The sequence below is a fragment of the Peromyscus californicus genome, unplaced genomic scaffold (assembly GCF_007827085.1).
Source record: "Peromyscus californicus insignis strain IS unplaced genomic scaffold, ASM782708v3 Scaffold_3__1_contigs__length_106647218, whole genome shotgun sequence".
Classification (NCBI taxonomy): domain Eukaryota; kingdom Metazoa; phylum Chordata; class Mammalia; order Rodentia; family Cricetidae; genus Peromyscus; species Peromyscus californicus.
In genome coordinates this window covers 61,939,812-62,507,787 of record NW_026294551.1, presented here as the reverse complement: position 1 = coordinate 62,507,787, position 567,976 = coordinate 61,939,812, and the positions used below count along the sequence as shown (strand labels likewise).

Here is a 567,976-nt window from a genome sequence, read left to right as displayed (position 1 = left end):
TTCAGGAAGCACTGCTGGAGCTCCTCCGGCAGCACCCAGGTTCCTCGGTTACTAGGGGGTGCCTCTTGGTACTGTTTTCCCAGAGTATGCTGTGTAGCTCCCATGTTTCAGCTCCAGAAAGGAAGCCTGTGACATTGCTCTTGTTCACTGTGAGTAAGTGAGGCTCCCTACTTAATCTGTTGTCCCGTTCAACACCCACAACTTCTACCACCATACTTAGAGTCAAATCCTAATTCTACAGCTGTGTGGTGGGCAAGAGGCAACCTCTCTGGCTTCAGTTTCTTCCTCTGTAAAATGAGTGTAGCCTTAGGCAAGGTGGTGATGGCACATGCCTTTAATCCCAGCACTTACACAGAGAAACTCTGTCTCAGAAAATGAAATTAAAAAATGAGTGTAGCCTTAAAGGAATAGTTGCCTGCACAGAGTAGGTGTTAAATGTTAAATGGGGGATACTACCCCCCCCCCATTTTGCAATAAGAAAATGAAGGTCTGAAGAGAGGAGATGGCAGAAACAGACCACGATTAGAACCTGGATCACAGAAATGAAACGAAACATACAGCCCATTTCCCAGCAGCCCTGTGATGGTATCTAATACCCAGGCCCGGCAGCCTCAAAAGCCTACCCTCCCTGGAAATACACCCCAGTGTGGGTCCTTAGTTCTTGCTCACAGCTTCAACCAAAGAAAGCCCAGCGCAGAGCAGGGAGCAGAGGCTAAGGTCACTTGCTGCCAAGCCTGATGATCTGAGTTTGATCTCCAGAACCCAAATAAAAGGCAGGAAAGACTCCACAGAGCTGTCTTCACATGCTCGACTCCTGCGTGGTAAGTATAAGCATACATACACATGTGCATATGGGCGCGTGCACTAATAAGTGGAATGTTTCTGAAAAGAAAAGGAGTTCAGTCAGCTTCCAGACTGGGGCCTGTGTCAAGCTGAATCCTACCTCAGAAAGATAACTGAATTATCTGCCTTTGACCTTTTCTTTGTAGAGGAGGGTGAAATTCAAGACGGGCTCAGGATCTATTCCAGTCTGGCCTGGAACTCACCATCCTTGGCAAGTTCCTTCTGAGAGCCTGTTTTCCACTCTGTAAAGTGAGGACAGAGAGGGCGCCCCACCCCAGCTTTTCTTTCCTATCCAGCCTCTGGCTGGAGTATGCCGAGCATCAGGTGTGCCCTCCTATCTGTATACCTGGGAAAATGACGTACTACTGCCCTGTGGCTGGCCAGCTGACGCCGGCCTGGCCTGGTATCCCTCTCATCCTCTCATCCCTTAGCTTCCTCTCACACGAAGCCCACCCCACCCTTCCCAGATCTCCTGCACGGATGCTAGGCCTGCCGGGACCCCAGACACCACCTAGAAGCAGCTGCCAGTGTGGTTTAGCCAGCCCCTGGAAGGTTATGCCAAATAAGTGTTAGACCTTTTCCCTGCCCTTCTCTGCTCCTTGGGACTTCCTTGTCATTCTTATGAACCACCCTCTCCTCTTCCCTTTGCAGGGATGTAGACCAAGGTGACCTTGGACCAAGTTATTTCTCTATCCTAGCTCAAGCTCGCTCGCTCTCTCTCTCTCTCTCTCTCTCTCTCTCTCTCTCTCTCTCTCTCTCTCTCTCTCTCTCTCCCTTGTTTTTTATTTTTTGGTTGTGAGCCTAGCCTTTAACGGCTGAGCTATCCCTCCAGCCCTGTTTTTTATTTTTTAAGACAAGGTTTCTCTGTGTATCTCTGGCTGTCCTGGAACTCACTCTGTAGACAAGGCTGGCCTCGAACTCAGAGATTCACCAGCCTCTGCCTCCCTGCTCCTGAGATTAAAGTCCTACACCACCACTGCCCAGCTCTCTCTAAAGTGGATTTACTCTCTCTAAAGTGGAGGGGTTTTAGTACTTACAGGGACTAAAGTTGAAGCATATTAAATTCCTAAGGTGCCATTCCCTGAGGACTCCCTTAGAGGGTGCTGGTTTAGGGAGGGAAATCCCTAGTCACCACGCCATGTCAGCTCTCACTTCTGTGGGATCAATTCCTAAACAGTAGATGGTGATTCTGTGTTATTTGTGTGTGTGTGTGTGTGTGTGTGTGTGTGTGTGTGTGTGTGTGTGTGTGTTCCCAGCTGAAACCTAGCACTTCATGTATAGTAAACATGTATTCTGACCTTAAACTTGCTATGTAGCCAAGTATGGCTTTGAATTTTTAAACTCACAGAGTGCTGAGATGACAAGCATTTAATACCACACCCAGTTTACTTAGTGCTGCAGACTGAATCCAGGGCCTCCTGCATGCTAGGAAAGCTTTCTACCAATTGAGCTGTGTACCCAGCCCTTCTCCCTCTTTTGTGTGACAGTTTTGCTCTATTGTCCAAACTGTCCTGGAACTCATTATGTAGCCCAGTTTGGCCTTGAACTTGCAGTAATCCTCTTGCCTCAGTTCCCAGGGACTCCCAGACTACATCACCTGGCTTGTAGGTTTTGTTGTTTGATTTAGTTTAGCTGTTATTAAGGAGGACTGGAGAGATGACTCATGGCGTAAGAATGCTTCATGCCTGGCGTGGGACTCACACCTTTTGTTCCCAGCACTCAGGAAGCAGAAGCTGACAGAATTCTGCTAGTTTGAGGCCAGCCAAAGCTACATAATGAAAACCTAGCTCAAAAAAAAAGGAAAGAAATATAGCCAGGTGTTGTTACTCACATCTACAATTCCAGCACTTAGGAGGAGGCAGAGGCAAAAAAATTACTGTTCTAGAAAAAGTTCTAAGGCTGTCAGGGCTAGGTGGCAAGGACCTATCTCAAAAAGAGAAACCATGCTGACCCAGAACATACAGAAATCCACCTGCCTTGGACCTGGAGATAGGTTCAACAGTTAAGAGCACTGGCTGCACTTCCAGAGGACCCAGGTTCAATTCCCAGCACCCACATTGGGAATCTAGTAACTGTCTGCAACTCTAGCTCCAGGAGATCTGAAGCCTCTGGCCTCTGCCATCATGTACACATACCCACTGTGACACACACACACACATACACACACACAATTTTAAAGATAAAATAGATCTTTAAAAATCTATTAAAAATATGCTGGCTAGTTTTATGTCAACTTGACATAAGCTTAAAGTTATCTGAAAGAAAGGAACCTTGGTTGAGAAAAATGCCTCCCTAAGATCCTGCTGTAGGGCGTTTTCTTTTCTTTTTTTCTTCGAGACAAGGTTTCTCTGTGTAGTTTTGGTTCCTGTCCTGGATCTCGGCTCTGTAGACCAGGCTGGCCTTGAACTCACAGAGATATGCCTGCCTCTGCCCCTGGAGTGCTGGGATTAAAGGCACTGATTAAAAGCAGTGCGCCGCTGCTGCCCGGCTGGGCATTTTCTTATTAGTGATTGATGAGGGAGGGCCCAGTGCCTTGTGAATGGTGCCAACTGATGGTCCTGGGTTCTATAAGCAAGCTGAGCAAGCCATGGGGGAGCAAGTGAGTAAGCAGCGCCCCTCCATGGCCTCTGCATCAGCTCCTGCCTCCAGGTTCCTGACCTGCTTGAGTTCCTGCCCTCACAGCTTTTGATGATGAACTGTTACACGGAACTGTGAGTGAAATAAACCCTTTCCTCCCCAAGTTGTTTTTGGTCATGGTGTTTCATCACAGCAATAGTGACCCTAAGATAGAGATATAGATCAGTTGGTAGAGTGCTTGCTTACCTAGCATGTGCCGAGTTCTGCATTTGATCCCTCGTATTGTATAAAATGGGGCTTGGTGGTACACACTTACAATCCTAGCAATATGGAGGTAGTAGAAAGCAGATCAGGAGGACAAGTCCAGGCAGGTTATATAGAGAAGCCTCTGTTAAAAGACTCTCTTAAAAAAAAAAAAAAAAAAAAAAAAAAAAAAAAAAAAAAAAAAAGACTATCTTTTAACATGAATGATGTAGCCCAGCAAGACAAATTTTTTCTGTAAAATGAGTGTACTATGGTGGCCTCTGGCTTTTATCCCTAAAGCAAGGGAGAATGTGGTACTTCCTACTCTTGACTGACTAATTTGGAAATCTGTGTGAGGAAATGAAGGAAATTGGGAAGGGGAGTCAACCTCTCAGGGCAACCTGCCTGTAGGAATGCAGCAATCCTTTATATAAACAAACGTTTTTGTGTTCTTAATTGTTGTTGTTGTTTCCTTCCTATTTTTTTTTTCAAGACAGGGTTTGTCTGTGAAACAGCCCTGGCTGTCCTAGAACTTGCTTTGTAGACCAGGCTAGCCTCAAACTCACAGAGATCAGCCTGCCTTTGCCTCCCAAGTGCTGGGATTAAAGGTGTGTGCCGCCACTGCCCGGCACGGATTTTTTTTTTCTTCCTAATTTTTATGTGCTTGGGTATTTTGTCTGTATGCTTGTCTTTGTACCATATTGTGCCCATGGAGGCCGAAAGAGGGTGTCAGATGCCCTGGAACTGGAGTTAGCACGTGTTGTGATTCACCATGTGAGTGCTGGGAATTCAATCCCATCTCTCCAGCCCCAGGATTTAAAATCTTTTCATCTCCTCCACCTGGTAAAATTTTTGCTTACACATGGCCTGAAGAGATGGTCCAGTGGTTAAGAGCACTGGCTGCTCTTCCAGAGGATCTGAGTTCAGTTCCCAGCACTCACTTCAGGCAGCAGACAACCACCTGTAACTCTTGTTCCAAAGGATCCCAGGCTGTTTTCTGGCTTTAATGGGCACCCATATATACATGACAGGCACATGCACATTCATGGATGCAGGCTACATACAGACATATAAACATACACAAAAATAAAAATAAATCTTAAATCTTGAATTTCTTTGCATGAAAGCTTTAATAAGTGGGGGGAGATTTATAGTATATTGGTCCTTGGCAGGCTAGCCAACTTTATTTTTATTTTTATTTTATTCATTTGTCTTGTGCTTGCCAAGGGGGTCAGAAGAGGGTGCTGGATCCCCTGAAATTGTAGTTACAGGTGGCTGTGAGTTTAGCAGGGTGCTAAAACTGAACCTGTTCCTACCTTGAGTCATTTCTCCAGCTGGCTTTGTCAAGAAAGGAAATCATTTCTCATACCTGGGTTACATGAGATGCTGTCTCATTTAAAAAAGAAAAAAAAAAAGAAGAAAGAAGAAAAGAAAAAGAAAAAGGGAAGCCAGGCAGTGGTGGTGCAAGCCCAGCACTCAGGAGGCAGAGGCAAGTGGTAAAGAACCTGAGTTTGAGTCCTGGGACCCACAGTGGAAGGAGAGGACTAACTCCCTAAAATTGTCCTCTGACCACACAATGTGCTGTGGAGTGTAGTCACCCTGGCACCCATGAGCTTGCACCCAAACACGTCTCTCACACACTTATAAACTTTAAATTAAAATTTTAAAAAAAAAAGGAAAAAAATGTTTAAGCTGGGCCTGGTGCTAAACACCTGTAACAGCAGCATATGAGGACGCTAAGGAAGGAAACCTATGAGATCAAGGATGACGTGGGATATGTAACGGGACCAGTCTCAAAAACAAAACCACAGGCCAGGTATGGTGCCAAGTGTGATGGCACACATCTTTAATCCCAGAGCTCTGGAGGCCACTCAGAGTTTAAGGCCAGGCTGCTCCAGGTAGTAAATTCCAGGTCAGTCAGGGCTACCCAGTGAGATCCTATCACAAATAAATAAGTAATGAATAGATAAATAGAACGTTAAAAAAAACATAAAATAAACATCATTGATGCCAGGAGGTGGTAGCGCACACCTTTAATTGCAGCACTCCGGAGGCAGAGCCAGGCGGATCTCTGTGAGTTCCAGGCCAGCCTGGTCTACAGAGCAAGATCCACGATAGGCACCAAAACTACACAGAGAAACCCTGTCTCGAAAAACCAAATTAAAAAAAAAAAAAGTCATTGTTATTGGCCATCAAACAACAGAAGTTATTAGGGTTTTGTTTCGGTGTGTGTGTGTGTGTGTGTGTGTGTGTGTGTGTGTGTGTGTGTGTGACTGCATGTCAAATTGTCAAATTCCTGGGGTTTGATTACCCAGGGATCCTGCTAAACTTTCACCTCAGCATTGAGGGCAGAGAGAGACAGACGATGCTGCTGGTGAGCATGGCTTGAGCAGCCGCAAGCTGGAAACATAACCTGGGGCATGACAAGGACTCCAGCCTAGGCCTCTGAGTTGCTTCTAATGATGCCTGGTGACCAGTGGGGTCTGGTCTTGGTCTGTGCTGGTTGTTCCAGTTTCATCCTCTGTGAACCTGGGGTGATATCGCTGTAAGACGGTGTGATATCTGTGCCTCTCTCAGGAAGCTCTTAAAACCATTAAGCCTGTTGAGACCAGGAGGGGCCCTTTGCTGTCAAGCCAACCACTTTAGCAATAGCACCGGAAAGATCTGTGAGTAGTGAGCCCCAACTCACAGGGCGGGCTGAGCAAAGCTGGTCGTGGGCAGTTTGGTGGTAGCCAAATCCCTGTTGTCGCTGAGCAGCTACCTCAGGGTTAGAGGTCAACTCCTCCTCTCTTGACACAGCTGGGGGGTCGGGAACGGGGCGGGGGTGGGGGAGGAGATCTCTCCCAGCATCGAGCCCCTCAGTTTGCAGGAAAAGGTTCAGCACAGAGGCCATTGTCCAGATGAGAAAAGTCTTGGGAGGTGGGTGGGACAGGAAGAAAGTGGGGGCGGGCGCAGCTTTGTTCTTGGTGTTCCCTGTCGGGATGGGAGGGGGCGGGGGAAAAGCCGGTATCCAGCTCTAGTTCAGCCCATATGCCACCTCCTGCAGCCCTCCGCCCCTTTTCTTTGCCTCACGTCCCTCTCAAGGATCTTCTGAGCCTGTGCTAACCGAACCCTTTGTGTTGAGTCATGAAGAATGTGTAAGAGTTCCCCAAGGGATGAGAGAATTCTTTCTTTTTCTTTTCTTTCTTTCTTTCTTTCTTTCTTTTTTCTTTTTTTTTTTTTTTTGAGACATAGTTTTACTATGTAGCTCTGGCTGGCCTGTAAGTCAGAGAGATCCGCCTGCCTCTGCCTGCCTCCCAAGCGTGGGAAAAAAAGGTGTGCAGCACTACACCCGGTTCCTGGAGAGGAATTCTTTACTAATCCACAGTTGAGACAAAAAGCATGGCGTGGGAGACACACCGTGGAGAATAGACAAAGTAGTGATCCGTGAAAACCGGCCACACAGATTTGGTAATCTCTGGACAAAGGCAAAGACAGTGGATGTGGGGCCCAGAGAGGATAGGGAATTGTCCTCGGCATTATGAGAATGTTCATGTAGCTCAGTCGTGAGTGGAAAACAGCCTTCTCCAAACCACAGCCCAGCTTCCCACGCTGGAGACCCACCTCCGGACTACAAGTCCCAGCAGGCCCCGCAGAGCTGCGCATGCGTCATTGGGGCCCCCTGGCGAGCCCGGCGAGCCCGGGGGCCCGGTCCTGGCCCATTGTCTGGCGAGCAAGGGGCGGCGCGGTACGGCGGGCACGCTCACGTCGTGGGTCGGGCGGGCGTCCGTGGCGTCCCGCGCCTCCGTGCAGGCCCCGCCCCGCGCCTCAGGACCGGCGGGGCCGGGCGCATCCCGCGGCGGTGGCGGCGGCGGGCACAAGATGATGAAGTTTCGGTTCCGGCGGCAGGGTGCCGACCCGCAGCGCGAGAAGCTCAAGCAGGAGCTCTTCGCTTTCCACAAGGTGCGGCGGCGGGGGCGGCGGCGGCCCGGGCGGGCCACGTCGGGCCGCCTCTGCCCTGTGAGCGCCGCGATGCTCGGGCGTGCCTGGCCGGGGTCTCGAGCTGTGCCCCGCGCCGCGCCGTGTTCTTTCTGGCTCCTCTTGTTTCTCTGCCCCTGGGTCTCTGAAGCCCTGGTGTCTCTCCCGGGTGTCCCTTGGGCTCAGTGGGGTCCCCCACCTATCTGCCTTTTACTCTTGGCCTCTTTTCTTTTATCTTTTGGTGTGTGGCCCGGCTCGGCCGAGGGGCACCCAGGGCCAGGTTTTGTTTTTCTTTAACTCCTGGGCGGGCGAGAGTAGGAGAAGTGGGGGGTGGGGCTGGGAAATCCCAGTGCGGAGCCTCCACCCCTCTCCCCACGCTCGACCCTGCCTTGGGGTCCTCAGTCTAGCGGCTGTGCTGGTCTATGTGCCCAGTTGCATTTCAAACCGTGGTTCCTCAGTTTCCCCCGCCATGAAATGAGGCCAGTTTCCTCTTTGTGAATTCTGGATCTCTCTGCAACCGGGCCGGCCTGACCTTACTAAAGTTGGAAAGACGTGAGGCAGAAAGGGGCCCCGGGAAAGGCCGCAGTCCCCACCTCCCCGGCACTGACCAGTATAGAGCCCTGCAAGATTAACTCTGATCTGGAGTGATGGGGCTCGGCTTGGATGTTACTTTTATCGCAGAGCTCGTGCGTACCCCTGCCATTGAGGATTTGATTTCTCATTTCCTTTACACACATGAAAAAATTGAGGTTCAGTAAGGAGTGGGCCGCTCATCTTTCTTGCCTTGCTGTGTGATCACAATGGAGTAGGAGCCTGGAGTTTGGAAGTAGCTACTACCGTCCTGAGCAGAGCTTAGGGACCTTGGACTTCCCTTACATAGGTTTCAGGGGAGTTCCTGCCATGGCTCAGTTTTTCCTGTTGAGGTCCCAGGCAGCAATGATGGGGCTGCCAGGATTCACAGACACAGTGACTGAAAGCCTGCCAAAGACCCGAGAGGAGAGGTTCCCGCAGCTGTGAGCCTCTGCCTTTCCTGGTGTGACCATGAGGGTGAGCCCCCGAAGGAAGAAGAAGGATGGGTCTTAGCTAGTGAATGGAGGTGTGTAGGGGACCTGCACAGATGGGGTGAGGCTCTGAATCAGCTTGGCTCACCCTGGCTGGCGCTACCGAGGCCGGAGTTGAGGGTGAGGCACAATTTGAGTGGGCAGCAGTGATGGGGGATAGGTCATCTTGGGCAAAGGGTTCGATTGCCACAGGGGCTGCTAGGAGATCCCTAGGAAATAGGCCCCAGATTCTTGAGTTTGGGGTTGTGGTCCAAGGGGGAAGACGGACTTTTATCTGGGTGTTGGGTTCAAATCCAGCTCAGACCACAAGTTGCCTGTAGGATGTGCATCTCATGCTAGTTTAATTTGGATTCCTGCCTCTTTGGTGCTATGGACACAGTGGAATCCAAAAGGGGTAACTCTTCATTGAGGGGGGTGTTTAGTCATTGGCAAGAGGATGAGAACAAAAAGCCAAAACAGAAAAGTAAAATACATATTAGTTCACGGGGTTGGCTAATGCTGTGGATAAAACGTGGTGTGATGAGGGTGTGGGAAAGTGGACTGGGATGATGATGTAGGCAGGACCAGCTAGGGAGGCCTTTTGGAGCTGGCCATTTGGGAGTGCCAGGTAAAGCACAGTGTGGCGGGGGAGGGGCAGAAGGAGTGTAGAGGGCGGCAAAGCCCTAGCAAGTGCTGCCTAGCAAAAGAGCAAAGAGCTTTGGGGTAGGAGGAGGCTGAACTGAGATGCCCAGAGAGGGGCCACATGGTGAGGACTTGGCTTTCTTTGGCTGTGGATCAGCAGGGAGCTCCTGGTGGAGGAGGTCGTGATGGCTGGCTGGTTTTCATAGGTGGCTTAGTAAGCACTGGTCCAGGCAAGCAGTGAGTAGGCCTGGAGCGGGGTGTGAGCAGGATGACTTCTTTGTGTCTTAGAGGTAAGACACTAGGGCTCCGGAACTGATCGGCTGTGAGGTGCAAAGGACAGACACTAGATAAGGGATCTAGACTCTCTTCCCTAAGATGATCCTGATGGTGCCCACTCAGGACCGTGGGCACTTGCCATACTGCCATGCTCTAGTGTCTCTGGACACTAGCCTGTGAGCCTGAGGCCAGCTAAAGGAGGTCAGATCCAGACAGGGCATGGCAGTGCTTGTAGGGAAGGGAATTCCCTGACCAACAGGGCTGGTTCATGGCCCTGCTCTCTTGGATGGACTCCACCATCACTGCCAAGTGGAAGCAGGGTGGATGGAGTACCGTGATCAGCCCAAGACTGCGCAGTTAGGCCCTGCCACACAGCTGTGCAGGTGGCTGTCCCATGTGGATGACCTCTTTTATTTACGTATTTATTTTTGCGATGGCATCTCACTGTGTGGCCCATGCTATCTTCTAGCTCAGGATCTTCCTGGCTCAGCCTTCCAAATGCTGAGATTATAGCTGTGTGCTCCCAGGCCATATTTGACATCTCTTGAGGGTATTCATGTCCCAGCCACACTTGGGCATGAGAGGAAGCTGCTTGATTGGTGGGCCAGTGGGAGGAAGCATACCAAAGGAAGGAATAGGTAGTGAAGCTTAGTGTTTAGGGAAGGGTACTGGACCTGGCCTCACAAAGATCAGAGAAGCAGGTAGGGAGCGTCAGCATCAACACCCAACAGTGCTCGGGACCCCAGACGCTATCCCCACTTCTGATGGCCCTGGGATTCTTGTTCTCTGGCTCTCTCCATGTCGGGAGGTGGACAGTCCCTTCAGGGCCAAGTGGAAGCAGAAGTCCCAGGGTGTTTTGCCCATGTAGCCCTCTCCTCCCTCACAGACCGTGGAGCATGGCTTCCCCAACCAGCCCAGCGCCTTGGCCTTCGACCCTGAGCTTCGCATCATGGCCATCGGCACCAGGTCTGGGGCTGTCAAGATGTATCCTTTGCCACTGTGGTGCTCGGGGATTGTGAGGACCTCTCATGTGCCACCCACTTCATGCTGGGATCCTGGCATGGCAGGTGGTTCCTGGAGACAACCTGAAGAGGTTGGCTGTGCCTGTGGTGACTCCTTTCAGAAATGATAGTCTTTCTGTTTGGAGATGGGTGATTGGAGGGGTCACTAGTGTCCACTGGTGTCCCTTGCTGTCTTAGGTGACTCTACCATCATCTTGGCAGCTGTGACTGGGGTAGTTAGGGGTGGCCTGTGGGCCTGATGAGAAGTGAGCATGTGCACACATACACAGATACACACAAATATGGAGATGCATGTGCTCAACCCAGGGGGTGAAGGCAGTGCCAGGCTCGGCGTGGTGAGTGCAACACTGCCCCCATCTGGACCCTGCTGCCAATCAATGGACTGAGTAAGCTGTACAAAGCAGGCATTTTCCTGCAGTCCGGGTGGGGGTGGGGCAACAGGCTGCTGAATGTCTCCTTACCCACCCTGGAAATACCACCCTAACCTGCCTTCAGGAAAACTGAGGTGCAGAGTCTGACTTAAAGAGTTGCTTGGTGAAGGTGCCTACCCTCCCTCTCCTTACCCAGAGCTTAGGGGCACTAGCCAGGTTGGGGTGGGAATATGGCCCAAGGTTTCTGAGGTTGTGTTAGGGAATGTGGCTGGTTGGGGATGTCCTTCCCTCTATTGGGGGCCATTGGGTGTGTGTTGGGACAGTGACCAGGCCTCCACCCAGCTTGCCGCTCCAAGCCCCTGTGGGTGCTGTGTCCCCACTACACTTGCGTGGCTGCAGCTTTGAACTGTGACCACTGGTGTTGGAGGTGTCCACCTCTGAGTCACCCACAGTCTTCACTGCTAGGTGCTTGGAGCTGTCCTGGTGGGAACTGGTTCCTCGAGCTAGTACCGATGACGGGGCCAAAGCCTAGATCCCCCCTTCTCTTCCTTCTTTCCTTTAAATTCCCACAGCCTTGAGCTCCTGAGGTTGGGAAACTGAGGCTGGAAAGTGCCACACTTGGTCTCCGAAGCCTCCCCTCCCCCTGCAGGGCAGGCCTCATCTCCTGGGAGACCCTGCTTCCCGCCAGCTGCCCCTGCCAGCCGCCCCTGCCCTCTCTTTGTCCTCTTTGCCAGGCTCTGCAGGGAGTCCCAGCTCGATATCCAGGCAACAGCTCCTGGCTTGTCACTAGGACAACGTCACTGACCCATCTCTTAGCCCTCTTGGGCCCCTTCAGGCTTTGTTGGCCACCATCAATCCTGGAGTTGTGGGTCTCGGGGCACTTGTTCAAGCAGGTCACCTGTCTTCTAGTCTGTGTTTATCTGTGAAGTGGGCAGTGGAAGCTATTGGCTGCCTGCTCTGGAGGGAGCTTGGGGTTCTTGCCCACAGCTGGAGTTGGCTTGATCTGGTGCTGCTGTGTTCTGGCTAGGCCTCTTGAACCTCTACTGCAAGACACTTGGTCTGTGCAGATGCGTCAGAGGCGTCATTTGTACCATGCTGGAGCCACGGTGCTGAGCAGGTTTTTATTCTTACTCCATCTGCACCAGCTTTGTGCATTTGAGTCATTAGCCTGCTGGATAGATGAGGGCTAGAATGATCTACAGTAGCACCCTACTTGCGGGGACTGTGTGGAGTCTGTGGTAACTTGAGGGTGCAGGAGCAGAATTATTCAGGAAGGGGTCTCATCAGGAGACCGCTGGACTCGTGGATGCAGAGGTCTGGGGAAAGGCCTGTCTGAACTGTCCTGGATTGGCCTGCGTGTGTTTGTCCTTGACAGTCATCTCAGCTATGGTGCACCTGGAGTGGAGTTTACAGGTCTGCATCGGGATGCAGCCACTGTCACCCAGATGCATTTCCTGCCTGGTCAGGTGAACATCTGCCTTCCTCCACCAGCACCAGGTGGTCCCCATCCCCGTGCCCTCCTCCCCTCCAGGCCAGCCCCAATTTGTTCTCTGTTCCCCCCTCCATCAGGGCCGCCTCCTGACCCTGCTAGATGACAGCAGCCTGCATCTGTGGGAGATCGTCCATCATAATGGCTGTGCCCACCTAGAGGAAGGGCTTAGCTTCCAGCCACCCAGCCGGCCCAGTTTTGACAATGCCAGGTACTGGAGGACCAGGCTGGGGCTAGTCACTGGGCAGGGGTATTGGAGAGGTCCTATGAGCCTGCTCTGCTGAGGCAGGGCAGAGACAGTCAGGTTATGGTTCAGGGTGGGGTGTGTGGAGCCCTGCCTGGGTAGAGCCTTACTTGGCAGCCATGTCCTTTAAAGTTAGGCCTAGAGGTATGACTAGCTGAGTTTGAGGCCAGTAGGCAGGGTCTGTGCTTCCTGCTGTGGGAACCTTTAGTTTGGGGGTCCCAGTGAATAAATATGTTATAACCCAACTCCTTAGACCTGCAGCCTGGCACTGTGCTCTCTAGGGGTTTGGGACAGTTCTGTGCCAAGGTGACATCAGCAGTCTCAGGCTAGCCCTGAATTTTCAGTGGTCCTCCAGCCTCGGTCTCCCAAGTGTGGTATTACAGGTGTGTGCCAGCATGCCTGGCCTTCTTCCTGGCTTCTTGAGTTGGGATGGGAGATAGGCTCCTGGTCCATTGGCACATAGCAGGTTGATCGTTGGAGGGTTCTCCAGGATGAGCTCGGTGAGGTGCTAGGAGAATGCTCTAGGTGTACACAGCAGGTCAGGCTTCCCAGGTAAAGGACCTTGCCCACAGGTTAGTTCCTGGGCCATCCCAGTCACAATAGGCAGGGACTGTTTGGGCGCCTGAAGTCTTGAGATGCTTGGAAGACTGGTGTTGGGTACCCTGACTGGGGTAGTGCTCTGATTCTGCCTGAGAGAGGCAGAGTGGTAAGAGGACCTGTGAGTCCTTTGAGACCCAGGGATCTTATTTTTATCCCTTCCTTTGCTGGCATGCTGGGGAATAATTGAGTGGGCTAATTACACTGCACATTGCCTTCCCAGGGTGCCAGCCTCTGCTGTGAACAGGCCCTGTGAGTGCAGAGGGGCACAAGAGAGGCCACAGCAAGCGCCCAGCCCATTCCGCCTTTCCCAGCGGTAGATGGGCTCGGCCTCACTCTGTCCCTCTTTCCTGCAGTGCCCCAGCCAGCCTTACCCGTGTCACTGTGGTCCTGCTGGTAGCTGGCAACACAGCGGCCCTGGGAACTGAGAGTGGCAACATTTTTTTCCTGGACGTTGCCACTCTGACACTGCTTGAGGGGCAGACTATCAGCCCAGATGAGGTCCTGCGCAGGTGAGCAGCAGGTGAGCAGCAGGCAGGAGGAACCTCCCGGTTCTGGGAAGTTCTCCTGACTCTCTGGGGCACTCTCTGCAGTGTGCCAGATGACTACCGGTGTGGGAAGGCTCTGGGCCCTGTGGAGTCACTCCAGGGACATCTGCAAGACCCCACCAAAATCCTCATAGGCTACAGTCGGGGCTTATTGGTCATCTGGAGCCAGGCCACACAGTGTGTGGACCACATTTTCCTGGGTAACCAGGTAAGCAAGGGAAGCCTGCATGCTCCTCATTCCGGGCCCTTCTACACACCTGTCGGCTCATGCCATCCTGTCCTCATCCGTAGCAGCTGGAGAGCCTGTGTTGGGGGCGTGGTGGCAGCACCGTTATCAGCTCACACAGCGATGGCAGCTATGCCATCTGGTCCACAGACACTGGCAGCCCCCCAGCACTGCAGCCCACTGTAGTGACCACACCCTATGGTGAGCACTGGGGAGGCATGAGCCGAGGGTGGGACTGAAGGGCTCCCTGGCCTTGATGAGGGTACTGCCTAGCCAATCCACAGGAGACGGGGGTATTGCTGGGTCTGGGCCACACCTTGGGGAGAGGCACATGGAAGAGGGATGGGAGGTCTGACGCTCTCCCCACCCCCAGGCCCCTTCCCCTGCAAGGCCATCAACAAGATTCTGTGGCGGAGCTGTGAGTCAGGGTAGGTAGAGGGGGCAGTATGGGAGGGGGCTTGTCTGGCTGGGGACTAGAGGATTAGGCTCTGGGTATATAGGGGTAAAGCCCTTACTGGGTTATCCAGCATGTGCCTGGTTCTCCAGGGGCTCCTGGTTCTCATGGCACCTTTCCATTTGCAGAGACCACTTTATCATCTTCAGTGGTGGCATGCCCCGAGCCAGCTATGGTGACCGCCACTGTGTGAGTGTACTGCGAGCAGAGACACTGGTGACCCTGGACTTCACCTCCCGTGTCATTGACTTCTTCACAGTGCACAGCACACAGCCAGAGGATGGTGCGTATTCCGCCTCCCTCATCCCAGCTGGCCCAGTGTGGCTTCAGGCTGAGCTCACTCGCCCAATCCCACAGAATTCGACAACCCTCAGGCCCTAGCTGTGCTTCTGGAGGAGGAGCTGGTGGTGCTGGACCTGCAGACACCAGGCTGGCCAGCTGTGCCTGCCCCTTACCTGGCCCCACTGCATTCATCCGCTATCACCTGCTCTGCCCATGTTGCCAACGTCCCCAGCAAGCTGTGGGCCCGCATTGTAAGTGCTGGTGAGCGGCAGAGCCCGCAGCCTGCCTCCAGTGCCTTGGTGAGTGGAGGTGTCTTGGGACTCGGGGCTAGGGTGGAGGGCGGGGTCCAGCCCACACGGGGGATGGGAATGTGGTAGGAGGAGGAGGAGGAGACGGAGACCTTCGTCTTAACTTGGAGCTCCCCTCTGCTGTCTCCCTTAGAGCTGGCCCATTACTGGGGGCCGGAACTTGGCCCAGGAACCCTCGCAGCATGGGCTGCTACTGACCGGGTAGGTATGGGGTGTGAGTGCAGACAAGGGCCTGCATCTGTGAGGCCTTATTTGCTTCTTGAATGTCTCAGGTTCCTTGGGTGCTGAAGTGCTTGGTGACTCAGGCCTAGTCCTAGCAAATCCAGGTTGTCCCTGAAAGGAAGCCTCCCTAGATTCTGGCTCATAGCCTTAGTTTGCACTTCCTCTTGGCCTGGGACTGAGTTCCAGCACAGCCCGGGCTCCACCCACCTGGCTTGCCACGGACTGGAAAATCTGGGTTGGCCTATGGTGACTCCTCCAGTCAGGTGCTGGAGAGCCAGGCTAGGTCTGGGCACGGGTGACTCAGGCCTGACTGAGTGCCTGCCCCTCCCTCCTGCCTGGGTTGGGACCCTCAGGCCTCTCAAGGCACTGCCCCTTTGGTGATGAGAGCCTGCTGTGGCCTCAGGGGTGAGGGAGAGTGAAGCCCCGGCCACTCTCTAGCTCCTCCTCAGCCGTCTAGGCGGCTCACTGTCTGGGGACCCCCTGGGGCTCTGCATCTGTGTCCCAAGGTTGTACTCTGGTTTGTCTGCTCCCCTCTCTCCCAGCTTCCCCCGCTTTTGACACCCAGCCTTCCTCCTTCGTCACCTGGAAGCCCCCTCGGGCTCATGCTCTTCTGGGTTTGTGGCACCTTTTGTGATCTCAGGGAACCCAGTGCTCCCCTCTGTCTTCTCCTGGTTATCCAGGTGGTCATTCCTGTACCCTCCAACCTATTCAGAGGGCTCAGGGCCTGTGGTGAGTGGCCTGCCGTGCAGTGGGCACTAAGTACCTGTGTATACCGTGGAGCAGGTGCTTGCTGCTGTGTGCAGTACCTTCCAGTTAGTGCTCGGCCTAGGCAGTAAATGCCTGTAGTGGCCGCTGGAAGAATAATTGAGGGGGTGTGGACCTCCCAGCGGGGGCTCTGACACCAACCCTCTCTACAGCCATGAGGATGGCACTGTGCGCTTCTGGGACGCCTCTGGTGTGGCACTCAGGCCACTCTACAAACTGAGCACAGCTGGCCTCTTCCAGACGGACTGTGAACACGCTGACAGCCTGGCCCAGGCTGTGGAGGACGACTGGCCGCCCTTCCGCAAGGTGCCTCTCCTCCCTCTCCCCCCAGGCTTGGCCTTTGAACCTGATATGGTTCTGCCTGGTGTCATCATTCCGTCTTGTCCCCTCAGGTGGGCTGTTTTGACCCCTACAGTGACGACCCCCGCCTGGGAATACAGAAGGTTGCACTTTGCAAGTACACAGCCCAGATGGTGGTGGCTGGCACCGCAGGCCAGGTGGGGTTGGTGTCCCCAGGTGTGACTTTGGGGAGGCTTTCTGCAGGAGGTGGCCCTGCAGGGTGTGGTGGTGAAGTAGAGAAGCCAGTGTGGGCTGTAGGTCAGAGTGAGAATGGAGCACCAGGTAAGGTTGGCCGGGGCGAGGACAAATGGAACTGGGGGGGGACTGCTGTGGCTTGAGTAAGGCTAGGGGAGCCACAGAGGCCAGAGGCTGGGAGCAGGAGTCTGCGTGTGAGATGTGCTCAGCAACAGCAGAGCCTAAGGGGCTTAGTCACAGATTCCCTTTAGTGCCTGACTGTGTGCGGAGGGCTTAGTGTTTGCTCAGGGCTCAGTGGGAGACAGACGCAGGAAAGAGTCAAGGGCTCCAGGAGGGCAGGGCCAGTAGATTAGGTCACCACGGTTTCTTGGCGCTCAGTGAAAGCTTTTGCATATAGTAGGTATTCAGAGGGTACTTGCTGGGTAGGTAAAGGGTACTTGCTCTGGCAGTGTCTGGAGAGGGTCCAGAATGCCCCTCTTCATCTGACTCCTCTGCCTGTTGTGGCCCAGGTGCTTGTGCTGGAGCTCAGTGACGAGCCAGCAGAGCAGGCTGTCAGTGTGGCCAGTGTGGATCTCCTTCAGGATCGTGAGGGCTTCACATGGAAAGGCCATGAGCGGCTGAGCCCACACACGGGGCTGTTGCCTTGGCCTGCGGGATTCCAGCCCCGAATGCTGGTGCAGTGCCTGCCACCAGCGGCTGTCACCGCTGTCACGCTTCATGCCGAGTGGAGCCTTGTGGCCTTTGGTACCAGTCATGGCTTTGGTCTTTTTGACTACCAGCGCAAGAGCCCTGTGCTGGCCAGGTATGTGGTATGAGGTGAGCAGTTAGGGAGCCAAGGCCCCGATAAGATGGTCTGGGGTTCAGTTCCTCTCAGAGGTTGGTGTGGCATAGGCAGGCTGGTTGGGAAAGCTCTTATAATCTCCTTTCATCTGCGAGACAACTGGTCAGCCCCTCCAGCTGCGGGGGCCGTAGGTCCTGGCACCAAGTTGCTCTGGTTCCCTGACCTGGGCTCTGGTAGCTGGCTTCAGGCTAGCAGGAGTGCAGTGTAGCTCCATAGCCCGCTGGCCCTGTCATCCCCAGGTGTACCCTTCACCCCAATGACTCTTTGGCCATGGAGGGGCCGCTGTCTCGGGTGAAATCCCTCAAGAAGTCACTGCGACAGTCATTCCGGCGTATCCGCAAGAGCCGTGTCTCAGGCAAAAAACGGGCTACTGCCGCCAGTAGCAAGGTGAGCTGGGACTGGCTGCCGTCCCCTGCCCTGGCCCAGAGCCCCCAGGTTTGCTCTGTTGCCATGCTCCCCGGTAGTTAACTGGGAAGCAGATGCTTGGACGCAATGCCTGCTGGGTACTGGGCGGAAAGGGCTCTTGAGAGAGCACATCTAAGATCCTCTGGCCCTTCCAGTTGCAGGAGGCCAACGCACAGCTGGCGGAGCAGCCCTGCCCCCACGACGTGGAGATGACACCCGTGCAGCGCCGCATCGAGCCTCGGTCTGCTGACGACTCCCTCTCTGGTGTTGTACGCTGCCTCTACTTTGCTGACACATTCCTTCGAGATGGTGAGACCAGGGTAGGGATGGGGATTGGAGAGGCTAGATAGCCTTTCATGGTGGGGAGTGGCGTTCTGAGCACCTACTTTGTGCTGAGCTATACTTTGGGATGCCTTGGCCACCCGTGTAGCCCAAAGGGGCATACTTTGAGGGTTTGCTGAGTGGGCTGCACAAACCTTGTAGAGTTGAACAGGAAGCAAGGGAGCTGTGGTGAGGTGGGCAGTGAGGGACGGGGTGGCTGAGGCCCTGTGGTGGGCAGGTAGTAGAGGTGTGGGGGCAGGTCAGGCAGGGACTCGTCATCGACTCTGGTAAAAAGTCCCCTCTGTGCCTTAGGTTTGTTGGTGGCTCTTTCGGTTTTTATGTTGTATAATGGTAGTTTGAAACACAGAAATAGTGTACATCACCTACATACTGCAGCTGCCACCCCCAGGTATCTGCTGCCATGTATGCCCTCTCTACACCACACTTTACTCTTTTTTTTTTTTTTTTTCTCCAAGACAGGGTCTCTCTGTTTAACAGTCTTGGCTGTCCTAGAACTCACTCTGTAAACCAGGCTGACCTTGAACTCATGGAGATTCATCTGCCTCTGCTTTCCTAGTGCAGGGATTAAAGATGTGTGCCACCATGCCCGGCTCACACTTTACTCTTTTTTTTTTAAAGATTTTATTTATTCATTTGTTATGTATACAGTGTTCTGCCTTGCATGTATGCCTGCATGCCAGAAGAGGGCACCAGATCTCATTGTTGTGAGCCGTGATGTGGTTGCTGGGAGTTGAACTCAGGACCTCTGGAAGAGCAGCCAGTACTCTAAACCTTTGAGGCATCTCTCCAGCCCCACATGTTACTTTTGTATCTTTGTTTTTGTTTGTTCCTTGCTTTTTAGACAGGGTCTCACCACATAGTCCTGGCTGCCTGGAACATGCTATGTAGATTATGCTGGCCTCAGCTCACAGAGCTCTGTCCCTGCCTCCTGAGTGCTGGGATTAAGGAGTGTGCTACCATGCCCAGCCTTGCAGGGGGAGCTACATTTACTGGGATGAGTTGAGGGTGCAGGTTGATGGGTTGGTGGTATCAGGGACCGGTTTGTGGCCTGATAGCCACCTTGCAGATGTCCTCAAGGTGGCTTATGCCTTTGCATCAGAGCTGTTCTGGTGTCTCAGACTAGCGGGTTGAGACCACACAGCAGGTGTGAGGTAGGAGTGAGCACGAATTCCTGAGATCTGATCCCTGCAAACCGGTTAGGAAATGAAGGGACAGGTGAGAGAAGGGTCTGTGAGGAATGGGGTTCCTCAGGAGGCCCTCCTCACTGTGCTTGTCTCCCACAGCAACCCACCATGGGCCCACCATGTGGGCAGGGACCAACTCGGGCTCTGTATTTGCCTACGCGCTGGAGGTTCCAGCAGCCGCAGCCGGTGGTGAAAAGCGGCCTGAGCAGGCAGTGGAGGCGGTGCTGGGCAAGGAGGTACAGCTCATGCACCGGGCACCTGTGGTGGCCATCGCTGTGTTGGACGGTCGTGGCCGTCCACTGCCTGAGCCCTATGAGGCTTCCCGGGACCTGGCACAGGCCCCTGACATGCAGGGTGGGCACGCTGTGCTCATAGCATCTGAGGAGCAGTTCAAGGTGAGCATCCGTGGGTGACGGAGATCCGTCCAGGCCCCGTCTTGGACCCTTTTGAACCTCTGCTTTGCCCATTTCCCTGCCTGCTGAGACTTAAATCCCTCCTATTCCATCAAAGCCTTCAGCCAGTAGAGGCCCTTGAAGGACCTGGGTGCACCCTAGGCCTGCCAGGACCCCCTAAGGCCTTCTCCCTCATAGCCTTCTCCAAGAGCCCCGTGCGAACCCCTTGAACCCAGTCCCCAGGGACTTAGGGCCTGAAGGGGTACCAGGCCTAGAACATAGGACTGTGTCTAGTTCATCGGCCGTGGGTAGAGATGAGGCACGGCATGAAGCCTGGGCTGAGGGGGATGACTGGTCCAGTGGATGTCATTTTGACATGCACAGTTGGGTTGAGGCCTGCAGGGCCAGGTGGGGGTCTGCAGCTGAGTGAGGCGTGGGTAGGACAAGGCTGCCTAACGCAGACTGCCTGTCACCAGGTGTTCACACTGCCCAAGGTGAGTGCCAAGACCAAGTTCAAACTGACGGCCCATGAAGGCTGCCGTGTGCGCAAGGTCGCCCTGGCCACGTTTGCCAGTGTGATGTCTGAGGACTACGCTGAGACCTGCCTCGCCTGCCTCACCAACTTGGGTGATGTCCACGTCTTCTCTGTGCCTGGCCTGAGGCCTCAGGTGCACTACTCCTGTATCCGGAAGGAGGACATTAGTGGCATCGCTTCCTGTGTCTTCACACGCCATGGTCAGGGTGAGGTGGGGCAGGTGGTTGGGAACAAATGCCGGGTAGAGCAGAAGGCGCAGGCTCTGCTTAGGAATGGAGGAGGTGGCAGCCGAGGGCTGGCAGGGATCAGTCTTCCTTACATGCTCCTTTTCTCCTGCTCACAGGCTTTTACTTGATCTCTCCATCGGAATTTGAGCGCTTCTCCCTCAGTGCTCGTAATATCACAGAGCCACTCTGCTCCCTGGATGTCAGCTGGCCCCGAAATGCCACCCAGCCCAGGTGTGGGAGGAGGGGGCCCCGTCCGCCGTGGGTTCTGCACTCCTGGTGTTAATGCCTGTTCCTGGTTTGGGGATGGGAGGTAGCACCTTTACTAGACCCCAAAACACGCCCATCTGTTTCTGTAGTCTTCAAGACTCACCCAAGCTGAGCCAGGCTAACGGGACCCGAAACATCACCCTGGCGCCAGAGAGCTGTGAAGGAAGCCCTAACTCTGCCCACAGCAAGCGAGCTGGTGAGAGGTCACAGGGATGGGGCAGACATTGGCTTGAGGGTACCTTGGGGAGAGGTCAAGATGTAAGCTCAGTGCTGCTGAGCCAGGCCTGGAAGCTGCCAGCCGAGAGGCCAGAGTGCCTGTGTGTGCACATGCATGTCCAGCTGTGGGCCAGTCTCTGGATGCAGAGATGGATACTGAGAAACACTTCTCCCAGCAGATACCACAGAGCCACCCGAGGCCACACTCTCACCTGTGTCCGTTGACTCGGCAACGAGTGGGGATACCACGCTGGACACGACAGGGGATGTCACAGTGGAATATGTGAAGGATTTCCTGGGGTGAGGCCAGCTGCTCTTTCCCAAGCCTCCATCCCCCAGGGCAACTAGGGGTCTTCCCACCCCAGCCCTTCTGATTACTGCCCCTCCCCAGCTCTCCTGAGGACTCGGAGAAGAACCTTCGGAACCTGGAAGCAGACGAGGCCCGGGCCTACACCCTTCTGGTTAAATGAGGTGCTGTGAGGCAGCCAAGCCTTACCACGCAGCAGCTGCTGTCCCTTGCCCCAGCTGGGACCCTGGCAGGCCTCTGTGATGGTGTCACTCCTGGAAGCCTAGCTGCCTTCCCCTATCTGTCAGAGGCTTAGGGGACCCACAGTCATGATCACCACAGTTCAGCGCTAGAAAGGGGATGTCCTGTCAGCCTTGAGGTCCTGGGCATTTAGAAGGCCACCTCTGACTGGGTGTAGGAACTGAGGCTCATCTGTTTAGTGAGCCCATTTCACAGGACAGTCACTGAGGCTGATAGGTCCTGCCTGTTGAGCCAGCACATGGAGCTTATGTGCCTACCATATCCTGCTATGGACCCAACCTAGCTGGAGCCTGGAGCTATCTGGACCTCGGTAGCTAGTGCCTCTGCACCCTACATTGAGCATAGATACTACCCATACTCTTCTACTTGGTACCCTCCTAGATCCCAAGCAAGCCCATCTCAGGCTATCACTGAAAGAGCCTGGGTTTGTTTCCCCTAGCCATCACCATCTGCTTATCCCAGCCCACTGTCTGCCTTGCCTAGCTCCTTAACATTGAACCCACACCTGTTAACCTGTGGGATCATCTTACTGATGCTGGGCCCTAAAGACGCCCCCAGCTTGAAAGGCAGGTGGAGGCGTGTGCTAGGATCCTGTGTCTTGCACTCCATACTGTCCTTTATTTCTCCTCAAGCAGAGTATTTTTCTAACGCCTGGACTGCGCTGGCCAGTCATTTCTAAAGCAGTTTTGGTACTTGCTCCTGGCCTGTGTGTATGCTCACGTGACTGGAAACTGCTAGGCACTGTAACTGGAGTCAGGCGGGTGTGTGCATGTGTGTGGGGCAGTGAGGATGGGCTTCCTGTAGACTCCACCTTGGGCTTTTCTGTCTTTTTTTAAAAACTAGTTTTAATATTAAAAGTACTGATTTTTTAATATTGAAAATAAAAGCATTTAATATCTTTTAAACTGCATCTGCTGCACACATGTGGACACACTGGTGGGGCTTGCAGGATGTGGGCAAGACTGGTGGGTAGCCGAAGCAGGTGCTGGGAGGCCTCTTCTTCCTCGCTGAGTCTGAGGTCAGGTGCCGCCTAGGCTGGGGCTTGGCGGAAGGCGCTCCAGGCGTGGAAGCAGCGGGTGAAAGGCCGCTGCTCATTGCCTTTGCGGACCAGGCGCAGGCGGCGTGGCCGCTCGTTTTCTTTAGAGCGTGTGTGCTGGATGTACACCTGGTAAGGAAGACAGTGGGCCTGGGTAGTCCTCCGAGTCCTGCTGGACTGCCCAGTGCCCCTTCCCATGCTTCTGCCCAGGATGACGGAGGGGGCGGGTGGTCCTGAAGTCATCAGGCTGGCCTTAGTATGTCCCTTTCTTACCTGGCAAGCCTTCAGACTCAGTTTGATCTCCACTTGACTTGTCTGGGTTCCAACCCACATGTAGACCTGAGGATAAGGTGGAGGAAATGGTCACATGGGTGTCTTGTCCTTTTTGGTGTTTTGTAGTGCTCGAAATTGAACCCAGGGCCTTTGTATATGCTACTCAAGTGCTCCACATGTGGCTGGTGGGAATGCTTACCTCTGGCCCCACTATTTCCATCTACAACTCTATCTAGCAGGCAGGGTCTGAGGTGGGGGACTGACTTACTTCCTGGCCATTGTCTAGCAACATGATGTCATCATCTGCCAGGTCATCTTGGCAGAAGTCAGAGCACTTCTCAGTCACTGCGAAGTAGCCCTTCTCATTGGAGCACCTGAAGGGCAACGGTCAAGGTGAAGGTGAGGGTCAGAACTAACACAGCCGGAGAAGGGCTCAGGGCACTCACCCGAAGAGCCCTGTGCGCTCCAGGTACTCTGCATCATCGTCACAGGGCTTGTGCCCCAGTGCCTACGCAGAAGCTAGAGGGCTCAGGGCACTCACCTGAAGAGCCTCGTGTGCTTCATGTACTCTGCGTCATCGTCATAGGGTTTCTGTGCACCAATGCCTACCCAGAAGAAGTTCTCTGGCTCCTCACCTTCGTTGATGACCTGTGGGGAGGAAGGGTCAGCCAGGGCCCTCACCGGCTCCCACCTTCCTGCCTGCCCCCACCCCTGTCACCTGTTTGCTGTAGGAAGTGTCAAACATGGTGTTGAGGATGTCTTCTGCCAGCTTGGCTTCATCAGGGTCTGAGGCCCGGCCCACCCAGGCATACACAATACCTTGGTTGTCCTCACTTTCAAAGGGGACCTGTGGTGTGCACAGGGGCTTGAGTCAGGTCTAGAGTCTTGCCCACCACCACCTGCTCTGCTATCCTGCCCACAGCCTCACCTTGAGGATGAAGCAGAACTCAGAGTTGAGAAGGCTGGAGTCAGTGTTGATCTGGATGCACCTAGGGGAAGGGGGGGGGCGGATCAGCAGTGATACCCCCACCATGGAATCCTGCCCTCTCCCAAGCCAGGTACCCACCGAGTGCAGAGGGCGCTACCATTGGTACGGATCTGATAGAGGCTCGGCTGAAGGGTGCCCTGAGCCACCTTCCTCTTGCCCCGGTGGATGATGAACTTCCTTTTGAAATGGGACAGGAACTTGGGGTTCTCCTGCTGCTGTGTCATACGTACTACCTGGGGGTCAGAAGGAAGTTCTCGGTAGTTCCTTAGACTCTACCTGCTCTTCAAGGGTCAAGACTCCTCAGGTCTGGCTTGCGCACGCTACCGTCCCAACCGTAGGCTACGGGGCGCACCTCCAGCTTGCCAGGGAACAGGCTCTCGAACTTCTTCTGCAGACTGAAGGTGAACGTGAGCCAGCCCATGTTGGAGGCCTCCCGGCCCTGCCAGAAGTACACGATGCACTGGAAATCCTCCTCCGGCTGCTTCTCCTCAGGCTCAGCCACTGCCTCCTCCCCTTCCGCGCCCTCGGCCTTCCCCTTGTCTTCCATCTTCTCTTCCTCCTCGTACTCCACAGGGACCCAGTACCTGTGGATTAGACAGTGGTGAGCAGGGGTTGCACAGGGCAGAGGACAGAGGGTGAAGTAGTTCTGTGCACCTGCAGAGGAAGACATAGCAGTCCTGTGTGTAGAAGTGGCCAAACTCCTCCTCCGGCAGTCGAGTGAACTTCCTGCCTTCCAGCACGAAGCCTTCCATGCCATCCAGGTCCTCATTCCATTCCTCCATCAGCTGCTCTGCCTGTCATCCCGTCCCCAAGTGAGGTCTGAGCACCATGCTGTGCAGCGCCCCCCACCTCTCACATCCCCCCCCGCCCCCCGCCCCCACCCCCACCCCCACCCCACCCCACCCCCCCCCCCCCCCCCCCCCCCGGCCCAGGCTTCACCCCACCTCAGCCAGTGCCATTGGTGGCTGCCGAGGTAGGAAGAGCGCAGTGAGGTCAGCCTTCATCTGGTCTTTCTTCTCAGTGTCACGCTTCACCTTCCCAGAGAGCCCCTGGCCCTGCAGCACGGCTTCTGCATTCCGAGTGTAGTCGACAGTCAACACGTCGTCCCAGTTTTTGAACTTGGCCTTGAACACCTGTGGAGAACAGTATAATACCGTAACTGGAGAGAGGTACACAGCACAGTTAAGGTGGGGGCTGAAGGATTCAATAGAGGTTTGGAAAAGCTGGTCAGAGCTCAAAGGTGGGGTCCAAACAGGAGCTGGAGATGACTTGGAAAGGTGGAGCTTAGCAAAAAGAAGTGGGGACAGGCGACAGAGTGGACGGTTCTGCAAAGATAAGGTGGACTTGGGCCCACCTCTGCAGCACAGCAGTGCCAGTAGAGGGGTGAGGGCACGGTGGGCAGTGGAAGGCAAGCCACTGGCTGTGGGCGTGGGGACATACCTGAGCCTCGGTGCCCTCCAGGCTGCGGCTGACCACTGCATGGCGCGGCCGGTGCAGCATCCCACACAGCTCCTGGCCCAGTTTCAGCGCAGCAGCACGCACTAGTCGTGGGGACTTGCGGCCAAGCCAGATGAATACATCAGACCAGCAGTCCAGGATGTACACGCACCGTGTGTCTAGTAGGCTCTGCAGCTGTAGACAGAGGTGAGAGGTCAGCACCCGGCCTACACACAGACTGGACCAGGCCCACCTCCTGCCTCCTCACCAGTCTCACTGACCCAGGCCCACCTCCTGCCTCCTCACCAGTCTCACTGACCCAGGCCCACCTCCTGCCTCCTCACCAGTCTCACTGACCCAGGCCCACCTCCTGCCTCCTCACCAGTCTCACTGACCCAGGCCCACCTCCTGCCTCCTCACCAATCTCATTCCTGGCATCAATTCCATCTTGGGCCGTTTCCTGTGTTCCACTGAGAGCTTGTAGTTGATCTGGGGAAGCTCCAGGTAGCCCAGGCCCAGGCCCACCTGGCAGGAGAAAGAGATGGCTATGGCAGACCCCACATTTGCCCTGACTTGGGGCCTGGCTCCCCACCTTGCTATTTGGACCTGTTTCCCTCCAAACTGAACCACATTTTTAAGGACTTCCTACCAGTGGAAGGATCTAGGGTTTGCTGGGCTTTTTTCTAGTAATAAGGAGCAGTACCAGGGGTTTGCCCACACAGGCAAATGCTCTACTGCAGAGTCCCACTGAGAACCAGTGGAAGGCTTTAACTTTTTAATTACTATATTTAACTAGGCATGTTTTGCCTGTTTATACATAATGTGCATCACATGTATCCTTGGTGCTTATGGAGGGAAGCCAGAAGGCAGTGTTGGATTCTGTAACCAGAGCAGCCATGTGGGTCCTGGGACTTGGATCCAGGTCCTTTGGAAGAAAAGTGCTCTTAACCACTAGGCCAGCTCTGCAGTCCTGGAATTGCTTGTTAGGTTTTTGTCTTTTCGAGACAGGGTTTCTCTGTGTAGCCCCGGCTGTCCTGGAACTGGATTTGCAGACCAGTCTGGCCTTGAACTCTGAGAGATCCGCCTGCCTCTGCCTCCCAAGAGCTGGGATTAAAGGTGTGCACCACCACTACCTAGCTGGAAGGGCTTTTAAATGCATGTTTTCCTTGCTTGCCCAATCTGGGTCCTTACTGTTGTTTCTGTTTTCTTTTCTTTTCTTTTTTTTTTTTTTTTTTGGTTTTTCAAGACAGGGTTTCTCTGTGTAGTTTTGGTGCCTGTCCTGGATCTCGCTCTGTAGACCAGGCTAGCCTCGAACTCACAGAGATCCACCTGCCTCTGCCTCCTGAGTGCTGGGATTAAAGGCGTGCGCCACCACCGCCCGGCTTGTTTCTGATTTCTTAACTTGTCTCTTTCCTGCTCATAAGAACCGTAGTCTCCTACCACTCACAAAACTAAGGCCAACTTCTCAGCTCTGGTACCCAGGAGCTTCTGGCCCACCTTCGAGAAGAGCGTGCCAGCTCCATCCTCAAAGCTGGCTTCCAGACTGAGCTCCTTGTCCAGAAGAATGCCCTCTTCTCCCAAAGCCCATAGCACAACCGACCGACTGCAGTCAGGCTTACTCTGTACGCCAGCACCGTGACTCACCTTGTATAGCTTGGGTTGGGGTGGCCAAAAGTCATCAGGCACATGCTTCTTGATCTCAGAGGGCTCCCCACCCAGCACCCCCCAGAACTCTGGGGGCTCTTGGCCCTGCATCAGGAGTGTGATCTCTGCTTTCCCTTTCCGTTCATTCTTGTTAATTTTCTCTGCAAAGAGCCTGAGGACAGATGCAAAGCCCTCAGCAAGGCCATGATGTTCTTAGGGATACCTTCCTTCGCCTAGAACATTCCATAAGACCCACCTACCTGGCCTTGGTGGTGTTGCTCAGTGTGGCCTGGGCCCCCCGCCACACATAGATGTCCAGTCCTCGGTCCAGGAGGAACACGTATCTGGATAGGACAGCAAGAGCTGTAATGTAACTCCCTGTGCCTGACCCGTAAGGTGGGGCTCTGGCCCTTTTTGGGTAGAGCCCAGGCTTTTCTTCCAAGCTCTGAGGGAAGTTAAGATTGCTTCCTCATAGGTGGGAAGGCAACTAAAGGCAAGTACCCCTACTTCCTCATAGGTGGGAAGGCAACTGAGGGCAAGTACCCCTACTTCCTCTCCTATCAGGGTGCTCGCCTTGGATCCAGTGAGGCCCCCTTGAGGGGCACAGGCTCCAACTTGATGTTCTTCTTCCCATATACACGGTACATCCTGGGGGACAGAGCAAGAAAGATTGGATGTGGGCGCCAAGGGCCCCCTGACCGTATCACCCTTGCCTGCACCCATTCCCAGCGGTCCAGGACAATGACACCCATCTCTACATGCTTACCTGGTGACATAGTGTGTATCTTCCACAGTATAGAAGCCACTGGCTGTTCCGCCTTCAATGTAGGAGATGTCATTGTCAAACACCTATTGTGCGAGTATGGTTCTTCATCACCGAGGTGTCCCCTTCCCCCACCAACTACCCCTGTCAGGCTTGGGAGAGTTCACACCGCTGGAGTCGGGGTACGGACCCACAGTGATTCTGAACAGGATGGAGTGCATGCACCGCAGCACAGGGCTGCACAAAACCGTGTGTACAGATGGTGGGCAGTCTGAGAAGTGTTTATGGAAGCTTGCAAACCCGGGTGGTCTGGGGTAAGCTCTCCAGCTGCATGCCATCTCCAAAGGTAACCCAGCTGGCAGCAGGGGGAAGGCCATTTTGTCAACTGGCTTTGCATTTCTTAGGCTGGGCCCTGACCTTAGCCCCAACAGCTATAGGTCCCAGCCCCGTCTCTCAGCTACTCTCCTTATCCTATCCACCAGTTCCCATGCTAATCTGCCAACCCCTCTCCCTCAGCCATGGATTTCAGGCTCTGACCACCTGAGGCCTCCCCAGACCTCACCTTGCTGTGTACGGTTTCTCGTTCCCACCTCTGCCTCTCAGCTCCCTGCCCACCTCTGTACATATGGCCCGCGTTCCCTCCCATCTGGGTCTGCTGGCCGCACCTGCAGGAACTCCTCGCTTTCATCGCCCATCTCCTCACGCACAGTACGGCACTCGGCACCCAGGTAGTTGCGCAGGTTGACTGCGTGGATGGCAGAACAGGCTTTCTTGTCAAGTGTGGCCTCCCCGCCAATCCAGTAGTAGATCTCCCAGTTCAGGGAGCCACTGTCATCCAGGAAGGTCTGAGGAGACCAAGGCATCAACCACGAGAGCCTTTGTGGGCTATTCATGGTTTCCCAGCCCCAGGAAAGGCGCATGCATGGTGTCCACTGCCTAACTACCAAACTCAGCCTGCCCACCTGCCCCTGGCCTCACTGAGCCACACCATGCAGAGCACTAGGAGCCGCCCCACCTTGAGCACGATGTAGCAGTCAGCCTCGTAGAACTTGCCATGGAAGGCTTCCTCCACCAGCACAGGCACAAAGTTCTCAATTTGCCAGATGGTCAACCCAGGCAGCTGGCCCACGTCCTCCGTGAAGAACTCTGAGTAGTCAAGGCGTGGCTTCTCCAGGCCCTGGTCCCAGCGCCTCACCTTGCCCCCAGGTGCTCGGGCATCTATGCTTTCCTGGGGACACAGGAGCAGTACTTGACACTACTGAGGCACTAAGGTTGGCCTCTGCCTGCCATCACCACAGGACCTTAGCATTAATTTGCCACTCTCTCTGCTCAGGGGCCCTCTTCCTCTTGGGCGGAGTCCAGACCTGCCCAGCCCCAGCCCTGAGCTGACTTACCTCTTGTTTTTTGTTTTTCTCCTGGGCAACGTCTGACATGCCCTTTAGCACTTGCTTGGCCTGGTCATCCTGGGCTGAGTCCTTACGCCTCCGTAGCCGCATCTTGCGAGCCAAGGGGTCCTTGGACCCGCTCCCTACTTATGGGAGGTGCAAGCATATGAGCCCTTGCAGATGGGTAAGCACAGGTCCAGAGGAGTGCCCTTGCTCCCAGGCCAGACCACATTCTACTCACCAGCCGCAGCAGCAGCCACCGTGGCAGGGGAGGCGCCTGCCAGCCTCAGCTGGTTCTGTAGTGAGAAGTCAATGTTGTACCACTCGGCAGTTCCGTCAGCAGGCTTGGGCGGCATGACCAGGCTGGGGTTTTCTCGAACATCCAGGACCTGTTAGGTGAGCAGAGATGGTGCTGGGCTGGGCGCTCAACTCCAAGCCACATATCTGGCCTCTAACTTTGGTCTATAGCTGGGACCAGGAACTAAGTTCTTATCCTGGCCACCCTGCAGCTGCCTGTGGGGCTTCAGTGACACTGCAGTGTGCTGAGAACTAAGTTCGTATCCTGGCCACCCTGCAGCTGCCTGTGGGGCTTCAGTGACACTGCAGTGTGCTGAGAGAAGATGCTCTCCCCAGTGGCACGTGGGCACTGCCCCTAGAAGGCTATGCTAGGTCTCACTCCAAAACACAGGCACACCCTCTGTTCCATCTCTCCCGATACCCTGTCCCCACTGCCTGACCTCGATCTCTGTCAGGAAGTGGATGGCCTCTGGGAGGGTCACCAGACGGTTCTTGTTCAGGACAAGTTTCTTCAGCTTTGGACACCTGTAAAGACAGGGCCAGACAGAGCCTTAGGTGATATGGTGTTGCAATCAGGGCCAGAGGAAAAGGGTCTTTGTCTCAGAGCAAGGCACCCACATGATCCTGTTGTTGTTTTCTGGCTCTTTTGGGGGGCCCACCACCCAGTTCCCAAATCAGTCAGCTTGGTTTAGTTTCTAGCCAGCTTTCCTTTACTTAATTTATCCCGTCTACCTTCTGCCTCTGGGCTTTTCCCGTTCTCTTACTTCTGTAAATCTTACTCTTACCCCACAGCTCGCTGTGTAGCTGGGTGGCTGGCCCCTGGAGTCCTCCTCTTTCTCTGGCTACTTCTTTTCTCCTCCCAGATTTCTCCTTCTATCTATTCTCTCTGCCTGCCAGCCCCGCCTGTCCTTTCTCTTGCCTCAGTATCGGCCGTTCAGATCTTCATTAGACCATCAGGTGTTTTAGACAGGTATAGTAACAGAGCTTCACAGAGTTAAACAAATGTGACATAAACAAAAGTAATAGACCTTAATATAATATTCTACAACATGATCCACATGAGGGTTAGTGATTTTCAGAAGAGAATAGGAACCACAAACTTTTATGGTGCTGGACCCCTCTGACCTAGACCCTAACATTATCTTCCTAAAAGGTGCTCTGGGAAACCCAAGTTGGGTGTGGGATGGGCGGGGGGCCTCATCCCTGAAGGCTAATCACTTATTAGCAGGATGTAGGCAGATCACCGAGCTGCAGCATCAGCTCCAGTTTGAGTTTCCACCCGGCCCAGGCTGCCCAGCACCTGCAGAGACTCTCAGGAATCAGCTCCAGGTTGTTGTTAGCAGCCATGAATTCCTCCAGGCTGCTGAGCTTGCCGATGCCAGAAGGCAGCCCGTCGAAGTCCAGCTTGTTGGAGTTCAGGTACAGCTTCTTCAGCTTGGTCAGCTTGCAAATGGCTGACTGGAGGAGCAGGACATCAGTTAGGGCAGAGCCCAGCACTCCTGCCCAGCCCACCCTAGGTCCCAGGCAAAGGCTCACAGGCAGGGAGGTGAGCTGGTTGCGGGACAGATTCAAGGTCTCCAGGTGCACCCACTGGTCAATGCACAGGGACAGCTCTGCAATCTGGTTGCTGCTGAGGTTGAGGCGGCGCAGGCTGGGGAGGGTGTACAGGCACTCCGGCACCCTTGTCAAGTCGTTGCATGACAGGTCCACATCTGGGGCATTGGAGGGGCCCATCAGTTAGGACCCACACAACAGCCACCAGAAGAAGCAAGCCTCATTGTGAATCCCTGTTATCTATTCTACCACCAGGTTGTGAGGTCTTAGGCAAACCTCTCAACCTTTAGTTTCTACGTTTGAGAAACTCCCTCACAGCAGGTGGTCTAGTGGCAGAAACCCAGTGTACACTGACCATGGGGTGCCGAACTGGAATGCCAGCACTTGAGAGGCTAAGAGAGGGGGCCTGCTATGAATCCAAGGCCAACCTGTCTGCACAGTGAGTACCAGCCGGGCCAGGCAGCCAGAGTCACACAGCAAGGCCCTATCGAAAAAGCTTTTAAACTTTTAAACCTGACGTATCTGTGAGATGTGATTGAAGAGACAGGAAGTGGACATTTTCAAAGGGGCTCCCCAGACAGTCCAGACCTGAAAGGTTGCTCAAGCCCTCCAGGCTGGTGGGGAGGTTGCTCTGGGTGCGCTGAGTGTTCCGAAGGTGCAGGGTCTGCAGGGCCATCATGGCTGGCAGCTGCCTGTGAGGAAAGGAGTGGTTACCCTAAGGCAAGTCCACTCAAGGGGTGCAGCTGGGGATGGCGTGGACAGGAGGGCAAGGTCAAAGAGTAGGGCATGATGTTCAGCCAGCACAAGCCAGTGCTGAGGCCCGGGCCTAGGGTTGGAAGGGCCAGGACCCCTGGGATGCAAGGAAAAGCATGGCACCTACCGGAGCTGTGCATGCAGCAGTGGGTTTCCATTCAGCACCAGGGTCTGAAGGTGCACGAGGCGGCGCATCTGAGGCGGAAGGCTCTCTAGGCGGTTCTCACTGAGGTCCAGGTACAGCAAGTCCGTAAGATTGATGAACAGCTGGTTGGGGATGGAGTCGATGCTGTGGTGCAGAGGGACAGACTGAAAGTCAGCACTCCATCCCACCTGGCTCCACTGCCCACCTGCTGTGCCCTCAATCTCCCCAGCACCTGTTATGGCTGAGGTTGAGCACCAGCATGTTCTTAGCATTCTCCAGCTCCCGTGGGCATTCTGTCAACTGGTTATGGCTCAAGTCCTAGGGAGCAGGGGCAAGGTCAGGCCAGGGTGGCCCCACCTCATGCCTCTGTCATACTCAAGGACCTGGCAGAACACTGCGCAGGGAGGGATAAGTATTCAAGGCCAGAGGGAAACAGATCCTGAGTGGAAGGGGGCGGGGTTAGGGAACTGATTCCATGAGTGATGTTGGCCTAGCACTGTCTATTTAAGGGAAGATGATGGCCCCAGAGACTGCTGTGATGAGTGAAGACTGAATGACTGGGCATCCTAGGGGCCAGATGGGCAGGTAACCACTGACCAGAACTGAGAGATCATCCAGCTTGAAGATATCATCGGGGACTCCAGAGTTCTTCAGGCTGTTGGCCCGAGCTACAATGGCCTAGGTGTACAAGGAAAAATTTGTGATCCTTACTTTCTGCCCTCAGGGAGAAACACAGGCCAGGTGGGGAGCTTCTTCAGAAGCTGGAGGCCAGGTCTGAGGACTCTCCCACCTCTGACCTTTGCTCACACAGTCCATCTGGTGGGCTCTTCCTATCCTTCTGGTGAATGTTGAACTTTAAAACCCAATGCCAGTGTGCCCCAGAGCCCAACAAGGGGCCTTCAGAGTTGTGGCACTGGGATGGAAGCCCAGGGCTTTGCAAGTGACAGGCATGCACACTGTCACTGGCCTGCATTCCCATCCACTTCTGTTTCTTTTTCCCTTTTAAGAGGTGGCATACCACGGCAAGAAGCACCACCTCCTTCGGGTCCTATAGCCCAGGGTCATAGGTGGAGCAAATACCACTACACTTATATATTTGAATGCTTAGTCCCCTGTTGGTGGAACTGTTTGGGAAGGGTTAGAAGGTGTGGCCTTGTTGGAGGAGGTGTGTCACTGGGGCAGGCTTTGAAAATTCAAAGGCCCACACCATTCCAGTTAGCTTTCTCTGCTTTGTGATTGTCTCAACGTGAGTTCCCACCTATTGCTCAGCACCATACCTGCCTGCTTGCTGTGTGCTCCTCACCACGATGGTCATGCACTCTAACCCTTGGAGCCATGAGCTCCCAAATGAAATGCTTTCATGTTTTGTCACAGCAACAGGAAAGTAACTAAGACAGCTAGTCAGTGGCAAGGCCCTAGTTTACAGTCAGGAAGCCCAGGTCCAGAGCCTAGCTCCTTGACATCTAGGGGTTCTGGCCCTGCAAAGACAGCCTTGGCTGAAGCCTGTAAGGCTGGCAGGGGCCTGATTTTCAGGCCACCTTCCAGATCCAGTCATACCAGCTACACCGCTGTCTGGAGGTGACTTCTGAAAAGTCACCTGCCTGTGTGGCCAGGGGTCTTTACCTGTGTGGGAGACGTTAGAGGCACATCACACACACACACACACACACACACACACACACACACACACACACACACACGGACTAGCCCCACGTTCCACCTGCACTGGCTGTGTTCACAACTCACCCGAAGTGAAGGCAGGCTGGACAGCTCCCCATGCAGGGTCGTCAGGTGGTTGTGGCTCACAGACAGGTGCTCCTGGACAGGGCAAGAGTCAGAGGCTCAGGTGGGGACCTAAGATGTACAGTCCCTGTCTGCGCTGCAACTGCACCACCCGGGAAGGCCATTCCAACAATCCCCTCTCCTTTACACACCCTCACCCTCCTTGTATACCTCCCAGGTCGGTGCCCACTCCCACTCCGCCAGCTTTGCCCACACTGATTCCTGTTTTCTGTGTGACTAATCTTTTTGGCAGGGGATGCCCACCTGGCCCAGCCCTGGCGACAGGGACCCTCCCTCTGCCCGCTGCCCTTACCAGCTTCTGGAGAGCCGCTAGTTCTTCAGGCAGGTAGCAGAGGCCTGTGCGGTTCAGCTTCAGCCACCGCAGACTGGTCATAGCCTTAACATTCTCAGGGAAGTAGCCACCCTGGTGGGAGCAAACGTGGTGAGGAACATCTGGGAGAGGGCTGCCCCTGCTCCCAACACCTCCTGTGGTCCCCATGGAGTCTAGAGGCCAGAGCCAACTCCTTAGCCGCTTCTCTCTCTCTCTCTCTCTTTTTTTTTTTTTTTGGTTTTTCGAGACAGGGTTTCTCTGTGTAGCTTTGCGCCTTTCCTGGGACTCACTTGGTAGCCCAGGCTGGCCTTGAACTCACAGAGATCCGCCTGGCTCTGCCTCCTGAGTGCTGGGATTAAAGGCGTGCGCCACCACCGCCCGGCGTTCACTTTCTATTTCCATTTGCTACTCACAAAATGGGACTAATGAGAGCCCCCAAAGGACAAACGAACCCAAACCTGTCTGTCCTGCTGGAGTCTATGTCCCAGGGAGGCCAGACAGACCTGGTGTGGTTAGTGGCACTCACATTGCTTTGCCTGGTGTTCCAGGCAGTTTGGGCTGTCTGCGGTGAGGTTCCCACTAATGCCCCCCAGACTGCACTAAGAGCCCAGCTCTCCATCATTCCTGGCACAGTCTCTTCATTCAGTTCTCATATGTAATGCCCACTTCAGCCCCTCCTTGGCCATTTTTTTCTTTTGGTTTTCTGAGACAAGGTTTCTCTGTGTAGCCCTGGCTGTTCTCGAAGTCAGAGATCCACCTGCCTCTGCCTCCTGAGTGCTGGGATTAAAGGCGTGCACCACCACCACCACCACCACCACCACCACCACCACCACCACCACCACCACCCAGCGGCTAACCCTGGCCATTTTGACATCTGAGCAGCTTTAATTGCCTTTTGTTATTGTTGCCTCCTCCAGCCACATTACCCAAGGTGACTCAGACGTTCCTAGTCCAGAGAGGACACACAGAGACCCCAGGTGAGGATGGTGGGAATGTGGACAGGGTAAAGCAGTGACAAATGTGTCCACGTGCAGGTGAACTCAGGAGGAGCCCACCTCCTCCTCCTTAGACCCCCAATCTGACATCTAAAGGGACGCCAGGCCTCTGAGCTGCCTGCCCCTCCTGTCCAGCTTTCCTCTCCCCTGGGCCTGAGATCAACCTGCCGTATTATCATCATCATTATTATCATCATCATCATCATCATTATCAATTTCAAGACAGGGTTTCTCTGTGTAGCTATGGCTGTCCTGGAACTCTCTTTGTAGACCAGACTGGCCTCAACTCAAAGATCCACCTGCCTCTGTCTCCCAAGTGCTGGGATTAAAAGCGTGCGCCACCACGCCCATAGCCTGCCTCTTTCTTGACTTTCAAGAACTTGGGATGTCGGGGGGGGGGGGGGGGGGGGGGGGGGGGCGGGGGCCGGTCCCCTGGCATGGCCATCAATCAGCCTCGCAGCTGCGCAGACCACACCGCGGAGGACCTCGCACACCTGTCAGACACTACATACTAACAGATCCCTTTCCATCCCACGCCTCCAAACAGGCTGATCCTAAGCCCCTGGGGCACATGAGAACCCGGGTGGTGCAAGAGGAGAAGTGACTGGCCGGAGACCACAGGGTGGGGCGGTAGCCGGCTAGGGCGTGTTCCCTCGGTGGCACGGGCTCTGGCGCGCGACCCGCGCGCGGGCCCCTCTCCCGTGCGGGCCCCGGTCCCCTGAGCCCCGGATCCGGCCTTCCGCCGCGGGCGGGGCCGGCCCGGGAAGACTCTCGGAGGCCCGCCCGCCCCGCCCGCCGGTCCCGGAAGCGCAGAGGGCGCGGCCCGGAGGGACGGCCGCGGGGGTCGCCCTCCCACTACCCCCCTGCTAACCTTGAAGTCGTTGCCGCTGAGGTCCACGCCGCGCACGAACGGCAGCACCCCGGTGGCCTCCATGGTGGCGCAGCTCTCCGGCGGGCAAGGAGGACGCTGGGCGGCCGGGAGCCGCGGGCTGGGTCAGCGCCGGCCCCGCCCCTTTAACCCGCGCGCGCCTCCTCCCGGCCGCGGCGGCTCCGGGAGCTGTAGGCCTCGCCGGGCCCAGACTTCTCGCGAGTTCGGGGACTGGAGAGGCCTGCAGGGGTCGGGGACTCCCGCTGGAGGCGTCCACTACCTCCAGTCTCCAGTCGCAGCGTCGAGGGTGGGGGGCCCAGGCACTGTCGCTTGGGCTGCTGTAGCCGCGGGAGCTGGCCGTGACCCCGGAGAGATTATGGTGCCAACGTCAGGGGCACAGGCGGCTTGTGGGTGACAGATCGGTGGTAGTGAGACTTCCGGGTCTTTGGGACCTAGCTCTTCTGTTTCTGGGCGACTCAACTTCGCTTTTGTGTAACATGCTTCCCAAAGTTGTCAGGAGCAAAGGGGTACTCAGCCTGTGGCAGCTTAGCGATCAGGGTGCACAGACACTTGAAAATAATAACGAAGCAATGTTATTGTTATCCCTTGGCATCAGGACTCCCGCCACTGTTCTCTATTGGCTTGTTTCGCGCTCTGGACGACCAGCGTGTCTCTTGGGCCAAGCTGTTAGTGGCTGGCTAGCCCACGACAGGTTGCCCACAAGCATGTACAGCTGTTCTATGGAAGTTCAAGGGTCTGTCATCCCGTGTTACAGGAGGGAAGACTGGTAGCGTTCGCACGACAGGTGGTTCAGCTCTTTGGCCATTGCGCGCCAGGCGGGCCAAAAGGAAACGAGACCACCGGGGCACTCTAGCAGGGGCGAACTTGAGAGACAGAATGTGGGCCTTTGGGCTAAGCGCAGTTCTGTCTGCCTGGCTCACCAGGGGAACGTGGGCCCAGGCAGCTTTCTCCACACCGCGGCTCCCGTTACAAGTACACACAAGGTCAGACGTGAGGCTTAGGCAGGACTGCCGAGAATCCCAGGCCAGCCTTGGCTTCAGTGGGAGGCCCTTTCTCAAAAGAACAGAAGTAAATAAACTCGATCAGGCCCTGAACAACTGTCACTCACTCGCCCCACCACCCCCCCACTTTGCGCAGACAACGTAGCCTTGCGCCTTTAAATCCGGAGTGCGTCCGTGGTTTCCGCCCCCGCCGGCCAAGGGGCGTGCCTGGCGCTCATTGGCTGAGCTGCGCAGTCTTGAGCACGTGTGCACAGGAGTTGTGTTCTCGGATTGGAGCGAGGGCGTGCTTATCCAGCGTGCCTTTCGGGTCACTTGCCGCTCCGGGCCTCGGCGTTCGGTTCCCGGGGCTTGCACGTTCCATTCCCAGGCGGGTCCTGGGGCTCCAGGGTCCTACTCGCTGCGTCCTCGGGTCGGTGCGCTGACGCCGGGACGCAGGTACGGCTGCAGCGCGCGGGGAGGCCCGGGGTCTCCCTGCCCTGGGCGGGGCACGCGTCCCTATGCAGGTGGAGGCGTGGCTTGTGGTCACACCGCCTTGGGAGGGAGGACTTGGGGACTGAAGACCTGAGTTCGAATCCTGGAGTTGGCCCTTCCCGACTTGGGTATTGCATGATTTTCATGGCCTCAATGACTTACTCCTTGTATAGAGTTTAAGAGCCGTTTGTATGTGGTTACACGTTTCTGCTCAGCCCTGATCCAGGGTAATCAGTTTTGGCCCAAGGGGAAGGACAGTTAACAACCAGGCTATGAAGAATCGGGTTATTTTGTTATTTTTGCTTGTTTGTTTTGAGCAAGGCCTTTATTATGTAGCTCTGGCTGTCCTCCAACTCACTGTATAGATCAGGCTTGCCTCGAACTCACGTTGATCTGTCAGCCTCTGCTTCTTGAGTCCTGTGATTGAAGGCCTGCACCACCCTGGGCCCGAGTTGTTTTTTGTTTGTTTGTTTGTTTGTTTGTTTTTGGAGACAGGGTTTCTCCGTGTAGTTTTAGTGCCTGTCCTGGATCTTGCCTCGAACTCACAGAGATCCGCCTGCCTCTGCTTCCCGAGTGCTGGGATTAAAGGTGTGAGTCACGGCCGCCCGCCCCTCGGGTGGTTATTTTCAACCACCTATTTTATTCCCTCCTGCCCGGAGTTTGAATACAGGACCCCTCCACATGCAGGGCTGAGTCCCACTCTATAGACAAGTGATGCTCCCTTCAGTTTGCAAAGTAGGTTCCTGGTCTGAGGGCAGTGGTAGAGAGTAATGAAGAAGCAGAAACCGCTTTGGGCTTGCGATGAGCCCCCTGGCTGGCCTTTGACCTTGCCAGGCCCCAGGACAGGGTCTTATTTTTAGTCTAGGAGAGGAGACAGGTGTCCCAGCTGAGTCACAACGTGGTTCAGGCTACAGCTACTCCAGGCATCTTGTCACTTGGCAACTGGATCCCAAAGCACCCATGGCCGGCCCTGAAGGGAGGGCTGAGGTCCTTGGTGCCCCAGCAGACAATGACCTTCTGGCTTAGTGGACTGGGCCCTGGAAGTTTCTGTTTCCTTTCCCAGGTTCCTGACCCTGTCCAGCTTTCCTTACCGGTGCCATCGTCGAGGAAAAACAAAAGCCCTTGGCTACAGGCCTTTCTGTTACCGTCTTCCCATGCCCACCGTTGTTCCAAGTCCAAAGGGCCTGGCCGACCTCTCCTGACTCAGTGGGCTATTTAGGGTTCCTTTACTCACCACTGGACCATGGGGCCTTTATCCTTGACTTGTCCATGCCCTCAGCCTGGCCTCCGATGGAGTTGCCCTGCCTCTGGAAGTTTTCCTGTTAAGATTTGGGGAGGGGCGCAGTAACTGGATCCCTGAATTTGCTGAGGGCCTCTCAAAGGCCTGACAGACCCCACCCAGGCAGGCAGGCTTGCTGGAAACGCACATTGCAAGTCTTTCTGAGGGCTCTGGGTTCCTCCTGACAGGCCATCACAGGGTGGCTGTTCTGGGTGGGTCCAGATTAGGAGTCTGAGAACCCGACCGACCGGGAGGCACGGGGGAAATAGAAGCGCTCAGGCTTTGGGGGTGGACGAGTCTGGAGGCTGTGCAGTGAGTCCCAGACTGTAGCACTCCTTTGCTGGCTTGGCAGCTTGTATCTGTGTAGAGTAAGGGTAGTGATGGTGAGCCCTGTTTCTCAAGGTCTTGGCAGATGTCAGAGTTACCTTGGAGGGTGAAGCCAGGAAAGAGGCTTGGAGCCTTCCTATGTGAGCTCCATAGGTGGGAAGCTTTCGGGTTTCAGGGAGGGGCCTGGCAGTTCCCATACTTCCCTCCAAGAAACCCTTTGAGCAGCCCCTTTTTCACAAGTCCTCAGGAAACTGCCCTCTTGATTATAGCTAAGCACCTGCGCACGTCGGCCCTACCAGTCTGGCTGCCCTCTCCCTCAGCAGCACACCCCTCCCTGCCTCTCTTGCAGGCAACCATGGCCGAGTTCTCCCAGAAGCAGAGGAAGCAGCATGGCGGAGAGGGCCTGGGCAGCGTGGTGGACTTCCTCCTGGCTAATGCTCGTTTGGTGCTAGGTGTGAGCGGGGCGGCAGTGCTGGGCATTGCCACCCTGGCTGTAAAGCGGGTAAGGCCCGGTGGGCATGGCCCGCCTGAGACCTCCACAAGAGGAGGCAGGACTAGGGAGCTGGAGGATGGTGGGACTTCTTTGTTGTTTAGTTTAGTTTTTGTTTTTCGAGGCAGAGTTTCTCTTTGTAGCCCTGGCTATCCTGGAACTCACTCCGTAGACCAGGCTGGCCTGGCACTCACGGAGATCCGCCTGGCTCTGCCTCCCAAGTGCTGGGATTAAAGGCGTGCGCCACCACTGCCCAGCCATGATGGGACATTTTGAGGCTGGACTGGAACAACAGGGGCCCCCCTGCTTTTCCACCCTAGCTTCTTGGTGTGCTCCCCCGCCCCCAGCTTTGCCCTGGCCCCCGATGCCCTGATCTGTGTCGCTTTGCCTGTAGCTCATCGACAGGGCCACTAGCCCTCGGGATGAGGATGACAGCAAGGGGGACGGCTGGAAGGAGCTGAGCCTGCTGAGAGCCACATCACACCAACAGCCCCAACCCCCCCCTGCCGCCCTCAGCCAGCCCATACCTCTCCTGTCCCCCTCACCCTCTGCCCCAGGTGAGCGGCACTTCCTCCTGTCTACTGTGGTGAGTCACGTGCAGGAGATGCAGTCTTCACAAGGGTTTGCTCCTCTTTGGGTGGTGGGCCCCTCAGATGATGAACAGGTGTCGTAGGCCCGGGTTTTTCTGTTGTCCAAAGGATCAAACCCAGAGCCTCACCTAGGCCAGGCAGGCTCCACCACGGAGTTCTTCCACGGCCCAGGGTTCCTTGATTTTTACCTGTCTGCTTTCTACTGTAGCAAAGGTTGCACCATATGATGGTGGAGAGCCTCAGATGGGGAAACTGAGACCTGGAGAGGGGCAGGATCCGTCTTCCCCATTCTCCGTGAAGTTGTTTTAGTTGTAGGAGCCAAAGTGTTGGGACTCTGGGCCAGTGAGACTTTCTTGGTCATCATGCCCTCACTGTCCTAAGGACCTGAATTCAGGGCTTTCTCAGTGGCCATCACAGGTGAGGATGAAGCCCAGTGTGGGCACACAGCTAGTAACCAGGTAGAGTCTTCCCAAGTTGTTGTGGGACTTTCTGATACATTCTCCTGGATGCTTCCCTCTGCAGTGGAGCCCACACCCACTTCTCAGAAGATGCCAACACCTCAGCTCAGCTCCCCAGCGCCCCTCTGCCTCACGTTCCAGGAGAAGCTGCTGGCATTTGAGCGCAGCCACGTGATTGTCCCGGAAGCCCACGTGACCTTGGTGAAACAGCTGACTGGAGACATTGCCTTGGAGCTGCAGGCCTACTTGAGGAGCAAGTTCCCAGAACTGCCCTTTGGGGCACTTGTACCAGGGGGGCCTCTCTACGAGGGGCTGCAGGCAGGGGCTGCCGAGCACGTGCGCCTGCTAGCGCCTCTGGAGTTAGAACCAGGTCTGTGGAGCCTGGTACCTGGTATGGACACTGTGGCCAGGGAACCTCGATGCTGGGCTGTGCGCAGGACCCAGCTGGAGTTCCATCCCCGTGGGCGCAGCCCATGGGACCGCTTCCTGGTGGGGGGTTATCTTTCTTCCCGTGTCTTGTTGGAGCTGCTACGGAAGGCCCTGGCAGCCTCTGTCAACTGGCCAGCCATTGGTAGCCTACTGGGATGTCTGATCCGGCCCAGTGTGGCTTCGGAAGAACTACTACTGGAGGTTCAACATGAGTGCCTGGAGTTCACGTTAGCCGTGCTCATGGTGGTCCCTGGGGCCAGTGCCGATGACCGTCTTCTGCTGGCTTGGCCCCTGGAGGGGCTGGCCGCCAATCTCTGGCTGCAGGATCTATATCCGGTAGAGGCTGCCTGTTTGCGGGCCCTGGATGACCGGGATGCTGGCACTCGCCGGAGGCTGTTGCTGCTGCTGTGTGGTGTGTGTCGTGGCCATCCGGCTCTGGTGCGGCTGGGCTGGAGTCACCTGACCCAGGTGGTTCTGCATCTGGGGGAAGAGGAAGTGGCCTGGACCGAGGAGGCCTTGGGGGATCGCTTTCTGCAAGCCCTGGAGTTTCTGGTGGGCAGTTTGGAGCAGGCCAGCCTGCCCTGTCACTTCAACCCCAGCGTGAACCTCTTGGGCAGTTTTCGGGAAGAGGAGATCGATGACATGGGCTCCGTACTGTACAGTGGTCTCCAGGTCCCTGAGAGCCTGCTCTAGGTGGATGACGACTGGGATTGGCTTGTTTTCTGATGCTGAAGAGCAGCAGCCACCTCCCTCCCAGGACATTGCAGAGTGGGGCTTGCTTTATTTTAGCCAGAGTGGAGGGGGAGGATCCATTACCTAGGCCCATGGGTGGGCATGTGCCTGGGTGATGGTGACCAGGATTCCCAAATCCAGAGAGTCTGGGTAGCTGTCACCTAACGTGGCTAACCTGGCCTGGCTTTCGGTGCCAGCCACGCTGATGCCCTCTGGCCCTCTAGGGCTCACTTAGGATCTTGGGCTCAGTCTATCATCACCAGCAGTGAACTCACCAAGAGTGAGACATGGCTTTGGATTTCCTAGGCTTCACCTAGGCAAAGGCTGGTTCCAACTTTTTGCCAAGAAGGAAACCTAATGTTCTTGGTTGGGTAACAGCCCCTGTATCCTGGAGGCACACACAGCTGGTCATTGAGTCTCTGGGGCTGGAATCACCTGGTTTCCTGGAGGATAGCTTCTTAGCTGTTGAAAGATGTTTTCCTGATGGTCATGCATTTGTTTTTCTGGTTGAGTCCTCAGGCCCCGAAGTGGAAGGTGTCTCCCTTGCTGCCTGCCTGCCTGCCTTATACCCCAGGGAAGGAAGGTCTTGTTTTCCTCCTGCTTGGTGGGTTTTCTCTGTAGGTCACAAATTACCTCTGGGAGAGCCCCTTCCTCACTGGGGAGCTGAGCTCTGCGCTGCCCACACAAGGCTGTTCCATAGTGGCTGCTCCTGGACCTCACTGCAGGGTAGAGGACACGCCCCTCCCAGAGGCCTGTGTGCAGCCCTGGCCTCTGCAGTGTGCCAAAATATTTGATAAATGTCTGACCTGGCACCCTGGTTAAGTGGCATGGCTGGAGGAGGGAGATGACCTTCCCCGCCAGGGGGCCTTTCTATTTTAAGTACCACTCCCCCTACACACACACACACACACACACACACACACACACACACACACACACACACACACACGGAAACAAAGCTATGCCTTGAAGAGTGTGAATAAAAGGAGAAAAATTGTATGCATGTGTGATTTTTTTTTTTTTTTTTTGGTTTTTCGAGACAGGGTTTCTCTGTGTAGCTTTGCGCCTTTCCTGGAACTCACTTGGTAGTCCAGGCTGGCCTCGAACTCACAGAGATCCGCCTGGCTCTGCCTCCCGAGTGCTGGGATTAAAGGCGTGCGCCACCACCGCCCGGCGCATGTGTGATTCCTACTGGCAGAAAATGGTCTTCATATCTTCGTAGGTGGCTGCTTGGAGCTTCACAAGTCTTGCAGCTGCCTTGATGTTGAGGCTTGAGGTCATCGTGGAGATGGCCAGATTTCTTTTTAAGAAGTCTTTTCAGGAGCCAGGCGGTGGTAGTGCATGCCCAGCACTCAGGAAGCAGAGTCAGGCGGATCTGTCTGAGTTTGAGGCCAGCCTGGTCTACAGAGCGAGTTCCAGGACAGCCAGGGCTACACAGAGAAACCCTGTCTCAAAAAAACAAAACAAAAACCCCCAACAACAACAGAAATCTTTTTAGGCTGAAGAGATGGCTCAGTGAGTGTCCCCTCATCCCCTACCACCTATAACCAGGGCTGCACTGTGGGGAAAGAGCTGTTGTGTCTCAGCCTGAGAGGCTCTCAGGTATGTGGCCTCAGTGACAACTGAGGATGCACTTCATATACAGCTGCCTTGGCTCAAGTACCGCCCACTCGAGGGATACTGTTCAGACCACCCCTGCCTCTCTACCTAGCCTTCAACCATGGTTTTATCTGGCCTTGAGCTCCTGCTACGTCCTGTTGCAGACTTCCAGGCCTGTGAGAGATCTGGGACATAAGTGTGCCCCAGTGTCCCCTTCTTTGGAGACAGGGTGGCCAAAGGGTGGATAGCCAGGGTGTGGGAAGAGCGCTACCTCACTCCTCAGGTCTCTAAGCCTTCAATTCCATGCATGGCCTTTGAAGACTGCACGTTTTTTTTTTTGTTTGTTTTGTTTTGTTTTGTTTTTCAAGACAGGGTTTCTCTGTGTAACAGCCCTGGCTGTCCTGGAACTCACTCTGTAGACCAGGCTGACCTTGAACTCAGAGATCCCCTGCCTCTCTCTGCCTCCTGAGTGCTGGGATGAAAGGTGTGTGCCACCACTGCCCAGTAACATTTGCACTTTTAATACTATAATTTTTTTTTTTGTAATCAGGTAAATGCCTTTTGTTTGTTTGTTTGTTTGTTTTGAGACAGGATTTCTCTGTGTAGTTTTGGTACCTGTCCTTGATCTTGCTCTGTAGACCAGGCTGGCCTCAAACTCAAGAGAGATCTGCCTGGCTCTACCTCCTGATTGCTGGGATTAAAGGCATGCGCCACCACTGCCGGGCTCAGCCTGCTTTCTTAACAACTCAGGAACCTGCCCTGAAGTGGCCCTGCCTGGAGCTGGCTAGAGCTGGCTGGTCCCTCCCACATTAATCACAGATCAAGACAACCTGATACAGACTTGCTTACAGGCCGATCTAATGGAAACATTTTTTTTATTGAAGTTCCCTCTTCACAGATGACTTTGGCTTTTGTCAAGCTGAAATAAAGCTAGCCAGCACACTGTCTAAAAAAGACCATCGCATCACAGATGAGGCAACTGATGCTCCATGGGCATGAAGTAGGGGAGTCAGGAACCAACCTGAGGTCACATTTGTCTAGCCCTGTCCTTAGTGCAGCCTGGCCCAGCAGGTCTTGGTCCCAGGAGTATTGCCTGTGTAGATTTAAAAATTAAAAAAAAAAAAATGCAGGGCGAAAGTGGCCCACACCTTTAATCTCAGCACTTGGGAGGCAGATGCAGGCAAATGTCTGAGTTCGAGGCCAGCCTGGTATACAACATGAGTTCCAGGACAGCCAGAGTTATTACACAGAGAAACCCTGTCTTGAAAAAACAAAAACAAAATAGAAAAAAAAAATCTTCAGGGCACCTTGGGGTTATGAACCTGTGAACTCTGTGGTATAAATCTAAAGCGTCCCTAAAAGGCTCTTGTGTTGAAGGTTTGGTCCACAGTGGCTGATGATTCTGTCAAGCTCAAAAGAAAGTATCCGTATTAACAGGAATGGGCAGGGGCTGGGGCACAGCTCTGGGGTAGAGCCCCCGTGCCTAGCATGAGGTCCTGGCTTTAAGTCAGCACAAATTAAAGGCAACTGAGCTCAGCAGTGGAGGGCCTGCCCACCATCACAAAAGGAACAAAGGACTTGCAGGCATTCAGCCTGACATGATTTGCCTGTCAGCCTGTCTCTGGGACAGGGACCTATTGGGCAGCTACCTTTGGTTGTTTTCAGAGAAGGGATTCATGGCTGTGATGGTTAGTTTTTTGCCAAGTTGGTACAGCTAGGGTTACCTGGGATGAAGGAACCTCCATTGAGAAAATGATCTCCATCAGATTGGCCTATAGGCAGGTTTGTGAGACAGTCTCTTGGTTAACAACTGACGTGGGAGGGCCCAGCTCGCTGTGGGCAGTGCCACCCCTGGGCAGGTGGTCCTGAGTTATACAAGAAAACAAAACTGAGCAAGCCATGGGGAGCAGGCAGTGTTCCTCCATGGCCTCTATGTCAGCTCCTGCTGACTTCCCTCCATGATACTCGAAGCTGTGAAGTGAAATGATCTCCTTCCTCCCCAAGCTGCTTTTGGTCATGGTGCTCATCACGGCGACAGAGAGCTAACTAGGACAGTGGCTGTGACAAAGAAATTGCTTTCAGGGAAAGCCAGGTATGAGTCAAAGTTGGATTATTTAAAAGCAGAAAGAGCCAGGCGGTGGTGGTACACACCTTTAATCCCAGCACTCGGGAGGCAGGGCCAGGCGGATCTCTGTGAGTTCGAGGCCAGCCTGGGCTACCAAGTGAGTTCCAGGAAAAGGCGCAAAGCTACACGGAGAAACCCTATCTTGAAAAACAAAACAAAACAAAAAACAATAAAAGCAGAAAGAAAGGTGCAGAGGGGGAGAAAGGGGGTGAGACCTCTGAGTGCACACAGGACAGGATGAGTGTGGGTGTACAGCTATAGGATCATGGCGGCTCTCAGGTTACAGCTCTAACCCTACTGAGAAATGTCCCTCCCCATCCTGGTACTGCTCTGTGTAGCCTAGGTGCTCATTTTAGCAACGCATACACTAAACAAAGATGAGCATGGCCCCTGTTCAAGGACAACATGCAAATTCACCAAGCGTTCCCTAGGTTTGTTTTTCTGTTTCAAGGCAAGGTTTCTCTGCGTAACAGTCCTGGCTGTCCTGGAATTCACTGTGTAGACCAGACTGGCCTTGAACTCAGAGATCTGCCTGCCTCTGCTGGGATTAAAGTCACGCGCCACCACCGCCTGGCTTTTGTCTCTTGGATTATACTCATGTCTGTAAATTAATTTGTGATAGAAGAAAAAGTAGAAAGTTTTAAGGAAGGTTTATGAGGGTGCTGTTGAGGTTTAGGGACCAGGTTGTGCTTGAGACTCAATGGGATACATTACCCTAAGTGAAGGCAAGCCTGCTTACTGCCCTGAGTGTCTTTGGAGTACACACCTTGTCTCCACAGGCAATTCTGGTTTTCTCAGTGCTGTCTGAAAAATTTCAACTCCACTAGCAGGGCCCACAAGCTCCTCTTCCCTCCCTCCCTCCCTCCCTCCCTCCCTCCCTCCCTCCCTCCAAGTAATGTAGCAGCACCCCAGACCCCACAGTTAGCAGAGCAGGTTTGAGTGGTGGTGCATGCCCGCAACTCTAGCACCTGGGAGGCTGAGGCAGAAGGATCAGGGGTTCAAGATCATGTCACTTCATACATACTAGCATAGCTAAAGACAAGGAAAGAAAGAACAAACAGGGGTGTAGAAGAATAGTAACTTCACATGTTGCTGTTGAGACTACAATGGTGCAGACACTATGAACATTGAAAGTTAGCTAAAGGTTTTAACATTTCATTGCCGTACATATATCCAAAATGACTGAGATGGCCATCTCAGTGAATGAATGTCACAGCGGCACCACTCACAAACGTGATACAGCACTCCCTCTCATTTGACTGAGTGCCCTGCAGTCTACTGTGGGCACAAAACGTCTCAGGGAGGTGAGGGAGCCATCGCTTTCTATTTCATCATCATCATCAGTTTCTCCTCTTTACTGTACCTGATGTAAATGCTATCAGTTTGCTACTGTGAAAAGCGTGTATAGTTTGCTACCATCTGAGGCTTCATGCTACTTCAGGATGTGGGAGAATATGGCCCCACATATAAGCAGGACTACTGTCATACCCATGGGAGTTTATGCAGACATACAGAAGGAGTGTGGGGGCTGGAAAGAGGAATTAGCAGTTAGGAGTACTTCTCATCCTAGAGGCCTAGATTTGGTTCCTAGCACCCATACTGGGTGGCTTACAACTACATGTAACTCCAGAGATTCGATGCCCTCTGTGCTGGCCTTGATGGGTACCTGCACACATGTGGGATACATCTCGACATACATAATAAAAATAAATCTTTCAAAAAAATGAGCCAGGTGTGGTGGCATATGCCTTTAATCCCAGCATTTGGGAGACAGAGGCAAATGGATCTCTGCGAGTTCAAGGGCAGCCTAGTCTACAGAGTGAGATCCAGAACAGCCAAAGATACACAGAGAAACCCTGTCTCAAAAAACAAACAAACAACAAAATATGGAGCAATGACTTAGAGTACAATCTCAACAAATCCTGTGAACATTATGCTAAGGGAAAGAAGCTAGGCACAGAAGGCATGAGGTTCTTTTTATACGAAATGATCAAACAGGTAAGCCCGGCAGGTGAGGGGTGGACCAGGGACAGGTCCTAAATGAGGCTGCAAACTGTCCCCACTGAGCAAGGGTAGGAACTCACTGCTGAAACCCTGCTGCCAGTCAGGCTGAGAGCTGCTGGACTAGCAAAGGCTGTTGTTCAGACCTGGGAACAACTCCAGGTGCTTCACAAACTAGCAACTCAAGGAGCAGTTCACACTTCACCTCTCACCTGTAGACAAAGCTGGAACGGACCTTCTAGAAGTTTATGAGGGAAAAAAAAGTGCATAGCCTCCTCTGGAAAGTATGAAGGAAGGTCAGAGCCCCAAATCTGCCAGCTTCGAGGGACAAGCCACAGCAGGGAGTAACTGGGATAAGAGGGTGCTGAGATGGGGCGGGGAAGAGTCCCAGGAAGAAGCCCCTTCGGCCTTGGCTGGCTCTTGCTGCACCCCCGCACCGCACACCATCAGAAAAAGGGGACAGATTTTTTATTAAGGCACATGAGCTGTGAGTGTCCTAGATGGAGCAGGAACGGAAGCTTCTGCACATCCATTAGGAGAACCACTTCTCAAACAGCTGTGCGGAGTCCCGCCGGGCTGCCCAGGGCCTGTGCTGGCTGGACGCACCACCAGATTCTCCCTTGGCAGCCAGCAGCCAGCAGGGCTTGGCGGTCCCCAAGCTCAGTTTCTGCTTGCACGCTGACTGATCATCTTCTCACTTTTCAGCAGTGCAGCAGCTAGAGTCCCTCCTGAGCCACAGACATAGGCACAGCATCCAGCAGAGCCAGCCAGATTCTCCAGAGGCATCCGATCTTTGTAGTCCTCAACAAAGGAAGGCCAGCTCCAAAACCCAGTACTTCCCTAGGTTTTCAGGACAGTGGATGGCCACCTGGTCCCAGTGAGCTCATTTCCTGGTCTAAGCACCTTCCTCCACCGTACCTGCCCTCATCTGTTCTGAGGACAAAAGGGGCGGGTGTGTCCAGGTTGGTGGCAAAGGCTACATTTCCGGGGCTTTTTTGTTGTAGATCCTGCATCTGAGGAACCAGCTCTTAGTCTTTTGCTTGCAGCCTCTGGTCTCTGGGCTCTTCCTCTGCCTCCTGGCCATGGTGGGGCTGCAAGACTCCCTGTGGGAGGAGACAGGAAAAAGCTGAATTCACAATTGGTATCCCTCAAGTAGCAAGGTGCAATGCCAGTTGTGGTGGTGTGCACCTGTAGTCCTAGTACCCGAGAGGTAGTGGTAGTTCAAGGACAGTGTGGGCTACATAAGACCCTGTCTCTGACAAAACCCAAGTCAAGGTACAATGTTGGGAAAGGTGGCATCTTTTACAAGTCAGGTGAACCCATGGGCTAGACTCGCTTTGCTCTGTGAAGGTCAGCTCCATGTCAAGAATATGGTACATCCTACCACCTGTTACCCGCTTTCTTTTTTCTTTTCAATTATTTTATTTTACACACTTTTAATCCCAGCACTCGGGAGGCAGAGGTAAGAGGATCTCTGTGAGTTCAAGACCAGCCTGGTCTACAAAGCAAGTTTCAGGACAGCCAAGGCTGTTACAGAGAGAAACCCGTCTCAAAGAAAAACCAAAACCAAAACCAAAAGATGACCCCCCCCAAATTTTTTATTTTTACCTATGTGTATATATGTAAGCTTATACAATTGCAGGTGCCTGCAGAAGAGGACACGGGACTCCCTGGAGCTGAAGTTACAGGTGGTTGGTTGTGAGCCACCTGATGGGGTGCTAGAACTGAACTCAGGACTTCTGGAAGAACAGCAAGTGTTCCTAACCACTGACCCTTCTCTCTAGCCCTGCTTTCTTATTCTAGAGACTGAAGTTAGAGACACTGTCCTGATGAGGAGGCAGCGGTGTACCTTTCTACATACCCTTACTGTGTAGCAAAAACCCAAGCACACAGAGGCAGGTGGAGAGTCTGTGGTCACCAGCCAGCTCCCCACTTTACCTTGCCTGCAAGAAACCCTCTAGCCAATAAATAGGCCTCAGTGCTGGCTGCCCTGTCATTGAAGACATCTAGTCGTCTGCTTGGAGGTCACACATCACTTCTGATGAGCCTAGAAAGTCTCCAGTGTGTAGAAGGCTAAGGGCTCTGCAGTTATTTCAAATACGGCATAGCAAAGGATTTTGTACTGACTGGGGGCCTGAGGTCCTATGCTCTTCACCAGGCCTTCTGGGTACTTCTTGCATCTGGTGGCCCAAATACAAGAACCATGGGAAGTCAGCTATGGTGGCACATGCTTGTTATTCTGGTACTCAGGAGGCTAAGGCAGGTTTGCAAGATCGAGACCAGCCTGGGCTACATACATACCCTGCCTCAAAATGTGCACCCCAGCCACAACTGGGATTGGAAAAATCTGTTCAATGCAAAGTTGCTGCTTAGCCTTGGGTTCACTGCTGTGCACTGCACTGGCAAGGACCCACCTGTTCCAGTGTCTGGGTGCCAGTCCTTGTGGCATTCTTTCCGGAGACACAGGCCAGGCTGTGTAGCTCTGGCAGGTTACATACCACCACAGTCAGTGTGCCATCAGATAAAATGAGGCTGACACCAGTGACCTAGCAAGGGTGACAGTCTGCAGGGGAGGAAGACACTTATTCCTACCTTGGGCCCTGTCACTGTGACACCAAATAAACTCCTTCACTGGCCTGCACCTCACCTCATTAGAAAACTGTGATCTAATTAATGCAGATGAAAGATGCCTGCTTAGGCAAGTGTATTTACCACAGCGCTGGGCACATAGCTACTCTTCAGTGTGAACCCAAGATCCTCTGGTTCCTACGTTGATGAACAATGAGGAAACAGAGGCAAAGCCATGGCCCTGCTGATCCTCCACTACATTCATCTGCCTTCCCTCTTCTCTGGTCTCCGCAGTGGTAGCCACTGTGAGAACCTCTGAAGGGACCTGCTGCCCTGCTCCCTCACCTGGGGCCACGTTCTCATCCACCCACTGAAAGAAGCCACACTGCTGCTCTCGTGGCTTGGCACAGGTGTGGAACTGGCGTCCTTTGTTGGGCCCATCCTTCTGCACCGTCCGTGTGACAGCAGGCTGCCCGCACAGGCAGGACGTAGTTCCATCACTGTCACTGCCAAGGCTGCCGAAGCCATCCACGCTGCTGCCTAAGGCCAACGGGTACCGCCCGGAGTTGCCCGAGGGTCCTGATGCAGAGGTGGGGGGCTGGCTGCTGTCAGCCCACAGGAAGAAGTTGCAGCCACCTCCACCACACTTATAGAAGTGCCGGCCCTGGTTGGGGCCGGGCTTGCGGACAGTGAGCAGCACAGCCTCCTGGCCACAATTGCAGGTCACAGAGTTGCTTTCAGCAGCAGCAGTGGATGGTGGGAAGGTTTGGGCCATTGCCTTGGAAGGTCCAGTATGTCTGCTGACCAGAGGTTGAGAGAGGCTATGCTGGCTGCTGTCCATCCTGTTGAGGGCCTGGCTGGCCTGCAGGTGGCCAGAGGGCTGGGAAGCTCTTGGGGGGCCCCGTGAAAATCGCAGGCCGAAGATTTCCTTCAGAGTCTCATCACATCCACCGATGCAGCCAACAAACTCCAGGGGCATGGTTGGGGGAAGGCTGCCACGCTTAAACTTCAGCTTCAACCTAGGGAGGCCAAGACAAGAAAGGATGTTCATCGTTGCCCTGATGCTCAGCGGGCACCAGTCACAGCCTCCCTGCACAGCCCAGGAAGTCCATTCCGAGTACAGAGCAGGAAGTGGACAGATGAACGCTCAGGCTCTAATAAACCACCCGAATACAGGCACCCTTGGAGAGTTCTGCTTCTCTACCCCACTGGCCCCCTCAGGGATCTGGGGCTCATTCAAGGGAAGGAAGTCAAGACAGTAAGAATGCATCTAGTCTACTTTCGTGTTTCCATGTGTGTACAATAGAGTTTTCCAGAAAGGATGAACTGTGACGGCTCCGTGGAGTACAGGGACAGAGATGGAGACTAATCCAGTCTTGCCTGGATGAAAAGCATTACCATTCTCTTCAGTGGGGTTGTGTATCTGCTCTGGAAAGTAAGTATTTTGTCCTAAAATCATTTAAAATATGTTAGTAAGAAATGCATGTGCCATGCTGGGCAGTGGCGGCACACGCCTTTAATCCCAGCACTTGGGAGGCAGAGGCAGGCGGATCTCTGTGAGTTTGAGGCCAGCCTGGTCTACAGAGCGAGTTCCAGGACAGGCTTCAAAGTTACACAGAGAAATCCTGTCTCGAAAAAACAAACAAAGAAACAAAAAAAGAAATGCATGTGCCAATGCATGGTGGCACATGTCATTTTTTTTTTAAAGATTTATTTATTATGTATACAGTGTTCTGTCTATATGCATGCCTACATGCCAGAAGAGGGCATCAGATCTCATTCTAGATAGTTGTGAGCCACCATGTGTCTGTTAGGAATTGAATTCCAACCTCTAGAAGAGCAACCTGTGCTCTTAACCTCTGAGCTATCTCTCCAGCCTGGTGGCACATGCCTTTGATGGCAGCACCCAGGAGGCAGAGGCAGGCAGGTCTCTGTGAGTTCCATAGAGCACAGCAGAACTAGACCAGTCAGCTGCTGGGGCTGCTGCTGAGACATGCTGAGAACAGCACTCCCTAGAGCAGTGATTCTCAACCTTCCTAATGCTGCGACCCTTTAATCCAGTTCCTCACGAGTTCCTCACGTTGTGCTGACCCCAACCATAAAATGATTTTCATTGCTACTTCAGAACTGTAATTTGCTGCTGTTATGAGTGGTAATGTAAATATGTTTGGTGACAGAGGTTTGACAAAGGGGATGGGACCACAGGTGAGAAGAACACTGCCCTAGACACTCCTGCCTGGGTTCCGGTGAGAGAACAGGAGAGAGTTCTGCAGTGCATGCCCCAGAGACACCCAGCTCACCGGTACACAGGGGGTGGCTGACAAATGGAACACACACTGCTGTCCCTGCTGGCCTCCAGCACCGAGTCAGGAAACCACACAGCTGACCGACATTCTGGGAACCCCGTGCAGCCAAGGTAGAACCTGGAGAGCAGAGTGGACAGATCAAATCCAGGAATTCAGAAGGCACACTGCTTACATCCTTCTGCCAGGAAGATCCTTCTTTTCTTTTTGTTTTTTGTTTGCTTGTTTTTCGAGATGTAGGGTTTCTCTACGTAGTTTTGGTGCCTGTCCTGGATCTCGCTCTGTAGACCAGGCTGGCCTGGAACGCACAGAGATCTGCCTGGCTCAATGAAATGTTCCATTTATAAGAGTTGCCGTGGTTATGGTGTCTCTTCACAGCAACAGAAAACCCTAAGACACTGGTCTACACAGCAAGTTCCAGGATAGCCTAGGTTACACAAAGAAACCTGGGTGTGTGGGGGGGGGTGTGTGTGGGGGTGTGATATGCAGCTATTGCTGAATCTGCTTAGACCTATACCACCAGTGACTAGGTGTGGTGTTTCTCCAGGAAATAAACCTGGGAAGCTGAGGAAGATTTAGCAAGTGTGAGGCAGGCCTAGGCTACATACTGAGTTTCAGGCTACCTTGTACTACCTAGTGAATGAGACCCTGTTTCAAAAACAAAAACAAAACCACCACTGACTAAGGTGAAGCCATGTACACAGTGCCCTGTGCATACACACAGTATTGTGTTTTTAGTCTTGTCTCTTTAAAAATTGTCACTCTTTTGAGCATCTCTGTGAGTTCGAGGCCAGCCTGGTCTGTTTTGTTGTTTTGTGGAATATATGCGTACTGGGCTCAGAGTAGGAAATTTGTTTGTTTGTTTGTTTTTTGAGACAGGATTTCTCTGTGTAGCCCTTACTGCCCAGGCACTTGGGGAGGTGAAGCAGGAGGATTTAGAGCTCAAGGTTAGCTTAGGCTATATAAACAAGACCCTGGCTCAAAGAAGAACAAACAAAACAGAAAGTCATCCTGGGTTGGGGTAGCTAGTAGGAAGCTGCCGAGTGTATGAGACCCTGGGTTCCACTGCTACACTTCAAATAACAAATGTGAAAACAGACAACAGCAGCCGCCCCTGGGGCTAGAGAGGTGGCTCCATGGCTAAGAACACTACCCATTCTTGCAGAGGACCCAGGTTCGGCTCCCAGCATTCAAACTGGACAGCTCACAACCACCTGTAACTCCAGTTCTAGGAGATCCAAACCCTCTTCTGGATCTGCAGGCATCTGCATGCTTGTGGTGCGCATACAGACAAGTGGGCACACACACATGCCACCCTTAGTGCAGCATTGTGAAGTAGACAGGACCCTTGCGCAGGGGGTGTGGGTGTCTGTGTGGGGCTGGCAGCAGTGGTGGATTATCTTATTGTATATGCCTGGTGCCCTCAGAGGTCAGAAGAAGGCATCAGATCCCTTGGAACTAGAGTCATAGATGGTTGTGAGATGCCTGTAGGTGCTAGGAACCAAAGCTGGGTCTTTTGCAAGAGCATCCAGTGCTCATAACTGCTGAGCCATCAACCCACCCTCCCTCCTTTTAATGGAATATAAATTTCTGTAGCACTTGGCACCCAGAAGGTATCTTCTACCCTCACAATTCAATCATCTTGCCCAGTGTCCCCCAACAACAGACCTGCCTCTAAATAATGATATAGACATGGACATGGACTGACAGGCTGTTGAGAGCTAGCCAGTCAGCCCAGCATATACTGGGTGAACAGAGGTAAGAGGGAACCAGGTACTAACCCACCACTCTTCTTGGTCTTAAGGACCATATCCTTGTTGCACTGCGGGCACTTTCGAACAGGCTCTGGCATGGCTGGGTAGATCTCTTCTTGCTGGGCCATCTCTGCTCCTTCTCCTAAATACTGAGATAAGGCCTCATCCAATCTGAAGAAGAAGCAGATACACAGACCAGTTTCATTAAAAGCCTTTATAGCATTCTAGGTATCTCTAATAGAGGAGACTAGAACCAGTTAGTCAGGGAGCCACAGGCCAATATAGAAACCAGAGAGCAGAGACGAGATGGAGCCCCTGGCTCCAGGCTCTAGCATGATGCTAGCTCTAGACAGACACAAACTGTACAAATTTAGCAATGTCCATCTATATTCCTGCCACAGGGTAGTCTCAAGGATCAAAAAAGAAAAAAAAAACACCAAACAAACTGAGGCTGGCACAGAGGTTCAGTGGGTAAACTTGCAAGCCTGGCAACCTGTTTGATTCCCAAAACACCCACAGTGTAAGAAGAGAACTGCCCTCTAAAATTTGTCCTCTGACCTGCTTACATTTGCCTTGGCATGTATACAATAACACTCACAGCACACACACACACCCCACATACACACACACACACACAGACACAGACACACACAGAGACACACACACACAAACACACACACACACACACACACACACACACACACACACACACACACACACACACACAGAAGAAAAAAGCCCAAACTTGTAGCTGAAAGTTTTCCTGTGTCCTGCCTGGTCCGCAACCACTCAGACCCAAGTAAACACTTATATTAATTAGAACTGCTCAGCCATTAGCTCAGGTTAACTACTGACTATCTCTTACACTTAAACTCACCCCATTTCTGTTCATCTGTATGTTGCCATGTGTTCCGTGGCTTTACCTGTGTGCCATTACATGCTGCTGCCTGGACAGCAGGCTGGTATCTCCTCCTGCCTTCTTCCTGTCTCTCTCTTTGAATTTCCTGCCTGCCTCTAGGCTGCCTTGCCATAGGCCAAATGGCTTTATTTATCAACCAATCAGAGCAACACATATTCGCAGTGTACAGAAACACATTCCCCCATCATTTCCCCTTTTCTGTCTAAACAAAAGGAAGGTCTTAACTTTAACCTAGTAAAATTACATATATCAAGCAAGGATTATAGTTATAATATCGAGTCTATTTGTATTTTGTAAAATTAAAGAAAATATTTTATCCTATATTTGTGAGTCTAAAGTTTTATATCTAATTTATTTATCATAACCAAGGAAAATTATACTTATAACTATCTAGTCTTCAACTACATCAAAGACCTCAGAAGGATATAATATTACCTAAGTAAACAGGAAGTGCATTGTAAGCAACTTCCAAAAATCTTGAATGATAGAGACAGCTGGCTGCCGGGACAGTCACCTAAAGTTCTTCTGTAATGTTGGGGCATCCATTTTTAGCCCATAAGACTAGAGTCTCTCAGTCATTTTTCTCTGTGTCCTTTAGAATGTCTAGCAGTATCTTCTGTGAAGCAGGAACTTGAAGGATCATTTTGCCTTGCAAAGTTTAGTGGTCACTTCCCTGTGGGTCCTGCATGTCCAGTTGATACAACATTTTGTCAAGCAGTCCAGGCAAGAACAGTTTCTTGCCCAAATAGCTATTTTTGCCAGGAAGAAGATAAACTCCATATGGAATGTCTTCGACGCCCATCTTTCTCTCTGAAGTAAATCAGTGCAGCCAGGAGCAGGTGTGTCTCATTGTCCAAGAAAGTCTAAGGTTTTTTTTGTTGTTGTTTTTTGTTTTTTTGTTTTTGGTTTTTTGAGACAGGGTTTTTCTGTGTAGCTTTGCACCTTTCCTGGAACTCACTCTGTAACCCAGGCTGGGCTCAAACTCACAGAGATCTGCCTGCCTCTGCCTCCCACATGTTGCGATTAAAGGCATGTGCCACCACTGACCCGCCCAAATCTAAGTTTTTAAAACATTTTAAATGCCATATTCTGTAGGTCTTTGAAGTGTCTGGAGATTATCTACCTAATTGAATTATATGTATCTATACCTAGAAAACTTAACATGACTATAAGTTTGACTATCATAGAAGACTAATTGTTAATCTGTATTTCTTAATTACCCATTACAATTTAAATGAGCTGCACAAACATAATACCTTAAATAAGAGTAGAAATATACATACAATATAACAAAATTAACTTTAAATTTGTATCAATAAACTAAATCCATAGCATTGTAAAACATTTCAAGCAAGTTGTTGCTCTTTAAAAGCAGATTCAATAATTTACCTTTTTATCCTATCATATCTATATCCTATATTTCCACATCATACAAACCGGTATTTCCTGCCATCCATATAATACCCATATAGAATATTGTCCCTACACACCAAGCAGTTACCCAGTGGATACTAGCTGGGTATCCTAATTCAAATCAGTCCTGCACTACCTGGAGTGAGTCAGACCCCAAAGAATGAGACCAACACGGTTCCTCTTTCAGATATTAGCTACAGATTTCAGGATGTGACCTGTGCCTCTGACTATAAATGGGGCTTTCCCATGGTCTGATTCACTGGGTGGCTTATATAACTCAGAACAGCCATACATGAGAGATGCAGAGGGCAAGGTGCACAAGCGAGGTGGTACTGCCATGCTTTCCCTGGGTTCACCATGCATTTTCCAGGTGCTACCTACCTGTACTAGAAATACTACTGTATTTGAAAGCATAGCACACAGTCTTTATGATGTCTTCCATACTTAAAGACAACTGGTAAACCCTGAGCCAGGGTGACCAACTTAACCTTCAGTACCATTCTAGAGTTGCTGAAAGTACTAACCTTCTAGCCTCACCAAAGTCTCCCCTGAGAACTGTTCCCAGCTTGTTGCTCAAAAGGTGCTTTCCATCAGCCAAGTGACTGGCAAATAAAGATATTATCATCCTAGAGTCCAAGTGTGCCAAGAAATTAAACTAAATATGTTTGTATGCTAATGATCATCATAGCATTGGGGATAGAAAATATTATTTCTTCCTTTTCCTTTTTTTTTTAAAGGATTTATTTATTATGTATACAGTGTTCTGCCTGCATGCCAGAAGAGGGTGCCAGATCTCATTACAGATGGTTGTGAGCCACCCTGTGGGTGCTAGGAATTGAACTCATGACCTCTGGAAGAAGAGGCAGTGCTCTTAACCGCTGAGCCATCTCTCCAGCCCCCTTTTCCTTTTTTTTTTTTGAGACCGGGTATCATTTTGTAATCCAGGTAATCTTCCTGCCTTAACCACTCAAGCGCTAAGATGACACGCAGAAGCCACCATCCTTAGCTCAAAAACATATTATTTCTAACAAAATATATACTCTGTTCACTAACTGACTACTCCAAATGCTCCAGAGAATGAATTGATTGATTCCACACTAGAACTCGGATTAGCTGATTTAAAGGACTGCTGCCTAATTCAAGGTGGAATCAAAAGCAGAGAATGGCTTGAACTATTAGAGACAGTTTCTCCAGAAAGGAATAAACTAAACTCAGAGGGAAATCCAAGGGACAGTGCTGTGTAGCTAGCCCCCCCTCCCACAGGGCAGCTGGTGAACATGAACCAGTGGGGCCTGTATCACCTCATTCTGCTGAACCTCCCCAAGGGCTCCCAGGCCTCTGTGGGAAGTGCTATGGCATGGCTGGGAGTTATAGGACCACTTGGATGGGGATCAGGGTCTGGCACTCACTTCTTTGCCTTAGCCACTGCTTCAATGAAAACCTGCTTGTATTTCTGCACTTGCTGCCTTAGAACCTGAAACTTATCCTTCTTGCCCTCACAGATCAGCTTGAGATCAGCTTCCAGCTCGGCACGGAGGTCAGGCTTGGACATCTCATAGCCCATGGAATCGTAACCTGCAGGGAAAGAGCAGAGCTGTGAGGTAAACAACACCACCAGGAACTTGGATACCTTGGCCTCCCCACTGTCTACCATAACCTCCCTCCTGTTTTACCTTCCACAAGTCCCATGCCCAGGTGCCCAGGGAGGAACCGCTTGTCTGAGGTGAGTCCCACATACATCCGGGCTTTGATGGTTTCAATGTGTTCTGCATGAGTTGCATCAGTACCTAGAAAACATTTCCTTATCATCATCATTGTTATCATCATTGACAGGGTCTAGTATAGTCCCAGCTGGCCTTGAACTTGCTATGCAGCCAAGGCTGTCTTTGAACTATGAATCCTCTTCTACATTCCAACTGCTAGAGTTGCAGGTGTTTGCCACCATGTCCATCTCAAGTCCGAATTGTTCTGAGTGATACGGACCGCAGCACCAGCACAGCCTGTGGGTACCTCGTTTACCTCTTTCGCCTGGGCAGATTTTGCAGGTAAGATCTCTTCTTCACATCTGACTTACACTAGTAATCCCACAGGCCACCTTGACTCTCCTCCCTCCTAACCCTCGAGGGCCTGTCAGAATTGTCAATCCCAGCCTCACAACTTCTCCTTTAAACCCTTCTCCCAAATGCTGGGATTACAGGCCCATGCTACTCCTCTTTAATTTTGAGGCAGGGACTTCCTAAATTGTCAGTCCAGTCCTGGAACTTGCAATCTTCTTGCCTCAGCACTTGAGTTACTTGTTCTTTTTTTTCTGAGACAGGGTTTCTCTGTGTAGCCCTGGCTATAACCCGGAATTCACTCTGTAGACCAGGGTGGCTTCGAGTGCTGGGATTAAAGGTGTGTGCCACCATCGCCCAGTTGAGTTCTTTGTTTTTAATCAAAATGAACAACCAATCCAAAGGACCTAAGATGCCCTCACCTGACTCTTGAGTTATAATGAACACTACATGATCACACACACATGGTGTGGTGTGGGGTTCAAGAGCACTGGGAGGACTGGGGTCCCCGGCTCAGTGTCACAGTGCTTGCCTAGCTTGCACAAGACTCTAGACTGCAAAAACAAATTAAAAAAAGCACATTAGCCATGGGGTTATTTGTACTAGATATTAACAATGTATGCATTTGCTGAGCTTAGGTAAGTTGTTAACCTTTGCCGGTTTGCTGTCAATGTTTTTTCTCTTTTTAAGTTGGGGTTTGGGACGGAATCAGGGCCTGGTGTATGGAAGCTAAGTGCTCTGCCACTTCACTACCCTCCAGCCCTTCACTTAAACTGTAGAATAGGGAGGGATAGGAATAGAATGCCTTCCCTGAGAGGAGGTCATGCCTGGACTACCACATGCCCAAGAGCCATGAGCTCCCCACACCAGATACTGACCGATACCATGCTTCTCCATGAGGGCAATGAGGTCAGCCTCGGTAAGCAGCTGGGGTGGGCTGGTCTCCCCATCCACCATTTCCACAGTGCTGGGCTGAAAGCGGAAGCCTTGCTCATAGATGGGGAGGAGCTATGGGAGGAGCAGGTGTGGAGTTCAGATGTTTGTCATCACTGAGTTCAGCCCTGCTTTACCAGGCAACACAAGGCTGGAGCACAACTCTGCCCCTCCCTGGGTGGGGTCCACCTCCTCATCACCTTGTCACTCCAGTGATCATAGGGATACACATCCAGGTAGTTACGGGCCAGAATTACAAGGCCATGGGCTACGAAGCGTTCCTGAGCAATGTCAATCTCTATGGTAGTCTCTTGCCCCTGGGCATCCTGGGAGCAGCAAGCCAGGAAATGGCGAACGATGAACTCATACAGTCGCCGTTCATCTCCCTGAGAAAAGAAAGAGAGTGAAACTCCTTTCAGAATAGGATGTCTCCAAGAGCACAGTACCACTGGAGTTTCAACTCGGTTTCTGCCACTGTGAGCCAGAAGTCGGCACAGACTGGAACACGGGGCTCCTCAAGCACAGCAACACTGACAGTCCTGGGAAGCTACAGTCTTTTAGGTTGCTTTATGTTTCTTTTTTTGTCTTTTCTTTTTTTGGTTTTTCGAGACAGGGTTTCTCTGTGTAGCTTTGCGCCTCTCCTGGAACTCACTTGGTAGCCCAGGCTGGCCTCGAACTCACAGAGATCCACCTGGCTCTGCCTCCCGAGTGCTGGGATTAAAGGCGTGCGCCACCACCGCCCGGCTTGTCTTTTTTTTTTAAAAATATTTTTTTAAAGTTTTATTTATTGTGTATACAGTGTTCTGTCTGCATGTATGACTGCAGGCTAGAAGAGGGAACCAGATCTCATTGTAGATGGTTGTGAGCCACCGTGTGGTTGCTGGGAATTGAACTCAGGACCTCTGGAAGAGCAGCCAGTGCTCTTAACCTCTGAGCCATCTTTCCAGGCCCTGTCTTTTGTTTTTTGTTTTTTGTTTTTGTTTTTGTTTTGTGAGATAGGGTCTCCTTACGGAACTCTGTCTGTCCTAGAACTCACAGAAATCTGCTTGCCTCTGCCTCCTGAGTATCAGAATTAAAGGTGTAACTCATAAGGAAAAATTCACAACCCTAAACAGGCAAAGGTAAGCAACAGCTTCTCTGATATGAGCCTCATATAAACAGAAACGAGGTAAAAGAACAAGAAATTAGCAAGATACTTTCTGAATAGAGACAGGCAGCACTGGACACAATAGCTTTGGACTACCTTCATGCATGCACTCAAGCAGTGATTTGTGGGGGGTAATATTCCATCAGTCAGGTAAGCAAGATTTAGTGAGGCTCACCTACTAAAAAAGCCCAGGAGACACTCATATATCTAAAACACATCCCCACCCCCTTTTGAGACAGAGTTTCTCTCTGTAGCCCTGGCTGTACTGGAACTTACTCTGTAGACCAGGTTGGCCTTGAACTCAGATCCACCTGCCTCTGCTAACTAAGAGCTGGGATTAAAAGTGAGCACCACCACCACCCAGCCACAATTCCTCTTTTAAGGATTCATTTACCCATTCCATCTCCCCAGCCCAAATGTTATCATTTTTAAACAGTAAACACATAACATGCATTTAAACACATGACTATCTGTGTAGAGCTCCTGTTACTTCCTTTGAATGAATTCTGACCTCCACACATAAGCTGTGGTATGTGTGCCCCTCCCCCACAATGAATAAAATATAATAAAAATAACTAAGACTAGGTATGGTGGCACATACTTTTTTTTTTTTAAATAAACTTTTTTTTTTTTAAAGATTTATTTATTATGTATACAGCATGTGTGCCTGCAGGCCAGAAGAGGGCACCAGATCTCGTTACAGATGGTTGTGAGCCACCATGTGGTTGCTGGGAATTGAACTCAGGACCTCTGGAAGAGCAGTCAGTGTTCTTAACCTCTGAGCCATCTCTCCAGCCCCCGGCACATACTTTTAATCCCAGCACTTGGAGAGTAGAGACAGTTGGATCTCTGAGCTTGAGGTCAGCCTGGTCTACATAGTGAGACTTGTCTTAACACAAAGGTTGGAAATTTAAAACAAAAACAGATTCACTGAAGGCTCCCTCTTGAAATGAAAGACATTTTGGTATCACTGTTTCCAGAACCCAAAGCCCACAGAGCAAAGTCCAGCCTTACTACCCACCCTGTACCTGCACTGTGCTCCAGCAGGATTCACACGCAGAGAAACTAACCTGCAAGCCACTGGTGTATTTGGTGGGGTGAATGGGAGGGTGAGCTTGATCAGATTTGCTCCCATTTCGTGGAGTGGGGCCACCTCGCTCTAGAATGTTCTGAGCAAATCCTCCCCAGTGTGGGTCCAGGGTTTGCTGTTCCACCAAGGCAAACAGGTTTAAGTCTTTGGGGAAGATGTTTGTTTCTGTTCGGGGGTAGCTGATGTACCTAAGAGAAAGGTACACCAAAGGACATGAGTAGGTCTTTTCATTGGTTTGTAATTGGAAGTTGTAGCCACCCACCTGACACTGCCAATGGAACCGTCAACTTCCTAACCTGGCAGTTGGAGATAAGGCCCCTTAAGGGGCGAAAAGCAGCGGGCTTTCCTGCTAGGTCACCCCGGAAACATACAGACAAGAAAGCAGAAGCATAAGGTAGGATGAAGGCCTAAGACTCTGCAGTTCCTTATGGCCTGGGCATACCACTGGTCCCTCTTAACAATCAGTCTGACAGAAGGACCCTGGATGGTGTGAGCCTCAATGGACTTCACTGTTCCAGTAGCACATTCTTCTATAATTTTTAAAAATTAACTTTATTATTTTATTATTTATGTGCTTTACTTATATGTACACCTGTGCACCATAACTGTGCCTGGTGCTTCCAGAAGTCAGCATTGGATCCCTTGGACTTGGAGTAAGAGATGATGGTTATGAGCCACCATGTAGGTGCTGGGAATTGAACCCAGGTTCTCTGCAAGAGCAGCAAATGCTCTTAACCACTGAGCGATCTCTCCAGCCTCTCTATAATTTTTCTTTCATTTTTTTTGTTTTTCCGAGACAGGGTTTCTCTGTGTAGTTTTGGTGCCTGTCCTGGATCTCGCTCTGTAGTCCAGGCTGGCCTCAAACTCACAGAGATCCACCTGGCTCTGCCTCCCGAGTGCTGGGATTAAAGGCCTGCGCCACCACTGCCCAGCTTAAAAGATTTTTTTAGGCTTATTTATGTTTTGTCTGTATGTATATATGTGCAACAGGTACATGTCTGGGGCCCTCGGAGGTCCGATGAGGAAGTCAGATCCTCCGGAACTGGAGTTACAGATGGTTTGAGCCATCTGGTACTGGGAATCAAACCTGGGTCTTCTGTAAGAGTAGCTAGTGTTCTTAACCACCAAGCCACCTGTCCAGCCCTCTACAACTTCTTAAAGCATATTAAGAATAATGTTGCCCAAGTGTTGGAAAGATGTCTCAGAGCACTGACTGTTCCTCCAGAAGACCTGGGTTCAATTCCCAGCACCCACAAGGAAACTCACATCTATCTGTAATTCCGATTCCAGGGGATCCAATTCCTTCTTTTGGCCTCTTCTGGCACCAGGCACAAATGTGGTGCACAGACATACATACAAGCAAAACATTCATATGCATAAAATAAAAACGAATAACCAAAAAACAAAACAAAAAAAACAAGAAACAATATAACCCACTAAACTGTTCGATAGAACTGTTGACATGTGGCAGTGTCTAGCATTCTAGCATGCGTGAGGGATGACCTAGATTTAATCCTTAGTGTTAAAAAAAGAAAGAAATTTGAATGTTTTGTGCTTTATTTTCACATACATCTTTAAAATCTACTATGCATTTTATACTTACAACACTCAATTTGGACAACCCACCTTTCATGTTCTCAAGCAGAGGTAAGTGGATAATAAGGACACTTCACTGCTAGGGCACTCACTGACCCCAGAGGTAGGAGGATTCTAACAGGCAAACAGCTCCTAAAGGTGCTGCCTGCTGGCTGACATTTGCCAGGACCCAGGAGAATGGCTGAGGGGCCAAGAGCAGGATTTAGCACAATGGCAGTATGCTTACCTACTGTGTGCAAGGCCTGGATAAATTCCCAGCATGAAAGGCAGGGAGGGTGGTTTCAGATTGCTCCGTGAGCTCTTATACTCACCCTTGTGTATAGAGCTTTTCTGCAACCCTCATGGTTTCTTTAGCATTTATCCTCAATTTCCGAGAAGCCAGCTTCTCCAGCTCCTGTCAAGAGATCGAAGGATGAAGCTTGTGAGCCAGAGCTCAACACAGCGCCTACTTCATCTTCAGGCAGGTCTGGCCCTGTCACTTCAGCTACAGCCATCATGCCAAGAGGGGAAGACTGCCCAAGGGAAGACTCCTGGGATTGGTCGGCCAGGCAGATCACGACTGGTAGGGGTTCTGTTTGTTTAAAATGTATTTTTAACAAGAACAACAACAAAACCAACCAATTAAACAAGAAAACACAAATAAGAGCGTGGTGGTGCTTGGAATGTAGAGATGGGCAGATCTCTGTGAGATTTAGGTTAGCCCAGTCTATTGAGTTCCAGACCAGCCACCTGGTCTATTGAGTTCCAGACCAGCCACGGCTACATAGTAAAACTTGTTTCAAAAAACTACAAAAACATAAATAAAAAAATATTTTTTTCTTTGGTTTGAAACAGTATCTCATATACTCCAAACTGTCCTTGAACTCCTGACTCTCCTGCCTCTACCTTGCAAATGCAATGATCACCACGGGCATCCATCACATCTTCCTAAGGAAGCCAGTGAGTGGTTCTTCACCATAATGTGCAACTGATACTTGCCCAAGGAGTTGGCAGGTTTATAGCACCATGCCTAGATAGTGTGTTGTTGTTGCTTTTTCTTTCTTTCCTTTTTTCTTTTTGAAACAGTTTCTCTGTGTAGCCCTGGCTGTCCTGGAACTCACTCTGTAGACCAGGCTGGCCTTGAACTCACAGAAATGTGCCTGCCTCTGCCTCTCGAGTGCTGGGATTAAAGGGATTCACCACCACTGCCTGGCCCCAGATGGTGTATTTTTTTTTTTAAAAAAACACAAGAGCTTTGTATGTAGCACAGGCTAGCCTTAGCTAGCATTGGCTTCCTTGATAGCTAGGCTCACAGACAAGTGCTACCACTCCTATTGAAATCTGTTTTTTTTTTTTGGTTTTTCGAGACAGGGTTTCTCTGTGTAGCTTTGCACCTGTCCTGGAACTCACTCTGTAGCCCAGGCTGGCCTCAAACTCACAGAGATCTGCCTGCCTCTGCCTCCCGAGTGCTGGGATCAAAGGCATGCACCACCACTGCCTGGAAAAATCTGTCTTCTTAATAAGTAATCTGACAAGAGAATGAAGCTAATAAAGGCAATGTGAGAACCACACTTAAGAAAACATGACTCAACTCTCAAAAATTTCCACTAGACACTGAAAAACATCCTTTGTTTTGAAGGGCCCCAGCATACTTGCTTAGCCTAACGCCATTTTTGAGCAGGGCCTGAAAAGTAACTAGAGGTCAGAAAAACAACTTGTACCCTGGATGAGAGCCAAGTCAGCAGGCGTGTCGAGCTCGGGGAAAAACCACGAGCTGTCCTGAGTTTGAACCTGGCCTCATACGAATCGTCCAATCAGAACCCTGTAAACTATGCTTCCTGCTTCTGTACCCGCCCTTCCGCTGCCCAACCCTATAAAAACCCTCCACTCCAGCCCGTGGGCGCGCCAGTCTCTTCAGCCTCTGGAGGGACTGTATCGCCCCGGGTACCCGTGTTCCTGAATAAAGCCTCTTGCTGTTTGCATCTGACTTGTGGTCTCGGTGTGATCTCTGGGCGAGGGTCTCTCCAGAGGGAAGACTCCAGTCGGGGGTCTTTCATTTGGGGGCTCGTCCGGGATTTGAGACCCCCGCCTCGGGACCACCGACCCACTGTCAGGAGGTAAGCTGGCCAGCCACTGTCTGTCTGTATTGTCTCAGTCTGTTTACTTGTCTTTCGTTTTCGTCGGACGTCCTAAGTCAGGTCTGAGTCGGTGGGGGCTGAAGGAGCTGACGAGCTCGGACTTCGCCCACCGAAACCCTGGAAGACGTTCCACGGGTATCTGAAGTCCCCTCTGGGGCACAGGAAGTCCCCTCTGGGGCACGGGAAGTCCCCTCTGGGGCACAGGAAGTCCCCTCTGGGGCACGGGAAGTCCCCTCTGGGGCACGGTTTTTCGGGGCCACCCACGCATCAGAAGGATACGTGGTACTGGCAGGGGACTGGTACTGGCAGGGGACGGAGAATTCAAACACTCCGCGTCCCCATCTGAGTTTTTGCTTTCGGTTTTACGCCGGAGCCGCGCAGCGAAAAATTCTGTGGTCTGTCTTGTCTGTTTGTTTCTCGTTGCGTGTTTAACCCTTCTTTATTTGGAGACCACCATGGGACAAGCTGTCGCCACCCCATTGAGCCTAACCAAGGACCACTGGTCCGATGTTAAGGCCCGAGGAAACAATGAAGGTGTCATTGTCAGGAAGAAGAAATGGATCACCTTCTGCGAGGCCGAATGGGTCATGATGAATGTCGGCTGGCCGCGAGAGGGATCTTTTAACCTCTCTCTTATTTCGCAGGTGGAGGGTAAGGTATTCGCCCCTAGCCCTTATGGGCATCCCGACCAGGTCCCATATATCACCATCTGGAGATCACTGGTCGAGAACCCATTTCCATGGGTTAAGCCTTTCCTTCCGCAGCCCCCTCCAGTCTCTAGGCCTTCTGCGCCCCCCAACCCAGACTCCTCCCTTTACCCCGTGCTCCCTCACAAGGAGACTCCTAAGCCTCCAGTCCTTCCCCCAGACCCCAATACTCCCCTTATAGATCTCCTGACGGAGGACCCACCACCATATCGAGCCGGACCACCTGGAGAGCCGGCCAAAGCGGCCCCAGCCGCCGCCCCGGTGGCGGCGTCCCCGGCCGTGCCCGTGGCAGATCCGGAAGTCACCTCGACTCGCAGGACCCACGGGACTGAAGAAGAGGACGCAGCCCCGTCCCCCATTGCCGGCCGCCTCCGCGGCCGCCGGGATGGCCCCCCTATTGAGTCCAGGGCCTTCCCGCTTAGAGAGGGGCCGAATCGCCAGTTGCAGTACTGGCCCTTTTCAGCCTCAGACCTCTATAATTGGAAACAACATAATCCCCCTTTCTCCAGGGATCCTGTTGCCTTAACTGGCCTAATTGAGTCCATCCTAGTGACTCACAGGCCGACTTGGGACGACTGTCAGCAGCTCCTGCAGACCCTCTTAACAGTAGAGGAGAAGCAGAGAGTTTTCCTGGAGGCCCGGAAGCAGGTTCTGGGCGACGATGGGAGGCCAACCCAACTCCCAAATATCATCGATGCAGTTTTTCCCTTGACCCGCCCAGACTGGGACTTCAATACACCTGAAGGTAGGGAGCATCTACGTCTCTATCGCCAGTTGCTCTTAGCGGGTATCCGAGCGGCCGCCAGAAGGCCTACCAATTTGGCCCAGGTAAGGAATGTGATACAGAGAAAGGAAGAAACACCCGCTGCATTTTTAGAGAGGCTGAAGGAGGCTTATAGGATGTACACTCCGTATGATCCAGAAGACCCAGGGCAAGCACCAGGTGTCATCCTATCATTTATCTATCAGTCTAGCTCAGATATCAGAACCAAATTGCAGCGGCTGGAAGGTTTACAGGCGCTAGGTTTGCCAGACTTATTGAAGGAAGCAGAGAAAGTGTTCAATAAGAGAGAAACTCCTGAGGAGCGTGAGGAAAGGAGATGGCAGAAACAAGAGGAAAGGGACAAGAAACAGCATAGGGAGATAAAAAAGGTTTTGGCCGCCGTTGTGTCTCAGGGACAGCGGAGAGAGGGAGATAGGTCGGGAGAGCGAAGGAGGCCACCCCTTGATAAAGATCAATGTGCTTACTGCAAGGAGAAGGGACACTGGGCCCGAGAGTGCCCCAAGAAGCCACAAGGACCCCGCCGGCCCAAGCCCAAGACTGTAGACCTCCTTAGTCTGGAAGACTAGGGGAGTCGAGGCCAGGAGCCCCCCCCTGAGCCTAGGATAACCCTCAAGATCGGGGGGCAGCCCGTGACCTTCCTGGTTGATACTGGTGCCGAACATTCAGTCCTAACCCATGCCGGAGTGCCTCTTAGCCGGCATTCTGCACTGGTGCAGGGGGCAACTGGAAACAAGAGGTATTATTGGACTGCCGAGAGAAAAGTCCAACTGGCATCAGGGCAAGTAACTCACTCTTTTCTGCACATACCTGAATGCCCCCATCCGCTGTTAGGACGGGACCTATTAACCAAATTGAAGGCACAAATCTATTTTGATGAGAAGGGACCGAGGGTCACGGGTCCTAAAGGAGACTCTCTACAAATCCTTGCCCTCAGTTTAGAAGAAGAATACCGTTTGTTTGAACCAGAACCCCCGGAGAAATCTCCTGAGGAACTACAGAACTGGCTGAGAGAGTTTCCTCAGGCCTGGGCAGAGACTGGGGGCTTGGGGCTGGCACACGATCAGCCACCGCTGGTGATCTCACTAAAGGCCTCCGCAACTCCCGTTTCAATTAGACAATACCCAATGTCACGGGAAGCTCATGAGGGGATCAAGCCCCATATTCGAAGGCTCCTAGACCAAGGGGTGCTAAAGCCCTGCCAGTCCCCTTGGAACACCCCTCTCTTGCCTGTTAAGAAACCGGGGACAGGGGACTACAGGCCGGTCCAGGACTTGAGAGAGGTCAATAAGCGGGTGGAGGACATACACCCCACGGTGCCCAACCCCTATAACCTTCTGAGCACCCTCCCACCGACCCACGTCTGGTACACTGTGCTAGACCTGAAGGATGCCTTCTTTTGTTTGAGACTGCACCCTCAAAGTCAAATGCTATTCGCTTTTGAATGGAGGGACCCAGAAAAAGGGCTTTCGGGACAGTTAACCTGGACCCGGCTCCCTCAAGGCTTCAAAAATAGCCCAACCCTCTTTGATGAAGCCCTACATGCAGATCTGGCCGGATTCCGGGTCGAACACCCAACCCTGACTCTGCTCCAGTACGTGGATGATCTACTCCTGGCGGCCAGGAGTCGAACCGAGTGCCTGGAGGGCACTCGAGCCTTATTGGCCAGACTTGTACAAAAGGGCTATAGAGCCTCAGCCAGAAAGGCTCAAATATGCCGAGACAAGGTTACCTACCTGGGCTACACCCTGAGCGGGGGGCAAAGATGGTTAACAAGAGCGAGGAAGGAGACGATAATCTCCATCCCCCCTCCTCGGAACCCCCGCCAAGTTCGAGAGCTCCTGGGTACGGCTGGGTACTGCCGCCTTTGGATTCCTGGCTTTGCCGAACTGGCAGCCCCATTGTACCCCCTCACTAAACCAGGGGCCATGTTCCAATGGGAGGAGAAGCATCAGAAAGCGTTCCAACGGATCAAGAAGGCCTTACTCGAGGCCCCGGCTCTGGGTCTGCCAGATCTAACCAAGCCCTTTGAGCTGTTTGTGGATGAGAACTCAGGTTTTGCCAAAGGGGTACTGGTGCAAAGACTGGGACCTTGGAGGAGACCTGTAGCGTACTTGTCCAAGAAATTGGACCCGGTGGCTACAGGATGGCCATCATGCCTCCGCATGGTGGCAGCCATCGCCGTATTACTTAAGGATGCCGGGAAGCTGACTCTGGGACAGCCGTTGACTGTGCTGGCCTCCCATGCAGTGGAGGCCTTGGTCCGACAACCACCGGACAGATGGCTTTCTAACGCCAGAATGACTTACTATCAGGCCTTACTGCTGGACTCAGACCGGGTAAATTTTGGGCCGACAGTTTCCCTTAACCCTGCTACCTTGCTGCCACTGCCTAGCCCCTCCGTGGAGCATGACTGCCTCCAGATTCTAGCCGAAGCACATGGCACCCGCCCTGATCTGACAGATCAGCCGCTTAAGAATCCAGACGCTGTCTGGTACACAGATGGGAGCAGTTTCCTGGAGGAGGGGAAACGCAGAGCCGGGGCAGCTATAACCACCGAATCGGAAGTAGTATGGGCATCGTCACTCCCGCCCGGGACATCGGCCCAGCGCGCAGAACTGATTGCGCTCACCCAAGCTCTCCAGATGGCAGAAGGTAAGAAGCTCACAGTTTATACTGACAGCAGATATGCCTTCGCCACTGCTCATGTCCACGGGGAAATCTACAGACGGAGAGGCCTGCTGACGTCCGCGGGTAAGGAAATCAAAAACAAAAAAGAGATCCTAGACCTCCTAAAGGCCCTGTTCCTCCCGCTCCAACTCAGTATTGTCCACTGCCCAGGGCATCAAAAGGATGACTCTGCGGTAGCCAGAGGGAATCGGCTGGCGGATCTGACTGCCTGAACTGTGGCTTCCCAGCCAGCAGGGAGCAGCCAGTTGATGGCCATACAAGAACCACAGCCTGAGAGAGACCCCGTGCCCTATAGCCCAGAAGACCATGAGCTAGCAAAGAAAATGGGGGCGGACTGGGAACAAGGAAGACAGGCATATATACTAGGGGACCGGATGGTCATGCCAACCTCCCATACCCGATACATGCTAAGATTCCTCCATGCTTTGACCCATTTGAGCAAAAACAAGATGAAGACCCTATTGGACAGAGAAAACACCTGGACAGTGCTGCTGAACCAGGATCAGGTACTTCAGCAGGTAACTTCTACCTGCCCAGCCTGTGCTCAAGTCAACGCAGGAAAGGTTCATCTAAACAAGGGGGCCCGCCAAAGAGGCCATCGTCCTGGTGTTCATTGGGAAATAGACTTTACAGAAGTAAAACCCGGACTCTATGGGTACCGGTACCTCCTGGTCTTCGTGGACACTTTTTCTGGATGGATCGAGGCATTTCCAACCAAGAATGAGACGGCTAACGTGGCAACAAAGAAACTGTTGGAAGAAATCTTCCCCAGGTATGGGATGCCTCAAATATTGGGGTCGGATAACGGGCCTGCCTTCGTCTCTCAGGTAAGTCAGAAGGTGGCCAAACTATTGGGGGTTGATTGGAAACTCCATTGTGCATACCTCCCCCAGAGCTCAGGACAGGTAGAACGAGCTAATAGAACAATCAAGGAGACTTTAACCAAATTAACGCTTGCAACTGGCACTAGAGATTGGGTGCTCCTTCTTCCCTTGGCTCTCTACCGAGCCCGAAATACTCCTGGCCCACACGGCCTAACCCCTTTTGAGATCATGTATGGGGCCCCACCTCCTGTTGTAGACTTTCTCCATCCTGATATTTCCTCCTTTGCTACCACCCCTACTTTAGAGGCACATCTTCAAGCCCTCCAACTGGTGCAGAGGGAGATCTGGAAGCCTCTGGCCAAGGCCTACCAGGAGCAGCTAGACAAGCCGGTGGTGCCCCACCCCTTCCAGATCGGGGACTCCGTTTGGGTCCGACGACACCAGACCAAGAATCTGGAACCACGGTGGAAGGGGCCCTACACTGTCTTGCTGACCACCCCCACTGCACTCAAGGTCGACGGGATTGCTGCATGGATCCACGCCTCGCATGCGAAGGCTGCCAGGGAACCCGACCCAGCAGGATCCAGAAAGTCAACATGGACAGTGCGCCGCACACGAAACCCCCTAAAATTAAGGTTGGCCCGCGGCTCCTCTTCCTCCCCCTCCTCTTAATCTCTGCCTACCCCCAGGGGACTAGGGCGGCAGAGAGCCCGCACCTAGTTAAGAGGCTCACTTGGCAGGTTATCTCACAAACTGGGGAGACGGTCTGGCAAACGACCGCCCTTCACACCCCCTTCACATGGTGGCCCAACTTGCATCCAGATCTCTGCCAACTAGTAGCAGGGTCAGGGGACTGGGACATCCCTACCACTGACCCCATGAACCCCAGAGCACCAGACGTCTGTCAGGATGGTAAGGGAACTTGCAAATGTAGTGACGGGAGATATGGATGTGGTCACCCTGAAACCAGAGCAGCCCTGTCACAACTATCCTTTTACGTCTGCCCCCGGGATGGTAGGGACAGAAAGATGATTAGACAATGTGGGGGTTATGAAAGTTACTTCTGTAAAGCATGGGGATGTGAAACAACTGGTAATACCTATTGGGAGCCTTCATCCACTTGGGACCTCATTAGGGTAAAAAGGGCTACCCAAAGAGAAAGCCACTCATGGCGTCCTCTTACTCAAGGACGTTGTTGGGGAACTGTCACGTCAGGAAGAGATAACACTTACTGGAAAGGGGGGGGGCCCTGTGTAAATTTCACCTGCAACCCCCTGAATATATCTTTTACTCAAAAGGGAAGGGAGATAACACAAGACTGGATTAAAGGTAGAACATGGGGACTTAGACTTTACATGACGGGATGGGACCAGGGAGTCGTGTTTACGATTAGGCTTAAAATCACAGAGCCCTCCGCCTCTATAGGTCCCAACCAGGTTCTCTCTGACCAAAAGCGCCCCTCTTTACCCACTCCGGCACCCCCGAGGGCTACCCCCCGACCCAATTCGGCCATTCGCCCAAGCACGGCTCCGAATGCCACTATAACCCCAGTCACCCTCCAGCCACCCAGGCCCGGTACGGGAGACCGGCTATTGAATCTTATAGAGGGCGCTTACTCAGCCCTCAATGTTACCAACCCAAATCAGACTCAGGAATGCTGGTTATGCCTAGTCTCCACACCCCCCTATTATGAGGGGGTGGCCGTAGTCGGAAGCTTCACCAATTCTTCTTCACCCCGTCAGGATGTGCCTCGACACCTCAGCATAAGCTCACAATCTCCGAGGTGTCAGGACAAGGACTATGTCTGGGGATAGTACCCTACACCCACCAACACCTGTGTAATCGCACCCAGGCACTTGTTCCAGGACCCCACTATCTCGTGGCTCCCAACGGGACTTATTGGGCCTGTAGCACTGGACTTACACCATGCCTCTCCTCCTCAATACTAGCCAACACGGCCGATTATTGTGTGCTCATAGAACTGTACCCCAAGATAGTCTACCGTGCACCTGAAGATATCTATGCCCGATATGAGACGGGTCCCCCGTATAAAAAGGGAGCCAGTCTCGCTAACCTTGGCCCTGATACTAGGTGGGTTAACTATGGGAGGAGTCGCTGCCGGAATAGGCACAGGTACCACTGCCCTCATGGAAACCAACCAGTTCAGACAACTCCAGGTTGCCATGCATACCGATATCCAGGCACTGGAGGAATCCGTGAGTGCCTTGGAAAAGTCACTCACCTCCCTGTCTGAAGTAGTTCTGCAGAACCGGAGGGGATTAGACCTCCTCTTCCTGCAGGAGGGGGGGTTATGTGCCGCCCTTAAAGAAGAATGTTGCTTCTATGTGGATCATACTGGGGTGGTGAGAGATAGCATGGCTAGATTAAGAAAAAGATTAGAGCAAAGACAAAAACTCTTTGAAGAACAGCAGGGATGGTTTGAAGGATGGTTCAGAAGGTCCCCCTGGCTCACCACCCTCATCTCCACCCTTATGGGACCCCTTCTGATTTTATTGCTCCTTCTGACGCTCGGGCCCTGTATCCTAAACAGACTTGTCCAATTTATCAGGGAACGCGTTTCTACTATTCAGACCTTGGTATTGACCCAACAATACCAACGACTCAACCAGGTGGAAATGGAGCCACATCCCTATTCTTCCCCATGAATGGAGGATTCCATTCCCTGAGATAAGAAAATGGGGGAATGAAGGGCCCCAGCATACTTGCTTAGCCTAACGCCATTTTTGAGCAGGGCCTGAAAAGTAACTAGAGGTCAGAAAAACAACTTGTACCCTGGATGAGAGCCAAGTCAGCAGGCGTGTCGAGCTCGGGGGAAAAACCACGAGCTGTCCTGAGTTTGAACCTGGCCTCATACGAATCGTCCAATCAGAACCCTGTAAACTATGCTTCCTGCTTCTGTACCCGCCCTTCCGCTGCCCAACCCTATAAAAACCCTCCACTCCAGCCCGTGGGCGCGCCAGTCTCTTCAGCCTCTGGAGGGACTGTATCGCCCCGGGTACCCGTGTTCCTGAATAAAGCCTCTTGCTGTTTGCATCTGACTTGTGGTCTCGGTGTGATCTCTGGGCGAGGGTCTCTCCAGAGGGAAGACTCCAGTCGGGGGTCTTTCAGTTTGAGGCTTTCTAATACCGTAAGCTGTTCTTTTCTATTGACAATCTGACAAAGGCAGGGAGGGCATGGTGGTGCATGACTTGAATTCCACACTCAGGAGGCAGAGGCAGGCAGATCTCTGAGTTCAAGACCAGCCTGGTCTACATAGTGAGCTGCAGGACAGTTAGGACCCCATTAGAGGCCTCATCTCAAAAAAATCAAAATAAATAAACAAAAATTTAAAAAAGGACCAATAAGACATCAAAATTATGTGATTATATAAAGATTGCATTATTGATTGCTTGTGTTCCTCTTTTGGTTTCAATACCTTATATAACAGTTGTATTAAGAGGCTGAGCTAACTCAGGTCTTCCGAGTGTTTTTCTGTGTGGCCTTGAGATTTGAATGATATTCCTTCCTTCCACTAGGCCATAGTCCATGCAAAACTGTAGCCCCAACAACAGAAAGTAACTGTTCCTTAGAGGCTGGAATAGCAGGAACAACCTATCTGGAACATACCACAGTGTCCAAAGCTTGAGGCCTCCACTTGCTCTTTGGCTTAGACCTGACCTCAACCACAGTTGCCACGGGATCCTAGAAAATGAAGCACACAAAGCCCACATTAGCCTGGAGTATACCACCTCAAGCCCCTGTGCTTGATCAGCCGGTGATCAGGGGAGCATCCCATATAATATCATGCATAGTTGAAACTGGGTGCCATTATTTCCTTCCTACTCAAGCCAAGACTTGAAAGACATTTTCACAAGTCTGTAGGTGGTCTAGAACTGATGAAATTCCATAGTTTGTGATCTGAGTCAAGTCTTCAACCTACACATGCTCCTGTTACATTTTTTTATTTTTTAAATTCAGGATAATAGGGTTGGAGTGTAAGTCAGGGGCAGAGCACTTGCCTAGCATGCATAAGGCCTAGGGTTCCAACCTTAGCATCACATACCTTCATACTTGAGATATAAACAGCGAAAGTTATACAATACAAACTGCAAAACTTTCAAAGACACTGTGAATGGACATAAACTTAAATGGTTTCCTAAAGAGATTTATATATCACAATCCAAATTTCTCTTTCACAAGAGTGGGAACCAGCTGCTCTTCCCAAAAAGCTCAAAGTCTGTCACTTGCCACTTAGTTGGCATAATAGCCAAGCAGAAGTGCAATAGATGTTTATGATTACACTAATTTATTATAGGCACGTGGGGGGCAACCTGTGCATGCCATAAGCATATGTGAAGGCCAGAGGACAACTTGCAGGAAGTGGTTTCTTCTTTCCACTATGTGGGTCCTAGGGATAGAGTTCAGTTGCTCAAATGTCACCCTCACATCATCTAGAATAAACAGTCCCCACACTACACCAGGTCACCTTCTATGACTTTCTCTATAAACAATTTCTGTCCTGGCAATATCGTTTTCCAAAATTCCCTCCTTCATGTGTGACTTGCACTTTCTCTGTGACCAATGGAAGGAGGTTGGGCCAAATGTTTAAATTCCTTCCAAGATCCAGGGGTCCAGCTATAAACGGGCTTAGAAGACTCATCCTAATCTCTGTTGAAAGTATGTATTTCAGCAATCTACTTCTAAAATTTCTGACTTTATCTAAAAGTTCTACTTAATTTTTTTTTTGAGACTTGGTTTCATGTAGCCCAGGTTAGACTCAAACTCAGCAGGAGTTGAGCTGATCCTCCTGCTTCTACCTTCTAAGTGAATGCACTGTTATACGCAGCTCTCTTTGCTGTTGATCAGGACCTACCACTGCCTCACAAATCAGGCATTCCCTACTGCAGGCCCTCCCTTAGGACAAAGATCTTACAAGTTCCTGCTGTGACTGTTAGAACACAGGCCTCAGCTGGGAGTCTATGGGGAGAAATCCCAGACTCCCCAGGAACCACCTTTGAATCATGACCCCACTTGTGCTGTGGAATACCTCCTCTGTCCAAAACAAAACAAAACAAAACACTAACCTGTAAGAATCAAAAACAGCCCTTTGTTTCCAGAATCCAAGGCTTTCCTTTAAGATTCTGTCATGCTGCTTACAGTCTGTTACTAAATCTCTTCTAATGCTGTCCCATTTTATGAGCATCATTAAGGCTGGCCATCGTCATAGCCTATAACTCTAATAAAGCTCATTCTAAGGTAATTTCATGTCAGTATCTGTCCATGAAGCACCATCAATTTCTAACACTTGCACAACACAGGGTCTCACTACATAGACAATGCTAGCCTTGAACCTGCCTCAGCCTCCTAAGGGCTGGGATTACAAGCATGCACCATCATAACTGACCACTTTACACATGTTTAGTGCTGTTTTCATGGTTTCTAATGATGCTGGTTCCTAAAAAAAGTGATGTGTGCATGTGCATGCATGCAAGCAAACAAGCAAGCAAGCAAGCAAGCACACACGCACACACGCATACAGGCTCACATGTGGAACACAGACAGCAGTCTTGAGGAGTTGGTTTTCTCCTTCCACCATCTGTTTCCCGAGGGTTTAATTCAGGTTTTCAGGCTCGGCAGCTGGCACTGAGCCATCTTGCAGGCCCTGGGGGTATAAACTCTAAGCCAACATGCAAGCACAGTCCAGCGGGAACCAGCAGGAAAGAGTTGCTGGGAGTGCATACAGCGCTTCTCAAAGAGCTCCTCACCTCCATACAGAGCTGATACAGGACAAGACAGGCTGTGTGGTTAAAGAGACGGTATCTTTTCCAGTTGAACTCCACGGTCCCGTCTTTGTGGTCATGAGTTACTGTATTGGAGAGACAAACAGAGCTGTCTCAGACAAGCCACCATATGACAGACAGAAAATGATACATTCCAGGGAAAATCAAAGCTCTTCATTCAGGGAGGAGTTCCGGACAGTAAGGGACTTTCAGTGGACTCTGACACTATGACAGGGCAGGGTGACGGGCAGCAAGGCCGAACAATAACCAAACCTTCACTAAGCTCTGCAGACCCCTTGTCTTCCCGGGGCCTGCAGACCCCAGAGCAAAGAACCTTGGAGCTTTACCTTTAATTCTGTGGAAGACTTCTGGCACAAAAGCCTGAATGGCTTTGAACCTCTCCACCACAAACCCTAGCGTTGGGAACTGGCAACTGCCATAGCTGATGAGCTGCTCTGCCAGAACCTCAGGGAAAATCCGCTGGAGCCGCAGGGTCTGGAACCGTGTGAAGGCAGCTCCTACAAAAGGAGGGAACAAGAGAGCATGAAGCATAACGTTACTTTTGGTCCCAGGACCTAACGCCAAGGTGCCACTCAGGCAACGGGCAGCCCCATCTAGCTCCTCACCAATCCTCAGGTCCAGCTCTTGCCTCACGTCCACGGCATCACTTACTCTCTGGTCAGGCTCAGTTAGGTTTTCACAGGCTGCCCTGACGGCACGGGGCGTGATCTCAGAGAAACGGGCTCTCAATACCTGTAGATTGGGCTTTACTGTAGGAGAGAAGGAAGCACAGACGCCAAACTTAATCTTAAGTGCAGCAGCACAAAAGCAACTGCTCTTCTCCTTCTTTCTCCAGACAGGGTTTCTCTGTGTCGCCCTGGGCCTCACTCGGTAGACCAGGCTGGCCTCGAACTCACAGAGATCAGCCTGCCTCTGCCTCCAGAGTGCTGGGATTAAAGAAGTGCACCAATACTACCTGGCTTTGCAACTGCTCTTCTTAAACCACCACGACATCTATCAGTTTAAATTAATGGAATACAAATAGCAAAGAGGGAAAAGGTATTATAATCCTTTTTAAAAATTTATTTCTTTCACATCCCCACACCACCACCCCTCCCTCCTCCCCTTCCACTCCCCCTCAACCTATCCATCCTTCATAAGCGCTCAGAAAGGCGCCAGCCTCCCACGGGCATCAGCAAGGCATGGCATATCAAACTGCCCTAAGACCAAGCACCTCCCCCTGTATTCAGGCTGGGCAAGGTTTTAGAATTTTATTTTTTTTGGTGTTTCGAGACAGGGTTTCTCTGTATAGTTTTGGTGCCTGTCCTGGATCTCGCTCTGTAGCCCAGGCTGGCCTGGAACTCACAGAGATCCTCCTGGCTCTGCCTCCCGGGTGCTGGGATTAAAGGCGTGTGTCACCACTGCCCAGCTAGAATTTAATTTAAGTGTTGTCAGAAATGACAATGGGGTCAATTTCAGCTGAACTAAGATACTTTTGGTGAACTTTTTGAGACTTAAATCTTACTTGGATCTTTTGGCTTAAATTTAGGAAAAAGAACAACTTGAACAGTTAAAAGATCTCTTAAAATTTTATTTTAGGAAGCCAGGCAGTGGTGGCACACACCTTTAATCCCAGCACTTGAGAGGCAGGGGCAGTTGGATCTCTGAGAGGCTAGCCTGGTTTACAGAGTGAGTTCCAGGACTGTTGCACCGAGAAACCCTGTCTCCAAAACCTATATATAATATATATATATATATAAAATTTTTAATGATATGTATGTGCATGTGCACGGTTCTGTGTATGACTGAGGAACTTGGCCAGAGCCCTCTTAACTAGCCCCAAGCAGAGACACTCAGCAGTAGACTCACCAGCCTTGCATACATGGATAATCTCAAACCCGATGTTTTCACCTTCTCTGTCACAGTCAGTCCAGATCACCAGTGCCTGACAATGCTGTGTCTCTCGTTCCAGAGTCTTCTGAAATTACAAGGGGAAAGTGCAGTCAGCAGGGAAATTACTTGGCTCCTTTCCACTAAAGAATCTGATTTAGGAGGCTGGAGAGATGGCTCCGTGGCTGTTCTTCCAGAGGAACACACAGCAGCTCACAGCCACCTGTTCCGGGGGCTCTGACCCTCCTCTAGCCTCGGGGGCACCAGACACGCATGTGGTGCACAGACAAGCATGCAGGAAAATACCTATACACATAAAACAAAACTAAGTTAAATTTAAAGAAAGAAACCTGACTTAGCTAGGCAACATAGCTCATGTCTGTAACCCCAGCACTGGATTACACTGAGGTAGACCACTATGAGTTTCTGGTTAGCCTGGGCTACAGAGTGAAACCATGCTTCAAAAGTAAACAACAAAATCCAACCAACCAACCAAACAAACAAAAAACTCAAACAGAAACAAAAACAAAGCAACACCAGAGTCCATCAAGAAATGGGACTGAGGGCCGGGTGGTGGTGGCGGCGGCGGCGGCGGCGGCGGCAGCGCACGCCTTTAATCCCAGCACTCGGGAGGCAGAGCCAGGCGGATCTCTGTGAGTTCAAGGCCAGCCTGGGCTACCAAGTGAGTTCCAGGAAAGGCGCAAAGCTACACAGAGAAACCCTGTCTCAAAAAACCAAAAAAAAAAAAAAAGAAATGGGACTGAGGATCAGCACTGGTCTTGGAGTATTCAAACTTTGCAGGGAGGTGGGGGCACAGAGCAGAGAAAATTGCTCATGATATGTATGGTTTCTGCTGCAATCCCAGACCTGGGTATATAGAGAAGACCGAGGGCTTCACACCACTTCATCAGTGTGATAAAATCAAAACTCGGCTGTGAAACACTTCTACCATCAGTTCTGGTCAAGGTTCAGTCACTGAGTAAGTTCCTTCCTAACCCCCTCCCCAGACAAGGCAGCTTAGGCTGGTCTAGCACTGCCTACATAGTTGAGGATAATCTTCAACTCTAGCTCCTTCTGTCTCCATCTCCCCCTTGCTGGGATTACAGGCGTGTGCTATCACACCTGCTTTATGGAGCATCTAGATTAACCCAGGGCTTCTTACATACTAGGAAAGCATTCTACAAAATGAGCTACATTCTCAGGCCTGTTCCCTGAGTTTCACAATAATAAAACTTTCCCAGTTAGAACTAAGTGCCTTGAACTGGTAATTTACCCTCCCACCCCTATTATTATTAGTAGTATTAGTAGTAGTAGTAGTAGTAGTAGTAGTATTGTGTGGGAGGGCATGTAGATGCCACACAACAACTTTGTGGAATCAGTTCTGTCCTTTCACCTTAAAAAATATTTAAAATTTTTTATTAATTTTAATTATGTGTATATGTGTGTGTTGGTGTGTGGATTATGTGTATTTGAAGGCAATGCCTGAAGGGGCTGGAAGTATTAGATCTCCTAGAACTGGAATTACAGGTGGTTGTGTGCTACCTGAAGTGTGAGTTGTGTGTACTCTTAACCACAGAGTCATCTCTCCAGCCTCGTATTTTTTTTAATATATTTTTTAATATATTTTTCATATGTGTATATGTGTATTTCTGTGTGAATATATATACAGGTGTGGGGGTGCCTTCAGAGTCTAGAAGAGGACATTTGATCCCTTGGAGCTGGAGTTACAAGCATTGGAGAGCAGCCCACCTGGATGCTGGGGACTGAACTTGGGTACTTTGGAAGAAGAGGAAACACTTTTCAGCACTGAGCCAAATCAAGCTCTCTTTCCATCTCTACATTGGTTCCCAGCAGTGAACACAGGCCACCAGACTTTTGCTGACCTGACAGTTTTCTTTTCTTTTCTTTTTTAAAGACAGGGTTTCTCTGTGTACTCCTAGCTGTCCTGGATCTCACTCTGTAGACCAGGCTGGCCTTGAACTCACAGAGATCTGCCTGTCTCTGCCTTCTGAGTGCTGGGATTAAAGGTGTGCACCACCACTGCCTGGCTGACAGTTTTCCTTTTTGAGACAGGGTCTCAGTATGGAGTCCTGGTTGACCTGGTACTTGCTATGTAGACCAGGCTGGTCTCAAACTGAGAGGTCTACCTGCCTCTGCTTCATAACAATTTACTTTTAAACAACCAATTATACTTTGTACTTTTTTTCAAGACAAGGTCTTGCTAAATATAAGTAGTCCTCACTGGCCTTGAACTGGCAATGATCTTCCTGGCTCTCCCTTGGAAGGAAGAGATGTGGGTCCATATTACTTCATCTTACTTTGAAGCTTTTAGAATTTACCTAAGGGTGAGATGGGGGCTAGAATTAATTATTTAGTAACATTTATTCCTTGAATTTCATTTTAAAAGTTCCTTGGGTTCTTACTTAGGTGGCTCATGCCTGTCATCCTAGCACTTTGCGAGAAGAGACAGGAGTATCTGTGCATGGTGAGGCCAACCTGGGCTACATGGCAAGACCATGTCTTCAAAACAAAATGAAACACTTCATTTATACAATGGGTGGAAAAAAACATTTTAAAGTCATGATACTGATTGGGCGTGGTAGTGCACACTTTAATCCCAGCAGAGGCAGGTGGATCTCTATGAGTTTGGGGCTAGTCTGGTCTACATACTGTATTCCAGGCCAGCCAAGGTTACATAGTGAGACTCTATCTCAAATAAATAAACAATCAATTATGATACTGAGGTTGGTGGGAAATTCCAATGCATTGAAAATGAAGAAATCATTCAGTTCAATGACTTGTAGTTGTTTTAATCTCAGTGTCACACATCTTCCAAAGATCTTACCTTGATGTCTATAAAATTTTCTGGGCAGTACTTTTCAATTTCTGCTTCAAAGAGGACTAGGGGATTGCAGCTGTGCCTAGAATAGAAACAAAAACACAAAGCCTTTACCAAGAAGGGACAGAGAACCCTACATTAGGAATGTCTAACTACAGCAGGCGCACAGGCTGCCCTCTCCTAGGAACGGGCCTAGAGAGCTGGAGACAGAGATGCTACTCAGAAGAATCACTATATCCCAGGGATTCAAAGCCAGCGTGAGCAGCACAGCAGACCATGACTCAAAACAAAAACAAAAACAAAAACAAAAAACAACCAAACCAGAACCAAACAAATAAGGCTAGGCAAGGTAGCATGTGCCACTTGGAAATATTAGTCAGAAAGACTGAGCCGGGCGGTGGTGGCGCACGCCTTTAATCCCAGCACTCGGGAGGCAGAGCCAGGCGGATCTCTGTGAGTTCGAGGCCAGCCTGGGCTACCAAGTGAGTTCCAGGAAAGGCGCAAAGCTACACAGAGAAACCCTGTCTCAAAAAACCAAAAAAAAAAAAAAAAAAAAAAAGAAAGACTGGAGATAGACCATGTCTCAAAAGAGAGGAAAGGGAAAGTGGTCAGAGGATTAAAAGTAAAGCTATGAGTTTCTGCATACCACACTGTCCACTCTCCCAAGCAGATCAACAGGAGATGCGGACAAGAAACTCGGGAGTCAGGCCAGGCGGATCTCTGTGAGTTTGAGGACAGCCTGGTCTACAGAGTGAGATCCAGGAAAGGCACCAAAACTACACAGAGAAACGCTGTCTCAAAAAACAAAAAAACGCCGGGCAGTGGTGGCGCACGCCTTGAATCCCAGCACTCGGGAGGCAGAGCCAGGCGGATCTCTGTGAGTTCGAGACCAGCCTGGGCTACAGAGTGAGTTCCAGGAAAGGCGCAAAGCTACACAGAGAAACCCTGTCTCGAAAAACCAAAAAAAAAAAAAAAAAAAAAAAAAAAAAACCAAGAAAAAAAAAAAAAAAAAAAAAAAGAAACTCAGGAGCCCATTCGTGCACATCTGCAATGGAATAAATGCAATCCAGACTTCACTGAAGAGTCTACTTAGGGAAACACATTAAAGTGGGTATTTATTCTAAAGGTATGATAAAAACTTACTAGCAGGTCATATAACCCTAGGTAATTTTAGAATTATAAATTAGTATTTGCAAATTATTATAAATGACATCGTAACATCAACATGCTTCAAAATCCCTGTAATTTTTCACAACTTACTTCCCATACTAATTTTACTGACCATTTCCGAAACTTCATCTGGAAATCATGAGCCAGCAAATGTCCAGAGACTGAAGTCATTATCATAGTAACATTCTGAGTAACAACAAAACGAAAGTTAGTCTTTCTGTAGTTACACGGTGCCAATCATTCAATAGAAAGGAGAAGAGACAATGAACAGACCTAAGGACAAACGCAGCTGACAGCTGGATGGAGAAGAAAGGACCATAAACGTAACTGCAAAGGCAAAATCACAATCATGGGGCACAACCACCATTCACATTCTCTCTCATTCATTCTCTCTCTCTCTCTGGTCCTCACTGTCCTGTACCTGCCTATGTAGAACAGGCTGGCCACAAACTTACAGAGATCCACCCACCCCTGTGTGGTGGTATTTTACTTGTACTGAAATGTGATTTTAATTGTATGTTAATAAATAAAGTTGTCTGGGGGTCAGAGGATTAGAGCCATAGCAAGTGCGTGGCGGCGGTGGCACACACCTTTAAGGACCTGGAGGGCGGTACATACAGGCAGTGACGAGGCAGTCACATGTTTGGGTTTACAACCAATGAGAAGGCAGAACAGTTAGAGTATATAAAGACATACACACAGGAAGTAGGTCCCTTTTCGGAGAGCTCTCTTGGCTGAAGAGGATCCCTGAATCAGGAAGGGTGAGGCTCTTAGTTCTGACCTCTTGGCTTTCTTCTCTGAATCGGCTCTGTGTTTCTTATTTAATAAGACCGTTGGTTACATCTACATTTGGCGCCCAACGTGACAAGAATCCATTAAAAACCGCTTAACTTGGCTTGGCGCCAGGTCCGGTTTCCCGCCAGGGCGGCCGGCTCCCTAGCCCGGGCCCAGGTCGGCTTGGCCTCAGGCCGGACTAACCTTGAGCTACTTGCTTAAAGCCGGTGCTACAGACAACTCAGGCCTGCCCTGCCGAACAGGGCCCCTGCCTGTAAAGCCAACACACGTGGTTGGAGCTTAAGGTAGCCAGAGCCAAGGCTTGACTAGGCTCAAGCTGGAACACGTGGCTGGATTCAAGTTCTTAGGCAGAACCCTGTCTCCCAATTGCTGAGATTAAAGGTGCGTGTCACAGTGCCCCACTACCATTGTTTATTTTTTAAAAATGTATTTTACTTTATGTGTATGGATTATTTTGCCTGTATGTATGCGCACCATGTGCATGTGTGGTGTTCATGGAGGTCAGAAGAGGGTACCAGATTCCCTAGAACTAGAGTTTAGGATGGTTATATGGGTGCTGGGAAGAGAACCTGGGTCCTCTGCAAGAGCACCAAGTGCTCTTAACTGCTGAGTCACCTCTCCAGCCCCAACAATTACCATTCTAATATCAGTTCCATGATGCCTTTTGGATCATTTAAGATTTCTTCAGGTGGCACATGCTGTTGATCCTAGCACTTGGGAGGTAGAGGAAGTTTTATCTCTGTGTGTTCCAAGCCACCCAGGACTACTTAGTGAGATTGAAAAAAAAAAAAATCTCAGGGACAAGAGTTGTAACTGTCACTGAGTGGTTAAGTACTCAGTTTGAGGCCCCATGTTCTTTTCCCAACACAACATTTTGGAATGTGTGTAGTAGACAGATGAGGTCTTCAAAGTACTGTATATTAGCTTCTTTCTTGTTAAACAGTGGAGACAGGACCAAATTCTATTGAAAAGATATCTCCTTATGTTATAAAATTATCAGAAATGGAGATATATAGCATAGTTGGTAGAGTGCTGGCCTAGCATGAGTGAAGCCCAGAGCATTGTATAAAGTCTCCAGCATTGTATAAACCAGACATGAAGGTGTATGTGTGTACTCTGAGCACTTAGGAGGCAGTGGCAGAATGATCAGTAATTCAAGGCAATCTTCAATTACATAGACTACATTATCACCTGTAACCACAGACCATATATAAATATATGGTTTTTCCAAGACAAAGTTTCTCTGTGCCTTGGAACTCACTTTGTAGACCAGGCTGGCCTCAAACTCACAGAGATCCCCCTGCCTCTGTCTCCCGAGTGCTGTGATTAAAGGCCTGAGCCACCAACACCACCTGCTGGACCTTTATAACTTAGGTAAAATACAAGCAATTTAGAGAGGATGTAGAGATCTTCAAGGACATGTCAGCTTCTTTTCCTTTACTTGTTCATATTTACTTATTTTAATTCACTTACTCATTTACTATGTGGAGGTGAAGACAAGGGTCAGCAATTGGTTCTCTCCCTCCACGATGTGGGTTCCACAAGACGAATTTAGGTCATCAGGCTTGGAAGCAAGAGTCTCTACCTGCTGAGTCATCTTACTAGCCCCTTTTATTTTTTTGAAACAGGGTCACACTACATAGCCCTGGTGTTCTGGCTAGTTTTATGTCAACTTGACACAAACTAGAGTCTTATTGAGAGAATACCTTCATAAGATCCGGCTATTGCCAGGCAGTGGTGGCGCACACCTTTAATCCTAGAACCTGGGATGTAGAGGCAGGCAGATCTCTAAGTTGAGGCCTAGCCTGGTCTACAGAGTGATTTCTAGAATAGCCAGGGCTACACAGAGAAACCCTGTCTCAAAAAAACAAAAGAAAAAAATGATAAGGGAGGGCCCAGCCCATTGTGGTGGGGTCACCCCTGGGCTAGTAGTCCTGGGTTGTATAAGAAAGCAGGCTGAGCATGTCATGGGGAGCAAGCCAATGAACAGCACCCCGCACCCCTTCATGGACACTGCATCAGTTTCCTCCTCCAGGTTCCTGCCCTGTTTGAGTTCCTGCTCTTACTTCTTTTGATGATAAACTGTGATAGAGATCCTGGAGATGGTGGCACACACCTTAAATCAGATCTCTGTGAGTTTAAGGCCAGCCTGGTCTACAAAGAGAGTTCCAGGACAGCCAAAATTGTTACACAGAGAAACCCTGTCTGGAAAAACCCAAACAACAACAACAAACCCAAACAAGAACAACAAACTGTGATGTGGAAGCAAAACCTGAATAAACCCTTTATCCTCAAGTTGCTTTGGTCATGGTGTTTCATCAGCAATAGTTACCCTAAGACTTGGTTGTAACTTAAAAATAACCCTCCTGCCTCAGCTTCCCAAATGCTAGGATTATATTACATGCCAGTCTTATAATGTCAGCTTTATGATGGAAACACGTTAGTACCTACCTGTCCATACAGATGATAGTCAAATTCATAAATCTTGTTGAATTTAGAAAGGCCTTCTTTCTGTAAAGCACAAGAAAAATATGTAAAAAATTTCAAATCATGTTAAAAAAACAAATGACTCCTCAACATAAAGAATGAGTAATACCCACAGAATGGGAGAAGAGGATACTAAAAAAAAAAGCAAATGCAACTTGACACACCAGCATTCAAGAGGCTATGAGTTAAATGAGTTTGAAGACTGCCTGGGCTACAGAGACCAAGTTTAAACAAACAAACAAACAAACAAACAAAAATACTATTTCCTAAACAACGATTAAGCAGGTTGGGCTGTAGCTCAATAGAAGACAGTTTGCCTCGAGTGCACAAAGCCATAGGTTCAATCACCAGTTGTGTGTGGTGGCACATGACTTCAATCCCAGCACTCAGGAGGCAGAGGCAGAGGCCAGCCTGGTCTACATAGTGAGTTCTAGGACACCAAGGGCTACATAGGGAGACTCTGTCTCAAATGAAAAAGAAAAAAGAAAAAGAAAACTAGGCTAAATAATTAAGATCATTTATTAATATAGCTACCAAGCATTAAATCTATGGAGTCTGCATGCTAGAAATTAAATTCTGAATCAAACCAACAATGCAGATGAGTAAGTAGACTCGTCCAAGGTCACGTGACAAATCAATGACAAATCTTGTCCATCTGTTCCTTCCTCTCTCTACATTTTTGCTATTTCAAGGTTATACAACCAATAAACCAAAAAACTTCTAACTAATGTTACTGACTTTTCTGACCCTTAATTTATTTACTAAATAAAGTCGTTTTTGAGGTTTCTTCCGATTCTGAAAACCCATTCTTCAGCTACACTTAGGGAGGAACAAGACCCTCTCAGTACCCAACTCCCTGCTCAGCCCTCAAACCAGTCAGTGCAGCAGCTTACAGCTGCGGTATGGACACAGAGTACAGCAGGAAGGCTGGCTGCCTGGAGACTGGGACACACTCAAGGCCCCAGAGGGAACACAACAGAAGACTGTCCTTCAGCCTCAAAAAGATACATTTTCTGCGTGGAACACTAGGTAAATTGGTCTTGGAGGCAAAATGGTACGTATTTTTTTTTTTTCTTTTTGGTGTGCTGGGAATGGAACCAGGGCTTGAAGCATACATGGCTATACTCTCAAACCTATAAGGGCTTTTTTTTTTTTTTTGGAGATAGGGTTTCTCTGTGCAGCTTTGGTGTCTGTCCTGGATCTCGCTCTGTAAACCAGGCTGGCCTCGAACTCACAGAGATCTGCCTGGCTCTGCCTCCTGAATGCTGGGATTAAAAATGTGTGCCACCGGGCTGGAGAGATGGCTCAGAGGTTAAGAGCACTGACTGTTCTTCCAAAGGTCCTGAGTTCAATTCCCAGCAACCACATGGTGGCTGAAAACCATCTATAATGAGATCTGGTTCCCTCTTTGGGCCTGCAGGGATACATGCAGGCAGAATACTGTATACATAATAAATAAAAGAGAGTAAAAAAATTTAAAAAAAAAAAAAATGTGTGCCACCACCGCCCAGCCAGGCCAGATTTTGAAAGGGAAATCACCACTATCTGATAACTAGGAGTACAATTTTGACTAACTCTAGGAAAAGGCTGGGTAGCCTAGGCTTATAATCCCAGATACTTCTAAAGCCTAGGTAGTAGGATTCAAAGTTTAAGGTGGTCCTGGGCAGCCAGTGAGCCTGTCTCAAGGTAAAAAGTTTAAAAGATACTGGGTTCGACTGGGCATAGTCAGTCAAGTGTTTGCCATACCAACCATGAGGAACTGAGTTTGGATCCCCAGCACCAGTGTCCCCAGCTGGGTGCTGGTGTCGTGCCCCTGTGCCCCTGACCCTGGGGACAGGGAAGCAGAGACAGGAGGATCCCTAGAATTTTCTGGCCAGCTAGCCTAGTCAAGGGTGGGTTCCAGGTTCAATGAGAGACATGTCAAAAAAAAAAAAACAAGGTGAAAAGCAATAAATGAAAACATCAGACATCATCCTCTAGTCTCCATGTGCACACACGTTTGCATATACAAAATGTAGTGGTTTGAGTGGGAATGGCCCCCACAGACACATATATTTTAATGATTAGTCACCAGGGAGTAGAACTCTTTGAAAAGATTAGGAAGTGTGTCACTGGGGGCTTAGAGGGTTTCCAAGGCCCAGTCTCTCTCTCTGTCTGCTGCCTATAGATAAGGATGTAAAGCTACTGCTTCATACATGCCTGCCTGTGCGCTATCATGCTCCCAACCATAATAATAGACTAACCCTCTGAAACTATAAGTAAGCTCCCAATTAAATGCTTTCTTTTATAAGAGTTGCCTTGGTCATGGTGTCTCTTCACAGCAACAGAACAGTGACTAAGACACATACACACACACACACACACACACACACACACACACACAGAGGCATGTAGGCATGCACTCATGCATGTACTCAAACCCCAAACACAATAAAAATGCTGGGTGGGATGATACACACCTTTAAACCCAAACCCTGAGATGTGAAGATGGAAGGATCATGAATTTAAGGTTATCTTTAACTATATAATGAGTGCAATGCCAACCTGGTTACGTGAAACCTGGGCTTAAAATAAAATAAAATAAAAGCTCAAACTAAGAAAACAACCAAAAAAGGAAATCATGTAATAGAATAGTTTCTGACTCCTCTATATTGTTTTTCTATAATAATTTGGTCTCATCCATTCGTTCTTTTCTTTCTTTTATGTATGTGAATGGAGGAGAAGGAAGAGGGCCGGGTGGTGGATCTCTGAGTTCAAGGCCAGCCTGAACTACAGAGTGAGTTCCGGGACAGCCAGAACTACACAGAGAAACCCTGTCTCCAAAAACCAGGGGGAAAAAAAAGAAAAGAAAAAGAAATAGTAGTAGTAGTAGTCGGAGGCTGGAGAGATGGCTCAGCAGTTAGGAGAACTGGCTGCTCTTCCAGAGGACCCGGGTTCAATTCCTAGCACCCACATTGTTGATTAAAACCATCTGTAACTCCAGTTCCAAGGGACCTGACACCCTTTTCTGACTTCTGTAGGCACCAAGCACGCATGTGGTACAGACATACATAAGAGCAAAACACACACACACATACAATTTAAAAATCAAAAGAGTAAACATCTTCTTTAATTAATGAGATCAAGAGCCCTCAAAAGGTAACCCTGATATTAATAGCTATCTAGTAAACTTTGTTTTAAAGACAAGAGACTCACTCCTATAGCCTAGGCTGGCCTCAAACTTCTGTAGTCAAGGATGACTTTGAACTTACCCTCCTGCTTCCACCTTGCTAGTGCTGGGGTAACAGGTGTGCATCACCATGCCTTGTCTACTCTAGTAAACTAGCATAAAGAATATACTTTATGGCCGGGAGGAGGTGGTGTATTCCTTTATTCCCAGCACTTGAAAAACAAGAACAAAAAGATATACTTTATGATTCCATTACCACGTTCCTTTTTTTGTTTGTTTGCTTTTTGGTTTTTCGAGACAGGGTTTCTCTGTGTAGCTTTGCGCCTTTCCTGGAATGCGCTTTGGAGAACCGGCTGGCCTTGAACTCACAGAGAGGAGAGAATGGGTGGGGAGGATGCCTGGGAAACACTCCACAAAAGAGACTACATTTAGGATGTCTTATTTTTTTCTTCTAAAAGATGAATTGGGTTGGAGAGATGGTTCAGTGGCTAAGAGCACTGGCAACTCTTCTGGAGAACCCAGGTTCAATTCCCAGCACCACACAGAGGCTCACATCTGCCTGCAGCTCCAGACCCAGAGGATTTGATGCCCTCTTCTGGCCTCCATGGGCACTAGGCACACACATGGTACACTTACATACATGCGGGCAGAACACCCACACACATCAAAATTTTAAATTAAAACCAGAAAAGATGAAAAGTAAAAGCCAGGTGTGGTGATGGCTTTAACCCCATCACTCGGGAGTAGAGCCAGGTGGGGCTCTGTGGGTTTTGAGGCCAGCCTGGTCTTCACAATGAATAAGTTCCAGGTCAGCCAGAGCTACATAGTGAGACTGTTTCAAGAAAAAAAAAAAAAAAAAATGAAAGAGAGAGATGATGTAACAGGATCAGTCGCCAGCACCTCCACTGGATGGCTTACAACAACCTGCATCTCCAGGGGAGCTGAACACTCTTCTGAACTCTTCCAAGACAGGGTTTCTCTGTGTAGCTTTGGAGCCTGTCCTGGAACTCCCTTTGTAGACCAGGCTGGCCTCAAACTCACAGAGATCCTCCTGGCTCTGCCTCCCGAGCGCTGGGATTAAAGGGAGCACCACCACCGCCTGGCTTTCTGAACTCTTCAGGCACTGCCACTCTAACATGCACAAGCTCACATGCAGACATACATATATACACACAAGTCAATCAGCAGATGGGAACAAATAGAAAACAACATTTGCTTAGCCACTAGACAAGGTACATGCACCTTCAAATATTCTTTTCTTTATGGTGCATGCTAAGCATGCTCAGAAGCATTTCTTTCCACCACTTTCATTATTTATATATGTTTTATGATTTTGAGCTAAATGCCCAAAAAGTGTCTATCTTTTCTTTTTAAAGTATGGCCTTAAATTGAGCATATGAAGTAATACACTCCCTAAGAGAACGTGGTTAAAAATGGGCTGACCCCTACATGAGGTTCCCTAAGTAAAACCCCACGCTTCCTTTGTTTAAGAAGAGCACTGTACTGTGCTCTTGTCTGCTGTAGGCAATAAATGTCTCCACCCCACCCCCACTCTGACTACACTTATTCTTGACTTTGTGTTCACCAAGATTTAAGATTTCAAACTTGTGTTCAGTTATAATTTTAAGAGGAACCCACATTTGCAAAATTATGGTCAACTTTTACTTTATTTAAAATTTCTTTATAGATTTATTTTTGTTCTATGCATATATATGTTTTGCCTACAGGTATGTCTGTGTACCATGTACACCCAGTGTCCATGGGAGCCAGAAGAGGACATCTGATTTCCCATTTGTTGTGAACTGTCATATGGGTACTGGGAGTCAAACCCAGGTCCTCTACAAGAGCGGCCAGTGTTCTCGAGTGCTGAGCATCCCTCCAGCCCCATCTCTCCAGCCCCACCTTACTTTAACCCCACCCCGCTTCCCCTCCATCACTACAAAACTACCCAGCGTTCAGAACTCTGGCTTCTCCCATGAGAGCTCTGTGCTGTCTTTCCATCTCCTGCCTCTTACTCTTCAAACACTCGGCTGCCAGTGACTTTATGAAACCCAAGAGTTTCAACACGCTTGCCACTCACTAATCTCCCTGGGGGTGGTGCAAGGTCTGAGCAGGTTAAAGTGCTCGCCATGGAAACCTCACAACCCAGACAGAGTTGGACACCTAGAACCAACCTAAGAATGGAAGGAGAACCCTGGCTCCAAGTCATCCCCGATCCCCACACCTGATGGGGCAAGCACTCCCCCTTCCTCATATACACACACACTAAGAAAAGCAAAACGACACAAAAACCTTACCAGATTTCTCTCAATTAGTGCAGAAAAAGCACCTTTCTAGAATTCAATACCCTTTCCCAATTCAACTAAGAGTAGAAATATCTTCAACATTAATAAAGCTAACACATGTCAGAGTGGAAGGATGAAAACTTTCCCGTTAAGATCAGTAACAGCTCCAAAGCGAGTTCCAGGAAAGGCACAAAGCTACACAGAGAAACCCTGTCTCGAAAAACCAAAAAAAAAAAAAAAAAAAAGATCAGTAACAGTTCCAGGACAGCTACACAGATAAACCCTGTCTCAAAAAAAGAAGGGAAAAGAAAAAAGAAATGAAAGAAAGAAAAAATCAGTAACAACACTAGTACCATTCTTGGTCCTGCTTTTCAACACTATCCTAGAATACTGGCAAGACAAAGAAATAGAGGACAACAAGATTGGAAAAGAAAAATTTACAGACAACACGACTGTTTTACTATGTAGCCTAGCTTGCCTGGAACTCAGAGCTCCCCTTTCCTCTGCCTCCTGAGTTCTGGAATTAAAGACATGCACCACTACTCCCTGGTTAACATGATCTCCATATAGTCCTGCCTGTCCTGGACCTCGCTCTGTAGACCAGGCTGGCCACAAACTCACAGAGATCCATCCACCTGCCTCTGCCTCCTTGAGAGCTGGGTTTAAAGGCGTGTGTCACCACTGCTCGACAACATGATCTTTTTCAAGACAGGGTTTCAGAGGCAGCATTGGCTGTCCTCAAACTCAAAGCTGATTAGTGGTAATAAACAAACCCAGCAAAGTTGCAGGATACATGCTCAACAGAAAAGTCATTACTGTGGACTGGCCATGGTACATACTCCAGCATTTAGAAGACTGAGACAGGAAGACTGCCACAACTTCAAATTCAAGGCCAGCTTACAGTTCCCTCTGTGCAAACTACAGGACCTTACCTATTTTTAGGTCACCACAGCTCAGGGTAGAGACAGGTGGATCTCTGAGAGTTCAAGGCTAGCCTGGTCTACAAAGTGAGTTCCAGGATAGTCAAGGCTGTTTCACAGAGAAACTCTGTCGTGAAAACAAAACAAATCAAACAAACAAGCCAGGAGGTGGTGGTGCACGCCTTTAAATGCAGAGGCAGAGGCCAGAGGCCAGAGGCCAGAGGCCAGAGGCCAGAGGCCAGAGGCAGAGGCAGAGGCAGGCGGATCTATGAGCTTTCAAGGCCAGCCTGGTCTACAAAGTGAGTTCCAGGACAGCTAGGGCTGTTACACAGACAAACCCTGTCTCAAAAAGCAAACAAACAAAAAAAGAGGGTGAGGTGGCTGACTGTGTTCATGTATGGACTTTGGGTGCCCCTACTACCATGTGGTAAGGCCAATACATTTCCTATATCAGACTAAGGAGGTATTCCAGACCTCCATGATGGGATCTTGGTTTTGGAACACTGTTTTACTTAATGTCCCAACTGGGTTCTAAAGAAAACTTAAAAGTTTTCCCTGTACCTCCAAAAGGTTGTGCCAAAATAGGCAGCTTTCCCCTGACCCCTGGTTGCTTCTTGATAAAGTTAACTTGGCAAAATACAGGAAGAATTCATCAAGGTCACAGGGTATTAAAGTAAGGTAGAATATGTTGGTGAAAGTGGCTAGTCAGATAGGCTTCCCTTCCTCATGGCCACTAGTGAGGGAGGATGGGATACAGGGAACTCAGGTATCACTGTTGAGTATGGTCTTTTTGCTTTCCTTGTGGTTGCTCATGGAAGGAGAAGGGAAAGTCACAGGAAAATCTGCAGAGGATGCTCTGAAGAAGACAAAGGAGCTATGGAAGACGTTTCAGTGTATCTTCTTGTCTTACAGAGGGTAACAAGGTTTTCTAAACTGTAGCAGTTTAATCCAGCCCTTCAAAGGAAGAAAGGCCTGCTACTTTTCTGCATTCCATCTTGGCCTAAACTTTGATAATAAAAATGGCTTGTAGAGAAAAATATCAATCACAATATTTCCTTATCCTACAAAGAACTTTGTAGAAAGGACACTCAGTTTCTTAGATTGCCCGTTCCCCCTTGCTGGTACATTCTGATAACAGATAAAAGCTTTCAAGGTCCGAAAGGATATCTAAAAGCTAGCACAGATAAAGGCAGACACCTCTGCCAGTTTGATCTGCCTTGATCAGGCATGCTGGCTGTCACATATATGTGACCTTACAAAATTTAAAGGTGTCTTTCTATTGCTGTGATAGAACACCATGACCAAGACAACTTATAGAAGAAAGCAAGCTTGGCTTATGGTTCCAGAGGGTTAGGATTCATAAAGGTGAACCTAGCGTGGTAGCAGCAGGCCTGATAGCTGGGGCAGCAAGCTGAGAGTACACACAAAGCAGAGATGGAGAGTGGCTTTTAAAACCTCAACATCCAGCCGGGCGATGGTGGTGCACGCCTTTAATCCCAGCACTCGGGAGGCAGAGGCAGGAGGATCTCTGTGAGTTCGAGGCCAGCCTGGTCTACAAAGTGAGTTCCAGGAAAGGCTCAAAACTACAGAGAAACCCTGTCTCGGGGGGAAAAAAAAAAACACACAAAACTCAACATCTGGGCTGGACAGATGGCTTAGTGGTTAAGAACACTGGCTGATCTTTCAGAGGTCCCGAGTTCAATTCCCAGCAACCACATGGTGACTCACAACCATCTATAATAGGATATGATGGCCTCTTCTGGATGCATGTCCATGCAGAGCACTCTTAAAATACAAATAAATAAAAAATTAATCAAACAAACAAACAAACAAAAAAACCTCAAAAGCTAGACGTGGTGATCCAAGCCTTTAATCTCAGCACTTGGGAGGCAAACACCAGCCTGCTCTACACAGGGAACTCCAGGACAACATAAAGAGATCTTGCCTTAAAAAAAAAAAAAAAAAAAAAAAAAAAATCCCCCCAAATAAACCCTCAACCCCAAAAAGCAAATAAACAAACAAAACCCCCAAACTGGCCCCCTCTAGCAAGGCTACACCTCCTAAACCTTCCTAAACAGTACCACCAACTAGGGACCTCAGATTCAAATATCTGAGCTCAGAGGGGACATTCTCATTCAAACCACCCCATTTTTGTTTTTGTTTTAAATTTAAGACACAAGCTTTATTAAAGATTTATTTTGCACTCAGGAGGCAGAGCCAGGCAGATCTCTGTGAGTTCGAGGACAGCCTGGTCTACAGAGAGATCCAGGACAGGCACCAAAGCTACACAGAGAAACCCTGTCTCGGAGAAAAAAAAAAAGATTTATTTCTATGTGTATGGGTACTTTGCTTGCATATATGTCTGTGTACCACATGTGTACAATGTGAGGCCAACAGAGGGTATTAGAACCCTTGGAACTGAAGTTACAGCTGGTTGTGAGCAGTCATATGGGTGCTGAGAATGACACCATGTCCTCCAGAAGAACAGCCAGTGAGTGCTCTTAACCACTGAGCATCTCTCCAGCCACTAAAGGTTACCATTTTTTATCCCATGATATATGGATAACTGGACATTCATCAGTGGAGAGGACAGAGAGAACCCTGCCTGAAATCCCCTACCTAACATGTTACTCCAGGATGAGCTTTAACAGGGCTTCCTCAGATGACCTCTGCTGAGTGCATAAACATTGGATTTGGTGATGTTTTGCTATACTGGCTGCTGCTCTATCTGCTACTTGCTGTTCATTCAAAAGCACCATTATAGGTGGATTTTCTGGACTGTAGAAAATAGAAAAAGGCTTTTGACTGGTGTGTGTTTTCTTTCTTTTCTCCCTACCCCGCAACCTTAGGAAAATCTGTTTACGGAGCACACTGAAAAAGGGTTACAGGCTGGAAACGATCTAGAATCCCACTGCAGGCTGGCTTGTGTTTTCTATGAGCTTCGCCTGGGTGCTTACAAAGCCTCAGAGTTTAACAATATTCATACAGGTGGTCTTAATCTATTGCATGCCTTATATATAGTTTGGACTTCATTGTTCTTTAATAAGACGGTACATTTATTTGCTAATATAACATGTCTCATGATATTAAGAAAAGAAATAAGCCGGGCAGTGGTGGCGCACGCCTTTAATCCCAGCACTCGGGAGGCAGAGCCAGGCGGATCTCTGTGAGTTCGAGGCCAGCCTGGTCTACCAAGTGAGTTCCAGGAAAGGCGCAAAGCTACACAGAGAAACCCTGTCTCGAAAAACCAAAAAAAAAAAAAAAAGAAAAGAAATAAAAGGGGGCTGTAAATAGAAAAAGCAAATGTTAGAAGGATGTAAGAAAAAGATTTTTAGCAGAAAAGGATTTCTGTATGGTGTATGATAAGACTTTGCCCTGGGTTAAGATAGCTATGTATTAGCTGGGCAGAAGTGGCACACGCCTTTAATCCCAGCACTTAGGAGGCAGAGGCAGGTGGATCTCTGTGAGTTCGAGCCCAGCCTGGTCTACAGAGCTAGTTCCAGGACAGCTAGGGCTGTTACACAGAGAAACCCTGTCTCAAAAAAAAAAAAAACAAAAAACAAACAAACAAAGCAAACCAAAAGATAGCTATGGACAGCTATGTATTTATAGAAGGAGAAAGATTGAGACAAAGTTTAGAAGCCTTAACAAGTCAGGAAAGCCTGAGTAAGCTATAGAAAGTATACAGAAGATTCAACTTAGGAATAATACACAATATTAAAATTTCTACAGTCAAAGTTCAATCAAACCTCTACTTAAACCAATAGAGCTCTCTTAAATATTGATTTCTCTTTGTAGCATTCACAAGGACTGGCTTCAAGAACAAAAATGTATGTTTAAACAGGATTTATTTAAAAGTGTTTAGTTTTCCCAACCTTTATCTAAATATTACACAAAAGTTAAACACACCAGACTGGTGTAACTGACCTCAGTGTTTAATAATGCTTAAAAGCCTATTCTCTCTCTCTCTCTCTCTCTCTCTCTCTCTCTCTCTCTCTTTCTCGGTTTTTCCGAGACAGGGTTTTTCTGTGTAGCTTTGGAGCCTATCCTGGAGCTCGCTCTGTAGACCAGGCTGGCCTCAAACTCACAGAGATCCTCCTGGCTCTGCCTCCTGAGTGCTGGGATTAAAGGCGTGCGCCACCACCGCCCGGTTGTAACATCTCTTAAAGGGTCCTGCAGCTCTGAGAGTCACCCACCCTCTTGATCAGAGAGGCCATGGAAACTTCACAGGACCTCTAAGGAAGGGACTCAGAGAGGAAAGCACCCTCAAGGCTTCCAAAGAGAAGTCATAGTCAGGAAGGGCCTTGATTCACCCCAACAGATGGCACAACTGGTGAAAAGTTAAAAACCAGATGGCACAACTGGTGAAAGGCTAAAAACCAGCAGCTCCTCCCAAGGCCAAGTAACCCCAAAGACTCAATAGGCCTTGACAGTAAGTAAAAAGGAAAATAGTTAATTTTTTTATTATTGTTGTTTTGAGACAGGGTCTCTCTATCTAGCCTTGGCTGGTCTGGAACTTGTTATGTAGACCAGGCTGGCCTCCAACTCATAGTGATCTGCCTGCATCTGCCTCCTGATTGCTATGATTAAAGACATGTGCCACCACACCTGGCTTAAAAACAGTTTTGGTCAACAGCATGGTCTTAAACACCTGTTTTAGTTTCCCTCCTGTTGCTGTGATAAAATGTTCTTACCAGGGCTGGAGAGATGGCTCAGAGGTTAAGAGCACTGGCTTCTCTTCCAGAGGTCCTGAGTTCAATTCTCAGCAACCGCATGGTGGCTCACAACCACCTATAATGAGATCGGGTGCCCTCTTCTGGCCTTCAGGCACACATGCAGGCAGAGCACAGTGTACATACTAAATAAAGAAATCTTAAAAAAAAAAAAAAAGTTCTTACCAAAAGAAACTTAAGGAAGGAAATGGTGGTACTTTACTGACAGTCTCCCCCACCCACTTCATGGTTTTCCCCTTAAATTAAAAACTGAAAGACAGTGTGTACCACATGTGTATGGGTACCCATGGAGTCTAGAAGAGAGTGCTGGATGCCCTGGAGCTGGAGTTACAGGTGGCTGTGAGCCATCTAACATGGGTGCTGTGAATGGAACAGTGGCTCTTACCCACTGAGTCGTCTCTCTAGCCCCTCATGTTGTGTTTTTTGAAATAGAGTCTTACTATACAGCCCAGGTTGGCCTCAAACTTGCTTTCCTGATTAGTTTCCTAAATCCTGGGATTAAGGCTTTTCCTTGTTAATTGATCTTTGACAAGGGTACCAAGTCCATTCAAAGGACAGACTTCAAACAATGCTGGGACAAATAGATCTCCATATACCAAAAGGATGAGGTGGGACATACAAAAATATGAACTGTTAATCCCAGCACTCGGGAGGCAGAGCCAGGCGGATCTCTGTGAGTTCGAGGCCAGTTCCAGGAAAGGCGCAAAGCTACACAGAGAAACCCTGTCTCGAAAAACCAAAAAAAAAAAAAAAAAAATGAACTGAAAAAGTGGATCAAAGACAACTAAAACTTAGGGCCAGCAAGATGGTTCAGAGGGTAAGGGTGATTGCTGCCAAGCTTGATGATCCAAGTTCCATTCCTGAAAACCACATGGTAAAAGAGAGAACTGACTCCCACAATGTTCTTCTGACCTCTGTACACATGCTGTGGCTCATGTGCACCTATACAGGCACAGACACAATACAGGAATGAATAAAAACTTACACTGTAAGACTTTCAAGAAAAAAAAAAAAATACGTACAGCCGGGTGGTGGCGGCACACGCCCAGCACTCGGGAGGCAGAGCCAGGCGGATCTCTGTGAGTGCGAGGCCAGTCTGGGCTACAGAGTGAGTTCCAGGACAGGCACCAAAACTACACAGAGAAAACCTGTCTCAAAAAAACCAAAAAGAAAAAAAAACCAAAAAGAAAAAACAAACAAACAAACAAACAAAAAAAAGGTACATGAAAAGTAACTTAGTATCACTGGTCAGTAAGCCCTTAGGAAAATGTACATTAAAAACACATTATCTTTCCACACCTGCTAGGATGGTGACAAAGTAAAAACAACAAGGAAAGCAAGCATTCCTAAAACACGTGGAAAAGTTTGGTGGTGCTTCCTGAAAAAGTTAAAGGTAGCTAGCTACCAAATATCTCAACAAACCCACTCGTAGGACTCCCAGAGTTCAAGAGAATAGCATTATTTGCTTGAGGCTGAGGTTTTTGTAGCTAAGGACAGGGAGAAGGGGAGAGAGAGAGATTTACTTGAAGACGAATGAGGAAGGTAGCTGTTTTCCTTAGATAAACGGTTTGTCTGTTGTCTTTTTTGCCATCACTGGGTGTCTGGAGTTGGGCCAGTGGCCCTCCTGCAATCCTCAAATACCTGCTTCCTGGAACTTTGAGCTCAGTTTCAGGACCTTACTTTTTTTGGGGGTGGGGTGGGGGTAGAGGGAATTCATGTTTCAATTTGAAGGAAATGTCTCACAGCAAGCTTAAGTGTGTTAAGTATGGGTAGTATAACCATTATACTATCTGGTTCCAGAGGTAAGTTTGTCTCTTTAAAGGTGTGACACTGTTTGCTCTGTCACACTCACCACCATTAAACCTGCTGCTGTTACTGAAAGGAAAAGTACTGGCTCAGGACCCCCAGGAGCCAGGCTCGCCATGCTCGCCAGGCTCGAGCTGACCAGAGTTCCTTCAGCTACTGTTATTGTTAGTGGGGGGTTGGATTTTTAAGTAAGGTTTCATTCAGGTAGCTGAGGTTGACCATAAAGTTGCTAGGTAGTGGAGGCTGGCCATAAATTCTTTTTTCTTTCTCTCCTTGAGTGCCTAGGTCCTATGCCCTGATCACGCATAATCAGAACTACAAACCCACCTCTTTGGCATTAAATAACAACTACTCTAGCTATTTGAGGTCACCAAGTTCTCATCTTTTATTTCTTCTTATAAACTTATAAAAATCCTCAAAATGTGGCTGACCAGGGAACAAGACTGAGCTCCATAATGACTGATCCCCTTTCTTTCTCTACCTACCCCCATTCTCCCTACATAATCTTCCATCTCATCAGATGGAAGACTGTCTTCTAAGATTGCCAGCTCTCTGAATAAAGCACTGTTTTAAAGATTCAGTTCCTATGTACACATTGGTATCTGCAAAGAAGCAACAAACTGTTATTCCAGCTTTGGCATTCTGGTTACAGTAGATGTTTTCTACATGCCATGATGTTACATTATTAAGAATCCCTGGCTCGCCGGGCGGTGGTGGCGCACGCCTTTAATCCCAGCACTCGGGAGGCAGAGCCAGGCGGATCTCTGTGAGTTCGAGGTCAGCCTGGACTACCAAGTGAGTTCCAGGAAAGGCGCAAAGCTACACAGAGAAACCCTGTCTCGAAAAACCAAAAAAAAAAAAAAAAAAAAAGAATCCCTGGCTCAAGCTGGGTGGTGGTGGCACAAGTCTTTAATCCCAGCACTTGGGAGGTAGAGGCAGGTGGATCTCGGTGAGTTCAAGGCCATCCTGGTCTACAAATCGAGTTCCAGGACAGTTAGGACTGTTACACAGAGAAACCCTGTCTTGAAAAATCAGAAAAAAAGAAAATCCCTGGCTCAGAGGTTAAGAGCACTCATTGCTCTTCCAGAGGTTCTGAGTTCAATTCCCAGCAACCACATGGTGGCTCACAATCATCTATAATGAGATCTGGCACCCTCTATACTGGCCTGCAGGCAGAACACTGAATATATAATAAATACATAAATCTTTTTTTTTTTTTTAAAAAAGAAAGAAAGAAAAAAAAATCCCTGGCTTGGTCTACATAGTGAGTTCCAGGACAGCCAGAACTACACCACAGAGACACCCGTCTTGAAAAAAACAAAACAAAACAAAAAAAACCCAAACAAACAAAAAATAAGGAAAAGGAAACAGAGACAGAGACAGGGAGAAGAGTATCCCAGGCCTAGTGGGGAGAAGTATGTGTGTGTGTGTGTGTGTGTGTGTGTGTGTGTGTGTGTGTGTGGCGGGGGAAGATTACTTAAAATAGACATTTAAGGGGCTGGAGAGATGGCTCAATGGTTAGGAGCACTTGTTGCTCTTCCAGAGGACCAGGGTTTGATTCCCAGCACCCACACGGTGGCTCACAACCGTTTGTACTTTCAGTTCTAGGGGATCTGATGCCTACTTCTGGCCTCCATGGGCATACAGGCAGGCAAAACACTCATAGAAACCCCGCCCCCAAAGACATTTAAGCAGTGGTTAGGCTGGATGTGAAACATAATAGCAGTACTTGGAAGGCAGAGGCAGAGCTCTTGTTTGTTCAAGGCCAGCCTGGTCTACCTAGCCAGAGCTACATAGTGAGACCCTGTCTCAAAAAGAGAAGAAATTACTATCAAGGATATTCCACACTTTAAAGAGGTAGAGTCGAGGGCCAGCGCCCACACAACCTTGGCTCCCCTCCCACTATTTCAGAACTGGAGGCAGAGGTCAAGAGAAAGAAACAGCTCATAGGAAGGCCCTCCAACTGAGTGATAATGCAACACTTCTTGGGGCTCTACCCTTTTTATTTCCCCTTTTTCCTCTGTCAAGAGACAGTCGTATCTCTTGTGCATCTTGGAATCAGTCTACAGGAGTCGAAAATGACTTTCCCTTAGTGTTACCCCTAGGGTGCCACGGAAACATAAAGTAAGGATCGATAAGCAAGGTTGGAACGCCAAGTTTAAGGAGTTTGGTACGGGTTTTCAACTCAACTGAACTTCAGATTCACCAAGAAAGAATGTTAAAATACATGTTTGCTCACAGTCGCTCCAGAACCAAAGAAGAGCCATCGCCCACAGGTATTTGAGACGATCAGACAGAGACGGTGGGCAAAGATCTATTAAATGCCCTTAAGGGCCTACATTTAAAGCGCCTGCAGTCCCGAGGAGAGGGCGGATGGGAGGGGGCCTCCGCCAGGCTGTAGGCGGAGTCGCTTTCGCCTCGGATTTGGGTACCCAACGACAAGGTGGGCGTTCCTCAAGGAAGCCGAACCGAAATGCTTCTTACCCGCCGCATACGACCATTGGACAGCAAGTCGGCGATCCCCTTGGCAGCGTCGTTTTTCTCCGCCACACAGAGAACTTTTCGTACTCCTCGGAAGGCCACTTCCATGGCAGCGCGGGACAAGGCACGGCCTCCAGGCCGTCGCTGCCACTGGAACGCTAAGAGAGTGACTGGGAAGATCATTACCTAGGCCCTGCGCCAGCAGCCACTCCACGGTGCCCCGTACATACTGGGCAACCCAGAGGAGAAGCCACGAGGCACCCCTCCGAAAGCCCCCTTAATAATGCACCTTTCCCAGGCCACTGCTGCCTCTGCGTGGAATCTGCACCCCAGAGTCCCGCTTAAACTCCCGCTCACAGGCAACTTCCGCTAACCGAGCAGTCTCAAACTACAACTCCCAGAATGCTTCCTGCCCCGGCACGCTCACCCAACACCGTTTCTCCTCCTCCCTTCCAACCTACGGTATCCTACTTTCCCTTTCTTTAGGACAGTGGTTGGTTAATGGGACTTGTCCTCAGGAAGGACTGATTGACAGCGCCTCTTAAAAAGAGCCACTTACTCGGAAGTCAGTGTGAGCGTTTCCGGGTCACGCAACGCTGACGCTTGGGAGTCATGTGATACCAAGATGGTGGTGCCGCGGTAGCTTCCCAGGGACAGTACAGTCCTAGGAGCCGCGACAGTTTCTGCCCTTAGGTCGTGGGGAGGACCATTTAACTGACTGTTCGGCCGCCCGTGACTAGGATTAAGGACCTGATCAGAGCTGGGGCTGTTGATGTCACTGGTAGGTTCCGGGGAGTGCTGGTGACCTCGGTTCAGAAGCCTTGCGCCGGCCGGGGAAACAGAGAGCGGCTCGCCTCCTCCGTCATCTGGGCTTGCAGCTTTGGAGTTCATGAGGCTTCCCAGGTCTTCCCAGGTCCCAAACCCTGCTAATCTTCTGGAATTTGAATTTTTGGGTGTGTGAGAGGCAGCTTAGGACCCTTGGAAGTGCAAAGAAGGCCGCAAGAGCTTCGCTTCCTCATCCAGAGGCCGGACTTCCCCGCCGACTAACTCCGCGTTATTTTCTGTTTCCTCTCAATGTTCTCTCCGTATTTCAGGAAATATGATCAGCGCCCCTGATGTGGTGGCCTTCACCAAGGAAGACGAGTACGAGGAGGAGCCGTATAATGAGCCCGCCTTGCCGGAGGAGTACTCAGTACCTCTCTTCCCCTATGCCAGCCAGGGGGCTAACCCCTGGTCTAAACTGTCCGGGGCCAAGTTCTCCAGGGACTTCATTCTTATTTCCGAGTTCTCTGAGCAGGTGGGACCCCAGCCCTTGCTGACCATCCCCAATGATACCAAAGTTTTCGGCACTTTTGATCTCAATTACTTCTCTTTGCGGATCATGTCAGTGGATTACCAGGCTTCATTCGTGGGTCATCCTCCGGGTTCTGCCTACCCCAAGTTGAACTTTGTGGAGGACTCCAAGGTGGTGCTGGGAGACTCTAAGGAAGGGGCCTTTGCATATGTGCACCACCTTACTTTGTATGACCTGGAGGCCCGTGGCTTTGTGAGGCCCTTTTGTATGGCTTATATCTCTGCAGACCAGCATAAAATCATGCAGCAATTCCAGGAGCTTTCAGCTGAATTTTCCAAAGCATCTGAGTGCTTAAAGATGGGTAACAGGAAGGCATTTGCTGGGGAACTTGAAAAAAAGCTGAAAGACTTGGATTACACAAGGACAGTGCTGCACACAGAAACTGAGATCCAGAAGAAAGCCAACGACAAAGGTTTTTATACATCTCAGGCAATTGAGAAAGCCAATGAACTGGCCAATGTGGAGAAGTCCATCATTGAGCATCAAGATTTGCTGAGGCAGATCCGCTCATACCCTCGTCAGAAGATGAAGATGCCTGATTTGCATCCTGGTGAGGTGGAGCATACCCAAGACCAGGCTGAGCAGGTATCTACTACCTCTAACCCTGAGGAGTCAGCTAATGCAGACCTTTATACCTGCAGACCGGCTTACACCCCCAAACTCATCAAAGCAAAATCCACCAAGTGTTTTGACAAGAAGTTGAAGACCTTAGAGGAACTCTGTGACACGGAGTATTTCACTCAAACCCTGGCCCAGCTTAGCCACATTGAACACATGTTCAGAGGAGACCTGTGCTACCTCCTGACCAGTCAGATTGACAGAGCACTTCGAAAACAACAGCACATCACGAATTTCCTCTTTGAAGACTTCATGGAGGTTGATGACAGGATGGAGAAACAAGAGAATGTGCCCTCTCAGCCCAGTCAGGACAGGCTGCCGTCCAGGCCTTTGGAAGAATGCCCCATTCCTAAAGTGTTGATTAGTGTTGGTTCTTACAAGTCCAGTGTGGAGTCTGTGTTGATCAAGATGGAGCAGGAACTTGGCGATGGAGAGTACAAGGAGGTGGAGGCACCAGAGTCAAGCAGTTTTGACCCCCAAGAAAACCTGGACTACCTGGATATGGATATGAAAGGGAGTGTCAGCAGTGGGGAGAGCATCGAGGTTCTGGGCACCGAGAAGTCATCTTCTGTGCTGTCTAAATCTGACAGCCAGGCCAGCCTCACGGTGCCATTGAGCCCCCATGTAGTCCGTAGCAAGGCAGTCAGCCACAGGACAATCAGTGAGGACAGTATTGAAGTCCTAAGCACCTGCCCATCTGAGGCCCTCATTCCTGATGACTTTAAGGCCAGCTACCCAAGTGCCATTAATGAGGAGGAAACCTATGCAGATAATGAGGGGGCCATCCATTTCGAGGCAAGTGTCGGCCCACCAGAACTGGGTGAGACTCAGGAGGGCAGCTTGGAAAATACCCCATCTCAAGTAGACTCCAGCTGCTGTATTGGAAAGGAGAGTGAAGGTCAGCTGGTTCCTCTGCCCACCCCAGCTTATACTCTCTCTGATGAGGATGGTGTGGTGAGCATCCCCCCACAGCGCTACGGGCAGAAGGACCCAGGGCTCCATGTGGACGCCACGATGGAAAACACTGACCCTTCTCTCCGAGACAACGGTTGTGAAATGTTCCCAGCTTATGAGCTGGATCCAAGCTGCCTTCTGGCTAGCCGAGATGTCAGTAAGACAAGCCTGGATAACTACTCGGATACCACTAGCTACATGAGCAGTGTGGCCTCTACCAGCTCGGACAGAACCCCCTCTGCTCACTCTGCTAGCCTGTCCTCTGACAGACACAAAAAGAGAGCTGGCCAGAATGCCTTAAAATTCATCCGCCAGTACCCTTTTGCCCACCCAGCCATCTACTCCCTGCTTAGTGGGAGGACACTTGTGGTCCTGGGCGAAGATGAAACCATAGTCAGGAAGCTTGTAACTGCACTGTCCATCTTTGTGCCCAGCTGTGGCTACTGTGCCAAGCCAGTGAAGCACTGGATTTCCTCCCCTTTGCATATTATGGATTTTCAGAAGTGGAAGCTTATTGGCCTACAGAGGTAACTGGTGCCAGGTGGTGGGGAAGAGCGCTAGACATTAAGAGATGAAGCAGGTTGTCCTGTGGACCCCAGGAAAGGGAAGCTTGCTTTCTGGACAATGGATAATCCAACTCACTGCTCTTACCTTTGGCAAATCCCTCTTGATTCCGTTGCCTTCTCTATCATGGGGAGGGGGTTCACAGTTGCTAAGTGACTGCCAATGCTGGCACCTTCCTGCTTCCATGTCAGAAGTGTTTGAGAGAATTATTCTTTGTGTATGTGTTTGGTGCTAGCAATAGAACCCAGGGCCTGCATAAGCTAGGCAGACGTACTTCTGAATTATATTCCCTTTCCCTGGGGGAATTTTTTAAATTGTGAATTCCCAGTCAGATTCTAAATCGGTTGGTCTGTCTGAGATAAGAACTGGAGTCTTGGTCCAGTGAAATCAGAGAATGATTCGACTTGGAGATCTTATGTTCATTCTGACTCCAGTTCACATTGGCATAAAGAATTGTGGCTGTCACTGTGAAAGATAGCCCCAGTAGCCTGTATCCTGCTACTGGATTTACTCTGGAAGTCGAGGGGTCCCAAGAGCTTGTGCTCCCCCATTTGAAGTTACGGTGTTTCCTTACCATGGCTCATTCACACAAGTATTTGGGCAGGTCACTCCTGTGTTCCAAGAAAATAGGAAAATAGAGTACACTTATTGGTCATTTGCTAAGTATTGTGAGGCTAGTGAAGTACCAGCCTCTGCCCAGCCCCTGAATTACAAGGTAATCCAGCCATGTGGACTCTGGCCCCCATCCTGTCACCATGCCACCAGCTTAAGCCCTCTGAGGCTAGTTCCTTCACTGTAGTCAGCTGGCAGGTCTCTTATGAGAGCAGATGCCTAATCACTGACTAGTCTCTACAAGTGTGCACTCTAAAAATGAAGGAGTCAGGCAGGGCACAGAATCTCAAGCAGGGAGGTATCCGGTAGCACGAGATACGAGGTGAGCATCCCACTGAGGGGCACAAATGGTGGCAATGCTCCTACACGAGTGTCAGTGCCTACACAGTGCCTCTGCTCCAAGGGATGATCTCCCTGGGCAGGAACCAGGAGTGGCATGGCAAATGGGTAGGTCACAGCTGACTCAGAGAAGCCCTGGGGGAAGTGAGCTGAAACCGTGACACTGGGACACCAGGAGGTGAGAACTGTGGGGGGGTGATGGTTGCAGAGAGAGCAGGAGTCTCGGTCACTGCTGACATTGCCCCTCACTGTGGTGGATCTGGACTCCTCAAACTGTGTTGTGTACCTCTGTGCAGAGAGCTCTCAGAAGGGCCCAGATGGGGACAGTGGTACTTCAGAACAGTACCTGGCCTTAGTGAGTAGCTGTGTGGAGGCCAGTCTAGGCTGTATTAGCAAGACATTGGCTTTAAAAAGAAAAAGAAAGAAAAAAAAAAATGATGCGGAAGACATTGGCTTTAAAAAGAAAAAAAAGTGATGCGGAAAGGTGCGTTTGTGTAGTGGCCGTCTTGTCCCCAGATGTGGAGTGAGAGGTGCGTTTGTGTAGTGGCCGTCTTGTCCCCAGATGTGGAGTGAGAGGTGCGTTTGTGTAGTGGCCGTCTTGTCCCCAGATGTGGAGTGAGAGGTGCGTTTGTGTAGTGGCCGTCTTGTCCCCAGATGTGGAGTGAGAGGTGCGTTTGTGTAGTGGCCCTCTTGTCCCCAGATGTGGAGTGAGAGGTGCGTTTGTGTAGTGGCCGTCTTGTCCCCAGATGTGGAGTGAGAGGTGCGTTTGTGTAGTGGCCGTCTTGTCCCCAGATGTGGAGTGAGAGGTGCGTTTGGGTAGTGGCCGTCTTGTCCCCAGATGTGGAGTGAGAGGTGCGTTTGGGTAGTGGCCCTCTTGTCCACAGAGCTGTGAGCAGCCGCAGGACTATTTCTATGAGCAGGGTTCATCTGGCTCCTCAAGTCCTGGCTTCTTCACATGGAACTGCTCAAATACAGTTTTTAAAGAATCTCACTTGAAGCCGGGCATGGTGGTACACACCTTTAGTCCCAGCACTTGGGAGGCAGAGGCAGGCGGATCTCTATGAGTTCGAGGCCAGCCTGGTCTACAGAGTGAGTTCCAGGAAAGGCTTAAAGCTACACAGAGAAACCCTGTCTCAGGAAAAACAAAAACAAAAAAACAACTAAGCATGCAGGTCAGCCACATGGTGGACAAGAAGCCAGCTGGCAGGGAGGGGGGCATTACAGAGCAAAGGTCAATATTAGGGAAAGCATGCTTAGAACAGAGGTGGGAAGAAAAGGAACAGGCTTTTCTGAGAAGCTGGTTTTTAGGAACAGCCTCAGAGCTGAACAGCACTTGGCCTGTTCCACTTCACCACTGAAACACATGCTGCTGGGCAGTAGGGACAGACCACCATGGAGATGCCGCCCGGGCTGCAGGATGGAGAATTCCTCAGCAGCACCCCTGAGAGCCAGACCCATCCTAATGTGGCTTAGTTTGTCACTCTGGTGACTCCATGAAGAATTAACAGTGAGGAGTATCTCCATCTCAGAGATGAGGCTCACAAAGTGTAAAGGAGATTGACTGAGCTAATAGTCCAGAGATGAGGGAGGCCTGAAAGTGCTTCAGTCTGGTGTGAGGAGTTTTCAGAGGCCATCAGGAAAGTGCCCAGGGCCTCAGAACCAAAGCATCTGAACTTCCTCTAGGGCCAGTGTATGCTAGTTGGGTGCGAGTTAGTTTGGTGACGGTGTGCCTCATCTCTTAACTATCTGCCTCCATTTTTCTAACCCTTGCCTTTTTTTCTGACCTTGGCCTATCTCTTTCAGGGTGGCCTCCCCTGCCAGTATGGGTACCCTCCATACCCTGAGCCGTTACAGCCGCTATACAAGCATCCTGGACCTGGACAGCAAGACCCTACGCTGTCCCCTGTACAGGGGTACACTGGTGCCCCGCCTGGCTGACCATCGCACTCAGATCAAGCGAGGCAGCACGTACTACCTGCACGTCCAGAGCATGCTCACCCAGCTCTGCTCCAAGGCATTCCTCTACACTTTCTGCCACCCCCTGCATCTGCCTGCCCACAGTGAGGAGACCCAGGAAGCAGTGGCCAGCAGACAAACCAGCTTCCTAAAGCTCAACCTGGGGCTAGTGAATGAGGACATCAGAGTGGTGCAGTACCTGGCTGAGCTGTTGAAACTGCACTACATGCAGGAGTCGCCTGGGACCACCCACCCCCTGCTCAGGTTTGACTATGTCCCCAGCTTTTTGTACAAAATCTAAGGGTTCCAGCCACTGTGACCAAGACCTGTGACTCAGTACGGGGAGGGAGAAGGGTTGGTGTGACTAAATACTTGCCTGAGCTGGAGTGTTGAGCTTTCTGGTGTCAGCAGAAGGAAACAGGTGGCAGTTGTGGTTCCCATCTAGTCCTGGGCAGTGTGTGAAGTGGGCCGAGCAGAGGTGGAGCCTGGCTCCCCAGAGGTGGCTGGAAGAACAGCAGCTGCTCTTGGTTCCATGGGGAAGTGGCCACCAAATAAGGGGGTGTCCTTAATTTCCCAAGGATCAGCAGTCTGGGCAGGAAGAGAAAGCTCCAGACCCTGTGGGGCTGGAGCAGATGAGGCTAAGTAGCCAAAGCCCAGATGACACCTGAGTGGCAGAATCAGCCTGGGAACTGGTGTATAGGACACAGGACAGCCATCGTCTCCATCTACCTCTACCAAGGCCCTGTACTTGGCTTCCTGGACCCCAGCAACTGAGGGGAGGCTCCTGAACAAGGACACGGAGGAACCAGTGCTCTGGTCAGTTGGAGAAAGACACACCTGGGCTGTGGGGGATGCAGACCACAAGTGGCCCCTTCCCCTATCTTCCCTGTCAAGGAAGTGCTCATTGAGTCCCCAGGGGTCATTCCTTACAGGGGTCCTGGATGTGAAGCAGATGTCACACGGCTACAGCCAGAACTACATTGGGAGCTGTAGATAAAGCAGGCCATAGGCCATTCCTCACTGTCTATGACAGGAGCTGCCTACGGGCTCTTCTCAGCCAGGACATTAACCCAGACACCCCTGGAAAGGTCTGCAGCACTGTTACCTCTCCTGGTGGCTGTGGGCTTGGTGACAACTGAGGTCTGGTTGGCTAGCTCATGTTCTGACCGGAACTTAGGAGCAAGGATATCCTGTACCAGCTCCTGAGTGGCTGTCATTAGACCTACATCTGGGAGGCACCTCCATCCTTACAATCATCCACATGTGAGTGGTCCCCACCTGACCCACAGGTGGCCATCGTCATGACCTCCCCAAGACCTCCATTGCAGCTGCTCCTCTTATGCTCCATGTGCTGCATGGAGTGAGTGCTCCTCACAATCCTGAAAATGTGAGACCTGTTGAAAACGTGTTCTCCCTAAATAGGAGCAGCTCTGGTCATAACTGCTTTTTAATTAGCTAAAGACAAAAACAAAACCCTGTAGTAAATGGGACCCAGGTCGGCCCCGTGCATGCATCTGTTAGGTGCTGTGTTCCCTGCACAGGTCTGTCAGCTGGTCACACCACTGAGGTCTCTCACGAGAAGGAACCCTGCAGAAGCCAAATAACCAAAGATGGCTTGCAGCATGCCACTCCTGTGTCACGTTTCTTGCCCAGGTCTTTGACACAAAGTTGCAACCTGTTGGTTCTGGTCCATGGCTTCAGGTCATGATCCCCACTTCACTCTAGACAGTAGTATGTGGTTTTGCTTCTGAGACTCTGACAGAGAACCAAGATTTTGTCACTGTCTCTTACAGGTATTTACAGACACCTTAGCAGCTGTGGTTTCCCCTCATGGGCTCCCCCATCTGCTATTGCTTCTTAGTGTTCTAGATGCCACTTTGACTGGTTGGCTAGTTTCCTCAGGAGCCAGGCTGGGAGGTGGTCAGTTGCTGTTGCTACTGCCTCAGCATGGGGACTCGAAGGTGAACACTGTGTTCCCTGCACTAAGAAAGGCGAATGAGCTGCAGCCACGCTTGGCCTTGTGGATACTAAAAGCACAGACTTGAGTTGTCTCAAGTGGAGCTCCTTGGATCTCGCTGGCATTCATCCACAGGTGACTCAGAAGACAAAGCCAAGCCTGGTGTGGAGTGGGCAGAACAGTCTTGTGGAGCAGCTGTGGAAATGGCAAACAGGTGCCTGGCTTCAATGGCTCCTCACTAAGTACACACTGACAAGGGGTCCAAGTCCAGGATTTACTTTTTTGTTTTGTTTTGGAGACAGGATCTCATGTAACTCAGGTTGGGTTCAAATTCAGTATGTACCAGGGATAACCCTGAACTCTTGATCCTTCTGCCTCTACATCCCGATGGCTGAGACTATAGGCATGCTACCAGACCTGATGTCTGCAATGAAACTTAGTTTTAAAACTTTGTTGTGGTGATTTGAAAGGATTGCTTACTGCTGAAAGCATGCTTCCTCTCAGAGGGTATTAGCCATTGGGACTGAGTTTGGACAGAGGAGAACTGGCATCTTCTATAAGTAGTGTATCTATACACCTTGATGCTATGGAGACCTATGCAGCAGGACTCAACTCCTGACATTTCCATTAGGTCGTTGGGTGTGATGGCACACACTAATCCCAGCATTCAAGAGGCAGAGGCAGGTGGATCTCTGTAAGCTAGAGGTCACCCTGATCTACATGAGTTCCAGGCCAGCCAGGGCTACATGATGACACCCTTTCTCAAAGAACAAAAGGTTTCACCACCCTTTCTCAAGTTCTAGGCTAGTAAGGCTTTTGTTTGTTTTGTTCTTTTGAGACAGTCTCATATAGCCCAGGCTAAGGATGACTTTGAACTTCTGATCCTCCTGCCTCCACATGCTGAGATTGCAGGACTGTCATGCCTAGATTGTACAGTTTTGGGGAATGAACCCAGGGCTTTATAAATACTAGGCAAGCACCCTACCAGCTGAGCTACATCCTAGCCTAGATAATTTAAATTATACTATGAAAAACACTTCACAGAAAGATAATAGACCTCCTTCTTTATTCCTATCATTTTGATTCCTAACACTAAAACTGCTAAGTCAGGTTTCTTTCAACTTGACTACCAAGCAATTACTTCCCTTCCTGTTTTTAAAGCTGTCTACTTTAAGAACCACCCAACTGAGCTGGTGTATTACACTTCTATCGTTGTACAAGTAATGCTTATACATTACTGAACATTCACATGCTCCATTGTTGAGGTCAGTCCATGGTCTTCTGTATGGGGGATATATGGAATATACTGGCTTGAGTTGCCACCTTCTGCCTCACCATTTCCCTTCAGTAGAACCTTGAATTAACAATGTTTTAACTCAGCCAGGTGGTGGTAGCACATGCCTTTAATCCCAGCACTTGGGAGGCAGAGGCAGGCGCATCTCTGGGTTCAAGACCAGACTGGTCTACATAAGAGCTTGTCTCAAAAACAAATACTTTAACCTCTCCATGATTTGCTACTGAAGTAGCTGAAGTTACTCTTAAACTTGGAACTGGACTTCATTTGTGACCTGTCATTCCTGATTTGATCTTTAACTCCTCTTTTACTTTAGGGTTTCAACCTTATCTGAATTAGTTCCCATCTCATAACCCTAGGAAAGCCAGGAGACCTCCCTTCGCCCTTGCCAAGTATCAAAGCCAACAGTGCTGTGTGGTACCAGGAGAGCTGCTATCTTGTGTGCATCTTGGCCACTGGCCTGTTTTGCTCAGTGCATGCCACTCCCCAGCCTGAGTGCTACATATTGGACCAATGTCCTGTGCTACAGCCACCATGGTTTATCTCCCAGATGGTTGGGTTGGGTAGCAGTAGCTCACCCAGTTGGGGATGACGCATCAAATCAGGTATGCAAGGCCTCTGGAAGTACCAAATCCTCATGGCAGTAGGCCATGCGAGATACTTTCTACTTCTCCCTAGAAAGCTCCTGAGAAAGTGCCTTGGCTTGTACTTTGAAACAAATTAGCCAGCTTTCTGGCTTTACCCTAATACTGTGATCAAATTGGAATTTTTAAGGGACACACTCATACTTAGGCTGCAGAAAGGAGAGATTAGATTTCTTTTGCTCTGAAAACAAAGCCTTGCTTGAGCTTAAACAGTTTCCCCGAGCCCTTGGCCCACTATGGTTTGGTTAAGTTAAAGCTTTGGGAAGGAACAGCAGGAAGAGATGAGCTGTAGCAGTGGGGGAAAAGCGTCCTGCAGAGGCCCTACTTGGAGCTGTCTTCACCTGGGCAGGAAGAATTAAGTTCCTGGAATCAAGATTGCTAAGGCAGTGCAGCAGCCCCACAATCGGAGATGAGGGGACCAGTATGCCACCACACCCCATGGAAATGGACCAGCTCCCAAGGAGCCTTGGCCAAACTATCTTCTGGACAGCTGGACTGCGGCATACAGCAGTTAGCAAGCGGCACGGTGTGCGATGAACTCTTGTTATTTTCTAAGACGCTATTTTATTACTGCATGTCCCGCCATGTCTGTGAGTATGTGTCCAAAGCTGCAAGCTGCAGTCACAGTACTGGAACAGGGCACTGCACTGCTGACGTGACTGTCCCACAGGCATTATGCACAAGTTTAACCAGAGTAAATGCCAAACAAATAGTATGAGGAGTGTACTTTTTAAGATATTAATTTATTTGAGTTCAAATATTTTTAAAATATAAAAACTGGTTGTATTTTTTAAAGCTATAATTCTTGTAGACATTCTGTGGGTAAAAATTGGATTGTGTGTATTAAGAAGTCACCAATGGTTTGCAATTCAGCTATGTAAAAATAAAGACTCTTTGGGAAGGTAGCATTTGGGCTCCTAATTATAAGAAGCTGGTTATCTCAGGAAGGTGGAACACAAAGAAAGCCTTTGGCCTCTGCTGATTCTGAAACCAGAATGGGATTTGCACATCATAGAAATAGCCAGTTCTACAAGGCTGTTTGTGTGGTAGGCATGAGCCCAGGACATCATATACACTGAATGTGCAATGCCTCTAAGTGACACCTCTAGCCTTCTGTAACATACCTCAAGCTGCTGACTGACAGTCATTTTTCCTTTTTTTCTTTTCTTTTGAGACAGGGTTTCTCTGTGTAGTTTTGTGCCTTTCCTGGATCTTGCTTTGTTGACCAGGCTGGCCTCAAACTCACAGAGATCCTCCTGCCTCTGCCTCCCAAGTGCTGGGATTAAAGGCGTGTACCACCACCACCTGGCATCTTATATATGTCTAGTTTATATATCAAACTCAGAGCAGAAAACTTAGTGCTCCTCTGGCATCCTACTGGGCAACAGAACAGGAATAATAGAAAACACAAGAGTGAACCTGGACATTTCCTTACCTGCCACAGGGCCCACTGAGAAAGGGGAAAGGAGAATTCTGGGATCTTTAATAGCTCTGCCTCATGCTGCAGTCAATAAGTGAGATCAAATGGCTACATAGTACTTTTTTCCCCAAATAATTCATTATATAAAGCTGCTGAGAAGTGAAGTTTCAAATTTATAGTCCTTATTAGCCTGTCCCAGAATCTGAAACGAGAACAGCCGGTCAGAAACCCTCCACAGCACAGTGCAGGCTCAGTTGTCCACTCGAGAGGGGACAGGGCTCACGGGGTCCTGGAGCAGTCCTCCCCTCATGGGAGATGCTGGCTGTGCTAGCTGTCAGTAGTCGGGCAGGCCAGGTATTGAGAAGTTGGAAGCAAAACTCTCCACATCTTCCCGGAGAGTCCTCACAGCACTCTGGTACTTCTCATCCCCTGCCAGCTTCTCCTTGAACTCCTTGAGTGTCGCCCTCACGGCCATGTCGTTCTGAATCTGCAGAGTAAGCTCTATCCCTGTGCAAAAGACAATGGTGCCATGTGTGGCTTCCTTCACTACATGTCCTGCTGTAACTCAGGTGTCAATGTTCTCCTCAGGTGATTCTAGAATGTGTCCCTTGGCAATAGACATCTACAAACCTCAGACAAGAGGGATTGTAGGTCAGCTTTCACCAATGGCTGGATTTTAGCTACTAAACACTCGAGAAACTCCATACTGGGTTGTAGACCAGCTTTCACCAGCGGCTGGGTCTTAGCTCCTAAACACTTGAGAAACTCCATACTGGGTTGTAGACCAGCTTTCACCAGCGGCTGGGTCTTAGCTACTAAACACTCCATACACACAAGGCATTCGAACTTCCAGCACCTTACCCCTTACCTCTGTGGATAAAGCGTGCGACTTTTCGGAAGTCTTCTTCCAAAAGTCCACGGGATGTCAATGCTGGGGTCCCCAGTCGCAGTCCACTGGGCCGTAAGGCGCTCCTGTCACCTTTAAGACAGACAAGGTCTTGAGCTGTGCCAAACACACCACTGTGCCCGCTGTATTTAAAAAAAAAAACGGATCCCAGCTTGATCTAGCAAGGAGGCAACTGATTTAAAAACGCGGGTCTGAAGATAAAGCGTATGGACCACTGTTTTAACCTATGAAAAGCAGTCCACGGTGTGGCTCTGGGTCCTTCAGAGGTTAACATCTGTCTGGGCCTGACAGGAGAAATGCTACTTGTTTAAAGAGTCCCTGCCTCTCTTACAGTCAATGCCCTTCCCCTACTGTGGTGTGTCTCCTAGGCTGAATACTTCAACTCCAACACTGACGGAAAGAAATGCAGATAGGAGGGCTGTGGAAGGAAGAACCACAGGTCTCACCTGGACAGGTGTTCTTGTTGCAGGCAATAGAACAGGCTTCTAGTACCTTCTCAGCCCTTCCGCCATCGGTGCCCATGGGACGGAGATCCACTAGGATCAGATGATTATCAGAACCACCTGGAAACAGTTGGATACAATGGACTAAAGAAGGTTGGCCACACAAGGGAAAGAACGTGCTGTTCTGGAGAGGTGGGCAGAGATGCTCCAAACCTAGGAACTGGGAAGAGGACATAACTGGCCACATAAAGGGGTGTGGAGCTTCTGGCTGAAATGTCCAGCAGCTTCTATAGCCCAGACTGCCTGGGCCATGGTAGAGACCCACACAGGCTGAAGAGCTCAGCTTTTCATATTCTGTGACATTTAAATGACTCTAGGTAAATGTTCTACCACTGAGTCACACTCCTAGCCTTTCTGAAGCCAGTTTTAAGAGGCTCCTCCTGGGACAGGTATAGTGTTATATGCTTTCAATCAATCCCAGCACTCGGGCAGAGGCATATGATCTCATGAGTTCAAGGCCAGCCAAGACGACATACTGAGACTTTTATCTCAAAAAATCAAAACCAAACCAAACCAATAACAAAAAGATCTCCTTTTAAGTAGCACCGGAGTAGTTAGTAGAGGTTCAATTACTCATGGAGATGAGGTAATGACTACATGTTCAGGAGGCTCTGTGCTTTTGTTCCAAACCCCATGAGGCTTGTAAAAGAGACTGACTACCCTTCATTCAAAATGCTCTAGACCAGAAGCAGTGTTTTGAAATTTGAGTGTTTTCCTATTTTAGAATATTTGCTAGGCCTTATTGGTTGAGCATCCCTAACACACAAATTCTAATCCAAAACTTTGTAGGCATCTGGTTTGTGTTCAGAGCCTTCAGATTTCAAAGGAGATATGTATTCGTGACATAGGTAAGGCTAAGATTCAGATCTCAAGGGTTCCTAAAAGTTCATGGTATTAAAGGCTTGCTCTCTATTCTAGCATTGTCAAAAGGTAACAGAACCTGAGAGATGGGACTGATGCTGGGCACTGTGGTTGGTGTATGCCTATATCATACCCAGCATTCTGGAACTGGAGGCAGGCGAGCCTGGGCTATATAATGAAACCCTGTTTCAAAAAGACACGCCCCCATCCCCCAAAAGACAGGCTTAGTAGGTCTTTAAGTCACTGGAGGACTGTGGGATCTTAGCCCCTTCTCTTTCTTGTTCCCTGGCTGTGAGCTAAATGGCTGTGCTCCACCACAAGCTCCTACCATGATGCACCTGCCCAAAAGTAAAGGAGCTAATTGGGTAATCTACTGTGGACTGGACCAGATACTCCAAAAGTGAGCTAGTGTGTCTTTGTGTTAAGCTGATTATCTCAGGCACTTGGTGGACACAGCTGGTAACAGAGGAGGATTGATGATAACAGAACTTTCTGGACCAAGCCCAAGGTCATGAAGATCCTGAGGCTCTAGGTCTCTCCACTTTGAACTTTGATTAAGCCATGCTGTGACCTTGGAAGACCACTGTTCTCACGTCAACCCCAGGCTGTTCTTCAGGGATGATTCCAAAGATGCAGCTTAATTAAGTCTACAGCTTAGTTTTGCAGATCCACAGCCAAGTCCAGTGTCTGCAGCCCCACGTCTGTCTGCAGCCCCGCTTCCATCAGCTAACATACTGGAACCCCAGGGGCCCGGATCAAAAAATGACAGGTATGTCACAAGGCTGTTATGAGAATCATATTTTATACTCAATACTTGACAGGAACCAGGGAGAGCCTAGTGTGCCCTGGCCTCATGGATGGTGTGAGCTATCACCAAATGGAAGGATGCTGGCTCTGCCCCCTGCAAATGGGTGACAGCTGTAACCTGACATCTCTCAGGTGAGTCTCAGCTATTCTCAGAATGTGCAGAGTCCCCATACTGGGTGTCGCGTGGCAGCTACAAAGGCACACAGAAGGATAGGACCTGCAGCTGAGGGTCTGCTCAGCCGCCTGAGGTGGCAGGAACCACTGCAGTGATGGCGACCACACCCTAACCAGATGAACCGGGAGAGGCAAGACTTCAACACCCCCCCAGGAGAGGAGGTCCGCCCAGCACTGTGTGCATTCCGGATACCTGTGACTATTTTGTAGCCCAGCTCAGTGAGGGCCTCGGACAGAGCCCTGCAGTTGGCCACCACCTGGAGCTGGTAGATTTTGAATTCTGTTGTCATGGCTTGCTTCAGGGCCACAGCAACACCTGGAGGAGAAGACAGATTTAAAGACGGTGGCTCAGGGGCAGGCCTTGCTTTCACGGAACCCAGTGTCTGAATTATTACACCCCTCCCCCACGCGCCCCATTATACATTTCTGTTCTTTTACAGTGGTAGGGATAGAACTCAGGACTACGGTTGTGCTGCACCCCCATAGTCATTGTTTTAGCCCTACAATTACCCTGCCACCCTCGCAGAAGTCACTGAAGCCACTCCCCAGGACTGCTTTAGAGGTGATCTTATCTCTCGGGATGAAAGCCTAGTGGTAATCTGATTACCACAAGGATGGCTTTTAGTCCTTTTTATGCTTGATATATGGAAATGAATCTCTGGATGAACAAAGTCAGTCAGTGCCTTGTGTGACGTAATGCAGCACTCTGAGCTGTACCCCCAGAAGGGATGGCCCGTTTGCCCCTCACCACTCAGGTGCACTGACACCTTGTAAATTCCTGAGGGCTGTTTGACTACAAGGGAGAAGAAGCAGAGCACCATGCAAAATGCACTTATGTCCTGCTATGGAGCCTCCTGTCTGCTTGTGGAGACACTTGGACCAGCAAGCCCAGCATCTTCGGTAGCAGGAACCATGAGAGCTAAGCATACAAGCACAGTGGGGAAACCTGAAAACCTGCCCAGGGCCCACTACATCCCATGCCCCACACCTCAGGCATCCTCTGTGCTCCACCGATGAGCTGTGTTAAGCTAAACTAGTTTCAAGCTCAGAGATCTGTCTTCTTCTTCCTCGCCAATGCTGGGATTAAAGGCATGTGTCACCGTGCCCCATTTATTTCTTTTAATTTTATGTGTATGGGTGTTTGGCTTGCATGTATGTGTGTGCGCGTGCATCACTTGCATGCCTGGTGCCTGCAGAGAGCAGAAGTGGGTATTGGAGTCCCTGGAACTGGAGTTACAGATGATTGTGAACCCCCTGTGGATGCTGGGAATGGAGGCAGGTCCTCTGGAAGAGCAGCCAGTGCTCCTAACTGCGAAGCCATCTCTCCAGCCCCCATGTGCTGTTCTTTCCAGTATCAGTGTACACACTGGTGTCTTGCCTGAGAAACCCCACCTTGTCCTGAGTGCCTCAATACCAGCAAGTGCCACAGTCACTGCCAAAATGACAGTGAGGTGATCGAGACTGTTACAGGTTATCTATAAGCCATGTGTCCAAATAGAGGGGAAAAGGAGAGGAGAGCCTGGAGGGTTCCCATGGGTGTGGGGTTAATGGCAGAGAAGCAGCCCATCGCGTAGAATTGGGCCGTACTTCGCTTCACTGCCAGCCATACTCATCTTTCAGATATCTGCCCTGCTGCAGAGTGCTAAGGATGGCCATCTGAGTGGAACAGACACTTCTCTCCTGTCCTCACCTGGTACCACTTTTAACTGCCCCCTTTTCCTGTACAGACATTTTCTCCCAAGTTCCTTCTCCAGTGTGCAAGTCCAGGAACATCCTTTGGAGGACAGGCAGGATGGGAATCATAGACTTCGTGGGGCTATGACGGCTAGGGTACAACCCAAGGGCTCTACAATAGACCTGGTGACATTACCCGCAATGGCATGGTTGTGGGGGCCCCCCTGGAGGCCTGGGAACACAGCAGAGTTGATGAGTGACTCCAGCTCATAATGAATCTCTTTGCCAGTCTTGGGATCCACGCTGCGCACACCTGGTAAAGAAATGAGACTGTTAACGAACAGACCAGTTCCTTTGACTCACAGCCAAATTGATGTGTGTAGGCAGTCCCACCTCAGCCTGGACTGGGGTGCAAGAAAGCTGTTTTACAACGCCAGAGCAAAAGGCCCCTGCGGATGGCTGGACTGCTGGTTTCCGTTGTACACCACCTCCCAACCCCCTTTTTGAGACAGTCTTGCTTTGCAGCTTTGGCTAGCCTAGAACTTACTGTGTAGACCAGGCTGTCCTGGAACTTAAGGGATCCGCCTGCCTCTGCCTCCCAAGTGCTGGGATTAAAGGAGTGTGCCACCATGCTTGGCCCCCTTTTTTCTTTTTTTACATTCTGGAAAACTAATGAGTTTATTACAAAGCAATCGGTGATGGTTTAGACAAGAGCACAGGTAATCTTAAGTCAGAAACACTGGAGTCTGCACTCAGTCTGGATGATGACTCTCCCATGGCTCCCTAGATAGATGCCCCTTCCCTATCCTTTACCAGCCTATAGTCTGGCCACATGCTATTAGGGCAGACTTGCATGCAACTGGTTAGATGAGTGGCTGGATACTCAGATGTGAGTTCCAGGACCCTCTCTCCCCCACCCCCTCCCTTTTTTCCTTAATTAAAAAAACAACTCTGCCGGGTGGTGGTGGCGCACGCCTTTAATCCCAGCACTCGGGAGGCAGAGCCAGGTGGATCTCTGTGAGTTCGAGGCCAGCCTGGTCTCCAAAGCGAGTTCCAGGAAAGGCGCAAAGCTACAAAGAGAAACCCTGTCTCGAAAAACCAAAAAAAAAAAAAAAAAACCAACTCTAGCAAGGGTGTGAGGTGCACACCTTTAATGCCAACACTCAAGAGGCAGAGGCAGAGGCAGAGGCAGGAGGATCTTGGAATTTGAGGTCAGTCTGTTATGCAGAGCAAGTTCCAGGACAGCTAGGGCTGTTACACAGAAACTGCATTTCAAAAATTAAAAAACAAAAAACAACCCACAAATCTATTACTGTGTATGGGCATGATATGTGTGTGAACGCACATGTACTATGTATGGCAAGTACCATGGAAAAGGTCAGAGGGCAAATTGTAGAGTTGGTTCTTTACTTCCGTTCTACCTTTATGTGGATTCTGGGCATCGAACTCAGTCACTGGGCTTGTGTGGAACATGACAGTGACAGTATGATGTAGTAATGCTCAGATGACTCTTTGTGAGGAAAAGCAGATAGTAAAGACAATTCCTACTGAATGGTAAGTATCAGTAACACCTACATATTCTTGTAAGGCAAGAACGGCTAGAGAAGCACTCTGGGTCAACTCACTGAATCCCCACAGTCTAGAGGCACAGGTGCTACTGTGGCACCCTCGGCTCTAGAGATAAGGAAGCAAGACTCAGAGAAGCTGATGGGGGCCCAAGATGACACAGCAGCAAGAGAGGCCAGATCCACTGACTGGCTGAGGACCAACAAGTCCCACTGCACACAGCAGACACACCAAAGGTCTCCTTGGCGAGTAAAGTAGCTACCAACTTGTGCCTCACCTATAATCTGATCCCTTGAGAGACTGAGACGGGAGGCTTGTGCTACAGAATGAGACCCTGTTTCCAAACAAACAAACAAACAACAACAAAAAAAACCCCAAACAAACCAACAACTCAACAACTCCATACCAAGCAAGCTGACAAAGGCCCTCAGAGGCTAGAGGACTTGGGAGACTGAGGAGGTACTTGACTAGGACTTGCCCTCAATAGGGTGGGCAATAAGAGCTAAGGCAATAAGAGCCTGCCAGGGTAAGACACACTGGAGGGCTAGTTCCTCACTTCTCCAAGGCTACCTAACTGTTGACAGGACTTTCACCACCGTGGCAACTCCAGAATAAGGGGGGCATGTACAGAGGGGGCGTGTAAGGTAGCAGGAAGAGAAACACCTTACTAAAATGATGAAACTCATAACGAGGTTATTTGTATGTTTTATGCATGAAACATGAGTATGGACTACCTAGCTCTGGCTGGCCTAGAACTTAACTACGACAACCAGGCTGCCCCTGAACTTTCAGCTGTCTCCTGCCTACACCTTCAAGGGCTGGGATTACAGATGTGCACCACCATGCCACTCCTGTATCCATGTTTTATAGCTTAATTATTGTTGCGTGTCAGTGGGATAGTCGCACTGTTGCCCACCCCACCCCCCTTCCGAGCAGAGTCTCAGGCTGGCCTCGAATGCCTGATCCCCCCGCTTCAGCTTAAGAGCTGGGATTATAGGTATGTACCACCACACCCAGGCCACATTAGTCTTTATGAGGGCCACTGAGACAGCTCAACAGGTAAAGGTGCTTGCTGTACAAACCTGTCAACCTGAGTTCAATCCCTGGATCCCACGATGGAAGGAGAGAACCAACTTCCAAAAGTTGCCCTCTGTCCCCGACTTGTGGTATGTGAGTACTCCACCAATAATGGTATTTAAAAAAAAAGAAAAAATCCTTCTCTGACCAATATACTAGACCATAACAAGTTCATCAAAACATTGCTGCATTCTGGAGCCCTTGGATACCCCAACCTTCCTCCTGTGGGGAGGGTCAGGTGAGCAGGACTCTGCCTAAGCCCCTTCCTGTCACACATACCCAGGCCAGAACTGTGGCTTGGGGCTTCCTTCAAAGCCCATTACTGCTCTTTCCTGAGGAGCTCTCAGAGTTTTCCCGGCTTCTTCCACACAGGAAATATTAACCCACCCTCTGCCTGTCCCAGCACGTGGGAACTTACCCTTTCTGTAGAATATCATACCAGCACGGCAGCCTCTCAGGGTTTTGTGGGTTGTGGTGGTCACCACATGGCAGTGTTCGAAAGGGGAGGGTACCACCCCAGCTGCTACCAGCCCACTAATGTGTGCCATGTCTGCCATGAGATACGCCCCGTTATCATCAGCGATCTTTCGCAGACGTGCGTAGTCCAGGTTCCGAGAGTAGCAGCTGGTACCTGAGTCACAGGAGGTGACAGAGGAGTGTCAAGGATGTCCAGAGCAGTGAGCCAACCTCTGATGGACAGATCTACAAGGAGACCCCCCCACCCCCGATCTTTAAGGACAGATGTGCAGTGTGTCCTCAAAACCATCCCTGAGCTGAGTGTGGCGGTACACACACACACACACACACACACACACACACACACACACACACACGGCACTTTAATCCTGGCACTTGGAAAGCCAGTAATCTCCGAGTTTGAGAGCAGCCAGGGCTACACAATAAGACTTGTTTCAAAACAGTCAAACAACATAAAACCACCCCTGTGTTTTTATACATGTTAGGCCTAAGGCGTCAACCACTGATCTACTAAGCACCAGTGATGGCAAGCTGTTAAAATTTGTCTGAGAGGGATACAGACAAGGTCTACTTTTCCCTCACATGATCCCAATAACAAACCAAAGTACAAGCTCACCGTGGGAAACCAGAGCTTGTTGGGCTTGCTTATGGGTGAGAGGTTAGTGACAGAAGTGTAGGTGGCCCAGATGCAGTTGTCCTGGAAAGCCCTCACCAGCATGGATGGCTTCTCCATAACAGTGTAAAGAAAGCTCCCTTCCCCGTCTTCCCCAGCAGACACTCCAGCCCCTCATGGAGGCCACGCGCACTTAGGGCAGGCAGAACGGCACAGATGGCCGGAAGACGTGGCCTGGCACTTGGGTGAGGGTTCAATAACTCTTCTAGCTCCCTCCTGTCAACCCTCCACAGACCCAGTCAAGATGGACCCTTGTCAGCCGGCACAGCTGACCTCATGAAGATGGCAGCAGTCTAGCTCAAAGAATAGCTTTTTGCAATCCGAGTCTTAAAAGGACAGAATAAGTCTCAAGTCACGAGCTCTGCACAGTGAGCTGGAGGATGGGATATCTTTCCATCCTTCCCTGGAGGCAGAGGCCCTGCCCAGGAACCAGACTGCACCCCACTTGCCGCTCACCTGCAATGATCAGCTTCGGGTGAAAGAGGCTGGCATTCTCCTCCAGCTGGTCATAGTTGATGTAGCCAGTGTCTGGGTACACCTGGTGGGAGCAGGAAGACACAGGCTTGGCTGCTTCCTCTGGCCACACAGTGCGCCCTGCACACCCACCTGAGCCCATTCAACCTGCCACAACACGGACCGGGACCCGAGGCAGGGCACTGGATTCAGCTTGCACAAGGGTATAAAAGGGTAAATATCACATAGGCTTGGGAATCCTCACAGGGGCCTCAGGATAAAGGGGAGTCTCAGCCCTGGGTACTACACCATGTTACAGAACAAAAAGCCCTGGAAATGAGAAAGGCACAGCCAAGCCTATAATCCCAGCTACTGGCTGAGGCAGAAGGATTGTCATGAGTTCAAAGTCAGCCTAGGTTACAGCGTAAGACACTGACTAATCAATAAAGACAAGAGATGGAGAAATGGCTCAGCAGTTAAGAGCATTTACTGTTCTTGCAGAGGACCCGTGTTCAATTCCCAGAACCCACCCAGATGCACACAACTGTCTGTAACTCCAGTTCCAGGAAATCTGACACCCTTTTTTGACCTCTTCAGGCACCAGATACACACACATTTTATATATGTATACATAGACAGACATACACACACACATGCACAAGCACACACACACACAGGCAAATACTCATACACGTACATTAAATCTTTAAACAAACACCCAACAACAACCAAGACACACACCTGGAAGCATCTGAGCACTCACAGGCTAGCAAGCTTCCTTCTGGCAGGGTAGCACAGAGGCTACCAAGTAGAAGGAGACCAGAGAGAGGGAGGGAGTCTGAGGTGTGAACTAGGAACAGTAATAGAAGGTCAGGGTTGCTGTCACTGCAGAGAAAGAAACCCCTGGCCCTGCACCAGATAGCTGATGAGAGTCCAGGAGAGATGGGCAGGGGCTGAAGTGAGAGACAAATGGTCTGAGGAAGGTGAACAGAAGAGAGCCCTGGGGAGCTGCTGGAAGAGGCAGCCTGGCCACAGAGCTGTGCCTCCTGGACTCTGCTGACCTTGGAGAAGGCAGACCTGTGCCAGCAGCTGTTGCTAGGGGTCTGGCTATCTGATCCTTTCTCAGTCACAGTTTCTATCATGTCATAGCCTGGACCCAAACCTTAACCCCCCTTCTAGTAGAAGGAGATGCGGCAGTGCTGTGTAAATGAAATTACTTCTCCCCGTGGGTGCCAACTCATAAGGAAAGCTCTGAGGACACACACACCCCTACCTTATAAGGCATAGATTCAAAGAAGATAGATGTAGCAGAGATTTTCTTCTTGTCTGTCATGAAGCCATGAGTCAAATGACCTCCATCTGGCAGGTCCAAGCCCATGATGCGCCCATGGGGCTCCACCAGGGCAGTATACACAGCGAGGTTTGCAGGGGAGCCTGAAACAGGGAGAACGGAGAGGCCATGAGTATTTCTACCCATGAGACACAAAGTGGCATCCGGGAGCTTGGCTACTAGGCAATCACTCAGCAGGCTATCACCATGATTTTCCTAGTCCCACTGATGGTAGTAAGTTCCAGGGCAGAATGCTACTCGGGAGGGGCGTGCAGAGCTAAGTAAGTCCAAAGGCAATGGAGATGGATGCACATATTCCCTGGCTTGTCTCTGTTATGTATGAGAAGCCTTTTGTAGGACTTGACTTGATGGCTGTAACACCATAGAGCCAGGCCTAAGGAGCTAGCTACCCAGGGTCTATGTGGATGCAACAATCACCTGAGTAAGGCTGGACATTGACTCCCCAGCACTGAGGATCCAGATGATAGGCCTGCAATGCACGCTTCTGACACAGTGTCTCCAACTCATCAATGAACTCATTCCCACCATAATACCTGTGAAGAGAAGCATGAGCCACATCCCCCTTGGGCCCAGTCTCTGTGCCTAGCAGAGGCCAAAGACGCCCAAGGGTGGGCAGAGCATGGTGGGGGGATCTGAGTCCTGCTCTAAGGCTGCTGTGAGGATCCAGTGAAATATTAGCAGCTAGGCCAGGTTTGGTGGTATACACCTTCAATCCCAGCACTTGGGAGGAAGAAGCAGGAGGGGTTCCAGGCCAGCTGGTGCTATATACAAAGATCCTGTCCCAAAAAGAAAAGAAAGGGAAGGAAACGAAACAAGGGTATCTCAGGACAGAATGCATTGTAGTCTTTGAAGGATGCTTTTTTTTTCCTTCCTGTTTCCATTGGAACAAACGCATACATGTGCAAAAAACACTGTCAACTTCTGTATTTCCTTTGCCTGATAATGATTGTAATAGATAGACAGACAGACAGACAGATAGTCTGATGATGGATGTGATATATAGATAGATAGATAGATAGATAGATAGACAGACAGACAGATAACCACTTGAACTTAGAAGCACAAGGCCAGCCTATGCTATGCAGTGAGATTCTGAGATTCTGTTTCAAAACAAACCGGTTTCAAGGTGGTGAGTGTCTAAGCCAGTGGCAGACTTGCCTGGTATGCATGAGGTCCTAAACTGAACTCCCAACAAGCACCACCAAACACAACAAAAAAGCTCAGGCACAGTGGCGCATGCTTGCAAGCCACCGCTTGAGAAAGAGGCAGGAGGATCAACACAAATTTGCAGCCAACCAGATCCACACACTAAGTTGTATGGCTGCGACACAGTAAGACTCACAAAACAAAACACCCAAAGCTCCAAGTTTTGAAACACTAGTTTCAGATACGGCAGGCTTAACCAAAGAATCAAGTAGATAGTTTAATGAAAAACACTTCTGATTGTAAGCATTTTAGAGAAGGGAGGCTGAGCCCGCAATACAGTTTTTACTTCCCAGACATAAAGATTCTCAGAGCAAATGCCACTCTGTAGCTTTCCCACAGGACAATGACCTTTCCTACATCTCTCATAGACAAGCCTGCTTATACCCACTTGAACTGGGAGGACAAGGCCAGCCTATCCTAGGCAGGTCTTATAAAGGGACTGTTGAGTATGACTGCTCTGAGAGAGATCACAGAATCCCACCCGAGCAGAGAACTGGAGGAGTTACGTCAGAGAGCAAGAAGGGAAGACAACCCGGCAGCTAGGAAGCTACAGGGTTTTGAAAGATGCACATTAGTTGGATGCCGGGCACTGTAAATTACAACTGCCATGGCACTTGGAAGGCTGAGGCAGCCTGGGCTAGACAGTGAGTTCAAGGTCAGCCTGAAACACATAACAAGAAATAAAAACAAAATGGTCAGAGCGGGACTTTAAGAACACTCAACTAGGCCGGGCGGTGGTCAGGTGCACGCCTTTAACCCCAGCACTCCGGAGGCAGAGGCAGGAGGATCTCTGTGAGTTTGAGGCCAGCCTGGTATACAATGTAAGATCCAGGACAGGCACCAAAACTACACAGAGAAACCCTGTCTCGAAAAACCAAAAAAAAAAAAAAACAAAACAAAAAAACCCCAAAAAAACAAAGAACACCCAACTCACCTCTGGCCTGGATACCCCTCGGAGTATTTGTTATTTAAGCAAGATCCCAGGGCCTCCAACACCGCTCTGCTGGCAAAATTCTCTGAGGCAATCAGCTCTAATCCAACCTTCTGCCAGTAGCTCTCTTTTTTAATGATGTTGTAAACCTTATCAGAAGAAAACAGACGTGGGGCTGGAGGGCAGCTCAGCTGCTAGAATGCTTATCTAGCATTCATAATCCCTTGCTTGGGTTTGATCCCCAGCACTGAATAGTTGGGGAGGGTGGCACATGCCTGAAATCTCAGTCCTCAGGATATGAAGTTTCAAGGTCACCCTTGGCCGTACAAGAGTTTAATTAGAAAAAAAATGCAACAAAAAATAAATTAACAAAATGAACAGGAACTGCTGGCACGTGTCTCTAGTCTCAACACCTGGGAGTGAAGGTGGGGTGACAGAGGCTCAGGGTCACCCTCGGATGGGGTGACCAGAGGCTCAGGGTCACCCTCGGATGGGATGACCAGAGGCTCAGGGTCACCCTCGGATGGGGTGACCAGAGGCTCAGGCTCAGGGTCACCCTTGGATGGGATGACCAGAGGCTCAGGGTCACCCTCGGATGGGGTGACCAGAGGCTCAGGCTCAGGGTCACCCTCGGATGGGATGACCAGAGGCTCAGGGTCACCCTCGGATGGGGTGACCAGAGGCTCAGGGTCACCCTCAGAAGGAATGACCAGAGGCTCAGGGTCACCCTCGGATGGGGTGACCAGAGGCTCAGGGTCACCCTCGGATGGGGTGACAGAAGCTCAGGGTCACCCTCGGATGGAATGACCAGAGGCTCTGGGTCACCCTTGGATGGGATGACCAGAGGCTCAGGGTCACCCTCAGATGGGGTGACCAGAGGCTCAGAGTCACCCTCAGAGAGCCAAAGATCAAACCAGCGTGATTTAGCATCATACCTAATTTCTATTGTTTTTGTTTGTTTTCCGAGACAGGGTCTCACTTTGTGTCTTGGCTGTCCTGGAATATAGTCCAGGCTGGCTTCTAATTCAGTGACCCACTTGCCCCTCTGCCAGCATTAAAGGCATGACCACCAGCCCCAGCTAATTTTTAATTGTATCCTAACATTTTACTAAGTTCTTCTTTCTAAGAACCTTATTCCAAAAACGTTTTAGCAAACACAGAGAAACAGAAACTTCACTAATGGTTGCCCAGGGTTGGGAAATTTAGGGAGAATGGGGTAGCTGCTCACAGATTCCTGGGTATAAGAACGTTCTTCACGCCGGGCGGTGGTGGCGCACGCCTTTAATCCCAGCACTCGGGAGGCAGAGCCAGGTGGATCTCTGTGAGTTCGAGGCCAGCCTGGTCTCCAAAGCGAGTTCCAGGAAAGGCGCAAAGCTACACAGAGAAACCCTCTCTCGAAAAACCAAAAAAAAAAAAAAAAAAAAAAAGAACGTTCTTCACTCCACTTTGAGTATAGATGCTGCGGGACATTCAATTTCTCCGCTTTAGAGGCAAAGCACTGAGTAGAAACCACTTCAAGTTTTGAACAGGTCTCTTTCCCAGGCTAGAGAGATTCTGATCTCCCCTCCTGATCCTGGGCAGTGGCAGCAAGCCACAGAGCCCAGTGAGCACATGATGGGAAACGCTCCTAACTATCATGCTCCACACTGCCAAGCCTGGATGTGACAGGTGAGAAGTAGATGCCGTGCAGCGTGGCCTATTATCAACTTACGTGGGTTTATTAGAGCATAACCACAGTGTGAACTGAGGACCATTGTGTACTAAAACCACTGAATTGTACAACTGAATAACAGATCAATGAAACTATTATACATCAAGTTGCTTTTAGGCATTATGAGCGTGTCTGTAACTGCAATGTAAAGGAAGAAGAGCCAACCTTCTTCCTATGTCCTAGAGCACCTAGCACTGACCTCAGAAATACCTACATTTGCCGGGCGGTGGTGGCGCACGCCTTTAATCCCAGCACTCGGGAGGCAGAGGCCGGCGGATCTCTGTGAGTTCGAGGCCAGCCTGGGCTACCAAGTGAGTTCCAGGAAAGGCGCAAAGCTACACAGAGAAACCCTGTCTCGAAAAACCAAAAAAAAAAAACAAAAAAAAAAAAAAAAAGAAATACCTACATTTATCCCCAAAGGGCTATCAGCCACAGCTTCTCCATCTGCCCCCTTTATTGGTGGTACCAGAGATGTAATTGAGAGATTAACTGCTCTGCTGCCGCACTACACACCAGCTTCCACCTGTCACTCTACAAAGCTGTCTGTATGTAGTCAACTCAGGATTTTAACGAGCAACTTAGAGGCCGGGAATGCAGTAGTGCGTAGTAGGACATCTGCCTAACAGGTGTGAGGCCCTGGGTTCCACCCCGAACAGCACAAGAATCAAAATGAAACAAAACAAAATCCCCACAAAACAACAACAGAAAACCCACAGTGATCCTAACAAGACCGCCAATGTAAAAGCCTATGAAGGAACCATCTCACCTCGGCGTCACTGTCCTTGAGGGGCTGTGTCAACATCTTCTCATGAGAGGACCACAGGCTGACATCCATTTTTGCCATTACACTGGTTCAGAGTTGCCTAAAACCAGGGGAAAGTACATGTGGATTCCAACATCAACCTCCAGCAAGTCGCCTCTGTGTGGCTGATACACTTTTTTTGGTAAACATGAGCATAAATAAACCCCTGGAAATCACTTAGGGCTCCTTTCTGGACTTCCGACCTGATTCTCCTCCTTCCAAAGCCCTCTTTCCTAAAGCTTCCTCTTTCCAAGGCTTTCTTAGAGGTTCTACACCCAGCCCTCCCAGCTAAACAGCGGTCTTCTCTAATCTCCCATGGTATCCAGCACAGCTACACTGGAAAAAGTAATCTGTCCAAATGATCAATCGGACCCTTTACTTAAACCAATCCCAACTGGCAGAGAACTGGCAAGTTCCTGTGAAACAGTACACATTCTAGACTTAGCAAATTCTCAGATTTTCCTGGGTAGACACACAAACTAACAGAGAACATAGGCAACTGGGATACTCCTTCCAAGATGCCCAGCAGCAGCACTTTATAGTTTTTTTACTCACATGGTCCAGGTTGGCCTTAGACTCGGCGTGTAGCTAGAAATGACTTTGAACTCCTTCTCTTTCTTCCAAGTGCTAGGATTATGGGCATGCTCCACTACATGCAACAAGCATTTTATAATTAAGTCCTGCAATCTCCACTCCATCTGGACACATTTCTCTCAGACTCCGTGGAATCACACATGGAGTTCTGCTGTAAGAAACTCTCTCTGACTTGTTGGGGTCCACAGAGAATTCCTAGTGAGATCTGAACTTGCTTTACCCAGCAGGGCTGCATAAGGGAATGTTTTGACCACATGCATGGTCACCAGATGTTTAGAAGGTTCTGCACTTGGCTGTGCTTCAGGGAGGTCTTTTGCTCTACCTCTTGGCATTTCTATAAACAGCCCTTTAGAAGAGACAGAAGGGGCTGGTGGGTTTTGACCCAGGCTTTCCTGAGGCTATCCTATGTTTCTGTCTTTCCTCTTGTCTTCTAAGTATCTCTTTCTATCTAAATATTCCTCACTTCTCCCTGCTCAAGAGTACCCTGGTCGTAAAAGTGGGGGGCTGGTCCCCCACACTGACTAGGCATCGAACAGCAAGGTGTGTTGTGCAAAACAGTTATGCACATAAAGTAAATTAATGCAAAACACTACATTCAGTCTGGACATGGTGGCACATGCCTTTAATTCCAGCACTTGGGAGGGAGGCAGAGGCAGGTGCTATCTTGGTCTACAAAGAGTTTCAAAACAGCTGAAGATATGCAGAAACCCTGCTGGGGCGGGGTGGGGGAGTGGGGGTGGAGTGGGGGTTGGGTGGGGGGGGGGGTGAGCAAACCAAACCCACTGCATTCACAGCTCTCCCTTTACACAGTGGCTGGCAGCCCGTCTGTCCTTTCCTGTTCATTTGTGTAAACTTTATTTACAGGACAAGTAGTTAAGAACCTTCCACCAACTACTTTTTAGGGCTGTGGTCAACAAATCCAACTGGGGGCCCTGCCTTTATGAGGCTTCCTCTGGTGGAGAAGGACCATAGACCAACACAAAAATACTGAATACAGAAGGCCAATTAGGTGAGGAATTGAGCCGTGGGGTGAGAGGTGCCTAGGACAGGAGGTCTCCTGATGGAAAGGACACCCCCACAGAAAGCGGCCAATCATGAGCAAAGAGCCTACTCTCCAAGAGGGCACACTCCCAGACAGACAAAACCAAGAGGCAAACTGCAGAAATAGTCCCAAACGCTAGAGCTCCTCCTCTCTCTGGAAAAGGTAGACAAAGGAAGTGTCAATCACCTTTAAACAGAAAACTCTTAGTTAGGACTTTCAGAGTAGGTATTTTAACACCAGCATGGAATCATTAGACATATATATGGCCACACACGAAAAGCACTTAAGAGTCAAATTTGGGCCGGGCGGTGGTGGTGCACGCCTTTAATCCCAGCACTCGGGAGGTAGAGGCAGGTGGATCTCTGTGAGTTCGAGGCCAGCCTGGACTACAGAGTGAGTTCCAGGAAAGGCGCAAAGCTACGCAGAGAAACCTTGTCTCGAAAAACAAACAAACAAACAAACAAAAAGAGTCAAATTTGCTTCTGCAGCTGCAGTAGCAGCACCCCGGGAAGAAGAGGTTTATAGTGACCTCAGCGACGCATGCAAAGCACCCCATGAGCTTCTTCCCTCAAGATCGGCACCAGGTAATCCAGGCACCTCTCCGGGCCCTTGGCAAATTGGAACCAGAGTCCACACCAGTCAGGTTGGGGCCTTTGCTCCTGGAATCCCAAAGGGCAGCATTTTTATTAAACATTAACTGCTGAAGGGTAGAAAGGGGTATCTCCTGACCATCAAGAGCGAAATCCACTTGGAGTCCTCCTCTTCTCTGGAGGGCCAGCCCTCCTGTCCTTGGGCAAGGAGCATTCAATAGTCCCTTTCTCCTCAGGAAGACCACATCACCACCCTTATCTAGGTACCATCAGCATCCCCATTCTGGTCCACAGATTCACTTGCTGCCCATTGACTGGCCCACATGCAGTGGCTTTTCTGGCCCCAGTCTTCATGAGTAGCACTTAACTGAGCCCTAGGTGGGAGCTGCAGGGGTGGCCTCCTTGCGTGCGCCGCCACCCTCGCCACCCTCACCCCCTCGCCACCCTCACCCCCTCACCCCCCCACCCCCCCACCCCCGTTCTTACTCCTACTCCTCTCTCTGGAATTTCCCACTTTGTGTGTTGTTGTTGTTGTTGTTGTTGTTTGTGGGTGGGTGTGGGTGGGTGTGTGTGGGTGTGTGTGTGTGTGTGTGTGTGTGTGTGTGTGTGTGTGTGTGGTTTTTCAAGACAGGGTTTCTCTGTGTAATAGTTCTGTCCTGGAACTCATTCTGTAGACCAGGCTGGCCTGGAACTCAGAGATGTGCCTGTCTTAAAGGCGGGTGCCACCATTCCTAGCCTATTTAGTGCATTCTTAATTAGACTACGAAGGATCTTTAGACTATACATTTTGTTTTTCTGTGTAGCCCTGGCTGTCCTGGATCTCACTCTGTACACCAGGCTGGCCTCAAATTCAGAGATCCACCTGCCTCTAACTGTCATTTTTTTAGCTAACTCTGGGGAAAGCAAGCAGCATTTTTTTTTATTGAGGTCTATAGGTTTGCCAAAGCCCATATTCATTTATTACTATTACTGCTTTTTTTTTTTTTTGGTTTTTCGAGACAGGGTTTCTCTGTGTAGCTTTGCGCCTTTCCTGGAACTCGCTTTGGAGACCAGGCTGGCCTCGAACTCACAGAGATCCGCCTGGCTCTGCCTCCCGAGTGCTGGGATTAAAGGCGTGCGCCACCACCGCCCGGCCACTATTACTACTTTTTTTTTTTTTAAATGATTTATTTATTTTTATTTTACGTGCAGTGGTGTTTCGTCTGCATGTGTGTCTGTGAGGGTGTAAGATGCCTTGGAACAGGAGTTACAGACAGTTGTGAGCTGCCATGTGGGTGGTGAGAATTGAACCCAGGTCTTCCGGAAGAGCAGCCAATGCTCTCTACCTCTGAGCCATCTCTCCAGCCCCACTATTACTACTTTTAAACTGTTATAGGAGTCAGGCATGGTGGCCTTCCTTGTCTCACACGTAGACTTTTGTGCTCTGCTTTACAGAGGACCCCAAAGGCCGTGAAACTGCTTTGTCTAACTAAGGTCATACAACAGAGCCAGAATCTGAGCTCCAGTTTACTTCCGGTTCTTCCCAGAACCCCAAGTAACACAATTATTCACCTCTCTTTGACATTCCCTCAAGGAAGAAATTTAAAATGGATTCCGTAGGGGAACTAAACTGGTGTTTCCAGTCCTGCGACTGCCTGAGTCAAGGAAACACGGGTGTGCTTGCTTCAGCTAACCAAGGGTTCTCTAACTTCCAGACCTTGAAATAGAGGTCCTGGGCTAAGAACGCTACAACCCAACCTATCTCCTAGATAAGGGTAGCACACTGCAGACAGGGAGGTGCTAGTGAATCAAAAGCAGTGATTACAGAACTAGACACAAACCTCAGGAGCTTCACTAACATGTATAAATCAAGGGGTTCCATCCCCAGCACCCCATAAACCAGGACTGGTAGCTCTCGCTGGTGAGATGAAGGACAATAAGAAGTTCAAGGTCATCCTTGGCTACACGGCAAGTTCGAAGCTAGCATGTGCTCCTTGAGACGCCCCACCTCAAAAAAACAAATAACCGCAAGGATCAGACATTACATACCTAGTATTAGGAGGGAGGTGTATTTTTGTGAGAAGGTCTCAATCTGCGGTCCAGGATGGCCTCCAATTCGCTTGGTAGCGGGATCTGGCCTTACACGCCTGGTCCTCCGGCCTTAACGAAAGGGGCTAGGGCCGGCGTTGCTGGCGGACGCCTTTAATCCCAGCACTCGGGAGGCAGAGGCAGGGGGATGGCTGAGTTCCTGGAGAGCGCGCGAAGAACGATCCGAGTCCCACCGCCTGCCGGAAAGCCACACCGCGCTGTCTGGGACAACCCGCCAAGTCCCAACAGCCCAGCACGTGCCCTGGGAACCAGCCCACGGACCACGTGACACGCCGCGTCCCGGGGAACCCAAACTTGGCGCGCAGAGGCCAGAGCGCCACTAGGCTCTCCCTAGCACAGCCCTGCCCCGCCCCGCCCCTTCGGCGGCCCAATCAAAGGGCGCAGTCAAGTAGAGCCCGCCCCCAGCCGCCCCGGCGTGATTCGCTGCGACAAAGAAGGGCAAACCGGAAGGAGGAAGAGAGCTGCAGCTGCTGGGGGCGGGAGGGAGGCGGGGACCGGGCGGTCCCTCACCTTGGGACCTAGGACTTTTGGGCTTTTTGGATTTGGCTGTGGAGTGAAGGCTTGTGTCATCCAGAAGACCTGGGTCGGGTTGGGGAATCAAGCCTAGCTCGGGTTCAATTCCCAGCAGCTTTACTACTGTCTGTAACTCCAGTCCCAGGGGATCTGCCTCCAGAGTTCTGGGGTTAAAGGAATGTGCCACCATGCCTGGCTTAAATAAATCTACTTTAAAAGGAAAGCATGATAGCTAGGGCCCTGGTTCCTGTCACAAAAACACAGCTGGAGTTAGACATGACGGCATTACCAGAACTCTATAGGGATCTTGAGACAAGGGAAAACCTGACTGAATACCAAGATTCAGGCCGGCTGGCTGTCTCAAAAATTAAAACAAGGCTGGACGTGTAGCTCAGTGGTAGAGAGCTTCGTTAGCATATACAAGTGTCTGGATTCAATCTGCATTACACACACACACACACACACACACACACACACACAAAAGTAAGTAATAACTAATGGAGCAAAATATAATGCCACTGGGCAGGAGAGATGGCTCAGTGGTTAAAAGCATTGGTTGCTCTTGCAGAGGACCTGAATTCAATTCCCAGCACTCACATGGACGGCTCACAACCATTTATTTATACCTTCAGTTCCAGGGGATCTGATACACATGGTGCACACATATACACACAGGCAAACACTTGTACACATAAATAAAATAAACAAATATTTAAATATATATACACATATATAATGCCACATATGCATAAAAGCTAAAAAATACTTTGGTAACAAAATAAGATTTAAAAACACTTTTTTAGCCGGACGGTGGTGGCACACGCCTTTAATCCCAGCACTTGGGAGGCAGAGGCAGGCAGATCTCTGTGAGTTCGAGGCCAGCCTGGTCTACAAAGCGAGTTCCAGGAAAGACTCAAAGCTACACAGAGAAACCCTGTCTTGGAAAAAAAAAAAAAAAAAACCAAAAAACAAAAAAACACTTTTTTAGAACTGGCAGTGGTGGTGGCACACTCCTTTAATCTCAGCACTCAGGAGGCAGAAACAGGCAGATCTCTGTGAGTTCGAGGTCAGATTGGTCTACAGAGTGAGTTCCAGGACAGCCAGGGCTACACAGAGAAACCCTGTCTCAATTATTTTTTATTTTATTTTCTGTGTATAAGTGTTTTGTCTCCATATATGTACGTGTACCATGTGCGTGCCTGGTGCCCGTGGACATCAAAAGAGGGAGTCGAATGCCCTAGAACTGAAGTTATGGATGGTTATGAGCCACCACGTGGTGCTGGGAACAGAACCTTGGTCCTTTGCAAGAGCAATAAGTGCTCTTAACCACTGAGCCATCTCTCCAGAACCTAACAAAAAGATTTTAAAAAATAATATTAAAAACAAAACCCCACAAGGGCTGAGAGTCACACCTCTGCTCTGTAACAGTCACCTCTCAGTCTCGTTATTACCCAGAAGTTCGATGTCTAGCCTTCTGATTCTTGGCATTTCACACCCCCTCATGATACCCAACAAATTCCAAAGTGTGTAAAATATGTCTAGTGTGACAGTTCAGAAGGCCGGACGTAGTGACTTAGTCCTTGAATCCCAGCATGCAGGAGGTAGAGACAAAGGGATTATTGCAGGTTCCAGGCCAACCTGGTCTACATAGCAGTTACAGACTACATAGTGAGACTTTGTCTCAAAAAACTGAAAAATAAAATCTGACTCAGAAAAGCTTGCAAAACAAAAAAACAAAACAAACAAACAAAAAACAGTAAGAATGGGGTGAGACTCACAGGCGGTCCCAGAAGACACTGTCACTTTCATTAGTTACACATACTTGGAATCAGAGGATTTTCCCAAATGCCTCTTTGGCTTACAAATAATTCATCCTGCCGCACCCTTCCCCAGAGTGGACACCATCACGTAGGGAGCTTGTTGGGACAAACAGAAGGTAAAGAGGTGTAATTACCAGTGGAAATCAGAGCTTCCCTCTGGTGTTTGTCACTGGAGGTTTACCTATGGGAAAACTTGCTACTGTATTCTCCCCATTCTTTGAAGTACACATAAACCCAGCTAGATAGGCTTTCTGTCAGTTTGATGGCATAGAAATATCTTTCCTAGGGCTGGTGGGGGCATGTCTGTAATCCCAGTCCTCAGGAGGCAGGAGCCGAAGGATGATAAATTGGAAGTCAGCCTGAGCCAGGTGGTAGTGGTAACCAGTGCTTGGGAGGCAGAGGCAGGAGGATCTCTGAGTTCCAGGGAGGACAGCCAGGGCTACACAGAAAAACTCTGTCTCAAAACAAAATAAAACAAAACCCTGGTGTTGTGATCCATGGCTATAATCCCAAAATTTGGGAGGCTAGGGCAGGATTGGAAGTTTGAGGCCAGTCTCTAAAGTGAGACCTAGGCTCAAAAAACAAACAGCAAAAACAAAAAAATCCCGGGCTGGAGAGATGGCCCAGCAGTCAAGAGCACTGGATGCTCTTGGAAAGGACCTGAAGAGTCCCCCAGTCTTCTGCTAGCTAAAGATAGCTTTCCCTACCCTGCAGCTGGAAGGTCCCTAACCACTATATCCTCCCACCAGTCACTCCCTAGAATAATCTTTCCTCCACCAATCAGCACCAGATTAATCCCTCCTCCCTGGAATTCCCCTAACTCTGCTTAAAAGGAGCTTGTGACCTCCTTTCGGGGGTCACTATTTGCCACCCCAACATGTTAAAAATAATAAATGCTCTTGTTGATTGCACACGTGGCTGGTGGTCTTTCTTGGGGGCTTCTCTCGGACCCTAACACCCAACACCTGCATAGTGGATTACAACCATCTGTAACTTCAGTCCTGGGGATCAGACACCCTGTCTGGCCTCCTCAGACACTGCATGCATGTGTACCATCCAGACACTAAATAAAGGAGAAAAAAAAAAAAACACTAACTAAAAAATCTGCCTCCTTGGACGTTTATTTTTCTTTTGGATAGAGGTAAAAATCGAGCACCGGTTGTTGTGACTGCAATACCCAAAGTGCTGAGAATAAAGTATTTATCAGGCCAGAAGTGATATTAACATTTTAAACATTATGTTAATATATGTTTTTGGGGGGGTGCTGCGTGGCAGGATGCATATGTAGAGGTCAGGAGACAACTTTGGGAACTGAATTCAGGTGGTCAGTCTTAGTGACAAGTGCCTTTACCTGTTAAGCCATCTCTGGCCATGATATAAAAGGTTAATAAAGATAGGCACTGTGGGTTGATAATTATAGCTCGGTTGATAAACTGCAAGCTTGCAAGAAGCCCTGGGTTCGATCCCCAACACTGCATAAACTGGCCATGGTGGTCCAGTCCTGTAATCCCAGTATTTGGGAGGTAGAGACAGGATCAGAAGAGAGTTCTGGTAAACTATCTGTCTGTTTGTTCTTTGTTTTTGGTTTTTTGTTTGTTTTGGTTTTGGTTTTCTTTTGTGTTTTTGTTGTTGTTGTTTTGATACAAGGTTTCTTTTTGTAACAGACCCCTGACTTGTCTTGGAACTCGATTTGTAGACCAGACTGGCCTTGAGCTCACAAAGATCTGCCTGCCTCTGCCTCTCCAGTGCTGGGATTAAAGGTGTGTGCCACCACCACCACTCGGCTTGTTTGTTTGTTTCTTTGGGGCACTGCGAACAGAGAAAAAATCACACTATTAGGAGTAAATGGGGTCCTTTATAGTAGTTAACAGAAGCTACCTGGCCTTACTTCCTGGGCCATTTTTGTGTTGTATTTGAATAGAATTCAACATAACTCACTAACTTGAGTCCTCCCTGAGACTGGCCGTTAAATGAGGTGACAGGGAAAATTAGACATTAGGTTTTAATTGTCTATTTAGGGCATTAGAAGTCACTATGACTGGATGTGGTGGCACACACCTTTAATCTCAGCACTCAAGAGGCAGAGGCAGGCAGATCTCTGAGTTTGAGGCCAGCCTGGTCTACATTAAAGGGTTCCAGGATAGATAGGGCTACACAGAGACTCTCTGTCTGGAAAAATAAAACAAAACACGTCACCATGGCTGGGCATGGTGACACACACCTTTAGTCCCGGCTCTCAGGAAGCAGAGGCAGGCAGATCTCTATGAGTTCAAGGCCAGCCTGGGCTACAGAGTGAGTTACAGAACATGGAGGCTACATAGTAGGACCTTGTTGTTGTTGTTTGTAATAATAATAATAATAATAATAATAATAATAATAAAAAAGACGTCACTATGTCCTCAGGCTCCAGATGGCTAGAATCCCATTGCTAGTGTATAGTACTTTGCTTTATATTTGGCCTTGTCTTTACACAGATGGGCACACCAATTGCTGGAAAAAGTAAGGAGCAAATATCTGACAGACAGAGCTGTCAAAGCAGTTTACTTCAGGACTAACTGTTTCTCTTGGATGTAATGGATGTGTTGGGCTGTGACAGATTGGCTATAGAAGGAGGTGAGATTTCTTTCTGTCTTTATAATCACGTGAAGGACTGCTTGGTGTACACCACTCTTTGGGCTTAATGCTTAATTATTAACAAAACTGTTTGTTTTCCACTGTTGACTAGGGTGAGAGTCCAGGGACTCTCCATTTCCTCCTTCTATGGTGGAGTGTCAACAGTCAGCAGTGCCCAGCTTTGGAGTAGTCACAGCTGTTGTGATGATGATACAGCTGTTATGCTCCGAGAATATCATTCTACAACAGTGTCCTCGAGTGCATCTGCTTTCAGTCATGTGGGTACCAGTTATGCATAGTCATAGAATGGTGAATAGGCGAGTTCCCCTAAAAGTTCACTTTGAGGACCCGATTTGCCTGCACACTCAAAACTAATTCAGGCTGGATTGGCCCTCCTCCTCCTCCACCTGAACATAAGTGGAGTAGAACTGAATAAAACCTGTCTAATGTTATGATCATTAAGGAAAGGAGAAATGTATTCTATTGTTTAGAATGAGATGTGCATGCAACCTGATGCAGGTGGATGCCCTAGGTTGCTACCAAGTTGCTAGGTACATTGTTTGGAGGGTGTGTGTGTGTGTGTGTGTGTGTGTGTGTGTGTGTGTGTGTGTGTAGTGCATGCAGCTAAGTACATTATTAGAAGAGGCATGTGTGCATAGGCCAAAACAGGTGAAGTCCCAGGTGGCTAAACTATTCCTTAAGCTTGTTTGTCTCAACTTTCCCAAGAGACTTTCCCCCTTGATTCCTTATGGTAGATGAAAGCAGTTTGGCCTTGCCGGAACTGCTTGGTCTAAGAATTTTCACTGTGGATTTTGTAGGAGGTGCTAAGCAACATTTAGCCCCCCTCAAGGTCCCAATGACAAACCAAAGCCTGATTCCACCAGAGTACACCCGGGGGAACCGATGAATAGGCTTACTCACAGAGCAATGGGTCAGGGATTCCAGGCAGGAGAGTTGGTAACTTTAAAACAGTCACATTGGAAAGCCTGTGCCCTGCAGGGACAATGGTTAACTTGTGGCCCCATAGAGGGAGCTCCCCTCTCCTGGTTTTTACATACCTATGTATTCCAGCCCCTCCTCTAACACAAAAAACAATAGGTCCAGCCTACATTGTTTGCTCCCAGGGTCCATGGAAGAGTTTAACAACCAGCTGAGGATTCTAATCTGAGGGATTAAGCACACTGAGTTCTTTAGTCCATTCACTTTATTCTTCTAAGTCAATTCTTTCTACACAGTTTCTTTCCTGTTCTCTTACTTAGCTCCTCTCAGTCCCTCCTGCTCTCGGTCCCTTCTGCTGCTCTCATGTCTTTCTAGTTCTTTCCAGCTCTGTCCTGATCTTTGTTCTTCTCCATCCATCCTCCCAGTGCTCTCAGAGAACCAGTATATATACACACAGTAATTCTTTGGCAAAGTAATGTGAGGCTTAAAGTTTTCAGGGTTGCAGAGAGAGGTGGTATGGATCCACACATAAAGCAATTAATTGTCAGCTTCCAATTACAACCCAAAAGGGGAGTGACTACAGGGGAGTTCTCTGTAGGGTCAACTAAAGGCTAAGACCAATTAGGGAATTTATGTGCTCAAACTATAATCTAGAAATGGCTAGGTAGAATGTTAGGGGTCAGTAAGTCACAGGAAAGTAAACTGTCTTTGGCGACACTTTTCCCACTCATCCCAGCTGCAGCTGCTTTCTGATAGGGAGGGGGACATATGCTAGGTGGCTAAGCAACCCATATCAGAGAGAGCATGTAGCATTCGGTTAGTAAAAGCACTTTCACTCAGAGTAATTGCTGAGGAGAAAATCTAGGAATAGCACCTGGCTGAGGGAGGAATAAAAACTTAATTTGCACAAGAAAGAAGTTTGGCACATACCGCTTGTCTGGCCTTGTAGGCAATCTCCTTGGGTCAGTGGGAAGTAACTGCCTTAACTCAGTAACTAGCAAATGGCTAAAATATCATCCCTGGAATGTGAGCAGTAAATCTCTTAAATTAGAGTCTTGTGTAAATAACCCGGGGGTGAATGTAAGGAGTTGAGGTTTTAATTGCTAGTGGTTATTTTTTCTTATCTGTAAGTGGGATGAGCTAATGTTTATCTGCACTTATCTTTGGAAAAAGGGTATCTCTTTTTTTTTTTTTTTTTTTCGAGACAGGGTTTCTCTGTGTAGCTTTGCGCCTTTTCCTGGAACTCACTTGGTAGCCCAGGCTGGCCTCGAACTCACAGAGATCCGCCTGGCTCTGCCTCCCGAGTGCTGGGATTAAAGGCGTGCGCCACCACCGCCCGGCGGAAAAAAGGTATCTTATCTGAAATACTTTTGTCCAGAGAATGGCTCTGGCCAGATTTATGTTAATGAAAAATAAACACAGCTGGGGCAGTTGTCCAACTACCCCAAATGTATAGGGAAAGTTGTGCCCAAGACTGAGATGCAATTATGATACTACATGTATATATAACATGGAGATGCATGTTAAATGTGAAATGGGGAGAATCATAGCTGTTATTGCACAAGAAGTTTACAACAAGAGGCAGCCAGTTCATTCAAAAGGCAGTAATTCCATAACGCCTTGCACGATGGTTTCCTCTAACAGAACCCTTAGTTCTGATAGGTTGACCTTCTGAACTCTAGTTGTCACTGCTGTATACGCTTATGGATTTTCACTACCAGCAGCTCTCAATACTTCTCCCAAGCCCCAAGGGCAGAATTGCATACAACTTATTGGGAAGGTGGCTGGATACTCAGATGAGGGTTCTGTGACCTTTCCCACCCCCTCCTTTTATGAGGGAGCATCAATAGTCAACAGTCTCAACTTTGGATGGATGATCATTTTCAAGCAGGCCCAGGTGAACTCCTGAAGATGGTAGCAGCTTGGCTCAGAGGATAGTCCTGTAAAACACTTCTTCATGCTGAATAGGAGCACAGAGCTAAATAGGGCAGAAATAATCTCTTATTCTGTCCCTAAAGCGGTTATATCTCCTGGGCCTCATTGGAGAGTGTGATGACTGATCTTGGTTATCAACTTGACTACATCTGCAATTAACTGGGACCCAAGCTGCTAGGCACTCTTGTGAGGGACCTTCCTTAATCAGTCATGTGAAGCAGGAAGACTCACCCTAAGTGAGGACCACCCCTTCTGATGGCAATCCAGACAGGACATGGAAGAGGAAGCTTTGCTTTTCTGCCTGCTCACCTCCACTCTTGCTGGCAAGTTCCTCTATCCTGTTGCTGTGGCAGGTTCTAAGTTCAGCTTCTTTAGGATATATCCCTGGCCTAAAGGAAGTGGTTTTTGACAGAAACCTGGCCTTCTGAGTTCCATAAAATTCTAAATCCTATTTCCATTTTGCATTTAAGCTGGCTTCGTTGGACATTACTTCGGCAGGGGAATTTTGTGCCTTTTTGCTATTGTTGGCAGATAAGAGTGGAAGTCTATATGTTCCATGTCTCTGATACCTAGAGAAACTCTTTGTTACTATTTTGTACAAATAGAAGTTTAAGCTCCCGATAAGCCTCCGCTGCCACCTCTTGGCTGAGAGGAGAAAGAGTATCTAGTTATTGCTTCCTGCACGGCCTCTTTCCACATGCGGGAAGTAGTCTTGTCGCCAGTAAGGAGTGGTGGAAGTCCTGACTCTCTACTTGGCTTCTGCTGATATCACACTGAGAGAAAGGGGAGGGGTGGGAGCCCAGGTTCCCCCACTGGCCCACTGACACCACTGGACAAGAGTCTCCTTACAGTCCACGGGAATGGAAGTCCCAGCCTTCCCTGAGACTGTACCAGCAGAAGACAAGGCAGTGGCGTGGCACTCTAGACTTTCTTGTGAGCAAGCATGGAGGAGGGCTGGATTTTTTTTCGTGGTTTTGGAAAGAGTTGAACTGTCATTGTCTGAAAGTTGTTTTCCTTTCTTTTTTTTTTTTTTTTTTTTTTTTTTTTGGTTTTTCGAGACAGGGTTTCTCTGTGTAGCTTTGCGCCTTTCCTGGAACTCGCTTTGGAGACCAGGCTGGCCTCGAACTCACAGAGATCCGCCTGGCTCTGCCTCCCGAGTGCTGGGATTAAAGGCGTGCGCCACCACCGCCCGGCACTTGTTTTCCTTTCTAAGCTGCTGCTTTCCTGGTCCTTTGCCAGAGGAACAGTTTTTCCTGGGACTTTGTGCTTCTTGGCCGCTCTAGGTGGCCTATTCCTCCAGTATCTCATCTGGGATACATGAAGCCACCAAGGTATTCCTTGGGGCCTGAGGTCCTAGCTGGTCTATCTTTTCCCTACGTTTCAGGCTTCTGGTGGTGTTCAGGGTGTGATTCATACCCAATGGGAGAAATAGGAAAAATGTATTTAGTTCATCTTCTTGGAAATAAACGTCCCCTGTCCTGTTTCTACAGAAGGTCATGATGCTTTCCTAATCAGTGGGGTCTATTTGTGTAATATCCTGGCTGGAAAGTTCAAGTTCTTGTACTTGCATGTGATAAATCCAATTCAAATGGGCTGCAAAGTACATTGGAATTTATTGTCTTGCTTCTAGAACAGTCTCTAAGCAGGAATGAAATGTGGGTTCACTAAGGTTTGGTAAATGGGATCAGTCTTTCAGGATGATTCAGAATCATTCTGAATTAGCAAACAGGAGTATAGAGTTTTCAAAACTGTGAAGAGAAGCCATGCTCTCACATAAACATCTGTGGCTATGTTAAAAGGAAAGATACAGAACATATTTGAAAATGTAGCTTACATATATTTAAAAATAAAATTTCTTCTAGGTGCTCATGGTGATATAAATATTGTTATAATATTATATATTTAATATATATATTCCCAGCTACTCAAAAGACTGAGGCAGGAGGATGGCTTGAGCTCATTGAGTCCAGCCTGGGCAACTTGGAAGATCCTGTCTCTCAAAATAAAAGCAATAAAACAAACAAGGACAAAATAATATTCCGCTATATTTCCAGATTTTGTGGATACTTATAAGGATTTTAATTTAAACATAATTGATTAATGAGGAATGATAACTGTGGAAAGACACACACAGTGTGATGGGGAGAGAAGAGAGGGAAGACAAAGAAGGCAGGGGAATATGACCTACGTACATCTGCGGGGGACAGGGAGAAGCACCTTGCCATAAGTACTGCCGCTTTGACTTCAGACTCCATTTTACCTGCAGGGGAAAATAAAGTTCAAGTTCCCAAGCCCTGGGGGAGCCAGGGACTTTCCAATAACTGACCCACTCCTCCTTAAACAATAGAAACAGCCTGTTGTACATCGTTAGTTCTCTAGAAACATGATGGCTGTTCCTAACAACAAAAAGAACCACTGAGTCTGATTAGCTGGTCTGAAAAGCTTGCATTGTATGTCGGGTGACATACAATGTCAGATGGAACAAATAGGGATAGCCTCTAATCTTTGAATTCTGATTGGTGGAAAATTGTAACTGTAGCTTGGCACTGATGTTCATGATTTTGTGTGTGTGTGTGTGTGTGTGTGTGTGTGTGTGTGTGTGTGTGTGTGTGTGTTAAATATTTGCTTTAGCTGGCATTCTGGGTCATAGTTCAGCTTCTGAGTCTGTTTTGTGGCCCTGATTGATCGGTTTTTTGTTTTGTTTTGTTTTGTGCTGCCCTGTATTAACTCTTGCTTTGCAAAAACCTCTTGTGCCTGCTTGGGTTGATTCAGAGCCTCGACCCACAACACGTTCTGAACTTGTATGAAAATATCTTTATGTAACCTTATCCCTTCTATAATGAATATACAACAATGAAAATAAAATAAATTTATTTGGAAGCTTTGGATCTTTCTAAATAAAATTAATTTCTAGATATATGTTACAAATCTTATTGCATTTCACTCTCTTAATTGTGTATTATTATTATTTTTAATTAATTTATTTTTATTTCATGTGTACTTGTTTGCTGCATGTATATCTGTGTGAAGGTGTCAGATCATCTGAAATTCCAGATGTTCAGTTATGAGCCACCATGCAGGGGCTGGGAATTGAACTCGGGTCCTCTAGAAGAGCAGCCTGTGCTCTTAACTGCTAAGCCATTTCTTCCAATTGTGTATTATTATTATTATTGTTATTGTTATTGTTATTATTATTATTATTATTATTATTATTATTATTATTATTATATCTTGAGACAGGGTGTCTCTGTAGCCCTGGCTGTTCTGAAATGCGCTATGTAGACCATACTAGTCTCAAACTTACAGGGATTTGCCTGCCTCTTCAGACTCCTGCTATGATAATTTTTATCAGCCTTTTCCTTTAGAGTTAGTATTTGTGTTCTGCCATGAACTATTTTTCCTTTCTATGGCCAAGTTAGTTTGCTATTAGAGTTGTGTTTTTTTGTTTGTTTTTGAAGAGTTGTATATTTTACATTTAGGTCAGCATTTGTCTAGAATTCTTTTGCATGAGGTAAAAGAGTCAAAGTCACTGTTCTTGCTACATGTAATGGGGTGAATCTTGTGACCCTGCAATTAGGTTGAGGCAGGAGGTTCAAGGAGGATCAGGACAGCCTGGGCTACACACGTAGTAAGAGCCTGTCTAAAAAGAAAGTTTCCACAAAAAAGCAAGCTGGTTGATGGTGGCACATGCCTTTAATCCCAGTACTTGGGAGGCAGAGGTAGGTGGATCTCTGAGTTCCAGGCCAGCTTGGTCTACAGAGTTCGTTCCCTGGACAGTGGACTGCCAGGGTTACACAGAGAAACCCAGGGCTACACAGAGAAACCACTGTGGAAATCAGTAGGGCAGTTTCTCAGAAAATTGGGAATCGAACTACCTTAAGACCCAGCCATACCACTCTTGGGCATATACCCAAGGAATGTTCAATCATACCACAAAGATACATACATGCTCAACTATGTTCATAGCAGCACTATTTCTAATAGCCAGAACCTGGAAACAACCTAGATGTCTGTCAACTGAAGAATGGATTAAGAAAATGTGGTACATATACACAATGGAGTACTACTCAGCAGAAAAAAACGACAGCATGAAATTTGCAGGCAAATGGATGGAACTAGAAAAAATTATTCTGAGTGAGGTAACCCAAACCCAGAAGGACAAACATGGTACGTACTCACTCATAAGTGGATTCTCGATATAAAGCAAAGAACAACCAGACTGCAACCCACAGAACCAGGGAGGCTACATAGCAGGGGGGACCCTAGGATGACTGTGGCTTATAATAAGTTTTGGTTGTACTCAATTACTGAGCAAGCCTCAATGAAACATTTCACTATTAAGATAAGAATTTATGGGTTGGGGATTTAGCTCAGTGGTAGAGCACTTGCCTAGCAAGCACAAGGCCCTGGGTTCGGTCCTCAGCTCAAAAAAAAAAAAAAAAAAAGATAAGAATTTATACTGTATCAAGCTGATAATAGAAAAATAAATTAATTAATTTAAAAAAAAAAAGAAAAACGAGGAAAAAAGTTCCATCCCCAGTCCCCTAGTCCCCAGTTGGCCGACCTAGCACTACTGGTAGAATAATAGGTTCCTAGTTGTATTAACCATGGCTACCTGTTAGAAGGAAAAGTGACTACTTATGTGTAGGTTTTTCTTTAAAAAACAAAAAAACCCAAAAAACTGTTAACCGCCCCCCTTCATCTTTGTACCAACATCACATCGCTCTTTATTATACAGCTGTAGTATTTATTTTTGCTTTTTGAGAAAGTTTCATGCAGCCTGGCCCGAAGGTGACCTTGAATTCCTGAACTTCCTCTCTCCACCTCCAAAGTGCTGGGATAACAGGCATAAGCCATGACACCCAGCTTTGCAGTGTAAATTGTTTTCTGAAAGCCAATGGAACTCAAGCCATTACTGAGAATTTCCCTCCGGAAGACTTTAGGGAAAGGACTTAAGCAGGATGGTTTCACTCAGACCTCAAAGGTGAAACCATACGCCGGGCGGGCGCCGCATCTCCAAAGCGCATGTGCTCTCCAAGCGTTGTGATTGGACCGAGCCTGCTGCATTACGTCAATTCCGAGGCGGGAGGATGAAGCCGATTGACCATGGTCTCTCCATCCACTAGGTAAAGACTAGGGATGTAGGCACCTCTTTGGTGAGGGAGAATGAGGAAGGCAGTGTCCAGTCTAGAGCTGAGGCGTGCGGTGCGGTGCATCCGATTCGAGTGACTCCTAGTCCGGGCGAGGCGGAGCACGCTGCGAGGAGGCCGTGGGCCCTGATGGCTTCCGGCTCCTTGCGGCGCCCCACTTTGAAGGAAGCTGGGTTCTGGCGCCCGGGCTGGAATGCTGGCCGGGCGTGCTCATCGCGGAGGTCGTGGGTCTGCGTGTGTGCGAGTCGGGGTCTGCGAAGGGCACCTGAACGCGCTAGGTCGCGTGCGCACAGCTCCTGCGGCGTGTGTGGATGCGTGACCAGGGCTGGAGCGCCCGGACCCGTGGCACCCCAGCCCGGGCATGGTTAGCACTAGCAAAGTAGATCTGGGTTTTCGGAAGGGCGGGCAAGATACTGACTCTGGCACATCCATGGGAATGGCTTTCTTAGATTAGACACTCTTTCAGCCCTAGCTCTGCCGCTTAGCGGGTGCAACTTTGGGCAAATGTCTTAAACATTCAGCGACCGTTTCTTCGGTTAAAACTTTAGGAAGATGGCAGTAGTGAAGTGTAAATGAGATTTTACTTTCAAGGGTTAGCTAGCTAGTGGCTGAGTTGAGTACGTAGTAGGTACTCAACACATGGTACACATAACATTCTCTTCAGTTCATATGCCTTCAATATAGTGATTTGAGAGTTGATACATATTCCTTTCCACACGAACACGACCTTGCACTGTCTCTCAGGTGGTTAATTTTGTTATTTTTGTCTTTGTTCAATATTTTATTAAATGCCTTTATAGGACAACATCCAACCTCTAGATGCTGCTTCCAAGACCCTATAGGCACTGGCTGGGGCATGGCAGATGACTCTGGCTTCCCACTCTTTTTTGTTGTTTGTTTTGTTTTTTGTTTTTGTTTTTCAAGACAGGATTTCTCTGTGTAGTTTTGGTGCCTGTCCTGGATCTCGCTCTGTAGACCAGGCTGGCCTCAAACTCACAGAGATCTGCCTGGCTCTGCCTCTGGAGCGCTGGGATTAAAGGCCTGTGCCACCATTGCCGGGTTCTTTTGTTTATTTGTTTTTTGAGACAGGGTTTCACTGTGTAACTCTGGCTGTCCTGGAACTCTCTTCGTAGTCCAGGCTAGCCTCGAACTCACAGAGGTCCATCTGTCTCTGCCTCCCGAGTGCTGTGTGCACCACCTGGCTTCCCACTCTTTTGTTCTGAGATGGGGTGGGGTGGAGTCGGCAGGATCTCATCTTTAGGTTCCAGGATGCTCTCATGGTCAGGCAGAGGCTTCTTATGGTGGATCTTACCACTTGGGTCCCAGGGCAGCGTGATCTTTTTCTTCGATGTCCAGCACATCCTGTCTGAACAACATATGGTGCAGGCGATGTAAATATAGTAGTTAACAGGGTGGGTCACCACTGTGGATATCCACAGACTTCATGGACTTGGCGCTCTCTCCTCAGAGCTTCCCAGACACCACAGCCTGGAAGCCCTTGGTCCCACTCTCCATAATGTACCCTAGCACACCATAGCAAGCCCTTGGAACAGCAAGCCCTCCTAGAAGTTTGTAACCTAGGGATTCTAGGTGAGTATCTTTGTGCCTCAAATGTAGTGGAATTGCCTGTAAGGGCTTTTCTATCTTTTAACTCTGTTGGGGTGGGGTACTTTAGAGAAGTAGCAGGTGGAAAGGGCATCCCTTAGTGATACAGTTTGAATTAGCCATCAGGATCTACTTGTTTTAAAAGAGAGGGGAGGGAAACTTATTGCAGCACCCATCATAGCAGCCGTTGTAGAGAGATACCCAGGGCCTTCATCAATACAGAGTAAAGTCAGTGGCATCGCCATGTTCCAGAAGTCACAGAAGCTAAGCTGCAGCACATTAGTGAGGGAGGCAGGCTCTTAGACACGTGCCTCTATGCAAAGCCTGTGCCCATTCAGGGAAGAAGATGGTCTCTGAGTTGGTCACTGTAAATGAAACTATATTGAAAGTTGTGAAAAGTGTGTATCACAGAGCTGTGCCCCAGCTTAGTGTGGAGGCCAGATTCCTCCTCACACCCAGTGCCGGGCACTTGGGAATTCCTGAAGTTCCAGTTACTCTGAGTTAGGAGATCACAAGGCCAAGACTGGAGGCCAGGCCCTGGTGGAGGTACTTTTTCTGGAGATACAAAAATGCCTATTCATTCCATGTAGAGAGCAATGACAGACTAGAAGAGTGATCCCACCCAAGTCAGGGGTGATAAACCAGTGAGATTACAGGAGACTGGGTGAGGGATTACTTACAGGAACATGAACTCTGCAAAGGCAGCTTTGTCATTGAAAGGCCCATCGAAAGACTCCCTATGGCTCTTTTCTGATTCATTTCTGTAACGTTTACTTTTTAAGAAAAAAAAAAGACAGTAGCTAAACTTGAGTCATATTCTGTCCTCACATTTTGAGACAGGATGGAAGGAAAGACCTTGTAAATCATTCTGCAGGAGAAGGACGGATCCACCAGTTGCTGCAGCTGTGCATGCTGCAGCTGTGCATGCCTCAGCTTAGGGCGAGTTCCATTCTGCACCAGATTAGGCTGCTCTGTCCATTCACTAGTCCAGTTCTCGTGCTCAGTTATCACAAGCATAGGAAGATACCTCTGAACCAAAACACCAAGCTGTATCCTCAGCACAGTTCATGTAGTGCCAAGTAGTTTATACAGGGCCAGCTTAAAATAGATATTCAATCTAAATCCACTGCAGTTGGAGCTATAAAGTATGAATAAATCCTGCAGAGTCCCCTATGAGAAAGCAACATCAGATAATTACAGCCAAAATCCTACAGTGGGGACTAAGGAATTCTAAACTGATGGTTTGATTGTAGCCACCAAAAAAATTGATGACTAAAAATTAAGCATTTGACTAGTGTAAGCGGCATTATCAATCAGTGGGTAACTGTGGCTGTTAATTAAAATTTTTTTTCTGTTGTCTTGTTTGTAAGTGAAATTTTAGTCCAGTTTTCTTGTGCAACAACAGCAGTAGGGTCTTCTTAGTGGGTGTCCCAGTGTCCTTATGTGTTTTCTAAGAGCAGGAATAGAAGCTGTGTCCAAATGGGTTCTAAATCCTACAGACTGGTCAGCTTGAGGTAGTGAATCATCACAGGTGACCTTGTCTCCTTCAGGAGAGTGGCATGTCTTCATTATTCTGTAGCATATTCTATCTACATATGCAAAGCTTTCCTTCACAGTAAAGGGCTCACATGCACAGTGGGAGGAGAGTGCTCCTTTACAGGGAGAGGAAAGCAACTTTGAAAATGAATTATTTTCTTTGCATTATTTTTTTTAAATATAGTGTATTTAAATACATATACAACATCTTTTTTTTTAAAGATTTATTTATTTATTATGTATACAGCATGTATGACCGCAGGCCAGAAGAAGGCACCAGATCTCATTACAGGTGGTTGTGAGCCACCATGTGGTTGCTGGGAATTGAACTCAGGACCTCTGGAAGAGCAGCCAGTGCTCTTAACCTCTGAGCCATCTCTCCAGCCCTACATTATTATTTTTACCAAGACAGAGAAGTATTGTATTGAGAGATACCTATTTTCATAATCAATATATATGTGCCTAAATTATATTTAACTCATTTCACTGCACTCTATTTTCAGTAATTATAGACTCTGCAGACAGACTTGAGACTGCAGAAGCAGCTGAAAGATGTAAACACAGTATGCATGGGAACTGCAGGGTTCAGATCTGATGTAAACCGCATTAATAAACGGTGTGGAACTCTGAAAAAAAAAAAAAATAAAGGCCCATCGCAGAGTGGGAGATCCATCATTGGCTTCTATTCACCCTGAGGCCAGCTACACCACTGAGCAGTCTCCCCTCCATCAGCCATCATTTGCTCTTGGACCTCTGGCCCCAGCCGTTGTTGGCTCAGAGCTTACAGGACAGGCATTGTTGAGTCTTGAAAGTTTCACAAACTTTCAGACTTAGAAGTTTTGCATTTCGTGAGCTGGGTAACCCCTCCTCGCTTGTTTAGTTTTTTTCCTTCCCAACGTTTAGAGTCTGTTTGGGCTCATTTATTCTAGTACATTGATTAATAGGATAGGTGGGAATTTGTTTTTGTTATAGAGAACAGGCTCTGAAAAACTACTTGCTATACTGGAAAGGATCTTTGCTCAGTTGTTTTTTCTGAGTTACAGGTTGACTAGGGATTTGGTAAGAGCAATGAAACAAAAATTAGCCTGTGCTAATAACACGTCATGTGCTCATCTGAGGGGAGACTAACTTAGTTCCTTTCTTTTTTCCTCCTTATTTGACAGTCTGATTATGGAGCAACCAGGTTTCTGAGAAATTCCTTTCCCTTCCTGTGTCTCCTTCCTGCCTGGTGCTGTCTTTCCTCTGTTGTTCATATCGTGTTAAATCTCGATATGACTCTGGTTTCTCATCCTTAGTTAACTGAAAGAAGAAATATGAAGAGCCTCATGTTTTGAATGGACAGAATAGAACTGGAAAAAGTATGGAATCCAATTTTGATCTATCAGCTGTCAATGCAGGAAACACAGTGGGAAGAAGAGAGAGTTTACTCTGGAGCCAAATACGATCCCACGTGCTAATAGCTGCATGAGTTACAGTAACAACAAAGGAAGCCATAATTCCAGTCCCTTTGCAACACATTGGTGGAAACATCTGGTAGTCGGTTATAGAAAAGTGGAAAAATCTCAATTCCAAGCCACAGATGCCTTCTGCAACATTTGTAGCCTTTTGGTTGGTGGAAGCTAGGAGTCTGTACATTCCAAAGCATTTATCTCATGTTCACAAAGATGTTTGGTCCCATACAGAGTTGGAGGATAAATGACTAGTAAGGGTCTAGAGATGGCCCAAGATAATTTGGGCTCTGGACTTGCAACGTTCCAACCTCTTCACATCATTGACATTCTAACAGTCGATCAGACAACTTTGTAGTCACAGCTTTGTTTCAGGAACTCTGGAATTACAGACACTTTAGGTTTTTAAGCAAATATCACTTCCTATTCCTCTGTTGGCTTTACTTTTACCCTTAGCAGCTCAGCGTGATACATGTATAAATAATACATGTTGTTTACCTTTGTTCATCTCTCCCACTGCTGTGACATTTCTGTAAGGACAGTTTGTTTCATTCTGACACCTGGCAGCACCAGGCAGCACACAGTAGTTCTTGATGAGTATTGAATGAATGTCTACTGCAGCAGCTCCATCTGGGACAGATACCCATCAGATACCTTGAGTTGCTTTGTTTCGTATCTATTTCTGAAACTGATGTCTCTGTTCAATTCCTGTCTGGATCTCTGACCTAACTCCTAATTAAAATGTCTGTCTTGTTTTTTGTTGTTGTTGTTGTTGTTTTTGGTTTTTTTGGAGATGAGTCTCTGTATTATACTCTTGGCTGTCCTGGGTCCTGGAACTCACTCTCTAGAGCAGGCTGTAATTCACAGAGATCCTCCTGCATCTGTTTCCTGAGTTCTGGGATCAAAGGTGTGCACCACCACTGCCTGGCTTGTGTCATTATTTTAAAGGTAACTAGCTTTCACGCGTCACAGAGCAGTGGCTGTTGGCGACTCTGAGCAGTCCTGCAGTCTGTCTTTGCCAGCCCACCCCTGTGGTTTTACACATGGCTTCTTTAGGCTCACCCTCACATGGGGGACGACTTCTGAAACTGCAGCCCGGAGCTCTCTGAGGAGCCTGCAGCTGGACACTTGGAACATCTTTCTTTCCACAGTTTGGCTGGTCAGAGTCTCAACCCCAGCAACTGTTTGTTTTTATACTGCTGGGCAGTGGCCTTTGAGAGTCATCCAAGTTTCTGTTCTCCTGTATGTGACGTTTTCTTCCTAATGCTCCCGAGTCTCCCGTTCCTTCCTGCGGGGAATGTTTTATTTAGAGGGAGTATTGTAATTTGGAGGGAAATGCCACACAACAACATTGAAATCCCAGTTTTCGCCCATGTCCAAGTGTGTAGGTAGGCATAGTCTGTCCTGGATTAAAGGTGAACAGCTGAGACTTTGTAATAAATGGTCAGCCTCCATATGGCGCTCTGCCACGACGTGGCGCTCGGCCTCCTCATGGCACTGCCTTGTGATCACTGCTTGATGGCTGCCTCCCAGTGGCAGGGGCTGGCACTGAACCCTCTTTGAACCCTGTATGCAGGGTTGCTGGGGGTGTGTGCCTACTGGAGACCAGAGATGCTCAGTGTACTTGCTCTTTCCAGGACTGGCATGAAGTACCCTCTAGCCTTGCTTCCCATTTTGTTACTGGTGCCGATCTGCATTCCTTCAGATGTGGTGCCCTAGACTGACAGCCCCAAATACAACATTGTAGCTTGTCCCAGCAAAGTCCTGCTGGCCTGAAGGTGTTCCCCAGCCCTTGATCTTAAGCACTGTCACTGGCGTGGGGACAGGAGATGTCTTGCTGGAAGGTGCTTATCAATCAGACACGAGCTAGGAAAGAGTAAAGTGCCTTTATTCCTTTTTAAAAAGGTTATGCTTTTGGGGGGCTGGAGAGGGGGCTCAGTGCCTAAGAGCACTGGCTGTTCTTCTGAGTTCAGCTCTTAGCACCTTCATTGGGAGGTCACAACTGCCTGTAACTCACTCCAGGGGATCTGATGTTTAGTTTTTAAGCTCTTTGATTTCTAGACACTAATCTTCTGTCAGATGGATAAATGGCAAAGATTTTCTCCCATTCTGTGGGCTGCCTCTTCACACAATTAGCAATTTCCTTTGTAGAGTAGCGGATTTTTCATTTTATTAGGTCTCACTTGCTCCTTGTTGACCTTATTGCCTGAGTGCCTAGTATCCAAGTAAGGAAGTCCTGTGTATGCCTCTATCTTTAAGTGTACACCCAGCTTTAAACTGAGGTCTCTGATCCATTTGGAATTGATCTTTGTGCAAGGTAAGAGACAAAGATGGAGTTTGATTTGTCTAAATGTAGACATACAGCTTTCCCAGCACCGTTTGTTGAAGATGCTTTCTTTTTCTTTTTCTTTTTTTTGGTGGGGGTGGGGGCAGGGTTTGAGACAGGGTTTCTCTGTGTAGCCCTGGATGTCCTGGAACTTGTTTTATAGACCAGGCTGGCCTCGAACCCAGAGATCCACTTGCCTCTGGCTCCTGAGTGCTGGGCTGAGAGAGTGGAGGTTTTGAAGTCACTGGTTAGTGTATTGAGATTAATCAGTCAGTTTATATATTTATAATATAATATATAGTTTATAATAATATAATTTCCTCTTGACATATTGCTCCCTTGAGCAGTATGAAGCAACTGTGTTTTCTATCTTCTGACTAGATATAATTTTTAGTCTATTTTGTCAGATACTAAAATAGTGACGCCTGCTTGGATTTGGGTTGCATTTGCTTGGAAGACCTCTTTCCATCTGTTCTTCTTGGCGTCAGATGTCAACTTGATACAACCTAGTCATCTGGGAGGGGGGATCTCAATTGAAGAGTTGCTTTGGTCAGGTTGGCCTGAGGGCATGCCTGTAGGGCATTGTCATGATTGGTGATTGATGTAGACACCCCCCCCCCCACACACACACCCACTGTGAGTGGCACCATCACTGTGGGTGGCCCCAGGTGGGCCTGGGATGTATGAGAAAGCTAGCTGAACAAGTATCCAAGAGAGACTCAGAGGGATTCAGTAAGCAGCCTTCCTGCATGGTTTCTGCTTCAGGTCCTACCTTGAGTTTCCTGCTGATTCCTTCAGTGATGGATGGACTGTTACTTGCACGTGTAAGCTGAAATAAACCCTTTCTTTTCCTCAGTTTCATGTGGTCGTGGTGTTTATTATAGCAACAGGAAAGCAACTAGAGCTCCATCTTTCACCCTAAGATACTGTCTATTCTCTGACAAGGTGTGTTTCTTAGAGGCAGCAAGAGGACGGATTATGTTTTCTAATTGACAGCTAACATTTAGTCATTCTTGAAAGGTGTATGCGGAGTCCTGTCATCCTGCTGCCTTTTGATGCTTTCTTAGTCCTCTTCTGTTTAACGACTGTCTTAGCCTTGGTAATTTCTTCTCTGTAGTCTCTTGGATATAATTGTCTTTCTCTTCCTTCTGATGTTTTCCTTCCAGTATCTTCTGTAAGGCTGGCTTGTGATCATAAGTTCCTTTAGCTTGCTTTTGTCATGGAGAGTTTTTTTCCTTCCCTTTCATTTATGATAAAGTTTTGCTGGGTATATTAGGGTGGTGTCTTAGTTACTTTTCTGTATCTGCGCTAAGATACCATGAATAACTAGTAGAAGAAGAAAGAGCTTATTGGGGGCTTGCAGTTTCAGAGGATGAGTCCGTGACGCCATGATGATGGCGGGAAGCATGGCAGCAGGCAGACATGGTGTTGGAGCTGGAGCTGAGAGCTAACATTCTGTACCACACACAGGAAGCAGAGAGATCTAACTGAGAATAGCTTTGGCTTTTGAAACCTGAACGCCCACCTCCAGTGACACATCTCCTCCAAGAAGGCCACTCCTAATCCTTCCCCAGCAGTTCCACCAACTGGGGACCAAGCATTCAAGTATATGAACCTATAGGGGTCATTCTCATTCAAACTACAACATTCTACCCCCTGGCCCATAGGCTTGTAGCCATAATATAAAATGCACTTAGTCTAACTTAAGAAGTCCTCATAGAGCTGGGTGGTGGTAAGCACACCTTTAATCCTAGCACTTGGGAGGCAGAGCCAGGCGGATCTCTGTGAGTTCGAGACCAGCCTGGTCTACAGAGTGAGATCAAGGACAGGTGCCAAAACAACACAGAGAAACCTTGTCTTGGAAAATCAAAAAAAAAAAAAAAAAAAAAAGTTCTCATAGACTTTCACTGTCTTAATACTGTTTAAAAGTCTAAAATCTCTTCTGAGACTCAAGGCAATCTCTCTCTCTCTCTCTCTCTCTCTCTCTCTCTCTCTCTCTCTCTCTCTCTCTCTCTCTCTCTCTCTCTCTCTGTGCTCTATCTGCATGTACACCTTTATGCCAGAAGAGGGCATCAGATCCCACTATAGATGGTTATGAGCCACCATGTGGTTGCAGGTAATTGAGCTCAGGACTTCTGGAAGAGCAGTCAGTGAGTGCTCTTAACAGCTGAGCCATCTCTCCAGCCCCTCAAAGGCAATCTCTTAATTGTAACCCCTTGTAAAATCAAAAAGCAAATTACATACTTTCAACATATAATGGCACAGAATATATGTTACCATTCCAAAAAGGAGGAATGGGAGCATAGTGAGGAAATTCTGGGCCAAAGCATGGAAATTCATCAAGGCAAACTCCAAATCCTATAGCTCTATGTGTGATGTCAAAGGACTTAGTGTCTTAGACAGTGTTCTAAGGCTGTGAAGAGACACCATGACTATGGCAACTCCTATAAAGGAAAGCATCTAACCGGGGCTTGCTTACACTTGGAGAGGTTTAGTCCATTGCCATCATGGCAAAGCAGCAGAGAGTTACACATCTGGATCCGCAGGCAGCAGGAAGAGAGAGACTCTGGGCTTGGAATGGTTTTTTTTTTGAAACTTCAAAGCCCACCCCCCTGTATCAGGCTTTCTTGGACTGCCAGCCCCCAAATCATGACACAGAGACTTATTATTAATTACGAAAACTTGGCCTATAGCTTAGGCTTGTCCCACTAGCTCTTACAACTTAAATTAACCCATTTTTTTTATTTATCTATGTTTTGTCTCATGGCTTTTTACCTCTCTTCTATCTTGCACCTCCTGTTTCTTTTCCATGTCTATGGTGTCTCTCTTGTGCCTAATTCACATCTCCCCTTCTTCTCTCTCTGCCCAGAAGTCCCGCCTAACCTCTTCCTGCCTACCTATTGGCCATTCATCTCTTATTAAACCAATCAGAAGGTGCCTTGGCAAAGACACATCTTCACAGTGTACAAAAGATTAAGCCGGGCGGTGGTGGCGCACGCCTTTAATCCCAGCACTCGGGAGGCAGAGCCAGGCGGATCTCTGTGAGTTTGAGGCCAGCCTGGGCTACCAAGTGAGTTCCAGGAAAGGCGCAAAGCTACACAGAGAAACCCTGTCTCGAAAAACCAAAAAAAAAAAAAAGATTATTCCACAGCACCCCCCAGTGACACAGTTCTTCCAACAAGGCCACACCTCCTAATACTTTCAAATAGTGCCACTTTCCGGTGACCAGGTACTCAAATCTATGAGCCGATGGGATCCATTCTCATAAAACCCACCAAAGATAGCTTTACCTTTCTGGGTATATTGCCTGCAGCATACTTCTCTCTCTCAGGCTAGTTCCACTCCTTAAGTGCAGTTCTTTATTTCAACTTGCCTTTCTACCTTACTGGGGGTATTTGCAGAGTTTAGGAAAGTCTGTTGTGGAGGCTGAGTTGATGCTTTTTTTTTTTTTTTTTTTTTTATATATATACTTGTGCAAGGCACCAGGCTCTCTCCTCAGTGGTAGTCTAGCAGTAAACTCATCATGAAAATGGAGTGCCAGTTGCCTATAGAACAGTCATTCTTTCCTTTAGCATTGTTTTGGAGAGAAAAGAGACACCAATACCAGTACTATGTGTCCTCGTGTGTGAGTTGTGGTTATGAGTGGAAAAAAATAAGAAGAAATAAATCACAGTGAGATCAGCACCAGGTTGCCATGTAGAGGAAGGGACATATACACGAGAGGAATGGTCGATGAAAAGAGAAAGGTTGGATGGAGATGGAGGAGTTTTGTTTAAAAGGAGACGAAGAAGAGAGAGTTTAAGATGTGCATGAAAGTAACGGAGCAGTCTTTTCTCGGGAGGTTCAGTCACAGGGACTCTAGGGCAGCCAGGACGCTAGGATACAGAGAGGAAAGAAAAATACTACAATGCTGAGAAAAGAAGCCGGCGTGGTGGTGGTGCATGCCTTTAATCCCCGCACTGGGGAAGCAGAGGCAGGCCTGGTCTACAGAGTGAGTTCCAGGACAGCCAGAACTGTTACACAGAGAAACCTGTCTCAAAAAACAAAACGAGGAATTCCAGGACAGCCAGGGCTGTTACACAGAGAAACCTGTCTCAAAAAACAAAACAAAACAAAGAATACTAAGAAAAGAAGAAAAAACCCAACAACATGGTGCATTTTATAAACAGAAAAGAACTGTAGAAGGAAACAGAGGTGGGAGGAGACTGGGTGTGAGGCCAGATTCTCTACTGACTCCCTGACCTAGTAGACGACTTGGGATTCAGGCCAAAGTCTTGGTGTATTCAACGTCAAAGGTGACTGGGAGCCGGGACCGGAGAGCAGTGGCTGTCTGGCTTCAGATGCTGAGGCAGAGCAGGTGGGCTCTAATTGCTAATGGTTAACACCAGAGTTGGGGCTGAGGAATGGGCAGGCTGTCTGGGTGTCTCTCGCTCCCCACTTCCTCTTCTCGGACTGAGGTCCTGTCTTGTCTCTTACTTAAATTTGTGGCTAATCCTCCCACTTTTGCCTTGAGTGCCAGAATTACAGGTGTGCACCATTATACCTGCCCCTCTCAGACTTTCGGAAAATAGATAGAAATTTCAAATTTCTTTAGATAAATTCTTGTCTTCCATTTGGAGCCCTGTCTGCCCTTTGACCCAGTTTGCTTGTAACGTGGCTTGGTATTGCATGGTTCCCTTCTTACAGAACTGGACTGATTCCTCTGTAAGCTCTGGAGCATTCTTAGGTCTTTGTTTTGTGATTTTCAGATTTACATGTTTAATTTCTGTGCGTAGTTTCTGACTAGATTACAATTGCCCATTTTTACTGATGATTTGGTTTTTAAAACATGAAAGGAGCCTGATTAAAACATAGCTTGAGTGAATAAAGGAGCCTTAGGAACAGATTCCATTGACTTAAAATGGTGAACTTTGACCAAAGTAATTGAAAAGAGCACTATCATCAGGGTGACATAGCTTTATATCTAAGTTGCTGTTCTAGAAGCCATTGCCAAAGAGAGAGCTCGTAGCTCTGGCCACCTGGCCCGAGAAACACCTTAAAGGGGTACCCGGGCACGCTCACTGTAGGTCTAGAATTCACTAACGTACAAGCATGGTAGGCGGCCCAGCCTCCCTCCCGGGTGGTCTGTGAGCACAGAGCATACTGTGCTTTCTGTTGAGGAAGCAAGCCTTCTCTCCCTGTTTCCTGCTCCGGTCAATAGCCCTGGGAAGACTATCCCTTTTTCCTACCAGTTGATATCTGGAAAACTTAAAGCAAAGTAAGTCTGTCCCTGCCCTCCTTTTGGCTTTTATTTTGTTTTGTTTTTCTTTTTGATTTTTCGAGACAAGGTTTCTTTGTATAGCCTTAGCTGTCCTGGAACTAGCTCTGTAGACCAGGCTGGCCTCAAATACCTAGAGATCCACCTGCCTCTGCCTCCTGAGTGCTGGGATTAAAGGTGTGCACCAGCACCACCCAGGAGGGGGGGGCTTATTTATTTATTATAATTTTAATTAATTTATTTTTATTTTATGTGCATTGGTGTTTTGCCTACATGTATGTCTGTGTGCGGGTGTCAGGTCCCCAGGAACTGGAGTTTCAGACAGTTGTGAGCTGCCATGTGGATGCTGGGAATTGAACCTGGGTCCTCTGGAAGAACAGTTAGTGCTCTTAACCGCTGAGCCATCTCTCCACCCTATCTATTTTTATTTGAGAGAGGGTCTCACTATGTAGACCAGGCTGGCCTCAAACTCACAGAGATCCCCCTGCCTCTGTTTCTGCCTCCTACTGGAATCCCACTCTTTTTTATACTGTCACTCTTGCCTTCCTGGTCCATAATTTAGCCAAAGCCTGAACTAGAAGTAAGTATGCATTTGGATGTAACATGTGTGTTTTTATAAATGCACTAAAGCCCTCTTGTGAGCTACTTTGAAAGGAACCAGGCTTGGTTTTGGCCTTGCTTTATAGAGAAGATTTATTTCCTAGTCTGGAAATATGACTGCCCAAGACAAATTCCTTCTACTTTTCAGTGAGATTACCCATATTCTTGGCTGTCTTCATCCAGCTATTTCAGAGAGGCCAGGAAGGGCCAAGCAGCCTGGAGGCTCATCGGGGGTCATGTGCAGTGCAGTGTAGAATAGGTTGGTGGGATTTAAGTATTTGAAAAATGGTTGTGTCTTAGGGTTATCACTGTGATGAAACACATGACCAAAGCAAGTTGGGGAGGAAAGGGTTTATTGGGCTTACACCTCCACGTTGTAGTCCATCATTGAAGGCAGTCTGGATAAACGCACATAGACATGGGATGCAAACTTTTTTTAAAAATTTTTTCGAGACAGGGTTTCTCTGTGTAGCTTTGGAGCCTGTCCTGGAACTTGCTTTGTAGACCAGGCTGACCTTGAACTCACAGAGATCCACCTGCCTCTGCCTCCCGAGTGCTGGGATTGAAGGTGTGCGCCGCCGCCGCCGCCGCCGCCGCCGCCGCCGCCGCCGCCGCCGCCGCCGCCGCCGCCGCCGCCGCCGCCGCCGCCGCCGCCGCCCTGGTGGGATGCAAACTTTTTAGTGTGCGTGTGACAAAATATGTTCTGTTCATTTAATTAAACTAATCTATGCCGGTACAAAAATTAAACTTCATTGAACCCTGCTCAGTAAGTCTCTTTATTTGGAAAGAACGAGTGTTTCCAAGGTCTCTCTTAGAATCTGTTTGCTGTGAAGCGAGTTTCTGAGGTCTGAGGTGGCTCTGCATTCCCATGCACGTGCCCCCAACCATGCACAAAGAGAGTTCATCATGCCCGTTAACAGGCTTGAGCGGGGAGGACAAAGGCCTAAGCTGGAAGCGTCAGTGGGATTGGATGCCCCCACCCCACCCCCCAGCTGGGTGGGAGCCGGTTCTTCAGGGCTCTGCGCTGCTGTTGCCACACCACTTCTGGCGTCTGTGAGTTCCTGGAGCCTCTGAGTAATTCTCGATACTCTGCCCTTGTGGCCTTCGGTGTAACTGTTGTTCACTTCCATGTTGTGCGTTTGAAAGGGGGCTGAGACTCTGCTGGTTGTGGTCTTGGGGGCCCATGAGAGGGTGTGCAGAGTGGGCTCCAGTTAATAAGCCTAGCAAAGCTCTGGTTCATGTCCCAGAGGTCTAAGCTCTGCTGTCCTTCCCTGAGCAGGGGCCCTATCCACCCCTCTTGCCATTATCTGGGAAATGACCAGCTCCTGGGCCATTTTGGACAAGGCAGGGTCGTTCCACACCCAGACTTACCTGGTACAAGGAGCTGAGATTGTAGTGAGAAAAAAATTTCCCCAAGTCCTCAACTCAGCCGGGCTGAGCCCTAGTCTCCTCCCATCCTAGTTATTACATGGAAAGGCTGGAGTGGGGTCTGCGTAGCTTTGACCAATCCCCGGTTCTCCTGCTTTGTCCCTGATCAATTTGTTTGGTTCTTCCAGGAAGAGTATGCTGAAGGAGAGGGTCATGGACTTGGTCACCCAGACGACCATCCTGCCCCTGCTCTTTGGCTGCCTGGGGATTTTCAGCCTCTTCCGGGTGCTACAGCGGATCCGCTCCAAGGCTTACCTGAGGAATGCTGTGGTGGTGGTTACAGGTGCCACCTCAGGGCTCGGCAGAGGTAAGTCATGGGTCTGTGATGCCAGGAGTGGAATCAGCAGGCTTCATGGGCCTCACAGGACATGTGGAAGGGACCCGCTGTCCATGGTCCAATTGGAAAGAAGGGTGTGTGAGCAGCGAGAAAGGCCTGAGCCTCAGTGTGCTTCCCACTGCTGCTGGGAAGCAGTGGCCTTCCTCAGCCTTGCTGCTTTTTGAGAGAGGGGTTTTCAGATACGGAGAACTAGGTGAATGGGTGTGTGCACCGTTTTCTGGGTTTAGGGCTTGGCGCTGGCTTCCACGATTTCTCCTTTTCCCCATCAGGGACTTGGCAGGATTAGAGGTCAGGTCCATGAGGCCCCTGCTTTCCACACCCAGGCCTTCCGCTCAGTGCCCTTGCCCTTCAGTGATACCTCTGAGTCTTGGGGAAAGTGTGCTCCATGAAGCTCAGCCCTTTCCTTCCCTGGAGCTCTGTCAATGACTCCAACAGCCTAGGCAGAGGCTTACGACAGACCTGCCATGTAGGGCACCCGCCCTCCTTCCTCAGCCTCTGCTCCCCAGTAGCAGCTCCCTGTGGCTCCAGTGCCATTCCGGGGAGGAAGGTGGAGGAGGCCTGGGATTGGGCTGCAACTCCCGCCTCAGCAGCGTGTTCCCAACAGGCGTGGTAGGGAGGGAGGGTTACCAGTGCTCTCACTGTGCCCTCACAGCTGAGAGTCCAGACGCCATGGCTAGGACTTGCAGCAGCAGCAGCTGCAGAGCCAGGAGCCAAACCCAGGTCTGGCTCCAGAGCTCAATCCTAAAGGATTGAGCAGCTGGGGAAGCGAGGAGCCCTGGAAGAATGTGTGAGTCCCAGGGATAGTCCAGATTCATCCACAGGTGGGAGCAGAAGGGTGGGAAAGGTGTGGAAGGTGGGTGTTAGAGGAACACAAAGGGGCAGACAGGCCTGCAGTGTACCAGGGGAGCTAGGGAAGGCCCTTAGGCTCACTTGTATGCCGATGCTATGACTGGTAGGCGAGGTCTCTGATGGTGACCCCAGGTTTGCCTTTTAGATCTTTAGACTCTTTTCCCCCCTGCCCCGTGAGACAGGGTTTCTCTGTGTAGCCCTGGCTGTCTTGGAATTCACTTAATAGACCAGGCTGGCCTTGAACTCAGAGGTCTGCATGCCTCTGCCTCCTGAGTGCTGGAAGTACAGCTGTGTTAGGCCCTATGCATTGGTCAGGCCTCTGACCTCACTTAGCTACTATAAATAGGGCAGTCAGCAGCTGCTTATTGGATCTCATTGAAGAGGAGCAATTTGAGTTTATTTTTACTTTTATGTTTTTTGAGACAGGGTCTTACTGTGAAGCCCTAACTGGCTAAGAACCCACTTATATAGACCAGGTTAACCTTGAACTTGTGATGGTCCTGTAGCCTCTGCTTCCCTGCTGCTGAGATTCCCATGCCTAGCTCGAGAAGAACAAATTTTAAAGTCCTTGAAGAGTGACAGCTGGCGAGATTGGAGTGGTGCAGTGTGGGTGCTGGACATGTGGATGTGTAGGACATCGTCTGTTATCTGCACTTTCTCTCCCAGTACCAGACTGAAGGAAACAGAAAATATGATTGAAGAAACTGCACCTGAGCATAGTGTACTCTTCTGTGCCCCCGGCAGTATGCTTACATTCTGCCCATGTAAGGCCTTAGCAGCAGGAGTCCATCCAGGTACAGTGGGACAGAGCCTTAGGTGGCCACCTAAGAGATTCTCCTGGTGCTGCCGGGGAAACGCTGCTGTCCTCTAGCATCTGCTAGGAGGAACATCCATATGGTCCTGCGTACCATGGCCGCTGCCCCGAGCGAGGGTCAGCATTATAGAATGCGTTTTCAGGTAGACTGGTTCTCAAAGTTTGTCTTCTGTTTTGTGCATTTAAGCTACATGAGCCTTGTCCTTGTAGAACACTGACTAAATGTCCAGAAGGATTTGGATGTTCTGGATGCCGACTGGTGCCAGCCTGAAGCACGGCTATGCACAGCTGTCTTGCTTTAGAGCCCAGGCATGCCAGCAGTGCTGGGGACTTATCTGCAGCTGTAGATAACCGCTGGCCTCTTCCCTTGGCCCTCCTACCTCCTATATCAGCTTATCTAGGAAGCCAAAGTGGAATCCTTCCAGGCTGTTCTCACCTCTGTCACGACATCGATTTTAATTTCCTCCCTTTTAGGCATCTCTAGGATGCAAAGCTCACATAAAATCTAGAAGATCATTTTCTAGAAGCTGTCTAGACACCAGTATGACTCCTCACTCTCGTTCCTATGCATCACTTCCTAAAATGTCCCATCTCTTGGTCAGGACAGGACAAGACAGGGTGAGGAAACCTGCAGGGCCCAAGCCTCCGACCTGTGGGATGCTGTAGTGAGCCAGGTGAGTAGGTCTGGCCTCAGGAGCTAGCCTTCCATCAGGATGGGCCTGTGAACAAAGTTGCTGGCGTCCTTCAGAAATGACAGGACCCTGTTGTGCAGTCTGCTTAGCACCTCCTTCCAGAAGGTGAGGGCTGCTGGCCTGACCTGCTGGGGAGTGCTGTGCAGGAGGCTGAAGGAACAGCCCCAGGGCACTGAAGTACCGCCCTGTCCCATGAGCAGCCGCTCAGTTGTCAAAGCACCTCTCTTTTTTGTGAAGGACATGAATTTCTTCTGCCCTCTTACCCAGCTCTTGTGTGAGGGAAGGGTTGTTCCCCTCTACGCACAGTGTACAGTAGACCTTTGACCCTGCCCCTTCTCAGATAAGCAAATGATAGCCCTGTTCCTTGCCAACACTTTGGTGATGGCTTTCAGAGGTTGAATTGCCCTGCAAGGCAGGCTTGTCCCATCCGTCTTAGCCATAGTGCCTAAGAAACCTCCGGACTGCCTGAGCCTCTAAGATGGGTTCAGAGACCTGTGGTCAGTGAGGGTCAGTGTCCTGAGAAGACAGATGCACGAGCACTCCTCGTAAGACAGGTTTCCAGTCCTGCCAGCTGCTTAGTTTGTGGGACACTTTGAGGGGCAGTTTGGAAACATTAAAGCATTAGCCAGGCAAGGTGGTGCGTGCCTGTGTCCTAACACTTGGGTGGTAGAAGCAAGAGGATCAAGAGTTCAAGGTCATCCTCAGCTTCTTGGTGAGTTTGAAGGCCAGACTAGGCTACATGAGGCCTTGTCTCCAGACAACAGAAAGGTTAAAGTATTAAAGACAGGTATTAAAAATACTTCATAATGCTTTACCTATGACGTAATTACCTACTTTACCTCATTCAACCTCAGTCTCCTCTGGATGAGATATTATTATTTATATCTTACGGAGGGGAAAGGGAGAAACAGATTGTAACGTAGGCAGATGTCATAGAACCTATAAGCAAAAGAAAGCTAGAGTTGTGCATAGACCTAGCTCAAGTCCATTCTCCAGAACACTGGGCTCCACTCTGTCCAAAAATGCAGATGTTAGGGTACTGAGAGTTAGCTAGGACATGTTTGGGGGAGTAAACAAGGAGGAAGAGGCATTCCCTATTTCCCCCTACTTAATTTTGCTGCCTGAATCTCTTCTCTAGCCCAGAAAGGCCTTAGGCCCAGCATCGCCTTCCATGGCTTAGTCCCCTGCCTCCAGCATTTCCTCTGCACCTACCCTTCAGGGTCAGGACCCCAATAGGCCCTGGCCTTTCTGCTTTGATTTTTCAAAGAACTGTGCATGTGTGTCTGCCAGCTGCATTAGTGGTCTGGGGAGCATTGTTGGTGCTGAACCGCAGCCTCCAGGGACCACAGCCACACGAGAGCTCACACCACTTGTGGAAGTGGGTTGAGTTTACTGAACAGGTTCTCTGCTTGTTGGTCTTGGACTCTGCTTAGCCTCGCTGGGCTTCATCAATAACAAGTAAGTTGATGCCCACAGGGTTGCTCAGGACCACATGAGAACACCATGGAAAGTTCTGAGCATTGTACTCACAGACCTGTCCACCTTCCTGGCTTTTCTCTGCCTCATAAATGTGTGTCATACCTCTGGATGGGAACCCTACACTAACCTTACCTCCCAGCTCCACACCGGTCTACATATACGTGTAAGGATGTGAGAAGCAGGCACTGTGCAGGGCTGGGTGACTTTAAACTGATCTGCTTGGAAGAAAAATGGCACTGGATAATTATAGCTGTCAGAGTTCTCTTCTTGTCCCTTAGAATGTGCCAGAGTCTTCCATGCTGCGGGGGCTAAGCTGGTGCTCTGTGGTCGAAATGTGGAAGCCCTTGAAGAGCTCACCAGGGAACTTGCTGGTTCCTCTACCTCCCAGGTGAGCCTACAGCAAGGGTTCTGTGGGGAAGGAAGAACTGTCATAGGCCACAGTAGCCTACTCTAGGACCGCTGAGCTACATGGCATCCATCCATCCATGTGATCACACTCTATTGGAAGGCAGCAGCCTCCAAGCAGTTTGAGAACCATCTACATTAACATGGCCATCGGCCACAGCCACCACTGCCTAGGCTAACAGCTAGGGAAGTCTTCATACTCATCTGGTGTTGGCTGGAGATTTTTTTTTTTTTAATTGTCTTACCAGCTGGGCTGTGGTGGCGCACGCCTTTAATTCCAGCACTTGGGAGGCAGAGGCAGGTGGATCTCTGTGAGTTCAAGCCCGATCTACAGAGTGAGTTCCAGGATAGCCAAGGCTATACAGAGAAACCCTGTCTTGAAAAACAAAACAAGCCAGGTGGTGGTGGCACACGCCTTTAATCCCAGAACTTGGGAGGCAGAGCCAGGCGGATCTCTGTGAGTTCAAGGCCAGCCTGGGCTACAGAGTGAGTTCCAGGACAGGCTCCAAAACTACACAGAGAAACCCTGTCTTGAAAAACCAAAAAAGAAAAACAAAACAAAAAAACAAACAAACAAAAAAGTTGTCTTACTAGCTGGAAGATGGATCAGAGGTTAAGAACACTGGTTGCTCTTCCAGAGGTCCTGAGTTCAATTCCCAGAAACCACATGGTGGCTCACAACCATCTGTAATGAGATCTGGTGCCCTCTTCTTGAGTAACAGCATACATGCAGGCAGAACACAATACATAATAAACAAATAAATAAATAACTCTTTAAAAAAAATTGTCTTACAACATTTATAGTGCTAATTTTCATATCTTCAGCCCTGTTTGAGTTAACTTCATATATAGTATTAGGAAAAGGTCCAATTTCATTCTGTAATTTTCTCTTTCTCTCTTTTTAATTTAATTTAATTTTTTTTGCTTTTCGAGACAGGGTCTCTCTTTGTAGCCCTAGCTGTCCTGGAACTCACTCTGTAGGACAGGATGGCTTTGAACTCACAGAGATCTGCCTACCTCTGTCTCCAAAATGCTGGAATTAAAGGCGAGTACCACTACGTCTGGCAGAATATGTTATTACATAAATGTTTATGATTTTATATTTTCTTATAATAAACTTCTAATATATAACATCCTTGTACTGTTTCTTTGGCACTTAGAGTCGATTTTATCTAATGGTAGTGTAGTTACTGTATCTCCCTCTTGGTTGCTTAGAGTCGATTTTATCTAATGGTAAGTGTAGTTACTGTATCTCCCTCTTGGTTGCTTAGAGTCATTTTATCTAATGGTAGTGTAGTTACGGTATCTCCCTCTTGGTTGCTGTTTGCATAAGGCATCTTTATGTCTAGATCTCAGGTGAGCCTTTCATATGTAACATATAGTTGGATTGTTTTTAAAAAATTCATTTTGTTGGGGGTTGGAAAGATGGTTCAGCGGTTAAGAGCACTGGCTGCTCTTCCAGAGGACCCAGGTTCAATTCCCAGGACCCAAATGGGAGCTCACAAGGCTTCTGACATCCTCACACAGACATACATTCAGGCAAAATGCCAATGAGCATAAAATAAAAACAAATTATGTATTTAAAAAATACATTTTGTCAGCCTCTATCTTTTGATTAGAGAGTTTATTCTAATTACTTTTTTTGTTTTGTTTTAGTTTTTTGAGACAGGGTTTCTCTGGGTAGCTTTGGCTGTTCTGGAACTCACTCTGTAGACCAGGCTGGCTGAAAACTCATAGATCCACTTGCCTCTGCCTCCTGAGTGCTGGGATTAAATGTTAGCATTTAGGCATCTGTACTGGCCTGCCCTTAGGGTCCTGACAGGATATGTCCTCAGATGCAGCCACTAAGAGCACCGCTGTGCACATTCGCTACAGTTCCTTATAAAAGGCAGATCTTGTACACCTCCTGTCTCTTTCTTTCCCTGAGCTTTAGTCCCCAGGACCAGCCTCTGCCCCTTCTCTGTCCCTTTTTCTCCTCTCCCCTCAATAAACCTCCCACGTGGGCCTGTTGTATGACTCCATCTCACCACTTTTTTTTTTTAATTTATTTATTATATGTACATGTTCTGCCTGCATGTATGCCTGCATTCCAGAAGAAGACACCAGATCTCATTATAGATGGTTGTGAGCCACCATGTGGTTGCTGGGAATTGAACTAAGAAGAAGAGTCCTTCATATTCAGTCCTAAGAAGAGTCAGTGCTCTTAACCTCTGCGCCATCTCTCCAGCCCATTCCCGACACTTTTTTTTTTTTTTTTTTTTTTTTTTTGGTTTTTCGAGACAGGGTTTCTCTGTGTAGCTTTGCGCTTTTCCTGGAACTCACTTGGTAGCCCAGGCTGGCCTCGAACTCACAGAGATCCGCCTGGCTCTGCCTCCCAAGTGCTGGGATTAAAGGCGTGCACCACTACCACCGCCCGGCTCCCATTCCCGCCACTTTTAAAATACAACATTAAAGGCTGGGCCAACACCATGGGGGCACTCTATTTACATTTAAAGTATTTTCTGACCAGGAGGGACCTTTTGCTATTTGCTATTCCATTGTCTATATGCTTCCTAGCTTTAATTTTAACCCCTCATTTCTTCTTTAATCATCTTTGTTAAAAAACTGATTTTTTTGTTTTGTTTTTTTGAGACAGATTTTCTCTGTATAGCGTTGGAGTCTGTCCTGGATCTCGCTCTGTAGACCAGGCTGGCCTCAAACTCACAGAGATCCACCTGCCTCTGCCTCCCGAGCGCTGGGATTAAAGGCGTACGCTGCCACCGCCCAGCTCTGATTTTCTTTTTTGATGGTAGAATATTGATTCCCATCTCATTTCCTTACATGCCTATTTCCTTTGTGGTCAGGGTGCTCACCCATAGGGTGAGAGTAAGACCACTACCACAATTTTGAGCCAAGTTTGAAGCAAGCTTGATTTTATTGGGGCGCACCCAAGAGCTGTCCAGTGACTGCCTCTAAGTGGGGTTAAAGAGAACAGCCCTGAGTCCATTTCTTAGGCCCCTTTTAAGGAGTAAACTCACTGGTAGTTGCAAAACAGGTTTACAGAAGAGAGACGTGGGGCACTAAGTACAGGAAGATCTCAGAAAACACCATGTGGTTGCTATGTGATTAGGGAGGGTTAAGGAGGGTCAAAGAGGGTCAGGGTGTTCTCAAAAAAACGAGTCAAGGTTATGGGTTGGGGCAAGACAGGCTCCAGGAGACAGCCTTAAAAACAGCAACTCAGCTCTTAACAGTAAATTGAAACTTTTGTTTGTTTTTTTGAGACAGGGTTTCACTTTGTAAAATTAATTATTAAATTTTTTTCTTTTTCTGTTTTTGGGACGGGGGTTCCATGCAGGGTTTCTCTGTAGACCAAGCTAGCCTTGAACTCAAGAGATCCACCTGGCTCTACCTACACAGTGCTGGGATTAAAGGTGTGCACCACCACCACTCAACTCAGAAACTTATTTTTAACAGTACAGCATAATGGCCCCTGTCTTCAAAATGGAGTCAGGCAGGTTCCTCGTTGGAGATTACACTTGACATCCTAAAGTTGTAACACTAACATTTTTGCCTGCTAACTTCAGGAGCCCATAAAACTGGTCCTGTCCATGTCTCTGTTTTCTGCCATTTATGCCACATACTACATCTTTCTGTAGTTTGCCTAGTAATGGATTAATGATCTTTTAAAATTCACTTGTTTTAATTATGTAGAAAGCACAAGACAGTTATACATCCAAATTCCAGTAACACTAGGTGTTAGAATTCTCCATGCATTACTTGGCTAGAGACCTTTCTTTCTTTTTTTTAATCTCGCTTGTTTTATTTTTTAGTCAGGTCTCACGGAGCAGGTACCAGTACAGCCAGTTTACATGTTGTTGACGATTGAACCCAGGCCTTCAAGCACACTGGGCACGCACTCTGTCTACCCAGCTATATTGAGCCTTTCTCAGTGGCTTTACTTACCATTTCAGCCCTAAGGGACCAATGCCCTTGAACATTCCTTGCAGGACAGATCTAACAGACCTGGGAATGCCTTCAACTCTCCCTCACTTTTGAAGAGCTGTTATGCTATATGCTGATGTTTTCTTACAACTTTGAATATATCGACCTGCTTCTTTAGCCCTCAAGGCTTCAGGTGAAGCATGGGCTGGTATTTTTATGGAGGGCCTTTATGTGAGGAGTTGCTTCTGTTCTCAAGACACCATTGGATTATAATTTGTCGCACTGTGGGTCACCAGTTCATCTAGTTGGTGTGGAACCTCTTAGATGGCGCTGATTCATGTCTTTGGTTGGCCATTTCAGATTTAAATACTCAGAGCTCCACATTTCCTATGTTGGCTTGCTTGACAGAATACTATAGATTTCTTAGGCTTTATCTTCCCTTTTTCTTTTCTTTTTTAGATTTGTTAATTTAAATGATTATGTTTTGGGTTCACAGAATTATTCTTCTCTTTCCTCACCTGCTTTTAAACTCTGGTGTCTTTACTACCACGTCACTTATTGTACTTAAGCTCTAGGATTTGAGTTCGTTTGCTTTTTGTTGTTTTGTTTTTCAAGACAGGGTTTCTCTGTGTTGCCCTGGCTGTCCTGGGACTCACTCTGTAGACCAGGTTGTCCTCAAACTCAGAGATCTATCTGATTCTGCCTCCCGAGTGCTGGGATCAAAGATGTACGCTACCACCGCCTGGCTAGAATTTCTTTTTGTAATTTTCCCCTTTATTGAAATACTCACTTTTTTTTTTTTTTTTTTTGGTTTTTCGAGACAGGGTTTCTCTGTGTAGCTTTGCGCCTTTCCTGGAACTCACTTGGTAGCCCAGGCTGGCCTCGAACTCACAGAGATCCGCCGGCCTCTGCCTCCCGAGTGCTGGGATTAAAGGCGTGCGCCACCACCGCCCAGCCTCACTTTTTTTTTTATTCATCTATTTCCTGTTGTTGCCAATGCCTTCCTTCATCCTTTCAGCGTGGTAGAGATAGTTGTTTTAATGTCTTTGTTATTAAATCTAGTATCTCATCCTCCTGGGGATTCTTTTTAGATTAATTTTGATGTTCCAAAGCAGTCTGCTGGCAGCTGTATTCAATGATGGCTGTTTCAACAGCCTCCATGCCCACCTCAGGCACGAGCACTGGGTCAGCAGTATGTGGCGGCTAAGTTCCTTCTCGCCCCCACTGGGTCCCCCGAGCTACACCAGAAATAGGGTCTGCCTTTTGCACTGTTGCCTGCCAGGCTTTGGCGGCAGCTGTGACTTGTCAGCAGAGCACTCCCTTGGAAGATACGTTCGGGTAACCTGGAACTTCAAGTCACGCCACAGGGTTTCATTTCCAGATGGAGATGGGTTCCCAACCTCCCATCCTGCCGTCCCCTCTGCCTCCCCCTCACTCCCTCCCTCCTCCCACTGAGCTGTGCAGCAGAACCGTGCTGGGCCCGTTCCTCAGGCACCTGGTACTTTGCAGCAGTTTTTATGATTATGGAGGTTAATGCCTCCCCTCCTGTCTGGGTCAGGAGCTATGCCTGGCCTCCTTTCTGCTGTGTCCCAGTGCCAGGCCTTCCGGGAATACATGAATAACATTTTGTAAACAGATGAGTAGAAGTAACCACCTGGGGTGGACGGCACCTGTGCCTTGATGACTGTTGAGTGGAATCAAGGCAGCTATTGTTAATAACTCATGTGGTCATATACACACCATACAAGTATGTTCACACCATACATGATCCTGACCTGTGGGTCAACAGTTTGGCTCATGAAAGTAAGAGGGGCCTGTGGTCACATCTTGTGGGGTATAGCAGTCAGCTTCAATCTAGGAGAAATTTGCCCAGATAGATGTGAACACCACAGACAGGAACTTCATAGGCTGCATCTTTGGAAGAGGGTTGCCACAACCTATTGCGTTTGTGCTGAGTGGGTCAGTCCCAAAACTCTGAAAAGGAGGAACATGGTTGTCACTCATGAGGTGCATTTTGGTTTTTTTAATTTGGCCAGGGACAGACACACAAACCTTACACGGTGACCTTCGACCTCGCGGATCCTGGTGCTGTTGCTGCAGGAGCAGCTGAGATCCTGCAGTGCTTTGGCTATGTGGACATCCTCATCAATAACGCTGGGGTCAGCTACCGTGGTGCCATTAGTGATACCATAGTGGACGTGGACAGGAGGGTAATGGAGATCAACTATTTTGGCCCCGTTGCTCTAACGAAAGGTAGGTGGCATCTTAGGGTAGGAGGTATGAGCACAGTCATTAGCATGCCAGTTAATCTTGGTTTCTTTTTAGTGAGACACTGTCTGTTCCTGTCCATTTTGCCCTTTGCAGTGGGTGTGGTCATTCAAGTCTGGGTGTCTTGCTTTTTCTGGGTTTATATCTGCATTGTATCTGTTTTGCGCCCTCACATCAGTGTTGGTCTCACTGATGCAGCTTTTGCATTTCTGCTCCATGCATCCCACCGAAGGCAATATTTTGATGTATAGACACAGACTTCAGCTCAGAGGTCCAGTTCCCAGTAGGACAAGGGCTGTGCTGTTTGTGTGTTCTGTTCTCTCCTCTCTCCTGCGGTTCTCTATGGAAAACGGTAGTGTCTCCTCCAGCATCACCAGGCACAGTGACTAGGAGACGCTGTCTAATTTTCCACCCTGTCCCCTCAGCGCTCCTACCCTCCATGGTCAAGAGGAAGCGAGGCCACATCGTCGCCATCAGCAGCATCCAGGGCAAGATCAGCATTCCTTTTCGATCAGCATGTAAGTACTTTACCTTCCTTTCCCAGAGCATTTTATTTTTTTCTGATTATAAAAAATGATGTGTCACTAGCTAGATTCATACACTGTAGAAATACCCTACAGATACATTAGTAACTTCATCAGAATAGTCTTTTTGGGTTTTTGTTTTGTTTTATGAGACATAGTCTTTCTACTTAGCCTTGGCTATCTTGGAACTCACTATGTAGATCAGGCTGTCCTTGAACTCAGAGATCTGCCTGCCTCTGCCTCCCAAGTGTTAGGGCTAAAGGTGTTCGCTACCATGCCCAGCAAGGATCAGAATGTTTTAAGCAATCATGTACCTTAGTTTAAATCCTAGCCTCTTCCCTATCCTCTAGGTGACCTTGGGCAGGTGTTCCTCTCTCTATGTGCTCATCTTCACTTGCACATGGAGACAGCTCAGTGTAGAAGACTGTTAGGAGGAAGGACCTGCAGTGGCCCTGGACCAAAATCCTTTCAGCACTTGGGGGCATATGGCTCCAGGTTTTTTCCTACATATAATCAAACATCCAAAATGGGATCACATTTTACATAGTGTTTCTGACTTGTTCAGTCCACTAGATAAGCATATAGGTTCTTTTAATTAGATATAATTCAGTAAATGGCTATGACATAATTAACTTAGCCATTTTCTTCATCTTTTTTTTTTCTTTTGTTTTTTTCGAGACAGTGTTTCTCTGTGTAGTTTTGGTGCCTGTCCTGGATCTTGCTCTGTAGCCCAGGCTGGCCTCGAACTCACAGAGATTCGCCTGGCTCTGCCTCCCGAGTGCTGGGATTGAAGGCGTGCAGCACTGCTGCCCGGCAGCCATTTTCATAGGCACTGGAGAATCCCCTATTCTCACCTCAAACTTTGACCTTTAGTAGTGATCTGTGACAGAGTATCCTTGAATATTGATATCTCTAGATTAAGATAAGCCTGAAGAAGTAGAAACATCAGGTAACACCCAAACCTTAAAAACACACAGTTGGCTTCTATTCACGTGCCCACTTCTACCTAAGAGAGCGGCTACGATCTCAGATGTCCTTCATTTGTCTGGCCTCCTGTTAACACATGCAAACAAGCACACAGAGTGTAGCTTCTAGTCTGCAGAGGGGGTTAAAAAGATTTGAAAGGTACGCCAGCAGTGGAGGCACACCTTCAATCCCAGCACCGGGAGGCAGAGGCAGGTGGATCTCTGTGAGTTCAAGGCCAGCCTGGTCTATAGGACAGCCAAGGCTACACAGAGACACCCTGTCTCGGGGAGAAAAAAAAAAAAAAGATTTGAAAGCGAGTATCACAAACTCCTTAGTTATCTTTTTCTCTGAAACGGAAGCGCTGACTTGGAAGCCTTTGCCCATCTGCCTCCAAGGACCAGTGCAATCTGGCTAGCCCAGCCGAGGAGGGCTGGACTGTTCCAGCATGGAGGGGCAGTGATACCACTCGGTTCAGTAAAGGGCCGCTGACCATTACACAGAAGCAGTTCCTTTCCCAGGCCTGGACCTCAGTTCTGCCTTTTGGCTCTCCACGTGTGTCCTGGGACCTTCACTTAACTTCAGACCCTAAGCTTTCCACTGCCACCGCAGCCATCTGCATGCCTCCCAGCGCTGGTTCAAAGGTGCAGTGAGCTGTGCTTTGTCACTGAACAGCAGGCCAGCCTGATGCTCTATGGGTATCTCTCTCTGGTCTCATCCTTGTTTTAATCCCGACAGCACTGGACAGTTACCTAAGGCTGCTCAGATGATTCTGCAGAAAAACAAAACCAAAACGCCGTCACCAGGATTGATTAAGCAACTAAGCCAGAGTGTTAATAGTGGTTAAACTGGAGTAGAGGTTTATAGAGTATGTCATGAATTCCTACATGCCACATTTCACTTTGACATATTCCTACTAGCTTTGTTCTTTAATGGCCCACTGACTGCAGCAGGTATGCACAGTGGTCTGGATACTAGATGGTTAACCAGACTGAGTGTGGCCAGCTTCCTAGGGAGGTGGAGTTAACCCATGGTGAACGGCCTTCTTAGCAGTGGAGTGGGAGAAATGGCCTATCCCCTTGTGCTGTTAGACACTGAGATGGTCACAGCACAGCACACACATTGGGGAGTGGCACTGTGTGTGCCCCGAGTGCCCCGAGGAGGGGCCAGCTTTCACTGGTGGAATCGTGGGCTTGGTGTGCACCTCTGAGAGCCCATGGCCTCGGAGTTCAGGAGTGACCCAGCTATCAATGTGGACTTCGGCTTTGAAGACCCAGAATGGCTGCTCTCCTCATCCCTTGGGCTGCCGCTCATCCAGGCCAGCATCTCTACTCACAAGCCCTGCTGCTTCCGGGTGCCTGCTCTGACCCCCTTGCTTTGCCTTCCCGGTATATTTAGCCGATGGGAGCCCCTTTTGACAAGTGCTAAAACATTAGGACTCGAAACTAGAGGAGACGGGTTACTGTGGAGGCGCTGGCTTGTTTCCTAAAAGCCTCACCAGGGTCTCCATGCCCCTGAGCATGACTGAGGAGCTGCTGCTGGGGGACACAGGGGCCTCTCTCACAGGCAGAACAGGCTTAACTTCCTCCTTATGGAAGCAGTCAGAAGGTTTGAATCTGCACAGCCTTGCATGAGGGAGGCTCTCTGAGGCCATGTTCAGCAGGGACAAGGACTGGAAACAACTTGTGAAGACTCCTGTGGGGTCCAGTTCTGTCACTGGGGGACTCCCTCCCCTGAGAGAACTAGACAGACCCACTTGGCAGGGCTGAATATATTTATAGGTGTGTGTATATGTGTGTGTGTATACACACATATACACACACCATGGATATCATTTCTTTTCTCAACCATTTGAGGACGTTGAAGGCACGGCAGTGCTTTATTCCTATGACCTCAGTATCTTCTAAGAACAAGGACTAAGTGCACTTGTCAGAACCAGGACTTGACACTGCTCTAGTGCTGTAATCTTAAATGGTGAACCCACACCGGCACCTTTTCTGCCTTTGTCCACACGTACAGATTCGGCCTCCAAGCATGCAACCCAGGCATTCTTTGACTGTCTGCGTGCTGAGATGGAGCAGGATGACATTGAAGTGACTGTGATAAGCCCTGGCTACATCTATACCAACCTCTCTGTAAATGCCGTCACTGCCGATGGCTCCAGATACGGAGGTAGGTCGGGTTTCTCTCCTTCATCACTAAAAGCTACAGATTGACTGTAATGCAGCACTCTGCTGCCCAAGCAATTCCTGAGCCTGAGTGTTGGCTGCGGATGTGAACTGCTGTGTACATGGCATTTCCCCACTGAGACCCCTTTGGCCTTATCACAAATTCAGCTTTTAGAACAAGATCCCCCATAGGTAGAGAACTGGGACAGAAAATCCCTCACCAAACTTCCCACTAACTCATCTGCAGATCCCAAGGCCCAAGGAATATTATAATTAGGACTAAGTAAATTGAACTCAGGGCTAATGGGGGGTCCAGGGGTAGGGGTGGGGTCAGTGGAAGAAGGGGGCACTTGGTATGATCGGTTCCTGCCCAGGGTGCTGGAGAAATGGCTGGTTTCAGGGAGAGTGTTCAGGTGAGGCTGGATGGGGTGCAGCAGTATCAGCCTCCAACCTACTCAGCCAGCAGCAGCACTGAGCTGACATGCAGGTCCTGCTCATGGGCTGAGAGGCCTGACTCCAGCTTATACATGTAGGAACATCCATCTTGGGTCAGCCGGTCCATGAGTGCTGGAACTGTCAGAGCCAGCCTTACCTGCCTGAGCTTGGAGCAGGCCTGCTGTCTAACACTAAGCCCTGCCCCCAGGATGCTTTCTGTGTCCTGTGCTGCTGCTGCTGCTGCTGCTGCTCAGGTCCTGCAGGTCTTGCACCCATCTGACCAGGTCTGAATCAAGACCACTCCAATCTGGGTAGCTGCCTTGCCACACCAAGTCTCTTCACAGAAAGCCACAGTGGTAGGAGCCAGACCGCTGCTAACCTGTTTATCCTAGAAAATTCAGTTCAAACGGTTCTCAATTTCTCCTGTGGTCAACACACAGTGAGGACAGATCCCCGTGGGAGCTCGGCTTCTGGGTGGTGTATGCTAATGGTCTCTTCTGAGTCTGCGTCTGGTTCTGTTAGCAAGATGGATGAGTCACCAGCAGAGAGGGAACATCAGATGCTGTTACCCTACACCCTCCTAACTGTCCCAGCTGTTCCTCATCCAGCTTTCGCATGCCGCTGGGAACTGGGACAGCTGTTTACTCCCAGCTCAGTGCACAGGGGTGCACATGGGGTCAAGATGGTCTCTACCATCTTCTGCTGACAGCCTTGGGAACCAGCCAGGACAGAGTAGATGATATACCATCCCCTAGTCACTGGTTGTTGCCCAGATGTAGAATATCTAAAGTCAAGAAGACTCTCAGGCCAGTGAAATGGCTCATGGTAAAACCTGCCACCAAGCCTGACAACCTAAGATTTATTTATTTAATGTGGTTTGTTTTTGTTTTTGTGACAGGGTTTCTCTTTGTGGCTTTGGAGCCTGTCCTGGAACTTGCTCTGTAGACCAGGCTGGCCTGCCTCTGCCTCCTGAGTGCTGGGATTAAAGGCATGGGCCACCACTGCCTGGCTTATTTATGTATTTTTATGTATGAGTGTTTTGTCTTCATGCAGGCCAGAAGAGGGCACCAGATCTCATCACAGATGGCTGTGAGCCACCATGTGGTTGTTGGAAATTGAACTCAGGACCTCTGGAAGAGCAACCAGTGCTCTTAACTGCCGAGCCATTTCTCCAGCCCTGGCAATCTTGAGATGTGGGGTGGGGTCCACTCTGAGACCTACCTGTGCTGGCTTTGGACATCTGTCACAGACAGATGAGCAGTCACACTCACTAGTTAGTTGGTTCCACACACTAACTGGTATCCCAAGTCCGTCATCCTGTCTATATATCTTTATCCCCATTTACCTGCTTTGAACCATAAAATAGTTCCTCATTTTCTCAGTGTAACCATCTACTTCCGGGAGGAGCTCTGGGAAAAGCTGGCCTCATGACTGCTCACTTGTCCTCATGTTCTTTTTCTTTTCTTTCCTGTAGCTCTAGACAAGAACACAGCCCAGGGCAGAAGCCCTGCAGAGGTGGCCCAGGATGTCCTTGCTGCTGTAGGGAAGAAGAAAAAGGATGTGATCTTGACCGACTTACTGCCATTCATGGCTGTCTATCTCAGAACTCTGGCTCCTGGGATTTTCTTCAGAATCATGGCCTCTAGGGCCAGAAAAGAACGAAAATTCAAGAACTCCTGATATCGGTCAGTGCTGCTAGCCTGGATCGACCTGGTCAGACTGAGTACCACACCTTTTGGGACTGGGATTGCTCTGCAAGGGATCCATGGCTGAGGGCTATCCTGCAGTGTAAGGTGGACAGAGCGCTTCTGTTTCCCTGGGGTGGGTTAGCCCTTAAGAAGTAAAATATGGAGTTGGGCTGGGACTCTAAAGATGTAAAATAAATGACTGAACAGTGATCAGAGTTCTCAGCAGAACCACATCCTCTGAGTCCTAGACCTGCCAGATTCTGGAAGTGGAGGTTTGGGAACTAGGTGTCCTGGTAGCACCAGCCCCGAGTCTTTTGTTGAGACAGGGTTTCTCTGTGTAGTCCTGGCTGGCCTGGAACTCAGAGGTCAGCCTGGCTCTGCCTCCAGAGTGCTGGGATTAAAGGCGTGCACCACCACCAGCCAGCCACCTCTAACTTATTAAAAAGGCATGATGGGTTCACTGAGCAGGTCAACTTCATTTTCCAAGTTTAGAAAGATATTTTTCCTGTTACAGAAACTGACAGCTGAAACCATAGGAGGTCCATTGGAAATTTCCCCAAATCAAAGTAAATCTCCCATATAAAGCTGTCCTCTTCATTTAGCTCTGGGCCTGCTGAACTGCCTTTTAAAATTATTTAACAGATCTATGTTGTGTGTTGAGCACACCCCCCTTCTCCCTGACTGCTCTTTTCTCACCCCCATTCTCACCCATCAGCCTCCTTCCATTCCCATCCCCTTTGCTTCTATTTTAATATATATCATTTGAAGTGACTATGAAATTTAGGAACCACAAACAAGAGAAAACATGCTATATGATCCTTGTCTTCTGAGACTGGTTCATTCACGGTATTGTCTCCAGTTGCATTCATTTTCCACAAATGTACCAAACTTCATTCTTTATGGCTGAAGAAAGCCCAGTGTGTGTGACCATTTCCTTACCTCTGTTTCATGTCTGATGTTGGACACCTAAGCTGGGTGCATAGCTTAGCTATTGAACAGCCCTGCAGTGCATGCTGATGAACTAGTGTCCCGGACGGTCTGACTGCCATCCTTTGGGTGAACATCAAGGGGTGGCAGATCAGTGTAGTGTTAGGAGACATTTCCACACTGATTTCTGTAGAGGTCACAGTCAGTAGTTTAGATTCGTATTGGCAGTGTATAAGGGTTCCCTTTTGTCCACATCCAGGCCAGCATTTGCTATTTTCTTTTTTCCTGGTTTTTCAAGACAAGGTTTCACTGTATAAGCCCTGGCTATCCTGGAACTCACTCTGTAGACCAGGTTTGCTTTGAACTCAGAGACCCACCTGCCTGTCTCCTGAGTGCTGGGATTACAAGTGTGTGCCACCAGCAGCCAGTGCATTTGCTGTTTTATTTTCCTTTCCTCATTTTCCCCCTTCTTTTTCTTAACAGTTTAAGTTTCACATCTTACATGGAGATATTGCTCTATTTGGAATTGACTTGTGCAGGGTGAGGTAAATATCTAGTTTCCTTCTTTTTTTTTTTTTGGTTTTTTTCGAGACAGGGTTTCTCTGTGTAGCTTTGTGCCTTTCTTGGATCTCACTTGGTAGTCCAGGCTGGCCTCGAACTCACAGAGATCCGCCTGGCTCTGCCTCCCGAGTGCTGGGATTAAAGGCGTGCGCCACCACCGCCCGGTCTAGTTTCCTTCTTAACCATGCAGACGCCCAGGCCTCACAGCACCATTTGTAAGCATTTTTGGCATCTTTGTTTAAAAAAAAAAAGAGGTGGCTCTAGCAGTGTGAGTTCTTATCTGTGTCTTTTATTTTGTGCCATTAATCTCTCTGTTCAATGCCAATCAATACCATGCTTTTTGTTTCTATGACTCTGTAATATAACATGAAGTCATTTATGGTGATAACTTCCCATATTTATTCTTTTTGCTTAAGATTACTTTGGTTAGCTGGGGTATTTGTGCTTCCAAGGTTGGTTTTTCTAGCTTTGAATATTTTTAGGAGTGCTTTTGAATTTTGGTGCAATTGCATTGAATCTGTAGATACCATTTGGTATGGTAGCCAGTTCCCTTCCTTCCTTCCCTCCCAGACGGTATCTCAGTCTGGCCTCAAACTCTGTGGCCAAGGATGACCTTCAACTCCTGATCCTGTCCCTCCCTCTCAAGTGCTGGGTTTCCATGCATGTGTCAGTCACCATGCTAATTTATACAGCGGTAAAGATCCGACTTAGGGCCTCATGCATGCCAGGCAGTCACTTATAAACTGAGCTACATCCGCAACCCCAAACAGCCATTTTCATAATATTAATTCTTCCAGCTCATAAGAATGGAGGTCTTTCCATCTCCTAGTGTCTTCAGTTTTTCCAAGACAGACTGTGTGTAACTGTCCTGAAACTCACCTTGTAGACCAGGCTGGCCTCCAACTCAAGAGATCTGCCTGCCTCTGCCTCCTGGGTGCTGGGATTAAAGGTGTACACCACCACCGCTTGACCAGTTTCTTGAATGTTTTCTTTTTGTAGAGGTCATTAACCTCTCATCATGAGGATACTTCTCAGTTCTACTTTTCTGGTGGAATCTTTAGTCATAATTTGCAAATACCTTTCCCCTTTCCTATTTGTGTTTGATTTCCTTCTCTTATTGTTGAGCCATATGGGTGTTCTGTCTGCATGTATGTCTATGTACCATATGCAATGTTTGCTGCCTGTGGAGGCCAGAGAGTACATATTTTCTGGGACTGGAGTTACTGCCAGGTTTTAAGCTGCCATTGTGGTTGCTGAGAATAGAATCTGGATGCTTTGGAAGAGCAGCCAGTACCCTTAACCACTGAGCCACCTCCCCAGTGCCTTATGCTTCTCTTTTGACCCTGATAGGTGATTAAAAATGGCTACGGATAGCCTAGGGTCAGTGTTGGGAGGCTTTCAAATTACCTGGGAGAAGGAAGGTGAGTGGGTGATCAGACCTGTGGCCTATTTACCCTGGCTCACACCTTGTCCTGAATGGCCCAAGAACTGTGGGTACAGGTCGTGGGTGGCCTTCTATCATCCACAGATGTCATCTACCCTCCTGCCAGGGAGGAATGAGTGCCAGCAACTGTATTGGGGCTGCTGCCTAGTCCCAAGTGCTATAAATCTACAAAGCACCCAGCATGTTCCCAGTGAACAGCAGCAAGGACCCTCCTCTACAGACATGAGAACACTTTCTCTAACACTTGTTGGCTGGCACTTTGAGAAGGGTCACATCTACTACTATTCTTTCCTCTTCATTAAATAGTGTTAAGCCATAGCAGCAGCATGTGGTGATATACTGTGTACCCTAATAAAATATGCTTGAAGATCAGAGAACAGAACAAGCCACTAGATTAAACATAGAGGCCAGGTAGTGGTGACATACACCTTTAATCCTAGCACTTGGGAGGCAGAGATCTGTCTGGATCTCTGAGTTCAAAGCCACCCTGGATTACATGAGATTGATCCAGTATAGGAGAGAAACAGAGCCAGGCAGTGGTGGCACACACCTTTAATCCCAATACTTGGGAATCACATGCCTTTAATCCCAGCACTTGAGATCTCATACCTTTGTTTGGGAAGCACCCAGGCCTTTAATCCCAGCACTTAGAAGGAAGTGAAATGGCTGGGCAGAGAAAGGTATATAAGGTGTGAGGAGACAGGAATTAAAGGCTTTTCAGGCTGAGAAGTCCTAGAGTAAGACGTGGCAGTGGCTTGTTCCTTTTGTCTCTCTATCTTCGGGCAAATTTTATTAGGAGCCTTTTGGGTGAGGACTCAGGATTTCAAACAGAAGATTGGGGAGTTAGCGAGGTGAGATGTGGCAGTGGCTTGTTCCTTTGTCTCTCAGATCTTTCAGCATTTACCCCAATATCTGGATCCAGGTTTTTATTAAAAGACCCATTAGAATTCGTGTTACAACAGCATACTCAGTCATCACAGTACAAAACATCAAACTGCTGAGGAGGTTGGTCTGGGAGACGCTGTGGTAGGCAGCTTGGAGCCACTAAGCCTCACAAGCGAGGGCACCAAGGATTCAAGTAACCTGCATATTCATGGACACTGTAGCCACGTCCTTTGCTTCCCATGCCAGGTGATGATCTAAGCCCTAGGGCTGAGGACAAGAGAACCACCAGCAAGGTTCTGTAATGTAGCTAGTCCAGCCAACCTGAGTGCCCTCTTCCTACCTACTCAGAAACTCCATGCTTGGAAGGCCCAGCCCCAGCCTCCTTCAACTCCTGCTCTCTTGAACTTTATCCTGACAGTTTCAGTCCAGGGCCTGAATGTGGGCAGCTGCCACTGAGGTTGTAGTGCCGCAGCTGTCCTGACTTTCTCTTCTCTGTAGGGGTGCTCCCCCATCCTAAAATTCCTTCGGGTAAGTAGGTGGTCAGAGTTCAGTCTCCATCTTGCTCTTTAAACCTTGTGGTGTCTGGCCACTAGTGCTTCTTGACCCAGATGCAGCCCACCCTACAAGGCAAGTGACAGGGTAAGTTCATGCCCCACGTGCTCAAGGGCACAGTCACTGAACCAGCTGTTATAAGGTGAGCTGGGTGAGACACACGTGGAAGGAGCTTCCTTGGGATCTGCTGGTCCGTTTCCTGTTAACTGCCCCTTTATAGAGCTCTTTGCTCCTGAAAGTGGATAAGTAGGTAGGCAGTTAAGACTAGATTGGCTTGTTAGATTCATTTCATGACCTATGCCTTAAAAGGGCCACACACAACCCTATCAGGTGGGTTTCCAACAGGAGGGTCCAAGCCATGTGGCTTGCTTTCTTCTCAACTGAGAGAGCTATTGTGAAAGCATTGTGGCTATCAACAGAATGTGAGGTTCACAGGCTGTCACTCTCAAGAGCCCAGCACACCCACACCCCTACCCTGCTGGCTAGGGGCCAAACCAAGATGGCATTTCAGAATCTGGGTTAGTCCACTCAACAAGAGTGACTTTGTTCAGTGCAGCTGGGGAAATAGGAAGAAGCTGTTTGTACCTGGTTTCTATTTTGGGCAAGGGCATATGCTCAGCTGAAATGAGGTCCCCAGCCCATAGTCGTCCCCCCCCCACCCCCATGTAATCTGATGTGTAGAAAGAACGCAGCCAGACCAGGTGACTGCCTGTTACAAAAACCCCTCCCATGCTGTGCTTGCCCATCAGGCTCAGAGCCAGCCTTCAGCCACTCCAGGGCTCTCATAGGTACTAATTCACCCTGCAGAGACCTGTTCATCTGGATTGCTTGTGGCTAAGGCAGATACCTCTTGTTCATCCCTTGACCCCACCACACTGCCACATAACAATACTGTTTGTGTAGCTAACATCATCTTACCACTGAGCAATCAAACTCAGCCATTAGTATTTCTACATAAGTCAAAGTTTCTTAGACTTTTATGGGCTTTTAAAAATCTCGCCCAAACTCTGGATCTCTTCTATTACAAATGTCCCAATAGCCCCTGGGAGTTCTCTAAAACCTTGCTTCCCTTATATCCAGGTTAGGACCCCTTCCTGATGCGTCAGCACTTCCTATGGAGAAGCTAGCTCGGCCATCTACTAAAGACCACAGAAGTACAATGCCCCAGCCTTTGTGCAGGGGATCATCTTCCACTTATTTAAAGCCTTAGGAGGGGAAAAAAGACAAAAGACACAAAGCTGGGCACGGTGGCACATGCCTTTAATCCCAGCACTCAGGAGGCAGAGACAAAGGATCTCTGAGTTCTAAGCCCAGCTGGTCTACACAGCAAGTTCTAGGACAGCAAGAAAGACTGTCTCAGAAAAGTAAGACTCACTTCCACAAGGCAGAGGCACCTCCCACAGCCTGGGGCACTAGGTTGAGCTCAGGGCTACATAGGAACAGCAGAGACTTGTTTCTCTGCTGTCCTTAGTCAGTCTTTGGAGAAGGGCTTCTGGGTTTGATGTCCCCAGGTGAACTAAAGGGAGACCAAAGCCACCTTACCCTACTATGTCTGGCACATGACAGCCAACAGGGGCCATGACTAGGCTAGAGTAGCAGTCCAGAAGCTCGGGTAGCTAGTCCTATTATGTTGTGCATTCTTTTTGGCAGGATGTCAGCTCTAGTGCCACTCTGCTGCAACAAGTTGCAGCAGGGTGTGTCTGCAGCACTTGCCTGGCTCACAAACAGCAGCAGCTGCAGACACAGGCATAGACAGAGAGAACAAGTTGAAATTCTCATAATTTTAATGGTCAATAGCTTCCGGTTGGCTTCTGAATGGTATAGTTAAACAATATACTTAAGACATCCCCACAGCAAGTTCACACCCCTCAGTAAGTAGCGTTGGCTCCATCCATATTCCATTGCCCAGCCAGACTTCCATAGCCTGGGACCCACACCTGGGTTATGGAAATAGACATCTTAGTGTAATGAGCTGAATAAACCCCTGGCATACCCATGATCTGTTATTTTTGTTGAAAAATAACAAGTATTAAACCAAACACTTTCCCAGGTGCTGTTGCCTCATGGAGAAAACCCAAGGTGTTGCTGTAGGGATCTGAGTCCTGTGGGCCCTGTGGTTTTGCTCGCGTCCCACTCTCCTGCAGTCATACGGCGTAGAGCTCATAAACCTTCTTTACACAGTACACCAGGGCAGCCAGTGCTATTGTGTTGTGCAATCTCTTTCTGTGCAGGTCATCCTTCCGAACCAGCACCACCGGTGTGGAGGAGGTGAGCGTGTGCAGAGGCAGGCGCGACAGTTTATAGGCATCATACTCCACCTGGTACTTGCAGCATGGGTCAAACTGCCAGGAGATCCCATAGAGGGTACAGCAGGCCAGGCTCAGCACACCAGCGGGCAGGGAGACGTAGTGGGAGTAATCCAGGGGCAGTGCCAACGGGGTGAAGAGGCAGGCAGTGCCAGCCAACACGGCCGTCTTGTGCAGGCAGTTGCCCACAGTGATCCAACGTGCTGTCTCATCTCCAATTCGGGTGGGCTCTATCACAATGTACTTGTACTGGGCTTCCAGCGCCTGCTCCAGCTCATACTCAAACTGGTCCTGGGCGTTCTCCCCACTGTAGATCTCATGCACTATGTAGCAGTCTGTGGCTGACAGGCTAACCCTTTAGTGGAGGGAAAAAGACAAGGTTAGGATGAACAGCCTAGCTCATCTGGATGTGTGGGGTTTGGACAAGTGTTTGCCTCAGCCTCAAGGATAGCCCACTTACAGGTTCATTTGCTTCAGAACCCAACCCACAAGACAACAATTTTTTTTCCCCTGAAAGAAATGGTGAAACAAAAAGGCCACAAAGGTGGCCTAGCATGGTAGCCCACACCTTTGACCCCAATACTTAGGAGGCAGAGGCAGGCAGATCTCAGGTCTGTGAGCTCAGGCCAGCCTGGTCAACATAGTGAGTCCCAGACAGCCAGAGCTACTCCCCCCAAAATCAGACTGTACTCCCAATACAAGGCACGGGGGTAGGGGAGGGGAAGAACACCCCATACCCAGACCAGCACCCCTTAATAAAAAAGGCCCTGGCTTGGAGCTTGGATTCAGGCAGTGCAAATGCTTTACCCCAAAACAGTGACTATAATTAAACTGGGCTCAGGTAAGGCTTAATTAAATCACATGCCCCAAGTCAACTGTGCACCAGGGAGAATACTATTCCCTCGGGTGGGACTAGAGGCCTCAGCATGGGGAACAGAGATGGCTCAGAGGCAGAGCTTGCCTAGCCTGCACAGGGCCCCTGGGCTCGCCCCTAACACCACAAAAATAAAAAGAAGCCACAGCATGGGGCATGGCCAAAGCAGCCTGTCCATTGGCATGCCATGTTGCAGGCTCCTGCGACCTCCCAGGAAGCTGAAGATCCCAACTGGAAAGAAAGCAGCATTCCCCCATTAAGGTCTTCTGTGGAATTCCTCCATCTAGAGTTCATTCCAAGGGTAGGAAGGTGAGCAGGACACCTACAGTTTGTTCACAACAGGACACACTTATTTTCAGACACTTTAGCCAATAAGTAAGAGCTTGAGGAAGGGGTCATCCCAGCTCAGAGTTGAGACACAAAAAGCCAAAGTGCCAATTTACACATCCATCTGTGAAACTGAGACTCATCACAAGTCCTGCCCACTTCCAAAGTGAACACAGGGCACTTCCCTATGCACAGAGACTGTGAGGCAAGCCCTCTCCCCTGTGGAACACTCAAGGCAAAATGTAGGTTCAAGCTGGGATTGCAGTGCCCTTACAATGCTGTGGCCATCTTGAACACAGAGCAAACAGTTTATCTCAGTAAGGCACGTCCAGCACCTCCGACAGACTGCCTGTCTTAAAAACTTATCACTAGGCAGATGACACTTTCTGCCTGGCCAGCACCTCCTGCACGCCAATCTACCCAGGCCATGCTGACTCTACCTCTATTTGTCAAGACAGATGAATAGGCATTTTCATGATTACAGACATGTCTGGAAATGGGAGGCCAGTGCTCCATAATATGGGGTGACATGAAGCAGACACAGCCAGGAAGAGCTCTGAGTCAGTGGGTCATGACTCTCACAGCTTGCAGCAGCTATAGACATAGCTGTGCCCACCCGATCCTCATATACTCTGAGCTGGTCCTGTAGATATGCTCACCAAAGCCCTTTCCCACCCATTCTGGACTTGGCCCAACTATACAGCATGAAACAAGCAAAGCAAGCCAACAACAGAGGAAGCAGGATACCACACAAGGAGTCTCTCAAGTTCACAAGTAGGCAGCACCTACACACCCATGGGTACCAGACACATCAATTCTATGGCGACAGCCAGTTAAGAAAAGTAGTACCACGTCTCCTTTGGGATGGTAGAATCTTTAGAAAAGTGTATTTCCAGAAAGAAAATGGTTAACACTCAAACCAAACATCATGAAGCACAAGTCCCCTATGTTGAAGTGCATGGGATCACACAAGATGCCAGCACCCTACTTTGTTATGCACTGGTAGGAAGGAGGGAGTCAGCCGGCGGTGGTGGCGCTTTAATCCCAGCACTCAGGAGGCAGAGGCAGGCGGATCTCTGTGAGTTCAAGGCCAGCCTGGGCTACAGAGTGAGTTCCAGGAAAGGCGCAAACCCTGTCTTGAAACCCCGCCCCCCAAAAAAAGGAAGGAGGGAGGGAGTCCTGCATGCCACAGCAGGTGTGGTTTGTTTTTGTTGAGATAAGATATCTTCTCTGTGTAGTCCTGGAACTCAGAGATCAGCCAGCTTCTGCCATAAGTGCTAGGATTAAAGGCATGCACCACCACCAGCTCCACCTTTTTTTTTTTAAACAGGGTCTCTCACTGACCCTGGAGTTTGCCAACTGGCTAGACTGGCAGGCCAGTGAGAGCTCCAGGGATCCACTTGTCTTCCCTCTCCCCAGCACTGGGGTTACAGGCTGACACATTTCATTTAGGTGCCCCTCCTGCAAGCAGAGTAAGCATTTTATCCACAGAACCATCTACCCAACCCCAGGAGGGTGTTATTTTAGTTATCTACCTGTTTACATAAAAGTACCTGCATATCCAGGAGACAAGGAGGTCTGAGAACAGGGCTATTTATCATTAGGAGGGAACTAAGTGGCCCAGGGAAGGAAAGGGAGCCCCCTTTCACTAAAGGACCTTTGATCCTACACTTGGTCCAACCTCTCTATGCACTTTGCTAACACTGGGTGAGGGGTCACTCTATCCTGAGCCGTCAGTGGAACAGGTGGCAGCCTTGCTCCAGCACCTCAGGTCATGGGCCTGCCCAGGTTAACCAGCTTTGGGTAGGGAGGGAGATAGGCAGCAAGAGTGACTTGGCAATGCGGCCAAAAGGCAGCTCTAAGTCCATACCTTGCCCTCTCTGGGATACAGCTGCCCTGAGAATATCTGGCAGGCTGTGCAGAGGGCTCTGTAATCCCTCTCACCCCGACCCAAGGCCAAATCTCAAATGTCAATCTTCCCAAAGTCTAAAAACACCCTTTCAAGAGCTGGTGAGAGCAGAATCTGCCTGTTAATCGAGAAAGAACTCAGCTGGGCTGCCCACTACTATGGTGATATTTTATTTGTATTAAAATGTTATTTGTATGTTAATAAATAAAGTTGCCCGGGGGTCAGAGCTATTAGCAAGCCATAGGAAAGCAGGGCAGTGGTGGCGTACGCTTGTAATTCCAGCACTTGGTAGGCAGAGCTGGGTAAGTCTCTGTGTGTTCAGGGATACAGCCATTATTGGATACACATGCCTTTAATTAATACCAATCGTGGAAAACCTGGAGGCCTATACAGACAGGCCGTGATGAGGCGGTCATGTGGTTGGGTTTACAACCAATGAGAAGGCAGGACAGGAACTCTATATAAAGACTTTAGCACAGGGGTAGCTCTGGTTCAGAGAGGTAGGACCACCGCAGGAGGAAGGGTAAGGTTTTAGCTCTTAGCTCTGACCTCTTGGCTTTCTTCTTTGCATTGGTTCTGTGTTTCTTATTTAATAAGAAGGTTGGATACATCTACATTTGGCGCCCAACTACCCGGGCAGTGGATGGCATGGCATCCTGTAATGGGGATGCATGCAGCAGCTCCTCTCATGCTTCACTGAGGTACAGAACTAATAAGGTCTGTCATTCAAGTCTGTCTTTGGGATTGTCAACTAGGAAGAGTAAGGAAATGAGGCTTCATAAGCAAGATGGTCTCTGCCAGAGGGAACTATGTGGGGTAAGGCAAGGCTAGCTTTCCACTTACAAAGTTAAGTGTAAGTACAAGTTTTGTTTTTTTTTGCAAACATGGTATCCCTGGCTAGTCTTGAACTCACAGGGATTGGCCTGCCTCTGCCTCCCGAGTCCTGGGTGCTGGGCTGCCTCTGCCTCCTGAGATTAAAGATGTGGGCCACCAGGCCTGCTTGGCTGAAGCACAAGTTTTATTATTATCTGTGATAAAACATACATAACAAAATTTAGCACCTTATTAAAATAGTTACACCACTATACAACTATCTCCGTAAGGTGTAAATCCAAAGTCAAACCCACTGAACACCCCCTTGTCCCCCCTATTCTATTTTCAACGTACTGAGTTCAACTATTCTAGGTAATACACATTCATAGAATCACATTATTTGTCCTTTGGTGGCTTGGCCATTTCACTTAAATGATGTTTTCTTTTAAAACAAAACAATTTTCCCCCTTAACATTTTTGTTTGTTTTTCTTCTTTTCGAGACAGGGTCTCACTCCATAACCCTAATTGTTCTGGAACTTGCTATATATACCAGGCTGGCCTTGAACTTGGAGATCAACCTACCTCTGAGTTCAAGGCCAGCCTGGTCTACAGAGCACTGAGTGCTGGGATTAAAGGTATACACCATCAAGCCTGTCCAATACTTGGTTGTATGTGTGCATGCATGGAAGTCACAGGACAATTTGCAGACGTCAGCTCTTTCCTACCCTATGTGAGTTCTAGGGAAAGAGCTCTCTCCAGGCAAATACTTTTTAGCCGCTGAGCCATCTCTCTATGCCCTGCCCCCTGTTTTCAATTCCTTTTAAAAAGTTTTTATTTTATGTGCATTGGTGTTTTGCATGTGTATGTGTATGTGTGTGTGTGTGTGTATCTGTGTGAGGTTGTCAAATCTTGAAGTTACAGACAATTGTGAGCTGCAATATGGGTGCTTAGAACCCAGGTTCTCTGGAAGAGCAGCCAGTGCTCTTAACCACCAAACCAGCTGTTCAGCCTTTTTTTTTTTTTTTTTTTGGAGACAGGGTTCCTCTGTTGTTTTGGTGCCTATCCTGGATCTTGCTCTGTAGACCAGGCTGGCCTCATAGAGATCTGCCTGGCTCTGCCTCCCGAGTGCCAGGATCAAAGGTGTGTGCCACCACCGCCTTGCCCTCTTTTTTTTTAACTTAAAATTTTCATTCAGGAGAAACATATACATGCCAGAGTACATATGAAGATCAGGGGACTGTAAGTTGGAGGTGGCTCTCACCAAGGGCGTCCCAGGTACTGAACTCAGGTCCTTACTCAATGAGCCTTACTAGCCCTGTTTCTTTTAAATAGTAGTCACTAGGGGGCTGGAGAGATGGCTCAGTTGTTAAGAGCACTGCTTGCTCTTCCAGAGGACCTGGGTTCAATTCCCAGTACCCACATGGCAGCTTACAACTGTAACTCCAGTTTCGGGGGAATCCAGCACACAGACATGCATGCAGGGAAAACACCAGTGTACCTAAAATACAAATATATTATTTAAAAAAATACAAATCAAGGGTTAAATTATCAGTCTATCAAAAACTACTGTCAGCCTGTTATTGTATGGTGGCACATGCCTGCAGCACAGGCACCGCTGCTCTCCCTTTGATTTGTATTTTTAATCACATTTTATCATGTTAAATATGGTGATGCATTCCCATGATCCCTGCACATGGAAGATAGTGGTAGAAGGATCAATCATGAGTTTAAAGGCCAGCCTCTGCTACACAGAAAATGAGTCTAGTCTAGACTATATGAGACCATGTTGCAAACAATACAAGGAAAAGAAGCCTATCAAGGGAGAATGCACAGACCATACAGCTCTGAATTTTAGTTGGCATAGCATCAATGCCACAATCTTAGGACACTTTCATCACCCTAGACACTCTGTACCCCTTAGGGCACTTTTCTTTCCCTTGATCCTTCTCAGTTGTTAGCAGCTACCCATCTGCTTCTTGACTCTGTGGATTTGCCAATTCTGGTTATTCCAGATAAACAGAACCACACACCACATGGGGCTTTGTGATGGGCTTCTTTCTTAAAAGCATTATGCTTTTAAGAGGCATCATGTACCAATGATATTTACTGTAATCCTTAAAAGTACATATTTAATATAATTTTTAAAAACCCAGGAGAACTATATGTTACATGTATCAAAGGCTCTGTGTACCAAAGATCAACAGCCACTTTCTTCCTGTGACATCTAGTAGTTGACTTTTACATGTTAAGTTCACTAAGACTTTCTCTTTTAAAAACAAAACAAGAAGCCAAGAGGTGGTGATACACCCCTTTAATCCCAGCACTTGAGAGGCAGAGTCAGATGAGTTCGAGGCCAGCCTGGTCTACAGAGTGAGTTCCAGAACAGCTAGGGTTTACACGGAGAAACCCTGTCTGGGAAAAACAACAAAACAAACCAACAACAAAAAACATAAAAAATGGGGTTGGGGATTTAGCTCAGTGGTAGAGCGGGTTCGGTCCTCAGCTGGGGTGGGGTGGGGATGGGACATAAAAACAAAACAAGAAGTCTGTGAGATGGCTCCATGGATCAAGGTTTTTTTTTTCCACAATGCCTGAAGATGAGTCTGGTCCCCGGGACCTCCATGTTTGAGGGAAGAGAACCAACTCCAACAAGTTGTCTTCTGACTTCCACATGCATACTGTGGCCTGACTGCACACAAATAAATGTAAAAGAAATTTTAAAATAAAATTTCAAAACAAGCATGTGTACGAGCTGCCAGAGCAGGATGTCAGGTATCTTCCTCTATTCCTGACCACCTTACTGCCTTGAGACAGGGCATTTGTGGAAATGTCAGTAAAATGTGCTATCTTTTCTGTCAAAGGAGTAAAGGAAACAAAGTTTCAACATTAGCTGAAACCAGCATCTCCTTTGTCCAGGGTTCCTTCAGCTTTGTTCTTCCCATCCACTGGGGCCTGCCTTCCTAGTTCTTGAGCTATGGTCTTAGGACAGGCCCATAACCTAACATTTGACTAAGATCAAAGCATGCGCTCAAGATTGTGCCTCCTGGTCTCAAAAATTGTACTTCCCTTACCAACAGTGCTACATTTACATCAGCAGATGCCATAAGAATTTGAAGCTCTGCTGGGTGTGCTTGCCTGTATAGCTGGCTCCATATGCAGCTGGACAGCCTTCTGCAAAAGTAAACTTTTTTTTGCATTATATGGTCATTTCCCTGAGACCCCAGACCCATTTCTAACATTTAGCTAGGCTGGCTGGCTAGCATGCCTTCAGGATCTCCCCGTCTCTCTGCCTATCCTTCCAAACGCTGGCTAACAGGTACACAGAGCCATGCCCAGCCTTTCATGTGAGTGCTAAGGATTTGAACGCAGGTCCTCATGCCTGCAGCACAAGCACTCTTACCCACTCGAGCTACCTACCCAGTCCTATGCTTCTTTTATAATACAAAAAAAAAATTTTTTTCTTAAAAAGAAAAATCTCGCTGGGTGGTGGTGGCGCATGCCTTTAATCCCAGCACTTTTGGGAGGCAGGGGCAGGTGGATCTCTGTGAGTTTGAGGCAGCCTGGTCTACAGAGTGAGTTCCAAGATAGCAAGGACTATTTATTTCAACGAGAAACTCTGTCTCAAAAAAAAAAGAAAAAGAAAAAAGAAAGAAAGAAAAATCTCAACTGGGCACAGTGGGACATAATTGTAGCACCAGTTACCCAGAAGGCTAACGCAAGAAGACTGAGCCAGGCGGTGGTGGCGGATGACTTTAATCCCAGCACTTAGGAGGCAGAGGCAACTGGATCTCTGAGTTTGAGGCCAGTCTAATCTACAAAGCAAGTTCCAGGACAGCCAAGGCTACACAGAGAAACCCTGCCTCAAAACTAAACAAACAAACAAAATACTATGAGTTCCAAGCCAGCCTGACTCCTTTCCCAAGGAGAATAAAAAAAAGCTGGGACTGTGGCTTGGTGGAGAGAGTGCTTGCACAAAGCCCTGGTTTGATCCCTAGCAACAGATCAGAAGCCTGTATGTTATCCTCTGCTACACATCAAGTTCAATGCAAGCCTGGTTATACTGGTTACCCTGTCTCAAAACAAAAACAAAAACAAAGCCGGTGGTGGGGGCACTCACTTTTAATCCCAGCACTTGGGAGGCAGAGGCAGGTGGATCTCTGTGACTGTGAGTTCAAGGCCATCCTGGTCTACAGAGTGAGTTCCAGGACAGCCAGGGCTGTTACACAGAGAAACCTTGTCTCAAAAAACAAAAACAAAAAAGCTCCAAATTCAACAATCTGTATGTACCCCTTATCACAGAGACCAGATACCAATGGGGCTCCCACTGCTAAGGCAAGCAGGAAGTGACTCACCTCCCACTCTGGTACCTGTTCTGTGCCTAAAGAGAAGTCGCAGAAGTAAGCTCCCAGGCCAACAGTTTCTGTGAGCAGGAAGGGTCTTCTAGCTATGCTGTACTGGCCTCATCCTATATTCCTGCTGGGAAGAGGACAATTCTGTATCGTGGGGGTGGAGTGGGAAGGGGGTATATCTCTCTAGACCCAGAACTCAATCTGATGGTCCACTTCCTAGGCCCCAGACTCTCAGGCAGGGTTCAAGTGGAAACTCACATCTAGGCTAGCAACTGGTGCTTGTTTCCTTTTTTAAACACCTGAAGGTATTTCCATCAAAGCATCCCTATGTAGCTCTGCCTGAACAAAACAGGTTCCCAAGAATGTTTGCAATGAGGGACAGGAACAGAAAAACTATTGTGGCAATTAAGACATCAGGGGCCTGAAAATGTAAAGTAGAGCCAGGGATCAAGCTGCCTTTTTGTTTTCAGACCTGGCCTCACTATGTAACAGCGGTTGGCCCAGAACTCAGAGATCTGCCTGCCTCTGTCTTCCAAATGCTGGGATAAAGGGTATGTGCCATCATAAATAACCATCAGATTACTCACTCTTAACCACTGAGCCATTTCTTCAAGACTGATTTTTTTTTAAAAATACACATATATAGGAATGCATTTTATTAGATAGATAGATAGACAGATAGATAGATAGATAGATAGATAGATGGATGGATGGATGGATGAGTGTTTTGCCTGCATGTATGTCTGTGCATCCTGTGTGCAGTGCCAAGGAGGACAGAGACCATGGATGCTCAGAATTAAACCCAGGTCCTCTGGAAGAGCGGCTAGCGCTTATAAATGTTGAGCCATCTCTCCACTTGGCATGTGTGTCCCCACTGCTGAGGCAGAAAAGCTTTTCAGTCACCAGACCACAGACACAACCTCTTACAGGAGCAAAGTGTCAGGTGCCCTTTGAAACAGCCTAGTCTAGGTCTCCCTGTTGCCTGCCACATAGGGTCAACTGTTTGATCTTTCTGCTTTCTTTCATTCCCAGGAAGTCTTGTTTGGTTAGCCAGAAGTGGGTTTCCTGGACCGGCAGGTGGGCGTGGGGGTGGAGGTGGAGTACAATATCTCCTATCACAAGAAGCTACACAAGTGACCATGTTCCCATAGAGCAAAAAGTAGCCCGGTCTACCTAGAGGGACCCCGTCTCCAAAAAAGCAAAACAAAAAAGCAACCTGACCACTGACAACTACATTTGTAGGCTTCAGATACCTTAAATGTCACAAGTATCCCTCTTCCTGTCTCTCATTACAAACATTCTTAGGAACCTGTTGCATTCAGGCAGTTAGATAGGGATGCCTTGATGAAGACAGCCTCACTTGTTTTATTAAAAAACAAAACAACCAGTTGCTAACTTAGATGTGAGTTCCCATCTGAACCCTGCCTTGGAATCCGGGGCCTAGGAAGCACACTGAGAGATTTCATTCTTCTGGGTCTGGAGACCCTCTCCCCGGCAAATAGTACAAAGCTTGCTTGAATGAAACAAGGAATAGAATTGTCCTCTTCTCAGCAGGACTGTAGGATGAGGCCAAACAGCTAGGAGACCCTTAATTGTCACAACAGTACTGCCCTTCCAGAGAACACCAGTTCCCAACACCCACGTGAGGCGGCTCAAAACCATTTGCAACTCTAGCTCCAGGAGATCAATGGTCTCTTCTGGACACTGCAGGGGCCCACTCAAACACACTATTAAACCAAATCTTGCCCAGTGGTGGTGGTGCACACCTTTGATCCCAGCACTCCAGTGGCCAGACTGGTCTACAGAATGAATTCCAGGATGGCCAGGACACAGAAAAACCCTGCCTTGAAAAACCAAACCAACTAACTAAACAAACCCAAGAACAAACACCCACAAATCTTGTGTTCTTACAAATATGTATTATGTGAGTTTTTTCCTGCCCCGCCACCTGCCCCACTTCCCCTACCCTCCCTCCCTTTCTGTTGCCCCTCCTCAAATTTACTCTCATTTGTTAAGTCCAAGGGCAAAATACTTTGCTACCTGAGCCAGTTTCCTGGTCCCTCAAAGTACTGTAGGAGTGTGAGGACCTGGCTGGGTGCAAAAATCAAAGAGAACAGCAGCAAAACATCTGTAGCTGTTTATATGTAAATTAATTACTCGATAAAGTAAAAACCTCAGCCCCTCTGGCACAATAACATTTCAAGTGCTGACAGACACAGGCAACTAGTGGTAACCCCAATGATCAGCAGAGATGTATAGCCTTCATCTGAAGAACTGTGGGGAGAAGTCAGTGGTTATTGCCTTTCTCCAGGAACTCTGTGCCCATTCAAGTTGCTGTTGGCACCAGGACCCAAACACAGAGGCAACAAGAAGGTTCCCTGTCTGTGTATGCTGGCTCGTAAACACACTTCCCATCCCACCCACAGCTCTTCCCACACTCAAGAAGCAAGCCATGGCCAACACAAACTAGGCAGAGCAGCCTTAGCCTTCCCCCATCCCTGGACACTATCAACCCTACCTTTCAGTGGGATCCACTGAAATTCAGAACCTGCAGAAATGGACCACTGTAGCAGAAATCAAAGCAAATGGAATCTAGACTGCTTGAGGAAAACAGAATACATCCCAAAGGCAGGACCATGGCAGAATGGACTTACACATTCAGATCTGGGAGCAGAACATGTGGCTCAGCCAAGGGTGCTGTCGTCTCTCACTAGCCAACAGGCAGAGAGCCCCGACCCTCACGTAGTGGCTATAGATCCAGAAACTTCGGTGTTTGTCCCTGGCCTGCTCACCTCAACCAGACCAGGAGGAAAACTACCACATACCCGAGCCAGCATGAGAACCTCTTGAAATATTAAATGCCTCAAATCCCTGTAGTCCCCAGCTCTAAAAGGGAAGCATCAGAACAGAAAGGGGGTCTATCACCCCAGAAATGTAAACCAGCCTGTCCACGTGGCTGTTCAAATGGAGTAGGCACTAACCCTACACCGGCCACTGGGATCTTATGTCCCTGTATTCACAAATATGACAGTCTTCCAAGAGGAGGTGGCAGGAAAGGCTGTGGAGGCAACCCCATAACTGACTGCCTGACAATAGCACAGAACAGGGGAAGGAAGCTATAATACCCCAGGCCGTCCTGTATCACCATCAGACACAGATCAAATATCTTCACAAGGTCATCAAAAAAAGGAATTCAGAGTACAGGGCTATACTCACATTCCAACAATCATGGAGATCTCAGGGATGCTCAGGGGCCCTGAGAGTAGCACCAAGTAGCCCAAGAAAGGATAGGCAAGGCTGTTTGAGAGCTGGTCCAGGCTGGCACACAGGTGGCAGAATACAGATCCCTGCTCTGCTTTCCTAGATGGGTAAGTGTGCCTCAAAGAGGCCAGCAGGACAAACGGCAATCTGTTTGCTGTGCTCGCTGTCAGTATGCTCAATTTTGGACAAGAATTCAGGTTACAGCTCAGAGTTTGATGTTCTTCATTACAAATACTGTTGTTTCCCTGGATTTAATGGAGTGGAGAGAAAAATCAACACATAAGCAGCTCTCAGTTTGCTCCTTTCCCCCTCCAATTTCAATCTAGATCAGCACTGTCCCTCGCTACCGCACTGATGGAAAAGCTCTCTCTATGCTTAGCCATTGGCCCAAAGTGAGTACCGGACACCCGAAACATGGTCTGTGATCTAAGAGCTAAACTTCTCATTGTATTTAATTTTAACTTCAATGTAATCGTCATACACGCCTAGCAGCTACTAAACTGCTACAATACTAGCTACAATACTAGCTCTAGTTCTAGCCTGTGTTTCTGGATGCAAGAAGCAGGCAAAGCAAGAATCACTGCAAACTAAGCTGACAATCAGCATCAAGCAAGGCATTAAAAACATATGCTCCAGAGTATGCAGCCACTGGCAAATAGGATGTCTGTTCAAAGCAATCCCACTCCAGCCCTTGCCACAAACCACACAGCATCTCCTTCAGTTTCAGCACAGGGCAGGCAGCAAGGTGTGAGCAACTCTGAAGTACTCGTAGCATGAAGCTGAAATTTGAGTCAGTCCAAATGTGACATGGAACAAAGTCACTTAGGAGCCATAAACAGCTTACTTGTGTCATGAGAGCCAATAATACACTCAGTCCTCACAATCTATGGTGCTGAGCATACAATTATTCTGGACTGCTCCACCCAGTCAGGCCACCAAGTGAGCAGGAATGGAGGTGTGCCCAGAAGTCAGCCTGCTAGCCAGGGGGGGGTTATGTTTCCATACACTGCTCTGAGTGGGAGGGCCTTAAGGAGATGGGATCCTAAGAATGAGTCCTTTGGCAAGGGCCTTCCCACAAAGGCAAACAGAGGGGTAGCCTCCAGTCCACCACACATATCGAGGAGGGCAGATGGCAACTCTCAAATCATAAACTCTGATGCACCATTCCTGGCAGACACACAACACCTGCATGCATGGGTAGAACCTGCAGTTTCTGGCCAAAGGTCACAACCTGAATACCTACAGGACCCATGCAGATAACCTCAATTAGTCAAGTTGTCAGGTGAGGAACCAAACAGAAGTTGCTCTGAAGAGTGTCAACTACTATCTAGTTTTACTATAAAATCTGTCTGTATTTGATTTAAATTCCCTTAAAAGCTGATGCTCAATCAAGGACTGGACCCCTACTATGGGTGGTTGGCTGACAAACCTTTTAATTAATATTTGTTTCAAGACAAAGGAAAAATAGTTCTCTGTATCTATTTTCTTAGGTAGGCTAGCAAGGCCCATGCTTGAAGCATGCAAATTTGACCCTTTCAGTCTGTATCCAAGAGTAAGAGTATCACAGGCTGTGGGTGCACACACCTTTAATCCCAGCACTTGGGAGGCAGAGGCAGATGAGTTTGAGGCCAGCCTGGTCTACAGAGTGAGTTCCAGAACAGCCAGAGCTACATAGTGAGACCTTGACTCTAAAAACAAACAAAACAAGTAGTAAAAGTATCTTTTTGTCTTCTAGGAAGGTTCTTTCCTGTTACTAAGGGGCTGAAATTGAAGATCCTGAAAGCATTCTTTTAAGGTTTTAGGACATGGAAAACAACAAAATAACCTCTTTTGATGTTCTTATCTAAAAAACATGCGAAAAGTTAGGAAAACCACTCTTTGCCACTGCTTTCCCATGAAACAGTAAATGCAGAATAGATTATTTTGCATAACGGAACTCAAGAATAAAACCAAGGCTAATTGCTACTGCCAAGCAAGAAGAATCGTGTGGGGTGGGAAAGCTCTCTGTAGGCAAAAGCAAGGAACACAGGATGCATCAGTCAAAAAAGAACAAGGCAGATTAGCTGAGACCGAACTTTTATGTTTGACAGTACTCACTGGAAAAGAAAAAAAAAAAAAGCCAAACTTTCTTTTCTACTGACATCCACAGTAAAATGCGGAGGCCCTTACAAAAATCTAGTAGTTCCACTGATACACACACCCTTCTCCCCAAACTTCTAGTGGCCGAACAGTTTCTAGTAACCTACTAGTGAAAAATACTTCCCAGAATGAAAAATCTACAAGTTCAACATGAACCAGGCCAACTACTCTCGCCTTCGGGAACTCACGGGAAGAGACAAACTCCGAGCGCCCCCAAACGCATTCGGTAGAAAAGGTCACTTTAAAGGACTAAGGGCAGAAGCGCTTGCAGAGAACCCTCAAAGAGTGGCGATAACTGCCCGCTCAGAAGGCATCCAAGCACAGGCCCTTGGAGGCGCGCCCGGCACGCTGCTGCTCTCAGCAAACGCCCCTAGAAAGCACACCGCCCGGCGAACCTCTGCCCTCCGCCTTCTCTTCCAGGAGCCCATCCACGCCACGTCGGGCGCCCAGGCCCAGGCAGCCACGTGCTCGAGCCAGCGGCCCGGAGCTCGCACGCCGCCCCGAAGAACAGCTTGGCGGCCCGCGCAAGGCGCTCACCCCGGCTCACGGACCGCCTAGTGCGGGCCGCCACCCCTTCTGGTCGTGCTCCCCGTGCTCCCCGGCCGTCGCGCCGGCCCGCTCCTCCCACACCAGGCCCCCGCGGACGGGGCCCCGCGCGCGGCAGGCACATGATCCGGAGTCACGCGTGGCACAGGGGCTTCGCCGACTCTGAGGTCGGCGGCCTCCCGCCGTCGCGAGCCCAACTCACCTCTCTCGGGAGCTACCGCCGCCCGGACCCAGACGCCTCCTTCCCCACGCGGCCATCTTGGAGACTCTCGGCTCGTCGGGGGCTGGCGCCGACGCGGCTCCGGGCGCGCGCAGGCCGAAGGGAAACGTAGTCCGGTGAGCCGCTGGTCCGCCGAGGGAGGCGGCGAGCGGACTACAACGCCCACAATGCCGCATGCCGGAAGGCGGCTGTAAACTGCCGCGCGCAAGAGGGCGAAAGGTGGGCTCCGCCTGAGGTAAGAGTCTCCCAGTCGCAGTGTGCGAATTACTGCGCCCACCGCCTGGACGTCCTTGGGCGCCCAGAGCGAGTGGCTGAAGGAGAGCGGAAAGAAAGCGCCTACCACTCCCAGAGCGCTTCGCGCGGCGACCCCGCCCTCACGGCCTGAGAGGCCCGCCCAAGCCTTGGCCTCAGCCCTCTTGCCCTTCACTGTGGCCTCGGCCGCTGGGGGCCTGCGTTTCCCCTGGCTCACACCTCACGACGACTGGAGCAGCTTAACCGCCCCCATTCCTCTCTTCTCATCCGCAGACTAGGACTCGTGCGCCCCCAGTTTGAAGGTTGCCTCTGCTTCCGTAGGGTCAACTGCTCCCCCCCTCCCCCGACCAGAACTTGCCAGGCTGGCAAATTCAGAGATTGTTTGAGGGGTCTGTGGATGCGCGTGACCCCAAAGGCCTGTTCCTCCCAGCCAGTTTTGATGCTTCCAAACCTTGCTTGGGTCTATCTGTGTGGTTTCTAGTAAGTTCCTGGTTTTCAAATTGAGTGCTGCACCCCTGCCTCCAAGTGCCAGACGCTAGCACAGTGAAAGTGTGGCAGAAGGTTAGGGATGTGGAGAGAGAGACAGAGACAGACAGAGAGAGAGAAGACTGAGGTCTGAGGGCCTGCAGAGATGGTTCAGTGGTTAAGGGCACTGACTGCTCTTGAGGGGACTCAGGATCAATTCCTGGCACATGGCGGCTAACAATAGTCAGCTACTCCAGTGACTTCTGAGGCCCTCTTCTGGCCTCGTGAGCACTGCACACATGTGGTGCACAAACACGGGCGAAGCACCCAGACACGTTAGAAAAAGAAAAAAAAAAAAAAAAAAAAGAAAGGTATGAAAAAGCCAGCTGAGCCAGGCGGTGGTGGCGCAGCACTCGGGAGGCAGAGGCAGGCAGATCTCTGTGAGTACGAGGCTAGCCTGGTCTACAGAGCTAGATCCAGGAAAGGCACAAAGCTACACAGAGAAACCCTGTCTCGAAAAACCAAAAAAAAAAAAGCCTGCCTATAGAGCCTGGAAACCCTCCCCTGCCTGGGCTACTCACAAAATACAGCATGCAGGAGAAAAACTTGGTCTAGAGAAGGCAAGTGATAAGGAAATGGCCTATAAAGGTTTGTGAGAATCATGGCTAAGGACTTGAGTTTATGCGTTTTTTCCAGATCACTAGCCTACTCCCAACCTCCCGAGTGTCTTTGTAAATTTTTTAATAAGTTGACTTTATTGTTAATTATGTATCTCTGATACAATTTGTCCTAGACACCGGAACCTAGAAACCTAAGCAGGTGGCCCTCTGTGATGCATCCAGGAGATAAAATCTCTGCTCTTTCTTATTCCCGTTTCTCCCTTCCTTATTTACACTATTCTTTCACTTTCCCAGAAGCATTTTAAAGTGGTGGGAAAGCTCAGCTCTCAAGGAACCCTGATAATAGGGCAGGGGCATGCTCCCTTTTCCATCATCCTTCACTTTCCTGTGTTTTTGTACCTATGGTGTCCTATACTCACAGCCTAGGGAAACCTGGACCCTCTTCTCTGCCCTACTGTAACAAGAGCCAAAAAAAAAAAAAAAAAAAAAAATGCATTGACCAGGGGCTTCTAAGCTCACATTTAAACTGGGAGGCAGCTGTCCAGGAGGGTCTGCCTTTTCTGGGATGCCTGTGAGGTTCTAGTGTTCCAGTACCAAGTCTGAGAAATGGTGGATCCCCCTGGGGATCCATGTCCCTGTCTTGGTTATATTTCCCGTTGCTGTGATAAAAATACCCTGACACAAGCCACTTAAGGGAGAAGAGGGTTTATTTGGCTCACACTTTAGGTTACAGTCTGTGGTGGTTTTAATGAGAATGGTCCCCAAAGGCTCATATATTTGAATGTTTGATTCCCAGTTGTACTGTTTAGGAAGAATTAGGAGGTGTGGCCTTATTGTAGGAGGTGAGTCACTGGGGGTAGGCTTTGAGATTTCCAAAGCCCAGGCCAGGCGCAGTCTCTCTCTTTCTCTGCCTGGTAGTTGTCTCAACATGTAGGATCTCAGCTACTGCTCCAGCACTATGCCTGCTTGCCAGCTGTCATGCTCACCACCGTGATGGTCATAGACTCAGCCTCTGAAAGTGTAAACAAGCCCCTAATTAAATGCTTTCTAAGTTGCCTTGGACATGGTGTCTCTTCACAACAATAGAACAGTAACTAAGACACAATCCATCACAGCAGGGAAACCATAGCAGCAGGAGCTTGAGAATACTTTTCACACGACATCCACAGAGCAGAGAATAGTATTCTTTCTCTCTGTTCTTTCTCTGCTTGTGTATAGTCCAGGATCTCTTGCCCCCAGTAGTGGGTAGTTCTTCCCATCTTAGTTAATCAAGATAATACCCCACAGACATGCCCACAGTCCACCTTAATGTGTCTAGGCAACCCTTCACTCAGACTCCTTTTCCAGGTGACTCCAGTTTGTGTAAAGTTGACAACACAAACTGACAACACTACCTCATCTAAATTTGACACACGAACACATCGCTTTAAACCATAACCTTAAGCTTTCATTCCTTCTTCCCAAAGTCTCATGTTTAGCTCATCATGTAAAATGACAACCCAGCTTTTAAAATCCCAACACTTTAAAAGTCCAAGGTCTTAACTGTGAGTTCCAGCAATAGTAATAATAAAATTTCCATCATATGCTGGTACAGAATAAACATTCCCATTTCAGAATGGAAGGATCAGGACATAGCAAGGGATGATCCAAACAAAACAAAAATCCAGCAGAGCAAACACCAAATCCTGAAGCTCCATATCTAGCATCTGGGACTTGTGATAAAATTGACTATGGTCCGAAAAGTTCAAGTCCTGCTACTTGTAGCTCACATAGCTTAACTTCCAGGCCAGCTCTACTCCACACCTGCAGCCATTCTTGGCAGATGTTCCATGGTCCTGGCAATTCCAAAATCCTAGGGTTTCCAATGCAGCTTAAGTTTCACCTTCATAGCTTCACAAAGTGGCCACTCAGTATCTGGCCTCAGTGGCTCCTCATGACCTCCTCAATCTTTGCTCTCTTTGTCTTTAAACCTAGAGGTCTAAATTTCCCCCATTTTACAACCGGGTTTAGGTTTCGGGTTTTTTTGTTTGTTTGTTTGTTTGTTTGTTTTTACAGCAAACAAGTTTTTTTCCAACAAAGGGCCATTAGTCAACACTGCCCCTGACAGCAGAGATGAGGAGGGAAGCATGTGTGAGGCCTGAGCCAGCCCCTACAGTTTCACAAGACAGTCACACACACAAAAAAAGACAGTTCCTGTAACCCCGTGAAACAGTATGCCCAAAGATGGAAAAACTGAAACCTCAGTCAATCAAAAATATACTAGTGTAAATGTACATTTCTTTCTCACACACCAGTTCCCAAATAACTGACTCAGAGGCTGAATATAAATTATAAATGCTCAGCCAATAGCTCAGGCTTGTTACTAACAGCTCTTACAACTTAAATTAACCCATTTCTATTAATCTATGTATTGCCATGTGGCTCATGGTTTTAGCTGTCCTCTAGTGTGTCTTGCTTCCTGGATGGCTGGTTGGAGTCTCCTGACTCTTCCTTGCTCCTTCCCAGCATTCTCAGTTTGGCTCTCCTGCCTAATCTTATTCTGTTCAGCTATTGGCCAGTCAGCTTCTTTATTAAACCAGTCACAGCAACAAATCTTCACAGTGTACAAAGGGGTTATTCCACAGCATACTAGTGTAACTGCTGCTTGTTTGACCAATTATGTTTGAGATGACTTAACTGTTCCTGAAATTCCCCTAGCTGTGCTTAAAAGGAGCCTGCCCACTCCTCTCAGGGCCCACACCATTTTGTACAGTGAACGACCCCACATATGCTGGGGTAAATACATGCTCTTTGCTCTTACATACTATTTGAGTCTGGGGTCTTCCTTCAGCATTTTCTCGGACCCCTACAAAACCACTATTACATAGATAGTATTGTCAAGCTATGCTGCCAGCTTGAGATATATCCCAACCTTCTTGGACCACAGTTGAATCCACTCTGTGTGCTGACCCTGAAGAAATAATAATCTGTTTACACAGGTGCAGAGTGCCAGGTTTCTCTTTAATGGCTCCATTCAGTCTTTTTAACTTTATGGCTGCTCTTCTCCTCTGAAACTTTAAGCCTGCCTACATACTTTTCCTCTGTCAAGGAAATTAGTCCATTATCTCTAAATTAAACTTCACTCAGGTTCTTGGAACATGAAGCCAGATGCTTGGCCAAAATACCCCAACAATGGCCCCTGGCATAGGTCTTGACACAGTCCTTCTTTGTTACCCTGTGAAATCTCATGAGCCAGGCCTCATCCATTGTGTTTCAGCATTACTATATTCCCAGCTCCCACCAGAATGACCCATGAGTCTCTACTTACAGCTTTCAGTGTTTTCTAGCCTAAAGTTCCAACTTCTTCCACACCTTCCCCACAAAACAGTTCCAAAGGCCCCAAAGCCCCATGTTCAGGTTTCTCACAGAAGCATCTCCACTTCTGGTCCCAATTCCTGTCTTAGTTCCCGTTCCTTGTTGCTGTGATCCACTGATAGAAGCATTTATTTGGTTCACAATTCCTGGTTATAGTCTATCATCATGGCAGGGAAGTCACAGTGGAAGGAGTTTGAGAGAACTGGTCACATGACATCCACAGTCAAGAAGCAGACAGCAATGAATGCATACTTCAACAGTCAAGAAGCAGACAGCAATGAATGCATACTTCTGCTCAGTTCCCTTTCTACATTTGTACAGTCCAGGATCCCATGAAGGGAATGGTGTCACCAACAGTGGGTAGGCCTTCCCACCCACCTGTGCTGGCTAGTTTTATGTCAACTTGACACAGGCTAGAGTCATCTGAAAGGAAAGAACCTGAATTGAGAAAATGCCTCCATGTGATACTGCTGTCGGGCATTTTGTTTTTTTCTTTTCTTTCTATTTTTTTTTTTTTTTTTTTGGTTTTTTGAGACAGGGTTTCTCTGTGTAGCTTTGCGCCTTTCCTGGGACTCACTTAGTATCCCAGGCTGGCCTCGAACTCACAGAGATCCGCCTGGCTCTGCCTCCCAAGTGCTGGGATTAAAGGCGTGCGCCACCACCGCCCGGCTTATTTTTTTTTTTTTTTTGAGACAGGGTTTCTCTGTATAGCTTTGGAGCCTTTCTTGGAACTCACTCTAGACCAGGCTGGCCTCGAACTTACAGAGATCTGCCTGCCTCTGCCTCCTGAGTGCTGGGATCAAAGGCGTGCACCACCACCACCCGGTATGGCATTTCCCTAATTAGTGATTGATGGAGGAGAGCCCAGCCAATTGTAGGTGCTGCTGTAAGAAAATAGGTTGAGCAAACCATGTGGAGCAAGCCAGTAAGCAGCACCCCTCTATGGACTCTGCTTCAGCTCCTGCCTCCAGGTTCCTACCCTCTTTGAGTTCCTATGCCAACTTCCTTAAATGATAGATCATGATGTGGAAGTGTAAGCCAATAAATCTGTTCCTCTTCTTGGTTTTTTTTTTTTTTTTGGTTTTTCGAGACAGGGTTTCTCTGTGTAGCTTTGCGCCTTTCCTGGAACTCACTTGGTAGCCCAGGCTGGCCTCGAACTCACAGAGATCCGCCTGACTCTGCCTCCCGAGTGCTGGGATTAAAGGCATGCGCCACCAACGCCCGGCCTCTTCTTGTTTTTGATAATAGTATTTCATCATAGCAACATTAACCTTAAAACATCACCCATCACATGCCCATAGGCCAAACTAGGGAATCCCTCATTAGGACTCCATTTCCAGCTGGGCGGTGTTGGCACACATCTTTAACCCCAGCACTCTAGAGACAGGGCAACTCTGGTACATTTCAAATGCTGACTGTTTCCTGCATGGTCCAATGCCTGTTGGCTTCATATGCTGACCCAGCCAGACTCTTTCTGGCTGACTATGCTCCCCTCTTTCCTAACACTATGATTTGTTTACTCCTGCATTATTATACTGTAAGTGCTAACTCCTCCCTGCCTAATTACAGTAGGTAGCGCTGCCCCGAGAGTATACAGATAATGACCCAGCTAACAAGACATCCCTTGAGCATTAGATCTAAAGGGAAAAAATCCTACCCATTTGGAATTTTAAACTGAATAATGATGTAAAACAAAATAATAAATGCTATTCATACAAACATGTCTTTTCTGAACTTAGCAGTTTAATAATTCAGGTTCCATTTTCTTTCTATCTATCTATCTATCTATCTATCTATCTATCTATCTATCTATCTATCTATCTTATCTATCTATCTATCTATCTTAGGAGCTTCTTAGGAGAGCAATATTATTCCACTGAGATAAAACCAGCTTCAGAGATGCTCATAGCAAGGAACAACATTCCAACTTTTGTGACTGAGTCCTGGAAGAGGGACAATATAGGCAATTGGTTTAAAGCCCATTTGGGTAAAGAGTAATCCCAGAAGCATTTGGGATACAAACTAGTGCTTCTGATTTTCCTATGACTATTCTCAGACATACCAGAGGTTGTTTAGGGGTCAGAAGACAGGATGGTTGATTTGGGGGCTGGAAAGATGGCTCTGTGGTAAAAGCACTTGTTGCTCTTGTAGAAGACCCAGGTTCAGTTTTCAGCACACACATGTATGGAGGATTTGACATTCTCTTCTGACCTCAGGCATATGTACATGCAAACAAAACACCAATACAAAAAATCTTTAAAAGATGGAGGAAGAGGAGGAGAAGACAATGACAGGATGGAGAACAGCCTTTGAAGGCTCAGCGTGGGCAAGAGAGATGCTCTCTCCACTGGAGAGCCCTTGGTGCATGTCTCTCCACTTAGCACCCTTTGAATTCCAGTGCATCCTCAGAAACTGGACTAATGTTGCTCTTTGAAAATTTTGTGTGTGTTTAGTGTAGGTGTTTATGCACATGAGCACGTAGAGGCCAGAGGTACATGTCAAGTAAGTTTTCTACGGTTGCTGCCATCCTATTTTTTGCAACAGTGTCACTCAGTGAATCAGGATGTCCCTAGACTGGCTGGTCAGCAAGCCCCAGTAATCTGCCTGTCTCTGTCAGAAGGGGGCATCGGATCCCCTGGAACTGGAGTTATAGATGGCTGTGAGCCACCTTGTGCTGGGAATCACACCCATTTGGTCACATTTTATAAGGAATATTAGAAAAATTCCCCGTTGCCTTGGAATACACCACCTACACCACACACACACACATACACACAAATATGTAGATAATTAATTATTGTCAGTGGAACAAGAGAATAAAATTATCAGTTCAACAGTTTAGCCCTGTTAAACTTCCTGGGGGACAGAGACTTGGAGTTTCTATTTATTTATTTATTTTTTTTTGTTTTTCGAGACAGGGTTTCTCTGTGTAGCTTTGCGCCTGTCCTGGAACTCACTTGGTAGCCCAGGCTGGCCTCGAACTCACAGAGATCCGCCTGGCTCTGCCTCCCGAGTGCTGGGATTAAAGGCGTGCGCCACCACCGCCCGGCGGCTTGGAGTTTCTAAAAAGAAGTCATGGGCTGGAGAGACGGCTCAGTGGTGCTCTTCTTGAGGACCTGAGTTCGATTCCCAGCACCTATATCCGGTGGCTTACAACTTCCTGTAACCCCAGCTCCAAGGGGATCTGACACCTTGGAACTCTGTGGGCACTTGCATTCATGTGCACATATACTCCCATATAATAGAAATAAATCTTTAAAAAGTTACAATTTGTAGAAACCAGGCCCCAAGCTTAAAGGTAGAGACTGAAGAGATGGTGTGATAAGCATAGTAAAAAATGCCCTTTAGATCTCTAGAAATAGCTTAGTCGGGAACCCCACTACACCCCAGGCTACAACTGACAACCAGAACCCAACGGCATCATTCACTCAGGATAAACAGACACGAGACTGTGTAAGCGGACGGCTCCATGACTCCCACCTTACAGTATATAAGCAGAGACCAAGAGCAATGCATCACTCTTCACTCTTTAGGACTGTCAAAGACATCGGAGAGACGCCACCTTGATCTATCCTGCTGCCTGCTGCTGGAGAGTCTCCCCTGAAATCCTGACCCTAGAATTGGAGACTGTGGTTAGAGACTGGATCCAACCTTCAGCTAAGATATGTGACAGGTGAGCAGCCTTGGGGAGAGAGCCTTAGGACTGTAGTTAGGAATTTAGAGTATGAGTCTTGTGTGATGACCTTCAGCATAATAAAATATAACTTCTGTTTTACTAACTATGCATACTTACCTTCTTGCTCCCTACAGATGGCCCAGCAGTTAAGAGCACTGGCTGCTCTTCCAGAGGACCCCAAGTTCCATTCCCAGCTTCCACACAGCAGCTCACAATCATTTGTAACTACAGTTCCAGGAGACCCGGTACCCTCCATCAGGTGTGCCCAGCCACTTTGGTTTTAGTTGATTCCAGCCATATAGTCAAGTTGACAACTAAGATTAGCCATCACATGGACTGTTACCTGGAAGTATAAGATGAATAAATTCTTTCCTCCCCAGGTTCGTTTTGGTGTAGTATTTATCACAGGAACAAAAAAGCAAGCTCAGATTCTGAGGTGCATAGATGGTAACATCTGCTAGTTGTTGAGGACCATCTTTCTAATTGGGTGGGAGCTTTCCCTCTCCTAATGCTACATACAACTAATCACATAACAAAAACAGTCCTAGAGCCAACAGTTCCAAGATCATGGAAGTCATTGTACTACCATTATTTCTTAAGAAACTTGTTAAAGCACTAAACACTAACTGGGACTATCATACTCATGGGCATTCTCCCTCCATGGGTAAAGTTGAAAGATTGAATCAAATCTTTAAATGACACATTACTAAGTTAATCCTGGACAAGTCTCAGTTGTCTTGGACTCAGTGTTTGCCTATAGCTTTGTTTAGAATCCATACAGCCCTCAGGACCTAGGACTACCTCCTGGGAAATGCTATATGGATTGCAATATCTGGGGAGGGCCACTGACTTTCCCACCATGGAAGCTAAAAGTTTCTCAGAAATGATGTGCTGGTCTCTCTTCCACCTTGGCTACAAGGCCCTCCTACCTGGACCCCTCCACAGGAATTTACAGCCCATTCTTTCCGGCCTGGAGACTGAATACAAATAAAAAGATGAAGAGACCAAGTTGGAACCAATCTGGGAGTGGCCATTTCTGGTGCTGTTAATTACCCAAACTGCAGTTCAGATGGCTGAGAGAGGTCGGATCCATTACACCTGAGTGAAGAAGGCTGCTGATAACAGTGCCCAGAGAAAATAGACAATCTTTTTCTGTTTGCTTGGTTTTTTTTTTTTTTGTTTGTTTGTTTGTTTTTTTCTAGACAGGGTTTCTCTGTGCAACAGCCCTGACTGTCCTGGAACTCACTCTATAGACCAGGCTGGCCTCAGACTCAGATGCCTGCCTCTGTCTCCTGAGTGCTGGGATTAAAGGTGTGCACCACCACCACCACCACCACCACCATCACCACCACCCAGCTTGAAAATAGACAAACTTACCACCAGGAGAATCTTTTGAAATTAAAGCTAAGAAAGAGCTGTCTTGACAAACAAAAACAAAACAACTAAAACAGAAAAGAACGAAAGAAATAATGAAATCAATCAATCAATCAATCAGACCAGGAACTATTTGTCACTTGGACACATGGGCTAGATGTATATAAATCATATCTGGGTAATAAGAGAGACCCAAGAGATGTTTTTCTATTAGTTCAATTACCTAACCTAGTCTCACCTCTAATCCAAAGATTTTTTTTTTTTTTTTTTTTTTTTTTTTTTTTTTTTTTTAGTTTTTCGAGATAGAGTTTATCTGTGCAGCTTTGCACCTTTCCTGGAACTCACTTGGTAGCCCAGGCTTAGTCCAAAGATTCTTAAAGATGACAAAAGGGTTCACACCATAGAAATTAAAGATTTAGCAAGCCCAGTGGTGATACACACCCTTAATCCCAGCACTTGGAATGCATAGACATGCAGTTCAAGGCTAGGCTGGTCTACAGAGAGAATCAGGACAGCCAGGACTACACAGAGAAACCCTGTCTAGAAAAACCAAAAAAGAAAAAGAAAGAAAAGAAATTATTAAAGATTTTTTTTTTTTTTGGTTTTTCGAGACAGGGTTTCTCTGTGTAGCTTTGCGCCTGTCCTGGAACTCACTTGGTATCCCAGGCTGGCCTCGAACTCACAGAGATCCGCCTGGCTCTGCCTCCTGAGTGCTGGGATTAAAGGCGTGCGCCACCACGGTCCGGCAATTATTAAAGATTTAAGACAGACTATAGAGGTTGGAATGGGGTATGAGGAAATGAATATATAGCTGGAATGGATCAATATTCCATCAATGAATTAAATAAGATTGTTATACTTGAGTATCAAGGAGGCCAGAAGCTCAAGTGGTCCCATTCTTGCTGGATGGACCTCAGACGCCCTAGGGAATCCTTGACTCCTCAGTTCCTGGCCATAAAGACAGAGGCAAAGACCTTTTCAAATTTTTTTTTTTTTTTTTTTTTTTATGGCTTTTCGAGACAGGGTTTCTCTGTGTAGCTTTGCGCCTTTCCTGGAACTCGCTCTGTAGACCAGTCTGGCCTCGAACTCACAGAGATCCGCCGATGCTGGGATTAAAGGCGTGCGCCACCAACACCCGGCGACCTTTTCAAACTTTTGACCGCTCTTGATCAGAACCAATTACATGCCCTGCCTCAAAAGGTGTGGAGAGGAATTTGAATTCTTGGGCAGTGTGTCTGGATGGAAAAGCCTCTGTGCCTTTGAGATGTGACATTACTATAGCCTGAACATTACCAGAGAAGGTGTCTGGTGGCATTGTGGTAGACCATTATCAAAATCTTTCCAGCCAATTGGAGTAGGACCTGTGCTATTCCTTTCATTATTATTTCATCAACACAACCAGGGTCAACTTCAATTGTCTTGTAGAACAAGAACAAGGGAGCTTCTGACTCCAAGAGCGCCATTTGGTCCCCGTGTTTATACAGAGTCCACCAGAGTGCCAGGGGGAAGCCTTGATGAATTTAAGTCAAGGAACCAAATAGCAGCGGCTTCGGGTCACGCTGTTGTTACCATATGATCTACCATAGATAAAATGTAGACCAGATAAATTATATACACCCAACAAAGCTTTGTGAATTGCACTAGGGATGCTACCAAGGGTATAGCAGGTCAACTGGGGGGCAGCAGTAGAATGGGGTGGGAAAATGAACTGGCCCTAGACGTGTTATTACCAGGAAAGGGTGGAGTCAGGTGTGTGGTGAAAGATGGCCAGCGTTGCACTTGCATTGCTAATAACATGGCTCCTGATGGCATCATTACAAGGGCTCTTCCAGAACTATTTGTCTAGTGAACTGAAAGTTCAGGAAAAAATGACCCTTTTTCTCCTTTTTCTAAACTTAAGGAACAGTGGTTTGAAATGAGGTAATGACCCCAGTCCTGACCTTCATTGTTATGGTACTAGGAGGAACAGTTGGAGGAGGATGTTGGACAATCCTGTGCATACAAGGTCTAGTTCAACAATCAACTGACATCAATAATTGACACAATTCCTACATCTTATCATATATGTTACTGATGAGTACCTCAGAGCAGGAAAGTCTGGCAAAATTAATTGAATTAGAAGAAAAGAATGAAATGATATTGTAAAAAGGGCGGGGGGGGGGGTGTTATGGGAGATACAAATAAAATACACTGTCTTTTCTACCAAAGGGTTGTATGAGGCCAAAAAAAATAATTTCAAAATAACACCATGCGGAAAAAAAAATCTCTCCCCAGGGAGCGCCTGTCTTAAGATAAGAGTATGCACCCAAGGCTACATCCTGTTCTCCCAAATTGTCCTTTAGTTACCAGCTGTGCCATTTTGAATTAGCCAACCATATAAGAGTGTTAGGCCAAGTTCTAACCACTCACAGAGGCAAAGGAATAAAAAACCCAGTGGGATTAAGGGTGTGGTAACCCACACCTCTAATCCCAGCATCTGGGAGGCAGAAGCAGGCGGATCTCTGTGAGTTTGAGGCCAGCCTGGGCTACAGAGTGAGTTCCAGGACAGCTAGGGCTACATAGTGAGACTGTCTCAAAAGGAAACAAAACAGCAACACCCCAGTGGGATGGCTCTGTGTGTGCTCCCTGGACTCAGAGCAGTTTTGCACCTTCCGCAGAAGTGAGCTTTTTGCCTTGAAGGAATACTTTGTATTGCGTGATCATTTCCTTGGAATCCCAGACCTATTCCTTTCTTTAAAAATAATTTTTTTACATGCATGTATTATTTTGTGCATGTGGGCACACATAGGCAGGTCGGAGGAATGCTAGCAGGGGTCAGTTCTCTTCTCTCCTTCCATCATGTGGCTTCCAGGGATCAACTCAAATCACCAGGCTTGGCACCAAACACTGTACCCTGTTGAGCCATCTTCCTGGCCCCAGACTCGTTTCTAACAACGGCTTGGCTATGCCCAGTCACAGGGACCCCCAGGGACCAGCTGGCCTAGGTAATTCTAATCTTGGGGCTCCAGGTTCAGAAAGCTCATGTCCTTGACATTTAAGATGAGCACCAGAAGTGTCTTGGTTAGTTTTTTGTCAACTTGATTCAAGCTGGAGCCATTGAGAAGAGGAACTTCAGTTGAGAACGTCCCCACTAGATTAGCCCGTGATCTATTTTCTTGGTTGATGTGGGCAGGGCCAGCTCATGTGGGTAATGCCACTCCTGGGCCAGTGGTCCTGGATTGTATAAGAAAGTAGGCCAAATCCCAGCACTCAGGAGGCAGAGACAGGTGGATCTCTGAGTTTGAGGCCAGCCTGGTCTTCAGAGTGAGTTCCAGGACAGCCAGAGATACACAGAGAAACCCTGTTTTGAAAAATCAAACCAAAGAAAAAGAAAAGAATAAATAAATAAATAAAGGTTGAGCAAGCCATGAGGAGGAAGCCAATAAGCAATGTTCCTGCATGGCTTCTGGTTCAGTTTCTGCCTAGAGTTCTGGCCCTGACTTGCCTTCAGTGATGGACTGTGACCTAGGATATGTAAGCAGAAATTAACCCTTTCCTCCCTGTCAGGTCCAAAAGAAACTGGGGACAAATGGTTAACTGTGGCACCTATTAGCATACCCAAGAGCATTCTGACATCTCTCAGCATCTCAAGTACTTGTTACAGAGTCTATGCTATCGCTGTCAGCTCTTCTCACCACGCGCCCTACCCTTCTCTTGGTCTCTTTTCTCCCTCTCTTGTTTTTCTCTCTCACTCCCCCACCCCCCACTTTCATGGCCCAGTTCAGTCTCCTGGTCATGTTTAATTACTACTTTCTCTCCCTGCTCTAGAATCTTCCAGATGCTTTTGGCTGTACTTCCTCATAGCTACAAGAAAACCCTTCCCCTCAGCCATACCTTGGAGTGGTCATGTCCTCATTTCATTCAGTTCCCAAGTTCATTTTGGCTATGGTGTTTCATCACAGTAACAGAAATCCTAAGACAAAAGATGAATGTACTATGGGGCTTCAGCCTCAGATAAGCGGCGAACTTGCAATGGCCGGAAGACCCAGGCACCATCACAGTTGAAAAATTAACTGAGTATAAACCTTTGTCCACTCATCATAGTGCTAGGGGCATTATTTCCCAGTGTTGGGGATGGAACCCAGGGCCTCACACTTTCTAGGTAAGGACTCTATCTTTGAGCCCAGCCCCTTGCTGCTGTGTCGGATTGGGTGCCATCTGACCGCTAACCTACACTTATTTATAAGGGAAAGTCAGGCCACCCACGTAGCACAGCTGTACAACAGGCTGCTGATACAGAGAGCAGCTGTAAGGAGAGCCAAGGCAATGCCTTAAGTCCTACCTCTAATGGCTCCTCCTTCTCTCGGGGCCTAGGCCTTTTGTGGCTGATGCGGAAGCGGGTCTGTGGTCTGAGGCCAACCCCCTGCACTCTGTGGCTGGACTGGTTGCTCCATAGAAGGCAGGCACTCCCAGTTAAGGAAGGCCTGTATTCTGGGCTTTACTCTGCTGAAGAATGTCAGCGTGAAGACAGATGGTTCTCACAGCTCACGGTGGATACAGGAAACAGTACAACACTGCAGTGGTATAGGCCTGCAGACCATGCATCCTCTTATGAAATGGAGACTTGCCTGGAACCCGAGATTTGGGGGCTGCTTACAAGTTCCTGGAATCTTTAGAGAGGGTCCAGGGAGTCAGTGATACACAGAGAAATGTCCAAGCTAAGAGTAGGGGAAGAAGGCCTGGACTTGAGTCTTCGGTTGAGCACTAACTAGGTAAATAACTAGGTTATTTATACATTAAAAAAATTTTACTTCTGGGCAGTGGTGGTCCATGCCTTTAATCCCAGCACTGGGGAAACAGAGGCAGACAGATCTCCAAGTTTGAGGCCAGCCTGGTCTACAGAGTGAGTTCCAGGACAGCCAGGGCTATTACACAGAGAAACCCTGTCTCAAAACAAAACAAAAAAATTAGCTCAGTATGAGAATACTTGTCTAGCATGTACAAGGCCCTGAGTTCATCCCTGCTAACACACACACACACACACACACACACACACACACACACACACACACTGCCAGGTATGGATGGTGCACATCTGTAAACCCAAAACTTGGGAGGTAGAGTTAGGAGGATTAGGAGTTTCAAGACCATCCTCAGCTACATAATAAGTTCTAGGCCAGCCTGGGCTACCTAAGATCTTGTCTCAAAAAACAAACCAAACAAAAAGGACCAAGACAGTGACTAAGTACTTCCTTTGCAAAGCACTGTGCCATGGAGTTTTAGCAATGACCAAGACAGCTGTGGCTCTACCCTGGAGGACTGAAGGTGTACTGACCAGTCAACAAACAAGAAAATTCCAAGTGGTGAAATGAGATAAAAAGACTACCCAGTCTTGGGATAAAAAAATACCAGGAGCCAGTGTTAGATCAAGGATGGCATCATGTAGAATACAAAGGTGACACTGTCAGTGTCCACAGGAGCAGGGACAGAGCTCCACACTGTCACTGCTGTGGCCTGAGGAGTCCTTTTCAGAGACTCCCACCAAAGCTGAACCGGGATTTGTGGTTTCTACTCAAAAATAATTTTAGGATGAACTAGTTTGTAGCAGGACTGGAGATATTTTAAACAGGGAGAAAGTCTCAGCAGTTATGAGCATTTGCTGTCTTCTAGAGGACCTAGATTCGGTTCTCATCACCCATGCTGGGCAGTTCATAACCACCTGTAACTCCAGCTCCAGGGTATCTGGTACTCTCTTGAGGCCTCCATGGGGCACCAGTACTCACACACATACACATACATGTACATGTAAGTAAATAATAAAATAACTTTTTTTTAAATGCCAAATGTCGTTTATTGAAGGAGGGAGGAGGTCTTGAATACAGGCTTACAGCGCAATGGGAGAACCCCAGAGGGCAGATGCAGAAGTTCACTGCAGATGTTTTACAATCTTGCATCTAAGCTGTTAACGCCCATTATGCAGGATACATAGACAAGCATTCAGGAGGTGAAACCCGGGAAGGAATTAGCATAGGGAGGATATCAAGGTCAAGGTCAGCAAGGAAGGCAACAGTTATCCAAAACGGGGGCCAGGGCCCTACAGGTCCCCCTTTTACTAAAAAATGAGCTTCTGACTTAGGTTGCGTGGGACGTCAGCAGGTCACCTTACCGTACGTCATGGAGACGCCTGCCCAGGCCACACAGGCACTGTGTCTTAGGTTGGTGAGCACCTCCCAGGCATTACCTGTCTCTGAATACTCATTATCATACAGGCTCAATCATGTGTGAGCTGCAGTGTTAACTGCTGCCAAAGATCTCAAAGTGGCGCTGGGCTTGCAATCTGTGTGTTTGACACAGAAAAGACCAACAGAGGTCCTATCCCACCCATAGTCAGTAGGCTAAAGGCAACTGAGCCATTCCCTTCCTTAATGAGCCTTACTGCAAATTGGAGTCCTTGTAAGATGGTATCCCAAAGGCAAATGGAACTTGAGTTTATAAATTTATAATTTTAAAAGCCAATCAAAATGTATATAACTATTGAATTAAATTTTTCATGCCCAATAAAGTGAAAGATTGATTAACTGTGGTAGCTACTTTTGCTGCCAGGGTCTCCACTGTGCTACCTGTAGTAAGCAATTATGAAATGGTAATCCCAGAAACAGTAGCAATGGTGGCCACATCTGCTATAACAGCAACAACAGCAGCAGCAATGTCAAATTCTCTTCTGGAGCATGTGGACATCCACTGACATGTATACAACTCCAGGAACATGAACCACCAAGGTCCATTTTTCTTGATCCCAGCATGACTTAATCAGGCAGCTCTGCAAAAGAACAACTAAGAACCATAAAGGAAAAACAGGCAGCTCACAAGGAGCATAACTAATGGTCTTATAATGGCTACATTTAGGCTGATAATTTTTTTTTTTTTTTGTTTTTCGAGACAGGGTTTCTCTGTGTAGCTTTGCGTTTTTCCTGGAGCTTACTTGGTAGCCCAGGCTGGCCTCGAACTCACAGAGATCTGCCTGGCTCTGCCTCCCAAGTGCTAGGATTAAAGGCGTGTGCCACCAACACCCGGCTAGGCTGATAAATTTTTTTTTCTGATTTGTACATAGAAATGTGGATACTAGGTCCATAGGCAGAGAAGAGAATAATGTTATTTTATTTTATTTATTTATTTTTTAATTATAAATTTTATTATTTTATATATATTTACTGTTTTGTGGTTGTTATCAAGTTCTTATTAACCTCCTGAGTCCAACTAGTGCTGCCCAAATGCACATGGGTGTGGAGTCATACTGAGGCAGGAGTAACCTATCACGGTCTCCCTCCTCAGTAGCCCTCAGCTGCCAATAGCTCCCTCTGTAAGGATGGGACTTCGGAGACACCTTCCCGAAAAGTCCGACTTTGTGGTTGGTGTGTATACGCCTGTAAATACGGCTTTCGCCCTGTCCCAGATGGTGGCCCAGCTCTAGCTAGCCCAGGGCCAAAGGCTGGGACTTTGGAAACCCGGCTTGTGACTCAACCTCTTTTACATACCCACAATGCATTGCACACAGACCCGCGCTTTCATTTAAAAGTGTAAACTCTTTTACTTCTTTTCTTTTTCATTTTGTTTTCTGAATAGTGATGTGGCTTCGAGAGACTTCCTGTGAGAGGAAAGCAGAAGTCATAGACCACTTATTTTGTGGCACTAGTTCCCATTGGTTATGTAGGAGTTGCAGGCGTCCGAGGATGGTAGGCATAAGTGTGAGGTTATACTCTGGTTTCTCTTCAGATCGTATAAATCTTTCGCCTTTTACTAAAGATTTCCGTGGAGAGGAACAACTCTGAGTCTTAAACTAATTTTTTGAGGTCCTGCTTGTGCAGGGCTACCATTGCTGGTTCAAAAATAGAGTTAATATTTCTGAGCACGGTGGACAGTTGGCAAAGAACTTCCCAGAAGGACAGTTTTTCTCCAGGAGTTTTGGCGACCTGATATTTTCAAAAGTTTGAAAAAGTTGAGACTTAGGCTCACACACCGCCTGGCTCCCATGGTGTTGCTCACAAGTCTACCCATTAGCCTTCTCAAAAGATTTTTTTTGGGGGGTAGGTTCAAGACAGGGTTTCTCTGTGTAGTTTTGGTGCCTGTCCTGGATCTTGCTCTGTAGACCAGGCTGGCCTCAACTCAAAGAGATCCTCCTGGCTCTGCCTCCCAAGTGCTGGGATTAAAGGCGTGTGCCACCACTGACCCGCTCAAAATATTTTTTAATCCACAGGCTTTTTGTTTGTTTGTTTGGTTTTTGTTTTTCAAGACGGGGTTTCTCTGTGTATCTTTGTGCCTTTCCTGGAACTCACTCTGTAGCCCAGGCTTAGGCTGATAAATTTTAAGGTATCTTCAAAGGGGGCTAAATGAATTTCAGGAGGCCAATAAATGTTGCACAGAGCCACTCCTGAAAAGTATGTATTACACCAGCTCGAAGAGGATTTTGAAAATGAAAAGGCTAAGCTGGCATGCAGCTGTTAACAAATAGAGGTCAGTGACCTTCAGGGTTATTCTTAATCTCCAAGGTGCCTGGGTGACACGTTCTCAAATATACTTGAAAAAGCAGTTACCATACATTACCTTCTGGAGAATCTAACCGCATGGTTACCGTTCCTAGGCTTATGTTAATGCTTGCCAAAGTTGGCCATATTGGGTTCTCAATCCCCATTGGCATCAGAAGGGGAGAGTTTTCCACGAAGGCCCTTTAGGTCTCTGCCATGTTGGAAAAATAACTATTTTTTAAATGGAAAAAGACAGGGAGGAGAAGATGGTTTGTTTGGTAAAGTGCTTGACACACAGCAGGAGGACCAGAGTTTAGATTTCCAGCATCCATGAGAAAAGCCAAGTGAAAGCTAGGCATGGTGTGGTGTTGCACACCTTTAATCCCAGCTCTCGGGAGGCAGAGGCAGAAGCAGGCAGATTTCTGTGAGTTTGAGGCCAGCTTGGTCTACATAGAGAATTCCAGGTCAGCCAGAGCTACGTAGTGAGACTGTTTCAAAAACTAAAAAAAAAAAAAAAAGCGCAACAGTGTGCCTGTAACCTCAGTGCTAGGAGGCAGAGATAGGGCCCCTGGGGATGGATGGCCAGATGGCCAGTCCAAACAAATCAGTTAGCTCTAGGTTCAGTGAGAGACCTTGGTTCAAAAAGCAGCTGAGAAAGAAACCTGATTTCATCTCTGGCCTCTGCACACACAATGCACACATCCGGACATATGCACTCACACAGATGCACACACATGTACACATATACATGCACACCTCCAGACAGATGTACACACATGGGCACATATGCATGCACAGATGTACACACATGGGCACATATGCATGCACACCTCCAGAGAGATGCACTCACACAGATGTACACATATGGGCACATATGCATGCACACCTCCAGACAGATGCACTCACTCAGATGGACACACATGTACACATATGCATGCACACCTCCAGACAGATGCACTCACACAGATGTACACACATGGTCACGAAAACATCCACCCACACACGCAAAGATGAAAGCCCACAAAATGAGTAAAGTACCTAAAGGTGTGGCTGCAGGCTTCCCAAAGAGCAGCTGCCTCCATGTCCTAAATGAGCCAAGGTAAGAACCCTGAGAATTCTGGGTTTGGGGCTTTGTTCTTAGAAGGTTGGCACAAGCAGGCAGGCAATCAGACTTTAATGACACCATTGTAAGCTGACAAGAACAGGCTAGAGAAAATCACATCAAGGCTAACGTAGAGAAGAAGCTGTGTCAGAAAAAGACTAGGATGCCCTCCTCATCCGCACTTCATGTAACAGAGGAGACTGGAGACGAGTCAGTGTTCCAGAGACTTGGGAGAGGCAGACTCTGTGTAAATAACCTATAAAGGGTCCTGGTCTCAGGGCCAGCGCTTTGGAGGCATTTGGAACCATGTGTTGGTGTAGTCCTTGGTTCTCAGACACGAGAATCTGGAATTCAGTGCCCTCCAAACTCAGATCCATGCTTGTAACAAAACTAAAATGTAAGATACTAGCTTTAAAAAAAAAGAGTTAATAACATAGGTCTCTGGTGAAATTACATGGAGTAAGCTTACCTATATTCTGCATGTGACTGCTTGTTGGAATTGCATCTCCTGTAATTTCCATTATGAAAAAAGAGTAGCCGGGCGGTGGTGGCACACGCCTTTAATCCCAGCACTCGGGAGGCAGAGGCAGGTGGATCTTTGTGAGTTCGAGGCCAGCCTGGTCTCCAAAGCGAGTTCCAGGGAGAGGTGCAAAGCTACACAGAGAAACCCTGGCAAACATTAAGATATACACACAGAGAGATTTTAAAATAGAATTTAATTAATTTACTTATTTTATGTATATGGGTATTTTTTTAGCATTTATTTATTTATTATTTATTTATTTAGTTTTTTTTGAGACAAGGTTTCTTTGTGTAGCCTTGGCTGTCATAAAACTAGCTCTGTAGACCAGACTATCCTTGAACTCACAGAGACCCGCTTGCCTCTGCCTCCTGAGTGCTGGAATTAAAGGTCTGTGCTAACCACGTCCAGCTATTGCTCTCTCCCTCTCTTTTTAAAAAGATTTAGTTATTATTTTTATTTTATGTGTATATAGGTGTCTTGCCTGCATACATGTCTGTATATCAGCGCATGCCTGGTGTCCTTGGAGGCCAGAAGAGGAGTTACTAGAGTTACCAACGTTAGGTGCCATATGGGTTCTGACAATAGAACCTGAGTCCTCTGCAACAGCAATAAGTGCTCTAAACTGCTGAGCCATCTCTCCAGCACCCACCCTAGCCCTTTATGAGACAGTGTCTCACTATGTAGTCCTGGTTGGTCTGGAGCTTCCTATGTAGACCAGGCTGGTCTTGAACTCATAGAGATCCTCTTGCCTCTGCCTCCAGAGTGCTGGGATCAAAGGTGTGTGACACCTCAAAGATCAGATATCACTTAATGTGGTATATAAGTCTTTATTTTATTTGTTTGTTTGTTTATTTCAGACAGGATTTCTCTGTGTAACCACCCTGGCTGTCCTGAAACTTTGCTTTGTAGACCAGGCTGGCCTCGAACTCACAGAAATCTGCCTACCTCTGCCTCCGGAGTGCTGGCATTAAAGGCAATGCACCACCACACGTGGCTAAGATTTTTAAAATGTAAAAATGAAATGGCTAGAGGTTTTGTTAACATGGTTATTATTACCATTTTTGAAATTCCATGTTGTTTCTAGACATAAAACAATGACCATGAATACACATGACTCAATTGCATGGAACCTGAGTGCCTGCAGTGAAAAAGAACAGATCAAGCCGGGCGGTGGTGGCGCACGCCTTTAATCCCAGCACTCGGGAGGCAGAGCCAGGTGGATCTCTGTGAGTTCGAGGCCAGCCTGGGCTACCAAGTGAGTTCCAGGAAAGGCGCAAAGCTACACAGAGAAACCCTGTCTCGAAAAACCAAAAAAAAAAAGAACAGATCAAACTATAAAGTCTTTGTTTCTGTCTCCTTGAGATGTAACACAGGTTCAGTGATATGAAAGATAAAGAGCGAAGCCTGACACGAAGAGTTGTTTGTTTTTGTTTTTCTAGACAGTCTGTGTAGCTCTGGCTGTCTTGGAACTCACTCTGTAGACCAGGCTGGCCTTGAACTCACAGAGATCCGCCTGCCTCTGCCTCTGAGTTCTGGGATTAAAGGCACAAACCACCACTGCCCAGATTAAGCCAAAGGTTTTAGTTAAAATTTTTTCTATTGATTTATTTTGTGTGTGGGGGTGTTTTGCCTGCATGCATGTCTGTGCACCATGAGCAAGCAGTGCTTCCAGGGACCAGAAGAGGGCATCAGATCCTCTGGAACTGGAGTTTCAGACAGGTGTGAGCCAACATGTGGGTGCTGGGATGGAATCTCTGAAGGAACAGTGCTCTGAACTGCTCAGCCACCATCACTCCATTCCTCCAATTGTTAAATCCATTTTTTTAGGGGGGGGGTTTCTTTTCTTTTCTTTTCTTTTCTTTTCTTTTCTTTTTTTTTTTTTGAGACAGGGTTTCTCTGTGTAGTTTTGGCTCCTGCCCTGGATCTCGCTCTGTAGACCAGGCTGGCCTCGAACTCACAGAGATCTGCCTTAATCTGCCTCCCAAGTGCTGGGATTAAAGGCATGTGCCACCACTGCCAGCTGGCAAATCAATTTTTTTTTTTTTGAGACAGAGTCTCACTGTAAAACTTTTTTGTTTGTTTGTTTTTAATTTGTAGTGAAACTAGATTGTATTTTCTGTGTTTGCTGGTCTATGTAAAAGAGAAAAAGGAAGCCGGGTGTGGTGGCACAGGCCTATAGTCCCAGCACTTGGAGCAGAGGTAGGAGGATCCCTGGTCTTCAGAGTGAGTTGCAGGAAAGTCAGGAGTACACAGAGAAAACCTATCTCAAAAAATAGAAAGAGAGACAGAGACAGAGAGACAGAGGGAGAAGAAAACAGCCAAGCAGATCATGCTTGCCCTGCTCAGCAATCCTTGGTGCACTCCCTCCTGCACGAGGGCTGAAAGTGAAGGAAGTCAGTGCGGTCCTTGCTCACCCATCTTCCCATGCACCAGCTGTTCCGTTCTTTGAATCGTGCCACTGTTGCTGTCTCGGGGCCTTTGCACTTCCTGTTCTACCTCGGGGCAGTGTTCCTTTCCTAGATCATCCCAGTTTACTCTTACTACATTGCAGACTGTGTTCTCCAGTAAAATCTAAGCTCTTTTCCCCAGTCCAAAAAAAGGATGGCGCATGGACGGAATGCTCACCACTAAGTTCATTTTAGGAGACAGGGAGGACATGCAACAGCTGAGGCCTCAGCGGTGACATAAGCCCAAGAGCATGCGATTCCAAGGCCCCTCCCCTGCCCCTTCCCAGTGGACCTGGATCTGCCTCCCAGGAGGATGCTCCCCATTCAGTTTTCCTCAGGATCAAATCTGCTGTGAGAGCACAAGTTTTTGGAGTTCTTCTGCCCAAACAGGTTTGGGACTTCGAAGCCATAGGCTCTCTGGAGTCCTTAGCAACAAAGTCCCCTCAGGAATTTGGGAAGTTTTCTTTCCAGTAAGTTCTGCGTGTGACCACACCTTTCCTAATATGGATTGTAGCAGCTTCACTGCTTTACTTCCTGTCTCTCATATTTCTGTCTCTGTCTCAATGTACTACATTAAGAGAGTGGCTGTGGAGTGCATCTGATCCCTGCTGGGGTGGGGGTGGCGTGGAGGCATCTGTCCACAGCATCTGGGAACTGTTTGGCCTTGGCAGCCAAATCCTTTGCAATCTTATTGAATGGTCTTCAAAGTTTGCTAAGGTTGGAATAAGGAGTACCTCCCAAAGGCTCTGGTATTTGAAGACATCCCCAGTCCATGGTGCTCTTGGGAGGTGGTAGGACCTTTAAGTGGTGGAGCCTAGTGGAAGTGAGGTCACTGATGATGTGACATTGAAAGCAATATTGGGACCCCAACCCTTCCATGTTGTTATTTCCTGGACATAAAGTAAGTGCTGTGTTAACACGCTTCCTGCCATTGCCATCCAAGACTCCAGCAGAGGCCTAGAAGCAATGAGTCTATGGCATCATGGTTTTGAACTTCTAAAACCATGAGCTAAAATAAGCCATCACTTACAATTATCTCCGTGGAAATCGAACACAGAGGGTGTTAGTAGTTCACTTTTCCAACATTGGTAGGCCAAACCCTCCTTACCCTCTTTCTTGTTTACACACTGTGACTTGCATGAGCCACACATTCATTCACTCATCCATCTACTCGTTTACCCACCTGTCCATCTATCCATCCTTTTGTCATTTATCTACCTGTCCATCCCCTCATCCACCCATTTAACTATTCCCTATCTATCCATCTACCTACATGTCCATCCATCCACTTATCTATCTGTCCAGCCATCTATCCATCACTCCATCCAATAGATAATTTGTACATTATGTATATGCTGGGCACTGATCTAGATGCTGTGCTATCTCAGTAAGAGAAAGAAAAGCGCCAGGCGGTGGTGGCGCATGCCTTTAATCCCAGCACTTGGGAGGCAGAGCCAGGTGGATCTCTGTGAGTTCGAGGCCAGCCTGGTCTACAGAGCAAAATCCAAAACAGGCACCAAAACTACACGGAGAAACCTTGTCTTGAAAAACTAAAAGAGAGAGAGAGAGAGAGAGAGAGAGAGAGAGAGAAAGAAACAGAGACAGAGACAGAGAAGCAATCTGTGAGCTGTGTAGTGCTTGCCTGCAATCAAAGCACTTGGGAGGCTGAGGCAGGAGGATTAGGAATCAAAAGGCCCCAACAACAAAGCAATTTTGAGCCCCCCTCCCAAAACTTGTAAGACTGTGTCACAAAACAACATGGAACAAAACGAAAGGAAAACCAAGTGCAGAAGACAGAAGACAGGCTCCCACTGCTGGGGCAGGACTGCATCCCAGCAGAAAGACAGTGGATTGGATGACAAAGCAGACGAAAGAAATGATGTAATGTGTAAGAAGAAATCAAGGCTTGGGAATGCAGAGCAGGGTGAGGGAGTCAGGAGAGGAGGCTGTAGCAATTTAAATGAGGGTGGAAGGATGGAAAGAAAGTCTCATTGAGAAGGAAACAGCTGGGTCCCGGCCTGAAGGTGTGGAAAGAACTATGACCATACATGGCTCTCTCTACACCATGGGCAGAGGAATCAGCATGAACCAAGACCCCAAGGCAGAACAGGAAGTTTCTGGAAAACTGAGATGGAACAGTAATGGAAGAGAAGGTCAGAGACCGTGGAAGGCCTCTAGGTTATTTAGGCACAAAGCATCCTTTAACCCCCCCCCCCCCCCTTAGACAGGGTCTCAGAGATCCACCTGTCTTGAGGGCTGGGACCAAAGGTGTGTGCCACCACGCCAGGCTCATGTCCTTTAAGAAAACCATCTAGGTCCTCAGGAGCTGTGCTCATGTGTAGACATGGGCAGTCCCTCTACAGTTTCAGTGTGTACCTTCTCAGGACTTTCCCAGGTGCTAGCAGATCCCAGGAAGATGGAGTCTCATCTGTCCTGGTTACCTGGTTACTCACTGATGCTGCCTTGTGGACAACCCTGGACCTCAGAGGGACAGCAACCAGTAAGCAATGAAGGATCCCCTTAGCTTGCAGGAGGCTGACACACGGTTCTGGGTTGAGTTTGAAATGTCTCTTTCAGGGTCCCGTTTTGAACACTTGGAACCCTGCTGATAGCACCATTTTTGCAGGCTGTGGGTGTGACCTGGCTAGTAGAACAGGGCACTGGGAGTAGGGACTCTAAAGGTCATCAGAGCACATGCAGGGCAGTAAACTTGGAGTTGGTGGGGGGTCAGGCTGGTGAGATTTGGTAAATTCCTGAAGTAGGGAGAAGGGCATGGGATCCCTGAGTGTTCAGCCCCTTACTGTGCAGGTGATGAGGGGCTCCCTGACATTCACACTGTGAGCTTCTCTATGACATCATGCTGCCATGAGCTGTCATGGTTTCCTCACTATGGTGGGCTGAACCCTATGAAACGGAGTCAAAAGAAGTTTTTCTTCTGTTGTTTCTATAAGATGTTTTGGTTATAGTGACAAAAAAAGGCTGATATACATGTGATGGCCTGCTTTCCCGAGTTCATCAGCAGATAAAACACCAAAACTCCGATTCCCAAAGAGGATCCCAAATTTGAGGCCAGTCTGGGCAACATGGTGCCATCCTATTTCAAAAAACCAAATTTGTGAGAGGCTCATTCCTACTCTCCTCAGTCCCACAGCATGCCTGGTTGGGATTCCCTCACCACGTTTCTCCAGAAGGAGATTGACCTTTAGGAACAAACCTTCCAGGCTCTTGGCCAGGCCTTGTGGATCCTACCTCTTAATCCATAAATTTACCAATCACTGGTCAGGTCTCTGCCTAGCTCCATGCTTCCTGGCTCAAGTGTGTTCCCTGGACCCTTGAGATAAACTGCTCCAAACAAGGAAGCTGTGACGTCACAGTGCCGGGGTCTGTGCCTGCTGGGTCTGCACTGACAGTGGGTGAGCTGATCCTCCTCTGGGGCCTGTCTTTGAGGCCCATTTTTCTCTGGTTTACTGTTAAGGAGGGAGGATGCTGGGGATAGAACCAAGAGTCTTATGCATGCTGAGCAAATGCTCTACCCACTAGGCTTTGCAGTCTCAGCAGACTGGCACCACTGCCTCACCCGACTGTCTGGGCTGCCAGCTCTCTTCTCTGTACATCAGAAGGGGCTGCTGGCCTGTAGCCCACTCCTGCCAGAGCCTTAGCTGACCAGTTCTGTTTCTGTTGGTGGGGCAGGGAGGCAACAGGAGCCGCCTTGCTCTGAGGGTGTCTATAATGTGGGGACAAGAGGAGTGCATTCCTGGAATTTTGTTCAGCAAGGAGAAACCTTGGCCACTGTGTGATTATGGCATTTGAGGACTCTGTCCCTCCAGCCTCAGAGTAACAACCTGAATAGTTCTGAGTTTTTTCCTTTTTCTTTTTTTTTTTTTTTTTGAGACAGGGTTTGTGTAGTACTGGCTGTCCTGAAACTCACTTTGTAGACCAGGCTAGCCTTGAACTCACAGAGATCTGCCTGACTCTGTTTCCCAAGTGCTGGGATTAAAGCCGTAGGCCACCACAGTTCAGCTGATAATTTTAAGGTTTTTATAAGTTCTCTGTCCTAAATCCTACATAATTCATTTTCCTCACTAGCTGATGTCATTGCTGGTAGCTGGAAACAGTTGCCTAAAGCTGTGAACAGGGATTGCTGATCTGTCCCCCCCCCCCCCCCCCCCAGCTGGATCTCAGGAACGATCCCATTGGTGGGAAAATGGTCCCCTGAAAACTCACATATGGTGCAACATATACCAGAAAGACCATGCACTGATGATCAACCCCCAACAGTGGAGAAAGGTGGAAACTTTATGAGGTTTCTAGGTCATGAGGGCTCAGCCCTTAGGCATGGGCTAAGCATTACTGTAAAGGGAGTCTGGACATGCTCCCTTGCTCTTCTGCTGACTGCCACAAACGGTGCAGCAAGAAGCCAGGTGTGGCCCTTGACCTTAGACTCTAGCCTGGGGAATCCTAGAACCAAACCTGTTCCTTACAGAATGTTCAATCCTGGTTCTGCTGTGACATCACACAGTAGACTAATGCACAAATGCTGCAGTGATCACCTGCTTTGAAAGCAAAGCCTGAAAGACCCAACGGCCACCACCTGTGGCTGTAGTCAGAGCCTCCCAGCTGGTCTGGGGCACAGTGACTGAAGGCAATACTGAAGATGACAGAAAGACCACCATCAACTGTTCATCCCAAGGCACCGAAAGAACCCGAGAGCAACTCTGACAACCAGAAAAGCATCTTTAATATCTTGAAGCCATAGGACACAGCTGAAACCCCTAAATGTGATCCTGGAGGTTGCAGTTAACAGCTCAACTGCCAGCCTTGCAGGATCTCGTGTATGAAACATAGGGCATTGAGCTGGAAGTAGGACCCTGAGTAAAAGGACTTGTGGGAGGTCTCGAACCAGCCCAAGTCCTGATCTGAGGAACAATAAGTGAGTGGCCTGGTGCTCCAGGGGAGTGTTCCTGTTCTCAAGCCAGACTTCTAGATGTTGGCCATGTACCTTATAATTCAAGACAGAGCCCTATTTCAGTCCTTCAAAGGAATAAGAGAATTGCTAAAAATTTTATCTATGTATTACTGATGTCATTTGTCTCCCAAAGTAGACATCTGACCATAATACATGAGCTGGGAACCATCTAGGGGACAGGGACTAGTTGTGGATCCTGGGCTGTCTAGCTGTGTGGGTTGCAGGCTGGTGACTCCTTCAATCTGTCCCTGTCCCTTCATCTGCAGAACACGCCTAATAACTGGTGTCTGGGGATTTCCATGAGAACTAAAGTGGGGTAAACCACAAGGAGCTGCGACTGCTGTGCCTCTTTCTCAGTACACTAGCTACCCAAGTCTTTGTGGGTTAGGTCCCACTAAGGAGGAGCTCACATGAGCAGATTCCCTCCGTTTACCAATGTTGGGCCAGGAATTGCCAAATGACCAACTTCAGGGCAAAGAGCAGCAGCTCATGTGGCAGAGGCTAGTGTGGCACCATGACCTCTTCTAGGAATCCCTGTAAAGCTGCTGCCCAGGCAAGAAGCAGGGACGAAGATGGCAGAGTTATCCAGACCTGGGCTGGGATCCTGATGCTATTACTACGACTGTGCTGGGAGACCTCAGTCAGGCCATGGCAGCCTCAGAGCCTCGACTCCCCTCAAGTGGGGCTGTCCCACTATGCAGGTAGTACTGAGGACCAAGAAATAGGCTGGATACCAGGAAGGACTGCCTCCTACACAATCTATCTCCCCTTATTCCTTCATTCTGGGGCTCCCTGACCTCTCTGTGCCTTAGTCTTTTATTAGTTACCAACAGGATCATGCAACGTGTTCAAAAGTCAGAAAAGTGAGGGGGATGTAGGTCCCAAGACCAGCCTTGGCCCAGGTACTACTGGTGGCAGGTTCAGAGTAGGAAAGGCACATGAGTTACTGCCTGTGTAGACTGGGCAAGGAAGAGAAACCCCAGGGTGAGATCTGACCGCAGCACAGATCTACTGAAGGAACACGAAACCTAGAGTGACCAGTGCCTAACCATGTGGCTCCTGGAGTGAGCTGGGACATGGAGCAGGTGTTGGGGGTGGGGCGGGAAGGCAGATGGGGTAGCACCAGAGTGGCCCAGTTGGGCAGTATTGGCCAAGAGGAAGAGGCAGAGATATGGTTATTGCTACACGGCAAGGCTGGGAAGCCTCTGGGCATGGGTAGTGGAACTTTAAAGTTGCCAAGGCAGTGAGAATGCCCAGGCCACCCTGCAGGGACTTGAAACAAGCCCACTGAGGAAGCCCAGCCACTCTTCTTGGGTCCAGGTGACTCAGGACCCTCATTCAAGTACTGTGTTGTAGACACACTGCCACCACAGCTGGCAGAGCACTGTCAGCAATGTCTCCCTAGAGGCTCAGGTTTGTCTGGACCCTGAAAAGAGTCCCTGGCAGACAGAGAAGGGAGGGCAGGGGAGGTATGCTGGGTCACCCTGGAATTCTAGCAGGGTGGAAAAGGAGCAACAAGAACAGGGTAAGAGCCAGGGGTGCAGGAGGTAGGGAGATGCTGAGGGTGGGGACCACAAGGATCCATGCCCATGACTGCAGTGGTGAGTGAGGCTCGAGGGTTCTGAGCTTAAGGATTCCCAGGCAGGATGTATGGCCCCCTGGTACAGATGTCGGCACTCCTGCAGAGTAGGAAGGTGTCTGCGCACAGATGTCTGGAGTGGCCTAAGCAGCTGTGGGGAGATAACCAGAAGCCAGGAGCACAAGAGAAGATATAAAATGGATTTTGTGTGCCACCCTCCCACGCTTCTCCAAGGTGACCCACAAGAAAGGCCTGGCAGTGCAGCTGGAAGGCCAGAGAGGGCCAAGGTACTGCACTGCTCAGCAGACCCAGACTATCCTCGGAACTGGCTCCAGCAGATGGCTCCACGGGAAGGCAGACCCTCAGACAGGGACCTTGTTTCCTTGGAGAACCCACACGAGAAGCCAAACAGTGTGGGTAACCAAAGAGAGGAAGGCGTTCACTGTCACTTGCCCTGTCTCTGTGCTCGTGTGTTGGTGTGCAGGCCCATGGAGGGGGCTGGGCCAGAGCTCTCTCACACACCAGCATCGGCTGCCCTCTGCTGCCATTCCACTGCCTGTGCCAGGGCACACAAGTCTGAGAAAGAGAAAGGGTTAGCACTGGCAGCGGCTAAGGCTTGGCACCCCCACCTTGGGAAGCTGGCACATAGGGTTCCTGTTGTTCTCCTTGGCTCAGGAACACCCTCCTCATTTGCAGAAAGGACACAGCTCCAGGAGGTGGTGCCAGGGGCTCGACCTCACCCTCTTGCTGATCTGAGCAGGGACCCAGTAGCCAGGCTACATGGGATGTGGATGTGCAGCTGGTGGGAGGGGGGCCTCGGCCACTTGGCCTGCCCTTCATCCCACTCTGGATATCCACACATCCTCAGCCAGCAGCTGGTCCCCAGAATCCTGGATGAGGGCTGCAGACGAGTGTCCTTGCAAAAATAACTCTGAGCCTGTCCCCATGGGAACAGGTTCCTGAGAGCACATGAGCTGGCTGAGGCCCACGTGGAAGGCCCACAGGGTGCACTCCTGCACACAGTGGCCAGGGTCATGGCTGTAGGCGCTCCAGGTACTGTGGCAGGGGGTTCTCCTTGACGTACTTCTGGATGTACCAGCAGGTGAGGTGGGCCTTCAGGTCTTCCTCCACCACGAAGTCCAGGGCAGCCTGGTTAGCAGAGAACAGTTGTTAAGAGTTACAGCTTACTTGGGGACTGTGGCCCATTGTGGTCTAAGACTGGTAGCCATCAGTTTTCTGTTATTTCCCCAGGTTCCCCAAGTGGCTATTCTCCCATTTTGCCTCGGTCAGTGTCTTGAGTTCCCTCCCTGGTAACTGGGTTAACTCACAGACCAGCTTGTGGCCAAGTCTTGTGTGTAAGGGCACGAGGCCCAGGAAGCCCCACAGGGAGGGACTGGGAAACCAGCAGGGGCTCCACTAGAAGCACAGGGTGGGGGCTGCACCCAGAAGTCATCCTTCGTTTTACCTGTACTTTGTCCTCAGGCAGTCTGGGAGAGGCAGGTGGAGGTGGAGGACCTGGGCATGAGCCCACTGACTTGTACACTCATTCACTTTGCATCATCAGGGGTTACTAAACAAGTACTGCATGCGAAGTCCTGGTCCCAAGATGGAGTCAGGCTGTGGGGACGCTATGCTCAAAATAGTGGACCTGCCACGGAAGGCCTAGGAGCATGATAAGCAATGTTCAAAGCTCTCCCATTGCCAACTACAAACTCTTGACCAGATGGACCTGTGAAGCTGTGGTCTAGACACAAACTAGAGTTAGCCACTAGTCAATCTTCCCTGCAAGGGGAGTGTGACAGCTGTGTCCTGGTCTGCTATCCATCCTACCTTGGCCAGGTGCTTGGCAATGCCACGCCCACGGTAAGCATCTGGGACCTCTGTGTGCTGCAGGTCTACGATCCGCTTGCCCACATACTCATAGAGCAGGACAGCCCGGTCATGACATCCTAGAGCAGGAGATACAAACAACTGAGGTGTGGACTTCAGGGGTCCTCGGAGCTTGGTTATTCCTGGCAATCCCAGGTGTGGAGGATAGGGTAAAGTACAGTATCTGGAGCCAGACTACCAGTGAGGTACAGGAGCTGAATTTTGAATAACCCCTGTACCTCAGTTTCCATATCCCCACAGTAGGGCATGATGGCATTCCTTAGAGGGCTGTGTGTAGGGTTCAATTGGGCATTCTCTGCAACAGGCTTAATGTGGTGCCAACAACACACAGCCACCCACAGCCCTTGCTACTGTCATTCCAGAGACCCCAACCCTGTGTTCTCAGCTAACCCTCCTCCCTAAGGTCCAGCACAGGCACAACAAAGCCCAACAAACCTAACGAGGGTTCTGCCCTCAGTGTACTCAAGCCTCCCCAAGTTCCAGGAGGGAGACTAGGATTCACTAGCTCATTTCCAGAGCTAACCTCCTGAGATTCGAGTTACGCAGTCGCACAGGTAGAGTGTAACTCAGTAACCCGCCCTCCAAGCTCCACTCTGGTCTTCTTTTCTTCTGAGACAGGGTCTCACTGTAGCCCAAGCTGGCCTAGAACCCAGAGTGCTGCAATTACGGACACGCATCACCTCAGCCATCCTCAAGTGCTTTGTTTCATGAAACTATGCCCTCTTCTTCCCACCTCCAGACTAGGATGCCCTTCTCAGCAGGTCTACAAATGCCATGGCCTTCCCCTGTGCTGAAACCTCCCTCCTTACATTGATCTGTTCTGGGGCTGTGCCCATTCCCCGACCAAGGCCCAGCTATGGCCACCACAGCCACCCCCTGTAGCTGTAAGACATGGACCCGGGTCTGATTCTGTACTTGCTGGGGTCAATCAAGCTCACCAGAGACGGGAGTGCAGAGGGAAGCTATGGTAGGACTGACCTGGTTACCGCATATCCGCCCAAGGTCAGGACCTTGCACTATGCTCTGGCTGGGTCTGCAGTGCTAGGTGGGAGGCAGGCAGAGAACAGAGCCGACACAGCACTCCTTCACATTTTAGTAGAGGAGACAACAAACGACAGACTTCTCAGGAGATGGGCACAGAGAGCAGAGAAGGGGTAGGGAGCAGGGGTGGGGACTGTCATCAGAAAGAGGATATCTGGCTTGCCTGGTGGTGGTGGTGGTGGTGGTGGTGGTGGTGGTGGTGGTGGTGGTGGCACACGCCTTTAATCCCAGCATTCAGGAGGCAGAGCCAGGCAGATCTCTGTGAGTTGGAGGCCAGCCTGGTCTACAGAGAGAGATCCAGGACAGGCACCAAAACTACACAGAGAAACCCTGTCTTGAAAAAAAAAAAAATCTGGCTGTTGTGCAAAAGACCTGAAGGAGTGAGGGACATAGGACCCTTTGGTGTGAGAAGTCCAGGTGGTGAGCGCAGCAGAAGCAAAGTCCTCATGATGCTCAGAATGACATGGAAGCCAGAGTGGCTGGCCTGAGTGCGTAAGGGACAGGCAGTGTAGGGAAGCAGGTGATGGAGATCCTAGAGCCACCAAAAGACCAGCTTATGCTCCCAGCAGTCTTGGGGGGCAGGGACTGAGCTCTTGCAAACTTGCTAGTGTCTTCAGTCTCTTCCTGCTCGCAATCCCATGGAGCCTACTTAGAGCCTATGAGCAACCCTGGGATAGCACAGTGATTCTCTCTCTGCCTAGGCCTTTGGTGTCTGGTGGTCAGGACAGTCACCACCTTGTCCTCATAATCCCCAGGGTAGACACCCAGGAAATATCTGTCAAAAACCTGCTTCTTCCTACCAGATGCATTCTGAGACTGGAGGCTGACGAGTGGCACATGGCAGCCCCAAGGGCTAGCCCCTATGCCTTTGGCGGGATCCCCAGAGAACAGGCCTGTAAGTCCCCAGCAGGTGTCTGCTTAAGGCCTGCAGAAGTACATGGGCTTGCTTTCAGATATGCCAGCAGGCTCCAGCCACACCCTAACTGCAGCCCCTCCCTACGACAGCCACTAAGTGTCTGGTTAGCTGCTTGCTGATCTCCCCCCTGCCACATCTACACCCACGGCCTCCCACCTTCTTCTTCTGGGTATTCTCTCACTAGGGGCTTCTCCTGTCTGCCCACCATCATGGGACAGAATGCTATACCAACTCCCAACACTCATGCAGTGGATGAGTGGTCCTGGATTAGTGGTGACACAGACTCAGTCTAGGCCAGGCTCCGAATGCCCTAGACCTCAGACAAGCATGTTGGGGACAGTCCTAGGCACCCAGGAACTGGAGGAACCAGCTGGGCTCAGTTCTAGGCCTCTCTTCCTACTTGCAAAGTAGGGGGTAGAGAGATTCTGGGGAGGATCTGAGTGAGCCTTCTTGCAAAAAGTAGCTGTCCCAGAGGCTGGAAAGCTGGCTCAGCTAACTAAGAGGGCTTTCTGCTCTTACAGAGGACTCTCAGTTCCTAGCACCCATGTCTGGCAGCTCACACCTGCCTGTAACTCCAGCTGCAGGATCTGACGCCCTCTTTTGACCTCTACAGGCACTGGAATACATGTCATGTGTACACACACACAAATAAAAACAATCTTTAAAACACATACACAAATCCGAGTGGCTGACCCTGGCTGAGGTAAGAAAGAGAAGGCAAGGAAGGGACTGGGGGCTGGGGCCTTAGCTAACCTCCTCCAGCCTTTAGATGACAACCCTCAGGAGACAATCTGAGGTTCCATTCTGGACCAGCTGTCCTCCAGTCTCGTGCCTTGGTCTCTCACCGATTAAACAGTGGCCACACAGCCAGCATTTCAGAACTTCAATCTAGGGGTTGCATATACCTGAGTTCTAGTCTCCTCTCACATGTCCTACCATCAGGCTCTCTCCATGTTCCCTGTCACATCTGCTCAGGACTTGGACATTTCTTCCCACCCCTGCTCACACTGCCTGGACTGGTGTAGTGGCCAGCTCCATGCTCCCACTACCATGCCCCATAGTATGCTCCCCACCAGCCCAGCCTTAGGGCTCCCGGTCCATGTCATCTGTCCTCTTTTCAGGAACCCACAGTGCTCAGGGTCCGAGTCACACAAGTTAACATTTCCAGTCCTCTACTGGCCATCCCCGTGAGCTCTCAGACTCACCGTACCTGCCAGGCTGCTCTATCCCCGCACTGCTCCTGGCTGCTCTGAGCACACAATGGGTACCACAGGGCCTTTGCTCTCAGCGGCTGCTTTCACACGCTGCCCTCTCCAGTGCTTCTTGCCCCTTTCAGGTCTTTCCTAAAAGACCCCTGCTTGGAACCTGATGTTAAAGGACAGCCCTGGCCAACGTCACTTCTCTCAGACCCCTTTGTTTTATAAGATATTATGTAATTTACTTGAGACCCATCTCCCCCTCTAGATTGTCAGCCCCACAAATCCTGGGCATCTTAAGAGTGCCGGTAAACAGCAGGTAGTGCAGGTAAACACTAGTGGAATGAATCCTACTTGGCCCAGGCTCTGCAGCAGGAGCGGAGGTGGGGCTGCCCGCCTCTAGCCACCCTGTCTCCCTAGGGCACCATTTGTGGTTAGCGACAGGGCAGCAGGTTCCAGAAGGGTTAAGTTTAAAACTATAGTCTGCTCACAGCCAGCACTGGAGTGCTGTCCTCTTGACCAGACCCATTTTGGAGAGAAAGGAAGAAAGAAGAAGCCTGAGGGTTCCCTGCTTTTCTCTTTGTGGATCTAATGGGCCTCCGGAGTCATCTGGAGAATCACAGCCCCCCTGGAACTCAGAAAACTTCAGAAAAGAGGTTCTGAAAAAAACCCTCAGATTAAAAAAAAAACCTCAAGTGACCAGGGCCAAGTGTCACCGCCAGCTGAGCCACCACCAGCATGACGACAGGACTTGTTTCTCTAGGAAAAAGGCATGGCGTAGGGGCAGCTGGGCCTAGATTTGAATATGACTCTGGTCTTGTTAAGACTGGGCAAGTCACTTCCTGAACTCCAGCCTCAGTTTACTCACGTGTAATGTGGGGCGGTATGTCACAACACAGGAAGTAACAGCTGCCTCCACTGTAGTTAGGTGGCACAAATGGGAGACCAGGCCTCTTCTGCTTGTGACCAAGTGCAAATGCGGTCACAGAAGGCTGGCTCAGTCAGTCAGGACGGGCCGCTCAGTACCTTCGCTGCTGTACAACCTAATGGCCGACTTCACACAAGTGCGTCCCTTCAAAACTGGCGCAGTGGCCTCTAAGTTAGGTCACGGACGAGCCCAGGGGGCCCAGCTGGGAGGGGTGGGCTACAAAGAACTCAAGGTCCCGTATTTCACAATCATTTCCAACCCCTACTATCAATGGGAAGAGTGTTGGTCTGCTGGTACAAGCGTTACAGAAGATGAGGCCTTGACCTAGCTGTCCGGTTTGAAAAGTAGCCATTTACCCATGTTTATCAGCGCTTGCTGTGCACCAAATGTGTCATTCTGAACCTTTACCGCCACAGTATCTCATCCTCACTGCCCAGCCAAAACGGTGTTCACTACAGCTATCCCCACTGCAGATTCCAGGAGACCGAGGCACACATCGACTGGGTAAGTTGGCTAACGTCTCAGAGCCACCTACCCGCCTCCTCCTCCAGGCCACAAGTTCCCTGGGTTATGCCCCCGGCCCGCGCAGGCTCCTCCAGGGCGGCAGGAAGCAACCGAACACCGGGGGGGGGGGGTGGCAGGCCACCAGCGACCTGCTCTCTGGGATCCAGGGTGGCAGCCCTCCGTCCGCGGTGCCGGAAGCCGGCAGCAGCGCTAGCAGGTGCGGGCTGCCCGGGCGGGCGCGCTCTGGCGGTGCCTGTCGGGGTTCGGGAACCCTCCCGCCCCGGGATCCGTCCGCCCGCAGGTCCCGCCCCGTCCCGCCCGCGCGCGCGCGCGCGCAAACAAAGGCAGCGCGGTACCGTTGAGGCGCACGGAGAACTGGCGGCGTTGGCGGTCGTGTTCCACGCGGATGGGGCCGCCCTGCTCCAGCGCGCTCGGCGGGGCCGCATGCGCCATCGCCCGCGCCGAGACTGGGGACCGCGGGCCGCAGCGAACTGACTCTCGGGCGGCGCGGGCCGGAGAAGGGGGCGGGGCCGGAAATCAGCTGTGAGTCACGTGCGCCGCGCGCACGGTCTGTTTGGATACATTCCTGGCGTCTCTTAAAGGGGCCGCGCGGCGCGTTTCTCTCGCGGCACCAACAATAATGTGCTGGCCGTTCAAGGGTGCCGATTGTCCTCGCGTTTACCCCAGATGCATCTGTAGGACCCACACGGACCCATCTGAAAAACACGTAACGACCTGTGTTACGTGGCAATTCTGATCCTCTCCAAGACAGCTATTGAATATTAGGTACTGGCTTCACTGGCAAGGCTGAGGCACAGATGCCCAGACCCCGTTTTGCTGGGACTGGGCATTGAAAGGCATACCTAATCTCAGCTGGAACCCAGCGGGGACTGGCGTTACACAGCCCATCCACCCGGGACAGTTGAAGCTGCTATTGAGAGATTACCCCAGGCGTGTTTGGGACTGGGTGAAAAGCCACCTCTCCCAAAGAAAGGCAGAAATTCGAAGTCCCTGAGGAGCTAGCTACCCAGGAACCGGTGTCTCCCTAGAAGCCATGGTATTTGGAACTACTCCTCAGCAAATAGTATTTGGAAAGCCTGCCATGGATGTTCACAAAATCACATTCTGTTAATTAAGGTGAAAATCTGATGTCCACATCTATGAGACCACCACACAGATGGGTGTACCTTAGTGGTAGAGTGCTTGAAGGTTGTGAGTTCAAAGCAGTACCAAGTGTGTGTGGGCAGTGGTGGGGAGACAAGGAAGCACTTAGTAGCCAAATGGAGATCTTCGTGGGTCCCCTGCCAACTGATGCCTTCCTTTTGAAGTATGCTCCCTGACTTTTAGCACTATTGACTAAACAGCTTTCCCCAAGAACATCCTATAAAATGGAACTACACAATATTGACTTTTTAGTATCTAGTTTCTTTTCTTTTTTCTTTTTTTTGGGGGGGTGGGGCGGGTGGTGTTGGAGACAGGGTTTCTCTGTGTAGCTTTGGAGACCATCCTGGACCTCGCGGTAAACCAGGCTGGCCTCGAACTCACAGAGATCCGCCTGGCTCTGCCTCCTAAGTTCTGGGTTAAAGGTGTGTGCCACCACTGCCTGGCTTTTTCTTTTGTTTTGAAACCGGATTTCTCTGAGTAGCCTTGGCTGTTCTGCCTGCCTCTGCCTCCCGAGTACTGGGATTAAAGGCGTGCGCCACCACCCCCTGGTTTAGTATTTCGTGTCTTTCTCGGCATCCACCTGTGATCAGCCACGTTGTGGCTGCTATCATATTCATCAGTGTGTCAGGTGTCCCACGGTGAGCAGGTACCAGTTTATCCATCACATGTTAATGGGTTGCTGTGTTGTTTTGGTTTGAGGTTGCTATGAGTAACATGTTGTGGATGTCCTCTGGCCAGCATTCCCCTGGGGTAGTTCCCAGGAATGTATTGCTGGGTTTTATGGCCGGTGTGTGTTTAGTTTTCTAAATGTACAACTTTACATTGCTACTGATAACTTTGGAAGTTGCAGTGGACATTTTGTCATTAGTGGCAGTAATTGGCTCTTGAACCTCTCCCCAGGCTTCCAGGCCGTTTGCACATCTATTTAATGAAAAATTTTGTCTGGTTTTGTGCCCACTAAATTTTCATTTTGATTTCTTCCCATTCTTTTTATTGTTTGGTTAGAGGTCATATATACTATAGAGAGTGTCTTTTTCTGAGCAAATAATTTCCTTTTCTTAACAAATGTGCGTTGTATCACAGCATTTGTAAACAAAAGAGGGCTGACTTGGGTCCTTATACTCAAAGTGACCGAAAGGGATCCTGTGATGGGAGAGGGCTGTGAACTTGGCTGAGTCAGGGCGTGGACGAGGAAGATAAGACAGACCTGGGAGTCTCAGGTGACTTCACTCCCCAAGAATGTAAGTGGAGATGGCCAGAGTGTGTTCCCGGACAGTGTCTGGACAGGCCACTCATCTGCACACCACTGTGCCTTTGCGTGACTGCCCGAGCGCCACTTCCTGGAGCAGCCTCCTCTGCATTCATACCTACTGAAAGGGTGTCTGACCTGCCAGTCTGGCCCAGGGGAGAGTCTGGCCTGATAAGGGATTAGCACATGACAAGCTCTCTTCTCGGAGACTCTTTCTTCCCTACCTTTGGTCTCTTTACATGCTGAAGTCTGGAAGCCCTGCAGAAATCCCTTTTAGAAGCTAGGCATAGTGTTGGCCTGTACTCCTAGCATCTGGGAGGTGGAGGTAGGAATTCAAGGCAATTCTCAGCTACACCCTCAGCGTGAGCCCACCCAAACCAAAGAAGTAAAGTCCTTTCTGGAAAATAAAAGAATAACATGGAGCAATGAATGTTTGCTGCAGTCACTGAATGACTCAGTGCTGGAAGCTTCCCATGGCCGTGCCTGCTTGGGTTTCATGGGGACCGGAGTAGGGGTGTGGATCTGATTTATTTGGGTGCTCTCTAATCTGCCAAGTATGTACTGAACATCTCCTGTGGAGCAGGCACTCTTGTGAGGACACAAATGAGCAAAGCAGACGAAGCCCCCATCCCTGCGGCACAGCTCCGCGGGAGTGCATTGAAATCAAAGAAGGAAGGAGTGGATTGATGGAGCAAATGCCCCCCTGCCAGCTGGTACTGGGTCAGTATGCTCCTGGAGGCAGTCTGCCTTCAGCTGAGATGGAGGCTTATAAAGAGAGACTTGAAGGAAGTAATGTAATGAGCTGGGTGGTAGAGGGAGAGGGGCGAGCAGCCCAGGCAGCTAGACGAGCTAAAGCAAAGGCCCTGGGTTAAAATAAAGAGCACTGGTGGGGCCGGGTGGGAGTGGTGCACACCGTTAATCCCAGCACTGGGGAGGCAGAGGCAGGCGATCTCTGAGTTCGAAGCCAGCCTGGTCTACAGAGTGAGTTCCAGGACAGCCAAGGCTACACAGAGAAACCTTGCCTTGAAAAACACCAAACCAAACCAAACCAAACCAAAAATACAGCACTGGTGGGAAGCCGCAGACTGCCTGCCATGGGGTCAGTACAGCAAGGGCCTCTGACATGGAGCTGGGAAAGAGCCCGGGGGTGGGAAAGGGCTTGGGCATGATTTTATTTGTTGTTTTGGAATTTTTTCCAAACACATTTGTAGATGGAATAGTAAAATACAGTCCTACGTGTCTGCCCAAACACTGTCCGTCTTCCTTTAACAAAATTTAAAGGAGTGTTTACATTCAGTAAGAACCCCTTCTTCTTTGAATAGGCATTGTACAAGCCACTGAGCCACCGCCACCAGTCAGTCCAAAACAATATCCAGCCCCGACACTTCTTTGATCCCCCACCCACCTGGCCAGTGTTTGGTCCCTGTCCTTTTGCCTTTGCTAGAGTATCACACACCAGGAACCTTGCAGCTTGTGACCTTTGGCTTGTCCCCTGTCATTCTCATGCCCCTGCAATTGACTGGTACACTGAGCCACTCAGCACCCCGTCCCTTCCCCGCTGTATAAGATCTGAGAGATGGTGTTAAGTACCCCTCTGCCAACTGCATGAGGGTGGCCCAGAAGTGAAACAGGGATTAGGGACTCCACACTGGTCCCAAGGACAGTGACAACCTAGCTGTTGTCCACAGTCCCAAGCGCTACCATCTTAGTGACAGGAAGCAAAGTTCCAGCCCCCACCCGTTCTGTCCCCATGACTAGGAGGTCTCCACGAGCTCCCTGAACATTATGGACACTGTGTCTCTCTGCTGTGCTACTGTAACCGGCCGGGGAAGAAATGAAGATATCCTGTGTCTCTCCATGTGACTATCAGACTGGTCAATGGATCCCAAGGAATTTCCCCAGGAATCTCCTGCTGGGAGAAGGAAAGACACTAGCTACAAGGGAACCTGTCACACAGGTAACAAGTTGTCAGAGCATCTTACAGGATGAGACAGGTCCTGAGAGCGATAGGTCAACGGTGAGCAGGACCACACCTTGACTGGCACTGCTCGGATGTACTCATTCTTGGCCTTCAATTTAAACTTTGGTCTCAGTTCAGGATTCCAAAGACTTGGGGATTTGCTGGAACTCTTTGTCTCTTTTCCCAATGTGACCACATTAGGGTTTTGTTTGTTTGTTTTTCAAGACAGGGTTTCTCTGTGTAACTGCCCTGGCTGTCCTGGAACTCTCTCTGTAGACCAGGCTGGCCTCGAACTCACAGAGATCTGTCTGCCTCTGCCTCCCAAGTGCTGGGATTAAAGGTGTGCACCATCACCAACAGGCCATGACCATATTGAATAAATATTTTTGTTCTTTTCTGATTTCTACTTTTAATTTGGCTTCTTTGGTTGACTTAATGAGGATGAGTGGCCAGACCTGCCTCGGAGCACAGGTTGTGACCCCCAAGTTTGATAACAGTAAACAGAGGACACAACCCCAGGGTGATAGACAGACCTGACCTTGGAATCTGAACAAGCTGGAAACCCCACCCCCTTGTCTTGCACAAGTCACTTGGCTTGATGTGGGGACCTTCACCCACTCCCAGAAGGGAGCTGACGTTCCACCAGGAGAGGTGCCCACTGGAGTTTAGTATCAGGTTTGGATGGACTCCTGGGTCGGTTTGTCTCTAATGTCTCCAGTTCTGTAATCCCAGGGCTTCAGTTTTCCTTCATTTGTGAAAAGGAGCTAGGGAACATAAACTTGTCTGGTGTCCAGGCATTCTGATGTTGGAGACCAAGACCTGACCAAGCCTGGCTCATCTGTCCCTGGCCTGCTGTGTGGTCTCAGGCCAGTCGCAGGCTGTATCTCTGGGTTTCATACCCCTCCCCCAGGCTCCTGAAACCTGGCTCTCTGTGTTCTCCAGCTCTTGCCCTGGAGCTCCTACCCTATCTCTCCTCCTAGAGCTCACACCTTTTCTGGGCCTAAGTGACATGGTCATGGGTGGAATGGCAGAGGCCTGTCTGTTCAGCAGCTCAATGTTTTTCCAGTGAGGCCCCCCCCATCCCGCGCACCCAACACCTCTCAATTCTACAACTATTTTCATTTTCCAATTAGAAGCACGGGGGATGCTCATTTTAACAGCTCAGAAAAAAAGCAGAAAAATATTAAGATAAAAGTCACTCTTAAATCTACTGGCAAGCCTGATGTAGCCACATGTCTACTTAGAAAGCAGCCCAGCCGGGCGGCGGCGCACGCCTTTAATCCCAGCACTCGGGAGGCAGAGGCAGGCGGATCTCTGTGAGTTCGAGGCCAGCCTGGGCTACAGAGTGAGTTCCAGGAAAGACGCAAAGCTGCACAGAGAAACCCTGTCTCAAACCCCCCCCCCCAAAAAAAAAAAGCAGCCTGACCTTGTAACCCATTGTTTCACTCACCCACCCACCCACTTGTGTTTTCTGAGCTGCAACTGTGTGTTCTGGACTAGGGACGCAGTAAAAAATGAGGCAAAGTGCCTGCTCACACAGAGACTTTGTCACAAACATATTTGTTCCAAAAATGAAATCGAGTTGTATTTGCTGAGTTTTCTGTTTTTGTTACTCTGGTTGGTTTTTTGAGATAGGGTCTCTATAAAACGCAGACTGGCCTGAAACTTGCAACCCTGCTTCAACCCTTGAGTGCTCATATCATAGGCATGAGCTACCATGCCTGGCTCATATTTGCCGTTTTATATCCTGCTTTTTTCCATTTAACAATATACTGTGAACATTTAACTTTTTATTTTATTTATTGATTTATCGATTGATTGATTGATTGGGCTTCTCTGTGTAGCCCTGGCTGTCCTGGAACTTGCTTTGTAGACCAGGCTAGCCTTGAGCGCACAGAGATCTGTTGTAGAATATTATTTTAAGGTGTGTTACTTTTGTTTATGTTGCATTTGTTTAACTCTGTGAAGCTGTGTTACTGTGCTTGTCTAAAACACCTGATTGTTTAATAAAGCACTGAATGGCCAATGGCAAGGCAGGAGAAAGGATAGACAGGGCTGGCAGGCAGAGAGTGTATATATAGGAGAACTCTGGGAGAAGGAACCAGGGAAGGAGGAAGTCTCCAAGACCAGTCACCCAGCAACACAGCAAGCCATGGGGTAAGAGTAAGATTTACAGAAGTAAGAGAACAGGAAAAGCCCAGAGGCAAAAGGTAGCCGGGCTAAGTTAAGGAAAGCTGGCAAGCAATAAGCCAAGATAAGGCTGGGAATTCATAATTAAGAATAAGCTTCCGTGTGTGATTTATTTGGGAGCTGTGTGGAGGGCCTCCCAAAAGAATAAAAAACAAACAACAGAGATCTGCCTGCTTCTGTCTTCCAGGTGCTGGGATCAAAGGCATGCACTACCACACCCAACTATCAATACCATTTAAATGAGGTCATTGATATAGTTTAGATGTGAAGTGTCCCCTCCAAGGCCCACAGGGACACTTCAAGTCAGTCACCAGCTTGACACCATGGAGTTGGTGGACCTTTAAGGAGGCAGGGCCTATTAAAAGAAGATGAAGTCACTGGGGTGTGCCCTGGAAGAGGGCTGTGAAACCCTGGCTCTTATCTATTACTTTTTGGCCATGAGATGAGTGACATATCGCCACAATATACTGCCACAGGCCCCCAATGAGGGGCCTCCAAAGCTGTGGCCCAAACGCAACCTGTTTTATTCATATGTTTATTATCCTGGGCATTCTGTTATACCAGCAGAAAGCTGGCTAGCAGACTAACAACGTCATATTTCTTTTTTTTTAAAGATTTATTGTTTTTATTTTATGTGTATGAGTGTTTTATCTGCACATATGTCTGTGCACCATGTTTGTGCCTAATGTTTGTGGAAGGTGGAAGAACACTTTGGATCCCTGTTGGAACATGGTCCAGGAATAGAGTCGTGTGGGGAGATTCCTGAATGCTGTGAAAAAACTCCAAGAAACCAGGGCAAGACTCTTGTGACTTCAGTTTCTCCAAAACCACAGAATTGTTATTGGATTATGCTTTCATGTCTGCCACGTGCAGCTTGCTCTTGTGACTGGACACTTTACTCATGTGACTTCTGTCTGATGCTCTGAATAAAGCTGGCTATTGTATGAGACTTTAGTCTGCCTCACTCATTGACACCATTCTCCTTGATCCCAGAGCCTCTAGAGCAGTAAACAGATCCCCTGGTCCTGGAGTTAGAATGGGTGTGAACCTCCATGTGGTGCTGGGGATCGAACCCAGGTCCTCTGCAAGAACAAGTGCTCTTAACCGCTGAGCCATCTCTCCATCACCGACAAAGTCATACTTCAAAAAATAAAACATTGCCATTCTTATCTGTGAGGCATTGGCACAAATACTCCCTTGCAGACACCATGCCCACAAAGCCAATCTGACTGAGGCAGTACCTCTCAGATGACTTTAGGCTTTGTCAAATCGACAGTCAAAGCTAACTGATAGACCTCATATTTGCATAAAAATCTGCCTTATAACAGAGATGACTTATAGTACCTGGCATAGTGTAAATGCTACAGAAATAGCTGCTATTTTGTCCTTTTAGGAAATAATACCAAGGAAAAAACTCTGTACATGCTCAGCACAGATGTAATATCTTTGTGATTTGTGTGTGTGTGTGTGTGTTGGGGCTAGAACCTAGGGTTGTGTGGGCACCAACTAGGGCTCTACTACTGAACTATAGCCAGTCCCTGAAAGTCTCTGGCCCATGGTTGGCGGGAAACACAGATCTGGAATTTGTGTGCATAAAGGCTCAGGTGTGCAGGTTCAGAACTGAAGAAAACCTGCCTCCCACTTTTCTGTCATCTGCTTAGCTCTCCCTAGTCACATGTAATGGATTTTTTTTAACCTGTTCCTTATGTATTCTTCCAGAATTTTACACCCATAAATACAAGTTAGTACAAATCTATATTTGTTCCCCATTTTTCAAGTTAACATTTAGCATGCAATCCTAAAGTGAAACCCATCACTTAGCAGTCTTTCCTGGAGACCTGCCTTTGTGTCCCCACTCTTCCATTGCTGTGAAGTGCTCCACAATGACAGAACTTGGCCATCAGAAGCCGGCAAAGCTCCAGTCATTCATTTTTATGGACTCCAGTGGATAGCACCTGGGTCCTGTCTAAATACAGCCTCTTGCTGGGCCTGGTGGGGCAGGCCTGTCATCCCAGCTGTTTGGAGGCTGAGGTAGGACAATCACAAGTTCTGGAGATGTAGTTCAGTTATAGAGCACTCGCATGCACACATGAAGCCCCAGGTTCAAATTGCCAGTATTACAAGAATACATACATAAATAAATACATTAAAAATTATAAATAGAACATCTTTGCCTCCGCTGTGGATCCTAGGTCACCTCCAAATTCTCACATCCCTGAGTGACTATGTTGCTGTATATATTTTTTCCCCCCTCTTCCTCAATAATCCTCTTTTGAGAAGGTAGTAGAAAGAGCACTGAGTTACACTTTTCAGGCTTAGCTTCCTGTGCGTTACTTGATCAGCTCTGTTTGCCTACCGGAGAGTCTGGGGCCACGAGATGAGGGTCACGGCCTGAGAGCAACTGAGGACTTTCCACAGGCCTCTTGGTGGCAGTTGGGACATGACCCCAGTGAGACCGAGTCCAGAATCTGATACCTTGAACTGCGGACAAGCATCGGCCTCAAGCAGCTGACCTGTCCCATATATTCCTTGGCAAGAGCAGCATCAAAAGAATATAGAAGAACCTGGGCCCTCGGGGTGTGGTAAAGGTGAGGTGCTGCTCCCACGAGGGAGACATCTGGGGGTCCAACAAGAAGAGCCACGTGGTCCCGTGGGTCCCTGGGATTTGGTCACTGCCGCTGACCGTCCCATGGCAGACTGTCCCACTGTCACACTGTCAACAGGAACTGGAAAGCAAGCTTTGGTATGTTTTTTTTTTTGTTTTGTTTTTGTTTTTGTTTTTTGTTTTTTTTTTTTGGTTTTTGGAGACAGGGTTTCTCTGTGTAGCCCTCACTGTCCTGGAACTCATTCTGTAGACCAGGCTGGCCTCAAACTCACCCGAGATCTGCCTGCTTCTGCCTCCCGAGTGCTACGATCAAAGGTGTGCGCCACCACCGCCTGGCTAAAATAATTTTTATTTTATGGGCACTGATGTTTTGCTTGCATGTATTCCAGATCTTGGAGTTTCAGACAATTGTGAATTGCCATGTGCATGCTGGGAATTGAACCCAGGTCCTCGGGAAGAGCAGTCAGTGCTCTTAACCCCTGAGTCATCTCTCCAGCCCCGGTGTTTCACATATTCTAATACAAGTTCTGCATCTGAAACACGTTTTGTGAAGATTTTTTTTTCTCAGCTTGCTTTGAACGTTAAACAAGGTCATTAGCACTTAGTAAGTGGGTGTTATCATCACTGTCAATATCGCCACAATTAGTTCATTGCTCCATTGTGACACTGTGGCCGGGGCCATGAACCCTCAGCTCAGAACGCTGCCTCAGCATCTGCCCACCAGTTCTTGGTACCCCCAAACCTGCCACTCAGGTCCCTCCAGCTAGACCTTCTTGAGGAAGCCAACAGCCTCCAGTGGAGCCTAAGGCCATGGTTGTTTATGATATTTATTTATCAAAACCCGTCAGCTGGCTCAGGCTGATTGCTGGAGCTGTTCATGGGAGGGAAGGGAGGTCCCGGAATATTGCCCTCACCCTCCCTGCCCTGCCCGAGACACACAGCCACAGTCTTCCCCAGCTTCTAGCCCACACCCGCAGCCTGCCTTTGCTGGCTACCTGCAGATAGCTCTTCTCATCAGAGCCCTGTCTTGCCTCATTTCCGACTCCTGCTTGCCACAAGAGACCACTGAGGCTCAAAGACGTGGCTATACAAATTCCTACAGCCCGGAGTTAAGGGACCAAGATCTGCCCCAGGCACTGGCACACCTCTGGCATCATTCTCATTGCCCCCCACTCCAGCCTAGCCATATGAGGACCCGCCGTGGGTGAACACAACTACAGAACACCTAGCAGGCACCGCACAGCGGACTCTTCCGGAATGGTCACGTATCAGGGAAGTGCATGTCCTGGTGTGATTCTGCTGTTTGACAAACTAAAAGTTGGAGGATTAGAGACGCAGAGCCTGACTACTGGTTCAGATGGGACCTTTCATGTACAGCCCACAGACTCAGAGGATCCAGGCATGTTGTGGGCACATCTTTGCTAGCCGTTACAACAGTCCCCAGAGTTCCACTTTACCCAAGTCCCCTTTCCTTCCCTCTTAGGGTTCATTCTGGGCCTCCATTTCTGCTCCCACCCTCAGAGTTGTATGCTGTCCTCCCCTCCCAAAGCTGGCCTCACTGTTATCTACCCAATCTCCTGGGAGAAACAGGATGAACGCTTGTGTGGAGGGCAGTTTGGCCTGATCTGTCTTTATTCCAATGCAAAGGAGCTTTGCCCTAACCAGCCCCTTTCCAGGGTTGTCTTCCTCAGATGCACTCACATGTGTGAGGAGGGAATCTCTGCATAAGGACAGTCACTGTCACTGCAAATTACTGGAGCCACCCAGATGCTGGCACCACAGAGAGCCATCCATTATAGTACTAATGGCGGGGCCCCTGAGATTCTTGCCTAGTTGCTGGATGCTCAGGCAATGGGGCCTATGGGTAAATCCCAGTGGGACTTTGGACCTTGGGGGACAGAGTAGACCCACCCTATTATACTAGCTGTTTTTGTTTTTGTTTTTTTGAGACAGGGTCTCCCCATGTAGATCAGGCTGGCCTCAAACTCAAAGTGGTCTGCCTGCCTCTATCTCCTCCATGCTGGCATTAAAAGTGTGCACAACCATGCCTGACTTCTACTAGCTGGTTTTTTTTTTTTTTTTTTTTTTTTTTTTTTTTTTTTTTGGTTTTTCGAGACAGGGTTTCTCTGTGTAGCTTTGCGCCTCTCCTGGAACTCACTTGGTAGCCCAGGCTGGCCTCGAACTCACAGAGATCCGCCTGGCTCTGCCTCCCGAGTGCTGGGATTAAAGGCGTGCGCCACCACTGCCTGGCTATACTACTAGCTGTTTTTATGTAGGCTGTTTTGTACCAGGAAAGACATAATCTTGGCAGTGACTTGAGAAATTCTCTCTTCTCATTATTATTCTTTCACGAACAGACAGACACCTGCTGTGACCTGCCAGAGATGGAAGCTGTTAAGGCAGCACTGGTTTGGAAACTGGTTTGGGTCAAGCCCTTGCCTACAGTTCACCCTGTGCAATAAAATAAGGCAACACTCAAATCAGGAACCATACGCTTTGATCCCATCTCCTTCCTCCATACCCAGCAGATACCATCTGAGTCTGAGGTTCTGAGTCATTAGAAGGTGTTGAGTCCCTTTTAGATCCAACCTGCCACTGAAGATCTTGGGTTGGTAATCCAGGAAGGCTATATGGAAGGGATAGGATTTGAGCTGTACAGAACAGGCAGATTTAAAGAATCCATATTTCATCTATTTATGTTAAAACACTATTAACATTAATTATATTAATCAGTTATGTTGATATTTAAATCCTAAATACTTAAAATATCCTGAAAATATATACTTCTTGCAGAAACATTTGGTGGATAAATCTTAAAGAGAAATCAGGGCTGGAGGGATGGCTCAGTGGTTAAGAGCACTGACTGTTCTTCCAGAGGTCCTGAGTTCAATTCCCAGCAATAGTGGCTCACAACCATCTGTAATGAGATCTGGTGCCCTCTTCTGGTCTGCAGACACACATACAGACAGAACATTGTATACATAATCAATAAATCTTAAAAAAAAAAAAGAGAAATCACCAGGATGGAGCTTAGGGCTGGTTGGTGCTACATAGTGAGACCTAGTCTGTAAATAAAAGGGGAAAAAAGGTAGAGAGCTCTTAAGGAAGCTACCCAATGCTGACCTCTGGCTTCCAGATGTGTGTGCACATGCATGCATGCACACATGTACACACACATACACAACTGTCACGGCCGAGCTGCAGCTTTTTCCTGTTTCTACCAGTCAGCCTCACCTGCCACTCACAGCCTGTGGCACACTCTCCTCTGGCTTTAGTGGAGAAGAGACTAGCTGGTGAAAGGGAGAGTCCGATCTTCCACCAAAGAACTAGTCGGTGAGGTGGCATACGCCTTTAATCCCAGCACTTGGGAGACAGAGTTCAAGGCCAGTCAGGTCTACATAGTGAGTTCCAGCACAGCCAGGGCTCTATAGAGAAGTGCCCCCCCCCCCCACACACAAAAGAACTTCATGGCTATAGCTTTGGTCGGCCATCAACCCCGCTGCCTCTGTAGGACCCCTCCCTGCCTCCCTGTTATCACACTGACCCTTCTGCTCCTCTGCTACCAGCCCCTCCCTTGAGGTGTGGCTCTACCCTGAGGGGTAGGGACAGCATTTGTTCCTAAAACCTGTCAGTTCTTAGCTCTCAAAACCCTCAAAATGACAAATAACCTCAGACTCATGACAGCCCTCAGTACAACAAATGAACAGGCCTCAGGCCAGTGTCAATCAGGAGGGCAAGGTAGACACTGCTCTCAGGGTACTGAAGTCCTCTTGGCTACTCAGCCGATAAATGTCTCAACCCATCTGAGCCCTGGGCCCCAGGAGAGGAAATTCATTTCCACAGGGACTCCCACCAGCCCCCGATCCAGAGGAGCTCTTCTCTCACAACCATATGCATCCAAAGGCCAAATATGTGAACACGCTTCCTTCCTGACACAAGGAAGACCAACTCCACACTGTAAATATGCAGTGGGTGTACAGGGTGTGGCCTGAGACCTGGATCCCAGGCAAGAGGAAGGCCCAGGGCTGGTGAACTGAGCCAACAGATGGAGGTTTCCAGGTCTCCTCTCTGCACGGGCAGTGGAAGATGCTTAGAGAAACCCTAGGACCTGATACCACTTCTCCATTAGTGTTTGCCTGGACCGCTCACTCCCAAGACAGATCTGTGACTTGACCTGGGGTGTGTGGCTAGTTAGCTCTCTGGCCTGATAGCCCTGTGAGAACCCACAAGACCTCTAAGGCCTGGCCAGCAAGGCTGACTCCCTATAATTCAGGTCCAAGGCCACACTTCCAGTTAAGGTTGACTGGTGTAACTGGGAACCCTTTGGGCAGCTCCTTCTGCCTGCCTGGGCCAGATTCCTCTTAGAGGGATGCTCCCCTGGGGAGTCTGGGTACCAGGGATACAGTGTTTCCTAGCCTACCTTGGTACTGGGATGCAGCCAAGGATATGCTTGGGGTGGCCACCTGGCTGGAAGTGTAACTAGGTGGTTACAGCTGGTCATTGTGGCTCAGGTGCAGAGGCCAAACCAGTGATGGCTGGCATCTTCACCCATGGGGCTCTGCCGAGAAGCTTGTGGTTCTTCTGTGAACATGAAGTTCATAGGTGGGGTTCCAGAAGGGCCCTAGATGCTCTAAAAGTTTTGTTTTCCCACCATCTACCCCTTGGCCTCCCTCCCTCCCACTCGCCTCTTTCTCCACATTCGTCCGGTGTCTTATGCACGGCGGCCCTTTCTTTCTCCCTGGAAGTATGTTTTTGTTTTCTTTTTTTATTTTTACCAAAGCATCGCAGGCACATGGTGTTCAATGTCAAGTAGCACTCTAACAACAACACAATACCCAGCAGCCACTGGCTCCCCAGCCTGCTCCTCATCAATCAGTGCCAGGCTTCCTACATGGGAGACGAAGCAGGGAGCCAAAGGGAACAAGTTCCTACCCTTGAACTCTTTGAACTCCTTCCTTCTCCACCGTCCGTGCAGACTGCCCTTGTTTCCCTTCCTTTTTTTTTTTTCCATTTTAGACAGCATCCAACGGCTTCCTGCCGTGGAAGGTAAAGACTAGCTCTCTTACAAAGGGACCTGTAGGTTAGACAGACCAGTGGACCCCTTGACCTCCTGGGCACCAAGCTGTTAAGCTATTCTGTTAATGACTTGTAAGACATTCCATTAAAGTTACTTCTTAGTGTTAATACACTCAAGGCTATATTTGTGCCAGCTAGTTTTTACGTCCACCTGATGAAAGCCGGAGTCATTCGAGAGAGAACCTTAGTTGAGAAAATGCCCCCATAAGATCAGGCTGTAGGCAGTTAAGTCTGTAGGGCATTTTATTTATTTATTTATTTATTTATTTCCAGACAGGATTTCTCTGTGTAACAGCCCTGGCTGTCCTGTAACTCACTCTGTAGCCCAGGCTGGTCTTGAACTCACAGAGATCTACCTGCCTCTGCCTTCCAAGTGCTGGGATTAAAGGTGAGTGCCATTACGCCCGGCTCCAGCTACTGTTTTTGTTTGTTTGTTTGTTTGTTTGTTTGAGATAGGGTTTCTCTGTGTAGCTTTGCAGCCCTTCCTGGAACTCACTCTGTAGCCCAGGCTGGCCTCGAACTCACAAAGATCCACCTGCCTCTGCCTCCCGAGTGCTGGGATTAAAGGCGTGTGCCACCACCGCCCAGTGGGCATTTTTTAAATTAGTGTTTGATGGGGAGGGCCCAGCTCACTGTGGGTGGTGCCATCCCTGCGCTGGTGGTCTTGGGTTCTCTATGAAAGCAGGCTGAACAAGTCACTCCTCCATGGCCTCTGCATCAGCTCCGGCCTCCAGTTTCCTGCCCTGACTTTCTTTAGTGATGAACTGAGATCCAGAAGTGTAAACAAAATAAACCCTTTCCTCCCAAACTTGGCTTTGGTCATGGTGTTTCATCATAGCAATAGTAACCTCAACTAAGACAATATTGTCAGCATTTTTTTCCGATGTTCATTTTTTTTTTTTAATCTAGACAGGGTTTCTCTGTGTAACCCTGACTGTCCTGGAACTCACTGTGTAGACCAGGCTGGCCTCTCAAATGCTGGGATTAAAGACGTGTTCCACCACTGCCTGGCCCAATGTTCATTGTTGGAAATGAACAAAAACCTGGGGTGGGCAATGAAGCTCCCTAAGTAGCAGAGGCTGAACTTTCCCTTGATGCCCTGAGCAAAGGGACTGCCAGTCTAACAGCCAGCGGGACTACCCCATCCCAGCACCAGCCATCTTGAATACTTACTTCACAGACACCCAGAGCAAACTATGGAGACAGCATGGGTGACTGTCTTGGCTCCTGAAGGTGCAGCCTCAGTCAGGGATGTTTGGAGCAGTTTGTATCAGATCTCCCCTTATTATATAATTAATCAATTAATATTTTATGTGCATTGGTGTGTTTGCCTTCATAGATGTCAGTGTGAGGGTGCCGGATCCCCTGGAACTGGGGTCACAGACAGTTGTGAACTGCCATGTGGGTACTTGGAATCGAATCCTGGTCCTCTGGAAGAGCAGTCAGTGCTCTTAAGCTTTGAGCCATCTCTCCAGCCCCATCCAGACCCTCTTTTCAGAGATAGGGTCTCTAGTTCAGGATGGCTTCCAAACTGCCTAAAGAGCAGAAGATGACCTTGGATTTCTAATCTTCCTTACCTCCATCTCCCAAGCACTGCGATTACAGGCATGTGCCACCATACCTTGTGCTGGGGACTGAACCTAGGGCGTCCTGAATGACAGGCAAGCATTCCACTGAACTACGGCTTGAACCATGGTACCAGACTCTGGGGGCCTTAGTGTTGCCGAGCGCTCTAGGACTCTGCAACTATTTTCACTCTGGCCAGAAGGGGCGCAATTCCCCCGGTTATTCTCCTGAGGGACTGCTGAGGCTGGTGCTGAGAGGAAAGGCTATGATTGGTCCAAACAAACGGCCCTGATTGGCTCAACTACCGGCAGCTTGCTCAGGCTCTCCAGTCTCCTGTGCTACCATCCCTGGTGCTAAAAAAAGGGCCGAAGCAAAGATTTCTTTCAGGTGATCTTTCTGCCCTTGCTTTCAGTAGTGTGGGCTGAGCTGCTAACACCTAAGAAAACAAGAAGCCGAGGCAGTAGCAAACGGCGATTATACACCAGAAGACAGCAGGAGAAGAGAGGCGCCAAGCGGCAGCAGATCAGCAGGGGCAGTGACAGCTGAGCAGGTGGCCAGCTAAGCTGTGAAAGCAGCAAGGCAGCTGACTATCACCGAAAAAACAGTGCTAGTCCCGATGATGGTCCCAGTGGAGGTGGCAGTGGCCCTGTGAGAAGGCCTGCTAGGTGTTCTGGCCTCCCCCTTGCTAGCTGCCACAACTTTCTAGCAGATGCTAAATTGTGGAAGGAATCAGGCAACTTGGGGGTGGCTGAGAGGGGGCAGAAGCGATGATGACTGTGGATGGGAAAGAAAGCCCCATCCAAGCACTAGGGAGGCTAGAGCATGAGGATCAAGAATTCAAGGCTAGCCGGGCGGTGGTGGTGCACACCTTTAATCCCAGCACTCGGGAGGCAGAGCCAGGCGGATCTCTGTGAGTTCGAAGCCAGCCTGGTCTACAGAGCGAGTTCCAGGAAAGGCGCAAAGCTACACAGAGAAACCCTGTCTCAAAAACCAAAAAAAAAAAAAAAAAAAAAAAAAAAGAATTCAAGGCTAGCTTGACTTACAAGACACAGACAGACAGACAGACACACACACACACACAAACACACACACGAACACACACATGAAACACAGAGACAAACGATTGGTTCAAGGTTACTCTGCTGCATTGTGGCTTAGGTTGGAGGACATCCCTGTGCAGGTGGCCCCTGAGATTGCCCATGTGGTAAAGTTGATGCAGGGCTAGTACACGTCTGCCTCTCTTTTCTTCGCTGTGTGACTGTGGGCAAGTCACTGGTCTCTGGTTTTTACACTTCTCACAAAATCGTGGCAATAAGAACATGCTGGTGGTCCTTCCGGCGTTCCAGACAGCAGGACAAACAAGCACTCTGACAAAAAGCCCCCCATGATCCTTTGAGTCATCCTTGATCGTTTGGGTTAGGATCTGGCCTCCCCCCTCCCAGCCATGAGAGGGTTGGGTCTTAGTTTCCTCATCTGGAAGAAGAATTTCCAACTATGCCAGCTTCACAACGTGTGAACTTGTGAGGCCTGGCATGTGATGAGTGACAATAAATGCCTGTGTTCTGTGTTCTAGGTAGGAAGGGCCGTGTTGGACACCTCTGAGCCTGGAACTCTTCCCTGCTGCAGCCAGAGGGCTCCACACAACCCTGTAAGGACCTGGGTAGTCCAGATCCAAGGGCAAAGAGCTACTTACTGTCTTTCTAGAAAGCCATAGAAGAAACTCAGGCAAACCTGTGTGACCCAGAAGAGCACTGTGAAGCATTTTAATGAAAGCATGAGCAGAAAAGGGCAGAGGAAAGTGTCCTGATCTGCCAGACTCGAGTCTGAACAGTCGTCTTGTGTATGTGCAGATCTTCACCCTCTGCTTCTGTTCTGCTTGGTGTCCATGAAAAGGCACTCCTCCCTGGGAAGTGTGTGCTCCAAGTGTTCAGGGAGGGCCTGCTGTGCACTGTGGGGGCCAGTAGCTCAGTATGGCACCTCCCCTCACAACCTGCCTCATAAGGAGTTCTCATGAGGGATAGGCACACCCTAGGGCTGGGAAAACAGCACTTGATGTTGTACCAGTAGCATCATGTCATGGGTATGAATTCAATATTTCAAAATGTTGGCCATTTAAATACAGCAGGTGAAAAATAAAAAAATTTAGCAGGTAAGTCTTGTTGGGATATTGGCACACTTCGTGAAGCTATATTGATTAGTGTAATAAAGAACTGAATGGCTAATAGCTAGGCAGGAGAGGATACGTAGGATTTCCAGGGAGAGAGAGGAAGAGGAGGAATCTAGGCACGTGGATTTTGCCAGCAGAATTGGAGAAGTCAGACGTGCTGTACTGAAGAAAGGTAAAAGCCATGTAACAAAATGTAGATTAATAGGAGCAGGTTAGTTTGAGTTATAAGAGCCTAAGCTAAAGGCCAAGCTTTCATAATTAATAATAAGTCTCCATATCATTATTTGCATGCTGACAGTCCTGACGGGAAAGTGCTACTACAAAGTCTCCCCTGTGGCTCTTCACACGGCAGAAGGAGAAGGGTGGAATGCATCAGATGAAGGCAGAGGGAGCATTCCCAACGGAGGGAACAGCCTTGGCAAAGGCAGAATCAAGAAGGAAAGCTTGGTTTGGAAGTATCTAGAGCCAGAGAGTTGGAAATTCCCTACCTAAGGAACCAGGAAATGTCTGGAGCCTGGCCAGCCCTGTTTCAGAAAGCTTCCTCTGAAGCACTGTGGAGAATCGGCAGCGACTTGCACAGATGTGAGACAGCTGGACAGCAGACAAAGTACAAGGGTGGTTTATCCTGTGCAGGGCACTGACAGAGCACAGCCATACCAGGTCTGGTCACCAGAAGGAACCCACCCCAGGTCAGCAAGCCCTGGAGGCTCTGCAGACGGCAGGGCACTGAACATACAAACAGAGCTGTGCATGACTGCTGCTCCTGTGCAGTCATACTGCATGCAAACAAACACGTGTGCACCTCGTGGGTATCCAGGTGTGCTTGGGGGGGGGTATGGTCAGCACATGGGGATGACACTGTCGCAGCATGTGGAAGGGCCGCATCTAAGGGAGAAGAGGGCCTCTCACCCTGACTACCCCAGTGACACAGCTACCTTGGGGCTTTTGCACTTCCTCTGTTGGGAATGCTTACCCTTTCTCTTGCCTCCTCAAGTCTCTGTTTCCGTATCACCTTTATGGAGGCTTTTTCTGACTGCCCTCATTAAAATAACACCCCAACCTCTAGACACACTGTCTCTCTTCTGCTTTTTCCCCGACAGCATTTGCCAATGTGAGACATCCTATCATTTAACACAGGCCAAAAGTCCATTTCTTCCTGAGAGCAGAGTTGTACCTGTTTCGTTGAACGTTGACCCCACAATGTTAGGCACACAGCATGTGTTTAATGAATGAGGTGTCCCCCCCCACCCCCTCCCACTCCCCGCCGTTGGGTTTGAACCACCCCCTTTCTCCAGCTGTCACTCCAGGGCCTGCCTACCTCAAACATCCACATGCTGACACAGGCTGAAACCCTTCCCATCCTAAACCTGAGTTTCCCTTAGTTTGCAGAGGGGTCTGCTCTCCTGGGAGCCAGAGTAAGAGGCAGCCCATTGGGAGCTGGAGCCAGCGCTCTGGTCAGTTTCTGAGCGGTCAGGTGCTCCCCCAGCTTAAGCTCCACTTAGAGACATCAGGGCAATAGATTCTGTTGCCAGAGGTGGCCAGAGAGGAAAAAAGGAAAAAGCCCTAGTGGCCTCCTTCCGTCCTGCCCCAGCATGCTGACTGACGTGCAGGTGCAGCCTAGCCTGGCTTCATAGACAGCTCTCCACTCCCTGGGCTGCCTTCTCTGTTCTTCCAAGGATGGTCTCTTACCTCTCTGCCTGGCTACTAATCCATGAAGGTCACCTTCCTTGACCCCACCCAGGTGAGGCAGGGCCTCCTCTTGGGACTCTTGCATCTATTTTTAGCACCCCGCATGGAGTTTGTGATTCCCGGGCTGTTTGTCAAGGTCTCTGACTAACCCATTAAAACTCCTCCTGTTTGAGGACCTTGTCTGAGTCACCCTGGTGCCTGGGAGGCTGGCACGGGACTGGAATCGCTTTACCCATGTCTGTGGCATGCTTTCCTACTTCCTCTGGTCATTCCTCAAATAGTTCTTAGGCACCTACTATGTGCGTGGCTCTGGGCTGAGCCTCGGGATACAGCAGGGGATGAGACAATCAGGATTCCTAATGGGGAGGGCCGGGTGGCACGGGAGGAGGGGTGCGGTAGAAACCAAGCATTGCTGGCCTGAGTGCTGGCCAGAGAGGTAAGACTCACTCGGGCTTTGACTCCCCGACCTTGTGTTTCTTGCCCTCACTACGCCTGGCTTTCCATCCGATCCCAGAGACTCCTGGTTAGTGTGAGGACAGAGGCTCAGCGACCGACGGATGGAACCCCACTCAAGGCTGCCCAAAGGTATTTCAATGCTAGGAATGACACCTAGTTATCTCAGACTACCCCCAGCCTTCGGAGTAGAGAGGCTATAATGTTACAACCCAAACAGTTACTTGGTCACTAGGCACCAACCAGGTTGGCCACTGAATCCAGGCGCGCTCCCGAAGTGCCGGCGTATCAGGTGCTCGTGGCTGCTGCCGCCACAAGGACTTAAACGCGTGCGCGCTCAGCAAGGCGCAGTAAACTCTTTCCCACAGTCGGTCAACACTCACCTGGCACGCGCCGTCGCGGGATCTCGTTTTTCCCTGCTGCCCTAGGAGGCAGGTCCGAGGTCGCTGCTCTCTACAGGCGAGCACATGGAAGCTCACCCTCGGAAAGGCGCAGCCACTTAGGAGTCCAATCTCCCTCAAGGAGCAGCACTTTTAACCCCACCAGCCGCATCGGCCAGGCCGGGCCACCCTAGGGATCTTGAGATATTTTTTCCAGATTACGACCTGCACAGGCTGCACCGCAGGGGGGCACAGGCTGGGGCACCCAGGACCACGCCAGCACAATCCGGCGAGTGGGTAGGGCTGTCATCTTGATGGGCAAGAGGGCGGAGCCGGGTTGGACTAGGGGAAAGCAGGGTTGGATTCCGGCTCCTGGAGGGTGGGGCTTGTGCGTGACAGTCCGGTCGGTGTCTGATAGGCAAGGGCCTTTTCAGGCGGGCCAATCAGCGCGAGGGGCGGGGTCTGCGTGGCGCCGTCGACCGGCGTCCGGCGCTGCCCAGTGTGGCTGTGGCGCCGCCCGCCTCGGACCCTCGCTACCGTCGCCTCTCCGCTCCCCATCGCCGGTCGTCCGCCGCCCGCCGCCAGCAGCCATGAGCGCGCCCGGCTCCGGTGTAGTCTGCTGTCCTCTAGATTAGTGCTCTCCGCCGCGACCGTCCACAGCATGGAGGCGCCCGCCGCGAGCCCGCCGGCCAACTTGCCTCAGACCAAAGGTAGGCTCTCCCGCCCTACCGCGCGGCCCGAACCACACTAAGTTCGATCCCGTCCGGGACACTGGACTCCCTTCCGGGCCGGGTATGGGCAGCGGCACTCCAGCTCAGGACTGGGTCCAGCCCAAGCCCGGGACCTCACCGGACCTCATTGGAATCCGGATCTTAGGCCGTGGGACTGCACCCAGGCAGGACTCGTTCTCCTAACCCGGCTCCCAAGTCTGGAGCCTCATCGTGAGCTCCTCGTTTAGGCTTCTGGGCTGCATCCTGGACTCAGCCGGGATTTCACTGATCCCTGCTAGAGGGTCCTTGGGCTGCACCAGCCCCCTCAGGCCAGGTTGCTGGATTGTGTCCAGGCTGGAATTTATTCTCCTCTGGGCCCCAGGGCTGTGTTTCCAATGCCGGAACCCTGCCTAGTCTTGAACTCAGAACTCCTCCTCTCCTCCAGCTCCCTCCATCCTTGTGAGTCCTCCTTAGCCCATACCTTGCTGGCCTGCACGCTGGCCGCCTGCACTCCGGCCTCCTGCACTCCTCCCTGGGGCTGTCTCTGTAGAACTTCCTGGCGGCTCCACTTCATAGCTCAGCCCGTGCTGCCTACTTCTGTCTGACTCAGTGGCAGTTTTCTCACTGCACATTAGGAGCTGACCTCTTCCTGCACTTGGTGTTTCTTGGACTGCTGCTTTCAGACCTGTTGTTTGCTACTCGGGCTAGCTGCTGGGCTAGGGGCTAACCGTACAAGGCTTGGGCTTGTCTTCTCCAAGTAACTAGCTGGCTTTCCTGGAAATTTCTGTGAGGTGGCAGTGCTGCTGCGTGGGCTGCAGCGGCAGCAGCATTTGTCATGGGAAGTGAGGGGGACAAGACTTGGATGGCAAAGAGAGTTTTTTTTTTTTTTTTTTTTTCCCCAGGAAGAGAGAAAGACGTTTTTGACATGTCAGAGACTAAGTAGGTTGGTCTGCAGAAAAGAGAATTCCAAACTAGACCTAGAGCTGTGAATGGGTTGACCCTCAGCATGCTGTATCTGCCGCTGCCTCACCTGGTCAGTCTCTTGACATGTCCAGGCCTTATTAATGAAACAGATACCAGGGGTGTGATGTGAGATTGAATGTAGAATGGTTTGAAGGCAGCATGAGTGAGATGATCAAGAACCTAGCTTAGCATCTGGCACGTAGTTGGTACACAGGGGGAAAAATGTTGCTGCATGACCTTGGCTGTTTGCAGCTTTTCTTACTGGAAAGGCTCAGCCCTAGGGGGTCAGGGCCCAGCTTTGGATTGCAGCTAACTGCAGAGTACAGATGGCCAGAATGGCAGGCACTTAGAGAGTGCTTGGGCAGTGGGTAGCCTTCTCTCTCCTGACCTAGGAAGCCTCGACCTCAGGAGTCCTGGTCCTGGGCAGGCTGTCCTGGGCAGGCGGGGGCCTTTTCAGTCCCCTGCAGCTGGCTTCCATGGCTGTGCAGGAGCCCAGTAGGCGGGGTAATTGCATCTTATGTAAGTGGGAGGCCAGATCCCTGACCATTGCCCAACTTTTGTGAGTAACTAGGGAGGCACTTGTTGGGGGAGGTGGTTGGGGAGGGACTTGCCGTGCAGACCTCGTGGAACTTGAGAACCAGGAAATTAGATGCTGCTCCACTCAGGAAGGGTTTGGAAGCAGTGTTTGCTTTGGAGGCATTTCAGCTCTTCCAGGCGAGAGATGCAGCATCAAAATAAAAGTTGCAGTTGTAGATTACAAGGGAGAGAGATTGTGGGTGATGTAGCAAAGCGCTGACTGGGGATACTGTTGACCCTCATGTGCTGGTTGTCTTGAGGCCTGGCACTGGACTGTCTGGGTCTGTCTTCTGAGAGAGCCAGTATAAATGTGCAGATTGTAGGTTAGGTGACATGATATTGGGTGGGTTGGGTGGAGGTCAGAGTCTCTCCAAGACCCAGGATCCCTGTAGCCTTTTAGGGGGTCTGGAGACATCTGTGGTGGTGGAATAACAATATCCATCCACCAAAAAACGCTTGAGTTGTTGGGCCAGATGGTGGTGGTGCACGCCTTTAATACCAGTACTCGGGAGGCAGAGACAGGTGGGTCTCTGTGAGTTTGAGGCTAGCCTGGTCTACAGAGTGAGTTCCAGGACAGGCTCCAAAGATACAGAGGACACCCTATCTCGAAAAGCTAAAAATAAACAAACAAACAGAAAACGCTTGAGTTGTCACTTACGGAGGTTTTTGCCACGTGCTGTACGTTGCCTTGTTTATTCCCCGTCACCCCATTTGCTCATTAACAGAGGCTCAGGGACACTAACCATTTACCGAGGCTATATAGCTGTGATAGCCAGAGCAGGACTACAAGATGATCTCTCCTGTGCTCCCTGCGTCCCGTTCCTATATGAGTTGCTTAGGGGAACAGTGGGACCCTGGCATTCTGGCCATCACCCCCGTGTCCACCGGACCTGGGGGCCTGCTGAAACACTTACTGTGCATGCAGTCTTTAACAGTGGATGCTTCCCCCATTGGGGCCCTGCAACAGATGCAAAGGTGTCGGTGGAGGCCCTGGTGAGTCTGCACCAGTGTGGACCCTGCAGGAACTCTTTTCCACCTTTGCAGAAGACTTAAAAGAAATTACACTTCCATATGCATATATAGATACACACATGCCGCAGCATAGCACATGTATGGACGTCTCTGTGGAAGTCAGAATACACTTAGTCAGTTCTCTTGTTCAACCTCTACCACGTGGGTTTCGGGCATAGAACTTGGGTCATCAGGCTTGATAGTAAGTCCCCTTACCCGCTGAGCCATCTTGCCAGCCTGTTTGCGGAGAACTTTGGACAGAGCAGGGGGTGGTAGCACCTGACCTTTGGTGGGGAATTTTATCTGTGAACTTCCCACTGGACAGCTGACGGCCTGTCCTTTGTGCCCAAGCCTGGGAAGTTCTCCCCAAATGTGAGAGGCCCATAGGTCCCTCAGCTTTGCTCGCTAGTGGGCCACTGGCTGCGGTCAGAGGCCAAGGGCAGCTGGTACAGGGACACGTGTGCTCAGGGTGGTCTGGGGAACCCTGTGCATATTGTTAGGGGTGGCCTTTGTCGCTCTGTTGGGGGTATTCTCACTGGAGCTCCTTGGTGGCTGGTGCCTCTGGCAGCCCAGTGAGGCTGCAGGAGCACTGAATGTCTTGTCCTGGTCCTGCCTGCTGTGGTTATAGCTTTCCTCCTGTCCCGGGAGTTGGAAAGACTAGAGGGTGGCACCTTGGGGACTTCCCCCCGTCCGAGTGTGACGCACAGGAAACTCTCTATCAGCCAGCCTGTGGCTCAGGGCCTGAAGGCAGTAAAGTTCCCAGTCAGCCTGTGTGGGGAGAGGCAGCCAGGCTTCCGGTGGGTGAATCAGCAGGCGCTGGGTGCTGACTCACCATGGGCATGCCAGTCACTGCCTATAGCTTAAAGGGGCAATGTCTGGCAGACTGTGGTAGGGGGTTACGTACCTGGCCCTGTAGGCTGCCCCTGGCTCTGAGCTGGACACCACAGGTTGTCTGTTCTTGAGCTGGACCTGGCTTCTGGGCAGGCCCTCCTATCCTGTCCAGGAACTTCCTCTGTTAGGTAAACGACTCTTGCTTCCTCTTGCTCACTATTTAGGAGTAGGTGGCAGCTGTTGTTGACTGCCCCTGGCCCAGAGAACAGGGCCTGAGGAAAGCCAGGAGCAGCTTGCAGGGTCAGCTAGGTTGAACTACTTGGGTTCAGATCCCTATTCTGCTCATTTTGCAACATGACATTTTGAACAAATTGCATCTGGTGCGTTCTCGACACTTTGTGTAGGTTTCAGTCCCGTGGGTAGGGCCCATCTTTTGGAGAAGCCCAAGGTTTTGTTTTGTTTTTTTCCTCCAGCAAAATGAGCTAGCGAGCCCTGCCTTTATGGATGCAGATGGCCTTATCCAGTGGCCAGGTGTCGGGTTCTGGTCGTTACAGCTATAATGGGTCTAGGATCTGGTCCTGACTCCATTGCTTCCTCACCTGGGTAAATGGCATGTCCTCTTTGACTCAGCCCTCTTCTCCGAAGTGGGAGGAAGCATCTTTCCCCTGCAGGGTGGTAGTAAAGATGGGAGATAGTGTTTCCCAAACAAATGGCATCTGTTATTATTTAATTGGTGGGATTGTGGCTACTTTTCATTGGGAGGTGGATAAATAGACTTTGATGATGTACTCATAAGATCTGTGACACAGGCTTCGCTGGTCGGAGAGCCAGAACTCACTATGCTCTAGGACAGCGCTTCTCAACCTTCCTCATGCTTTGGCCCTTTAATATAGCTCCTCATGATGTGGTGACCCCCCACCCATAAAATGATTTTCATTGCTATTTCGTAACCATAATTTGCTACTGTTAAGAATCATAATGTATAGATCTGTGTGTTCTGATGGTCTTAGGCGACCACGTGAAAGGGTCATTTGACCCCCGAAGGGATCTGGACCTGCAGGTTGAGAACCGCTGCTCTAGGATCTCTTTCTCCTCTGCTTCCTAAACTGCGGCTGTAGACTACTATGACTGCCTGGGCAGCCTGAGGGAATTAAGAGGGGATTACAGAACTGAGGTGCTCGGGCCTTTCTGCAGACCTGTCCCTGTCACTCAGCTTTGTTGTTCAGTGGCATTGAAAACATCAGTGAGGGAAGCCTTGAAGGTGTGGGGCTGACCTAAGGGTAGAATCTCCTGGACTAGTTTCTTAGGTAGTAGGATTTCATCGATGTCACATCTGGTGCTAGCCTGGGGAGTGCAGGGCTCATTCTGAATTCTCTTGAGCCTCCCCTTGATTGGTTTTCCATGTCGCACATATCTGTCAGGCCTGTGTGCCCAGCAGCCCCTATAGATTTTTCTTTGCCATTTCACATAAAGAGCAGAGACAATGCTCTATCTTACTAGGCCACATAGACAACAAGCCTAGCCATACTTGGCCTTGGGAGAGTCAGCAGCTTCCTGCCCTGACCCTTCTCCCTGCCTGCTGGATTGCGGTAGTGCCTTGGCCGAGCTGGAGTTCTGGGGCTGCCCTGACTTCTCAGGGATGCTGTGTCCAACAGCACCCACAGCTAGTCCCTGACCCTGAGCGGCTCAGCTGAACCTTCCTCCCATGTATGGGCGCCTGGTGAAGCCTCCTCTGTGACCCCCTCCTGGTTAGGCTTCCTTTTCCTTCTCTCCCTCTTCCTCATATTCCCTTTACTCCCCATCTCCCCAGTACCACACCTCATATTTCTTTTCTTTCTTTTTTCTTTTTTTGAGACTTAATGACAGATGTGCCCTACCACTCCTGGTTTTATGTGGTGTTGTGGATCAAACTCAGGGTCTCTGGGGATTCAGTCCAGGGCCCCATGCATGCTAGGTAGGCACTCTACCAACTGAGCCACACCCCAGCCCCTTCAGTTCTTTTTAAAATTTGAGCTTACTAGCATTCACTTGGTGGAGACAAGAGGATCAGAAGTTCAATGTTGCAGATAGGCATGGTGGTGCATACCTTTAATCTCAGCCCGTAGGAGTCAGAGGCTGTAGGACCCTGTCTCAAAAAGAAAATTTCAATGTCATCCTCAGCTGTATACCATACAGTGAGTTCTTACATGAGACTGTCTCAAAATACATAGGTAAAAATTGAACTTTGGTATGCCCAACGTGTGTTTAGCCCTCTGTTCTACCGAGGCCCAGGCTGCATCCACATGGTGGACGACAGGGCAGCCCTGAGATGAGAATGGAAGGAAACTGGAGTCAGCTGTCTGGGACCACAGTGCCTCTTCACTCTTGGCTTTGGCTTCATTTGTGCTGGGACCTCGGTGGAAGGGAGGTTCTGTGTGCTGGTTGATGGAGGTGCTGGTTTAGGACAGCTTGGAGTCTATGTGGGTGAGTGTTTTTCTGGCTGCCGCAACTTGTGTGGTGCCTACCTGTGTGGCTGCAGGAACAATCTTGGCCTTGGTCCCTTGTATCACTGCAAATGTCACCAAGTTCAGAAGCTTGTCTTGAGTCAGCAAGTGTGCAGTGACAGGCCAGGTTCCTTGGGGACAGGGCTGCAAAGGGCCCTGGATATTAGCAGCAGGATTGGGCATAATCAAGAGGCAGGTTGTGTCAGGGGGAGCCAAGGGCCAGTACTTCGGCCTGGCACATGGTAACTCACTGAGTGGCTGTGGGAGTGGGTGGTCTGTCAGAGACGTCATTTCTAACGGAAGGGAAGTGGGCAGTTTTGACAGCCTGCAGGATGAAGGGTCCCACCTAGTGAGGTGTGGCCAGAGGAGAAGGATTCTTGCTCCCGTTGACCTGTGAAGCCAGTCCTGGGCCCTGGGATTGGTAGGGGCCGTGCCCTTGGCAGCCATAGTTTCCTTCCTTTCCTGTCTGGGCTTGGCCCGGCTGCCATGCCCAGAGGTTCTGGCTCAGTGATTCTGTGACTACCCCAGCCAGTATCAGGTTCTCAGCTGACCTCCAGGCACTTGAACCTGGCACATTTTAGCTACCAAGGGAAAGCTGCTCACCAAAAAAGCCCTCCCTTCTTTTTGGACCTCAGTTTTCCCTGTTCAGTTGTGGGTGGTCTCATTTATTCTCTAAAAGACTGCTGGATGGAGATGGCCAGCTGAGTGGGAAGATGGGACATCTTGCCTCTGACACTTAAGCAGCAACATTAGCTCCCAGTTTGGTTGGCTTAGTTCCCGGGGCCCAGGACTTCTCCTGGAAACCAGATGCCATATTAAGCACTGGTGGTAGGGGTGGGGAAAGTAAACAAGGCATAAGTGTCACTTTTATCATTGGAAACCATGGGATGGGACTTACTGTCTTATGATGCAGGGCTCTCACCAAGGGGCGTGCTCTCAGTCTATCCCTGCTGATGGTTGGATGTTAGAGCAAGCCGGCCTGTTCAGGATCCTATCCATACTCCAGCATATGCTCACAATGCCCTTTGTCAAGCCAGCTCTCCCCTTGGCCTGACTTGTACAGTGGATCAGTGAAAAACTTTTCCTCATGGAGCCATGGAGAAGAGGGTGTAACATGGGTGGTGGCCTCAGATAGCTCCCCCTTATCCTCTGTTGGGCACTGCTGGGTCCTGGGAGGTCTGCCAGACCTTTCCGCATCATACTGAGGCTCTGGTGCCCAGAGAGGCATAATCATTTGCCTAAGAGTGCATAGCAAAGAAGTGGCAGAGTGACAGCTGAACCCGACCACTTGGCTCCAGAGTGGTTCGTCTGGGAAAGTAACCGTGAGGAGTGGCAGTAGAGGCCAGGAGGACTCAGGGACGGCACGGGGACTAAGTTGCAACTGTCAGCTGGCAGGATCAGGTACCAGACTGGATGGGGTCGAAAGGCCGAGAGAATAGTATATGCAAAGGGAATAAGTTGGAAAGCTGGGTGTGAGGGGGGGCAGTGGTACAGGTGGGAGGAGATGGGGCCAGAAGTTCGCCCTCATCTGTGGGTGCTTTGATGTCAGTGGTAGATTCTTAGGTAGGTGGTTCAATCCCTATCAGCCTCAGTTTCTTCACTTCTTCCCTGAGGAGCTTCTGTGAGGCTGGAGTGAGCTATGTAGATGCCTGGCGCTAGGCTGGCCTGCACCAAGGACCCTGCGATCCTGGCAGGCTTGTGGTTTGCTCACGGTGGCCAAGAGCCTCTGTTTGTTGTGGTGACAGTCACCACCTTGGGCCACACCTGGTGGGTAGCCCCAGGCTGCCTGACCATCTGGGCCCAGCCCTGACATTGGCATTGGCTAGTGCCAGCGGTGTCTGGTGGCTTGAGGCCTTTTTCTGGGCTGTCTCCATGGTGGCCTTGCCCATTCCCTATGACAGCTGGCGTGGCTGCACCAGTAGCTCGGGTCGCTCCTAACATAGGCTGCTGGCCCTGTTAGGGTAGCTGACTGTGTGCTGCCCAGCCTGGGAAGATAAGAGAAGCTCACCACCATACGCAACTGCAGGTGTGGGCATGACCTTGACAGATGGGGCAATTGAGGCCTGGCAGAGGGCATATCTTATACTACCTCCCAGTCCACTGCAAGAGACACAGGAGAGCAGAAAGTGGCAGTGATGTGGATGGGTGGCACTATGATCTCCCCTTAGGCAGGTTTGCCAGGGCTGGGGGTCGGGCTGTGGCTCTAGAAGTTGCAAGCAGAGCTGTGCATTTTATTATGGAACACTTTATATTTTGTTTGCAAAGAGCCTCCTATCAGTAATGAAGACTAGATAGTCCAGGCCGAAGTGCAGAGAGAGAACTTGCGCATAAGCCAATCTGGGTACATACTGAGTTTTCGCAGCTGCCCAACTCTACCCCTAGCACATGTAGCCAGAGGTCACATCTGGCAAAGACTTGGACCCACGGGTGCATGAGACCCAGGGCCTGTCCCCTCAGCACAGGGAGAACCCCGCACCTCACCCAAAGGGGTCTGCCGTGAACCCAGCTACTCATCTTGGTCTCCCAGTCAGTACTTTTGAGAGCCACTTTGGGCTGGTCTGGACACACAGGCCTTACTACCTGAGTCACATCCCAAGCTCTGGATTGTGTGAGGCTACGGCCAGATCTGCCAGAATCTGGTTTAGCCATGGCTTCACGGACTGGGGTCTCCTGGCAGGTGGTGGCAGGTATGGTGGACAGTTCTGACTATAGGGCTAGGTAGCCAGAGTGAGCTGGCGGTAGTTTGCAGGAAGTTTCTGAGAGGGGCCGGCATTTGGTCTGCTTTTCTGTCCTGTGTGACAGGGAGGAGACTTGTTGTATCTTTCTTACCCTGATTTTCCCTGGAGTTTTCTCCCCACTTGGGGGTCAGTGCCTCGACTGCCTGGAGAAGCTGAGGCTGAGAGAGTTAGTGCCTGCTGCCAGCGGTGGGTGCCGAGCCCTGGGGCCCTAGAAGTGGGAGATGGAGATCCTGGGGTACCACCCCATTCAGGTCATGCGCCAGGCCAAGCCTCTGTTGCCCCAGTGGATGTCTGTGTTCTGGTGTGACCAATGAGGGAACTGAGACTCAGAGAGTGGAAGTACAGTGAGCAGGGGCCTGAATGGAGCCCAGGCTCAGCCACTCCCTCCCCAAGGTTGACCCTGGTGGCAGAAGGACATGGTGAGGCAGGGGTTGCTGTTACAGAGACCACCGAGTAGGCAGCTTCCACAGCAGGAACTTGAGAGGAGGGTAGGCAGTTCCCAGAGGCCATGCAGGAAGGCTCTCTTTCAAGCCTCTCTTTGGCTTAGAGGTGGCATTTGGCTTCCTCTTTTGTACCCCAATTTCCTCTATTATAAGGATACCAGTTGTGTTGGAAGAGCACTTACTTACCTGGCAGGCAAAAAGCTCTAGGTTTTGTCTCCATGTACATATGTGTGTGCACAGGTACACACACACAAACACACTCACCAGTCCTGTCACACTGGATTAGGGCCAACTCTAATGACTTCATTTTGATTTAATTAACTCTGCCAAAAAAAAAAAAAAAAAAAAAAAGCAAAAAAACCCCCTATTCTCCAAATAAGGTTACATTCTGGGGGTCAAGACTTCAGCATATAAGTTTTGAAAGACACAGCTCAGCTCAGAACAGAGACCTAGGACATGAGCTTTTGTGTGGTTGGGAACATTGGTACTGGGCAGACTGCATTCCATTCCTGGTGGTAAGAGGCCTGGAAACTCATGCATAGCTGAGCATTCGAGTGTGTGTATGTGTGTGTGTGTGTGTGTGTGTGTGTGTGTGTGTGTGTGTGTGTGTGTGTGTGTCTTATAGGCACAGCTGTCTGGTGCCTCCCAGCTGCTGCAGGGCAGCTTCTAGGAGGGTGGAGCTTGGCTTTGCCATTGTGCTGGGGAGAAGGCCTGCGCCTGGCCCCCCGCCTGAGGGGGACCATGCTCTGAATACCTCAAGGCTCTGAGGGTCCTCTTGACACTGCTCGCACTGTCCCTTGGGTGTCTATGTCTGGAGGGGCAGGTAGTGAGGAGCAGGGGCCTGAGTCACCTCTCTCCCCACCTCTGCCCAGCCCAGGACTAAGAGTTGATCCTTGTCTTCTCTCCACTTCAGGAAAGTCCAAAAGGAAAAAGGATTTGCGGATAGCCTGTGTGTCCAGGCCCCCTGTGCCCAGCCCCACGTGAGTCCGCCTTAAGTTCCTCACTCTGTTCAGACTTGGAGAAACTTCTTGAAGGAGGTCAGGAGTGTGAGTAAGAAGTAGGGACATGGGGGTCAGAGGTGGTTGAGAGAGCTGTTTCTTCTCATCCTGTCCTGGTGGCTGTAGTGGAGACTCAGGAGCACTGGCCGTTTGCTCCATGCCTTCCCAATCCTTGTCTTGGGGGCTCTGTCAGGGCCGCCTGGCCACACTGTTACACGGAGACCTAGTAGACAATCATTGAAATGGGGTGGCTGTGTAAGCTGCCCCCAGGACCAGGATACATCTCACCCTCATACCCCCGTTGTTTCTTCTCCCAGAGAAGCTTATGGCTCTGCTTTCTCCACAGACCTCCTCGGAACCTCGACTCCCGGACCTTCATCACTATAGGAGACAGAGTAGGTGGTGACTGGACCCTGGGAGGCTTCCTGCCTCATCCCATAGGGCCATTGAGAGGTGGCCATGGGTGGTAGGCAGAGCTTGGCTCTGGGGAAGAACTTCTTTCCTGTCTTGCTGGTTGTGGCCCTGGGCCACGTGGCCTTGAACCTATCTGGAAGAAGTACATTCCACCTGCCGTATAGGGCTGTGGGAAGCCCAGAACTGCCTATCTCAGAGGGTGGGCTATGACTCTCCCACTTCTGTATCACCTGGAAACAGCATGTTGGACATGCAGGCTCCTGGGCCCCAGACCTCAGGTCAGACCCTAGACTCTATATCGTACATACCTGAGTGCCTCGAAAGACTGCCTGCCGTTGAGAAGCCCGACTTGGGGATATGCACCAGGGCAAAGCATGCTGGGAGCCTCTGGCAGCGCCTACCTACCCAGCTCCTGTCATTGCCTGGTGTCCTGTTAGTCTGATTGCATAATCCCGTATATCTCCTTCAGGGGAGGGAACTCCCATAAAGACTCAGTAGATGATCGACTAGTGTCTCCCTCTGCTGAGATGTATGTGAAAGAGGGAAGAGATCTTCTCAAAGTCTCCAGGTATTCGGTTTTGAACCCATTTTATAGAGATCTGTGGCAGGCTCAGGTTGGCTAAGTGATTTCCACAGGGTCACCCAGCATGGCATACCGCCTCTTCAAACTCGAATCTGATTCGCTTGTCCTCTGCTCTTTTTTCCTGGGGGAGGGATAAGAGCCGGTCTCTGACTTGATGATGATCACAAATCACCTCTCCTTTTTTGCCTCTTAAGAACTTTGAGGTGGAGGCTGATGACTTGGTGACCATCTCAGAGCTGGGCCGAGGAGCCTATGGGGTGGTGGAGAAGGTGCGACATGCCCAGAGTGGTACCATCATGGCTGTAAAGGTAAGCAGGGCTCACCCTGCCGGAGGAGCACTTGAGGAGGCATGGACTGAGCTGCAGGTTGACTACCTGCCTGTGGCCCTGTCCCTCGCTGTCATCACCCGCATTGAGGCAGAACTTCTCAGACCAGGCCAGGCCATGGATTCCCCAAGGCTCCTGGCCCTCATGGACTAGGCAAGGGGTGCGGCCTACACATGGCCCTGACATGCATCTCTCCTGCAGCGCATCCGGGCCACTGTGAACTCACAGGAGCAGAAACGCCTGCTTATGGACCTAGACATCAACATGCGCACGGTTGACTGTTTCTACACTGTCACCTTCTACGGTGCCCTCTTCAGAGAGGTAGGCTCTGTCTCTGCCCACCTCTTGCCAACCGCTACTGCCATGCCACTGCTACTGTGTGTAGTTGCTGGGACCTTGGATACAGGGGAGCCACACTGAGCTCTCTGTCACCTAAGGCAGCTTAGATGGGATCTGGAGAGGCAAGCTTGGAAGCCTGGCTTCCTTGTTCCTGGGCAACTCTGTGCCTCGGTTTCCTTGTCTGAAGATGAAGCAGGTGTCTGAGCAGGTCTCTTTAGGTTGTGGTCAGGGGCCTGATCTGGGGCCCAGCACTCAGCAGCTGAGATTTATATTTGTGGCTATTTGCTTTCTGCTAGCACCTGAGGGCATGCAGGGTGAGCCCCAAGGGGGAAGCACTGTGGAGGGGTAACGATCTGGGCTAGATTCTAGATGCAGAGGACTGGAGGGTGAGGCAAGGTATAAGGTCTAGGATCAAGAGTATAGAGCTGCCCCCTGAGCCAGCTGGAGGCATATAGTGTTGGGAACAGCATGAGGTGAGCCCCAGAGTCAGCATGGAGCAGGGACTTCCCTTGGTGACCTACCATCTCGGAGCTCTTGAGTGGTTCATGGTGGTTCTCTGCCCTGGCTTTCCTTTTGGACCTCTCTCAAGTCCCAGTGGTGGCTCAGACCCCACCTTATACATTTCATGTGGTGGGCTGATACCCTATATAAGTGTCAGCTGACTCTGTGCTCAGGAAGTTCTGGGCTGAGCCACCTCTATTGGAGGCCATCTCAAGGCTGTGCAGGTTTGCTGGGGAGAGGAGAGGTCATTTCCAGTGAAAGGAATTTGGTTCTTGTCCCTTTGTGTCCTGAAAGTCCCAGGACACACTAGGCTCCTGCTTCCCTGGGAACACTATGGCGCTAGGGCACAGGTGGAGGAGACTGGGGCTAGGTGGCGTGGACTGCATGGTGAGGGCCAGAAAGGCAAATCTGAAAGGCAGGCAGCGGTGGTGAGGGGTTCAGGAACATCTGAGGTGTGTATGGGAGTGGGGAGTGGTTCATAATGTCCCTTCCTTGGTGGAGGCTGCACCTAGTGCTCAAGGCCAGGCTGTTCAGGGCTGGGGAGGCCACTGGGAGCCTATAGGTTGTCCAGGGCTGGGTAGCATTAGTGGACCAGCTAAGCACTGGGTGTTCTCTTAGGGAGATGTATGGATCTGCATGGAGCTCATGGACACTTCGCTGGACAAGTTCTACCGGAAGGTGCTGGACAAGAACATGACAATTCCGGAGGATATCCTGGGCGAGATCGCTGTGTCTGTGAGTGGCCTGTTCTACCCAGCATGCACAGAACCTGCTGTGTGACTGAATCTTGGCGTAGCAGCTGTCCCCTGGAGGCTCAGTACTTCTGAAACCTTGGAGCATTACCTTCCTGGAGAGGCCCCAGGCTGGAGCTCCTTAGGCTTGGCCACTACCTGCCTCCAGGCCTGTGAATGCATCTCTCAGGTTCCTGCCCATTTTGAAGAAAAGAGCTTAGTACTGCCTCATACTAAGATACCCCATGGTAGCTCCCAGAGGTCCGGGCTGTGATAGGGCAATGTTTGCTTTCTGAGTCTACTGTTTCTAGAGGAGGGTAACAACTCTGGTTTGCGTGTTGCTACAGCTGAGCAGGGGGTAGAATCAAGGATGCCCTTTAATCCTGTTTGCACCTGGAAGCATTTAAACCATCCCATGCCTCCAGCCTCTCTCTTTCCTAGTCCCCGGAGGTAACTCTACTAGCGGGGTGATAGAAACCTGGGGGCCTGGTAGGTCTTAGTGATGGCCCTTGGGCAGCACCGCTTGGGATTTGTGGAGTGAGAGGAAAGGCAGGAAGCTGTCAAGTCTGTCCTAGGACAGCCAGGATGACGGGCACATCTGGGGCCTGGGCAGGAGCTGGGTGACAGGGCTAGGGTGTGTTTAGAGGGGATGAGGTTGGCTGCTTTGTTATCGTTGGTGTTACCTGGAATAACAGCAGTCCTGCCTCCCCCACCCCTATGCAGATCGTGCGGGCCCTGGAGCACCTGCACAGCAAGCTGTCTGTGATCCACAGAGGTCAGTGTCCTCCACCAGCCACTGAGGCTCAGGGAGGGACAGACTGTGATACACCTGGTGGGCAGTGTGGGTCACTTTCTGCGTTTGTACCTTCGGGTCTGCTGTGCTCAGAACAGGAGGAACTAACTGGATGCTTGCTTTTCCTGAGCTCCATTGTCCACTTCTCATTCATATGCTGTGAAACACCTAGGTCGTGGCATGTCACTCTGGGAATCGGATACAAACTTCCTCTCACCTCCCACACAACCATCCTGAGCTTTTCTGGGCTCCTTTTGCCCTTGTGGCCACTAGTCTGGTTTTTCCCCTCCAGGGTTATTAGTTATTAAGAATCAGCCTCCCGGGGCTGGAGAGATGGCTCAGAGGTTAAGAGCCCTGGCTGTTCTTCCAGAGGTCCTGAGTTCAAATCCCAGCAACCACATGGTGGCTCACAACCATCTGTAATGGGATCTGGTGTCCTCTTCTGGCCTGCAGGCAGAACACTGTCTGCATAATAAAGAAATAAATCTTTAAAAAAAAAAAAAAAAAAAAAAAAAAAGAATCAGCCTCCCGCCAGGTCGTGGTGGCACACGCCTTTAATCTCAGCACTCGGGAGGCAGAGGCAGGCAGGTCTCTGTGAGTTCGAGGTCAGAGCTAGTTCCAGGACAGCCAGGAACTACACAAAGAAACTCTGTCTCAAAAAACAAAAGCTAAATAAAACAAAATAAAGACAAAGACAACCTCCCACTAACTTGGTTGCGCTGCGCTTAGAAAATGGAGGAGGCCATATCGACTTGGATGCTCAGTACTTACCCCAGTTCCATCCTCGGGTCATCATTGTTGGCCCGTTGCTATGGAATCTTCCTGTCCTTCTCTGTGCATCTTTGCCTTTACATATCCACATGGACCTTTGCTTGGAAGTTCCTGCCTCCTATGAGGCACATTTGCACGTACAGACCCATCCTCACACCGTCACCCACCCTATTATTCACCCACTTCCTAGATTTGTGTCTCTAGCAGGTGGTATGCATGCATAGCCAGCCCCTAGGTAGTGTCTCCAGGGCTCTGATGTCTCTTTGGTAGGGATAGGTTGAAGTGCATTCTGACTCATTGTCCAGCTATGGGATGGGGCCTGCTGCTGCACATCTCACTGCTTCTCTTTCGTTGTCCTAACCTTGGAGCATTGGGTAACCTGCTGCTGGACCACAGGGCACTAGAGGAGACAGCATCTCATTTGGCACAGGCTGAGAAAGGTATGCTCTCCTTGTAGATGTGAAGCCATCCAATGTCCTTATCAACAAGGAGGGGCATGTGAAAATGTGTGACTTCGGCATCAGTGGCTACCTGGTGGACTCCGTGGCAAAGACAATGGATGCTGGCTGCAAGCCTTATATGGCTGTAAGTGGGGGCATCCTGGCTAGGTGGAGGACAGGACAAGATTCTGCTGCTATGTAGTGGGCTGGATTTTTCCAGCTGTACCTCCTGCCACAATTTACCTGTGCTGCAAGATTCCTGTTCGGATGAACTTGTAGTCTGTAGAACCTGTGATCCCTGTTATTAGGAAGGCAGAGTTCCTTAGGACTGGGGGCCCGGTGGGAAGGCAAGGATTGGCTCTGGCTCTTGCTGGCCTATCTCATGTGAGCAGGGGAACCTGGTGGCACTCTGCTATGGAGTAGAAGAGGAAGGGTCTAATGGAGGGAGCCTTGGCTGGCTGTTCAAGTCCTCTGGTCTCTCTTGCAGCCTGAAAGGATCAACCCTGAGCTGAATCAGAAGGGCTACAATGTCAAGTCTGATGTCTGGAGCCTCGGCATCACCATGGTACTGTCTGGGCTGGGTGCAGCACTTGCTGGTCCAGTGGGGTGGGGTGTGTCTGTGTTGGGGTCCATGAACTCCAGGTAGTTTAAATCCCAGAAGAAAGAGTTGGTTTCAGTGTCCAAGAAAACAAATGCACCATCAAACATTCCTCTTGGGTAAGAGGATATTTGGGAGGTAGAGAACCTCTTTCTTGAGGGCTCAGTTGAACCATCATGGATGTTCCCTGGATTCTGTGATGTCAACCTTTTCCCTAGAGTCATGGGTAGATAAGAAATCCCAGCTGATGCTAAGTTTATTTCTTGCCATGCAAGCCATTTCCAAATCAAGAAGGTAAACTCTTAGCTGGGCACGATGGCACCCTCCTGTGATGTGATTCCTGTGGTAGCACCCTTTTGTGATGTGATGCTTTGGAAGGCAGAGGCAGAAGGATCAGGAGTTCAAGGTTATCCTCAACTTCATAGTGAATTTGAGGGACTCTGTCTCAATACCTTTCCCAACCCTCAAAAAAAAAAAGTAATTGAGCTTTTCCACACCAGGAGCCTGTTACTATAGGTTCCTGTTGTATTTCTGCCGGCTCAGCAGGGTGAGGCTCTGGATCTTGGCCTTGTGGAGGCTGAGAGGATCCTTGGCTTGGCGGGAGGGGCAGGGGCTAGCCCATTAGGATTGAGTTGGACCAGGTGTAGGGATGCACGTCTGCCTTCTTGAACTGCCTGGCAGAGAGCTCCAGTTCACCTATTGATGTGATAAAACATGATAACCAAAAGCAGTTTGGGAAGGAAAGGGTTTATTTTGGCTTACAGCTCTCAGGTCACACCCCTTCACTGAGGGAAGTCAGGGCAGGAACCTGAAGGCAGGACCTGAATGAAACAGAAGCCATGGGGGAGTGCTGCTCCTGGCTGGCTGCTCCTGGCTGGCTGAGCCTGCTTTGTTACATCACCTGGACCACCAGCCTAGAGGTTGAGTCGAATACCTACAGTGAGCTGGGGCCTCCCACATCAGTTACCAATCAAGAAAATGCACAGGCTTGCTCATAGGCCAGTCTGGTGGGGACCATTTCTCAATTGAGGTTCCCTCTTCCCAGATGACTCTAGCTTGTGTCAAATTAACATTAAACTAGCCAGCACAATGTTGCAATGGAGTTGAATTCTTTGAAGGTGGGGGCACTTCTCTACTACACATGGGTGGGAAAATGTCCTGGTACCTTAGTTCTTGATATAGCAAGAACAATCTGTCTGCAGTTGCAATGACCTTTAACAAAAAGCGACGTTCTGGCCATCTGGAGTCACCGTTACCAATACACACTGCCCATTTTCTTGGTTACCTCGTGTCTAATTGTTCTGAGACTCTTCCCATGGTTGATCTCATGACTTTTAGGTAAGACATTTTTGTTGTTGTTAAAGAGGCTTAATCTTGAAGGCTGGGGTCAAAGTTTTACAATAGCTTTTCAGGCTGTGGAAATAGGAGCAAGACTTGGGATACCTTCCAGATTTTCTAGAACCTCTTCCTCCAGGTCCACCCCTCACGTTTATCCTTGGCCCAACATTTCCACTTAAAATGCTGTCATCTAGGGAGCAGTTACACAGTTCAACGCATCCCCCTCAGGGTGGCCCCAGGAGCTCTGTTCACACACATTTTCTATGTCTCAGAACACAAGGGGGTTCCCCCCACAGACACAGGTCACACTCAGGAACGTTCTCAGCCAGGAAGGAGTGTTGACGAAGTGCTGACCTGAGTGGACTTGGAGGAAGAGGGTCCCCATGTCCACTGCTCTCCCTGATGTTCAGCTGTTAGAGGGGGCTGCCTCCTGGGGGTGGTCAGTCTTTCCGTAAATAATTCCTTGTGATAGGTGACTGCCTTATGCCTACGCCGAGGTAGCTTTTCTTTATCATTTTCTAAGCTCTTCAGAAAAAAAGATCATCAGACAAGATGGTTGAGGCCCGGGGTCTGGTGCTTTTGGTTAGGTATATGGTGCCGCTGAGCTTTCTCTTATGGTCTGCAGAAAGGCCCCACCGTAGAGTCTGGCAATGCTGAATCTGCACGGTTCTGTCCTGTGGACAGACACACAGGGTGGCACACATTCCCCTCCCGCCCATGCTGCTCTCATGTGGGCTGGAAAGGCCTGGAGACTGATGGGGAAGCCCCTTTAGTGCTCTGTTTGTCCAGTTGCATTTGTTTGAGTGGTATCTCTTCCATTCCTTATGGTGGCTACAGCCTGCTCTCCCAGTCAGGAGGTGTCCATGCAGGAGAGTCCGCCATGCCCTGTTGTCCTCACTAGTAAAAGCAACAGCTGGATAGGTGGCCCTGAATATTGAAGTCTGTGCTGGGGAGGTATTGGAGAGGGAGTAGCTGGGGCCAACAGGGACTAGGACTTGATGCAGTGAGGTACTCTGCTGACTGCTGCCTTGTGGGAAGGTGTCTGTGGCTGCCACTCCCCCAGGGCTAGACTTAGTCTGAGCTAGTTCTGCTAACCCGGTCAGAGATGCTTAGTACTGGCATCCCAGTACTTGACCTACTGCTGGATGTGAGGGCAGTCAGTGAGAGCACCACTGGCCTGGCGTGGGGTACTGGGGAAGGATGGCCAGGTCCCTTCCACTTTGTGCTTCTGGGTACAAAGTTCGGGTCATCTGATGTCTGGAGCCTGCTGACTCTGCTGCTGTTCCTACTGCAGATCGAGATGGCCATACTGCGATTCCCTTATGAGTCCTGGGGGACACCGTTCCAGCAGCTGAAGCAGGTGGTGGAGGAGCCATCCCCACAGCTCCCAGCTGACCAGTTCTCGCCCGAGTTTGTGGACTTCACTAGCCAGTGGTGAGTGTCTGGGCTGCGTCCTCTCCTCCTGCATCCAGGAAACCCTTTGAGCCACACGGTAGCAAGAGGCAGGAAGCAGTGACAGCTGCAGCGGGAGCAAAACCCGAGTCCCAGTGGGAGGGTTTCGTTTAGACTTCCCCGAACAGGGTGAATCAGGTAGACTCAAGGAGGGGAGGAGTAGTGTGTGTGTGAGACTGTGTATATTACCCAAGATTAAAATGCATAGCCAAGTGTGCTTTTATTGGTGCCTAGAAGTTTTTATCAAATTACAGAAAGCTCAAGGAAGCTTTATAAAAATCATGTTTAGAGTTATAAAAGAATAAAAAAGGCAATTATACAGACCATGTTCTCTAACCATAATTAAATAACCACACAGAAAGTAAAAGTGGCTTCTTGTAAATAACTCTGGGGTTATAAAAGAGATTTAGAAAATCCCTTTTTAAGAAGAAACTAGTGAGAGCAAACCAGCGTTTGTGTGTTGTGGGCCAAGAGGTGCTCGGAGAACAAGACAAAGCCTCTCAATAGAAAACAAGAAAAACTGAAAGCAGATGAGCCCAGCAGCGAGGCTCATTGATTAGTCTGACCCTTTCTGATTGGACCTTCATGCTCCAGAACCATTGATTGAAGCCTTCCCTTCTGATAAAGGATAATTTAGTATGTGGTCATTAGGCAGAACACTTCAGGGTTGGTGTCATGGAGACAGCTGGACTCCAAGAGGCAAGGAAAGTTGCTACAAGACTGTAGTTTGTACCCATGGACCCCAAGCCACTTTGCGAGACCCCCAGACAGTCTCGCTCCTTCTCTGGGCCCCAGGAGTATGCTGCTTAATGGGGGCAAGCCCAGCCTGTCTAGATTCGCTTCCTCCGTGTGAACCTGGCTTCACTGCCCTCTTTCCTAGCCTAAGGAAGAACCCCGCCGAGCGCATGAGCTACCTGGAGCTAATGGTGAGTGTGCATGGGAAGTGCCTGCCCCTGTGCTGTGTAGTGGCTGGGTGGGGCTACCTGGAAGAGGGTTGCATCCGAGGGTTTACATGCACAACCCAGGCCTTGTGGAAGGGTGCACAATGCTGTGACAGTAGGGCAGAGAGGTCAGTGTGGCATCAGAGAATGCTTCCTAGATGAGATGCCATTTGAACTGAGCTGGAAGGATGGATATGGGCTTTTTGCTGATGAAAGAAGGGTAGAGGGTCTAGTAGAGCAGAGGCCTGGTACCCTTGAGGAAGGAGATGTTTGTATAGTGGGAGCATTACTGCGGGAGACTGAGGCAGAGCCACAAGCTCTGATGGTTTTGGAGGGCTTCTGGGGTAGTAGACAGCAGGAGTTGGCCAGGCGGGAGGAGCATGCTGGGGTGGATCAGGCCTGGGGGGGCCTCCCCTTTATACTTCCTCCTGTACCCCTTCACCCTCAGAAATTGTGCCTCTGTTTCCTACCAGGAACACCCTTTCTTCACCTTGCACAAAACTAAGAAGACGGACATTGCTGCCTTTGTGAAGGAGATCCTGGGAGAGGATTCATAGGCCTGGGACCCCACTGGTCTGCCAGCATCCCATACCCCTCCGCTGGGCCAGCACTTACCTACAGCCATAAGCTACTGCCATTCTGGTCCTGGGCATTCCAGGAGGAATTGAGGGGGTTGTTCCTGTCTGGCTTGGCAACTAGCTCTCCCAAGTGCCAAAGAATCGGACCTCAGGGGGCTCCTAGCCAGGCCCATATGGGCCCCACAGTGCCTCTGCTGTTGCTGCTCCCAGGGTCTCAGGCTTCCACCCAAGATATGAATTTGGAGGGGCCTTTGTACCCCCCGCAGATGCTGTTGCCTCTTGAAGAGGAGGCAGCCGGTGCTTCTGTGGACAGGCCATAGCCTTGGTACTGTCCTGGATGCTACCCAGGTTGTATATATATTTTAAATCACAACTGAATGGACTTTGTACACTGGCCTGGATCACGGACATCTCTATCCTGTCTCGGGTGCTGAGGACACACTATGGGGATGAGTCATGGGAATCCCCTAAGACTTTCCTGGGAGGTGTGTTGAGTTGCCCAAGGCCATCCCCCAGCACTGGCCAGTGGTCTCTTGGGGGCACACTGACCTAGCCCCTAGCCTCCACCTCTAGTGATATTTGCCTTTATTTTTAAACTATTATCCTTGTTGCCTTTTGCTTTGTGGGTGTCGCTGGTTTTTCTTGCATGGTTTGAAGCTGGTCACTTAACCCTACGTGCCAGCAGGATCACAGCTACCCCTGTGCTCAGGCTGGAGTCTACAGAATGGCTCAAGCTCTTTGCACAAGGCCACCAGGGGAGCCATACCAACTCTCCAAGTGTGACCAGCTCATGGGAGCTAATAGGTTTACTTTGGTGGTGTTTTTAAAAAAAAAAAAAAAGAAAGAAAGAAAATATATTTTTGTGAAGAAAGGCCTGCCTTTCCCAGCCTTTCCCTGGGCAGGAACCTATTGCTGTTTTAATTAAAAAACAAACCAAAAAAACTGTGTGTGGCTGACTTTGGCAAGCCTACTATTTCTTGGGGAGTTGTGGAACCCTAGGTGGAATCCTTACTTTGGGACTATACCAGAACGACATGACTAGGGCCTGGAGGCTGCCTACCCACCAGGGCCTTTTACTTGCCTGGCCACGATTCACAGGAGGACACAGGTTCTTGGGGTGCTGTGGTGAGGTGTTTCATTCCATGGCCACCCAGGCTAGATCCTTGTAAGGCCACCTGAAGTCTGCTGATAGCCAGAGGTAGAGAGATGACTGGGTAGGAAGTGGCAGGTTCCACATTGATTGCATTATGTTGTCTGAGGTTACAGATGAGAAAATGTTCTCAGAGAGTTCCCAACACTTACTCAAAGCCAGCGGAGGCCCAGGGCAGGGAGTGGTGCCTAGAAGAAGGCTTGGAGGGTGCTGCTCGGTAGAAAGCCCTAGTCCTGTGCTTCTTGACATGTGGACTAGGACAGAGACCCCCACAGGCCTTATCTCCTGTTAGGAGGAATGTGTGTGGTCTTAGGTACTGGTGTATTCAGGTGCTTGGTTAACATCCTAAAGGACTTGTGTCCATACCCTTCGGGGTCATCAGAACCTGTTGGCTTCTCCCAGCTTAAACGTAGGTCCAGAGCTATAGTCCTCTGGAGGGAGGGTTATTACTGGCTAGGTCGGAGTCGTGTGCTCATGCCCAAGCCAGAAGACTGGAGTGTGACTTCAGGCACAGGTGGACCACGGGGGAGAGTCAGCACATCACAAAGGTGATGTTGCCTTGGTGTGCCTGGGAGAGCACAGCATCGCATGGGAGCTCCTACCACCATTCCTCACTGGCCTCTGCTGCAACTTCCCTGGTTCAGCTTTCATAGCTTCACAGAGCCTCTCGCCTTTAGACCTAAAGTTGGTTCTCATCCCAGAGGCCTGTATGGGCCAGCCCCGTCCCATTTTCCTGTCACTACCTGAGGGAGGCCTAACAGGAAGGCCATGACTTAAAAGAATGGTCCACCAAGCTCAGTGTCATCAGGGGAGATGATTGACCCGCCACAGTATCTCTGTGAGAGGGAACCGCCAATCCCTAAGGGGACTTGGTCAACTTTTGTTGAATAAATAACGCAAGAGAGAATCTGAAGCCGGGTGGAGAGTAGTGAGCGCCCACAGGATAAAGCAGGAGTGTTTTGGGGCTCGCGCATGCGCAGGTCCTTCCTTGCGGCAGTCCTTAGTCTAGGGCGCGGCCGGATCGCATTTCCCTGACCGCCAGGAGGCGGCAGAGTCTCGACTTAGTCCAGCCCCTCTAGGCTCTGTAGGTTCTGCAACGGTGCTCGCCAAACTCAGCGCTGCAGGGCAATCTGAGGGCGCCGGCTCTGCAGCTGGCAAACCATTCGGCTTCTAGAGGGCAGCACGCTTTGCAGAGTGCCCAGCGGCCGACCAAACAGGCTCTGCAAAGTAGATAGAAATTTGCAACCCGCTGTGGGCCTCCAAGAAACTCAATAGTTTACCAAGCACTTTACAGTTTGCTTGCTGGAATCTGGCTAGCACCTCACAGCGTATTCCTCTACGGCATATAATACTGCAAATAGCGGTTTCAGTCCCTTTACCATTTGGACACCTTTAGCCCGCCATCCAGTATGCAAATCACATTGACATTTCAAAGCACAGCCCCATGGCTGCAGTGAAGGTCCCGCATTGGGCTTCTTGCTTAGTGCAGGCTCCTCTTGTCCCTATTCCCACTTCTTGAGTCAGGGTCAGGGGACTAGGAACCTATCAGAGTCCTACAGAGACCCATTGTCTCTGTTTGCCGTCAGGCAGCTGGTGGAACCAGTGGGCATTTCTAGGTCTGGGGTTCATATCTCTGGACTGATGGACATAGAGGCTTTTCTGTTTCAGTCACACCACGAAGGCCACCAAACAATTCGAACACTACAGCAGTTAGGGGTGTTCTAGAACTGCTTCTGAAGACACGTGTCGCTTACTGGACACTCCTTCCCAGAGGCCAGGGCAGGCAGCCATTGTTAAACATCAGCTATGTCTCCTCCCTCGGAACTGTACTGCAGCTCCTGCTCAAATCTTCCCCGGAATAGTTACTACTGACTGTTGGCTTCTTGAGTTACCCAGGAGACAAGCCAATGGGCATGCCGGAGACAGTTTCTAGATCAGGTTAACTGAGGTGGGGAGACCCCGCCCTAAATGTGACGCCATTCTGTGGCATAGCCTCCTGGACTGAATGAAAAGGAGAAAGCAAGAGGACAGCATCCGTCTCCCTCTGCCTCTTGACTATGGATGATGCACTGTGGGCAACTGCCTCCAGCTCTGGCCACCATGGCTTCCCCACCACGATGGATGGACTGTGCCCTCCAACTGAGCCAAAGGTCAAACCTTCCTCCCTGTGTTGGTCAGGCATTTTGTCACAGTAACAAGAAGATTAGCTAGTATCTTCCAGGAGTCCTGCAGTGCCCCGGAGTAGCTGGCCCTGCTCCTTACCCCTCGCTTTATTTCCATACACACACACACACTGTCTTCTCCTTTCCCCAGTACTTTCCCTTGAGATCTGCTCAGAGACGCCCTCCCCAGAAAGTCTGCCCGACTACCCGTGGCTTGCCTCGTTTCCTTAATGTCTATTTGTCGGCATCCTTGCCCCTTCTCTGCCTCCGGGACTGACCAGGAGAGTCTGATTGCTCAGAGCCTGCCTCAGTGCATGTGTGAGCTGGAAGGTGGGATGGGAGATACAAGACCTTGATGAAGGTCCCACAGCTATGTGAAGTCTGGACAGCCCTTGTATGGAGCCAGCCCCACCATGGCTGACTTCCTGTGGGGTCTCCCTGCACGCCCAGGATGATCCAATTCTCTGCTGGAGGCTGGGCCGGGAGAAGCCTTTTGCTCACCTGGTTACGTGAGTGGGTGTCAGTACCACAGGCCCAGAACCTGCCACCTCCTCTCCCTTCCAGTTGTGAAAACCTGCACAATCTGCCAGAAGCTCTCTCCTCTATCTCAAGCTTTTTCCTGCTTTGTTTTGTGGGTAGGGACATACTTGGACAGCAGGATCCAAGTTACCCCATCTCCCAGCAGGAAGGTAGGAGTGGGTGCCTAAGGCTTTCCCCATCTCTCTCATATCCATGGAGACTTGAGCATCGGTTTTTACCTCTATGCTCCCCAACCCTGCCAGGGAGGTCACTCCACAAAGACAAGCTTTCTGGAGGGTCCTGGTCTGTCATCTGGCCCTGTTCTGCTTCCTGAAGCCGGCAACATGGGGCTGTGTGCACACTCTGGCATGTGAAGTGATTGCTTCTCTAACCCCCCTCCCCAAGCACATGGGAGGGTTTACATAGACACTAGCTGCCTTACACTCAGCAGAGCCCCCTTTATCTTCACGCCCTGGGCAGCTGGTAGTAGGGCTCTCCAGGAGCTCACAGAGGCTCAAACAGGTTCTGGCCACTCAGAGAGAGCAGAGCCACAGAGGGCACAGAAACCAGATGTCCTCACGACCCAAACTCTGCACCGTTGCACCTGGGCTACCTACCAAGCCAGGTTTAGCCAGCCACAGTCACCTGTGGTACAGCAGGTGCTCTGTTGCTTTTGAATACCAGAAGGGACATGGGGGACTTGACTTGGGGAGGGAGCAGTAGCTGCTATGTCTGGTTGGGGATGGAGCAGATGCTCTGTTCATGAATCTCCCAGACGTTCCTTCCGGGGTGCACTACTGAATGGCACCTCAAGAAAGTGAGGTGCCAGAGGTGCCATGCAGCAGGGGTGTTTGGGTTCTCTGTGGGGCTTGGCACGTGGCAGATGCTGAGCACCTACTGTGTAACAGGCAGCGTTCTAGCCCTGGAGAGCCAAGCAAGGGTACCAGCCCTGAGCCCATTCTCAGCCAACTCAGCTGGCATCTCAGATGTTACTATTCCACCTTCCCTGTCCTCGCTCCCCAGGGAGAAACATCTGGTTACATTCAATTAATTATCACGATCATCACAACTGATGAAGCTCAGTTAACATTCAGTCATTCCATTTGATTCATTGAATTATTTCAATTGAATTTAAACGCTCCCAGGTGGGAGAGCACTCACTGGCACTGAGAGGACGTGGGTTTGAAGGACAGGTGGCATTGGCCCCTGTGGGCTATGCAGGGAATAGACTTGATTTCCAAGGAAGGGTTGTGGAGCAAGAGACATGTGCCAGGATTGCTTTGTGCTGTGCCCCTGTCTCAGCCCGGCGACACTGCTTTGCCTTCAGAACTCTACTCTGTGTCCTCATTCTCCATTCCCAGTGCAGATAGCCCTGAGTCCCACTCTGACCTTGAAGATGTCCTAGCATCTTTCTGAAATTTCACTTCCTCTGCTACAAACCGACCTCTCCTCCAAATATTGATCCTCTAGGACCATGGTAGCTTCAGCAACACCCTGCAAAGTGCAAAGACCCACTAAAGGCAGCCACTGGGCACTACATTCCTGTGCTTGTCCCTCTGGTCCATGTTCAGACCCCAGTCCACTATCCTTTCCATAGCTGCTGCTGGCTGAAGCCTTCTGTGTGGAGCCAGGCTTGCCCTCTGAGCCTTACTCTCAATGTCTGTCCCATAGACCACTGGGGTAAGAGACAGGCCTTCAGCATATGGGAACAAGGACAGAAGCTCGACCAGGTCCCCAAACTCTGCTGGGGCTCACTGAGTGCAGTGACCGTTGGGAAACTTTAGTGAGTTGCCATGCCTCTCAGGGCTCAGTTTTGCCAGCAGAGGGGCCGTGCGCAGCTCGCCTTAAAGGTGGCCTCAGTCTGAGGAAGCGTCTTCACAGGATGCAGGCCCAGGATCACGTGTGCCATCACTCCCCTCAGCACCTTTTGTCTAGTTTTCCTGTCAAGAATAGCTGTCAGAGTTTCTATCCAGCCTAAGACAAAAAGGCTGTCTTGGCTTTCAGGGGCTCAAGAGTCTGTGCTGGCCTGTGCCCCAGACCTGAAGCATCAGAATCCCAGACACGAGTCTGGTCCTGTCAGTTCTTGCAGTGGGAAACAGGACATTGCCCACCCAGGACCACACACAGGATGGCTCTTTCCCCAAGCAAGCTTTGGATGCTGGGCAGCCAGCCTACCCAACATGGATTCACCTGCCTCTTCCTGCCAGTGAAACCCACTCATCCTTCCCTTCCGATGGCTCTGCTGTCCCCTTACAGGAGCAGCTACCCGCATCAGGCACTGCGGTGCCTAACCTGCCCTAGAGCCTGGGTCTCTTGAAGATGTGGCTGTTTAGCTTCCTAGCCACTCTGCCCAGAGCTGTCTCCAGGCCAGCGCTGCTTTGTGAGAGTGGGAAGCAGGTCAGCCAGGAATTGATGTTTCTCAGAAGCATCCGCAGGCAACGAGAAAGGTCTTGGTAGCTGTGTTCCGTGCTGTCCCATCTGTTTTCTGAGCTGCAGGAGCTCCATTCATCACAAGAATGACTGTGCTGGTCATGTGCCTCTGACCAGCTTCTCACCTCCTGGTCCAGATACTCTATGTCCTCTTATTGAAGGATTCACAGCCAAATCCTCTCAGTGTCCTAATGTAGTGGGGACCACGTAAGACAGAACCTCTAAGGACTGGCATGGCAACCACTGAGGCCATGACCTACACACCAGTCCTGCGGAGTTTGGGGTCTTTCCTCCTGGGGTTTCCTCACAGCTTTTACAAAGCTTTATTTCTTTTTTTTTTTTTTTTTGGTTTTTCGAGACAGGGTTTCTCTGTGTAGCTTTGCGCCTTTCCTGGGACTCACTTGGTAGCCCAGGCTGGCCTCGAACTCACAGAGATCCGCCTGGCTCTGCCTCCCGAGTGCTGGGATTAAAGGCGTGCGCCACCACCGCCCGGCTACAAAGCTTTATTTCATCCTCTTCCTGCCCACCCAGCTCCTCCACACTAACTGACTTGGGGAAGTTCTTGCACACCTATGGTTCTGTGCTGGAATGTACTGCCAGCACGGGCTACTTGGCAGCTGAATCACAGGCCTCGTGGTGTCCTCCTACCCATGGAGGCAGGTAACGAAGGTGAAGGGGCCGGCTGAGGATTCCAGTGGAATGTTCATCTTTTGGGGCTAAGGTGGACAGGGATCACAAAGGACCCAACTATGAGGCTTCTGGGTTCCTTATGTGCAGCACCCCATTGATACCTTGTTTCTGGGATCCCACACCTAATCCCAAACCCTCAATCTCAAGTCAGCTTTAAAGGGGTGGCTCACAACAGGATGAGCCCCAAGATCCTTTAAGGTACAGCGTTAGCTGGCTAGAGGTGTTCCTCACTCCAAGTGGCCTGACTCCTTCCTTGATTCCCACTGGGATAAGGTCCTTAGTGAAGTTCCTCTGTGCCTGAAGGAACTGTGTGCCCCAGGCTCTGCTTCTGGGAGAACCCAGTCGAAGATAACCTGTGGGCCTGGGTACCACGGTGGCTCAGTAAAGCCAGAAAACCGGGTATGGTGTAGGCTTGGCTGCTTACTGGAAAACAAAGCAAACCCCTACGAATGGTGGTTTAAACAAAAGGCAGTCATGCTGTCTCACTAGTTGCAGGGTCAGTGGTTTGTGGCAGTGGGAGCTGTCCAGGGCCCTTGTCTACATCCCTTCTTTGGGTTTCTGCCTTTCCCTGAGCGTTTGATTCCCGAATCCACACATCCCAGGTGACTACAGGACCAAGCCTCCCTTGTGTGTGGGAGGATGGGAGAGATGGAAATCAGGGTTCCCTTCTCTTAGAAGTGGGACATGCCAGGAGGCTCACAGCCCCTTGACATCTTCTAGTCACATGGCTGAGGAGGCTAGGAAGTGAAGTCTTTCTGTTTGTAGCTGTCCCCTGGCTATACTCCTGGGGCTCTGTGGCCACAAGAGAGGGGCCCAGAAATAGGAGCTACCTTTTCATACCTCCCATTGGGAGGACACAAGAACCTTACTTTAAAGCAGGAAGATTTTTTTTTCCCCACAGAGAGACTATCTTTGTTTAAGGAAACATGCTGAGGCCTCTGTGGGTGGTCCTGCAGGAAGTGTTTCGAAGGGGGCATTCTGGGAGGTGTTTGGTGTCTCATGTCCCAGTCAACGGCTGGAGGAGGAAGCATAAGGCATGACCAGGGAGGAGTTCCTGGGCAGAGAGCCCCTCACTAGCCTTGTGAGTTTAGATCCTCAGCAGTCATGTAAAAAGCCAGGCATAGTAGTGTGTTCCTCCAGTCCCAGCGCTGACGAGGCAAAAGTTGGCGGATCCTTGGAGTCCACTGGTCAGCCAATCTAGCCCATTTTCAGGGGATGTCTAACATACAGTGGCTTGTGAGGGGAGAGGAGACCCCAGAAAAGGAGCAGGAGAGAAGGCTTTATGGACCAAGGCAGCTTGAGGATGTAATGTGGATGAATCGTGGATGGTGGTGGAGGCTAGGGAGTCTGAGGGCCTTCTTTGTGTGTGGGTGTGGCAGTGCATGCGGGGGTAGAGGCTCGAGGCCAACACCGAGTGTCTTCCTCAATCACTCCCCACTTTATTTTTTGAGACAGAGTCCCTCACTGAATCTGGAATGCAGCAATTGCCTTAGATTGGTTGACCAATTAATTGGCTTAGATTGGTTGACCAGTTGACTTAGATTGGCTGACCAGTTGACTTAGACTGGCTGACCCATTGGCTTAGATTGGCTGACCAGTTGACTTAGATTGGTTGACCAGTTGACTTAGATTGGCTGACCCGTTGGCTTAGATTGGCTGACCAGTTGACTTAGATTGGTTGACCAGTTGACTTAGATTGGCTGACCAGTTGACTTAGATTGGTTGACCCGTTGACTTAGATTGGCTGACCTGTTGGCTTAGATTGGCTGACCAGTGAGCTCCACGGATCCCCCAGTTTTGCCTTGTCAGCACCAGGGCTGCAGGAACATGCTGCCATGCCTGGCTTTTTACGTGGGTGTTGATGATCCAAACTCAGCAAGCACTTTATCAACCACGCCATCTTTTTAGCTCCCCAGAAGTCTTCTGAGAACAGAGGAGGCACAGTGAGCATGCATCAGTTTCCCTAACTGCTCAGCTTCCGTCTGAGCCATGAGTTCTGTCCTGGGAGGCTGGGACTAGCCTCCACTCACTCACTGGGGTTGAAAGAACTGGAGTCATGTGGGGCTCGCAGCCATGTCTCCTCACCTCACAGGAAGTCTGAAACACTCTATTAACTAATTATTGTCTTGGGTGGCTCCTCATCATCCCATTGTATGGCATACCTGTGCTGGTTGTGTTCCCTGCCTCCAGGCTTCCCAGCACGGACATCCTGTGCATGCAGGACTCTGACGTTTCGGAATCTGTGTGATTCTTTGGGAATGTGCCACAGAAAAGATGCATGTGAGAGGAATGGCGTCTGCCTGGGAGGGCTACAGTTTGTGCAAGCACATGGCGTCAGGGCCTGGTTCAGCCAATTCTGCCACCTCCTGCAGGGTCGGAGAAGTGTGGGTCTGGCTGAAAAGTGGATTTTTAAAGAACTGTAGACCATACTAAGTAATTTGAAAAGAAAAACTTTATGTGTAATAATTTACACACAAAAATTGACATGCAAAAATTTTGTTAGGAAAGAATCCAACATAGCCAACAGTAGAGGCATAGAGTGAACTTTCTGGAGCCCACCAGCTTTGGCTCCATCACACCCTGTCCTGGCTCCATCACACCCTGTCCTGGCTCCATCACACCCTCTTCTGGCTCCATCACACCTTGTCCTGACTCCATCACACATTGTCCTGACTCCATCACACATTGTCCTGGTTCCATTACACCCTGTCCTGGCTCCATCACACCTTGTCCTGGCTCCATGACTCGGTCATACCTTGTCCTGACTCCATTATACCTTGTCCTGACTCCATCACACCCTGTCCTGGATCTTTTGGCCTCATCCACTTCCCCTCAAATTACCTGGACATTCATGCCACTCATCTCAGACATGATAATTTAATCTTCAAATATTCCAGTGTATTTCTGAAAGATTAAGTTTTTTAAATGACAATAGCATTATTTAGTATTCATACATGTAGCAACAATCCCTCACTATTGGCAAATACCTAGTTTCTATTCAAATTTCTAATTGTTTCATAAATGTCAAAATTGTAAAAGAAGTGAAATAAGGCCCCTGATGTGGCTCACAGTGCAGCTGGCCGGCACATCTGCTCGGTGTTTTCCAGACACATCTCTGAGTGTTCTTCCTGAGAATTTTTCTGTTGACGAAACCAGGGTGTTAGATACCCATACCCTGTGTTTTCTGTAAATTGTCAGCAGGGTCTACAGAGTGACCAGATTCAGAGCCAGATGTGATGTCACATGCCTGTAATTGCAGAGCCTGGGACACAGATGCAGGAAGATTAGGAGTTCAAGGTCATCCTCAGCTATATAGCTAGTTTGAGGCCAGCCTGGGATACATGAAACTGCTTTAAAGAACAAAAACAACAACTAAGATTCTTAACCACACTGGGCTGTGCTTCATTATAACATGATATAAAAATGTAACAAAGTAATTATTTTACCATTAAGCAAATGGCTAAGGGCTGTTTCATTAAACACGTCCTTATTTGACACATTGTGCACACATCTGTGGGTGTGGTTTTTTAACTGGGTGCATGCATACAGTGTGCAGTGTGAACATCTCCATCTCCCCACCTGGCTTCTATGGGTGAGAGCCTGCAAGCTCTCCTCCAGTCCTGCTTGCTCCACAGGATCTGACACTTCCTCCAACTGTGTTTTAATGTTCATTGTCTATTCCATTTCCCTCATCCCATCTTGCAGAGCCTCCAGGGATCTGTGTTTTGTTCTCTACTATGTGGTCAACTCTCCTAGCTTCCTTATGCAAATGAAGGGAATGTACAGTTTGTCTTTCTATGTCTGGGTTATTTTAGTAACCTAATAATACCCAATTCCATCCATGTTGCTGGCTGCATTTGACAGAATTTCATCTCTTCAGTGGTTGATGCTATTCCACTGGGTTCAACGACCACATTATTTATTTTTAAAATAAGTTTCGAAGACCTCTTTTCTTTTAACTCTCTGTGTGTACATACACATGTTGAGCACAGATACCCATGGGAGCTAGAAGAGGTCATTGGGTCCCCTGGAACTGGAATCACAAGTGTTTGTGAGCTGCCGGATGCTGGTGCTGGAAACTGGATGGGGTCCTCTGCAAGAGCAGCACACGCTCTTGCCTGCTGAGCTGTCCCTCCAGCCCCTCACCCCAGACCGTACCTTTTAAACCGTTCATCCACCGATGTACATCTCAGTAGATCTCATCCCCGGGCCATTGTGAATAATACTGCAATTGTAATGGGTGTCTAGGTCCTTCTTTCATGGTGTGACCTATCTCCTTTGGCTTATGTACTCAGAGGTGGGACTGCTGGGCCACAGGGTAGTTGTCTTTTCAGGGTTTTGAGAAGCCTCCATGCTGTTCTCCTCGGTGGCTACTAACACCATCCCGCCGGCATCCTTGTCCCCATTTATTATTTTCTTTCGTTTTTTTCAGTAATACCTGTTCTACCTGGGATGAGATGACGTCTCACTGTAACTTCGGTTTATGTTTCCCTGGTGGTCAGCCAGGCTGAACATTTCTTAAATAGTTGTTGATCATTTGTTTTTATCTTTATTTGAGGTCAGTTTTTTTTTTTTTTTTTTTTGTTTTTTTTTTTTTTTTTTTTTTTTTTTTTTTTTTTTGCTATTAGTTCTTTTCCAGATGAATAGTCTGAAGCTATGTTCTGTCATTTTGCGGGCTCCCTCTTCACTCAGCTGATTGTTTCCTTTGCCATTCACAGCTTCGTAGTATGACACAATCCCATCTGTCTATTTTTGCTGCTGTTGTCTGTGCATTGGAGGTTTTCTCCAAAACACTGTCTCTGCCAGTGTCTCCCAGTGTTCCCACTCTGCCTTCCTCTGCTCTCCCTCTGGCGCCTTCTGCTTCTGTCCTCACTTGGTTTGGATTCATGACCTGTTGGAGTTGACGTCTGTGGGTTTCACACTGTCTGTCTGTCTGTCTGTCTCTGTATCCCATTTTTCCAGCACCGTTTATGGAAGAGCATATTCTTCCTCCACTGTGTATTCATGGCTCCTTTGCTGAAAAGCAGTTGGCTGCAAATGCCTGAATTCGTCTCTGGATTTTAGACTCTTCCCATGGGTCTGTCTGCCCCTTTATTCTGGCCGGCATCACGCTGTTTTGCTTTCTACAGCTTTGTATTGTATTCTGACGTGAGCTAGCGTGATGCCTCCGGTTTTACCTTCCTGCTTCCATTTGGGTTGGTTGTGTATGTACAAAAGGTGATCCCTTATTTAGTCTTAAAACTTGTAGGTCTAACGCTGCTTGCAGTAGCCTTTAAGGATCAGTCTTTTGTGTTCCTGTGGTATTTGTTGACTCATTTTTCATCTCTGATTTTATTTATATGGCTGTTCCCTCCCTCTTCTGCTCTTGTGAGCCTGGCTAATGTTATTCAATTTTATTCATCTTTCCAAAAAACATGTTATTGATCTTTTGTATTTATTTTAATCTCTATTTTATTTATTCCTCTTTGATATTTTTTCCTCTATTAAATTTGGGTTTGATTATTTTTTCCTTTGAGACAGGGTCCCCTCCTGCAGCTCAGGCTTAGGCTTTTCTTCTGCGGCCCAGGCAGGCCTTAGGTTTTATGCCGTAGCTGAGGCTGATCTTAAATACACAGTAGAGCTCCTGCCTCAGTTTCCCAAATTGTTCTCTCTCTCTCTCTCTCTCTCTCTCTCTCTCTCTCTCTCTCTCTCTCTCTTCGGTTCTCAGTGTAGTTTTGGTGCCTGTCCTGGATCTCTCCCTGTAGACCAGGCTGGCCTCGAACTCACAGAGATTCACCTGGCTCTGCCTCCCAAGTGCTGGGATTAAAGGCATGTGCCACCACCGCCTGGCTCTTATTCTCTCTTTTAAAATTTATTATTATTATTTTTGTTGTTATTTGTTATTATTATTATTATTAACTATTTTAGGCAGGCTCTTACTATATAACCCTGGCTGACCTAGAACTCACTCTGTAGCCCAGGCTAGCCTCAAGTTCACAGAGATTCACCTGCCTCTGCCTTCTGAGTGCTAGGATTAAAGGTGTGCACTACCATACCCCTCTCTTTAAAAACAATTATTCTATTAAGTAATTGTGTGTGAGAGACCATGTGTGTGGAAGTGCAATAGCACATGTGTACAGGTGTCAGTCCTTTTTTCTACCATGGGTTCTGGGAATTTAACTCAGGTCACCAAGCTTGCGTGGCAAGGGCTTTTACATCTTATTAGCCCTGTGAATTGTTTTGTGGCCCAATGCATACATTGTCCATGTGCTAATAAAGACAATGTGAATCCTGACCATTGGATGACACACTCTGCTTGAGTGTTGGGGGTCACTTGGTCTACAGTATACTTTAAATCTGATGAAAGTGGGGTGTGGAGGTCTCCAGCTATTAACCATATTGGCATCCACCTTTGAATTTACTGTGGTATTTGCCCTATCTGTTGTTGTTGCAAACGTGTTTGTAATTCATTCTCTCCTGTTGAGCTTATCCACTTGTCTTTATATAGTTGCCCTTCTGTCTTAGTTACTTTTCTCTTGCTGTGATAAGACACTATGACCAAGGCAACTTATAAAAGAAAGAGTTTATTTGGGGCTTACAATTTCAGGGGGTAAGTCCATGATCATCATGGTAGGAGCATGGCAGCAGGCAGGCGGGCATGGGTGCTGGAGCAGTAGCTGAGAGATTGCATCTTGAGACACAAGCCAGAGGAAGAGAGAGCTAACTGGGAATGGCAGGGGCTTTTGAAACTCCAAAGCCCACCTCCAGTAACATACCTCCTCCAACAAGGCCACACCTCCTAATCCTTCCCAAACAGTTCCACCAACTGGGAATCAATTATTTAAACATATCAGCCTATGGGGGCGGTTCTTGTTCAAACCATCACACTCTCTTTGTCTCCTTTTAAGTTAAAAAAATGCTTTATTTATTTACTTTACTTTTTGTGTATGATTGTTTTGCCCACATATATGTATGTTTACCATGTGCATGCCTGATGCCTGAGGAGGTCAGAAGAGGGTGTCAGATCCCCTGGAACCAGAGTTACAAATGTTTGGGAGCTACCATGTGAGACCTGGGTCCTCTGCAAGTGCAACAAACGCTCTAAACTGCTGAGCTGTCTCTCCAACCCCCTCTTTTGGTTTTTGACTTAAGAGTTCTTTTATGTGGTATAAGCATAGCTTCTCTTGTGGTTTCCATTTGCATGGAATATCCTTCCCTGCACTTCACGTTCAACTTATGTGTCTTTAGTAATAGAATGTGTCTCATAGTATATAATCAGATTGCTTTGAGGTTTTTTTAAAAAATCTTAAATTCATTCAATCTCTCTCTCTCTCTTTCTCTCTCCCCTCCCCCCAACCACTTACTCTTAGTGATCCTCCTTGTCTTTGCCTCCCCAGTGTCTTGGATCAGTGCCACTCAGTATTTTTGGGGATTTAAGCTACTTATTATTTTTATTTATTTATTTATTTATTTTAATAAATTTTTAATTTTTTGTTGTTTTTTTTAAAAGATTTATTTATTTATTATGTATACAGAATGGGGTGCCAGATCTCATTACAGATGGTTGTGAGCCACCATGTGGGTGCTGGGAATTGAACTCAGGACCTCTGGAAGAGCAGTCAGTGCTCTTAACCTCTAAGCCATCTCTCCAGCCCGATTTAAGCTACTTATATTCAATGTTGTTATTGTTAAGTATGAATCTATTCCCATCATTTTCTTTCTTTTCTTTTTTTTTAATTTCTTTTTTAGTATTTTCTGTTTGTTAGAATAGCAATAGAAAACGTAAGGAGATTATACCCAAAAATCTTCCCTAGTCTTGGGAAAGATACAGACATCCAGGCACAGGAAACTCACAGAACCCTAAGAGGAGTGACCAGAAGGGTCCTCTTCAGGCTGGAGCTGGAGCTCAAGTGCTTGGTGTGTACAAGGCCCTGGCTTAAATCTCCAGCCCCTACCCTCCAACCTCACCAAAAACGTCTTCTTAGTCACAAAGTTCAAAGTCTCAAACAAAGAGCTTTCTAAAAGCAAATCACACATGAGAGACTAGACTAGATGATAACAGATTCCTTATCTTTTGTTGGGTTTTTTTTTTTTTGGTTCCTTTCTTTCTTTTTTTTTAAACAGAGTCTCTCTCTGTGTAGCCCTGGCTGTCCTGTAACTCACTCTGTAGACCAGGTTGGTCTTGAACTCAGAGATATGACTGCCTCTGTCTCTCAAGTGCTGGGATTAAAGGCGTGCGCCCCCACTGCCAGGCACCTGGCTTCTTTCTTTCTTTTTAAAAAGGCGTGTGTGTGTGTGTGTGTGTGTGTGTGTGTGTGTGTGTGTGTGTGTGCGTGCACGCACACGTGCATGCCACCATGCATGCACTTGCAGAGGAGAGGAGTTGAGTCTCCCCACCACTTCGGTCTTGGGGATCAAACTCAGGTCATCAGGCTTAGCGGGCAAGTACCTTTATCCTGGTAGCAGCCTTTACCCACTGAGCCATCTCAGTGGTCCCAGATCCCTCATCTTTTATGTGTTCTGTGTCCTGTTGGTCTTCTAATGGTCAAGTCTACTTGGTTTTCTTCTTCATGTGTATCTGTTGTCCCAATGAGTTTTATTATTTTGCCTTGACTGTTTTGGGCATTATTGTCCTTGGACTCCAGGACTCCCTTAAGTATTTGTGTGTGTGTGTGTGTGTGTGTGTGTGTGTGTGTGTGTGTGTGCTAGTGTAGTGGTAATGAACTCCTTCATCTTTACTTACCTAAGACAATCTTTCCCTCCCCTTCGTTTCTGAAGAGCAGCTGTGCAGGTTATAGAATACACTGTAGACAGCTTTTTCTTACATGATTTTGAACATGTTATCCCATTCCCTCTTGGTCTGTACAGTTTCTACTGGGAAATCTGCTGTTTGTATAAAGGGATTCCTTGACTGTGACTTGCAACTTCTGTATCTGTGTGCTTGCACGTGCATGTGTTTGCAAGTGTGACCAAACTGACACGTGTACAAGCCTGTGGTACATTCATTCATTCATTCTTCTTCTTCTTCTTCTTCTTCTTCTTCTTCTTCTTCTTCTTCTTCTTCTTCTTCTTCTTCTTCTTCTTCTCTCTCTCTCTCTCTCTCTCTCTCTCTCTCCCTTCCTTCCTTCATTCCTTCCTTCCCTCTTCCTTCTCCTCCTCCTCCTTCTTCTGGTTTTTCAAGACAGGGCTTCTCTGTATTGTCCCTGACTGTCCTGGAACTCACTCTGAAGACAAGGCTGGCCTTGAATCCTCATAGATCCATCTGCCTCAGCCTCATAAGTGCTAGAATTAAAGGCGTGTACCACCAGCCTGGCTATGATACATTTTTTTTGACTGATGATTGATGTGGGAGGGTCCAGTTCACTGTTGGTGGTGCCATCCCTGAGCTGGTGGTCCTGAATGTATGAGAAAGCAGGCTGAGAAACCATGAGATGCAAGAACTCCTCTATGGCCTCTGCATCAGTTCCTGCCTCCAGGTTCCTGATCTGGGTTCCCTGAATGGTGGACTGTGCTGTGTAAGTGGAAGTCAAATGAACCATTTCTTCTCCAAGTTACATTTGCTCATGATGCTCGTCACAGGAATAGAAAGGAAACTAACACACTGTGGCTGGTCTGGACCAGGGTGGCCTTAGACTTGAAGCACTCCCCTGCCTCTGCCTCCTGGGTGCCATTGTTACAGGCTGACAGCACCTCCTCTTGCTTTGGATTCTCTTATTAGTCTTGGACTTTTGACATTTGGACTCTACCGTACTATGCAGAGGAGCTGGTTTGGGATAAGTTCTCCTTGGAATCCTTTGAGCCTGCTGGTCTTGGCTGTTTACACCTTTCCAAAGGTTGGGAAAGCATTTAGCTATTAGCTCTCGGAATAGCGTCCCCATGTTTTCTTCTTCTCATGTAACACCCATAAAGTGAATATTTGTTTGTTTAATGGTGTTCCACAAGTCTCATAGGCTTTTTTCGTTCTTTTTATTCTTTATTACTATTTTTTTTTGGTTTGAGTTATTTCAAAAGTCCTCTCTTCAGGTACAGAAATTATTTTTTTTCTGTTTGGTCTACCCTCTTGTTGAGATTCTCCATTGTATTTTTTATTTCATTGATTGAATCCTTCAGTTCTAGATTTCTGTTTGGCTCTTACAATGTCTGTCCTGCTCTTGAGTTGTTTTGTTTTTGTTTTTTTCCAGGTCTTCATTTGCTTTCTTCGGTTTCTTGAATTCTCCATCTGCTCTCTCTTGAATTTCCCCCAAACCTCCCAGGGTCAGTATTTCGAACTCGCTTTTAGAAATGTCATGGGTTTTCTTTCCTCTGTTTCTGGGAGTCTCTCTGTGCCTTGCCTGTTGCTTTCTTGACTCTGTCCTCAGCTTGTCTGTGCATCTTGTGTCGCAGTCACCTCGTCTGGTTTGCGGAGTAGCTCTGTGCTGACTCACAGGTTGATGTCCGACGTGGCACTTTGGTTTGGAGAGGGGCATGAAGGTCGGGGTTTGGAGAAGGGCATGAAGGTCGGGGTTTGGAGAAGGGCATGAAGGTCAGGCTTCTTTCTGCACGAATTCCTTAGCTGCAGTTGACATCAGTGGTGTTCGTGAGCGTCTTGTTGGCTTAGATTGCAAGTGTCTGTGGAGGAGGCAGTGTGACTGGGCAGGGCATGGGGCTGCCAGGACTGTGTGACCTTAGGACTTGGTGGAGCAAGCACCTATCACTGGGCATGGCTGGATCACCCTGGCAGTGGGGAGCATATACTCAGGCCCTGAAGAAGCGAGTACTACTGCCAGTAGGGACACCCCGAAGTGGGGGTGATGGCACCAGGAGTATGGGAGCAGTGTGTGTGCCCTGCAGTCCTGGGAAAGCCTCATCTGATTCTCTTCCTTTCTAGGAACTTAATCTTGATAGCTGGAGTTGAAAACTAGGCTTCTTTGTGATACTTTCATACATATAGTTTCTGCCCCATCTCCCTTCCCACTCCCCCTGGTTCCCTCCCCACTCTGCTCCCATGTCACATATATTTAAATCTGCCTTCCATTTTGACAAAAACATACAGTATTTGTCCTTATGCATCCAGTTTACTTCTTGTTACATAATGGCCCCCAGTGCCCTTTATTGTCCTACGAATATCATGATTTCATTTTTCTTTACCACTAAAGAACTCCCCTATTTCTACATGTACATGGACCACATTTTCACATTATCCTTGCATGTGCTGGTGAGCTGTCTGTCTGGAATAGTGTTACAAGTGTCTGTGGCTTGCTGACTTCGATTCTTTCTAGTGTCCACCCAGGATCGCTACAGCTGGGGCCTAGGGGTTCTATTGCCAGTGTTTTAAAAGAACATCTACACTGATTTCCAGTGTCAGCACCTACCAGTCTACACTCCCACAAGCAGTACACAAGAACTCCTCTTTAACCACGCCCTGACCAGCACTTTTTATTTACTTGTTTCGTGTGTGTGTGTGTGTGTGTGTGTGTGTGTGTGTGTGTGTGTGTGTGTTGTTTTTGGTGATGGGGTCTCTCTGTGTAACAGTCTTGGCTGTCCTGGAACCAGGCTGGCCCTGAACTCCTAGAGATCTTCCTGCTTCTGCCTCCTGAGTGCTGGGATTAAAGTCATGTGCCACCAACGCCCGGCTGTTTGTTTCTTTTTTTGTTTGTTTGTTTTGAGACAGGGTTTCTCTGCGTAGTTTTGGTGCCTGTCCTGGATCTCTCGCTCTGTAGACCAGACTGGCCTCGAACTCACAGAGATTCGCCTGGCTCTGTCTCCCGAGTGCTGAGATTAAAGGCGTGCGCCACCACTGCCCGGCTGTTTCTTGATAAGAGCCATTTTGTCTGGGAATCTCATTGTGGTTTGGCATTTGTCTGATGGCTGAGGATGTTGACCCTTTTTATGGGCTTATTAACCAGTTGCATTTATTCTTTTGAGAACTGTAAATAAAGAGTTTGCCCATTTATTGGCTGGGTGGTCGGGGTTATTTGATTTTTGGAGTACTTTGTAAATTCTGGACATTAACCTCTGTCTGATCTAGAGCTGCCAGGGACTTTCCCAAGCTTGGAGTTGTGTCTCTCTACAAGCCCCACTTTAGATGTGTCAAGTCCTGGAGCATGGTGGATATGTCTGGGGGCCCCTCAGGAATGAGCCTCACTCTTGTGGAGCGATGGCAGTGTCAGGAATGTGGCACATGTCCCCAGCATCTGCCATGGTGAACATTACTGGTGATGGCACCTTCTGGCAGCAGCAGTGGTGCTGAGGGCCTGGACCAATGGAGGTGTGTCTTCAGGCTGCACACTGGCCAAAACTCACGGCAATTCTAGGGGACCAGAGCCCTGGGTCCCAGGGAGCAAGTGTTTTAACCAAGTCTGGAGAGGGACATCTTCGTTGTCCCCCGTTACTAGGACTCTGTTGTGCAGAGGTGCCAGGATGTCGGGGCATGGGCTGGTCTTGTTCGAAGGCTGCAGCCTTTGTGTGGGTGTGAGGAACTTTGGACTTTTTTTTTCTCCCTAGAACTCTTCATGTTCTGATGGTCATAACTTGGCTTCATTAATTCATTAGCGGCTTGCAAATAAATCTCACAGCAATTAGTAGATGCACAATGATGGTTCAGACCCTATTATTCCCTTTGTATTTGTGGTTGAAATAGTTCAATAGGGAGCAGCCGCCCCTCAGTCAAATTTGCACTCCTTGGCTACCTAATTATGTGGCTGGTAAAGGAAAGACAGAATCCATGTTTTCCTGGCTCACCCCATAGTTCTCTAAATAAAACCACTCTCCCAGTGGCCCCAAAAGGTTAAGAAATAACTGAACTCCTGAATTCAAAGATAGTTGTGTGTTTTAATTGGCTAAAATAATTACTGTTATTGCAGCTGGAATTATCCTATTTTTCTAAGCAGTCCTCGAGCCCTTGGCCTTCCCTCTGGTGTTCTTTCAGAGCATGCCTGCTATCCGGTTTGGAAAAGGGCTGAAGCAGGTTCATCTAGAATCCTTCCTATTGACTGGACTCGGCCGTCTGTCCGTGGAGCCCAGGGTCTTGATAGTGGGAATTTGTGCTTGGAAACCACAGTTTGGGCATTAGCAGTACAGAAAGCTACTGCATTGGTCAGGGATTTTAGGCCATTAGTTCAACTTTGGATCCACATTCAGCACCACTGGGTTTTTATTTAACCCCTGGGATCTTCCTGACACTGGGACAACAATCAGAAAACTGTCTTCTTGAGCCCAAGGCACACGAATAACAACAGGGAGATGTGATGGAGAACCTGTAGATGATTTTTTTCCATTTCTTTTTATTTATTTTATTTTATTTTATTTTTTTAAGATTTATTTATTATGTACACAGAAGAGGGCGCCAGATCTCATTACAGATGGTTGTGAGCCACCATGTGGGTGCTGGGAATTGAACTCAGGACCTCTGGAAGAGCAGTTGGTGCTCTTAACCTCTGAGCCATCTCTCCAGCCCCATTTCTTTTTATTAACTAATTCAGTTAGTTAATTATGGAGGGGCAGTGACTGGGCACATGTGGGTGGAGCTCAGAGGACCACTTATGTGGGTTGTTTTTTCCTTCCGTGTGGGTCCTGTGGACTGGACTCAGGTCTCGGCAGCAAGCACCTTTACTCACTGAGCCATCTTGCTGAACATCTGAATTTTTTTCAATGTTAGGGTGTATGACAGCAGAGATGTATGGTCATGCTAGGGCTCACAGAAGTCCCTTGGAATGGTTCTTTGTGCTGGCAAAACTGGGATGCACAGGCCCATTTGTTTTTTTTTTTTGTTTTGTTTTGTTTTCAGCGTTTACATTTTATAAATATGAGGCCTGCTCTTTTCTGAAGGGAAGCAGGAGCAGTGGACCTGGGGAAGAAGGGAGGTGTGTATTAGGAGCTGGGAGAGTGGAGGGTGGGGAGGCTGCGAGCCTGATGTACTGTAAATTATACAATTAAAAGAAAAAAATAAATTACTCAGAGCTAAAAAAATAAATATGTATTATTGTAGAATATTATTTTAAGGTGTGTTACTTTTGTTCATGTTGCATTTGTTTAACTCTGTGAAACTGTGTTACTGTGCCTGTGTCAAATGCCTGATGGTCTAATAAAGAGCTGAACAGCCAATAACAAGTCAGAAGAAAGAATAGGTGGGGCTGGCAGGCAGAGAGAATAAATAGGAGGAGAAATCTAGGAGGAAAAGAAGAAAGAGCAAGAGCAAAGGAGGAGGATATCAGGAGCCAGCCACCCAGCTACACAGCCAGCCATGGAGTTAAAAGGACCAAATAGATGCCATAACAGGCTGCTCAGTCTTCTCTCAGAGATCAGACCTTAATTTCAGTTTCCTGAGACTTGAACAAGCAGTTTCTGGGAAGGCCATAAACAAAAGACATAGTCCTTGCAGTAGCTCCCTTTCTGCATATACTCTGACTGTTCAAGGTTTAGCCAGTTGTTTACTCTCTGGGACCCCTACCCACTTAGAGCTACGTGCATGGGTCAATATGAACATGCAAGGCCAGCCAGCTTCCATGGCAGCTCAAGGATAGAGCTTGGGCCACTGAGTCAGCCCCCACAGCCAGTTCATGCAAGGCCAGCCAGCCTCCATGGCAGCTCAAGGACAAAGTCTGGGACTTGTCCAGGCCTGCCCCAAAATGGTAATTGTAACCCCCAACCAGTAAATTCAAAGGTTACACACTCTCACCCAATCATATGACACCAAGGCTTGTATCACCCTGTTTGCAGTTTTTCCCTTTAAAAACTCCTCACCCTGAGAGCTCAGGACCATCCTCCTCCACCCACTATTGGACGCTGACCAAGCCTGAGCCTGCTTGTTATCAATAAACCCCTTTGTGCTTTGCATCGGATATCGGCTCTGTGGTGGTCTTGCTTAGGGGTCTTGCAGAGTAAGGGTGAAAGTAATATTACAGAAGCAAGAAAAGGAAAAAGCCCAGAGGCAAAAGGTAGACAGGATAATTTAAAGTTAGGAAAAGCTGGCAAGAAACAAGCCAAGCTAAGGCCGGTATTTATAATTAAGAATAAGTCTCCATGTGTGGTTTATTTGGAAGCTGGGTGGTGAGCCCCCCCAAAGAGCCCAAAGAGTAAAGACAAACAACAACATATTGTAATTACATTGTTTTGAAATCAAATCTGGAAAATGAAGCAATGAGTTTACAATAAAAACTACCCAGTGTTCTTACTTTCTCAGATGTCCACTGAAGTGCTCAAGGGATGAGGGGCCTGGAGTTCCCATGAGGCTCTGCACACAGCCTTTCCACTTGGCGTTTTGGCTGGATGATAGCCTCCCTGCCTCCCACTTGGTCCCTTTACGGAAGATGATGCCCCCTACCCGGATTTCTGCTGTGGGGTGGGGGTGAGCCTGATGGGCTGCTCTTCCTGCTTCATGATGTGGTCTTTCCCTGACTCAGTGGATCACTGAATGTCTCCTTGGCTATTGTCCTTCTGTGGGATGGTCTGCATCAGTTTTCCCTTTTCTTTTTCTCTGTTTCCTTCTTTGTTTGTTTCTTCCCTCCCTCCGTCCCTCCCTTCTTTTTCTCTTTTTCTTTCTTTCTTTCCTTCCTTTCTTCCTTCCTTCCTTTCTTTCTTTCTCTCTCTCTCTCTCTTTCTTTCTTTCTTTCTTTCTTTCTTTCTTTCTTTCTTTCTTTCTTTCTTTCCTTCCTTCCTTCCTTCCTTCCTTCCTTCCTTCTTTCTTTCTTTCTTTCTTTCTTTCTTTCTTTCTTTCTTTCTTTCGGACAGAGTGTCTTAGTTAGTGTTGGATTTGCTGTGATGAAACACTGTGACCAAAGTGACTTGGGGAGGAAATGGTTTGTTCAGCTTATGCTTCCGCATCACAGTTCATCATTAAGAAGTTAGGGCAGAGCCAGGCAGATCTCTGTGAGTTCGAGGCCAGTCTGGTCTACAAAGCGAGTTCCAGGACAGGCTCCAAAGCTACACAGAGAAACCCTGTCTTGAAAAAACAGTTAGGGCAGTACCTCAAGCAGAGCAGGAACCTGGATGCAGGAATTGATGCAGAGGCCATGAAGGAATACTGCTTACTGGCTTGCTCCTCATGCCTTTCTCAGCCTGCTTTCTTATAGATCCCAGAACCACCAGCCCAGGATGGTTACAATGGGCTGGGACCTTCCACATCAATAACTAATTAAGAAAATGCTCTATAGGCTTGCCTGCAGCCTGATCTTATGGAGGCATGTAGCTAGAGTTTTCCTGCCTGGCCCACAGTCAGGACAAATCTCTCTCACCTGCCAGTCCCACAGCCGCTCAGACCCAACCAAGTAAACACAGAGACTTATATTGGTTACAAACTGTATGGCCGTGGCAGGCTTCTTGCTAACTGTTCTTACAGCTTAAATTAATCCATTTCCATTAATCTATACCTTGCCACGTGGCTTGTGGCTTACCGGCATCTTCACATGCTGTTTGTCATCTTGGCAGCTGGCAGTGTCTCTCTGACTCAGCCTTCCACTTCCCAGCTTTATTCTCCTCCTTGTCCCGCCTACACTTCCTGCCTAGCCAATGGCCAATCAGTGTTTTATTTATTGACCAATCAGCAACACATTTGCCATACAGAACATCCCACAGCAGAGGCATTTTCTTTTTTTGGTTTTTCAAGAGAGGGTTTCTCTGTGTAACAGTCCTAAGATGTCCTGGAACTCAATTTGTAGACCAGGCTGGCCTCGAACTCACAGAGATCCATCTACCTCTGCCTCCCAAGGGCTGGGATTAAAGGTGTGCACCACCACCACCCAGCTATAGGCATCTTCTTAATTGAGGTTCCCTCCTTGCAAATGACTTTAGCTTGTATCAAGTTGACATAAAACTATCTAGTACACAGGGTCTCCCTATACAGCTTTGGATAGCTTTGAACTCTATATGTAGGTCAGGATGACCTAATTTTACAGAGATCTGCCTATCTCTGTCTCCTGAGTGCTGGTTGAAATTTTTTTTGATAGGAGGTGATTAAACGTCTTTATGATGATAGCATTGTTATTGAGAGATTATGTTACCTGAAGCTGAGCATTTTTTGACTAATAAACTATGAAACAGCTGACAAATCCTAGAGTAATTTGTAGTAGTTTGAATGTAATTGGCCCCTATAAGCTCACAGGGAGTGGCATTATTAGGAGGTGTGGTTTTGTTGAAGTAGATGTGGCCGTGGTGTTGGAAGTGTGTCACTGTGGAGGCAGGCTTTGACGTCTCATACATGCTCAAGCCATGCCCAGTGTTTCAGTTCACTTCCTGTTGCCTGAGGATCAAAGATGTAGAATTCTCAACTCTTTCTCCAGAACCCTGTCTGCTTGTACACTGCCATATTCCACCATGATGATAATAGACTAAACCTCTCAAACTGTAAGCCAGCCCCAATTAAATGTTTTCCTTTATAAGAGTTGCCATGGTCATGGTGTCTCTTCACAGCAATAGAAACCCTAACTAAGACAAATGTAAGTATCTATTTTCCAATGCTACAGCACAACATGTTGGTGATATATACAGGAAAGGTTATTTAGTTAACAGCTTTGGAAGTTCAAGAGCATGGCACCAATATCTGCTTGAGCCTGGTAGAAGGCCCCCTCAGCTGTCATATGGCAGATGGCTAGAAGCCAGAGTGGGAAGGGTCAGTCTGACCCTTTATTCCCACCCTCTCACAAAGCTACGCAGGTCTCACGAGAACTACATGGCTTCACAGCTCCCTCAACAATCAACAGCCCATCGTTTCAAGGTCCAGTCTCCTAACATAACCACACTGAGGACCAAGCCTCTACTAGATAAAGCCTAGTGGGTGGGTGGGGATAAATACCATCCAAATCATAGTGGTGCCTGTTCCCTCTCAGTGCTCCCACTCAGTGCTCCCACTCTCCATGCCCAGGTTCTATGCTCATTAGGTCTCAGAAAAAAAGCACACCCCAGACGGCTGGAGTGGTGATTCCCTCCTTTGGCACACAGTTTTCCCTGTCTCCCTGGCCCTGGCACCAGTCCCTGGAAGAATAAGAAGGGTCCTTATCTCTACTTTGTAGAGCTGCACCTAAGTCCTAGAGATGTGCCAGGCAGGTAGCCATTACTCAATTAATGTTTGGAAATAAAGCACATATTATTTTAGCACCCCTGCCATGCCCTACCCAATATAGGTTTTTAAAAAAACAAAACAAAACATTTATTTATTTTTATTTTATGTTCATTGGTGTTTTGCCTGCATGTATGTCTGTGTGAGGGTGTCAGATCTTTGAGTTATAGACAGTTGTTAGCTGCCATGTGGGTGCTAGGAAGTGAACCTAAGTCTTCTGGAAGAGCAGTCAGTGTTCTTAACTGCTGAGCCATCTCTCCAGCACCCCCAATATAGGTTTAAAGAAAAAAGAAAAAAAAAACCCTTCTACAATGGATTAAAGGTCTCACAACACTCAGAGTGGAGAAATTCAAAGTAGATTGCTAACCCCTGCCGCACACCACATGCCATATTTACCTTCCTGGCACATTAAGGAGTCATATGGGGAAGCAAGAAGCTAATTTTTATAATTTCTCTAAAATTATAATGGATTTATTATTGACCAATAGAAAGATAAAGTACGATTTATACAGCCAATGAGATGTTAGCCTTTAAAAGAATGGAAATTCTGACAGAGGCCCACTGTGAAAACATAAACAACCCGATTCCACTCATAGAGACCGATAGAGGTATCAAACTTGTGGAGACAGAAAGAAGGGTGGAACTGGGGCTGGAGGAACCATTGGAGATGTGTTTAACAAGTCCAGAGCAGAGAGTTCTAGAGATGAAGGTAGGGATGGCTACACAGCATTGTGAATATATCCAACACCACAGAACCACACACTTGAAACAGTTAAGATGACAGGTCGACTTCATGGATATTTTATCATAACTCAAACTTTAGTGCCACACACAACATGCCAATCCTAAGAGTGTAGGAAGTGAATATCTGGTTTAAACCAGCCTCCACGATGAACCCCACAGGGTCCACCCCTCTCTAAAATAATAGTGTCACAGTTGTCCCTTAGAAGACCTAAGTCCACCCTCAACTTCCTCCCCACCCTACCCTCAAAAGGTCCCCCTTCGAAGATCAGGTGCCTCAGTTCCGCTCTCTTCCACGTTCTTCAGGCAGAGAACAGTGCGACTCCCATGTCCCCTGTGGCTCCTTTCCTCCATGAATATTTTGGGAATGTTTTCCTTCCTTTCTTTTTTCTTGCTATTATCTGTGAAACTTGTGTACATGCCATATTCTCTTTGCTGTGTCTCATGTATTTTACAGTTAGATATAAATATGTAAAGTGCTAAATATGAAAGCTGACACCTTGGAAAAAAAACCCAACGAACTGTTTTCATAGCCTCTGGGTGGAGAAGCATAACATCAAAGACAGAAGTCACAGTGCACAGGTTGACGTGTCGGATGGTAAAACAGCCGAATATGCTTGTGGATAAAATGTACCCGAAGCAGAGCAGGGCATGTGACACACAAACCAGAAAGCGAGCGAGAGAGCATGCGTGTCCTACAAATCAGATGATGGACACCTCCCCGTCACCATTCTCATGTACTCGGGCACACTTGAGGAGGCGTGCAAACAAACAAATCATTCTTTCACCAAGGAATCCCACGTTAAGGAAACAGCCAGAGATGTGCACTAAAACTCATATACAGGACATCTTCCTCAGTCCCATCTGTAATCAGAGAAAAATGGAAGTGACCCAAATGTTAAGCAGCAGGGGACAGCTCTAAACATCAAAGTCCCCCGAAATGCTCTCCAGAGACCTGTCTGTGTGCGCAGGGAACGGGTTAGAGTTTAGTTCCGTGAAAAAGGCAGACAATACTCAGGTAGTTAGCTGTCTGGAGCGCAGAATGATGTGGTTGCTTTGAAGGGCATTCTGACGCTCTCTTTTCAAGGTAAACACACATAGATCGCACAACTAGAAAACTTAATCTCAGCCCCTAGTCCCATAGAAACACAAGTGTGTGGCTGCATGAAGCTGAGACCAAGGGTTCATGGAGCTTTATTTATGGTAAACCAAAGGGAACAGCCTAGGTATCAGCAGCCGAGTGAGTGAGGATCACACTGTGGTATGCCATGCTGTGGAATAGGACTCAGCACTGAAAAGGGGGGAGCTTCCGGATCTGTCTCCAAAGTGTTGAGACTCTTCACGGAAGAGCGTTCCCATTATGGAATCTACCACACATGCCATTTTGAAAACGGCAGACCAGAGTGACAGGAAAGAGTTTGCCAGGGTTAGGGATCATCTGCAAACAGGCAGAAGGAGCCTCTGGGGTGAAGGAAGTGCTCTGTATTGTGATGCGGTGATGGCCCCAAGGCTGCCTTGCAAGTGTTGCTTCAAACTGCCTAGTCTTCCCAATAAGGGGAGTGTGAAGGCCTAGACTTGACTTTACAGGACATCCTGTCTACAGTTTAGGCCCTTGAAGATATCTAGATAATCCTGCTGAGCAGTCCAGATAATCCTGTTCAGTGGGTTGTGGTTCTCCACCAAAAGTCTAACCCAATGGTTTCAAATGTGGTTTTGCACCCAAAGTCTAGACCAATAGTTTCAAAAAAATCACCTTGCCCCTTCAACCCAATCCCAAGTTGCCAATTCCTGGCTTGTGGTTTTTCCCTATAAAAACTCTCTACACCTGGGCTCATGGCTACCGCCACATTTCCTTCCATCTGCTGTGCGGTGGCCCGGGTTGAACCTGAATAAAAGGGCCCTTATGTGCTTACATCGGAAACTGGCTCCTTGGTGGTCTCGGGGGGTTTCGAGAAATGGGTACAACAGGAGCAGGTAGAGTACTTGACTCATGGGCAAGAGTCTGTGGGCTTAATTCCCACCACTGCTCCCCACCCCCAAAAAACCACAACTAAGCTAAATTTTAAAACAGTTTTTTAATATTGTTCGATTTATCCAATTATGATATTCAGAATAAGTTTTTTTTAATTTAAAGTCAGCTATAAAATAACATAGTTAATGAGCTTCAATGTTTTTGGTGCACATTTGTGCAGAGACTGTGATAGCGAAGCCCACAGTTTTGACGACTGAACTAAACTAAGTTTTGCTTTCCAGTCTTATCCTGATGTAACTGACTGTCGGAGGCCTTTTCCACCTGGTGACACCGCCTTCCCTCCTGTGACTCAACAAAGGCTTTCCACAGTGGCCATCAACAAGGAGACAATAATGGAGGCAGCAGTCTGGCCCCTCAACTCTCCCATCCTGGAGTGTTCACTATGAATTGAGTCACATGACCCCACCTCAACAGCAAGGAGGCTGGGAGGTGGCGGGTGAGAAAGATGACCAGCTAATGCAGGCTCTTCCCTCTCTCATTCCCTCCACATCACTTGTTTAGCTCACACATAGGACCTAGCTCTTACTCTTAAAACCTGTCCCTGCCAGCCTTTAGCAACAGCCTGGCTCACACCCGGGCTCCTCGGGTGACGTGCATCGTCAGTCAGTTCTTAGGCTCCTCTGCCCACAGCCTTCTGGGCTAAGTAAACAGGTTCTCAAATCGGAGGTGGGCCCACGCCTTTAGTCCCAGCACTCAGGAGGCAGAGGCAGGGGGATCTCTATGAGTTCGAGGCCAGCCTGGTCTACAGAGTTCTAGGACAGCCAAAGCCACACAGAGAAACCTGATCTCTGAAACAAACAAAAACAAACAAAAAACTCAAAGGAAAACAGGTTCTCTATCCTCTCCACATAGCCCAGGGACCAGAGGGGGAGAATCATTCCCATCAGAAACTGTCTAGACATTCCAAATCCTGAGCCATTTTGGGACCCCCCTCCAGGCAGCCTGGCCACCCAGGGAGTCTCCCCTGAGGCCTATTGTCACTGGGGAGGAGGCCACCTGCCCTGGGTCTTTCAGAGCCTCACCGTGGAATGACTCCTTTCTTGTTTTGTTTTTGCATCTTGGCCCCACCGGGAGAAAGATTTCCCACCTTCCCCATCTGTTCTCTTGTCTTCTGGAAGAGTGATGGTCTATTTAGTCCCATTTTAAATTTCAAGTCATCAAAGGCTTTGATAAACCTGGGCATGGTAGCTACACTTCCCTTAGAGCCCAAGGCCTCTCCTCCGGGGCCTGCATACTATTCTATACTATTCTACGTCTAACTGATAACCTGCTGCGATAAATCCATCTCCTACACTGCCCTGGCTTCTGCCTCTCTGTGGTCTCAGTAATGCCAAGGGCAGTCTGTGTGGAGAGGGCAAGCAGGAGGCCAGGCCCTTAGTCCAACCTTTAGCCTGAGACAGCTTCACCACTGAGAGGGTTTGCAGGGTTTAAGATTCCAAGTGCTTGACTTGCTGAACTGTCTCTCCCTGGGAGGAATCTAGAAGCTGCAGGAATGCTCTCTCTACCCACCCCCATCTTTTTTTTTTTAGATAATAACTTAGAATGTACAGACCATGCAGTGAGAAGAATATATTGTTATTAGCATAAACAATATAAATATTTTAACTTTTAAAACCTGTACTACAGAAGATCAAGCAGTAACTACTGACCTATAAAAAGTCATTATTAGCATATAGAAATAATATTTAATTAGAAGCTACAGGTGATTGTGAGTCACTCCACATGGATGCTGGGAACCAAACTCAGGTCCTCTGCAAGAGAGCCACACAGACATCACTCCAGCTCCATAAATGACATTTCTTTGCTAATGTTACATAACTACCCAACAATGACCATACAGTGGTTGAGATATAACTTAATAGTGTCATACCAATTTTGCTAACTATAAAGATTTTTCTTCCAATACAGGGTCTCAATACACATAGTCCTGCTGCCTCAGCCTCTGGAGTGCTGAGGTTACAGGGACTCATAGCTATTTGGAGCTAGAAAATATTAACACAAATACTGACAATTTGTCAACCCATAAATCTAGATGACCATTTGTTTTTTTTTTGTTTTTTTGTTTTTTTTTGGTTTTTCGAGACAGGGTTTCTCTGTGTAGCTTTGCGCCTTTCCTGGAACTCACTTGGTAGTCCAGGCTGGCCTCGAACTCACAGAGATCCACCTGGCTCTGCCTCCCGAGTGCTGGGATTAAAGGCGTGCGCCACCACCGCCCGGCTAGATGACCATTTGTTTACTAGTAAATTGAATTGTTTTCGTCGATGTAAAATAATTTTGCTTCAATTCTTCTTCTTTTTTTTTTTTTTTCCGAGACAGGGGATCTCACTCTGTAGACCAGGCTGGCCTCGAACTCACAGAGATCCACCTGGCTCTGCCTTCTGAGTGCTGGGATTAAAGACATGCGCCACCACCACCCGACTGAATTCTTTCCTTTTTAAGTCAGCTTGCTTTAAAGATATCCACATGTTCAATATGCTCGCTTGAAGTTCAGCCTACACCAAATAGTTTTTTAACCTAAATATGGACCGGTCCTTCTGGAGAAAGTAGGAATGTACAGCCAAGACCACTGGGCTACTGAAGAGATGGCCACACACCCTGAGCACCCCCGTCTGGTGTGATGCAGGGGGGGGCAGCTAATAACTGGATATGCAATGTTACCAGACATCACCAGGTCCCAAACCATTGCTTCTGCCTGCCACTGTGGCAGATACAGTAGGTGTGGCATCCCCTCCATACTCTGTTTTAGTCCTCTGTTTTCATCCAGTTCTTTATGGGCAGATGTTACTCGAAGTTCACACGGAATCCCAGAGTTTCCACAAGCCTTCTTAATTTTCTCGCAGTGACCAAGGTCAGAAGCTGAACCCGCCAGCACTAAAGCCCTGCACTGACAGTCTGCCTTCAGAAGCAACTGCATTCGATCTGCAAGTCACTCAAAGCTTTTCTTTACCATCTGGAGTCCTTCCGGACTTTCTTCTTCTTCTTCTTCTTCTTCTTCTTCTTCTTCTTCTTCTTCTTCTTCTTCTTCTCCTCCTCCTCCTCCTCCTCCTCCTCCTCCTCCTCCTTCTCCTCCTCCTCCTCCTTCTTTTAAATAATTTATTTTTATTTTATGTACATTGGTGTTTTGCCCACATGTAGGTGTTTTGCCTACATGTATGTCTGTTTAAGAGTGCCAGATCCACTGGAACTGGAGTTATAGACAGTTGTGAACTGCCCTCTGGGTGCTGGGAATTGAACCTGGGTCCTCTGTAGGAGCAGCCAGTGCTCTTAACCTCTGCACCATCTCTCCATCCCGGACTTACTTCTTTGAGGCCACGGTAAGACTGTCTTTCCTTTGACTCCAATCTCCCCATGGCCAGAGTCTCCAGGAATCATTATCAATAGCATCAGCAAGAACAATCTCTTTCTCACCCCGGTCTTTGTGGATTTCTGACTTACCCGGTCCCTTTTTGATTCCTTTCAAATTCTCATCTTCCTTACGAGTCTCACGAAATGTACCTGAGAGCTAGCTGTGGGCACTTTCACTCAGCTCTCCGCACGACAGCGAGGAACTCAAGGACTAACTTGGTTGCCTTCTAGATAATCCCTGGACGTAGCGTCACTGTGGGATGGGCCTCAGCCATGCTGGGCTATTGTCCTGGCCATCACCACCAGAGCCAGGCCGAGGCTGCTCTTGTGAGAGTCTTGATGACAGCATTGCTCTTTTAAAGTCAGCTTCCCTCACCCGCTTGCCTCTGTTGGCTTGTTTTGTGCTGTCTTTTGTAGTGCTGGAGTGGTGCCCCAGAGCCTTGCCACCGAAGGCAGGCTCTCCGCCACTGAGCCACACCCCCAGCGGCTCTGTGTCAGCAACACTAGCAGAGGCTGCATTAACCAAGTACCCTCATGGCTCATGCTAGAGAAGTTCATTCTGCCTCCCCACAGTCCCCTGCGGCAGGATGGGGGTCTGGGACCGAGGATCTGGCTCCCTCCTCTTATACTGATATGTCTCCCAAGATACCCAGAGCAGTGGAAGAAAGAAATAGAGGAGGGGTGTCAGGTCAGAGGTGCCCCAGGAGGGCTGGAGAGATGGCTCAGAGGTTAGGAGCACTGACTACTCTTCCAGAGGTCCTGAGTTCAATTCCCAGCACCTACCTGGTGGCTCACGACCATCTGTAATGAGATCTGGCACCCTCTTCTGTATATATAATAAATAAATAAATCTTTAAAAAAAAGTGCTTCAGGTTAGTGGCATACACAGCTGACATTAGGGGAAACAGCATGTGTGGTCATCAGAGTCCACTCAAGGCTGGGAGGGCTGGGTCAGTGCAGGCCTCAGGCACTCAGTGATACTGTAGCAAAAGCCCCCAGGGCAGGCCCACACAGTGACAGAAAGTGAGATTCTAACTGAACACAGTGGAGCCAAGGAGAGCTAAACTAGAAAGGAAAAGACGGGAGACATGGTTGGGAAAGCGGGAAGAAGAGAGAGAGAAGAAAGTATGCGCGAAAGGGGAGATGGGGATAAAAACGGCAAAATGACAGAAAACTGGAGCGCGGTGATTCCAACTTCCCCGAGAGTCCAGAAAACCCATTTCCATAAAGATGATCGGCCACGCTCTTGGCTCAACCCCCACGCAAAATGAAAATAGTGGGATGTGGGGGTGCACACCTGTAATCCCAGCGCTTGAGGGGGTTGTTGAGGCAGGAGGATGGAGTTGGAAGCCAGCCTGAGTCCTTCTAGAAGGAGGGAGGGACAGAGAAGGTGTTGTAACAACACATGCTGCAGTACTCAAAAAACCATTTAAAAGGAGTCAACCAAAGCTCAGGAATCCGTTCCAGAAAGAAGAGAATAATGGACACAAGTGAGAAGAACAGAAAAGATGTGCTAGAAATCAAGAAAGGACAGCAATCAAAGAGCATCTCAAATAAAGAGAAGCATGGAGGCAGCACCTGCACGCACCCAGGGTGAGGCCCCCGGCCGAGAACCTGGCAGGCAGAGTGCAGTAAGATGGGAGAGGAGAGACTGTAAGACAGAAGGGAAAGCCTTCATGTAGGAACCAAGTAAAGAGCTCCCAATTGGAGTAAATGTCAGCGCCACGGGCGTAGTCCTGAACTACGTGAAAACTTGAAATAACATTGGATAAGCAAAAACCTGAACTGAGCGTTGAGATTAAAGGTGTGTGCCACCCAATAGTTCTTGTTGGCTCCACTGTGTCCAGTTAGGACCCCACTTTCATCTGTCTCTGTGTGGGTCTGCCCTGGGGCTCGCCTGAATTAATAGAGAGTTAGTTCTAAGCCAGCCAGAGCTACATAGTGAGACTGTCTCAAGAGAAAGAAAAGAAGGAAGGATGGCTAATTTTAGAGATGGTTACACAGCTTAAGGGAGAATCAGGTTGTTTCTATCTTCTGTGTAATGACATTTTTTGCCTTATAGTTACAAATTGGTTACCTCAGTTCCAGCCATCATGTCCTTCCACAGACTTCAGTCTCCCTTTCTTATTTCTCTGGCTTGGAGGACCATCCTTACCAGCTCCCCCATGTGCCCGAAGGTAGCCATACACTAGCCACTGGCCATGGAGGATGTGATTCCTCGAGTATGGAGGTTCTAGCAGGGGTGAAGATGCTCAGGTATCTTTGATGGAAGGACAGTCCTCTTCTGTTGGGGATGATTGTTCTCTCTGACCAGGTAGGCAAGTTCTAGAGAGGAGACATGGAGGGGACCAGAGGGGAGGGACACTCTCTGAGCCAGTCAGGTTGGCAGTATCATCCAGTCAATGGGGTAAGAAATGCTCACCAACCTAAGACAGAGCGCCTGTGTGGCCTGGGCAGGCGTCGGTAAGGTGACCTGCTGACGTCTCATGCAACCTAAGTCAGAAGCTCATTTGTTAGTAAAAGGGGGACCTGTAGGGCCCTGGCCCCCATTTTGGGTGACTGTTGCCTTGCTTGCTGACCGTGACCTTGATATCCTCCCTATGGTAATTCCCTCCCGGGTTTCAACCTCCTGAATGCTTAAGGGAAGTTCCTTGTCTGTGTATCCTACATAATGGGTGTTAACAACTTAGATGCAAGATTGCAAAACATCAATAGTGAACTTCTGCCCTCCGGGGTTCTCCCATTGTGCTGTAAGCCTGTATTTAAGACCTCCTCCCAGCTGGGCGGTGGTGGCGCACGCCTTTAATCTCAGCACTTGGGAGGCAGAGGCAGGCGGATCTCTGTGAGTTCGAGGCCAGCGTGGGCTACAGAGTGAGTTCCAGGAAAGGCGCAAAGCTACACAGAGAAACCCTGTCTCGAAAAAAGCCAAAAGAAAAAAAAGAAAGAAATGCTGCAGCCAGATTACCCTCACGTCTGAGAGTGCAATCCTCTAATGCCTTGGATTAGTCAGGATTCACCCTTCAGATCTGTCGAAAATAACTCTCTGTGGTGATGGAGATGTTCTCAGTCTCCTCCCCGTGGCATTTATCAGACCCATAGCTGTTGTGCAGTGAAGCGTAACGTGGGCACCCGAGGCAGTGACTCTGCTGAGGGAGCGTGGCTTAATGTGAGTTTGAGCAGCTGCGTGTGGCTGTGTGAGGACAACACGGCCTGGAGGCTGGACGCTTGGAGTGAATCTGGATGTGTGAGCAGCAAGGGCTATGGCAGTGGAGGGAAGCTCTCAGACCCAGGGCAGGATCTCCTGGGGAAGAGCAGGGGAGGATGCTGGAGGCCTAGTGCACCCTCCTTGCAGTAGAAAGTTGAGAGAGTGGGCCTGTAGGCACTGGTGGACCTTGTTGGACCAGGCTACAGCTCCTGAGGGCCTTGGTGAGGAGGACCCTGATGCTCAGGGTCCCCTGCTGAAGAGTTAGTCGCCGGAGAGCTCCCTAAATGTCCTTCTCTGCGACAAGTTCCCAGCCTGCCATCACCAGCCCCACCTTGGGAGGGTGACTCTAACCACCAGAGAGGGAGATTGACTGCAAATTTCAGGTGGGGTCACTCCATACCCCGAAAGCCACAGGCTTCCTCTGGTGCTCCAAGTGGAGGGGCTGTTTCTGGGCCATGACTCAGGAGGGTCAGTGTGAGCCTGTGACTGTCCTTTTGTCTCAGACACAGTGATGCCCTGGGAGGGAATCAGTCACGAGCTAGGACCTCAGCATGAGAAACCAAAGCTCAGGGGTGGTAATGTGAGCAAGGATGTGAGCTAAGGTTGTCCCGTGAGTTGAGCACCACAGCCTGTGGCACCACAGTGTCCCTCTTGCTGGGTGGGGCAAACCTCAGGCTTTGGAACATGACACCATTCCAGCCTTCTTGCCTCTTACCAGCTAGGTTCTGTTTAACCAGTTACTTTATGTCTTATGTCTCAGTTTCTCCATCTACAAAGTGGGTGTCTCACACTATCTCATGGGATGATGGAGCCAGCTGTTTTGCCCTGGGCTTCTAGCCCTGAGGGGTATGGCCCTGGGAGCCTCTCGTGGGAGATGATTCGGCCTGGGGCTAAAGAACGAAGAGCAGGAATAGAAAGACTGTTCCTTGGCTAGGCTTGGAGGGTTGTCTGTGAGCTTGTCATGGGTTATCAGGGTGGGTCACCTGACTGAAGGCTTAGCTACTGCAGAGGTGTGTCATACGATGACAGCAACCACTGGCCATCCAGACAACTGGAACTGCAGGTGCACTAGGGGGCCAGATGCTGGTGCTGAGCTCTCTGTTGCCAACCCCCTTCCACCATTGGAGTAGGAACACAGCTGCCTTCCTGAGCAGCTGGACCAAGAGAGGGAAGTTGGTGCCTTTTCCTTCCTTTTTCTGGGGCCAAGGGGCTGGTTTGACCCATGAGCAGCTATTGCAGAATGACAGGAGCAATTAAAGGTGCTTTGCCCTGAGCATCTCTACAGCAAAATGTCTTCATTAGTGGTGGTTTAATACATACATACATATATATATATATATATATATATATATATATATATATATATATATATATATATATATATATATATATGTGTGTGTGTGCGCCCCTGAGTGTATGCATGTGCACCACATGTGTACAGATGCCTGTGGAGGTCAGAAGAGCATAGGATCTCCTGTAACAGTAGCTAAGGGTGGTTGTAAGTGCTGGAACCAAACCCTAGTCCTCTGCAAGAGCAGCAAGCGGTCTCAACTGCTGAGCTGTCTCTCCAGCCCCTCCCTGGTGTTTCCGATGGTGTAACCCAGTGCTGGAGATTGTGTAGCTTACTCCCAGTCCGGGGTGTGTGCTTCTTCACACTCCAGATGGAGAGGAAACCTAGGGTTTTCCCCCCATTAAAATGTCGACTTACTAACTTATAATGGACATGGTGGTGTCAATTAGACAATCACATGATCACTAACATTCTTTAAACTTACCTGCATCAGGTTGGCATAGGCTAGCTCATGAGATGGCAGAAGAGGTTCCTGTGCCAGGGTAGAAGATGTCAGGCATCTTGAGACCCTGGTCTTAAAACATGCAGAGCCTCACCTTTACACACACACACACACACACACACACACACACACACACACACACACCCTCTGTGCTGCATGCTCAGCATCTAGGAAGACAGAGCCTTCACTTAATGCAAACACTGCCTTTGCAGCCGTATTGCAGTTTCCCATGGTGAATGCTATCATTCATCCCACTGATATGCATGTTCTGAGCTCTGCTGGCACGCCAGGCCTTCTGCTCATCCCATTGGCATCACAGACAAAAACAGAGCCACAGCTTCTGCTCCCGAGAAGTCTCTGGTTTGATGGAAGAGACAGACAGACACAGACCATCCAAAGTGCCCAAAGTCAGTGGAAGGTTTTCTCCATCAGAAATAAGGTTCATAAGGTGGGATATGGGTGGGGAGCAAATTCCAACAGGCCTTGTAAATGCCAGTGGCTGGGAGTGACTGGCGCTCTCTCTCTCAGTGAGCACTTGTCATTCCCCAGAGTGGCCAGTCAACTCTGTTCCTAACAGCTGTGTCACAGAGTGGGTGCAATTGTGTTTCTGATGTGGGTTTGGGATTGGAACCCAGCCATGTTTGGCTTTTTGCACCTGTCCCAGGCCAGCTGGTCTTGATTCCTGAGGGTGAGACATTCCCAGGTGAACTGTGACCTCAGGTTCCCGCACCTAGACGTGTGTGCATGTAGGCTTGGGAGGCAGGTGCTGTGCAAAGGAAAGGACTGAAGGCTGAGGTGGACCTGATCTAAACCTTCAACACACAGAAAGAAAAAGTTCTCTAGACAGCACATCTGAAACTTCAGCCCAGACTTAGGTGCTGGAGCAGGACCTTGCTGCCCAGCCTCTCCTGTCTTCTCTGTGGCAGAGCTCTCGGGTGTGGTCTCTGAGCCTCGCTTGCCTTCCTGATGTACCTGCTGTGTGTCAGTCGCAGTGGGATGACGGGCACCTCCCTGAGCTGCTCCTTGTCAGCTCATGTGGTACCTTGAATGAGAAATGTCCCCCCAGGCTCAGGGATTTGAGTGCTTGGTTTCCGCTTGGTGGTGCTGTTTGAGGAGTTATGGAAGGTGCAGCCTTGCTGGAGGGGGTATGCCAATGGGAACGGGCTTTGGGGGTCCCTAGCATTGCCCGATTCCAGTTCACTCTTCCCACTCTGTGTTTGTGGTCGAAGATGTGATCTCTCAGTGTCCTGTTCATTCTGCCATGCCTGCCACTTGGTGCCATGCCGCTCTGCCATTCCGGACCGTTATCTCTCTGGAACCCGAAGCCCAAATGAGCTCTTCCTTCCGTAAGTTGCCTTGGTCACAGCAACAGAGAAGTATTTAATAGGCCTGGAGAGGAATGTTTCCACCTGAGCTGAGCGGCTGGGGCCTGCCCTTGAGGGAGGCACAGGGGTGGGGAGTAATGGTGGTGTCCCCAACCATAGGACTCCGCTTGTCTGTTGAGAGCTCTTCTCACTTTATATCCTTTAGTTTTCATGATGAGATTCCAGGGTTAGATCTGCATTGCGATGGTCTTGAAGGTAAGGGAACGGGGGCAGAGAAAGGAGGTGGCCTGGTCAAGCTCACACAACGAGTCAAGGTGCAAGCCTGGGATTCAAGTGTGGTAGCACACAAGTGAAGTCCCAGCATTGTAGACTGAGGCAGAAGTGACAGTTCCTGGGCAGCCTAGGCTAGATAACGGGACTCTGTCTCAAAGAAAAAAGTAAAAAAGTATGTGGCTTTGGAAGGGCCTTAACACCAGCAAACCTGCACACACCCACCAAGTTGACCAGATTCGGGGACTGGGCCATGCGGCCAGGGGCACCAGGCCAGCTGCTCTGTCCGTGACCCTGCTGTTGTCTGCTGTCTTGGAACTGGGGAAACGGAAACAGCGAGTCTAAGCTGTGGATGGACCCGGAGTCACACAGCTTGTGAGGTTCAGGGCTAGGAAGAGGTTGTCGCAGAACTCTGAAGACAAACAGGCCATGAACGTCCCGAGCACCAGGGCCAGCTTGGGACATGGGCCTTGAGTGACAGTGCAGCCACCTTTAACAGCCCATCTCTGAAACATGCGTCTCTGAAGGTCCCTCTGATCTGGCCAGAGGGAGAAGAGAAGGCATCTGGGGAGGTAGGCCTATCTCGCCTGCCCTTGGGAAGATGTGAATACATGTGCGCTCACCACACACAGGGCACCAACCACAGACTAAAGAGTGATGTCACTCAAGTCCCACTTGGTGAAGCAGGCGTTTACTGGGGTCACTTTCAGGAGCAGGGATGACCCTAAGACAACCGCATCACTGAAGAGCCCACCCCAGCATGGCTGACATCTCGCAAAAGCTGTACCCCCGAATCCCTCCTAAGGACTTGCAGGCAGCTTGACAGGCTGGCCAGAGTCTACCCGGCAGCTAGCTCTGTGGGCGAGGGAGTCTGCTTGCCCAGCAGCTGTTTTCTGTGTTCAGAACCTTCTGGGGCTTTGTGACTCTGTAAGGCCAGCTTTCCTGGACTTGTTTGCCTGTTTTCTTAGTCTCATGAGCCTCTTCCCCTCAGGGAGGGCATGTCTCATTTTGGAGGAAGTTCCTAGGTGGAGCCCCTAGGAGACCAGGAAAGAGTGGCAGGAGGGTGATCACTGGTCCCTTGGAGGGGCTGGGTTCTTCATCTGCCCTCATCTGGGTCCCAGAGCACCAAGGGTAACTTGGTTGTAGGGAGCCTGCCCTGGAGGTGTATTACGGTGGCAGCAGACGGAAATAACTTACATCCCAAGCACTTACTGAGTGCTACGCTCAGCTCTCAGGGTCCAGGTCTAGGAGGTAGAACTAGCCACCCTAGGAAGATGAGTGCACGCTGGGCCAGGCACTCATCTCTCCAGCCAGCAAGCAGAAGGCTGGGGTTGGACTCTGGGCCTTGCTCCCTGCACTCCAGGTCTGATCTTGCTTAGGAAACTCAGGTCCAGGGGGCAGAAGGAACTTGCCCATCTTCTCAGCACTTGCATGGAAGAGCTCTAATGAAAAATACCAGGCACATGGTGAGGCCCAGCTTTGCCCACCTTCCTTCAGCCCACGGGAGGAGCAGGGATAGCAATGGCCTTTCCCTCAGAGGATCTGTTTAGCGAGCAGATGAAGTGGAGCAGCTCCTAGTGTGGGCAGGTGCTTAGACACAATAAAGGTGTCGCCAGCTCAGGTTGCTGGGAACGTTTATGCTTACGACAGTCCAGTGAGGAAGATGGAGGGTGGAGAGTGGTCTGAGACCCTAATCTGGTGACATGAGAAAGTGACCCTAATGAGAAAGTGATGTAGGTGGTGACCTGGCAGAGGCAGGCCATAAGCTCCAAAAAACTGGGTGCCCCTTGGGTGGGGAGGGCTGTTCAGCAGTGGCTTCCTCAGTTCTCCCTGGCAGGCCACAGCACTGGTGACAAGTGATGACTTGCTCATGTGGCCTGGTACAGGACCAGCTTGTTTCTAGTGTTTTATGCCGGTTCCTCTCAGGTAGGGTGACAAAGTGGGCTGGCGTGCAGATGCCTCAGGGAGACATCAGCAGGGGCCAGGAACTTCACTGGACCACCACCCAGCTCGGGCGCTTTTGTGACTTTCTTCTAAGCGAATGTTGGGGAAACTGAGGTACAGAGAGGTCATGCATTTTGCCAAAAGTCAGACAATTGGGACAGGCCAGAGCTAGGATTTGAACCCAGGCTCCCCAGGCACAGATGCGATGAAAGTGACTATGAAATCATCAGCCTTGCCAGGGCCTTCCTAACCCCTGGCCTGTACCTCACTGGATCACAACTTCCTGTTACACCTTCCTATCGGCTCACCTGCGCCCCATCATGCATTACGGTTGACTGGCCAAGGAGCTCATGGTGCTCATTCTAAAACAGCCTCTATTTGGCTGGAGGTCTGGGTCTCAGGTCAGCTCAAGTGCTACTCCAGGCTCCCTGTAGCATGATCTTGGAAACACACGGGTTCGCCAGGTCCCTGCTGGAGACTCCTGTGAAGCTTTACCTATTGGCTTTGGGAGCGCACCTTGTGGGGTGGGAAGGGATACCTTCCCCCTCCTCCAACATCATCTCGCCACACTGCCTTCCCTCAGGCTCCAAAACCTTCTGTAGGGATTCAGTGTGCATCTTGACCCTCCCCCAGCTTTCCTCGGGCCCTTCTCCTCCCTTTGATCTGTCTGCCTTGCTGCAGAAGGAGCTATTCATAGCCAAGATGATGCAAAATTTATAAAGTGTGGCTGGCAAGGCTGAAACCGCCCCCAGCACATGGCACACTGCCCCCACCCCCACCCTGGAGGTTCTTTCTCCATGTGAGGGTGTATGTGAGAGTGAATGAGCGTGTGAAAGTGAGTGGGTGTGTGAGGGGGTTGGGTTGCCTCACTATTAAGCTGCGGTTGCTGCCACGGTCCTGGTGGGTCATCTTTCTCTTCCTTGTCCTTCTCTCCTCCAGTCTGCACAGGCCTGGAGTTGGGACTCAGGGTCTCTCACATGCTGGGCATGTCACTTGGTGCTCTGCCTATTCTGTTCCAGTCTTCACCACTTTTAAATTAAGATTAATTTTGTTGTCAGTGGTCTCTGTTTTGAGACAGGGTCTCGAGTAGCCCAGGCTAGCCTCAGACTTGTTGTATGGCAGGGATTGGCCTGGAACTCAATTCCCTCCTGCCTCTACCTCCTGAGTGCTGGGACTGTAGGCGTGTGCCACCACACCCAGCTTCAGGGTGCTGGAATGTATGCCTCGTGGAATGTCTGCTTCCAGCTGAGTAACACAGCGTGACCACATATACTTGTCATCTTTTGTGGTGAGCACACTGCTCACTCCTTTCCAAGACTGAATGATCCTGTCCTGCAGACAGACATGATATTCTCCCTGTGCCTCATCATGGATAGACGGAGCTTGTTTTACCTTCTGGCTGCTGTGCATGTCTCTGTCGCCAAAGCCGGGGCCCACATTTTCTCTGAATATGTGCTTCAGTTCTCCTAAACAGAGACCTGCAAATCCAGGCGTGGGTCGTCATAGTCTCGATGTTATGAGGGCGTGTTTTCTTTCTGGTTGAAGCCTTGCAACAACCCTCAGGAGCCCCCCTACCCCCACCCCCAGCTCCCTCCTTGGGCCCTGTTGAGCCAGAAAGCTCTACCCTGCTCCCTAGCACTGAATATGTCTGTCCCAGGGCTGCATTCACTGTACACTTCTCCCCATCTGTTAGTGGCCCCCATATTACCTAGAGTTCCAGCCAAGGCCTGGAGCCCACTGGGACAAGATCCAAATGAGGAAGCCAAGATCCTAGGGGAGTGGGCCTGGCCTGGTGAGTGACAGTCAGTAGAAGCTGAGCCCCGGTTCCATCAGGCCTCTCAGTCCTGGATTTTTGACTGAAGTTGTATATCTTCAATGGGGACCCCACTCCTCCAGGAAGGCCACGCCACAGATGACACACAATTCATCTTTCTGGAGACTCATTTTCCTAGAGGATCTGGGCAGGACCTGTGGGAACAATCCTAGGTAGTATAGAGACTATATATACATTGTCTCCCTTAGTGGGGTGTGTTCAACATGTGAGACCTTCCCCTCACCTACCAACTCCCGGCTGCTCAGGGACACAACGTTGTCACAGCTCCCTGTCAGCTTCTGCAGTGGATATCTAGGTGGGTGTCTTAGCTAAGTTTTCTACTGCTGTGATAACCACCATGACCAAAAGCAACTTGGGGAGGAAAAGATTTATTTCATCTTACAACTCTTAGGTCACACTGCATTACTGTAGGAAATCAGGGCAGGAACTCAAGGCAGGAACCTGGAGGCAGGAGCTGATACAGAGGCCATGGAGGGGTGCTGCTTGCTGGCTTGCTCCCCATGACTTGCTCAGCCTCCTTTCTTATAGAACCCAGGGCCATCTGCCCTGGTCTGGGCCCTCCCACATCAGTTGTTACTGAGAAATTGCCATCAAGTTTGTCCAGAGGCCAGTCTGGTGGGGGCATTCTCCACTGTAGTTCCCTTTTCCCAAATGACTCTAGCTTGTGTGAACTTGATGTATAAACACATCACTATTAAACTATAAATTTCCCTTTCTTGTTTGACCCAAAGATCTTATGTATTAATATCACTAGCACAAAATAAAACATCTCAACTTCAAAAAGCCCTACAGTCTTTAAAAATTCAAATATTTTAAAAGTTCAGTCTCTTTAAAACATCCAAAGTCTTTCTAAAATCCCAGCGTCTCTCTGAAACTCCCCAGTTTCTTTAAAAGTTCAAAGTCTCTCAGCTGTGGGTTTCTGTAAAATCAAAATAAATCACATACTTTCTACTCCAGGAGGGAAGAACCAGGGCACAGTTATAACCAAAGTCCCACAGTGTAAAGTTCAGCATCTGGGACCCACGTATGATCCTCTGGGTTCCAAAGGCCTTCGACAGCTCCAGCTCTGCAGCTTTGCCATCCACAGCACAACACAGTCCGCTTCGGGATCAGGCTGGCTCCACTCCACAGTCACTGTTATCCTTGGCCGTCCTCTCATAGTGCTGGCATCTCCGAAATGATGGGGTCTCTGCTGCAACTGGGCTGCACCTTCCCAGACAGCCTCCTCTGGGATCTCTGCAGGGACTCCAACTCTGCCACATGGTGCCAAGCTTCAACTTCTCTCCAAGACTCCTTCAATCCTGGAGCTTCTACTGAAGTGCAGACGTACTTCCACCAAGGCCTCTCCTGGTTTCTCACAGTGCCGAGCTTCCGATGCTCTCCATGACCCCTCATGTCTTCAGAACCAGTACTATGGGGCACTGTTACACATTACAGTTTGGCTGCTAACATGTGGTATACCCTCTGGACCATAGCTTCTGTGTGCTGACCCTGAGGAAATAGTTACCAGAAAAACTGTGTCTCAATGATGCTGGTCTCTTATTAATAACAGATCACAACCCTAGTTGGCCAGAGTCAATTGTCCCAGCAAGACAAAGGTTTTTCCTTGGTGATTTTTTTTTTTCCGAGACAGGGTTTCTCTGTGTAGTTTTGGTGCCTGTCCTGGATCTCGCTCTGTAGACCAGGCTGGCCTCGAACTCACAGAGATACACCTGGCTCTGCCTCCCGAGTGCTGGGATTAAAGGCGAGTGCCACCACTGCCCGGCTCTTGGTGATTCTTTTTTTTTTTTTTTTTCGTTTTTCGAGACAGGGTTTCTCTGTGTAGCTTTGCGCCTTTCCTGGGACTCACTTGGTAGCCCAGGCTGGCCTCGAACTCACAGAGATCCGCCGGCCTCTGCCTCCCGAGTGCTGGGATTAAAGGCGTGCGCCACCACCGCCCGGCTCTTGGTGATTCTTAATGCAAAATATCATGTAAGTGGTTCCGGTAGAGTCCTTGCTTCCCTGTGAGACTTTCAAGGTCGACTTCCATTGTCTGCACTGCTCAGTATTATCTTCTAAGTTTCCACAAGGGCTCATGAAGCATGAGAATTCAATGGCTTTTCTAGACCAAGTTCCAAAGTCCTACCACAATCCTCTCAAAAACATGGCCAAGTCTGTCATAGCAATACTCCATTCCTAGTACCAATTTCTATCTGAGTTTCTATTGCTGTGATAAAACACCATGACCAAAAGAAAGGATTTATTTCATCTTAGAACTCTCAGGTCACACTCATCATTGAGAGAAATCAGGACAGGAACTCAAGACAGGAGCCTGGAGGCAGGAATGGAAACAGAGGCCATAGAAGGATGTTTCTTATTGGCTTGCTACTCATGACTTGCTCGGTTGGTTTTCTTATACAACTCATGATCTCCTGTCCAAGGTTGGCACAACCCACAGTGGTCTGGGCCCTCCCACATAAATCATTAGTCAAGAAAAAGTACCCCCAGGCCAATCTAGTAGAAAAATGTTATCAATTACAGCTCCCACTTTCTAAACGAGTCTAGCTTGTGTCAATTTGACATAAAACTAGTCAACTCAGTGGGCTTGCCCCACTCCTCCTGAACCTCTGAACCCCAGAGGAAATCCAACAGGAGAGAGACCACTGGTCCACGTTACCTGGGTAGCTAAGCAGCCCTTTGCCGTTGCTGTAGACATGAAGCAGGCCTGTGACTTTGCTTCTCCACCTCCCAGCAGCCATGATTCTCAGTGGTTACCTCTCTATTGCTTTCTGAACAGCCATATGCACACAAAAACACTCAGCTGACTGACTGGTATGTCCTCTGGATGCCACACAAAAAGGCAGGAAAAATCTGGAGTGTGTGAGACAGAGAGGAACTCCTCAGGCTGGAACTGATTCAAGCCTTCTCAGTACTAGGAAGCAAACATTCCATCACAATTATCATCAACTGCTTAAGTTCTTCCTCCCCTCCAAGCCAGGAAGCAGCATTTCCCCCTAGGAATCTTATAGAAAACCTGTTTGTAGGAAAGGGCATATACTAAACCCCTGTGCGGCTCTCATAGCCTCTGGTTTAATCTTTTCAGATTAGATCTACTTCCACCCAAGGCATCTCCAACCCTCCCTGTAATTCCATTTACAAAAAGAGAGAAAAGAAAGAAGAAAGATCTCTTAGAACTTTTGAGATTTAAATTGAGAGCCTCCAAAAGAGTATATGCAGGTAATGCTAAGGCAGCTAGCTGCAACTCTCTTGAGGAGCCGGTACCCCTATCGGACAAGCCTGTCCTTCTGAGATCCTTCCTTGAGGAGCCAAGTCTATATTTCTGTGTGTTTCACTTTCTCTTACTGTCCCATGAGAAGACATCTCCACACCCAAGTGTATCCTTCTGAGAACCTTGCTTTCTCCTAACCCTCATGCTTATGCCTTGTGGTGGACTGAATGAGAATGACCCCCTCGGTTCATATAGTGAATGCTTAGTCCTCAGTTGGTGGAATGATTTGGGAAGGATTAGGAGTTGTGGCCTTGTTGGAGGAGGTGTGTCGTCGGGGATAAGCTTTGAAGTTTCAGAACGTCCTTGTCATTCCCATTAGCTCTGTCTGCTTTGTACTTTGTGTCTCAAGATGTGATCCCTAAGCTACCATTCCAGTCCATGCCTGCCTGCTGCCGTGCTCCCTGCCACAATGGTCATGAACTCTAACCCTCTGAAACTGTAAGCCACAAATAATCTTTCTTCTGTAAGTTGCCTTGGTCATGGTGTCTTATCAGAGCAATAGAAAAGTAGCTAAGACAGAAGTTGGTACCAGGGAGGGGGCTGTCGCTGTGACAGGCCTGACCACATTAGGTTTTTTGTTTGTTTGTTTTTTGTTTTTTGGATGAATGTGGAAGTCTTCAGGACTTTGGATTAGGAAAACTGCTGAACTCAGTCAATAGTGCTGATAATAGTACTGAGAACAATGTGGATTATGAAGGCCCAGTTCAAAATGTTTCAGAAGATATCAAGCTGGACTAGAGACCATTCTTGTATTATTCTGACAAATAACAGACTGCCTTTTGCCCATGTCCTAAGAATCTGTCTGAGGGTAAATTGAAAAATATTGGATTACTTTTCTTGACAGAGGCGATTTCAAGATAGTTTAATATTGACCCTGTCTTGGGTTATTAGTAATCTTTCTTACATAGGTCTATAATGAAAAAAAGCAGGTAGCTACAGACAGGGAGTAGATTCAGCCCAAGAGAGAGAAGTATGTCGCAATCAGCACAGCTGGAAGCTGGAGCCATCTAAATCCTTTTACATCACACGTGGAGTTATAGGATTTGGAGTTTTCTCTGCTGAGTCATGATCGTTCTTTGGTCCAATGTAATGGCAGTATATATTTTGTACCATTATATGCTGGAAGTATGCAATTTATTTTTTAATTTTTATTTTGTAGGAATTTACAGTTAAGAGATTACCTGGAGTCTCAGAAGAGACTTTGCGGGAGGCGGTGGCGCACGCCTTTAATCCCAGCACTCGGGAGGCAGAGCCAGGTGGATCTTTGTGAGTTCGAGGCCAGCCTGGTCTACAGAGCGAGATCCAGGAAAGGCACAGAGCTACACAAAGAAACCCTGTCTCTCGAAAAACCAAAAAAAAAAAAAAAAAAAAAAAGGGGGGGGGGCTGGAGAGGTGGCTCAGAGGTTGGGAACACTGGCTGTTCTTCCAGAGGTCCTGAGTTCAATTCCCAGCACCCACATGGTGGCTCACAACCATCTGTAATGAGATCTGGCTCCCTCTTCTGGCCTGCAGGGACACATGCAGGCAGAACACTGTATACATAATAAATAAATAAATAAATAAATAAATAAATAAATAAATAAATACATCTTTTTTAAAAAAAAGAAAGAAAAAAGAAAAAAAAAGAAAAATCAGAAGAGACTTTGGACTTTTTGATTAAAGAGTGTTAAGACTATGAAAGACTATGGGGAACTTTGAAGTCGCACTAAATGTATTTTGCATTATGATATGGCCATAGGCCTTTGGGAAAAAAGGAGTGGAATGTGGTGGTTTGAATGAGAGTGGCCTCCATAGACTCATATGTTTGAATACTTGGTTCCCAGTTGGTGGAACTGTTTCGGAAGGATTAAGGGGTGTGGCCTTGTTGGAGGAGATAATCATTGGAGGTGGGCTTTGAAGTTTCAAAAACTCATGTCATTCCTAGTTAGCTGTCTCTGCTCCGTGCTTGTGTCTCAAGATGTAAGGTCTCACCTACTGCTCCAGTCCATGCCTGCCTGCTGAATTGTTCCCCACCATGATGGTCATGGATTCTAACTCTCTGAAACCATAAACCCCAAATAAACTCATCCTTCTGGAAGTTGCTTTGGTCATGCTGTTTTATCACAGCAATGGAAAATTAATAAAGACATGCTTTTATTAAAATATCTTTAATAAAATCCCCAACTCTGCTTCATCATACTGGCTAGCCCCCAAATTCTTTTTTGGTATCCAAGCCCTGAGTCCTGGTTTGGTCTCTAAGAGATTAGTGGACCTCGTTGGGGAGCTGAGCTTGGCGGTGTGGTATTGTGCCTCTGGGCAGGCAGTGGTAGGCCTCTTGGGAAATCTTAAGAACCCTTATCTGTGGTGTTTGCAGTCAGTCACTGCACAGGTGAGGAGACTGAGTCCCTGGTGGGGTGACGGTTCCAGGAGCTGTCCACCCAGTTTGTGTGATAGGGGGGAGTTGGCCAGCCCACTCAACTCCTTCTGTCAGATCTCAAGCGGCCTCCCTGGAACAGGCCCTGGATCCAATGCCATTGCATTCTGTAGTCCTAGATTATTGCTCTCCCCAGGGACGTATCCTAGGATCCCAAAGTACTGAGTGACCCAGTCAACAAATGTAAATCATCATGTGTACTCCAGACAGCCCAAGATAACCTCATGATGGGCTGATGTTTTCAGTAGCAGGACAGATGATACTAAAATGGAGAGCATTTAGAGGTAAGTGATACAGAGAAGTACAAAGAAGGAGAAGCAGAAGGATGTGAGGGAAGGCCTCAGAGAAGATCAGTTTGACCAGATACCTAGAGAAAGTAAGCAAGTGGGATTCTGGGGGACTAGCTTTCCAGGAGAGATCAGCAATGCTCAGCTCCTCTGAGGGAATTTAGGACTTGGGCCAGTCAACTTGCCTTTGGTGACCTAGCTGCCGGGAGAGTCTTACAATTCCAGCTAGCAGACAGTATTTTGGGGGGTAGGTGATGGCACCAGTGTAGGAGAAGCCACCAGGCAGCAGCTCACCTGGCCTGGCCTGGCCACTGGTGCCTAGTTAAAACAAGATGCTGCTGTTAGAGCTCAGAAGGCTGCAGGAGGAGTGGGTTGTGGGCATCGAGGAGGATGTGACCTGAATATCCCCAGGCCCCCAACACTTGCTACATAAGACAATTGCTTCAAGGTTCTCCTTGTTACCCATCAACCACCCCTAATCTCAACTAGCCTTTCAGATCCTGACCAAGACAGGGCATCTGAACATCTATAAGATGGGGACCTATGCTTCCCCATCCTCCATTTCTAGCTAATGACCCCCAGAGAGCATAGCTGCCCTCAGAGTGATAGAATAGCATGCAGAGCTGGGTGGTTGCGGCACACGCCTTTCATCGCAGCACTCAGGAGGCAGAGGCAGGTGGATCTCTGAGTTCGAAGCCAGCCTGGTCTACAGAGCATGTTCCAGGACAGCCGGGGCCGCACAGAGAAACCTTGTCTTGAAGAGCAAAACAAACAACAAAAAAGAACACCATGCAGAATTGTTGTGAACATGATCCCATTACTCAACAACTCAGCCCCTCATGACCAGCATGGGTGTGAACACGGGAAGGATGCCATCTGGAAAAAGCGGATTTGGGGCTGCAAGGCCTTCTTGGGCAATGTGACCTCTGAAATCATGCCATGCCAGCTGAAGGGCCCCCTAAGGTGGTCTGAGTGCAAGAACCACAACTTTGGATCTGTAGCTGACACTCGGTGGCCTGGCTTGAGAGTGGCTATGCTGTGGCTTCGTCACTGCTTTGGTTTATGTGAAATCCAAGTAAAACTGCTTTAGGAGAAAAAAAATCCAGCTATGACAACTGCGGGCTGTCTATCATGGAGCTGGACCCTCTTCCTATACTCCCAGCCGGAGGCCAGAGGGAAAGGGATGCTGGGAGTTAAATGGGAGGCCTGAATACCTGCGTGGAGGCTGAGTCCATAAGGAACATAAGGAGGCGTCTATCAGTGCTTTGTTCCTGCTAGAACCTGCCTATGGTTCATCCTCCCAGGAACCTTATGGACAGTAGATTAAACAAACAAACAAACAAACAGGCTTATCTTGTCTTCAGGGCAAACATCAGCCCTCTTGACCTTCGATGCCATTGTCTTAGTGACTTTAATTCATCCCTTCCCTCCTCACCCTTTCTTGAATGTCTAGCATCCTTTCTCATTTTCATCCAGTTTCAGCGTTTCCTGAAGTCCTAGTGTACCATTTGGCCCTTAAACTTGGGCAGTCCACAAGAACACCTGACATGGAATACGTTTACATAGATGCCTAAATGCCTCCTGAACCAGGCATCTGACCTACGGCAGGTGAGTGCTGAGGGACTGAGTGAAATCTGCTAGGCACTAGAAGTTGGTTCCTTAACGAACTCCACTCTCAGCAAAACAGCCCAGTCTCCTAAATGTGAGAAAGCAGGGAAGGAGCAATGTGCCAGGGTGGCAGGCGACCATATAACCCTGACATCACATGTAGCTACCGGTGTGTTTGGTCATCCTTCCAGGACTGGGGAGCTGGGTTTTCTTTCTGACAGACCAGAGCTCATCCGATGGTAGGGAAGGTGTCAGGACCAAGGCTGGCTTACCCTAATATCCTGCCTACTTCAGGGTAGTGCCTCTTTGTGGAGAGAAAAGGGATGGGAGAAGACCTATGAATCTTCCAGGCCCCACAGGCCCATAAGGAGTGGCACTATTGGGAGGTGTGGCCTTGTTGGAGTAAGTGTGGCCTTGTTGGAGGAAGTGTGTCACTGTCTTCCTTTCTGCTGCCGTTGGATCTGGATGCAGAACTCTCAGCTACCTCTCTAGTACCATGTCTGCCTGCACGCCACTGTGCTTCCTGCCATGACAATAATGGACTAACCCTTTGAACTGTAAGCCAGCCTCAGTTAAATGCTTTCCTTTATAAGAGTTGCCGTGTTCATGGTGTCTCTTCACAGCAATAGAAACCCTAACTAGGACAGACATCATCACCAGTACCAGCAAACATAGTCTGCTCTAACTGTGGTCCAAGGAGCAGTTTCTACCCCAATTGACAGCAGAATTTGGAGGCTTCATCACTGTGGTACTGGTTTGGGAGGCTTTAAAGATGCAAGAATGAAGGCATAATGGATTCTTCCTCTGCTGTTTCAGAGAGCCACCATGGCCAGACGTGTGGCAAGGTCAGAGTCTTTGTGAGGAGGCCCTGGGAGGCCATGCTGTGAAGCTGTGAAGGTAAGGCGTTGCTTCTAACAGAGAGCCCAAGGCATTGGAGATGCCAGAATTGTGGGATGTGTGCCAAGTAGGGCTGCATACAGGGATTGGAAACAGCCCAGTTCAGAGGCTTTGCTACAGGATTTGGTGTTTGCCGTGTGTCTCAATCAGGGTTCTGTTGCTGTGATCAGACACCATAAGCAAGGCAGCTTATAAAAGAAAGCATTTAATGGAGGGATTGCTTACGGTTTCAGGGGGGATGCTTATCATCATGGTGGGCACACAGATGGAAACGGTGCTGGAGAAGTAGCAAAGAGCTACATCCTCATCTGCTGGCCCAGAGAGAGACTCCGGGCTTGGCATGGGCTTTTGAAACTTCCAACTTACCCCCAGTGACACACTTTCTCCAACAAGGTCATATTTCCTAATCCTTTCAAATAATGCCATTCCCTCGTGAGCAAGTATTAAATCTATGAGCCTATGGGGGCCATTTTTATTCAAACCACCAAACAATGCTGTTTCAGTTTTGATATAGTTCAATCTTCTTTTGGCTATGTCTCTCTTCTTCCCCTTTAGAAAGGAAAGCTGAGCCAGGCGGTGGTGGCAAACACCTTTAATCCCGGCACTTGGGAAGCAGAACCAGGCAGATCTCTGTGAGTTCAAGGCCAGCCTGATCTACAGAGTGAGATCCAGGACAGACACCAAAACTACACAGAGAAACCCTGTCTCGAAAAAAAACAAAACAAACCCTGTCTTGAAAAAACAAAACAAAACAAAAAAAAAAAAAAAAAAAAAAAAGGAAAGCTGTATTTTGTGTCTTTGTATGTTGGAAGTAGGTAATTTGTTTATATGATTTTATAGGTGGCTACAGTTAAGAGACTGCCTTGAGTCACAGAAGAGACTTTGGTTTTTTTGAGCAGTGTTGGGACTGTTATAGACTGTGGACTTTTGAAGTTGGGCTGAGTGCATTTTTGCATCTCGAGAGGACCACAAGCCCAAGAGGGCCAGGGACAGAGCATTGTGGTTTGAATGTGAAGTGTCCCCCACAGGCTCATGTGTTTGAACACTCGGTCCCTAGATGGTGGTGCTTTGCGGGGAGGTTATGAGAACTTTAGGAGGTGGAACTTTGCTAGAGGAAGCACATCACCAGGGATGGACTTCTTATTATTATTGGCTTACAATAGCTAATGAAGCTTTTATGACCAAGGTTCATAATAGCACTGACTTAGGAGAATAAACCTAAATAGTTATGACAGTTTGACAGTGTGTCAAATTAGCAAAACAACAGTGACGGCTTCCCTCCTAGGGTCTAGGACATCTTCAGCTATGAGCTTTGTCCTGGATTACAGTACCAGGCATGAATTCCCTCCTGCAGAGCTGCAGAGGAGGCTTCCAATCCAATCAGAAAGTAATTAGTTACTCCCATAACGGTCATGACAGTATTTTACCAGTGGGACATGTTGCCTGGCAGGTTGATACTGTAGCGTACAGGGTCCACCTCTGGATTAATCCATTGATGAGTTTTCTCCTCCAGAGGCCTACAGAGTCCTTCCTTTCACAGAATGATGAAAACCAGCCATCAGGGACAGAGTTTCTTGGTCAATTTGAGAATGATTTCTCTATGTCTTGCACCCAAAGAGTGTGTGTCTTCAGTCAAAAGGTCTTACCCCCTAGTTATGATGGGAAACCAAAGGGCAGTAGGGATAGCCTGTGGTGTTTGGGAGGCCTCTGGTGCCTCCTTGACCAATAATAACTCCTAGGGAGGTGCCCACAACTGGCACTGGGCTTACATTTAATAACCCAGGTCTTCTGGGGGGAGCATTGTCCATACATGCAGGACACCTCCATTCAAATAAGTTTACAAAAATTAGTTTACAAAGCAATCATTTTCAGCAGGATCCTTCATGCTTCCTGACATTTACCTTTCTGGTTAATCCCATTTAGTATTATGTTTTCTAGTTCCATCTATTTTCCTATAAATTTGGTACTTTTCTTTTCTTTTTTTTTTTTTTTTGGGTTTTTCGAGACAGGGTTTCTCTGTGTAGCTTTGCGCCTTTCCTGGAACTCACTTGGTAGCCCAGGCTGGCCTCGAACTCACAGAGATCTGCCTGGCTCTGCCTCCCGAGTGCTGGGATTAAAGGCGTGAGCCACCACCGCCCGGCTTATTTTTTTTTTAATAGCTGAACAAAATTCCATTTTATGTACCACATTTTCATTATCCATTCACCTGTTATTGGGCATCTAGACTGATTCCATTTCTTAACTATTATGAATAGGGTGACAATGAGCATGGATGGTCAGGTATCTCTGTTGTGGAATGTATTCCTTTGGGTGTATGCCTGGGAGTGGTATAGCTGGGTCATATAATAGTTCTATTTCAAGTCTGTTTGTTTTTTTTAAACTCACACTGCGGTAGTTTAAATGTAGCTCGTAGGGAGTAGCATTATTAGGAGGTGTAGCTTTGTTGGAGTAGGTGTGGCCTTGTTGGAAAAAGTGTCACTCTGAGGGTGGGCTTTGAGGGCTCATATATGCTCAAGCCACACCCAGTATCTCACATCACTTCCTATTGCCTGTGGGTCAAGATGTGGGAATCTCAGCTCCTTGTCCAGCACCATGTCTGCCTGCACACCACCATGTTGCACCATGATGATAATGGACTGAACCTCTGAAAATGTAAATCACCCCAATTAAATGTGTTTCCTTTATAAGAGTTGCCATGGTCCTGGTGTCTCTTCATAGCAATAGAAACCCTAACTATGACACACACTAACGACTTTAGTGGCTATACCAATTTTTGTTTAATTTATTTATTTTGGCGTTTTTAGACAGGGTTTCTTTGTGTAGCCTTGGTTGTCCTGGAATTAGCTCTGTAGACCAGGCTGACCTTGAACTCACAGAGATCCGCCTACCTCTGTCTCATGAGTGCTGAGATTAAAGGCCTGTACCACCACTGCCTGGCTCAATTTTGTCTTTTGTTTTGTTTTGTTTTTTTTTTTTTTTTGGTTTTTCGAGACAGGGTTTCTCTGTGTAGCTTAGCGCCTTTTCCTGGAACTCACTTGGTAGCCCAGGCTGGCCTCGAACTCACAGAGATCCGCCTGGCTCTGCCTCCCGAGTGCTGGGATTAAAGGGGTGTGCCACCACCGCCCAGCTTCAATTTTGTTTTTATTCACATGGATAAGTCTCCCTTTCCCCACATTCTCACCAGCATCTGTTGCTATTTGTTTTCTTTTTCTTTTTTTTCTTTTTTTTTTTTTTTTGGTTTTTCGAGAGACAGGGTTTCTCTGTGTAGCTTTGCGCCTTTCCTGGAACTCGCTTTGTAGACCAGGCTGGCCTCGAACTCACAGAGATCCGCCTGCCTCTGCCTCCCAAGTGCTGGGATTAAAGGCGTGCGCCACCACCGCCTGGCTGCTATTTGTTTTCTTGATGGTGACCGTTCTGAGTGGGGTGAAATTGGATCTCAAAGTAATTTTAATTTGCATTTTCCTTATGACTAGTAATGTTAAACACACTTTAAAATATAAGGCTGGGTGTGGAGGCACATGCCTTTAATCTCAACATTGGGAGGCAGACAGGTGGGTCTCTATGAGTTCAAGGCCATCCTAGTCTACATAGTGAGTTCCAGGACAGTCAGAGCTACATAGTAAGACCCTGTCTTAAAAAATATATATATACACACTGTGGTGGTTTGAATGTGGCCCCCATAGGCTCATAGATTGAATACTTGATCACCAGGAAGTGGCACTATTTGAAAAGATTAGGAGGTGTGGCCTTGTTGGGGTAGGTGTGGCCTTGTTGGAGGAAGTATGTCACTGGGGGTGGGCTTTGAGGTTTCAAGGGCCCAAGCCAGGCCCGGAGGCTCTCTCTCTTCTGGCTGCCTGTGAACACGGATGTAGAATTCCCAGCTACCATGTCTGCTTGTGTGCTGCCATGCTCCCTGCCGTGATGATCATGGACTAAACCTCCGAAACTGTAAGCAAGCCCCAGTTAAATACTTTCTTTTGTAAGAGTTGCATTGGTCATGGTGTCTTCACAGCGACAGAACACTGACTAAGACACACATTTATATAATATATATGTATTACACACATACACACACACATGTACATAATATATATGCCATTTTTTTTTTTTTTTTTTTTGGTTTTTCGAGACAGGGTTTCTCTGTGTAGCTTTGCGCCTTTCCTGGTACTCGCTTTGGAGACCAGGCTGGCCTCGAACTCACAGAGATCCGCCTGCCTCTGCCTCCCGAGTGCTGGGATTAAAGGCGTGTGCCACCACCGCCCGGCTATATATGCCATTTTTATCTCTTCTCTTGAGAACTCTGTTCAGTTCATAGTCCATGTTTTGAATAGGTTGTTTATTTTATTGACAGTCTCTTGAATTCTTAGATACCAGTTCTGCTGGCTGTATAGTGGTAAAGATTTTCTGTCGTTCTGTAGGCTGCCTCTTTACTTGATGGACAGCTTTCACTGCTGACAGATGCTTTCTAATTTCACAAGATCTCATTTGTCGATTATTGGTCTTATTTTCTGAGTGATTAGAGCTGGACTGTTTTTGTTTGTCTGTTTTTAAAGACAGAATTGCTATGTAGCTCAGGCTGGCCTCAAATGTGTCATTCTCTAGTTTCCGTTTTGGAGCATGAGGATTACAGGCATGTGTCCCTGGCTGGGACTCTATTTCATGTTTACAAAGCATGAGAGCCCTCCTGGTTCTTCTGCCTATGTGTCTCTAAGTCCATCCCTTCTGAGGGAACGCTGTTTGGGGACGAAAGGACCTCTTCTGAGTCTATGTCTCAGGGCTTATGACTGACTCACAGCTTGCTTCTTTCTAGTCCCCGACTTCTTTCCTGGTGGTTCCAAGAGTCCCGGAAGTGCCCAGCCTATGGGATCATAGGTCCTGCCTGCTCCTTATTGTAGAAGTAGAACCACTTATTTGCCCTTTCTCCTTATCTTCAGACCCTGCCATGCCCTTGTTCCTCTGTCTACCCTTATTTTCCTAGAAGCTTGGAATAGAGGAGCTGCATGGGCCCTTCAGGCTCAAATTGAATGTGCCCCTTCTGCCTGTGGGGAAGCACGATTTTTCCAGATCACATGGTGATCAACTCTGTCTGCATGTGCTGGTCTTCAGGGTGCTGCGAGCAGTCTGCCCATGGAAAGAGGGACGTGTGCAGTGGTCTCCCCATGTGATGTAAAAGTGGTGCAGTGGGAGTGGGGGACAGGAGACAGGGTTCACCATGCCTGAACCCTGAACCCAGGGAGGCGGCAGCTAATATGAGTCAAAGGGCTATTCCAGGGAAAGCAGAGCTAACTGAGGATCTAAGCTGCTTTCTTCCTAAGGCCAATGCTGTGTGTGTGTGTGAAGGACAGACACCACCAGACGTGGCCTTGACCTGTGGGGATCCGACAAGGAACACACACACAGCACACAAACTGATACACAAGGATAGAGATATGCAGTTGCAAAGACCCTTTGGGGCACAGTCATACCATGCAGTTGCAAAGACCCTTGGGGGCACAGTCATACCATGCAGTTGCAAAGACCCTTGGGGGCACAGTCATACCATGCAGTTGCAAAGACCCTTGGGGGCACAGTCATATCAACACAGATAGACAGAGACATACGTGTCTACACTTGCATGGACACACAGAGATATACTAGCAGAGGAGCATTTTGAGACACATAGAATCATCCTTTCATATCTGGAGGGAACTGGCTCAGATATCCCCAGGTACCCAAAGCCATGGTTGCTTAAGTCCTTTGTGTAAAATGATGTATTTGCATCCAGGCTGCACAATCCTCCTGTATTCCTTATGCTACCTTTTGGCTACTTAATATCTGCCCCAATGCAAATCCCGTATAAATAGTCTGTAGCATTGTTTAAGGAATAAAGATGAGAAAATGCTGTGTGTTCCATAGGGAGACAGCAGCACAGGCTGGCTACACAGCACACAAAGACCCAGGGCTGGCAATGCCCAACTATGGCGTGCTAGAGAAGTGAGGCCGAGCGCTTTCAGGATGTCGGGAGCTGGCACAGGCTATGCCCACATCTTGTGTGTGTGAATTCATTGCAGCCTTATTTTCTGTTGTTTATTCATTTGTTGTTTTTTGAGACAAGGTCTCATTCTGTTGTTTAGGCTGACCTTGAACTGTCTATGTGGTGAGGCTGGCTTCGAACTTACGATCTCGCCCCACTTTAGCCTCTACTGGGTAGGGGATTACAAGTGTGAGCTACCATGTTTAGCTTTCTGACTTTTTATTTATTTAGAAATGTTTATATATTCTAATTTTATGTATGTGGGTGTTACACCTGTATGTATGTCTGTGAACCGCAGGCATGCATTGCTCTCAGAGGTGAGAAGAGGGTGTTGGATCCTCTGGAACTGGAGTTACAGACAGTTGTCAGCAGCCAAGTGGGTACTGGGAATAGAACCTGGGTCCTCTGTAAGAGCAACAAGGTATTTTAACCGCTGGGCCACTTCTCCAAATTCCTTGACTAATTTTAATTTGTGTCAGTTATACTTCATAGATACAAATGCGCACACACACACACACACACACACACACACACACACACACACACACACCACTACATACCCATGCAGCCCAGTCTATGACAAAGTGCAGGTATGTACCGCAGGGTTCCCATCTAGCCTGAGTCAGGCAGCAGGCCTGAAGGTAAGGACTTTTACCCTACAAGCAATGCACATTCTCAAAAACCCTGTGGAAGCAGCAGGAAGAGAAGGGCACCCTCCCTGAGTACTGACCGCCCCTGCTGCTGGCTTCCATCTGCCAGCTCTCCCAGCTCTTGCCTGTACCTTCTATCCCACAGTGCCTTCTTCATGGTCAGCCGTGGCGGCTGCTGCAGGTGGACAAGCTGGGCAGGGCTGCTGAGCTCATCGTCACTACTCAGCCCTGTGCTATAAGCTTTCCCATCCTAACCATTTTCATGAAATACCATGGTGGAGAGGGGGACCCCAAACCCGGATGCCTGCTGGCTTTGGAGTGCGCAGGATCGCCTACCCTGCTTACCCTTAGTCCTACAGCTCTTTTCTCTAGGGACAAGAACTGGATTTCCATGCACACTTCTAGAGATTTACACACTCTGATACTTAGGTTTTTTTGTTTGTTGTTGTTGTTTGTCAAGATGACTAAGGTCATCTTGGAAGAGGGAACCTAAACTGAGAAAATGCCTCCATCAGATTAGCCTGTAGGCATTTTCTTGATTGATGATTGACCACGGAGGGCCAGAGCCACCCCTGAGCTGGTGATCCTGGGTGTATCAAACAAAACAAAACAAAAAACAAAAATAGGCTGAGAAAACCACGAGGAGCAAGTATTCTTCTGTGGCCTCTGCATCAGTTCCTGCCTCAGGTTCCTGTCCTCAGTTCCTTGAACGATGGACTGTGATGTAGCCATATAAGCCAAATAAACCCTTCCCTCTCCAAGTTGTGTTTGGCATGGGTATTCATCCCAATAATAGAAGAAGAAAAACAACAACCCTGGAATGTGCATAACTGGTTGCAGATCTTTTCTGTGGCCCTTGGTCTGAACGGAAGAGGTAGCAGTATGAATGCTGTCCCACTCCTTGTTGTTTTAACTGGGTGAATCAGGTCACCCCATGTGGGTGTCCTGTTTGTGCAAATACACTGCCGTTAGCTTTCTTGCTCAGCTGTCAGAAGTTTGTCATTATTGGGCTTGTAGGCCTGTCATTTATGACAATCTTGATCCCCAGGGTGACCAGCCAGGCCTGTGTGACCCTCACTCATGTATATCTGCTCACCCATGTGACATGAGCTCCTTCATAGCAAGATGGGTGAAGAATGGTGGACCCAGGAAGATGAAATCAGGTTTGCACTGGAGCTGGGTGCGGGATTCTGAGCAAGGAGGAAGCCCCTGGGGCCAGGCAGTGGGGTGTCTGTGGTGGGAGGGCACTACAATGCTCAAAGTGGGTATGACCATATCTTCTAAGTTCTTGCTTAGGGGCAGCTAGAGCTTCCTGAACAGTCTCCTTTCCTGAGCCTGGCGTGAGTGGCAGGTATTATTACATCAGGAAGAGGAAGAGAGAAGTATAGTTAGCATGCAGGCAAGGTCCTGGGTATGTGAACACCAGACTGTGTGTAGGAAGTAGAGTGGGGCTGTGGGCTGGGCAGGAGGGGATGCAGACAGGCCATCTTGCTCAGAGTCTCCATGTTTCCTCTAGGCACCAAGGAGTCAAGTCAGTAAGCGAGGAGAAGGGTCAGGGTCTTCTCTGTCTTGAGAAGGAGTGAGTGGAGGTGACCTTACAAATGAGGCCTGTCCCCCTTAGCAAATAATGAACCCAGGATAGAGCGGAGGCCGATATTTTATTCATGGCTGGTGCAGAGTAATCAATTACAGGCTCCTGCCATCCAGCTGGGCACGGCCTCCATCATCCTGCCATCCCAGGCTATTTTCGGTTGGGTTTGGCCTCACCTCCCCCACCATCAAGGTCTCTCCCTGTCTAGGGTAGGGGGCACTCATTGTGGATCAGTGAAGGAGTACAAAGGTGTGTTCCCACCGAGTGCTGGGGAAGCAGGCTCAGAGAGGTGTGATGACATGGCCAGACTCCCACAGTCATGGAGGGTCAGAATTCACGTCCTCCCATGCAGCCCCAAGGCCCATGGGCAGGGGCTTGCAAATCCAGTCACTCTCCGGCCCTTGCTTCCTACTTGGACCCTCACTGCTGTAAGTAATCATCTTACCACCCACTAACTGGGCGCCTGGGGTTGGGAGAAGCACACGGGCAAGTAGATCCATGCTGCTGACTGAGGAAGTAACATGTGGGTCCTGTAGATGGACCAGGATGCACAGAGGGAGGGGTTAGAGCCAGGATGATGAGGTAGGGGCTCAGCAGGAAACAGTAGACTCGGCTCGGGGGTTCTCCAGAGCCTGCCTGTGAAAGCATCTCAGGCTCGGAGCTGGAGTAAAGAGTGGACCTTGACCACTAGTCACCCAGGCCACATTCTGGCCTAGCCAGGGAGCTGCCTGAGTCCTCTGGTTTCCCGTGGATGTCACTTGTCTCCACGTCAGTCACTTGTCTCCACTAGTGACTGGCTGTCCACTTACCCACCTGGGGCCCACCCAGTGTCTGGATGGTTCTATTCAGCATGTGCTCAGTGACTTCAGTGAGGGAAAGAATGGGATGAATCCCACCAGCTCCCCAGGGACATGGTGGCGTTTGCCTGGAGCTTGCTCCTCGTGAGTTCTCATTATTTGATGACACTTATAAGGACTGTGTGCCAATCCCTGTGCAATGTGATGGAGTTGTGGAGCTGATATTCAAGCTAAGGAGACTGGTAAATATTAAGCAGGGGAAGGGCTCATGCTGCTCTGTAAGCCTTCCTTGAGCAGGAGACGGCTGGACAGATACAGAGCAGGCGAAGATGAGGTGGGATCCATCGGGAACAGTTCATGAAAAGGCCCTGAGTTGGACCATTCCTAGCAGCAGCAGCAGCAGCAGCAGCAGCAGCAGCAGCAGCATCGCAGAAAACAGCAAATCCTCCCAAGTCCAGGCACTCCCACACTTCCACAGCACTCTCTGACAGGTGAAGGCAACCCTAAGTTGTAATGTCCATCAACACACAAATACATAAACAAGACGCTGTCAAATCCACAGACCTGCCCAGGGAGCAGGTTCCAGTCTGTGAATCCATGTGACAGACCATGGAGACAGGGTGCCAAGGGAAGACAGCCAGACACAAGGCCACTTGTGGGTGGCTCCACTCTCATGAAGTGCCCACGAAGACCCACGGGGCGGAAAGCAGGTTAGTGGCCTCTCTAGGGCAGGAGGAGCAGGGGGCACAGGTATAAGCTTTCCTTTGGGGTAGACTAAGCATTTTGGAACTAGGCAACGCATAATACTGCATGTATACCCAAATACCACTATGTTGTATTTTACTTTCTTGTCAATTCTTAAAAAGACGGGGTTTCCCTGTGTAGCCCAGGCTGGCTTCGAACTCATGGTGATCCCTCCTGCCTCAGCCTCTTGTGTATTGGATTATAGACGACAACCACCTTGCCTGGACCTGTTAACAATTTAAAATTTTTATGTCATGTAAAGAATACCTTAATTCAAATAAAACCAGGTAGACTCTCCTATCCCTGGTTCAAATCTTCCAAACACTTCCCATGACACAAAACAAAATCCAGCAGGGCCTGCAGTCTGGCAAAGCCAAACTCTCCCCTGAAGCCCACATAGCTCCCACTTCTGTCTGGGAACTGCAGGCTCCACCTTTACCAGTGCTGACCCCTCTCCCAGAGTAGCTGCTTCTTGTCTGCTTAGCTGTCCTCCAAACCCAGGGCATTGGGGTTTGTCTGGCCTGCTTCCTGCTGTAGAACCCATGCTCTATGGTCCCCAGCTGCCTCGGGCTTCTCCGGCCTTCTGTGAACTACTGGTAGAAGATGGAACCTTCAGGAAGTTATCCAGGGTCAGACAGAGTAGGGAAGGGACAGAATGGCCATAGCTGACAGAGTTGTATGTTTGTTTATGATGGAGTTGCTATAGTGGCTGAAGTCCCTGGCTCTGTCTTCAGGAATCTTTGCCCTCAACATTCCTACCCTAAAGATCTTCTGGGCAACCTGAGTGGCATGGTGCTCACTTGTAACCCCAGCACATGAGAGGCAGAAGCAGGAGGATTACTGTGAGTCTGAAGCTAGATTGGGTTACACAGTTACACCCTGTCTCTAACCCAAACACCCAAACAAAATAACCCCAAACCCCAAACACCCAAACAAAACACCCCAAACCCCAAACACTCCCACAAAATAACCCCAAACCCCAAATACCCAAAACCCACCCCCAAAACACCCAAACAAAATAACCCCAAACCCCAAATACTCAAACAAAATAACCCCAAACACCCAACCCCCACCCCAAAACACCCAAACAAAACAAACCCAAACCCCTAAACAAAATAATCCAACCCCAAAACATCCAAACAAAATAACCCCAAACCCCAAACCCAACCAAAGCTTTTGGACAAGGATCCACTTAGTGAGCTAGAGGTGGTTACCAGCTGTCCCTCGGCCCCACTCAAAAACTGGGTGTTGAGAGGCTGAATGAAGGCTGGCACTTGGTCAAGGTCTGGGAACATCAGAATAATGGGCTGCTATTTCTTGTTCCCAGGGCTCTGTGTCCTTGTGGATAGATTATGGGCCCCAGATTCACTGGGTATAAACCAAGGGCTTGCAGGAGCCCCGACAGCCCTGAGCCAGTCTAGAGGGCCTTGTAGGAGGAAGCAAGTAGTAGTGTAGACTCAAGAGAACATCCAAGCAGAGGAAATAACCCGAGCAAAGTCTGTGTGGGAAAACAGACCTTGCAAAGGCTGACTCTGACCGGAAGGAGTGAGATAAAACAGCAACAAGCTGGATGGTGATGGAGCACACCTTTAATCCCAGCACTTGGGAGGCAGAGCCAGGTGGCTCTCTGTGAGTTCAAGGCCAGCCCGGTCTACAGAGCGAGATCCAGGACAGGCACCAAAACTACACAGAGAAACCCTGTCTTGAACTCACCCCCGCCCAAACAACAACAACAACAACAAAAACCAGGACCCTAGCAGGCCAGGAGGGGCTGTCAGGCACCCGAAAGATCCATTGTGATCTCCAATCTTCCAGAAAGGTACCATGGGAAAATCCTAACCATTATGCTCTATGGTGGCACTTAAATCAGCAGACCGGTAGAATCAGTCGGTTGGCTGCTCACACATCATCCACCTGTCCATTCAGGTATCCCCTCTGAGTCCAGTTTGCTCACTCATCTGTTTTTCCACCTACTTGCTCATGCAGTCACCCATCTATCTATCCATGTGCCTGTCTACCCACTCACCTAACAACCCGCCATCTTCCCACAACCCTCTCACTGGCACACCGCTCCCCCACGTATCTACCTTCCATCCATCTACCTATCCAGCCTACATCTCTGGCTCTGCGTGCATTTCCTACAGCCCGAGACTTCCCAGCACCAGGCATCATCCTTATGATAAGCCCATTCTTCGTCTCTTATGGCCTAAGAGCTCCAAACACAAATTTCACACTCAGCTGGACTTTCAAGGCTGTGTCATGCTGTCTCATCTCGCTTTGCACTGCTGTTACTGTGGCTCTGAGTAGATGTGTGGCTAGACACTAGGTCTGCTGTGCCAGAGGGATGACTGCCATAGCCTTCTTTCTCTGGCCAGGGTTGGAAGCAGGGGTCTGTGACTGGGAGCCTAAACCCAGAGAGAAGGGAGCCATGAGCATCAAATGAGCGGGGAAGGTGTGAGTGAGACCAGATTTCTGTATTAAGTCTCGGTTTTACAACATGTAATATGAGATGGAGCGACACTGTTCCCTTGATCACTACAAGCTGAATGCCTGGCTCCTTGAGTGCCCTGAAGTACGAGGGAGGGGAGTAGAGATTGTGGAGTGGAGGAGGGGCTGGGCCTTCCTGCCACTTACCCACTGGGCTCTGATGACCTTGGGCCCCCGAAGAAGGACCTACCATGGGAGGGGGGCCCATTCATTAGCAGAGTTAGCAGAGCCTAGGGAGCCAGGGGCCACCAGGGCCCAGCTGCAAGGCCATTAGCGGTCCATTAGCCCCAGCCCCCACTGGGCCTTTGTTCCTATCCTCCACTTCCTGGCAGAGTGCCCACTCCCTAGCCCCAACCCCTCAGGTTTCAGAGGTCCTCAGATGTTGAGGGATGCGCACCTGTCTCAGCCTGTGTGGGTCTGGGGCAAACCCTGTTAGAACCGTTGAGAAAAGGTGTCAAGCTGTGGGAAGGGCCGCCTGACTGGTAGCAGCAAGCGGCTGGACCCTACGGTGGGGTTGCAGTAATTTCAGAAGCTGCAGGAGGTGGCAAGTCTGGAGGAGTGGGCCTTGGGGCCAGCTGGTCAACCGGTTACAGAGGGATGGGTAGAGGACGTAGGCTGGCCTCTCAGCTTTCCACCCTTGGCATATGTGAAGTGCCTCTCAACCCAGAGGAGCTCTTCCGCTCTGTGGGCCAATCAAAGAACATTCTTTGAGCTTCAGGTCTCAGGCAGGAGAGTGACTATCTTAGACTGTCATAATGACAGGATCCACTCATTGCTATTTATCCACTGAGTGCACATTCTGTGCCCTTCCCTGGAATGGGCAGTAAGAAGCTGGGCGGGGGAGGGAGACAGCCTCTTACTGCTAAGCAGAGGGCAGTCCTTAACGGTGTGGAGCCCCAGGAGCAAAAGCTGGTTCAGGGTTCCTGGGATCCTTGGCTGGGACTGGGTGTAGAATGTGGCAGGTGCTGGGGCTCCAGTCGGGTGGTAGCCTAGAAAAGAGGGTGGACTTGAATCCACTGGAGTCATCGGGAATTAGAGTCCTCATGATTCTTAGAATTAGATTTTCCTAATTAGAATGGGAATTGAATTACGTGCCTCCCAGAATTCAAGGGTGGAGGTTGGCTGGCAGCTCAGCAGAGCCTGGCCTCTTCCTGGGCCAACTGCTGTGACACAGAGCTGTCTCTCTTGTCTCCCACCCTAGATAACTTACGGAGGCTGGGTGCTCACCACCCCCCGCCCCCCCACACAGAGGATCCTCCATGCTGGTGTTCCTCATTGTTAAAGGCCTGGATCTGAGTCACAGGGCTCACTCACTGGAGTTGTGAGGCTCCTGTGTGCCAAAGCATAGCAATGGATGAAGGACATGGGGTTAGACATAGAGAAAGCTTGTTAAGAAAGGAAAAGCGGCCGGGCGTTGGTGGCGCACGCCTTTAATCCCAGCACTCGGGAGGCAGAGCCTGGCGGATCTCTGTGAGTTCAAGGCCAGCCTAGGCTACCAAGTGAGTTCCAGGAAAAGGCGCAAAGCTACACGGAGAAACCCTGTCTCGAAAAACAAAACAAAAAAAAAAAAAAAAGAAAGGAAATGCATTCTGAGAATGGGGGTGGACTAGTGAGCTGAGGGAAAGCTCTGGGTCACAAGGCTCGTGACCCTTTATAGGTCATTTACATAGCACCTGTCTCTCCCATGCTGTACAGTGCAGGCTCTTCTTGGGCATGCTCCATTTGCCCTTTGCAGCCGACGGAGGGAAGGGTTTCCAGTCTTCCCTTGACTGGCTTCTCTGGCTTTCTTCCTGCTTGTCTTTATGCACCTTCCTTCTCAACACCGCTGCTCCCTGTCTGGCTCCTCATGGGACCAGACGATGAAGGAACAGAATCATCGGCTCTCTTGTTCCAGTCTGTCAGAGAGGTGCCAGAGTCTTCTCTGACTCCAGGGAAGGAGGACGCAAGGCAGGGTGGGCCCTGCCAAGTGGGAAGGGCGGGCATGGTATTTTCAGGACTGCCTGATGGGACTGAGCAGGGAGGACCAAAGACCTGCTTACAGGGGAAGAGTTGAAAGTACTGTCTTGGGATCCTTCTAGAGAAAACCTGTTACAAATGCTTGTTTTCATGATGAGTCCACCAGTGTGTAGAGAGCTACAAGCATTTTCTAAGTTGAAGTGTGTGTGTCTGAGTGTATTTCTGTGTGTATGTGTGTGACTGTGACTGTGTATGTGTCTGTATGTGTGTATATATATGCATAACTATGTGCCTGTGTCTATATATGTATGTATGTATGTATGTCTATATATGTAACTATGTATCTGTCTATGTATGTGTATGTATGACTATGTCTATAAAGTACATTATATTGGTAAATTGTCATGTGCTGCTTAAACTTATTCAAAATAGACTTATTCAAAATAAACTTATTCAAATGGGCGGGAGGAGACCCTCTGTTGTTGCTTCCAGAATTTGTTGTCCTGAATCAGGCTCTGTAACAAGAAGAAAGGAAAAAGTAAGCCACTACCTAAGGGTGTTAACATTGTGTCCTTGAGAACAGCTACAAGGTAGCTATTTCCGGTGCAGGTTGTTACTGTGTATCCCAGGACAGCCAATGCCTGGTGAGGATGGGAAGCAGGCGACTCTGCCATGGCAAGGACAGGGAGGACCCTCCACCAAGGACTCTCTCAGTTGGGAACTCAAGCTGACTGGAAACTCCATGGAGAACTCCAGCTGGCTTGCCCTGTCCATCTGCTGGTGTTACGTCTCTCAATCTGGCTGTTCTTGTCACCTCGGCTGGATGCCGTGACCGTTGACAATGTGCCGTGACCGTTGATGATGGTTTCCTAAGTATCAGCTGCTTCTCTCTTTAGGCTACTCGCTACCTAGTCTTTACTTTTGCTTGCTATAAACTTAATAGACTCACTCATTTGAAACTGAAACCAGGCTTATCATAGTTCATTCTCTGGACCAGACAGGACAGTTGTACGTGTTTATGCCTGTGTTAATTTCTATGTGTTTTGTGTTTCCTTCTACATATATATGTCTCTGTGTGTATTTGTATGTCTATGTTTTTATTTGTGTCTGCATGTTTCTGTGTGTCTCTGTGTATCTGTATTTATCATATGTCTTGTCTCTGTGTGTTTCATTGTATGTTGCTGTTTGTGTCTGTGTATGTGTCTTTCCATGTGTTTGTGTATTTGTATGCACCACCCTGTGTTTCTCTTTGTGTGTGTGTGTGTTTGTTTGTGTGTGTGTGTGTGTGCGCTGATGGAGGGGCTGCAGAATGGAAGGAAAGCCCCTTTTCTTGCTTGTAAGGAAGAATCAGTCACTAGTCTGAACAGGGAGGTCCTCTTGCCCTCTTAACCATTCCCCTAATGTGTCATTAATGGAGGGATTGCAGGCCTTGACAGGAGAGGACATTTTTGTGAAGATCCCTGATCTTAGGAAATCCTCTCTACCTGTGGTGGGTCAGAAAGGGTGGGGAAGCCAGTTTCCAGGACAGAGATCGAGAGCACCTTGGGAGGAAAGGCCCACAATTAACTGTGTGCTGGTTGTCACCAAGCTGAACCCTTCCTGTAGGTCCCCATGAGTCACTGGCCTCAGTGGTCTCCTCTACCCACTCTGTCACCCCCACGTCATCCCCTCCCCATGCCTACTCTGGGTCACTCTGGTTTTCAGCAGGCTGGCTGGGTCTGGTGCCAGGACTCCCACCATGACTTTCTCCACCACGCAGTGACCGAGTTCTGTGTTTCTCAAAAAGCTCTCTCGTTTGTCTCAGCAGCCAGTGGGATATTCCCACTTGCCTGTATCTAACCCAGAGATAAGACTGTGGAATTCTGGAGTGGTCTAGGCAGGGCTCTGTACCCCCCGAGAACCCGCTCTTGGGTAGAGCAATGTAGAAAATGATATTGCTGTAGTAGAGTTGTTCGGGGCCCCGCAGCCCTAACAAGCTAGGCTTGGCCAGCATCTTTAAAAAGACAAGTGAAAATCAGAGAAAAGAGATTTATCCCGTTGCTATAGAGGGAGAAGCAAATAAAGAGGTCCAGTGGCCCCTGAGTCTATATTTTGGGTCATGTCATAAGGTTTAGGTTTAAATAGAAAGCAAGAAGTGTGCATTACTAAGGTACAGTCCCACCCACACTTCCCATTACTCATTACTGCCTCGGCTCAAATCTCCTCTGTAAGGCTGATAAGTTGTATGACATCTCTTTTCACAAGATGATTCCTTTCTGGTTGCCCCAGACTTCAGCCTTTTCCTTCTCCCAACATGTCGCTCTTAGAGAGATTTCAGCTGGGGGCTGGGGGGCCTCCATTATCTCCACAGTTTGATGGCTGAAAGGAGGGGACAAATATTTATCCTTAGAATATCTTTGTTTTAACCAAGACAGGTTACATTGCTATTTCCGTTTGTCATAGAAACATTTTGAGTTTTGAACTAATTTGGTGGCATGGTTATGTCTGGTGCTTGAACAGCAGCTGGGAAAGGGGTGCGTGGTGGAGACTGGTGCTAGGGGTGGGGATGGGTCCCCAGAGCAGCAAGAGGCTCCACTTTCTCCTCCATTAAGTTGAGTTGCTAATCTCCTGAGGTCCTGGGCAGAGGGAGGTCTCCAAGGGGAGTTGAGCTTACTTAGAGCCTCCATTGATGCTGAGAGATGCACTAATGGCTGGAGGCACAGAGATGGGAGACAGGAATAGCCTAGCACCTGGGAGCAGCATGGGGGGGTCCTCGGAGACCTCCCCACTTCTTTCCCTTGCCTCTACCAGAGGCTCTGAAGCTCAGGAAAGACTCTCATCCAGGACAGGAAGATTTTGGAGTGGGCCGGAGTGCTGGCTGTACCCAGAGGCAGAAGAGCAGCGAGTCGCCACTCGAGGCCTCTCTTAAGTCCTTCCCACAGGAGCCACAGCACCCATTTCACAGGTGGGGCAGGCACCGAGGTCAAGCCTGGAGACTCTTCTTGCCCCCTTCTCCCTTGCCTTGGCCACTTATTCTAGTTTCTACAGCAACCCCCCCCCCCATTCCTTCTTCTTTTCTCAGCAAAAATGTCCCCACCACAGGCTCTGCCCTTAGCACTTCTGTGGCAGGAGACATCAAGATTGACATATGAAAGACAACAGTTGGTAAAGAAAGCCTGGAAACCCTTCCCATCCTTGGGCTGCAAACAGCAAGGCCTGCACTGGACAGACTCGGGAGAGACCGGTTCATAAATAACCTAAACAAGTAAGGGTCGTGAACTTAGTGGCCCAGTGCTTTTTCAGCTCACTAGTCCACTCCCATCCTCAGGATGCGTTCCTTTTCTCTTCTTTCCTTCCTTCCCTTCCTTTCCTTTCCCTTTCTTCCTTTTTTCCTTCTCTTCCTCTTTCTTTTTCTCCTTTCTTTCTTTCTTTCTTTCTTTCTTTCTTTTTCTCTGAGATAAGGTTTCTCCGTGTAGCCCTGGCTGTCCTGGAACTCACTCTGTAGATCCAGTGGCTGGCCTTGAACTCAGATCCGTCTGCCTCTGCCTCCAGAGTGCTGGGATTAAAGGCACGTGTCCCACCACCCGGCACTTTTCCTTTCTTTCTTTCTTTCTTTTCTTTTTTTTTTTTTTTTTTGGTTTTTTGAGACAGGGTTTCTCTGTGTAGCTTTGCGCCTTTCCTGGGACTCACTTGGTAGCCCAGGCTGGCCTTGAACTCACAGAGATCCGCCTGGCTCTGCCTCCTGAGTGCTGGGATTAAAGGCGTATGCCACCACCGCCCGGCTCCTTTCTTAATAAGCTTTCCCTGTGTCTACCATGTGTCCTTCATCCAGTTCTTTGCCCTGAGACACAAGAACTTGGAAATCATCAGTGAGTGACCCTGGGACTCAGATGCCTCAGGTGCCTATCCCACCTCTAGCCACCACTTCTGTGGGGTTGGGGCACTAGAGCACCCACGGGGGCAGGATATTTCTTGCCTCCCATTTAAACCTGTGAGGTCATATCACTTTTTAAAGCCTTCCAGTGAGCCAAGAGTGGTGGTACATATCTTTAATACCAGCATTCAGGAGGCAAGGTGGAGGCAGGAGAATCTCCGTGAGTTTGAGGCCATCTAGCTAGGGCTACATAGTGAGACCCTGTTGGAAAAACCAAACACCAAAAACCAAACCAAACCAACCAACCAAACAAACAACCCTTTCCTCACCCCATTTGTATAACATCTGATAGTTTGAGTATAATATCCCACTCCGCTATCTGCTGCGAGCACTAAGTCTGCAGTTTCATGGGACAGGGGCTTTGTCTGTTCTAGAACAGTGGTTCTCAGCCTTCCTATTGCTGGGACCCTTTAACACAGTTCCTCAAGTTGTGGTGACCCCCTCGTTGCTACTTCACAACTGTTATTTGCTACTGTTATGAAACATAATGTAAATATCTACAGGATATCTGATATGCGGCCCCCCCAAAGGGGTCATGACCCACAGGCTGAGAACCACTGAGCTACTGCCTAACAAACATTACTTTTAGTAACTGAGTGATTGGTTCCTTGCAGGACACCGTACTTACTCCCAAGGACTAGCCTGTTTCAGCTAGCGAGGAATGAGAGGCCAAGGGTGTGTGGTATTTCCCATCCCTCTGCTCTTTCTTCTGCTCTGTGAACTGGAGGTGTCTGATGGGGCCAGTGTAGAAGGTGAAGACCCGGTTAAATGTGAAGGTTGCATCTGCTCTGCCAGCAGCAGGAGGCAGAGGGGATTTATATAGAGACAGTTGGGATTAGAGCTGGAAAAGTCCCTGGAAGTAAGAGATTGGAGGGTGAGAAAGCCGGTGCTGGAAGTGGCAAGGAAGGGAAGCAGATGGGTGGGCAGACGTGTGGATGTGAGGTCAGGGCACTGGGAAGGGACACATGAAGAGAGTCTGCGTCCTAACGATGAGTGGGTCAGTGAGGATGGATTCATGGACAGATAGGTGGGTGGGTGGGTGGATAGACGGATTCATGGACAGATAAGATAGGTGTGTGGGTGGGTGGGTGGATAGACGGATTCATGGATAGATGGGTGGGTGGGTGGGTGGATAGATGGACTCATGGATAGATAGGTGGGTGGGTAGGTGGATAGATGGATTCATGGACAGATAGGTGGGTGGGTGGGTGGGTGGGTGGATAGACGGATTCATGGATAGATAGGTGGGTGGGTGGGTGGATAGATGGATTCATGGATAGATAGGTGGGTAGGTGGATAGATGGATTCATGGACAGATAGGTGGGTGGGTGGGTGGATAGATGGATTCATGGATAGATAGGTGGGTGGGTGGGTGGATAGATGGATTCATGGATAGATAGGTGGGTGGGTGGGTGGATAGATGGATTCATGGACAGATGGGTGGGTGGATAGATGGATTCATGGACAGATAGGTGGGTGGGTGAGTAGGAGGACAGGTGGAGAGGCAGTTGGTGAATCGAGGATAGATGAGAATGGATAGGTAAACAGGTAATGAGCAGGACAATACAATGCTTGCTCTGTGCTTTCTGTATGCCCTACTGCAATTTTCATAATCCACCTTATTTAAAGTTATTACACTCTTAGAAGAGGCCATATCTGTATCCATCTGCAGATGGAGAAATAGCATCTGGAGACTCTGCTCCTGCCCCCCTCTCCTGCCTTGGCCACTTACTCTTCAGTTTCTACAGCTCCCCTCCAACCCCCCCCCCCCCATTCCTTCTTCTTTTCTCAGTAAAAATAGTGTCCAGGAGGGAGGAAGGAATCTCCTTTTGAGGCCTCACACTTTAAGAGTAGGTGAGATCAGGTTTGAATCCTGATGTACCAGATAAGGTGGTCTGTCCTGAGAGGCTCTGCCAGGCCTGGAATCCAAGGTGACGGCAGGCTTAGGACATAACTTATCTCTATGCCTTCAGCCTGGGAGGAGAAAGAGACAGACTAGAGAGACAGCCCTTAGTGATGGACTGCTCAGAATCAAGTGGAAGTCTGAGCCAAAGTCAAGGGAAGAAATGAGAAAGAAAGCAGAGACCCTGGCTTTACTCCTGGGTAGAGCTGTCCTGTGGACCAAGCGATAGTCCGAGGCGTTGTAGCAAATCAGTTTGGGGTGCTGCTTACATTCCTTCCTTTTAAAATGGGGAAACAAGAAGGGCATAGTGGATTAGGATGACTTTAACCCCAACACTGGGGAAGCAGAGGCAGGTGGATCACTGTGAGTTCAGGGCCAGCTTAGTCTATAGAGCAAGTTCCAGGACAGTCAGGAGGTTCATAGTGAAACCCTGTCTCAAAAATAACCCAACCAAACAACCAACCAACAAAAAGGCAGAGTAGTCAGGTGTGCTGGCACACACCTTTAATCCCAGCACTCTGGTGGCAGAGGCAGGAGGATCTTAGAAGTCAGTCTGATCTACACAGTGAGTTCCAGGCCAGCCAGAGCTACAAAATGAAACCCTGACCAAAAGAGAGAGAGAGAGAAAAAAAAAAAGACAGTAAATAGGGAAACAGGTCTTCCCTTGAGGCTTCTTTGTGATGATTCTATTCAGTTACCAGTCATCTTGGTACTGTTTTAGGTACCAGGGACACAGCCGTCAATACAACAAATATTCCCGACTTCCTAAAGAAAACTGGCAATTACCACAACAAATCAGTAAATTAGACACCGTGTCAGGTTTGGATTAGTGAGCTAGAGAAAAACAAAGCCTTGGAAGGAACCCAGGGCGGCAATGGTACAATTTACAATTTTGTATAAAGGATCCAAAAGGAGCCTCCCCCTTGGGAGGGGATGCGCGAGCAGTGACCCGAAGTAAGTCATTCAGAAGTCTGGAGTGCGTGGTGTATGGGGCTGCTGTAAATGCAAGGGCCCTGGAGTAAGGCTCCATGTTCAGAAATAACTAGGAAGGTGAGAAGGAGGGGATGGGAGATAAGAGCTGAGGGGATGAGGTCCTCCAGGCTGTGGCTGGCGTTTGAGCTGAGGATTTTTTTTTTTTTTTGCTGGGGATGAACCCAAGGTTAGCTAGGTCTGGGCTGCATCTCCAGACACACGGAATTGAAGATTCAGTGGGCTCCCCTAGCCTGCCACGTTCCAGGAGAGGCTGTTTGTCCTGGCGCTTGGAGCATTCCCTTCTCATGGTACTCGGACTCAGCCTGCCCCTCCCCCTCAACAGTCTCACCCCTTCATGGCTGTTCACCAGGCCTTCACTCAGACCCTGAGCCCCCGACTCCCATCCCCCAGGCAAGTTCCTGGGCTTAGATGGCCTTGCGTACTAAAGTAGGATTCCAGCTCTAAAATGAAAGGAGACTGCAAGATGGGCATAAAGGCTGCATTGTGGGGTGTGATCAGGGTCCATGCTGCCTTCTGAAGCCCGCTTTTCCATTGGCAAAGTCTGTGGTCAGTGTTTTCCCACAACAGGAATCCCCAAGGACCGGCACAGCACAGCCGGGCATAAACTGAAATTGTTCAAAAGCAAATTGACCAAATATCTCCCTCAGCCTCCTGCTGCCCTCTCCAACCATGGAGACAGGAGCTGAGGGGCACTGGGGAGGCCAGAGGGGGCGGCCTGCACAGTGGGGCTATGTGCTGACACAGCCCTGAATTCCTCATCTGGCTTCGCTCACTGCACTCATTTTGCGCCTAAGCCCTGGTGTGGCCGAAGGCCCAGGAGGAAGCCTGGGACAATGGTGCTCAGTTGGTCTCTGACCCCATGGCCCTACCCTGCCTGCCTGATCTCACCATCACCTCACCCCACATGCCTTGACAAGCTGCCTGGAGGCCCCCACTCAGACCCTCAGGCCCCCACTCCCACCCCCCCAGACAGAGTCCTGGCTATGGGCACCCTCTCATAAAGTAGCACTCACTAGCTCCCAGAGCAGCTATGCCTGGCTCTCTGTTTCTATGCCCATAGGGAGACTGTCTCAAAATAAAATGATTTTTTTTTTTTAATTAAAAAGGGTTGGGGTGTAGCTCATGGGTAGAACACTTGCTTGGCCTGTGCCAGACCTTGGGTTCCATTCCCACACAGCTGCAGCAATAAGGACCATAGACTTTGTCTGAGCATGTACAAGCTTATTTCTTGTTCCCCAGACAGTATAGTTACGGCCGCGATTCACACAGCATTCACGCTGTATTCAGTATTGTGTTCTTATTGATGATGAAGTACATGGATGGGTGAGCACAGATTTTGTGCAAATTCTGCCCTCTCTTCTCTCAGGCAGCTGACACCTGAGGGCTTGGGAGCCCTTGAACAGATCCCCACCGGGCTCAGGGCACTGCACAGCGGAGGGCTTTCTGAGCATCCTCTCTGGATGGTTCCATGACTGTGTGACTCTAGGCTCAATATCTCTGGGCCTCAGTTTCCACATCTTTAAAATGCCATGTCAGGAATGGTCTGGCGACCTGGAGACAATCAGCATGCTGGCAGCAGGGGTGATCAGAACTCCATAGGATTTGGGGGTCACCAAAAGGAGGAATGAGGGACCAGGTTCAGTTCAGTCATACCAGCTGTTGGCCTCATGCTGGAGCCCCTTCCCAGTGGGTGACCTTGCTGAAGAACCCGATGGGAAGGCCCTCACTGACCCCACTCTTCCCTATGAGTACCCATTCTGAGCACATGATGGGGGACATGGTCAGAGGGGACTCTGGAGTGGCCAGAGGCATAAGAAGCCTGGCCAAGATGCTGGGGTGGGAGGGCCTTGTGGGTAGACTAGGCACTGAAGTTCTGGGATCAAGCATCTGCAGCTTCCCTGGGCACAAGGTAGGCAGGAGCTGCCTGGCCGCAGCGTGCCCGTCTGGTCCCGGGGTTAGATACACCCCTCACCTAAGTTCCCTGATGGTTATAGAGACTTGAGGGCTTATGCAGGTGGACCTCAAGATGCATAAGAAGATAGGCTGGCTTGGGCCTTGAAGCACACAGTGACAAGGTCAGGACCAGAATGGTGGAGTCTGGGTTGAGAGCCTCATGGTCAGGGGGTCCAGGACCCTGATGCCATTGCTTGAGGCATTTTGTCCTTTCTCTGTGCTGTTGGCCTTTCCTGAGAATCCTAATTTATCAAACAGTACTTGGGACTCCAGAGGAAGCTAGGTGACCACAGGGTTTAGAAATGTTTCTGTAGCTGGTGTGGTGGCACTGGCTATGATCCCAGTTGCCCCAGAGGCTAAGACAGAAGATCTGAAGGTCCAGGCTAGCCTAGGCAACTTTGTGAGACTCTGTCTCGAAATAACAAGTAGCTGAGTGGTGAGCACTTGCCTGACATGTAGGAAGCTTTGGACTCTGTCTTAAGTAACACTCATGTGCGCGCACACACACACACACACACACACTGACTCACACGCACACAAGAAAGAAAGAGAAAGAGAGAAAAAACAAAATAAAGACCATGAGTGATGTGAGGAATGTCACCTTCACCCGGACATGCTTGAAGATTGGCCACCATGAACTGGAAAGGAATGTGAAGGACATTTGGAATCTGCCAGCCCTGGATGGGTCATGACTTTAGTAGGTGGCAGTACCAGGTGCTGCTGACCCCTGGGGCTTGCCGCTTTGGTTTGTGGTTGGATTTCAACCCAAGATTAGTAGAAATAGTGTTATGTACCTGTTCTAGTGCAGGCTCCTGAGCTCTACCCTGCACCCCTCTCCAGAGCGTCCTGACAGGAAAGGCCAGCAGCACCAGCAATTCCACGGTGTGGGGAATGACGGTGACAGAATAGCAGTTTCTAGAATCTATGGAGGCTTGCTATGTGCCAGCTGCTGGACCACCTGCTTCCTCCTCATGTGTGGCCCTCACCATGGCTCTGGGAGGCAGGCACTAGTACAGTGTGGTCTGTCTGGCAGAGGAAGACACTGGGAGAGAGAGGCTCAGTGAGTTGTCATGGAGTGGTCACACAGCTTGTGACTGATGGGGCTAAGATTTGAACTCAGTCTCCCAGATCCCAGAGCCCGAGCTACACCTTCCTAGTGGAATGGCCCAGAAGTGGAGTATAAGAGAGGAGTATGATGACACATGTCTGCCTAATCCTAGCACTTGGGAGATGGAGGCACAAGAATCATGAATTCAAGGTTGTGTGTCTACCCAGCATGTTCGAGGCTAGCCTGGGCTCTATGAGGCCATCTCAAAAGACAAACAAAAATAATAATAATAAAAAAAGATGTATTTGGCCTACTTACTTGTCCCTGCTGAGTCCTTCATGTTCAACAAGGGATATTTCATCTCTAGGTCCCATGACACCGTATTCACATCTTTATCTCTAGCCAGGTTAGTGGGTTTCAGGTTCCCCCCACGCTGTGGCTGGGCCAGCTTGAGGGAGGGCTTCCTCCATTTCAGGAATCCTCGGTAGTCCTATGATTAAGAAAAAAAAAAAAAAGGGGGTCAAGATGCCACCAGGAAGAGAGGTCGCAACCTGGGCAAAAGGGTGGTGGGACCTCGGGTATCTCTGAGGTCAGCCAGCCTTCTGGTCCAGGGGTGTGTGACAAGGGCATGCTTGAGAGAAGTCATGGACTCCCTGGAGTTCCTGTAAGATCCAGGCCATTGTTGTATTTATTAATCACCACAGACAGGATGGGGCCACACAGTTAGCCGCTCCAGGACTTGGGGAGTAGGAAGCATCCAGTTTATGGGGCTGGAGTTTGAGATGAATCTGGGAGGTGAGGCTAAGTGTTTGCCAGAGGAGAGACTTGCTAGGTAGGGAGGACAGCGGTGACAAGCAGAATTGTAGAGGAGTGTTTCCCAGAGCTCTGTGATGATGGGGGCCTGCAGAGGGACATGGTGGGACCTGAGGGTGTGTGGGCCCACTAGAGACCACCAGGTGAGGTTCTTCAGCAGGCCCTGAAGCTACCCACTGCTCACTCAGCTGGGGCTTTCTCTGTGATGCCTTTGTGCTGTCTAGTCACTTACCCAGTGAGTGGTCAGAGCACTGACTGGCACACCGAGGTCTAGAAAACAGAGGCTCTGAGCTGACTGTCCTCCCTGAAGCCCGAGTCCGTCTCTCACATAGAGAGAATCAGCCTCAGAGAGGGTCCCTGCAGGAGTGGCCTCAGCCTCCAATTAAAGCAGAGGTTAAGCTGGTAGCCAGCTAGCCTGCTTCCTCCCCAAAGACTGCCAAGGTCCTGAGAAGCCTGACCAGCCATCCCAACATGCGCAGCTAGACAGTACTTCCAATGCTTAGTCCGCATCAACTGCTGTGTGCTGGTTCCTGGAGAGATATGAACAAAGGGTTCTACTCACAATGGATCGGACTCCTGAATGAAAGAAAGAAGAATCATTCCCCCAGATCCATCTTGGCGAATCGGTTTATTGGGGTCACCTTCAGGAGCCGGGATGATTCAAAGGTGGCTGTATCATTAAAAGGTCCACCCCAGCATGGATGCTAGATGCATGAAAACTGCATCCCATCCTAGCTGAAGGCAGCTTCACTTAAAGAAATCTCCCACTCTAGCAGTTGCTCCCCACTTACACAGGCTTTGGGAAGAGCCCTCGAGGAGGACCTTATGAGCTTGTAGCTTTCTAAGAACACCACAAACTCCTTCCACTTAGCTAGTCTGAGGAGCCTTTCTTCCCTCTCCTAGAGGGAATGTTTCAAAAGCAGGCAGGAGAACTAGACCATAGGGCAAGGGCACAGGACCGGCTTTGGGTCTTCCTGGCTCCCCAGAAAGACTGGTCTCTCCCCATCCCTGTACCATTGGCCTTTATTCCACTAGCATAGTCATTTGAATGATAAAAAATTGCTCAAGCAATCAGTGCTTTCAATATCGAATTCAAACCAACCGGCTCTGGAGCTACAGGATGCACCGATATGCCTTAAACCTGCTCCCCACCTCCCCAGCTGAATGGAACCCATGGGAGGAGACCTCATCGGGCAACCCTATCAGTACAATAGGTTCCCACCAGGCAGGCCAAAGTCCAGAGCCCTTGGGAAGCAGGTCAAGACACAGAAGTGAACGGAGTCAAGGTCCCCTCCCAGGACAAAGTCACAACCACTTGTGCCTATGAATTCCTAGATTTTCAGTTTGCTAATGCAGATGGACTTCTAGCTTTTCTTATCATAAACAGGACCCCCAGCAGCCCCAAATCGGCCTCTCATCTTCTTTCTTAGGGAGGCAGAGTATTTTGCACAATCCTCTCTTCGTGTCAGGATGAACACAGACCTCTATTGGTCTGTGTAGACCTACCAGAATGACTTCCATCCTCCTTGAACCCATGCTGAGGAAGGAGGGCCAGGGTCCAGCTGTGGGGGTAGGGGGGCACATTGGGGCAGAGGCCTACGTCCTGGGAATGATGGCCCCATGTGGGGACCACCTGGAGGATAGCAAGGAGGAGGCAGTGCCCATGGGGTGGAGAGGGGCTGGATAATTGGCCAGATTAACCCGCAGGAGGCCTCCTCGGGAAGCTATTTTTAACTCTGAGAGACTGAAGCCACTTCCCTCCCTCCCTCCCTTTATTGCCCTTTACTTCTGTCCTCCTGGGGCCTGAAGGCCTGGAAGCTCGTCCCTTTAGAGGAAGAGAGGAAAGGGAGAGGAGAGTCAGCTCTCTACTGTAGCCCATGTGACTTCACCGGGGCTGCAGGCAGACTCCTCATGCGAGGCTGAGGAGGGAAAGGAAGGAGAGAGAGAGAGAGAGTGGGAGGGGCCTTTTGGAAGCCTTGATGCTCTTTTGAAATCCACGGCTTCCACAGTCTCTTGAGAATACGGAAACATTTCCTAAATTAAAGCAGGGTTTTGGCTCACACTCAAAAGCCCAAGGGTAGATCTGTGGAGCTCAAAAGGCCTATCTGGAATACAGTTCCTCTCAGAATCTCAGCTCTGCAACTTTCTTCAAGGTGCGTGCCACTTCAGGTGGTAGAAGTGTCCACTGGAGCTCCCTGCTACCAGCAAGCAGCCCAGGGACACTGGGTCCCTGCCTTCCCGCACCTGCCACCTATCAGCAAAAGTCCTGGGGTAGGTTTCCTTTTGTTGGCTTTGATCATATCAGCCACATCACTGTAGTGCTCACTGCTGGCCTTGGGAATGGTACCACATACCGCAGGTAGTGGGATATGAGGTAGGACTAGATGAGAACATGAAGACTCTCAGAAAGAGGGGCCTAAATCAAGGCAGTATGTAGGTTGGTTGACGTGCCTTAGAAGTTTCACAGCCTGGACAAGAAGAGCCTTGAATCCCCTTCCTCTTGATGCCTATGAGTTTTCCTCAAGCATGGTAGAAAGTCCTTGGCCATCAGCCCGCCCCCTGGCTGCTGTGTCCTGGACACTAACAGCTGCTCCTCACAGCCACAGCTCCAGGGAAGCAAGAGTAGGGCCTAGCCCTGCCCAGGGAAGCAGTCAGCTGCCAGCTCTGCCAGCCGATCAATGTTTGCTCCCGGACAGGTGGGAGGGGCCGTGAACTCAGTGTCCTATTCTCAGCATGGGAATGGTTCCTGGAGTCCTGTGCCTCAAATCGATGCTTTTGGCTCAGCCAGAAGTCCACGGGTACCTGGGCAGGGGAAGGGCAGATGTGTGTGTGTGTGATGGCATGTAAGGTTCCAGCCTTTCCCCGTAGCTCTCCTGGAGACAAGGTCCCTGTCCTTGCTGAGCTTCTTCCTGTCTGATTGGGGTGATATCCGCCGTCTATCACCTCCAGGGCAGGTGGGTGTTTACCTCTACTGTGTGATACCTGGCAGACATGCAGCTGGCACTGGCCATTATAACCATCGCTATTATAGTTGTCAGCAATGTGTATCTTGGGACAAATGGTGCTGAAGAGAGAGGCCAGTTTAAGGGCACAGCTCTTGGGCCTGGGCTCTACTCTGTGGCTCATAGCCTGAGTGATAGGCCTCTTTCCAATTGACTGATTGCCTAGACTGTGGACAGGGCTCAGGCAGAATGCCCCCCTGTGCCTTTTGACTTCCTGCCCATGGCTGCTACCACAAATGCTTATCCTGATACCCATGGGCACAGTTCTTTCTGACTCCTTAGAAAGGGCATCAATCAGAGGCAGGATGAACATTGGAGTAGAAGGCCAGGCTTATTCCCCAGATAGCGACACACACATCATCATCATCATCATCATCATCATCATCATCATCATCATCATCCTATGACCATGCAGGTGATTTAGATGTGTCTATGAGCACTGGGCAGAGCAGAACTGTTCATGAGTGGGATCCTCCACTGTTTTCCTCATTCTTGTTCTGAAGACATAGCCACATGCCCACGGCACCTGCCCTGGTCTGCATACAAGGACCTGTCTTTGATCTCCTGGAACTGGTACGACAGTCAGGGAGGTGAACAAGAAGCCAGACACCTGGGGACAGGGCAAAGCAAGCCAGGGGAAGTAGAGATGTCCCAGTGGTGATCTTTCCCAGGGGAGTCGGTCCTGAGATGCCCTGAAGGAAAGCCATGGGAGAAACAGCATTCCTGCCTGGAAGGTGAGCAGGTGGCCAGGACAGGTTAGGGCTGGTGGTTGGCCAGTGTGCCCCGAAGGGAGGGCATGGAGGGCGGGAGGGCAGAGGTTGGGCCAACATCTAGGACGAGCAGAAGAAATCCTAAGTGGGCCCCTTGGAGAAGGTGTTCCCAGGGAGTGCCAGGTGCTGCCAGGCCAGCACAGACACTGAGGATCCACCACGAGGACAGACCATTTGATTTCTGTAGGAGCTGGTTATTAGAATTGCTGGCAGCTGCTGGGCAGAGAGGCCAACAATCCAGACTGTTATCTATGGGGACAGCATACCCAAGCCTTTGGGGCATTTTTTCCGGATGGCTTTGCTGTTTTTGCTGTCCTCATGACAAGGAAGGGGTTTCCAAAGGAGAGGATGGCTTCCTTTGACTGCCTCCGCCCGAGGCTCTAATGGCACAGGGCTTGTGGCTGAGAGAATGGACAGCTATATGCTTGTCTGAGAGGATTCACTCAGATTATTGAGAGCCAGACAGGCCCGTGGGAATGCATGCATGTTGCAGGACAATTCATTCCCATGCCATGCAAGGCAGGAATTGTTTTTCAGTGCTTATGGCCACCCATGTTTTACAGAGGAGGAAGTAGGAAATGTGTCCCTGGGCCCTGAGCTGGGAGCAGCTTTACTGGGGCTGGGCACATCATTCTCGAACACTCCTTCCCTCTATTCTGGAGGGAGGCAGGATGCCTTGTGTGTGTGTGTGTGTGTGTGTGTGTGTGTGTGTGTGTGTGTGTGTGTGTGTGCATGTGTGTGTGGGGCCAGGGATGACATGACCCACTCTGTCCACACTTGGAACCCTGGTGAGAAACAGCCTTCCTGTATGGCTGCCCTCTGTCCTTGTGTCTTGAACGTGGACATGCTCTTTACAGAGAGTCATGAACATGAGTCTGGGAGAAGACTCATACTGTCCTGGAAAGAGATGTGATTTTGATTAAGAAATGAAGTTGGTCCCAGAGTGTAAGCTGGAGGGTGGGATGTGAGGTCTACAGGGCAGTAGCTATGGAAATCAGGGCCCCTTCTCTGGCAGGTGTTTTTTGTCAGATGATCTTCTGCAAGACACTTGTCCTATCTGTGAAATGCATCTGATAATAGGTCCTGGGGGGGGGGAAAGACCCCCAGCCCTGGCTTTACACAGGCCTCTGAGGCCTTTGTCCAGATAAACAGCTGAAAGTGACTGTGTATGTGCCCGTGTGCCACACCCTAAGGCCCCCCTGAACTCATTAGAGGAGCTTAAGATCCTAGACCTGAAGCTGGGCGTGGCGGCACATGCCTTTAATCCCAGCACTTAGGAGGCAGAGGCAGGCAGATCTCTGTGGGTTCAGGGCCAGCCTGGTCTACAAAAAGTTCTAGGACAGTCAGGGCTGTTACACAGAGAAACCCTGTCTCAAAAAACAAACACAGATCCTAGACCCAATGGAGCCCCATAGTGTTCTGTCCATTTTTCTGTCTACCAGCATGCTGTGAGTTCTTTGGGGGTGTCTATGGTAGAATCCCCTGAGTGTGACGTGGATCTGCTCTCCCTGAAAGGGTAGAGAAGCATGTAGGCAGGGGAAGTCTCCCCCCTTACTCCTTCCTGCCTTTGGCTTCTGTTTTCTGGGCACCAGGGCTGGGTAAAATGGAGCAGGAGCATCTGAGCCATTTTCCTCCTTGGTCACTCAGGAGAAGGTGGAAAACAGGACATCATGTGCCTGTCCAAGATAGGCTGGGGACCTGGGGGTAGAGTCCCTGGGGATACCCATTTTCTCCCCATTGTGGTCCTGAACAGTGGCTAGACAGGCAGGCATGACCATTTTAAGGATACATTTGGTTTGAGACCCCCTCCACCAGTCAGTAGCTCTGTGACTAGATAAGCAACTATTCCTCTGTGCCTCAGTTTCTTTGTCTGTAAAGTGGGTCAATGGTTGTACCCCTCAGAGCGTCATAATGACAGCAAAATAACTCCAGCTAAGGCCTTAGCACAGAGGCCAGCATAGATTGAGCACCCAAGATCCACCAGCTGTTTCACTCAGGCCCCCTCTCAGGTTAAGAACTGTACATACACTTACGTCATTTAACCTTCACAGCAGTCCTGTAATGCAGTGAGCCCCACAATGTCCATGTCACCACAGGGGATCCAGACACTGAGTGTTGAAGTACCTTGTGTGCAGGATTGCTCACTCAAAGGAGGTGGAGTAAGCACAGTCTGAGGCAGGAGAGTTTTCTGGGGACTCTGGATGACGAGTTGGCTCCCTGGAGTTAGGCTGGTGGGTTCTGCCGAGCTCTGGATAAGCTGCCAGAGCCTGGGCATCTGGGTGACCAGAAAGCCATGCCTCTTGGCTAGGATCCTGCATCTAGTGTCTCTGCTATTCAGATGCATAATTATATTTCACATTAGAGGGGAGCTGGAGACCAAGGGGCTGGGGAGTTTTGTGAAGCTTGTGTTCTGGCTGTAGACCTGCCTTCTTGGCCCGATTTTTCAGCCTTAGGGTTGAGCTGGGGGTCAGCCCTGTGATAAAATGGGATTTCCCTGAGGCCAGCTAGGGTGATCTGTTTGCCAGGCTGAAAGGTCCAGGCCCTGCAGGAGGCAGAGATGTAAGGCTCAGACAATAGGCTTCCGGAGACTGGGAGAGCAGAGTACCAGGGGTGCCTTCCAGACAAGAGTGGGCAAGGGGAGGGGAGTCACATGGAATCAAATCAGCAGAGAGGCCTGGAGGAGGAGCATGGAGGAGAAAGCAAGAGATGAGAGCTAAATACAACCCAAGATGGAAAGAAGAGATATGATATTAAAGAGGGAGGGGTGTGCATATGACCCTGTGCTTGATGTGCAAGGGGAATGCATGAGCTCAGAAGCCAGACTGTGTGGATGTGCCGACTGATCCCACTCCACATGTGCATATGTAACTGAGTGCACCTGTGCACCTTAGCCGCCGTGCTCCTCATCACATGGATTTTGTGCAGGTGACGCCTGAGCTTGGCATCCTGCTGTGTGCAGCCGGTCCAGATTCCCTTGCTTGTGTGTGTAGTCTGAGTATATGCGCGCCATGCACCTGTGTGTGCGCGTGTCCCCGAAAAGATGTGTGTGTGTGTGTGTGTGTGTGTGTGTGTGTGTGTGTGCCACGCGCGTGCGCGCGTTTGTGTTCGCGCGCGCGCCCCAGTGCGCAAGTGGCTGGTGCGTGTGGGGGGCAGCTGGGGCCAGGAGGGGCCATCGGGCCAGACCAGGGCGGTGGTGGGCGGGATCAGCGGCGCCGCGGCGCAGGGCGGGCGTGCTTTTGGCGGAGAGTTGGAGGAGTTGCCGAGCTGGGCTACTGTGGCAGCGGGGCGCGGAGCTGGGTGCGCGCAGAGCTTCTGCCTCCCGCCGCCTCCTCGCCCTCCATTCCTCGTTCCCCGTCTTCCCCCGGCCACGCCGCGACTGCGCTGCCACCGCCTCCCTGGGAACGGTCGCCGGGGGAGGGGGCCCTGTGCGGTCGAAGCCCGCTGGGAGGTGCAGGACACCCACACCCGGTGCAGGGGAGCGCGCCCGGCCCTGCCCGGGGATCAGATAACTGCGGCGGGGGAGGGGGTGGGTCGGCAGTGCTTGTCGCGGGACTGAGCGACAGAAGCCAGTGGCGAGCCCGGAGCGAGCGCCGAGGGGCTGGGGGCGCCGTCTGGGCGTGCGCCCCCGACCCATGGCTGGCTGGTGGCGCCCGGCGTCCGGGAGCGACGCGCCCCTCGGCGTGGAGAGCTCCCAGGGGCTGCGCTGAGGCGGCGGCGGCAACGGTGGCAATGCAGCCAGCGCAGCGGCGGCCGGGACCGGGAACGGCCGCGCGGAGCTTGGAGGACGCGGGACGCGCCGCGCCCCGGCCACTGACCGAGGTAAGAAGGCTGCCGCGGGCGCACACGGCCCACCCGCCCGGCCCCAGCTCCCAGCAGGCAGCTTCCCGCCCCGGGTGAGCGCGGGGTGGTGCAGCAACAGGAAAGGTGAGGCAGAAGGGCTCCTTCCGTTCCTTTTCTTTTTTTCCTCTCCGGTCCGTGGTGAACCACCAGATGAAATGCTGACAGCGAGCTTTTCTTCCACTGCCATGTTTCGGGCTATAGCCACCAGGGAACTTTGCTCCGGGCTAACCTCTGCCCCGGGTGTGTGTGTTGCGGGGTGATGGGGGGGACACTCTCAGAAACTTTGAGGAGCTCTCGATCCCCCTCCTCGGCCGGCTTGATTGAGGGGGCTTGCAAGGCAGAGGGCGGAGCCACTTTTGCGCGCGGCATCGGTCCTAGGCGTGACCTTACCCGAGAGACCTGTGATCAAGATGGGGTATGGAGTGAGTTCACAGGCTCGACCGGAGAATGCTCCCTGCTAAGACCTGGATCCTTGGAGTCATTTCTTTCCTACCGCCTGTGCTGTCATGGAGTGAAAATACTCTGGATGTGGTTCTTCACCATCCAGTCAGCCTGCGAGTCCAGGGGCATCTTTTGCTTCTTAATGTCGGTCTTGAGAAACCGACAGGGGCTCAGGGCAGAGGTGTCTCTCCTGGACGCACAGGTCTGTTCTGGTGTCCTGTAGGGAACTAGACCCTTTGAAGGAGGCAGCTGGAGTTGGAGAGCCCTAGAGAGCTTCTAGGAGAGCCGAGGCCCTTAAGAGTGGCCCTGCCTTAGTTTGTGCACATGTCGTCTGAATACCTTAGAACTGGTGCTGGGAATGGAGCTCCGAGGAAAGTGTCTCTTCGGTGAAGGCCTCTAGTTCTGGGAGGTTCCGCCTCCCTGCTGCGTGGACCTGGTGGGATTTGAGGCTGCCATTCGGTCAATTCCCAGAGTGTGGTACTGTCTTTGGCCTTTTCTCGTTCTTCCTCACTACCTGTACCCAAGCCTGAAGCCGGCAGTAAAGATCTGGGGACTTTCTGGCCCTCGCATCCGCCTCCTGAGCCCTGGTTAGGCGACTTCAGCTCTCCGGCTTGCCTAGGCGCCCACATACCACTGAAATCAGCTGCCGCCTCCTCCAAGGTGGGAACCCAGAAGGCTTAGCCTCCCGGCCTTTACACCTTCTTTGAGAGATGAACAAAAGCCTGCCCTGGCTGCTGTCCCTCCTGACAAGACTCCAGCCTGGCGCTGCACCAGGTGGCTGATTTGAGACCCCCCTCACCAAAATCTGCCCATGTGACAGGAGAGAGTCAGGTTGGGGAGGCAGATCTGAGTACCAGGCTCCTCCTTGAAGACCCATTCCTCTGTATTCCCACAAGAGTCCCGCCAGGGCCTGTAGGGGGGACCCCAAAGAGACTTCTCAGTAAAATCATCCACTGTGTTCAAGAGGTATCTCCAACTAGCCAGGGGACACAAAGTTCGCTATCATAGCAGGTGACCCTGGATAGGCGGAGTCACGTGTGAGAATAAATGCCTGGCTGTGTGCGTATGGCCCACTGGACCAGCCTCAGCATAGTGGGAATGGGGAGAGTCTCAGACATCCTTGGGGACAAGGTGGGTGGTTCTGATGTGTTAGACATCAGAGCAGGACCATCTTCCTCACTGGGACACTGCTCTGTGCGTGCAGAAAGCCCTTGTAAATGTAATGTTGGCACAGGCCTGGCATGTGTGAACTTCAAGCCCTTGATTACCTATCTAGTCTCCTCTCTCCTGGGTTGGGTGGGCACCGTGGAGTGGTAGATGAGTCCTCTGCCACCATGCTCCCTAGGCAGGGTCCCCTGTAGGTGTGTGTCTGGGGAGAGGAGAGGTTCAGGAGACTGTGCTGAACTGGGAGAGGTATTTACAGCGGGTGCTTCCAGAGCCATGCAACACGTTAGGCCGAAGCAGAAGCTTGTTTTGTTTTTCTCAAATCAGAAGGCGTTTCTGCCAGGACTACCCTGGCAAGGCTCTGCCCCAGGAAGGACCAGGTAGCACTAAGTGGCCCTCTAGTAGTGAACTAACAATGGCAGCGATAATAATAACAACACTGGTCATGGTGGCCCCTCTAGGCTCTGCGACACAGGCCAGTGCAGCCTGCAGACAGTTTCCTCTGGCTCAGCCAGGCCTCCAGTGCTTGGGGCCATAGTTGGCATGACCAGTCATGGCACCCAAAGGCCTTGGCACATAGCTAGGGTGGAAGTGACTGCGTCATCACTCCCAGCAATCTCTGTGGTCCTTGCCAGCCCCCAGGCAGGGTCTGCTGGTATACTGCAAGGCTTGAGAAATAGTTCTTTTCAGTCCTCTGCTCCTAACTCCTGCTCTAGGCAAGACCCTTCCTGCAACAGATGCAGCTGGTCCCTGTGGCTGGGCCTTGGCCAGGGCTTTGCTGGGAGTGAAACATGGGCACATTTGCCCCTCCCCTCTGGTCTGGCATTGGAGCCCTGCCAGAGACTGACACAGAGGAGAGGCAGACAAGGGGCAGCTCCCAGACAGCAGGAGGGGCAGGCTGAGCCCACCCCTCGGGAGGGTTGCTGGGGAGCAGTGGGTGAGGGGGACAGGCAACAAGGGAAGGCAGTGGAGAAAGCAAGAATGAAGGGAACTACCTGGAACTGGGCTTCAGACAGGGCCGCTGATGCTTCAGAGGAGTGGTGATGATGAGGCTTTTCCAGAGGAACTGGCCCCAGGAAGGAACTGAGGGCCCAGAGCTGGACCAGCTGATTTAATTTGTTAATGGCCTGCCAGTGCGGAGGGCTGTATTGGCTCCATTATATGGATGGGAGTGGAGGCCAGGAGGCTGTGGAGCTTCTGGGCAGCCTGTGTGCTTCTGACCCAGAGCCTCGGGCTCTCCTAGGGACAGGCTGCACTTCCTGCCGCTTGCAGACACGTCTTTCTGGGGGCATTTGTGTGCTGGCCTGGCCTCCACCCCCAGGCAGTTTCCACTAAGCTCTAGGGCCTGCCTGCCTTCCAGGCTCCCAGGAGGCCGCTTCTTTGGGACCCAGTGAAGGCCTGGCGTAAAGTTAGCATTCCGTAAATGAGCCTTCTTGTGACGTGGCGTGAGCCCGAGTGGGTGTGAGGTCTGGAGTGTCTAGCATACAGAGACAGTAAGTGACTGTTCAATAAGAAAGTTTGTGTAGGGAAGATTTGGTTTGAGGGCAAATGGGGGTGCTAGGGAGGTTGGTGGAGCAAGAAACACACAGGCTTCTCCTGGCCTCAGTTTTGCATCCATGAAGTGAGACTGAAGACTAGAAGCCCTGGGTTACCCAGAATGGAGGAGGGAAGAGAGCCTTTGAACGTGCCTCTAAGAGCAGGGCAGGCTCAGCAAAACCGGGAGTCTTCAGAGGGGACCCCATGAAGGAGAGCTGTGAACATTTGGTGCCTAAGCCTTGGAAATCTCACTGCAGCCCAGCCTTCCTTCGGCCACATGGGAAACTGGATAGAGAGAAGTGGGTTTCCATGGACATGGCCTCAGAGGCTGGCCTCCTCCTCTGGCCTGGTCTTTATGCCCATTCTCACCCACCGTGATATCCTAAAGCTCAAGTTGTCCTGCTTGGCTACCGAGGTGACTACAGAGGCAAGATGAGGCTCTGGGGACCTAGGAGACCCTGGCCCTGCACCCCCATTAACCTTTAGGTCTATAATACCAGACACAAGCCTGGCTGGCAGACGTAGGAATGCCTGTTTCGGGTGCCCCAGGAGCGGTTTTACTCTTGCTGAGTATCGGCTGCTTCTTGAGTTGGTGGGGGTAGCCTTGTGGGTTTGGCTTGGAAGCTCCCTAATATCCCCTCCGGGCTTTGGGCAGCTGAAGGGTCCTCTCTACTCCCTACCTGAGGCCTGATCTCCTTGAAGAACTCAGACTTGGAGATGGCTAGAGGGTAAACAGTAAAAGGTATGAGTGGCAGGCCGTGTTGCTTGAGTACCTACTGTGTGCTTGACCTGCTGTGGGTGGCAGCCCTTCAGTGGTTCCAATCTGGCCTCGCTCACGGCACGCTCATGCTTCTGCTTCTCTCCCTGCCTTCCTTGCCATGCTTTCAACGGGCCAGGCCTGTCCTACCTCCACCAGGGCCCACGCATGTGCCATTCCCTGTCTGGACCACTCCTTCCCAGATCTGTACATGACTCTTTCCTTTCCACATTCATGTGCTGCCCCAAATGCCACTTCTTCCCTGCAGCCCGCCCCCCATCGCAGCCACAAAGCCATGCTGCCCCCCCCCCCCCCCCCCCCGCCTCCACTGCTTTCTCTCTATAGAACTCAGAGCCATCTGCCTCGAGTGTTTTATTTTTCTGTTTTCTCTATTGTCTCGGGCTATAAACGAGTTCAGGGGTTTGGTCCTGTTGTCCCACAGCTGTGCCTCTGGGGCCCGTGGCAATAGCCAGTGGGCAGCAGGTGTTCAGTCCGTACAGGGGGTGGCTGTGTGGTCTCAGCTGTGCGCTGCATGACATGCTGTGTTTGTCTTGTAGTGGCAACTGTGGTCCATCTGTCTGCAGGTGAGCACACAGAACCGAGGGAGGCGCCAGCATAATCCCGAGCTTGTTGTGGAGTTCGAGGCTGAGCTGGGGTCCGGAGCTTTGCTCTGAGCCCCTGCCCTGGCATCCTGTGGTTGAGCAAGAGGAGTGGAGTTTGGGCCTGTCTGGCTGGAGCCTTTCTGCTTACAGTCTCCTGTCTGAGCCTGGCTGCCCCTAGCTAGGAATATCCCGACCCCAGCTGCATGGGTATAGTTAGCCTCATCCTAAGTGTGAGCACCCTGAGGCCAGGAGAGGTAGTTTTGGGCTCCTGGCTGGTCTCTTAGATGGTGGGTCTTGCTACCTGCCTTCCTGTCCAGCCCGGCCTTGACCAGTGGCATGAGACACGTTGACTCCCATTGGCCACTGGTATTTGGGCAGTCTGTCTTGCTTTACCATTCCAGTCTCTTGAACATGGCCTCCATGTTTTATATATGTTTAGCTTCTCAAGTTTGCAGTGATCAACTTTAGGTGTGTCTGTTGGAAGAAAACCTGATGTTTTCTTGTGGTCAGCATGTGGCCTTTCCTTTCTCTCCTGGATGTCCCTATGGCTTCTGAAAAGGCCGAACTCGCAGCCTCTTTGGTGACGGAGTGAGTGGGGTTTGGGGTCCTGTCTTTTGAGGCTCACCTGGAGACAAAGGGACCAAGTTAAGGTTGAACTGGAGCCCTGGTCAGCTCTTCCTGCTTCCTTCCGGCGGGGGCGTATTCTGGTAGGGGTAACATGGCATCCCCATTGTGGGAGTGGGTCCCCTGAGGCCAGAGAAGAGTCTCATAGCCCTTTAGAAGTGAGTTGGGTATCTCTGCCCTCCATGGCCTCTTTTTAGCTGTATGGAGACTTGGTGATGGGGTGGGGGTGGGGGTGAAGGGAAGCTGGGGTGCTGGGTTATATGAGCTGGTAAGTCTGAGAGGACAGTGAAGAGGTCTAGAGGAGCTATGGGGCCCAGGCCAGAGGCATGCCCGTACCCCTGCTTACCTCCTCCTCCTTCCAGCTGCAGCTCAGGCCCCCCTAAGCTGGCTGCTCCAGCCCTGCAATTCTTCAGCACTTAAAGCAAAAATAAATCACTGCCAGCAGCTGGCGTTCTGGGTGGCGGCAGCCGCACCACCCCCCTGCCCCGACCTCTGCCTCTGGGCTTCTGGTTCCAGGCCAAGGCCAGCCTTCCACTCAGGCCTGTGAGAGGATGTGGAAGCCTGTGGGGGCTTGGCATGGCCTGGCGAGGTCACATGGAAGGCACAGGCATTGTTGGCCCCTGAGGCTCTGGAGTCTCTAGCAGGAGGGGGAGGTTCCATTTCAACTTGGTAGCAATTGACCTGGGAGGGCTAGGGCAAGCTCAGGGTGACCTGGCCACCTGCTGTCATAGAGGCGACCCTTTCTCATTGTCATTCCTTCTGGTCCAGCTCTGGGCATCTCTTTTCTTTCTCTTCCATCCCTTCCCTTCTCAGAGAATCCTAGAGGTCTTGACTTGTCAAGTGCTATGACGCAGGCCCTGAGGATGTCAAATTTTAGCATCATTTATACTTTCAACAAATAGCTTTGGGCGCACGCACGTGCTATGCCCTGTGCTGGGAGGCTGGGGCCGTGGATGTACACAAGTCCTCCCTTTGCGGGGGCACCCACGGGGCTGATATCTCTGAAGGTGGGGGAGTATAAAACAGACAAGCAAGGAAGAAATCATGGACTTGGTCATATTCCTTTGTTAATTATTACAGTCTTTAATTACGGGGCTGTTGCATGACACAATTAAATAGTAAGAGTAGAAAATGAATCCCTTCTCGGTCCTGCCTTCTCTCCCCCCAAAATGCTTCGTGTTTTCTGGTGACTGTCTTTCTCAGTGCTTCTGTAAATGTAGCTGTTTCTCCCTTCCTCTCCCCAACCCCCACCCATGTATCCCCTGGCTCCCTGCATCAGGATCCTGGCCATGTGGTGCCCAGTGCCCACTGGGCCCAGGGTTCCATTCCTGTCTCCAAGATGAGGGCTGAGTCACCGAGTCTGTGGATCCTGGTTGTGGAGCCTTTGAACTCACAGAGCCATTGAGTTCACACATCACGGGTTCTTTGTGAAGTTTTACCGGTCTGAGGCAGAGAACCTGGAATTGCAGAATTGGAGCAGCTTAACCCCCAGAGAGGCTCTCGGTCCTTGCTGGAGACCTCCTTCCTGGGATCCCAGGGAGTTTAGACCATCTAGATCCCCAGAATTCTGGTTCAAAGAGTGTGAGGTCTGTGTGTTTTAATCCCCCAACAGCTCAGCTCCGCTCTAGCTGTCCGGTGCCCTAAGCCTCTGTGAGATCTAATCTATCAGTGCCCTGGGTCTTAGGGCTGGCCAGCTCCCTCAGGACAGAGCAAACCTTGCTTGGACCTGAAGGGAGGAAGTGCCCAACACTTTTCCTTGAAGGGGGGATGTCCCTGCTTCCCTGTCTGCCCTTTTCTTGAACTTCCAGAGAAAGGGCCACCGTGGTCTTCAGGCGGGGGGTCAGCCTTCTGCCTGGGGGAGGACCATCTCTGCTGTGAACTCTGCCTCTGGGTGCCCACAACTTGCTTGGTCCTCTGCCATTCTTGAATCTTGGTTTGAGGTGAAGGAAGGCCATACTTAGCAATTGTATGCTTCCCTGGTTCCGGGAGAGATGATAATGACCGTGGACGCTCTCTGCTCTAAGCCTCAGTTTTCCCTCTTGTGAAATGGGCACTAGAGTTTCCCTTCTCTCAAGACATCATCCTCTCCTGCCCTTTGTACTTGGCTCTGTGGTCAGGGCAGGGCAGGGCGGCTTCCTCTCCTCGTTACCCCCTCCACTGTGCAGCCGGAGGTTTGGCTATGCCAACAAGTTACCTGCTGGGTCTCAAGCTGTCGGCAACACCTGTTTGGTCGAAGCAGCCAGGCCCTTCCCTGAGCCCTAGGAAACCTGAGAGCCACTAGGAGTGTCCCCAGAGCTCCTGTGGTAGTCCTAGAGTGGCCCAGGCCCCCAGGCCTATGTGACAGAACATACCCACATCCCTTCTCTTGGCTTTACTAAATGTGAGCTGAACTGGGCCTGGCCAGTATAGCCATAACCAGTAGGGGTCCAGGGCTTAACCTTGTAGCAAATGCCCAGACCCACAGTACCAGGCTCTGTCCTCTCCTGACCCAGATGCCTCCTGCTGGCCTTCAGCTCAGCTGTAGCTGGGCAAAAACACCCTAAATAGGTACAGGTTGATAGGGAATGGATTTGGGGGACAGGGGTGTGATAGTGATCAGGAGTTCTGGGAGCCTTTGCGTGAACCCATGCCTCAGACTCTGCCTCTGTAAAATGGGAACACTGGAGCCAGGAAGGCAGTTGTTTCCACATACCTGGTGTTCTGTCTGGGGCAGGGATGAGTCTGGGGGAAGGCAGAAGTGGTAGCAATAGGGAGCACAAGACCCCGAAATGGTTCAGTGCTTCTGTGTTGGGAGTTGAAACAATATGGCGTGAGTCTCTTATCCAGAATGCTGGGATTCAACCTGCGTTGAATTTCAGAATTGTTTTTCAGGTTTTAGAATATATGTGATGAGATATCTTGGGGAGGCAACCCAAGCCTGTACACGAAATCTGTGTGTTTGTTTCATCTATAACTTATATACAGAATCTGAATCTGAATACATTATATTTAATAATTTTGTGCAAGCTAAGTTTTTGTGATACAGAATTTTCTTTGTCATTCAGATCCCTCTCTCTCTCTCTCTCTCTCTCTCTCTCTCTCTCTCCCTCTCCCTCTTCCTCTCCCTCTCCCCCACCCCCTCTTCAACTGGGAACAGAACCTAGGGCCTCAAACATGGCAGGCAAATCCTCCTCCAGCACCAGAAAAATAAAATCTTAAAAAAACAAAATCCAGGGGTTGGGGATTTAGCTCAGTAGTAGAGTGCTTGCCTGGCAAGCACAAGGCCCTGGGTTCGGTCATCAGCTCCGGAAAAAAACAAAACAAAACTTTTTTTCCAGGCAGTGGTGGCTCACGCCTTTAATCCCAGCACTCGGGAGGCAGAGGGAGGCGGATCTTTGTGAGTTTGAGGCCAGCCTGGTGCCTGGTCTACAGAGTGAGATCCAGGAAAGGCACAAAGCTACACAGAGAAACCCTGTCTCAAAAAACCAGAAAAACCAAAAAAACAAAAAAAAAAAAAACAAAATCCAGGCCAACAAGATGGATCAGCCCATAAGGCACTTGCCATGCAAGCCTAATGACCTGAGCTCAACCCCCAGAACCATATAAAGGTGGAAGAACAGAAATGATGACTGAAATTTGTTCTTTGACCTCCACATGTGTGACGTAGTATACATGTGCACACACATGCATGCACCACAACCACCACCACCACCACCATTTAAAAAGAAAGACAAGATGTACTTTTGGGGCCATATCCTTCGGAAACACGTAGTATTAGGGTTCTGTTTTAGTTTCTGTTATTTCCCAAGTGTGAGCCTCTGGCAGATGGCCCTGCTACTGTGTCCAGTCTCCCCTCTGGGGCACAGAGATGGTAGTGGTCCTTTCTTTCTGGAGGGGTTTTGAGCAATCTGAGTTCGCATATAGCCCGGGCACATGGAAGGGTGTGGGAGATGTTACTTTCTATGGCAAGATGGTTTTGAGATTTGCCTGGGCTTTCAGGCTAGAGACTGCATTTCTGCTTCGCTGACTTGCTTATTCTGATGTATTAACTTCCTAGCTCTCTCTGTCCAACCCTCGCTGTCACTGTGCCTGGGCCCTCTAAATAGATTCTGGACACGGCTCGGCTAGGTTGAAGGGGACATGTCTTTGTGATTTTGAGAGCCCTCCAAGGTGTCACACTAGTTTAGGGCCACCTCAGCAGAGCTTGTGTGTGTGTGTGTGTGTGTGTGTGTGTGTGTGTGTGCCATAGCCACCTGATGCCCCTGTTTGACAATACAACTTTTGACAGCAGAGACTTTCCTTTCCCTTGGTTTAAATGTGTGACGTTGTCCAGGCTGGCATCTTCCTGTAGCTCATGCCCAGAGTCCAGCTCCTTTGGGGAGAGTGTTCTCAGATCTCCATCCTACCCCACTGGTTGGTCAGTGAGTCAGATAGTTAGCGTCTACCACAGTGTATCTCTTCTGGTTCTTCTGGGCCTTCACAGCTGACCCAAAGTACAGGGCACTGCTGTTCCTCTGCAGACTCCAAAACCAAGGTTCCATGACCAGCCTATCTCCATCATTCTGTGTGACCAGAGCTTAAGGGTGGCATCCAAAGCACCTGGGTTTCTCCAAACGCTCATTGTCATTGGACCTGTGGCCCAAACTATTCCCTTGTCTGCTACCAGGCATGTCTCTGTGGAGATGTGCTAAATTGATGATACCGGTGTCCATGGCCCTTCCCCGTGCTCCAGGCTATTACCAGAATATTTGAGGGGGCGGCTCTGGCATGACACATGATGCCAGTGTTTCTTGAGAAGTGGTATGAGATTTGGCATCTACAGATAACAATGAAATGACTGTTACCAGATCTTTTGGTGCTGGGCACTGTGCTCAGTGCCTTCCAGAAATTATCCCATTTAATTCTCAAAGTGTCCTGGACAATTGAGGGATGAGGTTAGGGAGGCAGATGGCCATCCCAGATGTCAGCCAACACCCCAAAGCCACGAAGAGACGCCTCAGTGTCCTAAGAGTGCTGTGGGCTGGTGGGAGATGCCTGGCCTGAGATCTTCTCTCAGGAGATGTCTAAGGATCATGCTTGGCTGGGAGCAGCAGTGCTGGCCATAAGCACCATAAGCTGTATTGGCCCAGATTTAAGTGGGGGCTGTCCCTTTTCTGTGTGGCTTGAAGCTAGCGCCATCTCTCTAAACATCACTTCTGTACTCCAAAAAATAGGGCAAAATCTCCCTTTCACACTGATTGTTCCAGATGAGTGGTTGGCCACATCTTATAGCTGCTTTAAAATTCCAGATGGCAGAGGGTAGAGGACCATTTCACAGGTAGAGAAACTGAGGCTTCAAGGAGAGGAGACACTGTCAGGACTCATACTCAGCTTGAGTGATCTGAAGATTTCTATAGCCGGGTGATTTCAACTTCTGAATGTGGGCTGGTCCAGTCAGCTTCATTCTTGCTCTGGACCTGGTTGGAGGACAGCCAGACCATTTCTCGGGCCCTTTTGAGCGGGGATCCTGCAGCAGGGCCATGCAGGTTTTCAGGGTGTCTCCTATATCTACTTTCACATGGTCGAACCGGCACCGACTTCTCCGTTTGCTCCATGTCCTGGGAACCATTTGGCCTTCACAGCTGTGCTCCCAGACTAAGTGGGTGCAGAAGATGGGCACAGCAAACTTTTCAAAAATTTGTTCACAAATGTGATATGTTGCTCTGGAATGCCATGGGGTGGAAGCTGCACTGCTTATGGACAGAGTTCCTTCAAGCTTTCCTTCCCACTCATGATCACTTTTACCCAAGACATTTTAATGTGACCCTGGGTATAGGGGTATATAAGATAGGTTAATCAAACATTTACTGGTAGTAAATCATAAATTTATTTATTTATTTATTATAATTTTTGTTTGTTGGTTTGTTTGTTTTTCAAAACAGGGTTTCTTTGTGTAGCTCTGGCTGTCCTGGAACTCACTATGTAGACCAGGCTGGTCTTGAACTCACAGAGATCCACCTGCCTCTGCCTCCCAAGTGCTGGGATTAAAGACGTGTGCCACCACTGCCCGGCTAAGAAATTTATTTTAAAGCAACTTTTTGATATTTCTGTAATTTCTTCATTTAATAAAGATTAAAACAAATTTGCACACTAATGAGCTGGACATATTCGTTTTTACATAAATAATTAAATCTTAGCTGAATATTGGATACTCTAGGACATAGAGTATCTTCAACATTTTTCAGAATTGATAGATGTTTTGATTTTATAACTGTCAATGGGGTGAGGATGACTTTTTGCATAACTACATGGTGCAAAATGGCCCAAGTATGACCCTAAAGGGTCATTTCAGGAATGGCTGAAAATTCTACTCTGATCTCAAACTAAAATTCATTGAACTTTTTTTAAAAAAATGAAATTCAAACAGCATTTTATTTGAAACAGGGTCTCATTATGCAGCCCTGACTGGCCTGGAACTCATGATAGACCAGGGTAGCCTCCAACCCACAGAGATCTATCTGTCTCTACCTCCTGAGCACAGGGATTAAAGGTGTGCTTGACCACACCTGGCAACAATTAAAAAAAAAAAGATTTACTTATTTTTATTGCATGTCTATGAGTGTTTTGCCTATATGTATGTATGTGCACCGCATGTATACCTGATACCCTGGGAGGCCAGAAAAGGGCTTCAAACCCTTGAAACTGTAGTTATAGACAGTCATAAGCCACCATTTGGGGGGGTGGGAATGGAACCCAGGTTCTCTGTGAAAGCAGCAAGTGCTCTTTAACTGCTGAACCATCTCTACAGCCCTGCCTGGTGACAGCTTTTAAAAATCAAACATTATTGACCTTATATAACATATAGCACATGCACACACATATATGTTATATATGTGAAACACATGTGATATATATTATAAATATAAAACATATAGCACAGTATAATTTATGTTAGTCACTTCTCTGTTGCTATGATAAAATACCATGACCAAAGCAACTTAAGGAAGAAAGAGTTTGTTTGGCTTACATTTTTAGAGAGCTCAAGTCCACAGTGATGGGAAAGGCACAGCATGGCAGCAGAACAGGAAGGAGAGAGAGAGAGAGAGAGAGAGAGAGAGAGAGAGAGAGAGAGAGAGAGACAGGGAGAGACAGAGAGAGCAGGGAGTAGGGTGAGGTTGTAAACCCTACAGGCCCACTCCCAATATTGTATGTCCTCCAGCAAGGCTCTGCCTACTAAAATTTCCGTAACCTATCCAAACATCACCACCAAGAGGGACCACGTGTTCAAACATGAACCTAAGAGAGACATTTCTCATTCAAGTCACTATACAATCCAAAATTCTATGCTGAGAAATATAGTGAGAAAACATAAAAGTGTTTTTTCCTTTATGTGTCTGTAAGATTAGAACACTGTGTGCACACTAAAAACACTGCACTTCCCAACATACATTTGAGCCAAAGTGTTTCAGGCAGTGTTTTTGGTGTTGTGTGGCTCAGTGCAGAGTGGGCATGAGGTGTTCAGAATCAAGGCTGCAGTGATGTTGTGCAAGGCAACATGGGAAAGCACTGCCTAAAACACATGGGATTCATGACATGCTGACTTGGAATTGAGTTTTGATCATTGCATGTTCCAAATATTTATTGTTGCCAAATTTTTTTGTGACCCACATTGAGTTACCATATGGAGTCACGTATATACTCTATACCATATATAAATCTGTAGTTTAAAAATCTGGTACTTAGGAGGCATCCACTTACCCATCTACCCATCTACCCATCCATCCATCCATCCATCCATCCATCCATCCATCCATCCATCCATCCATTTGGCTTTAGAGATCCTAGGTCCTGTGGAGAAGCAGCTGTATCCACAGACTCCTGTGGCCACTGAGAGGCTCCCAGGTGAGTGTCTCTGGCTCCTGGCTTCATAAGGGTTGTGGTGGCACCTGTGTTCCCAGGGGAGCGTTTAGCCCAGGAAGGCCCTTAGCATACTCTTGAGAGCCATCTCTGGGCTGTAGGCAAAGGAATTCTTAGTTGACTGCCGCCCACGTCCCCTGGGACTTGCAGAGAATAAGAGTCTACAAGGCCCCTAAGCACAGCTACAGTCTGGGCCCATTTTCTGTTCCCAGCCTTTTCCTATAGATGGATCATCACCCTCTTGTCCGCAGGGCCTAGTCCCCTCTGGCTATCTAAATCCATTGCTATATCCAAGGTTCTCTTTTACCACTGGACTCCCTCTAGACTTGTTAGTAAGGAGTCTTTCCAGAGGCGGCCCAGAGTCTATGGCCCTAGGACCCTGGATGACAAAGCAGTCCTGCTCCATGGAGCTTGTGTGTCGAGGGGAGAATGACCACGGCCTCTGTGTGAGCAGAGACTGTGAAGTCAAGGAGTGAGCTGAAGGGTGTCTGAGAGAAGAGGGCGGGGGGAGGCCAGAGGGGTTGACCCTGGAGCAGTAAGGGCAGAGCAGGGACAGAGGAGGAGGGCCGTTCTCTGTTGGGTCTGCAGACTGGGTCATCCTCTTTGCATGTGTACCAGCATGTGTGCCCTGGGTCGTACCAGCTCCAGCGGCCTGGGCTCTCCAGGGAAGGCTGGTCTGGCTGCTGTAATGGGATGCCAAGGAAATGACAGATGGACAGATGCCCCACAGGGCTTTTCTCTCTGGGCTCCACCTTCGACTGCAGCTGTTTGGCGGGGGGCGTACCTCCTAGCTGGTCCCCACCCTCTTTCAGCCCATTTGGCATGAGGACTGGCAGGAGCCTCCTCCCCCAGGGCAGTGCCATAGGCTGGATTTGGAGGGACTCCAAGCCACCTGTCTCCCCTCAGCCTGGGGGTGCTGATGTGGGTTGGAAGGACGGCCACTGAACTAACTATGCCTTCTCCACAATCCGGCAGCCTCAAGCAGGGGACCCCAGATCAGTGAACTTAGACGGCGGTGGCCTTGGATAGGCAGCGCTAATCGGGTCAGGCTCCCTCCATGGCTGACACTGTGGTGTGCATAGATGTAGATGGACACAAGTGGAGGACTTGACGGTGGTGTGAGCTGTGGGTGCTGTGACTAGGGTGGGGGCTGGGACTACACATCAATGCATCTGAACTTAGGAGGCTGGGCGGGTAGGGTGCTGTATGCACAGACAGCTGTAGGAGGAGAAGGTGGCGTGGCCAGTGCTTATGAGTCCAAGGCACCACTCCCCTGGCTTTCTGACCCTATGTAACTTCTGCCCTGCCGCGGTAGCCCCGTTTGGACAGAGCTGTTCCTCTGAGACCAGGCCTATAACCCCAAGTCCATGTGTCTCTGGAGCCTTGTGTGTCTTCTCTGCAAGTCTGCACCCGCTCTCTCCAGTGTCCAGGCTTTCCGGCTCATTTCTACCCCAGCTATACCCCGGTCTTCTGGTCTCAGAAACCTGAAGAGTGGAAGCCTGCACTGTCTAGAAGTTGGTGTGCTGACACCTTGCGCCTGCGTGACAACCCTGAAGGATGCTGGGACTCTCTTCCTATCCCTAGGAGGACACAGGCTCCCAGAAGCTTAAAGGAGTTTCTGGGGCCTCTGATGCTCTCTTGAGCCAGGGTTGAAGGGTCCATCCCTCAGAGCCCAGGTTCAGGGCCCACAAATTGCTCCCATGGTTGGTTATACCCCAGGACTAGTGTTGTTTATCTCCATCCATCCTCAGCACCCTCCCTGACTGTGGTCTCTCCCTGAACATGGCCTTTCCTGTCACACACCTCTCCTGGAACTCAGGTTCCCCTGAATGGGAACCTCTTCCTTCATGGGCCCTTCCTCCTTTCATAGCCCCAGCAGCTCCTTCTTTGTTCAAGTTCTTTCCTTTGCTCCAGTGTTTTTCTTGTGGACCCAGCACTGTCCACTGGTCGTTAATCTAGCCCCAGGACTATAGTGCCCCCGTGGGGTTCAATGGGATCTGGTGGACATGGGCTCTGAGGGGCCTCTACCTTGTCATTTCACAACTGATGGCTGAGTATTGTTCTGTTTAAGGCACTGGGCCTGAACAACCACATCCTTCAGAACTCACCTCACAGATGAGGCCACAGTGGCCGGGGGTATACAGTTTAGTTTCTGGATCTGTCTCTACTCCCACACTGAACAATGGGCCTTAGTCAGAGGACGGTCTCCCAGGGCTTCACTGAAGCCCTTGATCCCTGGAATGTGGTTTCTCCATGCTCAGGGTTACCATCCTCAGTGTGGGCACTGTTAGTGACCAGTGATGACCTTTGCTGCCCTGCTTACCGTGCTGGGGTGGAGAAGCGGTTGAGGACGGGGCTGTAGTCTATTCCAGCTCTCCAGTATCTGCAGGCGTTTCCTCATAACCAGTTTTCTTGTTTGTAAAAGTATGATGTCTGTCTCATCCTGCTCTTTTTTTTTGTTTGGTTTTTCAAGACAGGGTTTCTCTGTGCAGCCCTGGCTGTCCTGGAACTCGCTCTGTAAACCAGACGGGCCTCCAACTCACAGAGATCGGCCTGTCTCTGCCTCACCTCCGGGATCACACTGCTCGTTAAGGCTTTGGTGGGGGAATTGGCACAATCTCTAGATTATTGTTTTGCAAACCTTCAGGGAGCCCCTGCTGTGCCTTCACTGTGCTGGTGACTAACGAGTCAGTTCCAGAGGCTCAGCTGGAGGCTGAATGGTGGGAAGGGTGAAGACTGTGGGCTGGCTGTGGACATTCTGGGAGGGATGGCCCAGCAAGAGCCAGGAGGTGTGTGCTGTGGGAGCTTGTGTTGTCAAGGGGGAGCCGCCAGCAAACGTCCATCTGTTTCTCCAGAAACTTTTTACACTGTTAGGCCTGCAGCAAAGTGTGTGTCCCCAGTGTGCAGACAGAAATGATGGTAACTGGGGTAAAGATGGAGATATTTCTCTACGCCAAGCTCAACACTAAACTTAGGAACCTGGCGGTCCTCACTACAGTCATGGCCAATTGCCGCTTGTTACAAGTGGGGAAGCAGAGGCAGGAAAGTGCAGTGACCTGCCCAAGATCTTACCCTGACCAAAAGGCAGAGCTTGGAGCAAAAGCTGGGAACTAGCCCAAAGAGGAAGAGAGCATTCGGGGTCTGGTGGAGGCTGGGGAGTGGTTGAAATCATTCAATGGAGTGTGGTCTGCCTTCTCTTGCTGTGTGGCCCAGGAACAGCTAGGCTGTGGGCCTAAGTAGCCAGCCCCAGATGCCTACTGTTGTACCCAGGTCTATGCCAAGCCTGGCTTGTAGCTGCTCTAGAGCCCTGAGAGACAGAGCCCTCAGAGGTGCCCACTGCCCTAACGTGGGCTGTAAAACCCAGACTTCTGTCTGTCAGGTCCCTGGGAGAAATTTTCAGCAGACACCAGGAACCCAGGCTCAGAGAAGGCGTCTGGGGACCTAAGACTACACAGTCAGGGAGTTCCAGGGTTGATCTTCAAAGCCTGCCTCCTGCTCTGTGAACAGTGTACATGGTGGTTAGTTCTCATGGCTGCCTCAGCCCTCACAGGGGAGTGAGTCCTCACAGGCAAGGCCATTCTAGCCCTGTGAGAGTGGCCAGGCATTCCCACTGGTCTCCAGAAAAGCCAGCAGGATGCCCTAGGGAACATGTGGGGGGCGGGGCGCTCAGAATGCCCCTAAGCTAACGTTCATGTGCAGAGAGCCTGTGCCGGCCTGAGTGAGGGGCCCTGCTTTTGAGGATGGTCACTGTGATTTCCATCTGAGGTTGCTGCTCTGATTCATGGGTCCTTCCCACTTGTCCTCCATGGCTGGTGGATACACTGTACATAGGGGCTGGTGACTTCACAGGGGAGGCCACCGTCCCGGGTTGTGGCTCAGGCAGCAGTGGAGACTGACTCTCCTGAGTCATTCTCAATTCCTCTGGAGCAGCTCCCTAGATTCTGCAGGCAGGTGTTTTGGAGACTCTAGTCCTGGGGTCACAGTTCAGGGGGTTACCCAGGGCCTGAATGGGAGCACATTGTCCATCAAAATCACATGTCTACTTCCTTTCCTATCTGTGTGATCCCAAGTAAAGTCTCTAGTTCTCTGAGCTTCCGTTTCCCCATCTTTAAAGTATTATAATGGTGCCAACCCCACAGGACTACTCAGAACTGAGCTAGGGAGGCTGAATGATGGGGTCTTCAGGACCCTGACTCTAAGGCCACTGGCTCTGTCTCTTTGGGGCTCTCTAGCCCCGGGTGAGTCCTTTGACGTCTCTGAACACCAGTTTCCTCTTTATCAGGTGAGGTTAACAGCAGACTCTCCCCTGCGGGCCATGCTCTGCACAGAGGGTAGCAGCCTGGGGAAATTTCTGTTATTGTGTTGAAGATTCCAACCATGGGCTCTTGGGCAGGGACCACCTCTGAACCTCAGTTCCCTCAGACACAAGAAGAGGCATTTCCCAGCTGTCGCTGCAAGACTGGAGGTTACAGCTGCTGCTGTCAGCGGGGAGTGGCTGTCGGTGGCGGGTCTCATCCTGAGCACTCTTATCTGATGGAACATAAACAGCATGCAGGGTTTTAAAGCAAGGCCAGGGAAGTGTCTGCCTCTGTCCCAGCCTCCTCACTCAGAAGAGGCAGCTGAGGCTACGAGCGAGCGGGGGACAGACAGGAGATGGAAGCTCGTGAATAAATCACCACATGATCTGGGCTAATGCACTGGCTGTGGACAGCATGCGCAATTAGTGCGTTAATTGTCGGAGCTGGTGACTTTTGTGTGGGCATGGCCCAGCATGCCTGTTTACAGAGTGCCAACTGCCTTCAGAGGCTCAATAACCCTGGGAGCATGTCCCCCCCTCACCTCCAGCAGCGTTACCCTAGGGCACTTTCCTCTGTTGGCTATCCCCTGAGTGGGCTTCCCAAGCCTCTGACAGGACTCTATACCCAGGGACTTGGTGAGGCCCACTTGGCCTGGGGCTGCCGGGAGGACACCCCTACCCCCAATTCCTTTCCTTCATGCTGCCTCATTTTGTGTTCAATGCTTGGATTTTTTTTCTTTTTTCTTTTGAACCAAAGCTGTCCCAGACTAGCTAGATACTGCCCGTTGCCATGGTGACCAGACCATCTCTCCCACCCTGCAGCATTGCTCAGGTTGGGTGTGTGCATCTGCCCTACTGCCTAACCCTGAACAAGGGGTGTGTGTGTCCATGCCTGTGTATACGCATGTGCAAGTGTGACCAGATCTGCTCTCCGGGTAAGGCACGCACACAGGAACACAGACACTGCACACAGTGTGTGACAGCCGCCCACAGACATGTTGACCTCTGTATGAGGTAAGAACTGTTGGCCAACTGTGCCAAATATTTCCCAGGCTCCACCCTGTGCCCCTTCCAGCACCATAGCTGCCTGCCTGCACAGCTGTGGGCTGAGTGTGCTGGCTTGTGGCAGCTCACTTGGAATTAAGCCGGGTCACAGCCCCTGACACCTACAGCACCCTGGAGGTCCTCCGAGGGTCTTCCTAGGCCTGGTGTCTGGTGCCCCCTTGGGGCCACGGACCATGCTGCCATCCTCTCCTGGCTCAAATTCCCTGTGTGTGCTTCCCAACCAACTCCTGAATAAACTTCTTGCACTCAAGCCCTTATCCTGATCTTGGGGAATGTTCTAGAAGAACGTGCACCATGCCTCAGGCTACATGTCAGTAAAGATGCCACGTATAGCCGGGCGGTGGTGAGGCACGCCTTTAATCCCAGCACTCGAGAGGCAGAGGCAGGTGGATCTCTGTGAGTTCGAGGCCAGCCTGGGCTACAGAGTGAGATCCAGGAAAGGCGCAAAGCTACACAGAGAAACCCTGTCTGGGGGGGGGGTGGGGAAGATGCCACATATATCAGCGGTGGTGTGAGCCCTCTGTGTATGCTGCCTACTGAGCTCTCAAATCTGCTCTAGGCACTGAGCACAGAGCAATGCCATTAATCCTCCAACTGCTGTGGTAAGGGGACAATATGCCCATTTTAAAGTTGTGAACACTGAGGTGGCAAAGGTTAATCACATATATCATGCCTTTGGGGTGGAAGTGAGCAGGCTACAGCAGGCTACAGGAGGGTGCAACCAGGAGCAAATATAGAAAGAGTACCCCCCAGCCCCCAAGCCTAGCATCTTCCCAGTAGGTGGAGCTGGTAGGAAGGCAGACTTACTCATGTGTGAGCCTCACTAGCCGCTCCAGCATTGTGCCTTGGTGACTTCACCCAGATGCCTGGCCCGGGTATGAAATGACTAGCCTGCTTAGTGCCCGGGTGCCTCTCTCCGGATGGAGCTTTCCCTTTTGGAGTGGCTCTCAAGGCTGCTGGGAGGCCCAGGCAGTCATGAAGAGTGAAGCTCTCACTCTCCTGAGCCAAGCAGGAGCAGGCTTTTCCTGGGGGCTCTCACGACTGAGACCTGCTGGTGAAACCCCTGCTCCCCACAGATTGACCACTTTCTTGAACTCTGTGCTTATGGGCTGGGGCAGAAGCGGGTGGACACCAGGTCCCGAGGCACCAACTCAAGTGCTTGGCAACCTCTGCCTCCTCATGGCATCAGTTAGCTACCTAAGCCCTTGCTGAGAGGCACACAGTCCGAGAAGGCTTCCTGTAGGATGTGGTACTAAGCCATGCCTGTGGCCAGGATTTCTGCCAGTGACTCTGCACCTCTGTACTTGCAGCTCTGGAGCCCCAAATCCCTACCCTTGCCATGCCAAGGACTGACCAGCTGGCTGGCTGTGGGCATGGTGCTTGCTCTCTCTGAGCTGCAGGTTCCCATCTCTGTAAAAGGGTGGTGGCATGCACTCTGATGCACAGAATCCCTTCATTGGGGCTAGAAAGCACAGTAGTGTCAAGAATCTGGGTGACAGGTAGATGTGAAGTTAGAACATCATGGGGGGACCCCCTTTTCACCTGGGAGGGGTGAGGTCCCTGAGTCTCATTTTTAACTCAGCCATCAAGAGCAGCCCCATACCGCGACTAGACAAAGTGCTGTTGACACCCCTTCCTTGCCTCCTGGAAGACTCCTCAGTTTCGTGTTCTTTCTTGGGCCCCTGGCCTGGGAAGGACTCTGAGGCGGAGGTGAGCAAGCTGGACCCCAACTGTGGATTTGATCTGGGAGACTGAGGATGGTTCGTGTGTCCAAAGGCAGGGCACCCAGCTGCCCTCCCAAGGGGCCCCTAACCCCTGTCCCACCCTCGCTCTTCCTCATACTGTATAGCCCACCTTCGCCCCAGAGCCTTTGTCCGCTTTACCGTCTGCCTGGAGCCCCACTTCCTGTCTCATAATCCCGGCTCTCTCCACCCTGGGTGGCCATCTAGCAACTCCTGAAGCCTTGTGCACTGATGGTTTTATTCTGGGACACCCCCCCGCCCAAACATCAAGAGGACTGAACCTTTCACTCCATTCTTGGTACACCCTGTGTAGGTCTAGCACTCAAAAACATGTCTTCAGAGTCAACAGGTGACGAGATGAACCAACGGGACAGACGTGGGTCCCAGCCTGCTCTGTGGGCTCATGGATTGGCTTTGGTCCCAACCCTTTGGTCCCACTGCCCTCTAGCAGTGTGGGGCATTGTTCACCAGCTGGGTGCATTTGCCCTCCACTTATTCAGGATGCTTTTGCTACAAAGGTAACCAGAAGCAGTGAGATCCTTATTGAAATGGTATCTGTAGATGGGGATAGGAACTGCCTGGCCCTGCCTCAGCTGTCAGTGCTGGGGCCAGGAGGGAGCTATGGGAAGGGCTACCCCATCCACCACAGATGGGGCCACACACTTTTCTGTCCTTTGTTCTCAGAGCTTGGAGGCAGAGCAATAGAGAGATCCTGACTGGGTGTAGGCAGGTGAATTAGTTACTTTTCTTGGTGCCATGATGCATTGCCTGTCAAGGGCAACTTGGAGGAGGAAATGTTCACAGTGGGAGAATACAGTCCATCATGACAGGAGGGGATGGTGGTGGCAGGAGTGTGAGATGGTCACGTTGGGTCGTCAGGAAGCAGAGAGGTGTATGCTGGTCCGCTGCTTGCTTTCTCCTCTTGCCTAGTCTAGGACCCAGCCAGTGGGATGATGCTGCATTCATTCAGTGTGGGTCTTCCCTCTTCAACCAAATGTTTCTAGAAACATCTGGACACACCCAGAGGTGTGTTTCCATGGTGATTCTAAAACCAGTGAAGTTGACAAGATTAACCACCACACCAGGTAGCTCTGTGTGTGTGTGTGTGTGTAAGGATTAAAGTGGAGGGAAACTTGGTGCTAGGCATGCTTAAATTGACCTTGGGGGACATTTCTCCTTACTCTTGGTTCCTCAGGAGGTCAGCTAACGGTATGGAAGAAGAATCTGAGTAATTCCAGGCATGGGTGAGGGTGTTCTAGAGACCAGGCAGACATGTCTGAAGATGAGAGTGTGGGAAGAGAGTATCTGTGGAAGTGGACAGCCAGCCAGCCAGATGCCCCGAGTCTGGACAGTGGTCATGGAAAGAATGTGGCATGAGAAGAATTCTGCTGCTGTGTTAAATGTAACCCTCAGCAGCCTTATTGGCATAGGACAGAGTCCACCTTCCTAACCCCACCTTTTGCCTCCCAGGCCTTATGTTGGGGCCCCTCAGGGGAGTCAGGCTCAGGCCTCATCCCCAGGGGAGGCCCTGGCCTGGTATAGTAGCTTCAGAAACTTAGGCTGGCCTGGTCCTGGTGATGGAGCCCTAGTGACGGGGCTGGGTGTTGAGGGACCTGTGGGAGTGAGGAACAGAGACAAAAGGGCCTTGGATAGGGAAGTGAGTACATGACAAGGGAGGAGCAGGAAGCAGCCATCTCAAGTGTCACTCTGGGACAGGGAGTATTAATTGCTTTTGGACGTGAGGACGGGGAAGCCAGCAAGCTCTGTCCCTGGGCGAGACTGCCCCACCTGAACCACGGCCTCCTCACCCTGTTGTCCTTTGTGCTGTCAGCTTCTCTCCTGACTCTCCAGCGTGCTCAACTTTGGCTACTACCCTTCAGATGCCTGGGACACACCAGGCCACCGCTTAGCCTTGGGGCCTCTGTCTGGTCTGCCCACTTCTCATGTGTCTCTGCCTTATTTCTTCCTCTCTCAAGCCTGCTTGGCCACCCACCTGGAACTTTCTGATATACTGAGCAGAAGCAAGGCCCAGGGTACAAGGCCTGAGAGATGTGCAGGGTGCTTTGGAAGGGTAGCAGGTGAGCTGGGAAACCTTGGGAGACTACAAGGAGGAGGCATCTCTGAGTCTGAAGGATTCACTGAGCTCTGACCAGCAGAGAAGGGCATTGTGCTGTGAAGGGCCTCTTGGAGACGGTGTCATGTGGGTTTTGAGACACTGCAAATCATGTGAGCCTCACTGGTATCTGGGCCCCAACTCTGTGCACTCTATCTACTGAGCAAAATCATTTCTTAAAAAGGAATATTTAGCATTCATGCTTTGAAGACTTTGTGCATGTATATGATGTACTTTGATTGTATTTATCCCCTCCCTCCCAACTTCTTGTCTTCTATTCATCATCGTCGTCGTCATCATCATCATCATCATCATCATCATCATCATTATTATCATCCTTGTTATTAACCATCCCTCTAGTCCAGTTAGTGTTGCCCATGTGCACACTGGAGATGGACAACCTACTAGCAGACATATCTCCACCAAGTGACTCTCGACCCCTCAGCAGCTGTGAGCAACAGCCATGTCATGTCATAAAAACAGCATTTTACAGCTCTCCTCTCCATCCTTTGGCTCTTACATGCTTTCTGCCTACTCTTGGACAAAGTTTCCTGAGCCTTGGATGAGAGAGGTTGACACAGACATCCCATCCACAGCTGAGCAATCACAATTACTTATTGTCTTAGTTACTTTTCTGTTGCTGGGAAGAGACTCCATGACCAAGGCAACTGAGAGAAGTTTATTGGGCTTACAGTTTCAGAGGGTGAGTCTATAACCATCAAGGTGGGGAGCATGGTAGCAGGCCTGGCATGGTGCTGGAGCAGTAACTGAGAGCTTGTATCTTGAGATACAACCAGAGGACAGAGGAGGGGAGGTAGGGAGGGAAGGAGGGAGGGAGGGAGGGAGGGAGGGAGAGAGAGAGAGAGAGAGAGAGAGAGAGAGAGAGAGAGAGAGAGCACAGTGGGAGTCATTGGAAACCTCAAAGCCTGTCCCCAGTGATGCACCTCCTCGAACAGGGCCACACCTCCCAAGAGTTCTAATCCTTCCCAAAGAGTTCCATCAACTGGAGAAGAAGTATTCAAACATGAGCTTATAGAGGCCTTTATCATTCAAACCATTATATTCTACTCCTTGGTTCTCATAGTCTTTTGGACATACCATAATGCAAAATGCATTTAGTCCAACTTCAAAAGTCCCCATAGTCTTAAACAGTGTAAAAGCACAAAGTATAAAGTTTCTTCTGAGACTCAAGGCAATCTCTTAATTGTAAACCTGTAAAATAAAAAAATAAAAAAAGCACATGATATACTTGCAACATACAATGGCACAGAATATACATTACCATTCCCAAAGGGAGGGGCAGGGATACAGTGAGGAAATACTGGACCATTTCTTCTGGGAGCAGAATCGTTCAGCTAACCAGTATACCTCTGATTAAACTCTTTTAAAAATATTATCTATTTTTACTAAGCTTACAAACTCATGGATTTTTTTTTTTTTTTAGTTTTTTTCAAACTCATGCATCTTTGGTCTCGACTCACCCACTCCCTGTCTTCTCCCGTCACCAACCCCACTTCCACCTGGAGGACTTTCTCCTCTGATTTCTTGTCACCCATGTTTTATCTCCTTCAGGTGTGTTGGGTTGGTAGCAGGGTGTCCTCTGGCATTCCCCATGTACTGACTCACTAAGAGCTCATTGAAACCTTGCGAGGTAGGTACTGTTACTGCTTCTCCTCACTTGAGTGGCGAGATCATGTGCATCTCGACAGCTTTTTCATGTACATGGGAGTGATGGAGGTGTCCTGCTTAGGGTTGAACACTCTGTCTTTTATTCTTGACACTGTGACCAGTTACTGATCTCTGCAGTGACTTCTGCCCACTGCATAATGAAGCTTCCCTGATCAAGACTGAGAGAAGTGCAGGTCCATATGTAGAAACATAAATAGAAAGCAATTTGACAGCATGGCCATTTAGCAAAATAGCAATAGCAGGTTCTCCCCTAGGTTCCATGACCTTCTGAGCTATGGACTTTTGAGCAGGATTTCAGTTCCAGGCTTGAAATCCCTTCCTGTGGAGCAGGCCTCAAATCCCATCAGAAAATGATTAGTTACCCCGTAACAGTTGAACCATTACTGCGGCAGTAGGTACATCTTGCTGGGAAGGTTGGTATTGCATCACACAAGGTAAGACCTGGTAAGACCATCGATATCTTTTATGGTGATATTTTATTTTGTACTAAAATGTTATTTGTATGTTAATAAATAAAGTTGCCCGGGGGTCAGAGCTATTAGCAAGCCATAGGAAAGCTGGGCGGTAGTGGCGCACGCCTTTAATCCCAGCACTTGGTAGGCGGAGCTAGGTAGATCTCTGTTTGTTCAGGGATACAGTCAGCATTGGAGACACACGCCTTTAATCTCAATACCAACCATAGAAGACTTGGAGGTCTGTACAGACAGGCAGTGACGAGGCGGTCATGTAGTTGGGTTTACAACCAATGAGAAGGCAGAACCGAAAGTCTTTATAAAGACTTTAATACAGGAAGTAGGTCTCTTTCAGACAGGTAGGACCACCGCAGGAGGAAGAGTAAGGTTTTAGCTCTTAGCTCTGACCTCTTGGCTTTCTTCTTTGCATTGGTTCTGTGTTTCTTATTTAATAAGACGGTTGGTTACATCTACAATCTTTCCCTCTCCCACACCTGCATAGTACCTTATAGCCCTGTGAAAGCTGGCCAGCAGGGAGGAAGTTTCCAGGTCAGTTTAAGGTTGGTTTCTCTATGCCCTGCAGCCAAAGTATGTGGTTTCTTACCATGTAGTTATGGAGATAACCAAGAGCCATGGCAATAGCTTGTGGGTTGGTTGGTTTGTTTGTTTTGAAATAGGGTCCCACAGTAGTCTTTAGGGTTTTGTGCTTCTATGCAGATTTTTGAGTTGTGTTTTTTATGTCTGTGAAGAATGGCATTAGAATTTTTATTTGCATCATGTTGAATCTGTAGAGTGCTTTTGGCGGGTGGTCATTTTACATTTCTTCCAACCCATACGCATGGCATGGGTGCTCTGTTGTCTTTCTTAATTTCTTCCTTCAGTGTTTTCGTCATAGAGCTCTTTCATGTCCTTGGTTAGATTTATTCTCAGGTCATTTGTTTATCTATTTGTTTGTTTTTGTGACTATTGAGAGTGGGATTTTTCTCTGATTTCCTTTTTAGCCTATTATTGGCATGTAGGATCTTTTTGTGCTGATTTTGTATCCTGCTTCTTCGCTGAACATGTTTATTAGCTTTCAGAGTTTTTTTTTCTTATGTACATAATATATCTGCAGACAGGGAGAGTTTTGCTTCTTCCTTCCTGTTTATATATCTTATATTTCCATTTCTTGCTGTTGCTCTAGCTGAGACTCAAACACTCTATTGAAGAACAGTGGACATCTTGTCTCGCTCCTGGTCTTAGTGGGGATGCATTGTATTTTTCTCCACTTACTGTGATGTTGGCATGGGTTTGGCATGTGTCTCTTATTATATTGAGGTGTGTTTCTTCCGCTTCTAGCCTCTCTGTGGCTTTTGTCACGAAGGGATGTTGGATTTTTCCAGAGGCCTTTTTTTCCTGTCTATTGAGATGATTGTATGATTTCTGTCATTTAATCCATTTATGCAATGAATCACATTTATTGATTTTCTTATGTTGAACCGTTCCTGCATCACTGGGGTAAGACCAACTTGCTCATGCTGTTGTTTTTAAAATTAAAGTTATTTTATGTGTGTGGATGTTTGCCTGCATGTATATTTGTACACTGCATTTGTGCCCAGTACCCACAGAGTCCCAAATTGGTCATTGGATCCCCTGGAACTGGAGTTACAGAGGTGAGCTGCCATGTCGGTGCTGGGAATCTAATCCCAGTCCTCTGGAAGAGCAGCCAGGGCTCTTAGCTGGAGAGCCATCTCTCCAGCCCCAGGAATGATCTTTTTTATGTGATTTTGAATGGTTTATGGGTTTTTTATTTAGGATTTTTGCATCTATGTTCACTAGGGAGATTTTTCTATAATTTTCATTTTGTCTTTATCTGGTTTTGGCATCAGAGTAATACTGGCTTCATAAAGAGTCTGGAAGCTTCTTTCCTTCTCTATTGTATGAAATAATTTGAGCAGGATTGATATTAGTTCTTATTGAAGTTCTGGTGGTGTTCGGCAGTGGCTCCATCTGTTCCTGGGTTTCTTTTTTCTTTTCTTTTTCTTTTGGTGGGGGTGTTTCGAGACAGGGTTTCTCTGGGTAGTTTTGGTGCCTGTCCTGGATCTCACTCTATGGACCAGGCTGGACTTGAACTCACAGAGATCCACCTGGCTCTGCCTCCCAAGTGCTGGGATTAAAGGTGTGGGCCATTGCCGCCCAATGTTTCTTTTAGTCGGGAGGTCTTCTATTACTGCTCCAATCTCATTGGTGGTTATAGGTCTGCTTGGATTATTTATTTCCTCTTGGTCTTATTTTGGTATGTCAGAAATTAACCCATTCTTAAAAGTTTTCTAACTTGGCAGAGTATATATTTTTAAGTATATCCTCATGATTCTCTGAATTTCGTTGATGTCTGTTGTAATTAATATCTCCCTTTTAATCTTTAACGTTATTAATTTGGGTCTTTTACTCCTGATAGTTAATTTGGCTAAGGATTTGTCAATTTTGTTTATTTTCTCAAAGAACCAGCTATTTGCTTCATTAACTCTTTTTTAAAAAATGTATTCTTATTATTTATTTACATGTACGTGTCTGTGTGCATGTCTGTGCACATCTGTGTGGGTGCCTGTGGAGGCCAGTAGAGGGCTCAGATCTTCCTGCGGTAGAGGTACAGGCAGTGGGCAGCTGTCTGATATGGGTGCTGGGATTTGAACTGTGAGCAGCAGGTGTCCCCAAACACAGCTATTCTTTAGCCCTCATCTTGCTAATTCTTCGTGTTGTTTTCTGGGTATAGTTGTCTGGATTGGCAGTCGTGGTCTTTTAAGGTGTCTAATCCACCTTTCCAGGCTCCTCTGGCTTTACTGTTTCCACGCTAATAATCGGGCTTTATTCTGATGGGCCTGCCTTCACAAATGACTCGATCCTTCTCTCTTGCAGCTTCCAATACCTTTCATTTGTCTTAATTTCAGTGTGCTAGTCGCGGGAGTTTCTTCTCTCACCCTGTCTCTTCGTTGCTCTGGGAACGGGGCTGGCACCCCCCTCTCTCTCTCTATCTGGCAACTTTTCTTCTTTGGTTTTACTGAAAATATTTTCTGTGCCGTTAGTGCGGTATTCTTCTCCTTCTTCTGTGCTCTTACTTCGAAGATTCGGTCTTTCCCGGGTTCTTCTCCAGGGGCCTCTCGTGTTCTGTTTGTGGTGTCTTTCCTTATTACTGTTCTTTGCTGGATGGCTCAGGTCTAACCCCTTCCCTTCCAGCCTCAATGCCCTCTTTCCCATGATGCATTCTGTTGCTGAGGCTGTCTGCTGAGCTTTTATTTTGGCTTATTGAGTTTTTAATTTTCAACATAATTTCAGCTTGGTTTTTCTTCAGCAATTCTATCTTTCTCTTGAATTCAATTTCTACATCTTGGATTGACTTCCTCATTTCATCCAGCTCTTGGTATTTGTTCTCTTGGAATACATCCATGCCTTCCTTAGGTTGTTTGAATGTAATTATAATTATTCTTTAAAATTATTTGTCTGGAAGTTCTTTCAAATTGTTCTTATTGGGGACCTTTGCTATGGGTTTAGTGATCTTTGAGAAAGATGTGTCATCTCTGTTTTTGTGTCGTTTGAGTTTCTACGCTGGAACTTGCCCATCCATCTGAAGCTAGTTTATTGGTTGAGTTCTTTTTTTTTCTTGTATTTTGTATAAATTCAAGTCTCCCTTTTTCTTCAGTGGTGGCATTTGCAATGTTCGGGAGAGAACTAAGTCATAGTAGGATTGAGGTGCTGTTTCCCTCTGTGGGTCTGGTGTTCAGGGCCAGAGATCCTGTCACTAGTCCCTCTGGGGGTCAGGTCTTGTCCTGTGTCAGCTCAGGACTTCTGCCTGGGTCTGCAGCTTTCACTGAGTGGTGGAACTCCCCACGTATCTGTGGACCTGGTCCTCAGTCAGATCTGGACCCCTCCTGGGCCTGAACTATTTCTCCCACATGTGGAACTTCCTGTGGGTCCCTTGTTTTTCTTTACAGCTGAGTGATAGTCCGTTGTGTGTTTACACCACATTTTCCTTACCATTCACCAGTTAGTGGAGATTTATCACTTGCATTTTGTCTTACTATGATAGGTTTGATAAGCAACACATAAATGTTCTTGAAGATTTATTCATGTGTGTGTGTGTGTGTGTGTGTGTGTGTGTGTGTGTGTGTGTATACTGGTGCCCAAAAAAGCCAGAAAAGGGTGTTGGATTCCCTGGCTCTAGGGGTACAGGCAGTTGTGAACCACCCAACATGGATGCTGGGAATTGAACTTGAATCATGTGCAAGACCGTAGACTCTTAACCGCTGAGCCATCTCTCCAGCTCTGATACGTTTTTATGTTTTCAAATTCTCCAGGCTTCTCCTTGGTCTGTCTGGTTGCTTCTTCTTTCTTTAAAGTTTTCGCTCCTTTGTGCAAGCCCCAACCAGGTGCTCAGGAAATGTCTGAGACTTAGATTAGTTGAAGTTTGAAAAGAGACACCAAGGAAACTAGACATTGGCAGGTCTTTGTCCCCTGGGCCTCTCTCTTGGGGTTCATACCCATCCGGCCATCTGATCCTCCTTCCTGTGACGGGGGTTGGTCCATGCCCTACAGGGCCCTGGGAGCTTCCTGGGCTGTGATGGGCAGAGTGATTGGGCAGGAGGTTTTCCTGTGGGCAATCCCCATGGGCTGACTCACTGAGAGCCCATCCCAGCCCCATGAGGCAGGCGCTATTATTAGTCCTGTACCGGAGGTACAGAAACTGAGTTCAGAGAAGTGATGCAGCTTGCCCAAGGCTATACTGGAAGGGGCAGGAATCCAGTCCATACTGCTGAAACTGTTAAAATGTTCAGGTTCTATCATGAGATCTGTGTAACTCTTGGGATCAAGTCTAAGCTTGTCGGTGTGGCATGCAGGCTTCTCTGGCCTCTGTTTCGTTGATCTGTTAGTGTAACCTTGGATCAGGGCCTATTTCCTTTGGAACTCTCAATACATATTCACCTTCCCTGTAATTAGGATGGCAGCAGTGTGCTCCATCAGACTTTCTCAGCCCCAGGTTCTGGAGGATGCTGGGATGCTGGGTTGGAAGGCCCCTGGGTTTCCTGGCAGGCTCAGGGAAGTCCAGAAGTGGAAGAGCTTGCCAAGGCCCAGTGTGAGCGTAACAGAGCAGGAGTCTGCTTCCAGATCTGGAGGACTCAGAGGCTCACACACATCTCCGGCTCCCTCCCACCCCTGCTGCCATTTTGCCATCTCAGTCTGGATAGTCCCTGTGCCCGTGCACTTCTCCTAGGTTTAATGACACGCCTTTGGAAGCTCCTGAGTTCTCCACCATGGACCAGACCCTCCCCAGGCTCCCAGGGCTCTGGCATGGCTCTTATCTAGCTGCCTGGCTTCATCCCTTGCTGGTAAAGCATCCAGTGAAGTCAGAGGTCCACTCTGTCTTCTTCAAGTTCCCAGTTCTGAGCTGGCATTGAACAGGCCCAGAAAAGGTGGGAAACTAATGGGCGTGAGAGAGGAGTAGAGCCCTGCCTCCTTGGGACACACAGCAAGCTGGAACAGAACCCAGAGACCCATGAAACCCGAATACTGGCCAGGTGCTCCTTACCCCAGGATAGAGCCTTGCAATTGTTGCTGTCCTGTCAGAGGGTAACCAGAGGTCCCTGTCCTTTGCTGCTCCCAGGGGCCTGGAGCCAAGGACACTCTGTCTCCCAACTCCCAAAGGATGTTCTCAAGCTAAAAATATCATAGAAACATTCCCTGGCATCTGGTGCCCGTTGTCTACCATGGTGGGGCCACAACCTCTAGTCCTGGCCTCAACTTCAGGCTCACGGGGTGCTGTCCACTCCCCCTGGCCATCCAGCACAGCCTGATTGGGGTTAGTGTGTCTCACTCATCCCCAGGCTCCCTCAGTCAGAGCTGGCTGAATACTATCTGAGGTTCAGATGCCCCTGTAATGAGGAGCAAGGGGGCTGAGTCTACCCTGGAGATGCTGGATGTGTCCTAAGCGATGTCCAGACACACACCTGGAACTTCTCTGTTCTCGGCTGTCCAGGTAGAGTGTCACATCCTGAACCAACACTCTTGAACCCTGGCGAGGACCCGTACTTGCTTTGTGGCTGCCACATGCCAGGAGGAAGAGCTAGGATTCTGTTCATCCCGTGACCCCTGCTGAGGTGTGTGGAGTCTGGAGCCAGGAAAGGGCCCCTCAAGAAATTGGCACTGGCCGGGTGGTGGTGGCGCACACCTTTAATCCCAGCACTCAGGAAGCAGAGCCAGACGGATCTCTGTGAGTTCGAGGCCAGCCTGGGCTACAGAGCGAGATCCAGGAAAGGCACCAGAACTACACAGAGAAACCCTGTCTCAAAAAAACCAAAAACAAAACAAAAAAAAAATTAGGGGTTGGGGATTTAGCTCAGTGGTAGAGTGCTTGCCTAGCAAGCGCAAGGCCCTGGGTTTGATCCTCAGCTCTGAGAAAGAAAGAAAGAAAGAAAGAAAGAAAGAAAGAAAGAAAGAAAGAAAGAAAGAAAGAAAGAAAGAAAGAAAGAAAGAAAGAAATTGGCACCGTTGCTGACATGCTGCCTTTTCTGGCCCACACTTCCTGGTGCCATGCTCAGTTTCATGGGAATATTGGCTGGAGACTGGCATGACACCTGAGCCTCAGGAAGTGCCTGCCTGCTCTGGAGCCTTGCTTTTTAGGTTGAGCATGAGAAGAGGCCTGGGCCAGCTGAGCCTTTCCCTCACTGGCTGGCGACTGCTTGGGGCCCAACCCTCAGATCTAGAGAGGCCTGGCCCTGTACTTCCAGCCTTCTCATCTGGGAGTGATGGTGGCTGGTGACTGCTCCTGGGAAGGGGCTCCTGGTGAGCCGAGGGGTCAGCTTATCGGTGGGCTGCTGTAGCTGCTGCAGGGTAGGGCAAGGTAGGGGCCCTGGACCGTGTATCCATAAAGCTGAGCCCCCCCGCCCCCCCCCCCTGTGACCTTGGGCGAGTCACCTCTCTGTAATAAGCCCCAGCTTCCTCATTAAAGAGGAACAATCGTGAGAGCTTTAGGGCTGGAGTTGTGGGTCTGGGGGAAGCCCCAGTAAGGAGTCAGATCGAGAGAGCCTGGGACCAGCCAGGTGGCCCACAGGAAGTGGGGAGAACAAACTATTCGCAGCTCTCACCCCTGACTCTTCTCCAGAACCTTCTTTAGCTTCTCGTTGCCCTGTGGTAGTCACCTCCTCTGCATAGAGCTCTGATCCGAATAACTGGGATATGGCCTGACCTCTTGGTCTCGGTTTCCTGATATGTGGGGTGGGAGGAACCGTCCTTCAAGGCTGGCATGTAATGGGTAGAGCACATAGGTCCAAGCACAGTGTGGACTCATTCACAGTTCACAGGCAGGATGTCCCTGTCGTGGACCTTCCCAGTTGTGTGACATTTGATTCCTGGTTTCTTAGAGGAAAAGGGCCGAGAGGCAAACAGTGGGTGCAAAGCGTCACTTAAGATGGTAATGAGGGGTGGAAGAGACTTCCGGAAAGGGGAAGTGACTCCCGAGGGCCACACAACTTGTAAGTGGAAGAGCCCCGATTTGAATATAACTCTGCATCTCCAAACCTGCCATCATCGGTCGCCTGCCCCAGAGGCTTAGAATGTGGGGGTGACTCACCAACCATTTCTTTAATCCCAGCCAGAAAAGCCAGTGTGACAAAGCCGACTGGGCGTCCCCATGAACTCTGCCTGGGAGGTGGGGGAGGTGACAACATCTCATGGTCCTGGCCTCCAGAAGCCCTGAGAGCCCTCCCATCATCCTCTCCCCAGATCCACTTGGCAGATAGGTTGGGAGGAAGGGGCCCCTTTGACAGATGGAAAACTGATTCTGGACACTGTAGGGTGTGTGTGTGTGCGCGCGCGCGCACGCAGGAAAGTTCCTGTCTGCCCCTTTGAAATGTTATCGTTCTCCCATTCACTTTCCTATCTGCTCAGCGATGCCGCTCACCCAACCTTACCCCCGTACTCATTCATTCATTCGCTCACCCACGCACCATCCATGGAAATACTGTCTATCACGCTATCCACAGCTGCCTGGGGGTGGCCTTGGGGAAGCCTGGCAGGAGTAGCTTGAACACAGGTGTAACACCCCAAGCTTCTCCATGACCCTGGAGACATTGCTGCTTCTCTCTAGAGAGGGGAGGGTAGTCGTTCCAGCCCTGTGGCCCCATGTGGGTTCTGTAAGATGGCGTGTGTGAGAGCACCACAACACTCACCATCATCAGCGGTGGCTTTCTTGTTCTGCCCTGGTCCAGTCCGAGTGGTTTCCTGGTTGGAGCTGTGGTGCAGTGAAGGCATATGGGGTGGCAGCGAGCAGGTTCAGTGACGGCCTCTGAGCCTCCTGAGGAGAGCTGCAGCACCTACCGCGGCTCTGCTGTGCTCACTGTTGGGTCTGGGAGTCACTGGAGGCCCCACCCCTCTCAGCTGGCATTGAGTGATGGCAGCAGCTGCTTGGTTACTTCTAATGACAGTGGCCTCCGCTTGGCAATGAACTTCGAGGCAACTCCAGGTGAGGGTGAGGTCCCGATGTGTGCTTGTGTAGCTCCATCATGCACTGACGGGTTTGCTCACTGGTGCCTCCACTTACCCCTCCTTGGTCTCTTCTGCCCACTTAGCCAGCTGTTGCTATCCATCCAGTAGCTCCAGACACCCCTATGTCTATCTGACCTGCGCCCTCTCTCCCCCCCCCCCGCCGCTCCCCCGCCTTCCGCTCTCACCTGATTCCTACCCCTCACCTCACCGATCCTCCCCGCCCTATCCTGTCCACACACCCACCTGACCACCAAAACACCCATCTATCAGTCATCCACTCTAATTTGTCAATTGTCCATCCCATCCATTCATTACTCATTTCCTATTCATCTGCTCAACCATCCATCCACCCACCAAACCACCCATTATCTGGTCACTCCTCTCCAGACACCCACACATCTGTCAGCCCAGTCTGTCGGTCCATCCGCTTGACCACCCGCCTGTGCATGTGTCTGTCTGCTCATTCACGGCGCGGTCACCTCCTCACCTGCCCCTTCGGTCTTTGCTCTTGCCTTTGCGGTTTCCTCTGTGCGGGAACACTTCTCACTTCCTCTGTGTCAGGGCCTCTGAGGCTAGTCCCAGGTGGGGCTAGGACAAGGGCAGCTTTCAAACAGTGTAGAAGGAGCTTCTGGCCCTGATGGGTAGAAACCAGGACAGGAGAATCCAGAGGTCGCTGGTCGTAGTGGCGCACACCTTTAATCCCAGCACTCGGGAGGCAGAGGCAGGCAGATCTCTGAGTTTGAGGCCAGCCTGGGCTGCAAAGCAAGTTCCAGGATGGCCAGGGCTACACAGAGAAACCTTGTTTTGAAACACCCTCTCTAAAAAAAAAAGAAAAGAATCCTGAGGTCTTTATAGAGCAGGTGGGAGAGGGGAGAGGGTGGAGGGCGTTGTGGAGAAGAGGTGCTATACTGTCTACTTGCTGGTGGGATCATCTTGGAGGGGATATTGGGGCTCAAGGAGGCTTTGCGGGTGTGAGACACTAGAGGCCCCATGAGGAGAGTCCAAGGGACAAAGTTACCAGTGTAGTAGCTTCGTGGTAGACAAGCTGAGGAAATCCCAGCGGGGAGTGAGCACGGAGACAAGGCTGAGAGGGAAGAGATAAAGGGTGGTAAAGGATGTGTTGTTGATAGGGTTACTGCTGGGGGCGGGGGAGCAGGCGAGTGGAGCTAAAACAAGCTGGGGATCTAACCAGTTGGGGGCTCCCAGCCAAGGTGGCACTTGGAACATGTACTTCAGAGCCTACTCATGCCAGGGGCAGGGAGTGGAGCTGCTTACTCACCTACTCCCGGTGGTTTTGGTTCCCAGCCTGCCCTGCTCATGGGCAGAGTGTGCTCTGATAGCTGGAGAGCTCTCAGGCAGAGATATTGATGTGGCTGCTAGAATCAGGGCAAGGGCTGTGAAGCAGTGAGGGATGGGGGATGGGGGAGCAGCCCTGACCTACCCACCCCAGCATGAACTGGCCATTACTTCCCTCAAGCCTAGCATAGGCTTGGAGCAGGAGTCCAGAGTATGCACTGACCATGAATGTCTGCTGGGGATGAGGGCAAAGGTTGTCTGAGGATTTAACCAGGGAGTCTGACTTGAGAGTGGCCAGGGAATCATCTTCCCAGATTTAGAGAAAGAAATGTCAGCCCTCTCAACTTTCCATCCCCTGAACACCCATACTTAATTTGACTCTTACTAAGGAGACCAGCTTCCTTACTGGTCATGTGCCCCTAGTCTCTGGCTGGGCCGTCTCTGCAAGAAGGGGTTCCTATTGCCTGCTACCACAGGTTTGCTCTCTGGGCAGGGCCTGGCACAAGGGAGACCTCTGTGCCTCCTGCCTGCCTGGTCTCCCATTTCCATTGTGACTGAGGCAGGGAGTCCTCTGGAAGCTCTCATGCTAAGACTGATGGGTGGTGACTACATTAGCTGCTCCTGGATACAGTGGGCAGAAGCTCTGTGGCTGATTATGGAAGTCTGTCCCAGGCACAGGTGAAGGGAAAGGGCTCTGGCAGGCTACCTGCTTGCCTTCCCGGCACAGATGACCTCCAAGGAGTCTTCTGATGTGGAAGCTTCCAGAGTACCCTGTCCCTTAAAAGTCTGCTACTGAGTGCCAACTTGGGGACAGTTTGTATTGTATGTTTTATTACCAAATGGGATTGTGGGGTCTGGAGAACTGGGGGTGGCATAAGATGCCATCCCATCTGCTCTCGGGGGCTGGGGTGATGGATGTTTTCATCTCACCTCGCCAGGGCAGAAACTCCACTCCTTAGTGGCTGTGTGTCCCTTTACAAGTGACTCAATCTCTCTGAGCTTTAGTTTCCTCTCTGGAAAATGGATTACTCGTCACGGTCATTATAGGGATTAAATGGATGAGCATGTTAGAGTTTCAGGAGAGTATCTGGAAGGTAGAGCAATTGATAACTTTTGACCCCTTTATTCCTCATTCTGGAGGAGCCCAAGGGAGGGGGCTCACCTGATGTTCCTTTCCCAGGGTCCGTGTCTTTGCAGTCAGTATCGTGCTGACATCTGGGAATATGGGCCCAAGCCTTGTCCCAGTTTCTTCCGGACGTTAGCGAAACCTGAGGTGCCCAGAGCCTTGGAGATTGGCATGGGATGTCCTGCTCCATCCGGAGGTACCTCCCAGGCCCCACCCTAGGTTAGGTGGCAGCTCTTTTTGCTCAAAGCTCCAGTCTTGGCCCTGACCAGTGCTCCAAGCTTACTGGATGCTGAGAGGCTGTGCCTGCAGATGCCTGGGCAAGAAGCTGGTCTTAGGCCTGTAGGTCCAGGACAGGTCATTTCTTCCTGCAGGTCCTGTGCCCTCTGCTGCCCACTGTGCCCGGTCTCGTTTTGAGCACTGTCAAGTTTCAACTCTCCTTGTCTAGATCAGGTACTGTACTCCATTGAGTCTCCTTATTTCCTCCTGGCCATGCCCAGGACCCTCACTGGCCAGCCTGGGCTTTGCTAACATGGTTTTCACTTTTGGCTTGAGCATTGTTTTCTCCTTTGGCCTCAGTTTCCCCACCTACGAAGTGGAGTGCTGGCCTCTTTTCTTGCTTAGACCTCTTCAAGTGAGACAAATCTCATTGCTTTTCTTTCCTAGTCTCATTTCTGCCCATTGAGCGACAGCCTGCCAGCCTGCACGTCCCCCCTGAAACTCTGCCCCATGTTTCTTAGAGGTCTTCAGTACCTTCTTGCTGCACAGGCCTTTGTGTGGGGGTCTCTTCTTGACACTCGGCCGTCTGTGGTGCTAGTCTCTGCTTCCTTTTGAGTCTGTTCTCACCATCCCCCCAGTGAGGGGCTTCCACCCCCTAGGGCTCTGTTTGCGTCTGTTGCTTGTGTACATTCTCTGGGTGTTTGGGGACAAGGGACTTCGCTCCATCAGTTCTGGCTCAAGGTACGGAACAGGCATAAACCTGACGAAGCTGCTTTTCTCTGTGGTTTGGGTGGAATATCCACAGAAGTGGGAGTTCCCAGGTCTGTGACGCTGCCTACGTGGTTCCAGGAGTGGCTGCAGCACTCTCAGCCACTACGTGGGGGTTGGCCAGATGTAAGGCTGCCTTCCTGGAGCAGGCTTCTGGATGGGGCTCCCCTCCCAGTCGTTGATTCCTGTGATTCTGTTCCCTGCAGGCCGGCTGCTGCTCATAGTGGGAGCCAGAGCCACCATGACCCGCTGGACGTCCCTCAAGGCCTCTAGGCCACACAAGCCTGGCTCCTGGGATCTGGCAGCCTCTCCCCGGCGTCTGAGTACCCCAACCTTGGCTACCTTCCCCTGGAAGGCTCAGAAATCTGGGACTGAGCTGTCTTCTCAGAATGGTCCCCGGGTTCCCCAGCCCCGCCAACTCTCTGCCTCCTGGCCCAGACAGAAACAGCATCCACCATTACAGCCCCGAGCCTCAGCTACACAGACCCATGGTGAGGTGGCCGACTGAAACAGCTGTAGGGGAGGATGTCAGAGTGAGGACTGGTGGCCCTATAGAGCCTAAGGTCACGTGGTAGGAAACTGTGCGTTAGACACGAGGTTTGGATCTCAGCTCTCCTGGTTGATGCCCGTATGTCTTGGTTAGGAGTTCTTTCACCTCTTTGAAACCCTCTATGGCTGTTAAAGCATGACTTGAGGGTCTTGGATATGTTTCGCCCCATGCCCAGTAGGCTTTCTGTGGTTCTCAGGCTTCATGGCTGTGTCTTGTGTCTGCCAGGCTTCAGGACTCAGCAGCACTGTGGCTTATGGCGTAGACCCTGGGAGTGCCTCCTGATCTGGCCCCTCTAATGCTCTCCACCCAATCCTCTATGTTGGTAGCAGAGTCTGCAGGCCGTGTCCTTCTGAGCCTCTGATGTAGATGTGGCCAGGGGTTGTGCTGTCTGGATGAGGTCGAATTCCAGCATTTCTACCTCTGCCTACAGGCACTGGGCAAGTGTCTTCCTGTTCTAAGCCTCCTTGTCTGAAAAATGGGTAGATCCACCCTCAAGGGTCTAAGGGTGGGAAGCTCTGATAGCATCTAGCCTGCCCTAGCTGTCCAGCTCCCTGGGATCTTCTTCTGGGATCTCTGTCTTCCTAGAGACGTCAGGTGATTGAGGGCTCCAAAGCTTTGTTGGGCTCTAAACTGTGGTGTGATTGGGTAGGTCTTGGGTGCATGGTATCCCTGTGATGGGGAGATACAGCATGTCCGCTCATCAATGTTCTGCTAAACCAGAGGACACCCACTTTCTGCCATGCCCAGCTGAGACAGGCTGGAGTCTCCAGGGGCAGGCAGTGCTGTGACCCCTGGCTTACTTAACCTGGTACTGGCCCTTGTGGATCAATGGGAGGTGTGCAAAGCCTGAGCCTGAGAAATGGGTTTGCTTTGATGGCTATGGTGCCATTCTTCGGGCCTTCTCTGGGAGGAGTGTGTGCTGGCTGGCTTGGAGACACAGAATTCCCTACAGGAGGCCAAAGCTGGCCATGGAAGCAAGTAACACTTGTGATGTCTGTGCACCTGTAGTCCTCAGCAGAGATGTGGGAAGTTGCCTGTTCTGAAGTTAGGGCAACTCAATCTGGATGTCTACTCCTTATGCATATGACCCCATGACAGAAAAGTCATGGATGTAGCTTATGAGTGCTTAGTGGATGCTGAGGACTTCACGAAGATGGGCGAGTGAACATGGGATGTCAGACATGATGAGGCCTGGGCCTTGGCAGACCTGTTCTAGACCTGGGGTAAGACAGTGAGGGATATACATGGCCTGCTGTGAGGGAGCTGATGGTCTTGGTGGGAAAAACAGGCCAGTGTCACAGCTATTATGACTGTTGCTATTGATATTCTACATGAGGGACTGTGCTGGGGTGTGCAATGTGTGGGTCAGAACCATGTGGGCATTACTTCTAGGGCATGAGAAGGCCGGTCATGACAGCATGGGAGCAGTCTGATGTACAGCTGCACTGCTGTGTATGTGTGTGTGTGTGGGATGTTTGTGTGTCGGAGGGGGAGCTTAGGGGAGCATGGTGGGGAGTGTGTGTGTGTGAGTTGGGGGCATGGGGGGGGATAGCATACACACGCACATGTGTGTATGGGCGGGATATGTGTTTGTGTTCAACTGGGCAACAAGGCCGTGGGACTGCCTGTACAGGCTTTGTAGCTCCCAGGGTTTGCTGGCTGTGAGTAGAGGAAGGATGGGATTCATCTTGGTGCCTTTCAGGCTCCTGGTGCTCACCATGGGAACTGGGATGAAGTGAGGTTGGTGAGGTGGCCCCTGCCTTGGTCCAGGCTGGAGGTGACCAGGACTTGGGTTATGAGAGTGGGAGAAATTTAAATATATTTGGAAACAGAGCCCTTGGTATAGGGGTAAAAAGAGATGCGAGGAAGCCAAGGCTTCTGGCGGGAGCTGCTGGGAGCCCGGGAAGGCTGTTTTCCAAGCTGAGAAGGTAGACTGAGAGGCAGGCTTTAAGTGGGAGGGAAGACAGGGGATCTGTGGAGACTAAATGGGGGCTGTGTCTGCCAGTTACTGTCATGGGCCCTGGCTGCCTGCCCAGACAGACCTACTGTCCTCTCTTTTGCAGAAGTGCCCCTGCCCGGAGTCAGCCTGGGGGCAGGCCAGGGTCCCCCAGACCCCGGGATGACCGCAGCCAGCCGGGCCAACCCCTACAGCATCGTATCATCAGAGGAGGACGGGCTGCACCTGGTTACCATGTCAGGCGCCAACGGTTTTGGCAATGGCAAGGTGCATACACGGCGCCGGTGCCGCAACCGCTTTGTCAAGAAGAACGGCCAATGCAACATTGAATTTGCCAACATGGATGAGAAGTCCCAGCGCTACCTGGCTGACATGTTTACCACGTGTGTGGATATCCGCTGGCGCTACATGCTGCTCATCTTCTCTCTGGCCTTCCTTGCCTCCTGGTTGCTGTTTGGCATTATCTTCTGGGTCATTGCTGTCGCCCACGGAGACCTGGAGCCCACCGAGGGCCGTGGCCGTACACCCTGTGTGCTGCAGGTCCACGGCTTTATGGCAGCCTTTCTTTTCTCCATTGAGACGCAGACCACCATTGGCTACGGGCTCCGCTGTGTGACTGAGGAGTGCCCGGTGGCTGTCTTCATGGTGGTGGCACAGTCCATTGTAGGCTGTATCATTGACTCCTTCATGATTGGTGCCATCATGGCCAAGATGGCACGGCCCAAGAAGCGGGCTCAGACTCTGCTTTTCAGCCATAATGCTGTGGTGGCTCTGCGGGATGGGAAGCTCTGTCTGATGTGGCGTGTGGGCAACCTTCGCAAGAGCCACATTGTGGAGGCCCATGTGCGGGCCCAGCTCATCAAGCCCAGGGTCACAGAGGAGGGTGAGTACATCCCACTAGACCAGATTGACATTGATGTGGGCTTTGACAAGGGCCTGGACCGCATCTTCCTGGTGTCACCCATCACCATCTTGCACGAGATTGATGAGGCCAGCCCACTGTTCGGCATTAGCCGTCAGGACCTCGAGACAGATGACTTTGAGATTGTGGTCATCCTAGAAGGCATGGTGGAGGCCACAGCCATGACCACACAGGCTCGCAGTTCCTACCTGGCTAACGAGATCCTGTGGGGCCACCGCTTTGAGCCAGTGCTCTTCGAGGAGAAGAACCAGTACAAGATTGACTACTCGCACTTCCACAAGACCTATGAGGTGCCCTCTACGCCCCGCTGCAGCGCTAAGGACCTGGTGGAGAACAAGTTCCTCCTGCCCAGTGCCAACTCTTTCTGCTATGAGAATGAGCTGGCCTTCCTGAGCCGAGATGAGGAGGACGAGGTGGTTACAGACCGGGATGGCCGCAGCCCTCAGCCGGAGCATGACTTTGACAGACTGCAGGCCAGCAGTGGTGCCCTTGAGCAGCGGCCCTACAGGCGGGAGTCAGAGATTTGAGTGCTCTTGACTTTGGTGCAGCACCATCCTGACCACGATAGGTCCCATGTCCCTTGGGGGCCTGGGTTGGAGCAGAGCAAGCCAAATGCCTCGGGTCACAGACTCAGTAGCATCTTAGTCTTCTCATGTTTTTTCGCAATAGCTTGGGGAGGTTGGAGGGAGAGAGGGTGACCAGAATGAACAGCCCATGGCCTCAGATGTACACGCATGGGCAAGGGGGTGACCTCTTGGGGTAAGGTGAACCACAGGAATGGGGGACTCTGCTGGAGGCCTCGGAAGCAGCTCAGGAGAGGTCCCAGCCCTGTGGGGAAAGCAGTGTATGCACACTTCATTGGTTTCTAACTTGGATGAGACTGTTTACAAACACAACAACAACAACAACAAACACAAGAAAACACTAACATGTGGTTGAATTTTTAAAATTCGTGGTGTGGGGACAGTTAGAATTCTACTCAGTGCTGCCAGGCAAAGCAGCTGGATGGGGTGCCCCGAAGGTTCTGGGAGGTCTGGTGTCTCCCTCACGTGTGCCAGGGCCCTGCAAGTTGTCATGCTTAAGGATGAATCAGGCTTGTGACCATGTTGATGATCCTAATAAAGTGTCTGGATGTCTCTGGGGGTGGGGGCCACTAGGATGAGTCTGGCTTGATCTTTTGTGATTGACTTTGCACCTCAGCTGCATCAGGGCTGGCTTTAGGACCCAGGGGAGGCCCCCTTCCGTGCTCCCCTGTGCTCTGCTCCCTCTCTGTCCCAGGTCTCCACCCCTTGCAGTGAGGGGCAGTAGGAAACACCAGAGTGGGTGCTTCTTAGGAAAGGACACTCAGGAAATTAGCATGGGGTCCGGTTCCCACATTCCCAGGAAGTGGGTCAGCCCACACCTGCTGGATTCACAGCTCGAGTTGTGCCTTAGACACTCTGGTTGTCTGGCTTCAGTCATTTTTGGTTTATCAGACTTGTCTAATCCTTCCCTGCTGCCCCTAACTCCACTCCTGAAGCCCCCACAAGCCCCTCCCAGGATGCAGAGGCTGTGCTACACCTGTCTCACGGTTCCCATGTCCCTACCTCCTTTTCTCCCACACTCCTGGGGCGGAATGAGGTAGCCCAGCCGGCCCCAGCCAGTTATCTGCTGCCGGAAAGAGAGGAACACCCCCCTCCCTCCCCCAGCCTCCACCTGACCCCGGCCACCATAGAGATGACCAGAGAAATGTCATGAAACAAAGAATTTCTGTTTAGCTTTTAGGGGCCTGTGATGGAGCTGCTCCTCCTCCCCTAGGTCCCAAGCCATGGAGTCTTCCCGATAGTGCCCAGTCAGGGAGACCTGAGGTGGCCTTGCTTCCAGACATCGAGCTTAAGATTTCATGCTAATTTCTAGGCTGGAAGATTCTGCCTAGATTGCCGCAGAGGCCTCGGCTCCTTTGTGTTCTTAGCCTGGCCTCTGCCCTCAAATCTCACTGACTTTTCTAGCCTTGGCCCTAAGGCCTGAGGGTGCGTTCAGCATGGGGGTGCTTGGCTCTCACCCACCTCTGTCCAATTGGTCAGGCTGAAGGTTGGGGAGGGAAGAAGGGCAGGTCCTGGCCACTGGCTACCACTGTGGGAGCCGAGGCACCTTTTGCTATTCCTGAGTAGATGGGCCTGCATCCAGAGTAGGGTCTGAGGGGCTCCTGGTCCCACAAGGCCTGCTCCTAGCTCATTTCAGTGGCCTGAAGCATTCATCATTCTGGCCCATCCTCCTCCCAGGTCCAGGCCTGCCAGAATGGTCCAGTCCCTGGGCCCTGCTGGAGAGCAGCTCAAGCTGCCTTTCATCTCTGCCAAAGGCAGGCAGATGCTGCATTTTCCAATTCTCCTGCCCTCTTTTTTCTCTTTCCCTGTATTTATTTATTGCTTGTGCTAAAGACCAAACTAGCCACTCCCTTCAGTGCACCTAGTGGGGGAGGCCACTGAGAGGGGAGCCATGTGCCTGTGCCGAGCAGGAAAGCTTGGCCCCTGGGGAGTGCATGAGGAGGGAAGCCAGGGTGTGTGTGCATGCATGTACAGATGTGCTCACATGATTGTCTCCTTGTGTGTGAGTCTTGGTATACAGATATATGGTATACACGGGTGTTTGTATACAGGTAGTCTGTGTGTGTCTGCCCACAGGTATGTGTGTGCTTGTTTTTTTATTGGGGTGAGGTGGGTTTGGTGCTCACTCACCTGAACGACTCAGGTTGGGTGCTGGCCACAGACATAACCACAATCCGACGTGAGTCCCTGCCCTGCCCTGGATCTGCAGGCTGTACACAGTGTGTGCAATCGTTTGAGGAGTCTGATGGTAAGCCTCTGCACCAGGTCCTGATGGAGGCCCTGGGTGCATCTGTGCATGTGAACCTGTGTGAGTGCGTGGAGGTCCCACGGTGCGTGTCTGTGAATGTCAGTGGGGTGGGTGCTGTGTGCAGCATGTGAGAGCTGCACAGGATGAAGCGGCTGCCCTGAGCCCATGCTGGTGCTGTGCCACCTGGTCCTTGCCAGCTGAGGGCCTGGGGGCAGAAGGACATACCATAGGGAGGCCCCTGTATGGGTGTCTGCCCTGTGTGAGGTCACAGAATGTTAAATCTATTTTAAATGGTGAAACCGGAGAATTTTCATGTTATTTTCAATACATGGTGGTATCTAAAGATGTAGGCAATGAGACTAGACCACATTAAATGCATTTTGATCTCTTTGAATGCTACTGTGTTGAGATGTGTGTCTCATTGTCCTCTGCCTGCCTCTGCCACATGCCAAGCCTTCACACATCTTCTGGCCCCTGCAGGCTGGACCATAGCACTCCCTGGGGCGGGAGCTCGTCTTCAGGGACAGAGTAGGACATGGCAGCAATGTTGCTGAGAAGAGACAGCGTGGCCTCCTCTCAGACCCCAGGATAGGATCCCCTCCACACACTGCCTCTGCCTCATTCTGTGGCTCTTACTGCCCTGCCCTCCATCCCTACAGGTGTGTCCAGAACCCTCCCAGAGCTCCTTTGGATAGAGGAAGCCTGGCCCTGAGATGGGCAACCACCCTGTTTCCTCTGCAGGAAGGGAGAGGGGGTGGGGACTAAAAGGAGCCCTTCCCCATCACAAGTGAGGCCTGGGAGCTGAGAGCAGAGTGCAGACAAACGCTGTTGGTGGGACCCCTGACGGTTTGTTTTCTGGAAAGTGCCAAGGGCTCAGACTCTGGGATCTCCATGGCCAAAGCCTGTGCCGAGGGGATCCTTTCTTTTGCCCAAACTGCTTCCATGAGTGGCTAGATCTCTAACCCCCTGCCCCAGTGCAGACCCAGGGGCTCTTCATCCTGCAGGTGTAGTTGGTACCAGGTGAGCAGAGAAGCGATGCATTCTCTAGCCCCTGGTTCAGTGGTCACGGGGAGGGAATTCCAGCAGCGTTTCCCTATGGTGCAGTCTGCAGGAGTGGGGTGGAGGGCAGGGCTCTAGAGCTGTTGGCTTGGTCTGGTAAGGCACATAGCCCTGGAGCTCTGCTAGGACTCTTCCACCAGGATCTAAGCCAGCTGGGGCCAGAGTTTGTGACCTCAGTCTCTACACAAGCAGTACTGACCAGCAAGTCTAGGCCCTGCCTGTGGGTATGCTTCACAATTGGTCCTGGCTGCTACATACCACTTGAATTTTGTGTCCTCTGAGTTTGCAGTTTCTTGGCATCCTCTCTCCTGGCTGTGCCGACATCCTGGAGGGCCTTAGGTCAGATTTCAGGCCACTTGACTGCCAGGGCACTCATGTACCTTCAGTCTCACTGTCGGTTAAGAAGGCACTGCTAATGGCCAGCTTGCGGACATACTAAAAGAGTGGGAGGTGGGAAGAAACATTGCTTCACATTAAGGGCTTTGGTTTATGCTGGGGCTCTGGGCCCTATGCTCAGAGCAGGTAGGTACAACAGTTGTACCCAAATGGTGTGGTCAAGGGACAACTCACTTTCCTGCCCTATCAGGGATGAAATGGGTCACCTTGGGATTTGTATTCAGACAAGTGGGACTGCAGTAGCTGGCACTTGGTCATGAGTGGGGACAGAGTACCTACCAAATTCAAGTGTAGTGTCTGGAAGTCTCTGTTGATACCAGCCATGCTCTGGCAGGCCAAGCAAGAAGCATCATTTCTCTGAGTTAGAGGAAGTTTGTCAAGAGGATTAGGACTTGACCAAGGTCATTGGCGGGCTGTTATTTTGAGATGGGATCCAGCTAAGCCTCAAGCCCAAGCTGTCTTCATGTTGGGTCAATCAGCCCAGACACTCCACACTTGGTCTGCTGGCAGCCAGGGAAGTAAAGTCTGTCATCCGATGAACAGCCTGGTGAGTAGTCTGCCCTAAGTCACCTGTCTTCTCTGGTGGAGGCCTCTGGGACTTGAGGGATCTGTGCATGGGTGCTTCCTCGACAGGAGGGACCACGTCAGAGTCTCTCACTTATTCCTTAACAACAAGGGGCCTCTGAGAACACATCCCATTCCACTGCAATACACCCTCCACCCATCCCACCGTGGTCTCCTCCCAGCTTCCTGCCACACTGAATGTAAAGTCTCAATTGGTCCCCTCTGCCTTGTCCTGCATGGCCCCTGCTTCCTGTTCCCGTTCAGCTCTCCCTCCTTCTCCTGCCCATCTGCCCCAGACTTCTCACCTCTCTGTCGTTCATTAGACCTTTGCATGAACTGCTTCCTTTTCAGATTTCTTTTTAAAGCACTTCAAAATTACATTTATTTGTGTATGTGTGTGTGCTGTGCATGCACTTGCCATTGTGTGTGTGTTGAGGTCAAAGGACAGCTTGAGAGGTCTGTTCTCTCCTTCCATCATGACCGTTCACGAGATAAAGCCCAGGTTGTCAGGGTTGGTGGGCAGTGTCTTGGCTGGTACCTCTTTCTCATCTTGGCAAGTCAGTGAAGTTCCTCCTCTTTTTTCCCCAAGCAGTGATGATAGACAGCAGAGCCTCCCTCTCTAGCAGCCCTGTTCAGCCATCTTTCCCTGTGTTACTGGAGAGATTGGGGTTCCTGCCTTCAAGTTCTTAGACTAGAAACGGATTCAGAAGGAACTTGAGGATTATTTTAAGAACATTTGAGAGAATAGCAACAGGGTGTGCAAGGCCAGAAGCCTCCAGGAGAAGGGAGAAGGAGAAGAAGCCATGCTGTGTAAATGAGGGTCGCATGTTCAGTGGTAGAGATCAGGGAGCAGTCACATGGTGGATAATCAGATGCATGATGGGAACGAGGTTGGGGAAGAGCGCCCCAGAATGAGTGAGAAGGCCCAGAGTGTCAGAAAAAGCACACCCAGGCTTTGGCCATTATCTGAAAGAAAGAGAAAAGAAGGAAAAAGAAAAGGTACACTTTCCCGAACAACCCTCAAAAGTTGGTGGGCTCCATGGTGCTACAGGGTGGAAGCTCTGTGAGTTTGCACTAAGGGAGGGGTTTCTGGGAGGGACGAATACATGATCTCATCAAGGGGATCATTAGTCTTTCCCTTCTCTTAGGTGTCTCCAGGTGAATCAGATTTCCTGGGGTGGGGCTGGGTGGACTCCTGCCCAGGTGATTGACAAGCTCAGCTGGATTGACTCCTAAGGGAGAAAACCATAGTATATGATGTTTAGGGAGGCTTAGATTGCCAGGTCTCCACACTAGGCCGAGGCAGAATTTAGATTCTATTCTTCTGATCAGGAGGAAAGAGTTTCACCTTAATGGGCCTCAACAAAAACCAAATCTGTCCACCTTTTCATATGGCAATCTAAATCCTAAAAGGTGGCAAAGCTGATGTTCATCTTTCTAGAGTTCCCAGGGAAATGGGATGTGAGTCCTAAAGTAGACCAGGAGGTGGGGTTCATCCTCAATGGCCTCTGAGCATGTTAATCCCTATGATACCTGGGCTTGTTCACTGTCCTTCCTGGGGCTGTTAAGTTGGTCAGGGTGCAGATTGTTTGTCTCTTGGTCTTCCTGGGTCCCTGGGGCTAGGGGTGGGTACAGTACACCTCTACTGTATGTGAATGGATGGAGCATAGGGCTAGGGGTGGGTACAGTACGCCTCTACTGTATGTGAATGGATGGAGCATAGGGCTAGGGGTGGGTACAGTACGCCTCTACTGTATGTGAATGGATGGAGCATAGGGCTAGGGGTGGGTACAGTATGCCTCTACTGTATGTGAATGGATGGAGCATAGGTCTAGGGGTGGGTACAGTACACCTCTACTGTATGTGAATGGATGGAGCATAGGGCTAGGGGTGGGTATAGTACGCCTCTACTGTATGTGAATGGATGGAGCATAGGGCTAGGGGTGGGTACAGTATGCCTCTACTGTATGTGAATGGATGGATCATAGGGCTAGGGGTGGGTACAGTACGCCTCTACTGTATGTGAATGGATGGAGCATAGGTCTAGGGGTGGGTACAGTACACCTCTACTGTATGTGAATGGATGGAGCATAGGGCTAGGGGTGGGTACAGTACGCCTCTACTGTATGTGAATGGATGGAGCATAGGGCTAGGGGTGGGTACAGTATGCCTCTACTGTATGTGAATGGATGGATCATAGGGCTAGGGGTGGGTACAGTACACCTCTACTGTATGTGAATGGATGGAGCATGAGGTCTGCATGCTTCCCATCTACAGAGAGGGCTCTGCAGCCCCTCTTGTGACCCAGCCTGGACCAAGCTTGCCCACCAGCCACCTAGAGAAGGGAATGGCCTTGCCTGAGGCCAGAGGTGGCTGAAATCTGGAGCCAGAACCAGAGGGTAGGTTTGGGGTGGGATGGGTAGGCGTTGTGCTAGGTGGAGTTTGGATTTAGGAAGCCTCTGGACTCTTGATCTATTCTCTTCCTCAGGAAATGCAGAAGGGGCTCATTGTAGGCTGATGAGGACTCAGAAGCCCAGATTCTGGGCTCTGTCCTGTAGTCTACCTGCCACTCTGCCCATCGCTCTCTCTATACAAGTAGTGAAGAGTCCCGGTCATCCTTCCCACAAGTGTTTGTAAGCTGTCACGCTCTGTGAGGAAACCAGCCAGGTCCAGCTCCTGCTGTCCAGAGCATCCATTCATGGGATCTAGGAGATAGATGCTGAGTTAGCGTCCTGGTCCAGGTCCCCTAGCAGTGAGGATTCTGATTCAGGGAAAGAGGTACACAGTATTGGTAGGAAGGCACTAGGAGAGCAGTGTGTGGCCAGCAGCAGCCAGAGAAGTCCAGCTTGACAACTCCTCCCTAGAGTATGAAGATCACCAGGAACCATCCCACCTTCAAGGGCACTGGGGTTTGTAACCCTCATAGTCAGCCCTTGGCTATAGCTACCTCAAGAGTTCTGTTTCTGAGCATGGTGGTTCCTGTCCACTTAGGGTAGGTTTCCTGAGAAGGGCGGCTGGGGCGGGTGTTCTTAGTGCAGGGTATATGGGCAGAGCAGTGCAGTATAATGTGATGCAAGGTTAGGGTGTTGGGGCATAAACTGGGAGGCCTAGCTAGCTAGAGGAACCAAGATAGACCTCTCCAGGGAAGTGACACTTCCTCTGAGGGCTGAGGGCTGAGCTGCATGGGGGTGGGGGTTCCCAGGAGGATCTCTGGCACAACCCAGAGCCTATAGGAGAGAGTAAAAGGAAGCAGGATTGCTGGGCTGGGTTAGGGCAGGTGACCAGGGGCCCACAGGGCCCCAGGTGGATCCCGTGGATACCGCACAAGGTATCCCACAGGGCCCCATGCATATCACCCAGGTTCCTGAGGGCACTCCATGAGCCTCCATCAATACTATGTAGGACACAGGATGCCGAGGGTGAGGGTGCCATGCTGGGCCCAACCTTCATTCCCGGCACTCAGTCTCTTTCAGCTCTCCACATACCACGGTTGCTTTGACCTCTCTAGAATGCCGTTGCTCTTGAGAGCAGGAGCTTCTCTTCTCCCTATTCGTGGCTGTGCCTCAGCACTCAGAAAAGCAAACCTTTTACCTAGAAGGTGCCCGATAAGAGATATAAAAGAACCCCAGGAAGAAGAGGTGGTTTGTTGTTCCTAGCTGGGTGGGAGGGGAGCACCCGTGGTGGGGGCAGGGAGGATGAGACCCTTGGAGAGCCAAGAGGCTTTTGTGGAGCTGCCCCGGAGGTACAGGGGAGGGGAGCAGGCTGCATGGTAATCACTAGACCCAGTTTAGGAGCTCACTGCTGAATGCTTTAAAAATGTCCTGTGTCCTGTGTCATCCTTTTAGAATAACACTTTGAAGGACATTACGTCAAAAAGAGTACCCAGGCTTTCAAGGGAAACCCGCGTTACTGGAACACGGTTTCAGCATCTGATGAATCCATTTGTGGTGAGCTGCACCTCTTCACTAACTGTTGGCCAGTGGGGCCTGCCACACTGGCCTTTGCCTTCCTCAGCAAACACAGCCACTCTTCTGTAGCATCCCAAGAAGGCCCAGGGCATCGGTGTGCTCTCTGCTCTGTGGATGACAGAATTGTAGGTACCACTGCCGTCAGTGCCTCTGCCTGGTGCCCCAGGCCAGGGAGTGAGCTTCTCTCTACCTCAGTCTTCTTCTCTGTGAAATGGAGCTGATGATCAGAACATGAAGATCTCTCCAGTGACCTGTCCTGACTCAGAGATACTGCTGGTAACAGTGCCCAGCACCCTCAGGACTTCGTTAAGCACAGGCTCCAATGTCCCTGGCAGGGTGGCCTTGAGCTGGTGTTCAGTGAGTTTGAGGAGCAGAAAGAAGGCCAATTGAGCTGAACTACTGAGAGCCAGCAACAAGGCCCAGACAGGAGGCAGTAGACAAGGGCTGGCGCTGGGATTTTAAGGAGCTGGGTCCATGGGTCCTGAGGGGTCTGGCTGCCTGCCGAATGGCGTGAGAGCCAGTGGATGAGGACTAGGCTTGGCCAGAATGATGGCATCTGATGGACATTTTAAGGCATTCAAAAATGGCACAGCCACCTTGGAAGTCAATTTGACAGCCCCCTCCCCTTCCCTCCCTTCCCCCCTTCTCTCTCCCATTCTTTTTTCTCTCCTCCCTTCCCTTCCCTTTCTGGGGTGCAACCCACAGCCTGCTCGTATTAAACACATGCCCTATCACTGAACCACACCCACATCTGGCTTGACCTACCTTCCTTCCTTCCTTCCTTCCTTCCTTCCTTTCTTCTGCTTTTTTCTATATCATTTTGTTTCTTTGTTTGCCTATAGTTGAACTACTTTACTGTCCAATAATAATTCCATCTTAAAATTAACACTAGACTTACATATATGAACATTTTGCTCAAAAAGAAATCCTGAGGTATAAAAATTTCAATTTCAATGTTATAACAAAAATCTTCACAAATTAAATTTAAGGCTGGATGTGGTAACACGTGGCCGTAATCCAGTCAGTCAAGAGGATGAAGGAAGATGGGGATAACAGCAGCCAGGGCAGCAGTGTGAGTTCAAAGACTATACGTTACCCATCAGCACTTCGTTTCTTAGCAAAGTTTTTTTTTTTTTTCTTTTTAATTCTCCATGATCGAGCAAATGTCCTTGCCCAAGGAGAATTCTAAATTGGCTGCGGTTTCTCCGTGACTGATTATATTTACAAACAATCACCCATGGGTATGTACCCTCAAGAGAAAGATAACATGAAGAATTTATAAATGTAGACACACGACACAAATATTGAAAGCACACTGCCACTGTGCCACATCCTGAGCCCGATTTATTTTTAAACTTCAAGTGAGCTCCCACTGCCGTAAGTGATTTGAGGCCTGCTGATGTGGGTCTGTGGGATTTCTTGGTGGATCTTGGCACAGAGTTGGGAGAGCGATGGCCGTCTGTTTTACTACAGTGTGCTCCGCAGCCTGACGACCGTTATTGGCTTTTGGTGCCGTGTCAGGCTCAGCTGGGAGGGGGGGGGCTCGTAGGGTTCTGCCCTGATGTGGGTTTGGATGTCACATAAGGCACACTTCAAGTAGAATGCTTGCCCCCCCCCCCCCCCCGCTTTTTTTAATGTGACGTCTTGTTGAGTTTCTCAGGCTAGCTCTTGACCTTGGGGGTCTTGTCAACCTCAGAGGCTCTACACTGAAGCTTCTGCTGCACTCCATGGTTCAAATCCACGCTCCTACCTGAAGACCACCTCAGGTTTGCCTGTGCGGTGCTCCAAGAGCACCAGGCTGCTGTAGGTGTCCAGCATCACATCCTTGCAGAGGTTCCTCTGAGGTCCTGCCACTCTTGACAGGTGATGTCCACGGCTGTGTCCTCAGATGATGCTGACCCCATTTCCAGCTTCAGGGGCATCCAGCATCACGACCTGACAGCAGCCGCGACAGAGCCTCCTGCTTGCTCAGGAGAGAACGAACGTGGCAAAAATGTCCCAAATCCAGCAGTTTCTTAATAAACCCAGACATGGGCTGACTTTTCAGATCGTCTCAGCCTTTCCATGAGCCGTGGCTACTGAAGAGAGACGACGCTATGCCCGTACACAAGCTTGAGCTGGTGTTTAGGGTAGCTCTGTTTTGACTAGGAGGCACCGTGAGCCCCTCAGCTGATGAGCAGGCACAGGGGATACTAACAATGACCCTTACACGTCTGTGACCCGAAGTGGCGTCTCTGGTTCTAGAAACCAAATATACAAAAGACAGATTTACAAGAGAAAAGCATCAGCGTTTTAAATTCATTTGGATAATTCCGTAGAGCTAGGGATGGACCCCAGGCTGACTAAGATACCCCCTGTCTAGACAGACAGTGATGGATTATCTAAAATGATGGAACTTGCACTGCGGGTGTGGATCAGTGGGTTCCAGGACAGCCGATCACCGGAGGCGTGTGGGCAGAGGCCGAGGAATGTTTCTATAGGCCCAACACAACCCCAGGGCCCAGACTTGGGACCTAAGATTGCTTCTCTCCCCTGGTAGGAGGAAGGCACCATCTTCCTCAAAGTTAAGGGAGTCTGCGGCCTGCGTATAGGGATAGGTAAGGCACAAGATCATCTTCCACAATTACAGCTTCTTGATGTTTTTTAGCATATCAGGTTGATGTATGTATTTTACACTGGCATGTCCCTAACTCCTTCCTGGCTAACTAGACCATGGCCCACTGCACGATGGGATCTTATTGAGTAACAATAAAAAATGGGCACAACGGGATGTTCTTGACACCATAAAGTGGAATGAAAGGAGCCAGACCCAATGGGTTTCCTGCTGTGTCCCATCATATGACCATCAGGTGACATTCGGAAGAATACAAAGCCCCAGGCTCAGGGCACAGGTGTAGGGAAGGGGCTGGGGTATGGAGGCTATGTTTGTGTGCAGGAGGAGGTGTGGAGGTGCAGGAGGTGTCTGTAGATGCTTTGAAGCTCACAAGACTGGGCGTATGCAAATTGCACCTGATTTTTTTAAAAGGGGAAAGAAAAAAAAGTAACCAATGGAACTGGCACATAGAGACACCAGGGTGTGGATTTCAGATGGGAGAGCAGGTGTGAGGGTGGAGACTAGAGAGACAAAGGTGTGGATGAGCTGAATGACCAGCGAGCAGTGTTAAAGGCCCCATTGAGATGCTGAGTGTAGTGACTTACGCTGGTAACATCAGAGCTTCGAAGGCTAAGGCAGGAGGATTTTCTGTGAGTTCCAGACCATCTGGACTACATAGTGAGGTCCTGTCTTTAAAAGAAGAAATAAATAAATAAATAAATAAATATAGAAAAAAGAAGAGATAAAAAGCACAGCGGGGGGGGGGGGGGGGGGTCAGTAAGGAGGCTGATGAGGAGCAGTGAACAGAGTGTGTGAGGGTCTGCCTGCCGCTCAATGGCAGGGAGCCAGTGGAGCATTTGGGGGAGGTAGTTTTGGGTCATAGCAGCTACCTGTCTGGAGCCTTCACCTCATGCCCGCCTTATACATACATCTACCAGTAGTATGAAAACCATAGCCCTTACCGTGTCTGGAGGCTGGGTAGGGTGGTGTTACGGTTGTAGGGGTGGTTATGAGTTAGGCCGAGACAGGTAAGGAGAGACAACTGGAAAGGACAGGTAGATATATGGATGTCCTTGAGAGAATAAAAACCATGTCCTGATGTTTTCCTCAGTGTTCTTGGGTCTGTGTTGTCTGATGCAGACTGATTTCCTCTTCAGAGCTGCAGTGTGTTCCTCATAGGGCTCCCTGGACCAAACACCTGTCTCTCCCTTTCCCTTCACCGGTCCCAGTCCCAGAGTGGACCCAGGAGGTCAGTGGGCAAGTATCCTCTACCCTCCAGAGCTAGACACACCATCCCCCTCAGGTGGTGTGTGTGCAAATCAAATCAGCAGTGTCTGGAGCTGGTCGTACTTGTTTGGAGTGGGAAGTGTGTGTGTGTAGCCGGGGTAGTGTCACATCTCACTGGGGAAGACCTACAAGTGTGTTCCCACAAAGATGAACAAAATGCTTCCCCCGGCCCCCAACAGTGACTCTTCTCTTTAAGACTCTGTTGATTTCTAAGTGTTGAACTTTGCCATGGAGAAAGACTGACACTCTTATCCCCGGCAGCTGTGGAAAAGCCCTTGGCTGAAATGCCATGGCTCTCTACACTATGCTACTGTGCAGGGACATTAACTAGTGAGGGGCTGGGCACCTGCCATTTACAAGAAGAAGCATTTAGAATAGACTCCTAGATCCCGAGCCCCATCCTTCTTGGATCACTCCCCTAGGGAGGTTACACAGTGCAGACGTCATGGGTGGGCCTGACTAGCGACAATGACGTCACCTGCACATTAACAGAGAGCAGCAGTGTCTCAGCAGAAAGGTCTCGAAAAGTCAGAGCTGGCAGGTGATGGTACGTTATCGTTCAAGGATGACAGATGACATCAGTTCAGAAGAGTACAGGGTAACTGGTCCTGAAGCTGTGCAATGTCATCCACACATGTGTGTTTCTGTGTGCACGTGTGTGTGTGTGTGTGTGCGTGTGTGTGTGTGTGTGTGTGCGTGTGTGTGTGTGTGTGTGTGTGTGTGTGTGTGTGTGTGTGTGTGTGTGTTCTTTTGCTTCTCCACTTGTGCATCTGTGTGTTTGTTTCTCTGGATGTTCATATGTCTGTGTTTTCCAGTTTGAAAGCTTCCTGGCCTCAGCAGGGGAAATCCTGGAGCCTACTGGGATCACACACCAAATGAAAGGCATGGGAAGGCTGACTTTGTTGGGTTGACTTATGTTTGGTGCACAGTGTTCTTGGCCTTCACAGAGCGTTCTCTGCAAGGGCTAGCAGATGAGGCCCTCTGTTTAGAAAATGGCGTGGCGGACAACTTTCCCAAGTGTCGTCATTATTGCACTCTACTGAGAATCTAAATTCTGGGCAAAGCTTTACAATTTCAATGGCCTTCAGTGACGTCTGATGTGGAGTCAGGATGTGGGTTCTTCGGCTGAGAGCCCACATCAGCTTTTCATACTCTTCCTTGCTTTATTTTTGCTTATTTTGTTTTTAAGGGGAAATGCGTGGAAATTCTACCCATCAGGGGTATAGTTGTTGGGCAGGAAAAATGGCCCAGTCAGTAAAGTGTTGGCCAAATAAGCATGCAGACCAGAGTTTGGATCCCCAGAGCCCATGTAAAAGCTGGGCATAGCAGCAGGCACCTGGAATTCCCATGCCGGGGAGTTGGAGACAGGATACCTGGGGCAGTTTAGATGAGTCAGTGAGCTCTGGGTTCACCAACAGACCCTCTCTCTAAAGAGGTGAGGGGAGATTGAGGAAGACTTCCAGTATTGACCTCTGACCTTGTATATGTGCACTTTCAACCCCCCAACTTGTTCTCTCTCTCACACACACACACACACACACACACACACACACACACACACACACACATATTATATATACCCCTAAATAAATAAATATTCCACTTGGAACCATCGGAACCAGTAGAGGGCAGAAACCCCCTAGTTGTCGGAATGTGTACAAGACTATGTACAGGTCACATTCTGGTGTCTTTGGTTCCTGGCACCTGGGCCAATAAACACACTTAAAGAGAACAGCTAAGTCTTCTACCTTGACCAGCATGCACAAGTCCAAATAGCTTTTCTGCAATAAGGTAGCAAAGGACACAGGATGGTTACTCAAGTTACAGTGGAAAAATACAAAAACCAACTTTGATTTCTGTAGAAGGACCCAATAAAAAATGGAATACTCTATCAGGATTGCCAGTTTTGTTCGCCTTTTCCTCCTTTGTATGCATTACCTGCTGGGGTAGAGTTCACAAAAATACATTTGCCGATCAAAGAGAAGGGAGTTGGAATGCAAGTGATGAAGCTGTCTCGACTAGTCACAACCATTGGCGACGTCACCAGCAACACGGCAACACGGCTCCTTCAACTGCTGGTGTCAATTCATTAACATCCAACATAGAAAATTGAAACTGCCATGAGTCGTGTGTGTGTGTGTGTGTGTGTGTGTGTGTGTGTGTGTGTGTGTGTGTGTCTGTGTGTGTCTGTGTGTGTGTAAACACAGCCCTGGTTTTTTAAGTATCTAAATTAAATGGGAATAGATTGGTACCAGAGGAGTCAGATCCACCATATTTTTTTTCCAAGCAAGAGAAAACACAAGGCACATTTATACTGAGATGAAGCAATACCTTTATTTCGTGTGCTGAAACTCTACTGAAGGCAAAGAGCTCAGGGAAAAAGAGATGGAATCAAAGCATTTGTGATGTGTAGATAACATGGTTCCTTGGGGTAGAACAGCCACTTTTTCTGTTGTTTTAATAAAACATAATCATGGTGTATAAAAATAATACAAAATCTCAATGCTAATGTCCTTTGGAATAGAATCATGCTCATTCATCCATGGGTAGATGACTGCCTTTACACAGCTATGGCAGAATTCAGTATTTGTGAGAGACCATATGGGCTGCAAACCCTAAAATATTTAATATCTCATTGTTTATAGAAAACATTTACATAGCCTTTGATGTGAGCTCCGAGAAGCAGCCAGCTTCATCTATTTTGTACACTGATGCATTCTGACTAATGTGGAAGGCACTTACTAAACTTATATGTAATTAATGAGTGGCCATCCATGGCTAAATGGTTAGATGGATGGATAGGGTGGGTGGATGGGATAGATGGATGTGTGGGTAGATGGGGTAGATGGATGTGTGGGTGGATGGGATAGATGGATGTGTGGGTGGGTGGATAGGATAGATGATGTGTGGGTGGGTGGATGAGATAGATGGATATGTGGGTGATGAGATAGATGGATATGTGGGTGGGTGGATGGGGATAGATATGTGGGTGGGTGGATTGGATAGATGGATGAGTGGGTGGATGGGATAGACGGATGTGTGGCTGGGTGAATGGGATAGATGGATGTGTGGGTGGATGAGACAGATGACATGTGTGTGTGGGTGGGTGGATGGGATAGATGGATGTGTGGGTGGGTGGGTGGATTAGATAGATGGATGAGTGGGTGGATGGGATAGATGGATGTGTGGCTGGGTGGATGGGATAGATGGATGTGTGGGTGGATGAGATAAATGATGTGTGTGTGTGGGGGTGGATGGGATAGATGGATGTGTGGCTGGGTGGATGGGATAGATGGATGTGTGGGTGGATGAGATAAATGATGTGTGTGTGTGGGGGTGGATGGGATAGATGGATGTGTGGCTGGGTGGATGGGATAGATGGATGTGTGGGTGATGAGATAGATGGATATGTGGGTGGGTGGATAGGGATAGATGGATATGTGGGTGGGTGGATAGGATAGATGTGTGGCTGGGTGGATAGGGATAGATAGATGTGTGGCTGGGTGGATGGGATAGATGGATGAGTGGGTGGATGGGATAGATGGATGTGTGGCTGGGTGGATGGATAGGCCAATGAGTACATGGATGAATGATCAATATGTGATGTTGGGACTGACCAGGAACTTTAAGTCTGGCAGCAGTCTCCATTCCTGTGGGAGTTTATTCAGCAAGTCCCAACCTCCTGCTAATAAAGGCTCATCGGACAGAAACTGGAGCTTTCATCAGGAGAGGCTGCTGGAGGAAGAATGGACTGGGGTTCTAATGATGGTGGCTGAATAATGGGCTGCAAGTCTACCATGGAGCAGAAGATGTGGGGACCAGAGGTCGTTGACAGATAAGGAGAGAGTGTGGGGGAGCAGAAGATAGTGACCGGGGATTGCCACTTGGAGGTCCTGAGTAAGAAGGACAGACGTTGAGGTCACAGACTCGGGTGCCAGACTGTCATTTCCCAGAACATCTAGATCGAAGGACTGTGTCTGAACCTGACTTCTGGCACTGTGTTTTCTGTTCTCGTCATCCAAATTATCACCTATATAACCAAGGACTTTTCCACCCAGCTTTTCCTGGGCTGGCCCATCAGAGCTTCAAGATGGAGGCTGAACTGTATCCTCCAAGTTCATGACCTCCTGTTATTGCAGAGTGTTAACTCAGTATTTGGAGTATTTAAAGAGATGATTAAGGTGAAGTGAGATCAGATGAGATTGGGACGATGACAGACAGAGGGATGACCATGGGATGACAGACAGAGGGATGACCAAGTGTAGACAGAAGAAGATGCCACAGATACCATCTGTAAGCTAATGAAATGCCATTTCCTGGAGGCCCAGCCGGGGTCCCTGGGGGGAAATTAATCATGTTCATATCACTTCCGGGATAGAGAGGAAAGATGTTCCCACTGGGAGAGACACCACTCTGTATTCCCTACTCATAATGTGTCCATGAATTAGCAGCTTTGATCTGCCGATGAACCTTGCCCCTCCCAGCACTGCGGACAGGGAGCCGCTGTCTGGGGGTGGGGATGGGGGTGGGGAAGGGGCAGCACAAATGGAATGTGCTGGTAGTGCCAGGCCCCAGGTTCTCAAAGAAGCCACCTGAGAGAAGGGGGTGGAGAGTTTCCTCTATTTGCAAAGAAAACAGAAGCCATGCTGCCATTTCTCGATTGCGACTTTCTCAGGATGGCCATATTGGCACTTGAGCATTGGCACGTGTCTGATAAGCGAAGAGGCCTCACCATCACCGTCAAGTAAGGTCAGAGAAGACGTGTTGTGGTCGGCTGTGGAACTGCTGCCCAAGTCTACGGGCCCTCCTCCCTGTGGGTGTCCCGCCGTGGAAAAGGGGCTTGGTGGGTGTGACCAAATGCTAATGGTCTTCGGAGGAGGGTGAGTGAGTTCCTGGGTCAGCCAACTACCCTCAAAGGTGTTTTTCTAAGATGGAGGCAGACAGAGAAGGAGGTGAGTGAAGTGAGGAAAGACAGCAGCCGCCAGCAGTGGAGAGAGCAAGGACCAAGTTCTACACAGTCTCTACGGAGAGACGTGCTTCTAACGTGTGGATTTCAGCCAACAGACTTTGGACTAAGGCCTCTGGTACTTAAGACAGGATGTTTGTGTGTGTGTGTTAAAAAAAAAAGATTATAAGTTGGGTAGGCGTGACTCTTGCCTATAATCTTATCACTTGAGGGCCTGCAACAGGAGGATTGCCATGAGTTCAAGGCTAGCATGGGCTACCTAGTGAGTTTCAGACCAGCCTGGGCTTCAGAGTAAGACCCAGGCTCTCTTTTTTTTAAACTAGCATACTTTCCTCCTGTAATATGATGGGTTTTACAACGGCAATTCCACTCAGGCACATGGTGTGCTGTACGCGCCCTCCCTGTCGTCCCGCTAGGCCCACATGGAAGAGAAGATACAACTAACTTGTCTTTTGGTTTCACTCACTATGATGTTGTCCAGTCCCCTTCTCTTTTCCTGAATGTTTTCTTTTTCTTTTGAAACAAACTCCACTGAAATAGACACTCCATTTTCTTTTCCCCACTTGCCTGTTGGTGGGGACGTCACTGTTTTCATAACTCAGCTGTCGTGAAGACCGTGGCAATAAGTAGCTTCCTCTGTGGCTGACTAGATTCCACCAGGCTTCCCAGTGTCCATCTCTCCCTACCCACCTCGCACCAGAGTTGTGACTACTCAAAGATATTCTGATGACCACCGTACTCACTTTTTATATTTTCTGTCTGTTTTAGGAGCTTTTAAAATATTACATGGCTTACCCTCTACTTCCATATTGTAAATATTCTCTCTCAGTTTCTTTCCACCTTTTATTTTGAGATAGAGTCTCAGCAAGTAGCCCAGGCTAGCCTTGAGCTCTCCACAACTCAGGTTGGCCTCAAATCCGTAGCCTCTTGCCTCAGCTTCCTAAGTAGCTGGGATCATAAATATGTGTCACTCTGGATGTGGTGAGACACTCTTTTAATCCCAACACTCGGGAAGCATAGGCAGGTGGATCTCCGTGAGTTAGAAGCCAGTCTGGTCTATATAGCCAGTTCTAGGGCAGCCAGAGCTACACAGTATGAACCTGCTAAAAACAAAACGAAACAAACAAAACAAGACAAAACAAACCAACAAAATCCCTGTGGCTCCAGGCCCTGTAGGATAGTTTATCTTAATTGCCATCTGGAATCAACTGAGAGGCGTGACCCTGGGCTTCCAGGAAAGATTACCTTGGGGAGCCTGGGGATCCTTCCATAGAGTGGACAGCATCTTCTGGCAGTGGTCCAGATCTGCAGAGGTCGGGAAAGCAATGGGGCCCGCTTATTGACCTTTCCTTCTTGCAAATGAAGCCATCTATCCTATTACTGATGCCTCCATCAACTTCTTTGGCCTTCCAAGGTGGACTGAAGAGCAGTGACTCTCTGGAATCCTCCAGGCCTTTACTGGTACTACTGAAGCATCCAGCCTTGGGACTGAGTATCTACTGGGCTCTCAGCCTCTCTAGCATGTAGATAGCCATTGTTGGACTACCCAGCCCATATCATGTAGGCCACCTAATAAATTCTCGGAGCGCTCTTAGGGAAGGCATGTACACCTGTGTGACAAATCCGACCACTCTGAGGCTGCCAGGTAACGTGGGCTCTGATCACAGCCTTTCCAAGCCATAAGTGTAGGCACCTGGGTCCTGTGAACCAGCCAAACTCCAGAGGCCACTTTTTGTCCCCAGTAGGACAGGAGAGTTTCCTAGAAGGGACTTGGGATTCCCAGAGTATCCATGGCATAGCAAGCCACTCAGGTCTACAGAGAGATGCTCAGGTATTGTCATGGCTGACTTGATCCTCAAACATTGGCATTAAGTATGAAGTCCAGTAAAGGCCATGGGAGAGAGCTGTGTAGCAACCCTCATATTCTCCAGCTGTATATCCAGGGGTGGCACTGCTCTGGTAATCTGTCATCAGCTTCTTCCACAGTGGCCGAGCCAGCACTGCGCTCTGTTCCTCCCAGCAATGTGTAAGCATTCCTCGTCCTATGTCCTTACTAGAGTTTGCTGCTTGTTTTCCAGATGATAGCCATACTGATTGGGGTGCAATGAAACCTCAGTGTAATTTTGACTTGCATTTTCCTAATGGATGCAGGGATAAAATGAACATCTTTTTATATATCCATTGGCCAATTTTATTACTTCTGAGAACTGTCTGATTCATTTACCCATTTATCGATTAGGTGATGTATGGGCTTGTTTTTGGTGTTTTAATTTTTTAGTTCTTTATAGATTCTAGATATTAAACTCCAGTCAGGTGTATCACTGGCAAAGAAGGACCCCTCTTGTTCCGTAGGATCTCTCCACTCTGCCGATTGCTTCTTTCGTAGACTTTTAATCTCATGCAGTCCCACCGGCCAGCTCTTGCTCTCCTCTCCTGGGCCATGGGATGGCAAGGCACATTGTGAGTAGATGTCCTGATCCTGCTCACCAGGCCTGTGTTTGCTTGGTGTTCTTGTTCGTGGTTCCTTTATGGATCTCACTCTCATTTTGTAGCTCAGTGTGCCATTCTCATGGGATGCAGGTGACGTGTGAAGATTCACAGGTAAATATCTCATTTATTAGGAGGCAGCAAGCGGCAATCCTTCTCAGGACTCCATAATTAAGCAAGGTGAGACGGCTAATTCTGTGATCACCAGTGGCTTTAGAAACCATCCCAGCCAGATATGAAATGCTTTACAACTCATTAATGACTCGCAAAAGTAAGGGCTTGGAAAGTCAATGAGTTGGTGAATGTGGCCATTTGCTCATTGTGAAGTCAACCGCTCAGCTCGGCACACTTCTCCCCAGAACCCAGCCGAGATGATAGCTCATTTGCTCTTGCTATCAAAGTCACCACCAGAAAAAAAAAAAAAAAAAAAAAAAAGATGCAAATTGCCATGAATTTAGAGATGATTTGATCTCTTTGTGCTCCGGTCTTCTGTCTCACATAGGGTCCCGAAGTATTCCAAAAGCAATGAAACGTGTGCTGTCATGTGACCTTTCTTCAAGGCGATATTGTTCCATTTGTCATTTTTTCCTTCTGAAGAGTCTTATGACATGGGGGGAAACTGTGATTTTCTAGCGTGACTAGATCAATGCGAGTGGACTGTCTGGATCTGATACAGTAGAGCAGTCAGCCCTGGGGCCGGAGTTCACAGGCCCCGTCTGTACTTCTGCTTCTACTACTAACAAAGATGGACAGACGTGACACTACCAGTTTCAGCTTCTGCCTCAGGAAGGGGCACTTCAGGGTGTCCTGGGATGGAGACAGACTACGGCTTCCTAGCTAGGCCTTGAGTGGAGGTGCTGTTCCAGGATCCTCTGCTGTGGCTGCTGCTCTTTGCCAGCTTCTGTCTCTTTTGTATTTGGTGCCCTTGGCTGTGGTTTGGGTATGCTGGGAACTTGGTGCCCAACACAACAGCACTGAGTTTTCATTCACAGACTTTTCATACTATGTGAGTTCACCCTGGGTATGTCTTAGGATTTGGGGGAAGACTGAGGCATGGCAGACAACCCCCTGAATGCTCATTTCTGACAAGCTGACAAAACTCTGCATGACTCAGTGACACCTTCTACAGCACAAAGGAAACTCCATCAGTTTATAGGACCTTCATAGAAAACCTGGACCGTGAGTCCCACAGATGCCGGCGTCTGTCCCAGCATGCCCTACTGCAGGGCACCAACACAGTTAGAGTAGCTGAGGAGGGGCCGGGAACAGTGAGACAAGGGAGCTACTTCGCATCTCATACAGCTGAATAAATTGGACAGACTATCCATCTTAGATGTGTTTTCAGGTTGGTAGACGTAAGGTTGCCAGAAGTCAGGCTGTGTTCTGGTAAGATGAATGCACCCCAAACTACTGGTAACCAAGAGATTTTTAGTACTCTATAAAAACTGCATTGAAATTTGAAATTTAACTTAAACTAGCCTTTCCTTTTGCAGTTAAAATACAGTTCAGACTCTCCTCCATTCTGGCTGCATGAAATCAGCACAGCCTTGTGCATCTTGCCCCCTGCTGGCAGTGTTCATTCCCCTCAAGGAACTGATCTGGAAGAGTGATTGGAAAGTGACTTTAAATACTTTTTTCCCCTCCAGTGACTGTATTCATAAGTAAATCATTTCATGTGATTAACTCTCTTTCTCTTCCTGGGGGTGAGGTGGGGGTGGGGGATTGGGAATGGGGGGGTGTTATGGTAGGCTACAGGAGCAGAGTGTGAGGTGTGACTAAGGTGTCTGCCAGGCCAGGCCCTGAAGGAGCAGTCAGACTGGGCCCTGCTGGGCTCCTGCTGTGAAGGTTCAGTTCGAGGTCTCCATCTTAGATCCATTCCTGAAGTTCTTCTTCTTTTTTTTTTTTTTTTTAAGCTTTTTTGTTTGTTTGTTTGTTTTTCGAGACAGGGTTTCTCTGTGTAGCTTTGTGCCTTTCCTGGGACTCACTTGGTAGCCCAGGCTGGCCTCGAACTCACAGAGATCCGCCTGCCTCTGCCTCCCGAGTGCTGGGATTAAAGGCGTGCGCCACCACCGCCCGGCTCCTGAAGTTCTTACATAGCTCACTTCCAGCTGTGGCTGCCATATGAATTTCCCATGGGATAAAGTTTCCAGAACAGCTCTGAGAAGCATTCCTGAGCTGAAGAGGAGACTGTACTGAATCTGCACCCATTCCACTATATTTGAAGGAATGAATAGGTCTGGAGATTTTATATTTTAAAAACTTCCCATTTTCCCAAAGAACAATGTAGGAGGGTGAAGAGAGCCCAAGTGTTTGAGACCAGCCTGGGCAACATAGTGAGACCTTATTTTGTTTGTTTTTTATTTTGGGAGAAGATCTCACTATGTCGCTAGCTCTGGCTGGTCTGGAACTATGTGGACCAGTTTGGCCTTGAACTCACAGAGATCCACCTGTTTGTACCTCCCGAGTGCTAGGATCAAAGACATGAGCCTCCACACCCAGTATCAAAACCAAAACAGCACTCACAACAAAATTTTTTTAAAAGTTTTGATTTTATGTATGTATGTATGTATGTATGTTTGTTTGTTTGTTTGTGTTTTGTTTTTTTTCCGATATAGGGTTTCCCTGTGTAGCTTTTGGAGCCTATTCTGGAACTCCCTCTGTAGACCAGGCTGGCCTCGAACTCACAGAGATCCACCTGCCTCTGCCTCCTGAGTGCTAGGATTAAAGGTGTGCACCCCCCCCAGCTAAAAGAATCTTTCAACTAAAGCATTTTAAATAAAACATGACTGAGATAAAGATCCCATTACATGTCTTCTAGCGGCACCCAGCCCAGGAGACTGCTCAGGGGTTAGAACAGAAGACTCAGCGAGAGGTTGATTATGATCATACCCCAAATTCAGAACAGCAAGGAGACGATTTGGGCAGAACTGACAGGTGCTAAAGTCATGTAATATTCAAACGGAAGTGTGAGATTGGAGAGCTGGCTCAGTGGTTTAGAGCACTTGTTGCTCTGTAGAGGGCCTGAGTCTAATTCTCAGCACTCACATGGCAGCTCACAACCACTCAAAACTCCAATTCCAGGGCATTCAACACCCTCTTCTGGCCTCTGTGGGTGCTAGGCATGGATGTGGTGCCTAGATATACATGCAGGAAAAACACTAATGCACATAATAAATATAAAATAATTTTAGAAATCATAACGCTAAATGATCATCACACAGAGTTATAATGATAGTTAAGGATGTGCTATTAGTGTTGAACTATGTGTATATGAAAAGTATAAATTAAAATCTCACAAACTTTATTTGTATTTTCTGTACTTTCATTAACACTAAGCTATGAAACAATTATTAAAATATACAAGTTCTATTTTGCTAAGGTAAAAATTATGAATTGTTTTTTAACACCTTAAGTAGAAATTTAAATTCCAATAAGAGAATTTTACATTCTTACTAACATGTTAGCATGTGATAAACTATTATATTTAAATAACGTGTTGATGGAGCTGGAAAGATGGATCAGTACTGACTGCAGAGGACCCAGGTTCTGTTCTCAGCACTCACATGGTGTCTTGGCAACTACCTCTAATTTCAGCTCCAGGAGATCTGATGACGTGGCCTCCAAGAGCGCCCGCATGCACGTGCTGTACGTACAATCAGGCGCATACCTACACACAAATACAAAATTTTAAAACATGCTAATGGTGCCCTTTCTAAGTTCCTCATCATGTTTATATAAATTGATGTGAGACACTGGTTTTTAAAGTGTTACCACAGTCTGATTAATAGAAAATTAAAAGACCGTTTGCAAAAGAGGAGTTTTTTTTTTCAAGTTGCGTTTTAGTATCTTGTCATTTCCACAGAATAAAATCATCACTCAGTACCTTTAAGAGCTGGGTCTGTTAGCACAGGCTGAGACGGGGGAGCTGGGCGTTTGGCTCGGTGCTGGAGTGCTTGGTTCATTCCCAGGACTGCAGTTTTTCTTGAAGGAGTTCTCAGTGTGAGTTTGTACCATTGACATTTCGGCCATTCACAGGATGTCCTGCCGTAAGTGCATCATTTATAGGTTAAAAGATTTCCTTGTCTTGTTTGTTACCTGTCCACAATGGATTTTAAGTTTTACGATCATGTGCATTTCAATGCACACATTTCATTTTACCTAATTTTGTCACTTTCCTTTAGGAGTATTACCCACACAGTCATTACTCTGGAGTGTCTGAGTGAGCACAGCTTGAAACACTGCCGGATGTGTTAGCTCTTTGTTCTGAGATAAACCATTATCTATTCACTTTTATACCTCTATTTGTTTTTAAAAATTATTTCTTTTATTTTTTGAGAGTATAATATAGCTAAATAATTTCCTTTCCCTTCCTCCCTCTAAGCCCTCCCATATACCCCTTCTTGCTTTCTTTCAAATTCATGACCTCTTTTCCCACTAATTGTTGTAATATGCATATATGTATATGTATATACAAATGTATTTCTGATTCTAGCCGTCGCTATAATGTTACTTGTATGCATGTGTTCTCAGGGCTGATCACTTGGTATCGGATAAGCAACGGTTGTGCTGGTCCCTGAGGAAGACTCTCTCTCAGCATTCCTTTCGTTGCTTGTAGCTCTTTGTGCAGAGTCGAAGCCTCCTGGACATTTCCCCATCCTCGTTAGCACGTCTGCATTGGCTGCTGCTCCAAAGACTCAGGTTCAACTCCCAACATCCACATGGCGGTTTACAACCGTCTAGAACTCCAGTTTTATGAGATCCAATGCCTCCTCTGGCTTCCACAGGCACTAGGCATGCATGTGGCAGACAAACATCCATTCAGCAAAACAACCATTACATTAAATACATTTATTATTATTTTTATTATTATTATTATTATTATTATTATTTTGGTTTTTCAAGACAGGGTTTCTCTGTGTAGCCCTGACTGTCCTGGAATTAGCTCTGTAGACCAGGCTGGCCTCAAACTCAGAGATCTGCCTGGCTCTGCCTCCTAAGTGCTGGGATTAAAGGCGTGCGCCACCACCACTGCCCCGCTACATTTATTAATTTTTAAAGAAGTTTTTTTCTATGATCTTGCTGAAAATTTGGTCTATGCCATTGACTTGGGGCTCTTCTCCCTCGTCTATGCCTATAATCAAAGGTTGAGTCTGTTCATGGTGTCCCACATTTCCAGGGTGTACCTTTTAATTTTTTTTGCTGTTCCTTGCTTATTTGGTCTAGATCCTCTGCTTTACCGTCGGGTCCTAATCTTCTGTCTCCTACTTTTTCATTCTACTGAGTTTTCTAGTTGGGCTATTGGGTTCCCGCTCTTGAGTCTTCTCCCGCGTTTCTCTCTCCTTACTGAATTCTGGCCTCACGTTGTTCCGTCTGCCTCATTTCCACCAGCCGTATGCTTTTGTTTTCTTGGGCACTGGTCAGGCATTTATTCTCCTTATGTTCTTTCTCCATAATTTCATGGAGCTGTTTGTGCCCTTTTTAAACTGTTTGAATTCTTTGATGAAGCTGATGGTTGTCCTCTTAAAACCCTCTGTCCTGGGTTCAGCTAGGTCATTCTCATTGCAAACATGGCTGCAGGACTGATAGGTTTTGGGGAAGAGATGCTGGCTTGATCTTTCACCGTGTTCCCCAAACCCCAAGTGAGGGAGTCCAAAGCTGAGGAGCGAAACTCAGATGATCTCAGGCAGGTTTGCTGCCGGAAGTAAGGGGACACTTCTCAAAGCACTGCTGTCTGCAACCAAAGAAGGACATTGGTGACACTCACATAGTCTGGTAGAGAAGACTCCTCACAAGCCGAGGCGGGCACATTCCCGAGCATGCTCAGTTCAAGGTCACGTGCAGCATGTTAAAAAGTGGCAATCAGCAATGCCTTCCAAAGAGCAAGGTGTAGGTCACCTAAGAAGAGCCAGTACAGAGAGGGTGTGTTTGCTTGTGAGTTTCTCTGGCAGGCCTACAGTCTGTGAAGGAAAACTGAGAAGAAGCTGTGTCTGTGGAGACTCACTGACTGATTAGAACTTCAGTCCTGTGGGGAGATTGGAATGTTGCAGGTCCAGAGACTAGTTACCTTGTCTAATTCTAGCCCTTCAAGACAGCCATTTCTTGCTCACTGTGTTTGAACTAAATCTTGTGAGTAATAGATAAAAACCTTTGAAACTTAGTGGACCACTAGCTTTCACCAACCCCAAAGCTAAGAATGCCGTTAGATAGCATCTTGGACCAATAGAAATGCCTCTCCCTTCTCGCGATAGCCACCTTACTGGTGTTCCCATCCATGTATTTTAAACTTACCTTGATTTATGACTTTATTCTGTAAAACTATAAACATACCTATGAATATGGAATTTGGGGTGACCTAAATCTGTGTTCCTGGGCCATGGTAACTCAAAACGGCTCCAGAATGAACTCTTATTCCATTTGAGACGAGAGCTGTGGGGCTCTTGTGTTGATGTACACTAACAGTCATGTTAAAAAAAAAAAAAAGTATCAATGCTCAGGAGGCAGAGGCAGGCAGATCTCTGTGAGTTCAAGGCCAGCCTGGTCTACAAAGTGAGTTTCAGAACAGCCAGGGTTACACAGAGAAACCCTGTCTTGAAAAACCACAACCACCAAAAAAAAAAAAAAAAAAAAAAAAAAAAAAAAAAAAAAAAGGCAGCAGCAGCAGCAGAGGAAATGCTGTGGGAGCCCCTGACCTGCAGCACCTGAGAGGCCCTGGCTGACTACCAGGGTCCCAGAGAAAAATAGCCTGGAGCCTCCCTTCACCACACCAGAGCCCCAAGAACACCTAGACTGCAACATAGAGCCAGAGGGATCCTGACCTTAACCTTTCACTTTTGGACAGCAATGCTGGCAATTTTCTCCGTCAGTATTATTTTTATTTCTTATTTCCTATTATCTAACCTCCACTCTTTATGTATGTCTCACAGTGGTTTTACTTTCTTTCTTTTTTTGCTTGTTTGTTTTGTTTTTCAAGACAGGGTTTCTCTGTGTAGCCCTGGCTGCCCTGGAGCTCACTCTGTGGGTCAGGCTGGTTGTGAACTCATGTAGATCTGCCTCTGCCTCCTCAGTGCTGGGACTGAAGGAGTGCACTACCACGCCCGGCTTTGATGGTTTACTCTCACTGCACACTGCTCAGGCAGGTTTAAGACCCTAGCTTATGTTTCTTCACCCAGTTTACCATGAAGCATTCTTTACTGTACACCAACCATAGCTCGCTCATGTGCTCCCCTCTGATTTCTGTTTTTTCTTAGCTCTCTTATACTTATCCCCTCTTCATTTTACTTTTTAATTAACAATTCCTAAACTTTGTGAACCCTCACTGTATCCCAGTTTTCCCCTTCAAGCTCTTTTATTATCTACTAGATTTTTCCCCTCAACTCAATCTAATAATTAATCCTTATCTTTATCCACCACATTTTCCTCCTTTCTTTCTTTCTTTCTTTTTTCTGAGACAGAGTTTCTCTGTGAAACAGTCCTGGCTGTCCTGGAACTCACTCTGTGGACCAGGCTGGCCTTGAACTCACAGTCATAGAGATCCACCTGCTTCTGCCTCCCAAGTGCTGGGACTAAAGGCGTTCACCTAATTTCACAAAACAAATACTATGAAATGTAAAACCACAAATTAACTCCAACACAACGGTAGCGGATGACTTCCAAACCCTCTCACCAACTGACAGGTCATTCCAATGAAAACCAAATGGGAAATATTAGAATTGAATGACATCGTGGATGAAATGGACTTAACAACCATCAATAGAGTATTCCATCCAATTCCTGCAGAATACACATTTTTCTTAGCAATCTGTGGAACTTTCTCCAAACTAGATCATATATTAGGATACAAAGCAAGTCTTAGCATTAATGTAAAATTGACATAATTCCTTGTTTCCTACTTAGTCACAATGGAGTATGACTATAATTCAGCAGCAAGAAAAACCCTAGAGCACACACAAACTCATGGAGATTAAACAGCACACTACTGAATAATGAAAGAAGCCTTGAAGAAATCAAGAACGAAAGGAAAAAAAATCACTAAATAAAATAAAAATGAATATACGATATACCCAGATCTACAGGATAGAATGAAAACAGTCTCAGAGGTAAGTTTATAGCTCTAAGTACTTACATTAGGAAATCAGAGAGGTCTCAAAAAACAAAACAAAACAAAACCCAAAACTTATTGATATGCCTGAAGACCTCAGTAAAAAGAATAAGACAAACCCAAATAAGTAGATGGGAAAAATCTTTAATATAGGGAATAAATTAATGAAATGGAACCAAAACAATACAAAGACTCAATGAAACAAAAAGGTAAACAATATTAACAAAATCACCAAAATAAAGAGAGAGAAGACCCAAATTAGGAAAATAAGAAATGAAATGGAGTCATTACAGCAGATGCCAATGAAATTCAGAAACCGATTAGGTGTTACTGGAAAACCCATCCCACCAAATTGAAAAATCTAAAAGAAATGGATGGATTTCTGGCCACATATGACCTATGGAAACTAAATCAAGAGGACATGAACAATTTATACAGAACTATAGCAAGCAGTATGACTAATGTAGTCATTAAAAATCTCCCAATTTAAAAAGTTCAGGTTCTCAGGGACTTGATGGTGATTTTTTTTGGTATGGAAATTCAAAGAAGAAGTAAACCAGTGCTTCTCAAACTTTTCCATAAAATAGGAAGAGGAACGTTGCCAAATTCTTCATGATGCTAGTGTACCCTGATATCAAAAACAGATGAAAATGAAACAACAAAAAAATGAAAATTACGACCAGTTTCCCTGATGAATTAGACTAAAAAATTCTGAACAACTGTTTGCAAACAATTTTTGCAAACTGAATTTAATAATACATAAAAAGGACTATCATGATCAAGTTAGATTTATGCCAGAGGTTCAGGGATGGTTCAATACATGTAAATGAATAAATATTATATATTACATAAATGAACTCAAGGACATAAGTCATGTCACATGGTCATTCCAATAGCTGCAGAAAAGTCTTTTTACAAAATCCAATATCCCTTCATGATAAAAGGCCTGAAGAAACACAGATGAGGAATAATATATTTCAACATAATAAAAGCTATATATGACCAGTCCACAGACTACAATATATTAAATGGGAAAATAAACCCTCAAATCACTTGCACTAAAATCAGGAGCAAGACATGGTGTCCATTATCCCCACTTTTAATCAGTATAGAACTGAAATTCTTGCTCTTAGCTAGAGCAATAAGACAAGAGACGTAAATAAAACATAGGAAAAGAGGGAACTGAACCATCTCTACTTGCAGATGATGGAAGAGACTCTGAAGATTCCATAAGGGGACTCTTGGAGCTTCATCAAAGTGTCAGGATATAAAATTAACACAAAAATTTAAACACATCAATGATAAACTGAAAAAGAAACCAGGGGAACAACCCCACTCACAATAACTTCAAAAAACATGCTGGAATAACCTTATCCAGGACGTGAAGACTTCTATAATGAAAACTTTAAAACCCTGAAGACAGAAAACGAGGGGTACACCAAAAGATGGAGAGACCTCCCATGGTCATGGATTAAAAGAATCAATAGTTTGAAAATGGCTACTTTATTAAATGCAATCCCAATCTAAATACCAGTGACATTCCTCACAGAAATAGAAAAACAACCTTAAAATTCATATGGAAGCACAAAATCGTGAGGATCCTGAGCAAAAAGAACACATTCTGGAGGTATCGGCTTATCTGATTTCACATTATACCATGGTGCCATAGTTATACAAATAGCATGGTATTGGTACAGAAAGAAACTCACAGATCAAGGGAATAGAGTAGAGGACCCAGATATGAGGATGGACAGGCTCCAGACACCTTGTTTATAGTCATAACTCATTAAAGAATAAGTAAAAGATATTCAAAATAAAAAAGGCAGCAACTCCATCTCCATACATAGAGAAGCTTGTTCCTAAAAACGCCTGCCTGCTGGTTAGCCTTCCCTGGTGATTTTTCTCATTAATTGAGGAGCTAGAGATGAAAGTCTGGGGACAGGAAGAGGCTGTGCCTTCCCAGGGGAGCAAAGTGCCTAGGAGCCTCTAAAGGCAAGCACAGAAATCACCTGTGATGATGCACCGCCAGCTCTGAGACATCTCTTTTGCACAGCAGGGCAGCGGAATGTGTGGTCAGCCTGGCAGTGGATTGTTCGCCATAAGTACTCACATGCACACACCGGTCACTGCTGTGAGCCATATGGGCATGTGTCTTAGTTTGGTTTCCTATTGCTGTGTCAAAATGCTATGACCAAAGGCAACTTAGAGAGGAAAGGGTTTATTTCACTCACATTATCTTACATCATCAAGAGAAGGCAGGCAGGAACTCAAGGTGGGAACATGGAGACAGATACAGAAGCAGAAGCCATGGGAAAACGCTGCATACTGGCTTGTTCAGTCTGATTTCTTACACACCTAGAATCATGAGCCTAGGCGAGAGACAGCTCACCATGGGCAGGGCCCTCCCACATCAATCATTAATCAAGAAAATGCTCCACAGGCCTGTCTGCATGCCAATGTGGTGGGAGACATTTTCTCAGTTGAGGTTCCCTCTTCCCACATGTCTTCAGCATGTGTCAAGAACCAAACCAAAGCACAAACAAACAAACAAACCCCACAAAACCTAACCCACAAAGTGTGTGTGTGTGGCACCATCCCACAGCCATACTGAGCAGAGCTGTCTACAGGTTGAGTTCAGGGTTGTGGATGAGACAGCATTTCACAGATTGCATCATGAGTGGTAATTAGATCATGAGGTCTCCTCCCGTGAGAACAGCTTTAGTGGCCTTAGTGAAGGGCTTGAATGTGGGGGTGCAACTGTCGTGGTCTTCTTTAACCATATGGAGACATACAACATTTCAACTGCCAAAGAAAGCAGCCCACACCAGACCTGCCAGAGCCTTGATCTTGGACTGTCCACACTTGAGAGCTGTGAGAACTATGTTTCTGTTGGGTATAAATTACCCAATCTCAAAGACTTTGTTGCAGCAGCATTAAATGGGCCAAGACAAGCATTTATCTTCAGAGCGTTGCTCCGCCATTTCAGGTAGTTAGAATGCCATGAGGGTTCCGTGCAGAATGCTGCTGGAGGTGGACATGCAGACATCACGTCAGTGTCATTCATGATTTGGACCCTCCTCCAATGAATGGGCCCTGGGGTGGCCACCGTGGCTCTGGACCCAAGGAGCCCCACTCAGCTGCTCTTTCTTCCCTACCTTCTCCGTGACAGCATCTGCCGAGGATGGATCTGCACTTTCCACCGGAGCCTGGAGCTGATCTCTATGAGGTTTTAGGGACTGGTGAGGGTGTGGCAGAGAGCAGTTGGCAGAGGATGAGGGAGGGAGGGTGAGAGCGGCAGGCACTGGAGGTCAGGCTCAGACACTAGCAGAATAGAGAGGGAACAGTCCTTCGAGACAGATCTTGATCTAAAACTGCATGGACGGTGGATTTTCTTTGCTTGAATCCTGGGTGCTGCAACCCATCTATCATCCCCACCACTCTGGTTACATTGTAGCTCGGTTGTTTCCCCGACAGATTTTTCTTTCCTGTCTCTTTTAGACCCCTGAACCAAGTTCAAGCATAATGAACGCTCCAGTGTGTGGGGTGTGACCGCTCTAGCTCATCTGCTACCACATTTCATATCATTAAGCTTCTAAGAAGGCAGAGGGTGCCTGAGTTGCCCAGGAGGTGGCCTGACATCTTAGGGACACCACAGTTCTCCCAATGACAACACACACACACACACACACACACACACACACACACACACACACACACACATACACACACACATACCTCCATACATCAGCATATGACAAGACAGCAGGGGATAAAAACAAGCCCCTTCCAAAATCAAAGCCAGCCACAGCCAGACATGAGCTTCTTCCAAGTCACACTGTGCCAGCTGCCCCATCAGCAGGCTACCCTGACAGGCAGCTGTCCATCATTGCGGCCTGTCTCCAGTCAACTCTTTTTGGTGCCCTCAAGTCAAATTTGTCCACTCTAATTTCATTAAGAGTCTGAGTTTGTCTCATTCACTAGTTTTGAACCTACAGTGCCAGGTTGGTGGTGTCCTCCAGACAACTTGCTAAGATTACAAGGGGAAGTCATTCTTAACTCCCTGAGGACACACTGTCCAGAGCCAAGTGAGCTCATCCAGGGTACAGCCTGGGTACTGGGTACAGGGTATAAGGCTTTGGTAGCCATCGTGGTGGATTGCCACTTGGTGAATGCAAAGCCAGTGAGAGGTATAAAAAGTTGAAAACATTCTTCAGGTAAGGACAGTGCTGGAGTAATTCCCAAGGCAGCCATCCCCTGGGCACAGGGCTCTAGGGATCATCCTGGGTGACTGGGGCTTGCACTCCAGTGTGTCAAGCTGGGCACGGTCCTCACTGTGCTTCAGAGCACACACTCATACACTGTGTGCTCAAAACTAGGGGATGAGACAAACTTGGGAGGAGAGCTCGGCTTTATCATGAGATTGTGATGGACAGATTTCACTCTAGGGCACTTAGAAGAGTGACTCTGATTTTGACTGGTTTAAGCTGGTTCCTTTTAATATTCTTCTAGCAAACCTTACCTGAAACACACAAGTGACTTGAAGGAGGGTTAGGAACCCTGTAAAGTCACAGCTTCTTCCCCCTGCAAGCGTCGATAACTGAAACCATGCACCTTCCACCTGACGCCTCTGACCAGACCCCTACGATAGCCTTGTTCACGGTGCACTCTCCACTGCACCAGGAGGCCCCAGGTGATAAACGAAACTGACATGAAGTGCGCATTTTCCACCCTCAGAAGCATTCTGCAGGAGACATTCGTGGCGCCCTAAGAACCTGAAATCACAGCAGCAGTGAACTGAAGATAAATACTTGTCTTGGTCCATTTGTGCTGCTACAACAAAATTTATGAGACTGGGTAATTTATTTATATTCAACAGAAATGTAGTCTTTACAGCTCTTGAGTATGGGCAGTCCAGGACCAAGGTGTCTGGCGCAGGCTTGGCTGTCTGGCACAGGCTCTCTCTGGAGGGGAGAAAGGCTGGCAGATCCCAATTTTCTCAGACATGTCTACATGTCTACAGACGTGTCTACAGTGGCCTTTGGCTGGCACTCACTAACTTTAAATATAAAACAGAAAGTGTGCATCATATGAAGCCGTAGATGTCATGTTTGACCAATAAAGTAAATCTGTGTTCTCTTAACTGCGTTTTCAATAAGCAAGATCACTAAGTCTGAACTGATGGGTTGTGGGTGAGGTATACCCCAAAGGTTGGCAGGCAGAGAACCCTGCTAGGCTACGAGGAGGATGCTGGAGAGGTGAATCGGAGTGACCCCCTGGTCAGCTCAAAGGCCTGGAGACAATTTGGAGAGAACAAATGGAAGAAGAAGATGTGGGTTCTACTGGGTTGGGGATGTCTGCCTCAGAGGTGGTTCCTCAGCCTCTCTTAGTAGCAGCATGAGTCAAGAAGACCGAGGAACAGTTTGTCTCATCTGTTTCTCCTTCTCCTGGCCTGTATTTTCACGACTCTCTTCACACAGGTGACCGTTGCCTTTGCTGTGTGGGAGCTTTCTAATTCATGTATCCTATTTGTCAGTTCTTAGTTCTTCTGTGCTTTACTGTACGTTACAAGAAGTTTGGACCAGTGCTGACATCTAGAAGTGATTTCCCAATATTTTCATCTGTTTCAAAATTTCAGATCTTACATTAAGGTCTTTGATTGATTTTGAATTGATCTGCTTGCAGTGCAGGGTGGGAGATATGGAACTACTTTTTAAAAAACATTTATTTATTTACTTAATTGATTCTTCAATAATGTCATACATATATACAATGAAATTTTCTCCTATCCACTCCCCATTTTATCCCTCCAACTCTAAGATCCCCACCAACACATTCCCCTCTCAAATTCATGTCCTCCCTTTATTCTTCTGATCACCCACAAAGTCCAATTAGTGCTGCCCACATGTGCATGAATATGGCCCCACCCACTAAAGCCTGGATAGCCTACCAGTGACCACACCATCCAGAATGATTCTCTTGCCGGGTATGGTGACCGACACCTTTAATCCCAGTATCTGGAAGGCAGAGGCAGGTAGACCTCTGTGAGTTCCAGGCCAGTCTGGTTGGTCTACAGAGTGAGTTACAAGTCAGCCAGGGATACACAGTAAAAAAAAAAAAAAAAAAAAAAAAAAAATTCTGTTTCCCCCAGAGGCTATTAATTTCCGGTAACTCCTCAGGAAGGTGTAAGACATTGAGAGCTCCTCCTGCATCTATGCTGGAATTTTAGTGGCTTGATCTGTGCAGGTCTTAAGAAGGTAACCGTGGCTGTGGGTTCATGACCGCCACAGCCATACAGCCATGCCATGTCCAGGAGTCATGACAGTGTTTCACAGCACCCCTTCCTACACCCTCCCACTCTCACATGCTTTCCTCCTCTTTAGATGATCCCTGAGCCTTGGAAGGGGTGTGTGTGTGTGTGTGTGTGTGTGTGTGTGTGTGTGTGTACGCACACACGAGTATTGAGGGGGTGGTATAGATATCCAGTTTAGGACTGAGCACACACACTTATTGTTAGCACTTTGTTATAATTCTCTGCATTGACTTCAGCCCACTGCAAAAACAAGCAAACAAACCAATAAACGAACAAAAAACTTCTCTTACCAAAGATGAGAGTGTTCCAGGTATATGGATATCAACATAAATATTTAGAAGACAATTTGACAACGTAACCGCTTCGCAAAACAACAATAGTAAAAACAGCAGAACGTTCCACCCTAGTCCCTGTGACCTCCCCAGACACAGGCTTTTGGTCAGGTTTACACTAGCCGGCTTGAGAGCCCCTCCTGTGCGTCAGGCCTCAACTCCAATCAGGATGTGTCGTTAGCCCATGACAGTTGTGCTGCTAGTTCACACGTGGAGAAATCTTGCCCAGCTGCCCAGTATTAGAGCGTGCAGTGTCCAGTGCTGGGTGTGACCACTGATATCTTTGCTCTCTAGTAGCTCACAGAGTATCTTCCAGCACCACAAAACCTGTCAACAGTGAGGAACTCTCCTGGTTAGTTTGAGACTGACTTCTCTGTGTTCTGCAGCCAAAGAGCATGTGGTATCTCCAGCAAAAGGCCTTGCCATGGAGTTTCATGGAAAACGGAGGGCAATGGTACTAGCCTGTGTTGTTGTGGAGACCTCTGAGGCCCCCCTGGCCAGTGATTCCTAGAGAGGTATCCGATGCCTGGCACTGTGATTTTTGTTTAATAAACCATGTCTTCTGGAAGCAGCACCATCTGCCTTCAAGGGTTAATTCCCTTCAAACTTTTTTCAAAGTTATGTTTTGGAATGGGCTGACTAACTAGTGGGTTTCTATAAGATATTTTCATACACCCTTAGTTTGGGTTAATCTGCTGTCACAGCTTCAGCTGTCAATTGGACACAAACCTAGAGACACCTGGGAAGCAGGAACCTCAATTGAGAAGTTCACTAGATCGCATTGGCCCATGGCAATATCTGTGGGGCTTTTTTTTTTTTTTTCAAATTGAAAATTGACTAGGAGGCTCCAGCCCACTGTCGGTGGTCCGTACTTGGTAGGCGAGTGTGGGCTGTAGAAGGAAGTTAGCTGACTGTGAGCTTGGAAACAAGCCAGTGAGCAGTGTTCCTCTATTGTTTCTGCTTCAAGCTCCTGCCTTGGGTTCCTGTCCTGACTTTTCTTTATGCTGTACTGTAACTTGTAAGCCAAATAAGCCTTTTCCTCCTTGTATTTGTTCCCCTTCTCACACCTCCGAGACAGGGTCTCTCTGTGTAGTTCTGGCTGGCTTGGAACACTCTGTAGACCAGGTTGGGCTTGAACTCACAGAGATCAGCCTGCCTCTGCCTCCTGAGTGCTAGGATTAAAGGTGTGTGCAAATACCACTCTTCCTGGTTATTAGTTACTATCCGATTTACAGAAGGAAAGGATTATTTGGGCTTACAGCTCCAGAGGGGGAAGAGTCTATCCATCCCTATCACTGTGGGGAGGCATGGCCGCAGGCAGACACCGTGGCTGGAACAGCAAGATGAGACCTCGCATCTTAAACCAAAAGCACAAAGCGAGAGCATCTGGAAATGGCAAAGGTCTTTCAACTCCCGGAGCCTGCCTCCAGTGACACACTTCGTCTGCAAGGTCACATGGCTGAAACCTCTCCAAACAGTGTCATCAACTAAGGACCAAGTATTCAAACACATGAACATGTGGGGGACATTCTCACTCAAGCCATCACACCCCATTCTCTGGTTCTCGTAGGGTCATGAACATATCATACTGTAAAATGCATTTCGCTCCATTGCATACATAGTCTTACAGTCTCAACAGTGTTTGAAAGTCCAAAACCTGATCAGAAACTCCAGGTAATCTTGTTTATTTGTAACCCTCTGTAAAATCAAAAGGCAAGTTACACACTTCCACCTCACAATTGCACAGGGTATACTTGCCATTCTAAAAGGGAGGAATGGGGGTGTAGTGAGGAAATACTACACCAAAGCAAGACCAGAACCCAGCAGGACAAAACTCAAATCCTATGGCTCTGCCCATCCAACTTTACTGCCTGAAGCGTAGTCCTCTCTCTTGGGCTGGCTCTGCTCTATGTATGCAGGTTTCCTTAACAGATAGCTTATAGTTTTGGCATCCTCAACATCTTGGGGTCTCCAATGCAACCCAGGCTTCACTTTCACGGGGGAAAGGGCTGGAATTTCACCATAGGGCCTTAGTTAGGGTCTGGCAGAGTTGTTCAAGATTTATTTTAACATGAGGTCCTGGACAAAAAGTTAGCCTTCCCTCGGGAACAAGAGAAGAGTGTTTTTCCCATATAGGGAACCCATTTTGCTGAGTAGAAATGGCCCCAGAGTAGTGTTATAACCCGTTGGCTTTGGGCACTTAAAAGCTGAGATATTGCCGGGCGGTGGTGGCGCACGCCTTTAATCCCAGCACTCGGGAGGCAGAGCCAGGCAGATCTCTGTGAGTTCGAGGCCAGCCTGGTCTCCAAAGCGAGTACCAGGAAAGGCGCAAAGCTACACAGAGAAACCCTGTCTCGAAAAACCAAAAAAAAAAAAAAAAAGCTGAGATATCCTGGCTGACAGCAATCACAGCAGCAAAGCCCTTCAAACCTGAGGCCGGATTTGTTTCCTCTAAGCATGTCTGACCTTTAGACATTACAGCATGAAGTTGTCACCTAAAAGTTCACCCTTGAGAGCTGTGCGGTTGTGCTACAAGATCCTCCTTCAAAATGCCCGAACAAACAAAAGTCCAATCTCATAACATTGCAGGTAAAGTTAGGATTTCATGCTGGTCACATTCATGGTTAATGCTTCACCGCACGCAGACCGCCTCCCTTGAAAACGCTTGTACATTTAGACTAAACCATAACGCCACTAGATGGCGCTGGAGGATTTCCTGGGCTAGTCAGGGATTGGCTGGTTGTTACAACCACGCACGGAACTTGCCAGTCCATCAACCTTGTTCCAGTGTGACGCATCTGGCTCTCATTTTCTGAAGACCTTGGAGGGTGTGTGTGCAGTGAAGCTGGCAAAAGATTCTGGGGACCTTGGTCTACTTTTCCAAGCGTTTGTCTAATGTCAGTGCTGGGAATGGCAGTTGTGTAATCCAGTCAGAGTGGCTTGGCCTTCCTGACTCCCAGGGTCGCCATCAGGATACTTGAGCATGCTTTCAGCTGCCCTAGATTGCAACACAAGAGGGCCAGGTTCTCAGGCTCCCGTGTTATCTCTGATAAAGTAGTTAACGGTTTGGCTTCAGCCTCCTTTCCTTCCCCTGAGCAGACAATCATACAGTCTTGGCAGAACTCCTCCCATTGTTTTCTATATTAGTGCGGCCTGTTGCAACCACTGGGGCTCTGTACTGGCATCACCATGGACCCTGGCCTGCCAGTTAACTAGGTCATGAGTATGGGCTGCATCAGCCCAGTTGTGTGCTAAAGACCGGATTGGGACCTCTCATGCGTGCAGCAGGTGGTTAGGACGATACAGATGTTTTCCATGTTGGGTCATAAGCCACAGTGGGCCTTTTGACGTCCTTAGTGAAGGTGGAAAATACTGACTAAATAATTTACTTTGGGTTATATTTGAGGCAGGTCAGACATGAGGAAGGGGCAGGTACTTGGTGGTGCCGAGGTCCCCATTAGCCTCCTTATGAAGGAGAAGAATGTTCTCTGAGGGAGAGGGCACGAGACTGTTTATCATTCCAAGTTCCTGAGTGAGTGTATTAGGAAGAATGCAGCTCTCAGGGAGAGTGGGGGGCGGGGGAGCTCTGCAGGCGGAGAAGAACAAGGAGCCGAGGGAGTCGCCATGGGCGCTGGTGTCCGAGAAGCCAGTGGTTGAGCAGAGGCTGGGGTGCACACAAAGGAAGGCCATCAAGGTGTCATCTGAAGCTGAATTCAAAGATGAGCTTGTGTAGGAGACTCCAGTAAGCCACACGCAGAATTCCTGTCACAGCTGAAAATTCCATGGAAAAGCCATGGAGTATATAGACCACGAAGGCATTTCAATGGCCTCTCTGAGTTACCCGCAAAGGTTTTAATCAGTCTGATGACAGCTCAGTGTGCCGTGAGGTTGCCAGAATTCTTGATCTGTTTTGTTGCAAAGTAAAACAAAATGGTTCCCCCACACACACACTTTGTAAGTGTGAGGATCAAATTTAGTCCAATTTTTGAGACTATGTTCCAGGGACCAGTCATAGGAAAGATGGTCAGAGTCCCGTCATTTGGGTCCTCCTGAAGGCCGATGCCCCTTGAAGACAGTTGGCCTCCCTTATTGTCTCACCATACTTACACAGCTGAGGTGTGCTCTAAGCTGGGCTATCCCTTGCCCTCCTGCGTTATAATGCGGGCTAGCTGAAACCATGTGCAATGTACTAATGAAGACTCCGGGAGTTGGGAAGGCCAGGCCACCCTGACTAAATACACCCTCCTGGTCATAGTTTGACTTCAGAGCCCGGTCACCTTTGTTGGCTAGGGTAGACTGAACTTAAAGGGAAAATATCACAAACCAAAGTCGGTTAGGACTCAGTCATGCTGGAAAGTGAGGGGCTTCCTACCCACATGTTTTTTTGGATCAGAAATTCTGGCCAGGATGGAGAAAGAGTGGCTATAAATAGTCAGCCACATGCTCCCCTCTGGCCTGCTCCAGAGAGTAGCAGCAAATGCCAGGACCAGCACGGTGGGTGAGAGGGGAAATGGAAGAAGTCCTCACAATCTGCAGGGACTCATCCTGGACAAGTTGCTACTGCCAGCCACGTCCCATGTTGGAGGGGGGCGGTGTGTGGCTCCTAGAAGGATGGCAAGGTGACTCCATATGGACTTAGAGCTGGCCATCTTCCTCTTCTGGAGCTACCCAAGCCCTGGCCAGTGTCCCCCAGTCGCAAATGAGAAGTAAAGCCTTCTGCAAAGGCTGACAGGCATGCCTTAGCTTGTAGGTCTTTGGTCTCACTGGAGTGCAACCCTACCATGAAGCCTTCCTGTCCACGATTGGCAGTAAACTGTCTAGTGTGGAGAGATCACGGGAGTCGAGGAGAGAGTTCCCTGTGGGGCACCAAGATGTGCTGGGAACATGCGACAAGCCAAAGGTGTGAGAGTGGAAGCATTTGCCAGACGAGAATATATCTATTATATATACATATGTATTCATTAAATAAAGTATGCTGCAAGGAAAGATAGGGAGATGAAGGGGGCGAATTCTCAGAGAATCCCTCCTTAAAAGAGAATGGGAATTTTTTATACAGTTAAGAACAAACAGTTTGTCTTATGGGGTCCATATCTGGAAAGATAACTGGGCAACTCACTATCTTGTTAAGCAGTTGTTTGTTTGTTTATTTATTTATTTATTTATTTATCTATCTATCTATCTATCTATCTATCTATCTATCTATTTATTTATTTATTTATTTATTTATTTATTTATTTATTTATTTTTCCCCCAAGACAGAGTTTCTCTGTGTAACAGCCCTGGATGTCCTGGAACTAACTCTGTAGACCAGGCTGACCTCAAACTCATAGAAATCCACCTGCCTCTGCCTCCTGAGTGCTGGGACTAAGGGTGTGAGCCACCACACCTGGAATTAAGCTGTGAATTTTGTAGCATCACTTGTCTTCTTGATTTTGGCTATTTGGGACAAGGTGTCAAGGGTCATTAGGTGTTGGATTAATAAGTGACAATCTTACCCAGCTGTGAACCCTGTAAGCATCAATAATGACTGTCCTGGCAAGAAGTGCCCATTGGTGCCATCACAGCACAAATGTTAGGGAAGTAACCACCCACTTTGTGATTGAATTTAAGGCCTGCTCCATAAGACTGAACTCACACGAGGTACTGCTGTTAACTGAACCAAAAACCATGTAGGGAGAACCCAATACTATGATTCTGCTAAATGAACAAAGTCATGTTATCCCCTAACTTTTTCTTCATCCTGTAGATTAGTGCATGTTTCATCCTTCATCAGAGGAGCATTTATTGATTTATTATTTACTTTTCTTAACAGTAGATAGTGATTAATACAGAGACCCACAACTGGTCAGTGTGTGGAGAATAAGAGACTAGGGGGGCTCAACTCTAAATCTATATCACATCCCTCCCTGCAAGGCCCGGGGATCATCTCAGAGTTCGGAGCAGAAAGATTCTACGAGTCAGAGGGAGTGGGTGTCTGCAGTATTTTCTGGACATGACCATGCAGTTACACACGTGGATGGACAGATGCCGGGGCTGTGTGTAGAAGACTTGAACAAGATGAAGTCAGTCAAAACCCCAGCCTGAATGGGGAGGGGCTCATGAACTCTCACCCCTGTCTGAGGAGCTATTGGTCACTGATGACTGATGGATGATGGTGGTGGTGGTGGTGACTTTTCTGTGGGGCTGTGGCTCCTGAGAGGCTTGCCCTGCTCTAGTACCTGGTCCAACACCCAGGTACAAACAGGCAGTACTGAGTGGACTCGGTGACTTAAAACAAAACGTGAAGTAGGGAGAGGAAAGTCAGGAGCGGGCAGAGGGTTTGACTAAAACACATTTTACACATATGTAAAATTCTCAAACAATAAAAAAAATTAAAATAACAACAGCAGTAAAAAGAAAGACGCCCCAAGTTAGGGAGCCCAGAATCTGCGCAGCCACAGTCTGATTGGTAGAGTGAGTTAATTTCGACATTAATTTTTGATCTTTTGGTCCCTATGGAAACCTTAGCCAAAGAGCATCCACGATGGTTCAGGTGGTTTCGGGTGGTTTTCACAAATGCAGACTGCATTTGTGGGCTTAGTCCCCAGAAAAGTGATAGAAGAAAAAGTAAAAGTCAAAATTCCTGGGCACAAAGGCGCACACCTGCAGTCCCAACACTTGGAAATTACGGCAGGAACAGTCAGCAGTTCAGAGTCATCCTTGGCTACTTAGTGAATTTGAGGCCAGCCTGGGCTATATGAGACTCTAACTTAAAAACCAAATCAAGGCCGGGCGGTGGTGGCGCACGCCTTTAATCCCAGCACTCGGGAGGCAGAGCCAGGTGGATCTCTGTGAGTTCGAGGCCAGCCTGGGCTACCAAGCGAGTCCCAGGAAAGGTGCAAAGCTACACAGAGAAACCCCGTCTCGAAAAACGGAAAAAAAAAAAAAAAAAACAAAAAAAAAAACAAAAAACCAAATCAAGCCAAACTGGCCAAAATAAGAGCCCGGGAGTGTTGTAGGATATTTTCTTGAATGCTCAAGACAGGCTCCTTCAATCTGCCCTGTGATGCATGGGCAGTGCATGTGTTTACCAGAGGTAAGAAAGAGGGAATTGTCAGAGGATTAGTAAAAGTGTAGGAATTCATCATTTTATTTGGGGCCTTTTTGTCTACAGTGGTATGTCTCTGCCTGGGTTCAAATGCACATGGTTTGGCGCTTGCCTCAGATTCCATGAAACGGAATCCAGTCCTCGGAATGCCGATAAAACAATGGCTGTAAATGGCATGGGGAAGTCCTGTCTCCTGTGAAAATGATCTATTTTGGAGTCACTCCAGTGCTCGGTATTTATGTGTCACATGTGCTGTTCATGATGACACTGACTTGCTTGTAACCCTGACTCACACAAGACAGGAATGCCTTGTAGCATGGAAGGTTCGGTCACTGGGTCCCACAGGGTCTCAGCACCTGGCATTCATACATGTGGTACATTCTCAAGAGTGATTCTGCCTGTGCATGCAAATAGATACTGAATTTTTTTCCACAGACAGAAGATACTCTTCATGATAACACGTGGCTGACGCATTTGGAACACAGAGATTCTGACGTTGTGTTCACTAAGCGCTTCCTTGGAGGCTTTCGGAAGAAAATGGTTTGCTCGGGTCTAAAACTAGTCAAACCATTTATAATGCTGCCTGTGGTTGGTGTGGCTACCCGAAATGCTTCTCCTGATGCAACGGGAATTTGGGGGAAAGCACGTTTCAGCAGCTGCAACTGCTCTGCTTAGTCATCCATCTTAAAACGCCAACTAAAGAGACAAGCAATAGTGTGTAAAGCAGAGAAAAATCAATGCTGGGGGAAGAGGAGCAGATAAATGGGTCCGGTCACCCCAAATTTGTCTTCCAAGTACTGACATGAGATTTAAGCTTAAACAGAGGAGGAATTGGAATAGGATTAAAAGTTATGCATAATTAGGGGCTGGAGAGATGACTCAATGGTTAAGAGCACTGGCTACTCTAATTAGGGGACTTGGATTCCATTCCCAGCACTCCCATGGTGGCTCACAGCTCTTTGTAACTCTAGTTCCAAGGGACCTAAGGGCACCAGGTACACATGTGTACACATACATACGTGCAGAAAAATAGCCATATACATTTAAAAGTTATGCATAATTAGTCTTGGTCAAGGTGCAGTTTGGTTGATAATTTGTCTCAGTCTTTGTCCGACAAGGCAGTTCTGAAGCAGTTGTCATCTCCGTCACTTGAGGAGAGCAAGCTTGCTCCTAGGAGATGACCACCCCTCCAGCTGCACCTCAGCACAGTGGAAAACTACCTTCATCTTGGAGGTGGGGTGTCTGTCTGAGGCATTGTTGTTACTGGAATCCAAGCTGACACTGGTCTAGAGCAATGACTTCCCGTTGTGCCTTCAGCTGGGACGGAGATTGAGACGGCATAGGCAGGCAGATACACCATCGTAATCAACGCACCAATGTAGAGTCAGGCAGAAATCTAACCCAAGGTCACGGAAATGAACCCAGAATGAAGGCAGAGATGCCAGGCCTTCATCCTGTGTTTAGCTGCTTTCTGTGCCCAAGTGATGAGTTGATGCTTTTTAGTAAAAGAAATTCCTAAATGCCTGCTATTCAGAGCAAGACACAGGTGGGCCTTGGCCCTGTGTCTGGCAGGGGACGCTTCAGTGACAGAGGACATCTGTGGACACTCAGAAGACCTGCAGGCCTCAGCTCATTCAAACAGCAGAGACGAGAACTCAAGAATGACTTAACACGATGGACTTGTTTTCTTTCTTCCTAGATACGTCAGCCCAAGCACAAGGCCATGGAGGAGGACAGCGTCTCTAAGGGGGACTGGATTCAGTAGAGACGATTATCAACTCTAAACTGCCTCCACGGATGGAGGATTGTAAGATGCAAGCAGGGGTAAACTGCTTCCTTTCAGCAACAACATGCCACTCTTACTTTACCAGCATTATCCTGTGACGTTCCAAATATATGTGAGAGCGGAAAAGATCCTTGTAACTTTTCCTTCAGGCTGAACACCCTGCTAAAAGTAGCAGCTACTTCTACAGTAGCCTCAGGAGATGAGTGACTTGACCTCAGTTTCCCATGGTGGGGCTGGCTAGTCTGCAACTTTAAGTAAACCACATGAGATTTTAAAGGACCCATAGAATCAAGTAAATAGTATCAGTTTCTGAGACCTGGGAATCTTATCCTCAACACTGGGGACTACGGGAGAATTTAAACTGCCTCAGAATGTATGATAAGGTAACATCCCTACATACTTACAGTCTTCTGATATGATTTGATTTCCCCCAAGCAATATGGTGTAACAAGCTGGGCAGAAACAGACTAGCACAGGTCACTCAGGTTTCGGGGAACTTCCCTGACATACCGTGTCCCCTGTGGTGGTTCACGGGGATGATGTACTGTAGAGAATTCCGTGGGGCAGCTGCCTCCCTGGCCAGCTAAGCCTTTGTCTCCCATAGGAGGACGAGGTGGGAACCAGGACAGCAAGCCTCTGGGGAGGCATCACTGCAAAAGAGGCCCTTTCCACCCAGGGGAAGCGGCCGCTTCTCTCACTTCCTTTCTGACACCAGCAAGTGGCCGCATGCTATTTTGGGGTCCTAGTTGCAGTATGTGAAACCCAAGCCACTCTCGAGAAGAAGGGGCGGTAGAGAGGGGACACCAGGTGACACTGTCCTGGCCTGGTGGTCACCCCAGGTGCAGCGTAGCAGCATCAGAGTGAAACGCCCAGGAGGCAGTAGACCCAGGGCTTGTCTTATCAGTGTCAACATCCAATGCCCCTGATTGGATGGGAAGCAAGACTGAGGTTCAGACCGGCTGAGTGAGGACACACTGCCTGGGGCTCTCATCCCCTTCCCCTCCTCCTCTCCTTCCCTATTCTGTGTAGTTGTTGGACCACACAATAGTGCAGTTAGTTTACCCCAGTAGACATCCAGGCAAAGCAGTCCAGACCCAGGGAACAGCATGTGTAAAGGCCCTGAGGCAGAAGTGTGATAGACATGCTTGAGGTACGGAAGAGAAGTCCTGCATCTACAGTTGGGGGAAGAGGCGGGGAGCAGATATCAGCTTGGGAAGGAGCTGGGCTTTCAGAGCACCTGGAGAGCCAGCAGAGAATCCTGCAAAAGAGGAATAAGCTGTTTGGTGTTAACAGGTCACATGTGTCTGGACAGGAATAACAGTGAGGGGTATAGATGGCAGCAGGAGGGGCCTTGAGGGGGACTCTGGATGATTCAGGTGAGAAGAAGCTAGCTATTAGGGCAGGCAGGGAGGGAGGAGTGACTAGCCCAGAATCATTTTGAAAGTGACTCCTTCATGATTTGCACCTGGGCTGAGTGAGAGTGGGGTTCGGAGGAGGACTTGCTGGGGTCAGCATCCATGCTTCTCCGGTGCAGCTCAGGAAACAGGTATTCTGGGTTCTGATTTCAGCACGGCTAGCCATTGGTTGTGTGCTGTGGAGGACTGATGGCTCACCCATCCTGTGTCCAGGGTCAGCTCCGCACTGACACACTGTGAGGGTTTGGGAAATGCCAACGAAAGTCCCTCTGAGGCCAATAGTCACCATTTGTGTGACCTCAGCAGGTCTCTTGTAACCTCCAAACTTGTCTTCCCCCTTGAAAAGTGCTCACAGCCCCCTGATCAATCATGCCAGGGACACATTCACAGTCACAACTTCTCCTTTCCCAGAAGACAGACGAGCAGCAAGCCAGAGGCTAAAACATGAGGTCATCGTAAGTTGCAAAGGAGACAGACAGGGTCTGGGTGTGTATGTGTGTGTGACACATTGGGGATGCCATTAGTGCAGTGGCTGGCAGAGGTGTCCCAGAAGTGTCACATGCCAGCTGGGATGGAGGAGGATGAAAAGAGGAGGGATGGAAGCTTCTGGAAATAGGGGGACACTGATGTGGGCGCAGGGCCTGTGAAGGATGATGGGAGGGCTCTGTGTGTATCAGGAGAAACTTGGAGGGGATGGCAGGTGGAGAAGTATGAGGTGTGGGGGTGGTTGTGATGGACTGAGATCTACCTGGTGTGTAGAAGTAGTGATTGCTTGTTACTGAAGGGGATGGCTGCCATCACACGTAAGTGGGCAACATGTGTGCCTTGTCTCTAGAGAGATTTACAACGGGGTGCCCACTTCTGGGAAGAGGGGAGAACCACATGCTGTCCTCAGCCCCTCAGCTCGGAGTTACAGGTTTTTGCTGAGATGGGATGCCGTAAATGACCAGGGGGTGGGGCCAAGGCCAGTGCTTCAGAGGGAGCCCAGCTGGGCTCTAAGCCGGATGGGCAGATGAAGACCTTCCCCACTGCTGGAAAAGCCCGCTGATTGATAGGGCATAAATCTTGGAGAGTTAAGAGCCATCTTGACCTCGGGTGGATGCTCCTGGAGACAATGGCCCAGGGTAGTCCAGAATGTGCTCGTCTATTTTTTGCTGCTATCGCTAAATACGGAAGACCAAGAAACTTATAAAGAAGAGATGTTATTTGGATCTTGGTTCTGGAGGTTTAGAAGTCCAAGCAAATGGCATCAGAGTCATGCGAGCACCTAGTTAGGGCTTCCTGCTGCATCCTGGCACGACAAGAGGCCTCAGGCCAGGCACAGCAGGCACGCTAGCTCTTCTCAGGAAACAGAACGGTGACACAGGCCTGTCACTGCAGCACCCAGTTGACTCAGAGGGATCACAAATTGCAGGTCAGCTAGGATACAGCAAGATTCTGTTAACAAACAAACAAATAAATAAACTCAATAATGCCATAGCAGAGCCCTACCCTCATGACCCCATCAAATCTTGTCACCTCCCAAGGACCCAATTTCCCAATACCATTGCCACTCACACTCACTATATAGCTTGAGAACGATGACTCAAGCACATGCGCCTTTGGGGAGTGGGGCAGCACTTCACACACAGCACAGGGCCTTTCCTTCTCAGACAGGTGAAGACCTGACTCTGGTGACTTTCCCAGGCCTCCGTGTGAGTCCATGGAGGTATCTTCCTCCAAGGCAGGGAAGAGTCGTCACTCAAGACGAGAGCTCTCATCTCTTACTCCTCACTGTGGCCCTATGAGGCAGGGTGACCACCACTCACAGACGGGACACTGTGGCTCACACCACTCACAGATGGGACACTGCAGATCACCCACTCACAGACAGGACACTGTGGCTCACTCCACTTATAGACGGGACACTGCAGATCACCCACTCACAGACAGGACACTGTGGCTCACTCCACTCACAGATGGGACACTGCAGATCACCCACTCACAGACAGGACACTGTGGCTCACTCCACTCACAGATGGGACACCAAATCTTAGAGAAGTCATATGGTTTGCCCAAGCATCACAACTCCTAAGTGGCAGAGGGACATGAACACGGGTCTTTCTAAGGGCCCCAGGATGTGACAGGGTAGAGGGCACTGGCCTGTAGAAAGTATTCAAATGATGTGGCAATCATCACTTGAGCCAAATACATACCTCCTCTCAGGAGTCACCTTACTCCTGGGTATGTGTTCAACTCAGCTATGTTAACATATACTCAGCTATGTTAACATTTCCACTATAACTCGTATTTTTAAAAACTCTCATGCCAGCCCTGTTTGTAGCAGTTCCAAACAGTAATTACTCCAACTCTCCGTGAACAGGATAATGGACAGGACTGTGGAAGTTCATAGAATGGAACAACATGAATGAAGGATAGCTACACACAGCAACCAAATCCACACATAATGCTGGGGTGGGCTTGGGTACCACAAACAGATGCTATGTTATTTCTGCATGTGACAGTCACTGTTAGACAAGGCTAACCTCACAGGCAGTAGTAACCCTTTTTTGGGTGGGATGGGGGCAGAGAGTGAGCCTTCTTCGGACTGGGGTATGGGCCCTGGTTGTGTGGATACAACCAAAGAAATCTGCTGGGGCTGGAAGAGGGAGAGACCAGACATCCTCCCTACCGTCAGTGTCCCAGTGGGTCTTGGTTAAGGGACCACAGGGCTGGAGATGAGGCTGCCAGAGGGGAGATCAGCCACATGAGACTTCAGTGTTGTCTTCTCTTTCCTGGCTGCCTGTAGTGGATGAATACTTTCCCCGTCCCCTGCGGAGACCCGGCCAGTCTGTAGCTCTTCTGGGTCTTTGCTGCAATAAAAAGCCACCATACTGAGGATCAGGAAAGTCTGCATCTAGGGTCACAGGATAGCAGTGTGAGGTGGTCGTCTCTTTTGTCCTGTCTCCGCCTCTTCACACTGCAAAGTGTGGAGAACACTGGGGTCTTGGGCTCTTTGCTTTCTCCCCATCCAGCCCTGTCTTAGACTGCACAGTAGGAGGGAAGGCAGTGTACCCCCACACCCTGTCAGCGAGAAACCACAAGACCTGGTGTTTGCCGGTGCAAGGCACTGGGTGTGTTCTCAAAGGCAAAGCTCCCTGCAGCCCTGGAAGTGGAGGTCGCCATGGTTCACTTCCACAGAGGGGCAAACAGGCTCCAAAAGGGCACAGGAAGGAAGGGAGCAGGGCCATGCGACCTGCCCTAGGACCCAAGTTCTGACAGAGGACCACGCCTTTGTGTCCTCAGCATTCAACGGCAGCTACCTGTCCGGATGGCACCTGCCAGACCCTGCCTTGACCCCCAATCTGACTGTGTAATCCAGTCATCCGTGGCACTCGGGCGCTGGCTCGTGAGCCAAAGCTGTCTGCGAACACGAGACTGCAGAAGTTCTCACTCTGGCCTCGGTGCCTCCATAATCAGACTTCCCAGTTTGGTGTGTGTGCTGACAAGTTGGGGACTTTATCACGGTTATTTTAAAATAAATAAACCAGGAAATCTGTCTTCCCACTTTATTTAACTGGCAGCATGGCCACCGTCGAGGGACGAAACCCACAGGACAGCAGCTATCTGGGCTCTTCCACTCTGGTGGGGACACCGCATACTATCCTGCAAGGGTCCCTGGGGGACAAGTCAGCAGGCCAGACAGAGGTTCTGCTACTTCTGTCCGGTGCTGGGACCTAAGTCCAGATTCTCCTCCCCTGGGAGTCTCCTGCTAGGCGAGGTAAGGCTGCCCCTGGAGTGCCAGGGAGCCCTCAGCCGGACAGTCGGGGCCTGGCAGGGAGGAACTGGGGCAGCCACACTGCTGCTCCTCACTTGAGTCCAGAGTCAGAGGCCAACTTATAGTGCACAGTGAAGGATGCAAACCTGGGACTCTGAGGCGTAATGACCAGGCAGTGTGGATCTCCTGACTGCAACAGATACACCTCTACGTGATGCTTCATCTTGATGGACAACTTGGTTGGACTTTGGATCACCTAAGAGACAAGCCTCTGGGCGTGTCTTTGAAGGATTACGTAATTAGGTTAACCGGTGTTGGAAGACCTACCCCAATGTGGGCAGTGCTGTTCCGTGAGCTGGGGCCCTGGACTGAATAGAAAGCAGAAAGTGAGTTGAGCACATCGTTCATCACTCGTTGCTTCCTGACTGCGAAGGAGGTGTGAATGTGACCAGCTGCTTTCTGAGCCTGTGCCTTGCCTTTCATACCATGATGCACTGTATCTTCTTGAACTAGAAGCCAAGATATGCTCTTCCTGAAGCTGCTGCTTGTCAGGTGTTCTGTCCCAGCTATGAGAAAAATACAGCACCTTCTGTGCAGGACATGGATGGTGAGAAGCCGCTGCTGAGTTGTCCAAGGATATACAAGAGCTCTGCATCTTCCACACACATTTTTGTTTTTTGTTTTTTTTTTGTGAAACTAAGTCTTCACTAAAAGTATCTACTATTTAAGAAAAAAGAAAGTAGAGAGAAAAGCACTGGAAAGAAATAAAAATTGAAAAAGGATTAGTTACACATTAGAAAATGTGGAGCTAAAAAATTCAGGAACTAAAATTTTAAAAACTTAAAAGATAAGTTTGATAACAGATTAGATACAGCTGGAGAGGGTTGTAAGGAACTGAAAGATAAGTCAGGAGAAAATATCCAGACTGAAGAATAAAACTAAATAGAGCGTAAATAAGCCAGGCATGGTGGCACACACCTTTCATTCCAGCACTCTGGAGGCAGAGACAGGTGGATCTCTGTGAGTTCTAGGCCACCTTGGTCTACAGAGTGAGTTCCAGGACAGGCACGAGTATGTAGAGAGACCCTGTCTCAAAAATCAAAATAAATAAATAATAATAACAAAAACATAAATAACATTTGAAACCTAATATTAAAAAATATATAAGATGCCAGGTGGTGGTAGTACACGCCTTTAATCCCAGCACTTGGGAAGCAGAGACAGGCGGATCTCTGTGAGTTTGAGGCCAACCTGGTCTACAGAGCGAGATCCAGGACAGGCACCAAAACTACACAGAGAAACCCTGTCTTAAAACAAACAAACAAACAAACAAACAACATATACATATGATGTATGTAACCAGAGTCCTAAAGGAGGAAAAGGCACTGGGTAGTGGTAATAGTACAGGAAATGGCAACAGAAGAAAATAGTAAGTGCGTGTGGTGGGAGGGAGGGTGGTGGAGACAGAACCTAGGGCCTTGCAGTCCACTAATGAGCTGCATCCCCACTCCTAGCAGGGTCTTTTAAGTAGCCATGGATTTGAGATGAGCCTCTTGCAGGGTAAAGCTAAAGCCTTACATGGAACTATTAGATCTCATGGCTCTGGGGAAACGTCTGATAGAACAGTTTAAAGGAGGAAGGGCTTACTTTGGCTGAGGGCTTCTGAGGTTCTAGCGGATATAGAAGATGGTGGCATTCATAGTGTGGATCTGAGATGAGGTGCAGATTTCTGAGATGAATGTGTGCTGGGGCAGGGCACAGGGAGCAGAAAGGAGTGCAGGAAGAAGGGACAGAAGACAAGATGTCCTTCAAAGGCTTGCCTCCAGCCAGGCCCTACTTTCTACAGTTCTACCACCTCTTAAGAGTTGCTTCCTTGAGGCTCTTCTGCTCAACAGAAGTCAGCACTCGGGACCAAGCTTGTAACACATGAACCTTCTGGGTTTATCCAAACCACAGCAGAATTGCACAATAACATTACTGGAAACAGGCCACTGGCCCACCGCATCCCACTTTCAGTGGACTATGGGCTCTACCAGCACAGAATCTTTGCCTCAAGCTTGCTGTTGCCAACAGCTCCATACCTGGCGCCTGGTTGCTTGTGGACCGTGTCGGTGACCTCTCTGTCTCTTACCTGTCCATCCTCTCAGAGGCTGGGGCCACTGGCTGGAAGAGCTTGGGGATCGGCAGGAATGTGGCTCTCACAGGCCAGGGACTCTAGCCCTGGTAGGAGGAGCGCGTGATCTGAGGGTTGAGATTTGTGGGAGCAAATCCCCTCTCCAGCACACCACGAGTTGTATACAAAATGCCCAGTCTCTCTAACCTCACTGTGCAAAGGGATCAGCTATCTTGCCTGAGGATGAAAAATCAAGTTTGTGCCTTGTCCCCGGCACATGACAGGTGGTTCACAAACTTTGATCACTTACTCTTAGCCTACCCTCTCCAACTCACCAAACGGGCAACTTCACTGAAACCATGGGCCTCAGCCCCCTTCTGTGCGGATGCCTGAGGCCCCGGCACAGCAGTCAGCCCTACCTCCTTTCTCTCTTCTTCCTCACTTGTCATCTGTTGGGTACCATTCGCATGCCAGGCACAGCTCTGGATGCCAAGTTCTCTGCAAGGTGAAGAAAAAGCCCCCAGGGTCCTGGAGTTCACTTTCTTTCTCGTTTGTCTGGTTTTGCTGAGCCAGGTCTCACGGGGCAGCCCAAGCTGTGCTGGAGCTCACTCTATGACCCACCATGGCTGGCCTCAGACTTGTGACTTTCCTCCTTCTTCAGTCTCCTGAGAACTAGGATTAGAGGTGTGCACCACCACACCCGGCCTGGAGCTCCCATGCTAGCTGAGAAAGCAGGTGGCCCCTGATGAGCACAGAAATGTATGTAGAGAAAATACAAGCGCATGGCAGAGGGATGTGGCTCAGGTGGCGGGCTGGCTAGTTTTATGTCAATTTATACAAGCTAGAGTCACTGGAGAAAAAGGAGTCTCAATTGAGAAAATGCCTCCATAAGATCTGGCTAGAGGCAGGCCTGTAGGGCATTTTCTTAATTAATGATTGATGGAGTGGAGATCAGGCAATTTTGGTTAGGGCCACTCCTTGGCTTGTGGTCATGGGTTTCATAAGAAAGCAGACTGAGCAAGTCATGGAGAGCAAGCCAGTAAGCAGCACCCCTCCATGGCCTCTGCATCAGCTCCAGGTTCCTGTCCTGTTTAGTTCCTGCCCTCACTGCTTTTGATGATGAACTGTTATATGGAACTGTGAGTGAAATAAACCCTTTCCTCCCCAAGCTGCTTTTGGTCATGGTGTTTCATCACAGCAATAGTGACCCTGACTAAGTCAAGTTGGTACCAGGAGTGAGATATTGCTGTGACAGGCCTGACCATGTGGTTTGGGGGAGGATTGTGGAAGGACTTCGGAACTTTGGGCTAGAAAAGCCATTGAGTGTTCAAAGCTTGGTAGGCTGCTCTATGGGAGCTTGGAAAGTAAGAATGTTGAGAGCAGTACAGAGATGAAGGCCTGGCTTGTGAGGTTCTAAAGGGAAGCACAAACTCTCCCGGGCCTTTGGTGTGTGTGAAGAATGCGGTGTCTGCTCAGCTGGGGCTGAAGAACCAGCTGTGATTAAGCAGAGGCCAGCATCACTAAGGTGAAGTCTTCTGGGATGTGTTTCCTCAGGGTCAGGAACACAGAAGCTGTGTGCCAGGAGTTGTGTGTCAAGGTTGTACAATGTGCTGGCAGCCAAACTTGGTAGTGTAAGAGTCACCCAGGTGGTACTGGTTTGATGGCATGAAGGGGCCATGGAGAGCAGCTGAGGCTTGGCACTGTGTGGCAGGGCTGGAATCCCTGAAGAGAGCCCAGGAGAGGCCATTGGTACAAGTGCTGCCCAGTAGAATCAAGGAACCCTAGCAGTTTTGGAGATGCCAATACCATGGGAAGACCACCAAGAACAGCAGCAGCAGTGGAGAGGAGCCAGCCGGAGCCTAAGACAAACTGTGTGTGCTGCAGAGGGCAGAGCTGGAGAAGTGACCCAACCCTCAGAGGAGTCCAGAAGACCCTGTGTGAATCCCAGGTATTGGACATTGAGATACTGGAGTTTGGTTTTGCTTTGTTCAGATTGTGACTGTGCCCTGGTTCTTCCCTCTTGAAGTAAGAAAGTATTTAATTTATTTTTTATTTTACAGGAACCCACAGTTGAGAGACTTTAAACTTCTAAACAGACTTTGGAATTTTACAAAGACTTTGGATTTTAAGAGAAAGTTTGGATATTTTTAAAGAGACTTTGAACTTTTAGGTATTTGAATTTTTTTTCCGAGACAGAGCTTCTCTGAGTAGCCTTGGATGTCCTGGAACTTGCTCTGTAAACCAGACTGAGATCTTGGGGATGAGTATGAAAGTAAAGGTTATGGCTTAATAATGATAGATTTGTGTGTCAAGCTGACAAGGGTCAGTTGTGCTGGCTATTTTTATGTCAACTTGACACAAGCTAGAGTCACTGGGGAGGAGGGAGCCCCAATTGAGAAAGTGCTTCCATAAGATCCAGGTGTAAGCCGAGCGGTGGTGGCGCACTCGGGAGGCAGAGCCAGGTAGATCTCCGTGAGTTTGAGGCCAGCCTGGTCTACAGAAGTGAGTTCCAAGACAGTGGCAGCCAGGGATACACAAAGAAACCCTGTCTCAAAAAACCAAAACAAAAACCAAACCAAAACAAAAAAATCCAACTATAGGCAGGCCTGTATGGCATTTTCTTAATTAGTGAATGATGTGGAGGAGGCATTCCTGGGCTCATGGTCCTGGGTTCTATAAGGAAGTAGACTGAGCAAGCCATAGAGAACAAGCCACTAAGCAGCGCCCCTCCACGGCCTCTGCATCAGCTCCTGCCTTCAGGTTCCTGCCCTGCTTGAGTTCCTGCCCTCACTGCTCTTGATGATGAACTGTAATAATAAACGCTTCCTCCCCTAGTTGCTTTTGGCCATGGTGTTTTATCACAGCAATAGTGACCCTCACTAAGACAGATGGGGACTCTGGCCAGTACTTGAACAGACTCTCAAAGAAGATGGCTGGAGACAAGACTTTCTAGTGCAGAGCACAGGAGGCCAGGTGTTGCCAGGGCAGGGAAGTAGGGCAAAGGGATGTCCCTGGCTCACCCCAGGGATGGCTGCAGTGGAGCAGACCTGGGGATGTGGGAGAGAAGAGCCCTCGATGGATCCAGGTTACTCTTGGCTCGTGTGCTCCCTCCCTGCTGGTCTGTGAGTCACAGGCTGTGCACAGAAGGCTCTCTGAGTCATTGGCCCCCTTCATCTTCCCTCAGGCTGTGGCCTTTTCTCTTCACAAAGAACCTGGTTCACTGATTCTCCTTCCATGAATTGGTCACCTCTACTAGGAACCAGAACTTGGGGTTTTGTTCACTTGCTTGTAATTTCCATTCACTTACTCATTCAAAAACTATTGGATGGATGGACGGTGTGGGCTGGGTCCTTTGCTGGAGTCCGAGGACAAGTCAGATGTTCAAGTAGTCCAGAGCCCAGAAGTTTCGTGACCTCAATGTTCCCGTCTGTAAAATAGGTGGTCCCCTGAAGGGCCATCCACTTGTGAGTCCCTCCCTTTCTAGAGCACTGAAGATCCTGGAGGAGGCAGCTTTCCCAACCCCTTTTGTACAATAGAGGACTTCAACTAGAGAGACAAGGGACCAATGGGGAGAGAAATAGATTTTCTCCTGTCTTAAGATCTAAAAGTTTCTAGAAGCCCAATCAGGGGGCTGGCCGCCAAGCCTGACTTAAACCTACGTCCGATTCCCCAGAACCCACATGGTGGAAGGGAAGACCTGGTTCCCACAATGTGTGCTCTTATCCCTACTCGTGCCATTATCTCCCTCCAGCACCACAGGCCAAGCCTAAGTCTTTAACGCACGATTGCAGGACACATCTCTGTGACAGCAAGAAGCGAGAGCCCTTCCTCACAGACACTAAAAATATAAAAATGACGGCAGGGTTAGAAAGCCACCAGCTTGCAAGGGGGACATTTGTTTTTGCCAAGGATCATCAATTTAAGTTGTCAACAGAAAGGTCATCCTTGTTATGCTGGGCTTGAGCTATGTAAGCCAGTGCCGTGCAAACAAGGGCGGCCGTGGGAGAAACAGCAGCGCACAGCCCACAGGTGCCAGTGCTTACACAGGGGCCGTTACCTCCCATGGAGACGCCTGGTACTTAGTTTCTTTTCTCATCCTTGTGAAGAACCAGATAGAAGCAACGTGTAGGAGAGAGGAAGGATTTAGCTGGTGGTTTCCCTGAGTTTAGCTCCTGATGGTAGCTCTGCTGCTTCGCGGTAGGGTGGGCAGAGTGGGGAGCAAAGAGACAGGGAGGGCCAGACTCCCAATGGCCCAGCTTCCTCCATAGACCCCATTCCCTATGGGGTCCATCACCTCCCAGCAGCTCCTCAGGCCCCAGACCATGCTTCCAGCACATGGACCTTTAAGGAACATCGAGATAAACTACAATACAGGTCAAAGAAGAAATGGAAGATTGGAAATCACAGAGAACACTCTAGACCAGTGGTTCTCCATCTTCCTTCAATACAGTTCCTCATGTTGTGGTGACCCCTCACCAAAAAAATTATTTCGTTGCTACTTCATAACTGTAATTTTGCTACTGTTATGAATCATAATGTAAATATCTGATATGCAGGATGTCTGATTATGCAACTCCTGTGAAAGGGTCATTCAATCCCTCCCAAGCGGGGGTTAAGACCCACAGGTTGAGAACCACTGCTTTAGACAAGCAAGACTAGGAGACAGAGGTGGCGTTCAGCAGGAAGGCAGACGCAGATGGGCATAGCCGAAGAGACTCCGTGAGCAGGCAGAGGCCCCCGTGACTGACTGTGCTCCTGTCCACACCTTGCTCTTTGTTTTGAAATGTTCACAATAAAAAGGAAAAAGGAAAAAAAAGTTAAAGTAAAAAAGAGTGCCCAGCGCCTCCCATAAGAAGCTGGGGACTCCTATAACAAAGAGCCGACTGTCTGCTTCTTCAAATTGGGATCTGCCCAAGCGCAGCAGCTAGCACTTCTGAGAAGTGCTCATGGATGTCTCATGGGTAGATTGCAGTCTTCACAAGGGCTCCAGCTATCAGTCTAAAAATGTCCCTTTCTGGACACTTGCTTATCCAATAACAGCACCTACTCAGAGGATATTACTGAGTGGCGTGCCTCAATACCAGGACTTGAGGGGAGGTAGGTCAGAGCTAGCTGCCGCCATGAGTCTGTAGGTTGAAACCCCACCATGTGCACAAGCAATGTTGGACAATGATAATGGGCAGCGTTCCCTTCGATTAGGTAATTGCGCTGAGGCACCTCAAGGCCTTCAGCGAGACCGTGTGCAACACAATAGACCGGAGCATTGGAGCAGAGCTGGGGCCGCAGCAAACGTCGTCGTCCCTGTGAGACTTGCTGGAGGATGTACCTCAGAGACTGAGTCACATGGAAAACACCAAGTCTGAGCTGTCCCAGCCAGCATGATGTAAGCAAAGGGGGGCACGGGAGTGGTCCCATCCCCCAGCTGCTCTGCTGTGGGGCTGGGTTCAGCTAAAAGGTTGGAAATGACGCACCCAGGTGTTTAGATGGTCCGGGGTTTGCTCTCTGGACCTATCCCAACTGCCTACGCAGTTTAATTGTTGGAGCCCACTTGGGTAAAGGAACCAGCTCTCAAGCCTTGTAGCGTGCAAAGTGTCTTTATTCCGGGTTCTAAAACTTTGGCCATGTGACTCACAGCGAGAAGCCGGTGGTGCCCCTGGAGACAGCACAGAAAAGTCTGGTTTCAGAATGAGGTTTGGAAACTGCCAGCTCTATTCTGAGAGAGCACATGTGCACTGGAGCGTCAGCCAGTGGTGGCTGGATGTGACCAGAGGGACCCTCCCCTTCTATCCCACCCCACCTCCCATCTCCCCAGAGCAACCTGGGCTTTGTTCGGCTCGCTTTTATGCTCAGAACATTCTAAGTATCTGCCCAGATGGCGTGTGAGATCAGGACCGGTCAGTCTAACATATCCCACTCCAGCTGTGGGAGGTACAGGGGGCTAAGCAGCCCCAGAGAGCTTTCGAAACCACACAGGCCTGAGCCCCAGGCAGCCCTCAGTGAGGCAGCAGAGTCCAGCTCCAACAGGTCCATCCAGACAGGCGAGGAGGGGCCACAACCCAAGGCATTCCACCAACCCCGAGCTTGCCCTGTTCCCATATGGAGGCAGAATGTTCCTGGCAATGGGTTCTACCCGTCACTTCCTCTGCCCAGCCTTGGTTATGCTACTGTTCATTAACACTAGCGATGAAAACCTCCCACGTAGGGCTGGGGTTCCCTCAAACATCACTCTTTTGTCCCATCTGTCATATAGCACATCCCCAGGCACACCATTCTGCAAAAAACAGCACATATGTGTGTGTATATATGTGTATGTGTATATATGTACATGTATGTATATGTGCACATGTATATGTGTGCATATATGTGTATATATGTGCATGTGTATATGTTTATATGTACATGTGATTGTAGATATGTATGTGTTATGTGTGTATGAATGTGTATGTATGTATGAGTGCCTCTGTGTGTGTGTGTGTGTGTGTGTGTGTGTGTGTGTGTGTGTGTGTGTGTGTGTGTGTGTGCAGACTACTGTCAGCATCCTGCTCCTCCACTTTTCCTCTTAGTGGCCTGCCCTGTCGAGCCCAGCCTCTCCCACACTCCCACAGCTGCTGGGGCTTCTCCTTTGACCTCTGCACCCTGGCTATGCAGCCATCCTCCAGTGGATGGGCAATTGCCTCACTGTCAGCCTCCTGTTGCCGTGAATGAGCTGCCAGCGATGGACTTTCCAGTTTCGGGGGTCAGTACTGGGTAGAGAGTCCCCTAAAATGGCTCTGGGCAGCCCCAAGCTCCAGCTGAAGGATGTTCATATTTCCTTAGATCATCTGCAGCTGCCTCTGGATCACACTCAGAGATTCGACCCGATGGGTGACATTGGTTTGTCATTGATTAGCTTCCTTCCTTCCTTCCTTCCTTCCTTCCTTCCTTCCTTCCTTCCTTCTTCCTTCTTCCTCCCTTCTTTCTTTCCTTCCTTCATTCTTCCCTCTCTCTTTCTTCCCTTTCTCCCTTCTTCTCTGTCTTCCTCTCTTCTTCTGCCCTTCTGTCCTGGATATTGAACCCAGGGCCTTGTGAGTGCTAAGCACCACCACTCATCCCCCACTCCACCCCGCAGCTCCTGAGATGTATTTCTCTCCCCCACCCATACTCTCCAGGGTCGCACTATGTAGCCCAGGCTGGCCTGGAGCTCATGACCTCCTACTTCATCCTCTTCAGCACTGGGATTAAGGTATGTGCCGGTTTGCTTTGCAGAGCTGAGGATGAACCCCTGACCCACGCTTGACCACTGAGCCGCACTGCAGCTCCTCTCTAGCTGTCTTGAGCTACGTAACGTGTTACTGTGAACCACATTAGCCTGCTATACAACAGAACCACAGAGCTACCCAGCCGAAGCTGGGACCTTCTGCCCAGCTTGTCCCTGTCCTCTTGCCCTTCACCCTCCACAGCCTTGGATGACTCGGTTGTCTTTCCAGCTGTAAGATCTCTGTGCTCTGTATTCTGTACAGGAGTGAGAACACATGGCTTTGGCTTTCCATGACTGACTTCTTTCTCTTTCTATTTAAATAATTTCAATTTTTACAATTTTATGTAGATGGGTGTCTTGCCTGTATATGTGTCTGTGCATCACATGTGTATCTGGGGTCCATGGAGGCCAGAAGAGGGCATTAGATCCCCTGGAACTGGAGTTACAGATGTTTGTGATCCATCATGTAGGTGCTGGGAGTTGAACCTGGGCCTTCTGAACAGCAGCCAGTGCTCTTAACTACTGGGCCTTCACTTCAGGCCATGACTTCCTTTTCTTTTTGTTTTATTTTATTTTATTTTTTGAGGCAATGTTTCTCTGTGTAGCCCAGGCTGTCCTGGAACTTACTCTGTAGATCTGGCTGACCTTGAACTCAGAGATCCACCTGCCTCTGCCTCTCAAGTGCTGGGATTAAAGGTATATGCCACCACCACATCCTGCCTGACCTTTTTTCTTTAACATGGGGGCCTCCAGTCCCATTCATGTTGGTTGATATAAATGGCAGGAGTCCCTTCTCTTTTGAGGATGAATAGAATCCTGATGTTTACACACACCACAGTTTTCTTATCCAGTCACCCACTGACGACATGCAGGTTGACTCCCTATCTGGGCTACAGTGGACAGTACTGCAATAAACTTTCAATTGTTGGGCTTTCTATCCCTGCAGGATTCTGAAGACCTGGGAATATGTAGAAATGGAGTTAAAGCCCGGGGTAATCAGGGCTGTAGCACGGATTTTTCCATGTTGCTTATTGGAGGATTCATTGTGTGCTGCGAACTTGCTGTAAGAATGGGCCTGTGGTGGCCGGGTATGGTGGAGCACACCTAAAATCCCAACACTCTAGAATCTGAGACGGGAGAATTTTGAGTTCAAGTTAGCCCTGGGCAACTTCGTGGCACCTGTCTCAAGGGAACTAAAAACCAAACAAACAATGATCAAGTGACTGTGTGAACACATGCCATTCTCACGATGACTCAAAGACCCATTTTTCAGATAAGAACATGAAGGTACAAGGTCACTGCGTATGTAAGCCCCTACCAAGGCCTTGGACCCTGAAGCAAAGTCCAGATCTGCAGGGTCTGCCCCAAACATAGGCACCTAATGACCTGGGGCGATCACAGATGGCTTCTTGGGAGAGGTGATACTTCAATGGAGAATTGTAGAAGGGACAGCAGGAACTGACCAGGCAGCAACACAGGATGAGGCAGTTCAATAGGAGGGAAGGACTGAGGGAGGGAAGGCTCTTTTGGGAAGACAAGAGCTGTTTGGGCGGCCCAGCCTGGAGAATGGACAGCAGACAGGAACCAGGCCCCTGAAATGGGCCAGGGAAGAGCTAGACGTGCCCAAGCCTTGTCATCTCACAGCCAGGTCAAGCTAAGCCCCTACTGCTGAGCCAACAGGGTCAGATCACCCACCTGTACTCCCTGGACTGAGGCGCAGGCGCAGGTCAGCAGGCTGGCTTATTTACATGCCCAGGTCGAGGGGAAAACCCAGGAAGTGTGGCCTAGGCCTAACAAAATCTCAGGCTAATAATAAACGCCCTGAGTAATGAGTGGTGTGGGCCAGGGCAGGCAGGAGGCTGAAGCCAGTGGCACAGGAGCGTGGTGAGTAGCCAGCTGTGGTGGGTGAGGGCTAGGAAGGTGCTCTGGGGGCTGGGGATCCAGCAGTGCCACCACAGGTACAAGCTAGGGCTACTCTGCTTTGGGACAGCCCCAGTCCTGTACATGGGAGAGGGCTCCGGGTTCGGGTCTTGCCTGCCAGGGGTCGTGGGGTCAGCCAAACAGGTAGGGGCTTCTTTTTGTGTCCACACACTCCAGCTGTTCTCTTTGTGCCCCTGGATGGTTTTTAAGTGAATCTGATAGATTTTAGATACCTTAGCATTTAGAACTCTGTCCCCACTTAACTGTCATGAATTTCTAAGAACTCTTAAAGAACACCTAAGGTGTTGAGCCTGAAGTGTCTATGGTGTCCTCGGTGGCTAAGTTCAGCCCAGGTCCTTCATGGCCCACAGGAGAAACTGGGTTCCATGTCTCAACCTCTCTCTGTCCCCATTCTGTCTCCTTCAGGGCTGTTTACATGTAGTGCTGATGGGGTTTTAGGGTTACCTCTAAGGCTCGCCATCAGGACTCAGGGCTCACAGTGGCTCCACCTGTTCCCACACCCAGACTTGGCTCAGGTAGGCCCTTGCTAGAATTTTCGTCTCTGTCCAGCAACCATGTCCACCAAGGATGCCAATACGTAAGTTTCACAGAGAATCCCATGGGGCAGTGACCAGGGCCACCTTGACCCAAGAGGAAATGTCAAAGGACCTGGGACCAGGAGTGAGGAATCAGCCAGAGTGTTCTGGAAGCCACAGCAGCTTCTTGATGCTGCAGTGAGGGTTGAGACAGGTGGAGAGTTGACGCTACCACTGTTAGCACACTTGCCCTGGGCCTCGGGTGAGCTGCCTCTCTTCACCTACAAAACGGCTCTCGAAGCCACAAACCTGCTCTCAACCCTTCAGACCCTCCTGAAGAGTCACAAACAAAGGCTCTGGGAAGTTAAACATAACAAAAATCCTCTGGCTTAGAAAATATTTTAGCATTTCTTACATTTGTACCACTATGAAATAGGTACATATTCTTTCTGCTCATAGTTCCTCTATAACAATAAACGTTAAAACAGTTACACATGAAATTAAAAATAGAAAACTATTGGCCAGGTGTAGTGGCGCACACCTTTAATCCCAGCACTCGGGAGGCAGAAGCAAGTGGATCTCTGTGAATTCGAGGCCAGTCTGGCCTACATAGTGAGTTTCAGGACAGCCAGGGCTACATAGTGAGACCTTATCTCAAAAAAAATAATGATAATAATTAATAATAATAATAGGAAGCCATTAAAATGAAAGTAACTACCTTAATATAGTTCACATAACAAATGATTTTGTTTTGCTCAAGTGGAAAACTGTTTTGTATGAAAATGAAATAAACCACAAGCATTTGGTTTAATAGCAAAAAGCTGTAGTTTGGCCCTCACTGTGTTCTTGAAACCGTCTGAGTGTTTCGTTCTAACGGCAGCGTGGGACTGCTTGCTCACATTGGCATCTGACTAGTATTCAAAGACTCCAGGAGTCTTTCCTTCCTCTTTCAAGGTATTCACAACAGGAGCCAAACACGCCGTGTGTCCAGCTTTCAAAAGGTGGGAACTGACAAATCCCACGGTTCAAAGTTGCCTTCCTTAACGCCTGCGGCAAGGGGTGAGGAATGCCATCAGCGTGGAGCTTGGGACAGAAGTCCCTGTAACCGCACCCCCCCCCACCCCCGCCCCGCTTTGACCTCACGTTCCTCTGTAAAGGAGCCCTGCAGCACCACACTGCCGACATGCTAGGTCTTTCTGGGTGATGCAAGCCGCTGTCTTAAGTTTCTTTCGCAGGTTTCAAACAAATCTGCCACAGCGGTCTTCCATGGCACAGCAGCTGCCATCATGTCAGGAGGCCTTTAGGAAGTGGAGGTCCTGCTGACCGGACTTCAGGGTCCAGGGGTGTCTCCGTGTTGACCTGAGCCCCCTGCACGAATCTAGTTTATGAGAACGATTCCTCTTTCCCTGCTGTTCACCAACAGAGCTGTCTTCTCAAACCTGCCTCTGCTGCCGTCATCCTTGGGGGGGCGGGGGTCTTCTGCCCATCCTAGGGGCTGGGTGGTGCTTCTGGGCTTTACACGGATCTGGGTGGTGGATGAGAAAGAAGGGTGGACACAGCTCCTTCCCATCGATCAGCTGGCATTTGCCCTCTGTCAACCTGCGTCTCCCTGTCAGACCCAGTGGCTGTGGTGGCTACAGACCTCCAGTGCGTCCTGGAGCCCCTCACGCTGGCCTGCTCATCTAACTCGCTCCACAAGGGGATCAGTAGCTCCACTTAAAGCAAATGATTTTGTGTCACAATTGTATAGCTATCGGCACAATCTAATTTTAGGCTGTTTCCAAAACCCCAAAAGGAACCCTGTCAATTTTCTTTCCCCCACCTCCAGCCTCAGACTACAGCTAATCCATCTCCCATTTCTAGAGGTTTGCTTGTTTGGAATATTTTGTAGCAGCAGCGTCACTTGGTGTATGCTGTAACATATAATTAAGTCAGTTTGTTTGTTTGTTTGTTTCGAGACAGGGTTTCTCTGTGTAGTTTTGGTGCCTGTCCTGGATCTTGCTCTGTAGACTCGAACTCGCAGAGATTGCCTGCCTCTGCCTCCCAAGTGATGGAATCAAGGGCGTGCGCCACCATCACCTGGCCCATTCTTTAAAGTTTTAAAGGTGTAACCCTTAGTCTTTGATCAATTTTGAGTTATTTTATAACGGTATTGGGTAAGTACTTAACTTGATTCTTTTGCATGTGTCTGTCCAGCTTTCTCTCCAAGATTGCTATAACATCTTAACCGTATGACATCCTAATTTGAATGATAGCCCCATTACTCATTGAAAAGACTGGGTCTTGCTCTTTTGAATGCTCATGCTATTCCTGTAAAGAAGCTATCTGCTCATCCCTGCAAAGGCTTCTTTGTGCTCCCCATCCGGCTGCACTGGACCCCTGTCTGCCCTGGTACCACACACTGCTGGCTGTGGCAGCTCTGCGCCGTCTCATCACCAGGAAGTGTGACTCTTCCCGATTCTCCTTTCCTTTTAGGATTATTTTGACTGCTCAGTTCCTTGCAATTCCATTCGAATTTTTGGAATATCCTTTTCTATTTATGTTTTAAAAAACTTGTTAGGATTCTGTTATAGATTATACTATTGGTAGATTGTTTTGGGCCATATTGACTTCTTAAGTCTTCCAGTCTACGAACACAGGTGTCTTTTGACTTGTTTGGGTAATTTCTTTCTACAATATTCTATAGTTTTTGGCATATACTTCATCTCCTTGGTTAAATTTATCAAGTATTTTATTTCTTTTTGTGTCATTATAAGTTAAATTGTTCCTTAATTTCCTTTAGTGTTGTTCTTTGCAAGCCTATGAAAATTCAATGGCTTTTGATGGTTGATCTTTTTTTTTAAATCTTGTAACTATGTTTTTTTATCAACTCCAACAGTTTTGTAGTCCATTTTACTATAAGATCATGTCATCTGTGGATAGAGGTGGTCTTAACCTTGCTTCATTCCAATTTGGATAACTTTATTTAGTATTATCATTATTATTTTGCCCAAGTGCCAGGGATAGGGCAGACTTCTACTCTAATTTTATCTGTATCCAGCAACCATGTCCACAGATACACGTTCACCAAGGACACCAATACCTAAAGTTTCCTGGAGAATTGCATGCGGCATTGACCAGAGGCCACCTTGACACAAAAGAAAATGCCACAGGACCTGGGACAGGGGAGGGGAGGTCAGGAATCAGCCAGAGTGTGTAGTCACCCCAGTACCAGGCTGAGCAGAAGAGAGTGAGGGATACAGTCTTGCCTTGTACCTGGTCTTACCTAAAAACTTTTCAGTTTTCCCCATAAGTACATTAATGTCTGCAAAATCTTTCATATATGGCCTTTCTTATGTAAAAGGTTGTTTTTAATCCTAGTTTATTACTTCTGGCGTTTTCTTGTTTTCATTTTGTTTAATTAGAAAAGATGTTGGGTTTTTGTCAAATGCCTTTTCTGCACCCATTGGGATGACTGTGTGGTTTCCTTCTTAATTCTTTCAAAGTTGGACATTCAGTTTTGTAGAACTGAATACTTGCGGCAGTCTAGGAACAATTCTCTTTGACTCGATACGCTGACGTTTTGTTGAGGAACTTGCACCTGTATTCATGGACATATTGGTCTGGGGTTTTCTTTTCTTTTAATGTCTTTTTGGGGCTTGACATAAGACATATTCTGTCTGATAATAATTGTAAATTTGCATCTGCTCTCTGAGCACTATGTGCATCAAGTGTCTGGCTCTATGCTTTTACTTTAAGTCTTCTGTGTCCTTTGATCTAAATGCTGGGGTTGGGTGTGGCTAAAGGGGGGAGACCGCCTAGTGCTCTAGTCGGAAACACCACCACAAACAAAAACAAATCTTCTATAAATAGCATGTAGATGAATCGTGTGGGTTTTTGCAAATCTGTCTGCCCGTTTCTGCCTTTAAGTAAGAGAGTTCAAATCATTGACATTTAATATTTTTTTCTGATGAAGATTTATTTCTGCTGTTTATATAGTGCTTCCATTTTATTTATTTTGTGCATGAATGTGTGTATGTGTGGGGGCTTCAGTGCCACGGAGAGTGAGTGGGGGTCAGAAGACAACTTGTGGGAGCCGAGTTTCCCTTTCTAATTTAAGGGTTCAGGTGATTGAACTCGGGTCATCAGGATTGGTAGTGGGCACCTATACCCTCTGAGTCATGGCACTGGCCCACCTTCTTTTATGTAGATTTCTAATTTATTTTCTTAGTGGTTATCTTAAAGATTACAATTAACAAATTGATCTTGTGATGTCTTAATTTGAATATCTACTTAGTTTCATTAATATGCAAAACTCTGTTCCTAAAAATCTCTGCCCCTTTCCTTTGATGTTGTTATGTTACATATTTTCTCTTTGAACACCAAATGACTATTAATATAGGGTTTTAATAATTGTTTTATGTAGTGTCTATTAAATTATGTAGAGAAATAGGAGTTTCAACTCATAAGAAGTATGCAGTAATTCTTGCCTTTATGAAAGCTTATCTTGGCGGGCCTGGTGGTGCAGGCCCATGATCTCAGGTCCTCGAGAAACTGAGGCAACAAGCTCACAAGTACAAGGCTCTCTCTTGGCTAGAGAGGGGGTTCAAAGCCACCCTGGACCAATTTAACAAGGCCTTGTCTCAAAATAAAACAAAGAAAAGAGCTGGAGATGTCACTCACTGGAAGGGTGCTTATCCAGGATTTGTGAAGCCCTAGGTTCAGTCCTCAGTACCACACACAATTGAGTGCACACACACACATACACACACACACACACACACACACACACACACACACACACACACACACACACCTTAATTGACTACCCAGACATGGTGGCTGGTGCATTCCTTTAATCCTAGCACTCAGGAGGCAGAGACAGTGAGTTTGAGGTCAGCCTGGCCTACATAGAGAGTTCCAGGCCAGCTAGGGCTACATAAGGAGACCTTGTTTCAAAAAATAAAGTAAAACAGAGATTGGAGACACGGTTCAGCAGTTAAGAGCACTAGCTGCTCTTCCAGAAGACCTGGGTTCAGTTCTCACTTGGCAACTCACAGTTTTTGGTACCTTCAGTTCCAGGGTCTCTGCAGGCACCAGGCATGCACGCAGTACATAGACGTACACACAGGCAAAACGCCCATATACATAAAAAGAAAACAAAACAAAAACTAATGTTTTCTTGTGCCGGGACCTTTAGTAGTGTTTCTCATCCTTTCTTGGGCTCCAAGGCACAGTCCAGCCACTTTCATTATAGCATGAAGGACTCTTGGTAGTCTTTGGTGCCAGAAATGTGATCTCTCAAATTTTGTTTTCCCAGAAATGTCTTAATTTCTCCTTTATTATTATTATTATTATTATTATTATTATTATTATTGGTTTTTCGAGACAGTGTTTCTCTGTGTAGCTTTGCACCTGTCCTGGAACTCACTTGGTAGTCCAGGCTGGCCTCGAACTCACAGAGATCCGCCTGGCTCTGCCTCCCGAGTGCTGGGATTAAAGGCGTGCGCCACCACCGCCGGCCTCCTTCCTTACTGATAGGCAGTTTTGCTCAAGACAACTCGTGGCTGGCAGCTCTTTTCTTCCGGGCCTTTAGATCTCTCATCCCATTCTTTCTCATCTCCATTAGTTTTCCAGAGGGTCCCTTGTACATAATGAGTTGTCATGTTGAGTGTATACTAGGATCGGGGAGAGAGGGGAGAGGGGGGGGGATGTACAAATGTATGGAGGCCCGTGTGTCCTAGCGCACGTGTGGAGGTCAGAGGAAACTTTGCCAGAGTCAGTCGTCTTCTTTAACCCTATGGGGGCCCCAGGGGTCAAACTGAGCTCCTCAGGGCTTGTGCAGCAAAGGCATTTACCTGCTGGTCCATCTCCCTGGCAACGGGTTGCTTTTGTCTTGAACTTTCAGAGTTCTCTTTATCCCCAGGGTTCTGTAATTTCATCATAAGGTTTCATGGCACCGGTTTGAGGTTTTTCTTTCCCCCTCCCTCCCTCCCTCCCTCCCTCCCTCCCTCCCTCCTTCACTCCTTTCCTCTCCTCTTCCTCTCTCCTCCTCTCATCATCTCCCCCTCCTCTTTCCTCCTTTCCTGGCTTTCTCTCTATGGTCCTAGGGACTGAACCTTGGGTCTCACATATATTAGGCAAGTGCTCTAGCACTGAGCTGGATTCCAGCCTTTTAAATTTGTATTTATTTTATTTACTACTTTTAGTTTGGAGACAGTCTTGCTAAGTTGGGGAGCCTGCCCCAGCCTCCCCGATGGCTGGAGTCATAGGCCTGCGGTAAGACCGATGAGCTCTGATGCTGAGTGTCTTTGCCGGTGCCTGTGGGAGATTCTGGGTCTTCTTTTGGGAAGTGTCTGCTCGAATCTTTTACATGCTCTTAATAAGACTGAGGGTTTTTGTTTGTTTAATAGCGAGACACTTCAGGTCACTGCCGTCTGGATGCTGCCTCTTGTCGGTCCTTCCGGGCTCCATGTGAGCCAGCGTCCTCTGCTCCAGTTTTGCAGCCAGTGTCGGGGTGGCTCTCTGCACCGACTGTGTGCAGAGTCTTGGCATTTTATTCAAGAATGAAGCAAAAGCTCACACAGAGTGCAAAGCAGCAAGAAAACTCTACAAAAGCAATAGAAAGGAAAGCTCACACAGATGGCCAAGTAGCGAGAAAACTGCAAAAGCAGTAGGCGTGACCAGAATACGCTGCAAAAGAGCAGGGGCCACAAGAGTGAAGAAGGTACTCGAGAGCCCCAGCACTATTTGGGGCTTTCTTTCACAGGGTTCAAGAGAAGGAGGAGTCTGGTGTCTAAGGGTGTAATATGGGCACTTCTCTGTTGTGATTGCTAGATTAGGTCATATAACCTTTTTTTTTCTGTTGCACATGTCTCTTCCCATGCATCTGATTGTAGTCATATGTGTAACCAATTACGCATATGCATAGGCTGGTAAACAGGGGATGCTCCCGAAAAGTTCCTGGCCTGAGGAAGCAGTTTTGTCTTACCAGATATGCTCCCAAAACCAGTTCAAGTTGGATTGGCCTTGCTAGTCTTCCTACTGCTACATTAGGAATATGTTTGAATAGAAACTACATTTGATGGCTGTTAGGGGCAGAACAACTTAAGTTGTTCAGAGAGAGGTGTAGTTCCAGGCAGGTGGGGCTCTGAGGTTGGCAGTACATTGTTTGAAGAGGGCTGGGTATGTAGTATGTACAGGCGAGGGGGCTGGGCAACCAGGAGACAGGCTCGCATAACCAAAACCAAGTACCCTAGGCCACCAAACTATCCCTGTGTTTGCCTGCCTTAGTGACACCAGCTCTGGGACTAAGGTCATCTTGCTCCAGTGTGACTGGGTGTCACTCTGCCCACTGTGACCTGGCGTTGCTCTGCCCCACTGTGGCCCAGTGCTCCTTTGGTCCTGTGTGATTGGTCATGATCCTGGCCACTGTTGGAGAGACTTTCCCACAGAGGGTACCTTTCGGCGTCTCCCCACAGTCCATTTCCCAATCCACGTTTGCTAACCTCTACCAGCCCCAGGGTGGAGGGAAGAATTTTACATGCCTGACGCGTGCTGCTTAGGTGCAGGCTGGAGGAGGGGAGGGAGGAAGGCCCATATCAGGAGGCAGAGTCTCCTCACTCCCAATGCCAGGAACACCCAGTGCTGCCCCTGGGCCTGCCGACTTCCGGAGTCGCTCCCACCTGCTGCTGCTCACTACCCTCTGTCTCTGAGGACTTCTGATGGAGCTACATGCTGCCTGATGGTGGCACAGGAGGCCCAGGCCTCTGCTCAGCTCTCTTTCATTGAAGAATAAACAGACACCTTGAAAAGTGTCATGTGGGTAACTTGCCAGACAGGGTCTTCCACCCACAATGACAAGTCAAAGTAGTTACTCTTCTCCTGGGAGGTAGCCGCAGAAGTCACTAGGTACAGGAAGTGCGTTCAGTCTTGGTGTGGGCTGTCACTAGGTACAGGAAGTGCGTTCAGTCTTGGTGTGGGCTGTAATGATGTCTTTTACACCTGTGAAAGACGTGGGCTTTATACAAAGTGTCATTGCGATGTTTCATATATCAGTAAAAAAAGGAAAGGGGAAGCTGGGCGGTGGTGGCGCACGCCTTTAATCCCAGCGCTTGGGAGGCAGAGGCAGGCGGATCTCTGTGGGTTCGAGGCCAGCCTGGTCTACAGAGTGAGTTCCAGGACGGGCTCTTGAAAAAAACAAAACAAAACAACAACAACAAAACAAACAAACAAAAAAGAAAGAAAAGGGGAAGAACTCTACACTGAGTGCCTTCTGTAGGCGTGGCACTGGCCAGGCCTGCTTTTAAAAGCTTTGCTCATTTAGTGGACACCTTCTAAATCCTGAGGACCCTCCACTGGACAGAAGGGTAGGACCAGGCCTTGCCAAATGATGCCCATGGTGAATCCAAACAATGGTGGGAAGCAGCCACACACTCATGAATGCCAAGGCCACAGTGAGGAGCAAGAAGGGGTGTGTGGTAGTGGGAGGCAGTAGGGTCCCCTGAGGTCCATGCTCTGATGCTCAGAAAGGAGGAGGATCACGGGAGGCAAGCAGATTGAAGAGATGAAGAAGCCTTGGCTGGATGAGCATACTGTCCTGGGGCTGGAGGGATGGCTCAGTGGTCCGGAGCACTTGCTGCTTTTGCAGAGGACCCAGGTTTGGTTTCAAGCGCACACATAAAGTAGCATACAACTACCTATGACTCCAGTTCTAGGGGATCCAATGCTCTCTCCTCACCTCTACAGACACCAGGAGTATATATGGTGTATATACATACATATATACATATATGCATAAAATTAAAATAAAGCAATCTTTATTTTTTAATAATAAAGATACTTTATTCACTGTGCATGAAGGCCTCCACATAGACCACTAGGCAGACAATGGTAGTGCCGGGTTGTCTAAACATAAATTGGTCCTTACAGCCCTCTGTTTCCCACAGTCCCCTGGGGGTGACGAGGTTTCGAGAGATGTCAAGGATGATGGGGAAATAAGCAGAGACCCTGGGGAGGAGGCCTGGTACACATGGAGGGCAATGTGGGGACAGACAGGGTGCAATTGTATCAGGGAGGGACCCTCAGAGAAACCAGTTTACAAACGGGAAACAGGATAAAAAAGTGAGGAACCCACCCCGGATCGCAGCTGAGGTTGGAAGCCGATTTTGTCTGGCTGTTCTCTGCCTGCTGAGACAGAGACTGTCTCAGAATGTGGCAGGAGAGGCCGCCTGGTTCTGTTTGGCCATCTGCTCTCCTAATGCTCCATCTCTCCTTCCACAGGACTGGTGGCTAGGGGTGACTATGGCATCCTGCCCCAAAGAGCAGCACTGGGACGCCTTGACCAAAACCTGTGTCTCCTGTGTCTCCTGCAGCCAGAGGAGCCAGCGCACCTGTACAGACTTTTGCAGTGAGTTCTGGAGTCTGAGCACGGGGGCCAACCGAGCCATTCCTTTGCCTGCCCCAGAACCTCTCTGGTCCATTTGCAGCCAGGTGGAGGCGCAGGGATGGAGGAATGATATGTCACATGTTCTCTTTCTCCTCAGCCTTTCAGCTATTTGTACATGGCCATTCTTTTCTGCCTCGTGCCCTTGGAAATTGCCTACTCCCCTGCCTGGAATGTATTTCTCTAATCTTTGCTTCATTTCACTCAGCCTTCAGTGCCTCTTATCGATATCCTGGAGGATTTCTCTGACTACATGAGGAAGGAATTAGTCCTTCATCTCTATCTCTTCCTTAAAAAATGTTTTTAAGTTTATTCTTTGGTAATTTAAGACATAAATACATCCTCTCTCTCTCTCTCTCTCTCTCTCTCTCTCTCTCTCTCTCTCCCCCTTTTTGACTGGTCTTACTATGTGACTCAGGCTAGTCTTGAACTTGAGATCCTCCTGCCTCAGCTTCCTTTGTGTTGGGATTACAGGCATGTACCACCTCCCCATTTCTACTATTGCTTTGCTTTGAAATATTTTACTATGGAAATCATCAAACACATAAACATGGGATAGGAGAGCACAGCACACCCACATGCACATCTTCAGAAATTGTTAAAACTTGGCCTTTTCATTTATAATCCCGTTTTTTTCACTCATGTGTTTTTCAAACATTTACTGATTATCTCTCAGTTTTAAAACTTAGTTTGTGTGTGTGTGTGTGTGTGTGTGTGTGTGTGTGTGTGTGTGTGTGTGTGTGAAGATACTTTTGGTAGTCAGTTCTCTCCTTTCACCGTGTGGGTCCTAGGGATCAAACTAGGTAAACTAGGTAGTCAGTCTTGGTGGCAAACACCTATCCCGTTGAGCCATCTGGTCTACCCTTGTATAGTTTAAAGACATTTAAGACTCCTTTAGTCTTAAAGCGGGAAAGCTCATGGCTTCAGGGGGTCTCAATCCATGTCACTTGGCTCTCTATTTCTGGGCATGTGCTGGAGGTAGCTTAGTGGGAAATAAGTGGGTAGTGCCCCCCTTCCCAGATGCACTTCCTCCAAGTAGGCATATGTCCTGCCTTTCCGGCTGTGAAGCTGTGGATGGATTCACTCTCCTGGGAGATTAGCTTCCCATGATCTCTTCACCAGAGGGGCCCCTGGGGTCATCGCTACCTGTGTAGGTTGCTGTGGTTCCCACGTGTTACCAAATATATCACCACGGACTTTCCCAGCTCCCTCCCCAACTCTCCAAGGAGGGTTCTGGCATTTTCTCTTCTATTCCTTCCACTAACTTGAAGTGCATTTCTCCTTCAGGAGATTTGAAAATTCAAATAAACAATTTATATGACAATATAATCACCTAGATATTAATTTTAAGATATGTAGAGGGGGCTGGAGAGATGGCTCAGCAGTTAAGAGCACTTGCTAATTTGCAGAGGACTCAGTCTGATCCTGGCACCCACACCATGGCTCACAACCATTCCGAGGAGTCTCATACTCTCTTCTGAACTCCACAGGCACCAGGCACACATTCGCTGCACATACATACATGCAGGCAAAGCACTCATGCACTTAAAAGAAATCTAAAAAATTTAAATATATGTAGAAACCCACCATGTTTGGAAACTAAGAAGTATGAAGAATTTATGGGTCAAAGAAGAAACAACAATAACAACAACAAACAGAAGCTGTAGCCGCAAGTTTGGGGCTCTTGTTACAAGAAACATCTGGAAACAGGAAGACACGTATAAATATAGATACAAATATCAGAATGTGAATCTTACAGCTAGAGAGCACCCAGAGGGCACAACTGTCCTGGACTTGCTGTTTTCACATTGAACTATGTAGGGTTGGTTTGTTTTTGTTTCTTTACTTCGACAGAGTTTATTGTCAGACCCCAAGCGCCTAACAGCCTGTAACAAACACCCAGTAGCATTTTTCTTTCTGTCTCACAGAGTTCCTCGGTTGCCGCAGAGAGCAAGGCAAGTACTATGACCACCTCTTGGGGGTCTGTGTCAGCTGTGACTCCACCTGCACACAGCACCCCCAGCAATGTGCACAATTCTGTGAGAAAAAGGCCAGAAGCCAGGTGAACTTCCAGTCCGAGCTCAGGAGACCACAGGCCAGGGAGGTGGAAGCCAGGCCAGGCAACTCAGGAAGGCACCAGGGATCTGAGCTGGGAGGCTTGCAGGCAGTCCCAGGTAAGTGACTAGAGGTCAATGCCTATGGTATCTGAGGATCAGGATGGGTAGGAGACCAGGAAGCTGGCTGAAATAACAAGTGTCTTTGATTCAAGAGGCCCAGACTCTAGGCAAATAGCCAGAAGCCCGGGAGGTTACTCCAGGGTAGAAAAATTATTGAGACAAAAATTTCAGAAGTCTATGGGTCACTTTAATACACATGCATGGTGTATACTGCTCAAATCTGATGCTTCAAACATGAAACCAAATCTTTGTAGCGAAATTATTCCAAATCTGTCTAAGTTTTCCCTTGATACTGTGCAGTGCTGGCACTAGACCCTGATCCTCCTGGTGCTAGTCAAGTGGCCAGCTGCTGAGCCATGCACACATTCCTCTAGCTTCTGAGACACCCAATGCATTGGCATGGTCTACCCAGCCTCCCAGGGTTGTCCCTTTTTACATAGCCTCTCTGAGCGTCTCATTCTATGGGAGCAAACAGGGCCCAGCCCAGAACAGAGTTGAAGAGAATGATTCCACAGTGCCTGGTGGAGGTGGCAATTTTTTTTGGTAAATGAAAGAATTAAATAATGAGAGGGAAATGAAAGAATAAAAACTCAGGTCAACCGTGATGGTGAAAGTTAACATTTATTGGTCTGAGAGGTGGTAGCCCAAGACGACATCTGAACCTGCAGAGGAATGCAGATTACATGGTGTGTGTGTGTGGGGGGGGGTGATATTCTAAGGGTACAGAAGGAAGAGGGAAGGGTCTTGCCGGGGCCAGAATGAGGAAGTGAGCTGCTCTTCTACACGAACTGTTTCTTGGAAGGGCAGGATGGAAGATCGGTCAGTTGCTTTCCTCTGACCCTCCAGGGGATTAGCTGCTTTCTGAGAATCCCATGGTGGCAGATTTCCTGGGAACTTGGGCTTGTTTTAGGGTGTCGGTTTTGCGTGAGGGGCAAGGGGTGAAATTTCCTTTAATCCCAGATCCTATACATATAAGGGATGGGGGTGCTGTTTTCTGTCTGTCTACTTTCTGATGGGGGGAGCATCACCTCGGGGTTCTCACGTCTAGAGTGACTCTAGAGGGGGTGTTGTCCTCATCTCGTGTGGGGGACCAGGGGAAGGCAGTGATACAGTCTAGGAGAAACTGGAGAAAGTGTTGAAAAGATGGTAAACTGTAAGTGTGAGGCTGTTAAGGAGGAAGGGAGTGAGAGGGGAGGAGCCAGGATGGGCAGGAACCAGGAGTCCATCCAGAGGAGGCTTGTTGCTGAGTTTTCTGTGCTGGGTCTGGAACCAGTTTTGATCTGTTGGCGTAGAAGGAGCATTGTTCCCGGAGGAGGGCCTGGTGTGTGTGGAGCTGATCTGGAATTGTAGGCTGTCTGAGACAGGGAGGCTGACTGATGTAAAGAAACCCCTGTTCCTGCTCTTCTCCTTTATTGTCCTGGGAGAATGCCCAGAGTGGCGAGAAGAGGGCCAAGTTGGACGGCCTGCTTTGCTCTTACTGAGGCAGGTGTTATTGATGTAGGGATTAGGGTTCCGTGGGGGACGAGGGAAATGGTGGAAACCGATGGGTAAGTATAGGTACCTGTCCAGCTACTGGGCAAGCACACATATGAGACACTTGCCCGGCAACCCCCAAAGAGCTGCGCTTTATAGGAAAGACAGGGAATGGTGTCCCAGTGCTTGTCTGGTGTACGATGATTCCCTCTGCAGGGTGCTTTAGGGAGGAGTGTCCCAGGGACGCGGCAGTGAAAGGCTGCAAGCTGACTGGGGAAGACAGGTCTATTTCAATGAATTAATTAGTTCATTTTGAGCTGGAAAAAGGTCGAGGGAACATTGGGGGTTCTAGGAGCCCACAGGCCGTGGCAGGGCTAGGTTTGAATGGGGATGGGTGATTACAGATTGGAAAGGATGTTCCTAGAATGGGGAAGGCAGGTCTTCCTCCCTGTCCCCAGCAGTATTTGGAACCGGAAGAGAATTCAGACAGATGGAAAACCGTGGACAGTGCCAGGGGGGCCATCGGTAAGGCCGTGGTTCAGATAGTCCTGTGAGCAAAGGTGGTGATGGTGAGGATGGTGATGGTGAGGATAGTGATGGTGATGGTGGTGATGGTGGTGAGGATGGTGATGTGGTGATGGTGAGGATGGTGATGGTGATGGTGGTGAGGATGGTGATGTGGTGATGGTGAGGATGGTGATGGTGGTGATGGTGGTAATGGTGAGGATGGTGGTGGTGGTGATGGTGGTGATGGTGAGGATGGTGATGGTGGTGATGGTGGTGGTGGTGATGGTGATGGTGATGGTGGTGATGGTGGAGAGAGTGAGGATGGTGATGGTGGTGATGGTGGTGATGGTGATGGTGGAGATGGTGGTGATGGTGATGGTGATGGTGGAGATGGTGGTGATGGTGAGGATGGTGATGGTGGAGATGGTGAGGATGCACTGGTGAGGCTGGAGGAAACTAGCAGGAGTGGACGCAGGGTAGTGGGGTCTGCCAACACGTACAGGGGCCTGTGATGCTGGCTTATTTCTGACTGGTGAGACGCCCTGAGCAGATGTTGGGGAGGAGCGAGTTTCCCAAGGTCTTGATGAGGATGAGCGGCCGACCCATTTAGGAAGTCCCTCCTTACTGTTTCAAGGGTCCTCCCGGGAGCTTTCTGGGTGAGTGAAGGCCTGGGTGTGAGGCAAGCTGTCTGGGAGTGGGGCAGGGAATGCTTGATTAGCAGTTCGAGACCAATGAGACACCCGAAAGTGGGACAGAGGGGGAACCCTCTACAGAACAGAGGGGGACTTGGGAGCCCAGATCCAGTTTCTCCTCAAGAGCCAGGCTTTGATTTTTAAGTCTCGGGAGGGTCTTCTCCTCCTAATTCAGGGTTGGTCAGCTTTGTTTCTTGTTGGTTTTTTTGTTGTTGTTTGTTTTGTTGGGGCAGTGTTCTTCTATGTAGTCCCGGCTGTCCTAGAACTTGCTGTGTAGACAGGCACACCTCAAACTCGCAGAGATCCACCTGCCTCCACTTCCCAAGTGCTGGGATTGAAGGTGTATGCCACCAGCAAGGGTTGGTTGGGACAGATTTGAACAAGGACAGGGTAGCTGACTGGCTCATAACTGTGGCCTCCCAATCCGGCTTTGAATTCATATCATAGGGCCAGTCCATCAGCAGGGTCCCCACTGAGAAACACCAGTAGGTCTTTGTTTAAGCTGCCGGTCTTTTGCCTCAGCTCAGGTAAGAAAGAAGCTGGCTGTCTTGGAAGGTCGCCATTTTTACTACCTCGGCATGGCCCCTCTCCCTGTCTGTCTGCCTACCAGAGTCTGTCTAACTAGTTCCTCATCCTCCCTTCTCAGACATCACCCTAACTGCTTAAGGGCTTGGAGGCACAGACTGCTCTAACTGCTTATGGGCTGGCAAAGGGCTGATGTAGAATGGGCAGCATTTAGAGCCCCCCCAGAGGAGGGTCCATCTGAGGGACCCTAACACTTCACAGACAAAGGCAAAGCTCCGGAACATTAGACAGTCGAGTGATGACAGTGTGCATCGTTGGTGTGAGCTATGTGAGCAACAGAGCATCTGCAACACACAAAAAGGGAGACTGTTCGCTTATTACAATTCTCACTGGGAGTGCAATGAAAATGGTTGGGCAGTTTTGCCCTCACGAGAGGAAGTGGACAGGCCAAAGAACACGTGACAGGCTCTGTCACGAGGGTCAGTGAGACTGATGATTTGTTACCATCGTCCACTAGGTGGTGTATCTACATGGAGGAGACTGTGTTTAAGTTCAGAGGTCAGCCATTGGGTCTCCTCTATTGCAACCTCGTGAGGAATGTTAAGAGGTAAAGTTAATGAGGAAAATATAACAAATGTTTTGTTTAGTAATCATACAGCCAGGTGAGCTGTGTACAAAACCCTACAGAAAGAACAGCTGTTTGTTACAACAGACTCCAGTTTGTCTAAGGAGTGAATGCTGGAAACTGAGAGAGCTCAAAGTCAGCATCGAATCGACAACTTAAGAGAGAAATAGAATGCCATCAGCTCTTTTTTTTTTTTTTTTTTAAATAGGGTTGTCCAGTAATGTCTCATGGACACTACATGGGTATCCTGAATAATTTCCCCAAACCTGTCAGTGTGAGGTACAAAATGTCCAGAACAGGCCTGTCAGTGCATAGAGATGGAATGCAGATGAATGTCACTGGGGGCCAGGTGAGAGGAAATGGGCAGGGACCATTAATGGGACAGGACGTTTTCATTGGAGATAGAAATAGTCTCAAATTAGGGGGTGGAGATGGTTGTGCAACTTCATGAATGTGCTTAAAAAAAGAAACATTCAGAATTCACTAAGTGGTGAATGTGATGATTTACAAATTACATCCGGTTTTTAAAACAAGACATTGACCCCCCTTTGCCTTTGACCCCCTTAATCAGGGAACAGGAGAATTAAGGAAAGTCCAGTACAAAAGCACCTGGCACCCAGAGCAGGCTGAGCTATTATAGCGACATTACGCTTTCTCAGTGAGAAAACACTTCAAGCACTTAGGAGATTAATGAAGGAAAAACTTTTGAATGATAGTGTGTGACTAATTCTGGCCAATGCACAAAAGGGAATCGGCCCTGAACAGAAATCCCCCTCGGTTTATATAGGCTCAAGGCCCCAAGTTACCCTTCGAGCAATTATACATTGTCCTGCAGAGACAGATTTCCAAGGTTTGGGTGTTTGAACAGATGGGGAGATTTGCAGTGTAAAGTAGTGTCATAGTTATCCCAGACAGACCAGCCCTGCTTTCCCCAGGCAGCTGTTAACTTGGGGTCCTCATCCTGATTAGAGGCTCGGGGATGAATTAGCATTGCCAGCCAGGGCTGTCCTCTAAACTGCCTGGCAGACCAGTGCTCATTGTTAAACATCTACTTTTGTTCAATTTAATGTTTTCTGAGCAAGTTTATTGATAAATCCTATATAAAGTAAGTTTATTACTTCCACTTCCTCTTTCAAGGGAGTGGTCCCCCCACTTCACTAGCACAGAGTCTGCCCTAGTCCCCGAATTGCAGGACCTAGGGATCATTTGGAAAGAACAGTGTCAGGAGCAGAGAGCTGTGGCCTGGGACAGGGCCTTAGTCCCTCAGCCAAAGCCTGAGGTTCAAGTCTTGAGCTGTTAAGTGTCCGATGCCCCCCCACCCTGGAGCCCTTCTGCTTCACACCTGGGCCCAGACTCCTTAGCCATCTCCCTGGTCCTGATTTCAAGTCCAAGCTCACCCTGCTGTTAGGAGGGGTCACCCTTCTTGGACTGCCGTTCTTACATATAAGCATGCATGCATCTGTCCCTGGGTCTGCCTATCTCCAAAGCATGTGGAGAGAACAGAACAGGCCAGCTCCAGGGAGGTCCAGCTTTAAGGTCTTGGAAAAAATGTGCCATCAGTTTGGGGTGGAAGGGGCCAGTTCCCTCAGAAAGCATAGCAGTGACATCTTGGGGCCAGGAAAGGAATCTCATGTCTTCAACACAGACGGAGGTCTGGGGATGGCCATGTGGATTGTTTGGGACTAATGAGGTAAAAAGAAAGCCCATGGTAGGGTGGGCACTTAGTTTTCGAATGGGGGAGGGTATGGGTAGCTACAGGCCTGAACATAACACCTTTGTGAGAAGGGAAAACTGGGTGGGTGCCCCCCTTGAACTCATGTTCTTTTTTGTCTTGAAGCATCCACAGGACTGAGGCTGAGCAGCGACCAGCTGGCCCTCGTCTATTGCACACTGGGGCTCTGCCTCTGCGCTATCTTCTGCTGTTTCCTGGTGGCCTTGGCCTGCTTCCTCCGGCGCAGAGAGCGGCTTCCGAGCCAGTGTTCAGGCCCATGTGGGCCACAGGCAAAGTCTCCCCACCGTAAGTGCGGAAAGCCAGGCCTCTTTCCCTGACAAGTACCAGCAGTCTCCCCTTCCCTATCCACCACTACCCCTACTTCCGGGCGGATAGGTTCTGAGCCCACTGGAGTGGCCTGGGCATCCTGAAGCATCTCAGAGAAATCAGGTTCAAACGGCAGGATCAGAAGAAAGGGTTGGGTGTCAGGTTGCTAGCTTCGGCTTTGGCAGGAGATCCAGAAAGAGGGAGGGGCGTGTCAAACCCAGGGCGGGAGCTAGATGATTTCGGGGTTCAGGGAGAAGTGAACCTAGCCTTGACAGCCTGCTCAGGGGCACACAGGACGAAGAGTCCTGGGGTGGCTGTAGAAGCGCTGGGTTCTGGGACCAAGCAGTGTGGCGCGGCCCTCGGTGCCTACAGCACCCTCTTCTGTCCCCTCAGGCCCCGCGATGGAGGCTCGCAGTGAGGTGGCCTTGCCACCCCAGCCTGTCGAGACGTGTAGCTTCTGCTTCCCGGAGCGCAGCTCACCCACACAGGAGAGTACGCGCACGCTCGGGATTCTCGGCTTAGCGGGCACAGCAGCCCCGCAGCCTTGTGTGCGCGCATCGGTTGGCGGCCTGGGCGTCGTGCGCGTGCCCTTCGGGGACGCTGGTCCGGGAGCCTGACAGCCAGTGAAGGAGACAATGAAGAAGATGGAGTGCGAGAGGAGGGGAGGAATGAAGAAGAGACTAGGGGAAGAAGACACAGCCCGGAAGAGAGACAGCCCGGCTGCACCCACCGCAAGGAAGCAACCACCTGCAGCGCCCACATCCCCAGCACCACCTGCGCCACTGTGTCCCATACTTTAGGCAGAGCAGTCAACCTGTGCGCTCCTCTTTAGTGGAGGAAGATGGAGAATGGCCGGCACCTGGAGCATTGTTCTCATAGCTGTTACAAATAAGGGTTCTTCCCTAGGGCCTTAGACAGATAGCTGAGTGCAGTTTGCATGTGTTTGTGAATTAAGTAATTTGCATGTGTATGTGCAGATGCTGGGTTGTGTCGTGTGCATATGTACATGAATTGTATGTCTGTATAAGTCACGTGTATATGTATGTGTGTTCACAAGTGTGTGTGGCTGATGTGATGTAGCCAGGAAGGTTGAGGGCCTCCAGGGGAAGGCCAACCATCTAAAAGAATGATGAGTGTTCCCTGAACCTCACCATGAGTATGTTCAATTGCACTCATTTTAATGAGCACTTATGCTTATCCTTCTAGTTGCATTTAAACCTCCAGGTGCATGAAAATATCCTCAGAAGCGTTTTCCCAGCAAGGTGAAGTGTGAAATTTCATCCTTCCTAACCTGGTACTTGGCAGACCTACCTACCCCAAAGGCTATCCATAGCCAGCAGGCTGCACAGGAATGAGGCTGCCATTCACAGGCTCTTCCTGAGGCTGCACATGCAAGGTCTGTCTTTGGCTTCTTACCCCTGTGTCACTCTAAACTTTATTCTCATACTCTCTTTCTCCCCTCTCCCTCTCCCTCTCTCTCTGTCCCTCCCTCCCTCCCTCCGTCCCTCCCTCGGCTCATTCTGCCTTTTAGATTTCATGTTGTGATCCACCTAATGATTTCATTTTGACTTCTCTGTAAAAGCTGAGCATTGGCATCTGCTGTCTCTGAGCATGTCTTTAAAAAATATCTAGGGGTTGGGGACTTAGCTCAGTGGTAGAGCGCTTGCCTAGCAAGCACAAGGCCCTGGTCCTCAGCTCCGGAAAAAAAAAAAAATCTAGATTCTGTAAATGTGAGAAAACCTGGTGTTAGTCTTTCTTAATTGTATTTTCCTTAATATGATTTCTCATTGCAACCATTTTCTTGAAGATGATAAAATTTTATTCTTCATTCACAGCCTCTTCATTTCTTGATTTTCTTACCTAGGTTTTCGGGCCAGCCTCCCTTAGCCTCTTTGATGATATTTCTTCCCACCACGGATCAGTGTTCCTGTAAAGGACCAGGTTGGCCAGCCAGGGGGTGTGCACTGTGGCTGCACTGTAGGGTAAAAAGGGCCAGTGAAAGCATACCCTGGCCCTGAGACCAGAGCTGAGGAATTACACCCTACCCCTAACCAATTCAGGACTTGAAATTCAACGAATCCCTGAGCACAAAACCTAACCAAACCCTGAGCATAAAAACCAACCAACCCTTGAGCACGAAATCCAACCAATCTCTGAACTTGTCCCCAAGCTCAGGACTTGAGATTCTTCCAATCCCCACCCTGAAAATCTTCACCCTGGAAAGCCCTGCCCCTAAGAAACTCTATACAAACCCTGAACCTGTTCAGTTTGCTGCCGCTTTTTCCCACCCTGGCAGAGGCAGCCACTCTCCTGGATTCCTCCCTCCCAATAAATCTCCAGTGAGGTTTGTTGTTCGGTGTGACTTCGTGGTATTTGCGGGCTCCCAACTCCAGGAGCGCTGAGCAGAGCTGTAACAACCTCCAACTGCTGGGGCAGAGCTGTTTCATTTGCATTAGGGAAACCTTCCCTGCAGCAAGGACTGTGACGCTCTGCTGGGGAAATTGGTCCCTGCGGGAACAGAGCTGTAACACTTTTGTTGGGATACCTTTCCCTTCAGAGCTGTATTTCTTGGCTTCCAAATGCCGGGATACCTTTCTACCAGAGCTGTAGCGCTCACACAGCAACTGTTCATCTCCCCCTGGCTCTACATATCTTTCTTTGTCGTCTTTTTCCCCCAGTGGTCTGAATGTGATGTTCAGGGGTTCCTTGTTTTGGTTAACTTGTTTTATTTATTCTGCTTTGGGTTCTTTTAAGATTTGTTTGTTTGATGTTTCTCTTTCTCTCCTGAATCTTCAAGCTCTGAGGCCCCGTTGTCTTTGTGGTTCACTCTGGATCATTCCCACTACACCTCAAGTTTTCTGTTTCTTTCTTCACCTGCTGAGTCTCCTCTTCAAGGCGTCTAGGGCAGACACTTGGTCTCTGACCATAGCTGCCTCTGTTTCCTCCAGACTCTTCCCGATAGCCTCCATCTCTCTGCTGCAATCCCCACCTACTCGCACACGCTGTCCACTGCCTGCTTCTGTCCATGTGTCTGTCTCGACAGTGGGCTTTTCATTTGCTCTGTGGTATTGTGCCACTTTTGACTGAATGCCAGACATGTGCAGAAGACTGGAGAAGTACCTTCATTTCTGCCGATCCATTAGCGATCATAATCTAGTTATGAATTGAGGCGGGATTGGGTTGTCACCTTGCTTACTCTCGGGGTCCCACTGGCTTCACATTCCCTTAGTGCTGCTGGCCTCTTGACAGCAACTGAGTTCAGTGTGTTCCTGTCCTACCTCAGCTTTACGCTTTTCTCCTGGGGCTCTGCCACGTGGAGGGTCGTGTTTCTGGCTCTCCTTAAGTTTCAGGTGACGATTGTCGTCATCGGAATGAGATGCTGCTCTCTCAGGCTTAGGCAGTCCAGATACTCTCAGACCCAGGACAGAGAAAGCTTCACTAACACCTCAACACCTCTCCCTCAACAGAGGTAGCCCTTTCATGCCTTGGGATAGTCTCTGCCACTCAGCCACAGCAGAGGATACATCCTTTCCCCTCCCTCCAACCCCAGTGGCTCTTGGCCTGTGCGCTAAGGCCAACCAGCTTTGCTGCCTTTTACCCAGCAGCTCCTGGAGTCTGGTGAGCTTCATGCATTTTCTGTCACAGTGGCTGAGGGCCTCTCTGGTCTCTGTGCCGAGCATGTAACAGGTGGTATATGGAGAACCTGTGGTGGGTGTGAGTTCTCTTTGTGTTGAGGTGTGTTTGGATGAGGTTGCACCCTCCCCATAAGGCTTTAGTGACCAGAGAGGCATTATGGGGATGGAAATGTGGTCTGACTGGTGTGCAGAGGGACCTTTTGGAGGTGGTGTCATTTAGGTGATGCCAGAGTAGAGCCTAGTGACTGAACCCTGGTGGCTTTCTAAGAGGGATCAGAAGAGATATGTGCTCCACTTCTGGTGACACACTGTCCATGCTGCCTTGGGGCTCTGGGACATCTTTTCTTTTGGCAGCCCTGTTAGTGGTACCATTGCCAGCTGCGAATGGGTCTGTGCACCTTGTTTGCAGTTCCCACTCAGCTGACCCACACACAACCATGCCCTTGGACTTTCTAGCCTCTGGAACCATGAGGAAGTAAACCCGTATTCCTTTTAAGTTTCCCACAGAGAGGGAATTATAGCAAGTGAGATACACTGACACTTTCCTGGCTCCAGACCATCGAATCTGCCCATGGCTTACTGCACTTCCATCAGAAGCAGGCTTTGGAGATGAGACTTTCTAGCCATCCCAGCACCTGCCTTATTTTACAGATGAGGGACAGTAAGTCACATAGGACCTGTTGCTAGCTAACACAGGACACACTGCCAGGGCCACTGGAGTCCTGGCTGTGGTCTGGGCTCCTGATAAATGTTTTCCTGTCATCAACTGCTTCCTGTGGGAGACAAAACTGGAGAGGGCATTATGTGGGGCTTTAATCAACCTTGGCCTTCACATTTATTGTACAAGGAACATGGTGGAGCAGTGAGTTAACATTTCAGGTGGGTAGAAAAAGCAGCTTGCTCCCTGGTTGGCAGGGGAACATGTGAACTCAGAGGGAGCAGGGCCCTTCCTGTAGACTGGTCTAGGCTGGTGCTTCAGGCTTAATATAGTTAAAATGGACCCCGACATCTTCCTGTTTCATGATCTTTTATGCCTGGACTAACTCAAGGACCTGGAATTCAGGGATTGAAAACATGTTCCCTTGCTGCAGGGGGGCTGCCTGTTTAAGCTCAGAGCAGAGCCTCCCAGGAACTGCCTTTAGTGAATGAAAGCCTCCTTTCTGAGGACATCCTTCACCCAGAGCTGGGCCAAGGCAGGGTATGCAGTCCCAGCTCTGTGATTCATGAACCTGCAGAGCATCCTGTTCCAGAGCCCAAGAAGCTGGGTGTAGTCTGCCTACTGCCTGGGACTCCATGTATTCTGAGCACTCAGCCCTAAGGTCACCACCTGTAGCAGCCATCCACTATCTCAGACAGTCTCAAGATAGGAGCTCTTGTCCATCCAGAAGATGGGAGCTGCTCAAGCAGGTGGTGTCTTTTCCACATTAACACTGCTCTCCATGAGTGACCAGATGCCTAAGGAAGGAAAATCTGTTTCCAGATGGGTCTCCACCATGAGACGCTGCTGGAAATGAGTGGCATCAGCCCCACCCCTCCCACTGTTTTGTCTGGTGGAATCTGTGACTGGAGTTCTCAGGATTGGATGCATTGGGATTCCAAAGTCAATCAAACAGCACTCTGTGCTGGAAGCTGCACCTTCACACACCACCACTCTGCCAACTCTGCACCAGCCTGGCAGAGAACAGTGGCAATGGCTTCTGCTCCCATCACCTCACCTGCTAGCTGGACTTTGGGAGAGCTGATAAATGGAAGTGATGGGATGTCTGAGGCAGGCTTCATATTAGAACTAGAAACCATCATGTAATGCTGGTGCCTCACAAGCCAGTGCAGCACTGGATTGAGAACTGAGGGATTATGAAACCTGCTCAACATTAGGTTTAGAAACGAACTCAGATTCTTCTCATTTCTCTCGTCCCAGAAAATCTGAGTGTTTTGTTTAAACGGGCTTTAAAAATTTAATTTTTTTTGTGGCTTTCACACCACACATCTCAATCTCATTCATCTCCCCGTCCCTTTGTATCCGCCCTTTAAATGGGCTTTACAAATATATTTTTATGTCCATGGGTGTTTTTGCCTGCATGTATGTCTGTGTGAGGGTGTCAGAAGCCCTAGAATTGGAGTCACAGACAGTTGTGAGCTACCATATGGATGCTGGAATTGAACCAGGTCCTCTGGAAGAGCAGCCAGTACTCTTAACTGCTGAACCACCTCTCCAGCACCCCTCCTTTTTTGGGGGACAGTGCTGAGGACTGAGCCTACACTGTTATGCACACTAATGCACTTATCCTACCTCTCAGCTTTAACCACACCACTTCTGAGTGTTAATCTGAAAGTCTTAGACTCTGAGAGTGGAAAAAGTTTCCGCCTGTGGTACCTAGCAGTTGTCCCATTTAATCTAATGAGATTGTCACACAGTGAGGTCAAGGACCAATTTCAGATCTCACTGGCTTCTGAGACAAGGGTCTGATCCAACCACGTGAGCTCTGACCAGCTGAGGCTGGGAGTGGGGAAAGAGGTATCAGCATCTGCTATGTATCTCTGCTTGGGCATGCAGCCACGGGCTTGCCCAGAGGAATGTTCCCACCTCACTGATCCTGCTGCCCACAGAAGACAGCAGTGTTTGTTTTTGTGTACTGAGCCAGGGTCTTGCTGTGTAACCCTGGCTTACCTGGAACTTACTATGCAGACCAGATCTGTCTGCCTCTGCCTCTCAAGAGCAGGGACTAGTGTGGCCTCCATGCCTGGCAGAAAGGAGGGTGGAGTGCATGACATCTCCACCCACAGACAGCCCATGGCTAACCCTCTCTACCACCTTGTTGCTGCCTGTGTTAGCAATGGGGTCAGCAGTCAGTTTCAGAATAAAATGCAGCTTTATTAGGATATAGGAAAGACTAAAAGCCACCAGGGAGACAGTCAAGCCCCTCAAAATGACAGGGGAGAAAGTGACATAAATGTCTTGGTAATAAAACTTCTAACTACAGTACAATCATTGAATTTTTTCCCCTCACAAAAGGATTTCAAAGCTATAATAAATGAAACAAGCCACTTGTCAAAAAGAACAGTAATTTTACACAAGGAAAAGCATACATACCAAGCCAAACACAACAGCACTCAGGTTCACATGGTGTAGGGCGCTCAGGCCAGTGCCCAGCTTGAGGGGGGCTCCTGGGATGAAGAGAGGAACTGCAGATCCCATTCTACCTCCTGTATTGAAGACATCTGAAGAGGGCTGGTCTGGCCTCCTGTGAGGCTGGTACCAGTGGTATATGGGAAGAGGTCTGCTCACTGCTCTAGACTGGGGCTGGGCAATACAGCCCTGTGGTGAGACACACTTCTTGCCCATCTGAGCACCTACACTGGATGGTCCTTGGGTGGGAAATCCTTTTCCTGCCTTGCTATCCAAAGGCAGAACTGAAAGACCTTCCCAAGCCCACTGCTCAAATCTGCCACTCCTCAGTCATCCACACATGCCTGTCTATCTGAGACAGATAGACAGGACGCAGAGGTAGGGCCAGATAGATGTGTGACAGCCAGAGATGGATGGCCTCCTTGCCGCGGGCACAGAGTGAAGTGCTTAGAATGTTACGTCCATGGTAAAGAAAAGGAATGCATTTGGATAGAAAAGGTTAAAGTCAGGCTGACAGAAAACAGGTGTTGTCCTCCTCCGTGCCCCCAATTCAGGGAGAGACGGGCCGTGTGCTGTGGGGACAGAGGAAGCAGGCCTGGCCAGCATACCTGCTCATTTCCCCTGTTTCTGGATGCCCCAAACCAGAGTGTCAAGGAGACAGATCTTCAGGAGGAGTTTTAGGCTCTGGTTCCTCTAGGCCAACTGCAGAGAACTCTTTCCTAAGGGTATTCACAAACAGAAGAATATGATTCCCCAAGGGCATCTCTACAGCTGAGTCCACAAACATGGGTCCATGCCTGAGAACCTGGGCTCACCCACATTTCTCAAAAAGGGCTTCTTCTAAAACATGCTTCAAGTCTGTTCTCTACTCTAAACGCAGAAACAGGAACACAACAGCAGAGAACATGGCAAGTGAGCACACTGTACAGGAGGGTTTAGCTGTCCTTGCCTTCTGAAGGTGATTTCACACTGACTGAACAGCACCACTTAGCTCTGCCACAGCTACCCCATCCCATCACAACGGGCTAAGGAGCCGGTCTGGAACCTGCCCTGCTTTTTCATAGCCTGTCAGTGAAGAAAAGTCTTCTTATCTTCAATTAGTTAAACAAATTCTGCCTACATGATAACTATGTAATTCAAATTCAGGGTGTGTAAATCAAGGACAATCAGAATACAGTTGTACTTGCTATGCACGAATGATGCACACGATACCTGCTGTAGAGCTACAGCTCACAGCCTGGCTTAGGAAATACTTGCCGGTCCTGAAACTCCTGGGGTAATGTGCCCATAGGCTCCTGGACAAGCACCACTGAAAAGGCAGTGGTGTAAAGAGAAAACACTGAGACCCTAGACTTCAATTTCTAGAAATAGACAACCTAAGCCTTGTCCAAAGACACATGCAAAATATCTTACAAGAAACTTCATGACTGACCCTGTGAGCAGAACTGGTCACCAAGCCTTTTTATTCTGGCTATAACTGAAACTATAGCAAACACAGAGCAGAGGCAAGCGGAGGACACAGTGCAATGCAGTCTCCAACCTGGACCACTCAGCTGCAAACCTCACACAGCCACTAAACCACCTGGGCAGGCAAAAGGACCAAAGACCAAGAAGGGACATGGGAAGATTGGATCAATGGAGCCACGAAGGCATAATCCATCTACTGCAAAGATCCACTGCCTGGCCACTAGCCGTGTGAGAAGGCAGAGCACAGGGCAAGCAAACGGCACTGATCAAAAAGCAAGACACTCTGCTCTCAAAGGAAAGAGGATCACCTAGATTTCCATATAAACTCGGTAATCATTCACTTTACTACTATCACATTTATGGAATTCACTATTGTGGAAAAAGAGCAAGGGGTAGAGATAAGAAGATGCCTATTTCTAGAAAACAAAGGGAATCTCTGGGCTGATGTTTCCACATGCAGCTGATGCTAAGTTATCTGCAGGACAGATGTTTCTAGCCTGTGGGTGGCCTCAACCTAGGCCCAGGGCTATTTTACAACCTTAGAAAGAACAGGCACACTCCCTGCCCTTAATGCCACAGAACACAGAAGGCTGCTGCAAGCCAAGCACTCTGCCCTCTGGCATCAACTCTGCCCACTCTACAGCTTTAACGGGCTCATTTTCAATGATGCAGGTGCTTTGTAAACCCGTGTGGGAGGACAGGGTGAAGCACTAGGCAGAGGCTGGTCTGCACTGAGGACATCCACCCTCAGCACACCACAAGGTTGAGAAGAGATGGCCCTTCAGCTCCTGTCCACCAAGGGCACGCTCCACTCAATCTTATAGCTCATGCCCACCCTGACATCTCCTTGTGCGGAGGGGCCACGTGTGAGGCACGTCTGCACAGGAGGGATACCATGGTGTTCTGATGTGGGGAGACCAGGGATCATGTCGGAAAGCTTGCCAACTTGTTCTTTTTGTTTTTCCTGTCCAGCAGGGCAGGAGGCTACTCGTATTCCAGGAACTGTTTGTGGTAGAAGAGTAGGTACCTGAGGAGGTAAAGGGAAAAGTGGGCTTAGTCTTAACTTCCAAAATAGCTATGCCAGTCAAGACTGATCCACAAGTCTGACTTTTTGATGGTATGATACTGTAGTACCTCAAGTCTTCAGGAAAGGGACACTTCCGGCCTCCCATCACCCAACTAGACTCGGTGACCTCCCATAGTCATGACTTTTCCATGTCTCCTTCAACCCAAACCCTGCCCAGTAAGCAGCACACTCTTTCTCCATGAGCTCTCTCCAGGGGACTCCCAGAGCCCAGAGCCCCACATCCACATCTGCATCTGTGGCAGGTGGTCTGTCTTGACCCTGGGGCTGGGAATTCTAAGGGTGGACGACACACGGGTAACAAAAGCAGTAGAAGCTGATCCAGAACCGCTGCACAGCATGGAGAGGACAAATGCTAACTGCAATGTTCTTTGATCTAGAGGAGGCACAGACAACAACTATGTTCAGCAACACTCCCACCCTGTAATCACGACCTAAAGGTGACATCTGATCCAAGGAGCCACTGTCCCTTCAGCAACAAACTAAATTAAGGTGAATATCCCTTGTGGCAGATGCAGCCTCACCTGTGGCTCTGGTCAGACAGGAGAGATGGACAAGCACTATTACAGATCCTCTAACCCCACCCCCTAGACATACCCTTCGCTGTCCAACACATCCTTGATGCTGGCCTTGGTGATGATGGCATCATCACACTTGAACCACTGGTCTTTGTGCTGCCGTATGAAGCTGGTGTAGTGGCCACTTTCCAAGGTCCCTTGATGGTTAACAACAGCAAACAGGGAGTACCTGGTGTGGAAGGAGAGAGCATCTGATCTACGGTCTGTTGAATTGGCCTAAAGCAGAGCTTGCTGGCTGCAGAGTTGGGAGAGCCAGGTCTGCACCACTCAGCTCTGGCCCAGCAAAGATAACTCCTGGAACTGCACTGCACAGAAGAGGTGGCAGCAGTGACGATCCACAGTGGCAGTAACTGCCTTACTTGTGCCATCCGCCTGTGCTATCAACAGCAAGAGGAATGGGACCGAAGGAGCAAGCTCATTAGGTCGAGCTCCTAGGTAGATCCTCACACCAGAGGTTTCTAGAGTGGGGTTGCCACCAGGAGGGAGACTGTTCAGAGACTGGAAGGAGGGAAGGACAGGTTAGCTGTCTGAGAAGGCCCACTCACCCAGCCCCCAGGCCCTGTAACCCCACATACTTGTTGTCATTGTTGAGACTGTCCAGGGGCTGTTGGTACTGCCCATTCATCCTGCTCTCTTTGCTGTAAGGCAGTAATAAAACTGAATTACTAACTTACCGGAGAGACAGGCTCCAATGACAGCATGTACTGATGCCAAGCAGTATACTTCATTTATGCCAGTTTTCCTGAGCAGACTGCCTCACATACTGGTAAGAAATCTAGCTTGGGCTGGAGATCTCTGGCCTAATGCTTCTGTGGCAGCACCCCCTCCCCCCAGTAGATACCGAAGCCACTTTCTGAGCCAGGGGCTTCTGATATTGGCTTCGTGAGGTTTTGCTTGTAACACACCAAATAAAAAACTCTTTCCAAAGGCTGTAAGTCAGCCCCATACAACATTCTTAAAGAGCACAAGGACACCGTGAAGTATCTCACTAGCAGCAGGTCGGGTAGGACGGGAGGAGGGGCTGTGCAGGAAATGCCAGGTTTCAAACTAATTTGGTTTATTTACTTACAGCCAAAGTTAGCAGAAGACAGCAAGCCCTGTGAGGCCTTAGTATCAGCAACAATGTCACCCCATCCCTGGACACGTTAATACTTCATTTTCTAAAGAACAAATTCTCACGGTCTCTGATATTATTTTAGTCAGTGACCTGTGGACCCAGGAACACAGCCACAAGGAAGGGCATCTAGACTAATAATAGGAAGCTGCTCAAGACAGTACAGTGGGCTGAGATGTGGCTTCTGAAAATGTACTGTCTGTATCTCGACCCTCAAAACTGCGAATGTGAGCCATTTAGAAAACCTGTGCAGACAGGATGAGGGATGCTGAAATGAGGCCTTTTAGACAGGCTCTACCCCTAACCACCAGTATCTAGAAAGCAGGGGCCAACAGATGAGTCACAGACTCAGGAAGGGCCTTGGGCTCAGGGCAGTGACCTACAGAAGAGGACCCAGAACCTCCAGGAGCTGGATGAGACCAGGGAACCCTGTCAGGATCCTTCTCACCAAGTTTCATATTTCTGGTTTCTATTACTGTGAGAATAAATTTCCATTGTTTTAAGCTACCACATTTATACATGCTGGCCACAGACAGCAAACACATTAGCAACCACTGTAGTTTTTTGAGTGTTAAATCTTTTTTTTTGGTTTTTCGAGACAGGGTTTCTCTGTGTAGCTTTGCGCCTTTCCTGGAACTCACTTGGTAGTCCAGGCTGGCCTCGAACTCACAGAGATCCGCCTGACTCTGCCTCCCGAGTGCTGGGATTAAAGGCGTGCGCCACCACCGCCCGGCTTGAGTGTTAAATCTTATGTGGTCTATAGTACACAGGATTTGACCTCAAGGAAGAGAATCTACTGTTGCAATACAACCCTATTTATCTGTATTTCAAAATCTGTCTCATCATCCAAAAATGTTACATGGTCTGCCTGTGACTTTATCTTGATGAGTTGCCAAGTTTGAAAGCTGATAAATAATCAATGAAGGAGTCACAGCACAGACAGGCACCTAAGGTGAGACTAGGTAAGTACTGAGGTTGGGAACATGAGGTCTATACAGCTGTAATACAGCTTGTCTAAAATCTGGCACTGGGCGATCACCCACGAGATAACTTGCCTCCCCACCTGAACACATACAGGGGCACCAAACCTTTGTACCTGGAGGCCATGAAGGGCGTCATGTCCAGCTCCAGGGGAAATGACACGTATGTGGTGATCTTCCGCCGCAGTTTGGCTGAGTGTTCAAATCGCTGCAGAGATGAAGGGAGAGCGGGAACACACGAGCAGATTAAGCAACAGTTGGGCTACCCAGCCTGGAGTCCCCCGGCAGAAGGTCCTTGAAGAGCTTCTACTTTACTCACTGATTTTCCTCCAACAGTTCTGCTCAGGCAGACACAGAACTCAGGACCCTCCTAACTCACCCTCCCGAACGCTGGGATTACAGTTGTGTACTACCAAGCTCAGACTGATCTTTTACATTTTTTTTTTTTTAGATTTTTTTTTTTTTTTTTTTTGGTTTTTCGAGACAGGGTTTCTCTGTGTAGCTTTGCGCCTTTCCTGGGACTCACTTGGTAGCCCAGGCTGGCCTCGAACTCACAGAGATCTGCCTGGCTCTGCCTCCCGAGTGCTGGGATTAAAGGCGTGCGCCACCACCGCCCGGCTTTTTTAGGTTTTTTGAGACAGGGTTTCTCTGTGTAGCTTTGTGCCTTTCCTGGATCTCGCTCTGTAGACCAGGCTGGCCTCAAACTTATAGAAATCCGCCTGCCTCTGCCTCCCGAGTGCTGGGATTAAAGGCGTGTGCCACCACCGCCCGGCTGATCTTTTACATTTTAAAAGGTATAAAATAAAGAATAGGAAACACAGATCATACGTAACCCTTAAGACTCAAATACTAGTTAGTACTGGCTGCTCTACCAGAGGACCTCAGCTTGATTCCCAGCAACCACATGGCAGCTCACAGCAGTCTGTAACTCCAGTCCTAGAGGATCCAACACACTCTTCTGGTTTCTGTGGGTTCTGGGGTGGAACTCAGAACCTTGTGCATTTTAGGCAAGAGCTCTCTCCCACTGACTCACACCCCCTAGCCTGGGTCGTTATTTTGAAGTGAAACAAAGATAAAAGAGGAGCTGAAGATGGCTCAGCAGTAATGAGCTTGAACCTGAGTTCAAATCCCCACACCTACATAAAATGCCAGCAGTGGAAACACGCACCTGTAGCCTCAGCGCTGTGGGAGGCACAGACAGGAGAGCCACTGGGCTTGCCAATCTCAAGCCTAACTCCAGGTTCAGTGAGAAACCCTGTCTCCATGAAGTAAGGTTGGTATGATAGAGCAGGACATCTGATGTCTCCTCTGGCCTACATTCGCAGAGACGGCAGTAGTAAAATCTAATCCCACCTCCCACAGCAGCTCCTTGCTGTCTTCACAAGGAGGTGCACGCTGTCAGCTAGAGACAGAAGCACAGGAGGCAGCTCTACTTCCTGCCTGTTGGGACTGGTGCACTCTGAGGGGCTCTAACCTGAGCTGGTGAGCTTGAGGCTGTGCTTCAGGCTAATGCTGGGCTGCCCCTGTGGCTGGTTTTCTGGGAAACTCACTTTGAGATGGAAGCAGGCCACAATGGGCAGCTTCTTCATGGTGAGCTGCTTTGTGGACTCTTGGTAGCTATGGCAACCACTACACTTGATCTTGGCACTGCTTCCTAAGTGCTCCGGTCTGGTAAATCTACAAGGCATTAAAAAAAACCAAAAACCATGTTTTCATTAAAAACAAACAAACATGTTTTTATTTAACAACAACAAAAATAAAGTGGAAAGGTAAGAACAAGGGAGAAAAAGGAACAGGTTATTTTACCACCCAAAGTACACATCAACAGTTTAAGGTATGTTTCACAACACACAGAGGAACTGTATCTTCCCCTGCTTCTCTGACGCTTACTCTTTCTTTCTATCCATCCATCCATCCATCCATCCATCCATCCATCCATCCATCCATCTCCTACCTACATACATATTTTAGTGGAAGGTCTGGGGAAATGGTGGCAATTTTCTCATTATACATTTCAGTAACTCAACCTGTCTCATAACAATGAATGGTGCGTACAGCCACACAAAGTTACAAATGGTGACAGCAGCGGTTCAGAAGACCCACAGTGCACAAATGGCTCAATAAACAAATGGTGTCATCACCCATGGGCCACCAGTCAGCAGTGGAATCACATGATCTACCCCATACACAATTCTCAGGGCTGCCAGAGATCAAGACGAAGTGGAAGAGCCACCCCACAGGTGACGTGCTGTGAGATTTCACTCAAACCTCCCTGAGAATCTAGAGGAAGCCAGAACTGAACCGCTTAGGTGAGGACCTGACAGGGTGGTGGGTGGGACAAACTATGATGCTCCTGCCTACACCAGCTTCAGCAACCTGCTGTGACATACACATCCACCCCTCTGTGCTGTGGGGTCTCATGATGGGGAATGGGTGAAGGTACCAGGGAGCACCATGTCACCTTATAGCAGCAGGATAATCTTCAAAGATCTGCTAATTTTGTTTCTCTCTCTCTCTCTTGTTTTTTGGTGATTTTTTTCTTCTTGTTTTTTTTCTGTTAATTTTTAAAGATTGAATCATGTAGTAAAATGGAAGGAAGAAGTGGCATTCTGAACAATACCGCAAGATATGTCTCACCTTCGCAGGCAGTCTGTGAGAGTGGTGGTGCCTGAGGCGTGGCTCTCCCCGTTAACCACACTGCCCTCACTCCCTGGGCTCAAGGGCCAGAACGGGGTGGAAGAACCGGGCAGGTCTAAACTGATGTCCCAGAAGGGATCTATGGTGGTAGAGACCCCGCTGCAGGAAACGATGAAAACACATGAGAGCACATGAGGACTGGTGTGTACTGTGGCCTGAGGCAGCCCCTAGAGACAGGCCAAACATGCTGCCTGCTCTGCCCACTTGTCTACCAGACACCTCAGGACAGAACAGAACTATTCACAGTAATGACTTTATTTGGGGGATCTGGCAGAGTATAAAGTCCTGAGCTACAGGCAGAGCTCTGTGTGCTGGGATCCAGCTCACAACACTTAGGAAGTGCAGGAATACTGCTCAGAAACTAGGTGCCCTGCATGGGCAAAGACCCTGAGGTACCCCCATCTACAGTGTTCAGAGGCCAAACTTGGCAGCCCTACAAACAAGGACCACTGCATTTAACAAGGCTGACTCCTGCCAAGAGGCTTCCATTACAATATTAAAGAGGACACTCAGAATAGGAAATTGGGTTCAGATTTGAACTGGAATTCAAGGCTACCTCTTGCTAACAGAATGTAGTAGTTATAAAGCCAGGGAGAGAGGAATTCTACATTGCTCAAAGATAAGGCCTCAAAGGAGATCTGCTCCTGGAAAACCATAGGAGCACCCCTGGATTCCTGTACCCTGGTCCTGAACCCTGTTCAGAGTACAGGTGGGCACTGGGGGATGGTGACCAGGGTGTGCAAACCCAGGGGTGAGCCAGTGGAGCTAACATCAGGCACAGCGGGGGTGGGGAGGGGTGGGGGGGGGGGGTGGGGGGACTTCTCTGGCCACTGCCAAGGACCTTTTCTGCCTCTGAAGGTGAAAGCACTAAGCAATGACTATACCTGGGGAGAACTGTGGCTTTATGTCAGCAGATGGGAAAGGGGCCGACTCACATTAGAGCATGGGAGTCAATGATCTGCCATCTAAAAGGGCTATTTGCTTTGCTTCTTATAGTCCTAGAGACTATAAAAAAAGCAGAGACATATGTATGAAGCTGCCGAGGACACCCTGCTAATCACCAGCAGTCCCCAAGGGAAGAGCTCCCAGCCTTCAGATTCAGGTAATCTGTTGATTCCTTGTGTCTTTTCTATCAGAGTATTTTATCTCAATTGACCAGGGTATAGCTGTTTAAATAAAATTGTCCCTCACCTGAAGCTAGTGTAGGTGCTCCACTATGAACACCACAGAATTCAGGGAGCTGTCTCTAAGGTGGTGCTGAGCTTTAGGCTTGAAGTCCACACAAGACCTTCCCTTGCTGACTGGGAAATGCAAAGGATACGGCACAGCCATGGCAGATGAAAACACCCCTGGTGACTGTCCAGCTGATGGGAGCACTTACTGGCAGACTTGGCACGTGACATCAGACTGGAGCCCGCCCGTGAAGATCTGGTCGATGATGCAATTGCAGTGGTTGGGGTTGTTGGCTTTCTTCCCATTGTCATCACCTGAGGACAGAGAGTGAGATTACCATTAGTGACGTCACCAAGACAGCACAAAGCAGTCAGCAAGTCCACATCCACCCAGCAAAGGCAGGAAGACACCAGGAGTACCAACACTCTATGATGTCTGTGAAGGCATTTACTTCAACAAGAGATCTATCTGGCAGGGGTGAGGTGGAGTGTATCATCCTTTTCTTTCTTTCTGGAGCCAGGGTAAAACAGCTCTGGCTGGCCTTGAACTTTCAGAGATCTGCTTGCCTCTGCCACCTGGGTGTTGGGATTATAGATGTGTGCCAGCGCACTGGCCTGGGACCACTATTCTTGTACAGAGATTCACATCTGTAATCCCAGTACTCGAGAGGTTGAGACAAGAGGACCAGTGCCTTAGGCCAGTATGAGCTACACAGTGAGACCCTGCCTCCAAAAATATCCAAATATTAACAAAACAAACTGTGGAGAACTCCTTAGCAGCAAGCATGCGATTTTCCTTAGTGGAAACAGAACCTGACTATACCGTCTACAAGACAAGTCAAGTGTTCTCCTACAGTTGCCTGGGTAAGCACAAGCCTTGCTCTGTTCCATTTTTAAGGAAACTCCCCGCCTGCCCCAGCCCAGCAGGGAGATGGTGGCAGGCCCACCTTTGCAGTGCCGGTGGAGGACGTCCAGGGCTGCAATGAGGAATTCATGTGCGTCCTGCTGCTCATAACCCGCCAGGTGCCGGGCGTGCGTCCATACCAGGTGCAGCAGCTTGTACGGAATGTGTGGGGAGCGGTGCCCCGAGTAAAACTGTTTAGAGAGAAGGAAAAGGGACAACTAGGACACCTGTCAGTCTTCATCATACAAAAAATGCACAGCTGCAGACTGGGTGGGAGTTTGATCAAACTTCCCTGTTTTTCTTTTCACAAACTGTATTTTTTAAAAAAGATTTATGTCCTTTATGTATATGGGTGTTTTGTCTGCTTGTACATTTGCGCACCAAAAGAGGGCATCTGATCCCATCCGACTACAGTTACAGATGGTTGTGAGTCACCATATGGGTGCTGGGAATTGAACTCAGGACCTCTGGAAGAGCAGCCAGTATTCTTAACTGATGAACCATCCCTCCAGTCCTGTAAATTGTTATTTTTATTTGGAATTGCTGGATTTGAGTCTCACTTTCCTCCCCTTTTATTTCTGCTGATAAATGCACACACTAAAGAGCAAAACCAAGTGATCCATTCCATACAACGTTTGCCTCACAGAACACCTGCCATCCCTTTTACCAGAGTGCACCTCCCACGTTCATCATCAGACCAGGGCTTCTTCCATTTTGTCATTTGTCACGCCTTTGCCTGAGAAGCCACTTGGTGGAAATCCAAGTACACAATGACAATAAGCACATTTAAGGCCATTTCAGAAACTGGGAAATTCTGCTTTAATTCTAAGCCTTTTTATAACAACAAAAACGAAACTCAAGCCAGCAATTCAAATAGCAATTTTTAAAATCAAACATTAAACATCACAATCTAAAGCTATATGAAGATGTTTACATGCTGAGAAATGACGGTAGGAAAATACTCAATGTCTTTGTTTTCTGTAATAACCCATCATGTTTCTGTAAGAGCAGAAGACTTTGCATATACAGTAAAATCACACCACAGTCTTGTCACTGAGGTGTTTCAGGCAGCACTTACCAAGGCTGTGGTGAAGTCATACAACACAACCCTGGCAAATCTTGCCAGAAACACCTCAGATTGGTACTTGGACTTCAAGTTTTGGTTGTTGTGCTTTCAGATTGTGTGTGTGTGTGTGTGTGTGTGTGTGTGTGTGTGTGTGTGTGTGTGTGACCTCCTATAGTGATATTGTGTTCCCCAAAATATTGTGCACTCTAATAAACTTATCTGGGATCAGAGAACAGAACAGTCACAATATTAAACATAGAGGTTAGACAGTGGCACACACGCCTTTAATCCTAGCATTCCAGAGGCAGAGATCCACCTGGATCTCTGTGAGTTCAAGGCCACACTGGAAACAGCCAAGCATGGTGACTCACGCCTTTAATCCCAGGAAGTAATGGCAGGAGGCAGAAAGGTATTTAAGGTGTGAGGACAAGGAACTATAGGCTGGTTAAGCTTTTAGGCATTTGAGCAGCAGTTCAGCTGAGATTCATTCTGGATGAGGACTGAGAGGCTTCCAGTCTAAGGAAACAGGATCAGCTGAGGAATTGGCGAGTTGAGGAGGCTGTGGCTTATTCTGCTTCTCTGATCTTCCAGCATTCACCCCAGTACCTGGCTCCAGGTTTGTTCTTATTAATAAGACTATTTAAGATTTGTACTACAACCTCCAGTTTCTGTCAAGACCCATAAAGCTTTGTATTAAACTAATTTAGAGTAGCAAACCATCTGCTTTCATGTATTAGCTATAAAACAACAGTATGTAGTAGAAACCTAACAAAAAGCTGACATCGATCTTCTACCCATGTCTCTATATTTGTGTGTGGTGGGTCAAGCCATACAACAGCCTCAGCCTGCTCCTGGAGCCAAGCTGAGCAAAAGGTTTGGAACCAGAAGTATCTAGGATTTTAGAATATTTGCAAATGAGGCATCTTGTGGATGGAACCCAAAGCTAAACACAAAACTCAACATACAGTATGAAGGTAATTTATGAAGTGTGTGTACTAAATCATCATCCTAGGGCAGGTATGGAATTCATCACATTAGTAACCAAAAAGTCTTAGAATTTGGAACATTTTGGGTTTTGCTTATCAGATGAGTGCAACTGCTACTAGCAATGAACAGTCAGAAATTAGAACTGAGAAACAGATTTACTAGCACCGAAGCTATAAAGTACTTAGAGCAGTAGACTGTTTAAGACTACACACTAAAAACCAAGAACAGCAATGAAAATTAACAACTTAACCAAGAAAGGTGCTAGAGAGAAACACTTGACACAAAACCCTGTATATACTAACACACTTACATTCTGTAACAGTAAAAACAGGAAACTACCCCAAAGTGTTTGGACCAGGCAGCCTCCAACTGCACTGTGTCCACTAAACAGAGAATACTTTGTTAAGAATCAGCGCTGATGCAAATAGCATCACACCACACCTTGATGTATCATACCAAGAAGACAGACAAACCTAGCAAGGATGGTGGAATACTACACATACACAACACTTGGGACACCTGCCAAACATCCATCCATCTCATGTACACAGGAATAGGAATTCAGGGGGCAGAAACCTGTGTCACCAGGAGCAGGGGCTTGGCTTCAGAAAGGTATGAGGGTGGAGGTATTAAGCATTTGTCAACTCATAGATCTATATACTAAGAAGTTTTACTGCATATACCTTACTAAGCCTGAGTTTAATAATAATCCAAGAGAGATGCATTAGTCACAAAGTAATAGCTAGTTAAAACCAGTGAACCCCAGCACTCACTTCTCAGCATGTTTTCTTTTCCCTTGTAACCTCTGGCAATTTTACCTGTCTGTCACTACCATAAGTAAATCTGTTGCAACTCTGTGGGTTTGGTCCCAGGTTTTGAGGCCAAAATGTGAGTTTTGCAACTCTGGGGAAAGGTATCCTGACTACTTGGGGAGTAAGGCAACACCTTGAGCTGTTTAGGACAGCTCTGATGGTTGGAGCTGCAAAGAGATAGCTCAACCCTGGAGGGTGAGGTATCCCAGACACCTGGAGCTGCTCAGGGCAGCTCTGACAGCTGGAGCTGCAAAGAGGCAGCTCAGCCCTGGAAGGGAAATTTTTCTGACTGCTCGGGGAAAGTCAGGTCTGGAGCTGCCAGAACAGTTCTGCAGGAAAGGGTATCCTGACTGTTTGGGAGAGTCAGGCTATACCTGGTGTGATGGGGATGGTCTTCCCGCAGGATTTAGCAACCCTGCTCCTCTCCTGGAGAGCTGCTACAGCTGAGCTTTGCTCAGCCCCCACTTAAGGGGACTTCCTAGCAGAGCTCTGCTTCTCTGGCCTAAGAAATTGCAGAAATGTAGCAATCTCCTCTGGCTCCAGAGAAGTGTTACTTTTTCAGCTTTTTGAGCTCTTTCAGTTCTCTCTTGCTTTGTCCTCTGAGGGACATCTTAGCAAGGATCTTCTCTATGCAAGTGAATGAAGATCTTCACACCAAAAACTCTTTTGATGAAGAGATTTATTTGAGGAGGAGGAGGAGTCCGGGAGAATAGCTGCCTCTACCAGGGTGGAGAGAACAGCCCCCCACAAATGACCAGTTCACAACTGACCAGGCAGGGTGGTTTATACAGGATGTCTTGGAGGTGGAGTCAACCAGTGATTGGTTAGTTTCACAAGTCAGTTGGCCAGGGGCAGAGATGGCTCTGATCTGACTGAGCCAAACTGTGTTTCTTTCATTGGCCTTATCTGAGCTATCTTTCCCTAGTTCTGGGCTCCAGGGTCAGGGTGGGTTTTTTTAGCCAGCCCCTTTTCTCTACAACTACGTATCCTCAGTCACCAGTAGTTGCAGGCGTTAGTAACAGGCTGGACTAGGACAAGAATTGGAAAACTTGTTCTAGAAAGGCCAGCTGAATCATTTCAGTTACAAAGCCACTGTTTAACTGCTCAATCCTGCCCAAGGCAGCCCTGAGCAAAGATGCCTAGATGCACACTGATAGAAGATCACTGAAAGAAACGAGGCCAGCCTGCCAGCTTCTGTGCAGGGCAGGTCACCCCATTTCTAGGATGGGAAAAGAAGTTATTTCAGCTCTGATTCCTGGTCTAAGGCCACTAAGACAGTAAGTAGTTGCTGAGACCATGCCTGAGCATACCCCAACCCTGAGCCATGGGACACTGCTTTGCTTAGGGGTACATATGGATAGGCACAACCCAAGTGCAGCTATCATGAGATCAAGGACAGCCTTAGCAAGCACCGACTCTCTGTGCTCCAGTCTGCAGAGCAGAGGCCTTTGACAAAGCACACCTGGGAAGGGTTATTCACTTCCACTGAGGAGGAAGCAGGAAAAGGGGCTGATGCAAATCTGCAGAATTTCCTGAATGCAAGGGGCAGACAACAGTATTTTTAAAAAAATCTTATGATTTATTGATTTTATTTTATATGTATTGGCATTTTACCTGCACGTATATCTGTGTGAGAGTGTCAAATTCCCCTGGAACTAGAGTTACAGATAGTTGTGAGCTGCCACGTGCGTGGGTTCTGGAAACTGAACTGGGGTCCTCTAGAAGAGCAGCCAGTGCTCTTAATCTCTGAGCCAACTCTCCAGCCCCCAGACAACAAAATTTACACATGAAACTGCCAGGATTCCTAGAGATAGATGAATGCCATCCATACGCTGACTCTGCCCACTTTGTGGGATCCTCTCCTTGGTGAACAATGTGCCTCCAAAAACCAACCAACAACCCATCTCTAGCAATCTCTTTGTAAAAGCCATGTCTTCCAAAGTACAGTCACATAGTGAAATATAATTAGGCAAGGTTATCATCAACTGTTTCATTTCTCTTTAAAAAGAGGGAAAAGAAAGCGGTTGTATAGCTGTTCCTGCACTCACCTCCTGGAAGAGAGAGGACATCTCACAGACCAGGCAGGAGCTGGGGCTCTGCATCTCACAGCGGTGCCTGTCTGACAGGAAGAAATCTCTCAGAAGCGGTGTGTGGGTCAGCGCCTGCACGATGCAATTCATGAAGCAAGTGTTTCCCAGGTTGATCAGTCCACGCAGACCTGAATGGGGAGCCATCGAGAGCAGGGTCACCTGTGCACTGGGCTCAGACTCAGGACACCAAATCCCAGCCGAAGCTTCCTTTACATCTCGATGACCAGTCACTTTCTTCAACTCATTCAAGCAGCATGAGAAGAGTAGGAAAGTGTAGTGTTCTCTAATTTCTGTGTGGACTGCAGGACGCTCATCACCACTGCCCCCTCCACTTTGTCCTCTATGTTCTCACAGTAATGTCCAAATGTATTCACTATGAAAACAGGCAGGTCAGAATGGAGCCTAATGAGGCAAAACACTCTTCAAACAAGCTCTAAACTATACTTCTTCCTTTTTAGAAGAGGTGGTCATCAGCTGGGGTGGTGGTGGCCTATGCTTTTAACCCCACCACTCAGGAGGCAGAGGCAGGGAGATCTCTTTGAGTTTGAGACCAGCCTGGTCTACAGAGTGAGTTCCAGGTCAGCCAGGACTACACAGAGAAACCCTGTCTCGAAAACCCAAAAATGATTTGGTGAATATCCTTACTCACTAGCATATCATCTCTCCATGAAGAGCAACTCTGACCAGAACACGCTCGAGTCCGTTCAAACGTGCAGAAGCCAAGGAACTGGGAAGGATCATCTCCACTCATCCCTCTACAACCCACATCTACAGCAGCCCCAATCCAGGAAGGCCATTCGGTCAAGGCCCAGCCAGAACCCTGCACTAAGAAATGCAAGGCTTTCTATCCATCTGACACTGCATACCCCCTCACCTACCTATGGTACAGTTGGAGGTGATCTTCCGCCTCTTTGGGTTGTGCTTCAGCAGTTCCAGCTCCCGCTTGGTTGGTTCCCAAGTTGAAAACTTTTCTCCAACACCTGAGGAAATGGAAAACAGTCTCAGGCACTGTTACCTAAGTTCTCTTGGAAATAAAAGCTGTGACGACTTGACACCCATTGGACTGCATTGCAGAGAGGCACTCTTCTTCTAAGGCCCTACTGTGCTGTGAGAGGTGCAAGATCACTTCAGGAGCTTCCCTCAGTGAGTATCTATGAACACACTATGGTTATTGATTCAAGGAAGGTAACCCATCAAACTGCCAGACACTAATGTTTCTCAAATGCCTTAGATCCTGGGGTACAGAGATGGTAGCATCAGCTCCAATGGGGGCAACCTGGTAAGTCATGAAGGATCTTCCTGAAAATGTGACTGACAGAGAAAAGTACTTTGAGTCTGGGATGCAGCTTGGTGGTAGAGCATTTGCCTACCATACGTGTGGTCCATGTTTGACCCCTAGAACTGCCGAAGAAATAGAAAAGGCATTTTATTTGTATTGCTAGTGTGTCGTCTGAGTTATGGTCTCACTGTGTTGCCCTGGCTGGCCTGGAACTTGCCATTTAGACTGGGCTGGCTTCAAACTCAGAGATCAGCCTGCCCATCTCCCAAGTGCTAGGACTGTGAAATCATGCACTACAGCCTGCTGAAAATGCACTTGTGATCTGCTTACTGATACTGCAGAGGACCGGAACCCATGACAATGATATCCAAAAGATAATGCAGAGCACACTTCATTCTTACACACCCGACTCAGAGGGACTTGTCCTACACTATTTAAAATTTCTAATTCAAGAAACTTTAATAATACATCACTTGGAATCAGAATGAACATGAACTGGTATATGAACATCAACTAATAGTTCAAGTGTCCTGTACAAAGAAATAATATATTCTCATACAATGGTGATATGTATTGTTTTGAGGGGACAGAAACAACCTGCTAAACACAAAACTCTGACTCCTAAGAGCACCTGTTTCTGCCTTCATTCCTGTGCTGCTCAGTTTTCTGTCAACCTGACACAGCTAGGATCATCTGGGAGAAGAGGGCCTCAGCTAAAGAACTGTTTCCATCAAACTGGCCTGTGGGGAGTGTCACCCTTGGGCAGGTGTTCTGGGGTGTGTAAGAAAGATAGCTGAGTGAGATGGGAAGCAAGGACAGCTTTCCTCCATGGCCTCTGCTTTAGTTTCTACCCTGACTTCCCTCAGTGATGGACTGTGACCCGAAAGGATAAGATGGTTTTGGTTAGTGTTTTATTCACAGCAATAGAAAGCAAACTAAGACACGGCAGAGTTTAAAAACACAAAAAACAACAACAACAACAAAAAAAAAAACCCAGCCAAGTCAGGGTTGTGCTCTACTCCCCCTGCACACAGCAATGGTGTTGACTCATGAGAGATACGTGCTCACTGGTCAGGTGGGACACAGACCCAGCACTGTTAATGCAAACCATTGTGAGCCTCTCTGGGAACTGGGGGGGAAAATCAGGTGTGTTGATAGTCTTATGTCAACTTGACACACAAACTAGAGTTATTCGAAAGGAGGGAACCTCTATACAGAAAATGGTTCTTTAAGATTCAGCTGTGAGGCATTTTGGGCTGGTGGTCCTGGGTTCTGTAAGAAAGGAGGCTGAGCAAGCCATATGGAACAAGCTAGTAAGCAGTACCCTTCCATAGCCTCTGCATCAGCTCCTATCTCCAGGTTCCTGCTCTGTTTGAGTTCCTGTGCTGACCTCCTTTGAAGATGAACAGCAATATCAAAGTGTAAGCCAAATAAAGCCTTTCCTCCTCAACTTGCTTTTTGGTCATAGTGTTTCGTCACAGAAATCAAAACCCTAACTAAGACATCAGGTAAACCCAGAAGTAATAAAGAACAATGCTGTATCTGTGACTAAGTGTGTGACAGAAACATTAAACTATGGTGCCACTAGAGCCACAAAGCACCTGCCAGGAGTGCGGGAGTCTAAGCCACCTGGGGAAGCTAGCCACTCCATTCTCCACCCACAATCAGAAAATGGTTCCTCTCCTACAAGGAACTGGTATGTTACTTTTGAAATTACTTCAGAGAGCACATTTTCCCGAATACTGCAGGGCTGAGATTAAATCATTGGTCAGGGATGTCTGCAGGCACAGTATGGATGAGCTGGGTGGAGACACTGATTTGGTTAAGGGCTGGGCTAAGCCAGATCCTCAAATGTGCCCTCAGATTGAGTTTTGCCTTACCCAGGCAGCGCCCCTTAGGAGTCACAACCACAGGGGCACTGGGGTACCTGGCCAGACTGATGCCACTGGGAATGAAGGAATGAGCTGCTGGAGGGGCCTATCTGCACAAATGCAGCACTGGCTGGATGGCTCTCCATTGCTTCTGTGTCTCACCGTCTTATCAAGTTCTACTCTCACCATATCTCAAAGAGGTGCAGGCTCGCTGTGACTGGCCTCCCGTGTTAAGGACACTATAGAGATAAAATTTAAAATGCTTCTAAATCATATGTATTGTAAGTCATTTCTCTGGCTGGGGAGATGGCTTAGTGGCTAAAGTGCTTGCTATGTAAGCACGACAACCCAAATTAGGACCCCAGGACCCATGTAAAACCCAGGCACAACAGCAAGTGCCCCTAACTCCAGTGCTGTGGGGCAGAGTCAGTCCAATCCGAGGGGCTTACTGATAAGATGATCTCTTTGAAATGTTGAGTTCCAGTTCAGCAAGAGACCCTGTCTCTAAATAAAGGATGGAGATCAACAGAATACCTGCTGCTGACATGAGGGCATGCACACTATTGCACACTGACATGTACATAAACAAAATGCAAAACTCCTTTCCTTATATTTCATCACTATGTGTTTCTTTTCCAGGATTACTGTGTATACAGTTGTTAACTATGAGATTTTGTTAAGGCTGCAGTGCATATAAAAATCAGGGAGGTGGTGACGCACACCTTTAATCCCAGCACTTGGGAGGCAGAGGCAGGTGGATCTCTCTCTGAGTTGAAACCAGCCTAGAAAAGCAAGTTCCAGGACAGCTAAGGCTACACAGAGAAACCCAGTCTCAGATCTTTGTGTAACACTTATTATAATCTAAGACTTCTTTTTTATGATGGGTTAATAGAAGATGCCAACCTCTGCAAACAGAAACATTCAAGAACTGGGCAGCTTCCATATAGGTAACAACCTGAAGGACTATCTTACTATACTAAACTTTACCAAGAAGAGACATAATAATTTGCATTTAAGGAGTAATTGTTACCATATGCTTTTGTTGAGTGCCTAAAGTTTCAAAACGGCCTTTTACTAGATAAAATGTAAATTTAGGAAATAAAAGTTACAAGAGTGACACTGTGTTGTGAGGGGGTACTTCTGCATGGTTTCTGAGCTTTGCTTACCTGGAATACACATTTTGTGAATGCTGAGACAGGCTGGTTTTGCTCTATGTATGAAAATCTTAAGAACAAAATTTCTAATGGTATTGTCTCCATGATGCATCTAACTCCACTGTCAAGAGTAGCTCGTATTATTTAGGCACAGGCATTGTGGTGGCTTGAAAGAAAAAGGTCCCCAAAGGGAGTGGCACTATTGGCACTTCCTGTTGCCTGTGCAAAATGCAGAACTCTCTCTCAGTTACCTCTCCTAAGTATCACATCTGCCTGTACAACGCCATGTCCTGCCATGATGATAATGGACTGAACCTCTGAACTGTAAGCCACCACCTCAACTAAATGTTGTCCTTTATAAGAGCTGCCGAGGTCATGGTGTCTCTTCACAGCAATAGAAACCCTAACTAAGACAGGCACATTTCAACAGTTTTTGTTTCTTTCTTTTTTGTAACACTGAGGTTCAAGCCCAAGGCCTTGTATATGCTAGGCAATGGCTCCTCCACAGAGCCAGACACTTGGCCCAATATTTAAGGAATTTCCACACTAGTCCAGCAAGAGGCAATACAACATCCCAATCTGACAGGGTTGAGAATGGGTTAAAAAAAAGGGAGGGATTGTAATGTCTAACAGACCCTCTGTGGAGAGGATGGACACAGCCTGGGGTATTTTGGTGGAAGAGCCCTCCATCCTCTCCTAAGGACCAATAACCCACGTCAGCTAAACCTACATGGTTCCAGCATTAGTTTTATCACTTCTGTGAGCTGTGTGACTGCCACAGGAAAAGTAGGACTTGTTTTCTCTCTCCTCCCCAGGCCAAGCCAGCTTCCTTGACCATTTTTTGGTCCCCTAACCTTCTCTCAAAGCACTGTGAACACACCTTGCAACTTCCAAGCCTTGCGCTGCTCCTCTTTGGCAATGATTTCTATGTCCTTGTCATAGATGTAGTCCTGACACAAGAAGCAATATATACCGCCATACATCAGGTCAATAGCTGCAGGCAGAAAGGAGGGAAGAGAACAAAATTAAATCTAGCATGGCAAGATAGTGCTTCAGGCAGGTGAACACAAGCCAAGTGCTCTAGACACCCCTGTGAGCTGCAGGAGTGCCAATTGTGAAGGTTTATCCAGGGTGGGTGAAGTGTGTCTGCTGTCTCCAGAAGTTTCCCCAAGGGCTGAGCAAGAATGGGAGGTACACATCTGAGGCTGGCAGTACTGATTCAAGGATCAGGATGCTCTGCTTCAGCTGTGCAAGCACAGAACTCAAAACTAGGGCAAAAGTTCACAGAGTATTTATTTTAGATCCACAGGGCTCTCAAGGACCTGACTGGGGAACAAGACTTTGTCACATCTGGAATGGCTGGCAATCTTGTAAGAGAGATTAATATGACTATGTGTCGTTCTTTCTCCAGAGACAGGTGAAACAGGTTTCACTCAAAAAGACCTTGATTTCACAGCACAGAAACTGAACCTATAAAGTTATCTGTCCCAACTGCTACTTCAAAATTAGGGGTTGAGGTTGCTGGGTGACAGGGAAAATTCCAGGAGTCACTTTCTGAGGTGCTGCCAGACTCTGAAGCAAGTCTATCACTGGAACAATTGCTTTCTGATCACAATGAATAACGCTACTACAATAGCAGGGGAAGAAAAAACAAACAGCCTAGAGAACACACAGATGGGACAGAAACCACCCCAGCGTGTCAAGGGAAAAATCTTAGGAAAATAGAAACTATTTCAAGAGAAATGAAAATAAAAACCTGTCGGGCATGGTGGTGCACACCTTTAGTCCCAGCATTCAGGAGGCAGAGGCAGGTGGATCTCTGAGTTTGAGGCCAGCCTGGTCTACAAAGCAAGTTCCAAGACAGCCAGGCTGGTATACAGAGAAACCCTGTCTCAAGAAGAAAAAAAAAAGGAAAGAAATTAGGTGGGGGTGACGCACGTCTTTAATCCCAGCACTTGGGAGGCAGAGCCAGGCGGATCTCTGTGAGTTCGAGGCCAGCCTGGTCTACAGAGTGAGATCCAGGACAGGCACCAAAACAACACAGAGAAACCCTGTCTCAAAAAAACCAAAAAGAAAGAAAGAAAGAGAGAGAGAGAGAAAAAGAGAGAAAGAAAGAGAGAGAAGGAAAGAGAAAGAGAGAGAGAGAAAGAAAGAGAGAGAGAAGGAAAGAGAAAGAGAGAGAGAGAAAGAAAGAAAAAGAGAAAGAGAGAAAAAGAAAGAGAGAGAGAAAGAAAGAGAGAAAGAGAAAAAGAAAGAAAGAAAGAAAGAAAGAAAGAAAGAAAGAAAGAAAGAAAGAAAGAAAGAAAGACCTATCACACTAAAACTTAGGGACTTGGGGAGCGGGGTGGACACAGTGCTAAGATGGAAATTGGTGGCTGTATGTGCTTACATTAACCAAGGCCAAGCCAAGCGTGATGATACATGCCTAGAATCCTAGCATGCTGAAGGCTGACAAAGGAGGAGCCTATGTCTGAGGCTATCCTGGGCTATGTAACAAGACTGTTGAAAAGAACAAAGCAATTGCTGGACATGGCGGACATAACCTATAACGCCAGCACTGAGGAGGTGGAAGCAGGAGAATCACAAGTTCAATTCAAGGTCATCTTTGGTTACATGACAATTTCACAGCCTGAGACTGCCAACAACAACACACACACAAACAGAAGCACATACACAACCATTTCACACACACGTACAACTACTTCATATACTTGATGTCATACGATGCTCAGCTAGCCTTTCATGAACCTGCCTTAATGAAAACCCATTGCTAAAATATGACACCAGTTTAAAAGGCTTCAAGCAAATGGCACCACCCACTTGAGAGTTCAGTTTCACAAGGACCATTTTTTGTTTGTTTTTCCAAGACAGGGTTTCTCTGTGTATTTTTGGTGCTTGTTCTGGAACTCACTCTGTAGACTAGGCTGGCCTCGAACTCAGAGATCCGCCTGTCTCTGCCTCCAGAGTGCTGGGATTAAAGGCGTGCGCCACCACCGCCTGCTCACAAGGACCTTTTATCATACTGGGCTCTGGGGGAAGATAACATGCTAACTGAGTCAACGCCTGCTCCTGTCCCTGCTGCAGGAGGGCGCCTTACCCAGGTTGTGCCGCTTTGACTTTGCATGGTCATGGATGTGTTTCTTTGTGAAACAGCCGAAGAAGACGCAGTAGAGGCAAGAGTGCAGCCGGTTCAGGTGGATGCCGCAGACATGGCAGACACAGGACTTTGCCTGAAATTTAGATAAGGAGTTGTGAGCAGTGTGGACACAACAGGAGTTCCCATGGAGTCCAAGTCAAGGGTCACAATCGGGACACTAGCGGGAGGAAGTACAGGAGCTTTCTTCTTGCCTTACCATTTTAACACATCACTCCACTCTTCCTGTTTTCCCCAAAGTGCTTAGTTTAGCTCAAAAGCAAATCAATAAGAGAACAGCTATGGTGATGCCATCATTTTCTCACACCCAGCACTGTGCCTCGAGCACTCCGGCCAGCAGCTCATACCCAGCCATCTTTAATCCAGGTACCATTTTGAGGCCTGGGAATCAAAGTTCTAAAAAGATATGTAATGAGTTTAAAAGAAAAACAAAACCAACCCCCCCCCCAAATAAAACAACCCAAGAACTACAGAAAAGAAGCATGAATCAAAACAATACACAGGAACAAAAGAGAAAAATCCACTGCTAAAAATAAGGCCACAGAAACCCAGCAATGCAACCATAGCAAATATGAATGCAGTGGTAGACAATTCTACATACTCACATTACCCAAGAACATGCCGGTTTGTAGCACTAGGGGTGAGATATGGAAAGAGGAAGGGCCAGAGTTATGAATGCTCACTGGGCAACCAGGGCACAATCTGACATAGATATCAACAGTAAGAATGAATTACTGCCAGGTGGTGGTGGCACACACCTTTAATCCCAGCACCTGGGAGGCAGAGCCAGGCGGATCTCTGTGTGTTCAAGGCCAGCTTGGTCTACAGAGCAAGTTCCAGGACAGGCTCCAAAACTACACAGAGAAACCTTGTCTCAAAAAAACAAAAACAAACAAACAAAACTTAAACCTGATAAAAACAAAAGGCACCCAAGGCCGGGCAGTGGTGGCGCATGCCTTTAATCCCAGCACTCGGGTAGCAGAGGCAGGCAAATCTTTGTGAGTTCAAGGCCAGCTTGGTCTACAGAGCAAGATCCAGGAAAGGCACAAAGCTACAGAGAAACCCTGTCTCGAAAAACCAAAAAAAAAAAAAAAAAAAAAAAAAAAAGGCACCCAAGTCCATACTATAATTACTGCTATACAAGCACACATACTAGCTCTCCCAAAGTCTTCTTCCTAGGAGAATTCCATGTAACAACTGCAGTGGGAAAGATAAAACAAAGCCCTTTTCTATAACCATCACATAACAACTGACTTAAACAGAATCATTTGTGGATACTATAATCACCAGGTAAAATAACAGTACTCAAAAACTGCAAAACTAGACCAAATATCTACCAAGTTAATGAACAGATAGATACACAGTGCCACTACCCTGTACCAAAGACATGCTGATATGGGCACAAGCATGATCACAGGTTATGAAACACACAGTACAAGTCAACCATGCAGACTTCGGCTAGGGAGGCCAGGGAGCAGAAGCAATGTGCCAAAGTCTGGTGGAGGTGGCAGACTGCATAGTACTGAACACTCCACTTCATGCTCCAGTGTTTCTTCAACGATGGAAACTGGCATACTCTGGGTGGCATGGCTATACAGAATTGTTCAACTGCTCTCTATCTGCTGTACTTGGACTACTGGGTTTCTGTTTTTTTGCTGCTAAACCTGTGCTTAGGTTTGGATCCAGAGTGCACAGCAGGTCTACCTGTTGAACATGTGGTCCCAGTCACTTCTCACTGTAACTGAAGGCAATGCAAGCCAGTATTTAAGTATGGACTGTGTATGAGATGAGATGGCCATATTCACTCGTTATTCCTGGACAGTGTTCATTATTATGATCATAGGACTATGTCCTCATTCTATGGAGGTCGATGGCAATAATAACACAGATGTCATCAACTGATTCTCAGACAATTTGAGGAAAAGAATGGCAAAAATGGAGCTAGAGATGGCTCAACAGTTAAAAGCATTGGCTGCTCTTGCAGAGGACCCAAGTTCAATTCCCAATACCGATATGGCAACTCACAACTTTCTGTAACTCCATTTCTAGAGGACCTGACGCTCTCTTCTGGCCTCTGCAGAGAACCACAATAGTACACAACATACATCAGGCAAAAACACTCACACACATAAAATAAAATAAAGAATGGCAAAAATGAACCAATGAGCCTACATAAATATATGACAATCTTTTATGACATGTTATTGTAGATTTCTTGTTTTTATAAAAGGAAAGTATTAAAGTAAATATATAAGCTGTACAGTTCCTAGATTTATATGAGACACAACAGAATGTTCACAGTAGTGTGATTTCTAACACCCCAACACAGGAAGTAAAAATGTTCATTATGAGTATAAATAAATGCTGGGACAGTTGATCAGCGGAGTATTATGCAGCAAAAAAAATGAAGATTGTAATCTGTATTGTGAATGAATCTCAACATACACAACACCAAGAGAAAGGAGCTACACAAATAAGCACACACCACATTGCTCTCATCACATGAAGTACAGAGGCAAGCAAACCAAACGCCATGAAAACCTTATTAGATGCTCATGAAGATGAGGGTAACAATTTGGAGAAAGAGATGGGTATTCTCCTCTGTGGTGCTGTCCTGTTTTTAAAATGCATTATACTTACTTGGGTGAGAGTATACAAATGTCACAGAGGATGTGCAGAGGTCAGAGAACCATCTGTGGAAGCTGACTCTCTCTTACCATGTGGGTCCTGGGACCAAGTTTAGGCCATCAGGTTCAGTGGCAAGCACCTCTACACACTGATCCGTCCTGCTGGCCCCACAGTAGTCTTTTATGTCTACTCTATTAAATCATCAAATGTACACATCCTCTACAGATGGTTTGAAAAGCAGAATGCAAAATATACAACACAAAAAGGACCTACATAGTTCAATTAATAGGTGAAATGCTGCAATAATGTAAAGAATCATCATATCTGAGTGGAAGAGCATGGGGGAGTGTCAGAAAAGAGTAAACAGAGCTAAAAAAACTGTGGAATAAACCTGTGTCTTCTAAGGGGTATAATTCCAACACATGAAATCAGCGGAGTCTCCGTGCTAGCCTTAGAGCAAGAGAAAGTCCTCATGGAAGGCCTGCCTCTCTCCACATGGCAACTCTGCTGTACACGGATGTGTGCACAGTGAGACTAAGGCAGAACTGCAGGTTTGCCACCTGCAAGAAAGGCTGTAGAAGATTACACCCCCACTAGCAGTGTATATAAGGGCTCCCCCTTCCTCCATAAGGTATTTGCTCACAGTTTTCTTGGGAGTAACCATTTTGCCTGGGGTGGGATGAAATTTCCATGCAGTTTTAACTAGCAGCTCTAATGGCTGAAGAGCAATACTTTTCCAGATATTTGTATTCTTTTTTCTGCACCATTACGCATGGCCAAACTTGTTTGTTTTTTTTTGTTTTCCGTGACAGGGTTTCTCTGTGTAGCTTTGGTGCCTGTCCTGGATCTCGCTCTGTAGACCAGGCTGGCCTTGAACTCAGAGATCCACCTGCCTCTGCCTCCCAAGAGCTGGGATTAAAGGCGTTCACCACCACTGCCCGGCCTGGTCTAACTTTTTTTTTTTTAAAGAATAACTGGCTTGTGAAATGAAAACATTCTGAGCTGGAGGGAACTTCGGAGGAGTGGAGTTCTGCACACAAGTTCATGCACCTTCAAGAGCACGATTACCTGCCTCCATTTCCTACTTCACGGTAGCCCAACAAAACATGATTTGTGAGTGTTGCACTGGTATCTGAATTCTGGGTTGTGAAGAGCATTTAATAATTTCTAGCACAGTGGAAATTTAAATATTGAGCTGAGCAGTCCTAATTTAAAAGGAAATTTTTCATTTCCTTATGTGATGCTATACAGAACTAGAGTCAGGGGAGATGGAGGGGAGCAAAAAATAGAAAGAGAAAGGGGAAAAGGGGGAACCCCCATTTACTCCCATGTAAAAACAGTTTTACAACACATCTCAATCCAGGAAGCAATAGAATGGCGCAGTGACAAAATTATGACCCATGGAACACTGGTGTCAATCTGGCATTTTTGTGCCAGAGATGATGGTTCACCTCTGTAATCCCAGTCCTCACAAAACTGAGACAGGAGAATGGGGTGTTTAAGGACAGCCTAAGCTACACAGAAAAACTCCCGTCTCAAAATACAAAATAACCCAAGTCTTAGTATTTCTGTTTATGGGCATATGCTTCTATTACCCCAAATCTCTGATCCTAACAGGCTGTTACAGAACAGAGAATTTAATACTTGACATGACATGCAACCCAGCAGATCTGTCAGTTTTCCCGTTAAAAAATGCTAATCAAGAAGGAAACAAAATTCCCCATTCCAGTTTTCACCTTCAAAAGTAAACTGTAATAATGAAGTTTAAGATTAAAGGTGAACGTTTTCCGATTTCCACATCACTAATAATATAACCATAGTTGCTGGGATTTGCAGGACCAGTAAACAACACAGCAGCCACTACTACCTCGACGGCTGCGAATGTCAATCACCTCCTCCAACCTAAAAATCTCGCTTCCGGCCAGCCTCATCTGACTGCTGCGGGTCTCAGCTCCGGCCGCTATCCACAGAGCACCTTGCAGACCCCGACCCCGCACCGCGACCTCACAGACAAGAACTACTCGGCCACGAACGCCTAGGCTGACAGCCAAGGCGGAGTCTTCCTCTTCAGATTCATTTTTTCGCTCGACCCCTCCCCGCATCGCGAGGCTTCTCCTCGCTCCCTCCCCTTGTTCCCTCCCTACACCGCGAATGCTTCCCCTCACCCCCACCCCGCACCGACAAGCTTCTCTCCCACTCCCCCCCCCCCACTCCCCGCGTCCCAGGCAGGAGAGCGGCGCAGGCCTCGGGCTCACCTTGCGCTTGCGGGCCTCGGCCGTTCCGCTCCACACGAAGCACTGGTAGATGGCCCGCAGGTTTTGCTTCCAGTTGTCCACCTTGAAGCTGCCCAGGTGCGAGCAGCCCGGCGGCGCCACAGCCACCTCAGCATCCATGGCCTCGACCTCAGGCTCGGGCCGAGCAACCATGGCTGGCAAGGCCCGGGCGCGCGGGGCGGGCGGCGACGGGGGCGAGGACGACGCCAGCGCGGCGAGAACAAAGCGGGCGGACAAAGACTGCGCTGAGACCCGAGGAAGGCGACCGCAGCACGGACCGCTCGCGCAGCACCCTCCAGCTTCGAGGAGGGCGGGGCGGGGCGGGGCGGGGCGGGGCTGTCCGCGGGAGAGCATAACGTCACCCAGCCCGGCGGCTGCAGTGCGCAGGCTCCGCCGCTCAGGGCCCCGCCCCACAGCCCCCCCTCGAGCCCGCTGGCTCCCGCGAGACGCTGGGGGCGAGGGGGTGGGGCCAACGGAATCCCGCCCTCGCGTCGCGCCATTGGTTGTCTTCCAGTCTGAGGCACGGTCGGCGGTTGTCATAGGCTGGAGGGATGGTCCGGTTCGCTTTGGAGCCGCCTCCCGAGACGCTAGCGACAAGACGTTTCGAGTCTCCACTTGGAAGGCGGGGCGTGCTAAGGATTGGGTAGAACCGAGTGCCCGTCAGGCCGCTGAACCGGTTTGCACCGGCCTGAGCTCTGCCGCAAAGAGGCGGGACGCCGGACGGGGTGGGGCGGGGCCTGCGTCTGCGCTTTCTCTTCAAGGCGGGTGTTCTAGGTTCTGTTTATTGGTCACTGGAGTTTCTTATATGGGCCATTCTGCAGACTGCCATCTTGGCAGCTGTGTTGGGGTACCGCAGTGCCACAGCAGGGATTGGGTGCGGCAAGAACACAGACTGAGATTCCTTCCCTCGGGTCTAATCCAGTGCTTTCCGGTTGAACTAGAATGCCAGCCGGCATACGAATATTTTTTAGTGGCCACAAAGCAATAAGAAGCAGGGAAAATTAATTTTAACAAGTAATCCAAGAAAGACAATATCATGTCAACATGTGATACTGTAAAATTGTTAGTGAAATATTGTAAAAATTTTGCATTGGCTTTGAAATCTCGTATTTTACACATTTGGTACAGCATAGTCAATTTGTACTAGCCACATTCCACACACTAGATACTATTAAGTGGGGACAGTATAGACCTATCATGCATTCAGCTCTCCTATCTGGGGGTTACACAGATGAGCAGTCAACCAACTCAGTTTTCCCTCCCTACAAATTGTATCTACTGAATAATTAGCTCCCCCCATCATTATTCCTTAAACACTATAGCAGCGAGGTGTCAAATTCTGGTGACAGGTACCCGTGATGTGGAACAGTGAAATAATTTACCAAGACAGAAAAAGACAGAAGTAGGGAATTCATCAAATGCACTGCAGTAACAGCAGCTAGCAGGCAAAATAGCCCAGAGAATTCACCAACAGGCATTCTGAGGACTGCTTTTATAGGGAGAGGGGATTGCCCTATGTAAATAGACAGCATTTCTGTGTCATGGTTCCCAGGAGCAACTGCAGTTGAGGCTTGTCTGATCAGCAGCAGCCTGGCCTTGAAGCAATGATGGCCTTACCCAAACTTAGATATGCCTTAGCGTGCTGTCCTACTGAGCATTTACAATCTATGATGAACTGAGTATCACTCAGAGATGAGTTAAAACATGCAGAAGATTGGGGGGGTGTTCTTGTGTCTGGGTACACCACTATTTGGGAACTATTCAGGTTGAGGTAGGAGGAACACTTGAGCCCAGGAGTTTGGGACCAGCCAGTGGCCAGATAGTGAGACTCATATTAAAAAGAGAAAGAAAGAAAGAAAACAAACAAAACCAAAATTCAAAATCCAACCCAGAAGTGTGCATGCAGGCCATATAGGTTAGAGGCAAATATTACACCATTTTATAGTTAGCTCTTGAGGGGTTTGGTGTACTGAGGGAAAACTATGTGTAAACGAGTTGCCCAGGGCAGATTGCGGTGTGTGTGTTGTTTGGGGGGGGGGGTAATTGAAGAAAAGTACAAGTGCTGTCTTGGTAAAGCAAAGAAACCAGAGAAGCCCCTCGGCTTAGGTGATGCTATTCATGTGTTCACATCCCACATGCTCCCTGTCTTGCAGCATTCCAACACAGGTGGGACAGAACAGAAACTGCCGTCCAGATTATCATGATCCTAAAGCTCTTAAAGCTGCCAGCTTTAATGGATGGAAAACTAGAATAAAGAATCCATGTTGAGCCTGGGTGTGGTGGTGCATGCCTTTAATCCCAGCACTCAGGAGGCAGAGGCAGGCAGATCTCTGTGAGTTTGAGGTCAGCCTGGTCTACAGAGCAAGTTCTGGGACAGCCAGGACTATTCAGAGAAACCCTGTCTCCAAACAAACAAACAAACCCAAAACAAACTGTGTTAAGGACAAATTAGCAGACACTCAGAGCCTCTGCCTAAAAGGCTTCTCACCACACCCAGCATCCCACAGTATATATTCCCTAACCTCCCAGGCTTCATCAGAAGCTTCCTTTACAGTGAGGTCTTCCACTGCTACATTGTTATGTCAGCCATCTTTCCCCACACCTATGTCCCACTTTATTTTACTTGAAAGAATGTATATCTGACAGTGTACAGTTACTTGTTTAGTTTACTTTCTTTTTTGTTTGTTTATTTGGGGTGTGTGTGTGTGTGTATGTGTGTAGGGAGCAGCATAGGCAGGGTCTCATATTGTCTAGGTTGACCTCAAACTCACTATGTAGCCAAAGATGACCCATCTCTGAGTGATAAGATTATAGGTAAACACTATCATGCCCATTGTTTAAGGTTCTAGGGATGGAACCCAGGGTTTCATGCATGCTAGGCAAGTACTCTTAACACCTGAGCCACATTCCTAGCCCCTAGTATTTTTTTTTTTACTCCCAAGGAAAAATTGATGATGATGTAATTTGTGTGTTTTATTTCCTATTCTCCAATGCCTACAAGAATATTTGAGTATTCAAAATTACCTGCTGATTTGTAACTTGGTGTCTTAGTTAGGGTTAATATTGCTGTGATGAAACACCAAGACCAAAACCAACTTGGGGAGGAAAGGGTTTATTTCACTCACAGTTCCCTATAACAAACTTTAGTTCATCATCAAAAGTTGTGAGGGTAGGAACTCAAACAGGGCAGAAACCCAGAAGCAGGAGCTGATGCAGAGGCCATGGAGGCGTGCTGCTTACCGGCTTGCTCTCTACGGCTTACTCAGCCTGCTTTCTTAAAGAACCCAGGACCACCAGTCCAGAATGGCACCATCCACAATGGTCTGGGCCTTCCCCTATCAATCACTAATAAGAAGATGCCTTACAGGCCTGTCTACAGTCCTATCTTATGAAGACATTTTCTCAGTTGAGGTTCCCTCTGATGACTCTAGCTTGTGTCAAGTTGACATAAAACTAGCCAGTATAGTAGGGAATTGAAACCAAGCATGTTTATAGGATAATCACAAACACAACATACACACACACACACACAACACACACACACACACACACACACACACACACACACACACACAAAAACTTCACAGAATAAAACACTTCACAGATTAAAGAAGAGGTATGTTTGAGAAAAGAATATTGGCCTACAAAAAGTCAATCAGGAATATTAGATTCTATGCAGACAATGGCTTACCTAGCATGTTTCAAGCCTGAATTTGACCCCCAGGACTTCATAGAAGTTGTATGTAGTTAATTTCAATAAATATTGTGAGTCAGGACATGGTGCTTCTTGTCTACAATTCTAGCATTCAGGAGGCTGAGGCAAAAGTATCACAAGTTCAAGGCCAGCCTAGTGTAATACACATTGTGAGGGCTAAGGAAAATTCCATTTTGTACTAGGCACCCATTTTAAATTCCTAAAGATAAGCTCCTAGCAACTCTGACTCCTTGCCCCTGCCTTCCCCAAATTGGTAAAACGGTTATGAAATGATTAACCACTTGCTCTGGTTTTTGTAAACTCTGCTTTTGAGTGAGGCATTTCCTCATTTAGCTATAAATTCCACAGGAATGAAGTAATTGTGATCTGCCTTTAAAAGCACCTGCCCACCCCAAGCTAGGCCTTAGGTCCAAATCTAGTCACAGGAACTGAGGACAGCTACAACTTAAAATAAAAATCTGGCTAATTATAATTTAAATTAAACCTATGCTGTCTCGGTGGTTGTCACGTGTGGTTAAAGCTTGCTGCAAGGGGACTCTGAGATAAAAAAAAGGTCCTACCTTGCCTCAGACTTGAGCATGTTCTTGTCAAGTGTCCTCTAAACCCTATTCTGATCAAGTTGTCCCCCGGCCGTTATTTATTTGCGGTGCTATTCACTGGGCGAGAGAGAACACGAGGTGCAATGGAACCCACTATAAGAGTTTTATTGGGGGGGATGGGGGAAGTGAATAGGCCTACCAGAAATGAATAGGGCAGAAGAGAGAGTGGAGAATGGATGGAATCTGCTTTTATAGGTCACCCCTTGCATGCGCGTATGGGCTTACATAGCTATGCCACACATGCACATACATTATGTGAACACGCTGGGCAATTACATGACCACGCTGCATATGGATTACTTAGGACGTAAGGCCCTGGGGTGACTTAAGCATTTTGCCTGACTGCTGGACAGTGCATGCGCGGTCATGTAGCTAGGAAGTGGCTACGAGTTATAGCAGTCCATCTTTTTGTTATTATAAAAATAAGGGTTAAGAGTGGCAGGTAAATAGGAATGGGGGTGCCATGTCTCCCGGAACTGCTTCCAGCTGACTCGGTAGGTGTCGGTTAATTTTGGGGAGTAGGGAGGGGAGCTTTTCTTGAGGTAGCTGGACATTCTGAGGTAGCTGAATTGTCTTCACCACTGCTTTTAGCTTTGTGGAATCGTCCATCGCCGCTTGGATCTGACTGTTTGAATTTAACAAGGTGCTGGTGAGGCAGAAGAAGAAGTTTAGAAAAAAATTTCACCTTGAGGGGAAAGGGGACATGAGATGGGGGATCCTGATGGGCCCCATGGTGAGGGAGGGGGTTCCCGGGACCAGGGAAGTTTGAATGATACTTATCTGAAGTGGATCTGACCTGTCCAGGTGGGTCCAAGCTGGCTCTGGAGCTTGAAAAAAATTTAAGTTTATGAAGGAGACAAATTTTAAACATATTAAGAAGCAGCCAAAAGGAATTTAATATCCTGAGCTGGTAGCCATGATATTATAATGTTTAGTACTCTGCTATCAGAATTTTTTTTTTTTTTTTTTTTTTTTTTTTTTGGTTTTTCGAGACAGGGTTTCTCTGTGTAGCTTTGCGCCTTTCCTGGGACTCACTTGGTAGCCCAGGCTGGCCTCGAACTCACAGAGATCCGCCTGCCTCTGCCTCCCGAGTGCTGGGATTAAAGGCGTGCGCCACCACCGCCCGGCTGCTATCAGAATTTTATTGTTTAGTGTTAGAGAGAGAGAGAGAGAGAGAGAGAGAGATCTGGAACATGCTTTTCTAAATTTTTATCAATGAGGCTTTTTATCTTCATCTGAGACAAACCTCAAGGCACCTGTTTATTGTTTGTTTGTTTGTTTTCAGAGTCCAGACCCTTTTGACCTTTTGAGTCTTCGGGTGTGAATACCTCTGGAGTGTTACTGTTTCTTACCGCCTGGGTGTATTATTTGATGGTCCTTGAACCTCCAACTTTATGACTGATGGTGGTCCTGTAACAGTAGCTGAGTAGTGAATTAATTAGAAATTTAAATATGTTATTAGAGACACAGAGGGAAACTGATGAAGCAGAATGTGGTCAGTAGAGACAGGAGAACGCGGAGGGGAATCAGGGAGAAAAACATATGGGGTTCCCAATCCAGTGGGATTGAGTACAGTTGTGGGATGAAACCTCATTCTTCTGGAATTGGAGACATGGCAGTTGAGCCCGTGTCCTCTGGAACTTAAAGAGAGCAGGCCCTTGTTTGTGTCACTGTGTATGAGGAGGAATTCCCCTGGGTTGGGGGTGGGGTAAAAGGCTTCAGGCTAGAACCTGACCAAATAGGTGTGGACTGTGTCTGAATCTCTGCGGCAGGACAGTCCAGGTCAGCTGCGTAGAAAGGTGAATGTCAGGGTCAGTCCAGGTGAAGGCAAAGATACTTTGAGACTGAGGACTGAGAGGAATAGAAAAGAAGGCGTCCTTGGGATCTAGGACTAAGAATTGGGATGTTCCTGAAGGGATAGTGGAAAGAAGTGTGTAAGGGTTAGGCACCACAGGATGGAGGGGAACCACTGTAGAATTAATGAGCCAGAGGTCTTGAACCAGGTAGTAGCTTCCATTAGACTTCTTAACTGCAAGTATAGGGGTGTTAAAAGGAGAAGAAGTTGGGTGAAGTAGCTTTTTTCTGAGAAGGTCAGAATGATAGGCTTAAGTCCCCTAAGGCTCTGGAGTGAGAGAGGGTACTGAGCTTGGGTGATGTACTGGGTAGGGTCCTGCAACTAGATAACAATGGGGGAATGGTGCCTAGCAATATAAGGGTTCTGGGTATCCAAGACTTTGGGGTCCACCTGAGAGGCTGGCAAGGGAAATGACATGTTAGAGCTAGTGGGCTGGGTGGCTAGCAGGAGGAGGAGGAGGAGGAGAGGAGCTGCTGGCAAGTCTGGGGTCAGGCGAATGGAGGGAGCTAACAAAATAGAATCTCCTACCTTAGCTAAAAAAATCTCTTCCCATTAGGGGCACAGGGCAGGTTGGCACAACCAAAAATGTGTGAGCAAGAGGGATACCCCTGAAAATATAATTAAGTGGTGGGGTCTGATGAGGTAGGTAAGGCTGTCCCCCTACCCTGTCAATAGGGAGACAATAAGGAGAGGTGGGACCCCAAAACTCCCTCATGACTGACTAAGTGGCCCCAGTGTCCAAAAGGAAGGAAATGGATCGTTCCGATACTGTAACGGCTACCCTAGGTTCCCTGTGGGAGATGACTGTCATCAGGTTGGAACCAGGGCACCTTCAATCATCCATTGCCAAGCCTAGGAGATTGGCTGGAGGGTGGTCCTTGTTTGATGTCCCCATGCCACGAGATACATGGGGACAGTAAACTGACCAATGTCCCTCTTGGTGGTACTTTGGACAAGGTACAGGTGGCCCACATGGGGCAGGGCAGGTGCAAGCCCAGTGGCCTTCTCAATCACATTTAAAACAGGGACCTGGGGACCTTCAGGAGACTGGTTGGATAGCCTGTGCCAGCATTTGGCAGTCTTGTTTACGGGCTTTCTCATCTTGCCCACGGTAGACCTTAAAAGCCACCTCTAAGACTTATGCCTGTGGGGTCAGAGGCCCTCTCTCCAGATACTTAAGTTTGGCCCTAATGTCCTGGAAGCTCTACGAGATGAAATGGGTCATAAGGAGCTGTCTGCCCTCTGAGCTCTCAGGATCTAGATTAGTATACTGTAAGAGGGCCTTTCTAAGTCCTTCTGGAAATTGAGGCAGATTGTCTTCCTTATCCTGAATTATGTCCTTTAGCTTTTCATAGTTTGCTGGTTTGAGGCAGCCTTACAAAGACCTGCTAGGAGGCAGTTTGTAAAGCAATCCCTAGCTAGAGGGTAGCCCAGGTAGAGCCACCTGGAGTATTATAATCCCATTGTGGGTCCCATTTGGGAACTGCTTCCGCTCAGGGAGGATGGGCTGCATTAGTCTGGTAGACCTCATCAACATGTATTCTAGCCTATTTCCAAATTCGTCTGCACTCCTCGGGAAGTAGGTTATTAGTAAAGATCATGTATATGTCATGAAAAGTGAGACTATAGGATTGGGTAATGTATTGGAATTGTTTAATAAAGGAAGTAGAATTAGTTGTATAAGACCCAGTTTTGTTTTTTTTTTCAATTTGAGAGAGTTCAGCTAATGAGAATGGGGCATGTACAGTCCGTCCACCCCGGCTACCTCTTGCAAAGGGAGAACAGTCTCTGGGTTGGCCTGCCTGGGATGGGGTTCCTTAGCTGCTCTAGAATGCGTGACAGGAGGAAAGGTGGGAGCCAGAGTCGAGCGGTTGGAGTGGCCTGATATTAGAGAGGAAGGAAGGGGCTGGGGGAGCCGAGGGAGCAGTTGCTGGAGGAGAAGGAGCGAGAGTTTGGAAACACAGAGGTTCATTAGCAAGGCCCAAAGCAGTGGTAAGAAGTTCCTCAGGTTTGGGTTGCACAGCGAGGAGCACGTGGGCAGGTGAATAGGAATCAAGGAGGGAGGGTCTGGAGCTGAGATAGAAAAAAGCTTGGATATAAGGTAACTCTTTCCATTTGCCAGTTCGCTGACAGAAGTTAGAGAATTCCTGTAAAATATCAGGGTCCAACAAGCCACTAGGTAGCCATTTTTTATTGTTATCTAAGGGATACTTAGGCCATTTTTTAGTGCAGAGGTGGATAAGCTTAGAAGTCTTTAAGTAAGACATTTAGCTGAGAGGTTTGAGGGTTTCCAAAAGGCATCCCAGAGGAGATGTGGGGCTAATGGGATTGGACGCCTTGTTTCCCATGGCTGCAGCAGAGAGAAAAAAATTAAATAAAAAAATGAGATCCAGTGGCTAAAATATCTTAGGCATCCCTGAGATCAAGAGAGGATCGATGAATGGCACAAGTCGTTCCGTGCTCCATCAAGCAAAAGGGTGAGGGCTGGGGCCACAGCCCGAGGATGAGGGGCTGACAGACAAGAAATGAATGAGAATGATATCTCAGACTACCGTGGGGAATGGCTGAGGGTTATAGCCAGCGATGGGGGCTGACCGTAGCCAATAAAGACTGTGGACAGGAGTACCCCCAGTCCCAAGGACACCAGAAGGATGCCAGATGATCCACAGTTGTTCCTATGGGTCCAGGGAACTGTTTATGCTGACTGGTAAAGGGGAAAACTTACCAATTGAAGCAGCTGGTGCTGTGCGAATCAATCCGGTGGCTGGGCAGATGAAAAGTGGGCAGTCGCAGATGAACCAACCTCAGTTCTGCACTGGGAGATCTTGCTTTGTCACAGCACCAATGTTATTTACTTGCAACACTATTTACCAGGCAGGAGAGAACACGAGGTACAATGGGAACCCACTATAAGTGTTTTATTGGAGGGTGAGGGGGAACGTGAATAGGCCTGCCAGGAATGAGTAGTGGGGAGACAGCAGGGAATGGGTGGAATCTGCTTTTATAGATCACCCCACGTTATGTGCATGCGGGCTTACATAGCTACGACATGCATGCGCATAGATTACGTGATCATGCTGCATGCAGATTACTGACCACTCAGTGTACGGATTATGTAGGACGTAAGGCCCTGGGGTGACTAAGTATTTTGCCTGACTGCTGGACACACAGTGCATGCGTGGTCATGTAGCTAGGAAGTGGCTACGAATTATAACACTGGCTGTGAAACAGGAAAAGAGAAAAACAGCAAAAAGCTAAGAGTATTGAAAACATTGCTTCCTCAGGTGGAGGTAATACACACCTTTAATCCCAGCACTCAGGAGGCAGAGGCAGGTGGGTCTCTGAGTTCAAGGCCAGCCTGGTCTACAGAGCGAGATCCAGGATAGCAAGGGCTACAAGGTCTCAAACTAAAAACAAACCAAACAAACCTCTCCAAAGCTCCATAAACAGAATAGCCTTGCTCATAAAATTTAAAATGCAGAGTGTATTCTTGAGAGGACCAGTAGAAACATGCATGGCATCCATTTACTGCAACAGCTTTCCTAAGGGAGAAGATGGAACAAACTTGGATACCCATTAATGAGCGAATGGTTGAATAATGTATGAAATAGCCATTCTAGGGAGTACCGTGGAGCCATTAAAAGGAATGATGAGAGCTGGAGAGGTGGCTCAGCAGATAAGAGCTCGCTGTACAGATATGAGGCCCTGAGTTCACCCCATTACCAAAAGCAGGGTGTTGAGTGCATACCTGTAACCCCAGTGCAGAGACAAGAGTGTCGCTGGAGCTCACTGGCTTCCAGCCTAGCTCTAGGCTCAGTGAGAGACCCCCATCTCAAAGGAACAAGGTGGGGAATGATGAAGCAGGACATCGGTGTCCTCCTCTGGCCTGGTGGCATGCACCTGTGTTGTAGAATATTATTTTAAGATGTGTTACATTTGTTTATGCTGTGGAACATTTGTTTTAAAATGATAGAAAGGTGTGTTGCATTCTTTTATGTTGCGTTTGTTTAACTCTGTGAAGCTGTGTTTCTTTGCCTGTCAAAAACACCTGGTAGTCTAATAAAGCGCTGAACAGCCAATGGTGAGGCAAGAGAAAGGATAGGCAGGGCTGGCAGGCAGAGAGAATAAATACAAGGAGAAATATGGGAAAAAGAAAGAAGAAGGAGCAAGAGAACAAGGAGAGGAGGATGCTAGGGACCAAACACAAAACCACCGAGCCAACCACAGAGTAAGAGTGAAAGTAATATATACAGAAGTAAGAAAAGGAAAAGGCCCAGAGGCAAAAGGCAGATGGGATATTTTAAAGTTAAAAAAAGAGCTGGCTATGAATAAGCCAAGCTAAGGCCTGGTATTCATAAGTAATAATAATCCTCTGTGTGTGATTTATTTGGGAGCTTGGTGGTGGGCCTCCCAAAGAATAAAAAGCAAAAACAACCAACAACACACCCACACCACATTGTGCAGATACCAGACACATACAACACACACACACACACACACACACACACACACACACACACACACACACACAATTTCTTTAAGTATAGAGAGCTTCTGGATAAGATAGGAGATTAGAAGCTGCATAAATGAAACTCATAACAGTCGAGATAATACACAATAACCCTTTTCCTGTAAGAGACAAGATTTGTGAATGAACTTATTGAGCCACGTGAGGTCTCAGAGGGAAAGCAAGTAGGAGTCACTGAAAATCTTTGCCCAACTGAACCAAGCTGTACCTATGAACTCAGTGGAATGTGCCATGGAAGTGCTTCCCCTCACAGACACTGGCCCTGCAGAAATACAAGTTGAAGCAGGGTCAGTGTACAGGGAGCAGGATCCTAGGAACCCTTAGATAACGACTACCAGCCTCCCCTTTGCCACACCACCCTGAATGCCACACTGCATCATGCTCCACACTGCAGAACACTGAGGCTGCTACTGAAGCCAAGCACTCTGTCTCACTCCTCCCCATGCAATCCCGAGAAATGATCGACTAGAAATGCACTCCAAAAGGTACTTGTCTAAACTCTGCTGTAACAGTACATTCTGTATTTGAGTACTTTAAGTATCTTAGCTCAGGTTACATATCTCCTGCACTGGCCCAATCTAAGGAAAGCCATATTATCACATCATACACACAAAGAAGTCCACGTGCCCAGGTCACATCACAAAAACAAAAGCAATCTGAATGACCATGAGAGCATGTCTCCCATTAATTCCACTAGTCCTATAGAAGTGGTGTCTGACAAGAATTCCCTAGATGAACCCCAGGATGCAGAATTTAAAAGAACAATCATGAACCTTATCAAAGAATTCAAGAAGTTATAATGAAAAATACAAATATACATTTTATCAAAGAATTCAAGGAATTGGGCCAGTAGGCAAGGCTCCAGTGGGCAGGCTTTCCCACCCCCACCCCCACCAGACCCTGTAATCTACAAGTCCCACTCTGCCCCCTAAACCCACGCATCTCCTGTGACCTCAGCAGCTCCCTGAGACACAGACATTGCAGGCACTGATGGGGCCAAGAGATGAGTAACTATCCTCCAAGTTGGACAACCCAGTTTCTAGACCCTAGGCCCCAAGGCACACCCCATGTCCCCCATCCCCACCCATTGCAACCCCACTAGCTGGCCAGCAGGCAAGGCTCCTGCAGGCAGGTCTTTCCACCCCCTCATCAGATCCTGTAATCTACAAGTCCCACTCCACCCCCCCAAACCCACCCATATCTCTCGATCTCAGCAGCTTCCTGAGACACAGACACCATTTGCATTGACTGGACCAAGAGCAGCTCCCTAAGACACAGACACCACCTGCACCAATCACATGAAGAGTGCCCCCCACTGCCTGAGGTATTGATACCACCTACACCAATTGGAGGAAGAGATGGGTAGATGCCAGTGCAAGAATACATTCAGCAACAAAGAGCAATCCAATACCACCAGAACTAGTGGTTCTACAACAGCAAGACTTGAACATCCCAATGCAGATGAAGCAGAAGAAAACAACCTTAAAAATAACTTTATGAAGATGATAGAGGCCTTTAAAGAGGAAATGAAAAATTCCCTTAAAGAAATCGAGGAAAAGACAAACAAAAACTTGGAAGAAATCAATAAATCCCTTAAAGAAAACAAAGAAAATCAAGTAAAAGCAATTAAACAGGTGAAGGAAACAGTTCAAGACTTGATAATTGGAATAGAGGCAATAAAGAAAACACAAACTGAGGGAATTCTGGAAATGGAAAATCTGGGTAAATGAACAGGAACTACAGATGCAAGCATCACCGACAGAATGCAAGAGATGGAAGAGAGAATCTCTGGCATTGAAGATACAATAGAGGAAATAGATTCAACAGTCAAAGAAAACATTAAAGCCAACAAAGTCATGACACAAAATGTCCAGGAAATCTGGGACACTATGTAAAGACCAAACCTAAGAATAATAAGGATAGAAAGGGAAGAATTATCAGCTCAATGGCACAGAAAATAATTCAACAAAATCATAGAAGAAAACTTTCCCAAGCTAAGGAAGGAAATACCTATGAAGATATAAGAAACTTACAGGACACCAAATAGACGGGACCACAAAAAAGTTCCTTTGCTACATAATAATCAAACCACTAAACATACAGAATAAAGAATATTAAGAGCTGCAAAGGAAAAAGGCCAACTAACATATAAAGGCAGACCCATCAGAATAACACCTGACTTCTCAATGGAGACACTGAAAGCCAGAAGGTCTTAGATGTTATGCAGACACTAAGAGTACCCAGACTACTATACCCAGCAAAACTTTCAATCACCACAGATGGAGTAAACAAGATATTCCATGACAATACCAGATTTGAACAATACCTACAGAAAGCACTAGAAGGAAAACTCCAACTCAAGGAAGTTAGGTATACCCATGAAAACACAGGCAATAGGTAATCCCACACCAGCAAATCCCAAAAAAGGGAAACACACACACACACACACACACACACACACACACACACACACACACACACACACACACTACCACCAAAAAAAAAATAACAGGAATTAACAATCATTGGTCATTAATATCCCTTAATATCAATGGACTCAATTCACTTATAAAAAAACACAGGCTAACAGAATGGACATGAAAACAGGATCCATTCTTATGCTGCATGCACCTCAACTTCAAAGACAGACATTACCTCAGAGTAAAGGGTGGGAAAAGACTTTCCAATCAAATGGACTTAAGAAGCAAGCTGGTGTAGCTATCCTAATATCTAATAAAATAGACTTCAGATTAAAATTAATCAAAAGAGATGGAGAAGGACATTTCATATTCATCACAGGAAAAATACATCAAGATAAAGTCTCAATTCTGAACATTTATGCCCTGAATACAAGGGCACCCACATATGTAAAAGAAACATTACTAAAGCTTAAATCACACATCAAACCCCACACACTAATAGTGGAAGACTTCAACACTCTGCTGTCACCAATGGACAGGTTTGCCAGACAAGAAACTTAACAGAGAAATAAGGGAACTAACAGATGTTATGACTTGAATGGGCTTAACAGACATAGAACATTCTACCCAAACACAAAAGAATATACCTTCTCAGCATCTCATAGAACCTTCTCTAAAATTGACCACATACTTGGGCACAAAGCAAATCTCAACAGAAACAAAAAAAATGGAATATTCCCCTGTATCTTATTGGATCACCATGGTTTAAAGTTAGCGTTTGGGAGCTGGAGAGATGGCTCAGAGGTTAAGAGCACTGGCTACTCTTCCTGAGGTCCTGAATTCAATTCCCAGCAACCACATGGTGGCTCACAACCATCTGTAATTTGATCTGGTGCCCTCTTCTGGTGTGTAGGCAGAATACTGTACACAAAATAAATAAATCTTTAAAAAAAATAAAATAGAGTTCAACAACAACACAAATTACAGAAAGCCTACAAACTCATGGAAACTGAATAATGCACAACTGAATCACCACTGAGTCAAGGAAGAAATAAAGAAATTAAAGACTTGCTAGAATTCAATGAAAATGAATATACAACATACCCACATTTATGGACATCATGAAAGCAGTACTAAGAGGAAAGTTCATAGCATTAAGTGCCTACATAAAGAAGTTGGAGAAATCTCACACTAGTGACTTAACAGCACACCTGAAAGCTCTAGAACAAAAAGAAGCAAACTCACCCAGGAGGAATAGATGCTAGGAAATAATCAAATTGAGGGCTGAAATAAATGAAATAGAAACAAAGAGAACAATACAAAGAATCAATGAAACAAAGAGTTGGTTCTTTGAGAAAGCCAACAAGATAGACAAACCCTTTTCTAAACTAACCAAAAGGCAGAAAGAGAATATCCAAATTAACAAAATCAGAAACAAAAAGGGGGACATAACAGACACTGAGTAAATCCAGAGAATCATCAGGTCATACTTCAAAAACCTGTACTCCACAAAATTGGAAATTTTAAAAGAAATGGACAATTTTCTGGATAAAATTTTCTGGTCAAAGAAACCAAAACTGTACAATGGAAAAAAGAAAGCATCTTCAACAAATGGTGCTGGCATAACTGGACGTCAACTGAAGAAGAGTGCAAATAGATCCATATCTATTGCTATGCACAAAACTCAAGTCCAAGTGTATCAAAGATCTCAACATAAATCCAGTTACACTAAACCTGATGGAAGAGAAAGTGGAAAGTAGCCTTGAACACCCTGGCACAAAAGACCACTTCCTAATATAGCACCAGTAGCACAGACACTAAGAGCAGCAATCAATAAATGGGACCTCTTGAAACTGAAAAGCTTCTCTAAGGCAAAGGACACTGTCAATAAGACAAAATGACAGCCTATAGAATGGGAAAAGATCTTCACCACACCCACATCTGACAGAGGGCTGATCTCCAAAATAAAGAACTCAAGAAACTAGACATCAAAATACCAAATAATCCAATTTAAAAATGGGGTACAGATCTAAACAGAGGATTCTCAACAGAAGAATCTCAAATGGCTGAAATACATTTAAGGAATTGCTCAGCATCCTTAATCATCAGGGAAATGAAAATCAAAACGACTCTGAAATATCATCTTATGCCTGTCAAAATGGCTAAGATCAAAAACACTAATGACAGCTTATGTTGGAGAGGTGGAAGTGCAAACTTGTACATCCACTTTGGAAATCTGTATGTCAACTTCTCAGAAAGTTGGGAATTAATCTTAACTCATGACCCAATGATACCACTCTTGGGCATATACCCAAGGGATGCTCAATCATACTGCAAGGACATTTGCTCAACTATGTTTATAGCAGCATTGTTTGTAGTAGCCAGAACCTGGAAACAACCTAAATGCCCCTCAGCCAAAGAATGAATAAAGAAAATGTGGTAAATTTACACAATGGAGTATTACTCAGCTGTGAAAAACAATGGCATCATGAAATTGGCAGGCAAATGGATGGAACTAGAAAATAACATCCTGAGTGAAGTAACCTAGAATCAGAAAGACAAACATGGTATGTACTCCTAAGTGTATACTAGATGTAAGGCAAAAGATAACCAAACTGCAAACCACTGCTCCAGAGAAGCTAGGTAACAAGGAGAACCCTAAGAGAGATACATGGATCACCCTGGGAAGGGGAAATAGATGAGAGCTCCTGGGTAAACTGGAGGTGGGGTAGTGGTAGAGGGGAGGGGATGGGAGATGAGAACATGAGGGAACAGGATGGTCGATCTGGAGAAGGGATGGAATGGAAGAGCAATGAAAGAGATGTCTTGATAGAGGGAGCCATTATGGGGTTAAGGAGAAACCCAGTGCTAGGGAAATTCCCAGGAATCCACAAGGATGACCCCAGCTAATACTACTAGCAGTAGTGGAGAGGGTGCCTGAACTGGCCTTCCCCTGTGATCAGATTGGTGAACACCCTAATTGTCATCATAGAACCTTCATCCAGTAACTGATGGAAACAGATGCAGAGATCCACAGCCTAGCACCAGGCCAAGCTCTGGGAGTCCAGTCAAAGAGAGGGAGGAAGGATTATATGAGCAAGGGAGGCCAAGATCATGATGGGGAAATCTACAGAGATAACTGAACCAGGCTTGTGGGGACTCATGAACTCTAGACCGACAGTTTTGGAGCCTACATGGGACTGAACTAGGCCCTCTGCAAGTGGGAGACAGTTGTGTAGTTTGGTGTGTTTGAGGGGTCCCAGCAGTGGGACCAGGATCTATCCTTGATGCATGAGCTGACTTTTTGGAGCCCATTCCCTATGGTGGGATGCTTTGCTCAGCCTTGATGCAGGGGGGAGGGGCTTGGTCCTGCCTCAACTGAATGTACCAGGCTTTGTTGACTCACCTTGGGAGGCCTTACCCTTTTAGAGGAGCAGATGGGGGTGGGTCAGAGGGGGAGGTTGGGGGAAAGAGGGAGGAGGGATGGGAGGGGAACTGTGGTTGGTATGTAAAATGAATTTAAAAAAAGAATTCAAAGAGTTTAATGAAAACATGAACAAACACTCCATTGAACTCTAAGAGGATAACAAACACTCAAGCAATGGTCAAGAAAATGCAAATGCACGGTTAAATGAAATGATGAAGATAATTCAGTTGTTACTGAATTCAATAATGAGGTAGAAACTGAAGAGAATGCAAGCCGAAATGAAGATGGAAAAATTCAATATTCCAGCTAGAAAACTCAGGGGAAAGCCTTTCAAATAGAATGAATCAAACAGAAAGTAAAATAATCAGAACTCAAAGATAAAATAGAGGATCTAGATAAAATATGAAAAAAGTTTAAAGCACAGGAAAGGAACATGTGGGAAATCGGGACATCATCAAAAGACCAAATCTTTGAATTACAGGCATGGATGAGGGAGAAGAATCCCAGACCAATAGCACAGACCAGATCTTTAACAAAATCATAGAATAATCCCCTAACTAATGAAAGACGCACCCCTATAGATTCAAGAAGCATATAGAACACCAACTAGACAAGACCAAAAAAGAAATACCCTACAGCAAGTCATAGTCAAGACACTAAATATATAGAACAAAGAAGAAAAATATTGAAAACTCTAAGAGAAAAAAGAGAAGTCACATATAGGAAAACCCATCAGAAAAACACCCGATTTCTCAGTGGAAACTCTGAAAGAGCCAGAAGAGCCTGTAGAAATGAACTCTAAGTTCTAAAAGACCATGGTAGTCAACCTAGACTACTGTACCTAGCATAACTATCTGTGATAGTTGAAGAAGGAAGAAAAACTTTCCATGATATAAACAGCCTAAAATTTCATATTGAAAAAAAAACATTAAACAGAATACTAGAAGCAATACTTTACATGGGAGAGGGATAAGCACAGCCTAGAGACTCTAGGGAGAAAACAAGTGAAACTTGAATTAATGAAATACAAAGAATGACTAAGAACACAAGCCAGAGAAAAAGACTGCAACTGTCACTCACCTTTCAACAATAACTGTAATATTAATGGCCCCAGCTCTCCAATCAAAAGACACAGCCCTGCTGAATTTATTAAGAAAGAAAGTCCATCTATCCATTCTCTACAGAAAACCCATATTAGTTCTAAAGATAGGCACCACTGTAGACAGAAAGGATGAGAAAACTATTCCAAGCAAATGGGATCAGGAAACAATCAGGTGTTGTCATCCTACTTCGTAGACTCAAACTAAAACTAAAAAGAGACAAAGAAAGGCACTTCATACTAATCAAGGATCAATTAACCAAGAAATGTTACAATGCTTAAACATATATACATGAACTTCTAGTGCACCCCATTTTATAAAAAAAATAAAAAGAATTAAAGACAGATTAACACAAACCCAATAATAGGAGGTAATTTCAGCACCCTACTTTCTCCAATAGGTCGAATGAACAAACGATAAGTAGAAACCTCAGAATTAAATGATATCCTACATCAAATGGACTTAACAGATATCTACATAATATTTCACCCAAACACCAAAGAATATACATTCTGCTCAGTGGCATATGGAAACCTCTCTAAAATAGACACAAAGCAAACTTCAACAAATACAGAAAAATGTAACTAAGCCTCATGTATCCTATCCAACCGTTACGCAATAAAAAAAAAAATGGATGGCAAACAAAACCCTAAAGAGTTATGGAGACTAAAACTCATGGGTATTAAGCAACTCATTACTGTACGATGAATGAGTTAAAGAAGAAATCGAAATACTTCTGGAACTAAATAAAAAAGAAACGTAAACACAACAAAACCTCAAGACAAAAGAAAATAATACAAAGAATCAGAAGATCTAAGAGCTGGCTCTTTGAGAAGATAAACAAGATTGACATACCCTTGCCCAACTAACTGAGAGGAAGAAAGAAAGAGATGGTCCAAACTAACAGAATCAGAAATGAATGGACATTACTACATGAACATTACAACAGTCATCAAAGAAATACAGAATATTATAAGGAAATGCTTTAAAAATCTGTACTCTATTAAGCTATGAAATCTAAAAGAAATGGATGAATTTCTTGATTCATCCAAGCTACCAAAGTTAAACCAAGATGAGATCAACAACAAATAATGAGACTGAAAGAGTAATAAAAAGCCAAAATCATTTCAATAGATGAAGACAAAAATCACATGATCACCTTAATAGATGCAGAGAAAGCCTTTGATAAAATCCAACATGTAGGGAAAAGGGGCTGATTAAAGAAACTCAGTGAGATCAGAGCCATCTCTGCCCCTGGCCAACTGACCTGTGAAACCAACCAATCACAGAGCAGGAAAGTAGCACCCTGACCCTGGAGCCCAGAACCAGGCAAAGAAACACAGCCTGGGTTTGGGACCTGAGCCAGAGAATGAACACTCTCTCCCCAAATCCAGAACCAAGGAAACATGCCTGACTCTGAAACCAGTACCAAACAAACACTCTTGGTTCCTAGAATCAGTCATTGAAAGAAATATACCATGGCCTTAGAATTAGTGTCAAAAAGTTAAGAAAAGCCAGTGAAAGAAACACAGTTTGGCTCTCAGATCAGAGCCGTCTCTGCCCCTGGCCAACTGACCAGTAAAACCAATCAATCACAGAGCAGTTTCCAAAACTGACCAATCTCTGGGCAGAAAAAAACTAACCAATCCCTGGTTGACTCCACCCCTAATACATCCTATATAAACTGCCCTGCCTGGTCGGTTGTGGGCTGTTCTCTCCACCCTGGTACTCTATTGGACTCCTCCTTCCCAAATCTCTTTCTCCAAAGAGTTTTTGGTGTGAAGATCTTCATTCACTGGCACAGAGAAGAACCTTGCTAAGACGTACCTTAGTGGACAGAGCAAGGGGGAGCTAAACAGAAGATCCTTGTTGAGATGTCCCATAGTGGACAGGGCAAGGGGAGCTGAACAGCAGATCCTTGCTGAGATGTCTCTCAATGGACAGAGCAAGGGGCAGCTGAAAAGGTTAACACTTTTCCCCAGAGCTGGAGGAGATTGCTACATTTCTACAGGGGTTTCCCCTTTTGTAGAGTGAAGCAGAAGAAGCAACATCTGAGGCCAGAGAAGCAGCAGAGCTCTGATAGGAAGTCCCCTTAAGTGGGGGCTGAGCAAAGCTCAGCGTAGTGTCTCTCCAGGAGAGGAACAGGATTACTATATCCTGCAGGGAGACCATCCTCCACCACACCAGGTATAACCTGACTCTCCCGAACAGTCAGGATGCCCTTCCCCGATGAGCTGTCCTAGCAGCTCCAGGCCTGACTGTCTCGAGCAGTCAGAATACCTTCCCTTCCAGGGCTGAGCTGTCTCAATGTAGCTCCAGCTGTCAGAGATGTCCTAAACAGCTCAAGGTATCTGGGACACCTCCAGGGCTGAACTGTCCTAAGCAGCTCGAGGTGTCCGGCATACCTCGCCCTCCAGGGCTGAGCTGTCTCATTGCAGCTCCAGCTGTCAGAGCAGTCTTAGCAGCTCAAGGTGTTGCCTGACTTCCCAAGTACTCAGGATACCCTTCCCAGAGTTGCAGAACTCACACAACATGTTTTCATGTTAAAGTCCTAGAGAGAGTGGGACTGAAGGGAACATACCTCGACATAATAAAGGCTGTATATAATAAGTTTACAGTCAACATTCTCCTTAATGGAGAACAATTTGATCCTATTAAAAACTGGAATGAGACAGGGCTGTCCACTATCCCCACTCCTTTTCAACATAGCATTTGAAGCACCAGCTGGAGCAATGCAGCATAAGAAGGAAATTAAAATGATACAAATAGGAAAAGAAGATGTCAAACCCTCCCTATTTTAAGGAGATATATTATACATAAGAGACCCCAAACACCCCACCAGAAAACTTTCAGAAATAATGATTTCAGTGGCAGGGTACAAAATCATCGTACAAAAATCCGTGGGCTTCCTCTACACCTCCGGCAAACACACCGAGAAAGGGATCATGGACACCCCCATTTATAGTGGCATCAAAGACAATAAAACACCATGGAATAAACCTAATCCAGAGGTGAGAGGCCTCTACAGTGAAAACTTCAAATCGCTGGAAGAAGAGATTGAGAAAGACATTAGAAAATGGAAAGGCATCCCAGTTTCACGGATTGATAGAATTAATATTGTGAAAATGACCATCCTACCAAAAGCATTTTATAGATTCAATGCAATCAAAATCAAAATACCCACAACATTCTTCACAGAAATGAAAACTATGGAATGAGAAAAGACAGCTAAACAAAGCAATCCTGAACAAAAAGAAGAATACTGAATGAATTGCCACCCCAGACTTCAAGATATAGTATAGAGCTATAGTAACAAATATAATATGCTACTGGCATAAAACCAGGCTATATAGACCAGTGGAATGAAATATGAGAAGACTCCAACATGAGTGCTCGTAACTACAGCCATCTGATATTTGTTAAAGGCAAAAAAAAACACACACTGGAGAAATGACAGCATCTTCACTCAACAGATGGTGCTGGAAAAACTGGATATCTACAGGCAGAAGAATAAGATTAGGCCCATTTCTATAAAAAATTAGCCCCAAGTGAACCAAAGACGTCAAATTGAAACCTGAAAGACTAAAACTGCTAGAAGAAAACATGGGCAGAACCCTACAAAATGTAGCTGTAAGAAAGGACTTTCTGGCTGGGTGGTGGTGGCACATGCCTTTAATCCCAGCACTTGGGAGGCAGAGCCAGGCGGATCTCTGTGAGTTCAAGGCCAGCCTGGTCTACAGAGTGAGTTCCAGGACAAGCACCAAAACTACACAGAGAAACCCTGTCTCAAAACAAAACAAAACAAAAAACAACCCCCCCAACGCCCCCCCAAAAAAAGAAAAAAGAAAAGAAAAGAAAAAAAGGAAAGACTTTTTGAATAGAACCATATTTGCCCAGAAATTAAGGCAAACCACTGGCAAGTGGGACCTCATAAAACTCAAAAGCTTCTGTATGGATGAGGAAACAACTGAGTAGAGAAGAAGCCCACAGAATGAGAGAGAATCTTTGCCAGCAATACATCTGACAGAGGACTAATATCCAGAATATGCAAAGAATTAAAAAAACAGCAACAAAAAAGAGTCATGGAAACAAATGATCTATTTTTTAAAAAAATGAGCGAGGGATCTAAATAGAGTTCTCAACAGAAGAATAAAAGTGGCCAAAAAGTAACTTAAAAAGTTTTCATCATAGCCGGGTGGTGGTGGCACACACCTTTAATCCCAGCACTCGGGAGGCAGAGACAGGCGGGTCTCTGTGAGTTCGAGGCCAGCCTGGGCTACAGAGTGAGTTCCAGGAAAAGGCGCAAAGCTACACAGAGAAACCCTGTCTCGGGAAAAAAAAAAAGTTTTCGTCATGCCTAACAGTTAGGGAAATACAAATTAAAACAACTTGGAGGTTTCCTCTCACCTCTGTCAGAATGTCTGAGATCAGCACAATTACTTGATAACAGAAGCTGTCAAGGTTGGAGAGAAGGAGGAACCCTTGCTCACTGTTAATGAGACTGCAGATTGGTGTAGCTCCTCTGGAAATCAGTGTGGAGAATCCTCAAAACACTAAAAATAAATCCACCAGTGGAGAAAGGCACCTGCCAAACAAGCCTGGCAACTTGAACTGAAACCTGTTTAAAGATTAAAAGAGAGTACTGACTCCACAAAGTTGTCCACTGACCTCTACTGGCATGCCGCAGCATGCATGTGTACATGCACACACATACATAATAATATATAAAAAAATCAACTTAAAAAAACATATTCTGCTACATCTGAAAATCTAAAACAAATCAGTGGATTTCTAGGTACACATGGCCTACCACAATCAAACCAAGATGAGATAAATAATTAAAAAATTGAGATTGAAACAATAATAAAACCAAAACAAAAAGCAATAACTAAAAGCAAACAACAGCAAAGCAGCCACATGGAGTCACTGGTAAGTTCTACAAGACCTTCAAGGACTAAGATCAAGGAGTCTCGAACTGTCCATGAAGTAGAAAAGGAATAAACTCTGCCGAATTCTTTTCACAAAACTAGTATTATAGTGATATCAAAACCAGATAAATACACACACACACACACACACACACACACACACACACACACACACACACACGAGAGAGAGAGAGAGAGAGAGAGAGAGAGAGAGAGAGAGAGAGAGGAGTAAAATGATCTCCCTGATGAAAAACATAAAAATTATCAACAAAGTATTTGCAAACCAAGTTCAAGAACTCATCAAAAGATCATTCACCACAATCAAGTTGGATTCATTCTAGAAATGAAGGAATGATTGAACAGCCACAAATCAATGAATGTAATACAGTGTAATGCATCACATAAATGACTCCAAGGGTAGAATCACATAGTCATTTCAACAGACACTGAAAAGCTTTGGATAAAACCCAACACGGTTTCATGAAAAAAGTCCTGAAGAAACTGGGAGTAGGGAGGACGCATCTCAACAAAGGTCACACAAGACAAAACTACAGCCAGCACCATACTCAATGGAGGAAAACCTGACAGCATTTCCACTGAACTTGGGACCAAGACAAGGCTGTTCATGCTCTCCACTCTTTTTTTTTTTTTTTTTTTGGTTTTTCAAGACAAGGTTTCTCTGTGTAGCTTTGCGCCTTTCCTGGAACTCGCTTTGGAGACCAGGCTGGCCTCGAACTCACAGAGATCCGCCTGGCTCTGCCTCCCAAGTGCTGGGATTAAAGGCGTGCGCCACCACCGCCCGGCATGCTCTCCACTCTTATTCATTATAGTACTGGAAGTCTTAGCTAGTACAGTACAAGATGGAAACAAAAAAGATATATGGGAAAGGAAGAACTGGAGATAATCTGACTGTACAGGCACCATACTGACCTGCCAATTACAGCTACTCGGGAATTGAACAGAAAATACAAGAGACATGCTGTCCCTCACATACATAGACATGTAGGACCTGAAGAGACCGTGGAGCACAGGGGGCTGAGGGAACTACCAGGAAAGGACTTATACGCTGCACTGCAGAATCCCAAGAACACTGGGGCTGCAGAGCCCAAGGCTCCCACTCATACCTCCCCACAGCACTACGTGGGTCTGACTGAGGACACCACCTTTCAATGCAGCAAGACTGTGCCAGCAATGTGAGTATTCTCTTTGTTTCCTGCTTTCTATTACTTAGGTTTCCTTTGTATGTTGCTTACAGTACTTGTTTCTCCACTCCAGTTTACCATGAGGCATTCTTTACTGTACCCTTCAGGCACATCTCACACACCCATCTCTCATTCCTATGCCTTTTCTTCTTTCTCTCATCCTGGTCCCCTCTTTTATTTATTTATTTTTCTTTCCTTACTATATCATTCTGGCTGGAACTCACTGTGTAGACTATACTGACTTCACAGAGATCTGCCTACCTCTACTCCTAAATGCTGAGATCAAAGGCCTGTGACACCATACCTGATGTTTTTACTTCTTAATTGCAACCTTCCATTGATGCAACATTCTCTAAAATCTGAGGACTCTAATAGTATCCCAACTTTTCCCTTCCAGCCACTTTACCCACTTATGTTGTTTTCTTTATAAACACAGTTTAACTAGTAATTATTCCTTATCCTCATCCACCTTACTTCCCCTGGAACCATGAGCTGCTATGTGGGTGCTGGAAATCGAACCCAGGTCCATCTGAAAGAGCAGCCATTGCTCTTAGCCACTGAGCCATCTCTCCAGCACCAGGGCTGGCTAGTTTTAACAGTCAGCTTGACACAACCTTGACTCAGTTGGGAAGGAAGTCTTAATAAGGAATTAGCTGGATCAGTTTGGCCTGTGGGCATGATTGTGGGTGGTCGGCTTGTTAGTGTGGAAGAGCCGGCCCAACATGGGTGGTACCATTTCCTAGGCAGCTGCTTCTGGACCACCTGGGCATACGGTGCCTGCAGCTTTAGACCCGCCTTTCCCTTGGAAACCAATCCTGAAGGCTGCCCTTGTTCGGCAGGGCTTGATGAGACTGTGGACCTACAGAACTGCTTTGAACCAGGTCTTGGTATTGAGACACACTGATCTTCAAAACCCTAGGTTCACAGAAAGCTCTCGGATTGACCTGTTAGTGAGGATGTGAAAAGGTCCTTGAAGCTGAGAACAGAGCACATGTAGAGCTTCAGATAAGGGGTTCTCAAACAGATCATCCCAGGTTTGCTTTTACTTTGTAGTTTCTGAGGAAACAGGACCTGGGTGCACTTCCCAGCCCAGGGCCATGCTAACTTCCTGTGCATAAATACTGTTTGACTAAGTCTATCAAAAGACTGCTTCATTTAAGTTTCCCTACACTCTGCGTTCTTTGGTCCTGTGAACCCCTGCCTCTCTGTGCTACATACTGTTTTGTTTGTTGTTTGTTTGTGGTAGTGTTAGGCACGCACCCCCGCACCCCCACCCCGAACTGATCCCTAGGTCTTTTCCTGTGTTGGGAAGCCCAGGTTCCTTTGGTAAGATGCCTTACTTGCTGTGCGGAAGTTGAAACACTGACTGTGTGTGGACTTTAGGCTTGGCCCCGATGGGTTTTGTTAGAACTGAAACAGTGTGTTAATAGTCCACAGATAAGAAAGAAGTTTTAGAACCATAGAAGGAGCAAAGAACAAATTATAGAAGGATTATCACAGAACCTTATGTACTTTAAAACAGAAACACTAGGCCAGTGGGATGGCTCAGAGGCCAAAGGGGCTTGCCACCAAATCTGACGACCTGAGTTTGATCCCTGGGACCCACTTGGTGGCAGGAGAGAACCAATTCCCATGTCCTCTGACTTCCACATATGTGTGGTGGCATGTACACCCACATGTACCCAAATACACAATAATAATTTTAAAACTCTTTTTAAAAACAAACAAAAAAATCCATGATGCCTTGCTCCCTTGAGCAACCATCACGGCAGTTATCCTTTCAAACTGATGCCAAGAACATCTTTCCATCAAAATATGTACTTGAGGCTGGAGAGATGGCTCAGCAGTTAACTCCACTCCAGGGGTATCTGACACATCTGCCCTCCAGGGATACCTGGACAGACAGACACATATATGTAAGTATAAGTAAAATCAAATAAATCTTAAGGAGCGTATATTTGAATCTCTTTCCAGATGAAATAGCCTTTTAAGCATCTCTTCTAGGGCACCAGAGGTATGGTTTAGTGGTAAAGTATTTGCTTGGCATGATTGAGGACCTGGGTTCCATCCTCAGCACTACAACAATAGAAAAGGAAAAACATATAATCATATATATATCATATATCATATACATATATATGTATTCAGTCATTAAGTAAGCAGTCATCAGCTAGTTTAGACAACAGTCAACTTATGGTTCATCTTTTGTCTCCTCCTCCTCCCCCTCCTCCTCCCCCTCCTCCTCCTCCTCCTTACTGTCTTCCATTTCTGCAGATCAAATCTAGAATCTCCACACATGCTAGGCAAGGGCTGAATTGCTGAGCTACTTGACCTGAGTGGGAGGTTCCTGGATGGAGGCTGACCTTCCCTCACAAGGGGAGAGGGAGAGTCTCGCTTCCAGTAGTTCCCCATTTTGCAGATTAGACAGGGTCTCATGGGAGCCCTGGGACTTTGGACATTGCTGGAGGACCATGGTAACAGGAATCTGTCCTTGGAGGAGCAGCTGGCTCCACTCCCCAAGACTGCAGCAGGCAGTCACTAGATGGAGCTCTAGGACCTCCTGAGACGCATGGGGCGTGGCAGTTGCTGCAGGAGCATCCAGCGCTTGGAGTTTATCTCTTTACTCTTCCATTCAGTCCTTGTCACCCTCAAGGTCTCTTAGAGACATTGAAGGCCATGCCTAACAAAGTGGGAGAGGGTCTGGGGGTCCATGATGCGGTGTTTGAAGCTTTTGTTTACAATCTGAAGAGGGTTGGCTTACGAAATGTGCATGCAGGCTGGCTTGACCTTCCGGAGTCTGGAGGTCCAGGCTTCAGCTTTGAAGACAAAGGAGTCCCATGTGTTATCCCTGCATCCTGTTATGTTAGTGGGTTTTATAAAGTAGTTGAAAGGTCCTTCCCCCATCACCTCCTGTGTCAGTTGTTTGATATGATCAGTGAGATTCCAAACCAGGCAGCCCAGAGGAGCTTGGCTTGGCTGTAACTAGATTCCAGGTATGAACCAATTAACCCATCTGTGCTAAAGAGCAGACACAGAATTTCTTATGTGTGCAGTGGGTGTTTAGGATCTTGTCGGATTAGACAAAAGTCACAGTGGGTCTTTTGAATTCCTGAAAGAGAGTGTAGGGATCCTGGCTAAATGACCGTACTCCGGATTGTATTTGGAACTAGTCAGACATGGAGAAGGGGATATGTAACCAGATGGTACCTCAGTCCCCATTAGTCATCTCATGAAGGGGAAAGGTGTTCTCCGAGGAGAAACTGTCCCTTCAGTTCCATATATGAAATTTTAAAGTGTGTGAGGGAGATGGAGAAGTTGAGTAGGAAGAAGAGCGAGGAGAATTACCAGGGGGAACCGTGAATGGTGTGGAGAAGCTCAAGGTTGAGTGGGGGCTTGTGCGTGCATCTAGAATGCCATCTGGGGCTAAGTTGAAAGAGACAGGCCCGTGTAGGAGTCTAGTGGGGCGCATAAGACATCGCTCTCACAGCTGAGAGTCACAGTGCCTTGGATGCAGGGAATCTCAGAGTCATTTTCTAAATTACGCCAGAAGAGTCATTGTAGGGCCTGGCTACAGCTTAATGTGCCATGCGATGGTATCTCGGAGTGGGTATAAATTTTTGTTAGGAATTTTTTGTTGGAAAGGAAAGTAAGTTCTTTTTGAGAGTCTAAGGGTCTGATTTAAACAAACACTTTGACACTCCAGGGCTGAGTCATAGGGGATGGAGGGTGCAGGACCTGTTGTGTGGGTACTACCAGAAGTGCAATTTTCACCTAGAAAGCCTTTTTTTTTTTTTTTTTTTTTGGTTTTTCGAGACAGGGTTTCTCTGTGTAGCTTTGCGCCTTTCCTGGAACTCACTTGGTAGTCCAGGCTGGCCTCGAACTCACAGAGATCCGCCTGGCTCTGCCTCCCGAGTGCTGGGATTAAAGGCGTGCGCCACCACCGCCCGGCCTAGAAAGCCTTTTTAATCTATTAGCGTATTCTAATTGACATAATGAAAACCAATGGAAGATGAAAGGCGTCAAGATCAAAATAAAAAATGAACTACAGTAGAAATAGTTAAATGTTCAGAATTGTACACGCAAGTGCACACACATATCGGGGACTATGGGGGTCCAGCCCCTCGATTGTCCCCTCCCAGGGTCCGGGAAGAATCTACAACCAGCTGATAATTAATCTTTGATGAAAAGAAATGAATCTATGTACGAGATTCCTTAGTTCATACACTTTATTATTCTGTGATAGTTCTCTCTCTGCACAGCTTCTATTCTGCTCTCATGTCTAGCTCCTTTCTTGCCTGATTTCTCTATATTTATCTACTGTCCCCTCTAGGTTCTATCTTAATTCCTTCATCTAGTTCTGTCCCTTCTAGCTTCTCATCTATCTAGTTCTTTCCCCTATCAGCTCCTCTTCCATCTCCTTCTCTCTCATCTGGGTCTTCCTCATCTTGTTCTTCCCCATCTGGCTCTTCCTCATCTTCAATCTTGTTCCTCTAGTCCTCTCTTCTAGTCCTTCAATCTAGTTCTTCCCCATCTCAGTTTGTTCCTCTCAAGTTCTTACCCGTCTAGTTCTTCCATTCTCTTTTCTCTTCTCCATCCTCTGCCCTGGAAGTCCCGGTATATAAAAGGAGGGTCCGAGCTAAATTGTGTAAAGCTATTACTTAATGTCCACCTCTCCTAGGCGGTGTCTCTTTGTGGAATTTACCTTAAGTCAGGAGACTCGCCTGTGGGTGGTTATCACTGTTAATCCTTGGACGTTGGGTGACCACCTGGGTGGTGTCTCCTTTAGTCCTTGAAAATGGCTAGGGGAGATATCTGATTCCAGAGAAAGCCTTTCCTGAGGCTGTTCTCCAAATGCCTGGAATGTGTATGTCCAGAGAGTGATCAGTCCACATTGTTAGCCCTTCTTAGGGAAAAATCAATTGGGAAAACTATGAAGGCACACATGACTTTTATAACAGAATACAGCTGATATATAACAAGCCAAACAACACCAAAAACTCCTTGGGATTTGGCTTCCTCTGGAGGAATTCCCTGATTCCTCCAGGTAGTGACTTTGCCATAACCAGCTGAGTTCTTCTGATATATTCCTGCGGCCTGCAGCACATACACACACACACACACACACACACACACACACACACACACACACACACACACACGAACACCACGACATTTTCTGTAGCATTAGTCACCAGGAGAGGATGTCAACTGTAACAGCAGCTTCTCACAGAATGTGCTCAGAAAATTAAGACCTCTTGAGAGGTCAAAATGCTAAGCCAACCATCATGGCGTTTTAGGTTTTAAATATAACATAGGTAATATTTATTGAGATTTAATTATAGGCCAGTTTTCTGGTGAAAGTAATCTTTTCTTCCCATGGGGCCTTTTCTAGATTCTAGGCCATCACCCTCACATGGATATGCATATATAGAAGATTAGAAGCTAAGATCTATGTGTGAGAGGCAGCAGACTTAGCTGGGATCACCTTGTTTACTATAATATTTTCCAGTTCCATTCACTTTCCTGCAAATTGCATAACTTGATTATTTATGGCCAGATGAAATCTCATTGTGTGTATGTTCCACAAGACTGATTTCATTTCTTTGCCATTTTGAATAGTTAGCAAGCATCTCATGGAGACACTAATTGTCCCCTCAACCAATCTCACTGGACTGAGTCAGCTGAGGTATGCTCTAAGCAGGGTGTTCCCTGAGAGTGGAGACCCTGTCCACTTGTGCAGGGGACACGAGTTTCACTCTGGATCCAACCTGTCCGGTTACTCAGGTCAGACTGACTTCAAGGGAAAACTCGTGCATGATGGGACCAGATGTTGCTCTCATGTTTCTTTGAGTTTGATTGGGATGTAGTAGATTAGGATGAGCCTGGTCCCAGGCTGACATCCAGATCCATGTACCAGGAAGACATGTAACAGGAGGACATCATCCGTGTAAGTCCAAGCAGCATGTTGAACAGCAGCAATCTGGGTAAACTGAGTTGTCTGGGGGATTAGAGAGGGGTCTGAAGCTGGGTTTTTGTGTTTGTTTGTTTTTGTTTTTGTTTTTTTGAGACAGAATTTCTGTATAGCTTTGCATCTTTCCTGCAACTCACTCTGTAGCCCAGGCTGGCCTCGAACTCACAGAGATCTGCCTGGCTCTGCCTCCTGAGTGCTGGGATTAAAGGCACGCACCACCACTGCTCAGCTGGGGTCTGAAACTTTAAGAATCAAAGCTTGGTCTAGGAATAAGCACGGCTCTCTTGTTGAAGTTCTAATATGGATGCAGTTATTTTGGGAACTGTCATCATTTTGGGGACCCACATCACGTTGGCCACACATCACGTTTCTTCTATGTGGCAATGTTGTCCTATGTGGCTAGGAGCTTATTCCCAGGTCTGATGAGGCTGAATAGTCAGGAATGTGGATTTTCAGGAGAGAGAGAAATTATTAAAGCCATTAAGGAAGAAATTCCTGGATCACGTGAGACTATTTGCCACCCTGATCCAGTCTGTTTCCCCCTAACCCTTGGTTTCTGAAATAAGTTACACACAAATCTTAGAATTAAAGCAATCAATAATGCAGTATGCCCTAAAAGAAGTAAAGGTTGCAGGTGTAGGAGCCATGTTTTCATTTAGAATTGACTTAAATCTTTGGGTATCCCCAGTTATAGTACATGGTATCAAAGATAAAAGAGAAACAATCAGTTAATATGTAGGAATGGGTCCTGTAAACATAAAGACTTGACTTAAGCAATGTAGGAGTTCTGGGAAAGCAAGCAATTGTATCCAAATGTGATTGAAGTACAGGCACAGGGGCCGGAGGGATGGCTCAGTGGATAAGAGCACCGGCTGCTCTTGCAGAGGACCCAAGTCTGGTTCTCGGCACCTACATAGTGGCTCACAGCTCCCTGTAACTCTAGTTCCAGGGGATCCAATGCCCTCTTCTGGCTTCCATGGGCCCCAGGCACATAGGTGGTACACAGACCAACTTTCAGGCAAATGCTCAATTACATAAAACAATAAAATACATTTTTTTAAAAAAAGTAAAGACAGTATCATTTTAACTTGCAGTACAGGTAAAAACAAAGCATCATTTTTACCAATTAGTCAATTTTTATCAAGCACAAGTTTAAATGTCTCTTCAATATAGAAGGATCACCAGTCTCGAGAACTAAAGACAACAGGCACAATAACTTTTAGGATTTGTCCATTAACAATCTTTATGATTAGACAGATATGTTTTATAATTATGTAATTTAGACAAGAATGCACCAGTTAGGAATGATTCTTTAAACAGAAATCTTCTCACTGTTATGGTAGTGGCTGCTCAGTGAGAAAAACATAAGCGTATTTATTATAAATATTATTAAGAATAGATAGATATTAATAAAAATCAACAACTTTGTGTGACACTCAGATAAATATCAGACAAAAGACCCAAACCATTTTTTTAAAAATCCCAGTGTGTCAGCATCCTCCAAGTAGTCATTTTTATAAAATATAGTCATTCAGTGTTTGTAAAAGTTACCATGAGTAACTTTTAAAGAAAACTCTATTGTTTCAAATAGATGTTTGATATTAATGAGCACAGGATTACAGAAACTGGCCAGGTGCTGGTCTTAAGGGTAGAGGACCCCGAAAGGTTTTTCCCAACTAAAAGCCAGAATGTCCTTGTTCCTGTTAGCAGGTCTGTCCTTGCTGAGTGCCAGAAATGCCAGAAGTGTTGACCCCAAAACGCTTTGGTCCTGCCTCCCCAGAGGCCAGGGGTGTTAGGAGGGAGTTCTGGCTTCCAGTCATCTCTCTTCTCCTGAAAGATCTCTCTTTCTGGAAACTGTATCTGAGGGTGTGACGAAGACTGAGAGGCACCTGGACGCCTGAGAATGGGCCAACTGGACTGACCAGTTTCTCCTTACTCTGTGCTACCACCCAGCAAAGCCTTATAAATGCCAGTATGAGGACGCTGAATGGTACCCCACTTCAGGTGACCCTGCTTTCTGTACAAGAGCTGTGTTTTCTCTTTTCCTTAATGTTCCCCTTGTGAACCTGTGATAAAGCTTTCCAAAACTCAACCTTTCTGGTTCATGAATTTCATTCCTCACATTTTCAAGGGAAGAACCCAGTGGCCATTGGTTTGGTGGAAGTTTTGTGTGACCATGAGCATCTAGCACCCTACCTCCTAAGTTAAAAGCTGGTCTGAGGAAAGACAGAAAACCTCTGTCAAACTCACAGGACCCAGGTTTCCCCATATCAATATCATGTGCTGAACTTTTTCCTCAGACTCTGACTGGATAAACAGAATCATAAATTCAGCATTCCTCAGGAATCTTGTAAAGCCAATTTCTGTTTACCAGAAAAACCACCATCTCCCTTATCTTCCCGAATGGCTAACTACCTCAGACAAAGGCACCTGGTTCCTTATCAATCCTAACGCCTGCATCAGCTCAACCCCTCCTCCCTTCCACTGCCATCTTGCTGGCTATCAGATAAGATCCACTTGCTTTCTGCCAACTTGCTGTGCTCTATTCCCAGAGGCAGTCTGACAAGTAATTTCTCCAATTAACATTTCTTTCTACCTATGGAGTGGTCCAATTTGGAAGTTTCACTGCACCCTCACTTACAGAAATAAAGAGGAAAAAATAATAATAAAATTGCAGAAGAAAGAGGAGATGTTACAACAGACTCCAGTGAAATCCAGAGAATCATCAGGGAATATTCTAAAAACTTGTGTTCTAAAAAGCTGGAAAACCAAAAACAAATTTCTAAACAAATATGACCTGCCAAATTTAAAGCCAGAAGATGTAAAACACTTAAATAGACCCATTGCAGGCAATGAAATTGAAGCTGTAATTGAAAGTCCCCCACCAAGAAAAGCCCAGGACCATATGGATTCAGCAGTAACTTTTATCAAACTTTAAAGGAAGATAGAATACCAATCCTTCCCTAATGACTCCACGAGGGAAGGACCACTACTAAATTTGTTCTATGAAGTCAGTACTGTTCTGAAGCTAAAACTAGATTAAAGATACAACAAAAGAAGAGGTCTGCAGGCCAATTTCTCTGATAAACATAGATGGAAAAATTCTCAACAAAATACTTGCATTGCATTAAGATTGCACATCATGAATCAAAGGGGCTTCATTCTAGTGATGTAAGCTTGATTCAAAAGATGACACACTAAAAAAAATGATCAATGGATGTAGAAAAAGCATTGGACAAAGTTCAACATGCCTTGAATGATAACATTTCTGGAGAAATTAGGACTAGATGGAGCACACTTCAAAATAATAAAGGTTATATATGACAAATTTATATCCAACATATGAAGCAGAGAAAAATTGAGAGCATTTTCTCTAAAAGCTGGAATGAGCCAAGGGCATCTGCCTTCTTCACTTTCATTCAGTACCTAAAGTCTTAGAACATTGGAACACAAAAAAGCTATAAAGGAAACGAAAATTATCCTTAATTAGTGATGCCATCATCCTCTATTTAGAAGAACCTACACCAGAAGATTCTTAGATTTAATGAACACCTTCAGTAAAGTTGCAGTACACAAAATCAACTTACTAAAGTCAGTAGCTTTCATATATTTGATGACTATTCTTGGTTGTCAATTTGACTATGTTTAGAATTATCTAAAACCCAAAATGCCTGGGCACACCCGAGAAGGATTATTTTCTTAATTAAATCATTTGTAGTGGGAAGACTCACTTCTAATTCAGATCTTTGAGGTGGGAAGATAAACCTTTAATCCAGATCTTTTGAGGTGGGAAGATCCACCTTTAATCTGGGCCACACCTTCTGCTGGCAGCCTGTGTAAAGGACATGGAAGAAGGAAACTTGCTCTTTGTCTGTTTGTTCTTATTCTTGCTGGCAAGTCCATTCCTTCACTATAATTACAGCCTACTTCTTCAGGATTCCAGCACATACTCAAGACCAGCTGAGGCATCCAGCCTTGTGGACTGAATAACTACTGGATCCTTGTACCTTCTGTTCATAGGCAGCCTTGTTGGATTAGCTGGACCACAGCCTGTAAGCCATTCTAATAAACCCCCTTTCTATGTAGAGAGATTAATTCTATAAGTTCTGTTCCTCTAGAAAACCTAGACTAATATAAATTTTGGTACCAGAAGTGATTCTAGAGCAACAGAAGTGTAAAGATGAATATTTTAAGTATCTGTACTAGGCTTTCTAATTTGCCAACACCTACAATATATAGAAACAAATTGCTGAGAAAGAAATTAGGGAAAATACCTAGTACTTTTCCTAACTAAAAAGTGAAAGACCTCTACAATGAAACTCTTAAGACACTGAAAAAAAATTTTAAATAGCTAGTGAGATGAACCAGTGGGTAAGGGTGCTTGTTTCAGAAGCCTTATGATCTGAGTTTGATCCTTGTGGATAAAGGGGAAAGAAAAGAACCAATTCTACAAAGTTAACCTCTGATTCCTGCATGTAGACCATGGCACACACACAAACAAACATCTCTCCTCTCTCTCTCTCTCTCTCTCTCTCTCTCTCTCTCTCTCTCTCTCTCTCACACACACACACACACACACACACACACACACACACACACAAATCCATTTTAATTAAAAAAGAAAGAAATTAAAGAAGATGCAATGATAGAAAGACTTTCTATGCCTCTGGATTGACAGAATTACTAAGTGAGCATGGATATATTATCAAAAGTAATATGCAGGCCGGGCGGTGGTGGCGCACGCCTTTAATCCCAGCACTCGGGAGGCAGAGCTAGGCGGATCTCTGTGAGTTCGAGGCCAGTCTGGGCTACCAAGTGAGTTCCAGGAGAGGCGCAAAGCTACACAGAGAAACCCTGTCTCGAAAAACCAAAAAAAAAAAAAAGTAATATGCAGATTCAATTCAATCCCCATTAACATTACAATGATATTCCTCAAAGAACTATAAAAAAGCATAAATTTACAAGGAGCTGGGTATGGTGTTCTATATCTTTAATCCTAGCACTTGGGATGCAGAAGCAGGCAGATCTCTGTGAGTTTAAGAACATTCTGGTCTACTTAGAGAGTTCCAGGCCAGCCAAGGTGAGATTATCTTAAGAAAACAAAAGACTATGCAGTTCTAAGCTGAAAGGATACTCAGATGCATCATAGTACAGATACCACAGAACTATAGCGACAAAGACATGCATACTGGCACAGAAACAGACATATTACAGTCATCCAATTTTTGATAATACACTGGAAAAAAAAAGATACCCTATTTAAAAAACTGGATATTGAGCTACAGAACTCTCAAAAGTCATCCTCTGACATCTACACAGACACCATGGCTGCTAGAGGCGAACATAGGGAATGCACTTCAAGATACAGGAACAGCAAAGAGCGTTCCAAAGAGGATTTTTACTCACTGCTTGTAGGGATGTAACCTCATGCAGATGTTATGGAGCCCAGCACAGAGGTTTCTCAAATAGATAAAAAAAAAAAAAAAAATAGAACTATCAGGTGACCCACTATACCACTCCTGGCCACACACCAAAGGGTTTTATATCCCACCACAGAATTGTCTCCAGATGGATCAAAGTCCTTAATCTCATTCCTTGTTATAGATCTAAACAGTTATCTCATCTTATTTCAACTTTGGGAGGTCATATTCAACTACAGATACTTATTCATTTATTTTAGATTTACCAATTTAGTGGAATATAGGATTTAAAAGTATGTCATAATGATTTTCTGAATTTCACTGGTATCTATTGTATTGTCTCCCTTTACCTTTCCTTTTTTAAAGTTTTATTTATGTATTATGTATACAGCATGTATGACTGCAGGCTAGAAGAGGGCACCAGATCTCATTACAGATGGTTGTGAGCCACCATGTGGTTGCTGGGAATTGAACTCAGGACCTCTGGAAGAGCAGTCAGTGCTCTTAACCTCTGAGCCATCTCTCCAGCCCTCCCTTTACCTTTCTAATTTTATTAATTTAGGTGTTTTATTTCTTTTGTTTTATTTGGATAATGGTTTGTTGATTATGTTTATCTTTTCAAAGAAGCAACTCTATCATTCACTCTTTCTATTGTTTTGGTTCTTATTTTAACTTTATTGTATGTGTATGGGTGCTTTGCCTGCATGTATGTCTATACAACACTCAAGTGCCTGGCACCTGTGCAGGAGAGGGTGTTGGATGCCCTGGAACAGGAGTTACAGATGATTGTAGCTGCCATGAGGGTACTGGGAATTGAACCAGAGGAGCAGCCAGTACTCTTAACCGCTGAGCCATCTCTCCAGCCCCTGGTTCATTGGTATTTTGTTTTGGTTTTGGGTTTTTTTTTTTTCCTGTACTGGGTGAGAGACAGGGATCTAGTTTCATTTTTCTACACATGGACACCCGGTTTACCCAGCGCCATTTGTTAAAGGGGTTGTCTTTTCTCCACTGTGTCTTTTGGGCATCTTTAATAAAACGCAGGTGACTGTGGCTGTGTGCACTTATGTCTGTGTCTTCTAGTCTAGTCTATTGATCTGTGTGTCAGTTTTGTGCCAGTACTATGCTGTTTGTATTTCTGAGGCTCTGTAGTCTAACTCGGAATCAGGTAGGTGATGGGTGACTCCAGCATCCTTTTTGCTCAGAATGACTTAGGCTATCTCGGGTATTTTGTGACTTACAAATGAATTTTACATTTTTTTTCTATTTCTGTGAAGGATGTCACTGGAACCTTGGTGGAGATTGCATCAACTCCATAGATTAAAATAAGAATACCTGGGTGCCTTCCTTTCCTCTTTATATCCCTGTTGTTTCTTTCTCTTACCTTACTGCTTTAGCTAAGACTGATCAAGCACTATCTTAAATAAAGGTAGAGAAAGTGGACACCCTTGCTCCTGATTGTTGTCTAAATGTTTGTAATTTCCCCCACTTATCATAATGCTGGCTGTAGGCTTATTGTGCAAAGCCTTCACTGTGCTGACGTGTGCTCCTCATGAAGAAATATTAGATTTTTGTTAAAAGTCTTCTTTTTTTTTTTGGTTTTTCGAGACAGGGTTTCTCTGTGTAGCTTTGCGCCTTTCCTGGAACTCGCTTTGGAGACCAGGCTGGCCTCGAACTCACAGAGATCCGCCTGGCTCTGCCTCCCGAGTGCTGGGATTAAAGGCGTGCGCCACCACCGCCCGGCAAAAGTCTTCTTCATATATTGAGATGCTCATGTGATTTCTGCCATTAAGCCCATTTATATGATTTATGTGCAGTATTAAATTATTTATTTTAGATCTCTTGATTTTTTTAAATGTATACACTTGCAGATATGAACTTCTTTTTAAGATTGCTTTTCTTTCCGGGTGGTGGTGGCGGCGGCGGCGGCGGCGGCGGCGGCGGCGCACGCCTTTAATCCCAGCACTCGGGAGGCAGAGCCAGGCGGATCTCTGTGAGTTCGAGGCCAGCCTGGGCTACCAAGTGAGTTCCAGGAAAGGCGCAAAGCTACACAGAGAAACCCTGTCTTGAAAAACCAAAAAAAAAGATTGCTTTTCTTGTATCCTGCAAGTTTGAATATGCCGTGTTTTCATTTCCATTCAATTCTAGAAATATTTTTAACTTTTTTGATTTCTTCAATAAACCATTCACCATTCAATAGTGCATTGTTTAATTTCCATAGGTGAGTGTGCTTTCTGTACACTTTCTCTTGCTGTTGATTTCTAGCTTTATTCCATTGTGTCCCATGGGCTATTAAAAATAATGTGTATTCTGTATTTTTGGATGAAGTGCTCTATAGATGACAGTTAGGTCCATGTGATCTATGATGCCATTGAATTCCAGTGTTTCTGTTTCTCTTTTTGTTATGACCTATTTATTGCTGAGACTGTGATGCTGAAGTCACCCACTCTAACTGTATTGGGTTAGTATGTGACTCATCTCTAGTATTTGTTTTACGAAAGTGGGTACACTACATCCAGTGCACGTGTGTTTACAACTGTCATACACTCTTGACAGGTTGGTCCCTTCACTGGTATGAAGTGATTTGTGTGTTTGCTGTTCTGTGTGCCTCTTATACTCAGAAGTGTATCTCTTTCCCTAGATTTGGCAAACTTTGTAGCTCTGTGAAGTCAGGCTATGGGTTCAGAAGCTAACAGTTTGAGATTCCTGGACCTATGTGTGAGGATTCCCTAGAGGGAAGCTGACCCATTTTTATAGACTCTTATTAATGATTTCCCTTCCACACCAAGAAAAGTCCAAAGGGCTGTCATGAATCAAACAGGGAGATAAAAATTACTTCAAAAATCTAAAGCCATGAATGCAAACCAGGCCACCCAGAAATGCAGACAAAGCAAGCCCCTCTGCCAGCAGAACATGCTTTCTTGTCACATAACCAGTTACTCAGCAAATGACAAGCATTCTGAATGCACCTGATTTCTCTCAAGACTTAAAAAAGAAATCTGTTTATTCTTTCACCATTTCCATATGCATATATTAGCACACGTGTATATAGTACTTTGAGCACATTACCCCCATTTTCTCTTATCTCTTGTCTTCTGAACCCCTTCATCTTCCAAAAAGTCCCCTCCTCCTTTCATGCGTGTGTGTGTGTGTGTGTGTGTGTGTGTGTGTCCCACTACATTTAATTAAGGTTGCCTACATGAGCATGGGGGTGGGATTATTTACTTGAGCAAGGGCAACTTATCAGTGGCGTCACCACTAAAGAATAGGATTCCCCCTCTCCCAGCAAACATCAGTTGCCTGTAGCTCTTCTGGGGTGGGGGCCTCATTCATACCCTTAGATTCTGTCATGGCATGTTGATGGCCCAGGCTTGTGCAGATCCTGTGAAGGAGGCCACTGCTGCTGTGAGTTCATGATGCATCAGCCATGTCATGCCCAGAGAGCAGCATTTCACAGCTCTCCTCCCCATCCTCTGTCTCTTGCGTTCTTTCCATATCTTTTGTCTGATATCTACTGAGCCCTGGAGGTAAGTCCTCAATAGTCACCTATCCTCAGCACTTTCACCAGTCATGAGTCTAACTGCTAACTAATTCTGTCCCACTGCAAGCAGAAGCTGTTTTGACCAATGTTGTGGGATGTTTGATCACACTTGGAAACTCCCAGACTGTGTTAATAAAATTAACCTTGGATCAGGATGCAGAGCCAGCAACTAGTTGACAGGAATTAGCTGTAGAGAACAGATGGAGCCAGGGATACAGATAGAAACACACACAGGAAGGACTTAGAGATTCATATCCTTTTTGGTTTTGGACGGGAGAAGAGCTGCTCTCTTGCTGGGTCTCTGGCCAAAAAGGAAGATCAGTTGTTTGCTTCTTGACTTCTCTGATCTAGCAGGTTTTCACCTCAACATCTGACTCCCGAGTCGATTGGTAAATAGAACAACATAGTTAAAAACAACAGACCAAAGCTGAGAGCAGCACTACTTGGCCTGATTGTTGGGGCTCTTCTGGACTCGGTCAGATTACTTCTCTACCCTGAGAGGTCCTCTTAGATGGGTGGTCCTGCTCCCCCTCCTTGTCTGCCTTTGATTACAGCCGCTGTGCTACACAGTGGAGTCTCTAATCTGGCCACACCTCTGCGAATTCCATTTGGCTTCTTTTCAAGATTTCTTCACAAATTGGCACCAAGAGTACAAAAGAAACTAAAGCCTTGACTGTGAGAAACAGTTTGCCAGCAAACTTTCTGAATCAGCAAACCAAACAGCCAGAATGCTGTTAACCAGAAAGACGGGACCAAATACAGCAGCGTTTCCCTTTCTCAGCTCATCAGTGTGTTCTAGGCAGTGCCACAGGTGGTTGTTGGAACATGGTCCATGAGTGACTTTGTGTAAGGAGATTTCTGAGAGCTTGTGTACTCCAAGCAAACAACATGGGTTGTTCTTGGAATGTGCTTTTGCGCCCCTCCCAGGTGTAGTAAACAGGAGTGGGTTTGCTTCAGATTACACACCATCTTACTTCTGTTATTCAAATCAAAGATGTTTCCAAGCACCGGTTGTCGTTGTGACTGTATACAGCCTAAACTTATGTGAACTTTGCTCATGACCTTGCTTAGCCCTCAGAAAACTCTCAGAGTATAAATTGTCTGATGCTCTGAATAAAGTTGACTACTGCATGAGACTTCAGTTTCCTCATTTTTAGGTCCAGCTCTCCCAGGTTCACACGACCGACTAGAGCCGTGACAGATGGTGTACATGGCAAGGTCCTGGCAGCAGCTGGGATTTTCCCGAGTATTCCATCTGTGGGACTACTTCACAGTGGGTAGCCTTTTGAATTCCTTTCTCCAAGAGATGATGATTCCCTGGTAGAAACCAAGAGAGACCATGTCATCCGAAGTTCAGGAGTTCTGGTCCCTGGCTACCTCATCAAAGTCCATCCATGATCACTCAGGTTAAAGACAATTGCCACAATTTCCTTCTAGTTCAAAAGAAACTAGGAAACAGAGTTTGGTAAAGAAAAATAGAATTATTTACAGTTTGGCCAAACCAGGATGAGAAGGAACCTAAGTTTTCCTCGTTGTGCCTGTAGCAGTCTTAAATTTGTAGAAAGCGTGAGAGAGGGGCCAGCAGACGAATGGATTTGTCTGGTTCTGGCCTTGCAGGCATCAGGACCCTGGCAGTCAGCGTTCACACACACTCCTGGAGGAAAAAATGCCACAAAACAGGCCTTTGCCTGAGGGACTTCAAGGTCTCAGCTTGCCAAGTGCTTAAGGGACAAAGAATTAGAACAGGGACACTAGGGGACCTCAGAATTAACACTTTTCTCAGCACCAGGTCCAGTTCACTCTTAAAGCCTTTTTATTATAACCAAGACATGGCCTGGCCCAAGTTCCACACGAGACCCTGAGGTTTCAATAAGGGGGTCATTATCCTATCTGAGCATGCTCAGGGCTTCACCATCCTCTCTGCCCCGCCACTTCAGAGTCTACCATGTTCCCCAGAGCATTTTTAAGTCTCTCAGTTCAGTGAGTCACCGAGGGCAACAGTAACTTAGTAAATTACAGTGCCTGTGAGCGACCCTACGTACGTGGGGAGGAAACTGAGACCTTCTCTGTGTCCATTCCAGGAAGCTTGTCTTAGCTGAAGGGGACCAGACTGGTGAACACGGGGTGCTAGGATCGGTCCCCTCCTGGCTACCATGGGGATGGTCTACACCAGGAGGAATACTGGGTGCTCTAAGGAGCCCTCAGACCTGGAATTCCAGCATCTCTGTCTCATTCATTCTTGGCCCTTGGTGGTTCCTGGAGACTGGGGAGGTGCTTCCAGCCACACTCCTTTTTCCTTATCTTCCAGAGGTTAGTGTTCCTCTGAGTCACCCTCAGCCTACAGCTGGGGTGTCAGTGTGCAGTGTATGCTGGGTCCGAGGAAACGCTGAAGGAAGACCCCAGACTCAGACAGTATGTAAGAGCAAAGAGTGTTTATTAATATTCCAGCATGCATGCTGGGGTCGTTCACCTGTACAAAATGGAGACCACCCCCAGAGGAGCGTGCAGGCTCCTTTTAAGCATAGCCCGGGGAGTTTCAGGGATCGTTAGGTCATCTCAAACATAATTGGTTAAACAAGCAGCAGTTACACTAGTATACTTTCAATTGCTGAGGTTGAGTCTTAGCATTTTTGGACACACTTGCACAAGCTTGGGCAAGTCCGGACGTGACTCAGAAGGGGTTGCAGGATTTATCCTCAAGACACTGAGGCTGGCTTAGGCCTTGTGTTAGTTCTCTCCCTTGTCCCTAAATGCAAGGGTGTTGTGGATAAATGGTCCTTCTCAGAGAACTGAAACCTAAATTCAGTTGTGAGAGTGGGAGAGTTTAACCTCTTCATGTACATGTGTGTGTGTGTGTGTGTGTGTGTGTGTGTGTGTGTGTGTGTGTGTATTCATCTGCAGTGTTGCCGAGAGGAAAATGTCTCACGTGGGAAGGATTACCAAGGGTCCCCAAAATCTATGGACTCTATTTTCTTTCTTTTTTATTTTAATTTTTTAAATTTTGTTTGTTTGTTTTGTTTTTTTGAGACAGAGTTTCTCTGTGTAGCTTTGGCTGTCCTGGAACTCACTTGTAGACCAGGCTGGCCTCGAACTCCTGAGTGCTGGGATTAAAGGCGTGTGCCACCACCACCCAGCTATAGACTCCATTTTTAAAGCAGTCTACATTTTAGATGACTTAAGTGCCTCAAAGGAATCAAGGTTTCAGTTCCTGGAAATTTGGCTTCTGCCTGAAGAGACTGGAGTTACCAGTCCCAAGGCTGCTGTGTGTTTGTTCTGTGTACTCAGCTATGATGTGATACCTTGACTTCCCTGTAAGCATTGTAGCTCAGATGGAAAGGGACCCTGGAAGTCGGGAGCCAAGGAATACCACAAAGTCACTGTAGTGTGGCAGCTTATAGTTCTGCTCCAGGAAAAGATGGTGGTGGCTCCTCCCCCAGGGCTGCTAGCTGCTCAAGACCCCACCTGCCATGATGGGGCACAAACCTAGTTTGTGGAGGATGAATCACCACCCTGCCCCAACAACATCTATTGTTTTGTTTTTTACTCTTTTGGGGGGGCCCACCACCCAGTTCCCAAATAAATTACACACAGGGAGGCTTATTCTAGATTATAAATGCCCAGCCTTAGCATGGATTGTTTCTTGTCAGCTTTCCTTAACTTTAAATTATCCCACCTACCCTTTGCCTCTGGGCTTTTCCCATTCTCTTACTTCTGTAAATCTTACTCTTACTCTGTGGTTTGCTGTGTATCTGACTGGCTGGCCCCTGGGTCCCCCTCCTTCTCTGGCTCCAAGATTTCTCCTATATATTCTCTCTGCCTGCCAGCCCTGTCTATCCTTTCTCCTGCCTTGCTATTGGCTATTCTGTTCTTTATTAGACCATCAGGTGTTTTCGACAGGCACAGTAACACAGCTTCACAGAGTTAAACAAATGCAGCATAAACAAAAGCAATACACCTTAAAATAATTATCTACAACATTCCCCACTGTAACAACTCTGCTCTGGCAGGGGAGAGTTTTTCCAGTTAAGTTGTCACAGTTCTGCTCAGATCCCCCTGGAGTGTAACAACTGTGCTACATTAGGGGAAGGTTTCCGCAGCAAAAGTGTTACAGTTCCCCTCTAGAGAGAGGTCTTCACCCAAACCTCTTTCAAGAGATTTATTGGGAGGGAGGAATCCAGGTGGATGGCTGCCTCTACCATGGTGGAAAAAGGCAGTTCCCAACTGAACATGTACAGGGCTTATATAGGGCTTGTTAGGGGTGGAGTTTTTCCAGGGTGAAGATTTTCAGGGTGGGAATTGGTTGGATTTCAATCCCTGAGCTTGGACAAGCTCAGAGATTGGTTGGATTTCATGCTCAGCGATTGGTTGGTTTTTGTGCTCAGGGATTGGTTGGTTTTTGTACTCAGGGGTTGGTTGGGTTTTGTGCTCAGGGATTGGTTGGTTTTCTTGCTGAGTTGGTCAGGGGCAGAGTGCATATCTTTGAGTTTCAGGGCCAGGGTGTGTTTCTTTGGCCCTTTTACCCTGCATTCCCTTTGGTCATCATTGCCTGATTAGCCTCCTGCTGACTTGGTCTCATTGTGTGATAGTTTCTGCTGAGTCTGTCCCATTTCTCCCCTGGAAATAGTGTGTAAGCTGCTGTACTTCTTAATAAGCTCGCCTGGCATAGACATAGCTTGTACAAGACCACCTGGATCCCAAACTTATCTGTCCCCTTGTCTTCTGATCACCTGGTCATCTTTCTCAGGACCTTGTCACTGAAGAATGATCTGCTGGTCTAGATTAAACATAAAATAAAATAATTACATTTAAAACAACAACATCAACAAAAAACTAAACAAACATACATGGGGGCAGCCTCCCACACGGACCCTGGTCAACATCTGAGGTGTCCTAGCTCATCCTCAATCCCATGGGGTTTGCGCATATACCAGGAAGTTCAGTTGGAATGTGGACTTCTTCAGGGCTGTGAAATGAAGACAACACACGTGTAGATGGAAGGACAGCAAGCCAGCTCAGCCTTCAGATACTCTGTGGGCAGTGGAGTTGCCAAGACGCCACTGCCAAGAGAAACACATCACTAAAACCCAACCCAGGAGGCAAGTGAGTGATCTGCCTGTTTCCTGAGCCAGTTAGGGGATGTCTCTGATGATAAGGAGCATATTCCAGGTGGTAAGGGATGAACACGTGCATAAAACAGTCACTAACACAGTGTGCAGTTACCTTTGCCTTGCTAACATGCTAAAAGTCACAGTCTGAGGACGAGACTTACGATGGCATGATGAGAGCAGACACAGAACATTGTGGGGTGAGCATGTTTGGGCCCCTGATATCAAAAGATCATCCACTGAACACTTGTATAGGCCCAGAGAAGAAGTCCACCTGGTTTAAGCTAGAGAAAAGCAATCTCTACATTATTTTTAAAATTACATTTTATTAATTAACAAACTGCCTCAACTGCCAGCTCCCACAGTTGTCTTTTGACATCTACACACATACCATGGCACGTGTATAGGGCCCCCCATCTCAAATCTCCCTCCTACATACACACACACACACACACACACACACACACACACACACAAATGTTAAAAATTTGAAAAGTGCTGGGAAAACAATTAAAATAAGAACTCTTCATTCTAGGACATAGCAAAATTATATTCAGTAGAAAAATTAGATTTAGATTCCTTTTCTATTGGAATAAGAAGGAAAAAAATGAAAGGACTGATGTAGTTTAAGTACCAAAGGAGAGGAGAAAGGAACCATCAGGGATGAAAACAAAACTGAGGAGCCAGAAAGTCGTCTACATTTACACTCACATTGACATGGAGAACGGCAGCCGCTCTATGCATGAAGCCTGAGCCCTTGATACCAAACACTTTCCAGGGTAAAGGCAAAGGGTCGAAGCTAACATATGCTCTAAGGTGTGAGAAATGAGACATAAGTACAGATCCAGGAGATAGCAAAAAATACTTTAGGGGAAACACACTCAACGCTCTGGCAACCAGTTTGAAGACTTGGAGGAAATGTGCTCAGCCAAGCCTCTTAAAGGGGGACATTGAGGTGAAATCCCTTGGGTGTGTGATCTCGGGTCAGTTACAGCTTCCCTGTGCCAGGCCCCCGAGTGTATAATGTTCATATCTCATTGGTGGTTATGAAGATTGAATACGTTAAAACCTGCAATGTGCTCAGAACAGTCCCTGACATACACAAAGCCAGTCAGGTGAGGTGGTGCTATTAAATGCGATGAGTACAGCAAATGGTCTATTTACAAGAAAGGAACCTGGATTTTCAGTCACTTCACACATGAGGCAAACTCTTGATGAGTTCAAAATAGACAGGGGAGCAGCCAAAATCTTTCAGGAAAGCCAGAAAATTGGAGGAACAATTTAGGGGCAGAGAGGACCCTCCTAACCCAAACTGTAACAACAGAAAAAGTGTGTTTGGCTTTATAAATATTTACCACAGAAGACACTACAAAGCCCCCTCACACATGAGAGAGTGAGGCCAGCAGAGGACCCAAAGACGGGGGGGGGGGTGTGTGTGAGGGGGGAGCTCCTGACAGATGCAAACTGACAGCATGTGTGAGAACGCCCCACCCAGACTGTCACACAGGACAACACATCCCACAGACTCTCAGGGTCAGCCTCGGTGGGATGGCATCCGGCAACACCCTGGAGAATTAAAAATGAAAACACCCCCACGAAATTCTTATATAAGCATAAAGCCTTCAGTCAGTTCAAGGCCCTTGGTAGAACCTTTGCCTTTGCGAACTGGTCTTCCATGAATCGGATACACAATGTGCATTACACGTGGTTAATACTAACAGAAGCAGGGCATACACATCGCTTGGCATCCCCGGAACGATTGTCCCCACACTCCAGATGGGAAGTATAGAAAAGTGTGTTGAGAGCACCTCACTGTTTTCTCCTTGTATCATCTGAGTCATGGAGTTGCCAACAGTGCCCGTCAGGTTACCAGAGTTCCAGGGGTGCCTGTCAGGTTACTACAGAGCTGCCAGGGGTGCCCGTCAGGTTACCGTAGAATTGTCAGAGGTGCCCGTTAGGTTACCACAGAGCTGCCAGAGGTGCCCGTCAGGTTACCACAGAGCTGCCAGGGGTGCTCATCATGCTTCTGTTACTGCCCAGGGTAAATCAGCTTGTATAGAGACTTGACTTTGGCTCGTGGCCTCCTTCTGAGGCTTCAGCCTTGGTTAGCTGGCCCTGTCGCTTTGAGTCAGTGACTGAACAGCATGCAGGGAGCATGTGGCAGAAGCAGCTGCTCAGACCATGGTGGCCAGAAAACAGAAGAGAAAGGAAGAAGGGGTGGGCTTGTAATAGCTCCTTCAAGGGCAAATGGACGCCAGGGAAACGCTTTCTTAAGCCACACAGGCATTCCCAGACCATTGCGAAAACAAGACATCCCCCACCAGACTCCTTATTTATTTTTATTTTCTGTGTATGAATGTTTTGTCTGCATATATATCTGTTTGCCACATGTGTACCTGGTGTGCGTGGAGGTCAGAAGAAGGCATCAGATTCCCTGGAACTGGGCGTAGATACAGTTGTGAGCCACCATGTGGGTGCTGGGAATTGAACCTTGGTCCCCTGCCAGAGCAGCCAGTGCACTTAACCACTGAGCCATCTCTCCAGCCCCTGAGCCATTTCTCCAGTTCCACTCCTTACAATTCCTCACGTGTCACATGTTTTCATTTTCTGTGTGCTATATAAGCCCTAGGAGTGGAGGGAGGGGTGGGCAGGAGGGTATTGATGAGACGTTGAGCCAAGTAAGTGTGAAAGAAAGCAAGGCTGAGCCAAAACATCTTATCGTGTATGTGTGTGTGTGTGTGTGTGTGTGTGTGTGTGTGTGTGTGTGTGTGTGTGTGTGTGTGTGAAGTTTCGTCTGTGTAGTTCTCGGAGAGAAATGGAGCTTGCTGCTCTTCCTGCTGGAGCAGGTTGCTTTATAGGCAATGAGAGGATGTTCATCGTGTTGGTTATGATCCAAAGGAAGCCCCCCTAATCCCAGAGAAATCACTAGTGCCAACTCAAGTGTGCCCTGGCACGGCTTCCTGGCATGCCAGCTGCGACCGGTAGGGAAGCAGGAGGCTCTGCAGCTGGGTCTGTGTCAGGCTGTGACTCAGGTAGGCTCTGTTTGGGCTGGGCGGGCATTCCTGCTGCTAGGTGGCAGGTGCCTAACTCACAGTGACTTGCATTTTGCTGCACCCTGCCCAGAAGGCTAGCTTAACCCAGGAAGACCTGACACTGCCCTTTCCAGCCTTCCACAGTGTTTTCTGCCCCGTTGGGCTGGATTTTGACCTGACTTTTGGGAGCCACGCTAGTGGGAAATCCAAGGGATGGTGCCGGTTGGGAAGCTCTGTAGCACACTTGGAGCACCCCCCCCCAATCTCCCTCTCCCCCTCCCTTCAAATTCACAGCTTCTCCAGCCCAAGGCAGCCTGGCAGCAGATAGTGGGAAGTGAAGAGACCTCCAGTTCTTCTCTTGTTTCCACAGGCAGTACAGATCCAAGCAGGAAAGTTCTAGCATAGCCAGCTCTGCTGACTTGTGCAGGGCTGGTGTGGGTTGGCCACCTGTGGGCTCCAGATCTTCATCCACAGAGTCCATCAACCTCAGATGCAAAAACATTTGAAAAGAAATTTTATCAAATATGTGCTGTCTTTATTATTTATTTATGTGCTTTTTTGAGACATGGTCTTTCTATGTAGCCTTGACTGTCCTGCAATTCACTAGGTAGACCAAGCTGGCCTGGAACTCACAGATATCTACCTGCCTCTGCCTTCCAAGTACTAGGTTCAAAAGCAGGGCCACCAGGCCTGACAGGACTTTATTCTTATCATTGTTCCCTAAGCCATACAGCATATCAACTATTACACAACATCTGCATTGAGCATTACTGTTCCGGGATATTTGATCGCACTGTGACACTCTGAGACTGTTAATAAAGTTAAGCTTGAATCGGCGGTGGAGTCAGCGACCAGATGACTGGAATTAGCCATCAAAAAGCCAGGAATACGGATAGAGAAGATGCACAGGAAAGAGAAGGGAGGGAACTGGAGATTTCGAGCTCTTTGATCTGGGAAGTGTAGAGAGGACAGCTGGTCACTCCCTCCCCCACCCCCTCACTGCTTCTTGGATCTATCAGGTTTTTACCCCGATATTTGACTTCCAAGTTTTTTTTATTGATAATAGAACAATTTAGATAAATGCTTCACATGACAAGTAATCCAGGGATGATTGAAAATATGCAGGAATCTTTTTTGTAGTTTATGTATAACAGTGTGCCATTCATAAACAAGATGAGCATGTGTGGATTTGGGTATCAAGTAGGTTCCTGGAACAGATCCTCTGGGGATACATATGAGATGACTGTATTGACTGAATGATTCAAATCAATGTTTCCTCAGAGCTCAATCCTGGACATGAAAAGTTGTTGAGCATGCATGCGCACACACAAGCACATATACAGGGGTTCGGGGGGCTTAGTTGTCGACAGGGATCCCACCTGCTGACTTCAGGAATTGGAGGGGACGTAAGAGTAGTTAAGCCCAGACTGGAAGTAATATGGGGCTGTATGAAGCTGTCTCTGCCACCTCATCATCTCCATTCTGGTCCCAACAGTCAGCCTCCTAGTTCAGCACGTTCTACTGCTGGTGCCTCAGCTGGAAGCCACTGCTGGTGCCTCAGTTGGAAGCCTCTACGGGAAGGACCCCTAGCTGGCTGGAAGGTGCTGGTGTGGGAGAAGAACACAGGAGAAAGTATCCTTCTCGTCACCACACATCAAGGATACATACCCATAAGCACTGCAACTTCACTGTTCATATTGATTGGGACCCCTTAGTGAGGTCACTCTGTCAGGTTCCTACTACACAGTGACCCTCCCTGTGCCCTCCACACTGGCCTCTCTGGAGAGATGGTACTGTGTGCAGCCCTCACCTAAGGACAGCATTGGTTCTCAAGTGCAGAGCTACTCCACAGATCACAAACTAGCTTGGAACAGGGAGACAATTGGACAAGGCCTTGGTTTCCATCTCTAGCACTGAAAAGAAAAATAAGGAAACAAAAGCTTAAAAGAAGAAAATTAAAGTTATGAGAATGTAATTCACACACTGTGGTGGTTTGAATAGGAATGCCCCCCTCCCCCACAGGCCCATCTATTTGAATCCTTAGTCATCAAGGAGTGGCACTACTTGAGAAGAATTAAAAGGTGTAATAGCCTCGTTGGAGTACGTGTGACCTTGTTGGAGGAGGTGTGACACTGGGGATGGGCTTTGGGGTTTCAAAAGTCCAAGCCAGGCCCAGCGGCTCTGTCTCTTCCTGCTTTCTGTAGATCTGGATAGAGAACTTTCAGCTCCTTCTCCAGCACCAGGTCTGCCTGTGTGCCGCCATGCTTCCCGACATGATGACAATGGACTAAACCTCTGAAACTGTAAGCAAGCCCCAATTAAATGCTTTCTTTTGTAAGAGTTGCCTTGGTCATGGTGTCTCTTCACAGCAATAGAACAGTGACTAAGACACTCCCCATACAATTCACTTGTTTATAGTATATATAGTATACTATATATACTATAAACTATATACTATATATACACTATATACTATATATATAAACTATATACTATATATATAAACTATATATATAGTTTATATATATATAAACTATATACTATATATATATAGTATATATTCACTCTTTTTTTTTTTTTTTTTTTTTGGTTTTTTCGAGACAGGGTTTCCCTGTGTAGCTTTGCGCCTTTCCTGGAACTTGCTTGGTAGCCCAGGCTGGCCTCGAACTCACAGAGATCCTCCTGGCTCTGCCTCCCGAGTGCTGGGATTAAAGGCGTGTGCCACCACCGCCCGGCGTAATTCACTTTTTTGAATAATATCACAACCCATTCATCTCTCTCTCTCTCTCTCTCTCTCTCTCTCTCTCTCTCTCTCTCTCTCTCTCTCTGATGTTTTGAGACAATGACTCTGTATAGGATAGTTTTATGTTAATTTTACATAAGCTAAAGTCATTTGAGAAAAGGGAGCTTCAATTAAGAAAATGCCTGCAGAAGATCAGACTGTAAGCAAGCTTGCACGGCATTTTCTTAATTAGTGATTTATGGGGGAGGGTTCAGCCCTTGTAGGTGGTGCCATCCTTGGGCTAGTAGTCCTGGGCTCTTTAAGAAGACAGGCTGTTCCATTGCACATCAGAAGCCATCGGCCCACTGCCTATTCAGCTGCCTTCGAAGAAAAGGGCACTGTACCTTTTCCAAATTGAGAAGGCCACTTCAGGGATGGTGCCATATTGTCCTGGCCTCAGAAGATGCCTTTTGATAAAGCCATAACCACACTCGTTTTGGCAAGAATCAGTAGTCCTTTGTTTCATGTCCTGTCTGTCCATTTTGTCAGCAGTTGATTCAAGGATACTTTGTTGTCCAGTGGCTAACTTTTGCCACAATGAAAGTTAACTCCATATGCAGTTTCTTCAATGCCCATATTTTCTCTGAAGTAGATTGGTACTGCCAGGAGCCGACATGTCTCATAATCATAACAAAAAAGAAAAATTTTCTAAGTTATTAAAACATTTTAAATGCCATATTCTGTAGATCTCCGAAGGGTTTGAAGATGACCTGTCTAAAATATATCTGCTCAATTTTTAAAACATATCTAATATGACTACAACTTCTAAAAAAAGATGATTTTTAGAGTATTTTACTTGGCTTTTGAATACTTGGGTTTTTTTTTTTAATGTTTGCAATAACTTAAAAACTTCAAAATGATTTTTCATGACATTGCTTTGCAAGGTACTAGGATTTGTTGTGTCAACATGGACAATTGTAATCACACCCAAACTCTGAGAATGCCATGTGAATATAAACCATTTTTTACAGTTTTTTAGGAATGTTAATCTTGTAACTGCCCTGCAATTCTTGAAATATTCTGTTTTATTATACTTTATCATCTATTTAGCAGTGTATCAAAGTATCCAAAACCTAGGAGCTACAACTCTCACTGAATACAAGAATTCAGAAGTCAAATAAAAATCCCTTATAAAATGGTAAAAAAAAAAAAAAAAAAAAAAAAAAAAAAAAAAAAAAAAAAAGAAGACAGGCTGAGCAAGCTTTGAGGAGCAAGCCAGTAAACAGCGCCCCTCCTCGGCCTCTGCATCAGCTCCGCTGCAGGTTCCTGCCCTGCTTGGGTTCCTGCCCTCACAGCTTTTGATGATGAACTTGTATGTGGAACTGTGAGGAAATAAACCCTTTCCTCCCCATATTGCTTTTTGGTCATGGTGTTTCATCACAGCCATAGACATCCCCACTAAGAAAGACTTTCTATTTCTCTATATAGTATTGGCTGGCCTGGAATTTTCTAGGAAGACAAAGCTGGCCTCAAACTTGTGGTGATTCTCCTGCTTCTGCCCCGAAATGCTGGGATTGCATCGTGCTGTATGTTTAAACACATGCCTTTAGCAGCCACCCTCTTTGTCTCTCTGCCTCTCCAGGGTCCGTCAACCACTCATCTCTTTTCTGTCTGTGTGAATTGGCTTTTTCTGAGCATTTCCTGTAAGGGAACTGTGAGGTATGTGAATTTGTTCATCTGGTTCCTTTTACTTGACACTATATTTTAAGGTTCATTTGTGCTGGGGCTCGTGTCCATCCTTCATTCCCTTTTGTGGCTGTGTGTTTTTTTCAGGGGTGTGCCACATGCTGTTTGTCTACGTATGGATTGTCAGGCATTTGGAGGGTTCCCACTTTGGGCTTCAGGAGTAACCGTGCTGTGAACTTTCCTGTGCAGGTCGTGTGTGGACACATGTTCTCATTTCTCTTGTGTGTGTCTCAGTAATGGGAGGGTGGGTTACCTGATAACCACGTGTGCTGTAAGCAGAAGAGCAGCCACACTGCTTTCCAAAGGGGCTGGACCACTTTACATTCCCCATCGTAATGAAAGGGACTCCCATCTGTCCACATTCTCACCAACACTTCCCGCGGTACCTTCTTCACTCTGACAAGGATGGCTGCTGAGTCCTTGGCACCAGAGCTTCTCACCCTGTTTGCCTGTGGGGAGACAGCCAGTGTATCCCTGTGTGGACAGAGTACTCTTCTCATTGCTGGGGCTAAGTTCCTAAGAACCTTGAGGGAGGAAGGATGAATTTTGTCTCAGTTATTATTTTGCCTCATGCTTGAGGGGAAGGTGTGGTGGCAGGAATGACGTTGTCTGTGGTCGGGGATGTTGGTGTAGTCACACGCAGTTAGACCTGGAAGAAGGGAGCTAGACAGGACCAGAGGTGAGTACAACCTGCAAAGGTTGTCCCTAGAGGCCTACATCTGCCAGATAAGCCCCAGGTCCTAAAACTTCCATGATCTCCCCAAAGTATGATGGAGACCAAATATTCAAACATGTGAGACCGTGAGAGATGTTTCACACTCAAACCGTAACAGCAGGCCCAGAATGGGAGCCACTGCATTCCACTAATCTTGAAAACTGTGGGTTCCTTACCCATGAAGCTAGGGGAGGAGCCATGCCAAGGTGGTTGCTTGCTCAGCTATGGCCTGGTATGGGGCCCTGCCAACACCGGTCTCTGCGGTAGCTTGTCTGGGCTGGCAGCTCCTGATGTACTTGTGGTCTCCCCTTAAACAAGCAGTAGCTGAGTTTCCACTTACCTGGGTGCCTGCCAAGCCACTGTGCTTGTCCCACTGTATATTGGTGGCTAGAGTTAGGAGTGGTCTCAGTCTCATACATACTCTCTGCCTCTCTTGGACCACCAGAGACACTTTCCTGTCTGCCTTGAAGCATCAAGTGTCTGTGGGGTGCCTTAGGATCTCATCACGGGTCTTACTTACTTGTTCTGATTCCATTTCTAACTCATGGCTGATGCCTATATAGACAGATGATCCTCCATGTAGAGCAGGCTAACAAACCAACATAAGCTGAAACTACCATGTCAAATCTGGGCGGTGTAACCCAGGGATTGATGTTTGCCATGAGAGGTAGCCAGGGGTCAAGGCTTCAGGAACTCAAAGATCGGATTTTCTCCCAGAGAGCAACAAAAGGGTACCAATTAACGTCAAGTGGGAGGGGAGACATATTCAAGCCTTCGCCTACAAAAGTCCATCTAGCATGGTTGGATGGATTGTCATGGGAAGTGAGAACGAGCAGGAAGAGCAGGATGGTGGTGGCCCAGGAGCCAGAACAGGCTAGCCCAAGCTGGAACCAGGTGTCAAGAATGGATTATCAGGGCTTGTAAACATTAATACTGAAGAGCAGGAGTTATACCCCAAGTTACCCCAGAACTAAGCAGGAGTTACACCCCGTTATCCCAGAATGGAAACATTCTTCTCTATAATGCTAGATATTAGGTAGGTGCTCTACCACTGAGCCACACTCCAGCCCTGAGACGAAATTTTTAACCAAAAAGATGAAACAACCCTGGAGACTTTGTTCTTCATCAGTTTAAATGGCTCCGAGAGGACCTGACCTATGCCAGACCATGCAAGGTCCCACTGCCATTGTTCACAACAGAAGCAAAAGCAATGAGCAGATGTGTCTGCCTGACAAGCCACTTGCTGTCCCCTATCCCATGGCCTAATCCAGTCCACAGGACTCTGGGCCTTGGAGTGTGGTCCCTCTCCTCACCTCCTCAAGGCCACAGACATATCACACTCTATCAGTGACAGTCTTCAGAAGACACATTGTTCTGCCTCCTGCATCTTGCCTTGGCCTGCTGTTCCTGTCTGAAAACCCCTCCCCACCCAGGGGTGTCCCTCATCTCAGCATCCTAGGCACACTCCCATCACTATTTCATATTATTTTGAAATATTTTCTTTATTTCACCGTTCAACAGATGTTTACTAAGCATGCACTTCGTGGATTTCCAGCGGTTAGTGGATCCAGTTCTGTTTGGTGAGGGAGGGCCAGAGAGGGAGACAGGTGGCAGTCAGCATAGGAACTGCTGTGTGCCAATTAATGACAAGAGTATGTTTTCAGCAGGCAATTTTGCCTCTGTGTGGACATCATAAAACACACTTAAACAGACAAAGCTGGTGTAGACCTACTACACGATTTAGCCACTGCTCCCAGGGCCTTCTTGAACAAAACAGCACAAAATTAGGTCAAAAAGAGGAAATGATGTAGGAACTTTAATATGCTTGGGGCAACTGCTGGCCTCACATGGCCCACATTTTACTTCTCCCTTTCCTTTTCTTGTTATGATTAGGGAAAGGCACTTGGAAATAACGATAAAGTGTATGGAAAATACAAAACCCATTAACGGTCGTTGGTTAGCAATCAGGTATTAGGGACTGTAATGTATGTGTTATGATTTGCTACAGCTGCTGCTATGGCACAAAGCCACCAGACAATAGGAATTTTCAACTCCATCATAATCTTATTACCCATAACTGTAGACAGAGCATGCCTGGAGGAAAAGTTTGAAGAGGTCACAGTGGTGCTATTTGATATGATGTTGGAGCAGAGCCATGGAGTGTGCAGATCCGGGAGAGAGCAAGAACACAGCTTTTGTGGTTCATAGCCATGGTGGGGACCTGTTTTCCTCTGAGAGAACAGCAGGTGGGTAAGGGGACAAGGGGGCTGGGTAGCAAGGGGCACCGAGAAGGCCTGGTGACAGTGCAGGCATGGGGTGTGGCTAACAATGGTGGTCCTTGTAAACCTACACCGCACAATGTGGCACAGACCAGGGGCTCAGAAAACACTGCTTAAAACACAGAGGAAGGGACATCCAGCTTCTGTCCTCCCTGAGTGATCACAGAGAGGAAGTTTCTGGTAGTTCTGGTGGGCCCTGGCCACATTCTCCACTAATCTTCAAGAGAACAGATCTACCTACTATTGGGGACCACTGTGGAAATCTCCAATCAGCATGCTAAAAGTCTGTACCTCAGTGGGACCCTAGTCCCTTGCATATGGCAGTGACAGAGTGGCATGTGAATTTTTGACGTGCATTTTCTGGGTGCTGTGTGCATACTGCATGACTGCAGCTCGCCTGCTGTAGACCTTACATAACAGGGAACTCATGGAGCAGCATCTGGCAAAAGAGTATGCCATGCTGAATCACTCAATGGCCCCCACGCCCAGGGCAAACACAGGCTTCTTTCAAGGGCTGGATAAGAGCCCACACAAACTTTCACAGGCCCATCTTGCAGTTCAGAACAGAACAAAACAGACAGCCCGAGACTTAATCTTCCAAACCTCTATGGAGGAAAGGTCCGGATTAAGCTGCACCCACATTTGAATATTGTTTTAGCTCATCACGCAAACTTCCTGGGCAAGGACTCGAGAGACCAAGTGGGCGGGAAGGAGGGTCCTTAAATGTGTCCTCTCTTGGATCTTGCTCATTCCAGGAGTCCCAGCTGCTGGAGGAGGCTGTGCAGAAGGTAATCTTTCCCCATCCTCTTTACTTTGTCTTTAGGTGTGAGCATGTAAGTACAGCCTGCTTGAAAGGGTCTTGAGAGTCTGAGGCTTTCATCCATTCTGAGGACAACTGGTCCAGACCCTGCCAGGCCAGCGCTTCCTGATTGGGTGCATTGAATGCCCAGCACCAGATCTCTGGAGCTCTGTCATCTGCAACACTGGACCAAGAAAGTCCCAGAGACCCACCAAACACAGGAACAGAGGTGGCTTCTTGGGGAGAGATATTGGTGTGCACAGTCAAGCTTCTCTACTCCCTAGAAAAGGCATCGGGGCTGTGTAGCTGAGTACACGTACCTTGGAGAGAGACACTTGTGAGTTCAAAGCCTGGCTTCAGTGCCTGTCACCTGTACGGGCAGAGGTGGCATGTTGAATGGTTTTCAGTCTTACCCTCCTGATCTGTGGAACATACACATAACTGACCTTTCTTTCTGAGCACTATTATGGTGTAGTTAAAAATCAATCTCTCTCTCCCTTTTTCTCTCTGTCTCTATCTCTGTCTTTGTCTCTGTCTCTCTCTGTCTCTTTCTGTCTCTCTCTCTGTCTCTCTCTGTCTCTCTCTCTCTGTCTCTCTCTCTCGTGTGTGTGTGTGTGTGTGTGTGTGTGTGTGTGTGTGTGTGTGTGTGTGTGTGCTGTGACATGTGTGTGGGTCAGTAGACAGCTCTGGTTGTCAGTCCCCACCTTCTACCTTGGTCAAGGCAGGGTCTACTCTCTTTTGTTGACTACTATCCAGGTCCACCACGATAGCCGGCCTCTGAGGTTCTAGGGATTTTCCTGTCTCTGTCTCCCATCCTCCAGCAGGGGTTGTGAGGTTTCAGAAATGTGCTACCACATCTGGCTTTTTATGGGTTCTTGGCATCCAAACTCAGGTCCTCATGCTTTCAAAGCAACTACTTTACCCACCGAGGCATCTCACCAGCTCTACTATGGAGGTTTTATGAGAACTGAGCGGGGAGCGGAATATGTCTAGAAGGCAGGTATAACCTGCAAGGTGGGCTGGTTCTGAGAGAGGAAACCCAGTTTGTGTCCCATTCAGGTGCCAGGTGCAGCATCCAATGTGTTTCCACCAATCCTTCAGTAACTCTGTGAACAGCACTGTGGTTCACTGGCTCACAGAGGAGGCCCAGGGACCTAGCTTCATCAAGACCACTTAATTTTGGGAGATGACATTGAGGGGTGAGCTCAGACCAGTCCCACTCACATGAGGCTCTTCCCCTCGTGGGTCCCCTACCTTGGTGATTTGTGACTGAGGCTGTGTGGCTCTGGTTAGACCACAAGGGTGGGAAGGGAAGTGTAACCTTGCTGCAGGGTTGCATGGATGAAGCTGTGGCCAGAGGAAGGACCTGGCCCACAGATTGGCCAGACCAAGACTTCCAATGAAGGAGTTGCCCTGGTGGATCATAAGGAATGGGGCATGGCATGTCCAGATTTGAAGCCTGGATGCCAACGGGGTGCCTCTCCCCAGGGTAGGAAGTCTAAGGTTTGACACCTATGGGTGAGGGAGGTGGGGGGGAAGGAATCTGAATACAAAATCAGGCATGTTCAGGCACCCATGTCTAACATCATCAAATATTATAGTTATGTAATATTATATGGGGAATGGGCTTGGGCGGGGGAACTTGCTGTGTTTCTATACAATGGAATAACTTCTTCCACACTCCAGTGTTCAATGTTATACAGTGCTGGGCCAAATATCTCTGGAAGGACTGTGAGGGATTGGCACCAGTGGGCCTCTGTGCGGCAGAAATGATAGTTTCTTGGGAAGAGAAGGGGAAGTGTTTTTATCTGTTCCCTCTTTGTTCAGTTTCATACCATGACTGTGTATTCTCCACTCAAAGATGCAACAAACATTCGGGAAAACAAGGTCATTGCAAAATGTCACACGCCGTGAAAAATGAAAAATGAAAAGCAACAGCGCGTGGCGGGGGTGTGGTTCGGTGGTAGGGACACAGGCCCTGGGAGAGGGAGAGAGAGGGAAGGAGAGAGGGGGGGCGAGGGAGAGGGAGAGAAAAGAGGGAGGGGGATAGAGAGAGAGCGCACCGACTATTTTACTCCCTCCGTGGCTCCTCCCTCACACTGGGGTACCCTCACATTTCTTTAACTCACGCATGCACACTACACCTGTTGTTTGGGTGACATGTTTCTTTCTTCCCCAGGACACATGTGTGGCAGGCAGGGCCTTTGTGAATGTGCTTGATAGTTCTCTGTCTTATTTCTAAATAATCCACTACACCATGCCACTGGGTTCATTTAAACCGCCGCAGGCTGCGGTGCTAGGCTGTCCCCAGGATGTCTGGCCATGCTAACAGTAAGCACTTTCTTGTTGCTCCCTAAGGAGCTGCAGTTACTAGAAACTCCTACTCAGACCTCCAGGGCTGCAAATACTTACTTTTTAAAAAAAAATTTAATTATATATTTTTCAATGTAAAGGTTTATTTTTATTATTTCTAGTTATGTGTATGTGTGTGTATCTTTGCGTGTATGTATGTGTGTGGTGTGGTGTGTGTGTGCATGTGTGTGTGGTATGTGTGTGTGTGTGTGTGTGTGTGTGTGTGTGTGTGCATGTGAGTGCAAGTACCTACAAAGGCATGGGACCCCCCTGGAGCTGGAGTTACAGGCAAGGGGCTGGGAAGGCAATGTGAGTCTTTGGATGAGAAGCGCATGCTCTTAACCACTGGGCCATTTCCCAACCCCTACAAACACTTTCAAGAGGCTTCTGCTGGATGTGGTCAAGTCTGTGTTGTATGCCCCTCGCTGCTCCCCTCCAAGAGTCACCCCAATTTGCCAGCTTCTTTATTGTACTGGAAGCAGAAATCACTTCTGCAATTTTGCATAAGAACCTGAGAGCCTGAAAGACCTTTGTTGGCACTGGCCTGTGTCACACTGGTGTGGACACATTGGTCTAAGCCTCGCTCAGCTTAGCCAGACAACCAGCACATTCGAGCACATTGGTGTAGCCAGCAAGGGTGTGTGGGAATTTTGGTGCTAGTTTTCCTTTAATTGGGTTGGGAGTGGAATCATGGTCTGTATGCATCCAGCCTAATCCAAAAAGGTCGTCGCAAGGCTCCTGGAGTGTTTACAGGGAAGGAAGCAGTCCCATTTTGCAAGTGGGTCAGACCGGAGAATTGCCAAGAAGGGGTCCCCCCTTCTACCTTATGGCAAATTCTGTTCAGGATGGGTGTGGCTCTCTGTGGATTAGTGTCATCCAACCTGGGATGTCTAAAGACATCAGAAGGCCCAGCCAGCCATCTGAGCCAGAAAAAAAAGAGACTCTCCAGCGGGAATGCATTTTCCAGTCTCTAGGAGAGGTCTTTATCCAAACAAAATTAACGTAGTGGTGGAGCATTGAGGGGTGAGCCAATGCCAGGGTGCTGGTGCCAAAGCACAGCCTGGAGCCGAGGATGTGGCCATCCTCCTTCCTCTGCTACAAAATGCTCCCTGTCTTCAGGTACAATGAGCAAGATCAATGACGTCGTGAACCGGGCGCGTGAGGCCTTTAACTCAGGCCGGACTCGCCCGCTGCAGTTCCGAATCCAGCAACTGGAGGCGCTGCGGCGCATGGTCACCGAGCACCTGCCAGAGATCACCGCTGCTCTGGCCACCGATCTGCACAAGGTGCGGCATCCCGGGGTGATCTTGGGGGGCCGGCTACAAAAAGGGACTAGCAGAGATACAACAGGCACAGGGACAGTCGCGCCTTGAGTGTAGGGCATCCGTTGCCCGCCGCCCAGCACTTCACCAAGGACAGCACTGCTCCCCAAACATTGCGCCTGCAGCGGCAATGTTATAGAGGGGAAAGTGAGTCTCGGAAAGAATTGGCAAAGCTGGCAGGGTCGCCCTCTCCTTCCACCACCTTCGGACAGGGTCTTCTTCCCTCCACTTGTCACTTTCCCCCTATGGTCTGGCTTCTTCATCGACTACATTTCAAGTACCCCCCCACCACCACCACCACCCACACACACACCGCACACCTGCCTTATCCCTCTGCCGGCCCCTCCCTGGTCTATCTGTTTTGGCACATCCAGGACCAGGAAGGCCGCTTTCCAGAGGGATCTGGCTTCACGTGGTTTCTTCCTTCCTCTTTGTTCCCTGGGGTTGCTCTAAGCAAAGCCAGGAACCTCCAAATCCACAAGCCTTTCACTTTGAGGACAGGACTCAACTTGAGACTGCTTCCACTTTCCGTGTGGTGCCCACCCTCTGCCCGGTCAGGGCTCACTCACCGAAGGCTTCCCACCTTAAAGCAAGACGGAGAAAACTCATTCTTTTGACTTCTCCAAATTCAGGAAAGAGATACATATTTGCCTCCTGTGCTCCCTCTTTCTTGTGCCCCGACCATTCCAGGAGGTTCTGGTGTCCCCAACAGTCTCAGTTCCTGCCTCTCTCTGCCGTAGTTCTGGCATTTTGCCTGCCACTCCTGGGCACATCTTCCCCGGGTGGGGGTTGTACCCATGTCTACTCAACACTGTGGTCTCCCAAACTCTTTCTCAGGTTCAGGTCTCAGTGTGGTCTGTCAGCCTTCCAGACAACACATTTTCTCCCTCACCAATGACCCTCAAACCCGTTCCTCTGGTCAGCCCTGGCTTTATTCATTCTTTTACCAGTTCTGGGTCCTGGGGCACCCCCAGCCACCTCACACACCTCACACCTCCTCTCAACCTTGGGAAGGAGGGGCCTTTCAGACCTACTACCCTAATGGCCATTCTTCAGCTCTGTGCCTACTCTGTGTCCCACCCCCTGTTATGGACCGCATGTTGAACAGCCAACTCATCAAGGCAGCAGAGCCTTGGCTCTGGGCCTCAAGTTCACATTGGAGCCTCTCCCTAGAATGAATGGACCACCTACAATGAGGAGGTAGCGCATGTGCTGGAGGAGATTGACACCACAATCAAGAAACTCCCAGAGTGGGCTGCAGATGAGCCCGTGGAAAAGACTCACCAGACCCAGCAGGATGAATCCTACATCCACTCGGAGCCCCTGGGCGTGGTCCTTGTCATAGGTGCTTGGAACTACCCCTTCAACCTTACCATCCAGCCCATGGTGGGTGCCATGGCCGCAGGTATGAGGGCTCCATTCTGGAGGGACTGTTACAGGAGGTTGTGGTGACCAAACCATGTAGCTAGGCCGCCAGGGTGGCCTCTCCATATACCTGTAGGGTGGAGGTGGGGGTGAGGGTAAGGACTCTCCGCTAATATGCGACAGGAGGGGCCAGAGCTGCTCTCTCCTCCAGCCTGGGTATCTCTGCGTGTGTCCTTTCTTCTCTCCAGTCTCCCAGCACTGTTGGGGGGAGGGGCAGGTGGTGCCACTTGGAAAGTGTGAGCCAGTGTGTGTACCTAGAGCAGATGCTCATGTGTGCACCTGTGTGTGCTCCTGCACGGTGTTCCTATGTGTGTACCCGGGTTTCTCAGCATACGCCTGTGTGCACTCACAGCACGCTC

At 48.6% G+C, this 567,976-nt stretch overlaps 14 protein-coding genes, 1 long non-coding RNA gene, 1 other non-coding gene and 1 pseudogene across 31 annotated transcripts in view; 10 read left to right on the top strand and 7 right to left on the bottom strand.

The window, feature by feature from the left end:
- The first annotated feature begins 7,426 nt into the window (after window positions 1–7,426).
- Window positions 7,427–22,506, top strand: Llgl1 (LLGL scribble cell polarity complex component 1). 4 transcript variants are annotated; one of them, XM_052757294.1, is made up of 22 exons: window positions 7,427–7,605; window positions 10,465–10,562; window positions 12,356–12,437; window positions 12,541–12,671; window positions 13,658–13,813; window positions 13,895–14,057; window positions 14,144–14,276; window positions 14,449–14,503; window positions 14,658–14,812; window positions 14,887–15,110; window positions 15,253–15,320; window positions 16,259–16,412; window positions 16,499–16,603; window positions 17,150–17,442; window positions 17,721–17,868; window positions 18,042–18,195; window positions 19,512–19,807; window positions 20,281–20,545; window positions 20,683–20,797; window positions 20,923–21,029; window positions 21,226–21,349; window positions 21,441–22,506. In XM_052757294.1, exons 1-22 carry the CDS (start codon window positions 7,525–7,527, stop codon window positions 21,517–21,519), a joined length of 3,186 nt encoding a protein of 1,061 aa, XP_052613254.1. In that variant the 5' UTR covers window positions 7,427–7,524; the 3' UTR covers window positions 21,520–22,506. The 4 variants fall into 4 exon arrangements, with proteins under 4 accessions (XP_052613254.1, XP_052613255.1, XP_052613252.1 ...); XM_052757295.1 differs by having other exon boundaries at window positions 7,428–7,605; window positions 21,229–21,349; XM_052757292.1 differs by having other exon boundaries at window positions 7,428–7,605; window positions 14,141–14,276.
- On the bottom strand, window positions 22,448–36,030 carry Flii (FLII actin remodeling protein). 3 transcript variants are annotated; one of them, XM_052757289.1, is made up of 30 exons: window positions 35,851–36,030; window positions 33,967–34,077; window positions 33,618–33,689; window positions 32,469–32,549; window positions 32,104–32,189; window positions 31,854–32,015; window positions 31,562–31,665; window positions 30,956–31,131; window positions 30,720–30,877; window positions 29,860–29,944; window positions 29,364–29,511; window positions 29,132–29,268; window positions 28,753–28,965; window positions 28,403–28,582; window positions 27,741–27,823; window positions 27,548–27,622; window positions 27,235–27,318; window positions 26,975–27,146; window positions 25,751–25,855; window positions 25,334–25,525; window positions 24,838–25,026; window positions 24,548–24,687; window positions 24,246–24,477; window positions 23,972–24,126; window positions 23,834–23,894; window positions 23,624–23,752; window positions 23,447–23,553; window positions 23,174–23,279; window positions 22,906–22,971; window positions 22,448–22,761 (listed from the first exon to the last, which is right to left on the bottom strand). In XM_052757289.1, exons 1-30 carry the CDS (start codon window positions 35,911–35,913, stop codon window positions 22,627–22,629), a joined length of 3,807 nt encoding a protein of 1,268 aa, XP_052613249.1. In that variant the 5' UTR covers window positions 35,914–36,030; the 3' UTR covers window positions 22,448–22,626. The 3 variants fall into 3 exon arrangements, with proteins under 3 accessions (XP_052613249.1, XP_052613250.1, XP_052613251.1); XM_052757290.1 differs by having other exon boundaries at window positions 29,132–29,265; XM_052757291.1 differs by lacking the exons at window positions 32,104–32,189; window positions 33,967–34,077; window positions 35,851–36,030.
- Window positions 35,959–42,644, top strand: Mief2 (mitochondrial elongation factor 2). 2 transcript variants are annotated; one of them, XM_052757298.1, is made up of 4 exons: window positions 35,959–36,065; window positions 39,296–39,448; window positions 39,831–39,993; window positions 40,549–42,644. In XM_052757298.1, exons 2-4 carry the CDS (start codon window positions 39,302–39,304, stop codon window positions 41,604–41,606), a joined length of 1,368 nt encoding a protein of 455 aa, XP_052613258.1. In that variant the 5' UTR covers window positions 35,959–36,065; window positions 39,296–39,301; the 3' UTR covers window positions 41,607–42,644. The 2 variants fall into 2 exon arrangements, with proteins under 2 accessions (XP_052613258.1, XP_052613257.1); XM_052757297.1 differs by lacking the exon at window positions 35,959–36,065 and adding an exon at window positions 36,077–37,304.
- A 4,454-nt stretch (window positions 42,645–47,098) lies between these two features.
- Window positions 47,099–101,122, bottom strand: Top3a (DNA topoisomerase III alpha). 3 transcript variants are annotated; one of them, XM_052757280.1, is made up of 19 exons: window positions 100,626–101,122; window positions 85,193–85,252; window positions 82,059–82,132; window positions 80,783–80,858; window positions 77,917–78,025; window positions 76,674–76,817; window positions 76,395–76,565; window positions 76,033–76,133; window positions 73,895–73,969; window positions 63,459–63,541; window positions 61,532–61,739; window positions 59,515–59,700; window positions 59,260–59,389; window positions 58,001–58,114; window positions 57,737–57,902; window positions 54,023–54,166; window positions 52,239–52,361; window positions 50,284–50,957; window positions 47,099–48,473 (listed from the first exon to the last, which is right to left on the bottom strand). In XM_052757280.1, exons 1-19 carry the CDS (start codon window positions 100,803–100,805, stop codon window positions 48,295–48,297), a joined length of 2,997 nt encoding a protein of 998 aa, XP_052613240.1. In that variant the 5' UTR covers window positions 100,806–101,122; the 3' UTR covers window positions 47,099–48,294. The 3 variants fall into 3 exon arrangements, with proteins under 3 accessions (XP_052613240.1, XP_052613241.1, XP_052613242.1); XM_052757281.1 differs by having other exon boundaries at window positions 77,917–78,022; XM_052757282.1 differs by lacking the exon at window positions 82,059–82,132 and having other exon boundaries at window positions 100,626–100,762.
- Window positions 101,123–101,256: 134 nt separating this feature from the next.
- On the top strand, window positions 101,257–111,819 carry Smcr8 (SMCR8-C9orf72 complex subunit). 2 transcript variants are annotated; one of them, XM_052757284.1, is made up of 3 exons: window positions 101,257–101,403; window positions 101,717–104,075; window positions 106,867–111,819. In XM_052757284.1, exons 2-3 carry the CDS (start codon window positions 101,722–101,724, stop codon window positions 107,318–107,320), a joined length of 2,808 nt encoding a protein of 935 aa, XP_052613244.1. In that variant the 5' UTR covers window positions 101,257–101,403; window positions 101,717–101,721; the 3' UTR covers window positions 107,321–111,819. The 2 variants fall into 2 exon arrangements, with proteins under 2 accessions (XP_052613244.1, XP_052613243.1); XM_052757283.1 differs by having other exon boundaries at window positions 101,257–104,075.
- A 560-nt stretch (window positions 111,820–112,379) lies between these two features.
- Window positions 112,380–132,127, bottom strand: Shmt1 (serine hydroxymethyltransferase 1). Of its 2 annotated transcripts, XM_052757286.1 has the most exons (12): window positions 131,762–132,127; window positions 127,472–127,568; window positions 124,998–125,143; window positions 123,275–123,390; window positions 122,780–122,940; window positions 121,510–121,591; window positions 120,322–120,534; window positions 117,457–117,573; window positions 115,780–115,902; window positions 113,688–113,804; window positions 113,203–113,313; window positions 112,380–112,841 (listed from the first exon to the last, which is right to left on the bottom strand). In XM_052757286.1, the coding sequence occupies exons 2-12, from the start codon at window positions 127,547–127,549 to the stop codon at window positions 112,669–112,671; spliced, it is 1,437 nt and encodes a 478-aa protein (XP_052613246.1). In that variant the 5' UTR covers window positions 127,550–127,568; window positions 131,762–132,127; the 3' UTR covers window positions 112,380–112,668. The 2 variants fall into 2 exon arrangements, with proteins under 2 accessions (XP_052613246.1, XP_052613245.1); XM_052757285.1 differs by lacking the exons at window positions 124,998–125,143; window positions 127,472–127,568; window positions 131,762–132,127 and having other exon boundaries at window positions 123,275–124,839.
- Window positions 132,128–144,640: 12,513 nt separating this feature from the next.
- Dhrs7b (dehydrogenase/reductase 7B) lies at window positions 144,641–176,358 on the top strand. Of its 2 annotated transcripts, none has more exons than XM_052757277.1 (7): window positions 144,641–144,767; window positions 159,120–159,298; window positions 163,441–163,550; window positions 169,525–169,741; window positions 170,182–170,274; window positions 173,263–173,415; window positions 175,321–176,358. In XM_052757277.1, exons 1-7 carry the CDS (start codon window positions 144,748–144,750, stop codon window positions 175,524–175,526), a joined length of 978 nt encoding a protein of 325 aa, XP_052613237.1. In that variant the 5' UTR covers window positions 144,641–144,747; the 3' UTR covers window positions 175,527–176,358. The 2 variants fall into 2 exon arrangements, with proteins under 2 accessions (XP_052613237.1, XP_052613236.1); XM_052757276.1 differs by lacking the exon at window positions 144,641–144,767 and adding an exon at window positions 144,997–145,155.
- Window positions 176,359–181,146: 4,788 nt separating this feature from the next.
- On the bottom strand, window positions 181,147–196,839 carry Tmem11 (transmembrane protein 11). 2 transcript variants are annotated; one of them, XM_052757279.1, is made up of 3 exons: window positions 196,631–196,721; window positions 193,699–193,988; window positions 181,147–182,564 (listed from the first exon to the last, which is right to left on the bottom strand). In XM_052757279.1, exons 2-3 carry the CDS (start codon window positions 193,710–193,712, stop codon window positions 182,048–182,050), a joined length of 531 nt encoding a protein of 176 aa, XP_052613239.1. In that variant the 5' UTR covers window positions 193,713–193,988; window positions 196,631–196,721; the 3' UTR covers window positions 181,147–182,047. The 2 variants fall into 2 exon arrangements, with proteins under 2 accessions (XP_052613239.1, XP_052613238.1); XM_052757278.1 differs by lacking the exon at window positions 193,699–193,988 and having other exon boundaries at window positions 196,631–196,839.
- LOC128122050 (uncharacterized) lies at window positions 196,770–205,394 on the top strand. The gene is made up of 3 exons (XR_008222323.1): window positions 196,770–196,883; window positions 204,873–205,012; window positions 205,150–205,394. It is a non-coding gene; the product is annotated as an uncharacterized LOC128122050 (long non-coding RNA).
- Window positions 205,395–214,121: 8,727 nt separating this feature from the next.
- On the top strand, window positions 214,122–214,237 carry LOC128123615 (U5 spliceosomal RNA). Its single transcript, XR_008222773.1, has one exon. It is a non-coding gene; the product is annotated as a U5 spliceosomal RNA (small nuclear RNA).
- Window positions 214,238–223,676: 9,439 nt separating this feature from the next.
- Window positions 223,677–252,795, bottom strand: Natd1 (N-acetyltransferase domain containing 1). The gene is made up of 4 exons (XM_052757274.1): window positions 252,485–252,795; window positions 232,339–232,698; window positions 227,338–227,456; window positions 223,677–226,656 (listed from the first exon to the last, which is right to left on the bottom strand). The coding sequence occupies exons 2-4, from the start codon at window positions 232,433–232,435 to the stop codon at window positions 226,540–226,542; spliced, it is 333 nt and encodes a 110-aa protein (XP_052613234.1). The 5' UTR covers window positions 232,436–232,698; window positions 252,485–252,795; the 3' UTR covers window positions 223,677–226,539.
- A 142-nt stretch (window positions 252,796–252,937) lies between these two features.
- Map2k3 (mitogen-activated protein kinase kinase 3) lies at window positions 252,938–273,931 on the top strand. The gene is made up of 12 exons (XM_052757273.1): window positions 252,938–253,191; window positions 263,150–263,216; window positions 263,581–263,629; window positions 264,426–264,539; window positions 264,759–264,878; window positions 266,016–266,132; window positions 266,852–266,903; window positions 268,150–268,277; window positions 268,620–268,697; window positions 271,363–271,502; window positions 272,401–272,446; window positions 272,935–273,931. The coding sequence occupies exons 1-12, from the start codon at window positions 253,143–253,145 to the stop codon at window positions 273,016–273,018; spliced, it is 1,044 nt and encodes a 347-aa protein (XP_052613233.1). The 5' UTR covers window positions 252,938–253,142; the 3' UTR covers window positions 273,019–273,931.
- Window positions 273,932–292,089: 18,158 nt separating this feature from the next.
- Window positions 292,090–355,229, bottom strand: LOC128122583 (bifunctional phosphoribosylaminoimidazole carboxylase/phosphoribosylaminoimidazole succinocarboxamide synthetase-like; annotated as a pseudogene).
- A 76-nt stretch (window positions 355,230–355,305) lies between these two features.
- Kcnj12 (potassium inwardly rectifying channel subfamily J member 12) lies at window positions 355,306–398,372 on the top strand. 2 transcript variants are annotated; one of them, XM_052757268.1, is made up of 2 exons: window positions 355,306–355,414; window positions 394,326–398,372. In XM_052757268.1, the coding sequence occupies exon 2, from the start codon at window positions 394,382–394,384 to the stop codon at window positions 395,666–395,668; it is 1,287 nt and encodes a 428-aa protein (XP_052613228.1). In that variant the 5' UTR covers window positions 355,306–355,414; window positions 394,326–394,381; the 3' UTR covers window positions 395,669–398,372. The 2 variants fall into 2 exon arrangements, with proteins under 2 accessions (XP_052613228.1, XP_052613229.1); XM_052757269.1 differs by lacking the exon at window positions 355,306–355,414 and adding an exon at window positions 391,939–392,203.
- On the top strand, window positions 355,324–480,650 carry Tnfrsf13b (TNF receptor superfamily member 13B). Of its 2 annotated transcripts, XR_008222320.1 has the most exons (6): window positions 355,324–355,414; window positions 465,146–465,272; window positions 467,237–467,482; window positions 473,145–473,324; window positions 473,739–474,741; window positions 475,210–480,650. XR_008222320.1 is itself a non-coding variant. In XM_052757270.1 (5 exons), exons 1-5 carry the CDS (start codon window positions 355,325–355,327, stop codon window positions 473,960–473,962), a joined length of 867 nt encoding a protein of 288 aa, XP_052613230.1. In that variant the 5' UTR covers window position 355,324; the 3' UTR covers window positions 473,963–475,173. The 2 variants fall into 2 exon arrangements, 1 of the variants encoding a protein (XP_052613230.1); XM_052757270.1 differs by lacking the exon at window positions 475,210–480,650 and having other exon boundaries at window positions 473,739–475,173.
- On the bottom strand, window positions 479,832–507,740 carry Usp22 (ubiquitin specific peptidase 22). 2 transcript variants are annotated; one of them, XM_052757265.1, is made up of 13 exons: window positions 507,400–507,740; window positions 502,460–502,592; window positions 500,243–500,356; window positions 495,937–496,038; window positions 495,017–495,186; window positions 490,147–490,294; window positions 489,409–489,514; window positions 487,968–488,126; window positions 486,881–487,007; window positions 485,447–485,538; window positions 483,812–483,874; window positions 483,256–483,405; window positions 479,832–482,601 (listed from the first exon to the last, which is right to left on the bottom strand). In XM_052757265.1, exons 1-13 carry the CDS (start codon window positions 507,568–507,570, stop codon window positions 482,559–482,561), a joined length of 1,578 nt encoding a protein of 525 aa, XP_052613225.1. In that variant the 5' UTR covers window positions 507,571–507,740; the 3' UTR covers window positions 479,832–482,558. The 2 variants fall into 2 exon arrangements, with proteins under 2 accessions (XP_052613225.1, XP_052613226.1); XM_052757266.1 differs by lacking the exon at window positions 487,968–488,126.
- Window positions 507,741–565,994: 58,254 nt separating this feature from the next.
- The window catches only part of Aldh3a1 (aldehyde dehydrogenase 3 family member A1), a 5,920-nt gene continuing 3,938 nt past the window's right edge, over window positions 565,995–567,976 (top strand). Inside the window, exons 1-2 of the mRNA XM_052758221.1 lie at window positions 565,995–566,156; window positions 567,366–567,597. Coding sequence (XP_052614181.1) covers window positions 565,995–566,156; window positions 567,366–567,597 — 394 coding nt within the window. The remainder of the gene's footprint in view (window positions 566,157–567,365; window positions 567,598–567,976) is intronic.

What these genes read in the sequence shown, in the direction of transcription:
- Map2k3 (XM_052757273.1), top strand. Translation starts at nt 253,143, where the DNA reads ATGGAGGCGCCCGCCGCGAGCCCGCCGGCCAACTTGCCTCAGACCAAA. An exon ending in TCATCACTATAGGAGACAGA is followed by an intron (nt 263,630 to 264,425) that starts GTAGGTGGTGAC and finishes TTGCCTCTTAAG; the next exon opens with AACTTTGAGGTGGAGGCTGA. An exon ending in TGAGCTACCTGGAGCTAATG is followed by an intron (nt 272,447 to 272,934) that starts GTGAGTGTGCAT and finishes GTTTCCTACCAG; the next exon opens with GAACACCCTTTCTTCACCTT.
- Kcnj12 (XM_052757269.1), top strand. Translation starts at nt 391,954, where the DNA reads ATGACCCGCTGGACGTCCCTCAAGGCCTCTAGGCCACACAAGCCTGGC. An exon ending in CTCAGCTACACAGACCCATG is followed by an intron (nt 392,204 to 394,325) that starts GTGAGGTGGCCG and finishes TCTCTTTTGCAG; the next exon opens with AAGTGCCCCTGCCCGGAGTC.
- Natd1 (XM_052757274.1), bottom strand. Translation starts at nt 232,435, where the DNA reads ATGGCGCATGCGGCCCCGCCGAGCGCGCTGGAGCAGGGCGGCCCCATC. An exon ending in GTTCTCCGTGCGCCTCAACG is followed by an intron (nt 227,457 to 232,338) that starts GTACCGCGCTGC and finishes CTCCTGCTCTAG; the next exon opens with GATGTCATGACCGGGCTGTC. An exon ending in TTGCCAAGCACCTGGCCAAG is followed by an intron (nt 226,657 to 227,337) that starts GTAGGATGGATA and finishes TCTGCTAACCAG; the next exon opens with GCTGCCCTGGACTTCGTGGT.
- Shmt1 (XM_052757285.1), bottom strand. Translation starts at nt 123,752, where the DNA reads ATGCGTTTGTTCCAATGGAAACAGGAAGGAAAAAAAAAGCATCCTTCA. An exon ending in TTGAATCTATGCCTTATAAG is followed by an intron (nt 121,592 to 122,779) that starts GTAGGGGTGTGT and finishes TGCTCCCACCAG; the next exon opens with GTGTACCCAGACACTGGCTA. An exon ending in CCACAACCATGCCATTGCGG is followed by an intron (nt 115,903 to 117,456) that starts GTAATGTCACCA and finishes CTTCTCCTCCAG; the next exon opens with GTGTTGCTGTGGCCCTGAAG.
- Tmem11 (XM_052757278.1), bottom strand. Translation starts at nt 196,824, where the DNA reads ATGCGGCATTGTGGGCGTTGTAGTCCGCTCGCCGCCTCCCTCGGCGGA. An exon ending in GGCGGTAGCTCCCGAGAGAG is followed by an intron (nt 182,565 to 196,630) that starts GTGAGTTGGGCT and finishes CCTCCACTAAAG; the next exon opens with GGTTAGCCTGTCAGCCACAG.
- Mief2 (XM_052757298.1), top strand. Translation starts at nt 39,302, where the DNA reads ATGGCCGAGTTCTCCCAGAAGCAGAGGAAGCAGCATGGCGGAGAGGGC. An exon ending in CCACCCTGGCTGTAAAGCGG is followed by an intron (nt 39,449 to 39,830) that starts GTAAGGCCCGGT and finishes CTTTGCCTGTAG; the next exon opens with CTCATCGACAGGGCCACTAG. An exon ending in CCCCTCACCCTCTGCCCCAG is followed by an intron (nt 39,994 to 40,548) that starts GTGAGCGGCACT and finishes TTCCCTCTGCAG; the next exon opens with TGGAGCCCACACCCACTTCT.
- Flii (XM_052757289.1), bottom strand. Translation starts at nt 35,913, where the DNA reads ATGGAGGCCACCGGGGTGCTGCCGTTCGTGCGCGGCGTGGACCTCAGC. An exon ending in CACCAATGGCACTGGCTGAG is followed by an intron (nt 24,688 to 24,837) that starts GTGGGGTGAAGC and finishes ACGGGATGACAG; the next exon opens with GCAGAGCAGCTGATGGAGGA. An exon ending in GGTAGCGCCCTCTGCACTCG is followed by an intron (nt 23,895 to 23,971) that starts GTGGGTACCTGG and finishes CCCTTCCCCTAG; the next exon opens with GTGCATCCAGATCAACACTG.
- Usp22 (XM_052757265.1), bottom strand. Translation starts at nt 507,570, where the DNA reads ATGGTTGCTCGGCCCGAGCCTGAGGTCGAGGCCATGGATGCTGAGGTG. An exon ending in GTCAAAGCGGCACAACCTGG is followed by an intron (nt 500,357 to 502,459) that starts GTAAGGCGCCCT and finishes TTCTGCCTGCAG; the next exon opens with CTATTGACCTGATGTATGGC. An exon ending in CACCTCCAACTGTACCATAG is followed by an intron (nt 495,187 to 495,936) that starts GTAGGTGAGGGG and finishes CTCCCCATTCAG; the next exon opens with GTCTGCGTGGACTGATCAAC.
- Tnfrsf13b (XM_052757270.1), top strand. Translation starts at nt 355,325, where the DNA reads ATGCAGCCAGCGCAGCGGCGGCCGGGACCGGGAACGGCCGCGCGGAGC. An exon ending in CGCCCCGGCCACTGACCGAG is followed by an intron (nt 355,415 to 465,145) that starts GTAAGAAGGCTG and finishes CTCCTTCCACAG; the next exon opens with GACTGGTGGCTAGGGGTGAC. An exon ending in CACCTGTACAGACTTTTGCA is followed by an intron (nt 465,273 to 467,236) that starts GTGAGTTCTGGA and finishes TCTGTCTCACAG; the next exon opens with AGTTCCTCGGTTGCCGCAGA.
- Top3a (XM_052757280.1), bottom strand. Translation starts at nt 100,805, where the DNA reads ATGATCTTCCCAGTCACTCTCTTAGCGTTCCAGTGGCAGCGACGGCCT. An exon ending in CAGATGAAGTTTCGGAAATG is followed by an intron (nt 80,859 to 82,058) that starts GTCAGTAAAATT and finishes TTTCTATTCTAG; the next exon opens with GCACAGCTGCAATCCCCTAG. An exon ending in GCAGTGGCTAAGGCAAAGAA is followed by an intron (nt 54,167 to 57,736) that starts GTGAGTGCCAGA and finishes CTTCTTCTTCAG; the next exon opens with ATTGGATGAGGCCTTATCTC.
- Dhrs7b (XM_052757276.1), top strand. Translation starts at nt 145,103, where the DNA reads ATGCGTGACCAGGGCTGGAGCGCCCGGACCCGTGGCACCCCAGCCCGG. An exon ending in GGCACCCCAGCCCGGGCATG is followed by an intron (nt 145,156 to 159,119) that starts GTTAGCACTAGC and finishes TGGTTCTTCCAG; the next exon opens with GAAGAGTATGCTGAAGGAGA. An exon ending in CATTCCTTTTCGATCAGCAT is followed by an intron (nt 170,275 to 173,262) that starts GTAAGTACTTTA and finishes CCACACGTACAG; the next exon opens with ATTCGGCCTCCAAGCATGCA.
- Smcr8 (XM_052757284.1), top strand. Translation starts at nt 101,722, where the DNA reads ATGATCAGCGCCCCTGATGTGGTGGCCTTCACCAAGGAAGACGAGTAC. An exon ending in AAGCTTATTGGCCTACAGAG is followed by an intron (nt 104,076 to 106,866) that starts GTAACTGGTGCC and finishes TATCTCTTTCAG; the next exon opens with GGTGGCCTCCCCTGCCAGTA.
- Llgl1 (XM_052757292.1), top strand. Translation starts at nt 7,525, where the DNA reads ATGATGAAGTTTCGGTTCCGGCGGCAGGGTGCCGACCCGCAGCGCGAG. An exon ending in TGGCGGAGCTGTGAGTCAGG is followed by an intron (nt 14,504 to 14,657) that starts GTAGGTAGAGGG and finishes TTCCATTTGCAG; the next exon opens with AGACCACTTTATCATCTTCA. An exon ending in ACTGGCCGCCCTTCCGCAAG is followed by an intron (nt 16,413 to 16,498) that starts GTGCCTCTCCTC and finishes TTGTCCCCTCAG; the next exon opens with GTGGGCTGTTTTGACCCCTA.